The 576,716-nt window shown below is 41.1% G+C and overlaps 3 protein-coding genes across 3 annotated transcripts; 2 read left to right on the forward strand and 1 right to left on the reverse strand.

The window, feature by feature from the left end:
- Window positions 1–31,396: 31,396 nt before the first annotated feature.
- LOC133068465 (thymosin beta-4-like) lies at window positions 31,397–32,574 on the forward strand. The gene is made up of 2 exons (XM_061159683.1): window positions 31,397–31,406; window positions 32,381–32,574. The coding sequence occupies exons 1-2, from the start codon at window positions 31,397–31,399 to the stop codon at window positions 32,572–32,574; spliced, it is 204 nt and encodes a 67-aa protein (XP_061015666.1).
- A 42,252-nt stretch (window positions 32,575–74,826) lies between these two features.
- GABRB3 (gamma-aminobutyric acid type A receptor subunit beta3) lies at window positions 74,827–350,446 on the reverse strand. Its single transcript, XM_061159585.1, has 9 exons — window positions 350,338–350,446; window positions 350,113–350,204; window positions 349,837–349,904; window positions 163,101–163,321; window positions 124,414–124,496; window positions 121,778–121,915; window positions 94,602–94,754; window positions 88,047–88,291; window positions 74,827–77,241 (listed from the first exon to the last, which is right to left on the reverse strand). The coding sequence occupies exons 1-9, from the start codon at window positions 350,415–350,417 to the stop codon at window positions 76,903–76,905; spliced, it is 1,419 nt and encodes a 472-aa protein (XP_061015568.1). The 5' UTR covers window positions 350,418–350,446; the 3' UTR covers window positions 74,827–76,902.
- Window positions 350,447–484,180: 133,734 nt separating this feature from the next.
- GABRA5 (gamma-aminobutyric acid type A receptor subunit alpha5) lies at window positions 484,181–568,673 on the forward strand. The gene is made up of 9 exons (XM_061159586.1): window positions 484,181–484,266; window positions 497,624–497,745; window positions 498,566–498,633; window positions 498,736–498,956; window positions 540,476–540,558; window positions 558,011–558,154; window positions 560,588–560,740; window positions 563,895–564,106; window positions 568,374–568,673. The coding sequence occupies exons 1-9, from the start codon at window positions 484,181–484,183 to the stop codon at window positions 568,671–568,673; spliced, it is 1,389 nt and encodes a 462-aa protein (XP_061015569.1).
- Window positions 568,674–576,716: the final 8,043 nt, after the last annotated feature.

Here is a 576,716-nt window from a genome sequence, read left to right on the forward strand (position 1 = left end):
CCTCCTCCAGGGGATCTTCCCGACCCAGGAATTGAATTGGTGTCTCCTACATTGCAGGCAGATTCTTAACAGCTGAGCTACCAGGGAAGCCCAGAATGCACTTAAAGCCAATCCTTGTGCAACCTTCCGCTTGAAATCAGCAAACAACCCCATGGAAGGCCAACAATGTACGTTTATTGTAATGCCTTTAAATGAATCTGAGAACTAAAGTTTGGAGACTTTTCAGTGGGGTTAACTTGAGACATACTAAGCTGGCATTTTCTACTCACCCCCGAGAATGTCTTTACCCCAATTTTCCCCAAAGCTCATTGTTGGTGTCTAATCACTGCTTGCTAGAGATACCAAGGGAACATTTCATGCAAAGATGGGCTCATAAAGGACAGAAATGGTATGGACCTAACAGAAGGAGAAGATATTAAGAAGAGGTAGCAAGAATACATGGAAGACCTATACAAAAAAGATCTTCATGACCCAGATAACCACAATGGTGTGATCACTCACCTAGAGTCAGACATCCTGGAATGCAAAGTCAAGTGGGCCTTAGGAAGCATCATTATGTACAAAGCAAGTGGAGGTGATGAAATTCCAGTTGAGCTATTTCAAATCCTAAAAGATGATGCTGTGAAAGTGCTGCACACAATATGCCAGCAAATTTGGAAAACTCAGCTGTGGCCACAGGACTGGAAAAGGTCAGTTTTCATTCCAATCCCAAAGAAAGGCAATGCCAAAGAATGTTCAATCTACTACACAAATGAACTTATCTCACACACTGGCAAATTAATGCTCAAAATTCTCTAAGCCAGGCTTCAACAGTACGTGAACTGTGGACTTCCTGATGTTCAAACTGGATTTTAAAAAGGCAGAGGGACCAGAAATCAAATTGCCAACATCCATTGGACCATAGACAAAGCAAGAGAGCTCCAGAAAAACATCTACTTCTGCTTTATTGACTATGCCACAGCCTTTGTGTGGATCACTACAAACTGTGGAAAATTCTTAAAGAGATGGGAATACCAGACCACCTCACCAATCTCTTGATAAATCTGTATGTAGGTCAAGAAGCAACAATTAGAACCAGACATGGAACAACTGACTGGTTCCAAATTGGGAAAGGAATACTTTAAGGCTGTATATTGTCACCCTGTTTATTTAACTTACATGCAGAGTACATCATGCAAAATGCTGGGCTGGATGAAGCACAAGTTACAGTCAAGATTTCTAGGAGAAATATAGTAACCTCAGATAATCAGATGACATAACCCTTATGGCAGAAAGCGAAGAACTGAAAAGCCTCTTGATGAAAGTGAAAGGGAAGAGTGCATAAAAGCTGACTTAAAACTCAACATTCAAAAAACCAAGATCATGGCATCTGTTCCCATCACTTCATGGCAAATAGGTAGGGAAACAATGGTAACTGTAGAGACTTCATTTTGGGGGGCTCCAAAATCACTGCAGATGGTAACTGCAGCCATGAAATTAAAAGACACTTGCTCCTTGCAAGAAAAGCTATCACCATCCTAGACAGCATATTAAAAACAAAGCCATTAATTTGCTGACAAAAGTCCATCTAGTTAAAGCTATGGCTTTTCCAGTAGTCATGTATGGTTGTGCGAGTTGGACCATAAAGAAACTGAGTGCCAAAAAATTGATGCTTTAGAGCTGTGGTGTTGGAGAAGACTCTAGAGAGTCCCTTGGACTGCAAGGAGATCCAACCAGTCCATCCTAAAGGAAATCAGCCCCGAATATTCATTGGAAAGACTGATGCTGAAGCTCCAATACTTTGGCTACCTGATGAGAAGACCTGACTCCTTGGAAAAGACCCTGATGCTGGGAAAGATTGAAGGCAGGAGGAGAAGGGGACAACAGAGGATGAGATGGTTGGATGGCATAACTGACTCGATGGACATGAGTTTGAGCAAGCTCCAGGATTTGGTGATAAACAGGGAGACCTGGCGTGCTGCAGTCCTTGGGGTCACAAAGAGTCATACACGACTTAGTGACTGAACTGAAGTGAAGTCACTGCTTGTCATACACAATATTTATCCTAGTGACCCTAAGGGGAAATCCTTCAACTATGCATAATTTTGCACAGTTATTTTGCTGGCGTTATTAGAGTGAATATTCCTGGCTTAGGTACATTTACACACTAGTTGCAATAACTAACCCAAAAGACCTTTATAAACTTGGCCTGAAAAAAAGCAAACAGCAGATTTACAATGGTTCACCTTACCGGTGCTGATGATACTGCTGTGGGGTTTCACTGGCAACTCTCATCGCATATTTGGGTTGCTTCTCAAATGTGGACACACTGGAAAGGTCCCAGACACTTGTGCCTAGAATGAGTACAGTGCTGTATTCTACAAGTTTAAGGAGACTATTGACTTCCAGCTTCCAGCAAGATATAAACAAAATTTAAATACATATTTTCTTGTATAGGTTGTTGTGATTATTGGGATACAATGTCATTGAATACCAACCTGTATTAAGCTGACATCCAAATAGCCAACAACTTTTGGTTATTTCCTATGTGTTTACTCTGTGCAAGATGCCTTTATACACAACTGGAAATATTATTCTCATTTTATCAGAGAAGAATCTTAGGCTTGAAGTATTCTCAGAACTACCCAGCTAGCAATTTGCTTTGAAAATTACCCTGGAAAGGAAAGTACATAATTAGCAGAATCGGCTAAAAAAAAAAAGAAAGAAAGAAAGAAACCTGTTTAAGAAACTGTTATTTACCAGCTATCCCTTCTCCCTATGTATATACACACAGTCCACACAACCAGATAAACTCAGCAGAAGCCCACCAGCTTATCTTCTCAGAGGAAGAACATTGGGTGTCACTTGACTAAGAACTCCTGAAACAGTTGAGCAGGTGAATGGAAGACTATACACTGAATGTTGAGGTTTTCAGCCTGTTCTCTACTTTATACCCAGAAATCTGTAAGACAGTTTAATAATTCTAGGCAGGAGATAGAAAAACTTCTGCAGCGATTCTGAAAACCTACAAACAATGAGATCCGGGGCTCCCCAGTGAAGGTGTCCATCTTATTTGCACTTTGTAAAGCCCACCATCCATTCATGAATATCCAAAACATTATCTTGGTGTCACATCTTAAATATGAGCAGACAGCAAGAATGAATAGGTATCTAACTACTTACATCTGTAATTATATGACTTCTTATATCAAAGATAAAAATGAAAACCTACCAATATGGAAAAACCCTACTTAAATAAAAGAGAAACCATACAGGGGAATAAAACCCCAGTAATAACAAAAAAACCTAGTATTACTAGAATCATTGAACTATTAGAGATAAAAGGGAAAATGCTGTATCCATGAAACAAGAACAAGATGTTGATTTCTTTTAAGGCATGAATCCTTGTAATTCTTGTACATTAAAATTAAAAATTCAGAAAACTCAAAAACAAAAGTGTTAGAAAATAAGATTAGGAAATATCCCTGAATGTAGAACAAAAAGTCATATATAGGGATAATAGGAGAGAAAAGATAAGAAAATTAAAGGATCAATTCAGGAGGACCAGTGATCATGTAAAAGGAGTTGCAACAAGGGTGCGAGTGGTTACAAAATGGCAGAAGAATAGGACGGGGAGACTAGTTTATCCCCCACAAATTTATCAAAAGATCATTTGACTGTGGAGCAACTTCCACAGAACAACTTCTGAACGCTAGCAGAGGACACCAGACACCCAGAAAGGAAACCCATTCTCTTCAAAAGGAGGTAGGGCAAAATATAAAAGATGAAAATAAAGACAGGATTTAGGGAAGGAGACCCATCCTGGGAAAGGAGTCATGAAGGAGAAGCTTCCACACAATAGGAAACCCTCTCACAGATGTGTCAGTGGGGAGCTTTGGAATCTCAGAGGACAACATAACTAGAAAAAGGAAAAAAAAACAGAATATGCATCTAACTGCAACTGCTAGTGGAGAAGCAGCTCAGATGCTTGTGATGGCCAGAAGCAAGTGGGGGCTGGGCAGGGAGGCATGGGCTGCATCATTGGTCCTTAGAGTAGGAACCAGGCTTGAATGCCCTGAGAACAATATGAGGGGCCTAATGTGACATAGCCAAACTGTGGGATCGCCAGAAGGACCAAAAAAAAAAAAGGACCTTTCACTTGAAAGGCTCTGATGCCATATGGTGACACCTGGAGTGCTCACGGAACAAAGGACTGTGCCTTAGCGAATACCAAAGGAGAGCAAGCCCACTGCCATTTAGGACCTTACTTCCCTGGAGGCAGAGAGGCAGGTATGCAGCAATCAGTCGGAAAGCAAGGAGTCGCTGAAATCTTGGCCCCAGAGATGGCATTTTCCACCAACCTGTGATCAGGCTGCCAGTTGCTAACCACATCTTCCTGGGATCCTGGACAATTCATATCCACCAGGAGGGTCACAGCCTGAGATCAGCTCCCCAGAGGAGATACACGGCACTCCTGGGACTGTGCCCTTGTGATGCATCCAGGAAACAGCGCAGCCAGGACTGGGGAGGTGCATAAGACACACAGCCCACCTGGGACAGTGTTCTTGCCAAGTACCTGGTCACCTGAGCATCTTGAACCTGGGAAGGGCACAAAATACAGCCCACTGGGCTCTGTGGCTTTGCAGGGTAATCAAGAGCCTGAGCGGCTGAGAAACCTGGGAAGTGCATGAAACACAGGGCACACTTGGGACAGTGTGCTTGCAGAGCACCCTGGAGCCTGAGCAGTGTGGACCTGGGGAGTGCAAGCTGCCTTGGGCTGAGGCACACCCAGTGTGGTCCATCCACTGTGAGCACTCCCCACCCATGACAGCAATGTTTGCTTGCAGTGTCCCTCCTATTCCAGAGCACAGCAGAACATGTGAGCCTGGATAAGTGGCCACCTTCGCCCCCTCATGTCAGGGTGGAAATTACACACTGGAGACTTGCAAACAAAGGAAGTCAAAATAAGCAAAGCAGGGGCAACTGCCCTCACGGTGACAGGTGCAACAGATTAAAACCCTGCAGTTAATGCTGAGGCTGCACAGTTGAGGGGCTGTTGGGGTCCTTTAATGGACCAGAACCTGGTGGTCCAGAGTCGATGATAAGGAAGTGAAAGAAGGAAAGAGGCTAGTATTCCTTGGGTTATGCAGCTGGCCTTTGCACTCCAGGGAATCAGCCAGAAAGAGAGAGAGAGAGAGAAAGACACGGGGAACCAAGCTCTGTTGGAACAAGTGTGCTTTATTGAATTCTGTAAGAGTATATCTACCATTAGCTTCTTTAGATAAAGATCAAGAGACCAGACTTTACAAGTTTACCAAGGAAGCAAGGAGCAATAGAGGGCATAAGGCCAAAAGGTGATCCATATCAAAAGAGGGTTGTAAATAGTTACTTTTCACCATTTGGAAAAACCAATGAAGGAAATGCATGCATTCCTCAGCCTCAGGAGAGGCTTGCCTCTCCTTTTAATTCCTGAATATTCAGTAATTAATAAGGAACAGAGGATTCATGACAGATCCAAAACAGCACACAGGAAGCCTCCTGTTAAACGCTTCCTGACAAGGGGCAACTATAGACCTTGAGAACAAGCACAAGCCTGAACAAGGGACTATCTGACACTGAAGTGACCCCCACATGCCTACAGCAACTCCAGAGAAATTTTTAAATATATTCTTACTATTATCACTTTTTAAATTTTTTTTAAAAAATTACTTCTTTATTTCTCCTTTAACTTTCATTTTTATATTGATTACTTTTCTTAAAAGAACTGTTTTTTAAAAAGAAATTCCATATACATTTCTTTTAATTTTTGTGATTTAGTTAGTGTTGCATTTTTTATACTGTGCTTTTGACAGTCTAAACTCTATTTGAGGTTTTTTCTTATTGCTTTTTGGTATTTGCTATCAATTTTTGACCTTTAAGAATTGAATCTTCAGAATCCATTTTCACTTGGGGATTTGATTAACGGCTTGATCGCTCTCTCCCTTTTTGACTCTCGCTTTTCTCCTCCTGGTCACCTCTATCTCTCTCCTCCCTCTTCTATTCACTATATAACTCTGGGAGTCTCTCTGTGTGTTTCTGACTGTGGAGAGCTGTTTCACCATTAACCTAGGGGTTTTATATTCTGCTCTGTATGGATAGAGAAGTCTTGAGGTTACTGTAAGAGGAGGACCAAAACCCAGAGGCAGGAGGCACAACTCCAGAGCCTTAGAACTTCAGGGAACTCCTGACTGCAGGGAATATTAACAGACCAGAGCCCACTCAAAAGTCTTCTTACCTACAATGAAACCAGGCTCCACTCAAGAGCCATCAAGTTCCAGTGCAAGACATACCATACTAATTCTCCAGCAAAACAGAAACACAATGCTGAACATTAAAAGATGGGCTGACCAAAGCCATACCAAACCCATAGACACCCAAAAACTCACCACTGGACACTTCATTGCACTCCAGAGAGAAGAGATCCAGCTCCAACCTCCAGGACACAGACACAAGTTCTCCCAACCAGTAAACTTTGAAAAGCCACTGGTCCAACCCCACCCACGTGGAGCAGACACCACAATTAAGAGGAACCACAATCTTGCAACAAGTTAAAAAAAAGTAAAAGACAGAGAAATATCCAGCAGGTGAAAGAACATGATAAAAATCCAGCAAACCAAACAAAAGAAGAGGAAATAGGGAATCTACCTGAAAAAGAATTCAGAATAATAATAGTAAAGATGATCCAAAATCTTGAAAACAAAATGACGTTACAGATAAATAGAATAGAGACAAGGACTGAGGAGATTCAAGAAATGTTTAACAAAGAACTAGAAGAAATAAAAAAGAGTCAATCAACAATGAACAATGCAAAAACATTCTGGAGGGAACCAACGGTAGAATAACTGAGAGATAAGAGAGGATAAGTGAGGCGGAAGATAGAATGGTGGAAATAAGTGAAGCAGAGAGGAAAAAAGAATAAAAACAAATGAGGACAACCTCAGAGACCTCCGGGACAACATTAAATGCTCCAACACTCGAATCATAGGTGTCCCAGAAGAAGGAGACAAAAAGAAAGGGCATGAGAAAATACTCGAGGAGATAATAGTTGAAGATGTCCCTAAGATGAGGAGGGAAACAGCCACCCAAGTCCAAGAAACCCAGAGTCCCAAACAGGGTAAATCTAAGGTGAAACACCCCCAAGTGCATATTAATTAACCTAACAAAAACTAAATAAAAAGAGCAAACATTAAAAACAGCAAGGGAAAAGCAACAAATAACACACAAGGGGATCCCCATAAGGATAACAGCTGATCATTCAATAGAAACTCTTCAGGCCAGAAGGAAATGGGAGGACATACAAAGAGTGATGAAGGAGAAAAATCTACAACCAAAATTACTCTACCCAGCAAGGATCTCGTTCAGACATGAAAGAGAAATCAAAACTTTATAGACAAAAGCTTAGAGAATTCAGCACCCCCAAACCATCTCTTCAACAAATGCAAAAGGTTTTTCTCTAGACAGGAAACACAGAAAAACTTTGCAAAAATGAACTCAAGAGAACAAAGTAAATGGTAACATGTTCACACTTATTAATAATTACCTTAAACTTAAAAGGGTTAAATGCTGCAACCAAAAGACAAAGACTGGCTGAATGGATACAAAAACAAAACCCCTTTATATGCTGTCTACAAGAGACCCACCTCAAACCTATGGACATATACAGGCTGAAAGTGAGGGGCTGGAAAAAATATTTCATGCAAATCGAGACCAAAAGAAAGCAGGAGTAGTAATGCTCATATCAGACAAAATAAACTTTGAAATAAAGACCATGATAAGAGACAAAGAAAGCCACTACATAATGATCAAGGGATCAATCCAAGAAGCAGATATAACAATTATAAATATATATGATATATATAATATAATATAATACATATAATATATAATATATATAATATATATTATTATATTTAATTGCACCCAACAGAAGCACCTCAATACATAAGGCAAATGCTAACAAGTATGAAAGGGGAAATTAACAGTAACACAATAATAGTGAGGGAATTTAATACCCTACTCACACCTGTGGACAGATCAAGCAAACAGAAAACTAGCAAAGAAGCTCAAGCTTTAAATGATACAATGGACTCAGTTCAGTTCAGTTTAGTCGCTCAGTCATGTCTGACTCTTTGCATCCCCATTAATTGCAGCATGCCAGGCCTCCCTGTCCATCACCAACTCCCGGAGTTCACTCAAACTCATGCCCATCGAGTTGGTGATACCATCCAGCCGTCTCATTCTCTGTCGTCCCTTTCTCCTCCTGCCCCCAATCCCTCCCAGCATCAGGGTCTTTTCCAATGAGTCAACTCTTCACATTAGGTGGCCAAAGTATTGGAGTTTCCACTTCAGCATCAGTCCTTCCAATGAACACCCAGGACTGATCTCCTTTAGGATGGACTGGTTGGATCTCCTTGCAGTCCAAGGATACAATGGACTAGTTAGACCTAATTGATATCTACAGGGTATTTCACCCCAAAACAATGGATTTCACCTTTTTTCTCAAGTGCACAAGGAACACTCTCCAGGATGCAACCTATTAGGCCACATCTAGCCTTGGTCCATTTAGTCAATGCTATGGTTTTTCCAATAGTCATGTATGGATGTGAGAGTTGGGCCATAAAGAAAGCTGAGTGCCAAAGAATTGATGCTTTTGAACTATAGTTTTTCCAGTAGCCATGTATGGATGTGAGAGTTAGACCATAAAGAAAGCTGTGTGCCAAAGAATTGATGCTTTTGAACTGTAGTTTTTCCAGTAGCTATGTATGGATGTGAGAGTTAAACCATAAAGAAAGCTGTGTGACAAAGAATTGATGCTTTTAAACTGTGATGTTGGAGAAGACTCTTGAGAGTCCCTTGGACTTCACAGAGATCAAACCAGTCATTCCTAAAGGAAATCAGTCCTGAATATTCTTTGGAAGGACTGTGAAGCTGAAGCTCCAATACTTTGGCCACCTGATGCAAAGAAATGATTCTTCAGAAAAGACCCTGATGCTGGGAAAGGTTGAAGGCAGGAGGAAAAGGGGACAACAGAGGATGAAATGGTTGGATGGCATCACTGATTGGATGAACATGAGTTTGGGCAAGTTCCGGGAGCTGGTGATGGACAGGGAAGCCTGGCGTGCTGCAGTCCATGGGGTCTCAAAGAGTTGTACACAACTGAAAGAATGAACTGATAACTGACTGAGCCAGGGTAAATTTTTATGAATTGAAATAATTTCAAGCATCTTTTCTGATCACAACGTGGTAAGATTACATATCAACTACAGAAAGAAAAATATATATATATATAAAAAACCAGAAACATATGGAAGCTAAACAACGCACTTCTGAATAACCAGCAGATCACAGAAGAAATAAAAAAATGCATAGAAACAAATGATAATGAAACACGACAACACAATACCTATGAATTCAGTAAAAAGCAGTGCTAAGAGAAGAGAGAGGTTCATAGCAATACAACCGTACCTCAAGAAACAAGAGAAACATCAGATAAACCTAACTTTACACTTGAAGCAACTAGAAAAAAAGAAAGAAAAAACACCAAAATTAGTAGAAGGCAAGAAATCATAAAAATCAAAGCAGAAATAAATGAAAAAGAAACAAAGGAGACTATAGCAAAGATCAACAAAACTAAAAACTGTTTTTTCGAGAAGGTAAACAACATAGACAAGCCATTAGCCAGTCTCATCAAGAAAAAGCAGGGGAAGAATCAAATCAATAAAATTTGAAGTGAAAATTGAGAAATCACGACAGACAACACAGAAATACAAAAGATTATAAGAGAGTAGACTATGAGAAACTATAAGACAATAAAATGGACAACTTGGATGAAACGGACAAATTCTTAGAAAAGTATAACCTTACAAAACTGAATCGGGGAGAAATAGAAAATCTGACATGTTCAATCATAAACACAGAAATTGAAACCTAATTCAAAAATCTTTCAATAAACAAAAGCCCATTACCAGAGATCTTCACAAGTGAGTTCTACTAAAAATTTAGAAAAGAGCTAACAGCTATCCTACTCAAACTCTTCCAGAAAATTGCAGAGGAGGGTAAACTCCCAAATTCATTCTATGAGACAACCATCACCCTAATACCAAAGCCAGACAAAGATGCCACACACACACACACACACAAACTACAGGCCAGTATCACTGATGAACTTAAACATAAAAATCCTCAACAAAATTCTACCAAACAGAATCCAACAATATATTAAAAAGATCATACATCATGATCAAGTGGACTTTATTCCAGGGATGCAAGAATTCTTCAATATTCTCAAATCAATCAATGTGATACACCTATTAACAAATTGAAAGATAAAAGCCATATGATTATCCTAATAGATGCAGAGAAAGCCTTTGACAAAACTCAACACCCGTTTATGGTAAAAGCACTCCAGAAAGCAGGCATCAAAGGAATGTACCTCAACATAATAAAAGCCATATATGACAAACCCACAGAAAACATTATCCTCAATGGCAAAAAATTGAAAGCATTTTCTCTAAGTCAAGAATAAAACAAGGGTGCCCACTCTCACCACTACTATTCAACACAGTTTTGGAAGTCTTAGCCACAGCAATCAGAGAAGAAAAAGAAATAAAAGGAATCCAGATTGGAAAAAAAGAACTAAAACGCTCACTGCTTTCAGATGACATGATCCTCTACATAGAAAACCCTAATGACACCACCATAAAATTACTAGAACTAATCAATAAATATAGTAATGTTTCAGGATATAAAATTAATACACAGAAATCCATTGCATTTCTATACACTAATAATGAAAAAATTGAAAGAGAAATTAAGGAAACAATCACATTCACCACTGCAACAAAAAGAATAAAATACTTAGGAATAAATCTACTTAAAGAAACAAAAGACATATATAGAAAAGTATAAAACACTGTTGAAAGAAATTAGAGATGACACAAGTAGATGGAGAAATATACCATGTTCATGGATTGGAAGAATGAATATGGTGAAAATGAGTATACTATCCAAAGCAATCTATAGATTCAAGGCAATCCCTATCAAGCTACCGATAGTATTTTTCACAGAACTAGAACAAAAAATTTCACAATTTGTATGGAAACACACAAAGCCTCGAATAGCCCAAGCAGTCTTGAGAAAGAAGAATGGAACTGGAGGAATCAACCTGCCTGACTTCAGACTATCTTACAAAGCTACAGTCAGCAAGACAGTATGATACTGGCACAGAGACAGAAATATAGATCAATAGAACAAAATAGAAAGCCCAGAGATAAATCCACACACCTATGGACATCTTATCTTTGACAAAGGAGGCAAAAATATACAATAGAGAAAAGAATCTATTTAACAAGTGGTACTGGGAAAACAGGTCAACCACATGTAAAGTAATGAAACTAGAACACTTTCTAACACCACACACAAAAATAAGCTCAAAATGGATTAAAGAGCTAAATGTAAGACCAGAAACTATAAAACTCTTAGAGGAGAACATAGGTAGAACACTGACATAAATCACAGAAAGAGCCTCTATGACCCACCTCCCAAGAGGTGGAAATAAAGTGGAAAATAATGGAAAGTAATGGAAATAAAAACAAAAATAAACAAATGGGACCTAATTAAATTTAAAAACATTTCACAATGAAGGAAACTATAAGCAAGGTGAAAAGTAGCCTTCAGAAGGGAGAAATAATAGCAAAGGAAACAACCAAAAAAGAATTAATCTCCAAAATATACAAGCAGCACATACAGCTCAATACCAGAAAAATGAATAACCCAACCAAAAAGTGGGAAAAAGAACTAAACAGACATTTCTCCTAAGAAGACCTACAGATGGCTAATAAACACATGAAAAGATGCTAAGCTTCACTCATTACTAGAGAAATACAAATCTAAACCACAATGAGGTATCATCTCATGCTGGTCAGAATGACCACTATCAAAAAGTCTACAAACAATATATGGTGGAGAGGGTGTGGAGAAATTGAACCTCTTACACTGTTGGTTAGAGTGCAAACTGGTACAGTCACTATGGAGAACAGAGTGGAGATTCCTTTAAAAAGTGGAAATAGAACTGCCATACAACCCAGCAATCCCACTTGTGCACATACACACTGAGGAAACCAGAATTGAAAGAGACATATTACCCCAGTGTTCATCGAAGGACTGTTTACAGTAGCTAGGACATGGAAGCAACCTAGATGTCCATCGGCAGATGACTGGATAAGGAAGTTTTGGTACATATATACAATGGGATATTACTCAGCTATAAAAAGGAACACATTTGAATCAGTTCTAATGAAGTAGATGAACCTGGAGCCTATTATACAGAGTGTAGTAAGTCAGAAAGAGAAACACCAATACTGTATATTAATGCATGTATATGAGATTTCAGAGAAGGCAATGGCAACCTACTCCAGTACTCTTGCCTGGAAAATCCCATGGACAGAAGAGCCTGGTAGGCTGCCGTCCATGGGGTCGCGGAGAGCCAGACACGACTGAGAGACTTCACTTTCACTTTTCACTTTCATGCATTGGAGAAGGAAATGGCAACCCACTCCAGTGTTCTTGCCTGGAGAATCCCAGAAATGGGCGGAGCCTGGTGGGCTGCTGTCTATGGCATTGCACAGTGTCGGACACGACTGAAGTGACTTAGCAGCAACAGCAGCAGCATATGGGATTTAGAAAGATGGCAATGGCATTCCTATATGCAAGGCAGTAAAAGAGAGACAGATATAAAGAATAGACTTTTGGGCTCTTTGGAGTAGGTGAGGGTGGGATGATTTGAGAGAATATCATTGAAACATATATATTGCCATATGTAAAATAGATGACAAGTGCAAGTTCAATGCATAAAGTCAGGCACTCAAAGTCAGTGTTCTGGGACAACCCAGAGGAATGAGGTAGGGAGGGAGGTGAGTGGAGGGTTCAGTCTGGGAGGACACATATGCACCTGTGGATGATTCATGTTGATGTATGACCCAAAAACCCCCCACAATATTGCAAAGTAATTATCCTCTAATCAAAACAAAATAATTAAGTTTTTTTAAGAAAAAGAAAGCAACAAGCATCAAAAGAGAGTAGAAGATGATTTTTCAGATCTAGGAAATTTCTCAAAATTAAAGGACATGAATTTAAACTCAAAAGGTTGGTAAAAAACCTAATACAATAGATTTTTTTTAAAGTCAAGCCTAACCTCGTGTGGGAAAATTGACAAGATGGCACCATGCTCTTGCCCCATCCTCTCATGTCCTCACCCCATGTTCTGTAAACAATGACTGTGCACTTGTGTAGCAGCTGAGATCGCTTATGGCACTGCACATGCATGTCAGGAGGTACTCGCTTGGCCACAGGCTACTTTTGTTCTGTAAGTATACATAAGCTTCACCTGGAAAGCTTCACACTGGTTGTGTGGTTATGTTGTATTATGTTATGTCTGCTGCTACAGCTGCTACACCATCCAGGAGAGAATAAACACATCTGCAGTTCCTACAGCTCCTTGCATTTTCTTCCAGCCTCTTAGGTTGTGTCTTGTCTACAGTGGGTTCAGCGAACAGTACACACTGTGAGATACAGCAAGATAATTGGCACTGTAAGCAGGATCAGCAATACACCTTGAAAAATATCACATTTCTGGTAAGCATCCTATGCTTCTAAGAGAAAAAAAAGATATGTCAGATAAAAGGATTAAAAATGAAAAGGGCTTTGCAATTCACAATACAAAACTGAAAGTTGAAAACAACACAGCAAAACTTTTGAAGTTCAGAAGGAAAATTGCTTCCAAATTTAAACCGAGAAAAATGATCTATTAAGCGCAAGAATTGAACAAAGTTAGCAACTTTTCCCTTTTCTCAGGAAGCAACTAGCAAAAGAGCTGTACCAACACGAGAGGATTCAGTAATGATGCCCAGGCCTCTGGGTTGTATTGAAGTCCCCTGTGGACAGGGCCCAGGTCTTTCTCAGGACCCTGAAGGGGAAGGGCAGGCACAGCTGGGACAACCCCAGGATACAAAAGTGGGCCTGAATCTCTTGGAAATCTTCCTATAGGATCATGGAATTGTACTTTAATGAGATTTAGACGTTTGGGGAGGGTTTAGGTCTGGAATAAAAGATAAATTCATAAGAAACTAAGCAACTGAAAAGAAGACCGTTAACTTTGGGGACAAATTTTATGCAAACAAAAGTAACTGCATGCCAGTTGACTCATCTATGTATACAATTTACATAACAGTAATGAGGTAAAAAATAAATACTAATTTAAACTGAAATATGTTAAAATTATATTAAGATCATTGGAGTTGAGGAAATGGGGTGTGTGTGTGTGTGTCTGTGTGTGTGTGTGTGTGTTGGCAACATCAGGAGTGAGTTAAAACTTTATCTTCTCATCATTCATCTGTTCATTTATGTGTGTTCAGTCATCTCCAACTCTATGTGACCTTAGGGCCCTTCAGGCTCTTCTGTCCATGGGATTCTCCAGGCAAGAATATTGGAATAAGTTCCAATTTCTTCTTCCAGGGTATCTTCCCTACCCATGGATCGGACCCACGTCTCCTGCATCTCCTGCACCTCAGGGGGATTCTTTAATGCTGAGCCATCGGGGAAGACCTATCTTTTCATGCTGTGCTTTAGTGGGCTTAGTCACTCAGTCTTGTCCAACTCTTTGTGTCCCCATGGGCTGTAGCCCAACAGGCTCCTCTGTCCATGGGGATTCTCCAGGCAAGAATGGGTTCCATGCCCTCCTCCAAGGGATCTTCCCAAGCCAGGGATCAAACCCAGGTCTCCTGCATTGCAGGCAGATTCTTCACCATCTGAGCCGCCAGGGAAGCCTGTGAATACTGGAGTGGGTAGCCTATCCTTTCTCCACGGGATCTTCATGACCTAGGAATCAAACTGGGGTCTTCCGTATGGCAGGGATTCACTAGCTGCTGTGCTACCAGGGAAGCCCATCTTCTCAAAGATAAGGTCAAAAACTGAAAAATTAAAAAGTGGCAATATAGCCATGTTACATAGAGTTATGAAAATAAAACCAAAAGAAATATTTAAAAATGTAAGGTCTCTGTAGAATAGGATCTTGAGTGTAGTAGACAGTATTTTTTAAATAATAAACCTTGTAAAAATGTTTCTTTTGAACTATATGGACACATACATTGATGAAAGAAAAGCTAACATAGGTGTCCAACATAAAGATGAAGTTGCTTTCCCCATAAGCTGTTCACCTGGTGTCCAGGTAAGAGATCTGAGAGCTTTCCTCCTACATTTCACACTATCCTAAATCCTAACTCCTACCCACTCCATGGCTAAAGAAGTGATATTAGTCACAAACAGATTTTTTACTATCCTCACCCCTCAGAATAATTGGGGTGGCCTCAATTATCATATCTCCCAAGATTTGCCTTCTTCCTATACATCATCTTATTGATTTTTATTTAAATTTATTGAGGATTATTTAGACTGCATAATCATATATCATGACTTCATCAAAAGTCTTGAGCTGGACATCAGGCAGCCACCTTCTATGATGGCTTACTATGTTTGTTAGTTGGGATGGGTTAAACTCACAGTCCTTTAACACTATCCCACAATCACAGTAGTTTTAACACAAAAACATCAATCTCCCTCTCGAAATCTACTCTAAGGAAACAGAGAAACTATTATTCAACACAGTTTTGGAAATCCTTGCACAGCAGGCCGAGAAGAAAGAAATAAAAGGAAACCAGATTGGAAAAGAAGAAGTAAAACTCTCACTGTTTGCAGACAGCATTATAATATACATAGAAACCCTAAAGATACCATCAGAAAATTATTAGAGCTAATAAATGAATTTAGCAAAGTCACAAACATACAAAATTAGTACACAGAAATTCCTCACATTCCTATATAATAACAATGAAACATCAGAAAGAGAAATTAAGGAAACAATTCCATTCACCATTGCAACAGCAAAAAGTAAAATACCTAGGAATAAACCTAACTGAGCTTCCCCAGTGGCTCCGTGGTAACGAACCCATCTGTTAATGCAGGAGACCAGAGTTCAATTCAACCCATGGTCCAGGAAGATTTCCTGGGAAGGAAATGGCAACTCACTCCAGTACTCTTACCTGAAAACCCCATGGACCGAGGAGCCTGGCAAGCTACAGTCCATAGAATCACAGAGTCAGACATGACTTAGCAACTGAACAACAAAGAAACCTACTTAAGGAAAAAGAACCTATATGCAGAAAGCTATAAAATACTGATGAAAATAACCAAAGACGGCACAAACAGTTGCTGTTGTTGCTCAGTTGCTCAGTCATGTCTGACTCTTTGCAATCAGATGGACTGCAACACACCAGGCTTCCCTGTCCTTTACCATCTCCCTGAGTTTGCTCAAACTCGTGTCCATGAGTCAGTGATGCCACCCAACTATCTTGTCCTTGGGAAAGTTAACTTAGGCAGGTTCCAAGCCTAAGGCCCCTTTAAGTAGGAGGTGAATATTCTTTTTTTTTTTTTCACATTCTTTTACCTTAGACAAGTAATATTGATAGGCATCAATATTTCTTGTTCAAGGAGATGCCTTTTTTTTTTTAATTTTTTTAGCTTTAGATGTATGTTATGGGAGAAGGTGTGGGTAAAAACTTTCACAGCCTCGAGTTCTGGGTTAATTTGTTCCTTCTGGGTGATCTCATGCTGATGTCATCCCAGGATGTATGTTACAGGAAAGGGTCTGGACAAAATTCTCACAGCCTTGAGGTATTTTTTAATCTATTCCCAGCAGCTAGTTGAGAAGTATATAAGGCCCTGCTTAAATGAGTGATGTCTGTGATGTCTACATCAGAAGCTTTTCCTGTCACTTTCACTTTAAATAAAATCTACACAAAGTTCTGATTGACTGAGACTGTCCTTGGTCCCAGAGTTAAATCTTCTCCTTTGGAGACCATGAATCCGGTGGCACCGTTCACCATTCATCATAAACTATCAGTCCTCTGTTGTCTCCTTCTCATCTTGCCTTTAATATTTCCCAGCATCAGAGTCTTTTCCAAAGAGTCAGTTTTTCATATCAGGTGGCCAAAGTATTGGAGCTTAAGTCTCAGCATCAGCTTTGCCAGTGAATATTTAGAACTGATTTCCTTTATGACTGATTGGTTTGATTTTCTTGCACTCCAAGGGACTCTCAAGAGTCTTCTCTGGTACCACAGTTTGAAGGTATCAATTCTTTGGCACTCAGCTTTCTTTATGGTCCAACTCTCACAACCATGACTACTGGAAAAAACTTACTTTTGACAAGACAGACCCTAGTTGGCAAAGTAATGTCTCTGTTTTTAATATGCTGTCTAGGTTTGTCATAAGTTTTCTCCCAAGGAGCAAGCATCTTTTAATTTCATGCCTGCAGTTACCATCTGCAGTGATGTTGGAACCCAAGGAAATAAAGTCTCTCACTGTGACCATTGTTTCCCCATCTATTTGCCATGAAATGATGGGACCAGATGCCATGATCTTCCTTTTTTGAATATTGAGTTTTAAGTTCGTTTTTTCACTCTGCTCTGTCACCATCATCAAGAGGCTCTTTAGTTCCCATTGCTTTCTGCCATAAGGACAGTGTCAGCTGCATATCCAAGGTTATTGATATTTCTCCCGGCAATCTTGATTCCAGCCTGTGCTTCATCCAGCCTGGCATTTGGTTTGATGTACTCTGCATATAAGCTAAATAATCAGGGTGACAATATACAGCCTTGATGTACTCCTTTCCCAATTTGGAACCAATCCACTGTTTCATGTCCAGTTCTAACTGTTGCTTCTTGACCTGCATACAGGTTTCACAAGAGGCAGGTAAGGTGATCTGGTATTCCCATCTCTAAGAATTTTCCACAGTTTGTTGTGATCCACATAGTCAAAGGATTTAGCATAGTCAATGAAGCGAAAGTAGATGTTTTTCTGAAATTCTCTTGCTTTTTCTATGACCAATGGATGTTGACCATTTGAAGTCTGTTTCCTCTGCTGTTTCTAAATCCAGCTTGAACATCTGGATGTTCACAGTTCACAAACCTAGTTTGGGGAATTTGGCACAAACAGACAGAGTGATATATCAGTTTCTTGGGTTGGAAGAACCAATATTGTTAACATAACTATACAACCCAAAGCAATATACAGATTCAATGCAATCCCTTCCAAATTACCAATGACATTTTTAATAGAACTTTAATTTTTTTTTTTTTTTTTTTTTACAATTTGTATGGAAACACAAAAGACCTTACAAAGCCAAAGCAATTTTAAGAAAGAAAAATGGAACTGGAGGAATCAACCTTCCTGACCTCAGGCTATACTGTAAAGCTACAGTAATCAAGGCTGCATGATACTGGCACAAAAACAAAAATATAGATCAATGGAGCAAGATAGAAAGCCCAGAGATAAACCCATGCCCCTATTGACACCTTATCTCTGACAAAGGAGGCAAAAATATACAATGGAGAAAAGACAGCCTAAAGTAATGAAAATAAAAACAAAAATAAACAAATGGAACCTAAGCAAATGTAAAGCTTTTGTCCAACAAAGGAAACTATAAACAGTAAGAAAAGACAGTTTTCAAAATGGGAGAAAATGATTGCAAATGAGACAACTGACAAAGGATTAATTTCCAAAACACATGAGCCCCTCATGCAGTTCAATATCAGAAAAACTAACAACCCAACCAAAAAATGGGCAGAAGGCCTAAATAAACATCTCTCCAAAGAAGACACACATATGGCCAACAAGCACATGAAAAGATGCTCAACATTGCTCATTATTAGAGAAATGCAAATCAAAACTACTACTGGTCAGAATGACCATCACCTCACACTAGTCAGAATGGCCATCATCAAAGTCTCTGCAAAATATAAATGCTGGAGAGGATGTGGTGAATAGGGAACTCTCTTACTCTTTTGCTGGGAATATAAATTGATGCACCTCCTATGGAGAACACTATAGAGTTTAAAAAAAAAAAAAAAAAAAAAACCAGGAATAAAACTACTATGTGATCCAGCAATCCCACTACTGGGCATATACCCTGAGAAAACCATAATTCAAAATAGATTATGCACCCCAATATTCGTTGCAGCACTATATACAGAAGCCAGGGCATGGAAAACACCCTAGATATCCATCGACAGATGAATGGATATTGAAGACATGGTACATACATACAATGGAATGTTACTCAGCCACGTTAGTCACTCACTCATGTCTGACTCTGCAGCCCCATGGACTGAAGCCCACCTGACTCCTCTGTCCTTGGGATTCTCCAGGCAAGGATACTAGAGTGTGTTGCCATTCCCTTCTCTAGATCTTCCTGACCCAGGGATCAAACCGAGGTCTGTCATATTGCAGGCAGATTCTTTACCCTCTGAGCCACCAGGAAGTTGCTCAGCCAAAAAAAGGAAAAAATTTAAATCAGTTGAACTGAGGTGGATGAACCTGGAGCCTGTTAAACAGAATGAAATGTCAGAAAGAGAAAAACAGATTTCTTATATTAATGTATACATATGGAATCTAGAAAAATGTTACTGATAAAAAGTGGTACTTACTTACAGGGCAGGAATAGACATGTAGATGTAGACAATGGGCTTTTGGAAATGGGAACAAATTGAGAGGAAGCCAATGATTTATACACTGTGGATGTGTGCTCAGTTGCTACAGTTAAGTTTGCCTCTTTGTGAACCCATGGATTGCAGCCCCCTCACTCCTCTGTTCATGGGGTTCTCTAGGCAAGAATACTGGAGTGGAGTGCTATGCCATTCTTCAGGGGGACATACATACACTACTATGTGTAAAGTAGATAGCTAGTGGGAAGCTGTTGTATAGCACAAGAGAACTTAGCTCGGTGCTCTGTGATGATCTAAATGAGTGGCATGGGGCTGGTGGAAAGAAGGCTCAAGAAAGAGGGCCTATATGTATACTCATGGCTGATTCATTTCGCTGGCTGGCAGAAACTTACACAACCTTGAAAAGCAATTATAGTCCAATTAAAATTTTTTTTTAAAGATAAAGTACAAGATGAACTTTAAATGATAAAGAAATATAAGAATCTATTTTCCAATAAACAGAGCTTAAATGTTTTTTACAAAGTAAGCATTTGTTAAATAAATGTTTTCTCATCTGTAAAATTAAGAGTAAATCCATTTTCAGATCTCTGCCACACTTTAATAATGATGATAATACTTTGCTGAATTCCTTTATTAGATCTAGTAATTTTTATGTGGAGGCCTGAGGGTTTTCTATATATAGTACTGTATCATCTGCATACAGTGACAATTTTACCTCTTCCCTTCAAATCTGGATATCTTTTATTTCTTTTTCTTGCCTGATTGCTATGGCTAGGATTTTCAAATCTATGTTGAAGAGAAGCGGTGAAAGTGTGCATCCTTGTCTTATTCCAGATTTTAGCAATAAGGCTTTGAGCTTTTCACCATTCAGTATTATGCTGGCTATGGATTTGTCATAAATATCACTTATTATGTTGAAATATGTTCTCTCCATACCCACTTTGACAAGAGTTTTTACCATGAATGGATGTTGAATTTTGTCAAATGCTCTTTCTGCATATATTGAGATGACCATGTGAATTTTTACTTTTCCTTTATTAATGTGGTGTATCACATTGATTGATTTCATATGTTGAGCCCTTCTTGTAAACCTGAGATTAATCCCACTTGTTTGTGGTGTATGATCTTTTTTGGGTTGTTGGATTTGATTTGCAAAATTTTTCTGGAGAATTTTTTCATCTATATTTATCAAATATATTGGTCTATAATTTTCTTGTTTGGTGGTGTCTTTGCTTTTGGTATCAAGGTGATAGTGACTTCATAGAATGTAGTTAGAAGTGCTCACTGTTCTTCAATCTTTTGGAATAGTTTTAGAAGAATTGGTATCATTTATTCTTTGTATGTTCGTTAGAAATGGCCTGTGAAGCCATCTGGTCCTCAATTTTTGCTCGAAGGAAGTTTCTTTTTTTTTTAGCTACAGATTCTATTTAACTTCTAGTGACTGGTATTTCCAAATTATATATTTCTTCCTGATTCAGTTTTGGAGGGCTGTATGTTCCCATTTCTTCTAGTTTGTCAAATTTGTTGGCATATAATTGTTCATACTATTTTCTTATGGTATTTTTGTATTTCTGTAGTATCAGTTGAGATGTCTCCTTTCTTATTTTGTTTATTTGGGTTCTCTCCCTTTTCTTCTTGGTGAGCCTGGACAGAGGTTTTTAAATTTTGTTTTGCCCTTTCAAAGAACCAGTTCTTGTTTTCACTGATTTTTTATATTGTTTTTAAATTTTTGACTGTATCTATTTTCTCCCTGATCTTTTTTATTTCCTTCCTTCTGCTGACCTTAGGTTTTGTTTTTGCTGCATCCCATAGATTTTGTATGGTTGTGTTTTCCTTGTCATTTGTCTCAAGGTATATTTCAATTTTCTTTTTCATTTTCTTGTTAACCCCTTGGTTCTCTTAGTAGCATACTATTTAGTCTTCATGTAATCACTTTTTTCTCATTTCTTTTCCTGTGGTTGATTTCATGTTTCATGTTGCTGTGGTCAGAGTAGATGCTCGAATTAAATTCTGTACTCTTAAATTTTTTTTAGCCTTGTGCCTTATGATGTGCTCAATCTTAGAGAATGCTTTGTGCACACTCAAAAAGAATGAATATTCTGCTTTTGTAGGATGTAGTGTACTGAAAATATCAGTTAAGTCTAACTGTTCTACTGTATCATTAAAACCATTACTGCCTTATTAATTCTCTGTCTGGAAGATCTGCCCAATCAGGTGAGTATTTCTATAGGGAAATCAGATGATAGCTTTATGGGAACCCTTTGCTTTTTTTTCCTGCTTCCTTTAGAATCCTCTCTTTAACTTTAAACTTTTATTGTAATGTTTTGGTGTAGCATTATTGTAATGGGTTTTGCTATACATTAGAATGAATGGGCCATAGGTACACATGTGTCCCTTCCCTCTTGAAGCCCCTTCCCACAACCCTCCCCATTCCATCACTCTAAGTTGTCGCAACAGAGCACTGGCTTTGGGTTCCCTGCATCATACATCAAATTCCCACTGGCTATGGTAATATATATGTTTCCATGCTATTCTCTCAAATCATCCCAGGTGGCGCTAGTGGTGAAGAACCCACCTGCGAGTGCAAGAAATGTAAAAAATTCTTGCCTGGAGAATCTCATGGACAGAGGAGCCTGTCAGGCTACAGTCCATAGGGTCACAAAGAGTCGGACACAACTGAGTGACTGAGCACACACAAATCATCCCACCTTCTCCTTCCCCCACTGTGTCCAAATATCTGTTGTTTTTTTGTTTTTTGTTTTTTTTTTTTTTTTTATGTTCATGTCTCCTTTGCTGCCCTGAACTTGGGATCACTGGTGCTATCATTCTAGGTTCTATATGTATGCATTAATATAAAATATTTGTCTTTCTCTTTATGACTTTTTTCATTCTGTGTAAGAGGGCCTAGGTTCATCCACCTCATTAGAACAAACCCAAATGCATCCCTTTTTATAATTGAGTGATATTCCACTGTGTATGTATACCACAACTTCCTTATCCATTCATCTGTCAATGGAAATCTAGGTGGCTCCCATGTACTAGTTATTGTAAATAGTGGTGCAATGAACACTGGGGTCCCTGTGTCTTTTTCAAATATGGTTTCCTTAGGGTGTATGCCCAGAAGTGGGATTGTTTGGGCATATGGAAGCTTTATTCTTAGTTTTTGAAGGAATATCTATACTGTTCTACATAGTGGTTGTATCAATTTGCATTCGCACAAACAGTGTAAAAGGGTTCCCTGTTCTCCACACCCTCTCCAGCATTTATTGTTTGCAGACATTTTGAAGAGGGTCACTCTGAGCAGTGGAGCAGAATGGAATTCTGCTTTCCAATTGAGCTATTTCAAATCCTAGAAGATGATGCTGTGAAAGTGCTGTATTCAATATGCCAGCAAACTTGGAAAACTCAGCAGTGGCCACAGGATTAGAAAAGGTCAGTTTTCATTCCAATCCCAAAGAAAGGCAATGCCAAAGAATGCTCACACCACCGCACAATTTCACTCATCTCACACGCTAGCAAAGTAATGCTCAAAATTCTCCAAGCCATTATTCAACAGTACATGAACTGTGAACCTCCAGATGTTCGTGCTGGATTTAGAAAAGGCAGAGGAACCAGAGAGCAAATTGTCAACATCTGTTAGATCACAGAAAAAGAAACAGAGTTCCAGGAAAACATTTAATTCTGTTTTATTTATTATGCCAAAGCCTTTGACTGTGTGGATCACAACAATCTATGGAAAATGCTTAAAGAGATGGGAATACCAGACCACCTGACCAGACTCTTGAGAAATCTATATGCAGATCAAGAAGCAACTGTTAGAACCGGATATGGGACAACAGGCTGTTTCCAAATTGGGAAAAGAGTATGTCAAGGCTGTATATTGTCACCCTGCTTATTTAACGTCTATGCAGAGTACATCATGTGAAATGCTGGGCTGAATGAAGCACAAGCTGGAATCAAGATTATAAGGAGAAATACCAATAACCTCAGATATGCTGATGACACCACCCTTATGGCAGAAAGTGAAGAAGGACTAAAGAACCTCTCGATGAAAGTGAAAGAGGAGAGTGAAACAAGGCTTTAAGTTTGGCTTAAAACTCAACACTCAAAAAACTAAGATCATGGCATCCAGTCCCATCACTTCATGGCAAATAGAAGGGGAAACAATGGAAACAGTGAGAGACTTCATTTTTTTGGTCTCCAAAGTCACTGCAGATGGTGACTGCAGCCATGAAATTAAAAGACGCTTGCTCCTTGGAAGAAAAGCTATCACCAACCTAGACAGCATAAAAAAAGCAGAGACATTACTTTACAAACAAAGGTCTGTCTAGTCAAAGTTTTGGTTTTTTTCAGTAGTCATGTATGGATGTGAGAGTTGGACTATAAAGAAAGCTGAGCAGCGAAGATGCTTTTTAGCTGTGGTGTTGGAGAAGACTCTTGAGAGTCTGTCCATTGGACTGCAGGGAGATCAAACAGGTCAATCCTAAAGGAAATCAGTCCTAAATATTCATTCAAAGGACTGATACTGAAGCTGAAGCTCCAATACTTTGTCCACCTGATGCGAAGAACTGATTCATTGGAAAAGACCCTGATGTTGGGAAAGACTAGGCAGGAGGAGAAGTGGGCGATAGAGGATGAGATGTTTGGATGGTATCACTGACTCCATGGACATGAGCTTGAGCAAGTCCCAGGAGTTGGTGATGGACAAAGGAAGCTTTCCGTGCTATAGTCCATAGGGTCACAAAGAGTCGGACACGAATTGTCAGGAAACATTTAACAGGAGGCTTCATGTGTGCTGTTTTGGATCTGTCAGGAATCCTCTGTTCCATATTAATTCCTGGATATTCAGGAGTTAAGAGGAAAAGCAAGCTTTTCCCAGGGCTGAGGAATCCAGGCATCTCCTTCATTAGTTTTTCAGTACGGTGATAAATACCCTGTTCCTTCTTATGAACCATACGGTAAAAGGGATTGTTTACAACTCTCTCTCTTTAATAGGGATCGCCTTATGTTTTGTAAGTCTGGAATTTTAATCTTTATATTTGCTGAGAATAACTACCTTGTAAGATAGTGTATATGTCCACACCATGTTGATTAAAACACCTTTGCTCCATCAGAGCTTGGGTCAGCTTGGGTCCCCATGTCTGTCTGTCTGTCTGTCTCTCTCTCTCTCTCTATTTCTGACTGATTCCCTGAAGCGTGAAAGCTGGCTGCATAACCCAGGGATTATTAGCCTCTTTCCTTCTTTCACTCTCTCATTGTCGACTCCGGACCACCAGGTTCCAGTCCAATAAAGGACCAACAACGAATGAGCAACTGAACTGAACTTCCTTCTATTCAATATGTGTTTGTTTGTTTGTTTTTTCTATTTTCCAGTTGCTTTATGTGTAAGGTTAAGTTTATTTGATGTCTCTCATTTCTTGTGGTAGGCTTGCATTGCTATAAACTTCCCTCTTAGTATGGCTTTCACTGCATTCCATAGATTTTGAGTTATCATGTTTTCATAATCATTTGTTTCTAGGCACATTTTGATTTCCTTTTTTATTTCTTCAGTGATCTGTTGATTATACAGAAGTGTGTTGTAAAGCCTCCGTGTTTTTTTTTTTTTTTTCAATGTAGTTAATATCTAATCTTACAGCATTGTGATATGGAAAGATGCTGGAAATGATTTCAATTTTTAAAGTTTAACAAAGGCTTGATTTGTAGCCAAAAGGGTGATCCACCCTTTTGTACCTAAAGTTCCAGGTACACTTGAGAAAAAAGTGAAATCTGCTGTGTTTGGTGAAATGTACTATAGATATCAATTAGGCCAGCTGGTCTAATGTATCATGTAAAGCTTGTACTTCCTTAACTTTCAGTCTGGATAATCTGTCCATTGGTGTGACTGGGTTATTAAATTCCCCCACAATTATTGTGTTACTGTCTATTTCTCCTTTAAGAGTTGTTAGCATTTGCCTTATGTATTGAGGTGCTCCTATGTTTGGTATATATGTATTTATAATTGTTATGTCTTCTTCTTGGATTGATCCCTTGATCATTATGTAGTGGCCTTCTTTGTCTCTTATAATGGTCTTTATTTTAAAGTATATTTTATCTGATGTGAGTATCGCTACTTCCACTTTTTTTTTTTTTTGTCTCCATTTTCATGGAATATCTTTTTCCAGCCCCTCACTTTCAGTCAATATATATCTCTAGGTTTGAGGTGGATCTCTTATAAACAGCATATATAGATGTCTGTTTGTTGTTGTTTTAATGCATTCAGCTATTATGTGTATTTTGGTTGGAGCATTTAGTTTATTTACATTTAAGGTAACTGTTGATAGGTATGATCCTATTACCATTTACTTTATTGTTTTGTGTTTGTTTTTATAGGCCTTTTATGTGTTTTCTGTCTAGAGAAGTTCCTTCAGCATCTGCTGAAGAGTTTGTTTGGTGGTGCTGAATTCTCTTAGCTTTTGCTTGTCTATAGATCTTTTGATTTCTCCTTTGAGTATGAATGAGCTCATTGCTGGATAGAATAATTTTGGTTGTAGGTTTTTCCCTTTCATCACTTTAAGTATATCCTGCCATTTCCTTCTGGCCTACAGAGTTTCTGTTGAAAGATCAGCTGTTGGCCTTATGTGATCCCATTATATATAATTTGTTGCTTTTCCCTTACTACTTTTAATATTTGTTCTTTGTGTTTAATTGGTTAGCTTGATTAATATGTGTCTTGGCCTGTTTCTCCTTGATTTTATCCTGTATGGGACTCTCTGGGCTTCCTGGACGTGCGTGGCTGTTTCCTTCCCCATTTTAGGGAATTTTTCAACTATAATCTCCTAAAATATTTTCTCAGGCCTTTTCTGTTTGTCTTCTCCTTCTGGGATGGCTACGATTCAAACGTTGGGGCACTTAATGTTGTCCCAGAGGTGTCTGAGGCTGTCCTCTTTTCTTCTTTATTCTGCTCTGCTTCTGTTATTTCCATTATAGCTTCTAACTCACTTATTTTTTTTCCGCCTCAATTACTGTACTGTTAGTTCCCTGTCATGTATTTTTAACCTGTTTTTGCATTGTTCATTATTCTTAAATTCTTCTAGGTCCTTGTTAAACATTTGTTGCATCTTCTCAATCTATTCCTCCAGTCTGTTAACCTGTGCTTCCATTTTGTTCTCAAGATTTTGAATCATTTTTACTATCATTATTCTGAATTCTCTTTCAGGTAGACTCCCTATCTCCTCCTCATGTGTTTGACCTGGTGGGCTTTTACCACATTCCTTCACCAGCTGCATATTTCTCTGTCTTTTCATTTTGTTTAGTTTGCTATGCTTGAGGTCTCTGTTCTGCAGGTTAGAAGGTCATAGTCACTCTTAATTGTGGAGTTTGACCCTGTGGGTTGACTTAGACCAAGGCCTTGTGAAGGTTTCCTAGTTGGGGGACTTGTACCTGTGTTATGGTGGATGGAGCTGGATCTTACCTCTCTGAAGGGCAGTTCATGTCTGGTAGAGTTTTGGTGTCTCTATTGGTTGGTATGGCTTTGGGCAGCCTGTTCGTTAATGTGTAAGGTTGTGTTCCTGTTTTGTTGAAGGATATGTGTGGGGTGTCGTGCACTGGAGTTTGCTGGCTTTTGGGTGGAGTTTGGTCTCAGGGTCAGTGTGGAGGCCTTTGGGCAGACTCTCATTTATTAATGCTCCAAGCAGTCAGGAGTTCTCTGATGGCCCAAAGTCTGGAATTGAATCTATTACCTCTGGGGCTCAGGTCTGATTATACAGTAGCATCAAGACTTCTCAGGCCACACAGCACAGAAGACACACAGCACCCTTAGGTTAATGGTGAAACATTTCTCAACAGTCAGGAACACGCAAAGGATTTACAGACTTATACTGGGGGAGAAACTAGAAAAGGGAGAAGAGGGAAAGGAGAAGAAAGGAGCAGAGGGAGAAAGAAGGAAAGGGTGAAAAGAAAGAGAAAAGAGAGAGTCAAAAGAAGAAAGAGCAATCAAGCCAATAATCAAACCCTAAGTGAAAATGGGAACTAAAAATTAGACTCTCAGATATACAAAATTAATTATAAAAGATCAAAAAGCAAAAATTAAAAACCTAGAATAAAAATTGGATTCTCAAAAGTGCCATATCAAAAACAAAAAACAAAAACAAACTATCAAACAAAATATTAAAAAATATAGAATTTATTTTTAAATTCTAGTGGTTTTTATTTTTTAAAATGTAAAAAGAGTCTATACAAATAAAAATTAAAGGTGTAATAAAGAACCATATTAAGACAATATGAGAAATAAAAAGATGGGGAGAAAAGTAATAATTACAAAATAGGAGGTGGAAAATATATATAGGGTGGTAGTAAGGGGAATGTCCATGTGATTCTTCTATTTTCCTGCTTCAGTTGATTAGCCTACTCAGAAGGTCCTCCAATATATCTAGAAAGCTCTCTGGACCTGCTGTGGGCAGTGTGGAGTCAGTTCAGACACAGATATTCCCTTGCTCCACATTGTAGTTTTTTTACTCTCAAAGTTCACAGTGGCCACCAAGGCACACAGCCTCAGGTTAATTGTGAGATTTTAATCTGCTGCGTCTGCCACTTCTTGGGCAGCCCCCCTTCTTTGTTCTGCTCACACTTCCACTTTGATTTTTGGCTGGCATCTGCTTACAAGTCTCTCTCCAGTGTCTGATCTCAAGGGGACACCCTGACACAAGGGGGCAAGAGTGGCTGCTTACTCAGACTCACTTGTTCAGTTGTGCTGTGGAGAGGGAGGGTCCTGCAGATGCCACTGGGGTGTGTGGGGAGTGCTCACCATGGCTGAGCCACATGGGGGTCACCACAGCCTGAGATGAGTTGTGCACTTGCCAGGGGAGGAGGTCCTGGTTTGTGGGATCCTTGGCAGAGCCAAGCCACCTGGGCTCCCGGCTGGGCCACCCGGGGGTCGCCACAGTCTTAGGCAGGTTGTGAGTTTCCCCAGGGAAGTTGGTCTCAGGTTGTGACACCCTTGGCAGATCTGAGCCATTCAGTATCCCAGGAAGACATGGGTAGTGGCCCGCAGCTATTCACTTGGTGGTGGATGGGTAGATGTGATCTCTGGGGCTGAGATTGTAGTGGCCCCTTGCCTTCTGCCTCTAGCAGTTGCACGCCTGCTTCTGTGCCTCTGGGACCCTAGACCGCAGCTGGCTTCCCCGCTTCAGTATTCACTAGGATGCGGTCCATTGTTCTCTGAGCAAGCTTGGAGTTAGAGCAACATTAGAGCCTTCCTGCAGGAATGACCTTTCGTTTCTCTGGTGATCCCAGAGTTTTCCCTGTCCTGCCTGTGCTATGGCACATTGGTCCCCTCAGAGTATCTTCACAGCATCCAACCCTGGTCCTTTGCTTGAGGCCCCGCCCCCACAGCCTGAGCCTCCACACCCAGCCTACACTCGCTGCACGTGGACACAAGTGGGCGAGCCACTTCTCAGCTGGAAATTGACGTTCCGCATGATCTGTGTGATGAAGCTTCCCCATTTGGCCTTGCTGTGCTTCCCTCAGAGGTTTCTAGGCTCCCCGTGAACCCACCAGTGAGGGGGTTTCCTACTGTGTGGAAAATTCTCCTCCTTCAGAAGTCCCTCCCAGGGACAGGTCCCCATCCTGAAATCCTTTGTCTACCTTTTTGTCTTTATCTTTTGTCCTACCTCATTCCAAGGAGATTGGTTTGCCTCTCTGGATGTCTGGGGTCCTCTGCCAGCTTCAGAAGATGTTCTGCGGGAACTGTTCAACATGCAGATGTCCTTTTGATCATCCACACAGACAGAGTGTGGCTTCAAGATGGCAGACGAATAGGACAGGGAGGCCACCTTCTCCCTCACAAATACATCAAAAGGTCATCTGCTGGCAGAGGACCCCCGACTTCCAGAAAGGCAAACCATTCTCCTTGGAATGAGGTAGGACAAAAGATAAAGACGACAAGGGAGACAAAGGATTATAGGACAGGGACCTGTCACAAAGAGTGAGTTCTTAAGGAGAATTTTCCACACAATAGGAAATCCTATCACAGGTGGGCTTGTGGGGAGCCTAGGAACTTCAGAGAGATGTACACTGAGGCAAACAGGTGGTGTTAGTGGTAAAGAATCTGCATCCAATGCAGGAGATGAAAACAGACATGGTTCGATCCCTGGATCAGGGAGATCCCTTGGAGAAGGGCATGGCAACCCACTCCAGTATTCTTGCCTGGAGAATCCCCTGGACAGAGGAGCCTGGTGGGCTACAGTCCATAGGATCACGAAGAGTTGGACGTGACTGAAGCAGTTTAACATGCATGTACTTCCTATATCTGGACACCTTTAGGTTTCCTTCTTTATGTTTGGGAAGTTTTCAGCCACAATCTCTTCAAATACATTTTCAATCTCCTTTTTCTTCTCCTTCTGGAATCCCTATAATGTATAGACTGGACTGCTTTATATTATCCTGTAAGTCTTATATTGCTTTCATTTTTGTTCATTTGGTTTTCTGTCTGCTTTTTTGATTGGGTAATTTCCATTAGCCTATCTTCCAGGTCATTTATTTTTTTCTTCTGCATTATTCATTCTGCAGTTCATTGTTTATAGTTCAACTGTAGTCTCGGCAAATTAAATATCTAATTTTTCTTGGCTCCTCATAGTTTCTAGCTCCTTTTTATAATAATCTGCATTTCCATAGTAGCCCTTTTTAATTCCTTCAGGATTTTATCTCCTTGTTGAACTCGGTGTTTATTAGACAGAAGAGACCTGTTTCATTATTTGTTCCTTCAGGGGAATTTTCTTTGAGAATGCTTCCCCTGCTTTTTCATTTTGCCTATATTTCTCTTAGTCTGTGAGTTTAGGAGAAGCAATTATCTACTGTAGTTTTCAAGGGCTATTTATAAGCAAGAGTGTGCCTGTGTCACTGGTGAGTGTTTATACATTTGTTGGTGTGAAGGCTGTTTTTGGTTTGGATGTGCGTATCTCCTTCCTCAGTGTGTTCTGGCTGACATCCCCTTGATAGAGAGTGTGCAGGGACACAGATCATATAGGCTCCCAGGATGTGGATGCCGCAGTTGGCTCCTGGTCACAGTGCTTCCACAGCAGCTGCAGCAGGCCGCACACCCCCAGGAGGAGGGGGCAGTGGTTGGCACTAGGTTGCAGGGCCCTCGGCAGCCGTGGTGACAGAAGCAGCAGCAGTCCATGCCCACTGCTGGAGTCTGATGTGGCGGCCGTGAATTGCACCCAGTACGGGATCTCATGCAGGCGGTGCCCTGCTGCCTGTGAGCACACAGAGAAAGCAGCTCTTATGGTGAGCCTGAGCCTCTCCTTGGGCACTCCCCAACAGTGGTTCCTTGCCCCTCTGGTGGGCCCAAGCTTCTTCCCAGATTCCTCCAGTTGTGCCATACTATATCCTCATCCCCTCAAGCTGTCTTCAGGCAGCCAATCCCAGTCCTCTCTGTGACCTCTGGAGCCCAAGCCTCAGTACCCAGGCCCCACTTGTCCCAGCAGGCAGACAGAAAAGTATCTCAGGCTGGGGAGTGCTGGCTGGCACCAACCCTTTATGCAGATCTCTACTTTGCCCTCCACATACCTGTTGCTGCATTCCTCTCTGAGGCTCCAATGTGCCCCTTCTGTCCCCACCAGTGAGGGGACTTCCCAGTGTGTAGAAGCATTTCCTCTTTCACGCCTTCCTCCCAGAGGCACTGGTCCTGTCCTGATTGCTTTCTCTCTCTCTCTCTCTCTTTTTTTTCTTTTGCCCTACCTCATTATGCAGAGACTTTCTTGACCTTTTGGAAGTCTGAGGTCTTCTGCAGCATTCAGTAGATGTTCTGTAAGAGTTGTTTCATGTGTAGATATATTTTTGATATATGAATGGAAGAAGGTGAGCTCCACCTCCTATTTCTCCACCATCTTGATCCCATTACCCTCGACTATTTCTTTAAAATGTTAACTCTATAGAAAAATAATACAGAAAAAAATATAGAAAAATAATAACTCTATAGAAAAATAATACAGTCTACAAGAATGATGCCATAGGGAAATTATATATTATGTAATCTTGCAATTTTCTTATTTTACTTCCCAGAGTGTTATATCATTTTTAAAGAAAGCATAAAACAAGTCTGGAAACATTTTAATGTAATCACTTTTTTTAAAGATCTTTATTGAAATTAGGGGAAAACATTTCATATTGGTTGGATCAGAAGATGAACTCAAAGATATATATAGCAACACTCTAAATTGTTCCAATAATGATGAAATCCATCATATTAAGAATATCTTAAATCATATATCTTTAGATGACAGAATCCTAGATGAATTTTCTCAAATAGATTATCAATACATTTATAAGGACAAAAAGAAAACACAGCATTTTCATCCAGTTAGTGATTTAACTGTAAGAATTTCACAATATTTTTTACAAGAATCTGGACCATTCTATTTTGCTAAACATTATATGACAGTATTCTTTCAATTTTTATGTTTGTGCATCATGATCTACTTGACACATTTCTTTAGCGGAAAAATTCTGAAGTCAGGTATCTGTGCAAAGGTAACAGGGATGAAATAAATAATATAGAAGTAATGAAGAGTTTTTGTATTGATCATTGAAGTTGGTGTTATTAATCTAAAAGTGAAAATATTTGCAACCATGGTGGAAAGATGATTATTCTTTCTTAAATTATCAACCAAAGTTTCAAAAGCATTTCATTTTGATAATACAAGCATAAGAAAACCAAAAGTAATGATAACCTAGAACCTACTAGAGATGTATTTAAAATCTGTAATCAGTTATTTGCAGGTTTATGCGTGACAACTGATGAGGAGTTGGTTGCATTCAAAAACCCTGTACAGACTCGGTGGCACAGACCAGACCTCACTCGCTCGCAGCTTGCTCAGCTCCCACCACAACCATGTCTGACAAACCCTGTATGGCTGAGATTGAGAATTTGGATAAATCGAAACTGAATAAAACAGAAACGCAAGAGAAAAATCCACTGCCTTCAAAAGAAATGACTGAACAGCAGAAACAAGCAGGCGAGTCGTAACGAAGCTTGCGCCGCCAGTACGCACTGTAGACTCCACAAGCACTGCCTTCTTAGTTTACTTCTTTTAGCTGTGTAAGATGCAAAGACGTTGGATCAAGTTTAAATGAATGGGGAAATACTGACAACGTAGGCCTCTCCTACCTCTCCCATCTATCTGCCTGTCTGGCTGACAAGGAAGGAAAAGAACTTCCATGTTGGTGAAGAAGGACGCTGGGTGGGACGACAGTGAAACCTAAAGGGAAAAACAAGCTGGTCCAACGTGTCCTGTGAGCTGTAAAATGTAGTTTAATCAGAGTGCCATTTTTTTGTTGTTGTTCAAATGATTTTATTTATTGGAATGCACAATTTTTTAATATGCAAAGAAAAAGTTTTAAAACCTGAAAAAAAAAAAAAAAAAAAAACCCAAGCAAACAAGCAGACAACACTGTATATTTGGTGTATATACAATCTCCAAAACCAGGAAAAATAAAATAAAAATTTCATTTTGCAAAATATAAAATTCTATTAAAAATTTGACACAGCTGTTTTTTTTTTTTTTTTACTGTCACTTTAAGTTTGTGTAAATAATTCAAATAATGACTTAAAACTTTCATTGAAATGAAAAATAGAAAGATTTCATTGGACCTGGATGGTAAATGCTAATGATTTTTTTTTATGGTATAGTAAGGGTTAATCAAGTTAAAAGCATATGTCAGTAGCAGATTGATATGATGGCTATTCTACAGCAATACTTTATGGAACAGTCCCCATTCTGAATACCTGATAAAATGTTTTTGGCTATAAGTACTAAAAATCAACAACAAAACGTTGATTTTTAGTATTGTTGATTTTTAGTATCCTGTCTTTGGTTAAGATAAGGCATCCTTCTGGACATAATGTTAAAACACTTCCACACAACTTGTGAAACAACTGAATAATTTAATGCTCTGTATGTATCTACCCATTTTATGGTTACAAGAAATGAAGGCATACAATCTGTTGAATACATAAACACTGACGTACAGTAATAGACTTACTACAAACAATCATGTAGTAGCAAATTGGTGACATAATACTGAGCTCTTTAATTGCTTTAAGCACTGCATGTGGTACAAGACATGCATTATGTCGCTTAGCAATATTCAGTTCAGTTCAGTCACTCAGTCATGTCCGACTCTTTTCAACCCCATGGACTGCAGCACGCCAGGCCTCCCTGTCCATCCCCAATTCCCGGAGTTTACTCAAACTCGTGTCCATTGAGTCAGTGATGCTATCCAGTCCCCTTCTCCTCTTGCCTTCAACCTTTCCCAGCATCAGGGTCTTTTCCAATGAGTCAGCTCTTCGCATGAGGTGGCCAAAGTATTGGAGTTTCAGCTTCAGCATCAGTCCTTCCAATGAACACCCAGGACTGATCTCCTTCAAGATGGACTGGTCGGATCTCCTTGCAGCCCAAGGGACTCTCAAGAGTCTTCTCCAAGACCACAGTTCAAAAGCACCAATTCTTTTGTGCTCAGCCTTTTTTATAGTCCAACTCTCACATCCATACATGACCACTGGAAAAACCATAGCCTTGATTAGACAGACCTTTGCTGGCAAAGTAACATCTCTGCTTTTTAATATGCTGTCTAGGTTGGTTATAGCTTTTCTTCCAAGGAGAAAGCACTATTAGCATGCTTATTTTACAGATGAGAAATCAGAAATTTTGTGAAGTGAGGTAGCTTGGACAAGGCCGACCATTTTATCCCTTAATCGCTACCCAGAAGAGTAGGCTGTCAAGGGAGCAGGAGCAGTGGTCCTTTAGTCACCATGCCTCTTCTATAAACAACATGCAACTTCTAAGCAAGCTTTTCCCATAATGGGCAATCAGTGGAGGAAACAACCCTAGCCCTTCTTTCTACCCTGTGTAGAACACTGCCACACAGGAGGAGGAATTGGTTTGTTTGGTTAGAACCTGAGAGTGGCTGGGCCATGGGTCGTGCATCACGTGTCATGGTGGGTCACACGATCACAAGTTGAGGTCAGGGCTCACACAGAGTGTGTCCTCTCTTCCTGCCTCCCGCTTTTGAAATGCATGTTCAGTAGCACTAAGAGAAGTGGGCTCCAGAGGGGCTGGGCTTGCTGGTCTGCTCTCTGTTCATGTGGCTGCAATGCAAGCTTGCATGCAGGCAGCAGAATCTAGACTAGCTTGGTAATAAGCATAGAGGATGAAGAGGAAACAAACCAAATCCGTTCCTTAGTATCAGACACGACCCCTTATCTGACACTTGTGAATACACCTTGGGTGGGCCATTCCTCAAATTACAGTGATTAGGTTCCTGTATGACACATGCTTAGGGGGTGCAGCACAAAATGATCAGAGAAGAAGGAACAATGAGAACACATGGAAACCTTCTAAAAAGATCATGACTATCAAATGCAAAACTTTGAAATTTCCAAAGAAACTAAAAGAAAGCATCTTTCTGATCTTGGATCAAGAAGAACTCCTAATATGCAAATAGAAAAAGTTTCTATATGATTAACACATTTGACTATTTTTAAAAGAAGAGTTCTTATTTATAAAAAGACACTTTGAAAAAAGTGAAAAGCCACAAATTCTGAGAACATGTTTTCAACATATAACTGTTAATATCAGTAGATTATTAGATTATCAACATCACAGTAATCCAAGTCTATGCCCCAACCACTAATACTGAAGAAGCTGAACAGTTCTATGAAGACCTACAAGACTTTATAGAACTAACACCAAAAAAGATGTCCTTTTTACCACAGGGGGCTGGAATGCAAAAGTAGGAAGTCAAGAAATACTTGGAGTAACAGGCACGTTTGGCCTTGGAGTACAGAATGAAGAGCACAGGCTATCAGAGTTTTGCCAGGAGAACACACTGGGAATAGCAAATACCCTCTTCCAACAACACAAGAGATGACTCTACACCTGGACATCACCAGATGGTCAATACTGAAATCAGATTGATTAGATTCTTTGCAGCCAAAAATGGAGAAGCTCTATACAATTAGCAAACATAAGACCTGGAGCTTACTGTAGCACAGATCATCAGTTCCTTATTGCAAAATTCAGACTTAAATCGAAGAAAGTAGGGAAAACCACTAGGTCATTCAGGTATGACTTAAATCAAATCCTTTGATTATACAGTGGAGGTGATGAATCAAGGGATCTAATCAAGGGATTAGATCTGGGAGACAGAGGGCTTGAAGAACTATGGACAGAGGTTCATAACATTGTACAGGAGGCGGTGACCAAAAACACCCCCAAGAAAAGGAAATGCAAGAAGGTGGTTGTCTGTGGAGACCTTCCAAATAGCCAGAAAAGAGGAGAAGCAAAAGACAAAGAAGAAAGGGAAAGATATAATCAACTGAATGCAGAGTTCCGGAGAATAGCAAGGAGAGATAAGATAACCTTCTTAAGTGAACAATGGAAAGATAGAGGAAAACAATAGAATGGGAAAGACTAAAGATCTCTTCAAGAAAATTGGAGATACCAAGAGAACATTTCATGTACAGATGGGCACAATAAAGAAAAAGAAATGGCAAGGACCTAAAAGACATCCTTGAGTGTGAATCAAGTGGGCCATAGCAAGCATTACTATGATCAAAGCTAGAGGAGTTGATGGAATTCTAACTGAGCTATTTCAAATCCTAAAAGATGATGCTGTTAAAGTGCTGCACTGAATATGTCAGCAAATTTTAAAAACTCAGCAGTGGCCACAGGACTGAAAAAGGTCAGGTTTCAGTCTAATTCCAAAGAAAAAGAATGCCAAAGAATGTTCAAACTACCATACAATTTCATTCATTTCACATGATAGCAAGGTGATGCTCAAAATCCTTCAAGTTAGGCTTCAACAGTATGTGAAATGAGAACTTCCAGATGTATAAGCTGGATTTAGAAAAGGCAGAGGAATCAGAGATGAAATTGCCAACATCTGCTGGATCATAGAAAAGGCAAGGGAATTCCAGAAAAACACCTACTTCTGCTCTATTAACTACACTAAAGCCTTTGACTGTGTGGATCACAACAAACTGTGGGAAATTCTTTAAAAGATGGTAACACCAGACAAGCTTACCTGTCTCCTGAGAAACCTGTATGCAGGTCAAGTAGCAACAGTTAGAACTGGACATGGAGCAACAAACTGGTTCAAAATTGGGAAAGGAGTACGTCAAGGCTGTATATTGTCACCCTGCTTACTTAGCTTATATGCAGAGTAGCGTTGTTTTCAGTCACCCAGTTATGTCCAGTTCTTTGCAATCCCATGAACTGCAATATTCCAGGCTACTCTGTCCTTTGCCATCTCCTGAAATTTGCCCAAGTTCATGTCCATTGCCTCAGTGTTGCCACCAGCCATCTTATCCTCTGATGCCCTCTTCTCCTTCTGCCCTCAATCTTTCCCAGCATCTGGGTCTTTTCCAATGAGTCAGCTGTTCATATCAGGTGACCAGCTTCAGCTTAAGCATCAGTCCTTCCAATGAGTATTCAGGGTTGATTTCCTTTAAGATTGACAGGTTTGATCTTCTTGCTGTTCAGGGGATTCTCAGGAGTCTTCTCCAGTACCACAGTTCAAAGGCATCAATTCTTTGGCTCTCTGCCTTCTTTATAGTCCAGCTCTCACAACCATACATGACCACTGGGAGGACATGGCCTTGAATATACATACCTTTGTTGGCAGAGTAGTGTCTATGCTTTTTAACACACTGCCTAGATATATCATAGCTTTCCTGCCAAGAAGCAATCGTCTTCTGATTTCATGGTTGCAATCACCAACCATCTGCAGTGATTTTAGAGCCCAAGAAGAGGAAATCTGTCACTTCTTCCATTTTTCCCCTTCTATTTTCCATGAAGTAATGGGGCCGGATGCCATTATCTTAGGTTTTTTTCTTTTTTTTTTAATATTTAGTTTTAAGCCAGCTCTTTTTCTCTCCTTTACCCTCATCAAGAGGTTCTTTAGTTCCTCTTCGCTTTCTGCAGTTAGAGTGGTATTGTCCAAATATCTGATGTTGTTGATGTTTTTCTTGCCTACCTTGACTCCAGCTTGTAGCCCATCTAGCCCAGCATTTCTCATGATGTGCTCAGTGTGTAGGTTAAATAAACAGGATGACAGCAGACGGTGCTCTCGTACTCCTTTCTCAATCCTGAACCTGTCAGTTTTTCCATACAGGGTTCTAACTGTTGCTTCTAACAAGCAGAGTACATAGTGGGAAATGCTGGGCTGAAATCAAGATTCCTGGGAGAAATATCAACAACCTCAGATATGCAGATGATACCATTCCAATGGCAGAAAGTGAGGAAGAACTAAAGAACGTCTTGATGAGGTTGAAAGAGGAGAGTGAAAAAGCTGGCTTAAAACTCAACATTCAAAAAATGAAAATCTTGGCATGCAGTCCCATCACTTCATCACAAATAGATGGGGGAAAAGTGGAAACAATGACAGATTTTATTTTCTTGGGTTCTAAAATCACTGTGGATGGTGACTGTAGCCACAAAATGAAAAGACACTTTCTCCTTGGAAGAACAGTTTGGCAGTGACTTATTCCCTATAACCTAGCAACTCTTTTTCTAAGCATATCCAAAATGAACTTTTGTACATGTGCACATGGAGAGTTGCACAAGAATTCCTGAGCAAAGATTTCTTTAATAGCAAAAAGAGAAAAAACCTCAAATGCCCATCATGTATAAATAAGTAAATAAATTATAATATAGTCAGGAAATGGAATGATAAATTATATGAATGAAGTAATATGAATGTGTTTTAGCAATGCAATTTCCAGTGAAAATAAGTCTTGGATGATTTCAACCTTTATGATTTCCACTTTATAAAATTTAAAGTAAACCCAGAATAAACAAACAAACAAAACACCATGAACACAAATTCATCTTTTGCCAGAGAAATTCAGATTTGAAAACCAGGCACTTTCTCCAGTTTTTAATAAAATTAATCCTCGATTCCCATCTAGTCTTTCATCCTTTTTACATAAATTCCTTCAACAAAGAAACCAGTGGGAGGAAAGGTGAATTGTACCTGAACAAATTTTTATCTTTTAAGCTATACCACCTCCCACCACAGAATATTCATTGCTGTTTGACATATCCTGCTTCATGGATGCATTTTAAAATTATCTAAAAGTAAAATTAAAGACAAATACAGACATAGTACAAACCCAGCCTAGTAGAACCCTCGATCATTAGAACTTCCAATAGTTTTATCATCTTCTTTACCTTCACAGATTATTTTCTTCCATGTGACCATCTTTTCTATACATGTTTTTAAATGTTTGCCATTTACAATGAATGTTAGTGTCACTCATGTGAAAGAAATGTTAACCGTCAAATAAGCTTGGGCTATGATGTATGAGAAATAGAGCAGACAAATATTCCAATTATCTCCTTCATACTCAAAGTTTCACCTCTGAAAACTGACTCTGCACATAACCCATGAACGTCCTATGTGTCACTGAGCTTTCATCCAACTATTTCCGGGCAGGAGTGGACCTTTGACTTATGCCAGGTCAGTACTCTTTCTGGAGACAGTGAGAGTTTGGGCTCCTTAAGTGATGATGAAAGTTAGATGGCATGTATTCTGAGATGGAGTCACCCTTTCCAAAACAAATACGCACAATAAGGATGATCAGAGTTAACAGGAAAAGCCTTTCTGTACAGAGAAACAGATACACAAGGTGGGAAAGACAGCTCCACCAGCAATGGCAGAAACAGCCTGCTTTTTATTTTCCAGTTGTATTTTTAAATGGCAAATTTGGTCTCTGATGATATTGCCTTTAATGTCTTTTCAATCCCTTTTTAGTTGGGCTAACTTAGGTGATAAAGTATGGTGCCAAAGACAGGGGATTCAAGACATCTACTGGTTACAAGGCTTCTCACAGTCTTATGTATGATAATGTGCTTTATTTATCTCTAATATTTGGGGCACAGCATCACAGACTATGTGATCTTTCTTTTTGGCCAGACCTAGAACTCACCATAAAAACCACTGATCTAACTAACTGACCCTCAGTCCATGCTTATACATTATCCTCAGTGCCAAAGTGTATGCACTGAGGTTCCAGTATGAAAGCAATAAGGCTAAGAATTCCCAACCTCAACCTCTTGTAACTTATAACTAATACACGTATGAATATCCAGAAACATATGTAAACAAACAACAATATTGAACAGTAGGATTGACCACATAGTGCCAGAATCTCCAAGAAATTTACACTCGAACTATAGTAAAGGAGGCAATGCAAACATGTAAAGTTTTTTTGTTTGTTTGTTTGTTTTTGTTTTTTTAAGATGCTGCCTGCAAGCCCAATTGAAAGTATTTAGAAGATATTGTCTTGGGTGTACTAGCAGAAACCAAACTCAAACATCTAAGAAATATATGTTATTAAGAAAAATATTTGGCAATCTGTCTAATCATAAGAGCTCTTGGGGGGCAGAGACAGTCAGAGAACTGGGGGGAAGTGTAGGTGCATTATCATCTAGAAAATACACAAGTAGACCTCATTTTATTGCATTTTTTCACAAATTGAAGGTTTGAGACAACCCTGCATCAAACAAGTCTATTCGCACCATTTTCCCAACAGCATTAGCTCATTTCATGTCTCTATGTTGCGTTTTGGTAATTCCCTAACTTTTTCATTGTTATTACATATGTTATGGTGATCTGTAGCTAGTAATCTTTGATGTTACTATTGTGATCATTTTGTAACTGCACTGCTCCACTGACTGAGTCTTTCCCCATCTCCCTCCTTCTTAGGCCTACCTTTTCCCTAAAACACAGCAATATTAAAATTAGTCCAGTTAATAACCCTACAGTGCTTCTAAGTTTTCAAGTGAAAGGAGAGTTGTATGTCTCTCACTTTAAATAAAAAACTAGGAATGATTAAGCTTAGTGAGGAAGGTATGTCAAAAGTCAAGACAGGTTAAAAGGTAGGCATTTTGCACTGAACAGCCAAGTTGTGAATGCAAAGGAAAACTTCATGAAGGAAATTGAAAGTGATATTCTAGTGAAGATATGAATGATAAGAGAGCAAAGCAGCATTATCACTGATATGGCGAAACCTTCAGTGGTCTGGATAGAAGATCAAACCAGACATAACATTTCCTTCAGTCAAAGCCCGATTCAGAGCAAGGCCCTAACTCTCTTCAATTCTATGAAAGCTGAGAGAGGTGGGGAAGCTACAGAAGAAAAGTGTCAAGTTATCAGAGGCTGGTTCATGAAGTTTAAAGAAAGAAGCTATCTCCACAACAGAAGAGTAGAAGGTGAAGCTGATGGTGAAGTGAAGTGCTGAGGCAGAAGCTGCAGCAACATACCCAGAAGATTTAGTGAAGATAATGAAGGTGGCCACACTGAATGCAGGTGAAACAGTGTAGATGAAACAGCGTTATATGAGAGGAAGATGCCATCTAGGACTTCCATAACTAGAGAGGAGAAGTCAATGTCTGGCTTCCAAGTGTTAAAAGACAGGTTGACTCTCTTGTTAGAGACAGATATAGCAGGTGATTTCTAGTTGAAGCCAATGCTCATACGCCATTCAAAAAATCCTAGAGCCCTTAAGAATTATGTTATTCTGCCTGTGCTCTCTAAAAGGATAAAACATCTGCATACAACATGGCTTACTGAGTATTTTAAACACACTATTGAGACCTGCTGCTGCTGCTGCTGCTGCTGCTGCTGCTGCTGCCAAGTCACTTCACTCGTGTCTGACTCTTTGCGACATCATAGACGGCAGCCCACCAGGCTCCGCAGTCCCTGGGATTCTCCAGGCAAGAACACTGGAGTGGGTTGCCATTTCCTTCTCCAATGCATGAAAGTGAAAAGTGAAAGTGAAGTCGCTCAGTCGTGTCCAACTCTTCGCGACCCCATGGACTGCAACCTACCAGGCTCCTCCATCCATGCCCGTTTCCAGGCAAGAGTGCTGGAGTGGGTGCCATTGCCTTCGTATTGAGACCTAGGGCTCAGGAAAAGAGATACTTTTCAAAATACTGCTGCTCACTGACAATGCACCTGGTCATCCAAGAGCTCTGGTGGAGATAGTGAGTTGAACATTGTTTTCATATTTGCTAACACATCATTAACAAGAGTTTGGAAAATGTTGATTCTAACCCTCAAGTATGATATTGATGGGTTCAAGATTTCAGTGGAAGAATCAAATGCAGGTGTGGTAGAAATAGGAAGAGAATTAGAATTACAAGTGGAGCCTGAAGATGTGACTAAATTGCTGGAATATTATGATGAAACCTTCAACTAAGGAATTGATAAAGAATTCCTTTTAATGGATAAGCAAAGAAATTTGATTCTTGAGATGGAATCTACTCTTGGTGAAGATACTGACAAGATTGTAGAAGTGACAACAAAGGAGTTAGAATATTATATAAACTTAGTTGATAAAGCAGCTGCAGGATTGGTGGTACTATGGGTAAAAGGCTATCAAAGAGCATTGTACACTATTGAGAATTTGCTCATGAAATGTGGAGTCAGTTGATGTAATAAAATTCTTTGTTGTCTTAAGAAATTGTTACAGCCACCCCAGGCTTCAGCACCACCAACCTGGTTAGTCAGCAGCCATCAACAACAAGGCAAGACTCTCCACCAGCAAAAAGATTATGATTCTTTGGAGGTTCAGATGATGGTTAGCATGTCTTTAGTACTGTGTATTTTTTATTAAGGTATGTAAATAAATATTTAAGACAACTTTATTGCATACTTAGTAGACTACAGAATAATGTAAGCATAACTTCTATATCCATTGGAAACCAAAATTCCATGTGACTTGCTTTATTGTGATATTCACTTTATTGTGGTAGTCTGGAACCAAACCCTTGATATCTCCAATGTACACCTTTAATCTTCACAAACATGATTGCTATAGGTAGAGCAATGGCCAGAAGAATGCCAGAAATAGTGCACTGTGCATCCTTCTATTCAAAATATCTGAGGGCCATACCTAAATCCCAAATAGGTTCAAGGGATTAGATCTGATAGACCTAGAGTCTGAAGAACTATGGACAGAGGTTCTTGATATTGTACAGGAGGCAGTAATCAAGATCATCCCCAAGAAAAATGCAAAAATGAAAAATTGTTGTCTGAGAAGGCCTTACAAATAGCTGAGAAGGACTTACAAATAGCTAAGAAAAGAAGTGAAAGGCAAAGGAGCAAAGGAAAGGTATACCCATCTGAATGCAGAGTTCCAAAGAATAGCAAGGAGAGATAAGAAAGCCTTTCCCAGTGATCAATGCAAACAAATAGAGGAAAGCAATAGAATGGGAAAGACTAGAGATCCCTTCAAGGAAACTAGAGATACCAAGAGAACATTTCATGCAAAGATGGGCTCAATAAAGGACAGAAATGGTATGGACCTAACAGAAGCAGAAGATATTAAGAAGAGGTGGCAAGAATACACAGAAGAACTATACAAAAAAGATTTTAATGACCAAGATAACCGTGATGGTGTAATCACTCACCTAGAGCCAGACATGCTGGGATGTGAAGTCAAGAGAGCCTTAGGAAGCATCACTATGAACTAAGCTAGTGGAGGTAATGAAATTCCAGTTGAGCTATTTCAAAATGTAAAAGATGATGCTGTGAAAAGTGCTACCCTCAATATGCCAGCAAATTTGGAAAACTGAGCAGTGGTCACAGGTCTGGAAAAGGTCAGTTTTCATTCCAATCACAAAGAAAGGCAATGCCAAAGAATGCTCAAACTGTCACACAATTGCATTCATCTCACACGCTAGCAAAGTAATGGTCAAAATTCTCCAAGCCAGTCTTCAATAGTATGTGAATTGTGAAATTTCAGATGTCCAAACTGGATTTGCAAAAGGCAGGGGAACCAGAGATCAAATTGCCAACATCCATTGGATCATCGAAAAAGCAAGAGAGCTCCAGAAAAACATCTACTTTTGCTTTACCGACTACGCCAAAGCCTTTGACTGTGTGGTCACAACAGTCAATTTTGTCACAACAAAATTCTTCAGGGAATGGGAATACCAGACCACCTGACCTGCCTCTTGAGAAATCTGTATGCAGGTCAAGAAGCAATAGCTAAAACAGGTTATGAACAACAGAATGGTTCCAAATAGGAAAAGGAGTACATCAAGGCTGTATATTGTCACCCTGCTTATTTAACTTATATGCAGAGTACATCATGAGAAACACTGGGCTGGATGAAGCACAAGCTGGAACCAAGACTGCCAGGAGAAATGTCAATAACCTCAGATATGCAGAAGACACCACCCTTATGGCAGAAAGCGAAAAAGAACTAAAGAGCCTCTTGATGAAAATGAGAGAGAAGAGTGAAAAATTTGGCTTAAAACTCAGCATTCAGAAAACTAAGATCATGGCATCAAGTTCCATCACTTCATGTCAAATAGAAGGGGAAACAATGGAAACAGTGTGAGACTTTATTTTTGGGGGGCTCCAAAATCACCGCAGATGGTGACTGCAGCCATGAAATTAAAAGACGCTTGCTCCTTGAAGAAAAGCTATGACCAACCTAGACACTGTATTAAAAAACAGAGACATTACTTTGCCAACAAAAGTCCATCTAGTCAAAGTTTTGGTTTTGTTATGTATGGATGTGAGAGTTGGACTATAAAGAAAGCTAAGCACTGAAGAATTGATACTTTTGAACTGTGGTGTTAGAGAAGACTCTTAAGAGTCTCTTGGTCTGCAAGGAGATCCAAGCAGTCAATCCTAAATGAAATAAGTCCTGAATATCATTGAAAGGACTAATGCTGAAGTTGAAACTCCAGTACTTTGGCCACCTAATGTGAAGAGCTGACTCATCATTGGAAAAGACCCTGTTGCTGGGAAAGATTGAAGTCAGGAGGAGAAGGAGACGACAGAGGTTGAGACGGTTGGATGGCATCACTGATTAGATGAACATGAGTTTGGGCAAGTTCCGGGAGTTGGTGATGGACAGGGAAACCTGGCGTGCTGCAGTCCATGGGGTTGCAAAGAGTTAGACACGACTGAGCAACTGAACTGAAGGGCCATGTAATGTACCCAGAATAATCCTAGCAAAAGAAGGCTTGCTAAACATTGGTAACTAGGTTAGATGTTCTCTAGTTCATTTTCTCTCCTAGTGAATCTGAAGTGGATTTGAACAGTACACAATTAGGCAAAGTACACTTTAAAGAAATAAAAAAATTCCTACTGGAAAAACACTCAGTTTGAGGTTAGTAGAAGGAATATTGAAGGAGATAGCCATGAAGAGCCTTCCCGGGGTCACCCTCATGAAGCATCATAAGAATATGCATACATCCTGTGATGTACCCACTCAGGACAATCAAATCAAATATGATCAGACTTCAGAAAATTTTCTTAAAGCCACCCATACATCCCTCAATAAAAGTCTTTGACTCTTAAAGGCTCTGGGGGTGAGGAAGGGAGGTTAAAACAACCTGTGACCAAAGTGGTATAAAAATAAGCTGCTTGGACCTGGGGCAGATCACAGGAAGCCAAGCTTAGAAATAAGATTCCACTCATCCCTGGTGATTAGGAGACTGTGCAATGTTCAAGGAAGTACCCTCTCAGGAGCAACTCAGAACCTCTAGTCTCTAGAGGAACATGAGAGCAGGGGAGGTAGTAAAAGGTGACAGTGTCCCCAGTTAAGAAGTCTTAAGTACAGCTTTGACTAAATGATAATGTAATCTCAGCATGTGAACTCTAGGAAGCCAAGTTCAGACAAAAAATAAGGGGAGAATCCTGAGCAAAGACACCAGAGACTGCATACTGTAGGCAAAGCAGACTTCAAAATATTGGCTCCCCAAAATCAATAAACAAAGTGATCCTAAACTACAAACCTCAGAAAGGTGGGATATGCATGGTTATCCAGAGTTGCTATGATGTTTTGCACACAATTTACAGTTTTCAATAAAAAATTACAATGAGACATGTAAAGAAATAGGAAACTGTGAGCTATACATAAAAAATAAAACAAGCCCTCTAATCTGCCTTTGAGGAGGCCAGGATTTTAAATTTAACAGATGAAGACTTAAAAACAGCTATTATAAAATGCTCAAGCAACTAAAGAGAACTATGTTTACAAAAAGGTTATGAAAACAATAACTGAACAATAAACAATGCCAATAAAGAAATAGCAGTTATAAAGGTGCATGCGTGCTCAGCCACTCAGTCATGTCTCTGATTCTGTGACCTCATGGACTGTACCCACCAGGATCCCCTGTCCAAGGAATTTTCTAGGCAAGAATGATGGAGTGGTTTGACATTTTCTATTCTAAGGGATCTTCCTGACCCAGGGATCTAACCCACATCACTGTACCACCTGGAAAGCTCAATTATAAAAGTAACCAAATATAAATTCTAGAGTTGAACAGTATGATAGAAGTTTAAAATTTGCTAGAGGGTATCAATAGTAGGTTTGAGTTGACAGAAGACAGTACTGCTGACCTTGCAGAAATGTAAAGGATTATAAGGGAATACCATGAATAGCTGTATGCTGACATATTACACAGCAAAGATAAATGGAAAACAGTTACCACTCAGCTCCTGCCTATACCACTGCAAGGTCCTGGGCAAATAGCATCAAGTACTTTGCTTTGGCAGTGCTCAGCCTATGAGGTGGGAACTCTAGGATAGGTGGATCTGACTGGGCTTATTAATCAACACAGAAAAAATTACACTTTGAAAATGTGGGTGATTATGTGTATTACAGAAAGCTATAATTTTTATTTTAATTTGATTTGACTAAAATCAAGCTTCTTTTCAGTTACGAGTGTTGTTGTATTAAGGAGATAAGATCCAATCAGAGAAGCTTACCATTTTACTTGTTAATTCAAGATGGAGCAGAAAGTGAGATCAATTACTACTGAAGCACTGAAAGATATAAGCAAGGATAAGAAAAGGTTACAGGATGACGAAACCCTTGGGATTCGAGATGAAATATTTTGTCATTAATAGTGCAACCAGATTCACCTTATGCAAAACAATTGGAAATTGTTCTAGTATGAACTTGGGGGCTTCCCAGCTGGTTCAGTGAGTAAGGAAATCACCTGCAACGTAGGAGACAAAGGAGACCGGAGTTCAATCCCTTGGTCAGGAAGATCCCCTGGAGGAGGGCATGACAACCCACTCTAGTATTCTTGCCTGGAGAATCCCATGGACAGAGGGGCCTGGTGGGCTACAGTCCATTAGGGCTGCAAAGAGTCAGACACAACATGCACATGCACACTAGTATGAACGTAAGTTGAATATCAACTTTCACATTAATTTCCCCATTAGCTATTACTTTTTCCAGCGTGATACAGCTATATACTATGAGGAAATGTTTACTGAACTCAGCCTGAGTAGAGCTCACACTATATTTGTCCAAGAAAAAGTGTGTGCATGTGTGTGCTCAGTCGCTCAGCTAGAGTCCAACTCTTTGTGACCCATGGACTGTTTCCCTCCAGGACCCTCTGTCCATTGGATTTTTCAGGCAAGAATACTTTTGTGGATTACCATTTCTTACTCCAGGGGAACTTCCTGACTCAGGGATTGAACCCACATCTCCTGAATCTCATCTCCTGTATTGGCATGCATATTCTTTACCACTGGGCCACCTGGGAAGTCCCATTTTAATTCTATTGCCAAACTTCTTGACTAGAAGTTCAGGAAGTGTGGATAACATTTTAATTTTAAGTTAGATTGTGAAAAGTTCACCTAACTGGACATGATGGGTCTAACCTCTTTAGAAATCTAAACTGTGTGAACTATAAAACAGAAAAAGTTAGAGATAGAATGAGAGTTATGCTAAAATCTCTTTCTAAATGAAGCTCTAAATTTGTCTTCCTAATAATTTGCATCAAACAAAGAGCTGTTTCTTAAATTGATATGTTACAAACTTCTTATACACTGAGCTTTCATCATAAATGTTTGCTACTAGGAAAGAAAAAAGGAAAGAAAGTCGTTATGGGGAGAACTTGCATAATCTTATTTTTTCCTCTCTTTTATGAGATTTGAATTTCTATAATTATCCTAAAGAATAAATTTTTTAAAATTTAGGGTGGAGAGCTAAACAAAATCACCTTTTAAAGCAATAAAATGAAATCATCTCTAATTCAATAAAATTAGAATATTGAAAGATGAAAACTGAAGATTTGTCCTATGTGACCTTTCATGGTATTTACGTGACTGGCTTCTTAGATCAAGCAATCAACGTACAAATTAAAACTACGTTTTTGTGAATGTCAAAACAGTCATCTGCATTTCCAATGCTATAATTGTCATAATGTTATAATTGTGTGAGATTAAAAGAAAAGGAGAGATTGTATATCTATGAGATCACGGATGTATAATAAAATTATCTCAAGGACTATGCAGTGAAGAAAAAGATTTACAATCCAGTGTATGTGGGTCAGCTGGATGGTCCCTCCCATCTGCAGATACACGTGTTCCTCGGAGTCTGTGGAGGACGAATCCTAAGACAGCACCCCACCTCCACTCCTGTGGATTCCCAAGCCCGCCTGTACTCACGTTCCTCGTGTACACGGATGGCATGGTGCGGTCTGCCCTTCACACCTGCAGATTCAACCAACAGCCAGCGGAAGTGCAGGGCCCACTTTCCATCAGCACCTCCTGGGCCTGAGAGCACTGGATCACCCACACAGCAGCGGAGAACTTAAATCAGAAACAAGGGAGCACTGAGCAAGAGTGAAGCCCCTCAAAGACCCATCCGATGGCCTGTTAAACCTTCCCCAGGGAGGCCTATGCAGAGGCTGGCAGGGTTGGCCCTGGAATTTGCAAGTCTAACAGGCACCAGATGCTGCCTGGTGGAGGCAGGTTGCCACCGGGTCTTGTGGCAACTTTGAAAGGAAGACGGCGTATTTGTCTCCTGGCCAGGCCAATAAGATGAAGTAGGTTTCTTTGGGTCTTTTATAAAATGGAGATTTCTGAAGTTCAAAGTTGCTTGGCTGTGACACAGATGCTTGACAGATGCAGTGAGTTCCTGGGCAGGTCAGTGTCACTCCTCCAGACTCAGGGGAGCTGGTGAACACATGAGTGTGTGTGTGCATATATCTTTATTCTTTATATATATGTGCATGTATGCATTGCTGACCTGCCCACAGCACCAGTTGTCTTGCTGTTCACACTGTTTGCCTGGTAGCTCAGCTGGTAAAGAATCCGCCTGCACTGCAGGAGGCCCTGGTTAGATCCCTGGGTCAGGAAGATCCCCTGGAGAAGAGGTAGGCTACCCGCTCCAGTGTTCTTGGATTTCCCTTGTGGCTCAGCTGGTAAGGAATCCGCCTGCAATGTGGGAGACCTGGGTTCGATCCCTGGGTTGGGAAGACACCCTGGAGAAGGGAAAGGCTACCCACTCTAGTAGTCTTGGGCTTCCCTTGTGGCTCAGTTGGTAAAGAATCCGCCTGCAATGTGGGAGACCTGGGTTCGATCCCTGGGTTGGGAAGACACCCTGGAGAAGGGAAAGGCTACCCACTCCAGTATTCTTGGGATTCCCTTGTGGCTCAGCTGGTAAAGAATCCCCCTGCAATGTGGGAGACCTGGGTTCGGTCCCCGGGTTGGGAAGACACCCTGGAGAAGGGAAAGGCTACCCACTCCAGTATTCTGGCCTGGAGAATTCCATGGGCTGTATAGTCCATGGGGTTGCAAAGAGTCAGACAGGACTGAGTGACTTTCACTTTCACGTTGTTTGCACTGTTTGTTGAACCCAGGATAGACAAAGTGCAAGCTAAGAGGCCAGAAGGGGACTATAGGAACTGCAGACATGTTTATTCTCTTCTGGCAACAGCCATAGCATAACCTAACAACACAACCTCTCTCCTGGCTGCTGCAGCAGCTGCAACAGTAGACACGCTATATTCCCTCCTCTCACGCTGACCCAACGGCCACAACCATGACACAGTAGTCATTCCCGCTGCTTTATGGGTGGAGCTCACGCAAACCCACAAAACCCATGACCAGGTAAGTACCTCGTGACGCGCTTGTGCAGTGCTATAAGTGATCTCAGCTGTTACATACTCCTTATTTACAAAACGTGGGGTGAGAGAGCTGAGCACTCCATCTTGGCTAACTTGCTCTCCCCACACTCCACCCCTTTAGGGTCTCTCGCCTCACATTCTATGCAGTCCACTCTTCCTCGGAGAGTAACACTGACCCTGGATTTACCTCTTGTCACAGCAATAGCTATAACAACAAGCAGTTACACCCCCAATACAGAGCAAAACCTGGAACTCATGTTGCAGCCCTTGCCCTCACGGGGCTAGAAGACCACCTGCTGCATGTGGAGTGCCATTATCTTCCAAGGCCAAGTCCAGTCCACTGTCTGTCCTTGTGAGATTTCAGAAAAGTCTCCACAGGGGCAACTTCACTCCGGCGGGGTTTTATTAAGGACCTGCAAAAGCCCCCACAGGCGCCAGGACCACCCCTTCAAGGAAGGGGTCTTTTGCAGTGTTGACAGTCCACCCACATGACTATACTTCTAAATCTGAGGACACAGCATTTACAGTATGCTGTCTAAACCTACGTCATAAGACACAGCCTTTATAGTATACCTTTGCACAAATCAGCCTACATTTGCATCCATGTAACCCAGGTGGGCCCCTGCCAGCGTGGGCCCCCTTTGGGGACTTCATACTTTCAAAATGATGTCTCACATGCCCTCCTCTACTTCTCTCGATAAGGACCTGCAAACCCCCGCAGGTCGCAGGCCCACCACTGTGCCAGTCGCAAAAGCCAAGCTGCCAAGGTTCCCCTTGCTTTTGCCAAAACTGCTTGCAGGAGTTGACCAACCCCACCTGAGGATATGGTCAATACATCGTGAACTCAGTCACACGGGGGGCCCCTGAGGATGCGCCCCCTGGGTCACAGGCTGCTCATGCTTCTCTTTCTGCTGCACAACAGGCCTCACTGCCAAGCGGGGACCTACAGTCTCATAATGTTCCTCATCACCGTCACTCACCGCCTTCCTGTCAGAGATGCTGGGTTCTTAAAGCCACGGGGTCCTTGCTCTAACGCCAGTGTACGTTGCTCTGGTTCTTCCAAGTGTCTCTGCACATTGTGCACTGGTGCGGCATTGCATAGGGCACCATCCATATCCGCCTCCAGGGCAGTCAGGAAGATCCACCCCACAGTGCAGTGGCAGTCTGCGCCGCCTTGTTCGGCAAACAGGAACTCATGCCTCTAACACCTTTTCAATGCTGTCTGGTGAACCTTCCACCACCTCCCAGTCTCCCACTGCAGCCCACATCAAGAGGATCACAGCCACATGGTACCACATGCTATGAGGTGGCCACTGGCTTCCTCCATCCAGTAGAGCCTCAGGCTCCCATCACTGCCGGATATCCTGCCGACCACACCAGTTGTATTGCTGATCCTATCCACTGCACTAATTGTCTTGCTGTTCACACTATTCGCACTGTTCATTGAACCCAGGGTAGGCAAGGTGCCAGCTAAGAGGCTGAAAGGAGACTCAAGGAGCCGTAGGAACTGCAGACACATTTGTTCTCTTCTGGCAACAACCATAGCTTAACCTAACACAACACAACCTCTCTCCTGGCTGACACAGCAGCCGCAACAGTAGACATTATATTTTCTCCTCTCCTGACTGACCCAATGGACACAGCAGTAATTCCCGCCACTTTATGGGTGGAGCTCCTATATCTATCCATACACACACAAAACCTCTGACCAAGTGAGTACCTCCTGACATGCATGTGCAGTGCTACAAGTGAGGTCAGCTGTGACATAACCATTATTTACAAAACGTGGGATGAGAGAGTCTGAACACTCCATCTTGACTAATTTGCTCTCTCCCCACAATAATGATTTCCCCAAATCCTTACTGCCTTGAGGTAAGATTACTCCCTTAACCATAATGTAGGGGTACTCATTCAGACATTCCACATCAGATAACAGAATCCTTCCTACAAGTCTTAGTGACACATCAAGAATTACAAAGAAGGGTATCTCCCTTTCCTATTTAGACTGGCCTATGTCCACCTCTTCTCTGCTTTCTAACTACATCTGAACAAATAAATTCATTAATTCACTAATTCAATTTAGACCAGCCTTCTCTCAGCTCTTGGATATAGGTCACTTTAGTGAAAAACTATAGGATTTTCCCTCATCCACCAGTGGAGCTAAAAATGCTGCTGTCCTATAACTATTTTAAGGATTCGGGTACCAGGCACAACACCCAGCTTAAAAAAGAACCTCCAGTGATGATTTTCATTGTGTTTCACCTCTTCGCAACTGAATGGGGCATTGCATCTGAGCCCCAGAAGTGCTTCTCTCCTGTATTGGAATATGAGAATAAAGCAGCGGTCACAGGAAGTTGTTCCTCAAACCTTACTGCCATATGACCCAGCAATCCCACTTCTGGGCATACACACTGAGGAAACCAGATCTGAAAGAGACACGTGCACCCCAATGTTCATCGCAGCACTGTTTATAATAGCCAGGACATGGAAGCAACCTAGATGCCCATCAGCAGATGAATAGATAAGGAAGCTGTGGTACATATACACCTTGGAATATTACTCAGCCGTTAAAAAGAATTCATTTGAACCAGTTCTAATGAGATGGATGAAACTGGAGCCCATTATACAGAGTGAAGTAAGCCAGAAAGATAAAGAACATTACAGCATACTAACACATATATATGGAATTTAGAAAGATGGTAACGACAACCCTATATGCAAAACAGAAAAAGAGACACAGATGTACAGAACAGACTTTTGAACTCTGTGGGAGAAGGTGTGGGTGGGATGTTTCGAAAGAACAGCATGTATATTATCTATGGTGAAACAGATCACCAGCCCAGGTGGGATGCATGAGACAAGTGCTCGAGCCTGGTGCACTGGGAAGATCCAGAGGAATCGGGTGGAGAGGGAGGTGGGAGGGGGGATCGGGATGGGGAATACATGTAAATCCATGGCTGATTCATGTCAATGTATGACAAAACCCACTGAAAAAATAAATAAATTAAAAAAAAAAAAAAAAAAAAAACCTTACTGTGGATCCACTGTGGCTTATAAAGCAATGGGAGGCAGAAAGTGGCTGGAAAAGCTCCCGGAGAGACAGTGTCTGATAGCATTTGCTTTTTGACTCTTTCCACACAGAAGGGGTTACCAGGAAAAGGAGAGAGACTGCCTGGGTCAGAGACTGCCTTTGCTCACAAGTCCCTTTGTCCCTCCCAGATTTCCAGACCTCGTGGTTTTAGGCAACAGGCCTCTGCCTCTTCCCTACTTGGATGTGGTGGTGGTGGTGTAGTAACTCAGTCATATCCGACTCCTGCGACCTCATGGACTGTAGCCCACCAGGCCCCACTTGGATGATTGCACTTTATTTAGGGTGTATAGAAAAGACCCTGGTGATGGGAAAGATTGAAGGCGGGAGGAGAAGGGGACGACAGAGGATGAGATAGTTGTATCCATCACTGACTCAATGGACATGAGTTTGAGCAAGCTCCAGGAGATGGAGAAGGACAAGAAAGCCTGACGTGCTGAAGTCCATGGGGTCACAAAGAGTCGCCACGACTGAGCCACTCAACAGCAATACTGTACAGGGGACGGGAAACCTTTGCTCAGCAAATATGGAAGTTTTCTGTGACCCTGGGGACTCAGAGTCCCCTTTTTTGTTGAACAATTCTCCTTATCTGTGTTGTTGTTCTTTAACTCAGCAGTGTTAATTTATTCTCACCTGTGTCACATCGAAAGCTGGAAGGCTTGATGGTCTCATGGGAAACTTCTGGCACTGTGTGTGGTGTACCTGTCAAATGGCAGCCCTTTAGGAAGAGCTTCTATAGAAAAATCTTGCCAGGAGGGCTCTGCTTCCCAAGATGTCAACAGCACGACTAAGAGAGGCCACAGGGCCTGCTGGAGATCAGCTCCATGAGAATCCACTTTCCTCACCCAGGTGGCACCTGAGCCATCACTGGACGCAGGTGTGTTTGCACACTTGGGGCCACTGCCCCTCACAGTCATCTGTTCTCTGGGGAACCACCCTATTCCAAAGAGGTCTATGTCCCACCAGACTTGGGCCATTGACTGACATGGGTGCAAAAGCCAGCACCTTCTCTGGTGGGCTTCACACCATTCCCGATAGGATGGAACAGAAACCAGTCTGCACTGGAACTCCTCTTCACCTGAAAACATTCCCAATAAATCAGCTAAACCTGAACCACTGACTCTGGCTCTGCTTGTAGGGGCAATCAGCCTTAGGCAAGATCAAGAAAATCTTTAAAGGAATATAATATGGATATGTTACTCATAACACATTTTTGTTCCATTTTGCTTTGTGGTCCTTTTATTTACTAACTTTTTTATTGAAATATAGTTGATGTACAATATTGTGTAAGTTACAGGTGTACTATATTGTGATTCATTTACACTCCATTTACACTCAACTATAAAATATTGGTTATATTCCCTGTGTTGTACAATATCCTTATAGCATATTTTATATTATAAACTTATTATAAGCTTATTTTATATTATATTATAAAATAAATATGTTATATTTATTTTATATTATAAAACATAGTATTTTATACCTCTTAATCTCCTACCCCTATATTGCCCTTTCCCTTTCCTCTAACTACTGGTAACCCCTAATATGTTCTCTCTGTGAGTCTGCTCCTTTTTTGTAATATTCACTAGTTTGTTCTGTTTTTTTAGATTCTACACATAAGTGATGTCATACAGTACCTGTCTTTCTCTGACTTATTTCAGTTAACATGCTACCCTACATGGCCATCCATGTTGCCACAAATGGCAAAATTCCATTCTTTTTATAGCTGAGTAGCATCCCATTGTATTTAACTTATATGCAGAGTACATCATTTGAATGGCTAGGCTGGATGAAGCACAAGCTGGAATCAAGACTGTAGGGAGAAATACCAATAACCTCAGATATGCAGATGATACCACCCTTATGGCAGAATGTGATGAGGAACTAAAGAGCCTCTTGAAAGTGAAAGAGGAGAGTGAAAAAGCTGGCTTAAAACTCAACATTCAGAAAACTAAGATCATGGCTTCCATCCCATTACTTCATGGCAAATAGATGGGGAAACAATGGAAATAGTGACAGACTTTATTTTCTTGGGGTCCAAAACCACTGCAGATGGTGACTGCAGCCAAGAAATTAAAAGATGCTTGCTCCTTGGAAGAAAAGCTATGACCAACCTAGATAGCATATTAAAAAGCAGAGATATTACTTTGCCCATAAAGGTCCATATAGGCAAATCTATGGTTTTTTCAGTAGTCATGTATGGATGTGAGAGTTGGACCATAAAGAAGGCTGAGCACCAAAGAATTGATGCTTTTGAACAGTGTAATTGAAGAAGATTCTTGAGAGTCCCTTGGACTGCAAGATCAAACCAGTCAATCCTAAAGGAAATCAATCTTAAATATTCATTGAAAGGACTGATGCTGAAACACCAATACTTTGGCCACCTGATATAAAGAGCTGACTCATTAGAAAAGACCCTGATTCTGGGAAAGATTGAAGGCAGGAGGAGAAAGGGATGACAGAGGACAAGATAGTTGGATGGCATCACCAACTCAATGGACATGAGTTTGCAAAGAGTTGGATATGACTGAGTGACTGAACAAACAAACAAAGTATCCCACTATGCATACATACAACAGCTTCTTTATGCATCCTTTTATCGACAGATATTTAGGTTGCTTCCATATCTTGACTTTTGTAGATAGTGCTGTTATGAACACTGGGATGCATGTATCTTTTCACATTACTGTTTTCAGATTTTTTATTTGTATTCAAGTGTAGAATTGCTGGGTTATATGCTAGTTCTATTATATTGCTAGTTTTTTCAGAAACTTCCATACTGTTGTTAACAGTGGCTGCACCAATTTAGTTTTTTTTTAATTTCTATTTTTAATTGGAGGATAATTGCTTTACAATATTGTGTTACTTTCTGCATACATCAACATGAATCATACCTGTGGTATACATACATCCCCGCCCCCTCTGGAACTCCCCTCCCATCTCCCATCTTTCCCCTCTAGGTTGTCACAGAGCTCTGGGTTGACCTCCCTGTGCCACACAACAAATTCCCACTTGCTATCTATTTTACATGCGGTAATGTCTGTTTCCATGCTATTCTCTCAATTCATCCCACCCTCTCCTTTTCCCACTGTGTCCATACGTCTGTTCTTTATATCTGTGTCTCAACTGCTGCCCTGCAAATAGGTTCATCAGTACCATCTTTCTAGATTCCACTTGCATGTGTTAATATGCATTTGTTGTTCTCTTTCTGATTTACTTCACTCTGTATAGTAGACTCTAGGTTCATCCACCTCATAGTACTGACTCAAATATGTTCCTTTCTTTATAGCTGAGTAATGTTCCATTGTATATATATACCACAATTTCTGTACACATTCATCTGTCAATGGATATATAGGTTGCTTTCATGAAAGCACTGTGACCTTTCTTTTCAATTCATGTCAACTAATTCTGAAATTCAGGCAATTGTAAAATAAAAGTGATGATTTTCAACAGAACTGCACCATTGTTTAAAAAATTGTATTCCTAATCCTTAATGTTCACTGGTGAACAGAAGTTAATATAGTTTTCTGTTAAATTAGAGCTGATAAAATGAATTTCTGTTTAAGAAAAATCATCCACACTAGTTATGTGCAAGATAAAATAGAATTTATGTTCATACTATAAGACAATAACATCTAAAAAATTTAAATCCAGGAGAAAATTCTGCCTCAAGCTATTCATTGTTAGCAAAATCAGAGATTGTTCCTTTCAACTTTGTTTTCTGGTTTAAATGTTTTCATTTTTGTCACTGAAGATCCAATGTTAATATTTGTCCTGAGGAAGAATTTAAGTAATTTACTCATTCTCCAGTTGCAAATAGCAGTGAGAAAACTGCTATCAATCAGCCAGAAGCTCTTGAGTATGTAAAACTGTTTGGGTATCCAGACCTTGTCTGTGTGCACAATTGACCCCTTCCCCTTCTCACGACCAGGCCTGGAAAAGTGATCAGAAGGAGCAGAGAATGAGTAAAGTGAAAACACCCACATGCCATTGAGGGTGTCACCTGAGTCATAGACTCTCTACAGCACATCCACCTTGCCATCTCTTCTCCTAGAAAAGTGAAAGTGAAGTCACTCAGTCACATGTCCAACTCTTTGTGACCCCATGGACTATACAGTCTGTGGAATTCTCCAGGCCAGAATACTGGAGTGGGTAGCCTTTCCCTTTTCCAGGGGATCTTCCAAACCCAAGGGCCTCCCACATTGCAGGCGCATTGTTTACCAGCTGAGCCACAAGGGAAGCCCAAGAATACTGACATGGGTAGCCTATGCCTTCTCCAGGGGATCTTCCAGACCCAGGAATTGAACCAGGGTCTCCTGCATTGCAGGCAGAGTCTTTACCAACCAACTGAGCTATCAGAGAATCCCTCTTCTCCCAGGGAAGTGTTTTTTTCTACTCTTTGGTGCAAATCAGCTTTTTAAAAAGTGACTTGCCCTGGGTAGGTGTGGGGAAAGAGGACCTTTAAATTCTATTACCACTAGACTTCCAATATTGTATTGAGATGCAATGTTTCTATGCCTCTGAATTGGTTTACTCTTTATATACATTGATTCTTCAGTCTTTTTCATAAAAACATCTTCTAGATAAAAATTTCATTCATTAATCATTGAAAACATGGAACACATAAGGTACATAGTATGATGAATATTAAGGAAACTTTGTTTTAATGACATATTTTTAGATCATACAAAACCTAAATAGAGTTATTGGTTCAACAGAAGGACATCTTTTTTCAAAAAACTAAAGTTCACATGAAGAAAAACAACAAATTAAAAAAATTATTAAAGTATAATTAACTTACAATGTTCTGTTAATTTCTGTTGTACAGCAAAATTATTCAGTTATAGATAGATAGATAAACATTCTTTTCACATTCCTTTCCATTATGGTTTATCACAAGATATTGAATATAGCTTCCCATTCTATAAGTTGAGCCCTGCTGTTTATACATTCTACATATAATAGTTTGCCTGTGCTAATCCCAAATTCCTAATTCTTCCCTCCTCAACCTCCTTTCCTCCTTGGCAACCACAAGTCTATTCTCTATGTATGTGAGTCTGTTTCTAGAAAAATAGCTAAATTTTTAGTATTTTTCTTTTGCTGACAGAGGGACAGCAGAGATTTTAAAATAATCATAACCAGAATTAACCATTACTATATATCATTTAATGAGATAATGTATGTAAAAATGTAATACATAGAGCCCCTTGTCATCCATTTTCATGGTTGCTCAGATGACAACCACAATAAAAATATATTTGCTTCACTACTGAAATAAGAATTTCACCATATAACAATTCAAATGGAGGCCAAAAAGGTACAACAGTGAATGCAGGCAACCTATTAGCAACTTAAAATACTTAAAATTATAAATATACAAATAATTAAATTATTTTGATTTATTTAACATCAAAGTATGAAAGCAAGAGCCGCTGATATTCTAAAGATTCACATGTTACATTCAAGAGTGAAACCACCATAGACAGAGGGCTTCTGTAACCCGTCCTCTGCAGTAAAAACATTACATTGCCATTCAGAAAGCTTACTTTAGAAACAAAGGAGTGATCTTTCCTCTGTCACACTACAGTGCCATGACACAAGGCATTCCCCCCAGTCTTGCAGCCACCCAAACCTTGCCTCAAGGCCCAGCTCATGCACCATCTTCTCTGTCCCATCGCTGATTCTATTGAGGCTGATACAGATTCTCCTCCTGTTCTCCACTGAGTCTTCCATGAGATACATATCTTATGTTACTCTTTGCATGTCTATCTCCTCTAGGAGATTCTGGATTCCTAAGATCAGCAAAGGAATTTTTTCATGTGCCTAGAATCCAGGAGAACACGCAATGGCCCTATATGCTACTCAATGCCAGCTGGGTGAATGAGGAGCCCATCTGAAGCATAACAAAGCTTCCTTGGCAAAGTTTGTCTCAACATCTTTTGCAGAGAGGGAATGGTGTTGTTTTTGACTCTTCGTGGTTCTGCTGGACTAGAGTAAACAAAGATCTTGTACATTCCAATAAAGTACTTAATTAAGAAGGGTTGTTGATATGTCAATAAATATTCAAAAGGGAGGCTTTTGGAGATAATTTGAAAGTCAAGTGATTTGGCTGTGATAAGTGAGAGCTGATGGTAGAGAAATTATTAGTTGCTCATCTGAAAGTGCTTATTAGTCCTGTAGCCATCATTGTGCCATGTAAAGAAAGGCTGGCAAAGGCCCCTGAGAAGCTCAGCCAGTCAGGGGGCAGGCGAGGAAGGAAATCTGGCTCCTCTACTTCTAACCAATCTGCTTGCTCCCAGGCTTCCTCGAGTCAATTAGGAGGTATAGATACCTGGGACACAAATCTGTGAGATAAAAATATCCTGTGTTATGTGGGGCTGACCCCAGGACCAACATCAGCCAAAAGCCCCCTTCAATCAAGGCATCTTCTATCAACTGCTATTCTCAACCAAATTGTAGAGCAAATACCAATTTGGGAACCAATTCAGGGAAAAGCATATGTCTGTGACCTAGCGTATTGGGTTTGTGCCTTACATTCATGCTACTGTGATCTTGCTGCTGCTGCTGCTAAGTCGCTTCAGTCATGTCTGACTTTGTGTGACCCCATAGACAGCAGCCCACCAGGCTCCGCCGTCCCTGGGATTCTCCAGGCAAGAACACTGGAGTGGGTTGCCATTTCCTTCTCCAATGCATGAAAGTGATAAGTGAAAGTGAAGTAGCTCACTCATGTCTGACTCTTTGCAACCCCATGGACTGCAGCCTACCAGGCTCCTCCGTCCATGGGATTTTCCAGGCAAGAGACCATGATCTTGCTACACTGCAACAAAGGAGCAGAGAGGGAGGGTGAGGTAGGGAAAGTTAGTACCTATTAGATTTCCAGTGTTTTAATGTAATCTCTCATTGTGAAATGAGGATTATTACCATTCCATACCAGACACAACTTAAGCTTGGGAAGGCTGTAAGTTCTCCAAGGTTGAAGTGTTACCTAGAAAGTGATTTTGAGTCTATGTCTTTTTGGATTTATCAAAGGTTCTTACATATAATTCTAATAACATTTTTCTAGAGTAAGAGAAAAGTTAGAGAAATTTGGTTCTTTCCTTTTATATCCAGGCATTATTTATACTTTTCCCATATACTTTCAAATAAGGTCTACAAATGACTTCCTTCTAAGGATTTCATTATTGTCAGCCATCATTTGCAATGTTTATTTTCATCATGATATTTATTTTTACATTTATAAGTGTAAGGATACAAAACTATTGCTTTACTTATTTTAGTTGGTAACTAAAAATGATATATATTAAATATCAACACCTCTTCTGGTTATTCAGTGATTCCTCAGGGGTTATTTACATCAGCTGACAGAAGTAATATCAGTATCAAACCCACAATACGAACTATGAATTCAAGGTAAAAGAAACATCTCTGGCCACTAAATTTTTCCCCCACACCGTTGATGGTGTCAGTATTCGAAATAAGACTAAAATCAGGTTTGTGGATCACATTGCTTTCCTAACTATGCAAACCCTTGATTTGTTCTGGTTCTTAAGATTTTGTAATAAAATAAAAAGATTTTATTTCCAAATGTCCTCACTCAAGAAATATTTTTCTTAGTATATATTTTTATTTCATGATAGCAAATACAGGATATTAAAATGAACGCATGTTTCCTGAACTTTTAAATGATCTGAATTATCTTTATTTTCTTGATTTTTTTCTTTTTTTTTTTTTGAGACAATATTGCTATCTCTTTTGTGGAGAAACCAAACCTCAACTATCTTCCTATTACGTCAGATCTCGCTTGATATTAGCTTTCTTCAATCTTAAGTTTGGTTCTTCATAGCTTATAATACCTTTATTTTTGATAATCAATTATACAGACTAAATGCCAGTCAGAATCTCTGCTATAGAACTTTGCTATTTTTGTATTTTTAATTAAATATTCTCACCCTTCCTGCCCTCCCCACCTCATGCCTCAAAGTCATTTCAGAGTTTAGTAGAATATTACATTTTTTTTGGCCACCCTGAGTCAAACTTTGTTAATGTGACTGAGGTTGTCATGTCCCCTTACAACAGTTCTTCCCCATGCTCACGTTCTTAGAGGTAGGGCCGTGTGACGGGAACGCAGCCAGTGGTAATGTAACAGAGCAGGATAAGCACAGCCCTTAACAGGTAGCCATTGCTGTGCCTCCTCACTCTGCACCCTGTTACTAGGCAACGATCTTGCTCAGCCATTGGTTGGTGCTTCAGTGGGCCCTTCCCACAAGCAACCAACTGTCAATGAGCAACCCTTAGTTGCCCTGTTCAGCTATTGGTCAGTGCGCTGCGGGTCCCGCCCACTGGTAAGTGTCAATGAGGGGCCTGGGGAAGTGTTTCAGTCAAGGGTCCGTGGTGTGGTGATCATCAGGTGGAGAGTGCGGTAAGAGGCGGGTTCAGGTCTTCTTCCAGAGGCCCTCCAGCTTACTCAGCCTCAGGCAAGCAATTGAGCTGGAGAGCCCAAGGAACAGACTGGGGACTACGTCCTACAGGGCTTCAGAGCTCCCACAAAGGCCCTCCACTAGCCTTGTCCTAGGCCTTGAGGCAGTGGTGAACCTCTCCCCCATCCCGGTCTCTGTGACCTAATAGCAGTAGCTGTCTGTCTGGGTTACAGTCTGTGAGACCTGGCCTCCCTCTTTGGGCGGCCTGAGGAGACTGAGGGCCAGTTGGGTTGGGTGTCTGGCTCTCTCAGGGATGACAGTTGGTTGGACAGGATGTGGGACCTGGCCCCGAAGGAGATGCCAACTGGAATCTGCCTCCTCTTAGCCAGGACTGGGACCTTGAAGGGTGAAAGTTGTGCCTTGGGACCTTGCCCTTCTTGCCAGGACAGAGAATAACATTCATCTGGTAGAGATTTACAGGAACACCCTTACTTAACCATGACCTGACCCCAAGAACAAAGGATCTGACACCAAGAAGTCTGCAAGAACTAACACCACCTATCTCTCACCTTTTGCTTTCTTAAAAGGACTTGTTAAAAGCCTTCAATAACTTTGGGGTTCTTAGGGCATGAGCCACCCATCTCCGTGTATGAATCTGTAATAAACTCTTCTCTGTTCCAAGCTCAAATTTTTTTTTTAATTCTTAAAATACAAACTCTTTAAATTGTATTTTTTCCCCCCAAACTCTAATGCTTAGTATTGTTTAGCCTCACTGTGTGTCAGGCACATGGACTTGCAATTCAGTATACCAGTGGTACATACGAGTCTGAGATGAGTCATTAAAAGGAGAGGGGCCTGAACTTACTTCTCATCTTTCCTCCTCCTGTTATTTAAACCTCAGATAGTAGAGCTGGCATCTAGCTGCCAATTGAGGATGAGACAACCTTGGAAGGACCCCGAGTCCTTGAAAATTTGGACTGTGATATTTTAACTGTCTACTCCCAAATCTTTTGAAGGTGATAAAAATTAAGCATACCTTACTCAAACCAGTTATTTTTTTTTTTTCTTTTTGCCATCAACCAAACTCAATTTTTAGTAGTTTTATTGAGATATATTTAACATACCATATATTCTCACAAAAAAATTTTTTTTTCTGACAGGAAGATTTTGAGTTTTATAGCAAACCATATTGTACAGACCAGAACCCTAGCGGCTGCCGCGGCCCCACCCAGCCCCACAAGCGGCAGCATCTTCAAGCCTTTGGGGATCCCCAGGGACCCCTCCCCTCTGGGCTTTGGTCCCCAGTCACTCCCATAACCAGTGCCAACTCCCTGTTATCTGAGGTATATGGATACATTCCTCCCCTACAGTGATACAACCTGGCTCCCCAGGGAGAGCTGGGCTGAAAAGCAGGATCCCGCCCTGGCCCCTCCCCCTGACTTCCCAAACCACGCCCCCTCAGAGGAGGAAAGGGCAGGGGAGGGCCAAGAGTCTGTTACTAAGTTCCCATGGTAACTGAGCGGAGCCATGTCCAGCCTTAGCCCAGGGTTTGGGAGGCGTCTATTGGCTGCTACTTCCGCGGCAACCCGGAGTCGCAGCTGCTTGAGCAAATGGGATAGAAGTTCCCATGAAGACGACAGAGTGGGAACAGCCAAGCTGGAGGAGTCCCATCTTGCCTATTGGAGAAGGAAATGGCAACCCACTCCAGTATTCTTGCCTAGAAAATCCCATGGACAAAAGAGTCTGGTGGGCTCCTTTGACATACCATAGTGTTTTCAGTGTTCATCCAGGTTGTATCGTGTGTTAGTACTTTATTCCTTTTCATGAGCAAATATTGTTCCATTGTATGGATATACTATGTTTTGTTTATTCATTAATCCATTGGTGCACACTTGGATTATTTCCCCTTTTGTCTATTAAGAATGTTACTATAAATATTCATGTACACACAGCATAAACATATGTTTTCCTTTCTCTTGCACATACATCTGTGAGTTAAATTGCTCTGTCAAATTGTAACTCTATGTTTAATCACTTGAGGAAGTATCAGAGCAAAGTAGATGCACCATTTTGCATTCTCGTCTGTACAGGTTTGAGGGACTCAAATTCTCTACATCCTTACCAACTGTTGTTCTTATCTGACTTTTTAATTCTATTCATACTAGGTCATGCAAAGATGGGCACAATAAAGGACAGAAAAGATATGGACCTAACAGAAGCAGAAGATATTAAGAAGAGGTGGCAAGAATACACAGAACTACACAAAAAAGACCTTCACGACCCAGATAATCATGATGGCATGATCACTCACCTACACCAGACCCCTGGAATGTGGGGCCTTAGGAAGCATCACTACGCACAAAGCTAGTGAAGGTGATGGAATTCCAGTTGAGCTATTTCAAATCCTCAAAGATGATGCTGTTAAAGTGCTATACTCATTATGCCAGCAAATTTGGAAAACTCGGCAGTGGCCACGGACCTGGAAAAGGTCAGTTTTCATTCCAAACCCAAAGAAAGGCAATGCCAAAGAATGTTCAAACTACCACACAGTTGCACTCATCTCACATGCTAGTAAAGTAATACTCAAAATTCTCCAAGTCAGGCTTCAACAGTACCTGAACCATGAACTTCCAGATGTTCAAACTGGTTTTAGAAAAGGCAGAGGAACTGGAGATCAAATTGCCAACATCTGTTGAACCATTGAAAAAGCAAGAGAGGTCCAGAAAAACATCTATTTCTGCTTTATTGACTATGCCAAAGCCTTTGACTGTGTGGATCACAACAAACTGTGGAAAATTCTGAAAGAGAAGGGAATAACTGACCACCTGACCTGCCTCTTGAGAAATCTGTATGCAGGTCAGGAAGCAACAGTTAGAACTGGACATGGAACAACAGACTGGTTCCAAATAGGGAAAGGAGTATGTCCAGGCTGTATATTGTCACCCTGCTTATTTAACTTATATGCAGAGTACATCATAAGAAATGCTGTGCTGGATGAAGCACAAGCTGTAATCAAAATTGCCAGGAGAAATATCAACAACCTCAGATATGCAGATGACACCACACTTATGGCAGAAAGTGAAGAGGAACTAAAAAGCCTCTTGATGAAAGTGAAAGAGGAGAGTGAAAGGTTGGCTTAAAGCTCAACATTCAGAAAACTAAGATCATGGCATCTGGTTCCATCACTTCATGGCAGATAGATGGGGAAACAGTGGAAACAGTGACAGACTTTAGTTTTTTGGACTCCAAAATCACTGCAGATGGTGACTGCAGCCATGAAATTAAAAGACACTTACTACTTGGAAGGAAAGTTATGACCAACCTAGATAGAATATTAAAAAGCAGAGACATTACTTTGCCAACAAAGGCAAAGTTTAGTCAAGGCTATGGTTTTTCCAGTAATCATGTATGGATGTGAGAGTTGGAGGACTATAAAGAAAGCTGAGCACCAAAGAATTGATGCTTTTTTTTTTCCATTTATTTTTATTAGTTGGAGGCTAATTACTTTACAATATTGTAGTGGTTTTTGCCATACATTGGCATGCTTTTGAACTGTGGTGTTGGAGAAGACTCTTGAGAGTCCTTTGGACTGCAAAGAGATCCAACCAGTCCATCCTAAAGGAAATCAGTCCTGAATATTCATTGCAAGGACTGATGCTGAAGCTGAAACTCCAATACTTTGGCGACCTGATGCAAAGAACTGACTCATTGAAAAAGACCCTGATGCTGGGAAAGATTGAAGACAGGAGGAAAAGGGGATGACAGAGGATGAGATGTTTGGATGGCATCACCAACTCAATGGACAGGAGTTTGAGCAAACTTCAGGAGTTGGTAATGGGAAGAGAGGCCTGGTGCACTGCATTTCATGAGGTCACAGAGAGTCGGACGCGACTGAGCAACTGAACTGACTGACCGACTGATACTAGTAGGTATGAAGTGGTGATTTTGCGTTTGCATTTTCCTGATGACCAATGATTTGAAAAGTTTTCTCATCTATGTTTCAGAAGCATTTGTGAAGATTTGCTATTATTTAAATGTTTGGTAAAACTAACAGTGAAGTCATCTGGGTGTAAGATTTTCTTTGTGAGTAATTTCAAAAATTACTCATTCAATTTCTTCATTTATTATAGGTCTATTTAGAAGGTCTATTTCTCCTTGAATCTGTTTCAGTAGTTTGTCTTTCTAAGAGTTTGAAAGTTATCTAATTTCTCACCTAACTTATCTAATTTTTTGGTCTACAATTGTTTATGGTTTTTCTTTTTTTTATGTTTTTTTTTTATAGTCTTCTATTTTTGTAAGATTGGTAGAAATATCTTCTATTTAATTTATAATTCTAATAATTTAACTAGTTTCTCTTATTTTCTTAGTAAACTTGTCTGGAGCTTTGTTTTGTTTTTTCAATTTTGTTAATCTTTTGAAGAAGATTTTCCTCTCATTGATTTTTGTTTTCAAGCTTAATTCTTGCTATTGGAGATAGTCAGGTTTATTTAAATTATTCATAATCTCCAGAGACATAATAGTAATTTTTGTCCTAAATAGATAGGCCATTAAAAGAGGATATCACCTATCAAAGATTCAAGTCTCTGAAATTTACTTTTCTCCCTTTAGCTCATATTCATTTACAATTGAAGAGATAATACTCTTTTTCTTTGACTATACTGTACATAAAGCTTGTAAATAATCCAACACAGTAGACCCTCCAGAAGTAGTTTTCTTCCCCTTCTAATAATAGGTTTATTCTTTTGAAAGTGAAGAATAATCACTCTGGTGAGTCTGGCAGTTTTTTATGCTTATTTTGGTTAGTAAGATCAAATCATTTCTAAAACAGTAATGTTAAATAACTTTAGTTGTTTTATTTAAAAATATGAAATTTGAATTTTTGTTCTGATCTTACTATTAGATTTCTGAAGAAAACTTTCCTCATTCAGAAAATGAGCAAAGAAGGCATAAATGAAGTAGTTGGCTAAAGTTATGACCAGAAATATGTTTGATGAGAAAAAAAATCTATTGCTAACTTAAGGTAGTGTACTGGAAAATTTTATTATGTTCAGTCCATATGATAAAGATAAGAATAATTTAAGGAGAAAAGCCTTTTGGGGGTGACCAAAGACTAGAATGTGATTGTATGTAAAAAGCTGGATTCCAAATCGTTTGCTTCTGATTCATCTAAAGCATCAAAGCAGGGGTCTATGATTTTTTCCCATAAAGGCCAGAAAGTAAATAGTTTGGATTTTATAGGCCATACAGTGGATATAAAGAATAGTAAAAGAATGAGAAAGAGATATCCAAAAAGCTGAGGAGTTACTGGGAATCTCTCTTTGGAACAGTCAGTCCCAGCAGGTCTCCACAGTCACCACCAGTCCATCCCCTTCCCTCCAACCCATGCACTGTGCATCTTATCACCAGAATAGAACCAGTGACTAAGCAACAGCAGCAAATAAGCACAGACATCTTTAATAAACACATTGAAAACAATTAGCAATAAAGAGGCACCTCCCAGAGAAGGCAGACATAGCCTAGAAAAGAAAAGCCCTTTTTATTTTGTCTTTGGGCGCCCAGCATCTAGGTCATTATCTGCTTTCTCACTCTAAAATAAATCATTCTTGCTAAAACCCCAGAAACATACTCAGACCTCTTATTTAGTCTTAATATTTATAGGAAGAAGCTGGTTGTAAAAGAGAACCGAACAAGATACATGACACAAAGAAAAGTGTATAAAGCTAACTCACAAAAATCTTATAAAATGCCATCAGTCTTAGAAAGAAAATTACTGGCATAAAGAATACCACAATAAACAAAACAGAAAAAATTAGCATGAAAAACAATACTTTGGGGATCCAAGGAAATAGAGCAAGATTTAAGAAATCTCTCAGCAGGATTTAAGAAAATAGAGCAGCCCACACTAAGACAAAGATCAATACACAAACAGAAATTGAAAATTTTTTAAAATCTTCAATATCATCAAAGAAATATTAAATAATAAGGATAAACCAAAAAAATATGCAAAGTCTCTACATTTAAAGCCAAAAAATATTGTTATGAGAAATTTAAGAAGATCCAAAGCAGTGGTTCTCAACCAATTGTTCATCCTGAGGGACATCTGGCTATATCTGGAAACATGTTTAGTTGCTACAACTGAGGAGGCAGATTTTGACACCAGAATCTTGTGAGTAGTGGCCTCAGGTATGTGGCTAAACATCCTACAATGCATAGGATGGTTCTCCACAACAAACTATGTGATCTAAAGTATCAATGTGCCAAGGTTGAGAAACCCACACTGTTAGGATGCCAATTCTCCACAAACTGCTGCATAAATTCATTGTAGCCCTAGTCAAGTTATCAGAATCAATATATATATTCATTAACAGAATGTATATACATATATCCATGAGTATAGCGAAAGAATGAATACATATATGTAGAGAGAATTAATATACACATTCATATATATGAATACAAGTAAAGAATGAATATATATATGTGTACATATATATGTGGGGGAAACAGATTCTAATATTTATGTGGAACTGTCAAAACAAAGCCACAGCAACTTTGAAAAAGGATAACACATTTGATGAACTAATAGCATTTGCCTTTGAGCCTCACTAAAAAATTATAGTGGTCAAGACAGTGTAGTATTGACCTCAAAGTAGCCAAATAGATCAATGGAACAGAACAGAAAGTCTAGACATGGACCTGCATATATGATATATATATTATAAATTGATATCAGCAAGGATACCAGGGCAATTTAGTGGGGAAAAGTTTTTAACAAATGGTGCTAGAACAATTGGAAACATGCATATGGAGAAAATGAACTTTCTTTTTTATTTCACAACATAAGCAAAATTAACTCAAAATGTATTATAGGTCTAAATTTAATACCTAAATCTATAAACTTTATAGAAGAAAACATATGGAAAAATCTTTGTGACCAATAATTAGGTGAAGACTTTTAGAAATAATACCACATAGATGACCCATAAAAGAAAAAAATAGATAAATTTGATTTTATAAAAATTTAAAATCTCTGCTTTCTGAAAAGCTGTTAAGAGAATTAAAAGACAAGCCATGGACTGGGAGAAAAAAGTTACAGAGCATATGTCTGATGAAATATTTGTATCTAAAATATATAACTATATAAAGAACTCTCAAAACACAATAAGAAAACCAATTAAAATTAACAGAAGATTTAAATAGACCTTTTATTAATGAAGACAAAGAGATGGAAAATAACACATAGAAAGATGTTCAACATCATAGTCAATAACAAAAAGCAAATTAAAACCCAAAGGAAATACCACCATATAACTATTGAATGGATAAAATTAGAAAGACCAAAGGAAATACCACAATTTAACTCTTGAATGGATAAAATTAGAAAGACTGACCATACCAAGTGTTGAAGAAGTTGTGAAGAAACCAGAACCCTCAAACACAGCAGGTGAAAAGTAAAATTATAAAAATCACTTTGGAAAACTGATGGTTTTATTAAAAAAAAAAGAGTTAAACCTACACCACCATAAAATACAGCTATTTCACTCTTGATATTTATCCAAAAATAAATGAAAGCTTATGTCTGTCAAAAGGCAAATGGATAAAACTGTGGGTACTGTACAGTGGAATAGTACTCAGCAATAAAGTACAACAAGACATGTGAATCAAAATAATTATAGTGAGTGAAAGAAGTTAGAGGAAAAGAATGCACTCTGATTTCATTTATATAAAATTTTAGAAAATAGACATTAATCTTTAGTGTGTCATTTGTTGAAAGCACATTAGTTGTTGCTTGGGGACAGAAATCGGAGTCTTAAGTAGGATGGAGATTTACAAGGCAGCTCAAGTAAACTTTTGGAGGAATGAATATGTTCACTATTATGAGTGATCATGATGATGGTTTCACATACATCAAAATTTATCAAATTACACATATTACATATGAACAGTTTTTATGTCATTTTTACTTCTAAAGAGATTGTCAGAAAATAAAGTTAATCACCCAAAGCAGACAAAAAATGGAAGAGGAAAGAAAGATTATATAAAGATTGAACCACTAAATACAAAATCTGACTAGTGGTGGCATGTGAAAAAAAGGCAGAGAAGAGGTTTCTTAAAAAAAATAATATAAGAAAAGTGTCTAAAGCTCAGAAATATAGATCTTTAGAGTTTCTCCCAGAATCTATTATAATATATGAAAGACTCACACTTAATAAACCTTTATGAAGTAATAGAAGAATGTCCTTCACTCAAAGGATGTCCTCTACTTAACGCTCCCTTAATTCACTTGAGTAGGGGATTGAGGAGTTGGGAGTGAGAATGTTTCAGTAAATAAGAATTAGCTGGCATCAAACTCGTTATAAGAATCACTGAATGATAAAATACAATGATGAAGTGATTTCAAAGTTTTAGGGAAATAGTTTCAATCCACATCAATACCTAGCTAACCACAAATTAAACATAAAGGACCAAGGAAAGAATTCAGGTAATCAAAGTCTCAGAAACCCTCTGTCTCATACCTGCTCCTCAGGCATTATCTGAGGATTATTGTTGGGTTTGGTCAGTAAGTCGTCCTCTGACTCTTGCAACCCCATGGACTGCAGTCCACCAGGCTCCTCTGTCCATGGGATTTCCCAGGCAAGAATTCTGGAGTGGGTTGCCATTTCCTTCTCCAGTGAATCTTCCTGATCCAGGGATCAAACCTAGATCCCCGCACTGCAGGCAAATTCTTCATTTACCACTAAGCCACCATTCTTATTAAACTTTGGCAAAAAGAATAAGACCAGGAAAGAGGAAGCCATGGGCTATTAAAAAATATCGAAACTAATTCAGAAATCATAGTAAGAGAGTTTGCAGCAGGTCCAAAAAGCAAGCAGTTCTCACTTGTATGGGAAATCAGTCAATGTCAAGAATATTTTCATGAAGAATAATGGAAAGGATAACAAACAATAAATTTAATGACTAAGGTGGTAGTCAATATTATGTACATAGTCAAAAGCATATCATTCTTAAGAAAAAAGCAAATTATAAACCCCAGAATGAGTGTTTATGGGTGACTGAGAAGGGATTAAATCTAAAAATGTCCTAAAGCAAGCAAACATCTGATTCACTTTGGGTCAACTAAAGTAGTGCAGGAAAAGGTAATTTATTTGACCTGGGCCTTAGGAATATTAACTTAGTCCTAGGAAGTCACTGGTCTTCTAAATTAGTCTGAGCAGTCTCCTTAGCCCCACTTTGGATGATACTTATGTTCTTGATAATTTAAAAGTTTTTGAACTTTTTGAATAATTTATAAGTAAAATCCTGAAGGCTGAAGTACAGTCACAGTGTTAAGTGTAAAAGTTTTCAACCTCCATGAAGCAGTAAGAGTTGAGAAGACATCTCTCTTCTCACACATACTCAATTGATCACACTTCCCAGGCAGAAAAACTCTTGACTATAGGTGGTCTGTTTTTGCCTTCTTCTAATATGTATTTTTATACATTCAATTGAAACACTAAACTTTGAACTGGCCTTAACATAAGTATGGCTCAATGAAGCAGGATGTGCATTACTTTTCAACATTTAGAATCATTCTATAAACATATTAAACAGTAAAATGGAACTTCATGATTGTAGACAGAATGTAAATGTTTTTGCCCTTGATAATGTAAAAATATAGTTACAGTTAACAGAATATGGGGCAGGGTGAACAGCTTTGCCTAAAATATAGCATTTCAAGCCCCCTTAGCTAGGTGGACGATTGTGTATAACTAATGCTTCAACGTGCAAGAGGAACAGCTGATTCTTCTATTTCAGGAAAGGAATTGGATGTGCTAACATTAAGGTCTTACCTGCTCTGACAGCAATAGGTAATAGAAATCACTCTTTAATTTTCAAAGGAGAAATTCCCCCAAACCCAAACAAACAAAAGATGGGATATGAGAAAGGGGAATGGGAAACACATAGAAAAATGTGGTGTGAGTACATTTACCTCAAGAATGCCGAGTCAAGCAGGACCCTGGGGAAAGCAGAAATGGAGATTTAAGTTACAAGACATTTTCTTGCAAACACTGGCTACCAGGGTTACTAACTGGTTTCCTATTTGGTTTCAAGATGCACACTCATACACCCATACCCACAATAGACATCCTTTAAAAGGAGCCATTTCTGTCGCTGCATATTTCTTACAGGTTTCCTTTGCACTGCTTGCATGTGGATTCTAAGTGGAACCTAGTCACATAAAAGGCAAGGGTCATGGAGTATGAGTGCCTCTAATGCCTGGAGTACCTCAATCAAAAACCATTGCGACTGTACACCAATTACGGGCTAAAGGTCACAGGTTCCAAAGAGTCTATCTTCTCTGAAGAATAGTGTTCCCATTCAAAGGAAAGCCAACAATGCTTCTCCTTTAGCAGCTGGTAAGAAGAAGGTCCTTACCTCCTCATCAGAGTCTTCCCTCATAGCTCAGTTGGTAAAGAATTCACCTGCAATGCAGGAGAACCTGGTTCGATTCCTGGGTCAGGAAGATCCGCTAGAGAAGGGATGGGCTACCCACTCCAGTATTCTTGGGTTTCCCTGGTGGCTTAGATGGTAAAGAATCTGCCTGCAATGTGGGAGACCTGGGTTGTATAACTGGGTTGGGAAGACCCCCTGGAGAAGGGAAAGGCTACCCACTCCAGTATTCTTGCCTGGAGAATTCCATGGACTGTATAGTCCATGGGGTCACAAAGAGTTGGACATGAATGAGCGACCTTCACTCTCACAAAGGAGGTAGTTAAGAACTGTGAAATGGTGTCAAATGTGTACATGGCCTGTGGTAGCCACTGGGACCAGGAGTGAATGGATTCTGAGTGGATTCTACATTCAGTGAGGCTTTCTTAGTCAATCCAAAGTGGATGCCATTATTGGTAATTTAAACTTGGCATTCAAATGACTAATGCTGCAGCCTAATGAAGTGAGAAAGGTACCCTAGTGAAGTTACAGTCCCAACAGAGCTAGTGTGAAATATTGCCATGTTGGGGCCCCACAGCAGATGAGGGAAGTTAAAAAACTTGTCCATAGGATAAAAAAGGAAAACACAACATGTAAAGAATTATTGAAGATTATGCTTTATTTTGTTTAGGCACTCTGGACGCTAAGCCTCCATTAAACCCTAACTGGCTGTGGTGCACTTTCCTTTTATGGTGTGTACATGTGAGCCAGCAGCCTTTCAGGGGCCTAGAAATGTGTTTGTCAATAAACGTTTTGTCTGGTTTGTGGTGTCTGAGGATCTTTATTCATTCATTCATTCATTCATTCATTCACTCACTCAGAGACATTGCTTACTACTTTCCTACTGGAGAGGAAACAAGGGAAATCGCCCTTTAGCTCTGAAAAGCTAAAGAGTAGGGATCAATGCCACCTGTGCCAGAGCTTATTGGCAGTTTGTTTCCTGGCCTTTAACACAAAAATAATTCTCTGAAAACGCTTTTTTGAATACAGGAACAGCGTGGATCTCTGTGTGTCTAGTTTTCTTTTGACATTCAAAATAAATTGTGAATTTTAAAAAACGTCACATGGTTCAGCTGGTCTCATACCTAGTCAGTTTTGAACTTATTCTTACTTTCAGAATAACTGAAATGGGCATGTCAACTGAAAATACCTAGAATTGAAATAATGACATTATTTCAACAATAGACAGACAAGAAAAAAAATCAGCCTTCATATTGAAGTCAGTTAGTCCTTTTTTAATAAATTTGAAGTCATTCATCAACAAGTTTCATATTGTATCTATCACTCAATTCTGCTGTTTTTTTTTTATGTCAAATAATACCCCCAAAATTACATCAATGTGCTTAAGCAAAATTGGATTTTAAGTGATCTTTACAATGAAATGAAGTAAACGTGGGAATTGATCATGACAGCAATTGCCTATTCCTACTAGAATAATCCTGTACTTACCTTGAACACACTCACTGACTTGTGAAGTGGAAATCAGAGACAAGAATGACAAAATTGTTTCTGGTGCTCACCCTAGGGAGAGACATGGTAAATGAGTCACTCTCCAGGAGGTCACTGTTTACCCAGGTGTTGGGAATTTCAGGAAAACATGGCACCTTTCAATGCAGTAGAAGAGGTAATAATCAATCCAAGGCACACTAGTTGTGTCCTGGGAAAATTTAATCCACCTAGGCAGTTCTTTGCCCCATAATTCCCCTGACCCATAGCTCACATAAAATGAGAGCCAGACTCTATTCCACAAGTAATAAAATATTTCACTGATCAGATTTTTTTTACATTAAAATGACCAGAAATATGACTGGTTTTCAGGTGAAAACCTAAAGTAAGAATTATGGGATTTCAAGCCAGGAGATTCAAAGTTGGACACATCGTTCTTTTTTTAGAAGACACCATTGTGGGAAAAACACCAATGGGATTCTCTACAAGAGGCTGAAAATGAACACCTACAGCTGCAGTGGGCCTGTCCCCTTAAAACCAGTCCCCACGTACTGGTATCACCTCTGAGAGGATGATCTCCTTGGTGAAAAAGTTAATTCCGTAGCTGGACGGGGAGAAGTGGTGATGTCAATGACTGAACGTGTCCAGAGTTCTGAGTGCTGGCATTAAGAACACATGGCATTAGGTACTGCATATATACATGGGACAGAACGTTATCATGACATACACCAAGGTCACTTAGAACAGAGGGAAACAAGTGGGTCACGATATAGACAATGAAACTCCTCCACAGTCCTGGGGCCAGTAGACAAGAACAACACTTGTTGTAAAGATTCCTCGGTCTTATCCATCTTTCTCTGCAGGAATTTTATGTAGTAGGGCTCTGGAATTGTCTCAAGTATATTCGAATATGGGCAATAACAAACTCTTAAAACAAGATTCTCCTATAACCTTTGAGCCCCTGTGAAGCATTTTTGGAAAGACAGGACTATTTAGAAAATTAACCTTTTATTATGTTCAGTTGTGAGAAAGAGATATCAGTAGAGTCCAATTTCAACGTTTCTCTCCTTACTCAAGAGGTCTGGATGAGGGCAACAACCACCTCACATTACGTCAAGGGTCCGGGTTCAGATTCATCCACACACCACACTCACTGGCTCCAGGAACTACTGTGCAGTCATGACAGGACACCGTAACAGTCCAGAGAACCAAGCTCGGCTCGCTCCTGCAGCACACAGTTCTGCTTCTTAATATTTCTCACAACTTTTAAAAATGGAGAAGCTATAAAATAATTTTATTAGAAGAGTAATTTTCTTCTAAAATGAAGTAAAGCAAACACATACTCAAGGATCTCAAAAAGTTTTTTTTTTTTTTACAGAATATATGTATGTATTTGTGTGTGTTTGTGTGTGTGTATGTGTAGTTACAAACACTATTTATAGTATAGCTATTATGTTTAACATCATTGCAGTGTCTACAAAGTTGTGGATCCCAGTCTTGGTGCCAAATGCATATAAAAAGCTCAAAAGCTATTATGACTATACCATGCAAATTTATATCCAGAAAACCTTGGGACGTAGACTGCAGCTCTTCTGAGCCCCATGGAGTCTGCCTTTGACAGTTGGGTACCTCAACTATGCATCAAAAATGTTTGAATCACTTTTCTCCCAGATAGAACTAATGTCACAGTTCTGAATACATAAACTGGACATTTAAATCAACCGCTGACACTTTTGTCCATGTTCATGCGTATTTTAGGGTCCCTCTTCTGCATGTGGACCTCACTCCTTGAATCACTGATACAGAAAAAGATACCTGAAGTATTGAAAGGGATAAGGTCTACACAATGTCCTTTTTTTTTTTTCTCTTTAACATGTTAACAATGATAAGGTCACTTACAAGGTTTTTCCCAATCTGTTTAACTTTTAGGATCCCCCATTATTGTCCAAGAAAAAACTGTCAGAAAAAAGCCAAGGAACAAGAAAACACTTGTCTCCAGATAAAAGTAAAACCAGCGAGCAGTGGTTGGAAGAAGATACTGAAGAAAAAGATAAGAATGAAAGGGAAGAAAGGGTATAAAACTGGTCACTGCTTCTAGCGTGAGACTTTGTGGTGTGTTTGACCTGTTGCAGACATGACAGATTAAAGGTCATCAGCCGCCAAAGAAAATCAAATAGCGGTCAGCTCCCGGGGATAGCCTATGGCACAAACCCCCGCAGGGGGGATGGACCCCTGTCTGTGGGGAAACTGAGGCCAGCTCTGAGAGTACTGGGCAAGACTCTGGTCACTGGTTTTGGATAGAACAGAGAGGGTGAGGCTATGTGGCATTTTGGGATAAAGTATCAATTTAGCAGTTCTTTCCTGAATAGTTTGCTTTTTTGTTTCTCCAAATGCTTAACTTCACTGTGACATCTATTTGCACAACTGTAGTCATTTCAGTTTATGGATGCCTGTGATAGAAATATTGTTTACAAAAAATATATCATCTCTTTTTATTTCTTTAGAAAGATCTCATCTAAATAGTAAGTTAAGGTTGCATCTATGAAACCGGTGCACCTTGTCTTGTTTCTACGAGCTTTAAAAAGTCCAAATACTGATGAGGCTGTGGGTTGGAAGGAACCAAAGGTGACTGTGTTTGTTGTCAGGTTGCTCTCCTTTGCCTCAAGAGAACGGTCGTGGGTCCCTGGGTGATGCATGGTGTGGACTGGTCGTGTTCCTGCAGCATCCTAGTTACACTAGGAGTAGTTGGATGTGCTTGTGAAACATGTCAGATACAGAAATAAAAGCATGAGGATGTTTCTTGGTTTCTGAAATTGAATAGAAGTGTTTTCACTTCAATCTTAATTCTAGAGAACAGAAAGTAGTTACATCACAGAAAAAAACATGACATCGCATGCTGCCATGATAGCAAGCATAAGAAACAAAATCTTGGTAAATATACATATACATATGCATATTATGCAAAGATATTTGATATTAACATACAATGTTATAAGAGTGATTGATAACTTAAAAACAAGGGGGAAAATCATCCTAGGTGGTTTTACCTTAGAGTAACAAATAACCTGAGACGTCTAAGCTTTCCATTAGATACCAGGCCTAGCAATCCGTAAGAGATGTGGAGCACGTGTTCAGTGATTGAAATGTCAACTCAACATTGCCGAAATGTACCGCCGTGTCCCACAAGATGGGTAAGCTGGATCTACTCCAAGTGAGCAAAGAAATATACTGTACAGCAGAGTACTTACAGTGAGATGCCATCCACCCCCGATGGGCTTTCAAAAGATGAACGTGCAGACATCAACGTGGGCTCTGCCTATGCTTAAGAAACAGGTGAGCACACACCAGAGTCTCACTGCACCCACGGAACCAGTACAGAGAAAGTCTGCCCCACGAAAGCAAACCCCATCGCCAAGAAAGCCAAAAAGCCTTTGCTTAATAAACTGAAAGAGTGGGTATGAAGTGTGACTTGTTTTAAAGTAGCAATACCACTGAATGAGTTTTTGAAGAATAAGTTTCTTCCTGATTTTTAAACTAAAACATCTAACTTATGATAATAAAAGACACATTTTGGGATGATATTGTGTTTCGCGCCCTCATTCTCAAGGCATAATATTTAGACAATGCTTGTCCCTTTCAATTAAAAAAGAAAAAAACTATGACTTTCTTTAATATGCATCCTGTGATTGAATTGTCCATAGCTGCAAAATGTATATATGTATGTGTATTTGTCTGACATACACATGGGTACTTACACCTGTGTGTATAAACATATACACATACATCCTCATATACACGTGTATTTTATATATATGCTGAGAAAGTTCACATATATATACAATTGCGTATGTATATATGTGTGTATCTGCGTGTGTGTGTCTGTGTGTGTGTGTGTACAGGTATAAAAACTTGACAGGCAGAGTAATATTTCACTCAGTGTTAAATGAAGTCTTTGAAAAATCAAGTACAGTCACTCAGTTAACATAGTACAGCCAGTAAACTAAGTTGAAAAGAGAAAAAGTGAATGGAAACACGATCCGGGACCATCTGTCTATGGCATTCACATCGGTTAGATCAGGGATTTTAATTTTGAGCTGTGAAGACCTCCTCCGTAGATGGGTCTTCTTGTGCGGGATGCTTCTGTCCATGTGTCGCCCATGCCCTTCCCGAGGCATGCTCTGTTTCCTGTACTGGATTCCTGAGTTGTCAAAGGATCTTGCTGAATTCCGGGCATCGCCAACGCCTCCTGCAACCTCGTTCATCTCATTGTGAACCTCCAGCGACGTTAACAGAATATTTCCATGAGCATCCACCTTATTGGAAGGAAATGCACATGCTTAGACAGCGAGCATAGCATGCCAATAAACCTAACTTCCACATGCAAACCCAGGACAGACCTGTGTCATTCTCTCAGGTCACATATACGGTGAGAAACTGCACATCTAGCAAACCCAGCATTTTGTGTTAGTGTAAAGTGTCATTTTGTGGGCTTAACTGCAAGTTAGAAACTTGATTTCCGTAATTTACTAAGCCTCGTAGAAAAATTAGATAGAATAAGGTGGTCCATTTCAAACTGAAATTTCACATTATGGATACAAGTCCCTATTGAAGACAAAATTAAAGTACTAATGTCTTTCAAGATGTTGACTTAGGTATTATAACCTTTTCCCACAACTATACACTTGGATAGAAACTATACTCTCCTATTCTTCTTTGGAAGTCAATTTGTCCCCTTTTTTGATGATAACAAAAATACCCAAATTACCATGAAGATACAAGTGAGTACTGTGATGAATGGACACTCCTGATGACTCTGGTGGATCTCCTCACTCAATCCTGGTCCTGGCAGAAGACATCCTTTTTAACTGCTATATTTAAGATAGGCTAAAGTCCCTTCTCACATTGGAGCCAAACTTTAAAAAAAAAAAAAAAAAAACATTTTATTCTGTGCTAAATATAGCTTCAGACCTTTCGTGCTGATACCACTGGTCGATTTTATTTGTTGGTCTGCCACAAAGTTTTCATGGAGCACGTCTGAGGCTAGGCCTTGAGGGGAGGTTCAGGAGGTGAGGAGGGGAGAGAAGAAGGCCAACACTAAGAGTAGGGGCTTGTATAGCAGTGCGGGCAGGATGGCCCCAAACCCCAAAGTGATCCAGATGCAGGCAGGGCGATCAACCTCCAGTGGCCATCAGACTCTGGCACAGAGGCACCAGAAAAAACTCAGATACCTCCATCATGGTTTGGGTGAAAATGAAAGTCGCTCAGTCCTTTCGGACTCTTTGTGACCCCATGAACTATACACTTCATGGAATCCTCCAAGCCAGAATACTGGAGTTGGTAGCCTTTCCCTTCTCCAGGGGATCTTCCCAACCCACGGATTGAATCCAGGTCTCCTGCATTGCAGGCAGATTCTTTACCAGCTGAGCCACATGGGAAGCCTAAGAATGCTGGAGTGAGTAGCCTATCCCTTCTCCAGCAGATCCTCCCGACCCAGGAATCAAACCAGGGTCGACTGCATTGCAGGTGGATTCTTTACCAACTGAGCTATCGGGGAAGCCCCAACGATAAATAAATCCATGGAGTTCTCCAAGCCAGAATACTGGAGTGGGTAGCCTTTCCATTCTCCAGGGGATCTTCCCAACATAGGGATTGAACACAGGTCTCCTGCATTGTGGGCAGATTCTTTACCAACTGAGCTATCAGGGAAGCCCTACCATCCAATTATGCTTGGGGAAGGAGAGATGTAGTCATTAGGATGTCACCCCTTTCTCCCCAGACATTTGCAAAAAGGGACTTTGCAAACAGAGAGAGGATGTAGCCTGAGTTATCCAGGTGTGCCCAATCTAATCACATGAGACCTTAAAAGCAGATAATTTTCTCCCACTTGAAGCAGAAGAGAAAGCCAGGATATGGCAGAAGTTGAAACCCAGAGGAACTGGAAGCATAAAGAGTAGATTTGCCCTTGACTGAGAGAACTACAGGCAAGGCCTGGGAAGAAAGGGGGCAGCTTCCAGGAGCAAAGACAAGCCCTGGCCTACAGCCAGCAAGACAATCTCAGTGCTACAACCACAAGGAACCATGGTAGCCAATGGGCTGAGCCCCACTGTACTCAGACTTCTGACCAAACCAACTGTGAGATAATATTTGGGTGTTGTTTTAAATGTTATGTTTGTGGTAAATCATTATGGCAACAATCAAAACTAGTACAGGAGAGAAGAGGGAAGATTTCAGAGGGGAGATGAATTTGAACTAGGCCTTAAAGAATGAGTACAAATTTCTCAGGCAAAGAGCCAGACAAATACCAAGGCACAGCCTTGAAGAGTGGCTGAAATGTTTGAAAAGGGCAAACTAGTTGAGTGGGACTAAAGTCCTGGAGAGAATGGACGCACAGATTCAACTCCTGGCCCACACTCAGGGGAGACAGAGGAAGTGACTGTCCTTCTCACCCCTGTCATCCTCATCTGCTTATCATTACAAGAAAGAACACCTGGGGATAAATGGGAAGCAGATGACAGTCGAGCTGTTAAAAGAATTTCCCCTTTACCCTTTAGGTAATGAGAAATAAAAGTGGTTTCCAGGTGAAAAAGTGGCATATTTCTGAAACCCAACCGAAGCAGCAGAATAAAGAATAGAAGATGGGTTTGAAGGGAGAAAGTGAAGAGACAGACCCTAGCTGGCCTCTGCTTTTTGAGGGCAGTCTGGGAGAGAAACACCAGGAGGGAGTGAGTAACTGCTCCCCGCCAGCTACTGCAACCCATTCCTGCATGTCCTCTAGGTGACGCTGGACACTCAGCGATGTCTCACCACTGCCTGGTCACTTCTGCATCTCTGCAGTTAAGAAGGTGGGAAAGGAGTGGAGGAGTTATGCATCACCCTGCTCCCACCTGGCCCTTCCTAAGCTGCCTGGAGAAACAATCACAGCGTGGACTCAGGGTACAGCAGCTGGCCCACATTAGCCTGGGTTGGGTTCAATATCACACAGTGTCTACTGTCCCCTGAAAATGGAAGCAGTCAGTCTGGGGGTCCTGGCAGACACAAATAGACCAAGATAATACCATGCGCATTAGGGAGAAGGCTTTTTATGAAGACCTGTTTTTGGAGAAGGGACAGAGTACTGAAAGAAGAGCAATCGTTTTGTTTTGTTTTGTTTTTAATTCAGTGGAGGGAAAAATTCTAACAGGGCTTGAACCTCAAAAGTACTGGGAATAATAGACCTTTGTAAGAACCTGTGTTCCATATCTGTTCTTTTCATCATTTCTCCTGGAATGACTGTCAGTAAAATCCTTATAACAAAAAAGTCAATATTCCCATTTTGGGGATCAATGAAGTGTCTCGTGGTTTGGAGCTCAGTCATGTGGGAGGAGCAGCCTGACAGGTAAATAAAAATGTGGTTGAAATAGGAGGAGACAGCAAAGGAGAGGCCAGCAATGGACTGGGCAATAGCATGTCCTCCACAGAGACCACCCAGGAGCTGTGGGTGTGCTGGGGCCACCAGAAGTTGTCACCCTCTCTAAGAAGAGGGGTGATCTGGACCTGCTTTGGAAGGCGTGGGCAGTTGGGTCTTAAGGAAACACAGAGGTGAGTATGATATGTCAGATGAGCTGGGCTTTACCCAAAGGCATGGAGGAGTAAGAAAAGGTCCTTGCCCTCAAGGAGAAGAGCTTCAAATAATCAGCAAATACAGTTTAGCAGACATTGCATATGTATTACCCTTAAAGCACATTTTAAAATACATGCCCACAATGCCATCTCTCTCTAGTTACTAAAAATGCCATATGCAAAGCTCCTTTTATCAAAATTTAGGGATTATGATGCTTTTGTAGAACAAAATACCAAATAAAAGTCTTTTCTTAAAGAGGAAAGTAAGTATTTTGTGATACATTTATTAGGATGGACTTTGGTGGTTCTAATAACTCAGATATTCACCTGGCTTTAAAAGTATGCTTATCTATTTTATTGGAGGAGGGTATGGCAGTCCACTCCATATTCTTGCCTGGAGAATCCCATGGACAAAGGAGCCTGGTGGGCTACAGTCCACAGGGTTGCAAAGAGTTGTACAAAACTGAGTGACTGAACACACATCTATTTTACACATAGTAGTGTGAAGTAATAACCTATCAAGGAAAAGAACTTGGAAAAAATGTATACATGTATCTAAAGCTGAATATCTAATATCTATACTGTATATCTAAAACTTACACAATATTGTAAATCAGCTATACTTGAATACAATTTTTTTAAATGTAGCTTTAATTTTTTTAAAAAAAGGTATGCTTATGAACGGTTCTCCCTTCCTCTGACTCTAAGAGAGTGAGAAAGCTCATGGGTTCAGTGGTACCAAACTGATGACAAATATCACTCATTTATGGACACACATTCCCTGAGCACTTACCACATCCAGTTCTGGCACAAACTTTTTGGTAGATGCAAAGAATGGGATGGTGTCTAGGTCAGAAGGCACAGTGAAATGTGACCTGCGATCTCCTAAGCATAGAGCATATGCCCTGGAGGTTGGAAGAACAGGGACAAGACCACCTGCATGGAGTGGGGAGTGACAGAGGCATGATGGGGAAAAATGGTAGACAAAATCAGGATAACATCATAGAGAAGAGCATCTGGCTTAAGTCTTGGAGGAGGGTAAGATGTGGATGAAGAAGAGGGATTCTGGGATAAGAGAAAGGCAAAGAGATAATAAGATAGATGGTGACTCCAGGAAGCCCAAAGGGAGAATGAAAAAACTCAAAAAGTAAGGTCAACTGGATGTTGAGTTGATTTTTTAAGACTTAATGACAAAGCTGTATGAATCAATATTCTCTCTTCCCTCCACCCTTTGGCCAGTTTTGTGCATTTGGGAAAGAACTTCAGAAAGGTGAGTCTAAGTCTGCACCCTTGGATTCCAGTGAAGGAAATCCACCCTGAGAGAAGACGAACTCAAGGTCATCAACGTTTACAAAGTTGGGGTGCCTGGGTGCTCTGATACCTGTGGCTGCCTTGAAGCTGTCAGAGAACTAATAATAACTGCATTACTCCATTTCAGAATGAGTGAACAGCTACATTATTGTTTCATTATGTTGAAAGGAACTTGAATATATATATATATATATATATATATATATATATATAAGATATGGAATTAATAAGACCTCAGAGTAAATTAATTTGGCTATTTTTGACATAGTTTTACCTTTGCATAGTTTTCATTTAAACATGAACCAGTGTGTAGAAAATTCATATCAAAACTACTAGAAGGTATTTTTTATGCAAGAATTAAAAGGTTACTGAAATCCATTGAATCTTAGAAACCAAACATTTTAAACAAATGTTTCCAGAAGAGATGCTAATCTTTTCCTATCATTTAGAATTTAAATCTTAAAACAGATGGGATTGTGAAAATCTCTGTATAGAATGAGAGTGATGACTCATAATTTCTAAAGCATTTCATGAATGCCACTTATTTTGAAAATTTGTCTCATATCTACTATAATTAGATTTCAATGTAGTTTTTTCTTCCTGCTCTATAAGCCAGAAACATTCAGAGACGAAAAATATCTTCTGTGGAATGTATCCTAGAGGGATGTTCAGTTTCTTCCAAGAATCTGTCATCAGATTGGCATACTGTTGATATCTTATTCTCTACTTAAAGCTTCAAAATAAGTAAAATACTCTAATTTTAGGAAAATGAGGAACTATTTGTCATGTGAGGAATAAAATGTTGCTCTTTAGTAAGAGGAATGGTATCAAGCCTGCAGCTCTGATTCCTTGGCAAGACTTTCTGCCACTTCATGAAATTCAAATACCATTTGATGAACTTGAAAAATATCACAAGGCTTGTAACTATTAACACATGCATTGCAACTGAAGATGGTTGGTTCTTGGTTATAGAAACAACCCAGGAACAAACAGAAGCACAAATAAATTAAGGCCAGAATTTTCATTGCACCACTGGTCTCAGGAGAAACTAAGTGACTATGTGAACACTGCCACTAAGTTAATATAAGGGAAATCTACACTCATGGTTTGACATTAAATTCAATAGCATCATGGTCAAGTTTTGGTGGCCTGCAGAGCCCCTGAAGACACTGCTCTGAGATCTCTTACAGGACCCAAGGAAAGACAATGCATGTCCTTGCTGTCACCCAAGGACAGTTGCAGCCCCTGAGCCGCTTTATTCCCAGGTATGAAAGAGGTGCCACCTGAGGACACTGCTGGTCAGACGGATAAACAATCCCAAGAGATATCACTGAAAATGAATGAATGAATAATTACAGTTAGAACAGACTCTTGAAGGTGTTGGCCTGTGTGTCGCCCCACTTCTGTTTTGCATGAAATTTGTGATTCTTTACTCATTTTCTTTTCATTCATCCAGATCATGTGATATGAAATTTTGGGAGATGCATTTCTACTTTAAAATTATCACTAAATTCTTAGGTGTGGTCAGCAACATTTTTTAATGAAGTATAGTTGATTTATAATGTTTCAGGTACATAACAAAGTGATTAAGTTCTCTGTCACTCTTTACACACACACACACACACACACACACATATATTCAATACATACACTCTTTTCCACTATACATTATTATAATATATTGAATATAGTTCCCTGTGCTATATAGGGTCCTGGTTGTTTATCTATTTTATATATATATATATACATATATTTATATATTAGTGTATATATGCTAATCCCAAATTCCCAATTTATCCCTCCCCTCTCTTTCACCTTTGGGACCCATAAGTTTATTTTCTATGTTTGTGAGTTTATTTCTGGAAATAAGATAATTTTATCACTTTTTAAAGATTCCACATGTAAGCGGTATCACATGATACTTGTCTTTCTCTGTCTGATTTACTTCACTTAGTGTAACACTCTGACTCCATCCACGTTGCTGCAAAGGGCAGTGTTCTATCCATTCTCACGGCTGAGGAACACTGCACTGTACGTATGTACCACATCTTTATCCGCTAATCTGTGAGTGGGCACTTGGGTGGCTTCCATTCTTGGCTATTGTGAACAGCGCTGCTATGAACACTCGGGTGCATGTATCTTTTCAAATTAGAGTTTTCATCTTTTTTGGATATATGCCCAAGTGTGGGATTGCAGGATCATATGGTAACTCTATTTTTGGTTTCTTAAGGAATCTTCATACTGTTTGCCACAGGGGCTGTACCAATTTACATTCCCGCCAACAGTGTAGGTGAGTTCCCTTTTCTTCACACCGTCTCCAGCATTTATTGTTTGTGGATATTTTTTTTTCATTATGGCCATCCTGACTGGTATAAGGTGATACCTCACTGTGTTTTTGTGTTTCTCTAATAATTAGCAGTGTGGAGCTTTTCAGGCTGGCCATCCAGTCAGCAAAACTTTTAATGTTTACCTTTAGGAGCATCAAATATGCATTTAAAACATGCACTTGTATGCTGACTTTAAACTGTAAGAACTGATATCTGTAATTACAGATTTTAAAAAATATAAACATATAAAGGCTTTAAGAAAACTATTGAGAAATTGAAACAAATTTTCAGGAAAACAATAAAAATGGACTCATGAATTTTCTTCTGCATCTGATTTATAATATATTAGTTCTACATTCTGCTTAATTTTGACTGTGGATTTAGAGATTTGGGGGTTTTGTTTATGTTTTAAAATTTAAGCTTCACTCAAAAAGATATTTCTGTAGCACAATAATTTAACCTTTCTAAAGAACATCATTTAGAAGAAATGTAAGCCTGTTTAAATTACAAGGGAATTTAGAAAAACAGCATTGTCTGTGTGTCTGTGTAATGGAAACAATAATAATGCGATGAATTCTTGTTTCCTTGGAAACAGTGTGACCAAAGCACACTGTGCATGCATAGTAGGATGTGGACTAATTTAGAAACACACCAGCATGGAGTGAAGTGTACATTCCAGTAAGAAATTCAAGGTCAGGTTGCCTGTGAAAGCCTGATTTTATTCACACATCCTGGTTTCTCTGGCCAACTTTATGTGCCACTGAAAGGACAGGAGCCATTTACAGTCATTTAACTACTTTCACTCATTCAGGAACATCCAGGGACCTATTCTGACCACTGGAAGGCCATGGGTACCCCACCCCTCCAGGGAGCTGCCTCACCCCTGCGAGAGGTTTGGGTCAGCGATGCACTAAGAGCACCAGAAAGAACAAGGAAATCTCATGAGCCTGAGAATAAGTGATTTTAGTAAGAAGCATTTAAAAGTAAAGAAATATAGGAACAAGCCCAGTATGTCCATCGGTGGAGGTACATTTTTGAAGACTTGAAGTGATGCAAGAGGTAAAAGATAAAGACAAGAATTTTATATAGACACAACACTGTGCTTTCACTAAAATAGTGTTTATAACTGCAATGACATATGGTTTTTATCAATAAAAACAGTGGAAATGACATCTAATTGCAAAGTTTGTAACTGGAAATATGTAAGAGTGAGATGAAGGGGCTTGAGGAAGAAACTGATTGGTGCCCTCCTTCTGGGTTCAGACCACAAGCCCATCCAGGTGTGACCCACACCATGTCTCTTATAATCACACAGTGGAAGTGACAAACAGATTCAAGGGATTAGATCTGATGCACAGAGTGCCTGAAGAAATATGGTTGAGGTTCGTGACATTGTACAGGAGGCAGTGATCAAGAAAATCCCCAAGAAAAAGAAATGCAAAGAGGCAAAATGGTTGTCTGAGGAGGCCTTACAAAGAGCTGAGAAAAGAAGAGAAGCTAAGGCAAAGGAGAAAAGGAAAGATATACCCATTTGAATGCAGAGTTCCAAAGAATAGCAAGGAGAGAGAAGAAGGCCTTCCTCAGTGATCAATGCAAAGAAATAGTAGAAAACAATACAATGGGAAAGACTAGAGATTACTTCAAGAAAATTAGAGATACCAAGGGAACATTTCATTCAAAGATGGGCACAATAAAGGACAGAAATGGTATGAACCTAACAGAAGCAGAAGATATTAAGAAGAGGTGGCAAGAATACACAGAAGAACTATGCAAAAAAGATCTTAATGACCAAGACAACCACGATGATGTGATCACTCACCCAGAGCCAGACATCCTGGGATGTGAAGTCAAGTGGGCCTTAGGAAGCATCACTACAAACAAAGCTAGTGAAGGTGAGGGAATTCCAGTTGAGCTATTTCAAATCCTAAAAGATGATGCTGTGAAAGTGCTGCACTCAATATGCCATCAAATTTGGAAAACTCAGCAGTGGCCACAGGACTGGAAAAGGTCAGTTTTCATTCCAATCCCAAAGAAAGGCAATGCCAAGAATGCTCAAATTACTGCACAATTGCACTTATCTCACAAACTAGCCAAGTAATGCTCAAAATTCTCCAAGTGAGGCTTCAAGAGTACGTGAATGGAGAACTTCCAGATGTTCAATATGGACTTAGAAAAGGCAGAGGAACCAGAGATCAAAATACCAACCTCTGTTGGATCACTGAAAAAGCAAGAGGGTTCCAGAGAAACATCTACTGCTTCATTGACTATGCTAAAGCCTTTGACTATGTGGATCAAAAAAAACTGTGGAAAATTCTTCAAGAGATGGGAATACCAGACCACCTGACCTGCCTCCTCAGAAATCTGTATGCAGGTCAAGAAGCAACAGTTAGAACTGGGCATGGAACAACAGACTGGTTCCAAATAGGAAAAGGAGTATGTCAAGGCTGTATATTGTCACCCTGCTTATTTAACTTATATGCAGAGTACATCGAGAAATGCTAGGCTGGATGAAGCACAAGCTGTAATCAGGATTGCCAGGAGAAATATCAATAACCTCAGATATGCAGATGACACCACTCTTATGGCAGAAAGTGAAGAACTAAAGAGTCTCTTGATGAAAGTGAGAGAGAAGAGTGAAAAAGCTGGCTTAAAGCTCAACATTCAGAAAACCAAGATCATGGCATCCAGTGCCATCACTTCATGGCAAGTAGAAGGGGAAACAATGTAAATAGTGAGAGACTTTTATTTTTAGGGGCTCCTAAATCACTGTGGATGTTGACTGCAGCCATGACATTAAAAGATGCTTGCTCCTTGGAAGAAAAGCTATGACCAACCTAGACAGAATATTAAAAAGCAGAGATATTACTTTGCTGACAAAAGTCCATCTAGTTAAGGCTATGGTTTTTACAGTAGTCATGTATGGACGTGAGAGTTGGACTATAAGGAAGGTTGAGTGCCAATGAATTGATGTTTTAGGACTGTGGTGTTGGAGAAGACTCTTGAGAGTCCCTTGGACTGCAAGGAGATCCAACCAGTCCATCCTAAAGGAAATCAGTCCTGAATATTCATTGGAAAGACTGATGCTGAAGCTGAGACCCCAATACTCTGGCCCCCTGATGCGAAGAACTGACTCATTGGAAAAGACGCTGATGCTGAGAAAGTGAAGGCAGGTGGAGAAGGGGATGACAGAGGGTGAGATGGTTGAAAGGCATCACCGACTCGATTGACATGAGTTTTACCATGCTCTGGGTGTTGGTGATGGACAGGGAAGCCTGTTATGCTGCAGTCTATGGGGTCGCAAAGAGTTTGACATGACTGAGCGACTGAACTGAACTTCTGGGTTCAGAACCCATGTGTCTAGAGCAGCTCCCAGCTTGGCCACTGTTGCCCAGGGCTGCCTGCCTGGCATTTTGTAGAACACAGCCAGCAGGGCCTGGCCAGGGTAGTTCCATGAGAGCCCTGGGACAGCACACAGCTCCTGCCCTGCACTAGAGACCTTGAACCAGGATAGATGAGAGAGAGAGAGCTGTCCACGCCATGTGAAGAACAGTGCCATGCTGGCTATCACATCTGTAATTTGACCACTGAAGAAAAATTGCAACCTTCTGGAAAATGTTTTTGCCTGTCAAGTTTGGGCCCCACATGCCAGAATTTCATTCATTCTGATATCTTTTGTTTTCTTTTCATATTTGGAAACTGGTAAGTTTTTGGCTTCTCCAACTTTTGCACCAATTTTTTGCTTTTAACTCAGTGACTTGCAGAGGCCACATTTTAGGCTACGGTCAACAAGCCCACATCACTCCTACCTAAAGGCCATGATGCTGCAGGGCTGGGAGTCTGGGAAAGGCAGGGGATGGGCAGGGCGAGGTGGGGTGGCCTACCCGGTTGCTGTCACCCTTCGAGCGGTCATTCTTCGCCTTGGCGTTCTTTTCCGCAAGCTTCTTCTGCCTTTGAGGGCCTCGTCCAAAGAAAATGTAGTTGACGAAGGCATACTCCAGCAGGGCCAGAAACACAAAGACAAAGCAGCCCATGAGGTACATGTCAATGGCTTTGACGTAGGGGATTTTGGGCAACGTCTCCCGAAGGTGCGTGTTGATGGTCGTCATGGTCAGCACGGTGGTGATCCCTGTAAGACAGACGGGAGCATGAGAGGTTGCCGTTCACTGCTCAGTTCCTCACTCCTCACTCTCCTGCCTTACCTTCTCAAACAGCTTGAAGGAGTTGGAAACAAGCGATTGAATACTGTTGGGTGATCTAAACGCAACAGAATACAGAGCACATGGTTTGGGCAGCAGGTCACTCCTCGGGCTAGGGAGCTGACACCTGTTCCCCCACCACACTTGGGAGGCACCTCCCATCCCACCTAACCCACAGGTGGATGGAGAGGTGAGGTGTAGGGGCAAAGCAGAGGCTGCCCTGCAGGAAAGCTGGGAGAAATTAAAACAAACCCAGAGTTTATCATAAAACACTAAGTGTCTGGATGAGAAGCTTCCAGGAAGAAGAATGAATCTGTGGAGGATCTAAGACAGTTCATGGCCACTAGTGAAGAAAATGATTCTTACCATAAGGCCTTGGAGCAAGGGAAGGAAGTGAAAGTGAAGTCGCTCAGTCATGTCTGACTCTTCGCGACCCCATGAACTGTAGCCTTCTACGCTCCTCCATCCATGGGATTCTCCAGGCAAGAATACTGGAGTGGGTTGCCATTTCTTTCTCCACAAAGGGAAGGAGGCAATGACTTAAAGCTACTAAGGACAGGATCTAGCCCTGAGTGCAAAGACAGGGAATGTTTGAGTGAAGTTCTGGAGAACAGATTACTTCACAGAGCAACCTCCCCCCTCAGCTAAGAACAAGGTTACAAAGCTGCCTCGGGACATGGTGGTTTCAGGCAAAAGCTGATGATTTTATTCAAAGTTAGCATCTTACCATGCTCTGGGCCGAGTGATCTGATCTGTTTTTTTTTTCAATGTCATTGTTTTGAATTCTTTAGTTAGTATGAATAATGTTAGGTGAATAATGAATGAATTTTTCCCCTAAGGGAGCTATGTTTAGTCTCATAAAACATGTAAGAACCATATTTTTTAATTCTCCCATAGCAATGGGCATGTTCTTGGTGTACAAAGATTCCATACAGGATGATCTGAAGCCACAGAGAGCAGGAGACTCATTGGCCCATGACACGACCAGAGTTCCCTGAGCTGAGTAAAGCCACATATGAGGGAAGGAACCACACCACTCACTTCTCAGTGACGGGTGTTACTGCTGCTGACTTGCTCTCTCTGAGATAGTAACTTCTGAAATATTAAGAAGTCTCAAAAAAGCAAGGCAGTTCCAAAGAGCCAGTTCTTTTCTATCCACGAGACTGACGCTACAGCATGTGACTACTCATGTGTCTTCTGGGACCCAAAAGAGGGTCGTGGCTACGTGAGGACTCCTCTCAAGAAGGAGATCTTCCAGGTGAGAACTTCAGCCATGGTCCTTCAGCTGTAGTCACCCAGAAAACCAGTGATGTTCCCCAGGCCGGCAGGTGGTGTAAGCCTGAGAGGCCGGACACATGGGCTCACTAGACCTCTTCTCTGAGCCCCCTGGAGCCCCACTCAACTCCCGGAGTTAGGGGCTAGGTTTGTTAAGCATCTTCATCTGATGCCCTCCAGACTCCCATCCCACCCTTGGAGGAGCACCAGAGCCCAGGGCTCCCCTTGCTCGGGACCTCCTGGAGAAGTGAGCCCAGACTTCTGTCCACACGTGCTGAGCTGCCAGTAGGAGGAGATGAGGGAACCAAGGAGCAGAGGACCTATGTTCATGTCTGACTACAAACCAGGGCTGCCAATGAATGTGTGGAAATCAAAGATGTCAGAATATTTTAAGGCTCCTCTTTAACATAAAATTCATGTGCACCTGGGAACTTTTAAATTTTGAAAATGGCAATGGTATAATTACAGTTTACAAAGAAGTGCAAAACCCCACATAGATGCTACAAAGTCAGGTGTTCTCACTATTATCCAAAATTTTGTAATGCTGCTGCCATAACTTATTTTTTCCTTCCAAATGGACTTTGGAAAGTGCTCTGCTTTAGTCATTGCTTTGGCTTTCCAGATGACTGCTCTGAGTGGACATGTATCAACACAGGCCTCAGTAGATGTCCCCAGAAAGTGGGCTCAAGGAACAGAGCGCAGGCACGGCCAGCACGTGTCAAGAGCACTCAGCCTGGCAAAGCTGGTCTGAAGAAAGTGGGCAAGGACCCCGTAAGAGGAAGGTTTCGTGGTGAGTGCCCCCGGCTCTCCACTTTGGGCTCACATGACCTCCTAGACTGAAAGGCTACTCAGTCTCTAATTCCTTGTACTGTTTTCCTTCCCATCAAGATAACTGTGGACAGTGAGATGCAGTGGTTCACAGCCTGAGTAATAGAACCACATGCTCCTGGGCTGAAAGCCCAGCTCCATCATGTCCCAGCTAGGACTTGAGTGAGTTTGATGGGTCCACAACTGTTGTCTAAAGCTGCTGTGAAGTGTAAACACCATGGTGATAGACTACCAGTAACTGCTATTGTTAACACTCACAACAGGAAATGTTATCATTATCAGCATCACAGAAAAATATATTTTCCGGTAGCCTCCAGTTTCTTGGCAGGAGACCCAATTCCTGGCAGCATCACCCTGATGTTTCACTCTCTAAGCGAATTCTGTTCAATGGCAGAATGGGAGATAGCCAAGTGGTGCTTTCTCTGTTCTTCATACATTTACCAAGATGTTAAGTCTTGTTAATTATTAGTCTCGAATTATTTCTCATTAATAGTATGTTAATAAAATATTATATTTGAAAACCACATTTATAAAGATGGTTGTGAAATAAAAATGTAATTTATATCATTTGATCTAAAGATATATCATTTTTCTCCTTTGTGACCCAAATCATGTGGCCTAAATTATTTTAATATAAATTTTCACTTCCAGAAAGACCAGTAGTTTTGAGGAAGACCATGTAATTACAACACCCAACTTTGTAGTCTGGTGGCTTCTAGCACTAACAGATTAATGGATGTGGGTGCTAGCACTCACCAGCAGAGGCATAAGATCCCAAAGCACAAGAACATCTATGCAGCACAGCTAGGTGAAGAATCAGCATTTCGCTTCAAGTAGAGAGACAATCCCTGACGACTCCAGATTCAATAGTGCCCTGAGCCAGAGGGGTGTGTCAAGGAGGTTTTCACTGAGCATCGCTCCGTGCAGACCTGCACCTCTCAGACCTCATTTAGAAGTAGGAAGCACTCACCACCATGCAGCCACTCAGGATGAAGGCAAACAGCACTCTAAGCATTTCAAAGGATGTAGTATATGACAGGACATGTAGAGTGGGCGGGGTTGTGTTGTTCTCCAATAAAAGCCCCCAAACCATGGTCCTTGCCTCTCCAAGAGGTACTGAGGACATTATCATCTTAAAGGTTTTGAGAGATCCCTCAATAAGAATGATTAAAAATAATTCTTGCTGAGCTTTTAAAAACATCCATCATTTTTACAATGTAACAGGCCAAAGAACTCTTCTGTACACTGTCTACTGACAATGTAGAAATCACCTGTAGTGGTTAAGAGCTTTGGAGTCAGACCAGCTGGTTTAAACTCTTTCTTGTGACACTCAGTATTATATGACTTTGCACCAGTTGATTAGCTTTTCTGGACTTCACGCCCTTCTTTGTAAAATGCAAACACTGCCCACTGGGCTGTGTATCTTCTGTTTCATGGGTCAGGTAACCATTTTCATGGGCTTGCAAAGAACTTGGCACCTGAGTATTTGATAAGTTGCAGCATGATTACTGTTCTTGGTGTTATTCAGAGTTCATAACCTGATGATACACTTTTTTCTTAGCCAAATAGAGTTTCCGTGCTGTCATTTCCCACGTCCTGCAGACCCAGGCTCAAAGACTGTCTCATGCAGGAGCTGGGACAGAGGAGAGAGAGGCCAGAGTCCCATGCTCAGAGCTGGACCTGCCAGATGTCTACTGGGCCAGACGCTGAAGCCTGGAGACCACAGCTGCCTTCCGGACCTCTAAACTCAGGTCCACCTGACACTAACAAATGCCTTCAATTCTGCCTTTCATGCCTGGCTCCCAGACTTCTGATATTCACCAGGACCCAGCACATCTCCAGGCGTAATACCTTAGCAAATCTGGGCAAACCACTCCTCTGTCCCTCAAACCCACAGAAGCATGATTGAGGTTTATAGCAACAAGGCCGGGTTGTCAAGAAAAAGTGGAACCTACTTTCATACACTGTAATGAGGCTATGTCTACTCTAACCCACTCCAGGTAGACTATTTATTTAGTGCTGTGGAAGATATTTACCATTTAGGAGCTATAGAATTTGTATCATCTGGAAAATTGAGAGGGCTTCCCAGATGGCGCTAGTGGTAAAGAACCCGCCCGCCAATGCAGGAGATGTAAGAGACTGAGGTTCAATCCCTGGGTGGGGAATATCCTCTGGATTAGAACATGGCAACCTATTCCAGTATTCTTGTCTGGAGAATCTCATGGATAGAGGACTCTGGAGGGCTACAGTCCAGTGGGTCACAAAGAGTCAGGCACAACTGCAACAACTAACATACATACATATAGAAAATTGAGGAATTTGCATTTTCAGTACACCTCACTTCTGATGATGCCTGATAATTCTGGTTCTTCGGCACTCATATCTCTCTGATTTTCTCAAAAAAATGACGGATTTTCTGAGGCAGAGTCCCTGGAAGCTCAGGAAGCCGCAGCTTCTGATCTCCTCTAGCACAGGATTCTTACAGGCTCGGGAGGGGTTCTGGGAACTCTGTATATTTTATATTCTTTTTCTTAAAGAGAGTTTCCTAGGTTTAATAAGCTAACAGCTCCCCAAATTTGGATCTGCCCCTGAAAATTCACTTTAGCTGTAAATTCTTCAGGTGATAAGAGAAATTAGCTTAACAAAGAGCAATCTAGGAACATTAGCGAAAAAGGCAAAAGCTACAGAAAGGACATGACTGAGTGACTTTGCCTTTCACAGAAAGGACTGATGTTACAGGGTAACCTCTGCAGGCAGTAAAAAATCCTGGAGATATTTTCAGGAGATTTTTCCCTTACCAGTGTGCATGTGCATGCTCAGTCATGTCTGATTCTTTGTGACCCCACGGACTGTAGCCTGCCAAGCTACTCTGTCCATGGGACTTTTCTTGGCAAGAATATTGGCGTGGATAGCCATTCTCTTCTCCAGGGGATCTTCCTGACCCAGGGATTGAACCCACGTCTCCTGCATTGTAGGCTGATTCTTTACTGCTGAGCCACCAGGGAATCCATTCCAAACCCATCAGAAATATATTAACAGTTACTACAAAACTTTTAATTTTTTGATACTTTATTCTTCTCTAAGTGTCTTTACATTCACCTAACACTTTAAAATTAGTTACCTAAGTTTCTTAAGCTGCTGTTACATTTCATTAGAAAAAAAATCTAATCCTGAATCAATGTGAGTCACTTGTCGGTGGGTCTAAGCCAGATATCCACTTATGCACATGTACACACATTCCCTTGGAAGCAAGATGCGAAGCAACTTAAATTTCTGGGAAGAGTCAGTAAAAAGAAAAAGTAAGAAAGAGGGACAACCAGATCCCTGAATACTTATGCTTTTCTGCAGGCTTACAAGCAGAATTGTTTTAATTCTTTTCTATCAATTTTGAAAGGTATTATTAATTATTTCACTCCCAGGAATTAAACTCAACCCTACCCATATAAGGTATAAACTGGACAACTGCTCTTCAGCTTTGTTCTTACCTAAAATGTATTTAAATGAATATTTGGTCCATGTAGTTTCATAATAATTAGTTCAATAGAAAGTAATGTTTCTGAAAATATAAGCCTTGCCTTAATAATAAAAAAAAATTAGAAATCATAGTGGAACACATAACATATACTGTACATCAGCTAATAATCCAATTGTTAAGAGACCAATGGCCAGAAGAGATCACTGGAGCTCTTGAGAACAACTCAGAATTTAGTATCATATTTTAATGCTCATTAATTTGTGTAATTCCAGTGATATGGTATAACATTTGGCTATTTTTCTGACTTAAAAAAGAATGTGCAATTAATCAAGTCTCCTTTATGGGCCATAGACTGATTTTGAACAGGAGATGTTAATCCTTGCTTTAAGATTAGTGTCAAAAACAGTTTTATTATGCAAGTATTCGGCAAGCATATTTTCCCTTTCATGGGCATGAAAATTCACATTTGAGCCTTATAATTAAATTAACACATCAAGGGAATCATGCATGAAATTAGTATTTCAAGATAAAAAGTGACTATATGGGCAAGACTGGTGTCACGATGTCAAAAATTGCAGTTGAACTATAGTCTTTGAACTCCCTTCATATTGTAATGATATGGTGACTTTATATTTTAGGTATCATTTAAAAATAGCACATACCAAGGGCAACTCTAGCCGCAGATGCGTCATAATTGATCCAGAAGGACACCCATGAGAGAATTGTAATTAGGATAGAGGGCATGTAGGTCTGGAGAATGAAGTATCCAATGTTTCTCTTCAACCGAAAGCTCAGTGAGAGCCGAGGGTAGGCACCTACGGTAAACAGACAGGGATTACACTGGAGATCAGACACAGCAGACAGAGAGTTTGCTTTGACTTCCACGGGTCAACAGCATGCATTTGAAAAGCCCAGAATGAAGGGGTGGTCCACAACCATGCAACCTGCCTCCACCACCTAAGTTCCATTGAGAACTTGGGAGATGAATGATTTTCAGTCTACATATGAGGTCAGGATGAGGCTACTCTTCTCTTATATACTCAGCTGAAAACTGTCCCTGAGAAAACTCGGGGAAAGTTTTTAGCTTAGAATTTGGAATAGTAACAGGTCTCTTATTTATTTTTCAACTAATAATCTCCTCCTCCACTGTAAATAGGGGAGATTTGGCTCAAGGCTTTACTGAGCAAAATGGTTTCTATCAGTCCTCCTCTGTCAGCCCATCTAGAGCAACAGTGCAGATGTCTGAGGCACTGACCCTGGACCCCCTGGAACAGCTCAGGGACCCCCTCCCCAAGAGCGTGAGAGGCACAGAGGTAGCAGCATATGTGAGATGCTCTGCTCCAACCACAGGAAAGGCATCAAAGAGGGCTGAGAAGAAGCATCCGTCTGCTTTCCTGTACTGAATCCAGGGTTAACCTCCTACTGTGTACATTCCACTCAGACAGTCGTGAACCCCACCACCACCGCCAGTGCAGAGTGAGCAAACAGCCCACTGCCACACCACCTGTACATTTATCTTTTCTGTCTGATTTTGGTTCTTCGCTGGGGAGCAGGCATGTGTGGCCTCCCTTTCTTCCCGACCATTTCAAAAATCGACCTTACCAGTTTCAAGCCGCTCAGCTCCTAATTTTCTGGACTCAACTGAGGCTGCTGGAAGGCCAGCCTTCCCTACTCATCAGATTCCTTGCCTCCTCCCCTCCCGCGTTCACTGATGGGTGGTGCTCTCTTCCTGAGATTCACCCACCCAGAGTTTCAGGAGACCTCGCTTTTCTTGCCGTCCTCCTGCTCCAAGCCTGACAGGCTCATGTTCCCCTCCTGCCTCCAAATATGTGCATTTTCCTGACTTCACATCCCTTTCTGGTTTTGTCACTACAGTCAATCCCTTTTCCAGCCTGGTTCACTCATATGACTATTTCTTCTATGTAGTAAATGAAAGACTTTAATTTCCAGGCTTCTACTTTAGCATTAACCACATTTTCAGCCAAAAGTATACAAAGGAGAAAAGAAAGAGCCTAATATACACATTTAAAAGCTGACAATCTGGAAATTTTCTCCAATCTTTTGTGTGCTTGTGTGTGTGTATAGTTTATTTTATATAACTCTGATCAAATGCATATATTGTATTGTCACCATAACATAAACATTTTCATCCTTATTACAAATTACTTACATATACAATTTAAAAATTTTCCTGATTTTCCATCAAATATATACACATATATTCTATAGTTTATAAATACATTCTCCTGAATGTGATAAATTTAGGGTATTTCCATTGTTGCAAAACTTTAAGTAATATTCTTAGGAATACCTTTGAGTAGAGTCCTTTCATTATATTTAAAATTATTTCCTTAGAATGAATGTGTCAAAAGAGGAATCGTTAGGCCAATGTTGGAGGCTTTTGATACATAGCCCCAAATTACTTTGCAAAAGAACAACACCAGAGAACATGTCACTATGAGTACTTTATAGAAGTGCCTGTCTCATTTTGTAAACAACAGTATTACATGTTGTTTAGTCGCTAAGTCATGTCTGACTCTTTGTGACCCCATGGATGGTAACCACCAGGCCCTTCTGTCTATGGGATTTCCCAAGCAAGAGTATTGCAGTGGGTTGCCATTTTCTTCTCCAGGGGATCTTCCCAATTCAGGGATTGAACCCATGTCTCCTGTATTGGCAGGGGAATTCTTGACTGGTAAGCCACAAGGGAAGCCCCTTAACAATATTACATAATATTTTTAAAAAATCCTTTTGCCAATTTCCTTGGGAAAAATTTGTCAAATCACTTTTTTAAATTGATTACTTCTTAATGCTTTTTTTCCCCAGATTTTAATCTTATCAGTTCAGTCACTCAGTCATGTTCAACTCTTTGTGACCCCATGGACTACAGCACACTATGCTTCCCTGTACATCACCAACTCCTGGAGCTTGCTCAAACTCATGTTCATTGAGTCAGTGATGCCATCCAACCATCTCATCCTCTGTCATCCCCATCTCTTCCTGCCTTCAATTTTCCCAGCATCAGGGTCTTTTCCAATGAGTCAGTTTTTTTGCATCACATGGCCAAAATATTGGAGCTTCAGCTTCAGCATCAGTCCTTCCAATGAACATTCAGGACCAACTTTCTTTAGGATGGACTGGTTGGATCTCCTTGCAATCCAAGGGATTCTCAAGAGTCTTCTCCAACAGCACAGTTCAAAAGCATCAATTCTTCAGTGCTCAGCTTTCTTATATGATCCAACTCTCACATCCATACATGACTACTAGAAAAAACATAGCTTTGACTAGATGAAACTTTGTTGGCAAAGCAATGCCTCTGCTTTTTAATATGCTGTCTAGGTTGGTCATAGCTTCCAAGGAGCAAGCATCTTTTAATTTCATGGCTGTGGTCACCTGCTGCAGTGATTTTGGAGCTCAAGAAAATAAAGTCTCTCACTATTTCCATTGTTTCCGCATATATTTGTCATGAAGTGATGGGACCAGATGTCATGGTCTCAGTTTTCTGAATGCTGAGTTTTAAGCCAGCTTTTCCCTCTCATCTTTCATTTTCATCAAGAGGCTTTTTAGTTCTTCTTCACTTTCTGCCATAAGGGTGGTGTCATCTGCCTATCTGAGGTTATTGATATTTCTCCTGGCAATCTTGATTCCAGCTTGTGCTTCATGCAGGCCAGCATTTCTCATGATGTACTCTGCATGTAAGTTAAATAAGCAGGGTGACAATATACAGCCTTGACGTACTCCTTTTCCTATTTGGAACCAGCCTGTTGTTCCATGTCCAGTTCTAACTGTTGCTTTTTGACCTGCATACAGGTTTCTCAGGAGGCAGGTAAGGTGGTCTGGTATTCCCATCTCTTTAAGAATTCCAGTTTGTTGTGATCCACACAGTCAAAGGCTTTGGGGTAGTCAGTAAAGCTGAAGTACATGTTTTTCTGGAACTCTCTTGCTTTTTCAATGATCCAATGGATGTTGGCAATTTGATCTCTGGTTTCTCTGCATTTTCTAAATCCAGCTTGAACATCTGGAATTTCTCAGTTCACATACTATTGAAGCCTGGCTTGGAGAATTTTGAGCATTACTTTACTAGTGTGTGAGATGAGTGCAATTGTGCAGTAGTTTGAGCATTCTTTGGCATTGCCTTTCTTTGGGATTGGAATGAAAATTGATTTTTTCCAGTTTACCCTTATAACTATTAACTATTTAACTTTCTAAACAATCTAATTATATCATTCATTCATCTTTCTCATTTTTTGTTCCTCTTACTGTTTTTATCTATTCATTCAATTTCTTTTGATACTAATCCTTGCTTGTATTCTCTGAAAGCATTTTCCCAGTTATTTACAAACTTGTAATAGGGTAGGGTGAGGGACATATAAAAACATACATTTTTGTATATAGTTGAGTCTAATATCCATTTTATTTTTTCCCTTTAATTTTTAAAACCTGTTTTTAGGTTTAGATAAGTTCACAACAGACAACTGACTATAGCACTATTTTGAGGGTTGGTGATTATTTCAGCATTTGACATGAAGTGAACATGCACATTGGTTTCTGTTCCACAAACAACTAACCAAGTTTTCCAACACCATTTGTGAAATAAAGCTTCCACTGACAGATCTGATACACTCTGTTGCTTTATAATATACTCCATGTCTATGTGGCTACAGATACAATGAGCCCGTGGGCCAGGTCAGAGCCTTGCCTGGGCCTTGACACCCCCGGTCCCTGGTACCACGTGCTCACCACGTGTTTCAAAAGCAGAATCATCACACGTTCAACATCTTATGCTGCTTCCCATAAAGGTCAAAATAGTCACCTGGGAATTTTAGTTTCTCCAAAATGTTTTCCCAAGTTAACATTAGTTTTATTTTACACCATGCCTCTGTATTAAGCATAACATTTTCTAGCCAAGAAGTATCCTTATTGCCTCAAAATAATTGTCCACATTTCTTGCCTCTGCTGATTTACACCCTTTGCTCTCCCCTTAAGAAATGTCTTCCCTTAACCATACTTCAAGGCCTTGGTCAAATGCCACATCTCCCATAAATCCTTTTTTCCCTCCAAATGCAAGTAATAACCGTCTTGAGCTATTTTCTTTCCTCTTTAAAATTATAATTGTTAACATTTACCAAGATAAGATCTTCCTTAGTAAGATGAATAAACTCCCAGGCAGAGTTTGTGAGACAGTTTTCATATACTGTCATGGTTAGCTAAATGTCTAAAGCATCTTTGGTTATTAACAAATGCTGTGTGCTGAAAGAATGAAAATAGGCATACTTGATTTATTTAATAAGTTTAATACTCAAAACAGTCAGTAATTTTATTAAATCTTGGTTTGAAATCCTATGGCCACCTTCAACATTTATACTGAAGTACCTTCAATATCAGATCTTAATTTTCAATTTCATAGTGATCTCATGCCTTTACTAACCATTTGCAACTTTATGCTCCAGATATTTCTCACTATATCCACTCTACTTGGAACGTTATCTGATTCCATCAGGAGAGACTGGCTTATGCTGTAGTAGCAAAAGACCCCTTAAATCTCAGTGACTTTACAACAAAGATTTATTTGTTTTTTCTTTCTTGTGCTCCATAGACACTCAGCTTCCTCTCTGGAAGGCAGCTGGAACACTGTGGAAGAAGGGCCACATGTACTTCCCATCACATTTCATTCCCCAGAGCAAGTCTCATTGTCAATCTTTATGCCACTAAGGTAGAAAAATTCAATCCTCTCCCAGGGAACTGCAGCAAATATTTTTTGAATGACAATGTAATCTACCATATTCCCCAACTTTCCATTTTCTGAGTCAACTTTCTTAACATTTTCCAAAGTACATTTTCTTTAGGGAAACTGTCACCTACAAGGCAAATACTGATACTCATGCAATGAAGCATCATTGAGAATACACTTTTGAGAATACTTACCCTGGGCAACATGGAGGCCAGTGATATAACAGCATAGCCAAACATTTGGAGGGTCATTAGTGACCTTGAGGAAGGAAATACTACTCAGATCTCAAAATTATGTATTCACCAAGATACTCTTTAACACAGAACATATTAAGAAAATATTAATTAAGAAAATATACAATTTTCTTATGTGTTTAGTAAATACATTGTTTTTTAAACATGAAATACACTTTCAGATTAACAAAATTCTTAGGCATTCACCACCTGTCCTCCTCTGCAATCCCAATCTCCTAATCTCACAGGTGGGAATGTTAAGTGGGAGAAACAATAAAGATGAATAAGAAGATGGTCTATGCTCTCAACTAGCTCCCAATCTGTCAGAGAAAGACCCATACAGAACTGGCCTCTGTAAACCAGAGGTAAGAGCTACACTGGATATTCTAGAGCACAAGATTTAGGAAAGGTTTCACATCATTTGAACTGAGAAACTCCTGGTTGAATGAGTCTTCACAGGCAGAGGATAAGAGCCTTCAAGGTAAAGGGTCCAGCATAGTCAAATGAAGAAAAACCTTTCAAGATGCCATGAGATAGAGACTGCAAAATGTTAATAATCACAAGAATCTTCAGAGATGTCAAGACCTATTCTTCTAGGCAAAGGCTTTTTTGTTGTTGTTTTAATTAATTAATTAATTTTAATTGGAGCTAATTACTTTACAATATTGTGGTGGTTTTTGCCATAAATTGACATGAATTAGCCATGGGTGTACACGTGTCCCCCCATTCTGAACCCCTCTCCCTAGGCAAAGGCTTTTGCCATTTGGTGTGCATCTTCAAGAATGCAGAGTGTCTCTGTTGGACAAGGTCCTGACACTGATACAACAGATATCCTGATGTAGCCTCTATCTGTGGAGAAAATTCCTCAAATGATCACAACAAGTGGCTTGATCATTTAAAGTGGAAAAGTAGTGAGTCAGCTGCACTGAAATATAACCTTCAAAAGAGCAGTAGAAGCTTACAAATTACAACAGAAAAGGCACAGAAGCTCTAAGGTCTGTGTGGCAATGTAGATGTGGTTAGGTTCCTAAGTAGATGCTGAACCAACAAAGGTGCAGTCCCTGAACACAAGTGCATTGTTCCAGTTCAGGACTTCCTTGGCAAGACTATCTACTGAAATGCTGATCTCAACCCTTTTCCCCCAGATGCACTAAAAGTTGTGCCAGAAACAAGGCTCTGGATCTCTTGTCCAGCTTAAATTAACAGAACTTTCTAAGGCATTAATATTGCTGAAGAACTCATAAAAATATGGATGCAGAGTATCATGTCACCTCTGCCAAATGTAAGAGCCACTCAAATGTATCTATAAAGTCACAAGGTGATATTTTGACAACTGCAGCAGAGCTGGCCTACCTACATATCTCTGTCCCTTCCAAGGCAGCCACCAAGGGGGCTCTCCCAGGATTGCCTAGGAAGCTGTGCAATGCTTTGCCTGAGGGCTCGGGATGCTCTTGGGGTCTTTATGACGCTGTCTCATTCACTTATCTCCTTTTTTGTTTTTTTTTTTTTTACTGTATAATACAACCTAAAGTTCAAAATGGTGTTCCTAATTTTCTCACGTTGCCTTACCAGTCACCTAAATTAAAATATTTTCAAAACTTCCATAAAGGAAAGTAGATACAGGAAACAGGAAATAGAGAAAGAGGAAAAACAAACTTTTTCAAAGACTGTCTCAGTCAGGCAATAATTCTCTTTCTGATCTCCACAGTAAAGCTGGAATGGTCTGTCCTATGACTCTGGAGCAAAGATCAGGGACATCTGAGAGATCCAGGTTCAGGCTCAGGGTTTATTTGGGATACTCCTTTAGGAAGTTGGTTGTCATCTCAGATCCTTAGTTTCCCTGTGTGTAAAATTAGGGCATGGATATAGAAAAAGGAAAAATATAGATAAATTTTACTCCATTGATTACAAACTATTATTCTGCAGAGGAAACTATTGAGAAAATGAAAATAAAATCCACAGAATGAAAGAAAATATTTGCAAATCATGTATCTGATGAGGAACTTGTATCCAGACTGTATAAAAGTTTACAAAAAATACAAACAACCTGGTTTAAAAATGGGCAAAGGACTTGAATAGATATTCCTCCAAAGAAGATAAGACCAGTGTCCAGTAAGCACATAAAAGATGCTCAATATCTTACTCATTAGGGAAATTCAAGTCAGAACCACAATGAGATACCATTTCATGCTATTAGGATGACTACAATCAAAAAGACAGGGACTACACAATCCCTGGTAGCTCAGTGGTTAAAAAAAAAAAATCTACCTTCCAATTCAGGAGACATGGATTCGATCCCTGATCCAGGAAGATTCCACAAAGCTGCAAAGCAACTAAGTCTGTGCACCACAACTATTGAGCCCCTTGTGCTGCAACTGCTGAAGCCTATGTGTCACAGCTAGAAAGCAGACCCCGCCTGCCTGGCAGAAGTAGAGAAGGTCCAGCGCAGGAAGGAAGGCTCAAGACAGCCAAAAGTAAATTAATAAAATTATAAATACACACACACACACACACACACACACACATATAAAGGCAGACAATAATATGCATTGGTGAGAATGTGGATAAATTAGAACCATCATGTATTGCCTAGGGGAACTTAAATGGTATGGCTACTTTGGCACTCCCTCAAAAAGTTAAACATAGTTATCATATGACCCAAACAATTGCAATTCTAAGTACATACATAATGCAAATGAAAACTTACATGTGCAGAAAAACCTGTGCATGTTCACATCAGCTTTATTCCTGATAGCCAAAAGGTGGAAATAGCCCAACATTCATCAACTTTATGTATGATTAAACAAAACATGATATATTCATACAATGGAATATAATATTCAGCAATAAAAAGGAATGAAGTATTGATACACACCACAACATGGGTGAACCTTGAAAACATGCTTAGTGAAAGAAGCCAGACACAAAGGATCATACAGTGTATGATTCCATTCATATGAAGTGTAAAGGATAGGCAAACCTATTGAAACAGCAATTAGATTAGTGGTTACCCATAGGGTTAGGGGAAGCAGGTTGGGATAAATGAAGAATGACTGCTACTGAGTACAGAGCTTTGAGGGTGATGAAAATATTTGGAAATTGATCTGAGGAAGGTCATGATTACCAAACTGTAAATACAATAAAAACAACTGAATTACATACTTTAAATGGTTAAATTTTATGGTATATAAATTGCATCTTAAGAACTCTGTTATAAGAAAAAAAAAAATACCTACTACATGTACTTCACTGGTACCAAACATACTGAAAGTGAAAGTCAGTTAACCGTGTCCAACTCTTTGTGACCCCATGGACTATACAGTCCATGGAATTCTCTAGGCCAGAATAAGGAGTGGGTAGCCTTTCCCTTCTCTAGGGGATCTTCCCAACCAAGGGATCAAACACAAGTCTCCCGCATTGCAGGCGGATTCTTTACCAGCTGAGCCATAAGGGAAGCCCAAGAACATTGGAGTAGGTGGCCTATCCCTTCTCTAGGGTATCTTCCTGACCCAGGAATTGAACTGGGGTCTCTTGAATTGCAGGAGGATTCTTTACCAACTGAGCTATGAGGGAAGCCCCCAAACATACTAAATGGCCCCAAATACCCACTCAATAAAAGCAAGTTACTTGTTCCTTTCCTTTCTCTCCTCTATCGTGCTTTCTGTGCTCAGGACTCTGTAATCCAAGTGTTTTTACTATTGAACATATTTTAAAAATTGTGTGGAAGTCTTAAAAGCAATTCCAAAAGATGAAGTTAGACAAGAGTTATTTTTGCAAAGGAGGTGTTGGGCATTTCTGAAGAAATCTGGCTTCTGTAGGTCAGGAGCCCTTAAAGGAAAATTATTTCATAGCAACAAGATGAGATAGTTAAGCTCCCCTTTGGTGCTGAGAGTGAATTTTATCTACTTTAGCCATTTTGCACTGAGGTATTAGTAGTACTTGGCCAGTAAGCACAGGTGATTTGTCTCTGAGGATCCTTCTAACAAAAGTCAACAGGGGAAAAATAATGGGAATTTATCTCTGGACCTTAAAAGACAATGAGATATGGATGATAATTCCTTCTTCTAACATTTCATATAATATCGGTACTAGACTTACAGTAGATGTTATTTATACACCCCATGCATAATAATTTGATTATGGGCTTTAGTTTAGGATAAAACTAAAACACAGAGTTCATGAACGAACTCTAGAGAAAATTAAGTGCATCTTTTAAGGGTGTGACATGCAGAGTTCAAAAAATTTTATAATTTGCTTCATTTGTTTTATAATCATAATTGTGAAGCAAAATAGTATTTTGAAAGTTGATTTTTAAAATTAATTTATTTTTTATTGAAGGATAATTGCTTTACAGAATTTTGCTGTTTTCTGTCAAACTTCAACATGAATCAGCCATAGGTATATATATAGCCCCTCTCTTATGAAACTCTCTCCCATCTCCCTCTCCATCCCACCCCTATAGGTTGATACTGAGCCCCTGTTTGAGTTTCCTGAGCCATACAGCAAATTCCCGTTAGCTATCTGTTTTATATATGGTAATGTAAGTTTCCATGTTACTCTTTCCATACATCTCACCCTCTCCTCTCTCCCCATGTCCATAAGTCTATTCTCTATGTCTGTTTCTCCATTGTTGCCCTGTAAATAATTCTTCAGAACCATTTTTCTAGATTCTGTAAATATGCATTAGAATACAGTATTTATCTTTCTCTCTCTGACTCACTTCACTCTGTATAATAGGTTCTAGGTTCATCCACCTCATCAGAACGGACTCAAATGCATTCCTTTTTATGACTGAGTAATATTCTGTTGTGTATATGTACCACAACTTCTTTATCCATTCATCTGTCAATGGACATCTAGGTTGCTTCCATGTTCTAGCTATTGTAAACAGTGCTGCAATGAACAATGGGATACATGTGTCTTTTTCAATTTTGGTTTCCTCAGGGTATATGCCTAGGAGCAGGAGTGCTGGGTCATTGTATTCTTAGTTTTTTAAGGAATCTCCATACTGTCTTCCATAGTGGCTGTATCAATTTACATTCCCACCAACAGTGCAAGAGCGTTCCCTTTTTGCCATACCCTCTCCAGCATTTATTGTTTGTAGACTTTTTGATGAAGGCCATTCTGACTGGTGTGAGGTGATATCTCATTGTATTTGCATTTCTCTAATAATGAGCGATGTTGAGCATCTTTTCATGTGTTTGTTAGCCATCTGTATGTCTTCTGTTAGCCATCTGTATGGAGAAATGTCTCTTTAGGTCTTTTCCCCACTTTTTGATTTGGTTGTCTGCTTTTCTGGTATTGAATTATATGAGCTGCTTGTATATTTTGGAAATTAATCCTTTGTCAGTTGTTTCCTTTGCTATTATTTTCTCCCATTCTGAGGGTTGTCTTTTCACCTTGCTTATAGTTTCTTTTGCTGTGCAAAAGCTTTTAAGTTTAGTCAGGTCCCATTTGTTTACTTTTGGTTTTATTTCTGTTACTCTAGGAAGTGAGTCATAGAGGATCTTGCCTTGATTTATGTCATCGAATATTCTGCCTAAGTTTTCCCCTAAGAGTTTTATAGATTTTGGTCTTACATTTAGGTCTTCAATCCATTTTATCTTTATATATGGTGTTAGGAGGTGTTCTAATTTCATTCTTTTACATGTAGCTGTCCAGTTTTCCCAGCACCATTTATTGAAGAGGCGGTCTTTGCCCCACTGTATATTCTTGCCTCCTTTGTCAAAAATAAGGTACCCATAGGTGCATGGGTTTATTTCTGGGCTTTCTATATAGTTCCATTGGTCTATATTTCTCTTTCTGTGCCAGTACCATGCTGTCTTGATGACTGTAGCTTTGTAGTATAATCTGAAGTCAGGAAGATTGATACCTCTAGCTCCATTCTTCTTTCTTAAGACTTCATGAGAAGTTTGTTCGGGGTATTTTGTGTTCCCACATGAATTGTGAATTTTTTTGTTCTAGTTCTGTGAAAAATGCCAATGGTAATTTGATAGGGATCACATTAAATCTGTAGATTGCATTTGGTAGTATACTCATTTTCACAATATTGATTCTTCCTACCCAGCAACATGGAATATCTCTCCATCTGTTTAAGTTGTCTTTGATTTCTTTCATCAGTGTCTTATAATTTTTTGTGTACAGTTCTTTTGTCTCCTTAGGTAAGTTTATTTCTAGATGTTTAATTCTTCTTTTGTTGCAATGGTGAATGGGATTGATTCCTTAATTGATCTTTCTGATTTCTCATTGTTAGTATATAGAAATGCAAGTGATTTCTGTGTATTGATTTTGTATCCTGCAACTTTGCTAAATTCATGATTAGCTCTAGTAATTTTCTGATACTATCTTTAGAGTTTTCTATGTACAGTATCATGTCATCTGCAAACAGTGAAGGATTTACTTCTTTTCTAATTTAGATTCCTTTTACTTCTTTTTTTTTTTCTCTGATTGCTGTAGCTAGGACTTCCAGAACTATGTTGAATAATAGTGGCAAAAGTGGACACCCGTGTCTTGTTCCTGATCTTAGGTGGAATGATTTCGGTTTTCAGCACTGAAAATAATGTTTGCTGTAGGCTTATCATAAATGGCCTTTACTATGTTGGGGTAGGCTCCTTCTATGCCCATTTTTTGAAGAGTTTTAATCATAAATGGGTGCTGAATTTTGTCAGACACAGAATGGCTGAATGGATACAAAAACAAGACCCATATATATATATATATATATATATATATATATATACCCATATATATAACCCACTTTAGACCTAAAGACACATATAGACTGAAAGTGAGAGGATGGAAAAATATATTCCACAGAAATGGGAAGCAAAAGAAAGCTGGAGTAGTAATCCTCATATCAGACAAAACAGACCTTAAAATAAAGAAGATTACAAGAGATAAGGAAGGACACTACATAATGATCAAGGGCTCAATCCAAGAGGAAGATATGACAATTGTAAATATCTATGCACCCAACATAGGAGAACCTCAATACATAAGACAAACACTAACAGACATAAAAGGAGAAACTGACAGAAACACAATAATAGTAGGAAACACCCCACTCACAGCAATGGACAGACCATCAAAACAGAAAATTAATAAGGAAACACATGTCTTAAATGATACATTAGATGAGATGGATCTCATTGATATCTTCAGCACATTTCATCCAAAGGCAGAAGAATACACCTTCTCAAGTGCACATGGAACATTATCCAGGATAGACCACATCTTGGGTCACAAATAAAACCTCGGTAAATATAAGAAAGTTGAAATCGTATCAGGCATCTTTTCTGACCACAACGCTATGAGACTAGATATCAATTACAAGAAAAAAACTGTAGGAAACACAAACACATGGAGATTAAACAATACATTTCTAAACAACCAACCGGTTGTTTAGAAATCAAAAGGGAAAACAAAGAATTTCTAGAAACAAGTGACAATGAAAACACAACAACTCAAAACCTATGGGATGCAGCAAAAGCAGTCCTAACAGGGAAGTTTACAGCAATACAATCCTACCTCAAGAAACAAGAAAAACATCGAATAGACAACCTAACTTTACACCTAAAACAACTTGGAAAAGAAGAACAAAAAAAACCCTCAAAATTAGTAAGGAAAGAAATCATAAAGATCCAAGCAGAAATAAATGAAAAAGAAATGAAAGAAACAATAGTAAAGATTAATAAAACTAAAAGCTGAGTCTTTGAGAAAATAAACAACATTTACAAGCCTTTAGCCAGACTCATCAAGAAACAGAGAAGAATCAAATCAACAAAATTAGAAATGAAAAAGGAGAGGTTACAACAGACAATGCAGAAATACAAAGGCTTATAAGAGACTATTATGAACAACTATATGGCAATAAAATGGATAATCTGGAAGAAATGGACAGGTTCTTAGAAAAGTTCAATCTTTCAAGACTGAATGGAAGAAGCAGAAATTATGAACAACCCAATTAAAACACAGAAATTGAAGCTGTGATCAAAAACCTCCCAAAAAACAAAAGCCCAGGACCAGATGGCTTCACAGGAGAATTCTATTAAACACTGAGAGAAGAGCATACCCTTCTAAAACTCTTTCAAAAAATTGCAGAGGAAGGAACACTCCCAAACTCATTCTATGAGGCCACCATCACCATGATACCAAAACCAGAAAAAACAACACAAAAAAAGAAAACTACAGGCCAATATCACTGATGAACATGAATGCAAAAATTCCCAACAAAATTTTAGCAAACAGAATTCAGCAACACATCAAAAAGCTTATACACCATGATCAAGTTGGGTTTATTCCAGGGATGTGAGAATTCTTCAATATATGGAAAGTAATCAATGTGATACACTATGTTAACAAATTGAAAGATAAAAACCATTTAATAATCTCAATAGATGCAGGAAGCTGATTTTTGAAGAATAGAAAATTCACGTATCTTAACAGAAAGTTTTCATATTCACTCAGTTTTGAACTTAACCCAGTATTTCTTTTAACCTAATCCCCTTACTGTCTGCTACTGAAGTACTCTGCTCACATTTTCACAGTTCCTTCACAGTCCTTACAACCAAGGACTCAGATCTCTTGATTTTGAGCTTTATAATGCTTTCTTTAATAGTACACTATTACAGCTGTGTTTCCTCTCTATAACATTATCAGAAAAATACAGAATTAAATGATTCATATTTTATGAAATGTGATTGTAAGGAATGTATCCCAAATTTTCTTCTTTTCTACTCTCATGTAACTAATAGTCATAGCTAAGTAAGAATTAAATATTGAAACAACCATAAATTTTTCTGCAACAGTAGAGAAGAGTGAAAACATATGCTATGGTGTTTGAATATTGTGGAACACATAACCCTTCCACTGGAAACAACTGGAAAAAATGGAGAAAACTTAAATACATCTCCTTAGAGGCACTGGAGGGATAACAACTTGGTAAATATCTGAGCCAAGGTTTGGGAGAAAAGTTAAACTGAGAGAGGTGAGTTCCATGCTTCAGGTAGATGTAGTTTACAGAAAGACGAGAAGCTAATTAGAACATCTGAGACTCATGGAACAAAGAGAGCAAAAACTGAAGACAGACACCATCAAGTAGGGATTCCAAAGAGCTCTGTCCAAAATATAAAGATAAATCAGAAGGATTCAAGCATACCCAAGGAATGAATCTGAACTCAGAATTACCAAGTCCCAGAAAGTAAATGAAGCTAGTTTGGACTGCTAGTGCCTCTAGCTGCCCGAGAGAAGAAAGAATAAATTCTCTCTGAAAAAAAAGAAAACATCATCATAGATTTTGAATTTTATCTATACTTTCCTCAGATATAATATTACCAGATTAGACATAGACAAAGAAAGAATTATTGAACTGAAAGAAAAACCAGAAGAAAATTTCCAGAGTGAAGCATGAAGTGAAAATAAAACAAAAAATTCGAAAGCGATGTGAGATATTTAGAAGATATAGTGACAAGATCCAAAGTTGAAATTGTCAGAATCGAAATTGGAATCTTGGAAGGAGGAAAAGAGAGAGAAAATGAAGCAAAAGCAATGGTGGCTGATGGTGCTCTAAACTGCTGAAAGACCTCAAGAAGATCTACAAACTCTAAGAAGAATAATTAAAGAGAAAACTATACCTTGGTATATCATAAATGGCAATGAAATAAAAAATGATGATAAAAATTACAACTGTATCTAGACAGGGGAGGAAAAATAGATTAATTTGAAAGCAGCACCAATCAGACCAACAACTTTCTTCTCAATAGAAACAATAGATACTGGGGTAAATGAAGTCATATCTTCAAATGGAAAAGGAAAAAATGCTAATCTATCTTTCTGTAACCAGTAAATTCATCCTATAAGAATAAACTTGATATAAAATCATATACAGATTGTTTTAAAAAAAACTTGAAGAAATCTGACCAGGAGACTTACACTAAAAAAAACATTTTACAGGGCTGGTGCACTGGGAAGACCCAGAGGGATGGGATGGGGAGGGAGGCGGGAGTGGGGATTGGGATGGGGAACACATGTAAATCCTTGGCTGATTCATGTCAATGTATGGCAAAAACAACTACAATATTGTAAAGTAATTAGCCTCCAACTAATAAAAATAAATGAAAAATAAATAAATAAAAAAATAAGAATATACATGAGTGTGAAGAATATCTCTTAAAAAGAACACTTAGTACAAAAAAATTTTTTTTTTTAATAAATATTTTAAAAATATTCTTTTAAGGCAGAAGGAAACATTTCCAGATAGACTTGAAGGTAAAGAAAAGAATGAATAACAAAGAAAAGAGGATTATTTATAATTACACCTAAATGAAAACTTTCTGCATCTAATAACAATAATAATGTATAGGATTTGAAATATAGTAAAATTATAATATATAATGACAATAGCATATTTAATTTAGAATGAGGAAATATGGAATCCTGGTGTACAAAGACCCTCCAGGGCTTGGGAATAGGTAAAAATACCATCTCAGACAAATTAGAAGAAATAATAAATACTTCAGCAAGGTTATTCAATACAAAATCATTATGTTTTTCAGGCAACAAATAAGAAATTACATTAAGAAAATTTTACCATCTATAATAACACCAGAAAGTATCAAACATACAGAGAAGTTTAACAAAGATGTACAAGATCTCTATACAGAAAACTCTAAAATGCTATTGAAACAAATTAAAGAAGACCAAAATAAATGGAGACATAAAATATATACAGATTGAAAGAATTATAACAAGTTCACTTTTCACTAAATTAACATATTTCTAATAAAAAGTCAAATCATTTTCAAGATAAAAATTAATGATCTGATTATAAAAGTCATATGGAAAAATAAAGGGCCATATAAAATAAAAATAAAAAGAAAGAGAAGGGAGAATCTGCTCTACTTAAAGTTACAGTAATTAACACAGTGAAGGAAGGGTACGAAGATGGAAAAATAAAGCCCCATGGCACAGAAAAGAAAGTCCAAAATGGTCCATGCATACACAATTTATGACAAAGGTGTTGCTCTAAGAACAATGATCCTATGGAAAATAATAAAACTTTCACAACATTCACACACACAAAAAAATCAATTCCAGGTACACTGTAGGTCTCAATGTGAAGGCACATTTTTTGTAACACATTATAATCTGTATAATGTTGCATCCAGAATTTATAACTCCAATAAATTACTGACAGAAAATTTACAAAAATGACTTGCATAGGTACTTCACAAAAGAGAATCTCCAAAGAGCCATTAGGAAAAGGTGCTCAGTCATGCTAGCACTCAGAAAGATGAAGTTAAAACCATAAGATATCACTCAGCACCCAACAGGTGACTTCCATGTGAATTATTATCAAGGATATAATGGGGCAAAAGGTACACTCAGGCATTACTGCTATGAATGTAAATTGGTAAAACCATGCTGGAAAACAGGGTGGCATAATCATTAAGCTTGAACATTCACAGTGATGCTTTAATGCATATTCTCAACATATATGTGCGCATTTACTCACACACACACAAAAACAAGTACAAGAACATTCACAGTGTCATTACTCGGAAAGTTTCACAGGTAATAGCTTGGAAAAATAAATTGTGTTGCATTTACACAGTAGCATAGCCAGGGATGGGGGAGCCTGATGGGCTGCCGTCTGTGGGGTCGCACAGAGTCGGACACAACTGAAGCGACTTAGCAGCAGCAGCAGCAGCAGCATAGCAAGGAAGGGCTTCTCTGCTGGCCCAGATGGTAAAGAATCTGCCTGCGATGCGGACACCGGGTTTGATCCCTGGGTTGGGAAGATCCCCTGGAGGAGGGCATGTAACCCACTCCAATATTCTTGTCTGGAGAATCCCCATGGACAGAGGAGCCTGGTGGGCTAGAGTCCATGGGGTTGCAAAGACTCCAACACAACTAAAGTGACTTAGTGCACACACACACACACAAACACGCATGGCAAGGAAAATAAATGAACCATAGTGATACAAATGGATTTCACAAGCATAATGTTCAGTTAAAGAAGGTAGTCACAAAATAATTTAAACTCTATTATCCCATTCAACTGTCCACTGATGAATGTATTTGATATGGATAGGAAAAAAGGAAGAGAAACATCAGATGTGGGCTGCAACAGGGGCAAAAGTCTTCAGGCAGTATGCAGGAGTGAGTGGAGGAGAGAAGAAGAGCTGAATGCAGCAACTAAAAGAAAGCTCTGTGCTGAGAATGCTTAAGAGCTAAACTAAAGAGGAGAGGTTACAGCTAGAACTGGATCCACGGTAAAGGACACTGGATTCTGTGCTGCAGGCAAAGGCAAGACATCACAGGTTCTGGAGCTGGGAAGTGGATTCGGGGAAACAGTGTGGCATGAGCACTATTTACAGAGGTCAAGACATGGAAGCAACTTGAATGTCCATCGACAGATGAATGGATAAAGATTCTATACACATATATACATATAATATGAGTCAGTCGTAAAGATGAATGAAATAATTCCAAGTGCAGTAGCACAGATCTAGAGATTATCATACCAAGTGAAGTAAGTCAGACAAAGATAAATACCATATGCTATCATTTATATGTAGAATCTAAAATATGATACAAGTGAACTCATTTACACAACAGAAGTAGACTTAAAGACATAGAAAACAATTTTATGGTTGCTAAAGCAGAAGAGGGTAAGGGAAGGACTAATTAGGTTTGAGTTTGAGATTAAGAGATACACAATACTACACACAGTCCTACTGTATAAGGAACTATATTCAAAATCTAACAGTGAACCATAATGGAAAACAATATGAAAAAGTATATACGTATACACACACACACACACACACATATATATATATAACTGAATCACTTTGATGTACACCAGAAACTAACACAATTGTAATTCCACTACACTTCAGTAAAAATTAAAAAAAAAAGTTTCACGGCCACTAATCTGCCAGCCAAATCCATGGTAGATAGAAGGCAGAGACACACTTCTTGCCATTGAGGATTTCTGGACATTGGATGAATCAATTCTAGGTCCCTGGATTAAGAATTTGGAGGCCTCCCTTCCCAAAGTCTACTTTTAGAGACTTGCATAAAAGCACTGCTCATCAAAATGTACAGCCCTTTAATACGGGAGGTAAAGAAAGGAAAGACACAGATGCTGTAGGTGGGCACCACAGACATCGTCTGTCATCTCAACTGTCTACACCTTGTATAACAAACCTTGTAACATTAATATACTAAAGTGTGGAAAATAATCATTTAAATAAAGCTTAAAAATACTAGCTCTTAGAATCTGCATCAAAAAATATATCAGAATTTCCTAATTGTCAGGAATCTTGTGGATTAATTTCTGTCCTTTCTAGCGTTACTATGTAAATTTGGTCAAATCCTTAACACTCTTGAGCATCAGTTTTCCTATGCTCTAATTTGGGCTAATTGTGCATGCGACTGATGGAAGCAAGGCCCGATGCTGTCAAGAGCAATACTGCATAGGAACCTGGAATGTTAGGTCCATGAATCAAGGCAAATTGGAAGTGGTCAAACAGATGTCAAGAGTGAATGTTGACATTCTTGGAATCAGCGAACTAAAATGGACTGGAATGGGTGAATTTAACTCAGGTGACCATTATATCTACTGCTGTGGGCAGGAACCCTTAGAAGAAATGGAGTAGCCATCATGGTCAACAAAAGAGTCCGAAATGCAGTACTTGGATGCAATCTCAAAAATGACAGAATGATCTCTCTTCGTTTCCAAGGCAAACGATTCAGTATCATGGAAATCCAAGCCTATGCCCCAACCAGTAATGCTGAAGAAGCTGAAGTTGAACAGTTCTATGAAGATCTATATGGCCTTTTAGAACTAACACCAAAAAAAGATGTCCTTTTCATTATAGGGGACTGGAATGCAAAAGTAGGAAGTCAAGAAACACCTGGAGTAACAGGCAAATTTGGCCTTGGAGTACGGAATGAAGCAGGGCAAAGGCTAATAGAGTTTTGCCCAGACAACACACTGGTCATAGCAAACACCCTCTTCCAAAAACACAAGAGAAGACTCTACACATGGACATCACCAGATGGTCAACACCGAAACCAGACTGATTATATTCTTTGCAGCCAAAGATGGAGAAGCTCTATACAGTTAGCAAAAACAAGACCAGGAGCTGACTGTGGCTCAGATCATGAATTCCTTATTGCCAAGTTCAGACTTAAACTGAAGAAAGTAGGGAAAATCACTAGACCATTCAGGTATGACCTAAATTAAATCCCTTATGGTTATACAGTGGAAGTGAGAAATAGATTTAAGGGACTAGATCTGATAGACAGAGTGCCTGATGAACTATGGACCGAGGTTTGTGACATTGTACAGGAGACAGGGATCAAGACCATCCCCATGGAAAAGAAATGCAAAAAGGCAAAATGGTTGTCTGAGGAGGCCTTACAAATAGCTGTGAAAAAAAGAAGAGAAGCAAAAAGCAAAGGAGAAAAGGAAAGATATTCCCATTTGAATGCAGAGTTCCAAAGAATAGCCAGGAGAGATAAGAAAGCCTTCCTCAGTGATCAATGCAAAGAAATAGAGGAAAACAACAGAATGGGAAAGACTAGAGATCACTTCAAGAAAATTAGAGATACCAAGGGAACATTTCATGCAAAGATGGGATCAATAAAGGACAGAAATGGTATGGACCTAACAGAAGCAGAAGATATTAAGAAGAGGTGGCAAGAATACACAGGAGAACTGTACAAAAAAGATCTTCATGACCCAGATAATCACGATGGGGTGATCACTCACCTAGAGCCAGACATCCTGGAATGTGAAGTCAAGTGGGCCTTAGAAATCATCACTACGAACAAAGCTACTGGGTGTGATGGAATTCCCATTGAGCCATTTCAAATCCTGAAAGATGATGCTGTGCAAGTGCTGCACTCAATATGCCAGCAAATTTGAAAACTCAGCAGTGGCCACAGGACTGGAAAAGGTCAGTTTTCATTCCAATCCCTAAGAAAGGCAATTCCAAAGAATGCTCAAACTACCACACAATTGCACTCATCTCACACACTGGTAAAGTAATGCTCAAAATTCTCCAAGCCAGGCTTCAGCAATACGTGAACCGTGAACTTCCAGATGTTCAAGCTGCTTTTAGAAAAGGCAGAGGAACCAGAGATCAATTGTCAATATTCGCTGGATCATCAGAAAAGCAAGAGAGTTCCAAAAAGCATTTATTTCTGCTTTATTGACTACGCCAAAGCCTTCGACTGTGTGGATCACAATAAACTGTGGACAATTCTGAAGGAGATGGGAATACCAGACCACCTCACCAATCTCTTGAGAAACCTGTATGCAGGTCAGGAAGCAACAGTTAGAACTGGACATGGAACAACAGACTAGTTCCAAATAGGAAAAGGAGTACATCAAGGCTGTATATTGTCACCCTGCTTATTTAACTTATATGCAGAGTACATCATGAGAAACGCTGGGCTGGAAGAAGCACAAGCTGGAATCAAGATTGCTGGGAGAAATATCAGTAACCTCAGATATGCAGATGACACCACCCTTATGGCAGAAAGTGAAGATGAACCTTCATCAAAGTGAAGATGAGCCTCTTGACGAAAGTGACAGAGGAGAGTGAAAAAGTTGGCTTAAAACTCAACATTCAGAAAACTAAGATCATGGCATCCGGTTCCATCACTTCATGGGAAATAGATGGGAGGCAGTGGAAACAGTGTCAGACTTTAATTTTTTAGGCTCCAAAATCACGGCAGATGGTGATTGCAGCCATGAAATTAAAAGACACTTACTCCTTGGAAGGAAAGTTATGACCAACCTAGATAGCATATCAAAAAGCAGAGATATTACTTTGCCAACAAAGGTGCGTCTAGTCAAGGCTATGGTTTTTCTAGTGGTCATGTATGGATGTGAGAGTTGGACTGTGAAGAAAGCTGAGTGCCTAAAAATTGATGCTTTTGAACTGTGGTGTTGGAGAAGACTCTTGAGAGTCCTTTGGACTGCAAGGAGATCCAACCAGTGAATCCTAAAGGAGATCAATCCTGGGTATCCATTGGAAGAACTGATGCTGAAGCTGAAACTCCAATACTTTGGCCACCTCATGGAAAGTGTTGACTCATTGGAAAAAACCCTGATGCTGGGAGGGATTGGGGGCAGGAGAAGAAGGGGACAACAGAGGATGAGCTGGTTGGATGGCATCACCGACTCGATGGACATGGGTTTGAGTAAACTCCGTGAGTTGGTGATGGACAGGGAGGCCTGGAATGCTGCGATTCATGGGGTCGCAAAGAGTCAGACATGACTGAGCGACTGAACTGAACTGAACTGAATTATCATGTACCAGTCTCCCTGGGACATTAGTGAAAAATCTTGAAACCAAGTTGGTATGGATTGTAATGTAGCATGCCACTGTTACAGTTAGAAGTCAGTTGTGGTTTAGTCACTCAGTTCTGTCTGACTCTTTGCAACTGCATGGACTGCAGTGCACGAGGCTTCCCTGTCCATCACTATCTCCCAGAGCTTGCTCAAACTCATGCCCATTGAGTCGGTGGTGCCATCCAATGATATCCTCTGTCGTCCTCTTCTCCTCCTGCCTTCAATCTTTCCCAGCCTCAGGGTCTTTTCCAATGAGTCACTTCTTTGCATCAGGGGGCCAAAGGATTGGAGCTTCAACTTTAACATCAGTCCCTCCCATGAAAATTTAGGACTGTTTTCCTTTAGAATTAACTGGTCTGATCTCCTTGCAGTCCAAGGGACTCTTGAGAGTCTTCTCCAACACCACAGTTCAAAAGCACCAATTCTTTGGCACTCAGCTTTCTTTATAGTCCAACTCTCACATCCATACATGACTACTGAAAAAACCATTAGCTTTGTCTAGGTGGGCCTTTGTCAGCAAGGTAATGTCTCTGCTTTTTAATATGCTGTCTAGGTTTGTCATTGCTTTTCTTCCAAGGAGCAAGTATCTTTTAATTTCATGACTCCATTCACCATCCAAAGTGATTTTGGAGCCCAAGAAAATGAAGTTTGTCACTGTTTCCATGTTTCCCCATCTATTTGCCATGAAGTAATGGGACTAGATGCCATGATCTTAGTTTTTTGAATGTTGAATTTCAAGCCAGCTTTTTCACTCTCTTCTTTCACCCTTATCAAGAAGTTCTTTAATCCCTCTTCACTTTTTGCCAAAAGGTTAGTGTCATCTGCATATCTGAGGTTATTGATATTTCTCCTGGCACTCCTGATTCCAGCTTGTGCTTCATCCAGCCCTGCATTTCACATGAAGTTAAATAAGCAGGGTGACAATATAGAGGGTGACTTGACATACTCCTTTCCCGATTTGGAACCAGTCTGTTGTTCCATGTCCAGTTCTACCTGTTGCTTCTTGACCTGCAAACAGTTTCACAGGAGGCAGGTAAGGTGATCAGGTATTTCCAACTCTTTAAGAATCTTCCACAGTTTGTTGTGATCCACAAAGTCAGTCAAGGGCTTTAGCATAGTCAATGGAGCAGAAGTAGATGTTTTTCTCTAGCTTTTTTCTCTAGGAATTCTCTAGCTTTTTCTATGATCCAATGTATGTTGGCAATTTGATCTCTGGTTCCTCTGCCTTTTCTAAATTCAGTTGAACATCTGGAAATTCTCATTCATGTACTGTTTACGCCTAGCTTGAAGGATTTTGAGCATTACTTTGCTAGCATGTGAGATGAGTACAATTGTGTGGTGGTTAGAACATTCTTTGACATTGCTCTTCTTTGGGATTTGAATGCAAACTGACTTTTTCCATCCTGTGGCCACTGTTGAGTTTTCCAAATTTGCTAGCAAGTTGAATGCCACACTTTAACAGCATCATCTTTTAGGATTGGAGATAGCTCAGCTGGAATTCCATCACCTTCACTAGCTTTGTGATGCTTCCTAAGGCCCACTTGACTTCACACTCCAGGACGTCTGGCTCTAGGTGAATGCCCACACCATTGTGTTTATCCAGATCATTAAGATCTTTAAGACTCGGACAGACGTCAGAGTGAGTAATAAAGTCTTACTTCATTTTCTTTGAGTTATAAGAGGGATCAAAATATTTTTTTCCAAAACCTGTATGCTGAATCATGGCAGAAACTGAATAATTATTTGTTGAGATGAACTAACTCAGTTATTTCTTTGTTGTCTTTAAAAATGCACTCATGGCACAAAGCTCCTTCCTTCTGGACAGAGATATACTTAATTTCCTCCCCAAGTACAGTGAGGTTTTATGGGGATTTTTCTTTTTAAATTAGATTTTAATGCATTAAATATTTGAATATATAATGCTATTAATTTATATAGTATCTCTTTTGAAGAAATGATTCATTTAATTAGGGTTGAATACATAGTTAGTAATGACCGTGAAATGTCATCTCATAATTTTATAAACATTCAGTTTTCAAACTACTGCATGTGCTAGATGCTAGAATATGTATTAGGGATACAGATATGAGCCCCAAACAAGTGCTATTCTTAAGAAACCATCAGATAACAATTAGGAGTCGGTTACATCATTTTCAATAATTCAGGAGAATAATGTCATACATTTTCTAATATTTAAAGCTCTGGGCAACCACTAGAGTATCTGTTTTCTGGACCCACACAATTTAATTGATGAAAGTTAATCAGGGATTCCCTGGTGGATCAGTCAGTAAAAAATCCACCTGCAATATAGGAGACCTGGGTTTGATCCCTGGATGGGGAAGATCCCCTGGAGGAAGGCATGGCAAACCAATCCAGTATTCTGGCCTGGAGAAGCCCCATGGACAAGGAGCCTAGCAGGCTGCAGTCCGTAGGGTTGCAGCGCTGGACACAACTGAGCAATGAAGCACAGCCCAGAACAATCAGTGTTCACCAGACGGAACACTATTCCAGGCTTTTTACTGATACCAACTCACGCAGTTCTCTACAGTTCTGCCAGATAGATATCATCAATAGCTTCATTTTTTTTCAGAGATTGCCTGCTGCAGGTCACCTTGCTAGAAAGTTCCAGAGTCTGTACTTAAGCTCTGGCATTTCTGGCTCCAGGGTCTAAGTTTTTAAACCTTTTACATACTGTCTCTTGAACAGGAGCTCTCTTACTGTGACTTAATTCCTGTTAAACACCCCTCTAGGTAAGAGGCTACCTGATGTTGTCCAGGGCATGCTGCTGAATGCCTGCTGGCTGTGAGCAGTCCCACTGGACCAGTCATGCCCTGTTCCTTCTCTGACCCAGAGTTCAGCCCCATGCTTTGTTTATGCCAGCTGTTGAGTGAATATTCATGACTCTGTGAAGTGAATATTCATGTCTTTTCTGCCCTGAAGCCTGCAACCCATGTTACTCAGGAGATGGATTAGGACTGTACCCCCTGGGAAACCATGGTAAGGAGCCACACACAAGGTCCTTAAAGAGAGAGGAGGAGGGAGAGGTGGGTGAGGCTCAGAATTTTGCCCTTAAGACCCTGAGAAGGGGCATCTCTAGAAACCTCCAGGGAATTGAAAGTGAAAGTGGAAGCATTAGTTGCATCCAACTATCTGCCACCCCATGGACTGTAGCCTGCCAGGCTCCTCTGTCCATGGGATTCTCCAGACAAGAATATTGGAGTGGGCTGCCATTCCTTTCTCCAGAGGATCTTCCTGACCTAAGGATCAAACCTGAGTCTCATGCAATGCAGATGAATTCTCTACCATCTGAGCCACAAGGGAAGCCAGGGCTTTGGGTCTTTCCAAATCCCTTTTCTGAGAATTCTCTTTCAGGCTTGAGAGTCCTTCAATCCAGTTGACTGATCGAAATCTCATTAATTCAGAAGACTTACGGAAAGGAAATAATTAGTATAATATTGAATTTTGAAATAGTTTTGCAACAGTGTGTCCTATGATGTTTCTACATAAGTAAGCAAATTAGAATAGTTTTAAAATGCAGGCTTTTTGAAGGATGAGAGGTTTAAACCAACTGATACTGATAAACTAACTGATGGTGAGCCCCCAGTGACACCCTGTGAATGCAGAAAGTTAGCAAGAACAGAAAAGAGGACTAAACATCATGTTCTGAGGGCAGGCTCACTCTCAGCATCATGAGTTTAAGTATTTGCCCCCATTTCTGCAGTGTGTATCATCTCCAGCTGTGTTTAGGATACCTTCCACCATACTTAAAAGAAAAACAGACTACACCTAGAAAAATGTGCCTCCAAGTGCTTTTATGCAAAAGGATTCAGGAAGGCCATTCTATGTGGTTGCACTTCCACATGGAAGCACCTACCCTCCACAGACGCCTCATCAGGCTTTTAAGGAGGTTGCATGGAAATGCAACAAAAGGGCCTCTAGGCAGTGCCCAATCAGCCCTGTCTGCAATCTTCTAGACAAAGGCAGGCACAGGTAGGACTCCTACAGTGAGACAAGACTATCTCTGAGTTCTGAGCAGACCGCTGCTCACATCACTTGGAGCATGGAACAGTTTGAAACCCAGTTTTAAAAGCAAAAAATCATTTTCTGCAACACATCACAAGGCAATGTTCTTGGCTGTGGAAACTACTCCCTAATGATAAGCCCACGTGCCTTCCAGCCTCCCACCCACCCAAGGTGAGCGCCGCCATGTGTCTTCTCTAGAGACTGTAGGCATGTTTGCAGGACGTCTTGAGACACAGGAGAAGGTTGCAGTGCATGAAGACAGATCTTAAACATCCAGGCATCTGTCTGCTTGCACATTCCTTGGTCCACGAGGCTAGGCAGAGAGGAAGGAAGCTGGCCCCATGAGGACCGGCTGCATATCTGTGGCATAGCAGGCATCCCAGGAGGAGGAGGCAAGGGGCGTGGTCAGCTGTGCCCAGGCCAGGCCCCTCCTACAGGCTTGGCGCAGCACTGCCAGGGTGCAGAGCCGTCACCTCAGCCCGCCTGGGAGGCAGTGCGTGGGCAGAGCAGAGGCCGAAGCCTTCACAGAGGGAGAGCATCTCGATTAAGCCGAAGAGTGAAGGTGGCCAGGTTAAGGGAGACAGGCAGCCGTGAGTCCCGGGCACTTGGGCTAGAGGCCACAGGCAGAGTGCAGGCCATGGGCTACAGGAATGCCAGGACAAGACCAGGCTAACCACTTTCCACTTGGTGTGGTTTAAGCTGCAAGGTCAAGAAAACGCTGAGGTGGGAGGTCCCCGCTCTGCCCTCACTGAGAAGCCTCCACCCAGAGTTTGTGGCCTTTCAGATAACCTTCAGTTTACAGAGCACTTCCCTTTATCCTCTCAGCTACAACGCAGCCTTTAGCAGGAACACTGAGAAAGCACCACCCACTGTAAGAGACACGAAGGGAAGTTTTAAAAAAATCTCAGCAAGCACAGACTTCTCAGTCTTCGGACAGTTGAAACAAAGATGACAGTGAAACCCAGGATGGGACAGCTTCCCAGATGACAGCAGGAACAGATGACTGTGTCTGAAGAGGCACCACTAACGGCAGGGGCTCATGTTCCTGGAACCGGGGCTGACTGCCAGCCCAGAAGACGGGAGATCTCTTACTTTGGAGAGCACAGCGCTTGCCTCCTCAAGTCTTCCCCCCTCCCCTTCCTTCCTGCCTGTAAGGCTGTCAGTGGCCTCTGGTCTGCCCAGAGAGAAAGTTGTGTATGTTATCAAGCAATGGTTGGTTAAATTCAACCTCAGCCTTTTAACTTCTCAGTAACAAGCACACAGAGTATCTCCCGGTCAGCTGTCCCTTCCTACCCATCAGAGCTCATCCATTCCCTCTAGATACAGTGAAAGGGGTACAGAAGATGATGAATGATTGATGATGGTCCTTTTTTGGGGGACCGAGCACTGTGAATCAGCAGCAAAGTATTTCACAATGACAGCAATGTGGCCCAGGCAGCCAGTATCCCTCTAGAGAGCGTGAGGGGACACAGGGCTCACCTGTGGCAAAGACGACATTCCTGGAGACCAGACGATGCTCCACGATGGAGAACTGTGGGAGCTCAATCCTCTCCACGCCGGTCACAGCCTTATCACCCCCGCGCCAGTAAAACTCAATGTCATCTGTGGTGTAGCCATCTGCCAGGAGACAGAAGCAGGGACAGCACAGAAATGAAGCATCATTTTGTCTAAAGAAACTGTCACTAGTAAAACAGAAGTAACAGCTTGCCCACGTGTGAAGGAAATGTATTGATGTGCTTGTCTCTGCATTATCATTAGAAGAACTAACTTTTAGATATTCTTGTGTTACCTTTGCTGTCTGATTTGGACCAGGCTGGTGTTGAAAAGCAGGGAGACTGGAGAGGCTGAGCACTCTGTTCTGCCTGGAAAGCCTAATTGTGGGGCCAACCTGGACTTTGCACAGAAATGAAGTAAAAACATACTCACAGCACTGAATAAGATGGTTGGAAGAAAAAGTAAAAACTCTAAAGAATTCTGGAAAGGCAGCTCTCTCAACAACTATGGAAAGGTTAGAACACTGAGGGTGAACTTGCCCAATCCATGTTTCACAACTGCCGGGCCATTTTGGATGGTGTCATAAGGTGTTCCTGGCCATGAGCTGGGCCGACCTTAGAAATGCCTTTTGTGGGGACTCTCTTGGCCCTTAGAGATTTGAGCAGTGCTCTCAGCAGAAAGAGGAATGGTTATTAGCCAGATTATAGCTTCAAAATCAACTCTTGGCACGGTCTTGTGCTCACTTGGTAATCAATCAATGCTTCTTGACAATGACTAAATAGGACAATAGTATCTGACGCTATTTGCAGCACTCAGGAGTCTTCTAAAGAATTGGGTCAACTTTAGTGGTAAAGTCAATTAAAAATCACACCTGTAGAAAAACAGCCTATGAATATAAAAACTTTTTTATTTGAACACATAATACGAGGCAGATACGAAATATCTGACATTATACAAACAGACCACAGCTGTGGGGATGACTGCCCCCTCAGTCCCCGCCGTCCCTGGTCCGTCTGCTGTGCTCCCTCCGGGATCACGGTGGGCACACCTTCTGTCTCCACCCTCCCCTCCGACTGCATGGCACTCTATTCTCAGCCAGTGGTCATGGCGATCGCTAATAAAGCACAGATCTCACCAAGTCACGCTTCTGCTTAAAGCCCTCAGACGTTCCCAATGCAACTAGCAAAACAAGTCCAAAGTCCTTTCAAGGACCCCAAGAATCGACAAGGCTGACCCCTCTGTACATGCCCCCTCCCCTGCACACACAGGCCTCTCTGGCCTTCTGGCTGTGGTTCAGACCAGCATGCTGTGTGCAGAGCTTACATGCCCTCTGAGGGTACATCCAAGTCTTCAAGTGGCTCACTCTTTCATACATTTGCATCTTGACTTTAATAAAAGGTTTTGCATACATGTGTAGTCAGGTCACCAGAAAACTGGGAGAATCCCTCCTCTGTTCAACTGCTTTAAAAAGGACCTTCCTGCCCATCCTCCACTTCAATTAAAGACTATGGTAATAGAATCTACAGTCTCCGAGGCCACTCATTATGGTTCCCAATTGGAATAGGAGCTGCTCCCTCACTTAGATCCCAAATTTACCTTCCTGAAACTTTCATCAACTCACTGGAGTTGTGTCCTCTGACCACACAGAATCTACTTAACTTCCTAAAGTAGCCCTTCAACTATTAGCCCTTCAACATCATCTTTCCCTGAAGTCTCCATGCTAAATATCCTGTGCATCCCCGGGCATGATCTCACATCCCTCACCTTCTGAAAGCACAGCTCTCAGCAATCACAGCCATCATGTTGTGTGGAAGCAAGGGGCACATCAAGAGGTGTAAACACGAGCCTGCCACCAGGGCAGCTCCCCGGCGTGTTCATCCACTAAGACATTCACTTCTCACCATACATGCAATAAATGCATGGCAAAGTCAGTCATTTGCCATCCCTCTGAATTCAATACAAATGCTGGCAACTTAAATCCACCTGAGGCTAACAATGAAGTGATGTACAGCAGACCAGGAGAAGACACGGTGGTGGCAGCCGTATCTGGGTATGCCAGGGGTCAGGTCAGGGAGCAGGACATCTGCTTCTGAGACTATGTGGATGCAGCTCTTGCCCCACAAGAGAAGTGCTACTCAACACTGCATTATCAATAAGGCATCTGAATACTCTTCAAATTGAAGAAAATTGCCAAGACGTAAAAATAGCTGGCTTGTAAAGCTAAGCTCCTAATGTGAAATGAGGTTTACGCCAACTGCAGAGGGTCCCGGGAGCACAGCAACTTGTGCGTGATGAAGCACAATTGTGAGACACTGCCTCTCAGAGTTCATTTGCTTCTCACCGAAGAGACCGAGATGGAGAGCATTTGTCTTCTTTTATTTCAGCACAGCAGACAGACTCTTAGTCAAATTAGAGTGGAGAACTCTTTATACTGAGCCTCTCTGTCTCTGTCTCTCTCTCTTGCCCTCTATCATGAAAGCAAAATTTGCAGAGGGGAGGATTAAACCTCTAATCTTTAAGACAGTTAAAAACTATGTCATAAAAAATTATATATGCCTTGCCAAATAATGATAAGAAGGCCTAAAACACAAAGTGGATGAAAAAGAAATACAGATACACACAGCTTTCAATCTCCAGGGTGCAGTTCTGCTCATCCAAGGGGTATCTTCTCAGGTCCATCATGCACGCTGCAGTCGTCGTGATTCTGAAACACACAGAGAAAGGGCAGATGGTATGAGAAATACAGCAGAAAAACTGCTCCTAGGTAAACACTGAGTAACCAGAAGGTAGGACCCCTTTCCTCAAAGCATACCTGATTAAATATATTTCATGATATATACTAAATGAATAGCTTTTCATTATACTGCAGGCCTGCTTTATCCAAAACAGCAAAATATATACATAATTTTATCTTGTTAACTTTGAATAATCTGGGGCAGAGAAAGGGGCTTCTTAGGAAGCACTTACTTTCAATTTTTATTCTGTCTCCTTGTCTAGTGACACTCTAACTTTTATTGCACAGAGAAAATATACCTGGTGGTAACACCCTTGATTTAGATTAAAACTGAATTCCTTGGCTTTCAGTGTGAAATATTCATGTAGCTCCCAATCCACAGGCTACACTTTGGAACTCTGAGCCAAACTTCTACTTGATTCTATTTTATTACAGTTGTCTGTTGGGCTAATAATACTCCAAGCCTTTTCACCACAAGATCATCTATCTTTTCAAAGAAAATATTTGGCTTCCACATTATTGATTATGAATCAAAATTCAGTGGGTTAGTATCCCTTGAGGTCAACTGCAACCATAGAAAGGATTTATATTGTGACCTAAGGATAGTTAAGCCTCTACTGGGCAATGGTTAAACCCACTGTACATGAAGATCAGAAACATTAAATTCATTTCCTACTCTGCCAAAAGCCTCATTTTAGAGACACCAACCTACTCAAAGCCTCTGTTAAAAATGCAATGATTAGGCTACCATGTTTTATTCTCTTTCTAGAATTCCCAGCCCTTCTGCATTCCCTGCCCTTCTGCCTCATTTTAGAGAAACCAACCTACTCAAAGCCTCTGTTGAAAATGCAATGATTAGGCTACCATGTTTTATTCTCTTTCTAGAACTCCCAGCCCTTCTGCACCACGGACCCAGCTTAACATACTGGGCTGGGTCCCTGATTCAAGGACAGCCAATAATGAGTCGACCAAGAGTCTAGGATGAGGCTTGACAAAAGGCAAAACAGAGCTAAATGAATTCCCTTTCACGGGGATGAATTAAAGATGAGAATAGAGCTGAGTTTTCAAGTTCATGAATTAGAGGTTTGTGATGCCATTTTTGAACTGGAGAGTCAGGCATAAGAAAGCATAACAGAAAAAAAAAAAAAAAAGAAAGCATAACAGAGGTGGACACAATGCAGAGAGTCAATGATGAGGAGACAGCAGCACTAAGGCTGGGCCACAGCACATGTGTGGCCGGACACGCACAACACACCTCAGGGAACAATGTATCAGAGCTAATGTGGAAGTTGTGTGAATGGAAACCTGGACTGTGCTCATTCAGTGGTGAATCTCAAGCAGGAAGAAGTGAGAATGTCTTCTCCTGAGATCCCTGGAGTTACACTGAACTTCCAGACATTTTTAAGGTCTACCTTTCTCAAAGCCTAGTATCGAGTTTTCTCTGGATAGACTTCCATGTGAACATCATTCATAATAAACCTTCTACCACTTAGGCAACATGAGCAAGTTCTGCTGCAAAACACGTGTCAGACACCAGGCATGTGCCAATTATGTTAGGACTGTCTCACTGATCCTAAATGCAGGTGCTAAAGGAACAGAGGAAAGCATGTCCTTCTATTAGCACTGGGTTAAGCAGCAGGTTGAGGAAAATTCTAATTTCCAATGGCTGAGCAGTACAGTGAGGGAAAATATCACTCTATTTGGCAGTGATGGGTCAATGCTATTTTTTGCTCTACAAATAGCATGCAAGTGCCGTGCAGACATATGCTGTAAGATCCACACCAGTGGTGAAAGTATGTCCTTTCCAAATGTCATAACACTTCCAATCATCATTCCAAAGAGTGGATTACATTCTATCCAAAGTCAACAAATAGCTCTTTGGTATATTTTTCTATAGCATCTGACTTCCTAGCCAACTGAAGAACAAGCCTCACACTTTGAAATTCTGACATGTTTTATGGCAGGCTGTCAACCCGACATCCTTGCAAGATGCCTATAAGGCAAAATTAGAATAAAGTTCTGTTAAAATTATAAATTTTTGTAAAGAGGAGAAAAAGATCTCTATTGGAAATGCTCAAATTTTAAAACTTTCCTACATGTTTTAGTACCTATTCACTTCACAAGTCAATAACCGAGATAACCATTTTTGTTTCTTTTCCTTTTTTGTTCCCAATTATCATCATTTAAAACACACGCACACACACACACATGTGGAGGGACTCACATGTATTGTGACTTATGTAGAGTATTTCATAGGAATCGTTGGAAATGGGAATCATGAAGCTAGTAGAATTGGTGAGTATCCTCAGTACAGCTGCTGTCATGTCTTCTGGTATCATACTGACTATCATATGGAGTCCTGTCCCTACAGACTTGGGGAATAAGGTATAAAATCTATGCACTACTCTTCTTCCTATGGAAGAAATACACAGAAAACCCTCTTGTGGGGGAAAGTTAAGTCATGAGAGCCTATTCAGGACACAGTGTCTCCCACTGAGACAAAAAGGCAAGAAAAAAAGAAACAGGGGAGTAGAAAGATCAAGAAGAACAGAGCAGGCTAGAGCCTCCACACCATCAATCATGTTGACTAAACTCATAGCAGGTTGGAGATTGGACTTTTGCAGTGAAATGACCAAATTTTGTACCCTAGGGACTTTGCAGAAGCCATAGGAGGGAATTTCATAGTCTACAGAACTGAGAACTCAAGTCTAGTTAATGAAGATGGACCAAAGGCAGGGAAGCCCCAGTAGCATTCAAGCTCTAGCTGCATAATCCCTGATATGCAAGCATGTATGCACGCACACAAAGGCACATACATTTCATATTTTTTCTAATCAATTTTATTTGTCCTGAGAAGTGACTTTAACCAACAACTAGCTCCACTTCCATATGAAAGCTGAGAATTCCACTCCTATTTCTAAGAAATAGTGGTGAAGTCAATAAGAAATATTGGGTGAAGATACTCTCCAGTAGATCCTCTTTTTTCAGTCAGAGCATGCAGTCACATCTGCACTTTACGTTAAGATTAGTTGCGAGTTCACTTTGTGCCAAACTCTGGGCTCAGTACTTGAGTATTCATGCATTCCATCTCACAACAACCATACTGTAGAGGTATTCATCTTCTTTCCATTTTGAAGATGAGCAAACCAAGGCTTGGAAACAGTAAGGATGTTGGTCACATACAATGCTACTGGAAGGCATGTGTGGCACTGAGATCCAGCCAATCTGAAACCTGCATTCACTCTTCTATGTCCTTGATACCTTGTCTGCCTTAAATTACAAAATATATCCACCTTTTAAAAGCCTACTTCTTTTTTTCAAAGAAGAGCAAGTATGGTATAGAAATATGTCATATGTACATATTTATGATATATATGATCACCAAAATACACACACACAGAAACTGTATCCATGCATATGTCTCATATATATGACAAGTTGGAAATATACCACGTAAAGGGAGAAAATGAATATTTCCACGCTACATCTGCAGTAACAGCAGTGGCATTCTGCCCCTTGTGGAATATGGTACAGTTTAGCAGGTAGTCCTGCGTAAGTGATATATCCCTAAAGATATGTTTAGCAGTCCAAAGTATGAAAAGTCAAGGAATAATGTGTACTTTATTAGGGGAGTATCATCTCAGCAATTTTAAAATCTGTAATGGAACATCTGCCATCTTTGGACACCGTTTAGAACCTACTTCTGGAAAGAATGGCTCTCAGCAGGTCAAAATGTTCTTACTTTCTCAATTATGTCAAGCTTATGAGATGTACTTTGGTGTCGGCACTTCCACTGTTAAAATTCCAACAATTAAAAAGAATAGTAAGGGCAGATGCAAACTCTTCCTGTCATGAAGATTTTGTCAATCTGCACAAACTCAGATTTCTCCACAGGGCACTGGAGAGGCTGTGATGAAAACACTGCTCTTGGCTGGTCAGGTACACATCTACTATTACCACCAACACTTACCTGAGATGCCAGCTCTTTGGCCAAGGTACCACAGTGCTCCCTGTCCTTGCTGGGAAACGGGGACTCTGGGACCCACACCTACATGGAATCACAGGGCAATACACACACTCTCCTCCCCACTTGCACAGATATTTTATATTCATGGTTAACACCAGATAGAACAGAGGTTAAAATGTCCTTAACTAGCTTTCTCCGAGGACTTGCAGAACCAAAGTATTTCAGTTCTGCCGTCTCTCCTCTCACCACCCATTTTATTGTTGTCATCACACTTAGGACCGTTCCTTCCATTTGTTGACTTGCAGGTCCCTTGCTCATCCTTAGATGGACCTGGAGAAGAGCTTGGTCCCCTGGAGCCATCAGTACTTAGAAGATCAGCCACAGGCACACAGCAGGTGTCCCGTAGATGTTCACTGAGCAGAAATGACTTAGAAAATGTGGGAACCAGGAGTAACAGGCAGAGCAGAACTCAAGGAAAACATGGAAAGGAAAAGAGGTGGCTTGGCCCTTCCTGGTTTCAATCCCCTAAATCTCAGAGCCAGAGGGGACACTCACCCTCTTTCAAGCACTGCCAGTAGGAGCTCTGGCCTTGCACTTTTACTGACACCCTGAGAGGCTACCTGGGCCCACTGGTGAAGATCCTTGGGTGATACTCCATGTGCTGTCAGCCTGGGGGTGTCTGTGAATCCTTCAGTTGCAGAATAAATCCTCAGCAGGCTGATTTTCCTGCGTGTGAGTTTTTCGGCTTCCATGCTCATGAGGATCAGAGCACAATGCTGCCATTGTTGACGTCATGGCCTTTTAATTAAAATCTTGTTAAACAGGACCAGGAGCAAGTTAGCAGGACCTCCTGTGTGACTTCTGGCTTGCACTGGGGATGCTCAAATGTCTGAGAAGTCTGGCAATGGTTGCTACTTATGCTCACAGAACAGCTGCACACTCAGGGCACTGCCTTATGGGTAGCCATTTAGCCTTCTGCAACTACTCCCATGTAACTTACACTTATCTCCAATTCTGTATTGACTCCAGGAGTACCAGGCAGTGGAGACACTGATCATTTTTCCAAGAATATAAATTCAAATGCGAGGTTAAAGGACCTGATCAAATAATTCAGATCAACTGAGCATCCTTCTCAGGATGCTGAACCTGAAACTCCAATACTCTGACCACCTGATGCGAAGAGCTGACTCACTGGAAAAGACCCTGATGCTGGGAAAGATTGAAGGCGGAAGGAGAAAGGGATGACAGAGGATGAGATGGTTGGATGGCATCACCGACTCAAAGGACATGAGTTTGAGTAAGCTCCAGGAGATGGTGATGGACAGGGAAGCCTAGTGTGCTGCAGTCCATGGGGTTGCAAAGAGTCAGACATGACTGAGCGACTGAAGTGAACTGAGCATCCTTCTAAAGCAAGTGCTTATTATTCATTGTGGAGAAGGCACAGAACACAGCCAACACTGAAGTTTCCCCCATTTTATTTGATAACAAACACATGAAGATAAATTCTCAGACATGTCCAATTGCCTTTGCTATACAGACTCGTTGAGTATGTTGCTGGGAAAATCCTTGCAGTAAGTTGAATGTGTTGGCAGCCCCATTCCTTTACCCTTCCCAGTACATACTCTCTTTGCCATGTCATTTGCAATTCTTCTCACGAAAGAGGAACTGTCTCCCCACTCCTGGACAACTTTGTGCCCCTGATTTTCAAACAATATGTGCCCTGCTCTGTCTGACAGAATGTGTGGACTAATAGTCCCAAGTTTAGCCTCCAAGAGACATTCTGTGTTTCTGGTCCCCTTCTGCTTCTGCCTCTGCTGTGAAAAAGCCATGCTCAAACGAGTCTGCTGGTTCTAGGAGGACTATCGACATAGGGAGCAGAGACCATCCATCTCTGAGTCTGTGGGGGAACCAGCCAGAATCCACAGAGATGCTGATTAATCACCCAGACACACAAGCGATGTGCACTTATTATCATTAGAAAATAGGCTTTCTAGCTGTTTGTTATGCAGCAACACTGTGGCCATCATAGATAACAGATACAATACAAGAAACTACACAATTAGCAAAGCATAAATTATCTTATAAATAAATGGGCCTCATAACCTGATACTTCTCAGGGGTGCCATAAAACTACAAAGCCCTTAGTAGATAGCATTTTCCTATAACAAGAGCATTTACTTCTGGATTTCAGCATAAATCCACTATTGTTGTACGAACATCCATTCTGGTAAAATGAGTCGTCATATCAGGCAAATGACACGGACAGTCCCCTGATTTTCAAGAAATATGGTGATAAAACAACTCAAAGGCCAAAACTGGCAATAATGCTATAAGTCAAAACCAAAAGAACAGTGTGTGTCGGAGCCTCAAGCACCTGCCAGGAATGGAAATGTCAGGGTAGATGACTGAGGTAGTCTCAAGGAAAACACTGAAGGTTCAACTCTCTAACAGGAAGGGAGAGAACATTTTGAGAGAATCAAAAAAGTACTTTGAGACTTTGAGTCTCCCCAACCATCTTGATGAAAGTGAAAGAGGAGAGTGAAAAAGTTGGCCTAAAGCTCAACATTCAGAAACCTAAGATCATGGCATCCAGTCCCATCACTTCATGGCAAATAGATGGGGAAACAGTGGAAACAGTAGCAGGCTTTATTTTTGGGGCTCTAAAATCACTGCAGATGGTGATTGCAGCCATGAAATTAAAAGACGCTTACTCCTTGGAAGGAAAGTTATGACCAACCTAGACAGCACATTAAAAAGCAGAGATATTACATTGCCAACAAAGGTCCATCTAGTCAAGGCTATGGTTCTTCCAGTCATCATGTATGGATGTGAGAGTGGGACTGTAAAGAAAGCTGAGCACAGAAGAATTGATGCTTTTGAACTGTGGTGTTGGAGAAGACTCTTGAGAGCCCCTTGGACTGCAAGGAGATCCAACCAGTCCATCCTAAAGGAGATCAGTCCTGGGTGTTCATTGGAAGGGCTGATGCTGAAGCTGAAACTCCAATACTTTGGCCACCTCATGTGAAGAGTTGACTCATTGGAAAAGACCCTGATGCTGGGAGGGATTGGGGGCAGGAGGAGAAGGGGACGACAGAGGATGAGATGGCTGGATGGCATCACCGACTCAATGCACATGAGTTTGGGTAGGCTCCAGGAGTTGGTGATGGGCAGGCAGGCCTGGCGTGCTGCAGCTGATGGGGTCACAAAGAGTTGGACACAACTGAGCAACTGATCTGAACTGAACTGAACTATCTGGATCTAATGATGGCACCTGGGTGGTGTATGTGGGGTTTATATCTAGAAAGATAGCCACTAGCCACATACATGTGCGTGCGTGCTCAGACATGTCTGACTCTTTGTGACCCCGTGGACTGTATGTGGCCTGTGAGGTTCCTCTGTCCATAGAATTTCCCAGGCAAAAATACTGGAGTTGGTTGCCATTTCCCTCTCGAGGGTATCTTCCTGACCAAGGGATCAAACCCGCATGTCTTGCCTCTCCTGCATTGGCAGGTAGATTCTTCACCACTGTACCACCTGGGAAGTCCTTTTTCCTATTTATAATTAAATTTTAAATTAATTAAAATGAAATCAAATTAAAAATTCAGTTCCTCTGAAGCACTGGCAACCTTCCAAGTGTTCAGTAGTCACCTACGCGTTTACGCTAAGTTGCTTTGGTTATGTCTGACTCTTTGCGACCCTATGGACTGTAGCCCGCCAAGCTCCTCTGTCCATGGGATTCTCCAGGCAAGAATACTGGAGTGGGTTGTCATTTCCTTCTCCAGTGGATCTTCCTGACACAGGATCAAAGAGTCTCCTGCATTGGCCAACGGGTTCTTCTTGACCACTAGTGCCACCTGGGAAGCCCTAGTCACCTATGGCTAGTGGCTACCCTATGGGATGGTACAGGTTCTAGAACATCTCTATCACCCCGGTAAGTTCCACTGGAAGGAGTGAGAAACATGAGTCAGACAGGATGACAGACTGGCCCTGCCTGCTAAGGCAGCCTCCCAGCCCCTCTCCCCTCTTCCCTCTCCTGCTTCTCTTCTCTCCCTCCCCTCCCTCTCTCCCCACCCTCCGGCTTCCTCCCTTCCCCCCTCACCACCACAGCTTTCAAGGGCACACTCTCTAGTTGAAAGTGGTTGCGGGACACAGTCAAACGCACACAACCCATCACCTCCAAGTAAAGCCATTGCCACTAGAGGTAGATATCCACAGGGCATGGAAACAAGCATGCCAGAGCAGAAGTGTCATTGAAGAGTATGTAAAGTACCACACCTTGCATAAGACTTCATGGAAGAGTGGGCTAACCAGCATTTCTAGGGGAGGACTCACTGGAAAAGAATGGTGACTAGACATAACAAAGGGAGTGCATTAACCTGACCTTCAGATTTATATCCTAAGGACTAAGGCTCCCAATGGAGCCTGAGACTGCAGGGGGCCAAGGTCACCACGTTCAAAGTCTCACCAGAAAAATCGCTGTCTCCATGGGTCTGCTCAGCTAAGGACTAACATGATGAATAAACAAGGAGATATTCTATGAAAAGTATGTAAGCATGCAAAATGGAAGTTTAAAACTTGGGAAGATGTATGTCTGGTGGTCAAAAAGCATGAATTCCCTTTAAAACAAAGACAGGAAGACATAAGGAAAGAACAGCCTAAGATGAAGACAAAGATAGATAGACAATGTAAAACTGAGAAAAGAATGCAAGGAATCTCTCGGCAAGTGCTGAAGTGAAATCTATACTGAACACAAAGACACAGAATTGACACAGTTGCAAGTCATTTAATGACACAAGTCACTGAGGAGATCTTGTTAAAATGCAGATTTTGAGCAAGAGATCTGGGTAGGTCTGTAGTTCTGAATCTACCAGATGCTGCTACTGCTGCTGTTCTGGGGACTACAGTCAGAGTGGGAAGGAGAGAGTCCATTGTAAAACCTTCCTAAGAGCAGAGGAAGAAGACAAACCTTTGAAAACACAGAGAAGATGATAGGTACAAGACAGAAAATCAGTATGCAACTGAGTTTTATTAAACAAAGCAAAACCAAACAGCATTCAAATGAACACAACAGAATTAAACATGAAACAAACACACTTTTTTAGTGAGACTAAAATATGCCTAACATGAGATCTACCTTTTATCACTATTTGTAAGTGATCAGTGGCATTAACTATATTCATATCACTGTGCAACCATCAGCATTATCCATATTCAGAATTTCTTCATCATCTAAGGAAAAACCTGCTATACCCACTAAACAATAACTCCTGATTAACTCCCCAATAACTCCCCATAATCTCCCTCAGCGACCTGGTAACCTGGTGACTTCATTCTTACTGATACTAGGTATTTCATATAAGTGCAATCACACAGTATTTGTTCTTTTGTGTCCAGCTTAGTTCACGTACCATAATGTTTTCATGGTGTAGCATGTATCAAATTTCCAAACCTCTTTCAAGGTTGAAAATATTCCATTGTATGTATATAACACATTCATTTTTTAGTGTACATTTGAGTTATTTCTCACATTTGAGCTGTTTCTCTCTTTTTGCTATTGTAAAAGATGCTGTGCTTAACATTAGTGTACAAGTACTTGTTGGATTCTCTGCTTCTGCTTCTTTTGGTAAATACCTAGAAATGGAATTGCTAGATTATCTGATAATTCAGTGTTCAAGGTTTTGAGAAGCAGTCATACTGCTCTCCACAATGCTTGAACTACTTTACATTTCACCAGCAGCACACAATGCTCCAATCACTCCGTACCTGTCAACACTACTCTTTTCCCCACTTTTTGATTATAGCTGTCCTAATGGATATGGTATCACACCATGGGTTTGATTTTCAAAACCACTTTTGATTTTCAAAGCCACTTTAGTGGCTGATAATACTAAGTATCTTTTCACATGCTTTTTGGCCATTTGTATATCTTCTCAGGAGAAATAGTCTACTCAAGTCTTCTGCCGATTTTTGAACTGATCTCTTTTTTGTTGTTGACTTGTAATTCTCTATATGTTCTTTTTAAAATTAATTTATTTTTTATTAAAGGATAATTGCTTTATAGAATTTTGTTGTTTTCTGTCAAACCTCAACATGAATCAGCCATAAGTATACATATATCTCCTCCTTTGATATTAACTACCCTTCTATATGATTTGCAAATACTTTATCTCATTCTATAGGCTGCCTTTTCTTTGTCAATTCTGTTCTTTGGTGTAGATATGTCTTTAATTTTGATGTAGCCCAATTTATCTAATTTTTTTTCTTCTATTGCCTTCTATTCTATTTCTTCTATTGCCTTCTATTCTAAATTATTTCTTCTATTTCTTCTAATAATTTTCATTCTATAGGCAATAGACAGCTTTCATGTCATACCCAAGAAATTATTGCCAAATCCATGTCATGAAACTTTTCCTCTATGTCTTCTAAGAATTTTATACTTTTAGCTCTCACATTTACATCTTTGATCCATTTCAAGTTATTTCCATATATGGTATAAAGTATAAGTAGGCATTCAACTTTACTCTTTTACATATGAATACCAAGTTTCCCCAGCAATATTTATTGAACCACACTCCTTTATTCATTGAATAATTTTGCAACCCTGATGCAAATCATTTCAACATATACACAAGAGTTTGCTTCTGGGCTCTCTTTGGCAGATATGTCTGTTCTAATGCAAATGCAATGCTATTTTGTTATCATCAGTCAATTCAGTCGCTTAGTTGTGTCCAACTCTTTGTGACCCCATGAATTGCAGCACGCCAGGATTCCCTGTCCATCACCAACTCCAGGAGCTTGCTCAACCTCATGTCCATAGAATGTGTGATGCCATCCAACCATCTCATCCTCTGTCGTCCCCTTTCCTCCTGCGTTCAATCTTTCCCAGAATAAGGGTCTTTTCCAATAAGTCAGTTCTTTGCATCAGGTGGCCAACGTATTGGAGCTTAAGCTTCAGCGTCAGTCCTTCAGATGAGTATTTAGGACTGATTTCCTTTAGGATTGACTGGTTTGATCTCCTCATAGTCCAAGGGACTCTCAAGAGTCTTCTCCAACACCATAGTTCAAAAGCATCAATTCTTTAGCACTCAGCCTTCTTCACGGTCCAACTCTCACATCCATACATGACTACTGGAAAAACCAAAGCTTTGACTATATGGACATCATAGCTTTGACTATGAGACCTCATTGCTCTGACTATGAGAACCCCATGAAAAGTATGAGAAGGATAGGTATTAGTTCTTTATATGTTTGGTAGAATTCCCCTGTAAAGCTGTCCAGTCCTGGATTTTGTTTTCTAGCTTTTAAAAATAATTATCATAATTCAATTTCACTTCAAATGATCAGTTTGTTCAAGTTACTTGTTTCTTCCTGATTCAGTCTTGGCAGGTTATATGTTCTAGACATTTGTCTATTTCTTCTAGGTTATCCAATTTGTTGGCATAAAATGTTCTTTAATATTTTCTTACAATTTTTATCTCTGTGGTATTGGTTGTTATTAATATTTCTCATCTTTCAATTATTTATTTCAGTTCTTTCTCTTCTAAAAAAGATAGTTTCAAACAGTTCTTGGTTTCACTGATATTTTCTATTCTTTTAATCACTATTTTATTTATTTTCTCTTTGATCTTTTTTATTTCTTTCCTTCCACTCAGTTTGAGCTTTGTTTGATGTTCTTTTACTAATTCCTAAAGGTGGTAGGGTATCTCCCCCTACCTGTGGAAAATTCTGAAAGAGATGGGAATACCAGACCACCTGACCTGCCTCTTGAGATATCTGTATGCAGGTCAGGAAGCAATAGTTAGAACTGGACATGGAACAACAGACTGGTTCCAAATAGGAAAAGGAGTACGTCAAGGCTGTATATTGTCACCCTGCTTATTTAACTTATATGCAGAGTACATCATGAGAAACGCTGGGCTGGAAGAAGCACATGCTGGAATCAAGACTGCCAGGAGAAATATCAATAACCTCAGATATGCAGATGACACCACCCTTAATGGCAGAAAGTGAAGAGGAACTAAAAAGCCTCTTGATGAAAGTGAAAGAGGAGAGTGAAAAAGTTGGCTTAAAGCTCAACATTCATAAAACTAAGATCAAGGCCTCTGGTCCCATCAGTTCATGGGAAATAGATGGGGAAACAGTGTCAGACTTTATTTTTGGGGGCTCTAAAATCACTGCAGATGGTGACTGCAGCCATGAAATTAAAAGACGCTTACTCCTTGGAAGGAAAGTTATGACCAACCTAGATAGCATGTTAAAAAGCAGAGACATTACTTTGCCAAGAAAGGTCTGTCTAGTCAAGGCTATGGTTTTTCCGGTCATCATGTATGGATGTGAGAATTGGACTGTGAAGAAAGCTGAGCGCTGAAAAATTGATGCTTTTGAACTATGGTGTTGGAGAAGGCCCTTGAGAGTCCCTTGGACAGCAAGGAGATCCAACCAGTCCATCCTGAAGGAGATCAGTCCTGGGTGTTCATTGGAGGGACTGATGCTGAAGGTGAAACTCCACTACTTTGGCCACCTGATGCGAAGAGTTGACTCAGTGGAAAAGACCCTGATGCTGGGAGGGATGGGGGGCAGGAGGAGAAGGGGACGACAGAGGATGAGAGGGCTGGATGGCATCACCGACTCGATGGACATGGGTTTGGGTAAACTCCAGGAGTTGGTGATGAACAGGGAGGCCTGGCGTGCTGCGATTCATGGGGTCGCAAAGAGTCGGACACAACTGAGCGACTGAACTGACTGAAAGGTGGTAGGGTAGTTTGTTAATTTGAGATTTTTCTTGTGTTGCTATAAACTTTCCTGTTAAAAATGCTTTTGCTGCATCTGTAGATTTTGAAAAGTTATGTTTTCATTTTCAATAGTCTTCAGGTACTTTCTAATTTCCTGTTTGACTTGTTCATGGATGCATTGGCTTTGTAGCAGCATGTTGCTTTGTCTCCATGTGTTTGTTATTTTCCCATTTTTCTTTCTAAAATTGATTTCTAGTTTCATCATGTTGTGGTTGGAAAAATGTTTGATATATTAATAATCTCTACCCTCTTAAATTTGTTTTGAAGACCTAGTATGTGATTTATCTTGGAGAAATTTCCATTTGCATTTGAAAAGAGTGCATATTCTGCTCTTTGGAATGTAACATCCTATAGATATCATTAAGCCCTACTGGTCTATAGTGTCATTTAAGACCCCTGTTGTCTTATGGATTTCTTTCTGGATGATCTGTCCATTGACATCAGTGGGGTGTTATTATTGTCTTTTGTCAATTTCTCTCTTTATGTCTGTTAATATTTGCTTTATTTATCTAGATGCTATTGAATTGCATCCATATATGTTAACAACTGTACAATAACAGCCTCTTTTTATGTTGATCCCTTTATCATTATATAATTCCCTACTTTCATCTTGTTTGATGTGAGTATTGCTACCCCTACTTTCTTGGCCTTTGCATTTGCATGAAATATATTCTTTCATCCCCTCACCTTCAGTCTGTGTGTCTTCAGCTCTGAAGGTAGTCTCTTATAGGTAGCACACAAAGGGACCTGTTTTAAAATCCAATAACCCACTCTGTGTCTTTTGATTGGAGCATTTAGTCCATTGACATATAAAGTTGTTAACGAAAAGGAATGTATTAATATAATACTTACTGCCATTTTATTGCTTGTTTTCTAGTTGTTTTTAGTTATTCTCTATTCTTCTTTTTATTTCCTTGTGGTTTAATCATTTCCTTTAGTAGTTGTTTGGGTACATTCTTTTTGTTTTTGTGTATCTACTGCAGGTTTTTGATTTGAGGTTACCAAGGGGTTCATATATGTTGACATAAAACTACACTTGTTTTAAAAAGGTAGTCATTTAAGTTAAAGCATATTCTGAAATATGTACATTTTTTACTGCTCTCCCCCCATTTTGTGTTTTTGATGCCATATTTTACATCTTCATGTCTACCCCTTAACAGTTTATTATACTCAGACAATTATACTTTTATAATTTTTCATCTTTTAATGTTTCTACTATTTAAGTGGTGGATCCTCAGTTCTTACTGTAAAATTGCCTTTCCTAATGGGATTTTCCCTTTCCTATAGACTCTAACTCATTTTCAACTTAGAGAAGACCCTTCACATTTATTTTACTGTAGGTTTAGTGTCGATAAACTCTTTTAGTTTCTGCCTGTCTGCTTGAGAAGTTCTCTCTGTTTCTGTTCTAAATGATAATCTTGCTGGCTAGAGCATCCCAAGTTGCAAGATTTCCTTTTCAGCATGAATATACCATACCACTTCCTTCTGGCCTACAAAGTTTCTGAAGAGAAATTAGCTGACCGCTTTAAGGGTGTTCTGTATAAGTGACTTTTTCTCCTGCTGCATTTAGAATTCTTGTTTTATGTTTAATTTTTGCCATTTTAAGTACTATATGCCTTTATGTTGGGTCTGTTTGGCTTCATCTGTTTGAGACCCTCTGTGCTTCCTGTACCTGAATGTTTGTTTACTTCTTCAAATTTGATCTCTTTTAGCCATCATTTCTTCTAATACATTTTCAATCTCTTCTCTTTCTCTGCTCTTTCTGGGACTCCCATAATGTGAATGTTGGTATACTTAATATTACCTCAAATGCTTTCAGTTTTTAATATGTGTTTCTTTTTATTGTTCTAATTGGGTGATTTCCATTATTCTATATTTCAGATCACTTATGCTTTCTTCTGTATCACTTAAAAGTCTGCTATTCACTCCTTTGTGTTTTTTATTTCAACTGCTGAACTCATTTCTAATTGAGACTAATTTTCACTGTGTTTCTCTTTTCTTTTCCCTAGATTACTTAGTCATCTTATTATCAATGTTTTGAATTTTTATATGGTAAATTGTTCATTTCTGTTTCATTCTTTTTTCAGGGGTTTTCTCTTGCTATTTCAATTGAGAGCAAGTATTTCCTATGCCTTTTCATTTTGCTCAGCTTTCTCTGCTTTTATGAATTTAGTTGAAACAGTTACCTATTGCAGTCCTAAAAGGGTGTTCTTATGTGAAAGCATTCCTATAGAGAATGAGCATGTGCGATGCCTTCGACGGGAGAGCTGGGTGCAGAGCACGTTTTTCCTCGGGGTGTGCTGGCAGCTCTCACTGTGGTAGGCGGCGGGGTCAGAGGGGCAGGGACTAGAGCTGGCTCCGCGTGTGTGGAGGAGCTCCCTCTCTGTGCGGCAGTCACCACTGCCCCATGAGAGGCTGGTCAGGTCCCAGGTCACTGGAGTGGAAGCCCTAAGAGTCACACCTGATCTGGCTCTTTTTACTTAGGAGTATGATTTTACCTCTTCCTTCACCAAGACCTTTGCCCCTGGGGGGTCGGTGCTAAAGCAAGTGGAGCCCACGCTGCGTGTGCTCTACTCTGATGCAGCTTAGTGCAAGCCCCCTTTGTACCTCACCATCAGTCACCGTACCTAGCCTCAGCCCCCTCCATCCTCTTATGGAATAGCTCCACAGGGTCCATGTGGTCTCTTGATGTGTATGGGCAGGTGAGCTCTGGTAGAGTGGCCATCATCAGAGGTCTGGGCTGCTTCTGATGCTCTTCCTGAGGAAGTGACAACAATGGTGGAGACTGGCTCACCCAGGCTCTGCCCTGGGACTATGTCACTTCTGCATCTGAGGGTTGAGTCTCTCCCTGGTCATGGCTGCCCCAAATACAGCGCATATTGCAATATGGAAAAAGTGGAGCAAGAAAGCTCACACGATTTGGGTCATGGGAAACACAGGAGCCACGGAAGTTGATCTCTCTCTCTCCTGCCTCAGATGCAGGCCAGTGTGTGAGCTCCTCACAAGCGAGATCTGGGCATCTGATCATCCTCCTGTTAGTCCCAGCAGTCCTCCAACCAGCCAAGGGGGTTTGCCTCCCAGCATAGGTCCTCAGGACTGTGGCTTGAGCTGCTCACTCTCCAAGGTGGGTGTCTGCCAATGTAATGTCCTTTTTCCTTTAAGTCCCCTCTCAGGGGCACAGATCCTGACCTGATTACTCTTCTTCCCTTCCTACCTGATTATGTGTGTATCTTTCTTATAGTCTTGGTTGTACAAGAGTCCTTCTTCCAGACTCCAGTTGGTTTTGCACGATACTTGTTCCAAATGTAGATGTGTTTTTGATGTGTTCCTGGCAGGAGGTGAGCTCCATGTCCTCTCACTCTGACTCAGATCCTTCCCTATTCCTCCATACTCTGTAACTGATTTTTCATATGTTGATTTTGAAATTTTCAATTTTACTAAATTTGTTTTTTAGATGTAACAGTTCTTGGGGGAGCGCTGCATGGAATCTTTAGGTTCGCTACAAGACTGTATCATTTGCACAAAGTTTTACTTCTTACTTTTCAGAAAGAAGAAATATGGCGTAAGCAGGAATCCTTGACTTATTATTCATCTTATAGGGGAACATTTTACATATTCACAAATGAATATGATATTAATTGTGAGTTTTTCATATATAGGCAATATCATGAAGAAGTTTCCTTCTAGTTCTAGTTCTTCATGCATTTTTATCATAAAAAGGTAACAAATTATGTCAACTGCTTTTTCTGCTTCAACTGAAGATGACCGTGTGTTATCTTCCTCTTCATTTTGTTCATGGTATCTTCCCATGTTGAACCATCTTTGCATCCCATGGTTAAAATTCCCTTTGCTCATAGGATATGCTGCTGAATTCACTTTTCTATGGTTTTGTTGAGGATTTAAATTAATATCTGTAAGAGATATTGGTCTGTGGTTTTCTTTTCATGTAATATCTCGGTATTGGTATCAGGATAATGTCAGCCTCATAGAATGTGTAAGGAAGCATTCTTTTTTCTCTAGTTTTGTGGAAGAGTTCAACTTTTTCTTAACAGGGGTTAATCCTTCTTTACATGTTTGGCAGAATTCACCAAACTTATACGCAGAGTACATCATATGAAATGCTGGGCTGGATGAAGCATGGAATCAAGGGCTGGAGTCAAGATTGCCAGGAGGAAAAAAAAAAAAAAAAGATTGCCAGGAGAAATATCAATAACCTCAGATATGAAGATGACACCACCTTTATGGCAGAAAGCAAACAGGAACTGAAGAGCCTTTTGATGAAAGTGAAAGAGGAGAGTGAAAAAGCTGGCTTAAAACTCAACATTCAGAAAACTAAGATCATGGCATCCGGTCCCATCACTTCATGGAAAATAGATGGGGAAACAATGGAAACAGTGACAGACTTTATTTTCTTGGCTCCAAAATCACTGCAGAAGATGATTGCAGCCATGAAATTAAAAGATGTTTGCTCCTTGAAAGAAAAGCTATGACCAACCTGGAGAGCATATTAAAAAGCAGAGACGTTACTTTGCCAACAAAGGTCCATCTAGTCAAAGCTATGCTTTTTCCAGTAGTCATGTATGGATATGAGAGTTGGACCATAAAGAAAGCTGAGGGCCGAAGAATTGATGCTTTTGAACTGTGGTGTTGGAGAAGACTCTTGAGAGTCTCTTGGACTGCAAGGAGATCAAACCAGTCAATCTTAAAGGAAATCAACCCTGAATATTCATCAGAAGGACTGACGCTGAAGCTTAAGCTCCAATACTTTGGCCACCTGATGTGAAGAACTGACTCAATGGAAAAGACCCTGATGCTTGGAAAGATGGAAGGCAGGAGGAGATGCAGACAACAGAGGATGAGATGGTTGGATGGCATCACTGACTTGATGGACATGAGTTTGAGCAAGCTCTGGGAGTTGGAGACGGACAGGGAAGCCTCATATGCTGCCACGCAAGGGGTCACAAAGTCGGACAGGACTGAGCAACTGAGCTGAACCGAGAATTCATCAATGAAGCCATTTTGTCCAGGGCTTATTTGTTAAGAGTCTTTGATTACTGACTCAAATACTACATTATAGTTCTGTTCAGATGTTCTACTTCTTCATGATTTAGTTTTGGTAGGTTGTATATTTCTTTTTTTTTTTTTTTCTTTTCATTTATTTTTATTAGTTGGAGGCTAATTACTTTACAATATTGTAGTGGTTTCTGTCATACATTGACATGAATCAGCCATGGATTTACATGTATTCCCCATCCCAATCCCCCCTCCCATCTCCCTCTCTACCCGATCCCTCTGGGTCTTCCCAGTGCACCAGGCCCAAGCACTTGTCTCATGCATCCAACCTGGGCTGGTGATCTGTTTCACCATAGATAATTGGTAGGTTGTATATTTCTAAGAATTTGTCTATTTCATCTAGGTTATCTACTTTTTTGGAATACAATTTTTTACAGTATCCTCTTATAAAATTTTTTATTTCTATATAATTGGTAGAAATTGTCCACTTCTCATTTCTGCTTTTAGCTATTTCAGTTTTCTTTTTCTTAGTCTTTCTAACTAAAGGTTTGCCTATTTTGTTGATCTTTTCAATGGGTCAAATGTTGGTTTCATTGACTTTTCCACATAGTTCTGTTACTCTATTTTTTTGTTCTACTCTTATTTTATTCTTTGTGCTAACTTTGGTTTTAATTTACTCTTTTGTTTTTAATTCCTAAAGGTAAAGGTGAATTCTTTTTCATGGATGTGTACACAGGTATAAATTTCCTTCTTTGCACTGTTTCCCTGTGCAGAGTTTTAGTATCATAGTAGAACTGTCCATTTTTTCCTTTCAGTTCTGTGAATATTTGTTTCATATCTTTTGCAGTTCTAATGTTTGATGCACATAAGTTTATAAGTGTCTTATTTTCTTAAGAGAATTGACTCATCAATCTATGATGTTCTTCTTTGTCTCCTATTCATCTTTGACTTAAAGCACATGTCTTCCATATTAATATAGTCATTTCAGCTCTCTTTTGATTACTATTTGCATGGAGTACATTTCTCACTCCTTCACTTTAAATTTATTTGATCTTTATATTTTAGATCTAAAGTGAGTCTCCTGTAGATAGCACAGAGATAGATCCTGTTTTATTTTTTATCCATTATGCCAGTCTCTAGTTCTTCGATGAGGAGTTTAATTCATTTGCATTTAAAGTCAAGACTTAATTCTGCCTCTTTTGATATTTGTTTTCTGTACATCATACAGTCTCTTGTTCCTCCATCTTTGTTTTCTTTTCTGTTTAGTTGATTTTTTGTTTGATTCCCTTCTCATTTTCTTTGTGTATATCTTAGATATTTTCTTCATGGTTCTCATGGGGATTATATATAACATCCTAAAATGATAATAATCCAATTTGAATTGGCATTAGCTTTACTGTAACCACATATACTCAATTTGCTTTGCATCCTTCATGTTATTTATTAACATTATAAATTGCATCTTTTTACATTATGCACCTAATAACATAATTTGTAATTATTTTTATGCTCATCTTTTAAAAAAATGTAGAAAATAAACAGCGAAGTTACAAACAAAAATAAAATAATACCAGCCTTATTTACCTTTACTAGAGATCTTTATATCTTGATACAACTTCAAGTTACTGTCTTTCATTTCAACCTGAAAGTCTCCCTCCATCCTTGGGGTAGGTCTCGAGGTAACAAAGTCCCTCAGCTTTGGTGTTTGTTTTTAATTCCTTCCTGATCCTTCTGTTTTTTCTCTTTTTTATCAAAGTAAAGTTGACTTATAATATTCTAATAGTTTCAGGTACACCGATAAGTTTGTCTATCTGGCAATTTATGAATTAGTCCTATTTTTAAAATTTAAGTGTAGTTACTGTACAATATTATGTAAGTTATAGGTACACAATATAGTAATTCACACTTTTTAAAGGTTATACTCAATTTATAACTATTATAAAATATTGACTGTTCTTCACATGCTGTACAATATAGCCTTGTAGCTCATTTTATACCTAAGAGTGTGTGGCTCTTACGCCCCTATCCTGTATCGCCTGCAACCCTTCCCTCTCCCCAGGGGTAACCACTAGTTGGTGTTCTATATCTGCTCCTCACTTCTGAAGGACAGTTTTGCCAGATACAGAATTCTCTCTCAAAAAGTTTTGTCTCTCAACACTTAAATATTTAATCATGCCACTGCTGTTGGGCGTCCAAGCTTTCATATAAAGAATTGGCTGATAATCTTCTCTGAGACTCCCTTACATGGAACAAGCTATTTCACTCTTAATGGTTCAGATTCTGTTTGTGGTTGTTCACCGTTTTTGATTATTTGTGACTTAGTGTGGTCCTCTGGTTTCATCCCACTTGGGGGCTCACTGAATTTCTCGGATTTGTAGGTTCATGGTTTTCATCAATTTGGGGAAGATTTGGCCAATATTTATCCAGTCTCTCTGCCTCTTCTCACTCTCATCTCTTGAGACTCACAACACACATTTCAGTGCACTCGACAGTTTCTCACTTCCCTTAGGTTCTATTCACGCTTCTTCAGTTTTTTTTTTTTTTTCTTTTCTGTTAATCAGACACAACAAATTTGCTGATTTTTTAATTTATCTTTCAAATATCTTCTAATTTGCTGATTTTTTACTCTATCTGTTCATATCTGCTGATACACACATCTAGAAAATTCTTCACTTCAAGTACTGTATTTTTCAGCTTCAATAAATTCTATCTATTTTCTAATTTATTCATATATCATTTTCCCAATTTCCTTAGTTTTTGTCTGTGTTTTTCCTTAGCTTTTTTTTTTTTTAGCATAATTAAGATAGATAATTTAAAGTCTTCATATAGGAAGTCCAATATCTGGACTTACTTGAGAATAATTGCTGTCAACTTACTTTGTTCCTTTTAATGGGTCCTGTTGTCCTATATATCTTGTGAATTTTTTCTTGAAAATTGGACATTTTATTATTATAATGTTTAAATCTGAAAATCAGATTTTCCCCTTTCCCTAGGATTTGCTGTCTTTTCTTAGGACTTTAGTAGTCCATTTGCTTTGGGATACATCTAAACTTCAGAAAAAAAAAAAAAAGTGTTTTATTACTTCATGTTCAGCTATTGTTTTAAGAGAGATTTCTCTGAATGTCAGGAACTAAAACAAAACAAAAACCCTACAAAAAAACACAAAAGCAAACAGAAATGAGACAGAACAGCTACCTGTCCCAGTCTTCCAGTGGCACACGACTTCACGACTCAGGTGTGACGGCTCTGAGCCTAGTGATCAGTGAAGGCAAAACCCTAAGGTCTACTCAAGACTCTGAGCTTCCACCTTGCCTGGGAATATGCGTCTGTATCCACGGATGCGTGTGAGACATTTCCCTTGGGGTATAGACTCACAGTGCTGCGCCAGTTTCAGGTGCACAGCAGTGAGTCAGTTACACACACAGATGCCCACTCTTTTTAAAGGATACTCTCACACAGGCCATTGGAGAGTGCTGAGTAGACTTCCTTGTGGTACACAGCGGGTTCTTATTATTTGTCTGTTTTACATATGGTGACGTATGTATGTCAATCTCAATTTCCCAACTTACTCCTCACCCCCTTATTCCCCGGTAACCGTACATTTGTCTTCCACATCTGCGACTCTACCTCTGCTTTATAAACGAGTTGATTTGTACTTCTTTTTAGATCCCACACATAAGTGATATACATTTGCCTTTCTGTGTCTGACAGTATGACTGCCAGCATGACAATCTCTAGCTCCATCCAAGTTGCTACAAATGGCATTCCGTTGTTCTTTCTTTCTTATAGCTAATACTCTATTGTGTATATGTACCATATTTCCTTTATCCACTTCTCTGTTGATGAATATTTAGGTTGCTTCCATGTTCTGGCTATTATAAATAATTTTACAATGAACACTTATATGCATGTATCTTGAATTATGGTTTTCTCCAAGTACGTGCCCAGGAATGGAATTGCTGGGTCATCTCATAATTCAATTTTTAATTTTTTTGGGAACCTCCATACTGTCTGCCATAGTGGATCTACCAATTTCATTCCCACCAGGAGTGTAGGAAGGTTGCCTTTTCTCCACACCCACTGCAGCATTTATTATTTGCAGTTTTGATAATGGCCATTCTGATCAATGTGGTGATATCTCATTGTAGTTTTGATTTGAATTTCCCTGATAATGATACTGAGACTTTATTCATGTGTTTTTTGGCCATTTATATGTCTTCTTTGGAGAAATGTCTATTTAGATCTTCTGTCCACTTTTCAGTAGGTGTTTGTTTGTTTTTTTTTAATGTTGAGCTGAATGAGCTCAATCAGCTTTGTATATTTTGGAGATTAATCTCTTGTCAGTTGCTTTATTTACAAATATTTTCCCCTATTCTCAGCATTGTATTTTTGCTTTCTTTGTTTTCCTTTAATGTGCAAAAGCTTTTAAGTTTAATTAGGTACTATTTGTTTTTATTTTCATTGCTCAAGGAGATGGGTCAAAAAAGATCCTGCTGTGGTTTATGTCAAAGAGTGTTTTCCTGATCTTTTATTCTAAGAGTTTTATGGTATCTGGTCTTATATGTAGTTCTATAATCCATTTTGAGTTTATTTTTGTACATGGTGTTAGAGAGTGTTCTGGTTTCATTCTTTTACATGCAGCTGTCCAATTTTCCAATACCACTTATTGAAGAGACTGCCTTCTCTCCATTATATATTCTTACCTCTGTTATCACAGATTAGGTGATTGTAAGTGTGCTGATTGATTTCTGGACTTTCTATCAAGTTCCACTGGTCTATGTTATTATGCCAGTATCATACTGTTTTCACAATTGTAGCTTTGTAGTATACTTTAATGTGAGGGCACCTGATTCTTCCAGTTCCTCTTTTCTTTCTCAAGATTGCTTTGGCTATTCAAGGTCTTTCATGTTTCCATATAAATTGTAAAATTTTTGTTCTAATTTTGTGAAATTGCCCTAGGTAATTTGGTAGTTATTGCATTGAATCTGTATATTGCTTTGTATAGTATAGTCATTTTCACAACATTGATTCTTACAACTGAAAACATGATATATCGCTCCAGCTGTCTGTGTTGTCTTTTATTTCTTCCATAGTATCTTAGTTTTCTGAGTACAGGTCTTTTGCCTCCTTAGGTTGCTTTTCTCTTAGGTATTTTATTCCTTCTGTTGCAATGGTAAATGAGACTGGTTTCTCAATATCTCTTTCTGATCTTTCACTGTTAGTGTATACAAGAGATTTCTGAGTATCAATTTTGCATCCTATGACTTAACCAAATTCATTGAGGAGTTCTAGTAGCTTTCTGGTAGCATCTTTAGGGTTTTCTCTGTACAGTATCAAGTCATCTGCAAACAGTGTTAGTTTTACATATTTTCCAATTTGGATTCCTTTATTTCTTTTTCTTCTCTGCTGCAGCTAGAACTTCCAAAACTATGCTGAATAACACTGGTGTGAGTGGACATTTTTGGTTGCTACTTCTACAAAAGATCCACTTCAGACCTAGGGACATATACAGACTGAAAGTGAGGGGATGGAAAAAAGGTATTCCATGCAAATGGAAATCAAAAGAATGGTGGAGTAGCAATACTCACATCAAACAAACTAAAATTTAAAGACTGTCAAAAGAGACAAGGAAGGACACCACATAATGGTCGGTCAAGGGATTAATCTAAAAAGAAGACATATCAATTATAAATATATATGTACCCAACATAGGTGCACCTCAATATATAATGCAAATGCTAAAGGGGGAAGTGACAGTAACACTATGATAGTGGAGGATTTTAACACCCCACTTAGACCAATGTTCTGATCATCCAGACAGAAAATTAATAAGGAAACACAAACCTTAAAGGACACATTCAGACCAGATAGACTTAATTAATATTTATGGGATACTTCATCTGAAAGCATCATAATACATTTTCCTCTCAAGTGCACACAGAACATTTTCTGGGATATATCATATCTTGGGTCAAAAATAAACCCTTGGTAAATTTAAGAGAATTAAAATCATAACAAGCATTGTTTCCCAGTACAACATTATGAGGTTAGAAATCAATTACAGGAAAAAAAAAAAAAAACTGTCAAAAACAGTTACTAAGAACCAATGGATCCCTGAAGAAATTGAAGAAATTAAAAAAAAAAAAAAAATACCTAGAAGCAAATGACAAAACATGACAACTCAAAACCTGTGGGATGCAGCAAAAGTAGTTCCAAGGGGAAAGTTTACAGTAATACAATCTTACCTCAAGAAATAAGAAGTATCTCAAATAAATAACCTAACCTTATAATTAAAGTTGCTAGAGAAAGAGGAACAAACAAAACTCAAAATTATTAGAAGAAAAGAAATCATAAAAGAGCAGAAATAAATCAAACAAAGAGAAAGAAAACAAAACTTTCTTTCTTTTGTTTAATTTTTGTAGTTTGATTAATATTTGTCTCAGCATGTTCCTCCTTGGGTTTATCATGTATGGGACTCTCTGAGCTTCCTAGACTTGAGAGACTATTTTCTTTTCCATGTTAAGGAAATATTTTTCAATTATAATATCTTCAAATATTTTCTCAGGCCTTTTCTGTTTCTCTTCTTCTACTAGGACCCCTATACTTAAAATGTTGTTTAGTTTAATGTTGTCCCAGACATCTCTAAGACTATCCTCATTCTTTTCATTCTTTTTTCTTTTTTCTGTTCTGTGGCAGAGATTTTCACCATTCTGTCTTCCAAGTCCCTTATCCATTCTTCTGCCTGTTATTCAGCTATTGATTCCTTCTAATGCATTTTGCATTTGTTACTGTCTTGTTCATCCTGTTTGTCTGTTCTTTAGTTTGTTCATTGTTTGTTTGTTCAAGCTTTGTTAAACTTTTATTGTATCTTCTAGATCTAGGCCTATGTTCTTTTCCTGAGATCTTGGATCATCTTTCCTATCATTACTCTGAATTCTTTTTCAGATAGATTGTTTACTTCCTTTTTAGTTATTTGTTCTTATAATTTTTTTCTTGCTCCTTTGCCTGCAATATATTCTTTGTCATCTCATTTTATCCAACTTACTGTGTTTGTGGTCTTCTTTCTGCAGGCTGCAAGACTGTAGTTCTTGCTTCTGGTATCTGCCCCCTCATGGGAGAGGTTGGTCCAGAGATGAGTGTCCTTATCATCTTGATAGGGGTTTAGACTCGTGATGTGGTGATCCGAGCCTGCCTTAGACATTGAGCAGGACCTCCCCTTCACTCTGCTGTTGCCACTGCCCTCTGAGGAATGGGGTCTGCTCTCTAACTGTTGGAGTAGATGCCCCCATATCTGTTTCTTGGCAGTGATTCTGATCAGCAGTGCCAGGCAGATGGGACTTGAGTATTCCCCCTGGGAGAACAGCATGAAAAGGCCACCGGGTGAGGTTGTTTACCTGTGTGTGTGCTCTCTTGTGTCCCCAGGCCCCGCTGTGCAGACTCACAAAGTATAATTTTGTTGGCACTGCTCTCAGTCCTGCTGTAACTGTGGGTAAGCTGGCAACTGGCTCTGATGTTTTCACTTGACCACCAGCATAGTTCCACTGAGGTCAGACCGCAGTAATCACGCACCTAGACCTGCTATGGGAACTACAGAGGTAGTTTTCCCCAGCCCCTGCAAGCATGTGCCCACAGCGCCCACAGTTGCTAGAGTGGGAACACTTGGTGTCCGGTTGGATGTTTTGTAGGTGCTGAATTTAAGAAGTTGCAGTGGAGGTGTAATTCCACAATTCACGCGGCTCTGAGGAAGAGATTTCAACTCTTTTCCCTTCGTTACCAGCCCTGGGGGCTCAGCTGTGGTTTCAGCCCCTCCTCGGGGCAGATTTCCTAGTGGGGGTAGCTACCTGTGCCCTCCTGGGACAGCAGAGTGGGCCCCAGCATTCACTTCTTAATAGTCCCCCTCACTGCTTAATAGTGAGAGGTTCTGTGCCCTCCTAAGACAGCAGGGAGGGGTCTGGACACCCACTGACAGACTCCTTACTTGCAGAAGTTATCTGTACCCTCCCGGGACAGCAAGGCAGGTCCTACTGATGGATCTCCTAGAAGCAAGAGCTTGCCACATGCTCCCAAGGACAGTGCAGCAGGCCGCGGCACCTGTGGGTGGGCTTTCCAGTTGGAGGAATTATCTGTGTCCTCTTGGGACAGTGGAGCAGGTCCTGGCACTCAGTGGTGGATTTTCTAGTCACAGAAGCTATCCTTGCCCTCCCAGGACAGTGTGGATAGGTCCTGGGTCCTGCTGGTAGCTCCTAGTAGCCATACCTGTCCACACCCTTCCAGGTCAGCAAGGGGTGGGTTCCACGACCCACTGGCAGGATTCCTAGTGGGAAGAGCTGTCCACACCCTTCCAGGTCATCAAGGGGTGGGTTCCATGACCTATTGGCAGGATTCCTAGTGGGGGAAGCTGTCTGCACCCTTCTAGAACATCAGGGACAGGACCTGGCCCCTGCCTGTGGGTCTGGAAGAGACAGCCAGTGGCGGCCTCTGGAGCCCAAGGTGGTGGTGGCAACCCCTGCCCGCCTCTGGAGTTCCTGTAGGTGGTTTCCTGCTGCCTGGGAGTCCTCACAGGCAAAGACATTCTTATGGTGGTCCTACCTCTCTCCTCATATGCCGCCCAATAATGGTGCCTTGCTTCCCTGGAAGTCCAGGCATGTTCTTAGTACACACTCAGCTGCCACATCCTAACTCTTGAACTTTTCAGGCTGTCTCCTCAGCCCACCCTGGTCTTCTCCCTGTGACTGAGCTTTGGAGTCTGACCTTCAGCACCCGACCTCCACTCTCACCGACAGAAGTGCCTCAGGCTGAGGAATGCAGAATGGCGGTGCCCATCCTCTGTGCAGGTTACTCCCCATTTTGTCTTCCAGAAGCCCTTTGCTACTATACCCTTCATAGGCACCAAAACTCCCCCTCCATCCAGTGCAATTTCTCCGATGGTGAGGTGCCTTCCCAAGATGTGGAAAATCCCCCTTCACAGTTCCCTCCCCTGGGCGCAGTTCCCTCCCCATCCTGATCCCTTCTTTTTCCTTTTCCTTTTGTCCTACTCAGTTATATGGAGGTTTTCTTGCCTTTTTGGATGCCTGAGGTCTTCTGTTGGCACTCGGTAGCTGTTTTGTTTGAACTGTTCCACTTAGACGTGTATTTTCAATGTTTCTATGGAGGGAGGTGAACTTTTCTGCCATCTTGATCCTGACTCTGTATGGCTGCTTTTTGAATGACCTAATTTCCCAAAGTGTCTCATCCCTGCTTCTCCTTTGGGCCTCAGCTGGTCTATGCTATACTTCCACTCAGTATCTCTTGCCTTAGACATCTATGGGTTTGTAGACATGTTGAAGCCTTTATGAGTAGTACCTGCCTCTTTTCCTATCTGCATTTTGAGTTTGCTTCAGTCCTTTGGGTATTTTCCAGACAGAACATATGCATATAATGGTTCACAAATAAGATCTGCTCTGCTCCCTCCAGTGCCAGAGAGCTTGTAACTGAGCTGCCACTTGCTTGAGATCAAAACTGTCCCTGCACCAGGGAAGGGATGGGGAAATGGCAGGGGAAAATGCCACAAAACTTTCCTACTGTTTTGAATATAGGTTTTTCTTTCTTTGGCATTTGGTTAGTTGCTATAAGCCTTGGAATATATTCCAGGAATATACTCTGGAGCTCCTACAAAGTTGGTTCAGACAGCTTCTGCTTGTTTTTTTTGATGTTTCTCTGGAGAAATAAAAACTTGGAGTTTCTTGGTCTGCTACTTTGCTGACATTGCTGCTCCTCAATAAAGAGAGCTTTAAAAGAAACAGGAGGAGGGGGATGTTTACAAAGGTAAAGCATAAATTAATGGGCAGAATTATGATGTAAAATTAAAGGCTAGCTCTTTAAAATGTATATATACACACACATATATATATATAATAGATAAATATTTCTTGATGCTACTGAACATAATTATAAATGAAGAAGGGAATGTAACAATATATTCTAGAAGGTAATGCATATGTGCATGTTAACAAATTAGATGTCTAAATAGAAAGGATATTTTCCTTAAAAACATGAATTTTTAAGACTGATGTAAGAAGAAAATCTAGAGAATCTACAGATACCTGTAAGTATAGCAGAAATTAAAGCCATGTGTGCCAGGGTGGAAAATGACATTTAAAAGGCTATTCAAAGTACCATGCATCTATAAAAATATTCTATGTGTAGTACAGTTGACCCTTGAACAATATGGATTTGAAATACACAGGTCCATTTAGATGCAGAAATTTTTCAATAAATATACACTATCATACTGAACAATCCACAGCTGGTTGAATTTGCAGATGCTTAACCAAGGAATTGGAGAAGGCAATGGCTCTTGCCTGGAAAATCCCATGGACGGAGGAGCCTGGTAGGCTGCAGTCCGTGGGGTTGCTAAGAGTTGGATACGACTGAGCGACTTCACTTTCACTTTTCACTTTCATGCACTGGAGAAGGAAATGGCAACCCACTCCAGTGTTCTTGCCTGGAGAATCCCAGGGACGGGGGAGCCTGGTGGGCTGCCGTCTATGGGGTCGCACAGAGTCGGACACGACTGAAGTGACTTAGCAGCAGCAGCAGCAACCAAGGATATGGAGGGACGACTAGAAAGTTACATGTGGATTTTCAACTGTGTGGAAGGTCAGTGCCCCGAACCCCCCGCAGTGTTCAAAGGTCAACTGTATATGTCTACAGGTAAATTTTAAAATACTTACAGGAACATCAACTCATTCTAGGAACAGAGATTTAACATATGATATAATTTATTACAGAACACATAAATACAGAGAGATCTTCTTGGTTCATATTATGTCAAAACACAAAGAGATCTAATGTATTAATATACTTAATAGAATCTACATGATATATATCAGAAATGTGTGAGAAGACCCAACATTATCAGCTAACCATTGGATAATTTATTACTGAATTTCATTGAATTGGTTCATGGTTCTTGGAATCTTTGTCCAAGTTATGACTGTTAATAGAGGTCAGAGTAATGAGGAGAGGGAGCTAAAATTGGGATAGATTTCTTGGTAGAGTTTACAGCCATCCCTAAGAGAGATTACCATCTTCAGCTGATCTCTAGAAGGAAGGGTGGATGTGGCACACCTGGAATGCGGGTGGCGGGGCAGTGGAAACTGAACAGGGCTTGGATATTATATGAGGAAAGCAGGCAGATTCGTGGGGCTCACAAGGCGCTGCACGGGAAAAGGGAGGACCTGCAGCGCTCCTGAATCCTATATACTAGGGCTGCATGGATGGGTGGAGAGATGGAAGGTCCATGCAGGATGGAACCCTAGAACTAAGGAAGTTTTTCCAAGGGACTCCACAGAATAGAAATGTATGCTATGCTCAGTCTTCACCCTCAGTGTTGGTCAAGGGGCCTCCTGGAGTAAAGCTCTGAAAAGAGCCAATTCCCCATATGTTCTCAGTCCAAAGAGCTTGAAACCAAGAGAAAACAGTACAGTTCCAGTAACACTTTTCTTATTTATTTTCCCTCCACACCTGCCCCCAAATAAACCTTCAAAACCAGAGGAGGTTACATATAGGTCATCAAGGTAGGCTGGGAGGGCACAGAGGAGAAGCAGAGGCACAGATGCTATCCTTCCTTTGCCACGGCAGGCTTCCAGCCTAAAATAGGGTTGGGCCATGCAAGGGAAAATGTTAATTCTAAGTCTGCATTTAATATTAGACATTGAATTAAGAAGTCCTGTATAACAAAAAGATGGGAAAAGACTATTCTTAAAACACTGGCATAAGACTTCCTTAGGGGTCCAGTGGTTAAGACCACCTTTCAATGCAGGGGGTGGGGGCTCCATCCCTGGTGGGGGGGGCTAGACTCCCACACGCCTGTGGCCAAATAATCAAAACTTCATACCTCACTTGACAGTGTTTAGGGGGGTAGTGGGGGACAAACAAAACCACACTAGCTAGATCACAAAATATATTTACACCAATAAACCGGCTGTCAACAGATTTTTAAAAGAAGAATTATAAATTAAGCATGACAAAGCAAACTTAATAATTTCTTAAGTGTATTGCCCATCATGATAAAATAGGATTTATCCCAGGAATTCAAGGATAGATCACAGTAGGAAATTATACATCACAGTTATAGGATAAAAAAAGGAAAATGATCATATATCTAGAGACTGAATGAACAAAGTCTCTTCCTATTTCTGATATGTAAAAAAGCCATGTAGGGTCAATCATCTGATTTATAATTAGTTGCTGAAAATAAATTCCATAAATTGGTGATATTTGTTATTCAACTCATGACATAGTTCCCAGAAAATGAGAGTATGTATGTATGTCGGTATTTAATGGAAGTAAATGAATGAGTTACAATTACATTATATTGAGAGTACAAATCATCCTTCCTGATGATTTGCAAGAAGCACTCCTCTATAACGAAGAACCAGGGAATGCGGCACACTGCTATCCCCAATTGTTTTTCATCTTCTGGAAGTTGAGACCAATGAAATAAAACAGAAACATGAATAAAACCAATAAAAATGAAGATTAAAAACCCATTATAAACAATATGATTATAAGACTAAAATCCTTAAGAGTATTTACTAAATAATTAGACATAGTAAGAGATTAGCCTGGCTAGATATGATAGTGGACAAATGTATCAACAAAGAACAGCCATCAACAAACAGATGAATAGCTTCCCCACATACCAATGAAAGTTAGAAATATAATGTAAAAATGATCCCATTCCTAACAGCTCCACACTTATAGAAACAGGAAAAATCTTAGAAAGAAATGAGTGATTGTCTATTAATAAAATGACAAAATTTTACTAAAAGCCATGACTGAAAGCATGCATGAACACAGACATGCCACAGATATGGAGGAAAGACTGACCACCATTCAGCATTTGGTCTTCTCAAACTCATATTTATGAGCATAATTCCAACTGACATTTCACATTATATTTTTAGAAATTTTGAGAATGCAAATGATTCTAAAGCTCACGTGGAAGAATAAACTGGTAAGTACTGCAAAAAACAGCTAACCATTTGAAGTAAAACACTGGACATTGTACACATCATACACCAAGATAAATTCTGATGGATTAGTAATCTAAATAGAAAACATAAAATAAAGTACTACAGAGAGAAGAATTGGAATTAAACTTAATCCTCAGACAGTACTTTTTCCTACTTTAGATTTTGGGATGTAATAATAAACAAGAAACAGGTTCTTGTCTCAGAGAATTTATATTCTGATGGTGGTTTCCCCACCATCAGGGGTAGGAACAGAGTCAGTGAATTAGAAATGCAATAAAATGACAAGTTCATGTCAGATGTAGATAAGTGCTATGATAAAAATAAAGTAAAACTAGAAGCTGTAATAAAAAAGGAATAGGTGACCAGAGCAGAGACTGGGTGAACTGCCTTCACTAATATAATTACACCGTGATGCTAAAAACATGAATATCTGGAAACAACGTATTGCATCAAGAAAAGAGCATGTGCGAAGGCCCTAAAACAGGGACATCCTTGACTATTTCTGAAGAGCAGAAGGAAGGTATGCATACTGGAAGCATGATGAGAGAGAAGAACAGTTGGAAAAAGAGAGCAGTTAGAATTTCAGGAGCCAAACCCTCTAGTAGAGACAGGATGCCAAGGTGAAGGTGACTCCTGAAACACTCAGGGACCCACTTTCCACCTTGAGAGAAGCACAGAATGAGTAGCAGGCATGTGGGATGGCCTCTTTGTAAATGGCAAGATGAAGAAGCTTCTGTGTTTTTAATTAAAGTATAGGGTAACATCATCTAATGTGAATGAGGAATGATGCCTGAAGTGAAGGTATGAAACAGTTCTTAAAAATAGGGAAAGAATGAACATGGTTAGGGAGAACAGATGATTTTATGAGCCCAAATTTAAAGAGAGACAGGTGGTTTTCTCCATCCTCAAGAGATGAAGTAAATATATTGATAGATTATTTACAGTAGCCTAAAAAATGATGAAGTTCAAAGCAGGTGCTACAACCCTAAAGCTAGCATGTAATTTATTGTTGGTGGGAGTAAAGATTGGCATAATCCCTCTTGGAAAGCAATTTATCAATATGTTTCTTACTTAGGTAAAAGTAATTTGGAGGCAATGACTAAATAAGAGCTTGGGAGTTAAACACACCTGCACTCCAATCATATGAGCCTTATTAATTCTGTGAAAGTGAAAGCATGACTAGCTCAATCCTGTCTGACTTTGCGACACTATGGCCTGTAGCCAGCCAGGCTCCTCTGTCCTTGTGATTCTCCAGGCCAAGAAGACTGGAGTCGGCTGTCATTCCCTTCTCCAAGCAATCTCCCCGACCCAGGGATCGAACCTGGGTCTCCTGCATTGTAGGCAGATTCATTACCATACGAGCCACCAGGGAAGTTATTAATTGTGTGGGCTTACAGCTTTCCTGGGAGAAAAAGGTGTTTGGCCAGAACCACTCTATAAAATACAGTTTTGGAAAAAGATAGCAGTCAAACCAGTTAGATGACTTAATTTGAATCTCCTGAAATAAGTTCTAGGTTCACTTTAACACTGCATGAACTTTCTAAGTACAGGAATGGCAGCTTTAACAATTTCAAGTCATATTCAACAGCAAGTAGGAATTTCACAAGATATTTTCCAATAAATTTTGCAGTAAGCTTCTCAGGCGCAACATGGCTACATTCTTTTGATGAAGATGATTCAACCTCAGACTCCCAGGATCTTTTCAGAGACAGTCAAGTAATGAAACCATTACTAACTCCTAGGATCAGGAAAAAAGGTCCAAAGACACAAAATTCATGGCCAGAAGAAAAGATCACACCACAAAGTACTCTCAGTGGTTCAGGTAAGATATTCAATGTCATAAGGTAGTCACCTTAAGGTTGACTTGAAAAAGAAGATGGGAAGACGGGAGAGGGACAGACAGCAAGGAAACTTCAGCCTGGCACCAAAGGAAATGGAAACGTCGTCACGGGAACAGGATCAAGCCTTGTGAGCCTCTGGGCAGCCAAGATCTTTCTAGTTCCTAAAAAGGTTTGGCTCCTCAAAGGAGATTTTCCAACAGCCCAAGTCTTATTTTAAGATGGCACGTATGCCCTATTCAGAGCATTCCCTTACCCCATCCGGTGATGTGATGAGTACAAGAGGTTTGGTTCATTGTCTCATTCAGCTGAGCCAAGCAGGTAATCTCAAGGTAGTATCAGCCCAAGTTTCATACATAGGGGTTGTAAGAGTCATTGAAAAGGATTTCATGATTTAAAACAACCTTTTCTCACTACATGAACGTGATCGCTCGCCAGCATCTTTGTGACCAGCCACTGACTACTTCTGCAGAGTCATCAGAGTAATGGATTAATGACTTCCCAGAATAATTCTGAGATGACATACGAACCCACATCATGGAGAGCTCATTCCCAGCCAGAGATCCTCTTCTACTCTTGATAAAGCAAAAGCCCTTGTTGATCTTCTGCTGTGATGGCTGGACACATCTGGGGAAAGGAGCCCAGAGGAGCTAATGGTGACTAACCTACCAGCTTCAGCAACTGCAGGATACTCGAGGTGAAGGCAATTCCCAGTTTCCAAAGGAAAGAAGAATTCAGCCTTAAGGTTCCAGGGACACAGTCAGGTCAACTAGCTTCTCAGGACACAGCCAGTAGGGAAGTAATCTCGGATGGGTTGAGCCTTCAAGAGCAGTATTTTACAAGCAGGAGACTGACAGGCCCAGTGCTCCATAAACCTCCTTGTGGGGTTTAATCCACTCAAGTTCTCAGCTGCACCAGACCCGCTCCAGGACCAGGCACTGGTAGACCTATTTGCTAAAAGGATACAAACACTGGCCATCTTTTTCTCGCCATGTCACCAACGTGATCCAGAGAGTACAACAGTAAAAAGAGAAGAGTGGGAAGTTAGGAAACCCCACCAAGGGGAGGATGGAGGGTGACACCCATACTATGTTATCAAAATATACAATACATATAGTGTGCCTGAGTGTATCTTGTGGAATATATAAATGGTACTTTAGTTCACACAGAATAACACAGAATATGTATTTAGATGAATTTAATAAAATTACCAGTATTTTCAAGCACTAATGTGCCTTCTGTCCAAAAATTCAAATTATTTCACATTCAAATTAGTTTCTATAGCTATGTGTGTTTTTTTTAAACTGAAGGCAGAAATTTCTAGATTAGCTAGTTTCAAAGGAATTTAGATGGGACATTACAGCTGATAAACACATGTGGAAAATGGTCTGTTATTTAATTTCCTTTCTGACAGCCTGTATAGCTCCACATGTAAGAATTGTTTAAAAATATGAGATTCTAAATAAATATATAGGGGCTATATTGACATTTGTTGTTGTTGAGTCACTAAGTCATGTCTGACTCTTTTGTGACCCCATGGATGAAAGACCACTAGGCTCCTCTGTCCACGGGTTTTCCCAGGCAAGAATATTGGAGGGGGTTGCTCTTTCCTTCTCCAGGGGATCTTCCCAACCCAAGAATAGAACCCACATCTCTTGCATTGCAGGCAGATTCATTCCACTGTGCCACCAGGGTAGTCCATATTGAGATCTATTATTGTTCTTCAGTTGCTAAGTCACGTCCAACTCTGTGATCCCGTGGACTGTAGCCCACGAGGTTCCTCTATCCATGGGGTTTCCCTGACAAGGATACTGGAGTGGGTTTGCTGTTTTCTTCTCCAGGGGATCTTCCTGACTCAGGAAGATTCAGGAATTCAACCCTGTCTCCTGCTTGGCAGACAGATTCTTGAACACTGAGCCCCCTGTAAAGCCCATTTGAATAAAAACAGCTATGATTTGGAAATCTATTTACTGATTTAAGAGGCTATTTGAGATGTGTAATGAATGTAAATTTCACTTTTGTTGTTATTGTTTAGTCCTTAAGTCCTGTCCAACTTTTTGCTACCCCAGGTTCTGCAGCACTCCAGGCTTCCCGGTTCTTCCCAGATTTTGCTCAAATTCCTATCCATTTGAGTCAGTTAGTCAGTCAGTTAGATGGATGCTATCTAACCATCTCATTCTCTGCCCCCCTCTTCTCCTTTTGCCTTCAACCTTTCCCAGCATCAGAATCTTTCCCAATGAGCTGGCACTTTGCAGCAGGCTGCCAAAATATTGGAACTTCAACTTCAGCATAAGTCCTTCCAGTGAATATTCAGGGTTGATATCCATTGGGATTGACTGGTTTGATCCTGTAGTCCAAGGGACTCTCAAGAGTATTCTCCAGCACCACAGTTCAAAGGCATCAATTCTTCAGCACTCACCCATCTTTATGGCCAACTCTCACATCCATCCATACATAACTACTGGAAAAACCAGAGCTTTGACTAGATAGACCTTTGTCAGTAAAGTGATGTCTCTGCTTTTCAATATGCTGTCTGGGTTGGTCATAGCTTTTCTCCCAAGGAGCAAGAGTCTTTTAATTTCATGGCTGTAGTCACCATCTGCAGTGATTTTGGAGCCCAAGAAAATAAAATCTGTCACAGTTTACACTTTTTGTCCATCTATCTGCCATGAAATGATGGGACCAGATGCCATGATCTTAGTTTTCTGAATGTTGAGTTTCAAGCCAGCTTTTTCACTCTCCTCTTTCACTCTCATCAAGAAGCTCTTTAGTTCCTCTTCACTCTCTGCCATAAGGGTGGTGTCATCTGCATATCTGAGGTTGTTGGTATTTCTCCTGGCAATCTTGATTCCAGCTTGGCTTCATCCAGCCTGGCATTTCACATGATGTACTCTGCATGCATGCATACTGAGTCGCTTCAGTCATGTCCAACTTTCTGTGACCCCATGGACTATAGCCTGCCAGGCTTCTCTGTCCATGGGGTTCTTCAGTCAATAAAACTGGAGTGGGTTGCCATTTCCTACTCAGGTGATCTTACTGACCCAGGGATCAAACCCACATCTCTTATGTCTTTTGCACTGGCAGGCAGGTTCTTTACCACCAGCACCACCTGGGAAGCCTCTGCGTATAAGTTAAACAAAAAGGGTGACAATACACAGCTTTGTCTTACTCCTTCCCCAATTTTGAACCAGTCAGTTTTTCCATGCAAGGTTCTAACTGTTGACTACTGACACACATGCAGGTTTTTCAGAGGACAGGTAAGGTAGTCTGGCATTCCCATCTCTTTAATAAGAGTTTTCCACAGTTTGTTGTGATCCATACTGTCAAAGGCTTTCATGTAGTCAATGAAACAGATGCTTCTCTGGAGTTCCCTTGCTTTCTCTATGATCCAACAAATGTTGGCAATTTGACCTCTGGTTCCTCTGCCTTTTCTAAACCCAGCTTGTATATCTGAAAGTTCTTGTTTCATGTACTGCTGAAGCCTAGTTTGAAGGATTTTGAGCATAACCTGACTAGCATGTGAAATGAGTACAATTGTATGGTAGCTTGAACATTCTTTAGCATTACCATTCTTTGGGATTGGAATGAAAACTGACCTTTTCCAGTTCTGTGGCCACTGCTGAGTTTTCCAAATTTGCTGATGTGCAGCACTTTAACAACATCATCTTTTAGGATTTTAAATAGCTCAGCTGGAGTAATTTCACCAGAGAGTTTTTCTAGGTAATTGTAAAAAGTTTACTATTAAAAACATCCATCCAATAATAATAGCTTATTATTACATTAATATTTAAATTCTACATTAAAATTTACAGTCAGAGTATTAGCTGTTACATAATTTTAATCTCTTGGTTTTTCTTATCTTGTCTGTTTTATGGTGTGAAATCCAACACTTTCAAATGGAGATTAGAAATTAATTACAGTTCTTTCATTCATATTGTATCATCTTGTCTGCTGTGGTTCAAATGTTTACGTTCCTTCAAATTCACATTTGAACCCAAAGGTGGTATCGGAACGTGAAGGCTTAGTTCATGAGGGTGGGGCCCATGATGGGACTGGTATTCTTATAAAGGAGACCCCACAGCACTTCCATCAGGTGAAGATACAGTGAGAAAGCTCCTGGCATGAATGAAGACGCAGGCCTTCCCTGGACACTAGCTGCTGGCACCTTGATCTTGAACTCCCAACCTCCAGAGAGTGAGAAATAAGTGTCTGCTGTGGGCGTTTGTTAAAGCGATCTGAGTGGACTCAGATTCTGTCCTAACAGAGTGAAACCTCTTTCTTCTTAGACACACTAAATGTACTCTAATCCCGGTGAGAAAATAAACAACATAAAAATAAAAATGGAGAGAACCCAAGCAGCAAGAGCCAAGAAGGCCTAGCCTAGTTTTCATTGCTATCTGCTTCCTACGCTTCGCCCCCACTGCACACACACACACACACACATACACACACTCTCATGCACACACTCACATATTTCTATCCACATTTTTGGGGAGGGAGGGCAGGTAAATGAAGGACATGGCTCCCCATTTTATGCTTACATGGCCTCTGGATAATCTTTTGAACAACCAATTTTTTAACTTGTCAGAATTTCAAAACTTTTCAACCACATCTCTCAGTTTCAGGCAAAAGTACAAAATGCTGAAAATATCCCAAGGAAACACTATCTAGATTCTTTTTAGAGTAACACCATGGCTTAGTTGATATGTGCCACTTTTTTCTCTTACAGTTAAGTCTGCTTTTTGCTAAAATTCCAACTCTCATTCTATATACTGGTGTTTTGAGGAAGTCACGTTTTCCAATTAAGGCAGTGTTAAATAATTCCCTTTACTCTTCCCAAAGCACTAAAATTCACAGTGGTATGGATTTAAATATACATTATTATGATTACTCTTTAGCCCTGTTGGAGTCTTAGTCCAAGATTCATAACAGGGACCTCCCTGGTGGTGCAGCAGTTAAGAATCTGCCTGCCAATGCAGGGGACCCAGGTTCAACCCCTGGCCTGGGAACTAAGATCCCACATGCTGCTGGGCAGCTAGGCCCACACACCACAACCACTCAGCACATGCTCTAAGGCCCACAAGCTGCAACTACTAAGCTTGTGCGCCACAACACAGACCTAGCGCAGCCATAAACAGATTAAATTTTAAAGGAAGATTCACAACATTCTGAGATAAACCTTTGCTCCAAGATAACCACCTGTGCCCCATTCCTGAGTGTGATGCAGACACACTCACTCTAAAACAAAATGAAAACCAGTGCTAAGTCAACACGAGAGACACGGATTGCTAAGGTCACCATGCGGTGGAAGTCAAAGTCACTAACAACCAGCAGTGGGAGAGCATCACGGGAAGGCTTGGCGGCTTCCAGGATAACCGGGAAGCCCAGGGACTCCTCAGGGTTCCAGACAGCAAACAGTCTGGTTTCCGAATTCACGTGACTTTATTATGAGACCTGGCGAGAGGTTATTCTCACCAGGAAGCCTCGTATTTACTCATTCCCATAAATATTGGTGGTGCCACCTCATAAAGCTCTGTGGAGACCATACTTTATGTCAGCACACGTAGACCTTTTTTTCAACTCTGCAAATGGCTTTAGGAAACTTTACGGAAAGCCTCTAAAGTATGAAGGTGATATTAATTATAGGCCTTTGTGGTTATGCTATGGGAAATCCGTCCTGAGGGAATCTGTTCTTACAGCCCAATTACATCAACTCAATCCAAGCAGGCTGTTTTTCACTTGCTCGAAAAACAGCCTTGCTTTATAGTAATAGTAATGCTCCAAATCTTAGATTTATAAGATTCTTCTTCTTCAGAGTTCAGAATGTTTCATGGATGTCTCTTAATTAATCGGAGGACATGGCCTCACTTACAATAATCAACTCCAGTGAAACTCAAGGCCAGCGTGCCATACACCCATGAACCCAGCCCACGGGGCAGACAGACCTGAGCCCGTACAGCACCGTCCCGTCGGGGTGGAGGCGGATCATGCGATTCTTCACCGTCACTCCATGCACAAACGACTTTTTGTCATTTAAGAAATATGTGTCAGGCACCCAGAGCTGGTCAGCCACTCGATTGTCCAGCGTGAGGTTGAGAGGGATTCCAGAATAGGCGAGCCTTTTATCTCTCCAGTATTGTTGAAAATACATGGTCAAGGTGTAATCCTGGAGGAGAAAAAGAAAAGAAAAAAGGAGTTTGTGCTCAGCCACAGGCAAGTTTCCTCCACAATGAGCCCAATTCAGGTTGGAATCCATGAGAAATGGGTTATTTTCGGACAGGGTTAGGAAGCAGTGGTTGCTTTCTTGTAAATGCAAACGTACATGTTTGCATGTGTACGTCATATCTATAAGTACTCTGTTTTATTTAGGTAAGAAGCAGACTAGACAAATTGGCATTTAAGAGACACCCTAGAAATAAAAGCCAAAAGGAAAAAAAGTCATCATAAAATTAGAGTGTTGGCAGGGAACCTAGGCATTAGCCTAGGTCCTCCTCCTCCCACCAGGCATACCTATGCCTGGGCAGCCAACAAGAAGCCAGTCCTGGCTACAAACTCTCAGCAGTTTAGACTCTACAAACTCTCAGCAGTTTAGACTCTTCCTCTCCTTCCTTCCACCCTCCACACAGCTGTAAATGGACCCCTCTAGAAAAAGCCACCAGTTGGGGACAGGATGACCTGTGTGAGATCTCTGCGTCACGTGTCACATTTCCCTTTCCTTCTAGATTGCCAAGGCCATTGCCACATACTAATTGGGCCAAGTCATCACCTCTAGAAGAAGATACTTAGAGAAAACAGGACTAAAGCCAGATGTGGGAGGAGGCACTAGACTAGGTGCCAGCCCCACAAATAAGCAGCAAAACAGGCAGACAACCCCATGTTTTTGTTTTGCAAAGTAGTTAGTGCAATAAGAAAGTGGGGGAAAAAGACAAATCAGAGGCCAAGCACGGAAATTCTATTTTAAAATTTCTATTCTTTTTGGCAATCATTGTTCAAGTCCAGAGTGATCAGGTCTAAAAACCTGGTCATGGTCATGGGACATCCTGAACCGCATCGTGGAAGGATCCAGTCTGAAAATCCCAAGGAGTCAGTAAACTCTCCAGCCAGGGAAGAAGTAATCACTGTTGTTACAGGCAGGAGCAGGTGGGCTCCACACTGGCAGGGCACATCCACTTTGCAGGCAGTGAGGGGCAGACGGCAAACCAGCTGAAGAATCTATCTCATACATGGGTCTCCTGGCATCCCATCCAGTTCTTCTCGTCACCTCACAGGGCAGTTCTCAGAGCTGCCCATGCCACTGACTGTCTGTTGCTGGCCACAAGAGTGCTGGAGCAGAGGAGCCTCCAGAATGACAAAGCACACCTGTGTTCTTCTCCAGGTGCCGTCACCGACGAGGAGGTGACAGAACCAATACATGCTTCACAACTACGGACAAAAGAAAGTGTAAGCTAGGGGGCCCATAAAAATCAGAGAGGGAAGCAAACATCACAAAAAGCCTGAGGAGCCCTTTTTGTTATATTTTTTTATTCTATTTATACTTGCTCAGTCACGACCGACTCTTTGCAGCCCCATGGACTGTACCCCACCAGACTCCTCTGTCCGTGGACTTCTCTAGGCAAGAATATTGGAGTGGGTTGCCATTTCCTTCTCCAGGGGATCTTCCTGACCCAGGGAGCAAACCCAAGTCTCCTGCATTGAAGGCAGATTCTTTACTGTCTGAGCCACCAGGGAAGCCCTTTATTGAAGCTTTATTGCAACTAGAAAGAAAGTTAGCATTTGAGTGGATGTGAAGAAGCACAGGCATTTTTTCCTCCTCACTTCCATGGCAAAGGTCTGTGCCTGGTATTAATTGTGTGAAGCCCCCATATACACAGAAAGTCCTACCACCAATTAAAAATTCTCACAAAGCAAGTGGTATTGAAGCCTTGGTCAGCCAGACACAAGGCAGGGGAATGAAAAGTCTCACAAGGACTGTTGCTTTTACAGAACTGATGAGAAACCCCCAAGGAATGCAGTTTTGCTGGAACATGGGGTGCAAGAGGGGGAAAGTATAGAGTGGTGGGCAAGGCTGGACTGCAGCAGTGACCAGAAAGTGGAGAAACTCGAACACTGACCCCAAAGCCAAGGACCACTGAAGGTTTCTAAGCAGCAAGTGACATAACCACGTGTATCAACCATGTCTTTTAGGTTTTGATTTCTCATGCTTTAACATGCCTCCTCCTCTTGGTGTCTGTTGGTGACAAACTCTCTTTTCAATGAGAGCTGTCTCCTTATCTGTTGGCCTTGCCATACCTGAATAATAATAATAAAACCTGTGCTTTAAATTCAAAGCTGTGGGTGAGGAAGATCCGTTTTGCAATGGTGAGTTCAGTGGGTAACAAGGATGATGAGCAAAACCCTCAGTGAGTGGGAGATCCTGTTGGGGGGTGATGCGGGTGGACAGAGAAAAGGGATGTTGGTTAGCAAGCCACAAGTAGTAGGCTTGATGCAGACCCTCAGGATGCGAACAGGCCTGTAAAGTTCACAATCATGTCCCAGCACTACCATAACATCAGTAAATGTAGGTGATGCATTTTAAGTGAAGCATGCAAAGTTTTGGTGGCATAACAAGATTGAGGTAAATTAGCAGGAGCAGCTAAAGGATTTTCAATTTAAATATAACTCTCTGAATTGCATTCTTTTGAAACAGAAGAGTTTCATCTGTTTCTCTCCTGGTTTCTGAGCCCTCATCCTACGCCTGAGTCGTGAAGTCTAGCGCCGCTCTCCCAGCTCCCTTCCAGCTGGTGCTCACGGGGGCTGCCATGAGGGTGGAGGCGCCTCCATGCGTCAGCTGGCCCTGGGAGCCCAGCTGTCACTCAGCCTGCAAGCTCAGAGCAGGGGCTAATTTTGAGTTCTGTAGCTCTCCACAGCATCAGCAGCACCTCTCAGCTCTGGTCTTGGGTGTTTGCTGACTGACTTGAGTGGACTGAGGCACAGGAGAGCTTAGGAAACACAGGGATAAAAAGCAGCAGCACTTAAATGCAAATCCGCCGCATGGGCTGTGCCTTGGAAAGCAAGGGCACGGTGACTTCAGCGGGACACTAGTCAGCCTCTCACCTCATTCTCCTGCAGAGAAAGAAGAGGCAGATAAAGGAATAAAGGCGGATAAAGGCGAGATGACTGCCCAGGTACAAGCCCCCTCTGCTCTCTTGGGCAGCTGTGGGGCCATGGCGCTGACTCCTGGGAGGGGTGTTAGGGAACACTGTTCACACGGCCAGCAGCAGCTAACATGTTTTGATGACAACAAACAGGCCTTATGCGAGATCATCTTAATTAAATACAAGGCAGGGATTGCTGTTGTTCTCATTACCATCCCCAATCAATGAAGAAAGAAAAATTTAGAGAGTTCATATACTTTGCCTCCCCACCCCCAGTTACACAAGCAACTGGGGGAACTGGGATTTGAAGGTGAGGCCGTCTCCTGCTAGGATGGCGCTCAGCCTCTCAGCTCTGCGGGGGTTCCGAGCAGCACAAAGAAACCAGCCTGGTGGGCGAGGTCTGCAAAGACTTCCGCGAGAGGGGAGGGTGCAGCCATGTACAGTAGCTTTCTTCAAGTGAGTGAAAGTCGCTCAGTCATGTCAGAATCTTTGTGACCCCATGGACTTTACAGTCTGTGGAATTCTCCAGGCCAGAACACTGGAGTGGGAAGCGTTTCCTTCTCCAGGAATTTTTTTTCAAAGGGGAGTAATAAGAACGATGGTACCACTAAAGCCCCTCATCCTGCAGGCACTCAGCACTGCTCTGTGTAGACAGATGCCTTGTGAAGGTCTGTTTCCTCCAAGGGGTCCCAGGCAAATTGCTGGTTTCCGGATTTGGAGTGATCTGTCCTAGATCAAAGAACACGGCCATGAGGAGATGCAATCTGTGTGGACTGGCAAGTCTGCCAGCAGTGGATTTGAGTCTGTTCTCAGAAAAAGAAGAGACCTTGAGACTGTACAGCTCCAGGAATCCACAGAGATCTAGATGGCAGTGGGCTAGAGGTGGAAAGCGGGAATCATGGACTCCTCAGTGAACATAACGTAGAGGTAGGGAAGTAAGCTTTTGGTCTTTGACCTTAGCACTGGAGGTGGACTCAGGTACAGTCCACCCTGACAGCACTCAGCCTTCTGTTTAGGTCCAAGTCCAACCACTGAATGAGGCTGGCACTGGGAATTTGGGAGGCCCTGATTAAAAGCATTGGTTTCCTAGGAGATGGGATTTAGTGGAGAGAGGTCAGGCAGTGACAGGGACAGGGAAAAGGCAAGTGTATCTTCATCCAGATTTCTCCAGGCCACTGAGAACTGGGACTCTCTAGGGTATGATGCATAAATGTGCGTTTTTCAGTTTGAGTTGGTTCAAACTATGATAGCTCAGCAGGACTTTCCAGCTGGTGCTAGTGGTAAAGAATCTGCTTGCCACTGCAGGAGACACAAGAGACTCAGGTTCGATCCCTGGGTCGGGAAGATACCCTAGCATAGGGAGTGGCAACTCACTCCAGTATTCTTGCCTGGAAAATTCCCAGGACAGAGGATCCTGGCAGTCTACAGTCCATGGGGCCACAAAGAGTCGGACATGACCGAGTGACTGGGCATACAAACACAACAGCTCATTAAAATCACTGGGTAAATAAATAGCAGTAAGATTCTCTCTGAACCACCTCCTAGATTAATGGATGTAAAAACAAAAGTAAACAATTAGGACCTAATAAAACGTATAAGCTTTTGCACAGCAAAGGAAACAATAAACAAGATGAAAAGAAAACCCTCAGAATGGGAGAAAATAGTTGCAAACAAAGCAACTGAAAAAGTGTTAATCTTCAAAATATACAAGCAGCTCATACAGCTCAACATCAGAAAAACAAACAACTCAATCAAAAAATGTGCAGAAGACCTAAACAGACATTTCTCCAAAGAAGACATAAAGATGGCCAATAAACATGAAAAGATGCTGAACATCACTTGTCATTAGAGAAATGCAAATGCAAAACTGTAATAAAATATCACTTCATACCAATCAGAATGGCCATCGTCAAAATTCTACAAACCATAAGTGCGGGAGAGGGTGTGGAGAATAGGGAACCCTCTGCACTGTTGGTGGGAATGTAAACTGATACAGTCATACGGAAAACAGTATGGAGACTCCTTAAAAAACTAGGAATAAATCTAAGATATGACCCAGCAGTCCCACTACTGAGCATATACCCTGAGGAAACCATAATTGAAAAAGATACACGTACCCCAATATTCACTGCAGCATTATTTACAATACCCAGGACATGAAAGCAACCAAGACATCCATCAACAGATGAATGGATAAGGAAGTTTTGGTACATTTTTAGAATAGAATATACTTAGCCATAAAAAGGAATGAATTTGAGTCAGTTGTAGGGAAGTAGATGAACCTAGAGCCTCTTTTATAGAATGAAGTAAATCAGAAAGAGAAACACAAGTATCACATATTAATGCATATATATATACAATCTAGAAAAATGGTACTGATGAACCTAGTAGAGAGCAGACTTGTGGGCACAGCAGGGGAAGGTGAGGTTGGGATGATTTGAGAAAGTAGCATTGACATATATAGTATAAATACATATTGACATATATAGTATAGTATACATGGATAAAATAGGTTATTAGTGGGAAGTTGCTAAATAACACAAGTAGCCCAGTCTTGTGCTCTATGATGACCAAGAGGGGTGGGATGGTCGGAGGAGAGGGAGGTTCACAAGGGAAGGGATTTATATATATGACTGATTCATATTGTTGTATGGCAGAAATCAAAACAAAATTGTAAAGCAATTTTCCAAATAAAATTTTTAAAAAATCATTAGGTAAGATAAATTGTCTAGAATATCTCTCTCCCTCCACCCCCTGCCCTTCTCTCCCTTTGTTATAAAAAGTTCATGATGAACTTAGAATAAGCATGAGAAAATATTGAGAAATTGTATTCAAAACAAAGACTCCTTCTTACAAAGCATCTTACAAACAAAAGCATTCAATTAAAGGGCAATTCATGCCTCAGGGCTTCTCTTAGGGATCATAAAGTTCTTTGATAACTTAATGAAGTCAGGGTCCTCTCCATTCTCTCCATTTTTTACAAATGTGTATTAAATCAAACAGCATGAAATACTGAAGTCCAAGGCTAGGCCTATCCCTGCAGGCTTTATACTGCCTTCACAAAGTGAAAGTGAAAGTCACTCAGTCATATTCGACTCTTGGTGACCCCATGCCTATAGAGTCCATGGAATTCTCCAGGCCAGAATATTGGAGTAGGTAGCTTTACCTACTCCAGAGGATCTTCCCAACCCAGGAATCGAACCCAGGTCTCCCGCACTGCAGGCGGATTCTTTACCAGCTGAGACACAAGGGAAGCCCAAGAATACTGGAGTGGGTAGCCTATCCCTTCTCCAGTGGATCCTCCCAACCCAGGATTCGAATCGGGGTCTCCTGCATTGCAGGTGGATTCTTTACAGCAAACACTACTCGGTAGGGCTCCATAAACAAGTGAGTCATTTGTTAAGAATTTGTGTCCTATTTTCTCATTGAAAAAACATGACACAAGAGTTGCTAGGTTTTATCCCATATTACAAAATTCCATTTCATGCAAAAGTCAGAAGCCACAATTTCTGAGTAAGACACTACTAGCCCAGCCCATGATCCCATTGTTGGGAGTCAGTGTACTGAGGCAGCAGAGGATGGAGCCGGGAGGGGTAAAGGGGCAGGCATAGAGTCTGAGGAGGCTGGGAACAAGCATTTTTAAATATGAGACATTCAAGGACCAAGAATCTGTGCATAGGTGACTGTCCTTCTAAAATCCCCTGAGAATATACAAACAGCTGCAGGAACAACAAATAACAAGAAAATAAAGCCTTTGGGTGTATAACTCAAGCAGCTCAAATAAATTGTAATAAGAGATAAACAACATTTCTTCCTGCTTGTGGAAATTTCTTGGTATTTATCACATTAAGATGGAAAGAATACATATTTGAAAGTGGAAATACTGCTCATTATTCTGCAATTAGGTAATTGACTAGATTTGCTCAGCAAAGGAAATGAAAAACTCTACTAACCCTGAGAAAGAAAGGCAATCTCCAAGCCAAATGTAAATATTTAACTGCAGCTGTGAAAGCCACAGGACACCTGCATTTGCATCTGGTTCAGCAAGTTTATGAGACCAAAACTCACAGGTAAGTTGTTCTTAGGTCAGGGAAGACAGGAAATTGTTTCAAGAAGCTTACATAAGCCCTCAGTGGTGGAGGCTTCCTTTGCAGGCATTTCTGAAACTAAAATTAGGCTGGGGAAATCTTGGCACTTTTTAAAACAGAATTTATTTAGAAAATCTTAATCCATTCCTCTCAATGGTCAGAAAATGAGTATCCAACACTGCATCCATCTCCCCTCCCACAACAGATTTTGCTGGTACCTAGGTTTCCATTTGTTGAATCCATGCGGTTACAATCCAGCAAAACCCTGCAGCCCACCCCATTCACCCTCATCCCCACCAACATAATACAAAGGCCCCCTCCATGTCCCTTGCCTGTTGCTTGTGGAAAACCTGCTATCTCCCAGGCCTCCCTGAGTAACAGAAGAGCAGGCTCAAGCAGTTCATGATCAGGACAATAGAGTCACAGGATCTTTCAGTGTCTGATGCACATTCCTGGGTCGCTGTACAGGTACTATAACTGAAACCAGAGGGAAAAAGCTAACTGGATGTTAGCTGATGACCAGACCGTAGCCATGATATAAGCTGCTCCATCTTGAGCAATACTAAGTCTATGGCTAGCACAATTCCAAGAACTGGCCTTCAAAGAATGGTATTAACGTCAGCACTCATAATAATCTATATCTTGGTGGTGGTTTAGACGCTACGTCATGTCCGACTCTTGCGACCCTATGGACTGTAGCCCACCAGGCTCCTCTGTCCATGGGATCTTCCAGGCAAGAATACTGGAGAGAGTTGCTATTTCCTTCTCCAGGGCATCTTCCCGATCCAGGAACTGAACCCAGGTCTGCTGCATTGCTGGCAGATTCTTTACTGACTGAGCTATAAGTGGAGCATCTATCTATATCTTTGTGGGCATCAAAAATAATTGTAGCCCATACATATAAGCAGGCAACTAAAACTATCAGCAAAGAGATGCTACATACACATTTCTCAACATCTTCCACTCAGAATCCTCCACCCTATGTCAGCATGAAAGGTTACAGAAGACAGACCTGTGCCCCAACCCCAGGGAAATGGAATGATGCTGACAAGTCTCAGCAGCTCTTTTGCCCCTTTCCTGTTCACCCATTTCTGAGTTCCTCAGGTCTTAATTAGAAAAATGAGATCACTTGGCAACATTTAATCTAACTACTGAATGTATAAAACACCTTGCCTAACCTGTTGATTACTTTCCTGAATTAAAAGGAGTAAGAATGAAGAACTATGTCATCAAAAAATGATGGACTCTCTATTCCCAGCTTCCCTCTCAGCAAATCTGCATGCAGACTGTGTGGGCAAGGCAAGCTTCTGAAGGAAGATCAGGAGAAATCAGCAGGTCTGCACACAACAGAAAAATGATGAAGAATCTGACCTCCGACCATGAAGAATAACTGAGATTGCTTCCCTTCTTTCTCTTTAAATTGTCATGGCTGAGCGGAATCTTTGGAGTTGGTCTCAGAACATGAGTCCACTTTCTCCCCAGATTAGTGGCTTCTCTGATGGAAGCAACTTTCCTTTATACCAACACTTGCATTTCAGTCACTGGCTTTCGAGCAGTGAGCATCTGAACCTGAGCTTGGTAACACGGTGCTCTGTGAAAATAAAGCAGGACACCCCTTCTGATCCCCTCTCCTCCTCCCTCCCTCCCTCTGCCTCGAGCTGCACTGAGTATCTGCCACAGGCGGAGAACTCTGCTAGGTACTAGGGACCCAGAGATGAGGAGCACATCATTTCTACCTCACAGTAGCTCACATTCTGGTGGGGTAGTCATAAAACCAAATCGAGTATAATGAAAGTGACCAAGAGAAGGCACTGCAAACTCAAACATGCCCAAGTTTCAAGTCTGCCTTTTCACCGTCTTCAGCACACTTACCCATCTGCATAGTCTGCCTGACACACACTCTGAAGTGGTTAGCATCACAGAGGACACACACAAGGAGCCAAGACATGTACAGCAATGCACACATTTAAGGAACACCTACTACAACAATGCACATGTTTAAGGGACACCTACTACAACAATGCATATGTATAAGGGATACCTACTACAACAATGCGCACGTTTAAGGGACACCGACTACAACAATGCACACGTTTAAGGAACACCTACTACAACAATGCACACGTTTAAGGAACACCTACTACAACAATGCATACGTTTAAGGGACACCTACTACAACAATGCACACGTTTAAGGGACACTTACTACAACAATGCACACGTTTAAGGGACACCTACTACAACAATGCATATGTTTAAGGAACACCTACTACAACAATGCATATGTTTAAGGGACACCTACTACAACAATGCATATGTATAAGGGATACCTACTACAACAATGCGCACGTTTAAGGGATACCTACTACAACAATGCACACGTTTAAGGGACACTTACTACAACAATGCACACGTTTAAGGGACACCTACTACAACAATGCGCACGTTTAAGGGACACCTACTACAACAATGCGCACGTTTAAGGGACACCTACTACAACAATGCGCACGTTTAAGGGACACCTACTACAACAATGCGCACGTTTAAGGGACACCTACTACAACAATGCACACGTTTAAGGGACACCTACTACAACAATGCGCACGTTTAAGGGACACCTACTACAACAATGCACACGTTTAAGGGACACCTACTACAACAATGCGCACGTTTAAGGGACACCTACTACAACAATGCACACGTTTAAGGGACACCTACTACAACAATGCGCACGTTTAAGGGACACCTACTACAACAATGCGCACGTTTAAGGGACACCTACTACAACAATGCGCACGTTTAAGGGACACCTACTACAACAATGCGCATGTTTAAGGGACACCTACTACAACAATGCGCATGTTTAAGGGACACCTACTACAACAATGCACACGTTTAAGGGACACCTACTACAACAATGCACACGTTTAAGGGACACCTACTACAACAATGCACACGTTTAAGGGACACCTACTACAACAATGCGCACGTTTAAGGGACACCTACTACAACAATGCGCACGTTTAAGGGACACCTACTACAACAATGCACACGTTTAAGGGACACCTACTACAACAATGCGCACGTTTAAGGGACACCTACTACAACAATGCGCATGTTTAAGGGACACCTACTACAACAATGCGCACGTTTAAGGGACACCTACTACAACAATGCATATGTATAAGGAACACCTACTACAACAATGCGCACGTTTAAGGGACACCTACTACAACAATGCGCACGTTTAAGGGACACCTACTACAACAATGCGCACGTTTAAGGGACACCTACTACAACAATGCGCACGTTTAAGGGACACATACTACAACAATGCGCACGTTTAAGGGACACATACTACAACAATGCACACGTTTAAGGGACACCTACTACAACAATGCGCACGTTTAAGGGACACCTACTACAACAATGCGCACGTTTAAGGGACACCTACTACAACAATGCACACGTTTAAGGAACACCTACTACAACAATGCGCACGTTTAAGGGACACCTACTACAACAATGCGCACGTTTAAGGGACACCTACTACAACAATGCGCACGTTTAAGGGACACCTACTACAACAATGCGCATGTTTAAGGGACACCTACTACAACAATGCGCACGTTTAAGGGACACCTACTACAACAATGCGCACGTTTAAGGGACACCTACTACAACAATGCGCACGTTTAAGGGACACCTACTACAACAATGCGTGCACGTTTAAGGGACACCTACTACAACAATGCGCACGTTTAAGGGACACCTACTACAACAATGCGCACGTTTAAGGGACACCTACTACAACAATGCACACGTTTAAGGGACACCTACTACAACAATGCGCACGTTTAAGGGACACCTACTACAACAATGCGCACGTTTAAGGGACACCTACTACAACAATGCACACGTTTAAGGGACACCTACTACAACAATGTGCACGTTTAAGGGACACCTACTACAACAATGCACATGTTTAAGGGACACCTACTACAACAATGCGCACGTTTAAGGGATACCTACTACAACAATGCGCACGTTTAAGGGATACCTACTACAACAATGCGCACGTTTAAGGGACACCTACTACAACAATGCGCATGTTTAAGGGACACCTACTACAACAATGCGCATGTTTAAGGGACACCTACTACAACAATGCACACGTTTAAGGGACACCTACTACAACAATGCACACGTTTAAGGGACACCTACTACAACAATGCACACGTTTAAGGGACACCTACTACAACAATGCGCACGTTTAAGGGACACCTACTACAACAATGCGCACGTTTAAGGGACACCTACTACAACAATGCACACGTTTAAGGGACACCTACTACAACAATGCGCACGTTTAAGGGACACCTACTACAACAATGCGCATGTTTAAGGGACACCTACTACAACAATGCGCACGTTTAAGGGACACCTACTACAACAATGCATATGTATAAGGAACACCTACTACAACAATGCGCACGTTTAAGGGACACCTACTACAACAATGCGCACGTTTAAGGGACACCTACTACAACAATGCGCACGTTTAAGGGACACCTACTACAACAATGCGCACGTTTAAGGGACACATACTACAACAATGCGCACGTTTAAGGGATACCTACTACAACAATGCGCACGTTTAAGGGATACCTACTACAACAATGCGCACGTTTAAGGGATACCTACTACAACAATGCACACGTTTAAGGGACACCTACTACAACAATGCGCACGTTTAAGGGACACCTAGTACAACAATGCACACGTTTAAGGGACACCTACTACAACAATGCACACGTTTAAGGGACACCTACTACAACAATGCATATGTTTAAGGGACACCTACTACAACAATGCATACGTTTAAGGAACACCTCCTACAACAATGCATATGTTTAAGGGACACCTACTACAACAATGCACACGTTTAAGGGACACCTACTACAACAATGCATATGTTAGACTTTCTGGTCTTTATATAGCTACTGCATCCACCAAAAGGCTCACAGTCTATAATTTTTATTCATCCACTTAAATGCCAAGTATATTTAGAAGATGAACCAGTGACCTCTGTATGAAATCTGGATGGGCTGCTGAAAATAGTTAACAAGTTCCCCAGTCCTCTATAGCCACATGAAAAACTGGCAAAGGATATAAATTATTTCGAAAATTGCTTTTCTTTTCATGTATGAAAAGTTACCATAGCTATTTTTCCAGAGTACAGTAAGTCTGAAATGCAAAATGATTATACTGATTTTCTCTCAAAGTACAAAAAAAAAAAAAAAATGTAGAACCAGAAGAAATCTAGAATTCAACCTAAACCAAAGAGAACCAGGAAAACATAAGACATGCCCTTGGCTAAGTAAATTTCCAGCAAAGGCTACAAATAACTTCCAGCAAATGCAGAGGGTGATTGGAGCAGGATGCCTCAGACCACCGAGCTGGCTTCTCTCCTGATGTCTTACCTCTGAGCCTCAATAACTTCCTGTGGAGAAATGAAACTAAAAATGCTCATTTTATAAAAGTGTTCTAGCAATTAACTGAGCTAACAGAGCTTAACACAGAGCTTGATTCATAACAGGCATTTCAGGGCCAGTCATCCTCCCCAGAACTCCTCAACACCCAATGCAAAAGAATCCTCTTTATCAGATGGGTTCCCAGCTGGCTGCCCCATGCCAAGTGCACACCAAACTGCCCGATCCCCCAAAAAACCTACTGTGCTCTATTATCCCAAGATGCCAGCAAGAAAGACTCAGCCTAATGATTTGGTGCAGAATTCTCAGCACTACCAGAAGCAGACCTCATTCTTCATTTCTAAAATCCCAAATTTCATCTTTTACTCAATATACAAATAAAATTGCAAGTTTGTTTCCTGAAATGTAACAGGTCACTAGATTTTCCATAAAACATTTTTTTTCTGCTGTGAAATATACTGAAATCACAAATTTAAACACAAATGTATAAAACAGCTATAGCACTAATAAAAACACCAAGCCAGCCATCCTACCGGGCTGTGATCCACTACGGCTAATCTAACCTTCAGGTGCTCTAGGACTCACCTCCCACCTACCTCCCACCTACTCCTCCCCATGATACAGTCAATTGACCCCTCTGTATACAGAGAACGTTTCACTAAGTGTCCTCTGCACAGCCCCCTTTAACTGTAAATCGATTCTCCCAAACTAAACACTGAGGAACCAGGAGCAATGCAAGAACCATCTCCTGTTCTTAACTCCAGCCTCCAGTTTTCATTCCTCCATCGGTTGTAACAGGCTCTGTTGCTCAGTTCAGTTGTGTCTGACTCTTTGCGACCCCATGGACTGTAACCCACCAGGTTCCTCTGTCCATGGATTTTTCAGGCAAGAATACTGGAGTGAGTTGTCATTTCCTTCTCAAGGGGATCTTCCTGACCCTACATTGCAGGAAGATTCTTTACCACTGAGCCATCAGGGAAGCCTCCTCCATCAGAGTCTCTGGCCTATTTCATTTTTCTGAGATGTCCACAGATGTATCCAGCATCTTTGAATCTGTCCATCCAGATGCCCCATAAGCAAACCAAGAGTTCAATGTGTCTAAAATTAACTCATTATCTTTCTACTCCAAATCTCTTCCCCATTCTCCACTAGCATCTATCCACTATTTCAATCAAACCAAAACCAGAGGTTATACACAAACTTTTTCTTTCTTTCACATCTGAAATCCAGCATTAATTCCGTCACTGGGTTCTACTGACCCTTCAACATCTAGAGCTGGATCATGAGTCAGCAGCAACCGTAGGAGGGTGGGGAGTGTTTTCACTAATGTCCCCATGACAGTGGATTAGAGTTGACTCCCAAACTGCACCCCAGAAGAACGCTTACCTATGATGTCTGGCAGAGGCTGAGCCAGAAATACCAGACTTCTGATATATTACAGGTTAAACATAAACATACAGGTTAACAACAGGTTAAACATACAAGATGACCAGATGTCTCACACTCCACATGGGAACAGATGCTCTAACGCAGCACAAACACTGTATGAATGAGCTTCTGGAATGTGCTTATAAATTGAGGAGGAGTTGTTTCATATTGTCCTTTATTTTCAATTAGTATTCACCTGAATAACACTCATTAAAGACACCAAACTCTTCAGAAAATTATATATACATATACAGTCTGCAACATGTGTGTGTATATTCAGATACATAGCTTTATTTTCTAGCAACTATCTTTGATTAACAGGTTTATAAAGAGGATGAAAGCGAAAGTGTTAGCTGCTCGGTTGTGTCCAACTCTTTGCGCTCCATTGGACTGTAGCCCGCCAGGCTCCTCTGTCCATGGAATTCTCCAGGCAGGAATACTGGCGTGGGTTGCCATTTCCTTCTCCAGGGAATCTTTCCAACCCAGGAAGTGGACCCAAGACTCCCGCACTGCAGGCATATTCTTCACTGTCTGACCACCAGGGAAGCCCAGCTTATAAAGAGGATGCAATGACTCAAATTCATCATCTATCCAAAGGAGTTCCAAGAACTCGCTGTGAGAAACAGCCATACTGCTCCTGAAAGGCGCCTCCCACAGCTCTGTGTTTGGAGGATACTTGAACTGGGAGAATATAACAACTGGAGAAGTGAGGGATTTGTCCATGTTCTGACTGTGTGGCATTTCTCAAGCCTCTGTGCTTTCCCCTTGGTTGAGCACGGTGCCTGCAGATGACCATGAGGTTAAGAATTCTACATCCTAAAGTAGCCATCTCTTGGTTTACATGGCTTATAGAGCTCTCATTATCAGCTTTACAGAACTAAGTGTCACTCTGAATTCCTTCACGAGAGCAGACAAGGCAAAAAAATGCTTCAAGAAGGGCATATATTTATCATAAAGTAAACAATGAATATTTCCATTGTAAACCAAGAAACCTCACCCCTATAAACTTAAACTGTGGGTATTCAAGTGTCCTTTGATTTTACATATATATCTCTATAGCAGGATTTATCACTGGATTTCCCCTCCTCAAAGACAAAACATGTAGACTAGTGATGCCATACATTTTATAGTACTTTCAGTTTCTAAGAAGAAGAGCTATTTTTAGACAGCACGTCTGTTCATTTCTGAGATCACATCTATTTCTGCTTTCTACCCAGAGCTCGTTAGGTTATTGCTAATAGACAAATCATGATACTAACAACATCATACTTCATTTGACTGGAAAATACTGGCTTGATGGTTTTTGGAATTGATAATAGTTTCAGCAGAAATATTTGGATGGGGAACCCTGCAAGGAATTACATAAAGCTGTCCTCTGGGATATTGCAATCGCAGTCTGGGTAGCCAGAAAGAAATCATGATGTAGGGTTTCATAAAATTAATCAAACACAGTGCCCAAGGAAGGAGAAATCAAGTGCTACTGATTACATAGTAGAGGAATGACACTTTCTTTCTGCTTTTTAATTTTTTTTATTGAGGGAGGGTTAATTTATAATATTACATGTTTTAAGTATACAACAGAGTGATTCACAATTTGTAAAGGTTATACTCCATTTGTAGTTACAAAATATTGGCTACATTCCCTGTGTTGTACAATATATTCTTGATGCTTATTTTATATATAATAGTTTGTACCACTTATTCTCCTACCCTTATCTTGCCCCTTCCCACTTCCCTCTCCCCACTTGTAACTACTAGTTTGTTCTTGATATCTGTGAGTCTGCTGCTTTTTTATACATTGACTAATTTGTTGTAGAGATACCAGACCACCTTACCTGCCTCGTGAGAAATCTGCATGTAGGTCAAGAAGCAACAGCTAGAACTAGACATGGAAAAACAGACTGGTTCCAAATTGGGAAAGGAGTATGTCAAGGCTGTATATTGTCACCCTGCTTATTTAATGTATCATGTGAATGGCCAGGCTGGATGAAGCTGGAATCAAGATTACCAGGAGAAATATCAATAACCTCAGATATGCAGATAATACCCCCCCTTATGGCAGAAAGTGAAGAGGAACTTAAGAGCCTCTTGATGAAAGTGAAAGAGGAGAGTGAAAAAGTTGGCTTAAAATTCAACATTCAGAAAACTAAGATCATGGCATCTGGTCCCATCACTTCATGGCAAATAGATTGGTAAACAATGGAAACAGTGACAAACTTTATTTTGCGGGCTCCAAAATCACTGCAGATGATGACTGCAGCCATGAAATTAAAACACACTTGCTTCTTGGAAGAAAATTTATGACCAACCTAGTGAGCATATTAAAAAGCAGAGACATTTCTTTGTTGGCAAAGGTCTGTCTAGTCAAAGCTATGGTTTTTCCAGTGGTCATATATGGATGTGACAGTTGGACCATAAAGAAAGCTGCACACCAAAGAACTGATGCTTCTGAACTGTGATGCTGGAAAAGACTCTTGAGAGTCCCTTGGACGGCAAGGAGATAAAACCAGTCAATCCTAAAACAAATCAATCATGAATATTCATTAGAAGGACTGATGTTGAAGCAGAAACTCCAATACTTTGGCCGCCTGATGCGAATAACTGACTCATTAGAAAAGATCTTGATGCTGGGAAAGATTGAAAGCAGGAAGAGAAGGCAGGAAGAGACGGTTGGATGGCATCACCGAAGCGATGGACCTGAGTTTGAGCAAGCTCCGGGAGTTGGTGATGGACAGGGAATCCTGGTGTGCTGCAGTCCATGGGGTCGCAAAGAGTAGGACAGGATTGAGTGACTGAACTGAACTGAATTTCCTTTCTCCCATGCTAGAATGTAGGCTGAATGAGAGGAAAGTTGATCTGTTTTGTTCACTCATCTATTCCCAACACAGTGCGATGCCTAGCACATAAAAGAAATTTCACAAACATTTGCTGAACAATAAGCATAAGTTCTATGTAACCTGGGTTGCCAGTGTGTCCTTTTATAAAAGATCTGCAAGTACTTTCACCCAGTGTTCCAGATTGGTTGATAACTTTGGATCACTTTCAGTGAAAATTTCTCTGTAGTTTTAAGTCAATCTCAAATTAAGATTAGTACAGTTATACAATACAAATTCTCAGAGCAGATGTTTTCTTAGGGCAAATGATCCCAAGGCTATGGTTTTCAAGTGCAGCTTACAACACTCATCCTCAGTTTTCTCTCCAAACAGAATCTCTGTCCCTTTTTGTGGCTCCTGGGGCTTTCTCATTTTTCTGTGAATTATGTGAATATTTAAATGGCATTTATTATTATTTATTAAACTTTCCTAATGGTTTTACTCATAGTTCTTTAGAATGGCTAGTCAACCACAGTGCTGAACACAGAAGACCTCATATGCCCTCATCAGTCACCTGAGATTTGCTTCCATCTCCAGCGTGGTCCCAGCAAGGCTGGCCCACGACCTCCACAAGGCACTCTTTTGTACTCATTGGACTCTATTTAGGCAGCCAGCTTCAGGGCTGAGGTCCTCTGAACCCTGCCTGGCCTCTGAGACCCTCTCTGGCCATTCTAAGGCACCGGCTGTCAGTTCGGGGCTCCGGGACAGGCCCCTTCCCCTCAGGTCTGAAGGCTCACCTGCCTCAACTCATCCCTGCCACCTTCTCCTGCCTCCATTCACCCCAAGGTGAGCTCAGCTTTCTCCATATCTACCTGCACATCTGGTAGTCATTTGTCATCCTTATTCCATCCCTTTCCTTGTGCCCCATCCAATTCCAGGGCCCACTCCATCTGCACCGGATCAGAATTGCAGGAGGTTAAGACCCAGCACTGATCATTTTAAAAAGCTCCTTCGTGCAATTCTTATTTTTGCATGTCACTAGTCTTCACACCAGGAGTTCATATTCTGATCATTATTTTGACTCAAAATCACATTGAGCTTTTTAACTCCACTAAAATCAGGAAACTCGACTGCTATATTTAGAAAGCAGGCACGTGTGTACCAAAAGGCAGCATGTGGACGGCTCCTGCCCCACATGCTGTGAACTGCAGCATCTGTGCTGGGCAAACTGCAAGAGCACAATCTTCCCACTTGCTCTCGGATTCCGGTGGGTGCCAGGACGGGCTCCCAGCAAGCCACTTCAAGAAGCTCTGAACAAAGCCCAGCAACTCCATGGCAACAGCTGACACGACAACAGGAGGTGTGGGTCAGGGCCCTGGCAGCGCACGTCCTGGACGGGGCTGCGGCGTGGGCGTCTGAGGGCTGCCTGAGAGGGTGGACGCCTGCCTGCCCCAGGCCCTGATGCCGTAAGTAACGGCACCACCAACCCAACAGGTGCCGTTTCCTCCAAACACCACACTGGCGAGCTGTTCAGTAAATTAACAATAGAATTGAATATTACCAAATACTTATTTAGTACATGTTAACTTTGCTTGCTGTTTGTATCACTTAATGAAAGACCTTTTTATGTCATATAGTATCTTCACCCAGTGTAATGCGGCACTCTCGTGGCATTCAGACATTCTTGTATACTCAGTTTCTTAAGCTGTGATGATTATACTCATTTTAATTCCTTTAATATCTGCTCCTGGTAAATGTAAACAGATGTTTCTAATTATTTCCTTTCACTGCTCTTCATGAATTCCAGGCATGCATGTGGATGAGTTAGAATTCATGAAGAAAAGGTGAAGTGTTTATGGTGCCAACAGGAATTATGAAAGGATGATTTTTATTGTCACAATGCCCATGTTTTGCTTTGGAAGTTGGTAAATAAATAAGAGCTCTTAAAGTACTCCTAAGGAAGAACACTGCCTGCAAAAAGCAAGTGCTCTCTCTCCTCTGGTAGTTTGGTCTTCTTAAATAGAATATCTGACACTATTCATATTCAAATTCATCCGAAGGAGTCATAACACAGAGCTGTGGGCCAGCCATAAACTTTCACGTAGCAGCCAGATGGCGATTTAAAGTAGCAAAAGGTTCCTATTCACCAAGGCACTGATTAGAACATCAACTGTCACGTTAATTGTACATTTTCCTGATTTTGTGAGTAATGTTGGCTATTAAAATACAGGTTTTCCATATGAGACTTGCTCTTGTCGGATAGCAGCTAGACTATTTTTAGTGCGAGACAACAATTCTAAGTGTCCTTTATATTTCTCATTCTTTTGTGGGCTTTCTCAGGAATCACAAAGCTAGGATTGATCCACTATGTTACACAGCCTATAGAGACATTTTTTCCTTCCCATGAGTTTGGGACTGTGCGTGCCAAATTCAGTTATAACACAGCCTAAGATGTCAATCAATTAGCTGCTGTGTTAATCAGAATTAGAGTTTATAATTTATAGCTGGCAATATAATTAACAGCTGGTAATTTAATCAGTTATGATCCACTTGCTTTACATTCACCTTTAAAGCTGTGAAATTGTCACTTAAAGTGTATAGGGTGTGATGTTGCAAAAGCTACAATCTTTTCGGTTTTCTCCTGCTATGTTCTGGCTCAAAATTTAACCCTATGACCTAAAGAAGTCATCTGCACCAAGTTAAACGTAACAGTGCTGCGGCCCACAGACATCTGTAAAAGACCCTTAGATTGACTTCTCAGTCCATTATCAAGTGTACCTTTACAAATGACTGCTATGATAGTCTGACTGCCGTCCAGTGAGGGCAGGAGCCGGTTAATTAACATCTGAACTTGGTCTCTGCATAGGATGACTTCCCAGAACCGCAGTGGGTGTCAGGAGGTTCCGTGGACCAGGCCTAACTGAGCCATCCAGAGACCTCACTCCTCAGAGGTGCCTTTCCTCTGGGTCTGGCCAAATGAGAGTAACAGAGGAGGGAAGAAAGAAAATTGACTGGCAGAGCTGAGTTTCAAAGATGACACCAAAAAGGGCACTAGGGTGCAGAGTCAGAATGTTCCGTGGGATACAAACTGGTGGTCGGAATTAAGGTTTCTGGAATGATATTTTTGCTCCTCAACTGCTCATGATCAAAGCCACTGGATCTGTGAGGGAGCTCACATCCCCTCCTGGTGAGATTTATCAGCACAGCCTGGGACCCCACCTGAAGAGCCCAGGAGTGGGTGATGATTTTCCCATCCTGCCCATCCTTCAGTTTATGGTGGCGCTGGTGCCGGGTGAACCCGGCCTGCCTGGCTGACGAAGGATACCCGACGGCGAGATGCACACGAAAAGAGTGAGAAACATGAAGGACACCTTGGAGTACTCTCACACCAAAAACAGCCTCACTGCTATCCTGTGTCTATCGACATATATACCTATACATCCCCAAAGCAGTAATAGATAGCTATGTGTGCGCTAAGTCACTTCAGTCGTGTCCGACTCTTTGTGACCCTATGGACTGTAGTCCTCCGTGCTCTCTGGGGATTCTCCAGGAAAGAGTACTGGAGTGGGTTGCCGTGCCCTCCTCCAGGGGATCTTCCTGACCCAGGTATCAAACCTGCATCTCTCACATCTCCTATGCTCGCAGGCAGGTTCTTTACCACTAGCGCCACCTGGGAAACTCAATAGATAGCTATACCAACATGTAATTTTCAAATATTGTGGGCTATTTGCAAGAAAGATTATCAGTTAAGCAGTGGACAGGCATTTATTAAATCAGTTCATGAAAAATAAATAAATAAATAAACCAGTTCACGGACTTATTCAGTCACTGTATTCATTCATTCACTGTTTTATATTCATTTATTTATTACATTTGCCTCAGCAAGCTCTTAAAACTAAATGTTTGTTGTAGATTCAGTCTACAAGACATTTTTATTTACAGTCTGTTTTCAAATTCCATCTTTTCTCTCATCAAAAATTTTCCAAGGTCCATCTTTCCCTTTCTCCCCTTTAATCAGAGACGGCTGGCCCATTGTGCGCACATCCACCAAGCAACCCTAAATCGTTAAGCACAGAAACAGTCATTGGAGCCGACTCCAAAAATAGCAGCTGTAGGACTCAGCCAAAGAAGGCAGGAACAATTCTCCTCCCATAGTGTCTTTTAAGTGAGTCACAGTACACCAAGGTCAGTGCTGTTGCCGTTACACTCCCGCCGAGCCTGGGGGCATGCTGGAACCAACGTGGGAACCAGTACACAGCCCCTGGGCCTAAGAAGTGCGTGTGCTGCGGAAGTTCACAACGCAGGTGCTTACCTGGAAGTAGCCCTGTGGGTGACTCAGTGTGGACTCCAAGGTACAAACTTTCTCACTCCTTTGTTACTTTTTCATGTATTTAACCAATAACTGTTCCTGCATGCCACTGCCCACATACAGGAGAGGGAATTCAGGGGGAAACAAGAGGCTATCAGTGTCTAATACGACCACTGCCCTTATAAAAAGGGGAGCCTGGGACGCAGACATGGCAGAGGGGGAACAGCAGTGACCATGAAGGCAGAGGCTGGGGATGCTTCTGCAAGCCAAAGAGCACCAGACTGCCAGGAAACAGGAGGAGCCAGGGCAAGGGCCTGTAACAGGCTCTCCCCAGCAGTCCCCAGAAGGAGCCAACCCTGCCGACACCTTATTCTTGGACTTCCAGCATCTGGAACTATGAGACAAAACATTACTGTTGTTTAAGCCACCTGGCCTGTGGTACTTTGTAATGGCAGCCCAACAGACTAACATGCTGCCACAGTCCATGAAGAGTGGAGAAAATTGTGAACGCTGTTAGAATATCTATTATTAAAAAAAAATGAAGTAACAAATGCTGGCATGGATGTGGAGAAAGGGAACTCTGTGGGAATGAAAACGGTACAGTCACAATTGAGAACAATATGGAAGTGACTCAAAAGTTAAAAACAGAACTACCATATAATCATGCACTCTCACTTCTGGATATATACCTGAAAAAAGATGCTATCTCAAAGAGGTATCTGCACCCCGATGTTCATGGCAGCATTACTTATAATAGCCAAGATATGGAAACAACGTAAGTATCCAAGATGAATGGATAAAGAAAATTTGGTACTCACACATGCACATGAACACACACACAAACATTACTCAGCCATAAAAGAATGAAATCCTGCCATCTGCAACAACATCATGGACCTTGACAGCACTTTGCTAAGTGAAATAATTCAAGACGGAGAAAGACAAATACTATACGGCCTCAGTTACACGTGGAATATAAAATCTCTGAACTCACAGAAACAGACAGCAGATTGATGGTTGCCAGGGGCTGAGGGATGGAGCAAATGGGAAGATGTTGGTCCAAGGGTAAAAACTTCCAGTTATAAGATGAGTAAGTTCCAGGGATCGAATGTATAGCTTGGTGATTATAACAAAGAACAGTTAATATCACTGTATTACATACAAGAAAATTGTTATGAGAATAGAGTTTTAATAGTCTCACCACCACAACAAGACAATGGCAACTATGTGAGGTGAAACAAAAACATTGATATTTTGTACTTGGTCAAAATTGTGGTAAACATTTCCCTATATATGTATATTAAACCATCACATTGTACAACTTAAACTTACACAATGCTATGTAGGGAGGAAAAGGTAAATATTCCCTGGTTCTTTTTAATACATTTTTAAATAAAATGCTCCCCACACCAAAAAAAAAAAAAAGAAGCAAATGTGTTTGGGAGAAATTTAGGTGATAAGATAACAGCATCTTCATGATGGCTTGTACAGAGCGGGTGGGGAGCAAGCACTAATTAGGAGGCAGGCCAATAATGACAGGCAAGCCTGTCTCATCAGCTTTGACGGTGTCTCTAAGACATCTCTAATCTACAGATTTATAGTAAATCTAGCAAATGAGCTAAGAAGAAAAAAAAATTGGAACACCTCTAATATATGCAATCAAAACTCACCCTTGGTCACAATATTCTCATAAAACAAGGACTACCTAACCTTGCTTTATGTGTGCTTGTATTTTTAAAATTTTTATTTTATATTGGGGTATAGATGATAATAATGCTGTGTTAGTTTCAAGTCCACAGCAAAATGTGGAAGTTTGTAGGTACCTATCCTCTATTTCCTTTAGGATCAATGATTCAGTATTCACTAATTTAGTGTTTGTGGCAATTTTATACAAGGTAAGTATTGTGAACAATGAGAATTGTTGCATTTTGTTTTTCTATTTCTTTATTTCTCTAGTAAAACATAAACTTATAAGAACAAGAAAAAACATCACCCTTATTCCTCTTCTAAGACACAGATTCTCTGTCCTTCTGTTCTGGGGGTGTGCGTGTGTGTGCACGTGCGCGCATATGTGTGTACCCAAGGTAATTACCTGGCAACAGAAATTAAACCATCTTTACATGCCTGATATTTTCATTAAGAATTTCTTTTTTTTTTTTTAATGTCTCTGCTTGTTTTTTTTTTTTTCTTATTTTTTATTATTATTATTATTATTTTCCCAGTTGGTTTTGTCATACATTGATATGAATCAGCCATGGATTTACATGTATTCCCAATCCCGATCCCCCCTCCCACCTCCCTCTCCACTCGATTCCTCTGGGTCTTCCCAGTGCACCAGGATGGAGCACTTGTCTCATGCATCCAGCCTGGGCTGGTGATCTGTTTCACCATAGATAGTATACATGCTGTTCTTTTGAAATATCTCACCCTCACCTTCTCCCACAGAGTTCAAAAGTCTGTTCTGTATTTCTGTGTCTCTTTTTCTGTTTTGCATATAGGGTTATCGTTATCACCTTTCTAAATTCCATATATATGTGCTAGTATGCTGTAATGTTCTTTATCTTTCTGGCTTACTTCACTCTGTATAATGGGCTCCAGCTTCATCCATCTCATTAGGACTGGTTCAAATGAATTCTTTTTAATGGCTGAGTAATATTCCATGGTGTATATGTACCACAGCTTCCTTATCCATTCATCTGCTGATGGGCATCTAGGTTGCTTCCATGTCCTGGCTATTATAAACAGTGCTGCGATGAACATTGGGGTGCATGTGTCTCTTTCAGATCTGGTTTCCTCAGTGTGTATGCCCAGAAGTGGGATTGCTGGGTCATATGGCAGTTCTATTTCCAGTTTTTTAAGAAATCTCCACACTGTTTTCCATAGCGGCTGTACTAGTTTGCATTCCCACCAACAGTGTAAGAGGGTTCCCTTTTCTCCACACCCTCTCCATCATTCATTGCTTGTAGACTTTTGGATGGCAGCCATCCTGACTGGCGTGTAATGGTACCTCATTGTGGTTTTGATTTGCATTTCTCTGATAATGGGTGATGTTGAGCATCTTTTCATGTGTTTGTTAGCCATCTGTATGTCTTCTTTGGAGAAATGTCTGTTTAGTTCCTTGGCCCATTTTTTGATTGGGTCATTTATTTTTCTGGAATTGAGCTGCAGGAGTTGCTTGTATATTTTTGAGATTAATCCTTTGTCTGTTTCTTCATTTGCTATTATTTTCTCCCAATCTGAGGGCTGTCTTTTCACCTTACTTATAGTTTCCTTTGTAGTGCAAAAGCTTTTAAGTTTCATTAGGTCCCATTTGTTTAGTTTTGCTTTTATTTCCAATATTCTGGGAGGTGGGTCATAGAGGATCTTGCTGTGATTTATGTCGGAGAGGGTTTTGCCTATGTTCTCCTCTAGGAGTTTTATAGTTTCTGGTCTTACATTGAGATCTTTAATCCATTTTGAGTTTATTTTTGTGTATGGTGTTAGAAAGTGTTCTAGTTTCATTCTTTTACAAGTGGTTGACCAGTTTTCCCAGCACCACTTGTTAAAGAGGTTGTCTTTTTTCCATTGTATATCCTTGCCTCCTTTGTCAAAGATAAGGTGTCCATAGGTTCGTGGATTTATCTCTGGGCTTTCTATTCTGTTCCATTGATCTATATTTCTGTCTTTGTGCCAGTACCATACTGTCTTGATGACTGTGGCTTTGTAGTAGAGTCTGAAGTCAGGCAGGTTGATTCCTCCAGTTCCATTCTTCTTTCTCAAGATTGCTTTGGCTATTCGAGGTTTTTTTGTATTTCCATACAAATTGTGAAATTCTTTGGTCTAGTTCTGTGAAAAATACCGTTGGTAGCTTGATAGGGATTGCATTGAACCTATAGACTGCTTTGGGTAGAATAGCCATTTTGACAATATTGATTCTTCCAATCCATGAACACGGTATGTTTCTCCATCTGTTTGTGTCCTCTTTGATTTCTTTCATCAGTGTTTTATAGTTTTCTATGTATAGGTCTTTTGTTTCTTTAGGTAGATATACTCCTAAGTATTTTATTCTTTTTGTTGCAATGGTGAATGGTATTGTTTCCTTAATTTCTCTTTCTGTTTTTTCATTGTTAGTATATAGGAATGCAAGGGATTTCTGTGTGTTAATTTTATATCCTGCAACTTTACTATATTCATTGATTAGCTCTAGTAATTTTCTGGTAGAGTCTTTAGGGTTTTCTATATAGAGGATCATGTCATCTGCAAACAGTGAGGCTTTTACTTCTTCTTTTCCTATCTGGATTCCTTTTACTTCTTTTTCTGCTCTGATTGCTGTGGCCAGAACTTCCAACACTATGTTGAATAGTAGTGGTGAGAGTGGGCACCCTTGTCTTGTTCCTGATTTCAGGGGAAATGCCTTCAATTTTTCACCATTGAGGGTGATGCTTGCTGTGGGTTTGTCATATATAGCTTTTATTATGTTGAGGTATGTTCCAAATAAATAACCTAACTCTACACCTAAAGCAATTAGAGAAGGAAGAAATGAAGAACCCCAGAGTTAGCAGAAGGAAAGAAATCTTAAAAATCAGGGCAGAAATAAATGCAAAAGAAACTAAAGAGACCATAGCAAAAATCAACAAAGCTAAAAGCTGGTTTTTTGAAAAAATAAACAAAATTGACAAACCATTAGCAAGACTCATTAAGAAACAAAGAGAGAAAAACCAAATTGACAAAATTAGAAATGAAAATGGAGAGATCACAACAGACAACACTGAAATACAGAGGATCATAAGAGACTACTACCAGCAGCTCTATGCCAATAAAATGGACAACTTGGATGAAATGGACAAATTCTTAGAAAAGTATAACTTTCCAAAACTGAACCAGGAAGAAAGAGAAGATCTTAACAGACCCATCACAAGCAAGGAAATCGAAACTGTAATCAGAAATCTTCCAGCAAACAAAAGCCCAGGACCAGATGGCTTCACAGCTGAATTCTACCAAAAATTTAGAGAAGAGCTAACACCTATCTTACTCAAACTCTTCCAGAAAATTGCAGATGAAGGTAAGCTTCCAAATTCATTCTATGAGGCCACCATCACCCTAATTCCAAAACCAGACAAAGATGCCACAAAAAAAGAAAACTACAGGCCAATATCACTGATGAACATAGATGCAAAAATCCTTAACAAAATTCTAGCAAACAGAATCCAACAACATATTAAAAACATCATACACCATGACCAAGTGGGCTTTATCCCAGGAATGCAAGGATTCTTTAATATCCGCAAATCAATCAATGTAATACACCACATGAACAAATTGAAAGATAAAAACCATATGATTATCTCAATAGATGCAGAGAAAGCCTTTGACAAAATTCAACACTCATTTATGATTAAAACTCTCCAAAAAGCAGGAATAGAAGGAACATACCTCAACATTAAGAATTTCTTTAAAAATTATTTCTACTCCCTTTGCAACCCCATGGACCATAGCCTACAAGGCTCCTCCGTCCATGGGATTTTCCAAGCAAGAATACTAGGGCGGGTTGCCATTTCTTTCTCCAGGAGATCTTCCCGACCCAGTGATTGAACCCAAGACTCCCTCATCGTAGGCAGACGCTTTACCATCTGAGCCACCAGGGAAGTCATTTCAATATTACTCAACCAAATAATGAAATCTACTTTACTAGTTTTAAGTGAGATATAATTTACCTACCAAAAATGCACTTGTTTTAGGGTACAATTAAACATTTTTAAGTAAATCCACAAAGTGCACCACAGCTTAATTACAAAACAGATGTCATTCCCAAAAGAAATCACATGCCCATGTGTAGGGGCTCCCTGTTCACAGTCTGGAGTCTCTATAGATGTGCCTGTTCTGGACATTTTACGTAAATGGAGCCATGCAATGTGCAATATTTTGTGCCGGGCTTCTTTCACTCTTCGTGGTGTTTTTGAGGAAGATCTATTTGTAGCACTTATCAGTGCTTCCTTTCTTTTTAGTGCAAATATGTGTTACAAGTGTGAATAAGTCAGTTTGTTTGGGCATTTATCAGTGAATGTCTGGGTTATTCCCGCTTTTGGTGTATTATGACGAGCGCTGAGATGATCACTCATGCACAAGGCTTCTGTGGACAGATATTTTCATTTCTCTTGGGTACAAATCTTGGGGTAAAACTGTTGGGTCATATGGTAACTGACATGGGAAACCATCCAACTGTTTCTCCAAAGTGGCCACATCAGTTTACAGTCACCCTGGCAATGCAGGAGGGCACCAATGTACCAGTTTCTCCACATTCTTACAAACGCTTGTGATTTTCTTTTTTAAAATTATTGCCATCCTAGTAGATACAGAATAGCATGTCATCGTGGCTTTAATTTGCATTTCCCTAAAGACTGATGATGATGACTGGTTTTTTGTTTTTGTTTTTTTTCCCCCTTGGCTTATAGGCTACTCCTTAACACCATTGAGACAGATTTGCTCAGAATCTTTGCCAATTTTTAAAAATTTGTTTTTCTTCTTCTCATTAAGATGTAAAAATTCTTTATAGAGTCCCAGTATAAGTTCTATGTCAGATATATGCTTTGCAAATACTTTTTACCTTGCTGTGGATTATGTTTCATTCTCGTCATAGTATTTCAAAGAGTGCCAGTTTTAAATTTTGACAAAGTACAAATTATCAGTGCTTTCATTTTATCATTTGGACTTTTTATATCACATTCAAGAAATCCTTACTGAACCCAAGATCAGGAAGATTTAGTCCTATGGGCTTTTTTCTCTAAATGTTTCATACTTTTAGCTCCTACATTTAGGTTTAGAATTCATTTGAGTCTATTTTGTATGCAGATTATATTTATATAAGTTTGCTTATCAAAGAAAGGAGACAGGGCACTCACTCCTGGTAGAGAGAAGTGCAGATGCAGAGGCTGGGCACTCTCCAGCAGCACAGGTGGGACAGGGCAGCCAGGAGCCCGAGACCCATACGGGGCGACGAGGCTGTACGGGACGCCGGGACACGCTGCGCTGGTGGGCCAGCAGTGGTGCCGGGTGAAGGAGCCCAGGAGCACAGCTGCCTCTCACGGTGCAAGGGGGGAGATGGTGCCGCTGCTTATTCAACACAGAAGCCAACTGAGGCTTCAGCACTCAGGAGGCGGGTAAACCAGATGAGGAGGACCCCACAGCAGGTCCAGGGGCATGACTGCTACAGTCCTGGAACCTGACCTCAGTGGACCCGTGCCAGCAGGCCTGGTGGAAACACCTGAGAGTCACCAGCGCCGACGCCAGCAGAGCCACAGTCAGGAGACACGAGAGCCGCGCCGGTAACAGCACACTCGGCGAGCTCACGCGACAGCGAGAGGGCCCGACAGAGCACGTCCTCGGGTAACACTCCAGAGGGGGAGAACAGAGCGGCTTCTTTCCACCAGGAGTCCCTCAGCCCTGCCTACGTGGCACCACGGATGAGAACTGGAGCTAAGAAACAGTTCTGGGGCCAGTATTCCAACAACCAGACTGCAGACGAGCCCCTGACAGGGCAGTGACAATCACAGAGCAAAGGGAGGCCTCGCTCAATGTCCAGGGCAGGCTGTGGTCACAACACAAGTCAAACCCCCGAGCAAGGCGGAAACAGCACAAGCACCTGGACAACCTCATCCACTGGGAAGCAGACAGCAGAAGCAAAAGGAACTGTGATCCAGTAGCCTGTGGAAAGGAGAACACAAACACAGTGAGTTCCACAAAATGAGATGACAAAAAAATACAGTGCAGATGCAGGACCAAGATAAAAACCTACAAGAACAACTAAATGAAGAGGTGATAAACAATTTATCTGAAAAAGAATTCAGAGTAATGATAGTAAAGATGATCTAAGTAATATTCTGGAGAAAGAATGCAGGCACAGATCTAGACTACATACGAAAAGTTTAATGAGGACCTTGACGAAGTGAAGACCAAACAGAGATGAATAAGACAGTAACCAGAATGAAAAATGCACTAAAAAGCCTCAATGGCAGAATAACCAGTAGAAGGACAGATATGTGACCTGGAAGACAGAATGGTGGAAATGTCTGCCACAGAACAGAATAAAGAAAAAAGAATGAAAAGAAATGAGGACAGCCTCAGTGATCTCTGGGACAACATTAAATGCAACAAGATTTGAGTTATATGGGTCCCAGAAGAAGAAGAAAAAGAGAAAGAACCTGAGAAAATATCTGAAGAGATTATAGGTGAAAAGTTCCCTAACATGGGAAAGGAAATAGTCACTCAAGTCCAGGAAGCTTGCTGCTGCTGCTGCTAAGTCGCTTCAGTCGTGTCCGACTCTGTGCGACCCCACAGACGGCAGCCCACCAGGCTCCGCCGTCCCTGGGATTCTCCAGGCAAGAACACTGGAGTGGGTTGCCATTTCCTTCTCCAGGAAGCTTAGAGAGTCCTAAACAGGATAAACCCAAGGTGGAACATGCCAAGATACATATTAATCAAATTAACAAAAATCAAACAAAAAGAAAAAAGTTTAAAAGCAACAAGGGAAAAGCAACAAAAAACATACAAAAAAAATCCCCATACGGTTATCAGCTGATTTTTCAGCAGAAACTCTTGGGCCAGATGAGAAGTGACAGGATATATTTAAAGTGATGAAAGGGAAAAACCTATACCTAATGCCCTATACAGCCCATGGGATTCTCCAGGCCAGAACACTGGAACGGGTGGCCCATCCCTTCTCCAGGGGTCTTCCTAACCCAGGGATCAAATCAGGGTCTCCTGCATTGCAAGCAGATTCTTGACCAGCTGAGCTGCCAGGTAAGCCCGACAAGATATATTTAAAGTGATGAAATGGAAAAACCTATAACCAAGAATGCTCTACTCAACAAGGCTCTCATTCACATCCAACAGAGAAATCAAAATCTTTATAGACAAGCAAAAGCTAAGAGAATTCAGCACCACCAAACCAGCTTTACAACAAATGCCAAATAAATTTCTCTAGGCAAGAAACACAAGAGAACAAAAGAGGGAGGGAAGAAAAAAGACTTACAAAACAAACCCAAAACAATTAAGAAATGGGGATATACATATTGATAATTACCTTAAGTACAAATGGATTAAATGCTCTAACCAAAAGAGGCAGACTGGCTGAATGGATACAAAAGCAAGACACACATGTATGCTATCTACAAGAGACCGACTTCAGACCTAGGGACACATACAGACTGAAAGTGAGGGGATGGAGAAAGGTATTCCATGAAAATAGAAATCAAAAGAAAGTTGGAGTAGCAATACTTGTATGAGACAAAATAAACTTTAAAATAAAGACAGTTACAAGAGATAAGGAACAAGACTACATAATGATCAAAGGATCCAAACAAGAAGAAGATATAACAATTATAAATATTTATGCACCTAGGAGCACCTCAATACCTGAAGCAAATGATAACAGCCATAAATGGGAAATCAATAGTAACACAATAATAGTGGGGGACTTAACACCCCAATTATCCCAGTAGACAGGTCATCCAGACAGAAAATTAATAAGAAAACAGAAGCCTTAAAGGATACATTAGACCAGAGACACTTAATTGATATTTATAGGACATTCAACCTGAAAAGCAGCACAAATCAAGCCTTAGTAAATTTAAGAAAATTGAAATCAAATCATCTTTTGTGACCACAATGCTATGAGATTATAGGAAAAAAACACTGGGGCGGGGAGGGGGAAAACTAGAAGAGGAAAAAAAGAGGTTTTGTGTTGTTTTCTTAAAATCATGGTATAATACAATTAACATAAAATCTGCCAGCTTAACCTCACAATATATACACATATCAAATTATCACAATATATATCTTAAACTGATACAATGTTATATGCCAATTATATCTGAATAAAGTTGGAAAAAGTTTTACCAGTTGATCTATTTTCAAGTTTAGTAACATTAAGTATATTCACATTGTTGTGGAACCATAACCACCGGCGTCTCCAGAACTCTTTTCATCTCACAAATCACTTCAAACACTAACTCCCCACTCCCACCTCCCCCAGCCTCTGCAAATCCCATTCTGCTTTCTGTCTCTGTGAATCTGACTCCTCTAGGGACCTCTTATAAATGGAAGTGTGCAGCATGTATTCTTTAGTGACTGGCTTATTTCACTCAGTATAATGTCCTGCTGGCTCATCCATGTTATAGCAAGTGTCAGAGCTCTTTCCTTTTTTAAGGCAGAATAATACTTCCCTGGTGGCTCAGTGATAAAGAATCACCTGCCAATGCAGGAAATGCAGACCCAATCGCTCAGCTGAGAAGATGCCCTGGAGAAGGAAATGGCAACCCACTCCAGTATTCTTGCCTGGGAAGTCCCATGGACACAGGAGCCTGACTGGCTACAATCCATGGGGTCATAAGAGTCAGACATGACTTAGTGACTAAACAACAATAACAACAACAATATTCCACTGTAAGGACATTCTATTTTGGTCACAGAAATTTGGAAGTGCCAGTGGGGCAAGGTGGTGAGGCGCAGTTTATATGACGTGGACGAAAGATTCTAAAGCTTAAAGCAGTAAGGCAGGGAGAGACTCTGAAGTGGATGAAAAAATTGAAGAGAAGGTGTGGCAGGAGAGCTTTCTGATCCCTAAGAAAGGGGCAGCAAACAATCAATCAATTAAAAACTACAAAGAAGAAAGCTTTAGAAAGCAGCAGGAAAGCCAGGAGGTGGAACTTGTGGGTAGTTGGCCATGTGGTCTGGAAAGAGACCATGGATGTGGGGAACCCAGAGAACATGGACAACCCCAATGACAACAGCTTCTGTAGAACAGCTAGGCAGAAGTCCAAAGACACCCTGGCAGGTGAGGATGGAGAGAGACCATGGTTTCTCTTTGGGCAGAAAGGGAAGGACTGCACTGGTGGGTGGAAAGGAGGGAGGATCCTTCAGAATGAAGACAGTTGATGGCAGGTACCAGAGAAAGATGGGAGCTATGTCCTGGAGAAAGTAGGCAAGGCAACAGGGCAGAGCAAAAGAGCTAAGAGGCAGGAGAAGACACAAGAGTCTGGATGGCAGGGAGGCGGGAGGACTCTCAACTTCTCTCTCTGTATCTTCTCAGGGGCAATTGCTAAGATGAGAAGCATGAAAGCAGGCAGCTCAAAAGAGTGAGATTCCCCAACAGCTGCTACAGGGAAGCTGATGAGGAGCAAGGGAGACGTCCTTAGTCCACAGAAGGAAAAAGGTATAATGTGAGTGTGTATGAAAAATATAGATACGTACATATAGCAATAAATGTATATAGATAGATGTGTACATACATACATATAGAGATGGATCAATCAACAGGTATGAATAGATATAGAGACAGAGACATACATACATGTACACCTTACATACATACAGAGATTGATGAATTGATAGGTAGGTAGATAGAGATAAAATATACTAAAAATATATAAAAATGTGGAAATATTGCAATATAGATATTGCTGGGAGGCTGGGATCACAGACTTTTGATAATGTTTTATAAGTTCCAACTTTGCTTTATAAGGGGCTATTTTATTAGCAAGATAAAGTAGCCCAGTTCTATGTTTGGAGATAACTGGGCACAAAACCAAAACAAAATGCTGAGCAGTTTGGAGGATCCAACAGAGACTGAAACTGTACGTTTGTCGTGGAGCCAGTCAGCAGGTTTTTGTGGCTTTTTTCAGCTACCCTCAGCAGTCTAACAGCGATGAACTTGGAATAACAACACCACCAAGACTGCACATTTCTGGGACACTCATCACTTCAGTTACTTTCCAAAGCTCACACTGCTGTCATGCCAACTCTCAAAGAAATCTGAGGCCTGGGTTAATGAATCTGCTTAATCCTAAGCAATTAAAAGGCAGAACCAAGCCATGCCCTCAGACCCAAAGCTATGCCCTTAGACCCTACCAGACAATAAGGGAAGGAGGGGCTGGAGGGAATGAGGTTAAGGCAGGGGCTGAACCTGGAAGGAGGGAGAGGTCAGGCCTGAAGATACAGGGGGTTGAGGGAGAAGGTGGGAGAGAAAAGAGAACAGGAAGAGACACCGGAGTCCCCGCTCCAAGACTGAAGAGTAGGGTCCTGCGTTTCCACCATAGCTAACTGTTCTCATGGTTCCAAATGAGTTATCCAAAGCCTTTACCTGATGAAGCCTAGGTGACATATTCATGTTCTATTCATGTTTAATTTTCTTAAAATACTGTCATAATTACACGCATGCGTGCTCAGTCACTTCAATCATGTCTGACTCTTTGTGATCCCATGGACTGTATCCCTCCAGGCTCCTCTGTCCATGGAATTCTCCAGGCCACAATACTAGAGTTGACTGCCACGCCCTCCTCCACGGGATCTTCCCGACGCAGGGATCGGACTCTAGTCTCCTGTGTGTCTCCTGCGTTGCAGGAGGATTCTTTACCCACTGAGCCACCTGAGAAGCTCCGCCATTATTACAGGACTTCTTAAAATCACTCCTACTGATTATTAACTCCAAATCACGTATTTCTTAAAAGATATACACAGGTTTGACTTCCAGGTGGCAGAGTGGTAAAGAATCAGCCTGACAATGCAGGAGACACAGGAGATGCAGCTTTGATCCCTGGGTTGGAAAGACCCCCTGGAGGAGGAAATGGTAACCCACTACAGTATTCTTGCCTGCACAGAGGAGCCTGGTGGGCTACAGTCCATGAGGTCACAAAGAGTCAGACACAACTGAGCACCATCATCACATTCAGGTTTAAACTGAGTCTTCAGTTCTTCATTTGTTCCCATACAAGCCTTTTCTCCCTTGGGACTCACACTAGACAGACTCACGCTAGACACCATATAAAACTAAGGTGGGAAAAGACCGATGCTAGGCAATCATTCATCACCAGGGTAATTCATGGGTAGATTAGAACAGAATTAGCATGGGTACTGTGGGCATAGCCCCTTGTCCTCCCTTCTTTGAAGCCAGCAGCTTCCCAGCGCTGCTATGGCTGGGAAGAATGTGAGGAAACCATGACACATTCCTGAAACTGAGAGACATTCTCCATGCCAGGTCTCAGCAGTAATAAACCTGATATTTTGATTCTATCCTGTTGACTCTATCTCTTTCTTAACAGGCTTCAAGAGGGGGAAAGGGGTTGTTTTACCAAACTTTGTAATCCCTTGGTAATATATGAACCACCAACCTAGCATCGCTCATGCATTTCCTTAGGGCTTCCCTGGAGACTCAGATGGTAAAGAGTCTGCCTGCAGTGCGGGAGACCCAGGTTTGACCTCGGGTCCGGAAGATCCCCTGGAGAAGGAAATGGCAACCCACTCCAGCATCCTTGCCTAGAGAATCCCATGGATGGAAGAGCCCAGCAGGCTACAGTCCATGGGGTTGCAAAGAGTTGGACAGGACCGAGCGACTTCACTTTTCTTCTTCCATACATTTCCTCACAGCGTTTCCCAGTTTGTGTCTGTGCTTCTTTTATCCTATTACTTTATCTTCCTCATTTCCTCTCTTCCTTAAAATATGACTTTTCCCTTATTGCTCAAAGTGACATTTAAGAAGTCAACCTGGGGAGACAATCTATGCAAATGGACTCAATATATAATCCTAAAGAACTCCTGGTCACTCTCCTAGAAATGATAAGTCCTGTATTTACTCAACATAGCTCCGAGAGCCTGAGCTCTGGATTTAGATCACATGTCATGATTTCCTCACTTATAAGTCAGGAAACTTGAAAAATCGACCCTTATTTGGATGCCTCCAGCTGCAATACACATTAAAACCTACCTCCACTGGCTTACACAATCAGGAAAACGGCAACCTTTGGTACATTGTGTGGCTGCTCCCACTTTTTCACCCCTCCCTACATCTGGATCCTCTGTCACACGACTCTGCAGGCTTTCACCAGGCCTCACCTGCCAATGGATGGTGGGCTTGCCCATGGCTTGCCTTGGCCAGTGTGATACCAGGGACGTGGCATTAGCAAAGATGTGTGTGAATGGCTGGGCTTGCTCCCATGAACTTCTGTCCTCATGTGTCCGAGGAAGTACATTTGCCCAGAGGATGGAAGATACCTGATGTAAGTCTGGACCCGATTTGTGCTTGGAGCCAAGCCCACCTAGGCACAGTTTAGATCAGTCTTCACCCCAGAACCCACAGACATGCAAAGTTGAAAAAGTTATTGTAGTTTTGAGCCACTGTATTTCAGCATTTTTAAAAGTCAAAGTATAGCTAATTCACAATGTTGTATTAGTTTCAAGTGTATAGCAAAGTGATTTGGTTATAAATATATATATATTATTCTTTTTCACATTCTTTTCCATTATAGGTTATTACAAGATACTGAATATAGTTCCCTGCACTATAGAGTAGGTCCTTGTTGATTATCTACTTTATATACAGTAGTGTGTATACGTTAGTCCAAATTCCTAATTTATCCCTCACCCCTACCTTTCCCTTTTGGTAACTATAAATTTGTTTTCTATGTCTGTGAGTCTATTTCTCTTTTGTAAATAGTTTGATCAGTATCACTTATTTTAGATTCTACATATAAGTGATGCCATATGATATCTGTCTTTCTCTGACTTATTTCATTTAGTACAATAATCTCTAGGTCCATTCACATTGCTGCAAATGGCATTATTTCATTCTGTAAAATGCAGCCGCTGCGTTTTAGACAAATTGTTATGCAGCATAATAGTGGCAAAAGCTAAGTGATACAGCCCCATAAGAAGCCTTGAAGAAAGCTCAAAGAAGACGTCTTTTCATGCTAATACTGCGCCTCGGTGGCCACTAAGGCTCAGGGACAGTGTGGAGAGACCTGGGATCATTTTTTCCCTACGTTGCCTCAGGTTAGCATCGCTTGAATGCCGACGTGGTCATGGACAGCCAGCCGTGACACCACACAGGCCAAGTCACACCTTCCTGAGGAGGATGGTGTCTGCGTCACGACTCATGTTAGAGAGACAGACAGATTTCCCAGGCCGCCCCTTGGACTGTTCGCTCCTTTCGTCAAAACTGGATTCTGTGGTCGCCACCTAACCAACAGCAGTGACGGGGATGAGGTGCCGTTACTTCAGAGTCCACACCTGAGGCGAAGACAGTCTCTGCATCCAAGGGAAAGGAACGCGCAAAACTGGAACTCCATGAGCAAATTAGAGGGGGAGGGAGATGATGCTGGGTAACACTGACATCTTCACGTGATTCTGTGAGCGTGATACGTGCTGAGTGCTTAGAAAACTGGCTGACACACAGGAAGCGCATATGCAAGCCTTTAGTCTTTCCGTTAATTCCAATAATGAAATATAAGATAGAGACGGCAAGTAAGACACACAGTAAAGGGAGCTGTAATGGGCAAAGAGCTTAAGTAATCCTTGAGTTGCACTGACTGCCTTGACAATCAGCTGCCTTAACAGTCCTTGATTTTGTGCTGTCCAATTTGACACATGGTCACAAGACAACAGGGGATATATACATCAAAAAGCATGTTACTTTTGAAACATATATCTGTGTGTGTAGGTACACGCATATGGAACACATATTTATATATAATATATATTTTATATAAAAATATTGAGTACCTTCCAAATAAACCTGTAACATGCTTTTGTAATGGAATATATGCATAAACATACATTATATGTATACATAAGTATATAATATAAAAATTAATATATATTATAACATAAAATACACAGTATATATGCTATGTAAACTAATATACATAATTATATAACAATATATTGTGTAAATTAAATACAAGCATATTTTATATGAAATTTTAATATGTAATATAGATTTATATTTTATACACTATATAACACTATATGTTTATAATATGTATATTTATATGTATTTATATCCATATTTATATGTACATGTTATATATAATACATAAGTATATATTCACATATGTAAATACATACATATATGTTATATATACACATGTAAACATATAAGTACAGATTTATGAATATATATTTTCTAAAATCTACTTACAGATGGATTTAGAAGGCTTTCTTAATCTCACAGCTGAAGTAATTAAAGAGGTGATTTGATGCTAACTTTGCTCTTTATTGATAGTTCTCAAACATCCAAACAAGAAGTCAATACATGAAATCAATATTATCGGTGGCTAGTTTAGTTGTCATACTGGTAAAGAATTAAGGCCCTGGGAATAAAAAAAGACTCTTCTGAGCAGCTGTTCTCATAATCATATTAATTCAACAACTGTGGAAGGATCTTTTCCCAGTTCATCAGGACCTCCTTCTGCAGAAAAGATAAATCTCATCACCTGGAGCACGTGGGCAGACAAACTACAGGGCATGGCCAATCCACACGCAAGAGGTCCAGAGGTCCATGTGTCTGAGCCAACTCCTGAATCAAAGCACCCTTGGTCTCCTGGAGGAGACCCCGCACAGTCCCTCACAGAGCAGGCTTTGCACTTGGACAAGGCTGCCCGGGATCACATCCATGCGCAGAGGAAAGGAAGGCTGGGGCTGGAAAGGAGCTCAGACCACAAGCAAGAGGAAAGAGAGTCAGTGTGGGTGGAGAGAACTCCAACCACAGAGTCATCAGGGGGGATGCTGGGCTGTGAACGGGCACTGCTGTCCCAGCAAGTGGCCTCAGACGGCTGGGTGAAAATCAACCAGGCCAGGTGACCTCGCCTGAGGTTGCGAGCTGTCGGGAGGTCTGAGCCACAAGGGAGAAGGAGAATGAGGCGCAAGGGGCCAAGGACCCCAAGGGTGACCAAGAGCAGGCCACATCCGGCCTCATCTTCAGAAGTGCATCCTGCTGTGGCGTCGTCAGTGGGTTGGTGTTCTGCTTAGAACGGCCGGGGAGAAGGACAGCCTCCTGAAGCATGCTTCAGGGCTGGTGGGAGAGGCCTGGGCTTCTGGCTCTAGGGTGCCAGCCTGCGTCTTCCTCACTTATTTCTCACACCTGCACAGCTTGGGTCTGGCCTCCTCTACCCTCCTCCCCAGAGACCAAGGACTTCACAGCCCCAAGTCCACAGAGTGTGTTTCTTGCACCCCCTCACTGGTCCTCTAGGATGCATTTTACGGCTGACTACACACTCCTGCTATCTGCTCTCCATCAGTCTATGTGACCTCTCTGCATCACCTCTCCGCCTCTTCTCAGAGATCCCATCTCCACGAGTGCTTTAAAGACAGATGCTGCCCAAATACATTGTGTCCCCGAGGCTGTGCTTGGGTAACCCACTCACAGCCCCACACCGCCCCATATTAACAGATACTTATAGCAAGTCCACACCGACCTCTTCGGAGAACTGGCCTTCCCATCCACAACAGATTCAAAGATACACGTTTGGAGGAGGTAGATACACTTGGGACACATTCAGCAAAATGAAGGGACTGCTTGCCCTCCTGAGTTAATTATTTTCATTGGTTAACTATTTTTATCAGTGGGATAGCACTTGCTTCAATGACAATCTCAAACAGCTAATTCCCATGAGCAGTCTTCCTCCTTCATTTAATCCAGTTGAGCCCTTCCTTCCCGTACTTTGTCTCCGCAGGCCCGTTCACATGGACCATTCCCAGAGCACTTCACCTCGCTGCCTGAAACCACATCTACCCCCCACACCACATCACCATGAGCTTGCTCAAACAAAAGTCAAAGCAGTTTTTCTTAGAACCCTTTCACAGTTCCTTGTTGACCAAGCTCCACGTTTGTACCTGCTGCATGTTTCTGAAAACCCACCTTCTTTTCCACTCAAAACCTTCACTTGTACTCTGCAGGAATGGCTCCTGGCTTAACTCTTTGCGTGGCTAACTCCCATTTCTCCTGTGTGCCCTACCATCTCTTCAAGATCATTCCTAAATCTCCACTTCAGTTAGGACACTGTTGTCACCTCTGGCAGCCCATGCATTTTGGACTCCTTGCCCAGCTGGTGGTAAAGAGGGCACTTTGAATGATGTATGTACCTCAGCTCTTGCTGTCCACACTTCCAGAGACCCAGTTTGTTCCTCTGCATCTCCCAATTGTCCTGAAGCAGTCCAGCATCTTCACTCCAGGATAGATTTCCCAAAATCCAGGTTGAACTCAAGGACATCTTTCCTTACTCCCCTTTCTAGAAACCAGGAAACACCCTGTGCACATCGTGATTATTGCATTTGCCACATCCTTTTGAGCTCATCTGTTTGAGCAGTCCCTGAACTGTGAGTTCCTCTAGGAAGAAACTGTATTATCTTTTTAGGAAGCACCTAGCACAGTGGTCAAGAAATATGTGTTGGATTCAAATGATACTCATGGGAGCAACACTCTCATTTTCATGTCATACTTTAGGTGGTGTCCCAGGTATGTTACTGGTTACAAGGTGAACCTGGAAGAATTCCACATTCTCAGATGGCCCCAGAAAAGCTCCAAGTTAGACCTGCAAGTCACAGATGTCATCTTTGTGTCTGGTACACAATTTGTCTGACAAACAATTTTCACCTCTGCAAAAATATCAATAACTCATCTTGCCTGACAAAGAAGGCAGGGCAGCAGGCACATCCTACTCTTCAGGATAAAGGCCCTTCAGTAGGGGTCACATCAGACAAGGATCAGGTGGGGGGACATACCCCAGGCTTGAAACTTGGGGGAGGATTGCTTCAACCAAGTCAAAAATCCCAGAGACTGAAATAATCTGAATTAATGTTGAGCAGGTGGTGCTTGCAGCTCCAAGAATGGGGTGAGGGTGGTTATAGAAGGTCACAGAAATGATATGCAAGTAGAAGAAGAAAGCTGAAACGGAAATGGTATAGATTCCTTTTTCATTAAAGCTCTCTTCTCCCACTGTTTCCAGAATGATCTCATTTATTGATTTATGAGTCATTTTATATATTATTTTTAGCTTTTATAAGTTTGCAAGGTGAGCATTATTATTATCCTCATTTGCAGAAGAGAAAATCAACTATGACGGTCACATAACTTGCTCAGGGTGACCCAGTCCGTCACTACCAGAGTCAGAATTGAAACCCACTTTCAAACCTCCCATTCTTGCTGTTCACGGAGCTCCCCATTCACAAAGTCTGAATGGCTGCAGCATCCATGTGCAGAGCTGAAGAAATTGTGGCCATAATTTTTCTCAAAACAAGAGGGACTTGGTCTCAGTGTATTTCAAAGTGCAAGGATGTGGCTAGGAATCCACCCTAATTATTCAGACAAACAGCACAACAGGCCACAGTAACTTAAAACCAACACAGATAAAAAAAAATAACTCAAATGCCCTCCCACACTGCCGACAAGGTGAGGAAGACTTGGGGATAGAAAGTTGCTCAGTTTCTTTAGTCATGTCCCTAGCCCACCAGGCTCCTCTGTGCATGGGATTTTCCCGTCAAGAATACTGGAGTGGGTTGCTACACCCTCCTCCAGAGTGGACAGGAAAACAAGTGTAAACATTCAAGTTTAATGAATATTCCTGTGACGAAAGAGAGCACTTTCAGCAAGTAAAAGTGACCTCTGCTGGGCCAAGGGCACACAGGAATGGATGAAGAAACATGGCAAAATCAAGAAGCAACAAACAGATTCATTGCCAAAATTCGGCAAAGCCTCAATCAGCCCACAGAAGAGTAGCCACAAAATAAACTTTTATATTTTATGTCAACAAACTTCTTTCAATAACTACAAAAGTCTCGTGACTCACCTCCTTTCTTGAGACTTGGAGTCCATAACGAGGTCTGTGAAATTGATACTCTTTAAAGTGTTTCACTGAGGTATAACTGACATATAATAAAAATGTTTAGTTTGATGAGTTTTGGCATATATATATCCCAGGTCTCCTGCATTGTAGGCAGACAGACGCTTTACCATCTGAGCCACCAGGGAAGTCTATATTTATATATATAAAGATATGTATTATCTAGATATAATATGTATTATATACCTATATGTGTGTGTATGTCCAGTAAACATATATATATATACATATATGCATATATATATATATGTATACATATATATATATATATAGGAGAAGGAAATAGCAACCCACTCCAGTACTCTTGCCTGGAAAATCCCATGGATGGAGGAGCATGGTAAGCTACAGTCCATGGGGTCGCAGAGTCAGACACGACTGAGTGACTTCACTTCACATATATATATGTATTCACCATCAAATGATCACTACAGTTAAGATGATGACCTTATCTGAAACCTCCAAGTGCTTTATCATTCCCCTTTGTAATCTTGCTCCCACGCTGTATACATTTTTCCATGATGGTTACATTTGTCAAAACTATGATATAATTTCACAATCAGGATATTCATACTTACAGATATACATACTTCCAGTAAACATCCAGTGTACCTTACTTTCATCACACAAGGATGCCTCACATCAAGCCCTTGATAGCTTTCCCTGCTTCAATCCCCCTGTCCCCTGTCATTCAGCACTCTGTCCTCCGAATCTATAATCTTGTCATATAGAGAATATTACATAAACAGACTAGACTCAAGCAGTATGTAATCTTTTGAGATAAATATTTCTCACTTAGACTGATTCCAATGAGATCCATCAAAAATGTGCACAGCAATTGCTTCCTCCTTTTAATTGCTAACTCTGTATGCAGCTCAAGAAGCAACAGTTTAAACTGGACATGAAACAATGGAGGGTTCCAAATCAGGAAAGGAGCACGTCAAGGCTGTATATTTTCACCCTGCTTATTTAACTTACATGCAGAGTACATCATGAGAAATGCTGGCCTGCATGAAGCACAAGCTGGAATCAAGATTGCCAGGAGAAATATCAATAACCTCAGATATGCAGATGACACCACCCTCATGGCAGAAAGCGAAGAAGAACTAAAGAGCCTCTTGATGAAAGTGAAAGAGGAGAATGAAAAAGTTGGCTTAATGCTCAACAATCAGAAAACTAAGATCATGGCATCTGGTCCCATCACTTCATGGCAAATAGATGGGGAAACAATGGAAACAGTGACAGACTTTATTTTCTTGGGCTCCAAAATCACTGCAGATGGTGACTGCAGCTATGAAATTAAAAGATGCTTGCTCGTTGTAGGGAAAGTTATGACCAACCTAGAAAGCATATTACAAAGCAGAGACATTACTTTGCCAACAAAGGTCTCTATAGTCAAAACTATGGTTTTTCCAATAGTCACGTATGGATGTGAGAGTTGGACCATAAAGAAAGCTGAGCACTGAAGAATTGTTGCTTTTGAACTGTGTTGTTGGAGAAGACTCTTGAGAGTCCCTTGGACTACAAGGAGATCCAACCAGTCCATTGTAAAGGAAATCAGTCCTGAAAATTCATTCGAAGGACTGATGCTGCAGCTGAAACTCCAACACTTTGACCACCTGATGCAAAGAACTAACTTATTGGAAAAGGCCCTGATGCTGGGAAAGATCGAAGGCAGTAGTAGAATGGGACAAAAGAGGATGAGACGGTTGGATAGCATCACCGACTCAATGGACATGAGTTTGAGCAAGCTCTGGGAGTTGGTGATGGACAGGGAAGCCTGGCGTGCTGCAGTCCATGGGGTCGTAGAGTCAGACATGACTGAGCAACTGAATTGAACTTAACTGACCACTCCAAAGTATGGTTATATCAGAATTTATTTAATTATATACTCACTGAAGTACATTTAAGTTGTTCCTACTTTTTTAAGCTATGATGGATAAAGCTGCGACCAACTGGTTTCTTTGTGAATGTTTCTTTGTGAATTTATCATTCCTCCGAGAGAAATGCCCCAAAATGTAATTGCTAGGTTATATGTTAAGTGTATGTTTAGTTTTTATTACAAGAAACTTCAAAATTATTTTACAGAGTAGCTATATCATTTTACATTCCCACCAGAAACATACGTGTGATCTAGTTTCTCCTTGTCCTTGCTAGCATTTGCAGTTACCACTATTTTTCTTTTCAGCCATTCTTCTGATATGGGTATAGTAATATCTCATTTTGGTTTTAATTTGCCTTTCCCTAAGTGATAAACATTTTATCATGGGCTTATTTGCGATCTATATATGCTCTTCACTGAAATGGCTGTTCATGTCTTTTCCCTATTCTGTAATGAGATTTTTTATTAGGCACGCACACTAGTACTTTTCCAGATATTTAGATAGCAATGTTTTTCTCTAGGTTGAGTGTTTATAGCATCATCCTCTCTACAGAGTCTTTCACTGAGCAAAAGTTTGAATTTTGATGAGCTCCAACTCATATTTTTTTCCTTCTATGGACTATACTTTGGTTTCAAATATAAGAACTTTTGTTTAGCTCTGATTCTGAAGACTTTCTCCTTGGCTTCTTTCTAAAGTTTGACACTTTCACATTTAAGTCTGTGAATGTGAAATGTGAGATAATGTTTGTGGAAGGCATGGTATTTAAGTAAACTTTTTTTTTTTTTTTTTTTTAGTTTATAGATATTCAATTGCTCCAGCACCATGTGTTGAAAAAAGCTATCCATATTCCACTGAATTGTTACTTATCTTCGTGAAAAAAGTCAGACACTTCTGTGTGGTCTGTTTCTGGGTTCTTTACTCTGTCAAAGATCTGTGTGTTAATTCCTCTGCCAGTACCACACAGTCCCAATTACTGTATTGTTTGGTAGACGTTAATATCAGGTAAAGTAATTCTACCACATTATTTTCTTTTTCAAGAAAGGCCTTTGTCTTTCCTATAAATTTTACTGTTTACCTATGTCTACAAAATACCTTTCTGTGATTTTGATGAGGATTGTTTTAAAACTATAGAATAGCATGAATGGGGTTTACAAATTCACTATGTTACCTAATTCGTGAATTCTTTCCATTTATTTAAATCATCTTTGAATTCTTTCATCAGCATTTTGGAATTTTCATCAAAAGATCCTGTATGTGTTTTGTTAGAAGATATTAAGAACAGGTGGCAAGAATACACAGAAGAACTGTAAAAAAGATCTTCATGACACAGATAATCACAATGGTATGATCACTCACCTAAAGCCAGACATCCTGGAATGTGAAGTCAAGTGGGCCTTAGGAAGCATCACTAGAAACAAAGCTAGTGGAGGTGATAGAATTCCAGTTGAGCTATTTCAAATCCTAAAAGATGATGCTGTGAAAGTGTTGCACTCAATATGCCAGCAAATTTGCAAACTCAGCAGTGGCCACAGGACTGGGAAAGGTCACTTTTCATTCCAATCCCTAAGAAAAGCAATGCCAAAGAAAGCTTAAACTATTGCACAATTGCACTCATTTCACACGCTAGTAAAGTAATGCTCAAAATTCTCCAAGCCAGGCTTCAGCAATACGTGAACCATGAAATTCCATTTTCAAGCTGGTTTTAGAAAAGGCTGTGGAACCAGAGATCAAATTGACAACATCCGCTGGATCATCAAAAAAGCAAGAGAGTTCCAGAAAAACATCTATTTCTGCTTTATTGACTACGCCAAAGCCTTTGACTGTGTGGATCACAATAAACTGGAAAATTCTGAAAGAGATGGGAATACCAGACCACTGGACCTGCCTCTTGAGAAATCTGTATTCAGGTCAGGAAGCAATAGTTAGAACTGGACATGGAACAACAGACTGGTTCCAAATAGGAAAAGGATTATGTCAAGGCTGTATATTGTCACCCTGCTTATTTAACTTCTATGCAGAGTACATCATGAGAAATGCTGGGCTGAAGGAAGCACAAGCTGGAATCAAGATTGCCGGGAGAAATATCAGTAACCTCAGATATGCAGATGACACCACCCTTATGGCAGAAAGTGAAGATGAGCTAAAAAGCCTCTGGATGAAAGTGAAAGAGGAGAGTGAAAAAGTTGGCTTAAAGCTCAACATTCAGAAAACTAAGATCATGGCATCCGGTCCCATCACCTCATGGCAAATAGATGGGGAAACAGTGGAAACAGTGGTTGACTTTATTTTGGGGGGCTCCATGATCACTGCAGATGGTGACTGCAGCCATAAATTAAAAGACACTTACTCTTTGGAAGGAAAGTTATGACCAACCTAGACAGCATATTAAAAAGCAGAGACATTACTTTGTCAACAAAGGTCCGTCTAGTCACAGCTATGGTTTTTTCAGTGGTCACGTATGGATGTGAGAGTTGGACCATAAAGAAAGCTGAGCACCGAAGAATTGATGCTTTTGAACTGTGCTGGACAAGACTCTTGAGAGTCCCTTGGACTGCAAGGAGATCCAACCAGTCCATCCTATAGGAGATCAGTCCTGGGTGTTCATTGGAAGGACTTATGTTGAAGCTGAAATTCCAATACTTTGGCCACCTGATGCAAAATACTGACTCATTGGAAAAGACCCTGATGCTGGGAAAGATTGAGGACAGGGGGAGAAAGGGATGACAGAGGATGAGACCGTTAGATGGCATCACCAACTCAATGGACATGAGTTTGGGTAAGCTCCGGGAGTTGATGAGGGATAGGGAGGCCTGGAGTGTTGCAGTCCATGGGGTCACAAAGAGTCGGACATGACTGAGCGACTGAACTGAACTGAACTGAAATATTCTGCATCTTTTGGAGAAACTAAATCTACAGGGTATTCTGATTCTATTTTCAGTTTCCACATGTTAGTAAATGTACAGAAATGAGATTGATTTTGAATGTTGTGTCCTGTTACCTGCCAAACTAACTTATTGGTTGTTAACAGAATTTTTATAGATTCCCTGGGATCGTCTATGTAAACAATCATGTCATTTTCAAATATGGACAGCTTTATTTTGTCCTTTCCAATCCATATAACTTTCCTTTTATTATTTTATTGCAGTGGCTAGATCTTTCAATAGGATGTTGTAGAACAGTACGACTTGATATCTTTGACTTATTCCCGAAACTTAACAGGAAAGCTTTCAATCCTTTACTGAATGTAAATATGATGATACCTGAAGGTATTTGGTAGCTTATCTTTATCAAGTTAAGAAATTTCCCCTTAATACTTAGTTGGCTAAAAGATTTATCATGAATGAGAGTAGAACTTTATCAAATTATTTTTCACAGATTATATGATGTTATGACTTTTCTTCTAAACCCTGTTGATATGGCAGATTATACTGATTTATTTTAAAATATTAAACCAGCCTTGCATAAACTCTACTTCATTGTGGGGTCTAATCTTTTTTATATACTGCTGGATTAAATTGGCTAGTATTTCCTTGAGAATTTCACATGAAATTTCATGAGAGATATTGGTGTCTGATTTTCCATTTCTTTCCCTCTCTGTCTCACATACACACACTTTTTCCAGTTTGGGTATCAAGACAATTCTAGTCTCATAAAATGAGTTGGGAATGAATTAGGTATGTTCCTTCCCCTTCTGTTTTCTGGAAAAGATTGCATAGAAGTGATGTTAATTTTTCTTTAAAGTTTGGTAGACTCCTCCAAAGCATCTGGACCTGACAACTGGGGCATGTACTCTTTCCTAGACATTAAGTTTCATTAGTTATTAATTTTTCATTAGTTATATTATTGGGTTGTATATTTTACTTCAGTTGAGTTTTTGTAGTTTCTTGTTTTTAAGGAATGTAAAGGTGCTTGTATTATTCCCTTATCATCATTTAACAGTAGCAGGATCTATAGTGATATTTCCTTTTCATTTATGATATTGATGGTGTGTGCCTTCTCCTTTGTATCTTGGTCAGTCTTGTAGACTGATTAAATTATCAAATTAATTGATTTTTTTCAAAGAGATAGCTTTCTATTTTATTGATTTTTCTCTATTTCTTATTCTGTTTCATTGACTTTTGCTCCTCCTTTTACTATTCCTTTCCTTCTGCTTGTTTTGGGTTTATTTATAATTTCTACACATTTTTTAAAGTTTCCTGAATTAGGAATTTACATGCTGTTGTGATGCAAGCATTCAGTGTTATAAATTTCACTTTTAATATTGCTTTAGCTGCATCCTACATATGTCAGTCTAGCAATGTGACTGTATGTGAAGTGAGTTTCCTATATAGACCATCCATATTAATGAACCATATATTTAAAAAAAAAAAATCCAATGAGGCAATTTCTGTCCTTTAATTGGTTTATTCAAGAAAATTTACATTTAAAGCAATTATTGATATGTTAAAGCTTAAATCTGCCATTTTGTTTTTTTCTCTATATTTCCTGTTTCTCTTTTTTATTCTCCTTTGAATTATTTGAATTTTTTAGGACTCCATATTGATTTATTTGTAACATTTTTGAGAATATCACTTTGTATTGTTTTGCTAGTAGTTGTTCTCATATTAATACATAAATATAACTCATCACAGTCTACTGGTGTCAACATTTTACCACCTCAGGCAGAGTGTAGAAACTTTAAGTGTCTTTATTCTCCAGATTTTAAAACATAATTTTCCTCAGTATTTTATCTATATACATTGACCATCGTATGAAACGATTTACAATTTTTTGCTTCAGCCATCTAATATGATTTAAGACACTAATGACTAATGGGATAGTCTATGTTCTCTTCCTTCTAAATTTTCATGACTTCTGTTATTATTTTCATTTCAAGAATTTCCTTTAATCATTCTCAAGGGATAGGCTTGCTAGCAGCAAGTTCTCTTTTGTTTTTCTTTGTCTGAGAATGTATTTATTTCTCCTTTATTACTAAAGGATATTTTCACTGGGTATAAAATTCACAGTTTACAATGTTTCTTTGAGTACCTGAAAATTATTGTACCACTTCCTACTGACCTAAACTGTTTCATATAAGAAATTCACTGTCATTCAAATTGATGTTCCTCTCTAAGTAATATGACATTCCTCTCCAACTGCCTCAAGATTTATTATCTCTAGTTTTCAGGAGTTTAATTATGTGCATGGATTTCTTTGGGATTATTCTATCTAGGGTTGGTCTAGCTTCTTGAGTCTGTAGATTTATACCTTTTGCCAAACCTGGGAAGCTACAGTTACAGAATTACACCCTCAAGTAATTTCAGTTTCCTTCCTCTCCTCTTCTGCAAATCCAAGGATACGACTGTCATTTCCTGTCATTGTCTCACAGATCTCTAAGATGCTGCTCAATCTTTTTTCTAGTATAGTTTTTCTTAGTGGCTAAAACTAGACAAATTTTGTTGAAGTATCATCAGATTCACTGATTCCATCTTTGGCATTTCCACTCTACAACTGAGCCATCTAGCTATATATAATAACATTTCAGTTATTACGCTTGCTGTTTATATAATTTCTACATTTTAATAACGTATTTCTTTGTTAGACTATTTTCTTAGTTGTTTTATAGTGTTTTTCATTGCTCCCTGAAGCACTTTAATAATAGCAGCTCTGAAATTCTTTTCAACTCATCTCACTATGCTATCTGTCTCAGTATTGGCATCTGTTGATTATCTTTTCTTATTTAAGCTGTGATTGTCCTGATTATCAGAATGATGAGTTATTTTTCCATTATACCCTAGATATTTAGTTTATTATGTTGGGAGACTCTGGATCCCATAACATCTTCTTTTTTAGCAACCAGTCCCCATATACAGGTATAGCTTGAGGTCCAAGTGAGTGTGAATGTTCAGGTTCCCACTGGTCCCACCTATAGCATCCCTACAAAGGTACTGGGTCACATTGCCTAATTGAGGATGGATCGTGGTAGACATTCAGCTCCCTCCCTGGTCCCACTAAAACCTTCCTGGAGGAAGCAGGAATGGGACTCACACCACCTCATCATGGATGAACTGGAGTATAAGGTCAGAGTCCCGAAAGGACCCAAAGGACACTGGGCATAAGGAAAGTAGAGGGCTCCTCATCCTGCTTTATGGCCATAGAGTGGACGTGGAAGCTTGGTTCTCTAAGAGCTCAGACCCCCCCGGCACAACACGGGGAAGAACAAGCAGCAGAGTAGCCACGAGCCTTTACTCCCATCATCTTTTTCTTCTTTCAGAGCCTTCCTGGGTGTGTTTATTGTATTACCATCTAGGGACTTCTTGTTGTGATGAGGACAACCTGAGAGAAACGGGGCTGTTCCATCTGGGTCAGAACTGGAGTCTTACAAGAACTATTTTAATGTACTAGTTTGCTGATTCTTAACATCTACCTCAATTTTGATGGATGAGTTTTTCTCTGTATTATGGCTCTTATTTTCAGGTTTTAAACTGATTTCATTCCAGACATTAAAAATTTTACCTTGCTGGGTGTTGGGCATTTTTGTTTTCCTATGAAAGTCTTGATCTCTGTCCTGGAATGCTGTTTAGTTATATGGGAAAAGGCTGAGCCTTCTGAAGCTTGCTTTTATTATTTATTAGATGAGACCAGAGTTAGGTTCATCCTGTGCCTAACCACTCAGTGCTGCTGAAATGAAACCCTCATCGACATGATGGTACTGTTCCTGACACACCATGGACTGTTCAGTTGCTAAGTCATGTCGGACTCTTTGCAACCCCAGGATGCCAAGCTTCCCTGTTCTTCATTATCTTCCAAAGTTTGCTCAAATCCATATCCATTGAGTCAGTGATTTTATCTAATCATCTTGGAGAAGGCAATGGCGGCCCACTCCAGTACTCTTGCCTGGAGATTCCCGTGGATGGAGGAGCCTGGTAGGCTGCAGTCCATGGGGTCGCTAAGAGTCGGACTCGACTGAGCGACTTCAATTTCACTTTTCACTTTCATGCATTGGAGAAGGAAATGGCAACCCAGTCCAGTGTTCTTGCCTGGAGAATCCCAGGGACGGGGGAACCTGCTGGGCTGCGGTCTATGGGGTCACACAGAGTCGGACACAACTGAAGCGACTTAGCAGTAGCAGCAGCTAATCATATCCTCTGACACCCCCTTCTCCTTTTGGCTTCAATCTTTCCCAGCATCAGGGTCTTTTCCAATGAGTCAGCTCTTCGCTTCAGGTGGCCAAAGTATTGGAATTTCAGCTACAGCACCAGTTCTTCCAATGAATATTCAGGACTGACTTCCTTTAGGATTGATTGGTTTGATCTCCTTGCAGTCCAAGGGACTCTGCAAGTCTGAGAGTCTTCTCACACATCCATACATGACTACTGGAAAAACCACAGCTTTGACTTTTGGGATCTTTGTTGCCCAAGTGATATCTCTGCTTTTAAATATGCTGTCTAGGTTCCTCATAACTTTCTGACCAAGGAGCAAGGGATCCATGATTCCCTCATGGATCACAGCCTTGTCATGGTGAAGGGGTTTGCATAACTCAATGAAGCTATGAACCATGCAGGGCCACCCAAGACAGATGAGTCATAGTGGAGAATTCTGACACAACGTGGTCCACTGGAGGAGGGAATGGCAAACCATTCCAGTATTCTTGCTGCGAGAACCCATGAACAGTATGACACACCATAAGCCATGAGATTCCCAGTCTGGCGTGCGAACAGACAGCTCCCAGCCCTAAGTGAGCTGGAAGACTCCTTTTAGACTCTTCCTCCTCCAGTATCAGGTAGTTTCCTCACGTGCACAGACTATTTTAAACACTCTGTTGAATGCTTGAGGGAGACTCTCTGCAGATTTCTGGGCTTCTCTCTGCACAGCTTTCTCCTCACTGGAACTGTGTGGTGTAGAACTCTAGCCACCTTGATCTTCTCCGTGCTCTGCCTCCAGGCTCTACCTAGGCTCCCATCCCTGTATCACATCCTGCAGGTCCTCAAGGCAGCAATCAGAAGCAACCAGAGGGCCCCCTCCTTTGATTATCATCTCTTGGAATTACAGTCTTTTATTCTCTGACATTCAATGTCTTAACATTACAATATTGTCTTGCATACTTAATTTTTGGGGTTTTGTGGTAACAAAGGACACAAAAATATTTGCTTGTTTCAGAAGAAATGGTAAATCCTATCCGTGTTATCCCATCTTTTCTATAACCAGAATCATTATCATTTAATTATGTTCTTCCTATTTTTAGCAGATACTGTATTTTCTCCAAACACTTCTCTATTTTTCATTTGATCTGATTCTTGTCACCTATGAGGTTGGTTAGGCAAGTGTTTCACAAATGGACCATGCCGTGTCTTGCCTTCAGTCTCACAGTCCTAAGGGGGCAGGCTTCACGCTCCCACCCAGACCACAGTCACCATCAGTGCTCTCTCTGTACTCGTCGATTATTCTGGATGACATGTAAGTAACTAGGGGCACATTTTTGCATTTTTCCTCTATCCTCTGACTGGCTCTTAAATTTCCAAATGTCCCAGTAAGTAACTTATTAATTTATCCTGCTAGGCACATGTGAGCACTCACTGAGCTTGTTTTATCTTTCAAGTGTATATTATAGACAAACAACAAAAAGGCACTCTCTATGGTAAGTTTTACATTTCTAAGGATGGAAGTTACCTTCTGTAGAGGAAACTAGGCATCACTAGGAGAGGAGAGTCGAGAGTACTGTCTGGTCTGCCCGATTCTCCCACATACACCACATAAGCTAATATCCATATTAATCTATTTTTCTTCAGTCAAACACACTATTTAATAAACTGTTAGTATTAATGATCTGAAATCACCTGGCTTGCATATTTAAGTCATTTATTACTGCCCAGTTTATATTAGACCAAATATATACACTATCCCTTGAATTTGAAATTATATGGTAATCTTTGAAAATCACTACTCAACTTACTTGGATATTGGGTAAACACAACCATTCTGACTTGCTTTTTTATTCTTGAAATAACTGTTTTCAATCTTTATATGTTCTGATGTAAAAAAAAAAAAATAACAATGCAAAAAATATTTACAATGCAATTTTTTCTTACATAATCTTCCTAAAGAAATGAATAAAACCAATCCATAGACCTGGATATATCCCAACTGTTCTCAACAAACAGGAATTAAGGAACATATTTTTAGTTCTTTAACTTTCCTATACAAACTTAGGACTTCCCTGTGACTCAGATGGTAATGAATCCACCTGCAATGCGGGAGACCTGGGTTCAATTCCTGGGTTGGGTTCGATCCCTGGGTTAAGAAGATCCCATGGAGAAAGGAACAGCTACCCACTCCAGTATTCTGGCCTGGAGAATCCCATGGACAGAGGAGCCAGGCAGGCTATAGTTTATGTGGTCACAAAGAGTTGGACATGACTCAGCAACTTTCATTTTCACTTTCTTTTTATACAAACTTATGAAGGAATTCTTAGAGGTTTCACATTGCAAGGATGAGCTTCTTGAAGTTCACTTACTTCCAGTTTTCCCAATTTCAAATTGCCAGAATGCAACTGGGCAATTTTTCCCCTCACTGCACTGGAGAGAGGGAGGCAGCTGAGTGCAGGGCCCCTGGAGACATCAGCTGTTGTATCTAAATTTCTGCAACATACCTCATAGGTATGATTTTTTAAATTCAATATTCAAAACAAATTTTTTTTTATCAAAAAAGGAGGGGAACACATGTTAGGAGAGGAGTACATCGATGGAGATACATTCCTCTTGGAATTCCGGAATTCTGTTATCAGTCATCCTACAATTGACCCATTTTGTGTCACACAATCAAACACTGAGAACCAGAGAGAAGTGATAACATGCATGGAAGGACTTGTGCTCAGCCTCCTCACTGGCCCAGCTAGAAATTCAACCAGCAGAGTACCCGTACCAAGTCATGGTGTTCCTTGTGAATCAGCAGGCACATGTATCTAGAGCTGGCGAGTAGGGGCCTGTCACCTACATGGGCACCTGGCCTCACTCCTCCAGGTCCCAGTGGCTCGGGCTCCGCAGGGCCCCTCAGGAGCCTCATGGGCACCAAACTGACCTTCTCCCTGCTGGGTCCCTGTCCCACAGGGAAACTGATGTCGCCTGGAAGCAGAGCGGCCCCAGCTCAGGTCATCACCTCCCAGATGCTCCCAGATCTTCCTCAGCCACCTCGCGCCCCCTTGGGTCTCCTGCCCCTGCTCTGCGCCTCTCAGCTGGCATCCCACTCAGAGGTGCTCACACTGGGCATTCAGTCCCCCTCCAGAGCCCACACATGACAGCCCACACCTTCCTCTGCTTTGGTGGCGGAACACCAACCACTGCCATGGGTGGAATTAGCAGGGAGTTTTCATGAAAAATGAATTTAAAAGTTAGACACAGTCTCCTTCAGAAGGATGATCCACCTGGGCAGATGTCAACCAGGGCTGGGGTAAATAGGCCTGCAGGATCTGCACGAGACACCTGCCATGTGAGGGGCTCCCTGGGCTCACCAAAGCTCCTTGCATGTGACTTCTTTCCACGGCTTTTGCCAACTGTAAAACTGTTCATCTGTGTAACAGCAGCAATGTCTTTTCACTGTAACCTTCGGACTCATTCCATTGAGCTTGTAGCTGTCAGATCCACATACCAAGCTTTCTAGGACACAGGCAGTCATAGCAGTGCCTCTATCAGGGCCCCAAACACCTTATCTGCCATGCAAAACCCAAGAACTGGGAGGAGAAGAGCATGAATAAGGTAATAAATACATGCACACTTTTTTCTGATTCCATACAAATGAAAGCACATCATCTCTTTTTTTAAGTTAGTAGCTAAGAATAGGTTCCCCGTTTTCTATATTCAAAAAAATAAGATATCTAAGTCACAATGCACATAATATTTTTAAAGACTTTCATATAATATTGCTCATCTATTCATTATAAAGTAAAATATTTCTGTGAACAGCCTCCATAAGGCAGTGTTTCAGAAGACTCAAGATCACTGTTTTCAGTGTAAAACAGATATTGAGACGTTACTAAGAGTGGACTCAGAGGAGATTAAATAAAGGGTCTGCTAATGTATACAAAATAATGAATTTAAAGTCAAGTGTTCTGTCACTTAAAACACAGGACTGAATGAACAAATGAAACATCTACAACATACACACAACCCATCTAAACACTTCAAAACAGAATCAGGAGAAAGGGTCACATCTCCTCAAGCAAGCCATGGTTGTTCCAAAGCATGTTCCCAAATAGAATCCTTATTGCTCTGATCCACAGCCACATAATATTCAGGAGCAATTCAGCATCTGTCAGGCTGTATAATCCACGGAGGACGGCTCTGTTTGTCTCCTTAGCTCCCTTACCAAATCTCACAGTTCAGTTACTTATCTGAGCAGAACCATACAGACCTTTACTTCCTCATGTGTCCCCGCCTCCCTTTATGTACCAGAGAACCACTTTATATAAAATCAATTTACATACCATTTCCCTTTCCAACAAAATTGTCACCAGGAATATACATACACATAGACACAGATTCAACATTTCCTAGGTTTCTAGCATCGTCAATTGCATTTTAACCATATATTCTGGTTTTACAGTGGATTCTTAAAAAGATATTTAAGAACTAAAATATCCAATTCTGGAGGTTGCTTACTATCCTTTCTGAAACAATTTACACTCATGAATAAATTAATCCTTTAAGATAGTCTTCGCATTACCACGTATTGAGGGCTGCCATTTACTGACCATCCATCCTTGAGCTCACAAGTTCATAGGGTGACAGTCTTAAATATCTGAAATATTTAAGAAGACTAGGAGCAATGTTGAAGAAGGGAGCAATTCATGATTTTTTTTTTAATGAATTTTGAAAGGTCAAGAGAAGATCAAAACTGTGTGGGGATGGGTAGTCCTAAATGTTCCAGAGAAGAGGCAGAAATCAAGCTCCATCAGCTTGTGGGTAACTATCCAAAGAAAATGAAACCATGAACTGGAAAAGAAATCTGCAGCCCCACACGTCCATTCATGTTAGTTGCTGAGTCGTGTCCAACTCTTTGCGACTCCATGGACTGTAGCCCCCTCCTCTGTCCACAGGATTCTCCAGGCAAGAATACTGGAGTGGGTTGCCATGCCCTTCTCCGTGGGTACTGTAACAGTATTTACAATAGTCAAGACATGGAAACAATCTAAGTGTTCACTGATAGATGGAACATATAAAGATGTATGTATGTGTGGGTGCGTGTGTATATTCATATATCAGCCATTAGAAAGGATGAAACTTTGCCATTTGTGACAACATGAATGAACTTTGAAAGCTTTATACTAAGCGAAATAAGTCAGTCACAGAAAGGCGATACTATATGATCTCACCTATATGTGGAGTGTACAAAACAAAACAAAAAAGGCTCATCGATACAGAGAACAGAATGCTGAATGCCAAATTATGGGGGTGGGGGATGAAATGCACAATGGTGATCAAAAGGTGAAAACTCCCAATTACAAAATAAATATGTCCTGAAGATGAAAAAAACGTTTAATAAGTTTTGAAAGGTCAGCAAAACACACAAACCATGTGGTCACGGGTAGTTTCAAATGCTCCAGAGAGGAGGCAGAAAGCAAGCTGGATTCTGAAGTAAACAATTTAGTGGCTCCATGATCAAGGTGCACTTGTGAGAGGAAACACATAAATACATGGTGAGGCAGGAAAGAAAAAGTGCTCTGAGAAAGGGTGACGCAGGCCAGAGCAGATAGGGGCATGCACCTGGGCAGAGGCACCAGGAGCCTCAGACTGAGCCTGAAGGACAGCTGAGTGGTTTGACAGAGTGAGCGAGAGCTGAAGGAAGACTGAAGGAGAAGCGGAAGCAAAGCGTGGGGCTGCACAAACAGGACAGTGGCTCGTCCACAAGCTGTGCACCTCCACACTGAGCATGGAAGCAGGGTGCGAGAGAGGGGCTGGCACTGCTGAAGAAGACCATGTCCTCTGCTCCTGAGGCCTCCTCTGGGAGCTCACACACCTCCCCTTTGCTGACTGCTCCTCTCCAGCTGCAAACATCCTCAGATCCCTCCACTCAAAGATGAAGTCAGGGCTCTCCCCTGGCGAGGCATCATGGTGCATCTCAGCATTTCCAGGCACACTCAGAAACTCCTGAGGGAGGGAGGGAATTTGACAACAAAGGATTGGCCCTGCATCAGTGGAGAAGTCAGAAAAAGGTGCCCTGGAGCTTGGTGGTAGCAGAAACAAAGCCAGGGACGTGGTCCAGCTGGGTAGTGTAAACTACAAGGCACCAGAGGACACTGAACCCATGAAGTCTGCAAGACATTTGGACAGGCTGAGTGTCAGAGAAGGGACAATAAAAGGACAAAAAGTGGTTACTTACATCCAGGAGAGCCAGACAGAAATGAGTTAAGAAGGTACAAATGCAATCTTTAAAGAAAAGTGATAAGGTAATGCAACGCAGAAGACACACTTCCCGTTGATCAGCTGTTGCTCCCAGAGCGGTATACACAGGCCGAGCAGGACTCACTGGGGGCCCATGGACGACCAGAGGCAAGTTAAGAACTATGAGACATGCCAAGGGCTTCCAGGAAAACCACGTGGATTGAAGGAACAGAAAGCAATGGTGCACAAGAATGCTGTTGTGACGGAGTGGACAGAGAAGCCCGCTGAAAAGGACAGTGAAGGAAAGATCAGTGATGTGATGACGGGCCCTCAGGAGGGACTGGGGAGAAGGTCCAGGCAGAGAGCTGAGGCCAGGTGAGTGGCCCCGGCAGGCACAGAGCTGCATGCACTGGACCAGCTAAGAAGACAGCAGTCAGTGAATCTGCAGAGAAGGGCAGAAGGGTGCAGACTCAAGAGGTCAGGCCGAGCGTGTGAGCTTGGGAAGCCACAGCAAAGCCGGGGGCGCTTACTCTGAGTGAGCTGGCCACCCCCGAGACCAGAGTAAAGGGCTGGCAGGAGGCTGGAGGGCAGGGCGGGGCTAAGAGAAGCGGCTCACGGGTCTGGATTTGAAGGTGAAGGTGAGGAGTAGGATTTCCACGTGATGAAGGCAAACAGCTTAGCAGAAACTGCAGAAGTAGAGGGAAATCCCAGGGATAAAAATCCACAGAAAGCTATGCTCTCAGTGCTCCAGGAGCTATCAGCATTCTGGGACTCGTCCACTTCTGTCCACGGCTGCTCTCCCACAACTCTGGACGTGGGGAAGGCTCTCTCATCTGCAGAGGGTCCTAGTGTTCGGGAACTACCTCCTTCCTGGAGGAAACCAAGGCAGTAAGGGAGATGAAGACTGAGCTGGAAACTCCAGTCTTAGGCCCAGGGCACATCCACCCGAGCCTGCATCCCCTGACCTGCTCTCGCCGCCCCTCCTGGACCCGGGGTAGTCCTGCCCCTATGCCGACTCGCACTGGGGCAGAGGAGGAGTTCCGAGCGAGCCACTCCACAGGGTGCCCCTCTGGGACAAGGGTTACTGCGAGCTGAGTGCAACTAAGAAAAGGCAGACACAGGAAGAACCCCTCCCCAGCTCACCTGAAAACAGAACACGTCCCCCGTGAAGGCGTCCACCTCCCCCACACTCAGAACCAGCCAGTCTTATCGCGGGAGACGAGATGGTGCCAAGAAACTATCTAGCTCGCCCTTGTCTGCCATGAATTCCCCTCAAGTCTGCCTACAACTTGCCACCCTAGAACCCCTCTCCCTCATCTCATCTGATGGGCTTAATGTGTGTGCTTATGGTCTTGACTGTATTCAGCAACACAGCCTGACTTTTGTAGATGAAGATGAAACTTCTTGATTAACATTTTTAAAAACTCCATTATTATGTAAGCTGTTAGACTAATTGGAATGAATGCTGCCTTTCTGAGAAATAAAATCTAATCAAATGCAAAAAAATTTCTCTACAAATTGTTCTTTTGTTAAGATACTATAGCCCCAATTCCAACCACCCTTTTGAGTTACTCATCACTGAGATTTAAAGCAGCTTTGCTTGTTTTCCTCTTGCTCATCTGTCTTTTGCCAGGCTAATTTGCAGAGCCCCAGACAATGACTCTAAGTTGGACAGAGGAAAAAGAATTTTTTCTCCCTTACACTAGGTATTGCAGTCTCCCTCCAGCAACCCCCAATTCTCAAACACTTAAGATTCGTGTTCAACTGTTAATTTAGTCATATCATTTTCCTTACCAAAGCCTGGGATATTATGGAAAAGTCCATGCTGAGGGGAACAAATTCACCTTTGAAAATCCACTTTTGATATTCACCTACCAAGAAAATATAGAGGTATTGTCATAAAAACAATATTTTATAATGTGTTTTTGTAACAAAGGAATTGTTTCATTCCTTGCTCTATTATCCCCAAAGAACAATTTGATTTACTTCCAAAGTGGGAGGCAATACTACATTTCTCAAAGTTTTATCCAACAGAACAACTATTTAATAGTGAAGCATTTTATATTTATCAAAGATGAAGATATTCAGAACAAAAAGATCCTTTGCTTCAGCAATTTATAGGAAGATTACTGAGTCATTCAAAATCCTTTGAGAGTCAGAGTTCTCAAAGAGGACCCATATTCAGTATGCCCAATTAGAACATGCAGGTTAAAAACAAATAATGATCATTCCACTTGAAAACTAACATCCCTCAGACAAGGATAACTTAGCAAAATTGCTATAAAACATGCTGACTGATATTTCACCAGTACTGACTCCCACTACATCAAAATCCTGCAAGGACTTTGTAGAGGCTACAAAGAGAGAAAGAAAGAGCAGGAGAATCATTTTCCCTTGTTCTGCAGAGTGAGCACTGGTATTTTCCAAATAACCCTTCATGCAACAAAAATCAGAACATTTCATATGATTAAATCATTTCTCCATAACAGTATCAGAACTATAATTAGTCTTAGCCTCTTGCTCAGTGCGCTCATTTTGGGGAAACTGAGGCCTCAGTAACACCTGCTGGGTAGACCCCTATTCTGTCTCCAACCCTGGATCCTTCCACCTTGCCATCAGAGGGCTGGCACTCCAGAGAAGCCTGTCTCAGGCAATCACAGTGAGCATGCTCTGTCAGCAAAGCCTGGCAAATCTGCTTACAACTTGATATCCAGCAAAGGAGCTTCAGAACCCAGGGGAGAGCCAGAGGGCTTGCAACAAGCCAAATACATATCGGATAGATCAGATCCAAGTGTGAAAACTGTCACTTGTTCTTTATACATGGTTTTCTCTAGAGCCATGTATTTACCTGCTCTTTGCCTCCCCGTCTCATCCCGGGAGCAGCCATGCCCTCACTCTGTTTCGTGAGCACCCGTCCCCTCGCTCCGTTTCGGGAGCACCCGTCCCCTTGCTGTTTCAGGAGCACCTGTCCCCTCGCTCCATTTCGGGAGCACCCGTCCCCTTGCTGTTTCAGGAGCAGCCGTCCCCTAGCTCCGATTCGGGAGCACCCGTCCCCTCACGCCGTTTCGGGAACAGACGTCCCCTTGCGCCGTTTCGGGAGCACCCGTCCCCTTGTGCTGTTTCGGGAGCACCCGTCCCCTTGCTCTGTTTTAGGCGGGTGCTCCCGAGGTGCCCTCTTCCCAGTGCTGCTGATCGGGGCTTGGCTTTGAGCAAGCCTGCCTGCAGGATGGGGCCCCCACCTGGCCTTGCCCGCCTGTTGCAGTCACCCCCAGGCAGCACAGTTCACAGTGGATCATCCCCCGAGAGGCTCCGTTTCTCAGGCACTGTCTACTTCTTTCCTCCGCCTTAGTCATTTTTGCCTCCCAACTCCCAGCCCTAGAGAATCTTCCCAAATGGACCTGGACCCTTGGAAGTGCATTTTTCTGTTACCCAGCTATGATAATTTGCATTTTAAATGACTGCAGCACATCTCATCACAAAGGAGTGAATTTCAAAGGAGAGCAATGTCACAAAATTAATCTGCAGAAGGAGAGGATCCAGTAGCTTTCTTAGCACCACAGACATCAACTCCATGTACACATAAATCAGTTCTGTAAGGAGGCACTGTCAATTTTCAGGACAGTTGATGAGGAAGCTGCAGCCACAAAAAAGAAATAATAAATAAGACATGAATTCCAACCTGAAAATTAGGAGCTGGCGGGAATCGCTACCCCCAACCCATGGCAGTTATGTCAACGGGGGAAGATTCTTTCTCCTTTGGAGTCTGAGCAGCTAAATAAGGAAACCAAAGCTAAGATGAATATAACATAAGCTTCAGGCACTGGCCAAAGCATGGAGAAATGGGAACTAAGTTCACAGATCAGGATTTAATTTTAAAAACTGAAGACAAAGGCGGGCGAGTAAGGCTGAGATGGGAAGGCATAAACATTAATCTACCAGGGAAGATCAGGGCTTGAGGAAATGGCAGGGGGTCTCTCCCTTTCGATCTTTTGGTGGTCCTTCCTGCCCTGCCCTGGACACCAGAAGGTGGGTCGTTTAACATGCCAGGGGAGTAATATCAGTGTATAATGAGACCCAGGGTCTGTTGGAGGCCAGATTCATGGTCATCTTGGTCCCAGCTTGTTCCATCTGGTTTTTGGGTTTTCTAGGGGTGTGATGGGGGATTGTAGCTTCCCTTCTTATCTCTGAACCTTTTAACTTAAAGATTTGTTCCACTCAAAGATTTGTTAACCTCTGCTAAAGGTAGGAGTTGGCAGGTTTTGAGCAAAGACCTGGAACAATGTGAATGTATTTTTCCATAATTAGTGCATTTAATTAAAAACCTAAACAGCAAATAGGGCTTAGCACTTCATCTAATTCTACTGACATCTGTATACTGCTTTTGTATGATAACGTAAGGGAAGAAATGACCCGTCAGAAGATCCCTCTGTCTTCAGCAATAAATGAAAATAGTTCCTTTAACATCAGGTTGAGAACAGCCCTCTGTATTCTACTATTGTTGATAAAAATCAGAGGGTGTACTGACTTGTGAAATCATTTAAATATATTCAGAACTACGCAAAAAGATTATTTAAAAATCCCCTCTATTGGTGGTTTCCAACCAAAGAAATGTTGGTAATTACAGCCCATTTGTAGCTGCTGAGGGAAATAATGGCAAGTAGATTATAAATGGAAATAATTCTTATGGTGTTACTACTCTCAACTGGTATGTTCCCAGAGAGACAAAGAAAATGATCCAGATTAAAATAAATAAAAAGTAGCCAGAATTTTCACTTATAGTATCACCCATAATCCTGCAAAGACATAAATTTATATCTAACATAAATACATTAAATATAAGTGTATTAATGAAACTATAAATGGAAGCCATAAATATTTTTTGGCAATCGTCAACAGAAAGGTGAACATTAGCCTAAGTGAAAGCTCATCTCCAATCGATAGTTGAAAATCCAAGGCATGTAACTTCACAATTTCCTAGACCACTGGGTTGGATCCTAAATGAAGGGCAAATCAAATCACTGCACAGTGACAATTAAAATATTATTTTATATTGATTTATTCTGGGTCTGGGATACAGAAACTCGGAAATGAATGACATGAAGCATGAAAGGGAGGGAGAGAATAAAGAATAAAACCAAAGAATAAACCTCTTGTTCCGGCCTGTCCTCAACTTTAAAACAGGACCACATGAGGACAACATAAAACCACATATGAAAGGTTCTTGGTACACTGAATAAATGTTAGTCATCAGTCTATTTTTTTATATATAAGAAGTAAGTAGAAATTGAGAAGGAATAAATTGTGGTATCTGAATAATCAGGTAAGTTCCTTTTTTTAAGGATTATGGGAAATTCGGTAAGCAGCTTGGAAAAATGTTCAAGCAGATAATGACTATAACATTTACCAGAACTAAAAAACTGCTTGAATGTTCAAGCAATAGATCCCAGATGGAAATAACACCTCCAAATTAAGAGGTATGAGGGAGTCATTTAATGTGATCTGCAGATGTGCCATGAACATACAGGGTTTGATATCCCCAACATTTTAAATGTTATGACTAATCAGTTCATTGTTGATGTTGTTCAGTTGCTAAGTCATGTCCGACTCTTTGCGACCCCACGGAGACTCTTCTGTCCTCCACGATCTCCTAAACTTTGCTCAAATTCATGGCCATTCAGTTGGTGATGCCATCCAACCATCTCATCCTCTGCCGCCCCTTCTTCTGTCTTCAGTCTTTCCCAGGATCATGGTCTTTTCCAGTGAGTTGGCTCTTCACATCAGGTGCCCAAAGTACTGGAGCTTCAGATTCAGTATCAGTCATTCCAATGAATATTCAGTGTTTATTTCCTTTAGGATTGGCTGGTTTGATTTTGCTGTCCGAGGGACTCTCAAGAGTCCTCTCCAGCACAAATCAAAAGTATCAGTTCCCCAGTGCTCAGCTTTCCTTATGATTCAACTCTTACATCCATACATGACAACTGGAAAAAGCATAGCTTTGACTGTACAGACCTTTGTTGTCACTTTGTTGGCAAAGTGATGTCTCTACTTTTTAATAAGCTGTCTAGGCTTATCACAGGGGCTTCCCTGGTGGCTTAGATGGTAAAGAATCTGCCTGTTATGCAGGAGACTGTGGTTTGATCCCTGAGTCAGGAAGATCCCTTGGAGAAGAGAATGGCAACTCACTCCAGTATTCTTGCCTGGGAAATCCCATGGACACAGGAAACTGGTGAGATAGCTGTCCTTCCAAGGAGCAAGAGTCTTTTAATTTCATGGCTGCAGTCACCATCCACAGTGATCGTGGAGCCCAAGAAAATCTGTCACTGCTTCTACTTTTTCCCCTTCTGTTTGCCACAAAGTGATGGGAACAAATGTCATGACCTTATTTTTTTCATGTTGAGTTTCAAGCCAGTTTTTTTCATTCTCCTCTTTCACCCTCATCAAGAGGCATTTTAGTTCCTCTTCACTTTCTGCCATTAGAGTGGTATCATCTACATGTCTGAGGTTGTTGATATTTTTCCCGTCAATCTTGATTCTAGCTTGTGATTCATCCAGCCCAGCATTTCACAAGATGTACTCTGCATATCAGTTAAACAAGCAGGGTGACACTATACAGCCTTGATGTACTTTCTCAATTTGAAACCAGTCAGTTGTTCCATGTCTGGAATTAACTGTTGATTCTTGACACACACACACAGGTGTTTCAGGAGACAGGAAAAGTGGTCTGGTATTCCCATCTCTTTAAGAATTTTCCACAGTTATGATCCACACAATCAAAGGCTTTAGTGTAGTCAGTGAAGCAGATGTTTCTCTGGAATTCCCTTGCTTTCTCCATGTGATCCAGTGAATGTTGGTAATTTGATCTCTGGTTCCTCTGCCTTTTCTAAACCCAGCTTGTAGATCTAGATGTTCTCGGTTCACGTACTGCTGAAGCCTAGTTTGAATATAGTATTAAAATAGGTTTAATTTTAATTTAACTTTGTAAATTACTTTTAAGTAAGTGTATTCCTCATTCTAGTTATAAAAATAATCTCTATTTGCTGTAGAACAGTTGAAAGAATAAAGAAGACCACCCCCCCACTCCACCACCCCATCACCACAGTTGCGTGTACTGTCTTACATGTTTATGCTGTGCACGTGTGATTAATTTAACATAACTGGGGTCATGTTTATATTGAATTTTGTGCTATGCGTGTCATTTTGTATAAAATTGCATTTTGAACATCCTTCTGCCAAGCAGGACACTATGGACCTTTCTGAGACATACCTCCCCTATTTCCTCCACTGTAGCTCCTCTCTGAACTACCCAGAGATTAGTATATGATGTGCAGTTCCTCAGTTGTTTTACAAACGCTAAAACCACAACCAAGTGGAAGAAATTAACTACTTGATGATCATGAACCCCCAGACCTTCTGGTGCCTAAGGATTGATAACATTAACCTCTGTGACACCACCTTGTTACCTGAAATATCAATCAATCAGAATTGTGCCGGAGTTGATCATGTACCCTGTGGTGCCCCTCCTTCACTTTCCTTTTAAAAATGTTTTCTGAAACCCTTCAGGGAGTTTCCCTGGTGGCTCAGAGGTTAAAGCATCTGCCTGCAATGCAGGAGACCTGGGTTAGATCCCTGGGTTGGGAAGATCTCCTGGAGAAGGAACTGGCAACCCACTCCAGTATTCTTGCCTGGAGAATCCCATGGACGGAGAAGCCTGGTGGGCTACAGTCCACGGGGTCGCAAAGAGTCGGACACGACTGAGTGACTTCACTTTCTTTCACTTTCACTTTCAGGAAGTTTGAGGTATTTTAAGCACAAGCCATGTAGGACAGGACTGAGTGACTTCACTTTCTTTCACTTTCACTTTCAGGGAGTTTGAGGTATTTTAAGCACAAGCCACCCATCTCCTTGCTTGGCCCTGCTCCAAACTCTTGACATTTCGGTTTGTTTGGCTTCATTGTGCTTTGAAATACAAACTGACATTCAGTAACATTTCAACTTTGAACATTCTTTGAAGATTACTTTATTACATTCAGAAACTATTATATGGATGTACCATAAATTATTGAACCTGCTCCCCTTATTCTGGAGTGTTATGAATACCTTCATAGACACAAAGGTAAGTTTCCAGTCTATTAACTGTTTCTTGAGGTACACACTGGAAGTGAACGTCCACTGTCCAGTTACACTCACATGGAGAAGCCCCCAGGCATGGGTGCCCAGGTACCTGTCGCGTCCATGCTGGGAAGCCTGGCCTCACCACAAGCACCTGCATTTTTAGCTGCTTTAGTATACAGTAGCCAAATAAAGCTCAATACTGGTTTTATTTGCTTTTATCAATTGTATGTAAGTTGTATCACCTGTATTTCTTCTCCTGCTAGTAGACAAAATGTACCCTTTGCCAAGATTTCTCTTCAGATTTGGGATTATTCTTCTCATGACACTTTTTGTCTATTACAGTTATTAAACCTCTAACTGACATCTCTTGACAAATCAGTCTTCCATTTGTGGTGTCTTCCTTTCATCTTTTTGACATGCATGTTTCCGCAGACATCAAATACAAGCAGCCTGTTGAAGTCTGCCTCCTCTGCGGCAGTGTGATTCAGGGGACAGCCTGAGCTCAGCGTCCACTCTGCCATCATTAAGTGACTCGGGCTGTAGCTTCCTTGTCTAAAGATAAAAGAGCTAGCTGTCTACCTCTCCTGTCACTTCCAACTCCAAAAGTATAAATTGTGCCATGGCTTTAGTACAAGAAGAAACCTCAGTTCATTCTTCCTAAATTTAAGAAGCAAATATTATCTATAATAATTAAATGACTCAAAAAAGCAGATCCCTTAGAAAATCTCAGAGGCATGATCATGTTTGCTGCAAACAACATTTTTTCTTTAAGTATCTTAAGCATGGTTGCTGGTTTCGTCGTTAAGTCGTGTCTGACTCTTGTGACCCCATGGACTGTAGCCTGCCAGGTTCCTGTATGCATAGGATTTTCCAGGCAAGAATACTGGGGTGGGTTGCCATTTCCTTCTCCAGAGGATCTTCCTGACCCAGGGTTTGAACCTAGGTCTCCTGCATTGCAGGCAGATTCTTTACACCACAGGATTTTCAGAATCATCATCTAGGCTTTGAGATCCTTGTGATCTGGGTTCTAGCACTGGATGTGTTATGACAAATACTGATAGTAACAAACACTGGTAACCAAGAGCTCTGGTCTTAGAGCAGGAAGCAACACCTTTCCTTTTGTATTTAGATAGAAGGAAAATACCACCCACTATTTGGGGGATTTATATACTCTTTAGTGGGGCTTCCCAGGTGGCGTTGGTGGTAAAGAACCTGCCTGCCAATGCAGGAGACATAAGTGACTTGGGTTTGATCCCTGGGTCGGGAAGATCCCCTGGAGGAGGAAATGACAACCCACTCCAGAATTCTTGCCAGGATAATTCTACAGACAGAAGAGTCTGGAGGGCTACAGTCCGTGAGGCTGCAAAGAGTCAGATACAACTGAGTACACATACACACGTACAAAGCCTTTAGTGTATTCCTAAGCTTTTTCACTATGATCTTCAGAAGCAACTACTTCATCTGAACTCACACCAGAAGTGCTGAGCTTGCTGTGGGCTGGAGTGGACTTATGACCAGCAGCTGGACCTCATTTGTAGTTTACCTTCTGTCCTCTGTGGACAGGCATGTTTTCCTTAGTGCCTTATTTAGCTGAGCTGTCCTCCCCTTTGAGGTATTATTATCCAATGGTGAGTGGCCTCTCTTTTCTCACTGCTTTTCAGATTTCAGAGAAAACTGATAATGGTGTGTAATTCTCCAACTTGAATTCAATTGTGGAATGTAATCCAAAGTGATTTTGACAGTGAAATCCAGCCTTTTAATAACTTGCCTTAGTTTAGTAATCAAGACCTGTCTGGGAAAAACTGGAGATGGATGTTAGATAACAAGCTAGCCACTCATAGATCCAACTGTGAGTAAAATCCCAGATGAAGACAGTCAGCTATCAGTCAGAAAAGGGAATATTAATGACAACATCGTTTGTCCCAGATACTGTTAGTTCCTTATGGTGATCCCATTAAATTTTCACAGCAAACATATGAGGAACAGAAGGTAATCATTTCTAGTTCATAGATACCTAAGCATCAAGAAGCATTTTTAACATACTTACAATATAGCAATAATAAATGCTCAAACCAATGTGCATCTGTGTCACTCCAAAGTCCATATTCCTTACATTTCATTATGTTGCCTCTGTAGGTACTCACACATCTCCGAACTAATGCTAAGACTTCTTCTCCCCATACTGATTGGCAGTCAAATGGAAATTAGCTGTTTTGATCTCAAACATCCCCAGGAGTGCTATGTTGCCAAATGAAATGAAACACTCAAAATTCAACAATACAGAAAATCACAGGATCCCCACTTTTACAACAAGTCAATGGTGAGAATAACTACAATAAACTTATTCAACAGTTCCTATAAGCAATTCCATTTCTGCCCCTGAAATATATTTTTACTTTTCCATTTAGCCTAATAAATTTCCATTAAACTTCACTCTTAAGACTTGAGGAGTGGGACTTATGCTTTAAAAAGCCTGAGATTTGGGGAAAGGTGAGTCTGGGAGGAGCCCTGCTAAACGGAGTGATCTGAAGGGTTCACTGTTAGGTTTCAAAAGATAACACTATTCTTCGGCTTGTTTGAGGCTCATTTTCTGTTTGAAAAATGAAGTGCTGCAATACAAATAACCAACAAGGATCTACTGTATAGCACAGAAAACTCTGCTCAATACTCTGTAATAACTTAAATGGGAAAATAATATGAAAAAGGAGACATGTACAGGTAAAACTGAATCACTTTGCTGTATGCCTGAATCTAACACAACGCTGTTAACCAACTATGTGTCAAAATAAAATTAAAATTAAAAAAAGAAAATTTAACACCAAAAAATAAATAAAATAACAATTTCAGTATCACGATGATGGGGAAGTGAAATGCTGATCATCTTCAAACCTAATGTGAACAAAGCTAATTCAAGTGTCACATCTTCCATGGTGGTCACCTCCTAGCTTGAATAAAGAAAAGTGGAAAAAGGAAGCTGTAAACGAGGAAGGAATAAATCCTCTTTGTCAAGAGAATGGTTCAATAGCAAAGAGAGCACCATGCATTCTCACACATAACTCGTGCCCCTGAGTAGGCAGGTGCCACGGCCACAGGAATCAGCCTGCGTTCAGGAGACTAAGAGGAGAGGCAGCAAGCACCTTTGTCAGCTTTGTGGGGAAAGTTGCAGGAATCCCTTTAAACTGCACACTACGGGGAGGAGCAGCATCTGAAAGGAGACATGACCCTCAGGAGGGAAAATGTACATATGAATACATGAGTGGAACTAGGACCCTCCCAACATCTAGCTGATTGCAAGACATGGATTTATATTCATCTCTCTGTCTCTCTTTAGTCGCTCACTCATGTCTGACCCTTGCGACCCTATGGACTGGAGCCTGCCAGGTTCCTCTCTCCATGGGCTTCTCCAGGCAAGAACACTGGAGTGGGCTGCCATTTCCTTCTGCAGATTATGCCCATAGCAACTGAATATTTGTAATAAACAGTTTTGCTATATTGTAGTGAAAGCGACCTGATCTCAGATGGTGAGGGAGTTCTGAAATCCCTAGTCAATTTTCTCATCTCTCTCTTCTGAACTTCTATAAAGAGGATAAATATATCCGAGTTAATAGTTGCCAAATTTAGAATGCAAATCAGCTGGCAACTACTCAAAATGCTATGACAGTAAGAACTATTCTCAACATTGGGCCACATTCCAAGCAGCGGTCGAATTCTGCATTTGCAGGAAAGTACCCAGGACTGAGACCACCTGAGTTCTACATCTAGTTCAGCCTTTTCTAGCCGCAGAAGTCACCACTCCTGTGAGCATCAGTTTCACAACTTGCAAAGTGAACTGAAGCCTGTCACACCCACCGTGCACATCTGTCTCGACGTCAGGATGAGACGCCAGTGCCACTGATATGGAGCAGGGGAGTGTGAGCCTTGCCCCCAAACCACGTCCTCTGCCTGCCCTTCGCCTGTGGGAAACTTTAATCAAAGAATCAACTCAATCAGAGAAGCGAGAAAGGCTCACACAAGGGAAACCAGTCTAAGGAGACTAATTAACAATAATGGAGTCATTCAGCATAGTCAAGGACCTTTAGTTCCTTCTCAAGGGCTGTAGATAACATTCTGAGCCACATCCTTTGAGCTGTCTTATAGATACTACAACCCCAGGTGGAGAAGTCAACTACATAACTACATACATAACTACCAGACTATACCCAGGACTTGAGTTGCCACAATTCTGACAATTGATTGCAAAGAAAAGAACAAATGCACCCCAGATCTAAAGATTAACTGTACCTAAAACAACCAAGATGATGCTAGTCAGACCACTGATGACCAATCTGAAGATGACTGGTAGAGATGACTGTGCTGTTTCTGCAAGTAACCTCCCCCCTCCCCAACTCTTCTATAAACGCTCTCACTCCTTGCCTGTCGGTGGGGCAGGAGTCAGCTTCGGGAGAGACGTCCCCCATCAGCTGCCAGCGTCTGAAATAAAGCAAACTTACCACCAACCTAGCTTGTTTGCTGGCTTTTGAGCAGCAAGCAGCCAAAGCCCCCACACATACCTTTCGGTGACACCACCACTCTACATGAATGGCAAGGAACTCTAAAAGCATTTAGAGGGATATTATTGACATATTGATATATTATTGCAGGTAAAAATCAGATAGACTGAGTAGTCTAAAATGATCACAATTAAGGAAACTTGTAGTTCTTGATTATCAGACGAATCCTCAAGCAGTGAGATGCGCAGGACAAAACACATACACAACACACAAACAGATAACTCTTTGAATCAGTAAGACAGAGAGTAAAATGATACATGAGATCCAAACCAAATTAAGGTTTCTTTTTCATCCTGAGCACCTGTACACAAGAGCCCTCTGGACGTCCACACCGGTCATCCTACTCACGGCCAGTCAGCAATGTTTGCTGAGCACTCACTCTGGGCCGGGCACGCTCTAAGTCACTTGGGCAATGCAGATGGAAACAGCACACATATTCTCAGAGTCAGCAAGGCAATAAAGGAGAAAGACTCACGTGCCCAAGGTATGTGAGGAAAATGCATGCAGGATGCAGAGAAGTTGAGGGTGGGGATGGAACAGGGCCACTCCATGATGGCAGGACAAATACCAAAGGGAAAGGCACTGCTCAGCCACCAGGATGGAGAGGGATGCAGAGGGCTGAGCCTGGACTTGCACGCAATACCCTGAAATGTACCCCACAGGTTCTGCCAAAGTATTGGCAGGGAAGGTACTTAGCCACTTTGGTGCTAGGAGATCCAACCAGTCAATCTGAGAGGAAATCAGTCCTGAATATTCATTGGAAGGACTGATGCTGAAGCTGAAACTCCAATACTTTGTCCACCTGATGTGAAGAACTGACTCATTGGAAAAGACCTTGATGCTGGGAAAGATTGAAGGCAGGAGGAAAAGGGGACGACAGAGGATGAGATGGTTGGATGGCATCACCGACTCGACAGACATGAGTCTGAACAAGCTCTGAGAGTTGGTGATGGACAGGGAAGTCTGGCATGCTGCAGTCCATGGGGTCACAGAGTCAGACATGATTGAGTGACTGAACTGAACTTTGATGCTAATGTCCCAATATACTTGTCACATCTAACATGTAATGTGACTGCTACAAAGTACATGACAAACATTTTGTTACATAGTAGATGTTGAGTTTCAAGTTAATTCAGCCAAGTTAGCAAACTGATGATTATATACCTGCAAACCATGTCTCCTTTATGACAACACTGATGTTTTAAATCAACAGTGTATGTAGTCATTCATCTCCATTGTTTCTTAATTTTAATCAAAGTCATCTTTAATAATTATCGAAACATGGCCCATTTTTATGAGCAGAAGCTTTAGAACTTGTGATGTACATAAAAAGAAGTGTACTCACAGTAGAAATACATCTCCCAGATGACTTACTTACATCTTTTAATCTTTATCAACGTTTCACAAGAGCAATACACATTTCTATTACCATGTGCATGCTCTGTCACTAAATCTCCCCAAGACTCTTTGTAACCCCATGGACTGGAGCCCAGTAGAAACCTCTGTCATTGGATTTCCCAGGCAGGAATACTGGAGTGGGCTGCTATTTCCTTTTCTAGGGGAATCTTTCCAACCCAGGGGTTGACCCCATGTCTCCTGTGTCTCCTGCATTGGCAGGTGGACTGTTTGCCATTGAGCCACCACAGAAGTCCCATTTCTATCACTATAGAAAAGCACTAATACTACAATCTTCAAGGACCATCTGCTATCAAAGACAGCACTAAAAGAGTTTGCTGTTTTTGGTCAGTTGTTCAGTTGTGTCCAACTCTTTGCAACACAAGGGACTGTACTACGCCAGGCTTACCTGTCCTTCACTATCTCCTGGGATTTGCACAAGCTCATGTTCACTGAGTCGATATGTCATCCAAACATCTCATTCTCTGTTGCAGCCTTCTCCTACTGCCCTCAAGCCTTACCAGCATCAGGGTCTTTTCTGGTGACTCAGCTCTTCCCATCAGGTGGCCAGAGTACTGAAGCTTCAGCATCAGTCCTTCCAATGAATACTCAGGACTGATTTCCTTTAGAATTGACTGGCTTGGTCTCCTTGCTATCCAAGGGACTCTCGAGATTCTTCTCCAATACTACAGTTCAAAAGCATCCATTCTTCCCCACTCAGCCTTCTTTATGGTCAGACTACTACATCCATACATGACTACTGGAAAAAACAATAGCTTTGACTCTACCAAACTTTTTGGGCAAAGTGATGTCTCTGATTTTAATATGCTCTCCACGTTTGTCATAGCTTTTCTTCCAAGGAGCAAGCATCTTTTAATTTCATGGCTGCAGTCACAATCAACAGTGATATTGGAACCCAATAAAATAAAATCTGCCATTGTTTCCACTCTTTCCCTATCTATCTGCCATGAAGTGATAGGACCATATGCCATAATCTTAATTTTTTGAATGCTGAGTTTTAGGCCAGCTTTTTCACTCTCTTTCACTTTCATCAAGAAGCTCTTTAGTTCCTCTTCACTTTCTGACATTAGGGTGGTGCCATCTGCATAGCTAAGGTTATTAATATTTCTCCCAGCAATTTTGATGCCAGCTTGGGCTTCACTGAGCCTGGCATTTCCCCTGATGTATTCTGCATATAAGTTATACGAGCAGGCTGACAATATACAGGCTTGATACACTCCTTTGCCAATTTTGAACCAGTTTGTTGTTCCGTATCTGGTTCTAACTGTTGCTTTGTGACTTGTATACAGGTTCCTCAGGAGGCAGGTAAGTTGACCTGGTATTCCCATTTCTTGAAGAATTTTCCACAGTTTGTTGAGATCCACACAGTCAAAGACTCTAGTGTAATCAATGAAGCAGAAGTAGATGCTTTTCTGGAATCCCCTTCCTTTTTCGATGATCCAATAAATGTTGGCAATTTGATCTCTGGTTCCTTTGCCTTTTCTAAATCCAGCTTGTACATCTGGAAGTTGTCGTTTCACATACTTTTGAAGCCTAACTTGAAAGATTTTCAGTATTACTTTGCTAGCATGTGAAATGAGTGCAATTTTTCAGTAGTTTAAACATTCTTTGGCATTGCCCTTTCTTGGGATTGGAATGAAAACTGACCTTGACCAGTCCTGTGGCCACTGCTGAGTTTTCCAAATTTACTGGCATATTGAGTACAGCACTTTAACAGCACCATCTTTTAGGATTTGAAATAGCTCAGTTGGAATTTCATCACCTTCACTAAATTTGTTCTTAGTGATTCTTCCTAAGGCCCACTTGACTTCACACTCCAGGATGTCTGGCACTAGGAGAGTGACTACACCATCACGGTTATCCAGGTCATTAAGACCTTTTTTGTACAGTTCTTCTGTGTATTCCTGACACCTCTTCTTAATATCTGCTTCCATTAGGTTCATACTGTCTCTGTCCTTTATTGAGCCCACCTTTGCATGAAATGTTCCCTTGGTATCTCTAATTTTCTTGAAGAGATCTCTAGTCTTTCCCATTCTATTCTTTTCCTCTATCTCTCTGCACTGTTCACTTAAGGCTTTTTTATCTCTCCTTGCTATTCTTTGGAACTCTTCATTCAGATGGGAATATAATTCTTTTCTTCTTTGCCTACAGCTTGTCTTCTTTTCTCAGCTATTTGTAAGGCCTCCTCAGACAACCATTTTGACTTTATGCATTTCTTTTTCTTGGGGATGGTCTTGTTCAATGCCTCCTGTACAATGTTACAAACCTCCATTCACAGTTCCTCAGGCACTCTATCACATCTAATCCCTTGAATCTATTTGTCACTTCCACTGTGTAATCATAAGGGATTTGATTTAGGTCATACCTGAATAGCCTAGTGGTCTTCCCTACATTCTTCAATTTAACTCTTAATTTTGCAATACAGAGTTCATGACCTGAGCCCCAGGCATCTCCCTGTCTTGTTTTTGCTGACTTTATAGAGCTTCTCCATCTTTGGCTGCAAAGAATATAATCAATCTGATTTTGGTATTGATCATCTGGTGATGTCCACATGTAGAGTCATCTCTTGCATTGTTGGAAGAGGGTGTTTGCTATGACCAGTGAATTCTCTTGACAAAACTTTGCTAGCATTTGTCCTGCTTCAATGAAGTAGCCCTCGTAGTCAACAAAAGAGTTGTACTTGAGTGCAATATAAAAATGACAGAATGCTCTTGTTCTTTTCCAAGGCAAACCATTCAATATCACAGTAATCCACGTCTATGCCCAACCATGTATACCAAACAAGATGAAGTTGAATGGTTCTATGATAACCTACATAACCTTCTAGAATTAACACCAAAAAAGATGCCCTTTTCATCATAGGGGACTGTAATGCAAAAGTAGGAAGTCAAGAGATACCTGGAGTAACAGGCAAGTTTGGCCTTGGACTATAAGTGAATCAAGGCAAAGGCTAACAGTTTTGCCAAGAGAATTCAATCATCATAGCAAAAAGAGGCTAATCATATACAAATGGTTAACTTTCTGTTTGTATGGATATGTGAAATTTTTTTTATCCAAGTGGATATATTCATCCACAGTCACATCCATCAGTAGATGTATCCAACCAGAGGGGCTTCCTTACTGGGCTTGGCTCCCCTTTCAGAGTCAGTCGCCCCAGATGCTACACCTGCACTGGGAAATAAATGGCCCTATTTTTAGCTTCTGAAGCTAGGAGTAAACCTGACAAAAATGAGGCCTAATTACTATGCGCAGCACCGTTGCCATGGTGTCTCTCTGCAGATGGGCAGGGAGAGCATCAGCCTCAGGTCCCAGATGCCCCGTGGACTCTGCAGTCACAACAGAAGGGCATATACTTTCAATCTACAACACAGATGGACATATTTCAGGGGCAGTGATTACAACCCCAATCCAAATCAGGTCAAGAAAGAAGAATACATTTACGTGAAGACAACAAAAGGATAAATGCAAGTACAGATGCAATTCCAGCTAACCCATGGGCATACAATGGTGTCAGCATTCTTCTTCATTTATTTGTTTTCAACTTATTTTGAAGTAATTATACATTCACAGGAAGCTGGAAAAAATACACAGAGGTTCTAGAGACACTACACCAGTTCTGCCAAATGCTACCATCTTACATAATTCAAATACAATATCAACAACAGGAAATTTACCCTGGTAAAATATGCATACTTTAGTCAGATTTCACCACTTTTACATCAAGCATTTGTGAGTGTGTGTATTTCTAAGCAATCTTATCATACACATGGATTTGTATAACAACCACCACAATCCAGATACAGAACTCCCTCAAGAACTCTTTATAGGTACACCAACTTTACCCTCTCCATTCATAACCTCAGCAGCTACTAATGTATTCTCCAACTTTAAAATTTGTTATTTTTAGGAACATTACATGGTTTTCTGTCTAGTTGTTCTAGAAGTCACTGAGATTGGGTGTTAGGGTTCCAAATCCTAACTGTGGTGGTGGTAGTTTAGATGTTAAGTCATGTCTGGCTCTTGCGACCCCATGGACTATAGATTTGTCTGTTTCCCCTTCCAGCTGTATTAGTTTGGACTCACATATTCCATGTTTTTCTCATGCCTCCTGAGAAATCTGTATGCAGGTCAAGAAGCAATAGTTAGAACGGGATATGGAACAACAGATGGGTTCCAAATCGGGAAGGGAATATCTCAAGGCTATATATTGTCTCCCTGCTGATTTAACTTCTATACAGAGTACATCATGCAAAAGGCCAGGCTGGATGAAGCACAACCTGGAATCAAGATTGCCAGGAGAAATATCAATAATATCAGAGAAATATCAGATATTTAGATGTCACCACCCTTATGGCAGAAAGTGAAGAACTACAGAGCATCTGGATGAAAGTGAAAGAGGAGAGTGAAAACGTTGGCTTAATATTCAACATTCAGAAAACTAAGATCATGGCATCTGGTCCCAACACTTCATGGCAAATAGATGGGATATCAGTGGAGACAGTGACAGGCTTTATTTTTTGGGCTCCAAAATCACTGAAGATGGTGACTGCAGGCATGAAATTAAAAGACGCTTGCTCCTTGGAAGAAAAGCTATCACCAACCTAGATAGCATATTACAAAGCAGAGACATTACTTTGCCAACAAAGGTTCATCTAGTCAAAGCTGTGGTTTTTCCAGTGATCATGTATGGATGTGAGAGCTGGACAATAAAGAAAGCTGAGCGCCGAAGAACTGATGCTTTTAAACTGTGGTGTTGGAGAAGACTCTTGAGAGTCCCTTGGACTGCAAGGAGATCTATCCAGTCTATCCTAAAGGAAACCCGTCCTGAATATTCATTGGAAGGACGGATGCTGAAGCTGAAATTCCAATACTTTAGCCACCTGATGCGAATAATTGACTCAATGGAAAAGACACTGATGCTGGGAAAGATAGAAGGCAGGAGGAGAAGAGGACAACAGAGGATAAGATGGTTGGATGGCATCACAGACTCGATGGACATGGGTTTGAATAAACTCTGGGAGTTGGTGATGGACAGGGAAGCCTGGCATGCTACAGTCCATGGGGGTGCAACGAGTTGGACATGACTGAGTGACTGAACTGACTCTACATTTTTAGTGCATGCACATTTGAGATTGCTGTATCTTCTTGATAGACTAAACTTTTAACTGTTATGTAATGTTTGAATTTTCTTTGTTCTTTCGTCTATGTTATCTGATATAGTCATATGCTTTTTTAATAATTATTACCTGCAAAGCTGAGCACCGAAAAATTGATGCTTTTGAGCTGTGGTGTTGGAGACGATTTTTGAGAGTCCCTTGGACTGCAAGGAGATCCAACCAGTCTATCCTAAAGGAGATCAGTTCTGGGTGTTCATTGGAAGGACTGATGTTGAAGCTGAAACTCCAATACTTTGGCCACCTCATGCGAAGAGTTGACTCATTGGAAAAGACCCTGATGCTGGGAAGGATTGGGGGCAGGAGGAGAAGGGGACGACAGAGGATGAGATGGCTGGATGGCATCACCGACTCGATGGACATGTGCTTGGGTAGACTCCAGGGGTTGGTGATGGACAGAAAGGCCTGGTGTGCTATGGTTCATGGGGTCGCAAAGAGTTGGACACAACTGAGCAACTGAACTGAACTGAACTTGCATAGGGGAGCAGCCTAGTCAGAGGCGCTCACCTTTTCCCATGGGCACACCAAGATTATAACTATTTACAGAGTAACTACCAATGAGAACAACCTAAAGACTGGAAGAAGAGATTTTCTCCAACTAAAGATATAAAAAAGGAACCACAACAAAACAGGCAAGAGGGACAGAGACAGTGTACAGCCAGGATCCACTCTCCTTAGAAAGCAACCCACAACCAGGAGGTTGTGCTAATCACTAAAACTGAGGTTCATCCCAACAATCAAAGGGTCTGAGTCCCACATTTGGCTGCCCATTCCAGGGATCCTGCACCAGGAAGACAAGTTCACAGAACCACTTGTTTGAAGGCCAGTGGTGCTTGCAAGTGGGAGAGCTGGAGAGATTTAGGAAATAGAGACAACAATTGTAAAGGATGCACACAAAATCTCACATGCTCCAACACCTAGTACTGAGACAGTAAAAGTACTGAGGCAGTGACAGAAGCCTGGGGCAAACCTACTCGCTGATCTTGGCCTCCCAGAGAGGCAGGAAGTACCTGACTACCCCTGGAGACACAGACGCTAGGGAGTTTGCTCTACCACTAGAACATTGGTGCTGGCAAGTGCCATTTTGGAGTCCTTCTCTTGGACTATTATGACCAGGACGAACTCAACCTACCAGGTGGTTGGCCCAAGTTCCAAAACCCCACACTCCCATTCAAGAAACTAGCTTCATGGGAACCCAGCCTCACCCACTAGTGGGTTGGCAGCATGTCCAGGCTATCCCAGGCCTCCACAGCAAAGCAGTCCTGGGACCCAGCACCACCCAATAGTGGCTAACAGCCTCCCAACAGGGCTGGATTTGGCACTTCCAGTAGTCAGCACACCACAGAAGAAGGGCCCACAGGACACATACAGACATGCCGTGATCATGCAGGTGTGGTGAAGCCTCATCAATCAGACAAGAAAAAGAAATAAAACAACTGATGCTCTAGCTGAAGCTCCAATATTTGGCCACCTGAGGGGAAGAACTTCCTCACTGGAAAATACCCTGATGCTGGGAAAGACTGAAGACAGGAGAAGGGGATAACAGAGGATGAGATGGTTGGGTGGCATCACCGATTTGACGGACATGGGTTTGAGCCAGCTCCAGGAGTTGGTGATGGATGTGGAAGCCTGGCGTGCTGCAGTCCATGGGGTTGCAAAGAGTCGGACATAATGGAGCAACTGAACTGAGCAGAATATAGTCAAAGCTAGTTTTTCCAGGAGTCATGTATGGATGTGAGACTTGGACCATAAAGAAGGCTGAGCACCAAAGAACTGATGCTTTTGAACTGTGGTGTTGGAGAAGAGTCTTGAGAGTCCCTTGGACTGCACGGAGATCAAACCAGTCCATCCTAAAGAAAATCAACCCTGAGTATTCATTGGAAGGACTGATGCTGAGGCTGAAGCTCCAATACTTTGGCCTGATGTGAAGAGTTGAGTCATTAGAAAAGACCCTTATGTTGGGAAAGATAGGAGGCAGGAGGAGAAGGGGATAACATAGGATGAGATGGTTGGATGGCATCACTGACTCAGTGGAGAGGAGTTTGAGCAAGCTCTGGGAGATGGTGAAGGACAGGGAAGCCTGATGTGCTTCAGTCCATGGGGTCGCAAAGAGTCGGACACGACTGAGCAACTGAACAACAAAAAAGACGCCAAAAATGAATTTGACCAAAAATGAATTCACTGAAGTTCTAGGATACAAAATAGACAATACAGAAATCAGTTGCATTTCCATACACTAACAAGGAACTATCAGAGAGAGAGATTAAGACAATAATTCCTTTTACAACTGCATCAAAAAGAATAAAATACACAGAAATAAATCTAACTAAAGGAAGCAAAACACCTGTCCTCAGAAAACTATAACACACTGATAAGAAAAACTGAAAACATAAGCAAATGGAAAAATACTCAGTGTTCACGGATTAGAAAAATTAACAGTTAAAATGACCACACTCCCCAAGGCAATCTACAGATTCAACGCAATCCATATCAAAATACAAGTGACATTTTTCAGAGATATAGAACAAAAAATTCTAAAATTTTATTGAGAACACAAACACTCAAATAGCTTTTTTCTCCAGTTGAGAAAACATAATAAAGCTGGAGGTATCATGACTACAAAGCTACAGTCATCAAACAGTATGGTACTGGCACAAAAACAAACACAGGTATCAGTGGAACAGAATAAACAACTTAGAAATGAACTTACATGGGCAATTAATCTACAATAAAGGCGGTAATAAACAATGGGCAAAAGTTGTCTTTTCAACAAATGGTGCTTAGAAAACTGGATAAAGAAAGAAATTAGAACATTTTCTCATAGCATATACGAAAATAAACTCAAAATGGATTAAAGACATAAATGTAACATCTGAAACCACAAAACTCCTAGAACAAAATATAGACATTATGCTCTGATATCAATCTTTATATAATTTTTTTGGTTATCCTTCCCATTAGGGAAGGGAAACAAAAGCAAAAAAAAAAAAAAAAGGACTATGTCAAACTAAAAAGTTTTTGGACAGCAACAGAAACTATTAATGAAACAAAAAGGCAGGCTACTGAATGAGGTAAGATATTTGTAAATGATACATCTAAGGGGTTGATATCCAAAATATATAAATAAGTCATGCGACTCACTATCAAAAAAAGAAACAGACCAATTATAAAATGGACAGGGGACTTGAGGAGACATTTTATTTCAAAGAGGACATACAGAGGGTCAACAGACACAGGAAAAGATGCTCAGCATCATTAATCATTAGGGAAATGGAAATCAAAAGCACAGGGAGACATCAATCACATCTATCAGAATGGCTATTACCGAAAGACTACAAATAAAAATTGTTGAAGAGGATGTGAATACAGGGGGACCTCTGTACCCTACTGGTAAGAATATACATCGGTGCAGCCACTATGGAAAATAGTATAGAGGTTCCTCAAAAAGTTAGAAACAGAACTACCATCAGTTCAGTTCAGCTCAGTCGCTCAGTCGTGTCCGACTCTTTGCGACCCCATGAACCATAGCGCGCCAGGCCTCTCTGTCCATCACCAACTCCCGGACTTTACTCAAACCCATGTCCATCGAGTCAGTGATGCCATCCAGCCATCTCATCCTCTGTCATCCCCTTCTCCTCCTGCCCCCAATCCCTCCCAGCATCAGGGTCTTTTCCAATGAGTCAACTCTTCGCAAGAGGTGGCCAAACTACTGGAGTTTCAGCTTCAGCATCAGTCCTTCCAATGAACACCCAGGACTGATCTCCTTTAGGATATAATGGTTGGATATCCTTGCAGTCCAAGGGACACTCAAGAGTCTTCTCCAACACCACAGTTCAAAAGCATCAATTCTTTAGCACTCAGCTTTCTTCACAGTCCAACTCTCACATCCATACATGACCACTGGAAAAACCATAGCCTTGACCAGACAGACCTTTGTTGACAAAGTAATGTCTCTGCTTTTTAATATGCCTGCTTATTTAACTTATATGCAGAGTACATCACGAGAAACACTGGGCTGGAAGAAACACAAACTGGAATCAAGATTGCTGGGAGAAATGTCAATAACCTCAGATATGCAGATGACACCACCCTTATGGCAGAAAGTGAAGAGGAACTAAAAAGCGTATTGATGAAAGTGAAAGAAGAGGGTGAAAAAGTTGGCTTAAAGCTCAACATTCAGAAAACTAAGATCATAGCATCTGGTCCCATCACTTCACGGGAAATAGATGGGGAGACAGTGGAAACAGTGTCAGACTATTTTTCTGGGCTCCAAAATCACTGCAGATGGTGACTGCAGCCATGAAATTAAAAGATGCTTACTCTTTGGAAGGAAAGTTGTGACCAACCTAGATAGCATATTAAAAAGCAGAGAACTACCATAAGTCCCCATAATTCCACTCTTGTGTATTTTCCAAAGAACACAAAAGACTTAAAGACTTGTATGAAAATATATACGACCTTGTTTTTTGTAGCATATTTCATAATAACAATGGTAAAGAAGATAATATATATACATATGATTGTTTCTGTTTCAGATAGGTTCATTTGTATCATATTTTAAATTCCACGTATAAGTGATACCATACGGTATTTGTCTTTCTCTTTTTGACTTACTTAACTTAGTATGATAATCTCTAGTTTCAACCATGTTGCTGCAAACAGCAGCAATATTTCGCTCTTTTTAAAGGGTAAGTAGTATTCCATTGTATATACGTACCACTTCTTTATCCATTCATCTGTCAATGAACATTTAGGTTATTTCCATGATTAACTATTGCGAATACTGCTGCTATGAACTACTCACAACAGGGGTGCATGTATTCTTTTTCAATTATAGTTTTATCTGGATATATGCCCAGAGTGGGATTGATGGATCATACGGTAATTCTATTTTTATTAATAGTTTTCTGAGGAACCTCCAGAGTTTTCCCCAGTGGCTGAAACAACTTACAGCCCCATCAGCAATGTAGGAGTGCGTCCTTTTCTCCACACTGTCTCCAGCATTTGTTATTTGTAGACTTTTTAATCATGGCCATACTGACCAGTGTGAGGTAGTACCATAGTTTTGATTTTTATTTCTCTAATAATTAGTAATGTTGAGCACCTTTTCATGTGTCAACTGGCCATCTGCATTTCTTATTTGAAAAGATGTCTATTTATATCTTCTTCCCATTTTTCAGTTGGGTTGTTCATTTTTGTTGTTGTTATTGAGTAATATGAGCTGTTTTATATTTTGGAAATTAAGCTCTTCTCAGTCGCATCATTTGCAAACATTTTCTGCCAGTCCAAAGATTGTCTTTTAATTCTGTTTATGGTTTCTTTTGCTGTGTGAAACCCTGTAAGTTTGATTAGCTCCTATTTGTTTGTTCTATGTCATAAATGGAATGTTAAGAGAGAAATGTTAAGAGAGTAAAATCTGAAGAGTTCTCATCAGAAGGAAAATAATATTTTTCTTTTATTTTGTATCTATATGAGATGATGGAATATTCACTAAACTTAGTGGTAATCATCCCATGCTGCATGTAAGTCAAATCATTGTTATACACCATATATATATATACACACACACACACACACACACACACACACACACACACACACACACACATATATATAGCTATATGTCAACTCTATCTCAATAAAACTGGAAGAAAAATAGACTTTAGAGTAAGTAAATGGTAAACATAAGCTTATGGGCTTCCCAGGTAGCACTAGTGACAAAGAATCTGCCTGCTAATGCAGGAGATGCAGGTTCAATCCCTGGGTCGGAAAGATCCCCTGGAGGAGGAAATGGCAACCCACTCCAGGATTCTTGCCTGGAGAATCTTATGGACAAAGGAGCCTACAGTCCACGAGGTGGCAAAAGTCGCACATGTCAGAGTGCTGAAGCACTGAAAACATAAACCTACAAAAATAAACGTGTATCATTAAAAATAAAATTAATGCATATATATACATATATATATATAACAGTTTCGTGAATTTTTAAAATTTTTACTAAAGTATCAGCTCAGTTCAGTCATTCAGTCATGTCTGACTCTGCAACCCCATGGAACAGCAGACCAGACTTACCTGTCCATCACCATCTCCCGGAGCTTGCTCAAACTCATGTCCATTGAGTCAGTGATGCCATCCAACCATCTCGTCCTCTGTTGTCCCCCTCTCCTCCTCCTCCCCCTAGAGGATACTAGAGTATACTCCTGACTAGACTGTAGCTCATTCTAAATATTTTAACTTCTGCTATACAGCAAAGTGTACCAGTTATACATACACATATATACACTGTTTTTTAGACTCTTTTCCCATATAAATCATTACAGAGTATTGAGAAGAGTTCCCTGTCTGTAAAGTATGTCTTTATTAGTTATGTATCTTATATACAGTAGTGTGATTGTCTCAATTCCACATTCCCAATTTATTCCTCTCCCTCACCCATTGCATGATACTTTTTTTCCTATCATTTTACTTTCAACCTACCTATGCAGTTGTGTCCAAAGGGAACTTCTTGTAGAAAGTATATACCATATTTGATTATGTTTTTAATCCACTTGGACAATCCTTGTCTTATGTTTAGGCTTTTCATACTTCAGATAAATATTGATAGGCAAAGTCTGTCCATTTATTTCTTGTCTTCCATTTTTTTTTGTTCTGTTCTTTATTCCTATTTTCCTTTTCTTCCATCTTATGTCTTATGTTTTAGAAGTCTACTTTGATTTATCTATCATGTTTTGATCATTTTTCTCAGTATTAGCAATTCAGTGCTTACTTTAGAATTTTTCATGTATGTATTTGCGGTGGCCAAAAGGTCCTTTGGTTCTTTAAGTAACAGTAAAATACACTGTTTTCATCTTTACCAAGAACTTTATTCAACAACATATTCACTGTTTGTTCCACTATCTTCTGCTATTTTCAAGTAACTTTATAATTCCATCTTCCCAAAATTTTTTATCTTTTTCAGCTAAGGACTGTTCAGGTACTGTTTACAGTCTTCTAGGGAATTGATTTTGTTTTTCATTAAGAAAATTTTGTAAAGACAGAAATAAATGGAAACCCGAAAGTGCAATGCCTGGTGAGTACACCAGATGAATCAGAACTTCCCAGCCAAGCTGTAACAGTTTTTGCCTGGTCAACAAGGAAACATGCAGTTTTGTGTTATCCTGATGGAAGATTATGCATTTTCTGTTGATTATTTCCAGACACTTTTCGTTGAGTGCTGCCTTTTATTGCTGTACTTTTTAGAATTAACTGGTTTTTCCAGAAGGAGTTCATAGCAGAGGACTGCTTTCCAGTTCCACCACACACACAAAATCATCTTTTTGGATGAAGATCAGTCTTTGGTGTGGTTGGTGTGGTGGTTCATTTCACTTGCCCTATGATCTCTTCCGTTCCACATTATTGTACAGTATATACTTTTCATTGCCCATCATCATCTGTTTTAAACATGGAGCATTTTTTGTTACATGTCTGTAGAGAGTTGTGTGTGGAAAAATAAAGGCAAGAAGATACTTTTTACTTAATTTATGTGGAACCAAAACCTCAAAGAGATTAACACAACCACGCTGGTGCAAATGATTTTCAAGGCTGGATTTGGATATTTTGAGTATATCAGCTATCTCCCACATGGTATACAGTGAATTGTTCTCAGTTAATGTCTCTACTGGGGCTTTCCTGGTAGTTGAGATGGTAAAGAATCTGCCTGTAACACAGGAGACCCAGGTTTGATGCCAGGGTCGGGAAGAATGGAATTCCCTCCCTGGAGAAGAGAATTGCTACCCACTCCAGTATTCTTGCCTGGAGAATTCCATGGACAGAGGAGCCTGGTGGGCTACAGTTCACAGGCTCCCAAAGAGTTAGACACGACTGAGCAACTAACACTCACTTTCAATGTCTCTATTTGATCACCATCAACGTCATCTGGTCTACCTGACTGTGGAGCATCATCCCGCAAGAAATCCCTAGCAAAAGCTTTGCACACCCTTTTGACACATTCAATCAGTCACAGCACCTTCTTTATACACTGCACAAATCTTTTTTTTTTGCATTTCAGTTGTATTTTTACCTTTCTTGAGATAATAAAGCATAGTACGTGGAAAATGTTGCTTTTTCTGCTATCTTTAATATTAAAATGGCTACACAAAATTCACCAATTTTGATGGCCTTTTTTAATGCACCTTGAAATGATAGCTGTCACAATACAATCTAACAAAATTGTTTTGAATGAAGTCAAAGACAACTAAGTGCTACTGAACCATCACATGGAAGACACTGAATGAAGTTTCTGGCCAACCCAATAACATACATCAGTATTTCAGTGTTTTTGAGCAAGTGTAAACATCTATTCAGGTCCTTTTACTCTTCCCCTTCTAAACTAGAAATATCTTAAGATGATGTTATAGTTTTTGCTTCAATCTTCAAACACAGTTTTAAAACCTAGAGAAGGAAAGTCTGTTACATTTGTCATTAATTTACTCCATCCATTATTCTATTTTCCTGATGCATCAGGCTCCTTCTGCTTCCATTTCTTCTTTGTGTAGAGAACGTCTTTTAGGTATTTTTTGTGGTTAGGTCTCCTGGGGACAGATTCTCTTATTAAAATTTATCTTTACTTTAGAATATCTTCTTTAGAGTATCTTCACTTCATTCCTAAAGGATATTTTTATTGGATATAGAACTAAAGCAGTTGACATTTCCTTCAGCATTTGAAAAATGTTGTGCCATGTCCTTCTGTCTTCAGTGGTTTCAAGTGAAAAATTCATTGCCATTCAAATTGCTATATTCCTGTCGGTAAAGTTTCATTTCTCTCTGGCTGCTTTCAAGACTTTTATTTCCAGAAGTTTGAATAAGACATTTTTGGCAAAAATTTCTTTGGGTTTATCTGGTCCTGATTTACAAAGCTTCCTGAATCTGTAGGTATGTGCTTTTTGCCAATTTTGGTGAAATTTCCAGCGACTTTTTTTTTTTTTTTTTAATTTTTCAGCCTCGCATGCTTTCTCATTTTTTCTGGAGATCTAATATTTGTATCACCAAATTCTGGGTTTTTTTTTTTTATTCTAATTTTTCTCTATTATTAGACTATTATTATTAGAAATTATTTATTTCTCTTTCAGTTCAATGATTTCATTCTCTGTCATCTCCAACCTCCCATCTAGTGTGATGTTTTTATTTCATTTATTGTATTTTTCAGTTCTACAGTTTTCCTTTGAGTATTTCTATATCTGCCATATAACTTCACATTGAAGCATTTTTATGACAGATTCAGTAGAAATGCTGTTCAGTTTAGATGAAGGTTAGCTAATGTCTGGGGGAGGAAGCAGGGCATCAGTCAGTCCCACCTCACAGCTCCTGTTCCGTCCTGCCACTCCTCCATGGGGACAAATGTTCGGGTCCTGCTGAAGCAGCAGGTATCAGCCCCTCACCCTGGCTGCTCCTGGGTCAGTATGCAGGTGTAACTCCCTGTTTGGGGCTTCCCTGGGGACTCAGGTGGTATAGAATCTGCCTGCAACGTGGGAGACCTGAGTTTGATCCCTGGGTCAGGAAGATCCTCTGGAGAAGGGAATGGCTACCCATTCCAGTTTTACTCCCTGGAGAATTCCATGGACAGAGGAGCCTGGTGGGCTACAGTCCATGGGGTCTCAGGGTAGGACACGACTGAGTGACTAACACTCTCTCTTTTAGCCTTTGAGTTTGCTGATAACAACCCCACTGGGGAAATGTGGGACAGATCTTTATTGAACCGATCCACAGCATCCAGGCAAGGAATGCAGTTTGCTTTGCAATTGAGGGGTGGAGGGGCAGCTTGCTCATCATCTGGGAGCTGGTCCTCTGCCTGGGGAACAGACTTGGGTTGTATTCCTCTGTCGGTGCTTCTAGGCTGTAGCCTTCTCCAGTGCTACACCCACGATATACCGGACGCAGAAAAACCCAAGGAACTCGCCACCGTGTCGCTAGCCAGCCCTAAGGTCAAAGGCTATCTGTCCCCTTTCTCTGCCTTTCATGTCTTTCCGAGCTTTACTGTGTTATGTTTGGTGCCTCAGTTGCAAAAGACACGAGCTTGAAGAATGGGACTGCTCCATTTGGCCAGAAAAAATTCTTCATTTATAAATTTGTTCAATTGGGTTAGTATACCACTTAGTGTGGGAAGAAATCTTACATATCATGGAACTAAGTACTCTCACTTCATAAACAGAAGCATAACCCTAAATTGTAAAGGTAGAATAGGTTAGTCAAACTGCTACTGAGAGTTAGAATGTACATATAAAATTAACTAAGATCAGAAGACTAAAGGCATCTTTTAAGTAGTAGTACTTGTAGCAGTAAATTGAATGCTTCCATGCAATGGCACCCCACTCCAGTCCTCTTGCCTGGAAAATCCCATGGACGGAGGAGCCTGGTGGAGCCTCCATGGGGTCGCTAAGAGTCGGACACGACTGAACGACTTCACTTTCACTTTTCACTTTCATGCATTGGAGAAGGAAATGGCAACCCACTCCAGTGTTCTCGCCTGGAGAATCCCAGGGACGGGGGCGACTGGTGGGCTGCTGTCTATGGGGTCGCACAGAGTCAGACACGACTGAAGCGATTTAGCCGCAGGAACAGCAGCATTTTGATAGTTTCCCTATATTTTACCTATGGTGACCTTCCATTTCCCCCACATAACAAAAGGAAGAAAAGGAAATGGTTTGGTATGGGAAGGGGATAGTGTGAGATCAAAGACGACTTTTTACACTCATGCAAACGCCCACCTGAAGAGGCTGGAGACTTCTAACAAGTCCTTCAGTATTTCTGGGCCACAGTTTCTAATCTTCAAAACTTCCTCTGACAGCTACCCAAGATTTACTTCTTTTTGAAAGTGCCAGTGAGCTACTTTATATGAACAGCAATAGGATAAATCACAAAGTTGTATACACTAAAAAACATAAAGCATTTATTTGCATTGGATGAGAATAATAACAGACATGTGCTTGTGTTAAAATGTTAGAGCATCACAGGGAGAGTAAATCACTGTGACAAGCAGTGCATGAATACAACACCCTTCTACTTAATTCAAAGTTGAAACTCTCTGACCTCAAGATTGTTATTTCATCAAGCGCATGAATGCCCACGCGCACACACACATACACACAGTGTTGCCTTCCCAACTGAAGCCACTGCTTAACAGAAAACATGCTTACATAAGGACAACACCACTGGAAAATGGCCTCTCTGTAATTCCTCAATCCTCTCTCCAAGCCTGATGCTATTTTTAGGTTTCAGGGGAAGATGAATTGTTCAGAAAGAAGGATGACTCCTCCATGCCACCCAAGTACCACATTTCTTACGGTCAAACCATTTTTAAGGCACCAGCTGAGCAGTTCATTTCTATTACTTGGCAGATAGGAAGCAAGAACTGAATATTTTTACTGGGATTCTTCTTGAAAAGTCAGGTTGTTGGAGGCGATGCGTCCTCCACTCACCAGCAGATCACTGGGCTTCTCACGTGTGCAGGGCTGAAGGTGCTCAGGCTCACAGAGGAGGGGGAGACTGAAGGATGCACTAACCTAACAGGCTGGTCATGGCCACTTGCTTTTCTACAGAACGCAATTCAGAAGCGACCAGCAAATGTGCAAGGAGGTAAAATGGTCTGCAAGCCGCAGATGGCCTCAAAAGTATTTACATCATTAATCATTTTACATGTCAAAGATGGGACAGTAAACTAAGGAGGCAACCCAATGTCTTCTTGGGGATTTCTTTATTTCTTTATTTCCCAATACCTGTGGGACTGGAGTCACATATGGGGTTGAGTCATCCATGGGACCCTAAGCTGAGGGTGCCCCCCCTCCCCTGAAGGAGAAAAGGTTTTGGCAGAGACAGCATTCCATGGTCCTAGAAAAGATTTAGATGCCAGGCTGCCCTCAAAGGGAAGATATGTCAGGAGTAAGAAACACAGGGCTGGTTACTTCGTAACTCAGAAAGCAACACACAGAGGACAAAGGCTCACTATTTTCTGCCCAGCCACCTCCAGTTCAGAACACAAATCTTTGCCTTCTCCCTGGGAGGTCAAGAACAGCCCACTTCCTTTGAAAATGACCTTAGAAGGATAAGAACACATGTCTTTGTCCTCTCCCCAGGTCACCATCTGTGGATATTAGACGCTTCCAGTGTGAAAATAAAGGGATAGTTTTTACTGAAGGCACATTGCTCTGCTTCATGAACATTCCCTTACATCAGCCTCCTAAAACATCATGTATTACTATGTCCGCTTTCTAATGGAAGAAAGCTAGAGGATCAGAGCTGCAGGTTTCACACTAGGTCAGAAAAGAGGTAAGGTATGAGCCAAAGTCTCTTAACGCTAGAGTCAGGGGAGTGAACCGCTAAGCAGAACCAGCTCCCAGGATTTTAAGAGACTGGGAGTGTTTACAGCAGGGTCTGTCCATCTCGAGGAGACTCCAGGGCATGTCAAACGCCAGGCCTTTCACCTGCCTCCTTGTGTCTAAGTGCTCTGACTTATGCAGTGGCCAGATGGAGCACAAAGTCCCCACTTGCTCAACATCAGGATGGTAAATTCCTGACAACCATCACAGCTACTCCTGGAATGTGTGAACCCCCAGGACAGGGTATCACCACTGGCTGCTTTACACTGCATTATTTCTCTTAAAAAAAAAAAAGAAAGAAAGAAAGAAAGAAAGGCATGATTTCCTCAGGTTTATTACAAATTTTTTTTTATCCATAATATAGTGTTTTTAGTATTAAAAATGCAACCTCCATTAACCATTTAAACAGTCTTTTTAAAATTCTTTGTGCAGTTGTCTAAGACAGTGATTCTCAAGGTGGATTCAAGTCCTGGTTGTACGTTCCCTAAGTAGGTGGCATCCTCAAATTTCAATTTCCTCATTTGTTTATTGGGGATCATAGATGTATCTTCCTCACTGATTTACTGCGGACATTAAACTACATAACCCATTCAAAGCACCTCCTTCACTGTCTGCCATGGGGCAAGTGTTCAATAAAGGTTAATTATTATCATGTGACTTCCTTGGTGGCTCAGGTTAAGTGTCTGCCTACAATGCAGGAGACCTGGGTTCAATCCCTGGGTCAGGAACATCCCCTGGAGAAGGAAATGGCAACCCACTCCAGTACTCTTGCCTGGAAAATCCCATGGACGGAGGAGCCTGGTGGGCTACAGTCCATGGGGTCACAAAGAGTCGGACATGACTAGGCGACTTCTCTTTCACTTTCTACCCCATCACTGACAAACCACAACCTGTCTCCTTGGAGAAGGCAGTGGTCATGGCCTTGTTCCAAGACTTTCTACAGAGCACTCTGTTTATTTCAAACTTGTATTCCCCTCCGTATTCTTACTGAGACATGAAAATTTCTGTTACTTTCTTATCTCCTTAAGCCTTGGACCAAGACTCCTCTTCTGTTTTCACACCCTATGTGTTACCTTTCCTGCCACCTCCCAACATAGCGTCCCTGTGAGAGTTCTGATATGTCCTGAGATCCTCAGTCCATCATCCGGACTCTCTATCCTGGGGCCAAGTCCCTTTCCCGTGACTCCTTTCCTCAGTTCAGCAGACACTCATTCCAGATGTCCTGCAGCCGGAGGATGCACCAACAGCGCAAATGTCCAAACCCAGCCCAGTGCTTCCTGAGAAGGCTGCTCAGCCTCTTCTGCGTCTCCTCACCCTGTGCCGGAGGAACAGGCCCAGAGCAGGAACAGGCCCCAGAGCAGGAAGGACGCCCAAGGCCACACAGCTGAGGCCAACCAGAGTCCAGGAGAACACACGCGGGACTGAAGCGAGTTATGGTCAGCATGAAATCAAGGTGCTACTGGAGTTTTATGCTACACTTGGAAGCAGGGTAACATTCAGGCTCTCCTGTAGCACAACACTCCCCTATCAGAGAGTTCCTAGGTGAGTTGGGCATTACTTGGAAATACTTCAAAGTGCCATCCAAATTGAGTCCACTTAAGTAGACTTCTGCAAGTTATAAAATATGATTCTAAAACTCCCAATCTAATGTAACTTCACTTTTAAATACCTAATCTTTTTTCAAAGATTTTAAGTGGGGCAGAAAGATTAAGTTTGGTTTGAGTTCCCACACACAATTTTGTGATTATGTTGTTGTAGTTCACTTGCTTAGTCGTATCCAACTTTTTGCAATCCCATGGACTGCAGCATACCAGGCTGCACTGTCCTTCACTATCTCCCGGAGTTTGCTCAAACCCATGTCCATTGAGTCAGTGATGGCATCCAACCATCTCATCCTCTATCGCCCTCTTCTCCTCCTGTCCTCACTCTTTCCCAGCATCAGGGTCTTTTCCAGTGAGTCAGCTCTTCGCATCAGGTGGCCAAAGTCTTAGAGCTACAGCTTCAGCATCAGTCCTTCAACGAATATTCAGGGTTGATTGCCTTTAGGATTGACTGGGTTGATCTCTTTGCTGTCCAAGGGACTTTCAAGAGTCTTCCCCAGGACACAAGTGGAAAGCATCAGTTCTTTGGCACTCAGCCTTCTTAATGGTCCAGCTCTCACATCTGTACATGACTACCAGAAAAATTATAGCTTTGACTATATGGACGTTTGTTGGCAAATTAATGTCTCTGCTTTTTAATATGCTGTCTAGGTTTATTTCATGGCTGCTGTCACTGTCCACAGTGATTTTGGAGACTAAGAAAATAAAATCTGTTATTGTTTCCACTTTTCCCCCATCTATTAGCCGTGAAGTAATGGGACCAGACGCCATGATCTTAGTTTTATGTCAGCTTTTCCACTCTCCTCTTTCACCTTCATCAAGAGGCTCTTCATTCCTCTTCATTTTCTGCCATTAGGGTGGTATCATCTGCATATCTGAGGTTGCTGATATTTCTCCCAGCAATCTTTATTCCAGCTTGGGATTCATCCAGCCTGGCATTTCCCATGATGTAATCTCCATATAAGTTAAATAAGCAGAGTGGCGATACATAGCTTTGACGCACTCCTTTCCCAATTTGGAACCAATCTGTTGTTCCAAGTCTGGTTCTAACTGTTGCTTCTTGACCTAAATACAGATTTCTCAGGAGGCAGGTGAGGTGGTCCGGTATTGAGAGTGTTAATAGCCTCGGCAAGGAGGCCAGAGGTCCCCAGGGGCAGGAGGAAATAAACTGTAAGTGGTATACAATTTTTTTCTCTTTTCTCTTCTAATCCTGTGTTGTCAAGGCAACACCTGGTTCAGCCAGAACTTAACTTTGTCTCTCAAACCCTGAGCTAATCAATGCGTTTATCTCATGCAAATGTTTTCTTAAGCTATGTTAATGAACTATGTATGTGCTTGGAAATCTGCCTTTCTTCAAGATTCAGGTCAATTGTTTCACCTTGTCAATGCTATCTCAAAATGCATGTTGTGGGTGAGGGGCCTGGTGCAACTCTCTCAGTTTTGAGGCATTTCCTTTCTCTAATTAGTAGCTTGCTAATAGGCATAAAACTCCTTGCTAAAAACTAGCAAGGGGACAATGATGTCTATGTCTGAAGCTTCCTCTATCTCTTTTATACTTTAATAAAACTATTACACAAAAAGCTCTGAGCAAACAAGCCTCATCACTGGCTCCAGATCGAATTCCTCTTCTCCAGAGCCCACGAATTCTGGTGTTGTTCATGGCTCATAGCAGCAACCTTTCAGTATTCCCAACTCTTTAAGAATTTTTCAGTTTGTTGTCATCCACACAGTCAAAGACTTTAGTTTAGTCAATGACGCAGAAGTAGAAGTTTTTTCTGGAATTCCCTTGCTGTTTCTATAATCCAATGGATGTTGACAATTTTATCTCTGATTCCTCTGCCTTTTCTAAATCCAGCTTGTCCATCTGGAAGTTCTTGGTTCACATACTGTTCAAGCCTAGGTTGAAGGATTTTGAGCATCACCTTGCTAGCATGTGAGATGAGCTCAATTGTGCAGTAGTCTGAACATTTTTTTATATTGGAATGAAAACATCTTTTCCAGTCCTGTGGCCACTGCTGAGTTTTCCAAACTTGCTGGCATACTGAATGCCCCACTTTAACAGCATTATCTTTTAGGATCTGAAATAGCTCAGCTGGTATTCCATCACCTCCACTAGCTTTATTCAGTTATGCTTCCTAAGGCCCGCTTGGCTTCACACTCCAGGATATCTTGCTGTAGGTGAGTGACCACACCATTATGGTTATCTGGGTCATTAAGATCTTTTATGTATAGTTCTTCTGGGTACTCTTTATACATCTTCTTAATATATCCTGCTTCTGGTAGGTCCTTGCCATTTCTGACCTTTATTGTGTCCATCTTTGCATGAAACGTTCCTTTGGTATCTCCAATTTTCTTGAGGAGATCTCTAGTCTTTCCCATTCTATTGTTTTTCTCTATTTATTTGTGTTGTTTTACTCGGCCATAAAAAAGAACGCATTTGAGTCAATTCTGATGAGGTGGATAAAACTAGAGCCTATTATACAGAGTGAAGTAAGTCAGAAAGAGAGAGAAAATACTGTATATTAATTAACACATATGGAATGTAGAAAGATGGTACTGATGACCCTATTTACAGGGCAGCAATAGAGACACAGACACAGAGAATGGACTTACAGACACAGGTGTGGATGGGACAGGATGAAACAAATGAGAGAGAAGCATGGGAACACGCGCTACCATATACAACAGAGAGCTGGTGTGAATTTGCCCTGTGACTCAGGGAACTCAAACGGGTTCTGTAACAACCCAGAGGGGCGGACGGGGTGAGAGGTGGGAGGGAGGTTCAAGAGGGAGGACACGTGTGTATCTACCAATAGCTGATTCATGTTGATGTTTGGCAGAAATCAAGAAAATATTATACATCAATTATCCTTCAATTGAAAATAAATAAAATTTTAAAAATAGAATAGACAAAATTCCATCACTACGTTGTTTGAAATAAACAGAACTCAGCATGCTATACAAACATCTCACAAATTCATAGTAAAATCCAGATTCACTTTTCAAATAAGTCTAAGGTAAAATGCCATATCAAGAGGCTTCAAAGGTCATCTCTGTGTCTTTCCTGGGAGGCAAGGATGTGCCAGATTAACACTGAATCATGGACACACTCCTCTGAGTTTAAAGACTGAAACGATGCTGCTGCAGAGACCCCCTCAGTGAGGGCTGCACCTTTCCTTTGCTGTTTCTAGGGTGCTTTAAACACTCACCGAGAGATCAGCAGATTGTGTGATAGAGATGTGTGCTTCACAAATGCTGGGGGTGCTTTATAGATAAGTCATATTAAAGAATTATACATTTCTTATTTGATTAATTTGGGCTGATTTCATGGTTAGAATCTCAGAAGAGCTTTATTGTGTTTCATCAGTTTCATGGTTGACATGTTTTTAATTTACTTTTTACTATTAAAAAACTGAAATGGGTTTTGGGAAGAAGACGCTCAGTTCCCATCCCTGCACCCCCCAGCCCTCCACCCCCCTTGCCACTGGGACAGGGGTGTGTGTTCTGACCAGATCCTGTGTCAGAATCTTTGTTTGCTTTCACAGTGACTCTCTAGAAGGTTTGGATTTTGTCTAAGGAAAAATGTTAGTTTTCATTTTCACATATATACATTTAATTCACTTTGCTACACATCAACAAATGTTTCCACTGTGGGGAGGATGGATAACACCAAGAAAAACTTGGAATAATTACCCTTCATCTTGCCTTTTACTAACCTATTTCTCCTTTTCAGTACTTTTTCCTTTCCTCCTTTTCTTTGGATGCTTTATATTTAGGCTGTCCTAAATACCACTTAATTTTATCTTGGCATAACCCTCCATTTTACAAGACGAAGTTTTCACAATGGGAAGAATCCCTGGCCCTAGATCATGATCAATTATGTTTAGGAAGACAGATGAAAAACATGTAATAGGAGGAGAAAAGATAAAATTCTCTCTTAAAGAAGAGAGAATAACACTCAAGAGTAAACAGAAAAGGAGTTTCTCTTAGAATTCAACAATTAGTTTATGGCGTCTTAAACTCCATTTCACACACAAAAAATTGTAAGTGTCATGTCTGCATATCAAAAATACACAAAGTTATGGAATTTGTATTTTAAGCAAAAATCAGACTACATCATAAACAAGCTGAAAACTGACCTCCTGTGGTGTTTTCCTGGAGCAGCTCTCCCTGAGATTAATTCTAATTTATTTTGAAAAAAAAATGGGTGGGCCCAGGATTAGGACAGTTACATTCAATTAACTTCTCAAACACAACATCCATAATATTGCCAGAAAAAAAGTGTTTTTTCTTGATCCTTGGCAAATTGGTGACAAAGTTCTTTTAAACCATCAGAAGAGCAAGTAGCAGATTCCAGGCTTCAGTATATTTATTCTCTTCACATTGTCTCTTAAGGAAGTGAGTTCTTATACCTAACTCTAGTTTATCTCTATTAATTATAGTCTTATCTGTTCACCTAAAATGCTGCTTCATTTCACAAGGCCTTATACATCACTGGAGGAGAGAATTATTCTTTGACTCTCAGGAAAAGCAGCAGCAAAGACCCTACTCAGATGGGTATGGAGAGAAGCAGAGGCTATGAAGGTCACAGGAAGGGTCCTCAGTCAGAGCAAATCAGAGAGCTTTGTGCCTTACGCCAAGACCATAGCAGAAGGGGGCATCCTGCCACACACGCTCTTCTTAACAGACACCCGGAACACAGGAATCAATCTAGAAATGCACCAAAGTGTTACACACTCTGCCCAGAGCTTTACTTCTTGGGACAGAAGACAGAACGTGACAAGTTAATTAATGACCCAATAGAGGGAAAACTCCAGTTAAAGCATATTTCTTTCCCTATTTTATTTTTTGCCTTCACAATAGTTTTCTCCAAGTCCTCTTCCAATGACACACACTTCTAACATCATTACTCTATATAATATATTACCTGGCAGTAAAAGCGAAATCAGATTTCAGGAGTGAGTACATTAAAACATTAATTTCCCCAATCATTTATTCAGTTTACCATTTTTGTTTGATAGTATTTCCTAAGGCATGTTTCAGATCCTGTGAGCATGGCAGAAAGGAATGTTTTTCAGCTCTTCTGTGATGTAGACTGTGAACTAATAAACTAAAAGTCCATACACCTATAATGCAGTAATGGAGATGTTACTCCACGGCAATGAAAGGAATGTTTTTCAGCTCTTCTGTGATGGAGACTGTGAACTAATAAACTAAAAGTCCATACACCTATAATGCAGTAATGGAGATGTTACTCCACGGCAATGTTAAGTGCCGTGAAGAAAACGAGTCCTAGAAGTGGACACGGATGTGATAAGGTCTCTTTGGGGAGATGACTTTGAGCAGAGAAATAACAAAATGTGCTCAATTAAAGACTTAAAACAGTGAAATTAGAGCCATTTAAAAAGTTCAGTTCAGATCAGTCACTCAGTCATGTCTTTACAACACCTTGGACTGCAGCACACCAGACTTCCCTGTCCATAAGCACAACTGGAGCTTGCTCAAACTCATGTCCATCATGTCGGTGATGCCATCCAACCAACTCATCCTCTGTCGTCCCCTTCTCTCCCAACCTTCAATCTTGCCCAGCATCATGGCCTTTTCCAGTGAGTCAGTTCTTCACATCAGGTGGCCAAAGCATCGGAGCTTCAGCTTCAGCATCAGTCCTTCCAATGAATATTCAGGACAGGTTTCCTTTAGGATTGACTGGTTGGATCTCCCTGCAGTCCAAGGGACTCTCAAGAGTCTTCTCCAACACCACAGTTCAAAAGCATCAATTCTTTCACACAGCCTTCTTTATGGTCCAACTCTCACATCCATACATGACTACTGCAAAAACCATAGCTTTGAATAGACAGACCTTTGTTGACCAGGTAATATCTCTGCTTTTTAATATTCTGTCTAGGTTTCTCATAGCTTTTCTCCTAAGGAGAAAACATCCTTTAATCTCATGGCTGGAGTCACCATCTGCAGTGATTTTGGAGCCCAGAAAAATAAAGTCTGTTACTGTTTCCACTGTTTCCCCATCTATTTGCCATGAAGTGATGGGACCAGATGCCATGATCTTTATTTTCTGAGTGTTGAGTTTTAAGCCAGTTTTTTCACTCTCCTCTTCCACCCTCATCAAGAGGCTCTTTAGCTCTTCTCTACTTTCCACCATAAGGATGGTGTTGTCTGCATATCTGAGGTTATTGATATTTCTCCCAGCAATGTTGATTCCAACTTGTGCTTCATCCAGCCCAGCATTTAGCATGATGTACTTAGCATATAAGTTAAATAAGAAGGGTGACATACTTGTTTCCCAATTTTCAACCAGTCCATTGCTCCATGTCCAGTTCTAATCATTCCTTCTTGACCTGTATACAGATTTGTCAGGAGGCAGGTAAGGTGCTCTGGTGTCCTATTCTTTAAGATTTCATGACAACCATTTTATGGCCAGGGATGACTCACCCTGAGCCAGTGATATCTCAAAAGGCATGTTATAAGTGAGGGGCCTGGTGCAACTCTCTCAGTTTTGAGCATTTCCTTTCTCTAATTAGCAGCTTGCTAATAGGTTTATAACTAGTTGCTAAAACTAACAAGGAGGGACTCTTTCAACCCCCTTCTAACATCTATGTCCAAAGCATTCTCCATCTTTTATAGTTTAATAAAACTTTACTACCCAAAGAGCTCTGAGTGATTAAGTTTTGTCATTGGCCCCACATCGAATTCCTCTCACTCCAGAGGCCAGGAATCCCAGTGTCAAATCCCAGTGTCATTCACAGCTCGTTGCAGCAAACTTTCAGTATTCCCATCTCTTTAAGAATTTTTCAGTTTGTTGTGATCCACAGAGTCAAAGCCTTTGGCATAGTCAATAAAGCAGAAGTAGATGTTTTTCTGGAATTCCTTTGCTTTTTCTATAATCCTTTGGATGTTGGTAATTTGATCTCATTCCTCTCCTTTTCTAAATCTAGTTTGGACATCTGGAAGTTCTCAGTTCACATACTGTTGAAGCCTAGTTTGGAGAATTTTCAGCATTACTTTGCTAGCATGTGAGATGAGTGCAATTGTGCAGTAATTTGAACATTCTTTGACAATGCCTTTCTTTAGGATTGGAATGAAAACTGATCTTTTCCAGTCCTGTGGCCACGCTGAGTTTTCCTAATTTGCTGGCATATTGAATGCAGCACTTTCACAGCATCATCTTTTAGGATTTGAAATAACTCAACTGGAACTCCATCACCTCCACTAGCTTTGGTCATAGTGACACTTCCTAAGGCCCACCTGACTTCACACTTCATGATGTCTGGCTCTAGGTGAGTGATCACACCATCGTGATTATCTGGATCTGGATCATGAAGATCTTTTTTGTACAGTTGTTCTGTGTATTCTTGCCACCTCTTCTTAATATTTTCTGTTTCATTAGGTTCATACCATTTCTGTCCTTTATTGTGCCCATCTTTGCATGAAAAATTCCCTCAGTATCTCTAACTGTCTTGAAGAGATCTCTAGTCTTTATCATTCTATTGTTTTCTCTAATTGTTTGCACTGTTTACTGAGGAAGGCTTTCTTACCTCTCCTTGCTATTCTTTGGAACTCTACATTTAGATATAAATATTTGAATGCAGATAAATATACATATATATATATATAAAACATATTTTTTTTTTTCTCTCCGTTGCCTTTTGCTTCTCTTCTTTTCTTAGCTATTTGTAAGGCCTCCTACTCAAACAACCATTTTGCCTTTTGCATTTCTTTTCTTGGGGATGGTTTTGGTCACAGCCTCCTGTAGAATGCTTTGACCCTCCATCTGTAGTTCTTCAGGCACTCTGTCTATAAGATCTAATCCCTTGAATATATTTGTCACTTCCACTGTAGAATCATAAGGGAATTGATTGAGGTCATACCTGAATGTTCCAGTGGTTTTCCCTTCTTTCTACAATTTAAGTCTGAGATTTTGCAATAAGGAGTTCATGATCTGAGCCACAGTCAGCTCATGGTCTTGGTTTTTCTGACTGTATAGAGCTTCTCTATCTTTAGCTATAAAGAATATAATCAGTCTGATTTCTGTATTGACCATTTGGTGATGTCCATGTGTAGAGTCCATCACTTGTGTTGTTGCAAGAGAGTTTTTGTTATGGCCAGTACGTTATCTTAACAAAACTCTGTTAGCCTTTATCCTGCTTCATTTTATACTCCAAGGACAAACTTGCTTGTTACTCCAGGTATCTCTTGACTTACTACTTTTGCATTCCAGTCCCCTATGGTGAAAAGGACATCTTTTTTTTGGTGTTACTTCTATAAGGTCTTGTAGGTCTTCATAGAACCATTCAATTCAGCTTCTCAGGCATTAGGAGTTGAGGCATAGACTTGGATTACTGTGACAATGAATTGTTTGGCTTAGAAATGAACAGAGATCACTCTGCTGTTTTTGAGATTGCACCCTAGTACTGCATTTTGGACTCTTTTGTTGACTATGAGAGCAACTCCATTTCTTCTAAGGGATTCTTGCCCACAGTAGTAGATATAAAGGTCATTTGATTTAAATTTGCCTATTCCAGTCCATTTTAGTTCAGTAATTCCTAACATGTCAATGTTCACTGTTGCCATCTCCTGTTTGACCACTTCCAATTTGCCTTGATTCATGGACCTAACATTCCAGGTTCCTATGCAATATTGTTCTTTACAGCATGGGATGTTACTTCCATCACCAGTCATATACACCACTGGCTGTTGCTTTTGCTTTGGCTGCACCAATTCATTCCTTTTGGAGCTATTTCTCTACTCCTCTCCAGTAGCATATTTGGTACATACTGATCTGGGCAGTTCATCTTTTAGTATCTTATCAATTAAGGACCTAAAATAGTGAAATTAGAACCAAGGCATAGCTGCAAAATTATGGGCAAGGATTTCACTGGAAGATAGAAAGGCAAGGGTTACAGGACCAATACTACTCTCACGCATAAAAGAATAGGTAGGCTGGCTTTTAGACCACTTACTGTTTCAAGGAGATAACATATTAAAAGGAACCAAGCTGCCTCAAAGAGTTAACAGTGTTCTGTTTACAACTCTGCCTTCCTTCTCACTGGAATAGGCAGGATCCAATCTATCAAACCTTCCTGTGAAATAATTACTTGTGATTTCAGAAATCTCAGGAGTCCCTGGGTCTCTTAATGAGGCACTGAACATTAAATTACAATGGAGACCCCTGGGTCCAGCTGAGACGAGGACTTGCTTTCTCATGGCACCACAATGTCTTTTTCCCAATGTTCTGAACAGCATCAACAAAAATACTGCTGCAGATCCTCGCAGCTTATAAAACCAAAGCTTCGATTTGCTTCAGCGCCCTGCCCTCTTCAAGAGCAGCAGGTTGGCTCCTAAGAAGCTGTGCCCAGATTACTTCAGTTCACCACCACCCTGGGCCTCCAGGAAGATGCTGCTCATCAGGAAGCAGCTCTGAACTCCTCTGCCTCCTCCGCTGTCTCCTCCGTGCCTCTGTGTGTGGGGGAGGGAGGGTGTGAATGTGTGTTTCATAAGAAGTCCACATAAGCGGAGAGAGTATGGAAAGCATCTTTGAGAAAAACACAGGACAGTTAACTGCACCACTTACAGAGTCACTGTGCACCATGAACATGGAGCCCACCTCTCAAAGCTGCCAGTATTGCTAAGTAATGAGCTCTCAGAGCAGCTGCCATCCATTCTGCTTTAACAAACTTTCAGTTCTCTTTGAGACTGCAGTTGACTGAGTTCCATGGAATCCACTTTCTAAAGTTCCTCCCAGGTTTCACTGCTCTCCTCTCATTTCTGCCTCTGCTCCTGGTCTGCTTGTGATGATGGAACCTGATTCACTGCCACTATCTGTCCATCTGATGAAACCAAAGTGGACAGGCTCCCACAAAGTCACTTGCCTGGAGCTGGCAGAGGCAACCCTGCAACCACACAGAACCTGGCAGAACTGAACTGCTGGACAGACCACAGAGACGCAGAGCACTGTGGCTGAACACGCACACAAGCACGTGTGCACACACACACTCCCCCCTACTGTTCTTTACCAGAAATGGGTTTTAAGCTCAACTAAAATAAACACAAAACAAACAAACTTATTCTTGGTGAGCTATTCCATCTTAGTATCTCGAATTTCAACTTCTTAGGCATACCCTCCCAATTCTCCATGGTTGAACATCTATAACAAGTTAAAATAAATAAAACTTGCAAATATCATCATTTACATTTCAAGTTTATGCCCTACCAATAGATGTAGGCACAACTAGCATTAATCAAATAATAATTAAATGATGAAATAAATGTTTAAGATTTCCACTTTATACCAAGTGAAAGTGTTAGTCACTCAGTTGTGTCCGACTCTTTGCAACCCCTTGGACTATAACCTGCCAGGCTCCTCTGTCCATGGAATTCTCCAGGCAGGAATACTGGAGTGGGTAGCCTTTCCCTTCTCCAGGGGATCTTCCCAATCCAGGGATTGAACCCAGGTCTCCCACACTGTAGGCAGACTCATTACTGTCTGAGCCACGAGGGAAGCCCGCCACATTATACCAAACATGACATTAAAACATTTTTCTTCTAAACAATGTTCTTTCTCTCTTAGAAATATTTTTAAAATTACAGTGACTTTGATTAAAGATACATTTTGTACCTAAATACTATTAACTAGATAATAGGCTTATGCCCATTCCACTTAGGCTTGCCTCCTTGGGCACACACAGTGGTACTACATGTCCACCCTGCTCTGGGAAGGACTTTTCCCTAACTGGGCCAGTGATGCAGGAATAACAGTCATTCATGTTAGCCGAGTTGGCTCTTCAGCCTCTAGATTACTTTATCTGCAGCCTCATCTAAAACATGTAAAAGTGAAGACTTTTACTTCAAAGAACTTGGCAGGAAACAGCGTGATCTCAGGGTCAGAAAGGTCATCCTGCCCTCAAAATATCCCCACCTTCCACACCACCTAGCTGGAAGATGTTCCAAGTCCCCATTAGAATCCCATTGTTCTAGTTTACTTCAAACACAGACTATTTAAATTCAAACATCCATAGGAGGGGTAATACAAACACTGCTTATTTATTTAAAATTGATAACTTTTATGTCTTCTCAATCACTGACATCTTAGTACATTTATCATAGACATCCTTTTCTAAAAGTGTGCTTTCTGGGATAGAGGAAAATATCCAAAAACATGCAGCCATGGGCTCTGGCCTCTTCCCAATCATTCCACAGCCCAGGGAAAAGGGTTTTCTCCCCCAGACTTTGGAGATACTACTTATGTGCTTCCCTGAATCCCAAGGCTCAAACTGTAAGTCAGAATACCCACCCAGTTTCCTGGGATCTGGAAGAAGGAAGAGAAGGTAGAACAGTTTTCTTTCCTTATTCCAAAGAAGGAAAATGACAATTTATATTAAAGTGAAACAAAATGGAAATAGCACATTAATATACAGTAACATGTTTTTATTAACTATCTCTTTGCTGTGAATCTTGCTTATTTACTTTAAAGTTGTCTCATGGGTTTCCCTGGTGGCTTGGTGTTAAGAATCCATCTGCCAATGCCAGAGACATGGGTTCGATCCCGGTATGGGAAGATCCCACATGCCCTGGAGCAGCTAAGCCCGTGTGCCACAGCTACTGATCCTGCACTCTGGAGCCCAGGAGCCACAACTACCAAGCCCACGTGCTGCAACTACCGAAGCTCGCGCACCCTGGAGGCTGTGCTCCACAACGAGGGAGGCCACCGCAGTGAGCTGCCCACGCGCCACAAGTAGATTGTCGCCCTCGGTCGCCGCAGCTAAAGACAAGCCCTCGCAGCAGCAAAGCCCCAGCACAGCCAAAAGTAAACACGTAACACTTTTAAAAAGTGTTGACTCACGAAACCACTTCAACTTTCATCCAGACTTCAGCGCATGGAGGGTTACTAGGGCCTCTGGAAAACTATCTCCACCTAAACTACCATCAGTACATGGGTAGGTCAGGAATTTATTTTCTAACTAAGCACTAGGGTTTGCTCTCACAGACCATCCTAGCAATTTGATCAGCTGGTGCTATTAACATACCCAAAGATAAACGACAAAAGAGGTCTTGCACCAGGGAAAGCAGAGTCCAAAACAAAAGTGAGAGCAGACTTGCATGTGCAGGCTCCGTCAGTCAAGTCCAACTCTTTGAGACCCCATGGACTGAAGCTCGCCACACTCCATTGTCCACGGGACTTTCTAGGCAGGAATACTGGAGTCGGTTGGCATTTCCTCCTCCAGGGACTTTTCCTAACCCAGGGATCGAGCCCGTGTCTCCTGCATTGCAGGTGGACTCTTCACCAGTGAGCCACTTGGGAAACAATGAGAGCAGAGTTACACAGGGGTTGGCAAAGCCATCCCTGGAGCGGACGGTCCTCACAAACATTCAGCCTCTCGTAAAACTGTTTCACAAGACCCACTCAATTATTTTGATTGCTTCATCCACCAAAGCAACGGTCTCATAATGACCTGGCTTCTTGGAAGGCTGAACACGTGGAGAGAACCAGTTGGCCAAATGGACTAAGCCTAGAGGCTTAGTCTACTGACAGTTTCTTAGTTTAAATTAACTGACTCACAGTTTGTTACCCCATTCAGGTTGTTGGGAATGTGATTGTAGCCAGCATTATAATCTCAGGGTGTTGACAATGAACTGACTGCAGAACGACAGGCCATGGCAACATTTTACCCAGGCTTCTCCAGACCCTCATTTCATTTGAGAAGGAAAGAACAAGAGAGACAGACAGCTGGGGGAAAGAAGAGAGAAACAGAGGGTAATACTGACGAACAGTGTGTCCTGCAGCAGTGCGAGAGTAGGCACTCTGGGGAAATGGCTTTGCCGGAGCCCCGATTCCTGGAAACACAGGGCCAGGGCCAGGGCACTTGGGCAGCTGTGGCTGTCTCTCTGAAATGGAACTGCACTTTGCTGAGGCTAAGAGCAAGAACCAGAAGGGCACAGGGTTTATAGAATTTCCCTAAGTGGAAACCCATGAAATGCTGGTGTGAGTTCACAGGAATAATGGCATAAGCCTCAGCTCGAAGCAGAGGGCAGTCCTGCTAAGGTTGCTTTCTCCACTGATGCAGAAGCCCACACGGAGGACCTGCACGGAGGCCAGGACCTCTGCATCCTCAGCAATGAAGCCGCTGCCACCGCAAAGGACATGGGTGATTACTGATCTTGTCACACAGTCTGAACAACAAAATGAACACATGAACTCTTTCACCTGGGAAAGTCCCCTGCCTTCTGAAAACCGCTTCTAAGCCCCTTACTCACTGTGGTATCACTGTCCACTGCAATCTCATTGTTTGACCTCATTAGGATAAACGCTGGCTGACATCACATTTCTAAAATACCCTCTCTGAACTGTTAGAATGAAACAGTGAGAATCGCACTCCCTAGCTCTTGAGAATTCACAGGTACACATCTGAATCTCACTCTGATCTGGTTAACCATACCACCGTATGATGTAGCATCTCTTATACATTCACCCTGTTTGCCCCAAACTCACCACTCCTTGCCATTTCCAAATCCAGGTGTGGCTATTTATCTTTGCATTTTTGGTGCACTGATTCAGTTTGTTTTGGAAAGACAAAAATTCATTGAATTTTTGAAAACCACAAAATCTCAAACAAAATATTCTCAGACAGTAGAACTGGATCTGGATTCTCACCCAGAGCCACAAACAGTTCCCTCTACAAGAGCCCAGAGCCAATCTCACTGTTTCCAGAAGACTTCCCATGCTGAGGACAGCACCCTGTCCAGGGCCCACAGCAGAAAGCCCTCTCTGACCTCAGAACATCTGCTCCCGTAGTCAGCTCCCCTCATGCCTGGTTATTCACTCCAGAGCATCAGGGCACAAACAGAGCTCCCGTCACTAAGATGCAACGCAAACGTGTGCAGTAAACAGGCCCTGCCCTAGCAGCCAGCCCATCTTCATCCTACGGGGTAACCTCAGCCTTCCCCCTCCATTCCTTTGATAACATGGTATGATGGCCGATTCTGTTTCAACTAGGCTAAGCCGCCCAGATTTGTGGTCAAAGATGTCTTGATGTTGCAGTGAAAGCATTTATCAGATGAGATTAACATTTCAATCAGTAGACCCTGAGTAACACAGAGGACCCCCCATAATGTGGGCAGGCCTCAGGAACTCATTTAAAGCCTTAAAAGAAAAGACAAGACAGAAGTCCCCAGAGAGGAAGACCTGCCTCCAGAAGGCCTTGGAACTCAAGCTGCAGCATCACCCTTTCTGTGGGTCTCAGCCTGCTGCCTGCCCACAGACTTTAGACTTGCCACCTCTGTGATCACACAGGACAGTTACTTAAATGTCTCTGTCTGTATACCTCCTATTGGTTCTGTTTCTCGAAAGAAAGTCCTAAGACATAGCTTTCAGGCACTTTATCATTCCTGCTACCTTCTGAGCACTTCAATGGAACTATACCCTCCCTGGGAAGAGCCATCCGTCAAGGGGTGCAGAAAACACAGCCCAGAGCCACACAGCATGAGACAACCCTGTCATGGGACCCGTCCTGCCAGATGCGATGATCCAATTCTACTTTAGAGAGAAAGTCACTCATAGGTCAACCAAGCTTCCCATTCAATATGTCAAGCAGAGAGGCTGCTTCCCTTCCAGACTAAAACATCCTGCATCTTTCTTCATTTGCAGCGTGGTGGTTAAAAGCAAGGTCTTAGAGGCTAAACGCAGTGGAGAACAAACCATGTACTAGCAGCTGACCTTGGTTAGCTACTGACTCAAACCTTCCCTACAGTCGGATATGGGGAAGGTTCAAGTGGTGGTCACAGCGATCAGTGTCATAAGGACAGGATTTCCTGCTGCAGAACCCAGGGCCGGGAGGTGTGGCCTCTTGATGGGGCCCACAGAGGGCTTCCTCAGGCCTCCAGGAAACCACACTCTTACTGGATGGCCGGGCTGTCTTCTCTGTGCTGTGGGTTAGGAAAAGCAACAGCCAAAGGCCTGTCCTTCCTCCTGTACCTGTGGTACCACGAATGCATGTGGGTTTAGAGTCAGCTTCCCCCTTGGTTTCATATCATTTTCTGCCCTTGCTTTTGCTTTATACCTAATTTCAAGTCTCCTTTAAAAACTGCATTGTTCATTATGTGTTTTCGCAAGCTGCCTTAAATCTTTTGGAGGCAATTGAAATCAACCAACCAGCCAACCATCAGCATTTCTAATATTAGCCTTACTTGAATCCAATCATCCTAGATTCATCCATCATTTGGTCCAGAAATTAGACTTTTAAGATGCATGCACCCTAAATGAATTAAGGTGATAAGATATATTTGCCTTCCATCTCTTCTATAGGAGAAAAAAAATCAATATATGTTTTTAAATGCCCATTTCTCCTCAAAATCAAATCGTTAAAAATATAAATAATATCCTAAGTGATATTCTGACTCCCCATATGGGGAAAGTGAGCATATTACCAGATCTAAGTTGTTACATCTGATCAGCAAAGTGATTCCACTTCTTTTGCATCCACACTGAGCATATATAAAGTCAGAACGTCTAAGACAGTCCTTTTGTCTCGGCTATTCCAGAGTTTTCAAGTGTCAGGATACAGGTGACGTTCCACATCACAAAACAGAAACTATAAGTTTATGTTGGTTCTAATTAGTATCAGACAATCCCAGGCCTGCAACTTAGAAAACATATTTCTAGTGAAGTAAAAAACATTTGTTTTAAAGTCATCACAGCATCTGGAGAAATATCTACCATCAAAATTACTTGCAGCCTCACTTTAGTTTTCCCTGAATACTTTCTGAGTTCTTGTGCTTTCACCTTGGGAAGGCTTCCAAAATCACTGGCTCAAATATTTGACCCTTAGGTTTGTCTATATAACATATGATGCTAAAGTCTAATCTCTGGCTTCTACATTCCTGTCCTGTTGCTCAGGTAGTAGCAACTCAACTGTAGTATCTGAAAGCCCGCCACCACCTTCATACTAATGATGTTCTCAAGAAGATTTGTATTAAATTTCAGAATGAGTGTTTCCATACCCTCTTGCCTCTTCCCACTCACAGGAAAACTGACCATTTCCCTATATTTTGAAGAAAATGCCTAGGTGGATTCCCATAAGCCTCCCCATTACTGGCTGGCAGAAAGCAGATAAATTCTTATAATGGAGCAGGGACTCAGAATGTGGGCAGGGCCTGGGACAAAAGCAGGAAAACCTGACCTACGATGTGACCTCCTAATACAGATTGCTTCCCAGTTCCCACCTAAATGAAGAAACAAACTCCATGTTCCAAAAACTGCCCACAGAAGCACAAAGCTGCAGGGGTGAGGCTGGGTTCCAGCGTTGCCCCTGACGAGCAGGGCAACCCAGGGCAGGTCCATCCTGCACCTGAGGTCTGTCACACAGCATCAGATGTGTACTGAGGCAGAATTACATCCCTGAGGGTACTGAGATTTGCAGTGGGCAGGGCCCATCAGCCCAGGACCGTCACTACCTGTGGACAGCCCACAGGCCGCCCGCGGCCCTCCGCGAGCCAGGCACAGGGCAGGCTGGCCCACAGCCCTGGTGAGCAGCCCACCTGAGACACCAGGAGCGCACACACTGCAGCCTGGACGCCAGGAGTGCTGACTCAGCGGGACCCTGGGTGCAGGAAACAGCTTCAGGAGAAGGTCAAGTGTCAGGGGCCCAGACTTTCTGCCTCAGCTTCAAAAGGAGCCCCAGGTCAGTGTGGTGCCTGCCACTGGACCTCAGAAATGCTGCCAAATCCACACAGCCACCACTGGGAGACGGTTTCTAGGGACTCCTCTGTTGAGAGGCCACCCCTCCTAGCTCATTCGGTTAAGAATCTTCCAGCAATGCAGGAGACCCAGGTTCAATCCCTGGGTTGGAAAGATCCTTAAAGAAGGAAACGGCAACCCACTTGAGTATTCTTGCCTGGAGAATCCCATGGACAGAGAGGCCTGGCAGGCTATAGTTCAAGGGGTCGCAAGAGTCAGACATGACTTAGTAACTAAAGCATGCCAATGCCTATCATAAAATAATGAAAACATCAACAGCATATGTGAGCCAGGACTTCCTCTAGACAGCTGAATGTCAATATTCAATCAGGGCTAAGAAGTCCCACCCAGGTTTCAGAGCCGCCCTACCACTTGGGTCTTGTTCCTTGCTGGTGGGGAGGGGAAATGAGGGTGCTCCTGACATATGGTCAAAACTTTATAGTGTTTGTAGAATAAATATATCAATGAGATGGACAACTTTCTGCCGACCTCTGTATAGGAAAACGGTTATCATGGGAGAGGACACTTGAAAAAAGAGGAAATGCAACACACACAACATATCTAGACTTAGGGAAAAAATCTTTACTGATCTCTCCATCAAATGCAACCAACTAAAACAAATGCAAGCCACTATAAGATCACATAAAATTATGCACGCATGAGTAGTGAATTGGCTGATGGAAAAGAAAGCTAGAAACAATGCCTCATGTCTCTGAATAGAGACTTGTAAAGGTGAAAAACTCTCTAGGGAGGCATGGACATCGCTGTTGACATTTTCGTAACTGACCAAGGAGGAGGGCACAAATCCCTTTCCAAGTTCACAGATGCTCCTGAGCTATCATGGGTAGTAAAATGTCCAGTTAGTAGGAATAACCAAAGCAGAACTTTTGAGGGTGAGATTTAAGGGGAAATGATGCAGTAGGTGGCACTTCAGTGTTTGTAAGTCTAAGTTAATGTGGTTACTAAAGAATGATTCCAAGCTTTCATTTTGCATTGCAGGAAAGGAAACTAGAAATTCTGAAGACCTTAATGCTTTCTGCAGTCAGAAATGAACACGCAAGTCTTGATCCACCCAGTAGGATGGAAAATGGGACAATGCTCACACACTGCCACCCGTATCTGGATGCTAGGTGGCCATGCAGTAGGAATAAGAAAATGCCACTGGAGGCCATGCAGGTGATGAGAATAAGACTGAGGTCATAAAGGAAATTTTCAAGTGTGGGCACACAGAAGCACTAGGACTCTGGAATCTTACATTTTCTTAGTGGACTTGTCTTTAATTCCTCTCCTTCTTAGTTAATTCAGTTGTCTTAAGTTTGCACACCAGATGATTTACCAACTGCTTTCCTTTCCTTTTCCGTTACTTTATTTAAATGCAGACCCTCATCATCTCTCTTCTGGACAAATGCACTAGCCTCTTCTTGGTTTAATCCATCTTCCCTGTGCTATGGATTTTTATCTAGGGTACATGTCACTTTCCTGAAATAGTCCAACTTTTAGTAAGAAAACTACAAACACTTTTGCAGATGTCTTAGTCAGGGTTCTCTGGAGAAACAGAACCAACAGACAGACATGGAGACAGGAACAGACAGAGAGGGACTGAAAAGAATTGGTTCACATGATTATATAGCTGGCAACACAAGAGAGTGGATGACACAGTTAGTCCTAGTCCGATGGTCAGCAGGATGAGAACTAAGAAGAGCCAACTGTCTGGCAGGAGATATTCCCTCCAATCCAAATGAGGTCAGGCCTTCAACTGATGGAATGAGGCCCACCCACACTGGGGAGGGCTCTCTGTTTTACGGTGTCTTCAGGTTCACACATTAATCTCAACCAGGAACACCCTCACAGACACACCCAGAATAATGTCTGATAATAATAAAGTATCTGGGCACCCTGCGACCCACTCATGTTGACAGAAAGTTAACCATCACGCGTGGTTTATATAATCACATCCCAATAATCTGTCCCAGACTTAACACTCTTCTGTAGGACCGGTGACACAACTCACAGGGCCTAGTTAAAATTGGAATACTATTCAAAACTTATGAAGAATTTCAGGATGGTGAGAGCTAGGCAGGAAAACCAAGTGTGAGCCCTTCTGAGCACAGGGTTTGGTATGGCACAGGTGGTGTGCCCTTGAGGCCAGCCCTTTTCGCCAGTCTTCTCTACTTGCTGCTCAGTGACAGGAGCCATCTTCCCCATACTTCCACATGTGTTCTGCAGTCTTCTCAGCCCTTGCATGCTCTTCCACTGCCTGGCCAGGCTCAGCACTCTGCCTTTCCTGGGAAGCCCTGAATGGCCCGTCTTCTGAGCCTAGGTCCACATGAGTCTTCACTCTCAGAATGTCTGGCCACTCCTGCTAGCAGACACTCCCCACTCCGCGCTCTTCACATGCTTATCTCCCCTAAACACGGGCTCAGCGAGGCCACAGAGCCAGCCACGGGGCTATCCGAGGGTGGAATGGAGCATCAGTCTACAGTTGGCATTCAGAAAACAGGTACTGCTCTTAGAAACAGCTATCATACAGCTTCACAGTAAGTCATCAAAATCACTAGCAGATATCAAGTGCTTTCCCACGCGCCAGGCCCTGTTGTCTCAAAGTATTTCCCGCATGACGATGCATCCATTCCTTACAGCAATCTTACTATAAACAACTGTCGGGACCTCACTTATACCGCGCATCTTCCATTTCTCCTGGGTGAGGTAATGCTAAAGTGTGTGTTTTACACCTTTTCCCGCCATTTCCTATGGAATTGAGCTCCAGTCAGTCTCAGTGGTTAGTGGATTAATAACAAAACTTGTGGGCTGCCTTTCCCACCCTAAATCACTGCCTGCCTCCTCTCACAGCTTTCAAGGCCCTTACCATTTAAAAGCACATACACTTGGATTCAGGATCTGCTTCAAGGGAAGCCAAAGTAAGCCAGCTGATATGATAGAAACTTGAGACTCAGAAGTTAATTGATCCTCTGATGGGATAATGGAAATGATAAAGGAATGGCCGCGTGAGTGATTTTTGAATGGGGGATGGTGGAAGACAGACATTTATGCTCCAAGTACACAGGAGCACAATTTGCAAGGGAAAAATGAATTTCAGTTTATTTTCTACATTCTGAAAATACTTGACTATGTGTTACCTCTGAGTAGGAGTTTAAAAGACATAATAATTTAGGGAAAATGATAAGTTCTATTAGGTAATGAATAGGTAAAGTTATCTCGAGAGGTAATTCAAAATGAAACAAGTAAATAGGTTTGAGAAGAGTCAAAATGAGTTTCTGAAATAATTTATCCAAAATAAATTATTAACAGAAGCTCAAGATAACAGGAATAGACTTCTAACTTGTCAACGTCATTGCTATGAAAGATTCACAAATGTTGGCTATTGACTGGGATATTTGGCTGGACCCAGCATTTCTCAGTAAGTATGGTGGTTCTCATGTTCCTAAAATATGGTTGAATGCTACAAAAAAGACCCATCAGCTATTTTGGAAAAAAGGAAAGGATTTTCATAAAGTTAAGATATGCCCTGGCAATAGCCCAGGAAAAGCGTTGAAACAGCACAAGCTCCCACGTCATTAAGGCTCTAACATGTGACATTCCTGGACTCGGGATGCTTTGTCTGCCTACCACGAGGCGTTGCTGTCCATCAGAAGTCACACAAAGCCTACTTTGGAAGTTTAACAAAGCTCTGCCCAGGAAGTTCTTTCCTCCACAGGAGTGCATCTGGGAAAGTGCTGAGGTGAAAACAATGATCTCAGCACCAGAGGCATAAATGTGATGACTAGGCATCTCCTCTGCCCCTGGGCACTGCGCAGCCTCACCCCATGGGGCCCAGCAGGACCACACAGCTGGGCTGAGTGCATGAAGGCGAAGGCTCGTGGGTGTGTGGCTGCCCAGCTGTGCCATGGCGCTCACCTTGCCCTTAACTTTCATCATCTACTTTGAAGACATTTCACAAGAACTGTATCAATGCCACCTTTTGAAAGAACAATATATGTGTATGTGGGATTTAGAATTCAGGGAAGATTTTCAAATTTCAAAGGGTTTTACTAAATGAATTCACTCATACGATAGGCTAACTGCTAATAGAAGCAACTCTTATTTATAAAAGAAAAAATAAATAAAGAGTACTACCAGAAAAAAGAAAAAGTTCAAGTGTCATGTCCCAAGCAAGCGTGCCCTGGAGCACCGTGGCATCGATTCTCCTTTAATCGCTGCATTTTCTCTCTTTCCAACCTCCCTTATGACCCTTTCCTCTTCCCTCCCAATTTTTCTCAGAATGATGGGAAATTATACGACATAAAATATCAACAACCATCACATCCTATTTCTTTTTTTGTTTTTCATTTAATCAATAGTCTGACAGACAAGATTAGAATGTGGCATGTGCTACATTTTCAATACAGATTTGCCTCTGCTGCCATATAGGATATCTGGTCCTGTCTAATTGTATCTGCTGACTGAATTTTAATAACTATTTCCATGATGAATATTCTTTTCACATCATTAGGGAATGTATATTTAAAAAGAACCTCTGCTTCAAACCAAATAATTACCTAGAATAAACACATATTATTTAATATTTATTAGGTTACAAGTTGCTGAATCTTAAAATCACTTTCATCTTTACAGAACATTCTTTTTGTCTCCAATGGGCAATCCACTACTGAGGAGGACATGCAGTCTTTATGACACGTCATCTTTAGATAAGAAAGAAAGAAACTAAAACTGGCAATGAAATGTCTCTAATTACTAATAACCACAAGACTGGTCATTTGAGTGAAAAACTCAGAATCGGCAATTTAATTGTCATAAACTAAAACAAACACAGCTCATAGTTTAAAGACAAAGACAAATGCATTCAATACATTTTTCCCCTGCAAATCTGAGTCTTCAGACAAACTACAGTGCTTAGCACAGGGCAAATATTATCTGCATGGTCAAGGAGCCGGGCAGGATGAATACCTGCCTGTCACGCGCACTGAACTGCTAGAAATGCAAGCTGTGTATGCCCCCAAGCCAGCCACTCCCCTGCAAGCCTTAGTCTGATAGGAGGTGCAACAGGAGCGGCTATCTCCCATAACCTTTCATGGACTAAGCTTCTAAGACTACACACACATACTGGGCTTTGTTGTTGCTGTTTGTTTTCATTTTATGTTTCTTTGAGAAATGGGTTTCAGACAATCAAAGAAGTGAAAGATACTTCTAAAGTTATTAACAGACTGTGTGTGCCATAGGTCATTTACAGAGTTTTACACTGATGTCATTTACAGAGTTTCCGTGACTGAGCTTCTGCGTACATGCTAAGTCACTTCAGTCATGTCTGGCTCTTTGCAACCCCATGGACTGTAGCCTGCCAGGGTCCTCTGTCCATGGGATTCTCCAGGCAAGAATGCTGGAGTGGGTTGCCATTTCCTTCTCCAGGGAATCTTTCCAACCCAGAGATAGAACCCACGTCTCTTACTTCTTCCGCATTGGCAGGCGGGTTCTTTACCAGTCACCATCTGGAAAGCCTGACTGAGCTTCTAAGTTATTTCATATTTCAGTCCAGATTTTAGTCAAATTGGTTAAAATCTGTAGTGAGCCATGTTCATTGTATGTGTTCAATGGATTTGGAATTACACCTGTCACTTTCAAGGAGCTGAAAAATTCTGATGGTATGTAAAAGTAACAACGGGTGGTTGGCCACTGATGCTGAACATTTTAATACTCAAAGACTCCTAAAAAGGTTTACACGACAATTTAAACTGTCTAGATATCATGAACTAAGTCCCATTACTTTAGGATCTAGCTAAACTACTGACAAAGATTTTAAAGCACAAGCATGTAATAAGACTTTAGTTGCTTCTTTATTTTCAGGTTTATTTAAGCCTCATTTGCTTATCACATTCTAAAGTAGGAATGACACTCCTAGAATTTTCTTTCTTTGAAAAAGTTCACAGAGATTTCAACTCCCATTTGTTCTCACAATATTCCTGTGGAAAGTGAGAGCATCAACTGAAATTCTGGTACAAAAGCAGCTACAAAGCCCTGGGGACAATCAATTGGAAGAAAAGCTAATCATTTCATTCTAGGCAAGTAAAGAAAGAAATGATTTCTTGAGGAATGATAAGGTTACTGCTTGAGCCAAGTACAAATCATCCTTTGAGTCTGGCATTGGCCTGCTGGTGTCAGCGTAAACCCTGGGACACAATGCTGACCCAACCTTCCTGGGAGACAAGCCCAGGGGGATGAGCACTTTGACCTCTGGTGAGGGCATCACACAAACCCTCATCCTCACACATCAGAAATAACCCAGAGTCCTGACCACTCAGCCTCCAGCCTCACCCAACCCTCTTCTGCTTGCCTCCTGCCTTTCTCAGAGCGTCTTTGCTTCTCCCTCCACTGTTTACCCCTCCTCCCTCCCTTCCTTCTTTCTCCAGAAATGTTTTAGCACTAGTTAGGTAACAGGTACCTTCTCAGGTACTGAGATCCTAAGACTTTGGCCTTTTTCACTCTGCCCTTTTTTTTTTCTTCCTATTTTCTCACACAGCCTGTGTGTTCCTCTGTCACTGGTACCTTTTTCCCTCTTCTCTTCGTCTTAGGTATGAGTTTTTTTGTTTGTTTGTTTGTTTGTTTTAGGTATGAGTTTTATGACAACACAGGGCAAGGGATGATTTAATTACACATGTTCCTAACAGGGAAGGAAAGAGCACAGGAGGAAGGCAAAGAGGGGGAAAGGAAGACAGAAGCCAAAACCACAGAAAGTGAAAGGGATAAGTGGAATTCACATGGGCAAATCCCCAAAAATGTGGCCCAGGGCGCCTGTGGCCCCACAGGGGTCACTTCCATGCACTATATCACTCTACATACAGGCAAGCCAAGCACAGATTGTTTAATGACTGAAACACTAAGAAACAGAAATTATAAGAAATAAGGTTACTTATCTGCCTAATGTTACGTGTCAGTCCAAGCAGCTGCAATTAGAACTTACCGATTCTTCCCAGTAGTTTGTTGTGAGTGAGTCCAGAGTAAACTGGGCTAAACAGAATGTAATTATAAAAAATGAGAGTTGGTAATAACTCAGGAGATCATTCTATTCCAACCTCCAACCTCTGCTTGAATATCCTCCTCACTTCCAAGTGACTGACCTCAAGTCCCAAGTTGCTTCCTTGCCTTTCTCTGTCTGGTTTATCACAGTACACGTGGGAGAATATCCCACTGAAGTACATTTTAACACCAAAGAGAAATAAGAGGTCAAGTGGATAGAAAGCTGGAGGAAGGTTATAATGGTGAATTAAAGACCTTTCCTTGTTGGTTAACGTGACCATTGACTTCTATTCTCAGAAGCCATGAAGACCTAAGGATTCACTGTTCCTATCACAAGTTTACCACTAGAAGTGAAACAGAACACTAGTATCTGAGGAAGCATTTTTTTCCATGAAAAATTGATATGTCATATTAATGGATTATATTAAGTACATACTGCCTGACTTATCTCCATTTTTAAAATTCTACTTTTAATTTATTAGAGAACACTGCCATTTGCTCAATGGGGGTGTGACAGAAGGATGCTTCACTGGGCCCTCACCAGACCTCATGCTATGCATGCTGGGCTATTCACTGTCCCACACAAGCCCACGGCCTCATCTAAACAGTGGCAACCGCACGCAATCCATGTTTTAAGGTGATGGAGTGGAGCAAAGGATCAAGTGATAGAAAAGCAAACATCTTTTAAAATATAATAGTTTATTATATTAAACATCACCAAGCTCTGCTCTACATTTCTATGAAATATTTAGGGAAAAGTATTTGGTGGAAAAAAAAAAAATCCCAATAATCCAAACATTGTTTTCTGTCCCTCCGAAAGTATAATCAACTCAGCAAAGTGTTTAGCCCTAGCTCAGAGCAGTAGCTCTGAGCAGTATGGCATTAATTTATGACTGATAAGTCTCTACTTTTGCATTTGAAGCAACTGAAGGCTTATGTTCTGCATCATACATGGAGGATGGTTATGCAGGGTAAGGATATCCAAATGAAATACATTCTAACACCAATGAGAGGATAACACTAGTAAGGACACATGCATGTTCACTTTAGTCACCAGGTTTTCATGTAATAATGACAACAGCTTTTTCAATGAAGGTATAGAAAAAATACTTGAAGATCTTTTCCATATTATCTACACTGCTTTGAAACTGGTAAAATACAGATGCACACACACTAAGGTGCTTTGTGACTCACAGCTATGCATCATCAAAGGAAGAAATCTAACATATTTTTAGCCCATTTCTAATGTTTCCAGTTTTGAGTAATGTTCATTTCCTTTTTTTTTCCTATCCTTTTTTTTTTGGTTGAAGTCTTCCCTGTGGAGCAAAGGATTTAGACCATAACCTTAAGCAGAACTATTAGGTCACAGGAGAATTTGTACAACAAAGGGAGACTAAGAAGATTAGGACTGCACAAGGAAGTCTACTTGTTTCCAAACACACATACCTTTCAAATGTTTAAGGGCTAATGCCATGACAGTCAGAGCTGCCAAATTAAATCAGCACAGAGAAATTCACAGCCTGATTTCTCATTTTTAAAACATATCAATATACTGTATTTTTTTTTCTTTTCTGACCCTCATACCAATCAGGAGAACATATGTATCGGTAACCGTTCCCGCCAGGTAAGGAAACCAAAAGCACAGACTGACTACTAAGTTGCTTCAGTTCACCCAACTGATTAGTGGCAGAGGTAGACTTAGAACTCCAAGCTGACCTTGTGTTCCAAACATTGTCAAGAAAACTGAAACAGGAAGAGAAAACACAAAAGCAAATAAAAGTTCATTTCTCTTGTTTGGATCATGCTAAATACACATGTGTTTCTGGTGCCCTTGTTGGTGAGGAAAGGGGAGGTCCACCGAAGTCACATGCCTACAACACAAGTTTTGTGCTTTGCACTCCTGGGGGAGGAGAGTCTAGAACCTACAGAGAGGTTTTGGTATCCACTCTAACATTAAAGAGCTTAAAAGTTGTCCTTCCTGTTCTCACAATGGGGAAAAAAAAAAAAGGTGACCATACTGAAATTCAAAAATTCTTAGATTCATATGAGAATTGAGGTCACAGCACAAAAACGACTGCTTGATAACGGAAGAGACAGAAAGATAGAGACAGAGAAGCACAGCTCATGGAAGTAGAAGCTACTTCTGAAGCCAGCAACAAGGTAAGGGACAATTGCCAGAGCTTTGGCAGAGACTACCCTGAGCATTAAAAACTTCTGGAGACCCACTCTTAGGAGGGCTCCCACACCTTGTGAGTTTTTACCATCAAGAACGCCATCACGCCCTCAGAATGAAGACTATAGAAAAATTCCCTTGTGCTTTTAGCAAGGTGAGGGGAATAGAAACCATTTTGAAACATGTCCCCCTTAACAAAGGCTTGTCCTCAAGGAAAACTCTTTTACCAGAACCTAGCCAAAGTGAGGGAAGGTAAAATATTCAATTCTAACGCCTCTAGCCTTCCTGTCTCACATAAGATGGAGAAAAAGGCTGAGAAGTACTTAAGAAAGTCGCAGCCCAAAGGAACAGGCCACTAAAAGACTAACATATAGTCACAGGATTGTGGAATGATTCTTTCATCCCACACCTCATCACCACACCAGCAGGATTTACATATCGATGACAGACTCAAAGAACTACAAGAACAAAAGACAACTCAAAGAACGAAAAGGCTGAAACTGAATCTAAGGTGTCTCTAAGGAAACCCAAACACACAAAAACAAGGATAACAGTGAAATTTTAGCCTCCAAAAGCTATAGCAAAGAGTTGTTGTTGTTATTCAGTTGCTCAGTCATGTCCAGTCCTTTGTGACCCCAAGGACTGCAGCACGCCAGGCTTCCTCGTCCTTCAGTATCTCCCGGGGCTTGTGAAAACTCAAGTCCATTGAGTCAGTGGCGCCATCCAACTGTCTCATCCTCTGTTGTCCCCTTCTCCTGCTACCGTCAATCTTTCCCAGCAGCAGGGTCTTTTCTAAAGAGTCAGCTCTTTGCATCAGGTGGCCAAAGTACTGGAGCTTCAATTTCAGCATCAGTCCTTCCAACAAATATTCAGGGTTGATTTCCTTTAGGATTAACTGGTTTGATCTCCCTGCTGTCCAAGGGAGTCTCAAGAGTCTTCTCCAACACTCACTACAGTTCAAAAGTATCAATTCTTCTGTGCTCAGTCTTCTTTATGGTCCAACTCTCACATCCATACATGACTACTGGAAAAAAACATAGCTTTGACTATTTGCAACTTTGTCAGTGAAGTAATGTCTCTGTTTTTTAATATGCTATCTAGCTTTGTCATAGCTTTTCTTCCAAGGAGCAAGTGTCTTTTAATTTCATGGCTGCAGTCACCATCTGCAGTGATTTTGGAGCCCCAGAAAATAAAGTCTGTCACTGTTTACATTTTTCCCCATCTATTTGCCATGAAGTGATGGGCCCGGATGCCATGATCTTAGTTTTTGTGAATGTTGAGCTTTAAGTCAGCTTTTTCACTCTCCTCTTTCACTTTCATCAGGAGGCTCTTTAGTTCTCTTTGCTTTCTGCCAAAATGGTGGTAAAAGCAAAGACTAAACATAGCTTAATCCCTAACCAGATCAACATAATACCTCACACTACAAGCCAGTTTATCTTAGCTCCCTTTATCTAACACATCACATCTAGCTTACAACAAGAAATTACAAGATACGTTAAAGGCCAAAAACACAGTGTGAAGAGACAAAGCAACCATTAGACTCAAACTCAGAGATTTGAGAATTACCTGACTGGAAGTTTTAAATAACTATGACTAATATGCTAAGGATTCCAAAGGGAAAAGTGGACAATATGCAAGAAAAGATGGGCAACATAAGCTTAAATATTAGAAACTAAATGCTAGAAAATAAAAACAACAGAAAGAAAGAATGCTTTTGATGGGTTCATTAGTAGACTAGACAGAATTGAGGAAAGAATCACTGAGCTCAAAAATGTCAGCAGAGACATCTCAAACTGAAAAGCCAAGAGGAGAAGGATGAAAGAAACAAAACATACTATTTAAGAACTGAAAACGAAAGTGAAAGTTGTTCAGTCGTGCCTGACTCCTTGGGACTCCATGGACTATACAGTCCATGGAATTCTCCAGGCCAGAATACTGGAGTGGGTAGCCTTTCCCTTCTCCAGAGGAATCTTCCCAACCCAGGGATCAAACCCAGGTCTCTCACAATAGAGGTGGATTCTTTACCAGTTGAGCCACAAGGGAAGCCCTAAGAACTGTGAGATAATTACAAAATGTATAAAATATATGTAGTGGGAAAGAAATAAAATATTAAATAATAGCTGAGAATTTCCCAAGGTTAGTAACAGACACCAAACCACAAATATAAAAAGCTCAGAGAACACAAAGCAGAAAAAATAGAAAAAAAAAAAAAAAATACAGGTATATATTTACACTTAGGCATGCCCTATTAAAATCCAAAGACTATGGGAAGATAAACAAAAAAGTCAGAGGAAAGACACCTTACCTATAGAAGAACAAGGATAAGAATAACATCAGACTGCTTAAGAGACCACGAAAACAAGACTAAAATGGAGTGAAATACTTAAATTGGTGAAAGAAACAAACCACTAACCTAGAATTCTCCATCTAGTGAAAATTATGCTTTAAAATGAAAGAGACACAGACTTTCTCAGACAAACATAAATGGAGGGAATTTGTTGCCAACAGAACTGATTTACAAAAAGTATCAGAAGTTCTTCAGAGAAGAAAAATTGATATAGGTCAGAAGCTTGGATCTACACAAATAAAGGAAGAAAGAATAAGTAAATAAAAGTCTTAATTTTCTTATTCTTCATGGATCTAACAGATAATATTCTGTTCAAAGCAATAGAATTGGGGATTATAGCTTATAGATAAGGGAAATACATAAAACATCCTGTGTCCGAGAACCTAACAGCAGAGCTTGATTCTGAGACAGAAAATCCAAGGAACCCATCTTCAGGCACTGAAAGGCAATTTTTCTTTTCATGGTACTTATTAAAAGTGTTGATAATCTTTGCTTTCATGGTAGTTTAAGTAAAAAAGTGAGAAGTAAACTCTATATGAAGAACCACAAAACAAGAAACAAAAATGAAATGCAATGCTGTGTGAGCTTATATTATTTCTCCCTGAAGTGGAAATTTTATACTATCTGAGGTTTCTTCCCACAGCAAATCTTTAGGAGTCTAAGTTATGGACATCCCTTCTTCTCTCACTGCCCGAACTCCTCTCCACAGGCTAATGCACCCTGATAAAGTCAATGGTGTCTTCTCTGGACTCTGTTGTGGGTTCAGTCATGTCTATTACACAAGGGCAACACACGCACTGAGTCAGAATGGACCCTCGTCTTGGCCCTGCTTCGGCCTCTACCTGGACTGACCTGGGGACTTGTCTTTACAAGACTCTAAGCAATCTAACTCTTACCTCTCCAGCGACCTGCAGACCCACGCTGCTCTGGGACACGTCAGACCATTACAGAGGGTCCCGCCAGAGCTCCCAGTAAATCAAGAGGACCTGACCACCACCGATGGTGGAGGTCTTAGATGTCAAAACACTCTTTAAAAAAGCCTGCACATGGAGTATCTGCTGAAGTTCTATTGAACTGTCTTTCATTTTTCTTTGAATGACAGACTTAGGAAAGGACTTAGAAATCATCTGGCATTTCCTTCACCCCGCCTCCCTCGTTACCTTAGCACTGATAAAGAGTCCTAGCTCATCACTAAGCGAATTTCTATGAATCATGCCCAGCAAAGAGGATGAAACAGCACCCATGCAATCTGCAGAAAAGACAGATGTAAAGCAGGCTGCCAGGTTAGCCTCCCTGACTGCCAAAGAAATGTCAACTGATTATACCTCAGGAGGAAAAGGGGGCAGATGGATTGACATGACTAATGTCATTAGCCTATTTGCCTCTGGGAATTAGAAACAGGGAGAAAACTCTAGAGTAGGTACTCATACACTTCACAAAGGTAAGCATAGGGAATGTTTCAGCTTGTTTCTTGGTTAAAAGAAGTATTTATTCACTATTACGTTTTTTTTTTTTTTCATTTCTTTTGCAACCTGACTGTGAATGTCAGAGTGAAATCTATTAGAATTCTATTAGAATGAAATCTATTAGAATTATAACACATTTATGGGAGACTGTTCTCTGCATATAAAAGCATAATGAGAAGCAATCCACAGTAAGAAAAAGGCTTAAAAGTCTTGTCCAAAAAGATAAAAATAGAATATAGAGAAAACATTTAATTGATGAAAAATATATATAGTTAAGAGAAGAGGTAAAATAGAAGAAGAATGAAAGGAAAGGGAAGAGAAAGGTGAATAAATAGCCTAATGAGAGGGGGAAAATATATTTATGGGGCTAATTTTCCCTCTTTAAAGCTCATTATTGCCTTTCTCCAATCTCCCCGAAAACTCCCACTTCACTTGTGTTCAACAGATGCATGCTTATTCTCCCAACACTCAGCCATCAGAAACTTCATCTGTCATAACACTAGTTTTTGAGAACTATGGGAAAAAAAAGCTGACATAGTAAATCTGATTCAACAACCACACCACCATAACAAAAAACGTAACATTTACCTTTGAGTGAGCTGTACTGAACCTCTACAATAGCAACATAATTGCCGAATTTAGATTAAACAACCGAAATTTTAATAAAACGACAGAAAAAGAAGAATGTCCTTCTTCATACAGTGTGATGAGTTTCTGAGTTTACATTAAGTTAGTATATCTAAATAACAGAATGAGGAAAAACAGATTCAAAAACCAATTGTGAAGCAGAAATACAAATATTCAGATGAACACTGTCAAGGTTTAAAAATAAACTTGGGACTTCCCAGGTGTGTCCTAGTGTTATCACTAGGAAAGAAACTAGGAATGAATTTCTTGTTAAATTCCAGGGTTAGGAATGAGCAGTGACTACTCCATCAGAACAAGATTCCATGGTGCATGAGGTGAGCACTCACAAGGCCTTTCCTCAATAATGGGGAATAACTAACCCTAGACTGAACAATGCTCCACTTCTGCCTAATCAACAGTAAAAGCAAGAGTCTGAAGGGTAAAGCAGTTTCCAAAGAACGTAACGGTGTCCCAGAACAAAACCCAAGAATAGTTACAGAAAGACAAAAATATCAACCACTCAGCTAGTTAAAATTCATAATGTCTTGATTCCAAACAGTGATTACTGGGCATGAAAATATTTACAACCCATAATGAGGAAGTATCAATGAATCAAAAGGGGACAGACTCAGAACTTAAAAAAAATACTAGGATTATATGAAAAAAACATTTATAAAGTTATCATAACTCTACTGTATAACACAAAAACTTAAGAGACATGTAGAACATAAAATGGCTTCCCTCGTAGCTCAGTCAGTAAAGAATCTGCCTGCAATGCAGGAGCCCCGGGTTCGATTCCTGGGTTGGGAAGATCCCCTGGATAAGGATATGGCAACCTGCTCCAGTATTCTTGCCTGGAGAATCCCATGGACAGAGAAGCCTGGCAGACTACAGTCCATGGGGTCGCAAGAGTCAGACACAAGTTAGCAACTAAACCACCACCGGGCCATAAAAAAGACTGAACTTTCAGAAATGAAAATAACAATATCCAAGGTTAAAAATATGTAGATGGGAATAACTACAGACTAGACACTGCAGAAGAAAACTAGTGAGATGGAAGACATAGCAATAGAAACTATGGGAGGAAAAAAAGTAAAAATAAAAAGTATAATAAAGTTTTTTGAACTGAATGAAAATGAAAAAAAAACATATTAGAATTCTGGAGGCTATTAAAGAAGACTTAAAAAAACGGTATCACTAGAGGTCTTTTTTTAGAAAATAAGTTTTCAAATCAGTTTCCTTTGCTCTTACTTTATAAAACTGGGCAAAAGAAAGATCAAGTGAGAGCCAAAGTAAGTAAAAGAAAGTGAATAATAAAGATTAAACTAGAAATCAATGAAATCGGAAACAAAAACAAAACAGAAAAATCAATGAAACCAAAAGCTGACTCCCTAAGAAGAAAAATAAGTATCTGACATCATTTCAGGGTCCACACATGTTTAAAAAAATAAGGGAATTTCATCAAAAAATTCACGCTCATACATTCCACAACTCAGATGAAATGGTCAAATTTTTCAAAGACACAACTATCAACACTTTCTCAAGAAACAACAGATAATGTGAAAAACCCTACACCTATTGAGGAAATCAAAATTTTAGTTAAAACCTCCCCACAAAGATTGTTGTTTCAATTTTGAATTCTACCAAACATAAAAAGAAGGATTAATATGAATTCTATGTAAACTTTTCCAGAAAATTAACAAGTAGAGCATGATTCCCAGCTTATTTCTGAGGTCAAAATTACCCTGATACCCAAACCTGACAGAGAAATCATAAGAACAGAAAACTGCAGATCAACATTCATGCTGAAATTTCATGTGAAATTTTCAACCAAATTTTTAACAAATCAAATTCAATTACATATAAAATATAATACACCTTGACCAAGTTGAGCTTACCTCAGCAATGCAAGGTAAGTTTAATATTTTTAAATTGATCAACGTAATCCAACATATTAACAAAAGAAAAATCATATTATCATCCCAATAGATAAAGAGGAAACAATTTTAACAAATTTCAACATCCATTCTTCATTGAAAAAACTCACCAAACTATCAATAGAGAAGAACTTCAATCTAATAAATAGCATCTATGAATACCTAATATTAACATCATGTTAATGGTAAAAAGACCAACTCTATCTATCCTTCTCAAGTCAGGACTAAGACAAGGATAGTATTCTTACCACTTCCCAACACTGAAGAAGAGATCCTAACCAGTGTAATAAGTCAAGAAAAAGAAATAAAAAGTATTTAGATTGGAAAGGATAAGGTAACACTGTTTATTTACAGACAACATGATTCTTTCTGTAGAAAACTCCAAGCTCTACAAAAAAGCTACTAGAACTAACAAATAAGTTTTTTAAAAAACTGCAGGGTACAAGACCAATACACAGAAACCAGTTTTATTTCTACATTTAGCAACAATCAATTGGAAATTACAGCTAAAATATCTATATCAATGATAGCATCCAAAAGTAAGAAACAAGAGATAAATACTACAAAAAATGTGTAAGTTCTGAACAATGGAAACTATTAAACATTGGTGAAAGAAAAGTCTTAAAACCTAAATAAATGGTTCAATATGCAACATCCATTGGTTGGAAAACTGAACATGGCTACTATCAGTCCTTATCCATTAGTCCTTCTCCAAAGAACCTGCATACTCAAAGCAATTCCAGTCAAAATCTCAGCATTTCTGTAGAAACTGACAAATACATTGTAAAATTCATACAGAAATACAAAAGATCTAGCAAAACCAAAAGAACATTTGAAAAAGAACAAAGTCATGGGACTAATACTACCTCAATTCAAAAACTATTATAAAAATCACAGTAATTGTGATAATGTGGAATTGTCATACAGACAAAGAGCAGTGAAATAGAGTAGACTATCCAGAAACAGACCCAAAAACAACTGTTTTTCCTTCAAATTCTTTTTATTTATCTATTTGCCTACTTATCTATTTTAATTTTTACTGGCGTATATGTGATTTACAATGTTGTGCTAACTTCTGCTGTACAGGAAAGTGATTCAGTTGTACATATCCACCCTTTTTTAGATTCTTTTCTCATATACATCATTACCGAGTATCGAGGAGAGTTCCCTCTGCTATATGCTATACAGTTGGTCCTCATTAGTTATCTGTTTTAAATCCAGTAGCATGTATATGTCAATCCCAATCTCCCAATTTATTGCACCTCCTTTCCCCCAGTAACCATAAGATTGTTTTCTACATCTGTGGCTCTACTTCTATTTTGTAAATAAGTTCATTTATACAATATTTACAGATTATGCTTATAAGGATATCATAAAATATTTCTCTTTCTCTGTTTGACTTACTTCATTCAGTATGACAATGTCTAGCCCCATCCGTGTTGCTGCAAATGGCATTATTTCATCCTTTTTATGGCTAAGTAATATTCCATTGTATATATGTACAACTTCTTTTTTATAAATAAATTTATTTATTTTTAATTGAAGGATAATTGCTTTACACTCTTGTGTTGGTTTCTGCCAAACATCAACATGAATCAGCCATGGGTATAACTATGTCACCTCCCTCTTGCGTCTCCCTCTCCCTCCCTCCTCATTCCGCTCCTCTAGGCTGTTCATCAAGGCAGCATGGTACTGGCACAAAAACAACAATATAAATCAAAGAAACAAGATAGAAAGCCCAAAGATAAACCAACGCACCCACAAGTACATTATTTTTAACAAAGGAGGCAAGAATATACAATGGATCAAAAATAGTCTCTTCAATTAGTGCTTTTGTGAAAACTGGACACATGTAAAAGAATGAAATCAGAACACTTTCTCACACCATCAGTTCAGTTCAGTTCAGTTGCTCAGTCGTGTCCGACTCTTTGCAACCCCATGAATCACAGCATGCCAGACTTCCCTGTCCATCACCAACTCCCGGAGTTTACTCAAACCCATGTCCCATTGAGTTGGTGATGCCATTCAGCCATCTCATCCTCTGTCATCCTCACTTATCTCCAGTAGCATATCGGGCACCTATCGACCTGGGGAGTTCCTCTTTCAATATCCTATCATTTTGCCTTTTCATACTGTTCATGGGGTTCTCAAGGCAAGAATACTGAAGTGGTTTGCCATTCCCTTCTCCAGTGGACCATATTCTGTCAGACCTCTCCACCATGACCCTACCATCTTGGGTGGCCTCACATGGCATGGCTTAGTTTCATTGAGTTAGACAAGACTGTGTTCACACCAAACACAAAGATAAACTCAAAATGGATTAAACATCTAAATGTAAAACCAGAATAAAACTCTTAGAGGAAAACACAGGCAGAACACTCAATGACATAAATCACAGCAGGATTTTCCATGACCCACTTCCCAGAGTAATGGAAATAAAAGCAAAACTAAACAAGTAGGACATAATTATACTTAAAAGCTTTTGTACAGCAAAGGAAACTATAAAGAAGGTGAAAAGACAACCATCAGAATGGAAGAAAGTAATAGCAAATGAAACAACAGACAAATGGTTAATTTCCAAAATATACAAGCAGATCATACAACTCAATACCAGAAAAACAAACAGCCCAATCAAAAAGTAGGAAAAAGACCTAAACAGACATTTCTCCAAAGAAGACATACAGATGGCTAATAAATACCTGAAAAGATGCTCAACAACACTCATTACTGGAAAAGTGCAAATCAAAACTACAATGAGATCACCTCACACCAGTCAGAATGGCCATTATCAAAAAATCTACAAAAAATAAATGCCAGAAAGGGTGTGGAGAAAAAGGAACCCTGTTGCACTGTTGATGGAAATGTAAATTGACCAGCCACTATGGAAGACAATTTGGAGACTCCTTAAAAAGCTGGGAATAAAACTACCACATGACCCAGCAATCCCACTCCTAGGCATATACCCTGAGGAAACCAAAATTGAAAGAGACACATGTACCCCAATGTTCACTGCAGCACTATTCATAATAGCTATGACATGGAAGCAACCTAGACGTCTATGGACAGATGAATGGATAAAGAACCTGTGGTGTATATACAATGATATTACTCAGCCATAAAAAGAGTTTTTGTATTAAAGTATTTGAGTCAGTTCTAATGAGTTGGATGAATCTAGAGCCTATTACACAGAGTGAGGCAAGTCAGAAAGACAAAGATAAACACTGTACACTAATACATATATATGGAATCTAGAAAGATGGTACTGATGAAATTATGTGCAGGGCAGCAATAGAGACAGAGATATAGAGAACAAGCTTCTGGACACGGGGTGGTGGGGAGGATGGAGAGGGTGAGATGTATGGAGAGAGTTACATGGAAACTTACATTACCATATGTAAAATAGACAGCCAACGAGAATTTGCTCTATGACTCAGGAAACTCCAACAGGGGCTCTGTAACAACTTAAAGGGGTGGGATGGGGAAGGTGATGGGAGGGAGGTTCAAGAGGGAGGGGATATATGTACACTTATGGCTAATTCATGTTGATAATTGGCAGAAACCAAAATATTTTGCAAAGCAATTATCCTTCAATTAAAAATAAATTAATTTTAAAAACCTAGGAATAAAACCACCATATAACCCAGAAATCCCACTTCTGGGCATATACCCTGTGAAACCAAAATTGAAAAAGACAATGTCCCCCAATGTTCAATGCAGCACTATTTACAATAGCTAGGGCTTCCCTGATAGCTCAGTTGATAAAGAATCTACCTGCAGTGTAGGAGACCCCGTCTCATTTCCTGGGTTGTGAAGATCTGCTGATAAAGGGGTAGGCTACCCACTCCAGTACTCTTGGGCTTCCCTGGTGATTCACAGGGTAAAGAATCTGCCTGCAATGTGGGAGACCTGGGTTCCATCCCTGGATTGGGAAGATCCCCTGAAGAAGGCAAAGGCTACCAACTCCAGTATTCTGGCCTGGAGAATTCTATGGACTGTTTGGTCCATGGGTTTGCAAAGAGTCGGACACGACTGAGCGACTTTCACTTTTCCTTTCAGGACAAGGAAGCAACCTAGATCCCCACTGACAGATGAGCAGATAAACAGGTGATACAGATGAGCAGATAAACAGGTTTATACAACAGAATGTTACCTAGGTATAGAAAGGAATGCATGTGAGTCAGTTCTAATGAGACAGATGAACCCAGAGCCTATTACACAGAGTGAAGTGGGTCAGGAAGAGAAAAACAACTTTCATACACTAACGCATATACATGGAATTTAGAAAGACACTACTTATGAACCCATTTGCACGGCAGCAATGGAGACACAAAGAGAATAGATTCTTGGATATGGGGTGGGAGGGAGGGGAGGGTGGAACGTAAGGAGAGAGTAATATGGAAATATATACATTACCATATGTAAAATAGACAGCCAATGGGAATCTGCAGTATGACTCAGCAAACTCAAACACAACTGATTTTGACAAAGGTAAAAAGGTAATTCAGCAGAGAAAAAACTTGTCAAAAATATAGGATTAGAACTACTGGATTATTGTATTGTTCAAGCAGAAGATAATAAGAAGAGGTGGCAAGAATATACAGAAGAACTATACAAAAAAGATCTTCATGACTCAGATAACCACGATGGTCTGATCACTCACCTAGAGCCAGACATACTGGAATGTGAAGTCAAGTGGGCCTTAGGAAGCTTCACCAAGAACAAAGCTAGTGGAGGTGATGGAATTCCAGCTGAGCTATTTCACATCCTAAAAGATGACGCTGTGAAAGTGCTACACTCAATATTCCAGCAAATTTGGAAAACTCAGCAGTAGCCACAGGACTGGAAAAGGTCAGTTTTCATTCCAATCCCAAAGAAAGGCAATGCCAAAGAAAGATCAAACTACCAAAAAATTGGACTCATTTCACATGCTAGTAAAGTAATGCTCAAAATTCTCCAAGCCAGGCTTCAACAGTATGTGAACTGTGAATTTCCAGATGTACAAGTTGGATTTAGAAAAGGCAGAGGAACCGGAGATCAAATTGCCAACATTTGCTGGATCATTGAAAAAGCAAGAGAGTTCCAGAAAATCATGTACTCCTGCTTTATTGATTTCACCAAAGCCTCTGACTGTGTAGATCACAACAAACTGTGGAAAATTCTTAAAGAGATGGAAATATCAGACTACCTGACCTGCCTCCTGTGAAATCTATATGCAGGTCAAGAAGCAACAGTTAGAACTGGACATGGAACAACAGACTGGTTCCAAATCGGGAAAGGAGCATGTCAAGGCTGTACATTGTCACCTTGCTTATTTAACTTATGTGCAGAGTACATACTAAGAAATGCCAGGAAGGATGAAGCACAAGCTGGAATCAAGATTGCCAGGAGAAATATCAGTAACCTCAGATATACAGATGGCACCACCTTTAAGGCAGAAAGTGAAGAAGAACTAAAGAGCCTTTTGATTAAAGAGAAAGAGGAGAGTGAAAAAGTTGGCTTAAAACTCAACATTCAGAAAACTAAGATCATGGAATCTAGTTCCATCACTTCATGGCAAATAGATGGGGAAACAATGGAAACAATGACAGACTTTATTTTGGGGGACTCCAAAATCACTGCAGATGGTGACTACAGCCATGAAGTTAAAAGATGCTTCCTCTGTGGAAGAAAAGCTATCACCATCCTAGACAGCACATTAAAAAGCAGAGACATTATTTTGCCAATAAAGGTCCATCTAGTCAAAGCTATGGTTTTTCCAGTAGTCATGTATGGATGCGAGAGTTGGACTATAAAGAAAGCTGAGGGCTGAAGAATTGATGCTTTTGAACTGTGGTGTTGGAGAAGACTCTTGAGAGTCTCTTGGACTGCAAGTAGATCCAACCAGTCAATCCTAAAGGAAATCAGTCCTGAATATTCATTGGAAGGACTGATGCTAAAACTGAAACTCCAACACTTTGGCCACCTGATGCAAAGAACTGACTCATTGGAAAAGACCCTGATGCTGGGAAAGATCGAAGGCAGGAGGAGAAGGGGACAACAGAGGATGAGATGGTTGGATGGTATCACTGACTCAATGGACATGTCTTTGAGCAAGCTCCAGGAGTTGGGGATGGACAGGGAAGCCTGGTGTGCTGCAGTCCATGAGGTCACAAAGAGTAGGACATGAATGAGCAACTGAACTGCAGTTCAGTTTCTGCATCTTTGCGACCCAGGATGCAGCACGCCAGGTTTCCTGTCCCTCACTATCTCCTGGAGTTTGCTGAAACTAATGTCCATTGAATTTATGATGTCATCATCATCACTGATAAGAGGATGAAAAAGACACACTGAAAGAGATACAAGTGAAGACACATTTGAAAGCACACATCTGGAAAAGAGCTTAAAACCATATTACATAGGGGACTGTCTGAACAAGGTGATACAAAAATAAACATCCTAACAAGAGAATAGGCAAGACATCTGAACAGATGCCTCACCAGGGTAATACCCATCTAGAAAACTATCACATAAATATATGTTCACCATCATTTGTCATTAACATGCAAACAAAAAGCACTGCACATCTGGGAGAACGGCTAACAGTAAAATGACTGACCATACAGATACAGTGTTGCCAGAGATAAGAGGAACTAAAACACTATCTAAACACTCTGTATCTAAAACACAGATACAGAGTGTTGCCAATGGGAACATAGCACTACCTGTGTTGAGAAATATTCCGGTTATTTCAGAAGAAGTTAAATGTACACCTACCGTAAGTTCCGGAAAACACGCCCCCATGTATTTACCCACGAGAAGTGAAAGCGTTTGTGCACACAAAGACTTGTACGTGAATGTGCATAGCAGACTTCTTTGTGTAATACTCAAATGTGCAAAGAGCCAAAGTATCCATCAACAGATAAATGAACAAAAACACTCTGGCATATTCAATTCAATTGGCTATCCCAACTGAATTCATAATGCACAGTTTGAATATCCAAACTGTATTGGATATACCAATACTATTCACCAATAAACAGAAGAAACTATTGACACAGACTTTACTATGAATAAATCTCAAAAACTAAAATAAGGAATAAAATGTAGACAAATTAGAGTACACGCTATATGATTTATATATATAACACTCCAGAAAGTGCCCATCAGTGCAGACAGGGCATGGGAATGCAAACGTGGAAGGAGGCCATTACCAAGGTGCCCAAAGAAACTTTGGAGGGTGATGGACCTCTTCATTTCCTTAATTTTGGTCATAGTTCCTCAAGTGTATACAAGTCAGAAGTCATCACGAAGTATAATTTAAATAAATGCCATTATTAGGTCAATTATATTCTCAATGGAGTTATTAAAAACACACCCAAAAAAGGATGAGAAAGTGAGATATAAAATACAAAAAGAAAATGTTTTAAAAACTGTCCTACTATACTCAATGTTAGTGTATTTCAATCAAAAAATGCTTCATGGCTTCCCTGAGAGCTCGGTGGTAAAGGATCCTCCTGCCAATGCAGGAGACATGAGTTCAAGCCCTGATTCTGGAGGATCCCCCATGCCGCAGAGCAACTAATCCTGTGCACCACACCTACTAAGCCTGTACTCCAGAGCCCGGGACCCACAATTCCTGAAGCCCACATACCCTACAGCCCACGCTCTGCAAGAAGCAGCCACTGCAGTGAGCCGCCTGCACACCACAACTTTAGAGGTGATCCCGTTCGCCACAGCTAGAGAAAAAGCCCACACAGCAATGAAGACCCAGCATGGCCAAAAAAATAACAAAAATAATTTTAAAAATTTAAATGCTTCAGATGTCACTCAGGCTCTAACCACCTTCATACCCCATGGGGTCTCAGCTCAAAAAGAGGGCCAGGCACTGCTCCTGAAGGAACATCCACTGTGGGGTAAGAAGCCACTCAGAAGCACAGAGCTCATTATTCACTAGATCTCCTCGTCAGAGCTCTTCATAGGGAAGTGTTAAAAAAAAAAAAGCCTAGAAAACTTTCCTTGGAAGTTCATACTTAGTTTTTGTTTTTCACAAAGCCAGATAATAATCATTTATGGCTTTTTTCCTTGTTCCTTTTTATTTTACAGAACAGTATGGCTTGTTAACACATTCACTGCTTCACCAAGCATTCATTTAGCATGTACTGTGCCCAGAGAAATGTTCCAACTGCAGTTGGGAAGAAAAAAGGTTCGCCCCCTTCCTGGTGACATCTGTGTTTTAACCCAAGTTAAAACAAGTAGAAAATAAGAACAAAGGCATTAAGAAAGAAAATATAAATATCAAGCACAAAGAGACTGACAGAGGTGGAGTCATCAGCAAGGGTTGTCTGGGAGGATGAGAATGACAGGTTCACCGTTCATCAAAATTGTTGAGGTCACATCTCTGCATGAGAATAAAAAGGATCCTCAGACTGACACCCATCCTGTTTTACCTTCAGTGAGTCTGTGAGGAGAGAAGGTGGGGATGCACGTTCAGAGGGGAAAGAGGATTCACATTTGAGAATCAGCGTTTACGCTACACCTCTACACTGGGAGATGTGCCAGGTGTTAGAAATGCCAAGAAAGATGCGGATGTGGTTTCCATCCAAGAGGCACTTATAATGTCAAGGAGAAAGAAGCACGGAAATGCATGAGTGCACACATGTGATAAATGTTTTAACAAAAATGGAGCAGAGGCTATGAGACCGTGAAAGAAAGTATCTGTGAAAGCTAGAGGGGCTTTGTAGAGGAAATATTTGCACTGAATATTGTGGATGAGGCTCTTATTAGAGAAGCAAGACAGGCATACTTCTAGCAAATATTTTAAAGCAAGTTATAAGGTTTGCATTAAAGGAATATCATATTGTCAGAATAGAGGATCGATGGTAAGATCAGAATCAAGGAAACCAGTTAGGAAATGAATACAAAAATTCAAGTAACAAATGGCAAGATGTTGAATTAAAACAGTGGCAGTTAGGATAAAAAAGAGGATGGAGACTTAAGTATCCAGGATACTGAGTTCATAAGAACAAAGACAAATCTGAAACCATATAGCAAAGGAAGATCTTAGAGGATACACCAAGAACAGAGAAAGGACAAGACTGAGAACACACCTGCCCCAAGGTGACATAAAACACATCTCCCAAAAGCAGCATGTGAAAAAGTACAAAGCCACATACTAGTATTAAAAAGCAGAGACATCATTTTGCCAACAAAGGTCCATCTAGTCAAAGTTATGGTTTCTCCAGTAGTCATGTATGGATGTGAGAACTGGACCATAAAGAAAGCTGAGCACTAAAGAATTGATGCTTTTGAACTGTGGTGTTGGAGAAGACTCTTGAGAGTCTCTTGGACTGCAAGGAGATCAAACCAGTCCATCCTAAAGGAAATCAGTCCTGAATATTCATTGGAAGAACTGATGCTGAAGCTTAAGCTCCAATACTTTGGCCACCTGATGCGAATAACTGACTCATTGGAAAAGACACTGATGCTGGGAAAGATTGAAGGCAGGAAGAGAAGGGGACGACAAGGATGAGATGGTTGGATGGTATCACCGACTCCATGGACATGAGTTTGAGTAAGCTCTGGGAGTTGGTGATGGACAGGAAAGCCTGGAAAGCTGCAGTCCATGGGGTCGCAAAGAGTCGGACACGACTGAGTGACTAAACTGAACAGAGAGAGTCCTGGTTAAATTTAGATGAGCTGAAAGTGTACAGACGAGAGAGCAGAGAGCTGGTGGAGGAGACCAAGTGTGAGAGACCTGAAGGATGAGGCGCATGTGGCTGGGGGAGAAGCCAGCACAGTCCAGGAGCAGCCACTGATGGACACAGGCAGGGCAGGATGTGGGGGACTTGGACAGACCAACAGGGAGACAGGCGGTCCGCAAGGCCTGAGGAAGGGTAGAAGAAACAATTATTTGAAGTCACCACCTCTGAGCTGTTGCAAGGATTCAGAAAAGCCAACCCAGAATATGCTACTCTGGCCTGTGGATTATTTTGAACTGAGGGCAGTCAAAACCCAGAAGTCTCAGGAAAAGGGTTTTGCCTCCCCTTTAATCACCTAGAAGAAATCAGAAGGGAGCCAGCAACAAGAAGACAGCTACTGCCAGAGATAACTTCTTCCTCTGAGAGACTTATCTGCATGCAGGGCAACTCTGTTTACCAAACTTTGTTCTTCCCCTCTCCCAGTGAAAGCCCTCTTTCCCTTTGGGGCCTCAGAGCCCTACCACTTTCCTTAGCTCAGATGGTACATAAGCCTCGATCATCTGGCTGATTTTGAGTCTCATTTCTTTTGGGAATTTTGTACATATGAAATTAAATTTGTCTTTCTCCATTAACCTATCTCATGTCAATTTAATTATTAGGCCAGCCCCAGAACTCAGAAGATAAGAAGGGAAAAGTTTTCATCCCCTACACTTTGAGTGTGGAAGGTCCTCAGAAGCTACGCTAAGAACCAAGCAGAGAACAGGACAACAGACATGATGGTCAGAAAGGATTTTCCTGCAGCCAAGTGTGGGATGTGCTACATCCCAGAACACAAAGGCAAGAAAACCCACAAGATGTAATAAGACTCTCACAAAGAAGCCACATGCGGGAAATAAGTCATTACGTGCCAAGTCAGGAACTAGGATGATATGATTTGCCACTGATGGCTATGTTGACCAAATGGTGAAACAATCACTATTATAAGCTCAATTCTCTTACCCGTCCTGAGCATACAGCATATGTTCTTGACAGTAAAATGTTGGAAAATATTGTTAATGTACATGGGTTGGTGCACTGGTACTCTGATGATATGAAATACATTAATACTAACAGCAAGTAGATCACTCTGATGTCTTCATTGCATGAATATCATCTGTTGCCATGTGTGCAAAACGGGTCCTTTGTCTGTAAACTATTAGAAAGGTTCATGGCATACAGTTGTGCTCTATTACCAATCATTTATACATATAGAATGTGACCCCGACATTCCAGAGATTGCTATTTATAAATGTCCAGTGTTGTAGTCTCTTCCAGATGCTAAAAGCAAAATACACAGCGGGGACACCATGTTAAGAGCAGAAACTGTGTTCTTTCACAGCCACTGTGAAGACAGAGGCTGGTTTTCAAAAAGAATGAGAAACAACTTTACAGGGATTCCCCACACCTAACAGAAATCCGTCCAACTCTTGCTACACAGGAGCTGATCAATACCCTTACTGTCAGAAGGAAACAGAAAAGTCTCATCTTCAAAACTAAGATTGTGATTGATTTTCCTCCCAGGGCCCCAGAGGATACAAACTGCAGAATGGCTTTCGGCAACTAAATGCCCCAGGCTGACCCTCTCCCCCTGAGTGTGCAAACATGTGCAAGAGTGCAGTTTACAGTGGAGGCGGAAACTGCCCAGGAATAAAAAGCAGGTGGGACCATGATCCTGGTGCAGCAAGGCTATGATGCTATTAACAGAGAGAGCCAGTCGCGCCGAGCGCCTCTAACCCAGGGCTGCTACAGAGCACACCCGGGCCCTCCTTCCACCACTGGGGACCCCCTCCTAGATCTGCCACGTGGTCCTTCCTGCGTTCTCCCTGCATGGACCACACTGGCTCTGGATTGTAATTATCCTGGCCGCCGGCACAGCAGCCCGCGGTCTTTGCTTTGGTTGCCTGGTGGTAGCACAGGGATGCGGGAGGAGCAGGCTGAACCACAGAGGGGCTGATGAACAAGTGGCCTGGGGTGACTAGTGTAGGACAGCCGCACCCACACACGAGCACCGGGCCCTCTCCAGGAGCGCAGGTTGGCAACCCCCTCACACTGAACATGCTTTCTTCCAATTTCACACTTCTAATCAGTAATGAAACCATTCTATGAAAACCCATGGCACAGGGATTCAAGCAATTGTCAATAATTGTTAAAAATCTTCACATAAATTTTATTGACACTTTAATAGGTTCCATTTTGCAACACTGGTATGTAAAATCTAAATTTAAAATATTCCAGCCTTTAAAGAGAGACAACGTTAGTAAAGAATATTTATTATCTTTCAAAACACCATGTTTTAAATCGCCTGATGGGGTGAACATACTGCATCTTATTGCCCCAGATGACAGCTGTTTCAGTCACGAGATACATCAGGTTACCAGTCTGAACATAGCTATTTTTAGAAAGGCAAGTCCTCATTATTGATCTCACAAACAAGTTCAAGAAATGAGGATGGTTCAAATGAGAAGGGGAAGGATTAAAAGCAAAGTCTAACCTGGTAGCTAATACCATAACCCAAATCAACAATCCCCAAACCTGATAAATCATCAGACTCTGCACTGCCTGCACCCAATACTAGCTGCCATCACTCATTACCCATCTCCTGGCTATCAGATCACCTTCACTCACGTGCACTGTGTAATGTGGGATCTTAAATAACTGCATGACAGACACTCAGGGTGCTGTGACTCAGAGACCAGAAGGTAGCTGACGCTGAGTTCAGAGTATTGAGAAACCCACAGAGAAATATTTTTTAAAAATAGTAATTGGTCAATCTCCTTTCCTCTCCTTCCTCCCAAAGTATCAGGTTTCCCTTAAACCACAAATATTTTTTTCCCAAGAATAAGAGATCTCTGATTCATTATTTTTTTACATTTTTTCCAAACCATTTTACACACAGATAGCTAAGTATGCAGTCCCACAAAATTTTCTAGTTATTTCAAAAGGAAGAAAGATTCCTCAAATTGGAAACTGAAATAGAAGCTGGGAAATGGAGATAAAACCTAAGACTGAAACATGAAAACTAAAAATCCAGACAGTCAAGCCCTGCTGATATTTCAAAGATACTATTTGCTTTGTCTCTCACAAAGCATTCACAGAATTTCAATTTCATCACTGAGTCAAATGAAGACTCAAAAGTGGGCTTCAAATCAGACCTCACCAGGAAAAATTTTAAAAACATGCCAACATTTGTAATGTTGAACAAAGATCAAACACCTCATTTTGCAAGGCCTTCATTCTCCTTCCACCAAGAAATCTCTACCAGCTTTCTGGAGGCCTCACGGACACCTGTGGCCTTTCAGCAAATGGATGCCTGGAGATGCTGGACTCATCAGTGAGGTCAGAAAACCTAACCTTCTTGAAAGGTGCTTGAGGGTCCCCACCCACAATGTTCACAGCAACACCGCTCCTCAGCCTGACTACTCAAGGATCCTCATAAGTACAATGAGACATCAAGAAAGAGCCAAACTGGCAGATTTTGGCTGCACCATCCATGACCTGAAGATTTTATAGGAGTACCTCAGTCTCAGGGACTCTCAAGAGTCTTCTACATCATCACAATTTAAAAGTATCAATTCTTTTTTTTTTTCCATTTATTTTTATTAGTTGGAGGCTAATTACTTTACAATATTGCAGTGGGCTTTGCCATACATTGACATGAATCAGCCATGGATTTACATGTATTCCCCATCCCAATCCCCCCTCCCACCTCCCTCTCCATCCCATCCCTCTGGGTCTTCCCAGTGCACCAGGCCTGAGCACTTGTCTCATACGCCCCACCTGGGCTGGTGATCTGTTTCACCCTTGATAATATACATGTTTTGATGCTCTTCTCTCGAAACATCCCACCCTCGCCTTCTCCCACAGAGTTCAAAAGTCTGTTCTGTACATCTGTGTCTCTTTTGCTGTCTTGCATATAGGGTTATCGTTACCATCTTTCTAGATTCCATATATATGCATTAGTATACTTTATTGGTCTTTATCTTTCTGGCTTACTTCACTCTGTATAATGGGCTCCAGTTTCATCCATCTCATTAGGACTGATTCAAATGTATTCTTTTTAATGGCTGAGTAATATTCCATTGTGTATATGTACCATAGATTCCTTATCCATTCCTTTGCTGATGGGCATCTAGGTTGCTTCCATGTCCTGGCTATTATAAACAGTGCTGTGATGAACATTGGGGTTCATGTGTCTCTTTCAGATCTGGTTTCCTCGGTGTGTATGCCCAGAAGTGGGATTGCTGGGTCATATGGCAGTTCTATTTCCAGTTTTTTAAGAAATCTCCACACTGTTCTCCATAGCGGCTGTACTAGTTTGCATTCCCACCAACAGTGTAAGAGGGTTCCCTTTTCTCCACACCCTCTCCAGCATTTATTGCTTGTAGACTTTTGGATAGCAGCCATCCTGACTTGGCGTGTAATGGTGCCTCATTGTGGTTTTGATTTGCATTTCTCTGATAATGAGTGATGTTGAGCATCTTTTCATGTGTTTGTTAGCCATCTGTATGTCTTCTTCGGAGAAATGTCTGTTTAGATCTTTGGCCCATTTTTTGATTGGGTCACTTATTTTTCTGGAATTGAGCTGCAGGAGTTGCTTGTATATTTTTGAGATTAATCCTTTGTCTGTTGCTTCGTTTGCTATTATTTTCTCCCAATCTGAGGGCTGTCTTTTCACCTTGCTTATAGTTTCCTTTGTTGTGCAAAAGCTTTTAAGTTTAATTAGGTCCCATTTGTTTATTTTTGCTTTTATTTCCAATATTCTGAAAGGTGGGTCATAGAGGATCCTGCTGTGATTCATGTCGGAGAGTGTTTTGCCTATGTTCTCCTCTAGTGGTTTTATAGTTTCTGGTCTTATATTTAGATCTTTAATCCATTTTGAGTTTATTTTTGTGTATGGTGTTAGAAAGTGTTCTAGTTTCATTCTTTTACAAGTGGTTGACCAGCTTTCCCAGCACCACTTATTAAAGAGGTTGTCTTTTTCCATTGTATATTCTTGCCTCCTTTGTCAAAGATAAGGTGTCCATAGGTTCGTGGATTTATCTCTGGGCTTTCTATTCTGTTCCATTGTTCTATATTTCTGTTTTTGTGCCAGTACCATACTGTCTTGATGACTGTGTGTATAGTCTGAAGTCAGGGAAGTTGATTCCTCTAGTTCCATTCTTCTTTCTCAAGATTGCTTTGGCTATTCGAGGTTTTTTGTATTTCCACACAAATTGTGAAATTATTTATTCTAGTTCTGTGAAAAAACTTTTCTGTGAAAAATTCTTTGGTGCTCAGTCTTCTTTATGGTCCACCTTTCATATCTGTACATGATTACTGGAAAAACTATAGCTCTGACGATATGGACCTTTGTCAACAAAGTGATGCCTCTACTTTTTATATGCTGTCTAGGTTTGTCATAGCTTTTCTTCCAAGGAGTAAGCCCCTTTTAATTTAATGGCTGCAGTCACAGTCTGCAGTGATTTTAGAGCCAAGAAAATAGTGTCTGTCACTGTTTTCATATTTCCCCCATCTATTTGCCATGAAGTGATGGAACCAAATGCAATGATCTTAGTTTCTTGAATGCTGAGATTTAAGCCAGTTTTTTCATTCCCCTCTTTCATCTTTAACAAGAAGCTCTTTAGTTCCTCTTCACTTTCTGCCATTAGGGTGGTGGGGTCATTTGCATATCTGAGGTTATTGATATGTCTCCCAGCAATCTTGATTCCAGCTTGAGCTTCATGCAGCCTGGCATTTCACATGATGGACTCTGCACAGAAATTAAATAACCAGGGCAATGAATACAGCCTTGATGTACTCCTTTCCCAATTCTGAACCAGTCCACTGTTACATGTCCATTTCTAATTGTTTCTTCTTGACCTACATACATGTTTCTCAGGAGGTGCAGTAGTCGGAACATTCTTTGGCATTGCCCTTTTTTGGGACTGGAATGATAACTGACCTTTGCCAGTCCTGTGGCCATTGTGGAGTCTTCCAAATTCGCTGGCATACTTAATTCAGCACTTTAACAGCATCATCTTTTAGGATCTGAAATAGCTCAACTGGAATTCCATCACCTCTACTAGCTTTGTTTGTAGTAATGCTTCCTAAGGTCCACTTGACTTCACATTCCAGGATGTTTTGCTCTAGGTGAGTGATCACACCATCATGATTATCTGAGTCTTTAAGACCTTTTTTGTACAGTTCTTCTGTGCATTCTTGCCACCTCTTCTTAATATTTTCTGCTTTTCTTATGTCCATACCATTTCTGCCCTTAATTGTACCCATCTTTGCATGAAATATTCACTTGGTATTTCCAATTTTTTGAAGAGATCTCTAGTCTTTCCCATTCTACTGTTTTTCTAGATTTTTCTGCATTGTTCACTTAGGAAGGCTTTCTTATCTCTCCTTGCTATTCTTTGGAACTCTGCATTCAGACATACATTTCCTTTCTTTTCCCCCTTGCCTTTTGCTTCTCTTCTTTGCTCAGCTATTTCTAAGGCCTCCTCAAACAATCACTTTGCCTTTTTGCATTTCTTTTTCTCAAGGGTGATTCTGATCACCACCTCCTATAGAACATTATGAACCTCTGTTCATAGCTCTTCAGGCATTCTGTCTATCAGATCTAATCCCTTGAATCTATTTGTTACTTCTACTGTATAAGGGATCTGATTTAGGTCATAGCTGAAAAGACTAGAAGTTTTCCCTACTTTCTTCAATTTAATCCTGAATTCTGCAATAAGGAGTTCATGATCTGAGCCACAGTCAGCTCCTGGTCTTGTTTTTGCTGACTGTGTAGAGCTTTTCCATCTTTGGCTACAAAGAATATAATCAATCTGATTTCAGTATTGAGCATCTGGTAGTGTCCATGTGTAGAGTCATCTCTTGTGTTGTTAGAAGAGGGTTTTGCTATGACCAATATGTTCTCTTGGCAAAACTCTGTTAGCCTTTGCCCTGCTTCATTCTGTACTCCAAGGCCAAACTTGCCTGTTACTCCAGGTATCTCCTGACTTCCTACTTTTACATTCCAGTCCTCTATGATGAAAGGGACATCCTTTTCTGTTGTTAGTTCTAGAAGGTCTTGTAGATCTTCATAGAACCATTCAACTTCAGCTTCTATAGCACTAGTGTTTGGGGCATAGACTTGGATTACTGTGATACTGGATGGTTTGCCTTGGAAATGAACAGAGATCATTCTGTCGTTTTTGAGATTGCATCCAAGTTCTGCATTTTGGACCCTTTGTTGACTATGAGGGCTACTCCATTTCTTCTAAGGAATTCTTACCCACAGTAGTAGATATAATGGTCATCTGAATTAAATTCACCCATTCCTGTTCATTTTAGTTCCCTGAATCCTAAAATGTCGATGTTCACTCTTGCCATCTCCTGTTGGACTACTTTCGATTTACCTGGATTCATGGAACTAACATTCCAGGTTCCTGTGCAATATTGTTCTTTACAGCATCAGACTTTACTTTCACCATTAGATATGTCCACTACTGGGCAATGTTTCTGCTTAGGCTCAGCCTCTTCATTCCTTCTGAAGATATTTCTCTGCTCTATTCCAATTGCATACTGGACACCTACTGACCCGGAGGGCTCATCTTTTGATGTCATATCTTTCTGCCTTTTCATACTGGGTTGTGAGAGAGTATAAATGGGCCTGATGGGGTTCAGTTCTAAGACAGTCTGTGGAACTGCAGAACTAGCCCACAAAACAGAGAGTTAAGAACCACTTTATTGAAATCTCTGGGTGACTATTTGGATTACTCATTTATAAGAGACAATTTGGGAGAACATGGTGTTGCAGAAAAAAATGGGGCGTTAGAGGACAGTCATGTCCCAAGTCTCCAGCAAGTTCCTGGGATGGGGCGCCAAGTGAGGGTCCTTGACTTCAAGCAGGAAGGAATTCAAGAGCTAGCCAGAATAAAGTGAAAGCAGGTTTATTTAGAGAGATACACATTCCATAGACAGAATTTGGTCTGTCTCAGAAAGTGAGAGAGAAACACATTCCACAGATGGAGTGTGGGCCATCTCAGAAGGCAAGAGGCATGAGTGTTTAGTTTTTATGGGCTGGGTAATGCCATAGGCTCATGAGTGTGCGAATTATTCCAGCTCTTCTGGGAAGGGGGCAGGGAGTTCCAGGAATCGGGCCACCACCTACTTTTAGACCTTTCATGGTCAGCCTCAGAACTGTTGTGGCACCTGTGAGTGCATCATTCAGCTGATATATTAACAATGTGTGTATAATGAGGCACAAGGTCTAGTGAAAGTTGACTCATCTGCCAACCTGGACCTCATTGATTCTAGCCAGTTTATGTAGTGTCCTCAGCGGCTATAATCATTCTTTTAAGGTTGCGCTCTGCCCCTTCCCTGTCTCAAGGAGACTCAAAGATCAGGAACTCTAAGGCTTCCGGTTGGTTATCCTCTGGGATCACTGACAGATTTTGTGAAAGAGGCTCTCAGGTGGAAAATAAACCACAAGATGAGATGTGGCTCAAGATTGAAACTGGCTTCTCACTTTCACTTCTTACATATAATCTGGGTTGAAGAGGAAAACTGAAAGGGAATTTATTCACTGAACTTTAACATTCAGCCCTGATATCTGAATTTCAAGGCTGGCAGCATCTTTACCCATCATCTTGGTAACCCTTTTGCTTTTATAGAGGAGGAAACTGAAGCCCAATGCAAAGTTATTCCTTCAGAAATATAATGACTCACTAGAGAACTGGGGATTTCTGCTGCTACCCATTCAAATGCAGTCCTTGGTTCTAAAAGGCTTGCCTTTGATTCTCTTCCTGTGTGTGTCAGAACTGGCCTGGCCTCACTGGACCCCCACCTCCTACAGTCTCCCCCCACTCCTTTCTCTGCCCACTGCTTTGTCTCATATTATCATAGCTTTGTGTTATTTTAGATTTTAGCATTCATCTCCCAGGAAAGTGACTTCATTTTAATAAAAATACAAAAACTCTCAACCCTGAGACTTTCAGAGTAGCTTCCAAAATGTCACCCAAAAGGACCTTAGTATTCCCACTGAGAACACTTCAAGTTCTGACCAGGATAAGCACATTAATAAGAGGAGGAAGGGGTCACACAAATCAGAGAAAACTCATAGGAAAACCCTACTCCGTTTGCAGAAGAAATCTGTGGCACTAATATTATCAAGGTCACAATATAAAATCATGTGTGCTTTGAATAGGCCTATACATATCATGTGCTTTTTCCATGATAAAATAATTTGAGTCTTTGGAATGTTGTATCCTGCTTTGCTGTAGGCATTTTTTATTATTCTACATCCTGAAAATGATGCAGAAAGCTCAGCTTATCTGTACACTGGTGCCGAATTGAATCTCAGAGACAGAATTTTGGATGAAGTAGACAAGGATAGCTTTATTGCTTTTGCAGGCAAAGGGGACCACAGCAGACTACAATCTACACTAAGAAATACCGAGTTCTGGCATTCATCAGCTATAATTTTGCAAAGAATGAGTTTCTCAGGTTTAATTTAAGCCAGTAATTATCTCTACACACATGGAGACAGTGCCTTGCATGCAGACGCAGAGCCAAGCACCCCTGGGGCATGGAGTCAGCAGCGAGGGACACACACCTGGCCTCCAGCCATGGCTGCTGTCCCTGTGACTTTGGGAACCAAGGTTATCACTGCCTCCCTCTTGCTCTTCCTGCACCCACAACTCCCGAAGCTCAACTGGTTATTTCCAAAGAGAAAAGAAACCGGTATCAAACAACTGTACCAGTGTTCCTCCTTGCATTTCTTTTCAATAAGAAAGAATGTCAGAAACAAACTCTTTATCCACAAGGAATGAACAGGTTCCTTAGCAGCACATCTTGCAATCTGGAAGCACCTTTTCTGTGTTTTTGTTTTCGTCACATGTTCTCTGCTACCACAGTCCACATGTTCATCACTCTGTTCTTCTGGCTATTCTCCAACAAACCAAGCTTTTGTATTTGTTTTTCTTTACTTATGCAGAGATCTTGACTGAGAATACTCTTCTCCTAGGGAACATTCTGCCCATCTTTCTGAAATGTCACTTGTTCTTCAATCCTTCTTCTTCTGTTTGCAAAATGAATCTGGTAACATCAGTGGTTCCCCCTATTCCCTTCTGGGCTATCTCAGCACACGTAGCATAAAACACATGCAATTAAGTTGGCTGTAACCTGCCAAATGCCACTAGTAACAGGTAACCTCCTTAAGGACAAAGTGAGTGAAGTGAAGTCACTCAGTTGTGTCCGACTCTTTGCGACCCCATGGACTGTAGCCCACCAGGCTCCTCAGTCCGTGGAATTTTCCAGGCAAGAGTACTGGAGTGGACAGCCATTTCCTTCTCCAATGAGGACAAATGCCATTCCTTATTCACCCCTGTTCCTTACAGAGCTGTGCCTGGTGCAAACATTCAACAGGATGTTTCTGTAGAATGAACTGGTTCTTAGGGAGAGGCACCTGGAGCACACGCAGGAGGTCTAGATTCTTGTAGGAAAATATTCCAGTGGATTATATATTTTCCTGGGAAAGTTTAAGTGGCTGTAACTTCACCTGTCTTCTCAAGTACCATGCAAGACGTTCAAATAAATTCATGCCTCCAAAGTGAAAGAGAGCCTTCACTTCATAGCAAGCAATGGGTAATGACGCTTACATGTGAATGATTTCTAATTTCTTTATGTTGTGAATTATTCATTTGAAATAATTTCAGACCAACAACATTGTAAAAGTAGTACAAACATTTCCCCATATAACATCTTCCCTGCTTCTTCTGTTAATATCATACAAGACCAGAGTAAAATGGTCAAAACCAGCAAATCAACAATGGGATTCTCACTTACAGACCTTACTCGCATTTCACCAACAGAGCCACTAATGTTGCTTCTGGGACAAGATCCAAACCAGGATCACACGTTGTAGTTTGTTGTCTTAGCCCTTTAGTCTCTGGAATCTTTTTTTTTTTTTTTTTTCCATTTATTTTTATTAGTTGGAGGCTAATTACTTTACAATATTGTAGTGGTTTTTGCCATACATTGACATGAATCAGCCATGGATTTACATGTGTTCCCCATCCCGATCCCCCCTCCCACCTCCTTCCCCATCCCATCCCTCTGGGTCTCTGGAATCTTAAACCCTCTGTCAATCTTTAGTCACTCGTACTCCTTGAGTATTTTGAGGAGTGCTGGCAAAGTATCTTGCAGACTATCTACAATTTGGGTTTGTCTAATGTGTCCTCATGATTCGGTTTAGGCTCTGTGTCTGGGGTAAGAACACCACAGAAGCAACAAGCTGTCCCCCTCAGTGCCCCGTACCAGATGCGGGATGTCTATTTGTGCCAAGACTGGAAAGGTGACTCCCATCACTTGGTTAAGCTGATGTCTGCAGAGTTTTCTACACGGGAAACACACTATCACTTCTTGTAATCAATACATATCTTATAGGGAGATACTTTGAAACTAAGCAAATACTGTTTCCCATCAAAACGTCGCTCACTAATTTTAGCATGCAGAGGTCACGCTTGCCTGAACCAGTTATTGCTATGATGCCTACTAAATGGTGATTTTACAAATCCATCTGTACCACGGTGGAGTGCTGATCTGCCTTCCTTATTTGCTTATTTACCTTTTTATTCACTGAATTACTTATCTGTACCTGTGTGAACTCATGGATTCCTCATTCTGTGGGTTACTTATTCTCCAAGTTATATCCATTCTTATCCTTCTTTCTTGCTCAAATTGTCCCAGACATGGTCACTGGAAGACCCTTCAACTTGGTTCCCATATTTTTTCAATCAAGTCCCATGACTTTTCAACACTTCCTTACTCTCCAATACAGAAGGATAGTCTAGGCTCATATCATTATTTCCCTGCCCCAGCTCTGCAATCAGTTCAAGGAGTACTGGATTTTACTGGAGAATATTTAGAAAATAAGACTTTTGGAAGTTAGGTGTGGCCATTACTGAGGTATCACTGTCTCCTGGGCACCAGTGGACAGGCCTGGGACGTCCAAGTCTATGCACACACCACCACTTCTCACTCATCTGCATCCATCCCTACATATCTCTCTCTGTGTATACATATATTTAAAAACCCAAGTGTTCACAGATGGCAGGGTTCATTCTAGTCTTCCTCATCCTTATTTGTCATTCTACTCTCTGACAATGAGAAATCTGGCTTTCATCATCTACAATGTACCTACTTATTTGTTAAAAATTATAATATACATCATGTCAGAAATTCTAAACCATATACCTGTGAAACACTAAAGTACAGTATTTGTACTAACTAAAATAAAATCTGAGTAGAGTTCTCATTGCCTTAGAGTCTATTGTTAAAATATTTTTTCAAAGTTACCCAGATTAATTCTTACCCTCCTCAATCACATACCTAAAGATAAGACTTAAACAGAAAAGAGAGACACTCTTACGAGGGAAAAGCTGAGGGGTGCTCTGTCAAATGGTTTATCATATCTTGCTTATATCAGGTAAGCCTAATTAGTTAGGTTAGCTGTATCAACAAGATCCCAGACCCAAACACCATCAAAACTCAATTCTTCATATGTGATAGCACCACGCAAGTGGTCCTTTCCACTCATTTGGGTCCCCAAGTATATGGAGACTCTGTCTCCTTCAACACACAGCTTCGGTTAGTCTGGGCACTGTCTTCAGCCAGCATGTTCACAGGGTGTGTATCAGCCACAGCTAGAAGGGGCTCACTTCCAAGGGACTCAAGCAAAAAATCACACCTGACTCCATGAGAGGCTGGGGAATGCAGTTGACTGCAGGTCAGGGAGAGAAGAGACCGCAGATTCTGTGAGCAGGTAACTGCCTTGGCCACACTGCACATATTGGCAATGCAAGATATTCGTAAGGGAAAGACTAGTTTATATAACCAAAATTTTCCAAAAAAGGGCCTTCCCAGTGGCTCAGGAGTAAAGAATTCGCCTGCCAATGCAGGAGACATGGGTTCAGTCCCTGGGTGAGGAAGAGCCTCTGGAGGAGGAAATGGCAAACCACTCCAGTATTCTTTCCTAGCAAATCCCATGGACAGAAGAGCCTGGCAGGGCTACAGTCCATGGGGTTGCAAAGAGTTGGGCATGACTTAGTGACTAAACAACAATAATAACAACAACATAGTAATCTAGAAGAGTCTCCATTAATTAATTTCAGATCTCACCTCACCACACCAGTGAGAACAGTTAGGACTGTTCCTGATCTTTCAGATTTAAAGAATTCTCATGTTTCCATTTGTGTGCCACTTTTCAGAATATCTCTGACCCTTCCTAGATATATTAGCCTATATCACACCAGCAGGCGACTTTTATTTTAGCCCCTTATATAGACCAGGTTTTGTGTGAAGCAATTTAAACACATCTGGCTTTATAAGTTTGCTCCTATGACACTGAAATGTGCAGTGACAAGGCAGCTTTCTGTGTGATTAGCCTCAAGAAGGTTCACACTTTGGGTATAACTAACACTGAGAATACATGAGTAAAACATCTGATTCAATAATTTACCTCTAAGACATATACTTACACTCTTTTGTTGTTGTTTTAATCTATTCTAGTCTTTTGGATCTCACCTGCTTTTCCAGATCCTCTCTAAGATGGCATCTGTTGGCTTAGCAGTAGAGGAGGTGCAGTGACGGGACAGCATGGGGTCCCTGCCTTCTTAGTGGGGTGGGCGGTGGTGATGGACAGTGTGGGGTCCCTGCCTTCTCAGTGTGGGGGGCAGACATGGGACAGTACTGGGTCTCTGCCTTCTCTATGGTCCCAGCTGCAACGTGTTCAGAATGCTCTACTCCTCAGTCTAGAGAATGCAGAGCATAATTTCCTACAACTGGCCTTCAGAAGTGAGAAGCAGACAAGACGTCTGGAGCTCCCAGGCTCACAGTCCTGCCCACCACCCGTGTCTCGAGGCCCCACCTCCCCTCTCCCATCCTGAGGGCACGCAGACCTGGGGAGACCAGGGGATAGGACAGCACACCCTCGAACATCACCTTGTCCCATCCTCCCAAGCCCCGCTGTCCAAAGGCACCAAGCTAATGTCCAGGGCTCTTAAAGGCCTGACACCTTTGTGCATGACTCCTGCAGAAAAAGCATCAGGGTAGAAGAAGGGGGTTTCTAAAGCCTTCAGTGATACGCTCCGAAGCACCCTGTGCATAAGTGGGGTACTCCCCCCTTTCTCAATATCTCCTTTCTCCGCACAACCCCTTTCTTTATAAGGGGCTAAAATGGGTAATTAATAATATTCATGTGTTGGGAAGGAGGTCAACAGTAGCCATTTATGGATGTGAGTTGGACTGTGAAGAAAGCTGAGCACCGAAGAATTGATGCTTTGAACTGTGGTGTTGGAGAAGACTCTTGAGAGTCCCTTGGACTGCAAGGAGATCCAACCAGTCCATCCTGAAGGAGATCAGTCCTGGGTGTTCATTGGAAGAACTGATAATGAAGCTGAAACTCCAATACTTTGGCCACCTGATGCGAAGAGCTGACTCATTGGAAAAGACCCTGATGCTGGGAAAGTTTGAGGGCAGGAGCAGAAGCGGACGACAGAGGATGAGATTGTTGCATGGCATCACCGACTCAATGGACATGAGTTTGAGTAAACTCCGGGAGTCGTCGATGGACAGGGAGGCCTGGCATGCAGTCCATGGGGTAGCAAAGAGTCAGACTGAGCGACTGAACTGAAGGACATATTAACTTCTGATAGACTGATCAATAGATAGTCAGATATAATTATTCACTAACACAAAAACTTCCATCATGTTTGAAAACCCTTCAAATAGAAGCTACTTACATAAGTCAATACCCTTAGTGGAATCACAGAAAATTATTTCTTCATGAGTATAAAGCGTTAGGGAAACACACTATCCAAGCACGTGATAACATTGTAAGGCAACTCTTGTACTTTGTTGTAAAGTAAGGTATAATGGAATTTCCTTTACCAACAGTTTATTGGGAAGGAAAATAATAAAACATGACAGGAACTGCTATCTGGAGGACTATTCCCTCTGAAATTGTTAGCTACACATTTCTACCCGGCATCTTTCACCCAGAGCATGACGAAAGCACGCCCCCACTTTCACTCTGCCTCCGGGAGGCGGGCCGATTCCTCCAGGGAAAGGCCTGCAGCTGAGGGTTCTGGGTCAGGAGCACAGGGCAGCTTTGAGACCTAAAGGGGAGGAATTAACCAGTTAGCATGTGCTTCCAGTTGGACAGGACCCAGCGGGCGCTCCTGCGAGGACAGGCAGGTAGCAGGTGCTCAGCGAATACTGACCAAAGGACCAGACAACACGATGACAACAGGCCTCAGCCTGGAGGGATGAAGGTCCCGAAGACGCTGAGAGCCTGGGACACACCCAGACACATGGACACGGTCACCAGTGCTCACCACGTTAGGTCTGGAGAGAGTGCATCTTCCCGGGACAGAAACAACCGGCAACACACCCCCGTTTCCATTCGGGTCTGACCCTCTTGATTTCCTCACTTAGCCTCCTGCAACCATCAGGCCTGCAGAAGCTGTCACTGCCCTCTGATGCGCGGGGTCATGCTCATGTGCTGACTCCCGGAGCAGCAGACAAACCCTGAGCATTATTCCCATTTACACGGCTGAGGCCATGAGCACTCGCTTCCTTGTAGAACGCTTGACTATAAAAATAATCCATGTCTGTGTGATTTTCACTGTCCACCTCAAAAGACTGGGCCTCGAATGCAGTGACGACACAACAGTCTAGGGGAAGAAGAACGCACTATGCAAAACAGGACTGGGTATGGAAAATAAGAACATAGCAAGATCGGTCACTTAAATGTTTTCAAACAGAAATAAATTTTATTTCTTTGGCTCAGTTCAGTTCAGTTCAGTTTTTCAGCCATGTCTGACTTTTTGTACGCCACGGACTGCAGCACACCAGGCTTCCCTGTCCATCACCAACTCCCGGAGTTTACTCAAACTCATGTCCATTGAGTCAGTGATGCCATCCAACCATCCCATCCTCTGTCATCCCCTTCTCCTCCCTCCTTCAATCTTTCCCAGCATCAGGGTCTTTTCAAATGAGTCAGCTCTTCGCATCAGGTGCCCGAAGTATTGGCGTTTCAGCTTCAGCATTAGTTCTTCCAATGAATATTCAGGACTGATTTCCTTTAGGATGGACTGGTTGGATCTCCTTACAATCTAAGGGACTCTCAAGAGTCTTCTCCAACACCACAGTTCAAAAGCATCAATTCTTAGGCGCTCAGCTTTCTTACAGTTTTTTTGACTTTATATTTCCTTGGCTAGGTCAATGTAAATATTTTCATCAAGATAGAAACTGAAAACAGATGAATTCTGTAAGCCAACAGGAAGAGATTCTTTTGGTCAGTTCTCATATACTCGCTACCACCAATACTTTGATTTACTTCAGAATGTAGATAGATAGTCTTCTAAAAGTGGGATTATTCTGTTCAAATAATTTCATATTCCAGTTTTTACTTGATATTATATGAACACTATCCCATGAAGACATGGTTTTTGAAAACTTTTATTTTTACTACTCAGCTTCCCTGGTGGCTCAGGGGTAAAGAATCCACGTGCAAATGCAGGAGATGCAGGTTTAATCCCTGGGATGGGAAGGTCTCCTGGAGAAGCAAATGGAAGCCCACTCCAGTATTTCGCCTGGAAAATTCAACGGACAGAGGAGCCTGGTGGGCTACAGTCCCTGGGGTCACAAAAGAGTCAGACACAACTTAGTAACTTAACAACAACAATTTTTATTATACTGTGGAAGTGACAAATAGATTCAAGGGATTAGATCTGATATACAGAGTGCATGAAGAACTATGAATGGAGGTTCATAAATCATAAGGAGGCAGTGACTAAAACCATCCACAAGAAGAAGAACTGCAAAGAGGCAAAATGGTCTTCTGAGGAGGCCTTATGAATAGCTGAGAAAAGAAGAGAAGTGAAAGGCAAAGGAGAAAAGGAAAGACTTATACATCTGAATGCAGAGTTCCAAAGAATAATAAGGAGAGATGAGAAAGCCTTCCTCAATGTTCAATGAAAAGAAATAGAGGAAAACAACAGAATGGGAGAGACTAGAGATCTCGTCAAAAAAATTAGAGATGCCAAAGGAACATTTCATGCAAAGATGGGCTCAATAAAGTACAGAAACAGTATGCACCTAACAGAGGCAGAAGATATTAAGAGGAGGAGGCAAGAATACACAGAAGAATTATACAAAGAAGATCTTAATGACCCAGATAATCGTGATGGTGTAATCACTCACCTGGAGCCAGACATCCTGGAATGCAAAGTCAAGTGGGCCTTAGGAAGCATCACTATAAACAAAGCTAATGGTGCTGATGGAATTCCAGCTGAGCTATTTCAAATCCTCAAAGATGATGCTATTAAAGTGCTGCACTCAAATATGGAAAATTCACCAGTGGCCACAGGACTGAAAAAGGTCAGTTTTCATTCCAATCACAAAGAAAGGCAATGCTAAAGAATGTTCAAATTATTGCACAATTGCACTCATCTCACACCCTAGCAAAGTAATGCTCAAAATTCTCCAAGTGAGGCTTCAACAGTACATAAACAGAGAACTTCCAGAAGTTCAAGCTGAATTTAGAAAAGGCAGAGGAACCAGAGATCAAATCGCCAACATCTGTTGGATCAAAAAGCAAGAGACTTCCAGAAAAACATCTGCTTCATTGACTACACTGAAGCCTTTGACTGTGTGAATCACAACAAACTGTGGAAAACTCTTCAAGAGATGGCAAAACCAGACCACCTTACCTGCCTCCTGAGAAATCTGTATGCAGGTCAAGAAGCAACAGTTAGAACCTGACATAGAAAGATGGGCTGGTTCCAAATTGGGAAAGGAGTACAACAAAGGTGTATACTGTCACCCTGGTTATTTAACTTATATGCAGAGTATATCATGCAAGAGGCTGTGCTGGCTGAATCACAAGTTGGAATCAAGATTACCAGAAGAAATATCAATAACCTCAGATATACAGATGACACCCTCATAGCTGAAAATGAAGAGGAATTGAAGAGCCTCTTGACGAAAGTGAAAGAGGAAAGTGAAAATGCTGGTTTAAAGCTCAACATTCAAACATTAAGATCATGGCATCTGGTCCCATCACTTCATGGCAAATAGATGGGGAAACAACAGAAACAGGGAGAGACTTTATTTTCTTGGGCTCCAAAATCACTGCAGATGGTGGCTGCAGCCATGAAATTAAAAGACACTTGCTCCTTGGAAGAAAAGCTATGACCAATCTAGACAGCATATTAAAAAGCAGAGACATTACTTTGCCAACAAAGGTCCATCTAGTCAAAGCTATAGGTTTTTTTCAGTAGTCATGTATAGATGTGAGAGAGAAAGAAATGGCAACCCACTCCAGTATTCTTGCCTGGAGAATCCCACGGGGTCGCAAAGTCAGACACGACTGAGCAACTAAACTACAACAACATGGGTGTGTGAGAGTTGGACCATAAAGAAAGCTGAGACCCAAAGGAATTGATGCTTTTGAACTGTGGTGTTAGAGAGACTTTTGAGACTCCCTTGAATAGCAGGGAGACCAAACCAGTCAAGCCTAAAGGAAATCAATCTTGAATATTCATTGTAAAGACTGATGCTGAAGCTGAACCTCCAATACTTTGACCACCTGATGCAAAGAACTGACTCATTGGAAAAGACCCTGATGCTGGGAAGGACTGAAAGCACGAGTAGAAGGGGACAATGGAGGACGACACGGTTGGATGGCATCACTGACTCGATGGACATGAGTTTGACCATGATCCAGGAGTTGGTGATGGACAGGGAAGCCTGGCATGCTGCAGTTCATGGGGTCACAAAGAGTCGGACACGACTGAGTGACTGAACTGAAAGTTCTACTATTTCAATTTGTATCATCATTTATTTACACAGCTTTCCTGGTGGCTCAGACAGTAAAGCATCTGCCTGCAATGCAGGAGACCTGGGTTTAGTCCCTGGGTTGGGAAGATCCCCTGGAGAGGGAAATGGCAACCTACTCCAGTATTCTTGCCTGGAAAATCCCATGGATGGAGGAGCCTGGTACACTACACCCCATTGGGTCGAAAAGTGTTGGACACGACTGAGTGACTTCAATTTCAATTTTCAATTTTATTTACACATTGATCATTGAACACTGAGTTCATTTTTGCTTTTTGTGCTATTAAAACTAAGATGTGGCATGAGTCTTTGCCTACATTTCTGAAAATATTTCTTTGTGGTAGACTGTTGGAAGAGAAATAACCAAAGATCTCAGCTTTTTAAAGGGTCTTCTCACATATTGTACAAATCTGTCACTATTTCACCAACTATTCTCTTATCTCTGCCCCCTTGTTCTCAGCAAGATTATATTCCCTTTTAGGCTATAATTTCATACTCAATAAATTGTATGCACAATATTAGGAGAGAGGTAACTCCAAGCTTGCAGTGCCTAGTTCAGGGAGCGCTGAATGGCTGACAGCCCCTGGTGCCCACCAGCCTTCACCCCAGGACACGGCCCACACTCTGCCCCCATCCCCACCTTGGAACTTCCTCCCAGACAAGTGCAACTGAGCAGACACAATCAAGAGAGGGGCTGCCTCAGAGGGGCCTAGGGCTCTGCCTCTGAAGCTTCCCAAGCTACTGCATGCTGAGGATTAGACAGTTTTACCCGAGTCACATATTAATAATATACAAAACATTGAATGATAGAGTAAGAGAGGGAGTTTTTTCTCATGTGACAGTTAAGGGAGAGGAACAATGGGGGCGGAAGGAAGGATCTAAGATGTACTGAGCACAATATTCCTTGTATGACATTTAATTTTAACAACAACCATGAAGTCTTTGTCAAAGACAGGCGCTCAAATCTGGGGTCAGGACAGTGACAACGTGGCCTGGGTGGCCCAGCTGCTCCATGCCCTGTGCTGACACTGGGCGGCAGAGGGCTCCCCCTGGGCCGTCATACCAGGTGGGTCACACCCAGTGAGGACGGCACCTACAGAAAGCCCTACAGGCTGGTCCTGAAAACAGCCAGGGCACACGACCAAGTGTGATTCTGTGCACAATGTTCTGTGTGTGTCTGTGTCAGAAATAGCAAGCAGAAGGAAGGGCTGCCTTTTCTAAAAATCAAGATAGTTTTATCCTTATTGACAGAAATTCCTTATTTACAGTATTTGGTTGTTCCAATATTTTTCTGGGGAACCAGACATCTCTTATGGGTGCAGCAGGTGTTCAGTCAATATTTGTTGAGTAAATTAATGTATTAATTCATTCACTTTCTATGGGAGCACCAGGCAATGTAGAGCCTCCTTTTCTCATAGACACGTCCTTCTCAATAATATTGATACATGCTTGATGTGTGTAGACCACAAGTTGATAACAGTGAAATATGGGAATTCATTAGGAAAAGATTAAGAGAAATTTATAAAACAGAAAAGGGGAAACTGAGGTTAAAATAAGGCCTATTCTTTGTCTTCAGAAAATAGAAGGGGATGCACACAAGAACAATCTTCCAGCTCTTCATCTGAATAGAGACCCCGCTGCCTCTGGCTTCCATACCTGCACAGGAGGCTCACCTGTCTCTGTCTCCAGGAAGTTCCTGTTTTGAATCACCATGCCAATAAAATAAACTTCCTGCAGGTCGGTTTTGGTATCCTCGCCTCCTCACTCAGACAGCATTTGGTAGTTTCCTGGGACTGACCAAATGACTCTGTCCCCTCGCACTCACGACCTCAGCAATGCCAGGTTCTGGGCTCAAGCTGCCAGCCGAAGCTCCTGCAGTGAGGCCTCTGCTCCCCAGCAGCAGACACACTCGAGGGAGCCACGAAGGTGGACCGTGCACACGGGCCTCAGGCCCCAGCAAGAGTAGATGTGACCAGTACACCCTGGCTGAGTAAGCTGGTGAGTCCGTTACCACAAATGTGGGGGCACAATGGTCTTACAAGGACCAAAAGATCTACAAGCAGGTTAACGGGGCAGTGCAGTGGGGCCCTGAGGACTGGACCATGGTTCCGGCAGGAGGAAGAGCGTAAGGAAGGTCAAAGGGGGCCCCTGTGTCTGCGGTCCCTTCCCGAGGTCTGTTTCCCTCTTCTCTTCTGTGGCACCCAGGCCGCCCTCCTGCTGTGTCTGCCCTGGGCCAGGACAACCTCCTGGGGCCTCGGGGCACCCCACAAAGTCCCTGCTCTACCTGCAACCAGGCTCTGCTCTTCCTCTTCTGAATCTCTGGGAGAAGGGCACTTTCTGATCTGAGCCCTGAGACACACCTCATTTGATGACAGCGATCGGCAGGCCCACTCTTCCCAGGCAGCCCTGGCTCACTTCTGTTGGTCCCAGAATGGCTACTAGCAATGCCCTTCTCCCCTCTCAAAGCCTCCCAGTTGGATGAGAAGCTGTTAGAAACGTCCCTAAACGTGCACATGTGCATCCCTGGAAGGTGGAAGCAGTGCAAGAAGCAAGCAGTCAAGGTCAGGAGCACAGACTCCCATCTGAATCCCAGCTGGTTATGGGCCTGCAGCAATGAAAATCTCACGGATGCCTCAGTGTCTTCACCTGTGAAATGGCATGACAGCAGTTCTTACTTCATAGGGCTCAAGTCTGGGTGGCTGCGTGGAAACCAGCACTTTATACGAGTTCCTGGCCCACAGCAAGCATACGTGGGAGGCATTTCCTGCTACTTCTGTTAAAGATTTTGGGGGGCCTGTGCTGGGTCTGCCTGCCACTCTGTGGGTGGCTTTCTCTAGCTGCAGAGAGCCGGGGCCACTCTCCAGCAGCAGTGCAATGGCTTCGTCTGTCGCGGGGCACAGCTCTAGGGCGTTCAGGAGTTGTAGCTCCAGAGCTTGTCCCACAGCATGTGGGACCTTCCCAGACCAGGTATCAAACCTTTGTCCCTCGCATTGCAAGGCAGATTCTTAACCACTGGACCACCAGGTAAGACCTCTCACTACTTTATTTATCTTTTATTCCTTATAGTTCCAAGCTTAATGTCAGAATGAAGATTACATAAGCCTTGGGTGAACTGACCTGAATTCCCTAACGTGGATCCTTGCTTTCAGTGATTTCCACGCATTCTTATCAGAGAAGGAAGGAGAATAAATGTTACAGCCATTCTTCTGGGCACAAGTCCTGTTACCCAGTACTGAGAAACAAGATCCAGCAGGCTGCTGTCCAGTAATTCTAATCTCTACATAGAAAAGACAAGTCATTTAGCCATAAAACTAAAATATATATATATATATATATATATATATATATATATATGCATAAATTAAACTATCCTATAATCCAATCTCTCTGACATTCTCCAAAAAAGTTCAGTAAAACACACAGTATAATTGATGAATATCCTTCCAGATCACGTCCAAATATAGACATCTTTCTTCCAAATTTATGTTCATACCACACACACTGTTTTGCAAATATCTGTGGACCACATCATGTGGATATATCCACCTCATTCTTTGAGAGGTCTTACAAGCCTCAACCGTCTGAAGGTATCCACCCTTATTTACCCCGCCTCCTCTGCTGGGGCATTTAGTTCCTTATCAGTTTCTCACTGTTATAAAGAACAGTGCAAATATCATTGTAACAAGTGCACAAACGCTTCGGAGGAAAACTCTCATGATGCAACTTCTTAGCTAAAAGTATGCAAGTTTTAAAATGCTCTATTTCATGTCAGATGGCCCTTGTCTAGAGCTCCGTCAGAAGTGCTCTTTCCTATGGCCTTAGTAATGCTGGATTACTGATATGTCCCTTCTGCTTCCCAGTGATGCCCTAAGCATGTTACCCAAACTGCCTGCCTCTCCAGAATATTTCTTCTATAGCTTGTCTGTTGAGTAATTTACCAAAACTAGCTCTCTGATGTCGTCTAACTCTGGGAGTCCTTTAATTACAATGAGTATTTACCATGTACTATGCGAGTTTTAACTCTTTCCTCTTAAGTGTCTGATCTCTCTTGAGGTACTGCTTAAAAACTAAAAGCAAGAAACTTCTCTACCCTGGGCTTATAACTTAAATTCACAAATACAGTCCAAATATATGCCTATATTTACCCAAGTTTTTAAACATGTGCAAGCCTTTATAAGGCAGATATTTTATAAATGGCATGAGGCTGAAAACCAAGTATCTAACATTTTTCACAGCAAACATTTTGGCTCCGGTTTGAAACATCATTTTCCCATATATGAATGTGTCTTCTACTGGACTTTCTCTTCCATTGATTTACTACATCATCCTTGCTGCAATTTACCTTTTTAAATACCTGGTAAGGAAAGTTCTCATAATTAATTTTTTCTCCCAATTTGTTATTTCTTACTGTTATTATCATCCATTTATTCTGCTACATGAAATTTATCAGTTTATCACATTCTTATCTAAAATTCAGATAATTGAGATTCCATTTTAATTACATACTAATTTGAGCAGGACTAACATTCATTTCTGCTTTATTGACTGTGCCAAAGCCTTTGACTGTGTAGATCACAATAAACTGTGGAAAATTCTGAACGAGATGGGAATACCAGACCACCTGACCTGCCTCTTGAAAAACCTATATGCAGGTCAGGAAGCAACAGTTAGAACTGGACATGGAACAACAGACTGGTTCCAAATAGGAAAAGGAGTACGTCAAGGCTGTATATTGTCACCCTGCTTATTTAACTTATACGCAGAGTACATCATGAGAAATGCTGGGCTGGAGGAAGCACAGGCTGGAATCAAGATTGCTGGGAGAAATATCAATAACCTCAGATATGCAGATAACACCACCCTTATGGCAGAAAGTGAAGAGGAACTAAAAAGCCTCTTGATGAAAGTGAAAGAGGAGAGTGAAAAAGTTGGCTTAAAGCTCAACATTCAGAAAACTAAGATCATGGCATCCAGTCCCATCACTTCATGGCAAATAGATGGGGAAACAATGGAAACAGTGACAGACTTTATTTTCTTGGGGTCCAAAATCACTGCAGATGGTGACTGCAGCCAAGAAATTAAAAGACACTTACTCCTTGGAAGGAAAGTTATGACCAACCTAGGCAGCATATTAAAAAGCAGAGACTTTTGCCAACAAAGGTCCATCTAGTCAAGGCTATGATTTTTCCAATGGTCATGTATGGATGTGAGAGTTGGGCTGTGAAGAAAGCTGAGTAATGAAAAATTGGTGCTTTCAAACTGTGGTATTGGAGAAGACTCTTGAGAGTCCCTTGGGCTGCAAGGAGATCCAACCAGTCCATCCTGAAGGAGATCAGTAATGGGTATTCATTGGAAGGACTGATGCTGAAGCTGAAACTCCAATACTTTGGCTACTTCATGCGAAGAGCTGACTCATTGGAAAAGACCCTGATGCTGGGAGGGATTGGGAGCAGGAGCAAAAGGGGATAACAGAGGATGAGTTGGCTGGATGGCATCACCGAGTCGATGGACATGATTTTGAGTAAACTCTGGGAGTTGGTGATGAACAGGGAGGCCTGGCGTGCTGCGATTCACAGGGTTGAAAAGAGTCGGACACGACTGAGCGACTGAACTGAACTGAACTGAACATTTATAAACTATTAAGCCTTTCCATCCCACCATTACATTGTCATTGAACTTTATTTTCCTCAAAAACAGACGGTACGCATGGAATGGATACCCTTTCCTCTTCCCTCCCCGTCCATTTCCACTCCCCCCACAACCTTTAACCCAAGGCTTTGTACCCTGAAATCCATTCTGTTTCATAGTAGAAAGACTTCAGGTTGGGGAGTTGACTCCTGGCCTCATGCAAGGTATGTGGCTTGGAGAAATTACACTCTCAGCTTCCTTCCATAGCAGATGGCTGTTAAAGTTTTTTGTTGTTGTTTTTTTTTCCATTTATTTTTATTAGTTGGAGGCTAATTACTTTACAATATTGTAGTGGTTTTTGTCATACAGTGGCATGAATCAGCCATGGATTTACATGTATTCCCCATCCCAATCCCCCCTCCCAGCCTCCCTCTCCACCCGCTCCCTCTGGGTCTTCCCAGTGCACCAGGCCCGAGCACTTGTCTCATGCATCCAGCCTGGGCTGGTGATCTGTTTCACCATAGATAATATACATGTTTCGATGCTGTTCTCTCAAAACATCCCACCCTCGCCTTCTACCACAGAGTCCTAAAGTTTATTTGTGTAATCTTTACCTGTTATAATTGCAAGTGCTTGATTACTGGTATTATTATAAATGTTTTCTGATTCAGAAAATGCCTGTTGGTGTGTAACTTGGTGTTCCTATAAGATTGTATTAGCTCCATGCATATTCCAAACTAGAACAAAAAAGTTAAAAATTATAGGAAAAGTGAAGATTATATTGATTTTTCTATGTTTCATTACTAAGCAAAATACAGCAAGACAGTCTTAAAAGGAAAAGGCCATATTCTGGCAAGACAGTGACTCTGCCAATTCACTCCTCCTGCTAACTTCTACCGTGTAACACGTCCACTGCTACCATGTCAACAAGTGAGTGGATTGTCAGCAGAGATGAATGCCCAAGCACACCGACACCAACAGGAATACAACACAGTGAGCACTCCTCTCTGAACGCATCTCAGGTGGCTGTGAAACAATGTCCTTCCCAACCCTTCCCACCGAGGAGGAGGGAGGTTACATTTACAAACTGGGCAACTGGCGGGAAGCACAGGTGCTAGTCACCAAAAGTGAAGCCAATGTGCTTAATCCCCCTTCCCATGTGCCTGAGAGTGTCTCCCATGAAATAACCAGCAAAGCTTAGCACAATCTAAAGAAAAAGGCTTCTACTCAGGTGAGTCCTTCTAAATAAGGCACATAATAATAGCACAGTCTGCCTGCTCTTCTCCATTTAATGTACTGCAGATCAGGGCCTTGCCTAGAAACTGCATTTAAGCATGAAAATTTGCTCAGATATTTGACTAGGAAAATTAAATAAGCTGTATGGACAGTAGACTAGTTTTGGAACTCCCATTTCTTTTTCCTTCTTTTTAACTTTAAACTATGCTTCCTTAAATAAATACAATTATCAGCTCCAGTGGAAAGTATTTTCAACTAACTCAGTAATAACAGAAATGTTGATTAAAACCTGAATAACTAGTATCAAGCTCATGACTCTGAAACACATATTTTCAATTTTCAAGTTATATTCTCAAAAAACATTTCACCTATTATTTATACTTACATAAAGGGGAAAAAATGCAATCAGTGATAGATTTTATTTCCTGGGCTCCAAAATCACTGTGGATGGTGACTACGGTCATTAAATTAGATGCTTGCTCCTTGTAAGGAAAGCTATGACAAACCTAGATAGCATATTAAAAAGCAGAGACATCACTTTGTTGATGAAGGTCTGTATAGTCAAAGCTACGGTTTTTCTAGTCATGTATGGATGTGAGAGTTGGACCATAAAGAAGGCTGAGCCCTGATGTTTTTGAATCATGGTGCTGGAGAAGACTCTTGAGAGTCCCTTGGACAGCAAGGAGATCAAACCAGTCAATCCTAAAGGAAATCAACTCTGAATATTCATTGGAAGGACTGATACTGAAGCTGAACCTGCAATAATCTGGCCACCTGATGCGAAGAGCTAACTCATTGGAAAAGACCCCGATGCTTGAAGATTGAAAGATTGAAGGCAAAGAAGAAGAGGGAAGCACAGGATGAGATGGTTAGACAGTATCACTGACTCAATGGATGTGAATCTGAGCAAATTCTGGGAAGTAGTCACAGACAGGGAAACCTGGCATGCTGCAGTCCATGGGGTCGCAAAGAGTCAGACGTGACTTAATGGCTGAATAGCAACAATAACAACATATATGTTTACATGTTTATATATATACATATATATATATACACACACACACAGTCTTCAGAATTTATTTTTATTTGAAATAATTATAGATTTATAGGATACTGAAAAAAAATGAACAAGGAGGCACCATGTACCCTTCACACCGTTCCCCCCGACGGTTACCTCCAGCATAATTGTGGTGTAATATCAAAACCAGGAAACTAACATCAGTACAGTCCACAGAGCTCACTGAGATTTCACCATGCTCACATGCACTCATTTGTGTCTGCATGTATGGTGGGGGCAGGGTGTGGCGGTTATAGTTATCTGAAATTGTAGCCATGTGGTGACCTGTGTAACCACAGTCAAGATGCAGATGCCTTCTATCACACACCCTCCTGTCCCCATGTATAACTGCACCCACCACCATCCTTCCATCTCCCTCTCTAACCACTAACAACCACTAATCTGTGCTCTTTCTTTACTGTTTGTTCTAAAACCACTAGATAAATAGAACCAGATAGCATATAACCTTTTGAGATTAGGCTTTATCCAAATGCATAACTCCATGAGATTCATCCAAGTTGTGTGTATAAACAATTCATTCCCTTTTATTGCTGAGTAATATTCCAAAGTGTGGATGGACCACATTTGTTTAACTATTCAGCCACTCAAGTATTTGGTTATGTTCCCAATTTGGGGCTATTACATATTAAGCTGCTATGAATATTCATTAACAGCTTTTTGAGTGACAGGTTTTCTTTCCTCTTGGATAAATGCCAAAGAATGCAATAGTTGGGTTGTGTCATAACTGCATATTTAATTTACCAGAAACTGACAACTTATTTTCTGTAGTGACTATACTACTTTGCAGTCCCACCAGCAATATATGAGTGATCTAGCTTCTTCACACTTTCCAGCCAGTATTGGATGCTGTCACTTTCTTTATTATAATCATCCTGATAGATGTTTACATATTGAACATCTTTTCATGTGTTTATTTTATGGCTTGTGTGTTATCTCTTTTGCCCATTTTCTAATTTCTAATTTATATAGTCTAGATTCAAGTCTTTTGTCAAATATAGTTTGCAGAAATTTTCTTTGAGTATACAACCTGTCCTTCATTCTTCTTCACAGAATCTTTTGCAGAGCAAATGTTTTAATTTTGGTGAGGTCCAACTTACCAACTTTTCCTTTCATGAATCATGACTTTGATGTCAAGTCTAAAAACTCTTTCCCTAAACCTAGGTCCTAAAGGTGTTCTATGTCTTCTTCTAAAGTCCATTTTGTGTGAATTTTTATATACGTCTGAGGTTTAGGTCAAAGTTCAACTGCTCCATCACCATTGTTGGAAAGGACAACCTTCTTCTATAAAGTGTCTTTTGAACCTTTATTAAATATCACTTTGGCATATGTGTGTGGGTCTATTTTCATATTCACTATTCTATTTCAATGATCAATATGTCTATCCTTCCACCAAAACCCACTGAGTTATGGTTATATAATAATCACAAATATTGTAGAGGATGTTGCTTTCTCACTATTTTCTTCTTTTTGAAGATAATTTTATTAGCTCTCCTTGCCCCTGTGCTTTTTCCACGTATGGTTTAAAATAAATTTATCTATGTCAACAAATATCTTACTGGGATTTTGATAGGAATTGCATAAAACCTACACATCAATTTGAATTAATGTCTTATTATGACGAGTCTTCCAATTTATCAGATTTCTCCATTTATTCAGGTCTTTTATTTCTTTTGGGCTTCCCTTGTGGCTCAGCTGGTAAAGAATCCATCTGCAATGCAGGAGACATGGGTTCGATCCCTGGGTTGGGAAGATCCCCTGGAGAAGGGAAAGGCTACCCACTCCAGTATTCTGGCCTGGAGAATCCCGGTCCATGGGGTCGCAGAGTCAGACGCAACTGAGCAACTTTCACTTTCACTTTCACTTTTATTTCTTTCATTAGTACTTTATAATTTTCCACATACAGGTTCTATGACTGTTTTATGACGTTTATACTGAAGTATTTCATTTTCTTGGAAGTGAGTTTGAATGTTTTTATTTTAATCTCAGTTTCCATGTCTGCTATACCATATAGATATCTGACTGATTTTCACGCTGATCTCGTATCCTAAGACCTAGAACTCATTAGGTCTAGGACTTTCTATGTGGATTCCTGGGATTGTCTCACAGATAATGGGGTCACCTACCATCCACCATGGCACCATCTACACTGACTCTCCCTTTTCAGTCTGTATGCCCTCTCCTTTTCTTGCTTGCTTTGCTGAATTGAGCAGCAGAAGAAAGGTGAGAGTCTTTGCTTCATTCCTGATTTCAGTGGGGGGGAGCAGTCCTTCACCAGTAAGCATAATGACAGCTGTAGTTTTTTGTATATTCTCTTTACAGATTAAAGAAATTTTCTATTCTTAATTTGCTGAAAATTTTTATCATGAGTGAATGTTGTATTTTTCAAATGCCTCTTCTGTCTCTATTGATATAGCATGTGATCTTTTTTTTTTTTTTTTCTTATTTAGCCTATTGACATGGAATTACTGATTGATTTCTGATCACTGAGCCAGCCATTTATTTACCTAGAATAAATGACACCTGGTCATGGCGTAGACTTCCTTTCATACATTGTTGGGCTTGGAATGTAAATATCCTGCTCAGAATTTTTGTGACAGTGTTCTTGAGGGATTTTCCTCTTTGGTTTCTCCTTGTGTGCTGTCTTTCTCTGGGTTGATAGCAGGGCAAAAACAGCTTTATAAAATGAGTCAGGACCTGTTTCCGCCTCTTCTGTTTTCTAGAGGAGATTGTGTACTACTAGTATTTAATTCTTCTTTAAATGTACTCTACAATTCTCCAGCAAATTTATTTGGGCCCAGAGATTTCTTGTTTGAGGACCTCTAATTACAAATTCAATTTCTTTAGTCACTAATGAAATATTCATTCAACTTATCTGACTCACTTGGGTATGTTTTAGTAATTTATGATTTTTAAGAAATTGGTCTTTTTTTGTTAGGTTGTTGAACTTATTTGTGTAAAGTTGTTCATTTGTACTATTCACTCATTTTCCTTTAAATGAGTGCAAGATATGGAATGATAATCCCCATTTCATTCTTGACATTGGTGATTTGTCCTTTCCTGTTATTCCTATCCACAATTTAGCAATTTAATCAATTTTTGGAAAATTCAACTTCATATTTGATCAGTTTTTCTCTAATATTTTCTTATTTTCAATTTCATTTATTTCTACTCTTATTTTTACATCTGCTTGTATATCTGCTTGGTTTGGGGTTACTTTGCTGTGTCTCTTCTTGTTTTTAAGGACTTAGATTTGAGAGTTCTCCCTTATTTAAAGTAAGCATTTAGTGCTATAACTTTTAATCTCAGCAGTGCTTTAACTGTTTCACACAAATTTTGATAGGCTGAATTCTTATTGTCATTCAGTATTATGTATGTTTTTATTTCCTTTGAGACATCTTCTTGGACTTGTGGACTATGTAACAGTTTACTGCTTAATTTCCAAGTATTTGGAGATTTTCCTGTTGTTTTTCTGCACTGATTCCTAGTTTGATACCGGTGTGGTTAGAAAACTACATGACATGAATGCTTTTAAATATGTTGAGGTTTGCCTTATGACTCAGAACATGATTTATACTGTGGAATGCTCAGTGGGCACTTGAAAAGAACGTGTATTCTGCTGTGGTTGGGTAAAGTGTTCCTTAAATGCCAATCAATTCTTTGGTGCTCAGTTTTCTTTATGGCCCAACTCTCTTATCCATACATGGCTACTGGAAAAAACACAGCTTTGACTATATCGACCTTTATCAGGAAAGTGATTTCTTTGCTTTTTAATATGCTTTCTAGGTTTGTCATAGCTTTCCTTCCAAGGAGCAAGTGTCTTTTAATTTCATGGCTGCAGTCACCATGCACAGTGATTCTGGAGCCCGAAAATAAAATGTCACTGCTTCCACTTTCCCTCCTTCTATTTGCCATGAACTGATGGGACCTGAGAAGACTCCTGGGAATCCCTTGGACTGCAAGGAGATACAACCAGTCAATCCTAAAGGAAATCAGTCCTGAATATTCATTGGAAGGACTGATGCTGAAGCTGAAGCTCCAACACTTTGGCCACCTGATGCGAAGAGATGACTCACTGGAAAAGACCCTGATGCTGGGAAAGACTGAAGGCAGGAGGAGAAGGGGGCAGCAGAGAATGAGATAGTTACATAGCATCATTGACTCAATGGACATTAATCTGAGCAAACTTTGGGAGATACTGAAGAACAAGGAAGCCTGGTGTGCTATAGTCCATGGGGTTGCAAAGAACTGGACACGACTTAGTGACTGAAAAACAACAACAAATGTCAATCAGATCCTGCTTGACTGAGGGATGTTCAGTTCTTCTGTATCCTAGGAGCCCATCCACCCATTTTACTTGGTAGTGGGTAGAAAATTAGCTCCCTGTTTGACCCTGCTGAAACCATGGGGAGGGAGGTATGCAGTTTTTGACTGGTGTTTGGCTGAAATTGAGCATGTATTATCAAAAAGTTTCTGTTTCTGGTAGCCAATCCTTTTCCTGATCATCTGGCTAAGAAGCTTTTTTTGGAGTTACTTTTTCTCTGTGTTTGTTGGTAGTTTTAGGCAGTAGGCTTTCCAATACACTCTCTGGAATACATGAAAGGCAAAAATAAGACCTAGGGATAACTCAATACCAAGTTATTGCCAAGTCCCGAGGTCCACAGGCAACTGACCTTCTTTCAACCTTCAGAATCTTCCCATGTTCGTTTTTTGTGTTACAACAGGACTTTTTATTTGTAAGTGGGAAGACCAGGAGGAATAAGGAAAGACTACTCCATCTTGGCTGGAATTAGAAATCTGTTCAGAGGGTTTTAAGAAAAGCTTCATTTAATTCTTCCTTTCTGTTTTCACACCTTTTAGTTGCATTCTTGCTTATTAGCACTTCCACCAGAAGGAAGGCAAGGAAATGGAAGGAGCTAGAATTCAAAATCTTCCATTTGCTACTCATCAGTAACTCTGGAAGAGGTCCAGTGAAAAAAGAACTTGAAACTACTTCCTAACATGAAATTTTCAGTAATCTATGGATGTAGATCATTTATTCAAACCCAAGACCTCAACTAACATTAGAAGAACAACAAGGGCTTAGGACCCCATTCCTTGTCTAGATACTGCCTTTCAAATGTTTTCTACAGGAAATTGCTCACAGAACAATAAAGTTTCCCAAAGCTTGTTTATTTCAGATTTCATTATGATAGATTAACTTTTTTCTTAAGTTCTACCGATAATAATGAAGCATTTGGTTCTTTTTTTCCTCTAAAATTATGTTTTATAAAGTGCAATTAGCATCTGGGAATAGGGAAAATCTCTAGTTTTTCAAAATCTTTCTAGACTATGGAAAAGTCATGAACTACTAACGTTGAAAGTTACATGATGCATTTTTGTAAGAGTTTTCCAAAATCTGTGCATTTGTATTTTTCATTTTAGCAAATTAAAAAAAAAATTTTTTTATGATAAAGCTATCCAGAATTCACTGGATTCCTTCCTTTCTTTCCTTAACAAACCACAGTTTACAATTCATGTTAATCAAATGTTTAAAATATCATAACCTTTTGGGCTTCCCAGGTGACTCAGTGGTAAAGAATCCACCTGCCAAGCAGGAGATGCAGGTTCGATCCCTGGGTCTGGAATATTCCCTAGAGAAGGAAATGGCAACCCACTCCAGTATTCTTGCCTAGAATATCCCACATAGCCTGGTGGGCTACAGGCCATGGGGTCCCAAAGAGTGGGACACAACTAAACAACTAAACATCAACAGCTACAACAATAACCTTTTAAATACCAACTGACGACACTGGCAACAATGTGGAAATTCAAGCTAGAAATGCACTGGAATTTATCCAGAACAATTGCAGATAGAAAGGTGCATTGTTTCAGAGTCTATGGTTTCCAATTCCTGGAACAAGGACAAAAGTAATAACAGAACAGTGATCAGATTCCCTCCAGTGTAAAAGAACTCTCTAGACATAGAAGGTCATGAAATAAAGGGTCTTAAACTAACCACCTGTCCACCTTCTCCTCTTAATTTGGAATCTGATGTTTGACTCTGAATTTTCATCATATCCCAATATTATCCAAGCGCTCTGGAAAAAAAATCACACAATATATCTAACTCATTACTGCCTATCTTAAGTGTCTGTGCCGCTGTGGATTCAGCATTCCAGTAAATGAAATTTGGTTATTGCACTAATTTCTCTAGGTTTTAAATTGTCAAATGTGTTCCTTTTCTAGCTAATTTCATATTTTTATTATTTTGTGAATAAAAACTATGCTTTTGAACCACACTCAGAAAGGCTTATCTCCATCTCTAATTAACTGATAAACTATGTAACCTAACTTCTAATTGGTACTTGACAAGAGGAGGAAGCACATATTAAATAAGGGCTTTTAGCCAAGACAGCACCCCTGCTCCCCCTAAGAAATATAATTTTCTGTATAAAAAGGATGCTTTGAAATATTTTCCATAATTCAAACAACACAATGTCTGTCACTTTACCAGCAGACCAAGAAACTCTTAACACCCACTCTTTCTTTCTGAGACTCTCCTTTATGGTCCGGTAGTTACCCAGGGTAAAAACAATGACTTTAGGGGATAAGAATTATGGACTGGGTCCTGCCATCTCTCACTTTCACAATTACTCCCACCCACTCATTGTGTGCTCTCTGTTAAGAGTGTTCTAAATGGTTCCATATTTGCCCCACAGCTTTCTTTATGGTGATGGTCTGCTTGGAAAGAATAGATCTTTGTCTTCCTCTGGCTATGTCTATAAATAGAACAGGATCACTATCAATACTCATTTTTAACACATCCATTTATGGCTGGTAGTATGGAACATATGGAAGTAAAAGGATACATAATATGGTCAAGGAAGGATATCTACAAGTGCAAAAACTTGAGACCAACAGAAAAGCAACAGAAAAAGAAATAAGTTAACACTGTACTAAGGATTAAAATAAACTGAAGTTGGGCAAACAAAGGGCTGATCGAGCTTATCATAGTAAGAGCTTTGCTCTTAGATTCTGGCAGGCACCAGTGTCAAGTCCAAACTCATCACAGTCATCCAGGGCTATCACTTCTTTTGTTCTTGCACTTTCTCAGAAAGAACCCTAAATGTCACCCCTTGTACAAACCAAACGGTGAAGGCCCTGATATGTACTGAGAACCTCAGATCTGCTCCAATCCCTTTTCCCGGAGCTCAGAAGATGTCCACTGACACAGCCCACAGGCTCTTTTCCCCAGATCCTGGAGCTAGTTCTTAACCTTAGCATCCCACCCACAGTGGGCATTAACTCCAGTTACCCTACTCTACCACACCCAGCAAGCACTCTGGAGCTACTGAGGGCTCCCATCCTAAAAAAGGACAGGAAGGACCAGGTGATCATACAGCACAAGTGGAAGAAGAACAGAGGATGGTCATAGATTTAAGGCAGTTCATAGAGCCCTACATCCGAGGGCTCCAAACTAGGGTCATGTGAAAAAGGGAGTCTTCAGTACATTATCAAAATTACTGTGCAAGACCATGAATAATCAGTTACTAGAGAAAGAGGAAAGAGATGAAAATTATCTTCAGGATTGAGTGACAAGGTGGAAAATCACAATTTAGGAGGCTGGCAACCAAGATTTGCCATGCCACAGAGTGATTCTTAATTACCCCTTTTACACACAGTCCCTAGCACTTTCCAGCAAGGATATAGGCAAGGGCTACAGGTTGATACTCATCCCAGAGACATACAGTCAAGGAAAATGGCTGTAAAACAGAATTCAGCAGTTAGGGGTAGCACAGTTATGGGAAGCTTAGAGTGTCTCTTTTAAATACAGATTCTTTCTTTTTCCCATATAAAGACTACAGGAAAGAACCTAACAGAGAGGAAGATATGTTGCAAAGCAAACAGTGAATGTGGGCACAGGAAAAGCCAAAATGCAGAGCACAGAGAGCAATAATAACTTCTGATAGGAAGAGAAATACCTTCTCCTGAAAAAGACATGCAGGCAGAGCCCATGCGTCCTGCCAAACAGGAGGAAGTAAATCCACACTGTAATTCTCATTTGGGAAGTGAGAGGGGAGGCCTTAAGGAGAGACAGAATGCCCTGCATGGTGAAGACAATGAAAGTTAAATAATAAAGTTATTGGGAGATTTCTTGTAGTCAGAGACCATTTCTCCTAGTTGGGTGACCAACATCATTTTGAAAGCTGGGCAAGACCTAAACACAACCATGATGTTAAAGGGCTTGGAGAAACTTCAAATAGATTTCCTTGGCATCTAGAAGGCAAAGGTAGAACCAGTGCTTAAGGACAGGATGAACGAAACTAAACTGTTGACAGGCAGGAGACTGGGAAGGACAAGTGAGAGTGAAACGAGTCTTCTCTAAAGCAGATGGCAAAAGTGTGATCTTGATGTTTTTTTAAAAAAAGAAAAGATTAAAAAAAATAAAGCTCAGGGGTAGGTGAAAATTTTTATAAAATATGGTAGTGTTCCTGAATGGTTTTCACTGAGATGCTATTTCCGAGCATGACAGCAGAATTCAAAATTAGGGTAGTGAGGAAAATGGTTACCCATTCATCTCATAAACGATATGGAAAAATCCAAAATAAATTTAGACTTAAACTACCTTCCAATTAAATGTTAACCATCACTTAATTTTTTTTCTCTGCATCAGCAGACCAAACTTTGGATCATATGAAATGATAATCTGATTTTTTCCTCATTAACTACAGAAAACAGTCACCTGAAATATTACTCAAGTAGGCAAAGTAAGTTAATATTCATTAAACAAAACCTCAGGTTTACCAGATGCACCCTTCACGTCAGCCTCACTGCACTCCTGACACACAAGGCCCCGCACGCGCTAGGACCCAGGACTTGCCTACACTTACACGGCCAGCGGCCCCACACACTCAAACATCAGAAGGATCAAAGGTCTCCTCAGTTACAGAGATTAAATATGGGGCTACACTGCATTTGAAATGTACTGGTAAAATCTGGGCCTCCACATAAAAATGGAGGTGAAGTCCGATGTAAACAAGTAAAGTCCGATGCTATAAAGAACAATGTAGCATAGGAACCTGGAATGTTAGGTTGATGAATTAAAGTAAATTGGAAGCAGTCAAACAGGAGATGGCAAAAGTAAACAGAGACATTTTAGGAATCAGTGAACTAAAATGCAATGGAACAGGCGAATTTAATTCAGATGACCATTATATCTACTATTGTGGATAAGAATCCCTTAGAAGAAATGGAGTAGCCCTCACAGTCAAAAAAAGACTCCAAAATGCAGAACTTGGGTGAAATCTCAAAACAAAAGAATGAGCTCTGTTCATTTCCAAGGCAAACCATTCAATATCACAGTAATCCTAGTCTATGGCCGGACCAGTAATGCTGAAGAAGCTGAACAGTTCTATAAAGACCTACAAGAACTTCTAGAACTAACACACAAAAAAGATGTCCTTTTCATTATAGGGGACTGGAATGCAAAAGTAGGAAGTCCAGAGATATCTGGAGGAACAGGCACATTTGGCCTTGGAGTACAAAATGAAGCAGGTCAAAGACTAACAGAGTTTTGCCAAGAGAATGCACTGGTCATAAAAACACCCTCTTCCAACAACACAAGAGAAAACTCTACACATGGACATCGCCAGATGGTCAATACCGAAATCAGATTGATTATATTCTTTGCAGCCAAAGATAGAGAAGCTTTATACAATCAGCAAAAACAAGACCAGGAGTCGACTGTGGCTCAGATCATGAACTCTTTAGTGCAAATTTCTGACTTAAATTGAAAAAAGTAGGGAAAACCACTAGACCATTCAGGCATGACCTAAGTCAAATCCCTTATGATTATACAGTGGAAGTGACAAATAGATTCAAGGAATTAGATCTGATATACAGAGAACCTGAAGAACTATGGACGGAGGTTCAAGATATTGTACAGGAGGCAGTGATCAAGACCATCCCTCCCCCCAAAAAATGCAAAAAGGCAAAATGGTTGCCTGAGGAGGCCTTACAAATAGCTGAGAAAAGAAGAGAAGTGAAAGGCAAAGGAGAAAAGGAAATATATACCCATTTGAATACAGAGTTCCAAAGAACAGCAAGGAGAGATAAGAAAGCCTTCCTCAGTGATTAATGCAAAGAAATAGAGGGAAACAAAAGAGTGGGAAAGACTAGAGATCACTTCAAGAAAATTAGAGATACCAAAGGAATATTTCATGCAAAGATGGGCACAAAAATGGACAGAAATGGTATGGACCTAACAGAAGCAGAAGATATTAAGAAGAGGTGGCAAGAATACACAGAAGAACTGTACAAAAAAGATCATGACCCAGATAACCATGATGGTGTTATCACTCATCTAGAACAGACATCCTGGAGTCCAAAGTCAACTGGGCCTTAGGAAGGATCACTACTAACAAAGTTTGTGGAGCTGATGGAATTCCAGTTGAGCTACTTCAAATCCCCAAAGATTTAAAGTGTTAAACTGTTAATGTGCTGCACTCAATATGCCAGCAAATTTGGAAAACTCAGCAATGGCCACAGACTGGAAAAAGCCAGTTTTCATTCCAATCCCATAAAAAAGCAATGCCAAAGATAGTTCAAACTACCACACAATTGCACTCATCTCACACGCTAGCAAATTAATGCTCAAAATTCTCCAAACCAGGCTTCAACAGTACATGAATTGTGAACTTCCAAAAATTCAAGCTGGATTTAGAAAAGGCAGGGAAACGATAGATCAAATTGCCAACATCTGGTGGGCCACTGAAGAAGCAAAAGAGTTCCAGAAAAATATCTACCTCTGCTTTATTGATTGTGCCAAAGCCTTTGACTGTGTAGATCACAACAAACTGTGGAAAATTCTTCAAGAGATGGGAATACCAGAACACCTGCCTGACTCTTGAAAAACCTGTATGTGGGTCAAGAGGCAGCAGACATGACATGGAACTGGACATGGAACAACAGACTGGTTCCAAATTGGGAAAGGAGTACCTCAAGGCTGTATACTGTCATTCTGCTTATTTAACTGATATGCAGAGTACCTCATGAGAAATGCTGGGCTGGATGAAGCACAAGCTGGAATCAAGATTGCCAGGAGAAATATTAATAACCTCAGATACTCAAATGACACCACCCTTACGGCAGAAGGCAAAGAAGAACTAAAGAGCCTCTTGATGAAAGTGAAAGAGGAGAGTGAAAAAGTTGGCTTAGATCTCAACATTCAGAAAACTAATATCATGGCATCTGGTCCCATCACTTCATGGCAAATACATGGGGAAACAATGGAAACAGGGAGACACTTTACTTTTTTGAGCTCCAAAATCACTGCAGATGGTGACTGCAGCCATGAAATTAAAAAACACTTGCTCTTTGGAAGAAAAACTATGACCAATCCAGACAACATATTAAAAAGCAGAAACATTACTTTGCCAACAAAGTAGTCTAGTCAAAGCTTTGGCTTTTCCAGTAGTCATGTATGGATGTGAGAGTTGGACTATAAAGAAAGGTGAGCGCCAAAGAATTGATGCTTTTGGACTGTGGTGTTGGAGAAGACTCTTGAGAGTCCCTTGGACTGCAAGGAGATCCAACCAGTCAATCCCAAAGGAAATCAGTCCTGAATATTCACTGGAAGGACTGATGCTGAAACTGAAACTCCCAATACTTTGGCCACCTGATGTGAAGAACTGACTCACTGGAAAAGACCCTGATGCTGTGAAAGATTGAAGGCAGGAGAGGAAGGGGACGACAGAGGATAAGATGCTTGGATGGCATCACCGACTCGATGGACATGAGTTTTAGCAAGCTCTGGAAGTTGATGATGGACAGGGAAGCCTGGCGTACTGCAGTCCATGGGGTCACAAAGGGTCAGACATGACTGAGCAACTGAACTGATATAAAAACGGTCAACTGTGACCTCAAAGCCCCCGAAAAAAATTTTTTTACAGTGTCTTAGGCTTGATTTCTGATAAAACTGTAGTACTCAAATACAAAAGTTATTTGGGGAACTAGAATTTATACTCTTTCATTCAAAACAGTGACCTGAAGTTGTGCTGTTCCTCATATATCTATTAGAATACCAAATATAAAATTAAGATAAAGTCAGTTTTTATATAATGCCAAATTACTGATATATTTTTCTTGTTAGATGAGACTGTGTTGGAGTCATGGTAAAGTTAAGAATAGTTTTGGGCTTTAACTCAATTTTGTGAGCTATTGTTCTCTTTCCCTTAACCAAAAGATACACTTATTCTAAAATATTAGATATAAAACAGTGTTTAAGCAAATCGGTGGATCCCAAACCAACAGATCGTTTCTTTGAAGCTACTTGGTTACGTATATCAAACAACTTAAAAATATTTATACTATTTGACTCAGTAATCCTCCTTACTAAAATATTTCTCAAGAAAAATATGCATAATAATTTACACACAAGGAAATTCATCAAAACACTATTTAGTGTATCAGAACAAGTAGCTAAACATATAATAGGATAATATGAATTGTATTGTTCAGTCATGCAAGAAAATACCATATAGTTCTTAAAATATCTGTGAAATATATTCAGTAGCATGGAAGTGTCTGTAACATAAAGTTACATCCAAAAGAATGATAAAAACTTATCCATACAGTATGTAAAATACACATTCACATTACATGTGCATGAAAAAAAAAGACAAAAGAAATACATCCAAATGTATTTTTCTATCTGTTCTTAATTTTCTTAGTGGACAATTTTTTTTTTTAATTTTGGAAAACAATCGACACTATTTTGTGAAAGCAGTGAAGGTGTAGTGAGTACCTAAATTCTCAACAGACAGGCAGACTGCCATCCCCAGCCTTCTTTTCACAATATAAAGTCAGAGAACATTCCTGCACCCAATGTTAAGAACACGGCATGCTAACACAAAGTCACATGTTATACTGAAAACTCCATGGGTGTTGCGATCATTTACAAAGTTCACAGCTGGATAAGGGAGGATTTCTGCCTTCCTTCTCACTTAAAGCTTCTCCTTCCTACTTGTCACACCTAAAAAAACGCTCATCAAAGTATCTGCTAAGGCCTGCAGCTCTGGTAACACCTGGGGTCTCAGCACTCTTTCTGCTCAGGTTGTAAAACCTCTTAGTGACTGTACTGTAGGTGGCTGCCCGAGGAGGATGATGGGCTCCACTTCAGGGACACAAACACTCCCAGTGGTTCCACTTTTTTTCAAAGGAAAATATAAGAAGAACAGAAGTAAACAATTTAAGTTTGCACAGTATAAACTGGTATGTATCTGCTTTTTAATTACATATGGCCAAATATCCCAGTATCTTGAGTATTTCAAGGAAAAAAAACATCCAGTTTCTTGTCACACTTTTACCATTTCAATCCCATCTGTAGCTCCCTTATGTCTTTTCCGTGCCGTCTAGTCCTATTCACTCTCCTCCAAACTGCTTTTCAGAACACTCTCAGCGTCTCCTCTTTTCTCATCCCCACCTTCACTGTCACCGTCACCAACCCCCCCACATCTGGCACAGGCTGACGAGTACTGTCTGACTCACTCCTGGGCTCCAGGCAAGCACCCTCTCTTCCTGAGTTTCTGCACAACTTCACTGGCTGTGACAGCTTGCCAGAGCTTCAAGTCTGAAATGACAGAGGCAACATTGAACAGCCACGCTAAACTGGAGACACGTGGAAAAGCCCAGACTACTGTCATCGGGATCTGTGCTGCTGAGGGTTTCTTTGGTGGATGAGAGCAGCTGTACACAAATTAAGGCCCCTCTTAAACCTGAAGTATTTCCAGTGAAGGTGACCGCACAAGAATACGCTCATCAGCACAGCACAGGTGGACCAAACAGTCATAAAACACAATACAAGAGGAATTATTAAGTAATATCAATTATTTTGAGAATTAAAAAAAAAGAAACATTCACTGCATTCTCCCCAGTTAGTTCCATAGCTAACTTACAAATACAAGATGCTTTGATAAGCCTAGAACTTTAAAAATTTATATAATACAGCTAATTCTGGACTGGTTTATCCAGTAGACATGTATGGATGTAAGAGTTGCACTATAAAGAAAGCTGAGTGTCAAAGAATTGATTTTGAACTGTGGTGTTGGAGAAGATTCTTGAGAATCCCTTGAACTGCAAGGAGATCCAACCAGTCAATCCTAGAGGAAATCAGTCCTAAATATTCATTGGAAGGACTGATGCTGAAGCTGAAGCTCCAATACTCTGGCCACCTGATGCTGTGAAAGATTGAAGGCGGGAGGAGAAGGGGATGACAGAGGATGAGATGGTTGGATGGCATCACCGACTGCATGAACATGAGTTTGAGCAAACTCCAGAAGTTGGTGATGGACAGGGAGGGCTGGCGTGCTGCAGTCCGTGGGGTTGCAAAGAGCCGTGGGGTCGCAAAGAGCTGGACATGACTAAGCAACTGAATTGAACTGAATTCTGGACTAACCTATTAGAGTAAGTGTCAATTAGATATAGCACTACTTGCTGAAGCATCAAAAATATTGTTCTGCCGTACATACAAAATTGGGTCCCTGACACTTTCCTTTTCTACCATCGTAACAGGCTGAATAGTCAGTGTGCTAGAATTCTAGCACGTTTCCCTTATATTTTAGGGTTTTGTCATGACTACTGTTCTCACCATTTTCATTATAATGTAGATAGTCTCATAAATCTCTACAGAGGTGTGATCTAGAAGTACTCACACTTATCTGACACAGAATATAGTTCAGTAACATGTGAAACTGATGTGAGTCCTTCCTCTGGGTAACTGACAGTATCTATTAATACTGTAGCATGAGCCAATTCTGAGTTTCTATTTGCACTTTATTGCACAGTCTTGGGCAAAGCTTGGAATATCAGGAAATTGGATGACAATTAGTAGGTGCCCGCTTTCCTGTCAGCCTTTGTTTAACAAATTTCATTCCACTTTTCTCGGAATTAAGCTGGAGGAAATAAAGAGGACTGTCCTTAATGGTTTTAAAAACAGAAAGATAACAGGAGAGAAATTACTGAGCTCATTTGTTGCTTGGAGTATAGAAATTTTTCATTCAAAAATTCCAGAAAGATAAATGGAGAGAAAAACAGAAGGTAAGATCCCCATTTCTTACCTCATCGGGGAGATACCATGCAGGTTGGCAGCCAAGAGACAAGGAAGAGTATCAAGCCCCTTGTTTGACCTTTCCTCCCTAATCTCAGCAAAGCAGCTGAGGCCCGGGGCCTGCGCCACCCGCTGGTCCTCAGAGCTGGTGCTACCCAAGGTGCAGCTGCATTTAGAACAGCATCTCCCCTTTTAATGCCTGACCTTTGCTAGTCCAGACTAGCTGCCATACCCCTCTTATTCTGGGAGAGAAAGAGAAGAAAAACAAAACCCTAAGGAACATCTATGTGTGGGGCTACCACTGTAGATAAACGATTTCAAAGTGCTAAATTAGAAAATCAGTTACTTACTATCTTTACTGTGCTATAATTTCTTCTAACCAGATACTTAGAGAAGGAAATGGTAACCCACTCCAGTGTTCTTGCCTGGAGAATCCCATGGACAGAGGAGCCTGGCGGGCTACAGTCCATGGGCTTGCAAGAGTTGGACACACCTTGGCGACTAAACCACCTACCAACCAGATCCTACAATCCATTATCAGCAGGATTCCACCTACGGTAAACAAATATGAAGTAAACACTAAAAATTACTAATTTTTTTGGTTATTGATTACGTCCAACTTTGAGTCACACTATACATTTTGATCTATATAATCTAAATAGGTAATTTCCTGGTTACATAATAATTGGCACGTCCACATTTATACTCTTTGATAATAAAATTAAACAGTTTTATACATCTCATTTTGCAATCTGTAGTTCAGGCAAGCCCAAGTCTTTGTCCCTATATCCACACAGGTTTTCTTGCTTGGATTTTATGTATAAATAATTTTGTTTTATGTGAGGCAAGGAATCAAAAGGGTCCCCTGGTGGCTCAGCGGTAAAGAATCTGCCTGCCAAAGCTGGAGATGCAGGTTCAATCCCTGGATCAGGAAGATCCCCTGGAGAAGGGAATTGGAACCCACCCCAGTATTCTTGCCTGGAGAATCCCCTGGACAGAGGAGCCTGGCTGGCTACAGGTCCATAGGGTCACAAAGAGTTGGACATGACTGAAGAAACTTACTTTACTTCACTTTTACTTTAGCATTAAGTGATATTTCCATACTGAGTTATTCTTCTTAGGTGATAATGGAAAGGTCATTCTTTGGATACAACTGAAGCATTTTAAGGGGCTTCCAGGTGGCTCGGTGGTAAAGAATCCACCTGCCAAGCAGGAGACATGGGTTGAGCCCTGGGTAGGAAGATCCCCTGGGAAAGGGAATGGCTACCCACTTCAGTATGACTTGCCTGGAAAATCCCATGGACAGAGGATCCTGGCAGTCAAAGAGGTCAGATGGGACCCAGCAACTGAAGTGAAAGTGAAAGGCACTCAGTCGTGTCAGACTCATTGTGACCCCATGGATTACACAGTCCATGGAATTCTCCAGGCCAGAATACTGGAGTGGGTGGCCTTTCCCTCCTCCAGGGTATCTTCCCAACCCAGGGATCAAACCCAGGTCTCCTGAATTGCAGGCGGATTCTTTACCAGCTGAGCCACAAGGGAAGCCCCTCAGCAACTGAGCATGCATGCAAAAAGCATTTTGACAGCCAGCTAGTTTTCACTTATAAATTAGTAACTATAAATTCAACCCAAATAGTGAACATAAGCACATCTGAAACCCAAAAATTAATGAGCCTGAGTGCAGACTGTAAATCCTACTGTTTATGGACGACACATCCCAGGCTCGCAGTGCACAGCATGGGTGACCTGGGGAAAATGGGCCACACTTTGATGACATGGCTGCAAGCTGCCAGATGACCACCACTTGGATACCCAGTTAAATCACATGCAGTATCAAATGACAACAAGCAGGGGTCTCTGTAAGGCAAATCAAAGTCTCACATTTTCAACTGTTCACAGACTCAGAAATCAGGGCTAGAAGAATCTATTTTAACATACTTGTTTAGAAAAAAATGATCAGCTTGAAAACAATTGAGTCTAATGACTTACCAAAGTTAACAGAAACCCTTCTAGAATCTGAGAATTCTAACAACTAACTCTTTTCCACTGCCCAGGGCAATTTTGCATGTTAGACCCCCACAGCCTCTAAAGGTAAAATAGCCAGGAATACTGAGGAAATTACCCAGACAATTAAAATTCCAAAGAGTTCACAATAATAAAGTAACATCTCAAGCTTTGAGACTAGTTTTTCAATCATAAACACAAGCTTTGGGGCAATACAGTATAATGATAAATAAAGCATGGCTTAGGAGAAAAGAATCTATAGATAGATAATATTTCCAAAATGATCTTTTAAATCCATTCCCTGTGACTCTAAATGCCAGCAACAAACAAGCAAACAAATGAAACTCCTGACGCTTACAATCAATTAACACTTTTGCATCTCTTTACCTTTCTGAATCTACTTTGGTTTCCTCACCCCTTACCACCAGCCAAGCCCAGATCCCCAGTGGGGCCTCCACAGTGCTGAAAGCAATATTGCCCTCTTTTATTCCTGTGGTTCTGGAACAGTACAGAAGATGCATTTGCCTTCTGGGCTATTGTCACTGATTATTCATGAAAATGGACAAACTCTTCATAGAAGTACAGAGAATTAGTCATACAGGGAATTTTAAACATGTCTTACTCAAGGGGATGTTAAATATTTATCACCAGAACCTTTCAACCAAAGAAAACCTTATTTTTCATATAAATGAATAACATAAATTATATAATATATACAGTATACTACATAATTTCATTATACACAATATGTATTACAGACTATAATAAATGTTTACACAATATCATATATTCAAAGATACATGTCAACTCTCCCTAGTGTGAGAATCACAGCCCTGCCTGTTCTCCCTGCCACAGCCCCAAGAAGGAATCTCTAGCCTTCCAAAGCACCTGTCAAGCCCATCAGCCTCAAGGAGACACATTTTGTTCTCAAAATTAACCTACTGTTGTTGGCCCAAGAGTCTTTTTTGCAGACGGTAAAGAATCCACCTGCAGTGCAGGAGACCTGGGTTCAATCCCTGGGTCATGAAGATCCCCTGGAGCAAGGAGTGGCTGTCCACTCCAGTATTCTCACCTGGAGAATCCCATGGACAGAGGAGTCTGGTGGGCTACAGTCCATGGGGTCACAAAGAGCTGGACATGACTGGGCGACTAATATACTTGCTCAACACAACCACCTCTGTTTCTGTATCGCTTACTCTTATAATACAAGAAAACAAGGAGGCTTGAAACAGATCTTCCTTCAGTATGACAGGCAGTATTATTATAGAAGAAAATCTCTGTTTTTTATCAATCTAATTATAAGAGATGTTTAATGTTCATTTTCATAAAATATTACCCATTCTCATATGCATTAGCAGAATTTTTTTTATCAAAATTGTGCCTTCTCTGCTATTTGGACAAGGTCACAAAAAGAGGCTTTATTAAGGTAGTAATTTTCTCAGTTAACATTCCTGGGGACTGGCTGTATTAAAAATCATTCTAAATTCCATGGGTTATGCCCACATTTCCTCAACTGTGTTCTACAGAAAACTTCATGAAGTATTAATAAGGTCCACCATCCCCTCACAAAGAAAAAAATCCCTAAACATGTATTTTAAGTACTGAACTCTTCACCCCCCTCATGCAGATTTACAAAATCATTGACATATTAAAGGGCTTGACAATTCCTGCAGTAAAGAAACCTGTTTTACATCTCCTACGTAATTTCCAATATAATTTAAGCAGAAACACTGATTATGGGGCACACATGAACATTCTATATAACAATGTTCTTTTCTTAATTAATTATTTAATTGGAGGGTAATTACTTTACAATATTGTGATGGTTTTTGCTGTACATTGACATGAATCAGCCATGGGTACACATGCGTTCTCTTGGGCAAGCATTGTTTTAGCCCATACCACAAGAAACTACATTCTCATAGGGAATTTTGGTGTGCAGGGCCGAAACAAAGGAAAATTCAGAAATGAAAACTCATTCAATGGCACAATCAACTACATCCTCACACAAAGGGTGCAGAATGTTTAAGAGCACAAGAAGGAATATAGCACAATCAATCCTGCTCTTCATACATTCAGTTACTCCCAATCTCTTTCAAGTATGCACACCGCTTTGGAAAGGCAAAACATGACATACAACAATGGTGAGAAATTTTGCCGGGCGAGCGTGAATTTGTGTCAGCTCCTGCAATCACTCCAACACCACAGAAGGCTTCTTGGTCTATACCTTTGGAACCACTAATCTAGACCATAGGAATGGCACTGCTTTCCGTAATTTGGATGTCTTTTCTGTGACAAGTTCACAGGAATTCATATGTGTAAAACTATGGTTAATTTCACGTGTGTGTGCACACTCAGTTGTGTCCAAATCTTTGCAACCCCGAACCCACCAGGCTCCTCTGTCCATGGATTTTCCAGATAAGAATACTCGAGTGGGTTGTCATTTCCTTCTCCAAGGGATCTTCCTGACCCAAGGATCGAACTAGTGTGTGTTGAGTCTTCTGCACTGGCAGGCAGATTCTTTACCACTGTGCTACCTGGGAAGCCCTCTGCATGCTTGACAAACACTCAGAAAAGGGAATCTCTCCATGAAACAAACAGAAGATACAGTTTTACCACAAGGGTCATGTGTTATACAGATGCACTTAACAAGTATTCACCAAGCGTATTCTACATAACAGGCACTGTCCCTGGTAACTAGTCTAGTCTTTCAACCTGATATACAGACTTCTCTCTCAGATGGATTTTTAGAGTCATGATTGGGAAAAAAGATTCAGTGATATTACAATGAATTATCATATTGTTGTCTCTTTTAAAACAATTTTTGGTTTGCATAGATTCACAGATTCACACACACACACACAACTTGTAATGATGCGTGACCCAGAAAACGTGTTCCTTCTACCCATTAAAGTTAACAGTTGTAAAGTCTAATAAAAAAAATTAAATTTTAAAAGAAGAGTGATGTGATATTGAACTAAGTAGCTAACACTTCATATATATGTATCAAACACAATCAGAGTCATGTAGCTTTAAACCAGTAGATTTTGCTATCCTTTAAAGCCAACTCAAAATAAAACAAATGTATTCATGTCATGAATCATAGCATGATTCAGTAAATATTTTAGATAAAAGGAATTCTTTCATTATAGAACTTAAGTAAAATATGATGATGTAATAAAATGGATTCAATAGAATCCATACCTTCTCTCAGACTGATTGGAAAAGCACAAATTAGAACTTTTAAAGAGCTATGACATTCTCATATTTTAATCTTACTCCTATTCATCTGAAATGTTAGTTCCATGCATGCTAAGGTTTTTGTTAATTATATCAATGCTTCTGTGTAAAAATGCAAAAAGGGATACATGAGTTAACACTTATAAATGGCTTCTATTTCTTAATATAGTCTCCTGGTAACCAAGGATTAAGAGAATTCTACATCTCCCTCCACAGAGATCGGAGGCAAGCTCTCCATTGTGAGCCCTCTTGAATTGACAGGACTGAACAAATTGCCAAGAGATGAAACCTATTTCAGTCCTAGTCTTCCAAATTTTGCTGCTAGAGAGTCTTGCTAATGTCTGGCATGAATGGCCCAGAAGTAAACTGTGCTGAAAAGCTAGCAAACAAATGCAAACCAGTACAGCTACACTGCACTGCTGAACAGTTATCAGAGGGAATGCAGAGCTTAATGAATCTCTGTATTAAGAAGAACCACCAAAACTTCCCTATCATGTAGGAACGCTCAAGCCGCATATACTTCCAATTAGAGACAAAACTTTGAGCGTAACAAAGGCACCAGTGACTAGTGTTTGAAATACCTCCACTAATCCTTACATAGGCTGTACATCACGGTTCCACCACAATGACTTCCCTCCTCTCCACACTGAAATCAGTGTAAAAGCTCTCCAGGGAAGGGGCTAAATGCTATAAAATACGTGACAGCTGAAGGTACTTTGCCTGCATGCTAAGTCTCTCCAGCTGTGTCCGACTCTTTGGGACCCATGGACTGCAGCCCACCAGGCTCCTCTGTCCAAGGGATTCTCCAGGCAAGAACACTGGAGTGGGTTGCCATGCCCTCCTCCAGGGGTTCTTCTTGACCCAGGGATCCAACCCACATCTCTTACATCTCCTGCATTGGCAGGCGGACTCTTTACCACTAGCACTACCACTATACTGTGTACAATTATACAAATTCTGATTAAATTAAGTCCCCTAAAATAAAAACTATATATATCACATTTAGCCTGTAAAAGGTTCTTCTTGGTCATGAGCCCAAATTCTGGGATAAAAATATTTCATTGGAAAGCCACCTATTTATTCATGAATTTTATATTTATTCATTCATTCATTCTTCATTCATAGATGTTTCTTTCAACCAATATCTAATAGACACTAGTATCTATTTATATAGCAACTATTAGATTTTGGTTTTGCACTATGAAAGGGTGTTCTTAGACACACAGATCTGCCTCATGAGGTTTATAGTCTCAAGGGGGAGAAAAAGGGGGAAGAAAGAGTCTAAACAAACAAGCACACCAGAATCATGCTTACTTAACAGCAATCACTTGATAGTAACATCACTTGATAGCGATAAAAGGAAAGACTAAGAGCACAGAGAAGTAAACTGGAAGATCCACTTCAGATGGCAATGAAGGTCATGGAAAAAGGTTAAACCTTATAAGGCCCTAAGAAAGCATTTTTTAATTGCTCTGTAGCACAATGAGGTAGAAAGAAACAAGATCAAGTCCCAGCTTTGTATCAACAGTAAATCAGAGCTGTTCCTAAGGCTATTTTTTCACCTGAACAATGGAGATGAGAGTAACATCTCCCTGTAAGATATACTTCACTAAGCCGAGCATCAGGTTTGATGATCAAATATGCAAAATATCTGAAACATTTCATCAACTGCAAAATGCCATAAAGCTGTTGTTAGCTGTCATCTCCCTAAGTTATACCTCAATATGCATCACGAGAAAATTTTAAAGATTCGCAATGGTCAACAGGCTTGATTTATTTAAACCAAATGTTCAGTAGGCTTCTAGCATGATGAGAGTATATATGATATGATACTTTAGGAGATACAGAGGACAGAGGAACCTGGCGTGCTGCAGTCCATGAGATCAAAAAGTCGGTCACGACTCAGCAACTGAACAACAACCAGAGTGTTATGATACAGAACCCACAGGAGAAAGAAAGGTTCTGCTACAAATGGAAGGAAAGAAGAGCTCTTACAGATAACAGACTTTACAAAATCAGATGCTGAACTCATACTGCTTTATTGGCAAAAATTATAAAGTTTTTAAAATATAAATAAGCAGATTCGTGCCATTAATTCAAACCAAGTACTTACTTCTATGTGCAACACAACATAGGATCTACTGAGCCTGGCAAAGGCTCCAGGAAGAGGTTGCTCACAACAAGGCAATGTGTGGAAGATTCATTTTTTAAGAGATGTAGCAACATAAGCTTTACAACCTCCCAGAGGAGAAAGACAAAAAGCATCCTCTTTGCCTCCCATATCATTCTTTCTAATGTTAAACAGAAACCTCCTTTCATAAAGAGCATATTATGTAAGCATTATTTTCATCCATCTCTTAAGTTCATTATATGCTTCCTTTTCAGTGCCCCAGCATTGATGTTTAATCATAACTTAGGCACGAAACATACTTCCAGCAAAAAGTAATGCCCTCAGTAAACAGTTTTACCTCCTAAATGCAGCAACCTGGAACCAAATGCCAACATGCTCACTGGACCTTACCCCTGGAGTGCCTTTCATGTAAGAGGTTTTTCAAACCCAACTGGGTCAGAGAAACACTTCCTCCTTTCTGCTGAGTCATCCCTCAGCTTAAGTGGTAATAAGAGCATTAGCACATTTCCAACATTTAAAATGCTAGTAACAATTCATATGCTAACTCTGAACAACGAAGCCAGAGCCTCTCCAGAAGAAATCAGAAAGGGACGGTTTCCTAATACCTGTGTGTCTGGCTGTGATCGTATGGGTATCTTCACCTCAGTTTTCTGTGTAGAGCTAAGCCTTTGTGCTATCAGCCAGGCATCTTTGTGCCACGGGCATCTGAGAAGCCAGAGACTGAGTTACTGAGTATTAAGGGACTTGCCCAAGGCTAGAGGTTCCCATCGGTCCATAAACAGAACCTGAAACTCCCAACCCCATCAGGCTCTTTGCAGCACAGCAGTGGGACCCCTGGGACTCAGCCTCTCTGCCTGAGGACCCGGCCAGGACCTGGACACTGGGTGCCCCGCGGGCAGAGCAACTCTAGACTCTGCGGCACAGGAAGGGGAGCTGATTAACATAAATTTGATCAAAATGCCTAAAAGCTAAATTCTCCAGCTGATCCCAGCTCACTCAAACCAAGGCGACCTTCTCCTTTTCCCACTCTTCGGAAAACAGGAAAGACAGCGAGAATAAATGCTTATGTGTTGTGCACGTAAGTAAACGGCACCTATTTTACAGTAACGCAGCACCAAAGCTGCTTGCTGGGGTGTTCCAAAACCATGCTCTTACGAACCATACTCATTTTACACTGAGACACCAAAAAATACGTTGATTTTGAAGAGGAAAACGCAATCAATGAGGAAGGAATACAATACAACAAGCATAAGGGACAAATATACCTCTCATAATAACTAAACACAGTAGATTATATGTCACCTAAAAGGAACTCACAACTAAAACAAGATAACAGTTTATGATTTATATGCATGAAATAAAAAAAAATAATTCTATAGTTACATTTTCATGAACTATACAGTCCATGGGGTTGCAAAGAGTCGGACACAACTAATCAACTTTCACTTCAATTTTAATAGATGAATTAAGTGCAGAAAATAATAAAGTTAAATCATAGAACATTAGCCTTTTTAATACTAGAGTTTGAATCTAGTTTTATACCCTCAATATTTGTTGATTAGTAGCTAAGTCACGTCTGATTCTTTTGTGACCCCATGGACACACCAGGATCCTCTGTCCATGGGATTTCCCAGGCAAGAATACTGGACCGGGTTGCTATTTCCTTGTCAGGGGGATCTTCCCAACCCAGAGATCGAACCCATGTCTCCTGCCTTAGCAGATGGATTCTTAACCACTGAGCCACCAAGGAAGCCCAATATCCTCAATACTTTAATACTTAATTAAGTATCTCAAGAAATTGAAAATGTATAGTTCCTTCTGAATTAGCAAATCAAACAATGGCTTATTCTAGTAATTCAAATTCAAAAAGAACTCATATGACTACTTTAAAATACTGTTCTTATTATCTGAACAATTTTTAAAGAGTTCCAGAACTACTTCACTCTCTTTCAGTAAAAAAAAAAAAATTTAATTAAATTCTTCTAGTTTTATATTTTAATATTCCCTTACGTATCTTATATTTTCAGTAATTGTGTCCACTTATCTCTCCACCTATCTATTCAACAGGTTTATTTCACAGTTGGACCAGTGCTAAAATTTTAACATCAGAATTATAACACATGCATATAAAAATTTTCAGTAGACAGTATACTTTCATATGTACAATCTCACTTAAAGAAATATGTAAACCAAATCTCAACAAATAGTTAACCATGCTTAGTTTTAAAAGATTATCTGAACATAATCTTTTAACAAGAGCTAAGAGAACAAGGGAAGTTATATAAAAGAAAATGATTTTTTGTTTGATTGTTGTCAAGTCAGCTAATTTAAAAAAGTAAGAAGTGGAAAATTAGGAGTTTGGGATTAACACACACACTCCTATATATAAAACAGGTAAACAATAAGGACCTACTATATAGAACATGCAACTAAATTCAATATCTTGTAATAACCTATAATGGAAAAGAATCTGAAAAAGAATATATATGTGTGTATATATATGTATATGCTTATAACTGAGTCACTTTGCTGTACCCTAGAAACTAACAAGATTGCAAATTAACTATATGTTAATTTTAAATAAAGAAGTACACAAAAAGAAAAATTAGAAGCTTAAGAAAAATGGAAATACAAAATATCTGCATTATCAGTGAAACATGTTACAGCAAAACAATGTTAAATATTAAAATACTAAAATCCATTTTGATTGTTAATATAAAACACCAAAATACATCATGCTATATACATGTATATGTATAATGTATCTATTTATTTAATTCTTTGAGGTCAGAGGCATTCTTTGGAGGCATTACCTATACAACCATCAGTAGATAAAGACTGTTTTACAACTGTTTAAAAAGAAAAGTAACTATTTGCTTCATGTTCACCCTCAAAATGTTACTAACAAGAACATATCTGTTTCACCTTGAGATATACATGCTCTATATATCCTTATTTCAGATATTAACAAATCTTTATTTCACTAAAAATGTTTTCAAAAGCATATCTATGAAAATTTGAGAACAGTTTCAAAGAACCTTCCATGATCATTTACCCTGAATTTTCTTGCTAACTTTACTATTCTCACTCCATCTAAATTAACATTTTTGTCACAATACTCATCTTAAACCACAACTTAAATCATGTCAATCATCTGCTTAATAATCTTTACAGGCTCCTTAATTCTTGAAAATTAATTAGCATCTGAAATCCTTGGCAAGGCAGAGAAGGTCCTAGGTGAACAGGGGTTTGTCCTACTTTTCCAATTTCATCTTTTGAGTCTCTCCTCCACAATTTCCTGTCCTGCTGATCTATCTATCCATAGCTTTGCCAATTTCTTCTCTAACCCAGAATATCCTCCTCTGTCTATGCCAGTCACAATTCTATTCCCCCTACTCACACCCCCAACTTAAGTGCCACTTCATAAGCTCTCTCAGAAGCTTCTCCTGTCAGAAGTCCTCTGTTTCTCCCTCTCCCCTCCCTCTTCCTGCCTCCTTCCCTCCCCCTTTCCTTCCCTCTCTCCCTTAGGGCAGGCCCCCTTCTTTTTTCATAACCTAACAACACTTAACTTTTGTGTAACTAGTAAGGCAATTAAGGGAGCTTACAAATACAATGCATTGCTTTTAAGCAACATGATTAAAAACATGGGTTTAATCTTATACTCACATACTGTTTTTCCCTATAAAATGTCACCTCCAAAATGATACTTAATTATTGCTATAAGTTTGAAGTTCCTTCAGTAAAAAATAGATCAAATATAGCAGCTATGACTATGAGCTGTGATTCTGATCATGAGGTATAGGAAATCAGATTTTTCTAGTGGATGTTTTTACCAATCCACTTGTGGAAGATATTTCAGATGCCAGCCAGTCCATCTGTCTAATAGCCTTCAATTTCCAATTTCATCAATTCCCAATTTTTCTTTACCATAAACTTATATAGAGAGAACCACAAAAATTAACATCATAAAAATGCAAAACAAAAGCCATACAAGTATGCTATGGTACATTATGCATAATTACTGGCTTTGGTATAGGCACTTAAAGATTATTCAATATAATGGCCTATTTGTCTTCCTATTATTGTCTTCCTATTGTCTTCCTATTATTGGGTTCAGAGAAAACTAGGACATTTCAGTTCACAGTGCATGAAGTTTTTAAAGGTGCTAAATATCAGCATGATGTCTAAACAACTGGATAGCTAAGTTTAAAAATTCATTCACAGGAAACGTGTAATGATCTGCAACAAGACATTCTCTATTCCCTGGCTGTTTTAACACTGTACAGAGTTCTTCAAGTGCCACATCAGTATGTTTTCTTCATTATTTGACATCCAATATAATAATTTTTGACATAAAAATCCCCTAAATAGTCTATTAACTTCTATACAAAACTTTCTTCTCTATGGAATACGAAGTTCCCAATTAAGGAAATCACAGATTACAGAGTATATCTTGAACATATTAACTTGTTTCCTTAATGTCATAAGACATACTTTGGACAGAATGATTTTTCAAAAATTTAAAAAAGTAAAACAAATGTGATGTTTTTAGTGTAATATATGTAAAGTTTCTTCCTCATGCATTATTATTAACAATTTATTTATCTGTTTATTATTCATATTTGAATATAAATGTCCTTAGTGATATACATTGAAAGAAAAGTACTTTTTAAATCCTTTAGGTTGAGAGTAAAAAATTAATTAACAGTAGTTTCGTGCAGTCAAAAATTTCTTCCTACAAAATCCATACTAGTGTATGCCTTTAAATATATCTTGCTAAACATCAATTTAAAGTCATGATTTTAGTTTATTGGTAAACATCCACATTTCTATGTTATTTACAATGTTTCTCAAAAAACTGCCCATAAAACATCTGCTTGAAAAAAAAAAAATATGAAGCACTAGTTTTAAATACAGAGACCCCCAAGATTCCACTTCACACCACTGAATCAGAATCAGAGCCTGGGAGTAAGCATTCAAAACAAGTTCGCCCATGTGACTCTGATGTCCACCAGACTTGAGAAATCCATGGAGGCTCCCTCATGCCTCATTATATTCTTGGTGCTATATTTTAGCAAGAATAGTTGCCAAACGATTTCTTCCAAAATAAAATATTTTTTTTTCCAAATTCTCATCCTCTAAAGTGTCACTCAGAAAATGAAACCTGTTTCCAAAACCCCTGGTCTTTCAGTTCAATCAAAAAATGAAAGGGGTCCTTTTTCTCCTTATTCCGTGTTGTCTGAAAGGTTCCTGAGGAACACTGTGACACCCACTTCACACCTCTGGACAGACAGGGACCTCCACTTTCCACAGGTCAGAACACAGAATCTCCTCGCATTAACACAGCCCTAAGTGACACTCGGTTACCTAGCTTTCCGCCCTCCCTGAAGAGACGGCCCGCAGGCGGCCCAGACCCTCCAGCACGGTCAGCACCTCAGACAGAGCCCGGCGGCTCGGGTCCGGGTTCCGCGTCTCGAGCCCGCCCTCGGAAAAGCCACTGGACTCTGAGGAAACCGACCCGAGACAGCGCAGGACACGCCGACCACCGCCCTCCGCCCCCTCCAGCGGCCAGCACCTCCTCCCCCGAGGAAGCAACCCTTGAGCCCCTCTCACCCAGAATACAAGCTCCCCCGCCACTGCGCTCTCCTCCCCCGCTCCCCGGCGCCTGTTGCTAAGGAGGCGAGACCACCCCGGGCGGCCTGGGCACCGGGGGGCCGACGGCGGCACGGGCCGGGAGCTCGCGGGCGGCGGGGGTGCCCAGCTCCGGTGAGCCCGGACCCCTTCCCACCGCAGGAAAGGCGCGCCCTCCGCGCGGCTCCGAGCCGACGACTGCTCAGCGCGCAGAGGCGCGCGGAGCGAGGCGCGCGGGCAGGCGGAGGCCGGCGCGGCGAGGACCGCTCGGGTCGCCCGCCCGGCCAGCTCGGCCCGGCAGCGCAGGCCTCCAGCCCGGTCCCGAGCCCGCCGGCGGGCCCGCGCGGCGGGGCAGAGGCTTGGACCCGGGGAGGACAGGCACTCACCATGTTGACTTCGGAAACCATGTCTATGCTGGCGATGTCGATGTTCATCCCCACGCAGACCGGGGGACCTGCGGAAAGTGCACGACACGGCCGTGAGCCAGGCTCGGGCACGGGCTGCGGCGGCCCCGGGGCCCGGGAGCCGCCGAGGAGGGGGAGCCGGCCGAGCCCTCCCCGCGCGGCCGCAGCTCGGCGGCAGCGGCCCCGGCCTCCCTCCTCCGCCCAGGCCCCTGCGCGGGGGGTCGCGCAGCCCGCAGCGGCCGCGCACAGCCTACTTACCCCCGAAGTCCGGTCTCAGGCGAATGTCGTAGCCTTTCAGCAGCTTGTCCACCGTCTCCTTCACAAAGGACATGTTCCCGGGATCGTTCACGCTGCGGGAGGGGTGGAGAGGTGGGGAGAGAGAGCCGGGTCAGGCGGCGGCTCGCCCGCCCGTGCCCGGCGCGCACACCCGCGCACCCTGCCAGCCGCCCGGCCCGCTTCCCGGCAAGCCAGCCGCGACCCTACCTCTGCGCGCAGCACACCACCGCCACCAACACCGGGGCCGAGAAGATGCCGAAAAACCTTCCTCCCGCAAAGCCCCACATCCCTCCGCCGCGCCCCGGCACGGGGGAGGGGGCGCCCCGCCGCCGTCGCGACCCGCAGCCGGGGCTGCTCCTGCTGCCGCCGCCGCCGCCGCCGCCGCCGCCGCGCTGGCCCCGAGCGGAGGAGGGCGCAGGGGGAGGGCCGGGTAGGCGCGCGCGCGAGGAGCGCGGGCGCGGGCGCGCGGCGAGGGCCGGGGCGGGGCGCGCGGGCCGCCGCGCTGCGCGCCCAGCCGGGCCCGGCTCCCGAGCCCGCGGGGCCCCGGCGCCCAGCGTCCCCGCCGCCTCGGTGACTGCGGAGCGAGACCCGGGACTCTGCCGGCCCGGCGCGCGGGCTGCAGCCGCGACCGCGCGGCGCCGGGCAGCGCCAGGGGTGGGCCGCGCCGCCAGCCGCGCTGGGCCCCCAGCCACCCGCGAAGAAGGGGACGGTCGGCGACGGCGACGCGGGCAGCAACGGCGAAGGAGACGCTCTCCACTCCTCCCGAGACGCCCCCGCTCAGCCTGCTCCCCGGCCTGGCCCTTTGGCCGCGACCGCGGTCCGGCGGCGGTGCAGGCCGAGCCCGCGGCGGCTGCGGAACGCCTCTGCCCGCAGACCTGCGCTGCAGCGCGGGAGGCAGGACGCCGGGCCCGAGGGAAGCCCCTGCCTCACCTGCGGGGCTCCGAGCCTCGCGTCCCCAGGGTCCAGGAGAGCCAGATGGGCAGCAGGATGGCCGGGAGCCCAGAGTACATGGCGCGGCGCCTCTGACCTGACACGGGTGGGCTCCACTCTCCCCCGCAGTCACTGAACGTCTAACGGCGATACGGGGATCCCCGCTCCCGCCCCCACCCGCGGGTTTTCCCGCCTGACCCATCCAGCCGGTTGCAAGGCGGCCCGATTAATTATTTATGCAATATAAAACCATTTTCTTAAATTGGTTCCTTCAACTATTTCTCTCACTCTCACCCCCCTGAACATTCCATGTGAGCACTCCCTACCTACTCACATAGATACACTTAAATGAGTGTTAAACAGAAGCCCAGATAAGCAGGCTGGCTTTATTATCAGAAGCTAGAGTCCGCATCAGACATGGAGACCCTGTACTATCATTCCGAGGAATGGAAAGATAGAATGCCTTTTCTGGCGCAGCCCGGAGCTGTCCGTGGTTCTTAATATCAGACTAGGAACCTCGTGTTCTCCATGACCGGACCGCACCCTCTGGTTCTCATTTTAGAAGACCTCCAGCACCTTGGCCAAGAAACAGACAGATAAACACCACGGTCCACCCTGCGCTGTGTATCACCACTGTGTTCCTGAGGAATGTTTGCTCCCCCAGGGTCATAGGTTGTAGATTTTTCTTAAAGAACTGTGTGCTTCAGACTTCTAATATTGAGGAAGATGATTACACATTCCTACTTGTGGTCAACCAACAAAACCTGCAATTCAAGTCCATTTGCTGCTTGATAGACTTCCTCGGGTCATTCCAAGACCTAAATGCTGCTTTTCTGTATTTTTTTTCTACAAAGCTTACGATTTTCTTTTCTATCGTCAAGACTTTATATAGGTAAATATCTCAATCTAGACCCTGGATCTCAAGTTGGCATGTTTCTGGAATTAATTTTAAACCTATTGCCTTTTATAAAACTCAGCAATTTCCTGAAAGGTTGGTAGTAAGATAGGTTAAAAGATAAAAGTTGGGCTTTTCTGGTGGCGTAGATGGTACAAGAATCCACCTGCAATACAGGAGACCTGGGTTCCACCCCTGAGTTGGGACGATCCCCTGGAGAAGGAAATGGCTGCCCATTCCAGTATTCCTAGCTGGTGAATTCCATGGACAGAGGAGGCTGGCAGGCTACAAAGAGTTGGACCCAACTGAGCGACTAACACACACAAGAGATAAACTTAGCCTCCTAATTGTTTTCTGAAGAAATCTAGTTTTCAGAATAGATACAAAATAGATACAAAATACTTTGCATTCTGTTTCCTGTTCCTGTGCAATGCAATTATCAGGAATATTAGATTAAATCTGTATCTGCATCCCTCCATATTCATGTGTCAGTCTGTTTCTCCTGTTTGCATTCCTCTTTTAGAGGAATGCCCCAGTGGGGATTACAGCTATAGAAAATAAACAGTGAGAATAAGGTGCTTGAGAAAAGCCAGCAACATAGCAAGAGTGATCCCCCTTTCTATTCATATTATTTTACATGTTCTAAAACGTGAAAAACACATTACAAGTGTTATTATCATCCAACCACGTACCACCTCAGATCTTGGCTTCAACCAGTCTCTGAGTCTCTTGACCTATTTTTCATCCCAGCTGCTGCCTCACCATGCAGTTCTACAAGAACTCTGATCAGCTTTACATGGGAACATGTTCTCACCCATCACCACCACCACCCACCCACATTGCTTTTCTCTTACCTTGCACCTTCAGGCTTCTCAGCAAAGAGGTCCAAGTGTAACAGGACCTACTCAGTACTTGCAAATGTGCAATCTGAAACGGTGGCAGAGTTAGCCATCCATGTGGTGGGCCTTAGATGAATGGAAGATGGGAACCAGGGGAAGAAATGATTCACCCTCTATTTCTCACTATGAAATGTCCTGAGATAACATGGCAACTCCTTTCTTTTCCCTCTCCTTGTGTGCCTGGATCTCCTTTACCTTCACTCCTTTTTCAGCAGTATCATCCACCCTAGAAGAGCAATAGCACTTCATTTTGCCTTAGGATATATTTTCTGGTGAACACAGGGTACTTCATAAGCCCACTGGCAAATTAAATTAATTAAAATTGTGGCCTAAAATGCAGTCTTTTTCCAGGATGGTACTGGCATAAAAACAGAAATATAGACCAGTGGGACAGCATAGCAAATCTAGAGATAAACCTACACATCTATGGTCACTTAATCCATGACAAAGGAAGCAGAAATATAAAATGGAGAAAAGAAAACCTCTTCAATAAGTTGTGCTGGGAAATCTGGACAGCCATATGTGAAAGAATGAAATTAGAACACTCCCTAACACCATGCACAAAAATAAATTCAATTAGATTAAAGACTTGAAGGTAATACCAGGCAGTATAAAACTCTTAGAGGAAAACATTGGGAAAACACTCTTTGATAAAAACCACAGCAAGATCTTTTTTGACCCACCTCCTAGAGTAATGAAAATAAAAATAAAAATAAATGAGGCCTAATTAAACTTAAAAGCTTTTGCACAGCAAAAGAAGCTATAAACAAGGTGAAAAGACAACCCTTAAAATGGGAGAAAATATTTTCAAATGAAGCAACAAAGGATTAATCTCCAAAATATATGAATAACTCATGGAGCTTAATATGCAAAAAAATAAACAATCCAATCAAAAAATGGACATCTCTCCAAAGAAGACATGCATATGGCCAATAAACACATGAAAGTATGCTCAACATCCCTCATTAGTAGAGAAATGCAAGTCAAAACTACAGTGAGGTATCACCTCACACTGATCAGAATGTCTATTATCAAAAAATCTACAAAAAAATAAATGCTGGAAAGGATATGGAGAAAAGGAAACCCTGTTACACTGTTGTTGTTGTTTAGTCACTAAGTCATGTCCAACTCTTTTGCAACCCCATGGACTGTAGCAGATGGATTCTTTACTACTGAGCCACAAGAGAAGCTCTTACACTATTGGAGGGAAGGTAAATTGATGCAGCTGCTGTAGAGAGCAATATGGAGGTTTCCTAAAAAACTAGACATAGACAGCAATCCCACTACTGGGCACATACACTGAGAAAAATCACAAGTCAAGAAAAAGACACATGTTCCCCAGTGTTCATTGTAGCACTATATACAATAGCCAGGACATGGAAGCAACCTAGATGTCCATCGACAGATGAATGGATAAACAAGATGTTGTACATAGATTCTTTACCACTGTACCACCTGGGAAGCCACACTGCAATATTGTGTGTGTGTGTGTGTGTGTGTGTGTGTGTGTGCTCAGTCATACAGTCATTTTCAACTCCTGCAATCCCATGGACTATAGCCCACCAGGCTCCTCTGTCCATGGGGTTATCTGGACAAGAATACTGGAGTGGAGTATATTTTCTCCTCCAGGGGATTTTTCCAAACCAGGGATTGAACCTGCAACTAGATGTCTGTTGCACTGGCAGACTGATTCTTTACCACTGAACCATTTGGGAAGCCCACTGGAATATTAGTCAGCCATAGAAAGGAACAAAACTGAGTCATGCATAGTGATGGGGGTGAACCTTGAGCCTATCATATGGAGTGAAGTAAGTCAGAAAATGAAAACCAAATATTGTATATCAATGTCTACATATGGAATCTAGCAAAAATGGCCCTGATGAGCCTATTCACGGGGCAGGAACACAGACGTAGGTGTAGAGAACAGACTTGTAGACACAGGGCAATGGAAAGGGCAGGACAAATTCAGAGAGTAGCACTGACTTATAAACACCACCACGTGTAACCTAGAGAGCTGGCAGGAAGCCCCCGCACAGCTCAGGGAACTCAGCTGGGGGCTCTCTGATGACCTAGAGCGTTGGGATGGGGAGTGTGCCAAGAGGGAAGCTCAAGCATGAGGGGATATGTGTGTACATATGGCTGATCCACTTTGTTCTACAAAAGAAACCCGAACAGCATTGTAAAACAAGTATATTCCAATAAAAAAGAAGAAGAAAATGCAATCGTTTTCTAATGTGGAGACAAAAATCTAAGGGAAACATTGTGATAAGTGTACACTGGTATAGTCAAGATACAAAAGTTGGGCAAGCAACCCCTGGCTGCCTTCTTGTCTCAGCTTCCCCCACAGCCTTCGGGTTGAAGGAAAACGAAATCTCAGGTAACTCCATCCGTCTATTCTCTTGTCAGGATTCCTCAAACCAAGAATATTTTCATACTTTTACTATATGGTGCTAACATATTAGCCAAATTGGCAGGAAAAAATTGATTCAATTCTTGCTTTCATTTATTTTCTACAGAAAGAGAAAAAGGTTTCAGGTTTTAGGAGTCTTACAATGGATAAATTTTCATGTCAGAATAATGGAGATGATGTCATTTTGTTCATAATAAGGTGGTTTTAAACAGACTAGAATAACTTTTAAGGATCCTTAAGGTAAGAAGCTATGACAAACTTAGGCAGTGTATTAAAAAGCAAAGATATTACTTTGCCAACAAAAGTCCATATAGTCAAAGCTATGATTTTTCCATTAATCGTGTATGGATATGAGAGTCGGACCATAAAGAAGGCTGAGTACTGAAGAATTGATGCTTTCAAATTGTGGTGCTGGAGAAGACTTTTGAGAGGACCTTGGACTGCAAGGAGATCCAACCAGTCGATTCTAAAGGGAATCAGTCCCAAATACTCATTGGAAGGACTGATGCTGAAGCTTAAGCTCCAATACTCTGGCCACCTGATGTGAAAAGCAGACTCACGGGGAAAGACCCTGATGCTGGGAAACATTGAAGGCAAAAGTAGAAGGGGGTGGCAGAGGTGGTGGCAGAGATGGTTGAATGGGATTACTGATTCAGTGGACATGAATTTGAGCAAACTCTAGGAGATAGTGGAGAACAGAGGAGCCTGGCATGCTGCAGTCCATGGGGTTGCAAAAAGTCAAACACAACTTAGCGACTGTAGAAGAACAACAAGGTAAGAAACTGGGAAAGGAGACAATATGAAAAGCATCAGACTTCCCAGGTGGTGCTAGCGGTAAAGAACCTGCCTGCCAATTGAGGAGACACAAGAGATATTGTAAAGTAATTAGCCTCCAACTAATAAAAATAATTGGGAAGATAAAATAAAGATGACAAGAAAAAAATAATGAAAAAAAAAAAAAACATAGACAGGGGTTCGTTCAATTGCTGGGATAGGAAGATCCTCTGGAGAAGGAAATGGCAACCCACTCCAGTACTCTTGCCTGGAGAATCCTATGGACAGAGGAGCCTGGTGGACTACAGTCCATGGGGTCACAGAGTCAGACATGCCCGAAGCGACTTAGCACACAGCACACACATGATCACTTTACCTTACCCATGTTTGTGAATTTGGGGTAACCAAAAGACCTTCACCAAACTGTTTTATTCATAGTTGCCTCTTACTTATAGAGAATCAAGTTGTCTTTTTAAACAGTATCAAAGTTTCTGACAAATTATTTTAAAGCCCTTTAACTCAATCAGTTTGAGGTATGACACATGAAATTGAAAGTTAAATGTATAGTTAGATGATTTTTGAAAAATGTATAGGTCAATGTATATTTTTATCATCCCCCAAATTCCCTCGTAATACTTTAGCCTGCACGCCATTCCAGATCCAGACAAGCACTGACGTAACTTCTTCATTATAGATTTTTTTTGTCTGTTCTAGCATGCCATATATCCACTCCAGTGTTCTTGCCTGGAGAATCCCAGGGACGGGGGAGCCTGGTGGGCTGCTGTCTATGGGGTCGCACAGAGTCGGACACGACTGAAGTAACTTAGCAGCAGCAGCATGCCATATAAGTGGAATTCCACCATATATGTTATCTTACGACTGGTTACCTTCCTTCAGTATGTTTCTGAAATCCATCTTTGTTGAAGATGTATAGTTTGTTTTGTTTTACTGCTGGTTAATATTCCATTGTGTGGCTATTCCACAAATTGTTTATCTATTAATCTTTTGGTGAATCTTTCTCTTAATAGTTTAGGATGACATGAATAAAAAGTCATATGTGCAAGTCTTTGTGTGGGAACTTGGTTTCATTTCTCCAAACTCACCCACCCGGGGCAGAGAACAGAAGCAAGAAGAACTGCAACCCTATAACTTGGAGAAAGAAGACCTCAAACACAGTAAGTTAGACAAGAAGAGAAGACAGAGACATATTGTGCGGATAAAGGAAAAAGATAAAAAGCCATATGACCAAATAAACAAAGAGGAAATAGGCAAACTTCCTGAAAAAGAATTCAGAGTAATATGTAAAGATGATCCAAAATCTTAAAAAAATAGAATGGAGAAAAATGCAAGAGTCATTTAATACCTTTAGCAAGAATCTAGACGGAATAAAGAATAAATGAAATAAATAAAATAAATAATAAAGAAAGAAAGAAAGAAAACTAAAGAAGAAATAAAGAATAAATAATAATAAATTAATTAATTAAATAAATAATAAAATAAATAAATAATAAAGAAAGAAAGAAAAATAAAGAAGAAATAAAGAATAAACGTGGCAAACAACACAATTACTGAAATTAAAAATATTCTAGAAGGAATCAAAAGCAGAATATCTGAGTCTGAAGAACAGATAAGTGAGCTGGAAGAAGGAATGATGGAAATAACTGTTGAAGAGCAGAATAAAGAAAAAAGAATGAAAAGAATTGAGGACAGTCTCTGAGACCTGTTGACTAATATTAAACACACCAACATTCAAATTATAGTAGTCCCAGAATGAGAACAAGAAAGGGTCTGAGAAAATATTTGAAGAGATTATAGTTGTAAACTTCAGTAACATGAGAAAGGAAATAATCAATCATTTCTCTTAGGTAAATATCTAGGAGTCAATGGCTGAATCATACAGTGGAGTGCATACTTAGCTTTATAAGGAACTGCTAACATATTTTCTTGGATTGGCCAAAACCTCAGATTGGCCAAAAAGTTCATTTGAGCTTTTCCTTTTCCCTAATGGCTCAGCCGATGAAACATCCATCCACCTGCAATGCAAGAGACCCAGGTTTGATACCAGGATCAGGAAGATCCCCTGGAGAAGGGAATGGCTACGTACTCCAGTATTCTTACCTGAAGAGTTCCATGGACAGAGGAGCCTGGTGGACTTCCGTCCATTTGGTCATAGTCAGACACAATTGAGCGACTAACACTTTCACACTATTTTTTAACATCCTATGGAAAAACCCCAATGAACACTTTGACCAACCCAATAACTGAAGAATTTTAAATTTCATCAACAGTTTATGAGAACTGTGGCTATTTCACAACCCCTCCCCATTCAATCCTGAATGTATACAGTGGATATTTCATGGGATTTGAGTTTGTATTTTCCTGATGACATGTAAACGTATTTTATTTGCATACTGGTCATTCATATTGTCTTTTTTGAAAATATAAGATTTTTCCCATTTTAAAATTGCATTCTTAGTCTTTTTAATGAGATGTAAAAGATGTTTATATATTTTAGATACAAATCCTTGTAAAATATATGCAATGTGAATAATTTCTCCTATTTTGTGGCTTTTCTGTTTGATTTCTTTGATGGTGTCCTTTAAAGAAATGAAGAATTTAATTTAATTTAGATAAAGTTCAGTTGAAGTTCAGTTTTATCAACCTTTCTCTTGTATGAGTCAGATTTTTGTTATCTTAACTAAGAAAAATTTTACCTAATCAAAAGTTAAGATTTTCTCTGTGTTTTCTTTAAAAAGTTAGCATTCATATTTACACCTTTGATATACTCTCAGCTAATTTTTTGTGGTTATTTAGATAAGAATCAAGATTCTTTCCTTCCATGTGGATGTCCAGTTGTTTCAACATAATTTGTTGAAAATATTGCTCTTTCGTTCATTGAGTTACTTTTACATTTTTGTTGAAAAATCAGTTGACCTTATATGTATGGGTATATTTGGGGCTCTGTTTCATTGACTTGTACATGTAGTCTTTCACCAGTTCCATGTTGTTCTGATTAATGTAGCTATAGAGTAAATATTGAAAACAGATAACATAAATTATCCAACTTTTCTCTTCTTAAAAAATATTTTTGACTGAGGTGTTTTTTTTTTGCATTTTCATAGATATTTTAGAATAAGCTTTTCAATTTCTATAAAGAAACTTCATGGGATTTTAATAAATATTGGTAAAATCTATAGATGAATTAAGGTAAAATTTAGATCTCAACAGAATTTAATCCTCCAAGCTATGAAAATTCTATATGTCTCTATTTATTTAATTTTCTCAGAAATATAGGTTTCAGTTTAAAGTCTTGCATGTGATTCAATAAATATATCTCAATTATTTAATATTTTATGCTGTTATAAATGCTATTTTTAATACTTTGTTACCCAACCATTTGTTGGTAGTATATAAAACTATAATTGATTTTAATATATTGACTCTGAATCCTACAATCTTGCTCAATGTACTGTTATAAATATCTTTATCAATTCATTAGGGTCAATCCTACAATTTTTTCATATAGATATTTTTTACTTCTTCCTCTTTCTAGATACTATGTAACCAATGTGAATAGAAGTGCTGAGAGTGGATACTCTTGCTTTATTCTAATATTAGGGGAAAATATTCAGAGTTTGTTTTTTTTAACCATTAAATATGGTTATTTTTCTTCTGGTCTCTCTACCTTTTCTCTTTGTCCTTTTCTGCACCTCTCTGAAAAGTTGTCTTAAGAGTAGGGTTGTACAAGACATGTATCTGGCATGAAATGGGGAGCCCAGGCACCGTGAGGAGTGTCTCAGGGTCCATAGCTCAAATGGATTGAAAAAAGCATCTTCGGGGGTGCAAAGCTGTGTTTGGATGTCACCACTGCAGCAAAAGTAAGAAGGGTGTTACTGGAGAAGGACAGACTGGCATGGGTGTCAGGGCCCGTGGGAGATGAGGAAGGCACTGATGCCAACAAGGCCGCTTCTGTGACCTCAGAACTAGGGCAAGGTGAAGCCACATCCCAGTGGTCCTTGGCTTCACATGGCAGGAAGGATCTCAGCGGGCAGGAGAGTGTCTAGGCATGCGGACTATCCTGAGTGTGGCTCTAAACCCAAGCAGGATGAGGTGGGCATCCACATGTGGTGGGTCAGCCTGGAATAGGGAATCAGAGCCCAAGATCCTATTAATAGCACTGTGCAAGGGGGGAAGCTGTGTGCACCCATATGCTGGGGCAACCTGTCATGGAAACTCAGCTTGAGAAGAGGAGGGAGGGCATCCACACCCTTGGATGGCCCCAGATGGGGTCAGAACCTGGTCAGGGAGAGAAAATATGTGCAGGGTAGTAGCAGCAGCAAGAGATTGATTATACCTTGGAGCACTTACCAAATGAGTAAATATATTAGAGATAATGGAAGCCAGACTTCCCTCTGCTGAAGATGGATGTACAAATATTAAGAGGGAGAAATAATCCCTGTGGTGTAAGACTGCAGTCAAAGATAAGTACAAATATGTACATACACATATATGTGCATACACATACAAATACTATATATATATAGATTTATTTTCTGTACACCTACATACATACACATACTTAAATCCTCAAGTTCTATCCACCCAGAACACCTAGGAACAGTGGCAGCCCAGTAGAAATCAGCATCCCCTGCACCCAGCCATGGATCATATGTATAATTTTCTAACTAAAAGGAGCCATCAAGATTGTGGGAGAAACATCAATAACCTCAGATATGCAGATGACACCACCCTTATGGCAGAAAGTGAAAAAGAACTAAAGAGCCTCTTGAAAGTGAAAGAGGAGAGTCAAAAAGTTGGCTTAAAGCTCAACTTTCAGAAAACTAAGTTCATGGCATCCAGTCCCATCACTTCATGGCAAATAGATGAGGAAACAGTGGAAACAGGGAGAGACTATTTTCTTGGGCTCCAAAATCATTGCAGATGGTGATTGCAGCCATGAAATTAAAAGACGCTTACTCCTTGGGAGAAAGCTATGACCAACCTAGACAGCATATTAAAAAGCAGAGACATTACTTTACCAACAAAGGTCCATCTAGTCAAGGCTATGGTTTTTCCAGTAGTCATGTATAGATGTGAGAGTTGGACTATAAAGAAAGCTGAGTGCAGAAGAACTGATGCTTGTGAACTGTGGTGTTGGAGAAGACTCTTGAGAGTCCCTTGGACTGCAGTCTATCCTAAAGGAGATCAGTCTTGGGTGTTCATTGGAAGGACTGATGCTGAAGCTGAAACTCTAATAATTCGGCCACCTCATGTGAAGAACTGACTCATTGGAAAAGACCCTGGTGCTGGGAAAGATTGAGGGCAGGAGGAGAAGGGGACAACAGAGGATGAGATGACTGGATGGCATCACTGACTCAATGGACATGAGTTTGAGTGAATTCCAGGAGCTGGTGATGGATAGGGAGGGCTGGCGTGCTGCAATCCATGGGGTCGCAAAAAGTCGGACATGACTGAGCAACTGAACTGAACTGAACTTGAAAAGGAACCATAGCTTTTTGGGGAAAAGGCTGATTCTTCAGATGGACAAGGAAAGCATAAGGTGAGATTGAAATATCTTGTGCCAGAGAAGAGGAAATGTTTAAAGAATGATGGGGATGTGTCAAAAAGACACAGAATCCAGCTTGAATGTGTTTGCACTGCCCAATTCTGGGGGAAAAAAATGAGCCTAAAAATTAATAATGACAGTATTGGACTACAACCCATAGGAAAAAAAAACAGGAAACTTTGAGTTAATACATAGTAATGAATCAATTAATTAATGAAATGTTTAATCACAAATAGTATATTACATAGCTTTTAAGTACATTCACCTCAAAATACTAATTATGAAGAGGAAATTTTGCATTATATCTGGCAGACACCACTGTAATCAAGGGATCAATATGAATAAATTAAAGAATTAAATCAAAATAATGTGTCCCATCATACAACACATTGATAAAAATATTGTATCTGTTCTATGATATGCCTAACTGAGATGTATAACCTGAATGCAATCATGAGGAAACATCAGACAAATTCCAAATGAGACTTCAAAGACAAGCCACCAACCCCATAATATTTAAAAGTGCCAAGGTCATCAAAGTCAGCAAAGACTGAGAAATGGTCCCAAGCTGAAAGAAAATGAAGTGTCAGAGATTCTGAATGCATGTATGATTCTGAACTGTAAGAGAAACTAATGAGGCAGTTGGCAGATCTTGAATGGGACCTGAAGATTGCAGGGTAGTGATTTAATATCTATTTCCTGATTTTGATGTTTGTATTGCAATTACATAAGAAAAGCTCCTTGCATGTGTAAAAAATACTCAGTTGTTTTGTGGATGATAGTAGGCTTCTTACACACAGATGGTTGTGAAGTCCTTAAAATTTCTCTGCAAGTTTATGATGGCTTTACATTTTTTTAAAAAGAGTTTTCTCTAGGTACCTTTCAACAAACAGATGAAGAAAAAAATGCCTTCCATTCCCAGTTTATGGACATTTTATCAAGAATGAAGTGGAATTTTATCAGATGTTTTTGTTGTTGTTACGTGTCCATGGAGTTAATGATATGTATTTTCTCCTTTATGGTTTTAATGTGGTAGGTGAATGATTTTCAAATGCTAATCTTTGCATTCCCAGAACTTGCTCATGTTGCAAACATTTTTTAATATCTCAATGGATATGACGTCTTAAGTTTTTGAAGATTTCTATCTATGCTCATGAGTGTTTGCTGTATAATTTCCTTTTCTTGTCTGTTTTTAGTTTCAGGGCAAAATGAGGCTACAACATGCTTCCTCATCCTCTTAAGTTTTGAAAGTTTTTTGTATAATAATTATCATTTCTTCTTTAAATATTTTCCAGAATTCATCAGCCAAACCATCTTCCCTTGGAGTTTTCCTTTTTTTATGTTTTTAATGATAAATAAAATTTATTCAACAGGCATAATACTATTTAGATTTCTATTTCTTCTCATGAAAGTTTTGAAAAAAAAAAAAGTTTTGCTAATGTATGTATTTTGAGAAGTTTCTCCATGTCACCTGTCAAATTTAGTAACAAAAATGCTTGTAATTTTCCTTTGTTATAATTTTGAAGTCGGTAGTATATGTAATTATGAAAGTGAAGTCGCTCAGTCGTGTCCGACTCTTTGCAACCCCGTGGACTGTATCCTACCAGGCTCCTCCATCCATGGGATTCTCCAGGCAAGAATACTGGAGTGGGTTGCCATTTCCTTCTTCAGGGAATCTTCCCGACTGAGGGATCAAACCCAGGTCTCCCACATTGCAGGCAGACACATTACCCTCTGAGCCACCTTATACTCTGTCTTTATTTCCTGATATTGGTAGTTTGTGTCTTCTTGTCTTTTCTCGATAAGTCTACAATGAGATTGGTTGATTTTATTAATATTTTCAAAGAATTTGCTTTTGGTTCCATTGATTTTTCTTTATCACTTGTCTGCCTTATATTTTATTAATTTCTGCTCTTACCCTAATTATTTTCTTTCATCACTTACTTTGGATTTACTTTACTCTTCTTTTTCTGGCTTCTTTAGATGGAACCTTAGATTATTGTTTTTCTTAGTTAATAAATAGCACATTTATTTTTGTCCTCATGCAACTGAAACCTTTTACTACTTAAGGTTACCAAAAGTATTCTACTTACACCATAAATGCCAAATGGAAAGAATTTAAACTAGGGATGGTATACATGCATTCTAGGTATAACTTGAGAGAATAATACATTCAGTAACAATGGCCCAAAAAATCTATGAATTTTACAAAAGCACCATTAATTTCTTCGTGTGAATCACCTTCCTAACATTGATTGCATAACAGTGCTGACTGGATATATGAAAGAGATGGCAAAATACTCACTAGAATAACCTGGGTGTGATGAGAGGCAAACTAAAATGAAGAATTGTTTTAATGTTTTAAGACCATAAAATAGGAAATTGATATAGTTTTAACTGTTCAAACCCAAAGTAGTTTTATTATCATACCATTGTCAATTCTCTTTATATATTTTTATATATTACATATTTATATATTTTTTATATTTTATATATATTTGTTTTATATACTTAGGTGCTCTTCCAAAATCACTGTGGATGGTGATTGCAGCCATGAAATTAAAAGACACTTGCTCCTTGGAAGGAAAGTTATGACCAACCTGGATAGCATATTAAAAAGCAGAGACATTACTTTGCCAACAAAGGTCCGTCTAGTCAAGGCTATGGTTTTTTCAGTGGTCATGTATGGATGTGAGAGTTGGACTATAAAGAAAGCTGAGCACAGAATTGATGCTTTTGAACTGTGGTGTTGGAGAAGACTCTTGAGAGTCCCTTGAACTGCAAGGAGATCCAACCAGTCCATCCTAAAGGAGGTCAGTCCTGAGTGTTCATTGGAAGAACTGATGCTGAAGCTGAAACTCCAGTATTTTGGCCACCTCATGCAAAGAACTGACTCACTGGAAAAGCCCCTGATGCTGGGAAAGATTGAGGGCAGGAGGAGAAGGGGACAACGGAGGATGAGATGGTTGGATGGCATCACTGACTCAATGGACTTGGGTTTGGGTAAACTCCGGGAGTTGGTGATGGAGAGACCTGGCGTGCTGTGGTTCATGGGGTCGCAAAGAATCGGACACGACTGAGTGACTGAACTTAGTACACATATGTGAGCAAGTGTAAATCCTCTTTCTGTATTGATCCCTTTTATATTTTATAATGCCCTTCTTTGACTCATGTTACAGCCTTTGTTTTAAAGTCAATCTTGTCTGATAGGAGTATTGCTACCCTGCTTTCTTGTCCTTTTTATTTGCATGAAACATCTTTTTCCATCCCGTTACTTTCAGTCTATGTATGTCCTTAGCTCTGGAGGGCATCTTTTGTAGCGTATGGAAGGTCAGCCAGGCTATGTCTTGATTGAAGACTTTCGTCCACTGACATTTAAAGTAATTATCCAGGATTATTGTCATTTTATTACATGTTTTCTGGTTGTTTTGTCATTCTCTCTTCATTTCTTTTTCTTTTGTTTGTACCATCATGGTTTGATGATTTTCTTTAGTAATATGCCTGGATTCCATTCTTTTGAGATTTTTTTTTTTTTTTTATCTATTGTAGGTTTTTGATTTGTGGTTGTTAGGGAAATTAAATAGTCTTGTTTAGGCTTCAGAGACAAAGCGTAACAGTCCTCTGACCTTGCTTCTAACCTTCCTGGACACTGCCCTGACAGTGAGTTCCCTGACTGCCTGCTAAGTAACTATAAGTATGTAAGTAAGTATACCTAGTGTAAGTATAAGTATATAAGTAAGTAAGTAAGTATACCTAGTACGTGCAAGACCTGTGGCACCATAGAGAAGATAGGGGACAAATCTTGAAATTGTTGAGGCATTGGAGGGGCCCTAGCCAACCAAGCCCCAGGTTTAACAACATTTCAAGTTTCATAAGACAAAACAAACTGCATTAACATGAAACTAGAGCTGCTATTTGCTCACAGATTGATGATAATACCAGTTTGCTTCCTGGGATTATAAGCCAGAACCCCAAACTGCAATCTCTGAAGTCTCACCCATGGAGTGGACACACTGCCTGGGACCTTTTCCCAATGGGGACTCCAGATGTGCTGCATCACATGACTTCCCAGTGCTGTTTGAGTCTGGATGTTGCTCAAAACCCAATTTGGTGATGTATCCTCGGCAAAATAGATGTTTCTATTTCTCTTTTTTTTAATGTTAGTATGCTGAAAGTAAGCTAGATAATTATCACAATAAATACTGGTGTTATTTATTTGTATATAATGAGTGGCTTATTTTGTCAACAAATCCTTTGAACCAGAGATGAAAGTAAAAGCATTCAGCAAAACAGTGGTTATCATATGTGGTTCACGTATAGTGATTAACATATGTTAACCTTTAACTATATCTATTTGCTTTAAACTCATAGCCATTTAAAATCACATGTACTCTAAACAATATACATTGTTATTAAAACTTCCTCCACATTTTCTGTTTTTAATGTCATATTTTACATCTTTATGTTTATCCCTTAGTTGTCTACCTTTGGCATAGTTACTTTTACAAGATTTTGTCTGTTAATTTATATACTAGCTTATTTAAGTGGTTGCTCCCCAGTCCATTCTATACAATTGCCTTTCTCAGTGGAATTTTCCCTTTCCTATAGATTATTAATTCTTTTCCACTTTGACATTTCTTTTCGGATAGGTTTAGTATTGATGAACTCTTTTAGTTTTTATTTATCTGAGAAGTGTTTACCATTCCTTCTATTTTAAATGATAAACTTTCTGGGTAGAGTATTTTAGACTGCAGGATTTTCCCTTTCAGGGCTTTGAATATGTATCTTGTTACTTTCTTCAGGCCTGCAAAGTTTCTCTAGAGAAATCTCGGTTATGGCCTTCTGGGGTTCTTTTGTATGTGACTCTTTGTTTATCTCTTGCTGCCTTTAGAACTCTCTCTTTAGCTTTTGCCACTTTAATTATGATATGTCTTGGGTGGGTCTTTTCATGCTCATCCTGTTTGACCCCTCTGTGCTTCCTATACTTGAATGTCTATGTTTTCTACTTTAAGATTTTTTAGCCATAATTTCTTTAAATACATTTTTGATCCCTTTTTCTCTCTCTTCTCCTGAGACCCCTATGATACAAATGCTGGTATGCTTAATATTATGATAAAGATCGTGTAAACTATTTTCATTTTTTAATTTGCTTTTCTTTTCACTGTTCTAATTCTAAATAGATTAGAGGATTTCCATTATTCTGTCTTCCAGATCACGTATGCCTTCTTCAGTATCACTTGGTATGCTATTCACTTTTTCTAATGTGTTTTTTAAATTTCAGCTACTAAATTTTTCATTTATGATTGTTTTTAATATTTTCTGCTGCTGCTGCTGCTAAGTCACTTCAGTTGTGTCCGACTCTGTGCGACCCCATAGACGGCAGCCCATCAGGCTCCCCCATCTCTGGGATTCTCCAGGCAAGAATACTAGAGTGGGTTGCCATTTCCTTCTCCAATGCATAAAAGTGAAAAATGAAAGTGAAGTCGCTCAGTCGTGTCCGACTCTTAGCGACTTGTTAAAATATTTGCTGTTTATGTCAATTCTTTTCCCTAATCCATTTAAAACTGTATAAACAATGTTTTGAATTTTTCATCTGGTAAATTGTGTGTATCTGTTTCATTATTTATTCTTTCATTAGTATTCTCTTGCTTTTTCAACTGAGAGCATTTCCTCTGCCTTTTCATTGTATGTAACTTTCTCTGCCTCTATAGATTTAGGTGAAATAGTTGCCTATCGTGGTCTTAAGGGGTGTTCTCGCATAGGAGTGTCCCTATAGACTGTGTGCCCAGGGTCCCTGGGGGGGACTGAATTTGATGGGGCCGCCAGTTAGGTTTTGCCTCCAGGTGTGCTGGCAGCTGCCACTTTGGTAGGGGTGGGGCTGAAGCTGGAGGGCGCATCGAGAAGGCTCCTTGTGTGAGACAGGACTGCCTCTCTGGTCAGCTGCTGTCACCACCCTGCTGGGTGTGTGGTCTGAGCCCATGTTACCGAAGTGGAAACCCTGAGGGTCAGGCTCGAGCTGGCTCTATTCCCTCCTCTATGTATTTTACTTATATCCTACGAGTATTACCCTGGGGGCTCACGGTGAATGTGTTCCCTTTAAATGTGTTTTTTCCCTCTTCCTTCACTGAGACCTTCTTCCCAAAGGAGGGGAGTGCAGAATCAAGTGGGACCTGTGCGCTGACAGGGGTCCTATGCCTTGCCTGTGTTTAATTCTGCAGCTCCGCCCAGACACAGCCTACAGTTGCATCCTTTTTCTGTGCCGTGGCTGCCCCAGATCTAGCGTGTTGCTGTGGCATGGAGCGAGCAGGTCAGAGTCTCGGCTCAGCTCGGGTACACAGCAAGGCAGCCACAGGAAGCCCAGCAGCCACACTGCCATCAGAGACCTGAGCTGGTTCGGGGAGCCTGCCTGACAAACACCAACAGTGGCCACTTCCGCCGCACCTGGGCTCGACCCCAAGACCAGGTCAACCCTGCTTTCAAAGGCTGAGCCTTTTCCCACGTTTTGACCACCTTAGATCCAGTGCCACACTATGGAATGATGTGAGTTAGGTCACGGCGTTTCCTCAGCTCAGGCTGGGGAGCAGGGCAAGGTGGCCACAGAAAACCCCGACCCTCCCTGCCCTGCCAAGGGGCAAGCAGCACCTGCACAGTCCTCACGAGTAGCGTCTATGCTTCTCCAGCTTTCCTGTCCTTCCAGAAGTCTCCAAGGCACTGAGGGGCTTGTCTCCCATGTGTAAGACATCCAGTATGTGGCTTGACCCACTCACCCCCTGGAGTGGCGGTCTACCTGTCTTTTCCCAGACCAAAATCCCAATCCAATCATTTTTCTCCCCTTCCTACCCAAATACACGTGTATCATTCTTATAGCCTTGGTTGCACAGAAGTCCATCTGCAGACTTCTCATCTGTGGACATCTCAATAGTTTTTACTGGGAGTTGTCTGCATATGGATATGTTTTTTATGTGTTCATTTGGGGAGGTAAGCTCCACATCATTTTACTCTGCCATCTTCATCTATTCCTCCCCAAGTTTCCTTCTTTAAAAGAGAATATACTTTTGTAAAAAAAGTAGATCTGCTAGTTACAAATTCCCTTATTTTCCCTTCATCTGAGATTGTCTTGATTTCTTCTTCATCCATAAAGGGTATTTTAACTAGATAAAGAATTCAGTTGATAGTTCTTTCAGCACTTGGAAAGTACTGCACCATTCTCCTATGGCCTCCGTCATTTCTGACAAAAAATTTTCTCCCAGTTGAATTGTTTTCCTTTATTCACGGTCTGTCATCTATTTCTGGGTGCTCCCAAATTTTTTTCTTTGTCTTTAGTTTTCAGAAGTTTGATTATGATGTATCTTTCTATGGATTTCTTTGAGTTTATCCTATAGTGAATTTGCTCAGATTCATGAATGTCAGTTCATGTGTTTTACAAATTTGGGGGATATTTCAGCCATTTTTTTTTTTTACTTTTTAGCTCCAGTTTCTTTGGAGCTCTGGAGTCCTGGCAGTATGATTGCATGAATGCTATATCTTTTGTTATAGTTCCAAAGGCCCCTAAGTTCATGCTCAGTAATTTTTCTTTCAGTTTATTTTCTCTCTGCTGTTCAGATAGTTTCCTATCTACTTTCCTCTGTCCCCTACACTCTGCTGTTGAGCCCATTCACTGAGTCTTTTGTTTACATTATTTTTCAACTCTAAAATTTCCATGTAGTTTTCCTCTATATCTTCTATTTCTTTGCTAAGACTGTATTTTTTACATATATTTCAAGTGTGTTCATAGTGCTTATTGGATTTTTACAATGGCTTGCTTAAAATTTTTCATTTGATAATTCTAACATCTCTGTTTTCTTAGTGCCAGCATCTGTTTATTGTTTTTCTCATTCCATTTAAGATCTTCTTTGTCTTGGTATGATAAATTGTTTTCTATCAAAACCTGGATGCTTTGTGTATTATGTTACAAACATCTGGATCGCTTTGAACTCTTCTGTTTTATCTAGCACCCTCCAATTCCACGCTGGTAAAAGCCTGCCTCATTACTTCCAGATAAGGGTAGAAGTCAAGTCTGTTCACTGTGTTTTCATTGACTCAAAAGGAGAAGAGACCCCTTACTGGTTGACGTGGGGGCTTCAGGATCCCCAGTAGACCTCCACTGATAATATTGGAGAGAGAGGGAGCAGTGTCTCATTTTGGCCCCTCATATGTCCTCCACTGACACTACAAAAGGGTGATTTCAATACCTCTGGGTGTTGGTAAAAGACCTTTCCACTAAGTCTCCTCTGGCACCACCCCCGTGGAGAGTGGGTGGCTTCTCACTACTGCTGAGAGGAGAGAAGGCCATGCTCCCCACATGGACTCCAATGAGTGGGTCTTGGAGCTTCTGATACCATGCCCTAGGGATGCAAGCTCTGCTTTCACACTCAGCCTGCTTTGACATCACCCGTGAGGGGCACTGGGCTCCTCACAGCCTGCTGGAGCTGTTAGTCTCAAGGCAGGAGTGGGATAGGCCACAGTATTTTCAGTGGTGTTTGCTGGGAGTAAAGATATTATTGTACAAAATTTTTCTCTCTTCTGTACTGCCCTTTCTTGGTTTTCAGATAGAAAGGGCAGACGTTTCTTGGGGTTCCTCTCTTTACTGTTTGTATTTGCTAGCATTTCCAGATTGCTGGCTTCTACAGTACTCAGTAGAGTACTGAGATATGTGAGACAAAAAGAAAGCCCAGATAACTCACTGCTGTGCCATGCCCAGCTCCCTCAGCCATCTGCATTTTTCTTCCCACCTTTCAATGTCTTCTTATGTTTGCAATTTTCAAATATGTAACATCTTGTGTTTTTAGCTATACTTAATAGAAGGAATTGGAAATAGCACATTTACCCTTTCCCCTTATTCTTTTTGTACAATTTTTTTAATTTGTCATTTCATTTAGTGAAAGAAAACAAGAAAGAGGAAAGATAAATGGTTAGGTGTAATCTGTCATATTTAATCCTCAACCCATTAATAAATTTCCCAATGTTATATTATTCTTGCATTCCTCTACTTTGGAATAGTATGGAAAATCTTATACCTTACATCACATTTTCTCTCTGTCTTGAATTAGGAGTAAATTTCTAGATCTATTCTCTAGTTCAGCAATTATTTGGATATAAAATAACATGTTTTACCATTTGACCTGGTAGCCATTCAATAAATAGTCACTGAATGAATCTGTGAGTTAATAAGTTCCCCAAACTATCCAGATATAGGCATCTCATATTTCAGATAAGATACCTATTCCTGCACTAGAATATCTTTCCAGAAGCCTCTTTCCCATTATTTTAAGAAGGGTAGATTGTACTGTATTATATATCCACCTGAAACTCCCAACTAGTTTCTAACCATCTTTACGATGATAACTTTGCTTCCTAGCACCAAACAAGCATGGTTTTTAACTAACAGCTGCTTTGCACTCACTGACTTGGCATCTCTCTAATGTTCACTTCTTTCTGATTCTTGAAACTTGTTTCAAAATATCTCCATAGAATTTTAGTGTTCTACCCATCATAACTGGAATGTCATTTAAAAGTTTTGATCACTTATCATTTTGTTAAAAATACATACTGTTCTTGGGAACATAACTATGGTTTTCTATGCAAACAACAGAAAAGTTGTCTTTTAATACACGTTGAGGACTCCCCCTCCAGGCCAAAATCCCATGTGTGATTTTTCAGGCCCAGCCACTGGCAATTACAAAGTTCTAGAGGGCAAGCCTCTGAGAAAGCTGCTCTTCTCACACGAGCGGTGCTAATAGCCAGGGTGCTGCAGTCCTTGAGGGGCTCTGTGCAGAACTCAGGCCCTCCTGACCGGCCCTCAGGCATTACTAGCATTGCTAGCCTAGGGACATTCCCTTCTCAGCAGGAGTGAGTGACCTTGAGGACACTTCTCCACTTTAACTCAGGGCTCAGGACTTTCCCAGTTCCAGCCCTTCAAGCCTCTGTCTTCCTGGCTTCTGGGTGAAAAGTGAAAGTGACAGTTGCTCAGTCGTGTCTGACTATTGTGACCCCGTGGACTGTAGCCCGCCAGGCTCCTCTGTCCGTGGGATTCTCCAGGCCAGAATACTGGAGTGGGTAGCCATTAGCCATTTCCTTCTCCAGGGGATCTTCCTGACCCAGGCTCCATAGCTGGGTGTCCTACATTGCAGGCAGACCCTTTACGGTCTAAGCCACCAGGGAAGCCGGGGTACATACACTTAAAGTCAGTAGCCACTGATTTGGGCTCTTTGGGCAGAGATGACTTGCCCATCTTAGCTGACCTTCCCGGCCCTTCACTGGCGCTGCTATGCAGAAAATAAAGCCTAAGGGTCTGGCCCTTGTCCTGTACTGACTCTGCTTTATGATCGGTCATTGTTGCTCGAGGTGTGATGATTATTTTCACTGTGTCTTGCCTCAATAACCGCTCCAAAAACTAGCAACCCAGTTCTCTCCAGCTCTACTTAGCTCTTGACATATAGCCTATAAAGATAGGGTATTAAAAAGCAAGTGGCCTTCTACTAAGAAAATGTTACCTGTCAAGACATTAGACAATATGTCACATTTAATATTTAATATTATAAGTAAGTCACATTTCTGATATCTTGGGGTCAAAACCTTTGTTTCCATTTTGACACATCCCTTTTGAAACATCTCAAGAAACAGAATTACTTAGTCAAATAGTATGAACTTTGTTGGGGGGAAGAAAGCTCTGTAAATATCACCAGTTATTTTTCCCAAAGTTTATAAAGTTTTCTTGACCAGTGCAGAACAGTGACATATATTTTCTAATCTGTGAGTATTTGGTGAGTTAAAAATATTGTCAGTTGCTTTTTACATACATTTTTATTAAGGTATTTTATTTTATTATTTAATCAATGTTATGAGACATTTCTAATTTTCCTTAAATTACCTCTTTATGTGTTTCCCCTGGGACACACAAGTAATATCTATTCTGGAAGCTTTAGATTGATAGAAAAATTTTGTGGGTGCACAGTTCCAATGTAAACCACACCAAGTTTCTTCTATTATTAACTTCTTCCATACTAGGTACATTTGCTACAACTAATGAACCAATATCGGTTCATTATATAAGTAAAGTCCATTCTTTGTTCAGACTGTCTTAGTTTCATCCAGTGTTTTTCTGTCCAAAGCTTCCCTTCAGAATACCATGATTAGTTCTATGTTTCCATCGACTATTCTTGGTTCTAAATGGGGGGAATGTTATATCTTGGAAAACTGACCTGTTTATGCAAAGTCTCCTTTATCCCTAATAATAGTCCTTCTTCTGAAGTCTTCTTTTGTTGTTGTTTAGTTGCTAAGTTGTGTCTGACGCTTTTGCGACCCCATGAACTATAGGCCGTCAGACACGTCTGTCCATGGGATTTCAGAGGCAAGAACACTGGAGTGGGTTGCCATTTCCTTCTCCAGGGGATCTTCCTGACCCAGGGATCAAACCTGTGTCTCCTGCATTGGCAGCTGATTTCTCTACAAGTGAGCCATCAGCAAAGCCCTCTTCTGAAGTCTTTGCTGTTATTCATTCACTAAGTCGTGTCCGAATCTTTGCAACACCCTATGGGCTGCAGCACACGAGCCATCCCTGTCCCTCACTATCTCCCACAGTTTGTCCAAGTTCACGTCCTTTGAATCAGCGTTGCTATCCAGCCATCTCATCCTCTGCCACCCTCTTCTCCTATTGCCTTCAGTCTTTCTCAGCATGAGGGCCTTTTCCAATCAGTTGGCTGTTCACATAAGGTGACCAAAGTATTGGAGCTTCAGCTTTAGCGTCAATACTTCTAATGACTATTTAGGACTGATTTCCTTTAGGACTGACAGGTTTGATCTCCTTGCTGTTCAAGAGACTCTGAAGAGTCTTTTCCAGCACAATTTGAAAGCATCAGTTCTACAGTGCTCAGCCTTCTTTATATCCCAACTCTCTTACCCATACTTGATTACTGGAAAAACCATAGTTTGGACTATATGCACATTTGCCACCTTGTCTCTGCTTTTTAATATGCTGCCTAGGTTTGTCATAGCTTTTCTTCCAACTAACAAGTGTCTTTTAATTTCATGGCTCCAACCACCATCTGCAGTTATTTTGGAGCCCCCCAAAATAAAATCTGTCACTGTTTTCTCTTTTTCCCTATCTATTTGCCATGAAGTGATGGGACTGGATGTGCTGGTCTTTGTTTTTTGAATGTTGAGTTTTAAGCCAACTTTTTCACTTTCTTCTTTCACCATCATCAAGAAGTTCTCTAGTTCCTCTTTGCTTTCTGCCATTAGATTGATATCATCTGCATATCTGAGGTTGTTGATATTTCTCCTGGTAATCTTGATTCCAGCTTGTGATTCATCTAGCCTGACATTTCTCATGATGTATTGTGCATATAAGTTAAATAAGCAGGGTGATGATATACAGCCTTGTCATACTCCTTTCCCAATTTGAACCAGTCTGTTATTCCATGTCTGGTGCTAACTCTTGTTTTTTGACCTGCATACAGATTTCTTAGGAGACAGGTAGCATGGTCTGATAGTCCCATCTCTTTAAGAATTTTTCAGTTTTTGTGATCCATACGAAGGTATTAGTATAGTCAGTGAAGCAGAAGTAGACGTTTTTCTCAACTCCCTTGCTTTCTCTATGATCCAAACAAATGTCAGTTTTATCTCTGGTTCCTCTACCTTTTCTAAATCTAATTCGCACATCTGGAAGTTCTCAGTTCATGTATTGCTGAAGCCTAGATTGAAGAATTTTGATCATAACCTTACTAGTACGTGAAATGAGGGTGATCATATGGTAGTTTGAACATTCTTTGGCACGGCCCTTCTTTGGGATTGGAATGAAAACTGATATTTTCTAGTCTTATGGCCACTGCTGAGTTTTCCAAATTTGCTGGCATTTTGACAGCGGTGCTTTAACAGCATCATTTTTCAGATTTTAAATAGTTCTGCTGGAATTCCATCACCTCCACTAGCTTAGTAACGCTTCCTAAGGCCCACTTGACTTCACACTCCAGAATGTCTGGCTCTAGGTGCGTGACTACAGTATCATGGTTGTCTAGGTCATTAAGCCCTTTTCTGTTCAGTTCTGTGATGTACTCTTGCCACTTCTTCTTAATCTCTTCTGCTTCTGTTAGGTCCTTGCTGTTTCTGTCTTCTAGCGTGTTTTAATGATTTTGAGCACATATATCAGTTTCCTAGGGTTGCTGTAGCAAATTGCACAAGCTGGTGCTTTTGAACAACAGAAATGTATTCTCCACAGCTCTGGAGGCTAGGAGTCTGAAGTCCAGCTGTCAGCCAGACTGTGCTCACCTTTCTGCAGTGGCAGGCAATCCCTGAGGCTCTTGGGTGTAGCTAGTTTGTTCCCTTCTCTGCCTCGGGCTTCACAGGATGTTCTCCATGAATCCCTGTGTCCTGTGTATCCACATGGTCTTAAGAAGATACCAGTCTTATGAAGACACCACTCTTCAGATCTCATGAAGATACTAGCCTGTGGGTGTAGGGCCCATCTTGATCTAGTATAGCTTTATCTGTAAAGCCACAGTATTTCCAAGCAAGGTCACATTCTGAGGTTCAGGGTGAACATGAATTTGGGAAAACACTATTCAATCCAGTAGAGCATGAGGTATTTTTCTCCACCCGTATGCTTTCACCTCTCACTCTGTATTTATATGGGTTTTTTTTTTTTTTTCCTTTGGTAGACAACGTATGGTTGTGTACTGTTTTTTAATTCAAGTTGTTTTTCCTTGTCTTTTACTTGGTACATTTATACCATTCCCATTTAAAGTGATTATTGACATAGTTGGATTAATATCTATGATCTTTATAACTATCTTATGTTTATTCTATTTGTTCTTTGTTTCTTTTTTTCTCTTCTTCTGACTTTTGTGCTTTGAGCATTTTATGTGATTCCTTTTGTCTCCTTTCTTAGCATATCAATTATATTTATTTTAAAATTTTTTAGGGTTTTATTTAAAGTTTACTATATATTTTTATGAATACAAATAAATTCATCTTCAAATAATAATACATTACTTCACAAACAATGCAGGTATCTTATAGCTGAATATTTCTAATTCCCTTATGATATTGCTATCATCCACTTCAATTATACATGTACTATAATCATTCAATACATTGCTACTATTACTAATTTAAAGAAATAGTTATCTTTTTGATCAATTAAGGATAAGAAAAATAATTTTATCTTCATTTACAACTTCTCTGTTGCTCTTCCTTTCTTCTTATCACTCTAAATTTCTGACCTATATAATTTTCCTTTTCCCTGAAGAATTTCATCTAGCATTTCTGGTATGGTGGTTCTGTTGGTGACAAATTTCCTCAGTTTTTGTTGGGCTCAAAGCATTTTATTTCTCTTTCACATTTGAGTGACAATGTCACTAGATCTCCAGGGTGGTGAGTTTTCTTCTCTCAGCATGTTAAATACGTCATTTTACTCTCTTCCTGCAAGCACCGTTTCCTCCACGGGTGAGGGTTTTTCCCCTCCTCTGCCTTCTTTCAGGATCTTCTCTTTGTTTGTTTGTTTTTGCTGCAATTTGAATATGATATGCCCACATACAGCTTGTCTTTGGTTTTTCAGTGTTTATCCTTCTTGGTGTTCTCTGAGCTTCCTGGATCTGTTATTTACCGTGTCTTTTATTAATGTTGGGAACTTAGACATTCTTACTTCAACTATTTCTTCAGCTCTGTGTTCCCTTTCTCCTCTCTCTTGTATTTCAGTTGTGTGTATGCTACATTTTTCATTCTTTTTGCATTTCAGTTTGCGAAGTTTCTGCATTCAAATGGGTATATCTTTCCTTTTCCCTTTAGCTTCTCTTCTTTTCCCAGCTATTTGTAAGGCCTCCTCAGACAAATATTTTGCCTTTTTGTATTTCTTTTTTTGGGGGGGTGGTCTTGATCACTGCCTCCTGTACAATGTCACAAGCCTCCATCCATAGTTCTTCAGGCACTCGGTCTATCAGATCTAATCCCTTGAATCTATTTGTCACTTCCACTGTATAATCCTAAGGGATTTGATTTAGGTCATACTTGAATGTTCTAGTAGTTTTCCTTTCTTTCTTCAATTTGTCTGAATTTGGCAATAAGGAGTTCATGATCTGAGCCCCAGTCAGCTCCCGGTCTTGTTTTTGCTACTATAGAAGGTCCAAGAAGGTCCAGGGTTACAGAAGTTGCAAGGCTCATAGTTGGGAATAGAAGTCAAACTCAATTGGTCCGTAAATATTTACTGAGTGTTTACTATGTACCAGAGCTATTATGAGGCACTTAGAATAGAATATTAGAGATCCCCTACATACAGCTCAAGGGCTTCCCAGATAGCTCAGTGGTAAAAACTCCTCCTGCAATGCAGGAGCCACAGGAGATGTGGATTCGATCCCTGGGTTGGGAAGATTCCCCCAGAGATGGAAATGACAACCCACTCCACCATTCCTGCCTGGACAATGGCTTCTGCTAGTGAAAGTATACCTCAGCTGTTTCTCTCCATATTCTTCTGTATCTCCAGTCTTTGAAGTGGCTTGCTCTGTTACCTCAGTTCTCTGATGTGTCCAAAAGAAGCTATTATTTTTCACTTTGTTCAGATTTTTCCTCTTATAAGTATGGCAGTGACTGCTTCCAAGCTCCTTTACATGTCAGGGCTGAAATCAGAAGTCTCATTTTTTAAATTAAAGCCAATCTTTAAATTTGCTTATATGTCTAAAGATAGCACTTTTTTTCCCTTGACCACACTGTGTGGTTTTCAGGATCTTGGTTATAGGACCAGGGATTGAATCTGCTCCTCCAGCAGTGAAAGCCCAGATTCCTAACCACTGCACCACCAGGGAATTCTCTTCCCACGTTTTTATATATTAGTATAATTCCAGGTGAGATCCTTAAATCATGTGTTATTAATGCACTGACATTGATCATTTTGTTTTAGGGAATAATAAGCAAACATGAACAATCCAAAGATTTTTACAACAATATGACTATTTGGTGTTACTATAGTAGTCATCATGCATTTTATGTCAGTGACTTAAGCATGATAAAAATACAAAACATACATCATTTTGCTAATGATTGAAAGACAAGAAATGAAATGCAAATATTGTATACTGAAACCAATAATTAACAATATATATAGATCTCCTATCCATTTATATAATCTTTTCCTTATTTAGGCTTTGTATAATTTAAAAATTATACAAATGATAAATATGACTGTAGGGGAAAAATTTCAACTTCAGTCTCCCATTTTTGCCATCCACAAGAATTCTGGCCACCACATATTTGAACCCAACAAGAGGCTCCAGACACTTCCTGTGGCCCATTTCTTATCTGGGAAAGTCTGTGTTTGCAGCAATGGTGAGATTATAGAGACACAGGAGAGGAAGAAAGCATGTATATGAACAATAAGGCTTTACTTTTGTAAACTCCTGTTGCTGAAGTATTCTCAAACATCTTATTGAATTATTTTTAATACAATACATAAAAAGGAGAAAAAGTCCATTTTCATATGAGCTTATTATTTTTTTCATATGAGTTTAGAAGCCAATAAACCCCAATTTTCTTGTCAAAGAATATAAAAAGAGGTATCTTACCACCAAGGGACTAAAAGTAGGACTTAATAAATGTGTGCAACTTAATATTGATCAGAGTTGCCATTGAAGTAAGAAGTATATAAACTACTTTTCTTCTAGTTTGGTTTATGATTATTTAATATAATTATCCCATCCCAATATAAAATTCTGCCAAGAAGGCAAGATTTCTAACTTTCAGAAGGTAAAATAAGAACCAAGATTCACTTACCCTGAAATAAAATGCCATGGAGATTGAGTTCTCTAGACTTTAATTGTAGTTTAAATTTTTTATTGTAACATTATTTATGTTATTTATTTATTCATGTTTATTACATACTTGGGCTTCCATGGTGGCTCAGATGGTGCCTGCAACATGAGACACCTGGGCTCAATCCCTGGGTTAGGAAGATACCCTGGAGAAGGGAACAGCTACCCACTCCAGTATTCTGGCCTGGAGAATTCGATGGACAGAGGAGCCTGGCGGGCTATCGTCCATAGGGTCACAAAGAGTCAGACACAGATGAGGGACTTACAGTTTCAGTTCACATACACATTTCTCCTTACGTTCATACTCTATTCTTCTGGCATTTGGGAATTATCTTTCATTTACCCATTTTTCTTTGACATATTTGTATTTTTTTATTTGCAAGAACCATGTTACTAACTATAACTATGAAAACTATAAAATCATTTGTAATAAAGCTAACTGCAATTTTTAACATTTATAAGGAAAAACCTGCAAGAAAGGAAATAAAATGGCATGTAACATTTCTGTCTAGGAAGTGTTAATGTTTCCCCATATTTTATTTATCACTTACTTACAGAAGAAAGTTTAACTTTTTAAAATAAAATTCATTCACTATTTTCACTATTAAATACTGCTGAAACAAAAGGTAAAGGAAAAGGAAAGATATACCCATCTGAATGCAGAATTCCAAAGAATAGCAAGAAGAGATAAGAAAGCCTTCATAAGTGATCGATGTAAAGAAATAGAGGAAAACTATAGAATGGGAAAGACTAGAGATCTCCCCAAGAAAATTAGAGATACCAAGGGAACATTTCATTCAAAGATGGGCACAATTAAAGGATAGAAATGGTATGGACCTAACAGAAGCAGAAGACATTAAGAAAAGGTGGCACGAATACACAGAAGAACCATACAAAAAAGATCTTCATGACCCAGATAACTATGATGGCGTGATCACTAACATAAAGCCAGACATCTTGTAGTCCAAAGTCAAGTGGGCCTTAGGAAGCATCACTACAAACAAAGCTAGTGGAGGTGACGGGATTCCAGCTGAGCTATTTCAAATCCTAAATGATGATGCTGTTAAAATGCTGCACTCAATATGTCAGCAAATTTGGAAAACTCAGCAGTGGCCACAGACGAAAAGGTCAGTTTTCATTCCAATCCCAAAAAAGACAATGCCAAAGAATGTTCAAGCTACTGCACAATTGCACTCATCTCACATGCTAGCAAAGTAATGCTCAAAATTCTCCAAGCCAGGCTTCAACAGTACATAAACTGTGAACTTCCAGATGTTCAAACTGGATTTAGAAAAGGCAGAGGAAACAGAGATCAGATTGCCAACATCCATTGGATCATCGAAAATCAAGAGAGTCCCAGAAAAACATCTACTTCTGCTTTATTGACTATGCCAGAGCTTTTGACTGTGTGGATCACAACAAACTGTGGAAAATTGTTACAGAGATGGGAATACCTGACCACCTTACCTGCCTCCTGAGAAATCTGTATGCAGGTCAGGAAGCAAGAGTTAGAACCAGACATGGAAGAATGGACAGGTTCCAAATTGAGAAAGGAGACTGTCAAGGTTGTATATTTTCACCTTGCTTATTTAACTTATATGCAGAGTACTATCATGTGAAAGGCCAGGCTGGATGAAGCACAAGCTGGAATCAAGATTGTCAGGAGAAATATAATAACCTCAGATATGCAGATGACACCACCCTTATGGCAGAAAGCGAAGAGGAACTGAAGAGCCACTGGATCAAAGTGACAGAGGAGAGTGTAAAAGCTCGCTTAAAACTCAACATTCAGAAAACTATAATCATGGCATCCAGTCCCATCACTTCATGGCAACAGATGGGGAAACAATGGAAACAGTGACGAACTTTATTTTGGGGGGCTCCAAAATCATTGCAGATGGTGACTGCAGCCATGAAATTAAAAAACACTTGCCCCTTTGAAGAAAAGCTATGACTAAGCTAGACAGCATATTAAAAAGCAGAGACATTACTTTGCTGACAAAAGTCCATCTAGTCAAAGCTATGTTTTTTCCAGTAGTCATGTAAGGATGTGAGAGTTGTACTATAAAGAAAGCTCACCACCAAAGAACTGATGCTTTTGAACTGCGGTGTTGGAGAAGACTCTTGAGAGTCTCTTGGACAGCAAGGAGATTCAACCAGTCAATCCTAAAGGAAATCAGACCTCAATATTCTTTGGAAGTACTGATGCTGAAGCTCCAATACTTTGGCCACCTGATGTGAAGAACTGACTCACTGGAAAATACCCTGATGCCTGGAAAGAGGAGAAGAGGACGACAAAGGATGAGATGGTTAGATGGCTTCACTGACTTGATGGACATGAATCTGAGAAAGCCCCAGGAGTTGGTGATGGACAGGGAAGCCTGGTGTCCTGCAGTTCATGGGGTCGCAAAGAGTTGGACACAACTGAGCAACTGAACTGAAATAAACATCCTACATATAAATTTCTTTAGAAATGCAATCACTTTGGGTATATCCGCATTTACGTATTTATACTCTCACCAGCTCTATATAAGATTTTTTGTTTCCCCATATCAATATCACTCTAGGTATATAAGAATTATTAAACTTATCATAAATTAATTTGGATTTAATTAAAATAAATATTAAATTCAAATTAATCTACCTTTTGTTTTATAATTTGTGCTTTTCATGTGTGTCTAGTTTAACAAATTCATTTTTTTGGCCACTATCAAGATAGTCTCTGGTGTTTTGTTCCATTTAAGATTTAAGTGAATTTTTTCCTCATTTTTCTGTCTTTAGTTCAGCTGATATTAATTTTGAACATGGCATGAGATATAGATCTCGTTTTATTGTTTTCCATATGTACGTCTCCAGCATCATGTCTTACTAAGTCCACACTCTGATCTGTAATACCACTGCTCTCTGGTTCATATGTTCTTGCTCCTCATTTTCAGTATTTCCATCCTGGTCCCCTGGCTGATTTGCCTTCCCTGCACCACATTTCTCTTTCCCACACCTGACTTGGGGCAGGATGGAAGGCCTCTTTCTCCATTGTCTTTTCCTGGTTCTGAGGCTCTCCTTTAAACTTTACTGTTGCCAGGTCAGGTTTCACAAAGGTCCCTATTAACAGTCTAGAATTGTGCTGACTTTATAGATCATTTTGAGGAGAAAAACAGCTTTCATATCGCCATCTTTGAACATATCTTATGATATTTTTAGGTCTTACTTTAAGCCTTTTAATAAAATTTTAATTTTTTACTCAAGATTTTATTCCTTAGTAGTTTCTCAACACAAAACTTGGTAGGGTTTTTGTTATTATAAATTATAGATTCAAAAAGATTATATTTTCTAATAAATTGTTGCTGAGGAATTTAAATACTCTGGAGTTAGACTCTTGAGTTTGAATCCCTGCTTTGCTATTATTAATATGTGATGTTGTATGTACACAGTGATTATGTGTGAAAAATGAGATCTTTAATTTTTTGTTTTATGTCTTGTGAGCTTTCTTTCATTCTATTATATTACTGTGCTGGTTAGGAATTCTAATATTCTATTAAATATGAATGCTGATAGCAGGTATTAATTACTTAATGGGAATGTGTCTAATGCTTCATTATTAACTGTGATGTTCATAGAAATATATGATCAATTATCAAGTTTAGGAACATATCTATCTCCTATTACCAGATTGCTAATATTTAAAATCAGCTAGTATTAAATTTTAACAACTTTCTATCTGTTGAGAAACAATATAAAGAAAGACTTTACTTCTTTCTATAAAGTCAATTTTTGAGGTGTAATTCACACATAGCAAATAATACATTGTGAATTTTTCATTTTTGAGTTCTAATTTTGTTATGACTAAATGATGGACCTAAGGTAGATTTTCTCCTAGATTCAATTTAACTCAATTATTAAGACATTATCTTTCTGGGGTCTACAGAACATCTTGTGTATTCAAGTTTTCTCCACTCTGGATATTGGGTATTGAAATGATTCTTGACTCTGTGTGATCTCTGAGGATTGTTTCAAGTTAGTAGTAATTTCTGCAAATTTTTCTCTGTCCACCACAAGGAGTTTTACCCTATGGATACGCAGAATGATGTTCAACCAAAGACTCAAATGGATCTCTATCCACATCTCTAAAGCTCTATTTTTTATGTATCTGCCTCTGCTCTGAGACTCTTGTCTCCAAGTTATAGTCACCTTAGCCTCTCAGAACTCCCATCCCTCTTGCTCAACTCAGCAAGGCTATCAAGCTCTCTTTGAATTTCTCTTTCCTGTGCCAAGGTCTGGAAATCTGGAAATCACCTGTAAGCAGAAACTTGGGTGATGATAGGTGCCCCCTTGTTTGTTTCAACTCTCAGGGATTTCACCTCTGAGCCTATTAAAGCTCTTGGGTGGAATGTACAGATAAACTGGTATTCACATAGCCCTGGATGTCATTGTGTGGGACACTTTCTTCCTCCAATATTCCCCTACATTCCTGAGATGATACAGACCAAGAGATGTGGAGAGACTGCCAGTGAGACCACAAAACACCTTACATATTTGCTCTTAACATATAACCTAGACAGAACTTTTCAAACTTTTTAGCACAAAATTTACAGTTGGACAGATAATGGGGAAAAGTTAAGTAAGAAAATGAGGATAATTACAAATCTTGTTGCTTAATCTGAATGTTTTCATACAAACTTTTAAGTTACACAAACATCTTTGCATAAAATATACATCTCTAAGATTGAGACCAAACATTCACCTGAATCTTGTCATGGTTTTTTAAACACACAAAAGACATGAATGGAGCTGAGGCTACTTTCTCAGTGCTCCAGCAACCTTGTTTGAGAATAACTGCAAGTGTTCTCAATTCTAGGATCTTGGTGATATCAAATTATCAAGAGTATGGCATTAATAGATAAACACCAACAATAAATGAGTTAGAAGCTACCTGGTGCTTTCATTCATGTAATGAGAAAAGAGTGTACCACTGTGCTGCCTATCTTCATAGATATTTTTAAGGAGTCTTGATAAATAGAGGGGATCTTTAGTGGATTCTGCCTGTGGTCAAAAGGACCACGAATATTGGTGATTCCTTCACAGTATTAGTCCTATTGTTACTATTGATGTCAACATGGATCATATGAGAACTATATCAGTTCAGTTCAGTGACTCAGTTATGTCTGACTCATTGTAACCCCGTGACTGCAGCACACCAGGCCTCCCTGTCTATCACCAACTCCCAGAGCTTGCTCAAACTCACGTCCATCCAGTCGGTGATGACATCCAACCATTTCATCCTCTGTTGTCCCTTTCTTCCCCTGCTGTCAATCTTTCACAGCATCAGGGTCTTTCCAATGAGTCAGTTCTTCATACAGGTGGCCAAAGTATTGGAGCTTCCACTTCAGCATCAGTCCATCCAATGAATATTCAGGACTGATTTCCTTTAGGATTGACGGATTTGATCTCCTGGCAGCCCAAGGGACTCTCAAGAGTCTTCTCCAACACCACAGTTCAAAAGCATCAGTTCTTCAGTAGTCAGCTTTCTTTATAGTCCAACTCTCACATCCATACAAGACTACTGGAAAAACCATAGCTTTGACTAGACAGACCTTTGTAGGCAAAGTAATGTCTCTGCTTTTGAATATGCTGTCTAGGTTTATCACAACTTTTCTTCTGAAGAGCAGGTGTCTTTTAATTTCATGGGTGCAGTCACCATCTGCAGTGGTTTTGGAGCCCCCCAAAATAAAGGCTGTTGCTGTTTCCATTATTTCCCCATCTATTTGCCATGAAGTGATAGAACAGGATGCCATGATCTTCGTATTCTGAATGTTGAGTTTTAAGTCAGCTTTTTCACTCTCCTCTTTCACTTTCATCAAGAGGCTCTTTAGTTCTTCTTCTTTTTCTGCCATAAGGATGATGTCATCTGCCTATCTAAGGTTATTGATATTTCCCCCAGCAATCTTGATTCCAATTTGTGCTTCATCCAGCCCAGCATTTCGCATTATGTACTCTGCATAAAAGTTAAATAAGCAGAGTGATAATATACAGCCTTGACATACTCCTTTATGAGAACTATATAGTAGGAGCTTAAAAATAAATTTCCTTTGGAAGTCTAAGCTAGTATTTATAACTACCACCAACTAAGCTATTTAAAATTCTAAAAGATGATACTGCTAAAGTGCTGCATTCAACATGTAAACAAATTTGGAAAACAGCAGTGGCCACAGGACTGGAGAGGGTCAGTTTTCATTCCAATCCCAAAGAAGGGGGATGCCAAAAAATGTTCAAACTGCCATAAAGTTACACTCATTGCATGTGCTAGTAAAGTTATGCTTGAAATCCTTCAACCTAGGCTTCAGCAGTACACGAACTGAGAACTTCCAGATGTGCAAGCTGGGTTTAGAAAAGGCAGAGGAACCAGAGATCAAATTGACAACATTTGTTGGATCATAGAGAAAGCAAGGGAGTTGAGAAAAATGTCTACTTCTGCTTCACTGACTATACTAATACCTCTGTATGGATTACAAAAACTGGAAATATCTTAAAGAGATGGGAATACCAGACCACCTTACCTGTCTCCTGAGAAATCTGCATGTACGTCAAAAAACAACAGTAGGTACCAGACATGGAACAACAGGCTGGTTCAGAACTGGGAAAGGAGTATGATAAGGCTGTATATTGTCACCCTGCTTGTTTAACTTATATTGAGAGTACATCATGCAAAATATCAGGCTGGATGAACCACAAGTTGGAGTGAAGATTACCAAAGGAAATATCAACAACCTTAGATATGCAAGTGATACCACTCTAATGGTAGAAAGTGAAGAACTAAAGAGCTTCTTGATGCATGTGAAAGAGGAGAGTGAAAAAGTTGGCTCAAAACTCAACATAAGAAAAATTAAAATCATGGCATTCAATCCCATCATTTCATGGCAAATAGAATGGGATAAAGTGGAAACAGTGACAGATTTTATTTTCTTGGCCTCCAAAATCACTGCAGCCATGGAATTAAAAGATGCTTGCTCCATGGAAGGAAAACTATGACAAACCTACAGAGCATATTAAAAAGACATCACTCTGTCTACAAAGGTCCTTATACTCAAAACTATGGTTTTTCCAGTAATCATGTATGGATGTGAGAGGTGGACCATAAAGAAGGCTGAGCACTGAAGAACTGATGTCTCTGAATTGTGATGGTAGATAAGACTCTTGATAGTCCCTTAAACAGCAAGTCAGCCCTAAAGGAAATCAACCCTGAATATTCACTGGAAGGACTGATGCTAAAGCTGAACCTCAAATATACTGGCCACCTGATGAAAACAGTAGACCCATTGGAAAAGACACTGATGCTGGAAATAATGAGGACTTGAGTTTGAGTAAACTCTGGGAGATAGTGCAGGATAGGGAAGTCTGGCATGCTGCAGTCCATGGGGTTGCAAAGAATCAGATATGGCTTAGCGACTAAACAACATCCATCACTTTATTTTTTTTCCAAAGTAACATTAACTACAAAAGTCTATGTCATATTTTGACTCATTCAATCTGAACAATGTGTTCTGAAGTCATATTATACCTCATTTCTGCTCTAAGTAAAATTAGATTGAATTGTGTCATACAGATAGAAAATTCACCTTTATGTTGATAGGTTTTCTACAATGCATACAGATACTTCTGCACAGGCAAAGATAGATTGCATTGCATGTAAGGTTTTGAAGGCAAAGGAACTGTCAGTGCAAGCTCAGGATTTATTTGGATTTGCTCACTGAAAACTATACTAATTCTCTAAATATTCCATTTCAGTTCAGAGCTGCTCATTAAGTATTCTACTTACAGGTCTTAGTTCAGTTTCTCTGAAATTGGCTTCTGTCCTGGGAGAAGCTAGTTTAAAGATCACATCCTATGGAATTTGGCACCCACTGGTCCCTCTGCCTTGGGTAAAAGTGGCAGAGGGAGCAGTGGGTGCCAAAGGCAAACACTGGCGGTTGGACGTCTGCTGTAGGAAACAAAATGGCTGACGAACGGAGCAACAAACATGGTGGAGAAAGTCACATTCGCCTCAGTGAACTTGTTTTCTTTCCAGGATATTGGTCCCTCGAATTCTGGCTGCTTTAATAGCTTTTAAATATCCTCTCGTATGTTTTTTTCTATTTTAATCTATTTTTCCTGTTTGTTCTAAGTAGGGGAATTGGTGTCCCAAAAGCTAGTCAGTCATAGCTGACATAGCTGACAGTGAAAGTCTAGGCTATTATGTTCTGGACACACTAAGAAGTATTTTACTGAATGATTTATGAGTCTGGTCACTAAAATATCTTTTTATTGATTTGCAAGGTGGATAACTGTTACTCAATTTGTACCAGTTTATTTGAGGGTTTTTTTTTTGAAAAAAAGTCAAACAATTTTCAATAAACTTGGATCCAGTGGTAACTCATTCCCTTAGTTGAGTGATACATTGAATTTATGTTATTTCCAGTTAAAATGGTTTTGCTCTATATTTGCTTGTTATTTTACATAAGTGATTACACATGAAAGATTAAAGAGAGTAAGCTTCTTTAATATCATCTTTCCACACAATTCATTGATAGAATTACTTTGAAAACAAAATGGAAAATGCTAAGTAAGAGGAAGATTTCTCCCTCATATGTATTGTTTATGTTTGCAGAATCCAAATATTCCAAGGCTTGATTTCAGACCACAGTAGTGCCCTGTTGTTGAAAGATCCTGGTCTCTAACTTGCTGAGAATTCACTTTCTCTTTCTGGTACGGCTTTTGGTGTCAGTTCTTATGCTCCATTAAGCATTTCCTCATCATAGCTGAGTTTTGCCAGTGAGTGACAAGTGTCAATGTACATCTTCACTTGTCACTAACCCTTGCCACTCAGCTACTACCGTGTTCCCCAAGAAGGCTGCTCACCACCTGATACAATGCTTCCAGCACAGAGCATGCCCAGCAATAGGATACCAATCAGGGACTCAAAACAGAGTTTCTGGGGACTGTTAAGGGCTAGCATGAAGTCAGATAAGCAGCAAATTCAAGGACTGTGGATTAAGGATGGAGTTGTCACTACTGATTTCTGATCAAACATACAAAAGTAAAAATAATTCAGTACAGCCAGCATATACATTGTTCTTTATAAAATGCATTAAAGCAGGTGAGTTGTTTTTTTTTTTTAATGTCAAAGAAGCCCTCTAATTCCCACCCTGTACTGGAGCATCTTGTTGACTTCCCATAACACCATTAATATGGACAAGAAGAAAGCCAGGTATCAGGAAAACTGAAGATACAAGGACTAAAAGAGTGCCATTGCAAGGGTACAAACTGAATAACAGTTATCCACCTTCCAAATCAATAAAGAGATATTTTAGTGACCAGACCCATAAATCATTCAGTAAAATACTTTTTAGTGTGTCCAGAACATAATAGCTTAGACTTTCACTGTCAGCTATGTCAGCTATGACTGACTAGCTTTTGGTACACCAATCCCCCTGCTTAGAACAACCAGGCAAAATAGATAAAAATATATATGAGAGGGTTTTTAAGAGCTATTAAGGTAGCCAGAATTCTGAGGGACCAATATCCTAGAAAGAAAACAAACTCACTGAAGTGAGTGTGACTTTCTACATCATGTTTGTTGATCCATTCATCACCCATTTTGTTTCCTGCAGCAGACGTCCAATTGCCAGTGTTTGTGTTTCCAAGTCTGATGACCTGTTTTTTTCTGGAAGCTCAGAATGTTGCCCCAAATGGTGTCAAGCTATATACTGTGGGGAGGACATGTTACAGACTCCACCTCCCTCCCTTGAGCAGCCCTTGGGAGTTGGTAGAAAAATATTTCAGCTCTCTCAGCTGCTGGGTACAGTATATCTGAGATGGTTTCACACCATTTTTGAGGCTTTCCCTGAAGCATTCAGCCTCAGGTGTCCACTATGGTAACTGGCTTAATAACTTGACTTTTATTTGCTGCTTCCCCTTCTCTATATCACTTCCCCATGGCTCTACCAGTGTCCTGCACTTCCCAAATAAATCATTTTTGTTTTAACACTTATCCAGGGTCTGCTTCTAAGGCAGCCCAATTAATGATTCATAAGCTACGTGGGGGCTGAGGCTGTAAAGTTGAACAGAAAGCAGCTGCTATGAGGCAGAGAAGCTGAAAAGAGATTTCAGAAATCTCACAAGACTAATGAGATTAAAAATTAAGGTTCAGAGTTACCAAAGTATCAAGACATGGGAAGTCCCTGGAAAAAAAGAGAAACACAGAAAAGTGATTCCAGTAGGTTGATCTGTTACCGTTCTAAGGCATTCACCAATTCCTCAGCTGCATAGGAGAAGTAAGAGGCAGAGGAGGTGAGTGTAGTTACCTAATAGAAGGTTAGAAAGCTAAGTAGAGCTGCCGGCACTCTCCTTGGTCTGAAAAGATAAAAATTGGAGCTCAGAGCCAGCCAGAGTGGAGAGGTTGAGGTAAAACACATTTAAAAAAAAGTACACATAGACTTTCCTTTTGGACCCTTGAGAACTGCAAACTAAAAGGAAGGGTGAACCAGAAATAGAGCAACAACTTAGTGAAACATGCCTTATGCCTGACTTCATTAGAGTGATCTCCTTCTCCAGCTACTCAAAAGGAGCTAAGAATATCCTGTCTAGTGGAAGAAATATCAAAATATAGAACTTTGCAGCTTTGAATACACAATGCCAGGCAAGAAACTTTATCTAGAACTTTGCTGTTCAATACGTTGGTCACAAACCACATGTGGCTATTTACATTTATTAAAAGTAAATGAAATATTACTTCATCAGTCACATTAGTTCAATTTCAAGTGTTCAAAAACTGCATCTGGCTAGCAGCGATCATCCTGCACAGCATACATATAGAACATTTTTTCATTCACAGAAACTTCTATTGAACAGTGCTGATGCAAAGCTTTTACATTTTAAAATACACCTGGTATTTAATCAAATTTAAAAGGCATATCAAGATCTAGAACCAACAAAAACAAAAAGACAATAAAAACATAAACATAGTGATCCAGATATTGGAGTTACTAGATGCTTAAGAAATAGATGACAAGATAGTGAAATATTAACACTTCTGATAATTGAAATCAATATAAGAGAATTAAATGGAATTTCCAGAAATGGAAACTATAACAAGAGAGGAGATACAATGGAAGAGAGGAATCATTACCTGGAAGATGTTAACTTGGAAATAAACAGAACAAAGCACAAGTATGGGAAAGGCAGAGAAGAGAGCAAAAGACAGCAGTTCAGTTCAGTTCAGTCGCTCAGTCGCGTCCGACTCTCTGTAACCCCATGGACTGCAGCATGCCAGACTTCCCTGTCCATCACCAACTCCCAGAGACTACTCAAGATTTGGGAAGTTTTCCAAATTTCTCATTCTATTGTTTTCCTTTTTCTTCGCATTGATCACTGAGGAAGGCTTCCCTATCTCCCCTTGCTATTCTTTGGAATTCTGCTTTCAGATGGGAATATCTTTCCTTTTTTCCTTTGCCTTTAGCTTCACTTCTTTTCTCAGCTATTTGTAAGGACTCCTCAGACAACCATACTGCCTTTTAGCACTTCATTTTTGAGGGTGGTCTTGATCACCGATTATACTATTAGTAAAGTAATATTACTGGTACTTATACTATTATACTTATTCTTGTACTATTATAATTTGTGGGGTTAAGTGTACGTAAGGTTAAAATTGATGATAATAATTGTCTTGGATATGAAAAATAATTCTTGTTAGACACTAACGAAAAAATGCCTATTCTAATTTATATGGTAACCAAAATTTAGCATAGGTAAAAGACTGTTAGGTTATTAGCATAAAAATTAAGATACTTAAAGATAAACCTATCAAAATATACACAAGATCTGTATGAGGAAAACTATAAAACTACAATCCTGATGCAGGAAATCAAAAGTTTCAAAAAAAAGTCTATGTGCATGAATAAGAAAACTCAATATTGTCAAGATGTCAGTTCTTCCCAGCTTGATCTACGGATTCAATTCAACCACAATCATAATCTCAGAAAATCATTTTGTAGATATTGAATAACTGATTTCAAAGCTTTTCATAGGGCAAAAATCCCAGGATAGCCAACACAATATTGAAGAACAAAATGAAAGGACAAATGTGACCAGACTTCAAGTGTAACTATATGTCTACAGTAATGAAGACAGTGTGGATATGGCAGAAGAATAGAAATACAGATCTATGGAACAGAATATGTAATGCAGAAATAAATAAATATAATCAATTCTCTGGGAGAAAAGAGCAAAGGCAATTCAGTGAAAAAAGGATGGCCTTTTCAACAAACGACACTCAAACAATTCAGTATCTATATGCCAAAAAATACAAAGACTTTATACCTTTCACAAAAATAAACTTGCAATGGATCATAGAGTTAAATGTGAAATATAAAGTCTTAAAACTTCTAGAAGACAGCATAGGAGGGAACCTAAGTAACTTTGAGTTTAGCCTTGACATATTTAGATACTAAATATAATACAAAAATTATAACTCATGAAAGAAAAAATTGATGTTAGACTTGATTAATTAAAAACTTTTGCCCTTAAAAAAAAAACCCAAAAAACAAAAACAAAAAACACTGTTAATAAAATGTAAAGATTATCCACAAACTGGCAAAACACATATTTGACAGAGTACTGGTATCCAGCTATACAAAGAACACTTAAAACTCCACAATAAGGAAACAAACAACCCAATTAAAAATTAAGCAAGAGATCCAAAAAGATGTTTAATTATAGAGGTTGTGCAGATGACAAATAAGTATACAGAAAGATATTCAAAATCATATGTCATCAGGGAATGTATGAAATTAATTAAAACAATGAAGCACTACTGTGTAACTATTAGAATGTCTTAATCTAAAGCACTGAACACAACAAATGCTAGAAAGAATGTGGAACAACAGGAATTCTCATTCTTTACAGGTTGAAATGAAAAACAGTACAGCTACTTTGGAAGACAGTTTGATGGTTTATTATAAATCTAAACATACTCTTACCAAAGAATCCAGATGGTAGGGAGGAATAAACAGGTGGAAAAGGGATTTTTAGGGCATTGAAACTACTCTGTATGAAACTGTAATGATGGATACATGTCATTATAGGTTTGTCAAAAAGCATAGACTTTAGAGCACCAACAGTAAACTATAATAGAAACTACAGACTTTTGTTAATAGTTTATTACAAAGATGGATCAGCACTGTGCAACCAAATGTCCTGATTTCCAGAGACACTTTCACAAATGGATATAGTAAAAACTTCATTAAACATTAAGCTATGGTTGTTGCCTAGTCACTTTGGTACCCCCCTGCCAGTAAATTAACTGCCTAAAAATGAAGCCACCCTATTAGCATGGCAATTAACCCATACCTAGACAGCATATTGAAAAGCAGAGACATTACTTTGTCAACAAAGGTCTGTCTAGTCAAGGCTATAGTTTTTCCAGTGGTCATGTATAGACATGAGAGTTGAACTATAAAGAAAGCTGAGCACAGAAGAATTGATGTGCTTGAACTATGGTGTTGAGGAAACTCTTGAGAGTCTCTTGGACTGCAAGGAGATCCAACCAGTCCATCCTAAAGGAAATCAGTCCTGAATATTCATTGGAAGGACTGATGTTGAAGCTGAATCTCCAATACTTTGGCCACCTGATGCGAAGAGCTGACTCATTGGAAAAGACCCTGATGCTGGGAAAGATTGAGGGCAGAAGGAGAAGGGGACAACAGAGGATGAGATGGTTGGATGGCATCACTGACTCAATGGACATGGGTTTGGGTGAACTCTGGGAGTTGGTGATGGACAGGGAGGCCTGGCGTGCTGTGGTTCATGGGGTTGTGACGAGTTGGACACGACTGAGCAACTGAACTGAACTGATGAAGTGGAAAAATACAGATATTTGAGCTACAAGTGTTCAGATTAAGGACTCTGATGTTCTGTTTCCCAATCTGATAAGTGGTTACTTTACTTGTGAATGTGTTTACTTATGCTCTATACTTACAATTTACCAAACTTCTGTACAGAGTTACACAAAAAATTAAAGTTTTAAATGCACTGACTCTTTCATCATACAATTCTGCTTTTAAGAATTTGTCCTAAGAAAACATTTGAATGAGTAAATAAAATTATATGTACATGATAAATAATAAACTGAAATGATGTTTAATAATAAATTATTACTTCTGCCAAATGTAGCTCAAATGGGAAAAGAATCTGCCTGCAATGCAGGAGACCAGGGTTCAATCCCTTTGTCAGGAATATCCTCTGGAAAAGGGAATGGCAATCCACTCCAGTATTCTTGCCTGGAGAATTCCATGGAGAGAGAAGCCTGGCAGGGTCGTGGGGTTGTTCATGGGGTCACAAAGAGTCAGACACGACTGAGCGACTAACACACACACACACCAAAATTATTGAACAACTACTGTAGTTCAAATGACAGTACTCAGAATACGGGTATGTGAAGGTGAGGCAGGAGATAGACGGACCCCAGACCAAGAAGTGAGTTCATTCCCTGTGGCCTGATACTCCAAGATAGGAGAGGCTGAGCCCTGCCCAGATAAAATGATAAGATAACCTGTATTTCTCAGTCTCAAAGTCAAAGAGACCTTCTCAGCTAAAAAGTCCCTTGGAGGTCAAAAGGGGAGTGATGTCTAGCAAACCATAGGATTCTTCACTGGAATTCATCTTGGCTAAGAGATACACATGCACCCACAGGAGGACCCTAAGATAAACCAAATACAGACTCAGAACAGGCAAATCAAAATGATTGGCCAAAGGAAACCCAGAAGAAATGCCCCTGTAAGCAATTTAAACCACTATGTGGGCACAAATCTCACAGTCTGCCTGTGTGTCTACCCACACATAATCTTTTTCCTTCTAATGAACACTTTACAAGTTTCAGGACTTTTCCATCTTTGTGGGAACTCTTTTCTGCAAAGCCAAAAGACCAGGGCCTTGTCACTGGCCACTAGCTTAGTAGCCAGGATTCAGTGCTGTCAACTGCTGCAGCCCAACCTCAGTCTCTGGCTGGGAACAGAAACCCTGCTTTAAGCTGCTGCAGGCCAAGGACACCTGCAGGAAGGACGGAAGAAGGAAGAAGGAAGAAGGAAGGAAGGAAGGAAGAATTCATTAGTCTCTTATGCAGAAAAGTTTTGTACATGTGCTAAGTTGCTTCAGTCTTGACCTATTTTTTGCCACGCTATGGACTGTAGCCCTCCAGGCTCCTCTGTTCATGGGATTCTCCAGGCAAGATTACTGAAGTGGGGGGCCATGCTCTCCTCCAGGGGATCTTCTCAACTCAGGGATCAAATCCACATCTCTTATGTGTCTTTCATTGCCAGGCATGTTCTAAGCTCAGAAAAGCTTTACCCATTAACAAACAGTAGGCCCAGAGGAAGAACATTGTCTGGATTGCTGATTAAGTTTGGAAGTTGGAGGTGGTTGATTTAAAAAAAGAAGTTTTAACTGAGAAGTTATGTTATAGTTGAATTTTTAAAGATAAACAAGAATTCATCAGATGATTCAGTTCAGTGCAGTTCAATGGCTCAGTCATGTCCAACTCTTTGCGACTCCATGGACTGCAGCACCCCAGGCTTCCCTGTCCATCATCAATTCCCAGAGCTTGCTCAAACTCATATCCACTGAGTCAGTGATGCCATCCAACCATCTCATCCTATGTTGTCCCCTTCTCCTCCTGCCTTCAATCTTTCCCAGCATCAGGGTCTTTTCTAATGAGTCAGCTCTTCGCATCAGTTAGCCAAAGTATTGGAGTTTCATCTTCAGCATCAGTCCTTCCAGTGAATATTCAGGACTGATTTCCTTTAGGATTGACTGGTTGGATCTCCTTGCCATCCAAGGGACTCTCAAGAGTCTTCTCCAACACCACAGTTCAAAAGCATCAATTCATTGGTGCTCAGCTTTCTTTATAGTCCAACTGTCACATCCATACATGACTACTGGAAAAACCATAGCCTTGACTAGATGGACCTTTGTTGGTAAAGTAATGTCTCTGCTTTTTAATATGCTGTCTAATTTGTCATAGCTGTTCTTCCAAGGAACAAGTGACTTTTGATTTTGTGGCTGCAGTCACCATCTGCAGTGATTTTGGTGCCCAAGGAAATAAAGTATCTCCCTGTTTCCATTGTTTCCTCATCTATTTGCCACAAAGTGATGGGACTAGATGCCATGATCTTTGTTTTTTGAATGTTGAGTTTCAAGTCAGCTTTTTCACTGTCCTCTTTCACCTTCATCAAGAGGCTCTTTAGTTCCTCTTTGCTTTCTGCCATAAGTATGTTGTGATCTCATATCTGAGCTTATTTTTTTTCCCATTTATTTTTATTAGTTGGAGGCTAATTACTTTACAATATCTGAGTTTATTGATATTTCTCCCAGCAGTCTTGATTCCAACTTGTGCTTCATCCAGCTAGGCATTTCACATGATGTACTCTGCATTTAAGTTAAATAAGCAGGGTGATAGTACACAGCCTTGATGTACTCCTTTCCCAGTTTGGAACCGGCCTGTTCTTCCATGTCCGGTTCTAAGCTTCTTGACCTGAATATAGATTTCTCAGGAGGCAGGTCAGGGGGTCTGGTATTACCATCTCTTGAAGAATTTTCCATAGTTTGTTGTGATCCACACAGTCAAAGGCTTTGGTGTAGTCAATAAAGCAGAAGTAGATGTTTTCTCTGGAACTCTCCTGCTTTTTTGATGATCCATCAGATGTTTGCAATTTGATCGCTGGTTCCTCTGCCTTTTTTAAATCTAGCTTGAATATATGGAAGTTCTTAGTTCACGTACTGTTGAAGCCTGGCTTGAAGAATTTTGAGCATTACTTTGCTAGCATGTGAGATGAGTACATTTGTGCGGTAGTTTGAACATTCTTTGACATTGCCTTCCTTTGGGATTGGAATTAAACTGACCTTTTCCAGTCCTGTGGCCACTACTGAGTTTTCCAAATTTGCTGGCATATTGAGTGCAGCACTTTAACAGCACCATCTTTTAAGATTTGAAATAGCTCAGGTGGAATTCCATCACCTCCACTAGCTTTGTTCATAGTGATGCTTCCTAAGGCCCAATTGACTTTGGACTCTAGGATGTCTGGTTCTAGGTGAGTGATCACAGCACTGTGGTTTTCTGGGTCATTAAGGTCTTTTTTGTTTAGTTCTTCTGTGTATTCTTGCCTGTTCTTCTTAATGTCTTCTGCTTGTTAGGTCCATACTGTTTCTGTCCTTATTGAGCCCATCTTTGCATGAAATGTTCCCTTGGGATGTCTAATTTTCTTGAAGACATCTCTAGTCTTTCCCATTCTATTGTTTTCCTCTATTTCTTTGCACTGATCACTGAGAAAGTCTTTCTTATTAGGTACCATTAATTATCTTTTTTTAAATATCAATTTATTTATTTATTTCCACTTATTTTTATTAGTTGGAGGCTAATTACCCATTTTAAAAGACCCTGATGCTGGGAGGGATTGGGAGCAGGAGGAGGAGGGGATGACAGAGGATGAGATGGCTGGATGGCATCACTGACTCGTTGGGCATGAGTTTGAGTCAACTCCGGGAGTTGGTGATGGACAGGGAGGCCTGGCGTGCTGCAATTCATGGGGTCGCAAAGAGTTGGACACAACTGAGTGACTGAACTGAACTGAACTGACTGAATTACTTTACAATATTGTAGTGGTTTTTGCCATACAGTGACATGAATCTGTCTTCAAAAGATTTTCTGGAAAATTCCATTGTTAGAGCCCATTTCTTTCCAAGAGGGTATCAGCCTGAGGAGCATGCTTTTGTTTTCATAAAAGTGTTAGGGATTATTTTCCCCAGGCAATGTGGAGCAATCTAAAAACATGATGATGAAAGTAAGCAGTATGTTTTATTTTCCTAAATCTGCTTCTGAATCACTGTGTGATCTTAGGCAACTCTAATCTATTGGGGCCACCTTTCAAAATATGCAAAATGATGATGTTTGAAGTTCCTTCCAGTGTTTAAGCACTCTATTTTAAACTTGGATGCACTTAGTGCCAAAATCCCTAGAGGGCTAGAAACCTTATTAGAATTCAAAGTAAATTTTATTTAAAATTATAGCACAATTACATAAGGTAAATAACGGTGACATTTTATTATTATTCTTGTTGTTATTTAGTTTTAGTGCATGCTTTATAATAATTTTGGGTTTCAAACACAAAATACATACAGCAAGATAAATCATAGCATAAATTGCAGTGATTATTAATGCTTATATCATTGGTGAAATGTAGAAGCATTTAATAGATAAAGTGAAGATATCATGGACTCACCTGGTTTCATAAATGGTGTAAAGTTTTCTGTGTTCTTTGACTGCATTCCTAAAAAAAAGAAGGATAAAATATAAACTTCAAACTTATTGCTAAGATCTGAAATTCCGTCATTAAGTCTGTTCTTAAATTTATCTATTTGGTGATGAAATACCTCCACTACCTTTTTGGTAAATTTCAAGAAATAATACTTAAAGAAATATGCATACATTTTAAAAGCAATGCACATTACATTAGATAAACTTTAATAGTTACCAAACCACTGCTTAAATTTTATTAGAGACAGAAAACAAATAATAAGAAATAACAACTTTTAATAGTGGTATGTGCAGTAATAAAAATAGAACAAAATGATATTAATATGACAGAAAATGACTTAAGAGAAGCCATATCACAAAGGATGGCAAGAAAAGTTTCTTTAAAGAAATGAATTTTTATTAAAATCTGAATCATGATGGAAGTTTACCAGGAAATTTGTAGGAAAATGAAAGCAATATAAAATAATAATTATATATTGATTGCTATGAGAAAAGCACTGAAATCCACATGCTGAAAGGGTCACTGAAAATAAAAATAAAAAGTAAACAATGGAGATAAAACCATGATGAAAAGAAAAATGAAAATCTCAAAGAGGCAAGAGACCACTAGTATCATGGAAAAGGAACAAGATAAAAAAAGAATCTGGCAAAATGTTAAATTCGAAACATATAACTGTTTTAAGAAAGAACATGCTTAAAGGAATGAATAAAAGGTAGATGGCTGAAGGAAAAAAGTTAGTGAGCTAGGAGATAGTACTGGAGGACTCTCATAGGCAGAGCTTAAACATAAGGAGACAACAATGTAAAAGAATAGCAAAGATAAATGGAATACATAGATACAGGTGCCAACCTCTGGATAACAGGAGGTATCAGAAGTAGAGAAAAAATAAGACCAAGAAATAAGTTATCTGATAAAATGAGAACAAATTTCCAAGAATTAAATAAGAAATATCTTAGATTAAATAAGAGATGTTTCAGTGCATTTTTAGGATTATTATAAACAAATTAAACTTCAATCTTAACCTCATACCTTACAAAACAACCCCAAAACTATCTCAAAATGTATCATATACCTAGATTCTCATATATCTAAAACTGTCCATTTTAAAAACTTAAGAAAAAATATAGGAAATAATCTTCATTACCTGAGATTAAGCAGAGACTTTCTAGACATGGCACCAAAAGCACAGTACATTATAGAATGACAAATTGTACTTAATAAAAATGTAAGCATTAGTTTAAGAAATAGAATGTTTTATAAAATGAAATGACAAGTTACATATTTGCAAAAAATATTTGTCAGTGACACAGATAGAAAGGACTTCAATCCAGAATACATAGAGAACTCTCAAAATTCTTCTGTAAGAAATCAAACAACTCAATTAAAACTGAGCAAAAGATAGTCACTTCAGCAAATAGGATATACAGACAGATAGGATATAGAGCTATATGAAGAGGTGTGCAACAAAGTTAACCATTAGAGAAATGCAAATTAAAACCATATTATGATGATGTTGAACAATTAGAAACTCTAAAATTAAAAAAAAAAAAAAATCAGGAAGATCTTCCCCAGCAGTCCAGTGGTTAAGAGTCAACACTTCCACTGCAGGGGCTGTGGAGTCTCTTATGAAGTTTAAAAGTCTAATAATATCAAACACTGGCATGGATGTAGAGAAAATTGATCACTTACCAATTTATGATCAAAATGTGGTCATGCTAGGAAACAGTTATGAGAAAATCTAAGCATGCAAGTATTATGTGCTATGCTTAGTCATGTCTAACTCTTTGCAACCCCATGGACTGTAGCTCACCAGGCTCCTCTATCTATGGAATCTTCCAAGCAAGAATACTGGAGCAGGTTGCCATTTCTTACTCCAGGTGATCATCCCAATTCAAGGACTGAACCTGAATCTCCTGTGTCTCCTGCATTGGCAGGCAGATTCTTTACCTGAGCCACCTGCGAAGCCCCAACATGGCAATTGTATTCCTGGAATTTATTTCACAGAAATCAAAATTTATGTTCACACAAGGGTCTGTGCACAATAGTATGTAGCAGCTTTGTTCATGGGAGCTTATATGGAATGGTCCAGATGAAAGTAAAAGTCACTCAGTCATGTCTGACTCTTTGCCACCCCATGGACTATACAGTCCATGGAATTCTCCAGGCCAGAATACTGGAGTGGGTAGCCTTTCCATTATCTAGGGGATCTTCCCAACCCAGGGATCAAACCGGGGTCTCCTGGATTATAGGCAGGTTCTTTACCATCTGAGCTATCAGGGAAGACCTTGCTATCAGGGAAGAGCTTTGTTCATGGGAGCCTATATGGAATGGTACAGGTGCCCTTAAATAAATTATTCAAATAATTTGAATCTTTTCAAACAACTTCAAATAATTTTGTTAATCCATGTCATGGAGTACTGCTCAGCCATGGAAAAGCAGAAAACTATTGATACACTCTGTCTGATGAAACTCTGGAGTAATATACTGGATGAACAAAGCTCATCCTAAAAGAACACACACTGGATTACTCCATTTATATAACATTGTTGAAATGATAAGATGATAGAATGGATTGATGCTTTCCAGAGTTTAAGGAGAGGTGGGGTGGGAGATTGGCCATGGGACACATGAGTTCAAGTGGGAAACGTGAGGGAGCCTGTGGTGAAGCAAATGTTGTGTCTTGACCATGTCAAGCATCACCATCCTGTTTGTGATACTTCAGTATAATTTTTCAACGTATTACCTATGAGGGCAAGTGGGTAAAGGGTACATGAGATTTCTCTGCATTCTTACAGCCACATGTGAATGCAAATTTATCTGAAACAAAAAGTTTATTTTAAAAAGTTAAGCTATAAACATTTTAGAAGAAAAATTGTTAACTATTACTTGAGTTTTGAAGTAGAAAAAGATCTTTAGGAGAAAAAAAATAGAAATCACAAACTAAATGAGTAATAAAGGTATCCAAAATTTTAAAAACTGAACATGACAAAGAATGTTATATGTACATTTTGATGCAAATATAAATTAAAATAATCAGCTATTTTGGAAAAAACTTGAAAAAAAATAATATTGTCAAGCATTGTGTAAAATGAGTCTTCTAATGCATTTCAGTGATAAATGTTAGTAATTTTCATATGTGTACTTGACACTCAAGAAATTTCATGCACTCTGAATCAGTAATTACAGATGTGGGAATTTGTCCTTAGGAAAGAGCCTCAGCTGACTTCTGGTTAAAATAAAGACTAGCTTGACAAGTATATTGATCTAAATACTTTTACTAGCAAAATACTGGAAATAGTCTAAGTATCTAACAGTATAGAAATTGTTAAATAAAATACAGTCACAGCCCTACAAAGAAAGAATAGTAAGCAGGCATAAACACCTATGTGAATAACCTTTAATGACAAAAGAAAATTCTCACATAACCGTAAGGGACACCATAATACAAAATCTTACATGTGTTTGCTTTTGTAAATAGACCAAAACTTAAATAATAAATAATCCTGAGTGCTGCAATAGTGAGCTAATTTTTTAGTTCTCTGTAGCTTCCAAAAGCATATCCTATTTAATAATAAGGAAGACAGTAAAGAGTCTGCCTGCAATGTGTGAGACCTGGGTTCAATCCCTGGGTTGGGAAGATTCCCTGGAGAAGGAAATGGCAACCACTCTAGCATTCTTGCCTGAAAAATCCCAAGGACGGAGGAGCCTGGAGAGCTACAGTCCATGGGGTCACAAAGAGTCAGATACAACACACCCAACTATAAATTATAGATAAACTGAAAAAAACAAATCTATTACTAGAAAATGTCTTTCAGAAATTTTGAAAACTCTTCTCTTTTAAACAAAATTCGAACAATTAGAGGATATCCGTTATATAACAATTATATAAAAAATAAATGTAGTCTAAAGCAAGTATGTTAGCAGTCCTGCTGCTGCTTATCCTTCTCAGTGCTGATGGAGTCCTTAGCAATCCATGGGATTCTCCAGGCAAGAACACTGGAGTGGGTTGCCCTTTCCTCCTCTGGGGGATCTTCTGACTCAGGGATGGAACCCGAGTCTCTTGCATCTCCTGCATTGACAGGCAGGTTCTTTACCACGGTGTCACCTGAGAAGGCCCTTAGCAACGTCAAACAATAGTGATTAGGGAACGAAAGAACCTCAGAGGATGGTCCATTCTCTTCAATAGTACAGTTCTGTCCTGCCTCATTTGACACTTTTTCCTGACCCTGAAACTTTCTTAATATTCTCAGGGATAAGAAACTTTTCTTTCTTTAGCTAAGAAAGATATCTTTGGAGTAAATGGCTCGCAAATTGAATTTCTCAGCAAAACAAAGCCCCTAATGCCATCAATTCCAATATGAGTGGAGAATGCCATTTGACAAATGTCTAGTACAGCAAGTAATTCTCACACCACAGAGGAAGCTACAAAATTAATTTTGCTATGGAAATATGTGTTGTAAAATCAAAGTTACAGCTGACAGCCAAGGAAATTTCTGTGACTGATCAGGTGCATGTAGTGCTTCCCATCACACACTTTTCAAAGGCATGTGCTGCTCTCCACCTTTGTCTGTGAAAGACGATCACCCCCAGTTTCCAGCTCTACCTCATCTGCACCCCCCAAGTCACCCTCTTTTAATCATCTTTCTTGCTTTTCATGTTAGAAAATCAGTTTGCATCTATTACAGATATAGTCCATATGAATCTTACAGTCACAGAAAATCCTGGTGTACAAACCTGTAGTTTTATCTATATAATTCAAATTAATTTTCTATCCCAAGACCCAATCTGCCCAATGCAGACCATCCATAGCATCCCTGTAACCCCCTTAGTCACCTCATAAATTCCAGTTCAGGATGTGAACACACTTGATTGTGAGTAAGATCCTTTCTCTTTCTCCTGGGTCCTGGAGCAGCCTGAGATCTGGGGGTGTAGGGTCCTGTCATTGGGGAAGGATGATACCTTGGGCCCAGGGTGACAGTCTTTTCTCACGGGCTACAGCCAAATGTCGACTGATGACAAAACAATGCTTCTTCCACTTGAAGGGTGAAGCTAGGTGTCTCAGGGTCTTCAAGTGCCCATAAACTCAAAGGAGGTAGACTTCTGTTTAGAAAGTATATCCCCTTGCTTGGGGCTGGATTAGGTGAAGGTCTTTGCCAATGCAAACCCATGAAGTTTTTAAGTATCTTCTGCAAAATGTTTGTCTCCTAATAAATACAATCCTGTCTTTATATGTTTTAACCATTGCGAAACCCTAAGGTATACCCAATCCATAACCATTCTGAAACCCCAAGGTATATCTAACCCATGACATTCTACTTTGCCTGGATGGCTCCCTCTTGCTCCTAGACTGGCTGCTTTCCATGCCTGCTACAAAGCTGTGACCACAGGACTTGCTGTCATGCATTCCTGGGCTACACATTTCTCTGAACCTCAAAGTGAAAGTGAAGTCACTCAGTCATGACCAACTCTTTGCAACCCCATGGACTGTAGCCTACCAGGCTCCTCTGCCCATGGGATTTTCCAGGCAAGAATACTGAAGTGGATTGCCATTTCCTTCTCCAATGGATCTTCCCAACCCAGGGATCGAACATGGGTCTCCTGCATTGCAGGCAGACGCTTTACTGTCTGAGCCACTGGGGAAGCCCTCAAGCTGCTTCCTTTTTTTTTTTTTTTTTTTCTTGTTTTACTCACCAGTTTTACAGAAGTACATGCTTAAGTAAATTCCTCAAAATGGCATATGGAAAGTATATCTGATAAGATGATTTTGGATTACTATCAGTAAAATATGTTTGAAGAAAAAGTCAGAATTAAATAATTATTTACCTAAAGAGAGTGTAAGTAGGGTAGGTGCAAGACACATTTGATCAGGACCCTGGAACAGGGAGTGTCAGACCCTCAAGTCCATCCCCATCAAATATATCTCTTCTCAGGCTAACTATCCTCCTGGGGAGAAGTGAATGAAGCACCCCAGTCTTCACATATGTACATCTTTCCATCCGGAAGGTACTTACGAGTCTCATCCAGTCAGAGAGTTCTGACACCTGAGTCAATCAGTGCAGCCAGTGAGGGAACATGCTCCTTTCTGTCCCACCTCTTTCAGTGTAAATATGCCATTTATTTATAATGGAGGCAGATTCATTTGTTATGGTCTACATTCAATCCATGCTTTCATCAAAATCCTGGTTGATTTTTAAATTTTGGAATAAAATTCATTCTTTATGGTGTACAGTTCTATGGTTTTTAATAAATGCATAATATCCACCAACAAAGTATCATATAGAACAATTAAATTGCCCCTAAAATTTGTTATTGTCCACCCCTTCCACACCTCCAACCCCAGGCAAACACAGATCTGTTTTCTGATGCCATAGCACTGCCTCTTCCAAACTGTCATTTAAACTGAAAGAAGTAAAATATATTCTTTTAGATTTGGTTTCTTTCACTTAGCAAAATTCATTAAGGATTCATCCACGTTGTATGAAATATAACATCATTGCTCAGGGGTTTCTCTGATGGCTCAGTGATAAAGAATCCACCTGCCAATGCAGGAGATACAAGTTTGATGGCAGATGCCACAGAAGAACTAAACCCGTGTTTCACAACTACTAAGACTGTGCTCTAGAGCCCAGGAGCCACAACTCCTGAAGCCTACATGCCCAAGAGTCCGTGCTCCTCAAGAGAAACTACTGCAAGGAGAAGCCAGAACCCGGCAACTAGAGGATAGCCCCCGCTCAATACAACCAAAGTCCATGCAACAATGAATATCCATCACTGTCAAAAATAAAATAAATAATGTTTTAAAAGACTCAATATATGTTAAAAAAAATTCCTGTTTGTAAAAGAGTAATGTTACATTTTGTGGACGTACTACAGACTGTTTATCCATTCATCTGCTGAAGGGTATCTGGGTCATTTTCATTCTAGGTGAGCTAGAATAAAGCTGCTATAAACATTCCTGTCCAGGGTTTTGTGTGAATACAAGTTTTCTTTCCACTAGCATAAATACATGGACGTGGTACTCTAAGATATACAAAATATGTATCTGTTGCTGGGCCTTATTTCCCTAAAGAGTAATAATGTTGAGAGGCTTTCTGTGTTTGTTGGCATTTGTATAAATTCTTTGAAGAAATGCCTATTCAAATCCTTAGCCCATTTAAAAAACTAGGTTATTCATCTTTCTATTGTTGAATTTTAATTGTTCTTTATATATTCTGGATGCTAGATCCTAACCAGTTATTTGATATGCAGATATTTTCTCCCATTCAATGAGTTGCATTTCCATTGCTTTGTGAGTGTACTTTGATGCACAAAACTTTTTTTTTTAATTTTTATTTTTAATGTATTTCACCCATCCCCCACCCCACTTCCTTCTAGCAAACACCCTTTTGTTTTTTACATCTATGAGTCTGGTTTTGGTTGGTTTGATTTGTTTTGTTATTCATATTCTACATATAAAGGGGACTGTTCAGTATTTGTCTTTGTCTGACATATTTCACTTAGCAAAATACCCCCTAGATTCATCCACAGTGTTGCAAATGGGATGATTTCACTATTTTTAAGGATGAGAAATAATGAAACCAAGTAGGACCCAGTGGGGCTCCTGAGCACAAAAGCCTTTCTGTTTCCACTTCTTTGAGTTCCAAAGAGCAGATTCAAACAGCTGCTAATCAGGAAAGGAAGGGGATGCAGAAACAAAAAGAGGGGAAGTCAAGAAACAACTGTACAGCTTTGGGAGCAGAGTCTTCATTCCCCCTCAAGGTATATACATTACAATATCTTTGAACTGTTGCTGAACTAAAACCCCCAGTTAGTGGAAGATGTTACCTACTTGATGAAGCACTTCTCATTCTTGAGAAGGTCACACTTTTCACATTACCACCTGATACCAAATGACCTCTGGATTGAATGAATGTGGGCCATGCAAGAACCATGATCATTAGCAGCAATTCTGCCCTAGACAATGAGACTTTTCACAACTCTTCCCCTCTCCCAGGTTGGGACACTCAGTTTTAACAGGATTAGCCAACTGTGGCCCTCTCTGTCAGCAAAGTGATAAAGCTGTTATTTTCTAATTTACCCAAAACACTGTCTTTAAGATTTAGTTCAATGTTGGGGTACAGACAAAACATAGTCCTTTGGAGAAGGGAATGGCAAACCACTTCAGTATTCTTGCCTTGAGAACCCCATGAACAGTATGAAAAGGCAAAAAGATAGGACACTGAAAGATGAACTCCCCAGGTCGGTAGATGCCCAATGTACTACTGGAGGTCAGTGGAGAACTAACTCCAGAAAGAATGAGAAGATGGAGCCAAAGCAAAAGCAACACCCAGTTGTGGATGTGACTGGTGATGGAAGTAAACTCTGATGCTGTAAAGAGCAATATTGCATAGGAACCTGAAATGTTAGGTCTGAGAATCAAGGAAAGTTGGAAGTGGTCAAACAGGAGATGGCAAGAGTGAACACTGACATTTTAGGAATCAGCAAACTAAAATGGACTGCAATGGGTGGATTTAACTCAGATGACCATTACATCTATTACTCTGCGCAAGAATCCCTTAGAAGAAATGGAGTACCATCAACAAAACAGTCCAAAATGCAGTACTTGGATGCAATCTCAAAAATGACAGAATGAGTTCTGTTCGTTTCTAAGGCAAACCATTCAATATCACAATAATCCAAGTCTATGGCCAGACGAGTAATGCTGAAAAAGCTGAAGTTGAATGGTTCTATGATGACCTACAAGACCTTTTAGAACTGACAACCAAAAAAGATGTCCTTTTCATTATAGGGGACTGGAATGCAAAAGTAGGAAGTCAAGGAATACCTGGAGTAATGGTCAAATTTGGCCGTGGAGTACAGAATGAAGCAGGGCAAAGGCTAACAGAGTTTTACCAAGAGAATGCACTGGTCATAGCAAACACCCTCTTCCAACCACACGAGAAAAGACTCTACACATGGACATTACCAGATGGTCAACAGCGAAATCTCATTGATTATACTCTTTGCAGCCAAATATGGAGAAGCTCTATAAAGTCAGCAAAAACAAGACCAGGAGCTGACTATGGTTCAGATCATGAACCCCTTATTGCCAAATTCAGGCTTAAATTGAAGAAGGTAGGGAAAACCGCTAGACCATTCAGGTATAAATCAAACCTCTTATGACTATACAGTGGAAGTGACAAATAGATTCAAGGGATTAGATCTGATAGACAGAGTACCTGAAGAACTATGGACAGAGGTTCATGACATTGTACAGGAGGCAGTGACCAAGACCATTCCCAAGAGAAACAAATGCAAAAAGGCAAAATGGTTGTCTGAGGAGGCCTTACAAACAGTTATGAAAAGAAGAGAAGTGAAAGGCAAAGGAGAAAAGGAAAGATATATCGATTTGAATGCAAAGTTCCAAAGAATAGCAAAGAGGTAAGAAACCCTTCCTCAGTGATCAACGCAAAGTACTAGAGGAAAACAATAGAATGGGAAAGACTAGAGATCTCTTCAAGAAAATTAGAGATACCAAGGGAACTTTTCATGCAACAATGGGCACAATAATGGACAGAAACGGTATGGACCTAACAGAAGCAGAAGACATTAAGAAGAAGTGGCGAAAAAATACAGAACTAAAGAAAAAAGATCTTTACGACCCAGATAATCAAGATAGTGGAATAACTCACCTAGAGCCGGATATCCTGGAATGTGAAGTCAAGTGGGCCTTAGGAAGCATCACTACAAACAAAGCTAGTGGAGGTGATGGAATTCTAGATGAGCAATTTCAAATCCTAAAAGATGATGCTATGAAAGTGCTGCTGTCAATATGCCAACAAATTTGGAAAACTCAGCAGCAGCCACAGGACTGACAAAGGTCAATTTTCATTCCAGTCCCAAAGAAAGGCAATGCCAAAGAATGCTCGAAGAGCCACAAAATTGCACTCATCTCACATGCTAGCGAAGTAATGCTCAAAATTCTCCAAGCCAGGCTTCAACAGTATGTGAACCATGAACTTCCAGATGTTCAAGCTGGATTTAGAAAAGGCATAGGAACCAGAGATGAAATTGCAAACATCCGTTATATAAATGAAAAAGCAAGAGAGTTTCAGAAAAACATCTAATTCTGCTTTATGACTATAACAAAGCCTTTGACTGTGTGGAACACAACAAACTGTGAAAAATACTTCAAGAGATGGGAATACCAGACCACCTGACCTGCCTCTTGAGAAATCTGCGGGCAGCTTAAGAAGCAACAGTTAGAACTGGACATGGAACAGCATAGTGGTTCCAAATTCAGAAAGGAGTACGTGAAGGCTGTATAGTGTCACCCTGCTTATTTAACTTATATGCAGAGTACATCATGAGAAACACTGGACTGGATGAAGCATAAGCTGGAATCAAGAATGTTGGGAGAAATATTAATAACCTCAGATATGCAGATGACATGACCCTTATGGCAGAAAGCGAAGGAAAACTAAAGAGACTCTTGATGAAAGTGAAAGAGGAGAGTGAAAAAAGTTGGCTTAAAGCTCAACATTCAGAAAACTAAGATCATGGCATCTGGTTCCATCACTTCATGGCAAATAGATGGGGAAATGTGGAAACAATGACAGACTTTATATTTTTGGGCTCCAAAATCACGGCAGATGGTGACTGCAGCCCTGAAATTAAAAGATGCTTGCTCCTTGGAAGAAAAGTTAGGGCCAACCTAGACAGCTTATTAAAAAGCAAAGACATTACTTTACAGCAAAGGTCCTTCTAGTCAAAGGTATGGTTTTTCCAGTAATCATGTATGGATGTAAGAGTTGGACTATAAAGAAAGTTGAGCATTGAATAATTGGTGCTTTTGAACTATGGTGTTGGAGAAGACTCTTGAGAGTCCCTTGAACTGCAAGGAGATCCAGCCAGTCAATCCTAAAGGAAATCAGTCCTGAATATTCATTGGAAAGACTGATGTTGAAGCTGAAACTCCAATACTTTGGCCACCTGATGCAAAGAACTGACTCATTGGAAAAGACCCTGATGCTGGGAAAGATTGAAGGCGGGAGGAGAAGGTGACAAGATGTTTGGATGGCATCACCGACTCATTGGACATGAGTTTGAGAAAACTCCAGGAGTTGGTGATGGACAGGGAGGCCTAGTGTGCTGCAGTCCATGGGGTTGCAAAGTCGGACACAACTGAGCAACTGAACTGAACTGAACTGAACTGGGGTTCAGAGGTGGAATTCAGTTTCAATATTCCATTGTGTAGCTCTTATTGACCCAGGTAACTACGATGGTGTGATCACTCACCTATAGATGGATATCCTGGAATGTGAAGTCAAGTGGGCCTTAGGAAGCATCACTACAAACAAAGCTAGTGGAGGTGATGAAATTCGAGTTGAGCTATTTCAAAGCCTCAAAGACGGTGCTGTTAATGTGCTGCACTCAATATGCCAGAAAATTTGGAAAACTCAGCAGTGGCCACAGGACTGGAAAAGGTCAGTTTTCATTCCAATCCTAAAGAAAGCAATGCCAAAGAATGTTCAAGCTACCACATAATTACAATCATCTCACATACTAGAAAGTAATGCTCAAAATTCTCCAAACCAAGCTTCAACAGTACATGAACCACGAACCAGATGTTCAAGATGGATTTAGAAAAGTGAGAGGAACAAGAGTTCAAATTGCCAATATCCATTCGAACATTGAAAAAGAAAGAGAGTTCCAGAAAATATCTACTTCTGCTTCATTGACCACCCTAAAGCCTTTGACTGAATGGATCACAACAAACTGGAAAATTCTTAAAGAGGTGGGAATTACAGACCACCTTATCTCCCTCCTGAGAAATCTGCATGCAGGTCAAGAAGTAACAGCTAGAACCTGAAATGGAACAACAGACTGGCTCCAAATTGGGAAAGGAGTAAGTCAAGGCTGTATATTGTCAGCCTGCTTATTTAACTTACATGCAGAGTACTTCATGAGAAATGGTGGACCGGATGAAGCACAAACTGGAATCAAGATTGCCAGGAGAAATATCAATAACCTAATATATGCAGATGGCACTACCCTTATGGCAGAATGCGAAGATGAACTAAAGAGCCTCTTGATAAATGTTAAAGAGGAGAGTGAAAAAGTTGGCTTAAAGCTCAACATTCAAAAACAAAGATCATGGCATCTGGTCCCATTACTTCATGGCAGATAAATGGGGAAACAGTGGCTGACTTTATTTGGGGGGCTCCAAAATTACTGCAGATGGTGACTGCAGTCATGAAGTCAAAACACACTTGCTCCTTGGAAGAAAATCTATGACCAACTTAGACAGCGTATTAAAAAGCAGAGACATTACTTTGCCCACAAAGGTCCACCTAGTCAAAGCTATGGTTTTTCCAGTAGTCGTGTATGTGATAGTTGGACCATAAAAAAGGCTGAGCACTGAAGAACTGATGCTTTTGGACTGTAGTGTTGCAGAAGACTGTTGAGAGTCCCCTGGACTGCCAGGTCAAGCCAGTCAATCCTAAAGGAAATCAGTCCTAAACATTCACTGGTAGGACTGATACTGAAGCTGAAGTTCCAATACTTTGGCCACCTGATGGGAAAAGCCAACTCATTGGAAAAGACCCTGATGTTGGCAAAGATTTAAGGCGGGAGGAGAAGGGGATGACAGAGGATGAGATGGTTGGGTGGCATCGCCAACTCGATGGACATGAGTTTGAGCAAGCTTTGGGAGATGGTGAAGAACAGGGAAGCCTGGTGTGCTGCAGTCCATGGGATTACAAAGAGTTGGACCCAACTGAGTGACTGAATAAAAACTTCTGCAAAATAAAACCCTCCTTCTCCCCCAAGGTTTGAGTTTTTTGTTTTTATTTTGTATTGTTTTGGGATATCCCTGTGCCATATTTCAGCCTGAAGTGTAAATATAACACCTTCTCAGGTTTTTCTTAGTCTGTGCCTCTCCTTAGTCATGTGCAGTTGCCTTATAATTTTTTCAGTATATGTGGTTATTTTGAATGTCCTACTCTTCAGTGCCTGGTTCTCAGAAGGAAAAAATAAAATAAAGACAAATCCAAGGTGCAAAAAGGTCACTGATCTCTTCAGTCCCATGGGAATCACTTCATCCAAGAGAGGAGGGGCTTGCAACAATGAGGGGATAGGGGACAGTGCCAAAACAATGACCTCTACCTCTTTGTCTGCAGCTCTGTGATCAGAAAAAGGAAAGTGTTAGTTGCTTAGTTGTGTCAGATTCTTTGAGACTCCGTGGACTTCAACCTGCCAGGCTCCTCTGTCCATGGAATTCTCCAGGCAAGAATACTGGAGTGGGTTGCCATTTCAGGTATCAATGATCGAGCTCATATGTTCAGTATTTGGAAGACAAAGTTCTATTTGTCCATCCAGGCAAATTGTCTGCAAGCTGCTTCAAGAACATATGCACATCTGCTTGCCAAGTCACTTTTCAGTCTTTCTTACTCCATTGAGGCTTTTAACTCCTTAAACCTGTTTATTCAAATATATTACTACATCATAGAGGATTCTTGGGTGAGGTAATTTTTCAACTGAAAAATCGGAGTGAAAAACAAAATCTTGACCTTTACTAAAGTTCTGAGGGGCAATATTTAATATTTAAATATTTAAATGACATTTACTTTAGGCTATGAAAAGGATTCCATTACCAATATTTGCTTCAAAATTATTCAAAATCCTTCAATACTTTAAATAAAATACTTGATGATTTTATTATATTCTTTTTCCTGAATTTTCAGTGATGATGATGTCTTTAAAAACTGTGATGTAATCAAGTATGAAATATAATTCCTTTAAATAAATATTTAGTTCAATGGACAAACATAATGCTTGTGTGTCCCATGTGATTATTAACAGCATGTTACCCTCAGGCAAAAACACTCTTCTTTCTTGTTACGGCCCTGAAGTTTTAGTCACTGGGGCCAACAGCTATGCCTTTCTTAGATTCTTCATAGTTTCTATAGCATTGTTAACTAAAGCAATCTAAAATGCTCTCATGCAATCTAGCTGGCCACTGTATCAACCTCAATCCTTCTTTTGTTTATCTCCTTTAGCTTTGCTGTTACTACTGCATTATTGGTACCTTATTTCATATTATTTTATCCTGTGATTGTGATTGTCTGATCTGCAATTAGGTAATTATGTTGTGCACAAAGCCTCTTACTTAGGCATGCATGTGTGTGAGTGTGTGTGAATAAGGCCCATTGTTTTTTAGTAATGAACATGGCATTATTAATGATAGGTGCCAGTTGTTCAATTCCTTCTTAGAAACTTACTTCTCAGAACCTTCCAAATACATTATCTTCTTGGTAACTGCAATAATGATTTGTTACTCCCATATTGCTTATTGGTAAAATGATTTGGAAAACTAAGTATTTGTCTCCTTAACTGAGAAAAATGTCTTGGAATTGTAAAATTGTTTGCTTTTGGAAATCTTTGCAGAATTTTTCATTTTGATGAGGTAGGACTAGTCTGAAAAACTTTTGAACGCAATTTTCAACAGAAAAATAAGGCTATAAATAAGACTAAAATGATTTACTTTCAAAATGGAACTAAATTAAAAATAAGGTGCAGAACTATTCTCAGGAAGCAAAGATCTGAACTCTGCTGTAGATGGGGCAATGTGAGTCTTAGCTGAGCAACATCAAGACAGGGCTTTGTCACAGCAAGCATTTTCTAATGAAATAAGGTGAAGAAAAACCGTCAGTCCTCCACTGCCTCTTCCAGCATGACTTTGTTGCTGCTTCTCCTCCTTCACCCTCCAAAACAAAGGATCTGAAGAGGTAGATGGTCTTAGAAATGTAAAAAGTCTTGGCTGAAAAATGAATCATACTGATCATGCCAGCTGAGGCCATACCAGGACACTTCAAAGTGTGTACTATTTCAACTTGGCCATTATTCAATAATAATTCAATAACAATTAAATTTTCAAAAAAGTATAATGCTTGGAAGAGCAAAATAGGACCATTTTTACCTTTTAGGTTTTATACAGAATGGTGCACTGGGAAGACCCAGAGGGATGGGGTGGGGAGGGAGGTGGGAGGGGGGATCGGGATGGGGAATACATGTAAATCCATGGCTGATTCATGTCAATGTATGGCAAAAACTACAGAATGAATTTTCTTACTGCATATTTTGTTCAATTTTTCTTTCTTTCTTTCTCTGTCTCTCTTTTTTTTTTTTTTTTTTTGCTGCTTTTTCAGGATCTTAGTTCCCCTACCAGGGATTGAACCCAGGCCCTCAGCAGTGAAAGCATGGAGTCCTCACCACAGGCCCATCAGGGAATTCTTGGTTTTTGTTTTTAATTCACTTCTCATTATGCATAAAAGAATGACAATTTTTTCCTTTGTCTGAAGACTAACTGGACCACATAATTCTGTTTATTTATGTTATACTTTTTCAACTTTTAACTCAAAAATATTTACTTGGTGTTATATTTTTCTGTAAAATATGTAATTAGTAATTGCCGTATTTCTTGTAATATCACAGGAATATTTATACAAAGAAGGATTAAATGAAATCTAATTCTTGATTTCTCTAGGGTGCAAATCTGGGCATAGTTAAATCCCTGGCCAGGGAGGGTCTGCTGAAAACTTTTTTAATCTGGAGAACAGGGATTCCGTGAAGTATGTCATTGCAATGCAAAGAGAGCTAGGTCTCAGCAACAAAATTTCGAGGAGAGAGAGGATGCCAATCATAGAGTCATCCTGGTCTCAAGGAGTAGCCTTGGACTTGACCTCTATAGTCACAAAGCTAAGTACATTGAGTGTAAACATGTTATGCATGTCAAAGAAAGCATAAACCTTGCAAAGCCATGTTTTAATAGAATTTGAGCAGAAAATAGGACAGGTTGTTCTGTGCAGCAATCATCACTGGTAGTGACACAAGATGGTATCATTGGAGGGCTCTGGGGAAGCCAGGAAGGAGAAGTGTAAAATAGCAGAAGCTTTCACTGGTGAGAACCAGTGAAAGTGTCCCCAGGCATGGGTACTGGTGCTTATGAACAGAGCCAGAGCCAAGTAAACACTTGCTTACTGATCTCAGGCCATTGCTTTGACCCAGGGCAGGAGTAGACTATGGGAATATTGGTCACAGTCTGCTTTCTCCCAAAGTGTTTTATCTTTATTTGCACATTATATTAGGTTGATGCAAAAGTAATTGTGGTTTTGGACCCTGAATTTTAAATCACTATAACTAGGCTCAAATACATCTTTATTAATCAAAATAAGAACTGTTACAATCAATGTGTTTTTTTCCAACAAAAAATATAAGTTTATTTATTCCTATAGCATAAAAATCTGTGCTTCAAAATTCGAGGAACTCTTAGAAAGCATTTTCTATATCCTGCAGGTTGTGGAAGCATTTTCCCTGCAACAAGTTGTCGAGATGCTTGAAGAAGTGATAGTTTGTTGGTAGGAGGTCAGGTGAATATGGTGGATGAGGCAAAACTTCATAACCTAATTTGTTCAACTTTTGAAAAGGTTGTTCAATGTGTGGTTGGGAGTCGTTGTGGAGAAGAACTGGGCCCATTCTGTTTACCAGTGCTGGCTGCAGGTGGTGCAGTTTTCATTGGTGCACCTCATTGGTTTGGTGAGCATACTTCTCAGATGTAATGGTTTTACCAGAATTCAGAAAGCTGTAGTGGATCAGACCAGCTAGTAGACCACCAAACAGTGACCATAACCATTGTTTTTTGTTTTTTTTTTTTTCGGGGGGGGGGGGGTGGGAGGGTGCAAATTTGGTTTTAGGAAGTGTTTTGGAGCTTTTTCTCAGTCCAACCATTGATCTGGGTATCACTGATTGCTGTATAAAATCCAATTTTTATTGCACCTCACAGTCTCATAGAGAAATGGTTCATTGTTTTTGCATAGAATAAGAGAAAATGACACTTCAAAACAATGATATTTTTGATTTTGTGGCCAGTTCATGAGGCACCCACTTATCAAGTTTCTTCACCTTTCCAATTTGCTTCAAATGCCAAACTTGAATGATCAATGTTGAGTATGTAGAATGGTCAATGTTGAGTTCTTTGGCAACTTCCCGTGTAGTTGTTTAAGAGGATCAGCCTCAGTGACGGTTCTCAGTAGGGCACTGTCAACTTCTGATGGTCAGCCACTACACCCTTCATCTTCAAGGCTCTCATCTCCTTTGCAAAGCTTCTTGAAAGACCATCCTTTCTTCACTACACTGCAGTACCCCTTTGTCATACAAGTGATTGTGTATCTCTGTTCTCATTTGTTTCTGTCCTTGTGTTGATACTCTACTACTTATACTACAATTGAGGGTCTGGTTCGAGATGGTGATATGAGAATATCCTGAGCTCATCTTCTCCCATGGACACACAGATCCTACAGCTATACATGGAACAACTTCTTCTGAAAAACCAAAACAAAAACTAAAACTGGCAGAGCTACCTCTTCACATCAGACAAATGAGAGGGAACTCACATTAAAGTAAGTGGGAAAGGCTGAGACACAGTCTAACCATAAACCCCATCCACAGCAATAGAACCCATAATCAGGAGGGAACCCCAAACCTGACACGTCTTCCTGAGGAGAGAAGGGCTTGTATCCCACAACAGACACCCCAACTCGAGTCAGACACCTGAGATACAAGCCCCTAAGACACCTGTATCTGAAGACTAACAGGGCTCAAGCCCAAGAAGTCTGCAGGCTGTGGTAAATTGAGCCCTTGAAAAGCTCTGAGGCTTACGTGAAAGAGATTCATTTGCTAATTTTAAAGCATTGGTCTGAATTGCAGGGACCTGCTAGGACAGTCCCCAGGGTCAAAAGCTAGCATGTGCCATCTTCCTGCTCTCCCTCTGCTAGAGTCAGTTGGAACCATTTTATTTTTCATTTTATTCCCCTTTTTTCCTTTTTAAAATTTCTATTTTCCCCTTTATTCAGTAGGTACCATCTTTGCACTCCTCCTCTGCCTTACTTCAGGGGATGAGAGCTATCTTCACTCTCTCCCTCTGCAGTGCTCCAGAGCATCTGTATGTCTCAGAAGAGTTTCTCTGCACATCGAGGGCCATGTGATAATTGAGGCATAGTTGGTTTATAATATTATTTTACTTTCCGGTATACTGCATGTGGATCAAATTTCTAAAGTATTGTTCCATTAAAAGTTATCATAAAATATTCTCTATATCCCCTCTGCGCTACAAGATAAATTGTGTAGCTTATCTATTTTATACATAGTAGTTTGTACCTCTTAATCCCCTTACCAGGCCGCCACTTTCCTCCCCCACTTATAATCATTAGTTCATTCCCTAGATCTGTTTCTGTTTTGCTACATTCATTCTTTTGTTTTATTTTTCAGGTTCTACATATAAGTGAGAACATGCAGTATTTGACTTTCTCTGTCTGATTTATGTCACTAAGCATAATACCCTCTAAGTCCATCCAAGTTGTTGTAAATGGCAAAATCCCACTCTTTTTCATGTCTGAGTAATATTCTCTTGTGAGGAGGGCACAGCAATCCACTCCAGTATTCTTGCCTGGAGAATCCCATGGACAGAGGAGCCTGGTGGACTATAGTCCACAGGGTCGCACAGAGTCAGACACAACTGAAGCAACTTAGCATGCATGCACATGGTATACACTTGTACATATAATTCACATCTTCTTCACATATAATTCACATCCATTCATCTATTGATGGGTATTTAGCTTGCTTCTATATCTTGGCTATTGTAGATAATGCTGCTATGAACATTCTGAATATTTTTAAATACATTTTTATTGGAGTATAGTTGCTTAATGATGTTGTTTAATTTCTACTAGACAGCAAAATGAATATACATATATCATTTTATTACACAGCCGTACACATACATATACCCTCTCCCTTTTGGACTTTCTACCCATTCAGGGGAGCACAGTGCATTAAGTAGTGTTTCCTGTGCTATGCAGTATGTTCTCATTACTTATCTATCTTAGATGTAGTATCAATAGTATATGTGTGTCAGTCCCAATTTTCCAACTCCTTCCATCCCCCACCTTTCCTCTTTGGTATCCATATAATTGTTTTCTACCTTTATGTCTATTTCTGCTTTGCAAATAAAATCATCTATACCATTTTTCTAGATTCCACATTTATGCATTAATATACTCTATTTGTTTTTCTCGTTCTGACTTACTTCACTCAATAGAACAGTCTCTAGGTCCCCCCATGTCTCTGCAAATGGCATTATTTTGTTCTTTTTTGTGTGTGTGTGGGCCATGTATATTTTTTAAATTTACTTTTTGCGCATGTGTGCATGCTAAGTTGCTTTAGTCGTGTTCGACTCTTTGCGACCCTATGGACCATAGCCCACCCGGTTTCTCTGTCCATGGGATTCTTCCGGCAAGAATACTGGATTGGATTGCTGTCTGCTCCTCTAGGAGAGCTTCCCAATCCAGAGACAGAGCCCGCATCTCTCACATCTATCTGCATTGACAGGTGGGTTCTTTACTACTAGCGCCATGTGGGAAGACCAATTTATTTTTTAATTGGAGGAAAATTGCTTTACAATGTTGGTTTCTGCCACACAACAACACAAATCAGCCATAATTATACATATATCCCCTTCCTCTCAAGCCTCCCTCCCCCCCCCCCCACCCCACCCCTCTAGGTCATCACAGAGCACCAGGCTGGGCCCTAACCATATGTTATTCATCAACTTCTCACAAGCTATCTATTTTAACACAATAGTGTGTATATATTGACACTACTTTCTCCATTCTTCCCACTCTCTCCTTCCCTCACTGGGTCCAAAAGTCCATTCTTTATATCTTCATCTCCATTCCTTCCCTAGAAATAGATCCATCAGTACCATTTTTCTAGATTTTATATATATGCTTTAACATATGATATTTTTCTCTTTCTGACTTACTTCATTCTGTGATAACAAGCTCTAAGTTCATCCACCTCACTAGAACAGACTCAAATTTGTTCTTTTTTATGGCTGAGCAATACTCCATTGTATATATGTACCACATCTTTACCCGTTCTTCCATCAATGGGCATTTAGGTTGCTGCCATGTCCTGGCTATTATTAATAGTACTGCTATGAATACTGGAGTGCATGAATCTTTCTGAATTTATGATTTTCTCTGATAGAAGCCCAGTAATGGGATTACTGAGTCATATAGCAGTTCTACTTTTAGTTTTTTTGGAAACCTCCATACTGTTTTCTTACTGGCTTTATCAATTTGTACTCCAACCAGTAGCACATGAGGAGGTCCCCTTTTCCCACACCCTTTCAGCATCTATTGTTTGTAGATATTTTGATGATGACCATTCTGACCAGTATGAAGTGATACCTCATTGCAGTTTTGATTTGCATTTCTCTAGTAATGAGCAGTCAGAGAAGACAATGGCACCCCACTCCAGTACTCTTGCCTGGAAGATCCCATGGATGGAGGAGCCTGGTGGGCTGTGGTCCATGGGGTCGCTAAGAGTAGGACAAGACTGAGCAACTTCACTTTCACTTTTCACTTTCATGCATTGGAGAAGGAAATGGCAACCCACTCCAGTGTTCTTGCCTGGAGAATCCCAGGGACAGCAGAGCCTAGTGGGCTGCGGTCTATGGGATCACACAGAGTCAGACACGACTGAAGTGACTGTGTAGCAGCAGCAGTAATGAGCAGTGTTGAGCATATTTTCTTTCTTTCTCTCTCTCTTTTTTTTTTTTTGGCCATCTGTATGCCTTCTTTGGAGAAATGTCATTCTAAGTCTGTATTTTTTGATTGGGTGGTTTTTTGTTTTGTTTAGTTTGATATCGAGCTCCATGAGCTGCTTGTATATTTTGGAGATTAATCCTTTGTCAGTTGCTTCATTTGGAATTATTATCTCCCATTCTGGAGGTTGTCTCTTCATCTTATAGTTTCCTTTGCTGTGCAAAAGATTTTAAGTTTATTTAGGCACCATTTGTTTATTTTTGTTTTTATTTCCAAAAATCTCGGTGGTGGGTCAAGAAAGATCTTGCTACATTTATGTCAACAAGTGTTCTACCTACGTTTTCTCTAGGAGTTGTATAGTGTCTGATTTTATATTCAGGTCTTTAATCCATTTTGAGTTTATTTTTGTATATGGTGTTAGGGAGTGCTCTAATTTCATTCTTTACTTGTGGTTGTCCAGTTTTCTCAGCATCACTTGCTAAAGAGGCTATCTCTTCTCCATTGTATATTCTTGCCTCCTTTGTCATAGATTAGGTGGCTTTAGATGTGGGTTTATCTCTAGGAGTTCCATCTTGTTCCATTGATCTATATTTCTATTCCTATGCCAGTACCATATTGTCTTGATAGTAGTTTTGTAATACAGTCTGCATAACTTCATATCCTGCAAATTTACCCAGTTCATTGTTCTATGTATAGTATCATGCCATGTGCAAAGACTTTTCCTTCTTTCTTTCCAACTTGGGTTCCTCTTATTCATTTGTCTTATATGATTGCTGTGCCTAGGATTTCCAATACTCTGTTGAATAAAAGTGGTGAGAGTGAGCATCCCTGTCTTGTTCCTGATCCTAGAGGAAATGCTTTCAACTTTACACTGTTGAGTAACATGCTAGCTGTGGGCTTACACTGTATGGCCTTATTTTGTTCAGGTATGTTCCTTCTATACCCATTTTGTTGAGAGTTTCTATCATAAATAGATTTCAATACAGATGCCCAACAGGCACATGAAAAGATGCTCAACATTGTTAATTATTAGAGAAATGCAACTCAAAACTACAATGAGGTATCACCTCACACTGGTCAAAATGACCATCATTTAAAAGTCTACAAATAACAAATACTGGAGAAGGTGTGGTAAGAAGGGCATCTTCCTACACTATGTTAGGAATGTAAGTTGGTGCACCTACTGTGGAAAATAATATGGAGTTTCCTCAGAAAACTAAAAATAGAGTTGCCATATGATTCAGCCATCCCATCCCTGGGTGTATATCCAGACAAAACTATAATTCAAAAAGATACAAGCACCCCTATTTTCCTAGCAGCACTATTCACAATAGCCAAGACATAGCAATGACCTGGACTATCCATTGACAGATAAAGAAGATGTTATATGTATATGTATATGAAATAATGCCATTTGCAACAATATGGATGGATTAAGAGGAAAACAAAAATCATATGGTATCACATACCTGGGATCTAAATTATGATACAAATGAACCTAACTATGATACAAATGAACAGAAATAGGCTTATAGACATAGAGAACAGACTTATGGTTGACAGGGGGATAGGAAGTGGGGAAGGGATGGATTGGGAACTTGAGATAGTGATGCAAACTATTATATATAGAATGGATAAATAGTGTCCTACTTATAGCACATGATATTCAATATCCTGTGATAAACCATAATAGAAAATAATATTAAAAAGAATATTATATATGTATAACTGAACCACTTTGCTGTACATCAGAAATTAATACAATATTGCAAGTCAACTATACTTTAATAAAAAATAAACAATTTTTAAAAAATAAATAAAGCTGCCCCAAGATGTAAGAGGAATAGGACGGGGAGACCATTATCTACCCCACAGATTCATCAAAAGATCATTTGAATGTTGAGCAACTTCCACAAAACAACTTATGAATGCTGGCGGAGGACATCAGGCACCCAGAAAGGCAGCCCAATCTCTTTGAAAGGAGGTAGGACAAAATACAAAATATGAAAATAGAGAAAAAGTATTTAGGGATGGAGATCCATTTTGGGGAGGGAGTTGCGAAGAAGGAGAAGTTTCCATGCAATAGGAAACCCTACATAGGTGTGTCAGTGGGGAGCTTTAGAATCTCAAAGGGCAACATAACTGGAAAAAGAAAGAAGACAGGATATGTGCCTAACCACAACTACCAGTGGAGAAACAGCACAGACACTCAAGTCTGCCAGCAGCGCGTGGGAACGGGACAGGGAGGCGTGGGCTGCATCACTGGTTCTTAGGGTAAGGACCAGGCTTGAATGCCCTTAGGACAATCTGAGGGGGCTAAGGTGACACAGCAACCCAAACCATGGGATCACTAGTGAGACAAAAAACAAAAAAGGGACCTCTCCTGGGAAAGGTTCTAAAGCCTCATGGTGACCCCTGAAATGCTCTCAGAACAAAGTACTGTGCCCTAGCAAATACCGAAGGACAGCAAGCCAGCTGCTGTTTAGGGCCTGCCCTCCCCAGAGGCAGAGAGGCAGGTGTGCAACAGCCAGAGCCAGAAAGCAAGGGGCTGCTGCAGTCTCGACCCAGAGACTGCACCTTCCACCAGACTGTGGGCAGGCTGCTGGTTGCTAACCACGTCTTCCTGGGATCCTGATGGTTCACATCTGCCAGGAGTGTCACAGCCTGAGGTCAGTTCCCCAGAGGGGACACACAGCAGAACTGGGATTGTGCCCTCGGGGCACACCCAGGAAACCAAGCAGCCAGGACCAGGGATGTGCATAAGATGCAAGGCCCACCTGGGACAGTGTACTTGCCAAGCACCCGGTCACCTGAGTGGCTTGGGCCTGGGAAGGGCACAAACACACAGCCCATATCATCTGGGTCTGTGCTTTTGCAGAGAGTCCAGGAGCTTGAGAAGCTTAGACCTAGGAAGTGCAGGAAATGCAGGGCCCACTCAGGACAGTGCCCTTGCAGAGCACCCTGGAGCCTGAGCAGCGTGGACCCGGGAAACACATGCCACCTTGGGCTGTGGGAAACCCAGTGCTGTCCATCCACTGGGAGCTCCCCACACATGCCAGTGGCAATTATTTGTAGTGTCCCGCCCTCTACACAACGTAACTGAACAAGTGAGCCTAAATTAGTGGCCACCATCTCCCACTCATGGCAGGACAGAAAGCAGACACTGAAGAGACTGCAAACAGAGGAATCCAAAATAAACAAGAAGGGGAAACCGCACCAGAAGTGACAAGTGCAACAGATTAAAACCTGCAGTTAGTGCTGAGACTGTCCATTTGAGGAACAACTATAGACCTTGAGAAAAATAAAAGCCGAAACAAGGGACTGACACTGAACTGACCCCACACTGCCCACAACAGCTCCAGAGAAATTCCTAGGTATATTTTTACTATTATCACTTTTTAATTTTAAGTTCTTTTAAAAATTTTAAAAATTTAAAGAAATTTAAGTACTTTATTACTCCATTAATTTTCATTTTTATAGACTACTATCACCTTTCTTAAAAAAACAAAAACCCTATTTTATAAAACAGATTCCATATATATTTTTTAAATTGTTGTGATCAATTTTGTTTTGTATTTTTGAGAGTCTAACCTCTATTCTAGGTTTTTAATCTTTGTTTTTTTATATTGGTTATCGATATTATACCTTTAAGAATCTAATCTTCACTATCTATTTTCACTTATGGATTTGATCACTAGCTTCATCACTCTCTCTCTTCTTGACTCTCCCTCTTCTCCTTCAGGTTCTTCTCCTCTATGTTCTTCCTACCTCTTCTTTTCTTTGAATAACTCTGTGAATCTCTCTGGCTATGCCTGCTCTGGAGAGCACTTACGGATTTGATTACTGGCTTGATTGCTCAGTCCCCTGTTGACTCTCTTTTTCTCCTCCTTACACACAAGATGGTGCAGTAGAAGAGAATGTGCTCATCTTCTCCTGAGAGAACTCCAAAATTACAACTCACTGTTGACTAACCACCAACAGGAGAAGGTCGTATCTCACCATAAATGGATACCTCATATCCAAGGGCAAAGGAGAAACCCCATCAAGATGGTAGGAGAGGCAAAATTGCATTTAGAATCAAACTCCATACCTGCCAGAGACGTTCAGAGGACTCAGACAAAACCTTGTGTGAACCAGGACCCACAGACCCCACAGAGATTGAGCCAGACTTGGCTTTGAGTGTTTGAGTGTCTCCTGCAGAGGTATGGGTCAGCAGTGGCCTGCTGCAGGGGCAGGGACTCTGGCTGCAACAGACCTGGGTCACAGAGCACGTGGCATAAGCCCTCATGGAGGAGGTCACAACTAAACCCACCATAGAGCCGTTGAGAAGATGACACACAAACTGCAAAACAATTATACCAAATAAATTTGTGCACTGTTAAGAAAGTTCTAGGACCCACAACAGATTTTCCAATAAAGGATCTGGCAAAAGGACTAAGAACCACCAGGGAATTTGACTTTGGAGGCAACTGGGATTTGATTATAGAACTTACACAGGACTTGGGGAACAGACTCTTGGAGGGCACAAACAAAACCTTGTGCATACCGGGACCCAGGAGAAAGGAGCAGTGACACCACAAGAGAATGACCCAGAATTAACTGTGAGTGTCCAGGAGTCTCTGGTGAAGCTGTGGGTTGGTGGTAGCCTGCTGCAGGGTCAGGGGCACTGACTGTGGCCTTGCATGTATAGGACCATTTGAAGGAGGTCATCCTTGTCTTCATTACCTTCACCAATGTTTGGTCTCAGGTCAAACAACAAGGAGGGAACCTAGTCCCGCCCATCAACAGAAAATTGGATTAAAGATTTACTGAGCATGGCCTCACCCATCAGGACAAAACCCAGTCTTCTCCACAGTCAGTCTCTTCCATCAGGAAGCTTCCAGAAGCCTTTTATCCTTCTCCATCAGAGGGCAGACAGATTGAAAACCACAATCACAGAAAACTAATCAAACTGATTACATGGAGCACAGGCTTGTCTAACACAAGGAAACTATAAGCCATGACATACAGGGCCACCCAAGACAGACAGGTCATGGAGGAGAGTTCTGACAAAATGTGATCCACAGGAGAAGGGAATGGCAAACCACTTCAGTATTTTGCCTTGAGAACCCCATGAACAGTATGAATAGGCAACAAGATATGACACTAAATATTAACTCCCCAGGTAAGTATGTGCCCAATATGCTACTGGAGAAGAGTGAAGAAATAACTCCAAAAAGAATGAACAGACGGAACCACAGTGAAACAATGCCCGGCTGGGGATGTGACTGGTGATGGAAAGAACAATATTTCATAGGAACCTGGAATGTTAGGTCCATGAATCAAGGTAAATTGGAAGTGGTCAAACAGGAGATGGCAAGAGTGAACATCAACGTTTTAGGAATCTGTCAACTAAAACAGAGTAGAATGGGCGAATTTAATTCAGATGACCATAATATCTACTACTGTGGGCAAGAATCTCTTAGAAGAAATGGAGTAGCCCTAGTAGTTAACAAAAGAGTCCAAAATACAGTACTTGGGTACAATCAAAAGAAACTTGGGTACAAAGAAAAGAAATGCAAAAAGGCAAAATGGTTGTCTGACAAGGCCTTATAAATAGCTAAGAAAAGAAGAGAAGCTAAAGGAAAAGGAGGAAAGGAAAGACATACTCATATGAATGCAGAGATCCAAAGACTAGGAAGGAGATAAAAGAAATCCTTCCTCAGGGCACAAACCACAGGCCCAACCTAGTCTGCACCTTTGTGGAGTACCCTAGAACCTGAACCTAAGTGGCTTAGGCCTGGGAAGAGCCCACAACTCAGAGCCCATTCCCTGTAGAGCAGCCTCGAGCCTGAGCAGTGTAGACAGGGAAAGCACATGAGCTGTGAGCGGGGGCAAACCCAGTGTGGCCAGAACACTGCGAGTACTCCCCACACATGCCAGTGATATTTGTTTACAGTGCCCCTCACTCCCCATAGCACGACTGAACAAGCGAACCTAAACAAGAGACGACCTCGGCCCACCTGTGTCATAGTGAAAATTAGACACTGAAGAGACCTGCAAACAGAAGCCAAATAAACAAAGGGAACCGCCTTAGAAGTGACAGGTACAACAGATTAAAATCCCTGTAGTTAACACTGATTGCACTGGAAAGGGCCTATAGATATTGAGAAGTATAAGCTGGAAAAAGGAACTATCTGAAACTGAACTGAACCCACACTGCCCACAACAGCTCCAGAGAAATTCCTAGATATATTTTTACTATTTTTTTTAATTAAATTTTTTTCTTTTTTTTTAAAGCCCTCTATTACTCTTCTAATACTCCTTAATTTTCATTTTAATAACCCACTATAAAAAAGCAGAGACATTACTTTGTCAACAAAGGTCCATCTAGTCAAGGCTATGGTTTTTCCAGTGGTCATGCATGGATGTGACAGTTGGACTGTGAAGAAAGCTGAGCACCGAAAAATTGATGCTTTTGAGCTGTGGTATTGGAAAAGACTCTTGAGAACCCCTTGGACTGCAAGGAGATCCAACCAGTCCATCCTAAAGGAGACCAGTCCTGGGTGTTCATTGGAAGGACTGATGCTGAAGCAGAAACTCCAATACTTTGGCCACCTCATGCGAAAAGGTGACTCATTGGAAAAGACCCTGATGCCGGGAGGGATTGGGGGCAGGAGGAGAAGGGGACGACAGAGGATGAGATGGCTGGATGGCATCACCAACTCGATGGGCATGAGTTTGAGTAAACTCCGGGAGTTGGTGATGGACAGGGAGGCCTGGCGTGCTGTGATTCATGGGGTCGCAAAGAGTCGGACACGACTGAGCGACTGAAGTGAACTGATAACCTTGCAGAAAAAAAAAAAAAAAAAAGGACCCTATTTTTAAAGCGAACTTCAAATATATTTCTTAAATTTTTTATGTTTTTGGGTTTTTTTAAATATTGCATTTTCAAGAATCTAACATCTACTCTAGATTTTTAATCTTTGTTTTTCAGTATTTGATATCAATTTTGGTCATTTAAGAATCCAACCTTCAGTACCTATCTTTACTCAGGAGTGTGATTACTGGTTTGATTACTCACTCCTCCTCTTTCACTCTCCTTTTCTCCCCCAGATCACCTCTATTTCCTCCCTCCCCCTTCTCTTCTCAATCCAATTCTGTGAATCTCTGTGGGTGTTCTGGGCTACGGAGAACACTTAGGGAACAGGGTACTGCCTAGATCTGTCTCTCTCCCCTTTTTCTCCTCCTGCTCATCTCTATCTCCCTCCTCCCTCTCCTCTTCTTCATGTAACTCTGTGAACTTCTCTGGGTGTCCCTCACTGTGGAGAATCTTTTCACCACAAACCTAGAAGTTTTATTATCAGTCCTGTATGGATGGAGAAGTCTTGAGGCTACTGGAAGAATAAGACTGAAATCCAGAGGCAGAAGGCTTAAACCCCAAACCTGAGAACACCAGAGAACTCCTGACTACAGGGAACGTTAATTTAATAAGAGATCATCCAAAAGCCTCCATACCTACACTGAAACCAACCACCACCCAAGAACCAATAAATTCCAGAGCAAGACATACCACGCAAATTCTCCAGCAACGCAGGAACATAGCCCTGAGGATCAATATACAGGCTGCCCATAGTCACACCAAACCCATACACCCATCTCAAAACTCACTACTGGACACTCCATTACACTCCAGAGAGAAGAAATCCAGCTCCACCCACCAGAACACCAATGCAAGCTTCCCTAACCAGGAAACCTTTACAAGCCAATTATCCAACCCCACCCACTGGGAGAAACCTCCACAATAAAAAGGAACCACAGACTACCAGAATACAGAAAGGCCACCCCAAACACAGCAATCTAAATAAGATGAAAAGGCAGAGAAATACCCAGCAGGTAAAGGAACATGAAAAATGCCCACCAAGCCAAACAAAAGAGGAGGAGATAAGGAATCTACCTGAAAAAGAAATTAGAATAATGATAATAAAAATGACCCAAAATCTCAAAAACAAAATGGAGTTACAGATAAATAGCCTGGAAACAAGGATTGAGAAGATGCAAGAAATGTTTAACAAGGACCTAGAAGGAATAAAAAAGAGTCAAATAAACATGAATAATGCAATAAATGAGATTTGAAACACTCGAGGGAACCAACAGTAGAATAATGGAGGCAGAAGATAGGATAAGTGAGGTTGAAGATAAAATGGTGGAAATAAATGAAACAGAGAGGAAAAAAGAAAAATAGAATCAAAAGAAATGAGGACAACTTCAGGGACCTCTGGGACAATGTGAAACACTCCAACATTCAAATCGTAGGAGTCCCAGAAGAAGACAAAAGGAAAGGCCATGAGAAAATACTCGAGGAGATAATAGCTGAAAACTTCCCCTGGGGGAAGGAAATAGTCACACAAGTCCAAGAAGCCCAGAGTGTCCCAAACAGGATAAACCCAAGGCAAAACACCCCAAGAAACATATTAATCAAATTAACAAAGATGAAACGCAAAGAACAAATATTAAAAGCAGCAAGAGAGAAACAACAAATAACACATAAGGGGATTCCCGTAAGGATAACAGCTGATCTACCAATAGAAACTCTTCAGGCCAGAAAGGAATGGCAGGACATACTTAAAGTAAAGAAAGAGAATAACCTACAAGCCAGATTACTGTACCCAGCAAGGACCTCATTCAGATATGAAGGAGAATTCAAAAAAAACTTTATAGACAAGCAAAAGCTGAGAGAATTCAGCACCACCAAACCAGCTCTTCAACAAATGCTAAAGGATCTTCTCTAAACAGGAAACACAGAAAGGTTGTATAAACGTGAACCCAAAACAACAAACTAAGTGGCAACAGGACCATACCTATCAATAGTTACCTTAAATGTAAATGGGTTGAATGCCCCAACCAAAAGACAAAGATTTGCTGAATGGATACAAAAACAAGACCCCTATATATGATGTCTACAAGAGACTCACCTCAAAACAAGGGACACATACAGACTGATATTGAAGGGCTGGAAAAAAAATATTTCACGCAAATGGAGACCAAAAGGAGGCAGGAGTCACAATACTCATAACAGATAAAATAGACTTTAAAATAAAGGCTGTGAAAAGAGACAAAGAAGGACACTACATAATGATCAAAGGATCAATCCAAGAAGAAGATATAACAATTATAAATATATATGCACCCAACATAGGAGCACTGCAATATGTAAGGCAAGTGCTAACAAGTATGAAAGGGGAAGCTAACAATAACACAATAATAGTGGGAGACTTTAATACCCCACTCACACCTATGGATAGATCAACTAAACAGAAAATTAACAAGGAAACACAAACTTTAAAGGGCACAATGGACCAGCTAGACCTAATTGATACCTATAGGATATTCCACCCCAAAACAATCAATTTCACCTTTTTCTCAAGTGCACACGGAACCTTCTCCACAATAGATCATATCCTGGGCCATAAATCTAGCCCTGATAAATTTAAAAAAATTGAAATCATTCCAGTCATCTTTTCTGACCACAATGCAGTAAGATTAGATCTCAATTACAGGAAAAAAAAAAAAATATTAAAAATTCCAACATATGGAGGCTAAATGGCATCCTTCTGAATAAACAACAAATCAGAGAAGAAATCAAAATATACATAGAAATGAATGAAAATGAAAACACAACAACCCAAAACCTATGGGATACTGTAAAACCAGTGCTAAGGGGAAGATTCATAGCAAAACAGGCTTACCTCAAGAAACAAGAAAAAAGTCAAATAAATAACCTAACTCTACACAAAAAGCAACTAGAGAAGGAAAAAATGAAGAACTCCAGGGTTAGTAGAAGGAAAGAAATCTTTAAAATTAGGGCAGAAATTAATGCAAAAGAAACAAGAGACCATAGCAAAAATCAACAATGCTAAAAGCTGGTTTTTTGAAAAGATAAATAAAATTGACAAACCGTTAGCCAGACTCATCAAGAAACAAAGGGAGAATAACCAAGTCAACAAAATTAGAAAGGAAAACGGAGAGATCACAAAAGAAAACACTGAAATACAAAGGATCATAAGAGACTACTACTAGCAGCTATATGCCAATAAAATGGACAACTTGGAAGAAATGGACAAATTCTGAGAAAAGTATAACTTTCCAAAACTGAACCAGGAAGAAATAGAAGATCTTAACAGACCAATCACAAGCACGGAAATCAAAACTGTAATCAGAAATCTTCCAGCAAACAAAAGCCCAGTACCAGATGGCTTCACAGGTGAATTCTACCAAACATTTAGAGAAGAGCTAACACCCGTCTTACTCAAACTCTTCCAGAAAATTGCAGAAGAGGGTAAACTTCCAAACTCATTCTATGAGGCCACCATCACCCTAATACCAAAACCAGACAGAGATGACACAAAACAAGAAAACTACAGGCTAATATCACTGATGAACATAGGTGCAAAAATCCTCAACAAAATTCTAGCAAACAGAATCCAACAACATATTAAAAAGATCATACACCATGACCAAGTGGGCTTTATCCCAGGAATGCAAGGATTCTTTAACATCTGCAAATCAGTCAATGTAATACACCACATTAACAAGTTGAAAGATAAAAACTGTATGATTATCTCAATAGATGAAGAAAAGCCTTTGACAAAATTCAACATCCGTTTATGATAAAAACTCTCCAGAAAGCAGGAATAAAAGGAACATACCTCAATATAATAAAAGCTATATATGACAAACCCACCGCAAACATTATCCTCAATGGTGAAAAATAGAAAGCATTTCCCCTAAAGTCAGGAACAAGACAAGAGTGCCCACTCTCACCACTACTATTCAACATAATCTTGGAAGTTTTGGCCACAGCAATCAGAGCAGAAAAAGAAATAAAAGGAATCCAGATAGGAAAAGAAGAAGCGAAACTCTCACTGTTTGCAGATGACATGATCCTCTACATAGAAAACCCTAAAGACTCTAACAGAAAATTACTAGAGCTAATCAATGAATATAGTAAAGTTGCAGGATATAAAATTAACACACAGAAATCCCTTGCATTCCTATACACTAACGATGAGAAAACAGAAAGAGAAATTAAGGAAACAATACCATTCACCACTGCAACAAACAGAATAAAATATTTAGGAGTATATCTATCTAAAGAAACAAAAGACCTATACATAGAAAACTTTAAAACACTGATGAAAGAAATAAAACAGGACACAAACAGATGGAGAAACATACCGTGTTCATGGATTGGAAGAATCAATATTGAGAAAATGACTAAACTACCCAAAGCAATATATAGATTCAATGCAATCCCTATCAAGCTACCAACGGTATTTTTCACAGAACTAGAACAAATAACTTCACAATTTGTATGAAAATACAAAAAACCTCGAATAGCCAAAGTAATCTTGAGAAAGAAGAATGGAACTGGAGGAATCAACCTGCCTGACTTCAGACTATACTACAAAGCCACAGTCATCAAGACAGTATGGTACTGGCACAAAGACAGAAATATAAATCAATGGAACAAAATAGAAAGCCCAGAGATAAATCCACATACCTATGGACACCTTATCTTCTACAAAGGAGGCAAGAATATACAATGGAAAAAAGACAACCTCTTTAACAAGTGGTGTGGGAAAATCTGGTCAACCACTTGTATAAGAATGAAACTAGAACACTTTCTAACACCATACACAAAAATAAACTCAAAATGGATTAATGTTCTAAATATAAGGCCAGAAACTATAAAACTCCTAGAGGAGAACTCTCCGACATAAATCACAGACATAAATCACAGCAAGATCCTCTATGACCCATCTCCCAGAATACTGGAAATAAAAGCAAAAATAAATAGGATCTAAATAAACTTAAAAGCTTCTGCAAAACAAAGGAAACAATAAGCAAGGTGAAAATACAGCCTTCAGAATGGGAAAAAATAATAGCAAATGAAGCAACAAACAAAGGATTAATCTAAAAAATATGCAAGCAACTCCTGCAGCTCAATTCCAGAAAAATAAATGACCCAATCAAAAAATGGGCCAAAGATCGAAACAGACATTTCTTTTCTCCAAAGAAGACATACAGATGGCTAACAAACACGTGAAAAGATGCTCAACATCACTCATTATCAGAGAAATGCAAATCAAAACCACAATAAGGTACCATTACACGCCAGTCAGAATGGCTGCTATCCAAAAGTCTACAAGCAATAAATGCTGGAGAGGGTGTGGAGAAAAGGGAACCCTCTTACACTGTTGGTGGGAATGCAAACTAGTACAGCCGCTATGGAAAACAGTGTGGAGATTCCTTAACAAACTGGAAATAGAACTGCCATATGACCCAGCAATCCCACTCCTGGGCATACACACTGAGGAAACCAGAACTGAAAGAGACACATGAACCCCAATGTTCATCGCAGCACTGTTTATAATAGCCAGGACATGGAAGCAACCTAGATGCCCACCAGCAGACAAATGGATAAGAAAGCTGTGGTACATATACACCATGGAATATTACTCAGCCATTAAAAGAATACACTTGAAGCAGTTTCAATGAGATGGATGAAACTGGAGTACATTATACAGAGTCAAGTAAGCCAGAAAGATAAACCCCAAATGCAATATACTAACGCATATATATGAAATTTAGAAAGATGGTAACAATAACCCTATGTGCAAGACAGAAAAAGAGACACAGATGTATAGAATAGACTTTTGGACTCTATGGCAGAAGGCGAGGGTGGGATGATCTGAGAGAATAGCATTGAAACATATATATTATCAAGTGTGAAACAGGTTGGATGCATGAAACAAGTCTCAAGGCTAGTACACTTCGATGACCCAGAGGGATGGGATGGGGAGATGGGAGGGGGGTTCAGGATGGGGAACACAGGTAAATCCATGGCTGATTCATGTCAATGTATGGCAAAAACCACTACAATATTGTAAAGTAATTAGCCTCCAACTAATAAAAATAAATGAAAAAAAAAACAAAAGAAAGAAAGTGTTCCTCAGTGATCAATGCAAATAAATAGAGGAAAACATAATAATAGGAAAGGCTAGAGATCTCTTCAAGAAAATTAGAGATACCAAAGGAACATTTCATGCAACAATGAACATAATAATGGACAGAAATGGTATGGACCTAACAGAAGCAGAGGATATTAAGAAGGGGTGGAAAGAGTACACAGAAGAACTATACAAATAAGATCTTTATGACCCAGATAACTATGATGGTGTGATCAATCACTTAGAGCCAGATATCCTGGAATGTGAATTCAAGTGGGCCTTAGGAAGCATCACTACAAACAAAGTTAGTGGAGGTGATGGGATTCCAGATGAGCTATTTTAAATCCTAAAAGGTGATGCTGTTAATGTGCTGCTCTCAAAATGTGAGCAAATTTGGACTACTCAACAGTTTTCATTCCAATCCCAGGCTTCAACAGTATGTGATTCATGAACTTCCAGACGTTCAACCTGGATTTAGAAAAGACGGAGGAACCAGAGATCAAATTGCCAACATCTGTTGGATCATAGAAAAAGCAAGAGACTTCCAGAAAAACATCTACTTCTTCTTTATCGACTATGCCAAACACGTTGACTGTGTGGATCACAACAAACTGTTTAAAATTCTTAAAGAGATGGGAATACCAGACCACCTTACCTGCTTCCTGGGAAATCTGTCAGGTCAAGAAGCTACAGTTAGAACCAGATGTGGAAACATGAATTGGCTCCAAGTGGGAAAGGAGTAAAGCTGTATATTGTCACCCTGCTTATTTAACTTACATGCAAAGCACATCTTGCAAAATGCCAGGCTAAATGAACCACAGGCTGAAATCAAGATTGCCAGGAGAAATATCAGTAACCTCAAATACAGAGATGACACCACCCTTATGGCAGAAAGAGAGGAAGAACTAAAAAGGCTCTTGATGAAAGTGAAAGATGAGAGTGAAACAGTTGGCTTAAAACTCAACATTCCAAAAACTAGATCATGGCATCCAGTCCCATCGCTTCATGACAAATAGATGGGGAAACAATGGAAATAGTGACAGACTTTATATTGCCAGGGGGGTTGCGGGGGGCTTCAGAATCACTGCAGATGGTGACTGAAGCCATGAAATTAAAAGGCACTTACTCTTTGGAAGAAAATTTATGACCAACCTAGACAACATTTTAAAAAGTAGAGACACTACATTGCTGACAAATATCTGTCTAGTCAAAGATATGGTTTTCCCAGTAGTCATGTATGGACGTGAAAGCTGAGTGCTGAAAAATTGATGCTTTTTATGTTTGGTGTTGAATAAGACTCTTGAGACTTTGGACTCCAGGAGATCTCCTTGGACTGCAAGGTGATCAAAAGAGTCAATCCTAAAGGACATCAGTCCTGAATATTCATTGGAAGAACTAATGCAAAAGGTGAAACTCCAATACTTTGGCCACCTGATGCGAAGAACTGACTCATTGGAAAAAACCTTGATGCTGGGAAAGATTTAAGGCAGTAAGAGAAGAGAACAACAGAGGATGAGATGGTTGGATCATATAACCAAGTCGTTGGACATGGGTTTGAGAAAGTTTTGGGTTTTGGTTATGTACAGGGAACCCTGGCAGTTTACATTCCATGGGGCTGCAAAGATTTGGACACGACTGAGTGCCTGAACTGAACTGAAGTGAACTTTCTCTCCTTGGTCACTTTTATGTCCCTCTTCCCTCTTTTCTTCTCTATATAATTCTGTGAATCTTCTGAGTGTCCCTGGATGTGGAGAGCTGTTTCACCATTACTCTAGGAGTTTTATATTCTGTGCTGTATGGATGAAGGACTCTTGTGTCTACTGCAAAAGGAGGATTGAAACCCAGAGAAGGTGGCTCAAATTCAGAACTTTAGAACATCACAAAACTCCTGACTTTAGGGAATATTAGTAGACCACTCAAAATTCTCCATATGTACCTACAGTGAAACCAAGCTCTACTAATCAGCCTGTAAGTTCCAGTGCAACACAAACCATGTTAATTCTCCAGCAAAATAGGAGTACAATCCTGAATATTAAAAGGAATGCTTCCCAAAGCCACAACAAACCCATAGACACCCTTAAAGTCACTACTGGACACTTCCATGCCTTCCAGAGAAAAGAGATCCAGCTTCACCCACCAGAACACAGACAGAAGTTCCCCCAACCAGGAAACCTTGAAAAGCCACTGGTAAAACCCCACCCATGGGGGTCAGTCTCCAATCTAAGGGGAACCAAGACCTTCCAGCTTGCAGAAAAGTCACTCCAAACACACAGCAATCTAAGCAAAATGAAAAGGCAGAAAAATATTCACCAAGTGAAGCAACGTGATAAAAACCCACTAAACAAAACAGAAGAGGAGGAGATAGGCATTCTACCTGGAAAAGAATTCAGGATAATTACAGTAAAGATGATTCAAATCTTGAAAACAAAATGGAGTTACAGATAAATAGACTAGAGACAAAGATTGAGAAGGTTCAAGAAAGGTTCAACAAGGACCTAGAAAAAATAAAGAAGACCCAATCAATAATGAACAATGCAATCATTGAGATTAAAAACACTCTGTGGAAGGAAACAACAGTAGAATAACTGATGCAGAAGAGAGGATGGGTGAGGTGGAAGATAGAATGGTGGAAATAAATAAAGCAGAGACAATAAAAGAAAAAAGAAATGAGGACAACCTCAGAGACCTCTGGGACAATGCCAAATGATCCACATTTGAATCATAGGTGTTCTAGAAGAAGAAGACAAAAAGAAAGGGCATGAGAAAATACTTGAAGAGATAATAGTCAAAAACTTCCCTAAAATGGGGCCTTACTTTGTGGCTCAGCTGGTAGCAAATCTGCATGCAATGCAAGAGACCTGGTTTCAATCCCTAGGTTGGGAAGATGCCCTGGAGAAGGGAAAGGCTACCCACTCCACTAATAGTGCCTGAAGAATTCCATGGACTGTATAATGCATGGGGTTGCAAAGCGTTGGACATGAGTGAGTGAGTTTTACTTCACTTCCCAAGAATGGGGAAGGAAATAGCTACCCAATTCCAAGAAACCAAGAGAGTACCAAACATGATAAACCCAACACAAAACAATCCAGGACACATAATAATCAAACTAACAGAAACTAAGCACAAAGAGACAATATTAAAAGCAGCAAGGGAAAAGTAACAAATAACACACAAGCAGATCCCCATAAGGATAAAAGCTAATCTTTCAATAGAAACTCTTCAGGCCAGAAGGGAATGGCAGGACATATGTAAAGTGATGAAATAGAAATACATACAACAAATATTACTCTACCCAGCAAGGATCTCATTCAGATATGTAGGAGAAATCAAAAGCTTTACAGACAAGCAAAAGCTGAGAGAATTCAGCACCACCAAACCAGCTCTTCAACAAATGCTAAAGGATCTTCTCTAGACAGGAAACACAGTAAAGGTTAATAAAAATGAACCTGAGACAACAAAGTAAATGGTAACAGGAGAATACTTATCAATAATTACCTTAAATGTAAATGGGTTAAATTCTCCAACCAAAAGACAAAGCCTAACCGAATGGATACATAAAGAAGACCCGCATAGTTGCTGTCTACAAGAGACCCACATCAAACCTAGGGTCACATACAGACTGAAAGTAAGGAGCTGGGAAAAGATATTTCATGCAAATGGAGACCAAAAGAAATCAGGAGTAGCAATATGCATATCAGACAAAATGGTCTTTGAAATAAAGATTATGATAAGAGACAAAGGAGAACACTATATAATGATCAAAGGATTGGTCCAAGAAGAAGATATAACAATTGTGTATGCACCCAATATAGGGACACCTCAATCCGTAGAGAAATGCTAACAAGTATGAAAGGGGAAATTAACAGTAACACAATAATAGTGGGGAACTTTAATACCACATTCTCACCTATGGATAGATTAACCAGAAAGAAAATTAGCAAGGAAACACAACCTTTAAATAATACAATGGATCAGTTAGACATAATTGATATCTACAGGGCACTTCATTCCAAAACAATCCATTTCACCCTTTTCTCAAGTGCACACGGAACATTCTCCAGAACAGATGACTTCCTAGGCCACAAATCTAGCCTTGGTAAACTCTTAGAAATTGAAATCATTTCAACCGTCTTTTCTGATCACAATGCAGTAAGATTAGAAGCACAGCAGCTGCTACGGACCACACAGAAGCGCAGCAGCTGCGACGGACCACGCAGAAGTGCGGCTGAGAGGAGCTACACCTCACCCAAGGTCAGGGGCAGCAACCGAGAGTGCCAGGCTGCGATAGTGCAGGAGGGGCCAAGGGGAGCTACCCCACATCTGAGGTAAGAGGAAACCAAGTAAGATGGTAGGTGTTGCGAGAGGGCATCAGAGGACATAGACACTGAAACCATAATCACAGAAAACTAGCCAATCTGATCACAGGACCACAGTCGTGTCTAACTCAATGAAACTAAGCCATGACTTGTGGGGCCACCCAAGACGGACGGGGCATGGTAGAGAGGTCTGACAGATGTGGTTCACTCGAGAAGGGAATGGCAAACCACTTCAGTATTCTTGCCTTGAGAACCCCATGAACAGTATGAAAAGGCAAAATGATAGGATACTGAAAGAGGAACTCTCCAGGTCGGTAGGTGCCCAATATGCTACTGGAGATCAGTGGAGAAATAACTCCAGAAAGAATGACAGGATGGACCCAAAGCAAAAACAATACCCAGTTGTGAATGGGACTGGTGATAGAAGCAAGGTCTGATGCTGTAAAGAGCAATATTGCATAGGAACCTGGAATGTTAGGTCCATGAATCAAGACAAATTGGAAGTGGTCAAACAGGAGATGGCAAGACTGAACATTGGCATTCTAGGAATCAGTGACCTAAAATGGACTGGAATGGGTGAATTTAACTCAGGTGACCATTACATCTACTACTGTAAGCAGGAATCCCTTAGAAGAAATGGAGTAGCCATCATGGTAAACAAGAGAGTCTGAAATGCAGTACTTGGATGCAATCTCAAAAACAACAGAATGATCTCAGTTCATTTCCAAGGCAAACCATTCAATATCACGGTAATCCAAGCCCATGTCACAACCAGTAACGCTGAAGAAGATGAAGTTGAAAGGTTCTATTAAGGCCTACAAGACTTTTTAGAACTAACACCCTAAAAAGATGTCCTTTTCATTATAGGGGACTGAAATGCAAAAGTAGGAAGTCAAGAAACACCTGGAGTAATGGGCAAATTTGGCCTTGGAGTACAGAATGAAACAGGGCAAAGGCTAATAGAGTTTTGCCAAGAGAACGCACTGGTCATAGCAAACGCCCTCTTCCAACAACACAAGAGAAGACTCTACACATGGACATCACCAGATGTCCAACACCGAAATCAGATTGATTACATCCTTTGCAGCCAAAGATGGAGAAGCTCTATACAGTCAGCAAGAAACAAGACCAGGAGATGACTGTGGCTCAGATCATGAATTCCTTATTCCCAAATTCAGACTTAAATTAAAGAAAGTAGGGGAAACCACTAGACCATTCAGGTATGACCTAAATCAAATCCCTTATGATTATACAGTGGAAGTGAGAAATAGATTTAAGGGACTAGGTCTGATAGACAGAATGCCTGATGAACTATGGACGGAGATTCATGACATTGTACAGGAGACAGAGATCAAGATCATCCCCATGGAAAAGAAATGCAAAGCAACCTAGATGCCCATCAGCAGATGAATGGATAAGGAAGCTGTGGTACATATACACCATGGAATATTACTCAGCCGTTAAAAAGAATTCATTTGAACCAGTTCTAATGAGATGGATGAAACTGGAGCCCATTATACAGAGTGAAGTAAGCCAGAAAGATAAAGAACATTACAGCATACTAACACATATATATGGAATTTAGAAAGATGGTAACGACAACCCTATATGCAAAACAGAAAAAGAGACACAGATGTACAGAACAGACTTTTGAACTCTGTGGGAGAAGGTAAGGGTGGGATGTTTCGAAAGAACAGCATGTATATTATCTATGGTGAAACAGGTCACCAGCCCAGGTGGGATGCATGAGACAAGTGCTCGAGCCTGGTGCACTGGAAAGACCCAGAGGAATCGGGTGGAGAGGGAGGTGGGAGGGGGGATCGGGATGGGGAATACGTGTAAATCTATTGCTGATTCATGTAAATGTATGACAAAATCCACTGAAAAAATAAATAAATTAATTTTTAAAAAAAAGAAATGCAAAAAAGCAAAATGGCTGTCTGAGGAGGGCTTAGGAATAGCTGTGAAAGGAAGAGAAGTGAAAAGCAAAGGAAAAAAGGAAAGATATTCTCATTTGAATTCAGAGTTCCAAAGAATAGCAAGGACAGATAAAAAAGCATTCCTCAATGATCAATGCAAAGAAATAGAGGAAAACAACAGAATAGGAAAGACTAGAGATCTCTTCAAGAAAATTAGAGATACCAAGGGAACATTGCATGCAAAGATGGGCTCAATAAACGACAGAAATGGTATGGACCTAACAGAAGCAGAAGATATTAAGAAGAGGTGGCCAAAATACACAAAAGAACTGTACAAAAAAGGTCTTCACGACCCACATAATCACGATGGTGTGATCACTCACCTAGAGCCAGACATCGTGGAATGTGAAGTCAAGTGGGCCTTAGAAAGCATCACTACGAATAAAGCTAGTGGAGGTGATGGAATTCCAGTTGAGCTATTTCAAATCTTGAAAGATGACGCTGTGAAACTGGTGCACTCAATATGCCAGCAAATTTGGAAAACTCAGCAGTGGCCACAGGACTGGAAAAGGTCAGTTTTCATTCCAATCCCAAAGAAAGGCAATGCCAAGAAATGCTCAAACTATCGCACAATTGCACTCATCTCACACACTAGTAATGTAATGCTCAAAATTCTCCAAGCCAGGCTTCAGCAATATGTGAACCGTGAACTTCCAGATGTTCAAACTGGTTTTAGAAAAGGCAGTGAAACGAGAGATCAAATTGCCAACGTCCGCTGGATCATCGAAAAAGCAAGAGAGTTCCAGAAAAACATCTATTTCTGCTTTATTGACTATGCCAAAGCCTTCGACTGTGTGGATCACAATAAACTGTGGAAAATTTTGAAGGAGATGGGAATACCAGACCACCTGACCTGCCTCTTGAGAAACCTGTATGGAGGTCAGGAAGCAACAGCTAAAACAGGTCATGAACAACAGACTGGTTCCAAATAGGAAAAGGAGTACATCAAGGCTGTATATTGTCACCCTGCTTATTTAACTTATATGCAGAGTACATCATGAGAAATGCTGGGCTGGAAGAAGCACAAGCTGGAATCAAGATTGCCGGGAGAAATATCAATAACCTCAGATATGCAGATGACACCACCCTTATGGCAGAAAGTGAAGAGGAACTAAAAAACCTCTTGATGAAAGTGAAAGAGAGTGGAAAACTTGGCTTAAAGCTCAACATTCAGAAAACTAAGATCATGGCATCTGGTCTCATCACTTCATGGGAAATAGATGGGCAAACAGTGGAAGCAGTGTCAGATTTTATTTTGGGGGGCTCCAAAATCACGGCAGATGGTGACTGCAGCCATGAAATTAAAAGACGTTTAATCCTTGCAAGGAAAGTTGTGACCAACCTATTTAGCATATTAAAAAGCAGAGACATTACTTTGCCAACAAAGGTCCATCTAGTCAAGGCCATGGTTTTTCCAGTAGTCATGTATGGATGTGAGAGTTGGACTGTGAAGAGAGCTGAGTGCCGAAGAATTAATGCTTTTGAACTGTGGCGTTGGAGAAGACTCCTGAGAGTCCCTTGGACTGCAAGGAGATCCAACCAGTCAGTCCTAAAGGAAATCAGTCCTGGATGTTCATTGGAAGGACTGATGCTGAAACTGAAACTCTAATAATCTGGCCACCGATGCAAAGAAATGACTCACTGGAAAAGATCCTGATGCTGGGAAAGATTGAAGGCAGGAGGAGAAGGGGATGACAGATGATGAGATGGGGCTGTCATCACCGACTCAACGGACATGAGTTTGAGTAAGCTCTGGGAGTTGTTGATAGACAGGGAAGCCGGGCATGCTGCAGTCCATTGGGTCACAAACAGTCGGACATGACTGAGTAACTGAAGTGCACAGGGGGAAAAAAAAACTATAAAAACCACAGACCTACGGAGGTTAAACAACACTCTTCTGAATAACAAACAGATCCAAGAAGAAATCAAAAATGAATTCAAAATATGCATAGCAACAAATGAAAATGGAGACAAGACAACCCAAAACCTGTGGGATTCAGCCAAAACAGTGCTAAGAGGGAGGTTATAAGCAATACAAGCCTATTTTAAGAAGCAAGAGAAACATCAATAAACAATCTAAATTTACATCTAAATCAACTAGAAAAAACAAAAACAAAACCCCAAAGTTAGTAGAAGGAAGGTAATCATAAAATCAGAGCAAAAATAATTGAAAAAGAAACAGAGGGGACTATAGCAGATATCAAAAAACTAAAAGTTGGTTCTTCGAGAAGATAAATAGAATAGACAAACCTTTAGCCATACTCATCAAAAAGAATAGGAAGAATAATCACATCAATAAAATTAGAAATGAAAATGGAGAAATCACAACAGACAACACAAAAATACAAAGGATCATAAGAGACTACTATCAGCAACTATATGCCAATAAAATGGACAACTGGGAAGAAATGGACAAATTCATAGAAAAGTATAACATACCAAAACTGAACCAGAAAGAAATAGAAAAGCTGAACAGACCAATCACAAGCACAGAAATCAAAACTGCAATAAAAAATCTTCCAAAAAGCAAAAGCCCAGGACCAGATGGCTTCACAGGTGAATTCTACCAAAAATTTAGAAAAGAGCTAACACTCATCCTACTCAACTTCTTTCGGAAAATTGCAGAGGAAGGTAAATTCTCAAACTCATTCTATGAGACCACCATCACCCTAATACCAAAACCAGACAAAGATGTCACAAAGAAAGAAAACTGCAGTCCAATGACACTGATGAACATAAATGAAAAATCCTGAACAAAATTTTAGCAGAAAGAATCCAACAACATATTAAAAGATCATACATTATGACCAAGTGGACTTTATTCCATGGATGCAAGGATTCTTCATTGTTCACAAATTAATCAATGTGATACACTATATTAACAAATTGAAAGGTAAAAACTGTATGATTATCTCAACAGATGCAGAGAAAATGTTTGACAAAATTCAACACCCATTCATGATAAAAACTCTCCAGAAAGCAGGCCTAGAAGGAACATTTTCAACAAAACAAAAGCCATATATGACAAACTCACAGCAAACATTATCTTCAATGGAAAAAAAAATTGAAAGAATTTCCTCTAAAATCAGGAACAAGACAAGGGTGCCCACTCTCACCACTATTATTCAACATAGTTTTGGAAATCCTAGCAACAGCAATCAGATAAGAAAAAGAAATAAAAGGAATCCAGATTGGAAAAGAAGAAGTAAAACTCTTACTATTCACAGATGACTTGATCCTCTACATAGAAAACTCTAAAGATACCATCATAAAATTAGTAGAGCTAACAATGAATATAGTAAAGTTGCAGGATATAAATTAATGCACAGAAATCTCTTGCATTTCTATAGACTAACCATGAAAAAAACAGACAGAGAAATTAAGGAAACAATCCCATTCACCATTGCAAAGAAAAGAATAAAATACTCAGGAATAAATTTACCCAAAGAAACAAAAGACCTATATAAAGAAAAGACCCATATAAAGAAAACTATAAAACACTGATGAAAGAAATAAAAGGTGACCCAAATAGATGGAGAAATATACCAGCTTCATGGATTAGATGAATCAATATAGTGAAAATGAGTATACTATCGAAAGCAATCTATAGATTCAAGGCAATCCCTATCAAGCTACCAATGGTATTTTTCACAGAACTGGGACAAAAAATTCACAATTAGTATAAAAACAAAAAATCTCAAATAGCCAAAGTAATCTTAAGAAAGAAAAATGGAACTGGAGGAATCAACCTGCCTGACTTCAGACTACTACAAAGCTACAGTCCTTGGCATAAAGCATCTATGGACACCTTATCTTTGACAAAAGAGGCAAAAATATACAATGGAGAAAAGACAATCTCTTTAACAAGTGGTGCTGAGAAAACTGGTCAACCACCTGTAAAGGAATGAAACTAGAACACTTTCTAACACCATACACAAAAATAAACTCAAAATGTATTAAAGGTCTAAATGTAAGACCAGAAACTAAAACTCCAAGAGGAAAACATACACAGAACGCTCTCTAACATAAATTGCAGCAAGATCCTCTATGACACACCTCCCAGAATAATGGAAATAAAAACAAAAATAAACATATGGGACCTAATTAAACTTAAAAGCTTTTTCACAACGAAGGAATGTGTAAGCAAGGTGAAAAGGCAGCCTTCAGAATGGGAGAAGATAATAGCAAATGAAACAAGTGACAAATAATTAACCTCCAAATAAACAAGCAGCTCATCCAGCTCAATACCAGAAAAAATGACAACCCAATAAAAAAGTGGGTCAAAGAGTTAAACAGACATTTCTCCAAAGAAGACATACAGAAGGCTAATAAACATGAAAAGATGCTTCATATCAATTATTATTAGAGAAATGGAAACCAAAACTACAATGAGATATCATTTCCTGCTGGTCAGAATGGCCACCATCAAAAATTCTGCAAACAAAATGCTGGAGAGGGTATGGAGAACCCCTCTTACACTATGGATGGCAATGCAAACTGGCACAGCCACTGTGGAGAACTATGTGCAGACTTCTTTAAAACTCAAAACAGAACTACCATACAACCCAGTAATCCCTCTCCTGGGTATACACACCGAGAAAACCAGGATTGAAAGAGACACATGTACTCCAGTGTTCATTGCAGCACTGTTTACAATAGCTAGGATGTGGAAGCAATCTAGATGTCCACTGGCAGATGAGTGGATAAGGAAGTTGTGGTATATATACACAATGGAACACTACTCAGGTATATTAAAAAAAAAAAAAAAAAAAAAGAACACATTTGAGTCAGTTCTAATGAGGTGGATGAAAGTGGAGCCTATTATACAGCGTGAAGTAATTTAAAAAGATAAACACCAATGCAATATATTAATGCATATATATGGAATTAGAAAGATGGTAATGACAATCCTATATGCAAGGCAGCAAAGAGACTCAGATGTAAAGAACAGACTTTTAAATTATGTGGAAGAAGGTGAGGGTGGGATGACTTGAGAGACTAGCATTGAATCATGTATATTTCATGTATATTACCAATAGCATTGAAATATATAAAACTAGATGAGCAGTGCATATTTGATGCATGAAGGACACTCAAATCCAGCACTCTGGGACAACCCAGAGAGATGGGGTGGGGAGGGAGGTAGGAGGGGAGTTCAAAATGTGGGGGACACATGTGCATTCGTGGCTGATTTATGTTGATGTATGGCAAAAATCACCACAATATTGTAAAGTAATAATTCTCCAATTAAAATAAATAAACTAATCAAAATAATAAATACATAAATGGCTGTTGAATCTCATCAAAGCTTTTTCTGCATCTATTGAGGTGGTCAGATAAGGAAATGGCAACCCACTCCAGTACTCTTGCCTAGAGAATCCCGTGGACAGAGGAGCCTGCTGGGCAGCTGTCCATAGGATTGCACAGACATAACTGATGTGACTTAGCAGCAGCAGCAGCATTGAGGTGGTCATATTATTTTTATTCTTAAATTTGTTAGTGTGGTGAGTTATAATATTGATTTTCAAATACTGAAAATACCTTACATGTCAAGGATAAACCCCACTCCATCAAGGTGTGTAATCCTTTTAATATATTGCTGGATTTGAATTGCTAATATTTTGTTGAGGATTTTGCATCTATGTTCATCAGTGATAGAGGCGTGTAACTCTCTTTTTTGTGATCTTGTTTGGTTTTGATATCAGGGTGATACTGGCTTCATAGAATGTGTTAGGAAATGGTCCTTCACCTGCAATTTTTTTGGAATAGTTTGAGAAGGATAGGTGTTAATTCTTATCTAAATGTTTGGCAGAATTCAGCTGTGAAGCCATCTGGTCCTGGACTTAAATTTGCTAGGAGTTTTAGTTACTGATTCAATTTCATGACCAATGATTGATGTGTTCATACTTTCTATTTCTTCCTGACTCAGTCTTTAATAAAGTATTTGCCAATTTCCTTTCAGTTGTCAATTTTATGGTGTAGAGTTGTTTGTGGTAATCTCTTACGATTCTTTCATTTCTTTGGTGTTGTCCTTTCTAATTTCTGAATGAACTGATTTGAGTTATCTCTCTTTTTTTAGTTGATCAGTATGTCTAAGGATTTATCAATTTTATTTATTTTTTGAAAGAACCAGATGTTAGTTTCACCGATCTTTTTATTTTTTGAAATCTTTATGTCATATATTTCTGCTCTGATCTTTATGACTTATTTCCTTCTACCAAATTTGGGTTTTGTTGGCTTTTTCTAATTCCTTTAGGTGTTAGGCTAGGTTGTTTGAGGTTTTACTTTTCCCTGAGGTAGGCTTGTATCACTACAACTTTCCCTCTTAGAACTGCTTTTGCTGTGTCCATAATTGTTGGATTGTCATCTTTTTATTTTTCTCCAGGTATTTTTAAATTTCTTCTTTGATATATTGGTTATTTAGTAGCATATTTTTCAGCCCCCATGTATTTGTGATTTTTTGCAGTATTTTCTTGTGGTTTCTAGTTTCACTTAATTGTGATCAGAAAAGATGCTTGACATGATTTTAATTTTTAAAAATTTACCAAGGGCTGTTATGTGGCCTAGTATGTGATCTATCCTGGAGAATGTTACATATGCACTTGAAAGAATGTGTAGTCCGCTCTTTGGGGAAAGAATATTCTCTGCATCTATTCAGTCCACTGGCTCTGATGTGTCTTTCAAAGCCAATGCTTTCTTACCAATTTTATATCTGGATGATGTATTCATTGATGTGTGTGCATGCATGCTAAATTGCTTCAGTAATTTCTGACTCTTTGCAACACTATGGTCTGTAGCCCATCAGTTTCCTCTGTCCACGGGATTCTCCAGGCAAGAATACTGGAAGGATTGCCATGCTCTCCTCCAAGGTATCTTCCTGACTCAAGGATTGAACCTGCATCTCTTATGTCTCCTCCAATGATAGGCAGGTTCTTTAGCACTAGCACTAGTGGTGTGTAAATGTCCCCTAGGATAATTGTGTTACTGTCCACTTTTCCCTTAGTACTGTTAATATTTGCTGTATGTATTCAGGTGCTCCTATGTTGGGTGCAGTTCATGGGGTTGGAATGAGTTAGACATGACTTAGCAACCGAACAGCAACAACAATAATAACAACTGTTATATCTTCTTCTTCTTGAATTGATCCGTTGATCATTATGTAACATCCTACTTCTCTATTATAGTCTTTGTTTTAAGATTTATTTTGTCTGACACAAGTATTGTTACTCTACCTTTCTTTTGATTTCCGTTTGTATGAAATATCCTTTTCCATCCCCTCATTTTCAATCTGTGTCTGTAGATCTGAAGTGAATTTCTTGTAGGCAGCTGATACAAAGTTCTTTTTTTTTTTTTTTTTTAAACCATTCAGCCACCTTATGCCCTTTGATCAGAGTATTTAATCCATTTACATTTAAAGTAATTTTTAATAAGTATGTACTTATTACCATTTTGCTAATTGTTTGGGAGTTTTTTTTAAAGTTTTTTTTTTATTCTTTTTTTTATTTGTATTATTCTCTTCTCTTGTAATTTTGTGGTTATCTTTAGTGTTGTGTTTGGATTCCTTCCTGTTTTTTCTTGTTTAACTATTATGGGTTCGGGGTTATGGGTTTGTCATATATATATATGTATATATATACATATATATATGTGTGTGTGTGTGTCTACATATACACACTACAATTTAAAGTTGCCAATCACTTAATTTCAAATGTATTTTAACAATCCTGCTTTTTAACTTCCTAGTCACAAACAACTACTCTTTTGACATCATATCTTGCACCTTTGATTTTTTGTATTTAGGCAGATATAATTGATTTACTACTTCTGTCTTTAACCTTCTTATTGCCTGATTTATTAACTTTACTGTATGTTTCCCTTTACCAATGAATTGTTCACTTTTGTAACTTTTATGTTTCTAGTTGTGACATTTTTTTGCTTAGAGAAATCCCTTTAACATTTCTTGTAAAGATGGATTGATGGTGTTTAATTCTTTTAGCTTTTACTTGTTTATATAACTCTTGATCTTTCCATCAGTCTGAATGAAAGATTTCCCAGGTAGTGTATTCTTGGGTGTAGGTTTTCCCTTTTAATCATTTAAACTATGTCATGCTACTTCTTCTGGTCTACAGAGTTTCTACTGAAAAACCAGAGCTGATGGCCTCATGGGAATTCCCTTTAGATAACTTGTTGCTTTTCTCTTGGTACTTTTAATAATCTCTCTTTATCTTTTGCCATTTGAATTACAATTTGTCCTTGTGTGTTCCTCTTTGGGTTGATACTGTCTGGGACTCTATATTTCCTGTACTTGGGTGTCAGTTTCTTTTCCAGTGTTAGGGAAGCTTTCAACTGCTATGTTTACATATACGTTCTCTTGTTTTTGGCTCCCTCTTCTCCTTCTGGAACCCCTATACTGTGAATATTAGTACACTTGATGTTTTCTCACAAGCCTCTTAAACTGTCCCCATTTCTTTCTTTCTTTCTTTCTTTCTTTTTTCCTTTCTTCCGTTCAGTTTAAGTGATTTGGACCACTTGTTCTTCCAGATTGCTGATCCATTTTGTATCATTTAATATATTGTTGATTCCTTCTAAAGCTTTTTTTCACTTCAGTTATTGTATTCTTCAGTTGTTTCATTACTCTTTATATTTTCTCTTTGATAATATTTTCTAACTTCTCACTCTGTTCATCCATTTTCCCCTAAGGTCTTTAATCATGATTACAGTCATAACCTTGAACAATTCACTGGGTAGGTCGCATATGTCCACTTCCCTTAGTTCTTCTGCGGCTAGTTCTTATGCACTGGTATGGGAAGCCGAGTCCCGCGGTCTCTGGTTTTACAGACGTGGGGGGTCACAGGCCTGGGGCCTGCACACCAGTCTCTGGGACACTGTCCTGTTCTTTCTGGTGGGTAGGGGCATGTACAGGAGCCATTGGAGGCTTAGGGGATGTTAAGGCAATCTGTACTTGGTGGGTAGGACTGTATCCCCACCAAGATAGTTGCTGGACTTGAAGTATACCAATAGTGGTGACTTCAGGCAGATGGGCCAGGCCAGGGAAGTGTGAAACAAGAGCAAGGCTTCCAAAGTGGCACTTAACCACACCAGTGTCAACATGGTAGAACAAGCTCCCCGAAATAGCCGCCACCTGCGTACATGTCCCCAGAGTGAGCTATAGTTTCCTCCTGCCTCTCTTGTTGTTCACTCGCCCTGTGATGCCAACTCTGTGACCCATTGGACTGCAGCATGCCAGGTCTCCCTGGAGATATTGTTATCTCCTGGAGTTTGCTCAAGTTCATATTAATTGCCATCTCATACTCTAATGCCCTCTTCTACTTCTGCCCTTGATATCTCTCAGATCATGGATTTTCCAAGGAGTGGTCTGTTTGCAACAGATGACCAAAATGCTGGAGCTTCAGCTTAAGTCATTCCCGCCTCTCTTGCTGCTGTTCAGTCACTCAGTCATGCCCAACTCTGTGACCCCGTAGACTGAAACATGCCAGGCTTCCCTGTGGTTCACCATCTCCGAGAGCTTGCTCAAACTCTTGTCCCCTGAGTCAGTGAGTCAGTGATGCCATCCAACCATCTCATCCTCTCATCCCCTTCTCCTCAGCCTTCAATCTTTCCCAGCATCAGGGTCTTTCCCAATGACTCAGTTCTTTGCAAAGGTGGCAGAAGTATTGGAGCTTCAGCTTCAGCTTCAGAATATTCAGTATTGAATTTCCTTTATGATTGATTGATTTGATCTCCATGCAGTCCAAGGGACTCTCAAGAGTATTCTCCAACACCAAAGTTTGAAAACATCAGTCTTTTGGTGCTCAGCCTCCTTTATGTTCCAACTCTCACATCCATACATGACTACTGGAAAAACCATAGCTTTGACTAGATGGACCTTTGTTGGAAAAAATGTCCCTGTTTTTTAATATGCTGTCTAGGTTGGTGATAGCTTTTCTTCTAAGGAGCAAGCGTCTTTTAATTTCATGGCTGCAGTCACCATCTGCAGTGATTTTCAAGCCCAAGAAAATAAATGTGTCACTCTTTCCATTGTTTCTCCGTCTATTTGCCATGAAGTGATTGGAACCAGATGCCACAGTCTTAGAGTTTTGAATGTTGAGTTTTAAGCCAGGTTTTTCACTCTCCTCTTTCACTTTCATCAAGAGGCTCTTTAGTTCCTCTTCACTTTCTGCCATAAGGGTGGTGTTATCTGCATATCTGAGGTTATTGATATTTCTCCTGGCAATCTTGATTCCAGCCTGTGCTTCCTCCAGCCCAGCATTTCGCATGATGTACTCTGCATATAAGTTAAATAAGCAGGGTTACAATATACAGCCTTGATGTTCTCCTTTCCCAATTCAGAACTAGTCTATTGTTCCATGTCCTGTTTTAACTGTTGCTTCTTAATCTGCATTCAGGTTTCTCAGGAGGCAAGTAAGGTGTTCTGATATTCACATCTTTTGAAGAATTTTGCTCAGTTTGTTGTGATGCACACAGTGAAAGGCTGTAGCATAGTCAATGAAGCAGAAATGGATGATTTTCTGGAATTCTCTTGCTTTTTCTGTGATCCAATGGATATTGGCAATTTGATCTCTAGTTCTCTGCCTTTTCTAAAACCATCTTAAACATCTGGAAATTCTTGGTTCACTTACTGTTGAAGACTAGGTTGCAGAATTTTGAGCATTACTTTGCTAGCATGGAAGATGAGTACAATTGTGTGGTAGTCTGAACATTCTTTGTCATTGTCTTTCTTTGAGATTGGAAAGAAAACTCACCTATTCTAGCTCTGTGGCTACTGCTGAGTTTTCCAAATTTTTTGGCATACTGAGTGCAGCACTTTAACATCATCTTAGGATTTGAAACAGCTCAGCTGAAATTCCATCACCTTTGCTAGCTTTGTTCTCAGTGATGCTTCCTAAGGCCCACTTGACTTTGCACTCCAGGATGTCTGGCTCTAGGTGAACGATCACACCATTGTGACTATCTGGGTCATTAAGATCATTTTTGTATAGTTCTTCTGTACAAAAAGAAGCCACCTCTTCTTAATATTTTCTGCTTCTGTTAGGTCCATTACATTTCTGTCTTTTTTTGTGCCCATCTTTGCAAGAAATGTTCCCTTGGTATTTCTAATATTCCTGGAGAGATTGCTAACCTTTTCCATTCTATTTTTTCCCTCAGTTTCTTTGCACTGATCACTGAGGAATGCTTTCTTATCTCTCCTTGCTATTCTTTGGAACTCTGCATTCTGATGTGTATGTTTTTTCTTTTCTCCCTTGTCTTTAGCTTCTCTTCTCTTCTCTTCTCAGCTATTTGTAAGGCCTCTTCAGACAACCATTTTGCCTTTTTGCATTTCTTTTTTGGGAGAGATGGTCTTGATCACTGCCTCCTGTACAATGTTATGAACTTCTGTCCATAGTTCTTCAGGCACTCTGTCTATCAGGTCTAATCCCTTGAATCTATTTGTCACTTCCACTGTAAAATCATAAACGTTTAGGTCATACATGAATCGCCGAGTGGCTTTCCCTACTTCCTTCAATTATGTCTGAATTTTGAAATAAGGAGTTCATGATCTGAGCTATAGTCAGCTCCTGGTTTTGTTTTTGCTGACTGTATAGAGCTTCTCTATCTCTGTTGCGAAGAATATCATCAATCTGAGTTCAGTATTGACCATCTGGTGATGTCCATGTGTAGAGTCATCCTGGAAGAGGGTGTTTTCTATGACCAGTGAGCTCTCTTGGCAAAGCTCTGTCAGACTTTTCCCTTCTTCCTTTTGTACTCCAAGGCCAAACTTGCCTGTTGACTCCATGTATTTCTTGACTTCCTACTTTTTCAGTCCAGTCCTCTATGATGAAAAGGCCATTTTTTTTTTTTTTTTTTTTTTGGTGTTAAGTTCTAGAAGGTCTTGTAGGTCTTCATAGAACCATTCAACTTCAGCTTCCTCAGCATCAGTGGTTGGGGCACAGATTTGAATTACTGTAATGTTGAATGGCTTGCCTGTGAAGTGAACAGAGATCATTCTGTCGTTTTTGAGACTGCATCCAAGTACTGCATTTTGGACTCCTCTGTTGATTATGATGGCTACTCCGTTTCTCCTAAGGGATTCTTTCCCACAGTAATAGCTATAATGGTCATCTGAATTAAATTCACCTACTGTGGTCCGTTTCAGTTCACTCCAAAGTTAACAGATGGTTCTGACTCAGGAATCCTTCAAATTATTGCTTGTACCTTGTGTCCTAGAATATGTGAGATTTTGTGTGTGCCCTTTAGAGTGGGGTCTCTATTTCCTGCAGTTCTCTGGATCTCCTGAAAATTAACCCTACTGACCTTTAGAGTCAAATGTTCTGAGGTCTCATTTCATCTTCCTGGTGTAAGACCCCTGGGCTGGGGATTTCAGTGTGGGGCTAAAACCTCTCACACCTTGGAGAGAATCTGCAATTATGATTATCCTCCCATCTGTAGGCTGTCCACTCAGGTGTATAGTTCTTGACTGTGCCATGATTGCACCCCCTCACTTGTCTCATTTTGATTCCTTTTTTATATCTTTAGCTGTACAAGATTTTCTGGTCTTTCTTATCAATAGTTCCTCTGTAAATAGCTGTTATTTTGTTGTGCCCATAAAAGGAGGTAAACTTGGTGTCTTTCTACTCCACTATCTTGGATCAAATTGACTGGTGCCCCAGTTTTTATGTCTGATGACCCACTTTTTACATGTCACCCAGGGAATTACCCTTGATTACCTACCTGGCTCTATGAGACAAAATGTCTTATGTTCCTGAGTTACCCAGGACTGCTAAAGTTGGAGAGACAAATCATGGCATATTACCACTCTCAGGGTATTGCACAAATAACAGAGTAAAACATTATCTACAGACTTCCTGAGAAAGAAGTCTTTCTTTCTCAAGCAATATCTGCTTGTCTCAGAACTTTCATCTTAGGGTCAGATTTCTGGTTTGACACACTTACAGAATGTATAGAAATGCTTTCAGGGAATAGAGGTTAGTGGTCACAGTCTTTGCATAGACACTCCGACCTAGTCTAACTCACTGGTATCTTCCAGAAAGGGCCTTATATCTTAGTCTGGTGCCCCAATTTTTACAGTTGTTGCCAGGGAACACTTCTACATTACCTGGCTCTGTTGACTAACAGGGTTTATCCTTGTGGGTCCCACAGGACTTCAACTAATGGAGAGAGAGATCATAAACAGCTACCCCACCCAGGGCACAGCAAGAGGGAACAGAATCAGAGAATCTGTCTTTCTGTGAATGAAGTTTATCATCATAGCTGCAGGCTGAGAGGCAGGTTTCTAATTAATCACACATCTAAGGGCTGAATGTAAACCTTTTCTGAGACCTTGGAGGTTGGGCACTATCTTTTTGCTTGCCCTTTCTTGGTCCAGAGCACCAGTATCTCTTAGAGTGGAGTTCTTATACACATCTAGTACCCTGTTTTCTTTGTTACGGTTTTATGGCTGTGGCCTAAGGGATATGCTTTGATCACCTGGCTGTAGTGGACACAGTGTCTTGCATTCAGGGTCTCATGACAGTGTAACCATTGGAGACAGTTGTTTCTAGGTTACCACTGTGTAGGGCACTGCATACACAGCAGATTGAGAAACATGCATAGCTTTCTGTGCAAGAGACCTAGTCCTAGAGCTTTGGCCTTAAGAGTACACATCAGATTTGACATATGTCTAGAAGTTTCAGGGGTGCTCTTAGAGAATCTAGGCCAAGGGACACTATCTTTACACTCTCCTCTGTCCAACTACAGCTCACTGGTATCTCCTAGAAACAAGCCTATGCACTCATCTGGAGCTCGTTTTGTGACTGCTGTCCAGGAGACACCTCCAGATGGCCTGGCACTGGTGGCCAGTAGGACTTACATTTGCAGTCTCACGCGCCTGTGTTGTGTCACCTGTGTTGTGTCTGACTCTATGGCCCTGTGGACTGTAGCATGCCAGGCTTCCCTGCCCATGGGTTTTCCATACAAGAATAGTGGAGTAGGTTGCCATTTCATTCTCCAAGGAATCTTCCCAACCCAGGGATCGAACTTGCATCTCCTGCATTGGTAAGCAGGTTCCTTAGCACTAGTGCCACTTGGGAAGTCCCTTGAAATTTCACAGGACTTGTATATATTTTTAGTCTTTAAAAGTTGCTGCCTGAGGGTCTAGATGCTAATAAGCCTGGATCTAGGTACTGAAATATCTGCCCCTTGGAAACACTGATTGGTCTTGACATTCTCTCAATTACTGTGACAAGTATTAATAATTAAAAGCTAAAATGTTATTAAAAATAAAATAGACTATTTGAACAAACACAAAGTTTTGAGAACCAAAACCAACAGCTACGTTGGGATTGAGTAGTAAGGTTAATCTCTGACACAAAGTCCACTCTTTAAAGATGGGGAGAGATGGTTATTTCATCTAGTGCATAGATACCAACACAGAAAGTCAGGCTAAATGGAGAAACAGAGGACTATGTTGCAAAAATAAGAACAAGACAAAAGCTCAGGAAAAAAAAAAAAAAAAAAACCTTAATGAAATGGAGGTAAGTAATTAGCTTGATAAAGAGGTCAAAGCAGGGGGAGTGGGAAGAAAATTCAAGAGGGAGGGGATATAGGTACACTAATTGCTGATTCACATTGCTGTAAAACAGAAGCCAACACAATATTGTAAAGCAACTATCTTCCAATTAAAAATAAGTTTTTAAAAAAATTTCAAATTGACAGTAATAAAAATGCTCACCAAATTTGGGAGAAAAATAAATGAACATAGTGAAAATGTCAACAAAAAGGTAGGAAATATTTTTAAATTTGCAAATAGAAGCCACAGAACTGAACAATAAAATAACTGAATTGAAAAATACAATAAAGTAGATCAACAGCAGAATAGATGAAGCAAAGAAAGAATCAATGAACACAAACACAGGGCAGAAGAACTCACCCAATCAGAGCAGCAAAGGGGGGAAAAAATTAAATTTAAAGATAGCTTAAGAGACTTATGGGACAGCAACAAGCAGACTAACATATGCATTAAATAAGTTCCAGAAAGAGAAGAGAGATTGGCAAATAACTTATTTGAAACTATAATGGCTAAAAACTTCTGTGACCTGAAGAACAAAACAGACCTTCAGATCCAGGAAGCCCAGAGTGTTCCAAATAAGATGTACCAAAAGACCCACACCAAAACAAAGTATAATTAAACAATCACAAGTTAAAGACAAGGAGAGAATCTTCAAGGCAGTGAAAGAAAAATAACTTGCTATATAAAAGGAAACCACTATAAGAAAATTAATAGATATTTCAGCTGAAACTTTGCAGAAGTGAAAGGAGTATTATGATATACCCAAGGTGATGGAAAAGATTTCAACCAAAAATATTCTACCCAGCAAAGTAATCATTCAGAATTGAAGGAAAGGTAGAATTTTCCAGTGAAGGAAAGTCAGGGAAGGACAGGGAAGCCTAGTGTGCTTCAGTCCATGGGGTCACAAAGCATTGAACACAACTTAATCACTGAACATAAAGAGCTTTCCAGATAAGTTAAAGCTAAAAAAGATCATAATCACTAAACTTGCCTTACAAGAAACCTTAGAGGGAATTTTTTTAAGCTGAAAAGGAAGGGCACTAATTAGTAACAAAAAATATATATAAATGCCACTGGTAAAAACAAACATATAGTAAAGGTACTAGATGAATCACTTATAAAGCTAGTATGAAGATTAAAGACAAAGGTAATAACAATAACTAACTACAATAATTAAGGGATACACAAGATAAAAAGATGTAAAACATGACATCAAAAATGAAGAGATTAACAAGATTGATAAACCTTTAGCCATATTCATCATAAAAGGTGGGGGAAAGGGACTCAAATCAGTAAAATTAGAACTGAAAAAGGAGAAGTTACTACTGACTCCACAGAAAAACCAAGAATGATGAGACTACTATGAACAACTGTAGGCCAATAAAATGGACAACCTGGAAGAAATGGATAAATTCTAAGAAAGGAAGTCTCCCTAGACTAAACCAGGAAGCGACAGAAAATATGAATAGACAAATCACAAACACTGAAATTGAAACCATGATTAAAATCTCCCAACGAATAAAAGTCCAGGACCAAATGGCATCATAGGCCAATTTTATCAAACATTCAGAGAAAAGTTAACCCCTGTTCTTCTGAAACTGTTCCAAGCATTCACAGAGGAAGGAAAACTTCCCAACTCATTTTATGAGGCCACCATCACCCTGATACCAAAACCAGACAAAGACACCACACAAAAAGAAAAGTACAGGCCAATATCATTGATGAACAGATATGCCAAAATCCTCAAAAAAAAAATCCGTATCCAACAATACATTAAAAATACCATATACCATGGTCAAGTGGGATTCATCCAAGGGATGTAAAGATTTTTCAACATCCACAAATCAGTCAACATGATACACTATCTGAAAAATTAGAAAATAAAAACCACATGATCATCTCAATAGATGCAGAAAAGTCTTTTGACAAAATTCAGCACCCATTTATGACACACACACAAAACTCTCCAGAAAGTGAGCATAGAGGGTACATTCATCAACATAATAAAGGTCGTATATGACAAACCTACAGCTAGCATTATACTCAATGGTGAAAAGCTGAAAGCATTCCCTCTAACATCAGGAACAAGACAAGGATGTCAATTCTCACCACTTTTATTCAACACAATTCTGGAAGTCATACCTACAGCAATCAGGGAAGAAAAAGAAGTAAAGGGAATCCAAATTGGAAAAGAAGTAAAACTATCACTGTTTGTAGATGACATGATCCTATACATAGAAGATCCTAAAGATATTACCAGAAAACTATTAGAACTCGGCAATGAACTTGTAAAGGTGCAAGTTATGTAAGTTACAATGAACTTGTAAAGTTATGAAATCAATACACAGAAGTCTGTTGCATTTCTATACATGGACTAGCTCCAAATAGGAAAAGGAGTATGTCAAGGCTGTATTTGTCACCCTGCATATTTAACTTATATGCAGAGTAAATCATGAGAAACGCTGGGCTGGATGAAGCACAAGCTGGAATCAAGATTGCTGGGAGAAATATCAATAACCTCAGGTATGCAGATGACACCACCCTTATGGCAGAAAGTGAAGAAGAACTGAAGAGCCTCTTACTGAAAGTGAAAGAGAGTGAAAATGTTGACTTAAAGCTCAACGTTCAGAAAATGAAGATCACGGCATCTGGCCCCATCACTACATGGCAAATAGATGGGGAAACAGTGGAAACAGTGGCTGACTTTATTTTTGGGGGCTCCAAAATCACTGCAGATGATGACTGCAGCCATGAACTTAAAAGACGCTTGCTTCTTGGAAGGAAAGTTATGACAACCTAGACAGCATATTAAAAAGCAGAGATATTACTTTGCCAACACAGGTCCATCTAGTCAAGGCTATGGTTTTTCCAGTAGTCATGTATGGATGTAAGAGTTGGACTATAAAGAAAGCTGAGTGCCGAAAAATTGATGCTTTTGAACTTTGATGTTGGAGAAGACTCTTGAGAGTTCCTTGTACTCCTTGGACTATAAGGAGATCCAACTGGTCCATCCTAAAGGAGACCAGCCCTCAGTGTTCATTGAAAGGACTGATGAAGCTGAAACTCCAATACTTTGGCCACCTGATGCAAAGAGCTGACTCATTTGAAAGGACCCTGATGCTGGGAAGGATTGAGGACAGGAGAAGAAGGGGACGACAGAGGATGAGATGGTTGGATGGCATCACCGATTCAATGGACATGAGTTTGGGTAAACTCCAGAGATGGTGATGGACAGGGAGGCCTGTCGTGCTGCAATTCATGGGGTCACAAAGAGTCAGACATGACTGAGCAACTGAACTGAACTGAACTGAACAAAAAAAGATGAGAAAGAGAAATTCAAGAAGTAATTCTGCTTACCTTTGCATCAAAAGTAATAAAATACCTAAGAAAAAAACCTAAGCAGACAAAAGACCTCTACTCTGAAAACTATAAGATGCTGATGAAAGAAATTGAAGAAGAGATTAAACAGATGGAAAGATATACCATGTTCAAGGACTGGCAGAATCAATATTGTCAAAATGACTATGCTACCCAAGAAACCTACAGAATCAATGCAAGCTTTGTCAAACTACCAATGACATTTTTCACTGAACTAGGAAAAAAACAAAAACTCAAAAATTTGTATGGAGACACAAAAAACCCAAATAGCCAAAGAAACCTTGAAAAAGAGAAATGGAGGGCTCAGGCTCCCTAACTTAAGACTATACTGCAAAGCTACAGTCATCAAAACAGTATGGCATTGTCATAACAAATATAAATATCAATGTAACAGGGTAGAAAACCCAGATATAAGCCCACGCACCTATAGTCAATCTATGACAAAGGAGGCAAGAATGCATAAGGTTGGAAAGACAGTCTCTTCAACAAATGGTGCTGGGAAAACTGGACAGCCACATGTAAAAAATTAAATTGGATCATTCCTTAACTCCATACCCAAAAATAAGCTCAAAATAAGCTAAAGACCTAAATGCTAGACTGGACACTATAAAACTCTTAGAGGAAAACATAGGCAGAACACTCTCTGATATAAATCACGGCAACATCTTTTTTAATCCATCTCCCAGAATAATGAAAATAAAAGCAAAAATAAACAAATGGGACCCACTTAAAATGTGAAAGTTTTGCACAGCACAGGAAACAACAAATGAAATGAAAAGACAACCCACAGGTTGGGAAAAAATATTTGCAAATCATATGATTGATAAGGGTTTAGTCTCCAAAATTTACAAACAGCTTATGATACAATAGCACCAGATGTGCAGAAGACCTAAATAGACATTTCCCTAAAGAGGACATACACATGGCCTATAGGCACATGAAAGATGTTCAAAATGACTAGTTATTAGAGAAATGTACATCAAAACTACAATGAGATATCACCTCACACTGGACAGAATGGCTATCCTCAAAAAATCCACAAACAACAAATGCTGGAGAGGCTGTGGAGAGAAGGGAACCCTCCTTCACTGTTGGTGGGAACATAAATTAGTACAGCCACTATGGAGACCTAATATGAAGGTTCCTTAAAAAACTAAAAATAGAGCTACCATATGACACTGCAATCCCATTCCTGGGCATATATCCAGAGAAAAATGTGGCCTGAAAAGATACATGCACCCCAATGTTCATTGCAGCACTACTTACAATAGCAAAGACATGGAAACAACTTAAATATCCATTAACAGAGAAATGGATAAAGAAGACATGAGATATATATATATATATATATATATCACTCAGCCATTCAAAGGAATGAATAATGCCATTTGCAGCAACATGGATGGACCTAGACAGTGTCCTGCTGAGTGTATTAAGTCAGACAGAGAAAGAGAAATATCATATGACATCCCTTATATGTGGAATCTAAAAGGAAATTATACAAATGAACTTACTTACAAAACAGAAAGAGAATCATAGACTTAGAAAATGAACTCAAGGTTTCTGAGGGGAAGGGATAGTTAAGGATTTTGAGAAGGTCATGTACATACTGCTATATTTTAAGTGGATAACCAACAAAGACCTATTGTATAGCTCATGGAACACTGCTCAATGTTAAGTGGCAGCCTGGATGGGAGGGGGATTTGGGAAGAGTGGATACATGTATGACTGAGTCCTTTCATTGTTCACTTGCAACTATCACAACATTGTTAATCAGCTATACCCCAATGAAAAATATTTTTGGTTTTAAAAATTAAAAAAACAAAACAAACAAAACGTTGGGAGGGGGAGAGTAAAAATTTAGGGCTTTAGAATACATTCAAATTTAAATTGTTATCAACTTAAAATAGATTGGTATAAATGTAAGTTGTTATATGTAAGCCTCTTGGGAACCTTCAAACAAGAACCTATTATAGACACACTAGAAATAATAAGAAAAGAATTTGTGTACCACTACAGAAAGTCATAAAAGTGCAAAGAAACAGAGTAAGAGAAGAAAGTTACAGGAAACTATAGAACAGCTAGAAAACAATTAACAAAATGGCCTTAAGTATATCAGTTCAGTTCAGTTCAGTTCAGTTCAGTCACTCAGTCGTGTCCGACTCTTTGCGACCCCATGAATGGCAGCACGCCAGGCCTCCCTGTCCATCACCAACTCCGGAGTTTACTCAAACTCATGTCCATCGAGTTGGTGATGCCATCCAGCCATCTCATCTTCCATCGTCCCCTTCTCCTCCTGCCCCCAATCCCTCCCAGCATCAGGGTCTTTTCCAATGAGTCAACTCTTTGCATGAGGTCATCAAAGTATTGGAGTTTCAGCTTTAGCATCAATACTTCCAATGAACACCCAGTACTTACCCCTTCAGCATGGACTGGTTGGATCTCCTTGTAGTCCAAGGAACTCTCAAGAGTCTTCTCCAACACCACAGTTCAAAAGCATCAATTATTCGGCGCTCAGCTTTCTTCACAGTCCAACTCTCACATCCATACATGACTACTGGAAAAACCATAGCCTTGACCAGATGGACCTTTGTTGGCAAAGTAATGTCTCTGCTTTTTAATATGCTATCTAGGTTGGTCATAACTTTCCTTCCAAGGAGTAAGTGTCTTTTAATTTCATGGCTGCAGTCACCATCTGCAGTAATTTTGGAGCCCGAAAAAATAAAGTCTGACTCTGTTTCCACTGTCTCCCCATCTATTTCCCATGAGGTGATGGGACCAGATGCCATGATCTTAGTTTTCTGAATGTTAAGCTTTAAGCCAACTTTTTCACTCTCTTCTTTCACTTCCATCAAGAGGCTTTTTAGTTCCTCTTCACTTTCTGCCATAAGGGTGGTGTCAGCTGCATATCTGAGGTTATTGATATTTCTCCTGGCAATCTTGATTCCAGCTTGTGCTTCTTCCAGCCCAGCGTTTCTCATGATGTACTCTGCATATAAGTTAAATAAGCAGGGTGACAATATACAGCCTTGACGTACTCCTTTTCCAATTTGGGACCAGTCTGTTGTTCCATGTCCAGTTCTAACTGTTGCTTCCTGACCTGCATACAGGTTTCTCAAGAGGCAGGTCAGGTGGTCTGGTATTCCCATCTCCTTCAAAATTTTCCACAGTTTATTGTGATCCACACAGTCGAAGGCTTTGCCATAGTCAATAAACCATAAGTATATACCTATCAATAATTACTTTTAAAGTAGATGAACCAAAATCTCCAATCAAAGGGGATATGGTAGTTGAATGGATTTTTTTTAAAAGACCCATCATTATGCTGCCTACAAGAGACTCACTTCAGATATAAGGACATACACAGTTTATATAGTGCTGGAGAAGATAAGATATTTAATGCAAATGGAAACCAAAAGAAAACTGTACTTACATAAGACAATGGTCTTTAAAACAAAGACTGTAATAAGAGACAAAGAAGGACATTGCATAATGATGCAAAGGTCAATCCATATCATGACATAACATATGTAAATATTTGTGCACCCAACATAGGTGCACCTAAGTATACAAAGTAAATATTAACAGATCTAGAAGGAGAAATAGACGGTAAATCAAAAATAGTAGGGAACTTTAATATTCCACTTACAATTGATACAACATACAGACAGAAAACCAATAATGAAAGATCCACCTTAAATAAAATGCTAGACCAGATGAACTTAACAATATTTACAGAACATTTCATTCAAAGGCAAGAAAATAAACATTCTTGTCAAGATCACATGGAACATTCTCCAGGATAGATACTTGTTAGGACACTAAACAAGACTTAAAAACATTAAAATCTTATCAAGTATATTTTCTGACCACATTGGTATGAAACTACAAAATGATTAAGACAAGAAAACTGGAAATTTTACAAATATGTATAAACTAAGCAACACGCTAATGAAACACCAATAAGTTTATGAAGAAATCAAAGGAGAAATCAAGAAATATCTTGAGACAAATGAAGATACAATATATAAAAACATGCAGCAAAAGCAGTTCTAAGAGGGAATTTCATGAAATAAATACCTACCACAAGACACTAGAAAAACCTCAAATGAACAACATAACTTTACATGTCAAGGAACTAGAAAATGAACAAACACAATCCAATGTTAGTAGAAAAAAGGAAATAACAACATCAGAACAAAAGTAAATGAAATAAAGGCTAAATAGACTGCAGAAAAGATTGATGAAACTAAGAGCTGATTCTTTAAAAAGGTAAAGAAAATTGACAGGGTTTTTGCTAGAATTACCAAGAAAAAAAAGAGGACTCAGATAAAGTCATACATGAAGGAGGAGATATTACAACTGATACCACAGAAATATAAAGGGTGGGTTTCCCTGGTGACTCAGACAGGAAAGAAACTGCTTGCAATGCAAGAGACCTAGATTTGACCCCTGGGTCAATAAGATTCCCTGTTGAAGGGAATGGCTATCCACTCCAGTATTCTTTCCTTGACAATTCCATGGCAGAGGAGCCTGGTGTGCTACAGTCCATGGGGCTACAAAGAGTCAGACAAGAATGAGTGGCTAACACTTTCATTTTTCAAGAGACTAGTATAAAAAATTGTACATCAACAAATCATACAACCTAGAAGAAACTAATAAATTCCTAGTAATATGCAGCCTACCATGAGTTAATCATACAGAAACAGAAAATCTGAATTACTAGGAAAGATACTGAATGAGTAATTTCAAAACTTCCCACAAGAAAAAGTCCAGGACCAAATGGCTTCACTAGTGATTTGTACCAATCATTTAAGGAAGAACTGATACTAGTTCTTCTATACTCTTTCAAATGACACACAAAATAAGGTGGAAACACTTCCAATTTATTTTAGGGTGACAGCTTTATGCTGATGCCAAAACCAGACAAGGAAACCACAAGAAAGGAAAATTACAGTCCAGTATACATGATGAACACATATGCAGAAATCCTAAACAAAACATTAGCAAACCAAATTAAACAATATATTAAAAGGCTCATACACAATGATCAAGTGAGATTTATTAAAAAGTCTCAAAAGTAGGTCAAGATCCCCAAATCAATCAATGTGATACTCCACATTAACAACAAGAAGGATAAAAATCATTGATCATCTCAATGGATGCAGGAAAAGTATTTGAAAAATTTTAACATTCAGCTATTATAAAAACTCTAAACAAGATGGGTATAGAAGGAATGTACCTTAACATAATGAAAGCCATATATGACAAACTCACAGGTAATGATACTCAATGGTGAAAAGATGAAAGCTTTTCCTGTAAGGTCAGGAGCAAAACAAGGATGCCCACTCTTCCCACTTTTATTCAATGCAGTATTTATAGACCTAGACAGAGCAATTAGGCAAGAAAAAGAAATGAAACACGTTGAAACTGGAAAGAAGTAAAGCTGTCACTATTTGCAGATGACATGATACCACATATTAAAAATCTTAAAGACTCCATAAAAGTACTGAACTAATAGATGAATTCAATAAAGTTCCAGGATACAAAATCAATATAAAAATATCTGTACCATTTCTATACACTAATAACAAACTATCAGAAAAATTTAAAAAACAATCCTATTTACAACCACGTGTTTTTGTTGTTCAGTCACTAAGTCATGTCCAACTCTTTGTGACCCCATGGAATGCAGCACACCAGGCTTCACTGCCTCCCCGAGTGTGCTCAAATTCATGTCCATTGAGTCAGTAACACCATTCAAACAGCTCATCCTCTGCATTCCCCTTCTCCTCCTACCTTAGTCTTTCCCAGCATCAGGGTCTTTTCCAATGAGTCATCTCATCACAGTAAGTGGCCATAGTATTGGCACTTTAGCTTTAGCAGCAATTCTTTCAATGAATATTCAGTGTTGATTTCATGATTGACTGGTTTGATTTCCTTGCTGTCCAAGGAACTCTCAAGAGTCTTCTCCAGCACCACAATATGAAAGTATCAGTTGTTAAGCACTCAGCCTTCTTTATGGTTCAACTCTCATATTTGTACATGACTACTTGAAAAATCAAAGCTTTGACTATATGCACCTTTGTCAGCAAAGTGATGTCCCTACTTTTGAATACACTGTCTGGGTTTGTCATAGCTTTTCTTCCAAGGGGTAAATGTCTTTTAATTTCATGGCTGTCATTACCATCCACAGGGATTTTGGAGGCCAAGAAAATAAAGTCTGTCACTGTTTCCACATTTTCTCCTTCTATTTGCCATTAAGTGACAGCAACATATGCCAAAATCTTAGTTCTTTGAATAGTGACTGAACTGAACTGAAGTGAACCAGACAGTGAGAAACCTGGCTCCCACCATTTTCTATTCACTCAATCAATTGTTCAATTTCAGTATAAATATGTAGCAACATCAAAATTATTAAGCTAGATCCCTGTGGTGTAATACATAGTCAACTAGATACTGTACTTATGTACAGCTTCTTTTGCCTATAGTATTACATATTCTACTTATTTTTCAAGTAGCTTAAGTTAGTATCTTCCCCCATTTTCATTTGTATGGTTGTTTCATACCATTTCTATGGTTGTTTTAACTCACACTTCAGTTAGAATTTTGGCGTCACATTCTGCACTCCATCTTGGGACCTCTCAACTTCCTACATGATTCTTAAAATATTTGCATGTATTACAGTTAATTTCTTATACTATAAAGTTCTATGAATGATAATAAATCCCTTGTGAAAGTGACAGTGTTAGTCACTTAGTCGTGTTGGTGGTATGTTTAGTCTGTAAGTCGGATCCAACTCTGGGCAACTGTATGGACTGTAGTCTGTCAGGCTTCTCTGTCCATGGAATTCTCTAGGCAAAAAATACTGGAGTGGGTTGCGATGCCCTCCTTCAGGGCATCTTCCTGACCCAGGGATTGAACCCAGATCTCCCACATTGCAGGCAGATTCTTAACATCTGAGCTACCCAGGAAGTCTCTGAAGTTCTATAGGTTTGGACAAATACAGAATGTCATATATTTACCACTACAATGTCATACAGAATAAGTTGATTGCCTAAAGAATCCCCTTATTTCATCTATCCTCAGTGTGTATATATGAACAGTAAGAGCAAATGAGCTCTCTAGTGTCTCTTTTTATCAGGATGTTGATCCTGTCAGATCACAGCCCCATCCTTATGACTCCATATAACTTTAAATACTTGGAGGTACCATTTCCAAATACAGTCACATTAAGGGTTAGAGCTTCAACATATGAAGGAGGGGGATATGAATATTCAATCCATTACAGTGGGAGACCTCAGTAGGACTATAAATACCTGCATACACACAGATTAGTATAAACACATATATTTCCTTGACTATTCAACTTAGATGTCCTAGAAGCTTGACATCCCATAGCAGTGACCACATCCAATGCCTAGGCCTTGGTTTCTAATGCCATTTTCCAATAAACAGAACAAGGGCTTCTGGGAGAAATAGCCAATGTTAACGATAGTTTAGAAATTGTACAAGATGAACCCAGAACATCTTGTATTTCCAGAAAGCAAATATGTAGTCAAAAGAAAAAACACACACCACACTGATGGGGAATTGTTAACAGGATACAAAAGCCAACTGAAAGAGCTCCCAGTATCCAAAGGTGGAACAATTTGATCAAATAAATAAAGTAGTACTGAATTGTAACCTGATATATGAAATAAATGTACTTGAGTACACAGTGATATAAAAAGTAATTGATTGAATAAATAAAGGAGGAAGCAAGAGAATTCTCTTATTCAGAATTCCAAATAATTTATGTAGCTACTTTGCCCTTAAGAATGTGAACTATAGTTCTCTATTACTTACATGTGGGCTAAACATAGTGACTTTTTTCCTATGAGTACAGTTGGAAAGGAGTGGAGAACTGTAATTTCACAGTTTGGAAAACTGCAAATAATTTGATAACAAAAGTAACAAATTATAACATCAGCTAAGAGTGGGCAGGAGTATCTGACCACTGGCAAAGAAAATATAGAACCACACAAAATTCAGTAGGAGAAAAGGACAAAGGGTGACAAAAAGGAGGAGAGTGAGTAGGACTGGATCTGCACCTGGAGGGTGGCGGAACTGTCAGACCAGAAAAGGATGAAACAGAAAACAGTATCAACAAAGCCAAAAGTTGGTTCTTTGAGAAGTCTAATAAACTTAATGTCTAAACGATTTCTACACAAAAAAAGAGGGGAAAAACAGAGATGGGACAAATGCAGCAATATTTGGGGTGAAATGACATTACAAATAAGGAGATACCAGGAATAACTGTATGCTAGATAAATTTGAAATTGTATATGAAATGGAAAAATACAGTGGAATATAAATCAGTAAGTTAATTTAAGAAGAAACAGAAAATTTGATAAGTGCCATGTACAAACCCTATAGCTGAATCAGTGCCACTTTCCAATTTTTCAGGAAAAAGAAGAACAACTACACAGGACAAGACAATTTACACATAAACGCTATCAAATCAAACTTTGAAGGAACATGTGTTTCTAAACATGTGCAAATCCTTGCAAAAAATATTTTTTTTAAAAAAGGAGAAATTTTAAAAAAATTAAAAAAAAATAAAAAGGAGAAATCTCCCAAATCATTTCATAAGGCCAGTATAATCTTGATACAAAAACCAAATGAAAATACTGTTGTTATATGTATTTTGCTACAATTAAATTTTTTTAATTAACAAATGGGAGGAAGACAATGAAGAAGGTGGAGGAGTAGGTGGAGGGAGCACATCTCTCTCCATGGATACATCAGGGATACACCTCCAGACATAGAAGATCTTGTAGAACATCAGCTGTGAGCAGGCAGGAGTACCTGACCACTGGAAAAGAAAATATAGAACCACACAAAATTCAGTAGGAGAAATGAAGGAGGGCAGAAAACAGGAGAGTGAGTAGGACTGGATCTGCACTGGGGAGGCGGGGCTACTGAAGCAGGGGTCAGATCCCCACATCAGGGCAACTGTTTGGGACAGAGGTGGAGCATTTGAGGCTGTTGGAGCGTGAAGGAGCTGATCTGGGACAGTTTGAACGGAATCACACATTCAATCCTAGCCGTAGCCATGTGTACCCCGGACAGGGACACGAGTGCCCTAGAATGCTCAGTGGCTGAGAGCTGGAGGATAGAGATTGGAGAGCAATCCCAGGCAAGCTCTGCTGTTGACTGGGGAGATGGCCCTAGGGGGCCTGAGGGAGGCGACAGCAGTGGGAAATGCTTGTGAAGGAAAGCCAGGCAGACACGGAGGCAGGGTGATTCTACTGAGTCACACACAGGGGGTGGGGCCAGGACTCTAGTCTCTCTCCCCACACGTCATTACCTGGCAGCTGAAAGACCCCAGAGAGGGTGGTCCTTTAAGCACCTGAAGGGCCAAGCAATAGAGAAGAACTCCAGCCAGGGTGGACCTTTAAGTGTTTGATATGCTGAAGAAAAGAGAAGGACCCCAGCTAGGGTGGCCCCTTAAGTGCCTGATGCACCAAACAACAGAGAAGGACCACAACTGAGGGGGCCCTGTAAGTGCCTGAACAGGCCAAGCAACAGAGAAGGACCAGCCAAAGAGGCCCTCTGATTGCCAGCTGCCAGAGGCTAGCAAGGCTAGAAATCAGTCCATAGCTCCTGTGGCTAGGGCAGTTGGTGTCCCTGCACGTTTGGTACACCAGGGTTCCCACGATCCAAGCACCTACGCCACCTCCACGCTCAGTCCTCACTGGATTAGAGTTGTCAGAAGCTGGAAAAACCCTAATAGCACCATACCTCCTGTAACAATAGCTGCCAGCACCCCTGCATATCCAGCATTAACAGGGTCCTCGTGATTCAAGCTCCCATGCCAACTCCATGCTTGATCTACACTGGGACAGAGAAGCCAGAGGCTAGAAAAAGTCATAAGAGCACCATAATCCCTGCTGTCCCAACCACTGGCCCCCCTGAGTACCTGGTGCTGCCAGGGCCCCTGCTAGCCAAGCAGCTGCACCACCTCCACACCAGGTCCTCCCTGGGGCAGATCCGAGTCCTCCAGGGCAGCCTCAGGAGCAAACCCTTGTGGACAACTCACACACAGAGGTGGAGATAAAAACCACCATTGAAACCCAAGGGTGGTGTGGCTAAGGAAGAGAACCCAAAACCTTCCCACCAGCTGTACAAGCTGCAAATTAAATCCACACGATCAACTAGGCAGACTTTGTGTCTATGGAATATGTAAAAGGACAATGAGAGTCTCCACAAAAGAAAATGCACTAGCACAGGCAAATGTGGACACTGGAGGCAAGAACATGCAGGAGTAGGACAAGATTAGAGTCTGAGCTGCCCGCACAGCAGGTCCAGAGATGAGCTCAGCATTAGAGCGCATCCTGGGAAGGTGAGGTGGCCTGTGACTCACAGTGAGGACACTTACAGCTGAGATCCAAGAAAAACATTGATTATTCTTATAGTTTAACTTGTTCAATATTGCTTCTAAATTTTTCTCCTTTTTTCGTCCCCCCCCCCCTTTGCTACAGTTGTTGATTTTATTAGTACTAATACATCTATTTATGCTTTGTGAATTTTTTAAATCTCACTTTTTATTTCCTTTAAATATTTCTGCCTCTGCTTTGGACTTTTGCAGTTTTGTGGGGTTTATCCTTTTTTTTAAATTAAAATAATATTATTTTTATATTCATTGTTAGGCTTTTTATTCTTTTCCTCTTGCAGTTATTCTTTAACATATATAAATATTCTTTACCTCTATTTAACTTTGCTTTTCTATTCCTACCTTTCTTCCTTTTTCCATCATGTTCATTAGCCTGTTTTGCTTTCATTGCTTTATTCCCAGGTTGGCACATTCCTTTGGTTTTGTTTTCCAGTTTATGCTTTAGTTAGTTTTGCTTTTACCAGTTGATATCATTTTGCTATTCTTTGCTCTCCAGGTCAACCTCTTCTACTTTTTTTTCTTTTGGACTGTATTGGTTTTGTTTACGTGTGTGTATATATGTCATTATCTTTGTTAGATAATATGCCATAGTCTTTGTTACTAACAAAGACTTTGTTAGTAACAAAGATTTTGTATTTGCCATTTATCTGGGATTTGCCTTTTGTTTCTTGTTTTAATGTGTCTGTCCCCACCCCCTACCTTTAATGCCATAACAAACCACCTGTGGAATCTCAGTTCCCTGGCAAGAGAGCAAGCCCTGAGCCTTTAGAGTAGGAGCATGGACAACATGACTCCAGACTGCCAGAAAACTCCTAACCCCAGGGAGTATTAATTAGTGAGAACTCCCACAAAGGCCTTCAGCTGTATATAAGACCTAGCATCATCGAACTGTCTGCAGTACCAAGTGCAGGATGCTTCATGCAAATAACAAACAAGACAGAAACACAATCCCAAACATCAGCAAACAGGATTACTGCCTCATACAGCCCTGTCCATCAGAGGGAAAAACTTACCTCCTCCCACCAGTGCACAAGCATGACTCACCCAACAGAAGCACCTTAGCCACCAAGGGCAGAGACCAAAAGGAAGAAGGAATTCTACCTCAAAACCTGAGACAGGAGACTTCAAACACAGTAAGTTAAAAAAAATTATAAATAGGGGCTGAATTTTTGTCACAGGCTTTTTCTGCATCTATTGAGATGATCATATGGTTTTTTATCTTTCAATTTGTTGCAAAATTCTGTAAAGCAATTATCCTTCAATAAAAAATAAATTAATTTTAAAAAGCAATAAAAAAATTAAAAGTCAGAGAAATATTGTGCAAATGAAGGAACAAACTAGAAACACACAAGACCAAATAAATAAAGAGGAAATAGGCAAACTACCTGAAAAAGCATTCAGAGTGATGATAGTTAAGATGTTCCAAAACCTCGAAAATGGAATGGAGAAAATGCAAGAAACAATCAATACAACTAGCAAGGACACAGAAGAAATAAAGTATAAACAAACAGAGTTGAAGAACACAACTACTGAAATGAAAAATACTCTAGAAAGAACAAACAGTAGATTAGCTGAAACAGAAGAGTGGATAAGTAGCTGGAAGACAGAATGGTGGCAATAACTGCTAAATAGTAGAAGAAAGAAGAAAGAATAAAAAGAATTGGGGATAGCCTCCGAGACCTCTAGGACAATATTAAACACACCAACATTCGAGTTATAGGGATCCCAGGGGAAGAAGAGAAAATGAAAGGCACTGAGAACATTTTTGAAGAGATCACAGTTGAAAACTCCCCCAACATGGGAAAGGAAATAATCAGTCAATTTCAAGAAGCACAGAGGGTCCAATATAGGACAAATCCAAAGAGAAACACATTGCGGCACACACTAATCAAGCTAACAGAAATTAAACACAAAGAAAGAACATTAAAAGTAGTAAGGGAAAACCAAGATGTAACATACAATGGAAAATTCATAGAATTAACAGCTGATCTTTCAGCAGAAACTATGCAGGCCAGAAAGGAATAGTAGAATATATTTAAAGTACTGAAAGACAAAAATAAATAAATAAATAAAAACAACTACAATCAAGACTACTCTAACCTGCAAGGATCTCATTCAAAATTGATGGAGAAATCAAAAGCTTTACAGACAAGCAAAAGTTAAGAGAATTTAGCACCACCAAACCAGCTTTACAACAAATGCTAAAGGGACTTATATAGTCAAGAAATAGAAGAGAAGAAAAAAGATCTACAAAATCAACCCCAAATAATTAAGAAAATGGCAATAGGAAAATATACACCAGTAATTGCTTTTTAAAAAATGGATTAAATGCTCCAATCAAAAGACACAGACTGGCTGAATGGATAAAAAAACAAGACCCATATATATGTTCTGTACAAGAAACCCACTTCAGGCCTCAAGACACATACAGACTGAAAGTGATAGGATGGAAAAATATGTTCCATGCAAATGGAAAGAAAAAGAAAGCTGGAATAGCAATCCTCATATCAGATAAAATAGACCTTTAAATAAAGAAGATTACAAGAGATGAGGAAGGCTACTTCATAATGATCAAGGGATCACTTCAAGAGGAAGACATAACAATTGTAAATATCTATATACTCAACATAGGAGCAGACAATGCAGGATGCACCCAACACAGGAGCACCTCAATACATAAGACAAACACTAACAGACATAAAAGAAGAAATTGACAGTAACACAATAATAGTAGGAGACTTTAACACCCCATTCACACCAATGGACAGATCATCAAAACAGAAAATTAATAAGGAAACACAAGTCTTAAATGATACATTAGATGAGATGGATCTCATTGATATCTTCAGGACATTCCATCCAAATGCAGAAGAATACACCTTTTCAAGTGCACATGGAACATTCTCCAGAATAGATCACATCTTGGGTCACAAGTCAAACCTCAGGAAATTTAAGAAGATTGAAATCATATCAAGGATCTTTTCTGACCACAACGCTATGAGACTAGATATCAATTACAAGAAAAAAACTGTAACAAACACAAACACATGGAGATTAAACACGTTTCTAAATAATCAACAGGTTACTGAAGAAATCGAAAGGGAAATCAAAAAATTTCTAGAAACAAATGACAATGAGAGCATGACAACTCAAAACCTGTGGGCTACAGCAAAAGCAGTTCTAAGAGGGAAGTTTATTGCAATAAAATCCTACTTCAAGAAACAAAACATCGAATAGACAACCTAACTTTACACCTAAGGCAACTGGAAAAAGAATAACAACAACAACAAAAAAAAATTAGTAGAAGGAAAAAAATAATAAAGATCCGAGCAGAAATAAATGCAAAAGAAAGGAAAGAAACAATAGTAAAGATTAATGAAACTAAAAGCTGGTTCTTTGAGAAGATAAACAAAACTGACAAACCCTCAGCCAGACTCATCAAGAAAAAAAGAGAGAAGAATCAAACCAACAAAATTAGAAATGAAAAAGGAGAGGTTACAACTGACAATGCAGAAATACAAAGGATTATAAGAGACTATCATGAACAACTATAATGGCCATAAAATAGATAACAAGGAAGGAATGGACATATTCTTAGAAAAGTTTAATCTTCAAAGACTGAACCAGGAAGAAATGGAAATTATGAATAACCCAATTACAAGCACTGTAATTGAAGCTGTGATCAAAAATCTCCCAAAAAACAAAACCCCAGGACCAGATGGCTTCACAGGAGAATTCTATCAAACATTTAGAGAAGAGCTCATGCCTTTCCTTTTAAAACTCTTTCAAAAAATTACAGAGGAAGGAGCACTTCCAAATTCATTCTATGAGGCCACCATCACCCTGATACCAAAACAGACAAAGACAACACACAAAAAAGAAAACTACAGGTAATATCACTGATGAACACTGATGCAAAAATCCTCAACAAAATTTTAGCAAACAGAATTCAGCAATGCATCAAAAAGCTCATACACCATGATCAAGTTGGGTTTATTCCAGGGATGCAAGGATTCAATATATGGAAATCAATCAATGTGATACACCATGTTAACAAATAGAAAGACAAAAACCATATGATCATCTCAATAGGTTCACAAAAAGCCTTTGACAAAATTCAGCATTCATTTATGACTAAAACTCTTCAACAAATGGGCATAGAAGGAACCTACCTCAACATGGTAAAGGCCATATATGATAAGCCTACAGCAAACATTATTCTCAATGATGAAAAACTGAAAGCATTCCCCCTAAGATCAGGAACAAGACATGGGTATCCACTTTCACCATTATTCACATAGTTCTGGAAGTCCTAGCTACAGCAATCAGAGAAGAAAAAGAAATAAAAGGAATCCAGATCAGAAAAGAAGTAAAGCTCTCACTATTTGCAGATGACAAGATACTGTACATAGAAAAGACAATATCAGAAAATCACTAGAGCTAATCAGTGAATTTAGCAAAGTTGCAGGATACAAAATCAAAATACAGAAATCACTTGCATTTCTATACGTTAACAATGAAAAATCAGAAAGAGAAATTAAGGAATCAATCCCATTCACCATTGCCACAAAAAGAATTAAATATCTAGGAATGAACTTACCCAAGGAGATGAAAGAACTGTACACAGAAAATTATAAAACACTAATGAAAGAAATCAAAGATGACATAAACAGATGGAAGGATATTCCATGTTCCTGTGCAGGATGAATCAATATTGTGAAAATGACTATACTACCAAGTGCAATCTACAGATTCAATGTGATCCCTATCAACCAATGGCATTTTTCACAGAACTAGAACAAAAAATTTCACAATTCGTATGGAAACACAAAAGACCCTGAATAGCCAAAGCAGTCTTGAGAAAGAAGAATGGAGCTGGAGGAATCAATCTTCCTGACTTAGGGTTATACTACAAAGCTACAATCATCAAGAAAGTATGGTATTGGCACAAAAAGAGAAATATAGACAAATGGAACAGATAGAAAGCCCAGAGATAAACCCATGCACCTATGGGTACCTTATTTTTGGCAAAGGAGGGAAGAACATACAATGGGGCAAAGATAGCCTTGTCAATAAATGGCTCTGAGAAAACTGGACAGCTACATGTAAAAGAACAAAATTAGAACACCTCCTAACACTACACAAAGATAAACTCAAAATGGACTAAAGACCTAAATGTAAGACCAGAAACTATAAAACTCTTAGAGGAAAACATAGGCAGAATACTTGATGACATAAATCAAAGCAACATCCTCTATGACCCACCTCCTAGAGTAACGGAAATAAAAATAAGCATAAACAAGTGGGACCTGATTAAACTTAAAAGTTTTTGCATAGCAAAGAAACTATAAGCAAGGTGAAAAGAAAATCCTTGGAATGGGAGAAAATAATAGCAAATAAACAACTGACAAAGGATTAATTTCCAAAATATACAAGTGGCTCATACAATTCAATACAAGAAAAACAAACAACCCTATCAAAAAGTGGGGAAAAGACCTAAACAGACATTTCCCCAAAGAAGACATACAGATGGCTAACAAGCACATGAAAACATGATCAACATCGCTCATTATTAGAGAAATGCAAATCAAAACTACAATGCGATATCCCCTCATACTGGTCAGAATGGCCCTCATCAAAAAGTCTACAAATTCTGGAGAGGGTGTGGACAAAAGGGAACACTCTTGCACTGTTGGTGGGAATGTAAATTGATATAGCCACTATGGAAGATGGTATGGAGATTCCTTTAAAAAAAAAAAAAAAAAAAAAAAACTAGGAATAAAGCCACCATATAACCCAGCAATTCCACTCCTAGGCATATACACTGAGGAAACCAAAGTTGAAAGAGATGCATGTATCCTATTGTTCATTGCAGCACTATTTACAATAGCTAGAACATGGAAGCAACCTAGATGTCCATCAACAGATGAATGGATAAAGAAGTTGTGGTATATATACACATTGTAATATTACTCAGCCATAAAAAGGAATCTATTTGAGTCAGTTCCAATGAGGTGGATGAACCTAGAACATATCATACAGAGTGAATTGAGTCAGAATTAGAAAGATGAATACCGTATTCTAACACATATATACAGAATCTAGAAAAATGGTACTGAAGAATTTATAGGGAAACAATGGAGAAACAAACATAGAGAATAGACTTATGGACATGGGTAGAGGGGAGGAGAGGGTGAGATGTATGGAAAGAGTAACATGGAAACCTACATTACCATGTGTAAAATAGATAGCCCATGGGAATCTGCTGTATGGCTCAGGAAACTCAAACAGGGGCTCTGTATCAACCTAGAGGGGTGGGATGGGGAGGGAGATGGGAGGGAGTTTCAGAAGGGAGGGGATATGTGTATACCTATGGCTGATTCCTGTTGAGGTTTGACAGATAACGGCAAAATTCTGTAAAGCAATTTTCCCTCAATAAAAAATAATTTAATTAAAAAGAAATCTCATATACCATGATCAAGGTGGGTTTATGCCAGAGATGCAAGGATTCTTCAATATATGTAAATTAATCATTGTGATACACCATATTAAGAAATTGAAAGGTAAAAACCATATGATCATCTCAGTAGATGCAGAAAAAGCCTTTGACAAAATTCAGCACCCATTTATAATAAAAATCTTTCAAAAGACGGACATAGAAGGAACCTAACTCAACATAGTAAAGGTCACATATGATAAGCCCTCAGCAAACATTATTCTCAATGGTGAATAAAAAGCATTCCCTCCTAGATAAGGAACAAGACAAGGGTGTCCACTCACACCACCATGATTCAACATAGTTCTGGAATTCCTCACTACAGCAATTACAGAAAAAAAAAGAAATAAAAAAAAAAAAAATCCAGATGGGAGTCAGTTCAGTCTTTTAGTTGCATCTGACTCTTTGCTACCCCATGGACTACAGCATGCCAGGTTTCCCTGTCCATCACCAACTCTCGGACCCTGCTCAAATGCATGTCCATCGAGTGAGTGATGCCATCCAACCATCTCGGCTTCTGTTATCCCCTTCTCCTCCTGCCTTCAATCTTTCCCAGCATCAGAGTCTTTTCCAGTGAGTCAGTTCTTCACATCAGGTGGCCCAAATACTAGAGCTTCAGCTTCAGCATCAGTCCTTCCAATGAATATTCAGGACTGATTTCCTTTAGGATTTACTGGTTGGATCTCCTTGCAGCCCAGGGGACTCACAAGAGTCTTCTCCAACAAAGAAGTAAAGCTCTCACTGTTTGCAGATGACATGATACTATACATAGAAAACCCAAAAGAAACTGTCAGAAAATTACTAGCTAATCAGTGAATTCAGCAAATTCGTGGGACACAAGGTCAATACTTAGAAATCACTTTCATTCCTATATACTAATAATGAAAACTCAGAAAAAGAAATTAAGGAATCAATCACATTCATCATTGCAACAAAAAGAACAAAATATCTAGGAATAAACCTACCTGAAGAGACAAAAGAACTATATTTGGAAAATTATAAGAGATTGATGCAAGAAATCAAAGATGACATAAACAGATGGAGAGATATTCCATGTTCCTGGGCAAGAAGAATCAGTATTGTGAAAATGACTATAATATCAAATGCAATCTACAGATTCAATGTGACCCCTATCAAATTACCAATGGCATTTTTCAAAAAACTAAAACAAAAAATTTCATAATTCAGCTTTCTGACCCCATGGACTGTAGCCCGCCAGGCTCCTCTGTCCATGGGACTCTCCAGACAAGAATACTGGAATGGGTCACCATGTCCTCCTCCAGGGGATGTTCCCAACCCGGGTATCAAACTCACATCTCTTATGTCTCCTTCATTGGCAGGTGGGTTCTTTACCCCTAGTGCCACCTGGGAAGCCCACAGAGAGTCCTAAGTAACTCAAAGGGTGTATTCTTTTGGAAATCAAAATTAATTTGGGTTGGTCCTGTTAGAGGAGCCAACTGAAGCCCAGTGGTGTGGCTACATTTTAGAAAAAGCTTCACTGTGACATTTACATTGGTTGTTCATCCCTCTTCCCAATTTTTTAAAGTAAGAACAAAAGTCTTCAGGTAGTTTACCTGGAAGATAGATTGACGAGACCATGGGTTTACAATTAGTCAATCTCAAAATGAATCTCAGTCAAGTCAAATTCATTCTCATGGATCACACAGGTGTAGTAGGTAACCCTGGCCTCCCGGTGGTTTAAGACGCCAGGTGCCCCTGGAGAACAGGGCAGCCGTGCTGCTAAGTCCTTCTACCCTGAACCAGTGCCTGGAGGGCCTGGCCAGGCGTTTCTTGGTTTGCCAGGAAAGATTCTGTGGGCTTATGAGCCCCAAATGAGGCCCTCATCAGCACCCCCGACCCCACACCTGGGCAGGGGGCTCTGGGCTGGGGCCTCTCGGGGACACTCACTGCTCTGCTGGGGGTGGGGTCACAAGAGTGAGTGTCTGCTTTGTGAATTCCAGCAATTCTGACCAGTTTCTGGATCTGCAATGGTTACAGCTGCTGGTAGATTACGGTGTTTATGTTCATTTTCTCCTTCTGGAATAAATGAACATCAACTGTCCAAAGAGCAAGTGAGCTTTCTCGGGAGTTGTCACCACCCAAGGGAAAGGGCCCCAGGGAGATCCTCTGCTGACTCGGGTCTGGGGTTCTTCTGTGCGTGTGACCGAGGCCACGGGTCAGCAGGGAGGAGGTGCTCACAGGGCGAGTCGTGCAGATCAGCCTGCTGGTTTGCGGGTGGAGCCCGTCTGGAAAGGTCTCCGTGCAGCAGGGGGTGGTCCCCGGTCGTGGGCACCTGGGCTTTCCCTAGAGACCATTCCAGCCAGAGCCCCAGGGCAGGGGTGAACGAGTAAGGAACAGGAACTTTCGGTCCCCAGGTGGTGTGAGGAGGGTCCAGAGAGCTCTGCAGGCCCCATTGGCAGTGGTAGAATTGGGGGGTGGGGGATTTGGCTGCCCTGGGGTGTCGCCTGCCCCTGAAGGGCCCATGGCCGGCCTTCGAGAACCACCCCAGGAACCTTGGAAACAGTGAATGTTTTAGAAACTCATTTCCACCTCCTCCAGGGCCTTGGGTGGCCCAGTGTGTCGGGGGTAGGCGCTGAGGCTCCACAGCCTGCCCGGGTCAGGGGCCCAGGGTGGCCCGAGTGAGGCCCTCACCGGGGTCAGAGCAGGAAAATGAGCTCAGACTGAGGTGGTGGACAGGGGCTGCCAGCGCTGGAAGGAGGGCTTTAAACGATGGGGCTCGGGCTGGGGCACCCCCACAGTGGGGCACCCTCGGGCTTTTAGGAGGCTCTGGGATATTTATCAAATGCGTTAAAAAATATTTATTTATGTGGCTGCCCTGGGTCTTAGTTGCGGCATGCGGGATCTTTCGTAGTGGCATGTGAATGCTTATGTGGCACACGGGATCTAGTTTCCTGACCAGGGATTGAACCTGGGCCCCCTGCATTGGGAGCACGGAGTCTTGGCTACTGGACCACCTGGGAAATCCTTATCAAACGCATTTAAAAAATAATTTAAAACATGTTTTTGCCTGTGCTGGGTCTTCATTGCCACACGCATGCTCTCTCCGGGTGTGGGGAGCAGGGGCGACTCTGGTTGCGATGCGTGGGCATCTCACTGCAGTAGTTTCTCCTGTTGCAGAGCCTGGGCCTCAGGGCCCAGGGTCTTCTGCCCTAGTTTTGCTGCTGCTCGACATGTGAATCTTCCCGAACCAGGGATCAAACCCACGTCTCTTGCCTTGGCAATCGGCTTCTTGACCAACTGAGCCCCCAGGGAAACCCTTATCAAAGGCATTTTTGAAGATTTATTTGCAGGGCAGATCGTGCAAAATTTGCCAAGGTCCATGACGGAAGAAACTGTTTGTGTGTGTAAGGCGTGTGTTCTCCGTGATTCCCCCGCTCGTCGGCTCAGAAACCCTTCTGTCGTCAGCTTTGAGATCCTTAAGACACTGAGTGGGAAGAGGCCCGTGGCCACGCCTCCTGTCATTTCAACGGCTGCTCCCTGGGTGCCGCGAACTGTGTCGGGCCTCTGTACATGCTCAAGTCCAGGGGTCCAGGGGACGTGAGCTTAGAAGACCCCCTCTCGGGAACCTTCCACTCCTGGTCCTGACGGCCATGGCTGGGCCCCAGCAGCCCCGGAGGGCAGCGACGTGGACACGCGACCCACGGAGGCCGGTGGCCTGGAGGCGCGGGGCGGATGGCCTGGCTGCCTGGACCCCCGGAGGACACAGGGATGATGGAGGAGGACCGGGGGTCCCCCGAGGCTGGCAGACCCCAGGGCAGGGCCAGAGGGTCACAGCCGCCCCCCAGACTCAGGACCGAGAGGGACAGGGGGCCCAAGCTCACCCTCTCCAAGAGGAAACTAGAACTTTTACTCGCAGAGCTGGAGAAGAGTAAGCGAAAGAAGCAGTATGTGGCCTAGATCAGGTGAGCGGGGCAACCGGTGACAATGGGCCAGGGCCTCGGAGGTGAGGATGACGTTGATGAGGATAAAAAAAGAGCTTCCATGAAAATAAGTAAATAAATATATAAAACAAAAAATTTCACAATTCATATGGATACACAAAAGTCTCCAAATAGTCAAGCTGTGTTGAGAATTAAGAATGGAGCTGGAGGAATCAACTTTCCTGAGTTCAGACTATACTACAAAGCTACAGTCATCAAGACAGTACAGTGCTGGCAAAAAAACCAAAAAACAGAAATACAGACCAATAGAACAAGATAGATAGTCCACACTCTCTATGGGTACCTTAGTTGTGACTAAGGAGGCAATGGGGCAAAGATAGCCTCTTCAATAAGAGATGCTGGAAAAACTAGACAGCTACATGCAAAAGAATGACATTTGAATATTTCCTAATGCCATACACAAATATAAACTCAAAATGTATTAAAGACCTAAATGTAAGACCAGAAACTATAAAACTGTTAGAAGAAATAATAGGCAGAACACTCGATGAAATAAATCAAAGAAAGATCTTCTATGATCCACTTCCTAGAGTAATGGAAATAAAAACAAAAATAAAGAAATGGGACCTAATTAAACTTAAAAACTTTTGCACAGCAAAGGAAACTACAAACAAGTTAAAAGGAACTGCAGAGCTTCTTGATGAAAATGAGAGAATAGAGTGAAGAAGCTGGTTTAAAGCTCAACATTCAAAAAACTAAGATCATGGCATCCAGTCCCATCATTACATGGGAAATAGATGGGGAAACAATGGAAACAGTGACAGACTTTATTTTCTTGGGCTTCAAAATCACTGCAGATGGTGACTGCAGCCATGAAATTAAAAGATACTTATTCCTTGGAAGAAAAACTATGACCAACCTAGACAGCACATTAAAAAGCAGAGACATTACTTTGTTGACAAAGGTCCATCTAGTCAAGGCTATGGTTTTTACAGTAGTCATGTTTGGATGTGAGAGTTGGACCCTAAAGAATGCTGAGTGCCAAAGAATTGATGCTTTTGAACTGTGGTATTGGAGAGGACTCTTGAGAGCCCCTTGGACAGCAAGGAGATCCAACCAGTTCATCCTAAAGGAGATAAGTCCTGGGTGTTCATTGGAAGAATTGATGTTGAAGCTGAAATTCCAATACTTTGGTCACCTTATGCAAAGAACTGACTCATTGGAAAAGACCCTGATGCTGGGAAAAACTGTAGGCGGGAGAAGAAGGGGACAAGAGGATGAGATGTTTGGATGGCATCACTGACTTGACGGCCATGAGTTTGAGCAAGCTCCGGGAGTTGATGATGGACCGGTAGGCCTGGCATGCTGCTATGGGGTTGTATTGTTGGACATGACTAACCGACTGAATCAAAATGTAAATTTTATATTATGTACATTTTATTGCAATTTTAAAAGTAGGTTTCTGACAAAGTAAAAATTGACTGATTAACTATGTAGAAGTAAAGTGTGACAACAACAGAAAATAGGACAGCAAACAATATACAAGTATAAGATTGTAAGATTCATATACTACACATGAAATGGTATAATGTCACTTAAAGGTAGGTATAGGTGGTGTTAGTGGTAGAGAATGTGCCTGCCAATGCAGGAGACATAAGGGACTTGGGTTTGATGTGTGGTTTGGGATGATCCCCTGGAGGAGGGTATGGCAACCCACTCCAATATTCTAGCCTGGAGAATCCCATGGACAGAGGAACCTGGCAGGCTATGGCCCATAGGGTCATAGAGTCAGACATGACTGAAGTGACTTAGCATGCATGCATAATAATTTAGAGATTTTTATTCTCAACCTTAGAGAAACTAATAAAAGCAAAATAAATAGATATGACTAACAAGCCAATAAAGAAGATAAAATGGAATCCAAAACAAAGACTCATGTGCTTCTATTTGCCAGGTAACATAAGTGAAGGAGTCAGCCTAGATGTAAAAACAAAAGAGACCATGCTTCTCTGAGGATCCCATGCCCAGTGTAAGTGGGTGACAGTTGGGGGAGAAGGTGGTAATGTATGTCCACTATTGCTAAATTTGATTTTGACTGTTTTTCTTTTAAGAAAAGCCAAAAATCTATTTATTCATCCATTGAATAGATACGATTTACCTATTCATCTAGACGCAATTAATCTATGAATAGAATAATTCATCTATTATTCATTGATTCATGTGAAATATTCTGGTTTTTAAGTTGTCTTTGTTTTAAAATAGCGCCGACTAGTTAAACACAGCTTAGTCTACATGTAGCCTTCAGATAACTAATATGATAACTCTAATATAAATAAAATGAACAATAAAAGGAATCAATGATGGACTAAAAATATAGAGTGTGATTTTGGTGAATGGAACATTTATCACTTAATGTGCCCCATACCGTCCTACTTTTGTTCCTGCTCTTACTTTTACTTTTTTTTTTTTTTTTACTTTTACTTTTTTCTGATATTTTCTGTCCAATTTCTTTTTCAAAATCCAAATCAACTGCTGTCAGGAAGCATTTAACAAAAAGCTTAACAAAAGGATCTGTCAGGAACCCTCTGGCCCTTATTGATTCCTGAATATTCAGGAATTAAGAGGAGAGGCAAGCCTTTCCTGGGGCTGAGGAATCCAGGCATTTCTCATTACAGTGATAAGTACCCTCTTCCTTTTTATGAGCCAAATGGTAAGAGGTGATTGTTTGCAACTCTCTCTTTGATAGGGATCGTCTTATGTTTTGTAAGTCTGGAATTTTAATCTTTTTCTTTGCTGAGAATAACCACCTTGTAAGACAGTATATATGCGCACGCCATGTTGATTAAAACACCTTTGCTCCATCAGAGCTTTGGTCCCCGCGTCTTCCTTTCTTTCTTTCTTTCTTTCTGTCTTTCTCTCTCTATTTCTCTATTTCTGGCTGATTCCCTGGAGCGCAGAAGCCAGCTGCGTAACCCAGGGAATATCAGCCCCTTCCCTTCTTTCACTCTCTCATCGTCAACTCAGAACCACCAGGTTCCGGTCCACTAAAGGACCAACAAGCGCTATCAGCCTCTTTCTCTCTCTTACTTTCTTATGGTCGACTCCAGACCACCAGGTTCCGTTCCATTAAAGGATCAACAAACTGCCATCTTATCCTAGGAATTTTGTTTCTTCTTCTAGTCAGAACTGACATTTCTGTTTCCTTAACAATCAAGACCCTCTTGCTTCTGCTTGGGCAAAGCACTAATAAATCCACTTGGAGTACATGTGAATCAATGTGGTTATGATTCCATTAATGAAAAAACATTTATTAAACTTCCCCCCACCATAGACTGGACCTGCAATGTTCATTCATGCTTTTAGCCTAGATTTGTCTCTTCCCAACACTTTTTCTGTATACAGCTGCTATGGGGAATCTGTTCTGGAACATGTACTTCCCTGACCAATGAAACTATTTTCAATGACACCTTCCCTGTAAGAAGTTGATTCCTTGGCTCCACATTTTTTGTCTTCCAGTTATTTTTGGGGGCTCCAAAATCACTGCAGATGGTGATTGCAGCCATGAAATTAAAAGATGCTTGCTCCTTGGAAGGAAAGTTATGACCAACCTAGATAGCATATTAAAAAGCAGAGACATTACTTTGCCAACAAAGGTCCACCTAGTCAAGGCTATGGTTTTTCCAGTGGTCATGTATGGATGTGAGAGTTGGATTATAAAGAAAGCTGGGTGCTGAAGAATTGATGCTTTTGAACTGTGGTGTTGGAAAAGACTCTTGAGAGTCCCTTGGACTGCAAGGAGTTCCAACCAGTCCATCCTGAAGGAGATCAGTCCTGGGTGTTCATTGGAAGGACTGATGCTGAAGCTGAAATTCCAATACTTTGGCCACCTGAGGCAGAGAGGTGACTCATTTGAAAATACCCTGATGCTGGGAAAGATTGAGGGCAGGAGGAGAAGGGGACGACAGAAGATGAGACAGTTGGATGGCATCACCGACTCAATGGACATGAGTTTGGGTGGTCTCTAGGAGTTGGTGTTGGACAGGGAGGCCTGGCATGCTGCAGTTCATGGGGTCGCAAAGAGTCGGACATGACAGAGTGACTGGACTGTACTGAACCCGACTCATCTTATCTCTATCTTTACCCTGCACTTGAATTTTCCTAAGTACTAAATTACACACAATTCAGTGAACATCTTATACGAGTGGACTCTCAGCTTAGAAGACTCTCCATTCAACTTCTCAACAAGCTCTGCTTCCTTATGGCAATACTGTTTTTTGTTTAGCCATCTCTACTTCACCTACTGCCACAAACACAGCCTAGCTGTGCTGCCTCTGTTCTGGATGGAATAGAGGGTGTCCACCCATTCCCCGGCTTCCCCAGTTTCAGCTATTTTAGTCTCTCACTTGGAAGCTTTTATGGAGACTTATCCAAGGTTACATGGAACTGTGGTGCCCTCTACTGCTTTCCAGAACCATGACTACTTTGCTTTCTGTCATTCAACACAAGGGAAAATGCTAATAGACCAAATGGGAATTAAGTGGATAGACCATAATTTCCCAGGGCAAACACTGAATTTCATATTAAAACAAATATTATGAAATGGTAATATATGTTCTTCTAACATGTGAATTTCTATAAGGTATGCCTTACTATTTCACTATCCTTTCAGGTCCAACCTATGGCTCTTTATATGTTCATAAATATTAAGAGAAGAGATGGGGTTACCATTTCATCTCATGGAGAAATTACGTATTTAAGCCACACGGTTAAATAAAATTTAAAGATTAGCTCTCAATAAACATAATTTCCATGTGTTCAATAATATGCATTGACATTAGACTGATAGGGAAGGCATGGAACTTTTAAAAATAATTCATGAAGAGAACATAAATTCTTACAGTTGATTAAATCCATTAAAGTATTATTGTTAAAAATCAGTATCTGTAACTCTCATTAATACAAAATAATCCCTGGTTGATCTACATTTCTTTGCAAAAATTACTAAATGATTTCCTTTGGTAATCTCTAAGGCTTTAAATTCACTAGTTATTTGAACTGTTTGATTTGCCTTATGTTATTTAATATTGGGAAAAGAGTAATTATCACTGGTATTTCTAAACCTAGAATTCTAACACTTAGTAGGTTACAATTATATTGATTTTTATTGCTTTAAATTTAATGATTTTGATTTTCAATGAACTTTATCTTAGTGATATGATTTTTGAGTAATTAGAAAATTAAGAAATGTCTGTGTTCAATTTATTCACTTCAGAATCAGAAAAGCCTTTCAAATAAGCATCTTATCTAATATATATTTCATGCAAAACCACTGGAATCAGAGCTATTTAATTAATACTATAACTAAGTGTATACTCAGAATAACACTTCCTTATACTTGGAACATTTATGTATTTTTCTGTCCTATTTCTGAAATATATCTAGAAGCTGCTATTTTTAGAAAATCTTAGAATTTTTGGCATGTGCAAAACTGCCAGCAGTTAGCTTAGATTTGGACTGCGTTGTATTAAACATAACTAAGGATAGTGTGACTTCACACACTGAATGATTAAAGATCTTTTCTGGAGGAGAGTTAGAAATTTGCCCTTCTCACAATTATTCTGTTAAGAGTGACTGTAAACAATTCAGTCACAGTCTTCTGACTCTGACTCTCAAAGTCTTTCTATGTCTTTTGTCAGAGACATAGAAATGATAATACACTGCCCATCAGGTTCTTGCTGGGTTTATTTAAATATTGAACATCTCCCCCTGGGTGTTCTCATAGCCAAGAGCCATCCCCTCCGGAGAAGATCAGACGCTGCCATCTTAAAACCTGAACTGTGCTGCTTTGCCTCCCTATCCTGCTCAAGCGTCATTTGTGCCAGCCAGCCTCAGCACTCAGAGTAGGCACGCTGAGGCAGAGACGAACATGACCGCAATAATGGAATTTCACGTGTTCGTGGGTGCGGGAGGTAACGCCCTACAGCAGAATTCACGTCCAAGACCCACTCTCAATTCTGCAGACCCTCAGTCCTGTTGTCACTGACAAGGAGGCTTGTTGTCCAGAAAGGGAACTTCCCAGCCTCCCCAAATGTACAGAGCAATTAGGTAAGCGTTTAATTCTAATTAATCCATTTTACTGACTTTCCTTCCCATAGCAATGAATTACAATTTTTTAAAGAGGCCAGTTTTCTTCCAATAGAGAGTAGGAGCTGCAGACACAGGGGGCTGCGTGGAGGACTGAGGCAGGACTTAGGCCCGGCCAGAAAGGCGCTCAGGGTTGGTCCTGAGACAGGAAAGCTCTCGGCGCCCTGGCCTTCGGCGGCTGCCTGGACACCCCCTTTCCATCTCAGTCCTAAAAAGAGGGACACGAGGCGCCGATACAGTCCCGCAGGCCACCAAGAAACTTCATCAGAAACGTGGCCTGTCCCAGAGCTGGCCAAGCCGGGGTCCCCGAACGCTCCCCCTTCCTCGCAGCCGGCCCGGGGCCAGGGCGCGTTTGGTGAGAGTCTGGCGGCCTCTACCGGAGCGCCTCCTCAGAGGAGCGTTTCTAGGAGCCGGAGCCGACATGTAGCGCTCGGGCGAGGTGAGAGCGCGCGCCGGCGCGCCGGGGGCGCCGGGGGCTCTGCAGCTGGGCGGCGCGCGGCCTCGGGCGCGGAGCTGAGCCGCAGGGCGGCGGCGGGAGCGCGGGGGGCGCCCGAGGCGCTCGGCCCGGGAGCACCGGGGAAGTTCGCGCTGGCTGTACGGGGCGGTGACGCCGCACCGGCCTCCGCGCCTGCCAGCCGGGGAGAGCAGACGGGGGAGGAGGATGCGCCCTCGCCGACGGCTCGCCTTCCCGGGCCGGTGCGCGGGGTAAGCCCGGGCGCGCGGGACCGGGGCCGTGGGGTCAGGAGCTGCGGGCGGCGGTGGGAGGGCAAGCGGCCCCGGCTCGGCCCGCAGCTCTCTCCTCGAGGCTGCCAGGCTCGGGGAGGGCGGTGGAGGCAGGCGGGGCGCCGCGGGCGGCCGGGAGCCCAAACTTTCCCCCGGCGACTGCGGAGGCGCAGCCCGAGCGGGAGGGCAGGGGCGTCCAGAGCAGCGCGGCGCCGCCGGACGGGGCGCCAGGGCGCAGGACCCACGGACCTGCCGGTAGGAACTGGGGCACGAGGCTCCCGCCGCGGTCACCCGAGCAGAGGGCCGAAAACGCCCCCCCGGGGACCCCGCCAGCCGCCGGGCTCCGAGGCGCGGCGGGCTGGGCGCTTCCTGCGCGGTGGGCGCGGGCTCGGGCTCGAGACTGGGGCGGGGGCGCGAGCGGGTCGCGCTGGCTGCTCGAGGCCGGGAGACACGGAGCCGACGCTGCACAGCGCGCTCCGGGCCGAGGAGGAAAGCGCCGCGCGGCAGGACGCTCCGCTCGGAGCCGGGGCGGCAGCAGGGCAGGTCTGCCGGGGCCAGAAGCGAGCCGGGGAGGGTGGGCAAACGGTTGGCGCTGGGCGCGACGCTGCGGACCGGGCGGGCGGCCGACTCTACCCGGCCGCGGGCGCCCGGGCGCGGAGGCTGCAGCTCTGCAGTGCCACCCCCGCGCCCGGGAGCCCCCGCTGCGGTCCCGGGACCGTGGGAGCCAGCCTGTCTTTGGGGGTCCCGACTCCCCCAAAGCCTGGTCCCGACTCTCACCAGGCTGAGGGCGGCAGGAGGTGCCGCCCGGGTTTCCCGCATGCAGCGCCGCGTGCTCGCCGCCGGGACTCCGGCCCGGGGTTTGGAGAGCAAACCCTGGACGCACCCAGGCTATCCCCGCCCTGCCTTTCTCGACTCGAGGGCCTTGGTTTCAGAGGTCGAAGTACCTGTTGTGTGTTTCTCTCTTCCGGAGTTGGCCTGGGGTCTCCTCGGGAAAATGTTGCTTTTGAACACGCGGTGCCCCTATATGATGTCTATCCATTTGCATTATGCGCATATTGAGAAATATATCCGTTCTCTAGGGTTAGTTGCAGAGCCCAGGGATTGTGCCTGCTTGGATTTCAAATGCATTAATTAGGGCCCAGCATATAACCCAGAGACTTTCCCAAATGCAGTGATTACTAAGTTCTTTAGTCATGGGGACAGATTGCTGAGAAAGTGGCAGCCTTCTTTTATAAGCAGTTCTTATATTGTCGTGATCTTGCAGAAGACCTGTTTAAATGTGCCTTTTTTCCCCTCTTTCCACATACTTTCTCATAGCACCTTGCAGAACAAGGAGTAGCTTGCTGGCTTTGACGCGTGGCAAATATTTCAGAAAGGTAAAATTATTCCACTTGTGGATTTGACAGATGTAAAATACAGTTAGATAACTTCAGGCATTGATTCTAATAATAGGACTAGAGGGTCATTTGATCACATGGAAAAAGTAAAACAAAGAATTTGCGACATGGGAAAGATAAACTAGGAAAATGATTCTGCACCTTGAGTAAAGGTGAAAATTAAGCCTACTGTAATTTCTTTTTACACCCCAACTTACTGGCCATTGAACACAGATAACTCCTGATCTGGAGCCATGATGGACAAGGACAGCCAGGCTCCTTTCTGTATAAATTGTGTGTGTTAGCAGTGTGATTTGATTCTAGGAGCTGTTTCATGACAACAGTCATGTTTATGTTTTTTCCCCTTTCAGCTTCAAGATCAAGGTGGAGAAAGGAATAGCTCTTCTTCCAAATTCATCTGCTTCAGCTGTTATTCTTACTGGGAATGGACAATGGAATGTTCTCTAGCTTTATCATGATCAAAAACCTCCTTCTCTTTTGTATTTCCATGAACTTAGCCAGTCACTTTGGGTAAGTTATTGTCTATGCTTTGATTTTACAATTTTCAGGGCACAAGTACCTTTTAGTAACTTTGCTGAGCAGTGTATCAGCAAGCCCTCCTTGACCACCTTTGCAGTCCCATAGCCTTATAAGAGTCCCTGCCTTACCCCATGCTTCATTCCGAGCAAGGCTGCTCCAAGTGTGAGGTCTCTGAAGTCAGTCAGAGAAAAGAAGCAGATTATGTTTTCAGAAGTGGAAACCGAAGATGGTTTCAGAGTAAGCTGTGTTTCCTCCCACTCAGGTTAAAGCAGGATTCAAAAGCTGACCTGCATGAAGGACGTTTAATGCTTGTTGGACAAAGCAGTGGGCAATATTCTTTGTTGTCCTTAGTTCCATTCTGTAACGGAATTTGCCTTTAAAGCCACGCCTACCCTAGGTGGCACTGACAAGGACTCGCAGTGGTCCTGACTTGAGCCAAAGGCCTTGAACTGTGGCCATCAGAATGCAGACGCAGATACCAGAAACTGTATGTGTTTGATGATCTGCAGGACACCAGGGCATTTGGTGTTACCAGTGCCTTTAAGCTCTTTCATCTTGGCCTTTAGTATCAGTGTACTGATTCTAATAGTTTTTCATCAAACCAGTGATAATCCACATTCCTGACAAACTTCTTATGAGGTGCTGACTCTGTCTTCTTCTTCCCAAAATTGCTGTGGCTAATCACAAGGATCCTAACTTGAAGTTGGTGGTGTGTTTAGTCTATAAGTCGTATCCGACTCTTTGCAACCCCTTGGAGGCTCCTCTGTCCCTGGGATTCTCCAGGCAAGAATACTGGAGTGGGTTGCAATTTCCTTCTCCAGGGGATCTTCCCCACCCAGGGATTGAACCTGTGTCTCCTGCCTTGGCAGGCGGGCTCTTTACCCCTGAGTCACCAGGGAGACCCCAACTTAAAGTTGGTGGAGTGTAATTAAGAAGTTACATTTTAGGACAAAAGTCGCCAAACAGCCCTTATGTGAAAATCAGTGGTGAAGGTTGCCCTTGTGTGAATCATGGAGGCATCCGCAGGGCGCAGTGGCTTTGCAATACATCCCCATGAGTTGGCAGGAAGGAGGTCCCTCCAAAGTCCATGACCCTCTCTCCTTGTTCTCAGGACATTTTCTGTACTTCTGACATTCCCAGGTCTGTACAGACGAGAAAGCAGAGAGAGGGAGGTCCGTGCCCGTCCCCAGGTGTGTGGCTGGTACATGATGGCATGGGGCTGTGTTCCAGCTCCATCAGAGACTTGTCCGGCCCTCAGCACCGTGAAGGGGACAGAGTGAGCGTGCTACCCATGCCCGTGGGACGGCCTTCTAGCCAGTCAGGGCATCCCCTTGGGACAGTGTCGGTTGTTATTCTTACCTTGCTGCTCGTCTTGAATGGGTACTTCCCTACTTGTGCCTTTGGTTTCCTTGTCTGTTCAGTGAATGTCTTCCCTTCCAAGGGCTCTCCCTGCTGCTAAATCTTCTAGGATTTAACCTTAGTGTTCCCACATACGTCCTACATACATCCCTCCTGCCTGAGAAGTGTGTTTACAAGTGAAATCAAACACAATATTTTAAATTTCCAAGTTACTACATTAGGTAGGTAGTTTGCTTACTGATACATTGCATATATTTATCAATATTTCAGAGATAAGAAATACGCTAGGATTGGAAACATGTATTTTTTTCCTAAGATTTTAGTCGAATATATTTCTGTGAATCTGCATATTCTATAGTCAAGAAGGTACTATGCTTACCTGGTGGATGAAAGTCTGAAGTATGAAGAAATGTGTATATGGAGTTTAGCCATTAGAAGCAGCTGTACTTAATTTCTTACTCAATTTGATGACTTTCTGAGGTCATCTTCAAAATAGAGAAATAACTCTTAATTTCTAGAAGCTAATACAGAACAGTAGTAGAATACCCCTTAATCTCCTTAGACAGTTTGTTGTTGGAGAAGTTTTGAACCTGTCAGATACAAGTTTAATAGTCCGTCCTAAAATGACACCTGCAGAAATTAATGAAAGACAGAATAGTATGTGAAAAAGGAAAAAATACCCTTAATTCCACCACACAGATACAATCATCCTTCCCATTCTGGTGTGTTTCTTTCTATTGCTTCTATGCCTAGCTTTATACAGTTGGGATCATACTGTGTTTTCAGTTCTGTATTTTTGTGCTTTCTTCACACCAATACTTTGTTACCACAAGGTCTTAAAATGTATGACGTAGAATGGACAAGTGTATTGCAGTGCATAAACGCTTTGTCATGGGCTACTTCACTAGTTAGGGGCATTTGCATTGTTTCAGATTGTGTTGTTTTCCTACGTACCTGTGAACATATCCATCCTACAGTTGCTTTAAGTATTTGAGATCATTTCTATTAGAAGATCTTTCTGTAAGTGGAATTTTACGTCAGCTCCCCTGAGTGCTTTTAGCTCTTGGTTTTGTGCGTCCAGTTGCTTCTGGGGACCAAGATCTGTAGCAAAGTGGGAAGTCAAGTAGGGTATGGTTTTCAGCAGAAGGCATCTTGACGTCTAGGGGCACAAGGCCCTATCGATTTCCCTTTTCATGCAAGGCTCCTCTCACTTGGTTATTACTGTAAATGAGCTTAAGAATAATTTTATCAAATTGCAAAGAAAGTTTCAGAACACTTATTTGATTTAAAATCTTGACAAAATAATATCTATTGCAATATGCAGTGCCTATTGTAACACTGTCTGTTTTAGAGGACACTTATGAGCTGAGCATCGTTAGCCCTGGCTTACAGTCAGGAAGACGAGAGGAAAAGATGGCTAACTGGGGGTTTTACCATGCTGGTTGTGCTGGGGTTTTGTCCTCAAAGGAAGCCTGCCGGGCCGTCCTGGGGTTCTCGTCTTGACTGCACATGGTTTGCAGGGAAGGTCTAAGTCAGACTGATCTATAGAGGAAGGGGGCATAATTTTGAAAGGAATTCTCTGCATCAGGGTAGAGAGAATTTTCCGTTCTGAGATTACAGAGAAAAAGAGCTTAGTAAGCTCTGTTATCTTCCTCCAAAGGAAGAGTTTATGTGATTTTGTTCTAAAGAAAGGTGAACAGGGAAGCATGAAAGGCCGTAATTTGCACATTGAGGGACAAAAGAAATGTGGATACCTGTAAATACGTAAAGAAAGTCAGACAACTGGTGAAGGGGAAAGAGAGTGATAGGAAACTGCTTTCAGTCAGAGAGCAGAGGAAAGAGGCAGGACGCTTGTGCTTCTGTGCAATACAAAATCATACACTGTTTGCGAAAAACGTGTGGAGCTGGCGATCAGGAAATTTATATGTGGTAAGTAAAATGTATTTGGTGATTACATAAGATAAGGTGAAATTGCTTTGAAAATATGAGTCTCATTTCTTCTCCCTTTTATTTTCTAAATTTGATCAGAGCCACCAGTAGCTCATTTTCAGTAGCCTTTGTAATTCTTCTGTTAGTTTTAGGTTATATAACAGAGCATGAGTCAAGTGTATAATAGAACAGAGACATATCTGACTGTCGGCCTTGTGTGATGTCACATTCAGAGGCATGGTATAATTTGAGGGATTATAGTTATTTTAACCAGTAATCACGCATACATGGTGTAAAGACACGAGCACAGAAATGATGTTTGCATCAATGTAAGGTCAAAATATAATTTAATCTGAAGTTAGTTTATCATCATCTGAAAAATCATACTTTTCAGACTTGATTAGATCAGTGATAATTGTAAGATAGATTTGAGGATTATCAACTCAATTATATGGTAAAATGTGATTCACTTAATAATATTAAACACTTTTTAGAGGTTTATCTATTAGAAAGTAAAAAATGCATTAGAATTTTATCACGTGGGTGCTATAATTCAAATAGTCTTTGTAAAACAGTATTCTATAATTGGCAATTATAGGCAGGTTCTTGTAGAAGTAGCTTAAGAAAAGGAACAGATAAGGTTCTTCTTTATCTGTCCACACAAGCATGCTAACCGGGACTGTTGGTTTCATGAAGAGGGCCTGTTCATACACGTTCTCAAGGACAGTTCTCTTCTCAACTAGAGCAGAAAGTGCACTCTCTCTGAGTCATTCACATGCTCACGATGTCTTTTTAAATGGCAAGAGGGAAATCCCCACATGGAAAGTTCTTCCTGCTTATAGCTGCAAATTCACAAGACCAGGACGAATGGTCATCACGACAGTTATAAAACCACAGAGCAGTGCTGTGAAGCGGATAGGACACTCACAGTGAGAAGGCATTACGTGGAGGCTGCAGGGATGGCCAGAGACCTCGCACATGGTAAATTTCTCAGGTGACCAAGACCCTGTGTGAGCTGTGCTTAGTCACTCAGTTGTGGCCAACTCTGCGACCGCATGGACTGTAGCCTGCCAGGCTCCTCTGTCCATAGGGATTCTCCAGGCAAGAATATTGGAGTGGGTTGCAATTTCCTCCTCTAGGGGATCTGCCCTTCGACCCAGGGGTCAAACCCAAGTGTCCCGCATTGCAGGCAGATTCTTTACCATCTGAGCCACCAGGAAGCCCATGAATACTGTAGGGGGTAGCCTATCCCTTCTCCAGGGAATCTTCCTGACACAGAAAGGAACTGGGGTCTTCTGCATTGCAGGAAAGCCCAACTAAGACCCTGCTACAGAGTAATGCCAACACTTTTTTAAGGCACCAAAACAAAATACTTCCAAATTACACGCTTAGAAACTTAAAACTGCTAAGCAAAGATTAGACGGACAGTCAGTCAGAGTCGACCCAGCCAGCCCTTCTCTGGCCATCAGCTCCAAGATGAGTAACTGGCTTGATTCAAGTGGAAAAGGAGAATGTGGGCTTTGGGATTTTTTATACAAAGGTACAATTGCATAACATGCATATTTTAATTGGTGTGAAATTTCAAAGGAAAATATTAGAATCAAAAGTAGAATTCTGGTGGCAGCAACAATAGTTATAAGTGCTTACATGAGTACTTCTTCATTTCCAGAATGCATTTTCAAAAGAAATGTGTTTAATTTTCACAGAATCATCTCTTTGTAGGTGAAAAGAGTTAAGGTGATGGAATACAGAGAAACATGTCTAAGTTTCATCATTGAAAAGTGGGAAAGTCAGGGTCCATCCCCAGGCTCAGGGCCTGGGCTAGCACCATCAATGCAGGACCTTCTCCAGAATGTCTGGATATTTAAGCTGCAACAAAAAGGGATAGAATGGGGAAAAATCTGTACATTGGAATCTTCTAACCTAGAACTCAAATAGCACTGCTCTAAAGATAGTCTTTTGTAGCCTGAATAAAATCGAATACAAAATATATGCTATGAAATATAATGTAATAGAGAGGGAACCATGTTATAGGAAAATTAAGATATACAACGAAACAGACTTTAGCAGTTCATTGAAAATTGTGTTTTATTTGTATTTGTTTAACAATTTATCTCAAGATAAGATCAAAAGGCAAACCTAAAAATAAATGAAACCCAGGGCCAGTTCATTTTCACTTTTAACAACAGGAAGAAATTGGGCCATCACTCCATAATCAATTTAGTTCCTACTTCAGGGATGTAGGTATCATTTTGACAGAGGACAGTGAAGCTGCTCTTTGTGGCAGCAGTTACTAAGCCTGCCTGCAGCTCAAGTTTCCTAATCTCCAAGTGAAAGTAATAACAGATCCTACGCCACGGGGTTGATGTGAAGGATCAATGCGTGTATGCTAAGTGCTGAAACATGGCCAGGTAAGAAGGGAGTGCTAAGTTCAGTGTCCTTCTGGGCGTTGTGACCAAGAAGCGCCAAGGTTTGCTAGACTCATGGGCTGGGCACAGCAAAGTCCACAAGCTTAGTCCCGCTGGCAGTCTCCCTCCCGTGTAAGGGCACACAGCCACAGTTACAGGTTCTGGGCTGGGGCTTGGGCATTCTGCAGGATGGTGTCCTGCAGCTGCGTCAGGATCTGTTGAGTCCTTCCTACGTGCCAGGCACTGTCCTAGGTGCTGAGACCCTGTGATGGGCAGAGCAAAGCCTGCCTTCCAGGAGGGCTCCTTCTGGTGCAGTAAGTAAACACATACTTATCAATTGGGTCACAAGGATTGCTGTAAAGAGTAATTCAGAGTAGGAGGTAGTGAGTGTGCTGGGAGATGTACTCAAGCAGATGTCTGAAGAATGAGCCTATCTTGGTGGCAATGATCGGACTGTTGAGAGGAGCAGCAGAAGCAAGGTGATTGAAGAGGCCAGCTTGAGGACGGGGAAGGTGGGTGGGGGGCAGGGCCAGAGAGGCAGCGTGGGTGGGGATAGTCAGTTCTTCTGTAGGCCATGCGGGTAGCATCGGGACAAGCAGTCGGCCGTTGAAGGGTGAAATCTGATCCCATTGAGATGACAGCAGAATTCCAAACAGTAAAGCTGACTGGCTGTAAGTGGAGAGTAAACTCAGAGTTTGGGTGGGGAGGCTTAGTAAAGGAGGGGCCAGGAAAGGCAATCAAGAGGCAAAGGCAGTGCCCCAGGGGAGGGGCATTTTGGCCAGCAGGATCGGTTGATGGGCTGCCGTGGACATGAACGAAGGCCTGAGAAGGTGGTGGGTTCAATAGGCTGTTGTTGAGCTGGGGAGACAGCAGCGGAGGAGGCCACTGAGAATCATGAATGCAGTTCCGGACCTGTGCAAGCTTTGTTAGATATCCAAGCGGCCAGGCAGGCCATTGGGCATACAGGTGTGGAGTCAGAGAGACAAAGTTTGGGACTGAAGACATGAACTTGAGAGAGATATTTAAAGCCATTAGATTGAATGAGATCAATTAGAGATTGAGTTTAGACTGAAGGAGTGTCTTTAGACAGCCCTGGGAAATGCCAGGTTTAAGGAGAAGAGACCGGGGAAGTTAAGAAGAAAGAGACCATGTCCTGCACTGTAAGAAGGGGATGGGGTCAGCTGAGGGCTGAGACTGGACCCATGGGTTTGGCACTGGGAGGAGCAACCACAGAATATTTCACTGGGATCCTGGGTAAGGTGGGGGCAAGAGCAGGGCAGAGAGCCAGCAGAGACCTTTTAGCAGACAGATCTTCAGTGGGAGAGCCTCTCTTCAGATGAGAGGCTGAGGATGGAGCAATACCTCAAAGGGAATATAGGGTGAATGAGAGACTTTTCAAAGACCTGATGTAGTTACTGATGGGACTGGTTAGGGAGGAGGGAGACCCACATGTAATAAGCACCGGGATGATTCATGTGCTTTATAACCACATTTGTGGAGCACCCATTGTAGCTGGGGGAAAGGAAGGGGATGAGTCTAGGGAAGTCTGGGGTCAGATGACGGGGGTGTGGCCTGTAAGGCAGGCACCTGGGTCCTACCTTGCAGGTTGTAGGATCCTGAAACAGGCTGCAGTAGTGGGGACAAGCGTGGAATATCTACATGCAGGGTGGTGGGCAGGGGTGGGCTGGGCTTGAGCTCTGTCCAGAGAGTGATGGGCAGGACCACGGGCACTTTTGACGTGGAAGCCACCTAAGAGTTCTGGCATAAAGCTTTATGGACACAGCTTTATCCACATAAAGCACATGTGCCAATTGATCCATATTTTCCATCATAAGAGGAAACAATTTAATTGGAAATTTGAGTTTTATTTTCATGTCTGGTTATATCCACCATGGTATTTTTTAAAGTTTACATATTTTAACATAGTTAACTAAAGTGGTTTGTAATGGAAATTTGAGGAAAACATCACGAAACAGTGCCATTTAGAGGTACTTATTTAATGAGCTTAAAGTAATGAGCGAATAAAACTGAAGATACTTCTCTCAGAAGTAACTATATACTGGAGAAAGAATGCAAAAAATGCAGTTCAAGAAGACAGACAAGCTGTTGCTTAAAAGCAATTCTGTTCAAGTCCCAAAGTAAGTTCACATTAAAGCTGGTCTGCAGATGCAATTATCTATACCATTTTATGGAAATCGAAAATGACTGTCAGCATAAGCAGAGATCACAAGAAATGCATCACATATTGCCATCAATAGCACCATTTGTGGTATGAGACTCAAAAGATTTTTCTTCCCCAGAAATGATGATGTAACTGTTCAACTTGAACCATTTAAAATACTGAAATAAGGAGGCATCACCAAGCATCACTTGGTAAAGTGAAACACCTTTAAAGGTGGACTCTACTGCAGTGTTATTATTACTAGCAGAGGCATTCACACTGATAGAAAAGTTAAACTGGAGTAAAGTTTCCTCAAAAACAAAAAGACTCTTAGATTTGACGACTAATACAACTCTCCCCTTTCAGAGTAATGCATGGGTTCTACTGCAAGTGTCACCCACCTTGATCCCTGGTTTTGGAGAAAGTGCTCTCGGGATCCTGGTCCTGCTGCATTCAGATTCCTCCCTCCCCATTTCTCCCCAGCTCGAGTCAGAAACCCTGCTGATGGCCTGTCCATCCCACCTCTGCAGCCCTGCATGACCTGAACACTGGCCCTCTCCATCGCCAGTCTTGCCTCAGATAAGCCCATCATCCCCGAGGTGCCTGAGGCCACAAGGAAAGACAATGCCCCTGTTGAGAGGCTAGATCCTGGAGGTGGAGCTTGTCACCTGAATATGCTGTGATTTGACCCCCACACAGGGCTCTTCTCACTAGGATTCTTACATGCCCACTGCAAATGTCAATATTTTTCTTTTTTTTTAAATTTTTTTGGAGTATAGTCAATTTACAATGTTATGTTAGTTTCTGCTGTATAGCAAAGTGAATCAGTTATACATATATTTATATCTACTCTTTTATAGATTCTTCTTTCATATAGGTCATCACAGAATATTGAATAGAATTTCCCTTGCTATACAGTAGGTCCTTATTAGTTATCTGTTTTATATATAATAATGTGTATATATCAATCCCAATCTACCAATTTTTTTTCTTAGTGCCACTACTCACAGACCCCCTTCCTTTGGCTTGAGACCTGATCTTCATGCTTGAAGGTTCAGGTCTGCTTTCCTTTCTTCTGACCTCATACAAAGCTTGATCTCTCTACTTTCGGGTCCTAGGAGGCCCTGCATATAAGACTCCTGAAGTAATCATGTTCTTCAGGAATCCTCTGGGAACATGGCCCATTCTTTTAGACCCCAAGGTTAGGGATGCCATCTTTGTCATCGTCACAGTTCCCACCACAATGCCAGGCACACGGTCACCATCCACAATGCCTTTGCTGAGCTGAGCTTCTGGGACAGTGAACCTCTGTGAAGATGTGATGGAGACAGGTGCTCTCTGGGGTCATTTGGAGTCACTTTGGCAGCTGGTTCACAGAGCAGCCTGTTTCCAACTTAGCTATCTAGGTCCCTCTTAGAACAGTCCCTCTCCCCTCTGACTTCACATGAAGATCACTTGGGGACCTTAAAAAATACCAGTGCCTGTTCCTCCTGGGTCAGTTAAGGCTGAGGCTCTAGGGTCTAGAAATCCGGAAGAAGCTAATGCAAAAGTCACAGGTTCAAATGCCCTGAAGACACCAGAGGTAAGACCACAGGGACAGGAGGGAAGTTTGCACAATTACTGGAGTTGAGTCTAAAGTCATGCATGTTTTTGTTCTGAAAACTCTGCTTGTGAAATAAACCACTAGTGGACCACATTTATGGCTGCCTGTTCCCTACTCCACCTCGTCAGAAGTCCCTGAAAGACCCAGACCTTTAAGCCTGGTGGGGGCCAGTCACAGCGTCTAAGGAAGTCCTTCCACTGCCTGAGCGTTGGGTCCCACTTGTGTCCCTGCCCATGTCCCAACTATCACCTTCCCTCCTCAGCCTGGAACGTGGGGCTCAGCGTTCAAGCCCGCACGCCTTTTGTAGAGAAGATGCAAAAAACGAGGATGTTTTAACCTGAATGGGTGGATCTGTATTTCCTTTATTGTCCCTTTTCTGAAACATCAGTAATATGAAAATGTTGCAGCTGTTTCATGGACGTTATTTGTAGTGGCATTATTTGTAGAAAACATGCACTAACTCTAAGAAAACAGTTCAAATTTTCAGACAACCTAGTTTATTAATCCTGATACTGAAGGGAAAATCACCACATTTTTCAAGGATTTCTACTTTATATAAAATTGTTGTCAAAAATAATGGAGCTAGTCTTACTTAGTTCACAGAACCTCCTTCCCGTAAGAACAGAGCCTGCAGCTTACCTTAGGAGTGGCGGTGCACTCACAGCTGATCTGACAGCCGGCAGAGCTCTTTGGTTTTACCCAGAACTGTGAAGATGCAAGCTGAAGCCTGCTTCCTGTACCCCAGAGGGCTGAGGGTGTCTTGTGTTTCCACCTGGAGGCCTTGTGGATTTGCTCACTGAATGGAACTGCTCGCTGAAGGCACAGCCCTGTATTTGTGTGCCGTTTTGTTTTCCTAGCCCAAATGGAAAAAGGCAAGCTGAAGTCACTCTATATCAGGAGCAGTCTGTAAAAATTATACAACTTGATATGCATGAGAAAATTCACCAGGCCACTCTGAGAGTCTCCTGTATGCTGGCACACCATTTGCTTTCAGTCGTAAGGGGAGGCCTTCCTCTCCATAGCTGTGAAGACGGTGTGTTTTCTAACCACGAGTTACAAAGGGATGGTTTCTGAGAAGGGTCTATGGACTGAGGAGGACTTTCCAGTTGTTCATGAGAGGAACCTCTACTCCTGCACCGACAGGCATTTTTCAGGACTTCTAAAGAAACTATTTGTGACATCTTAGGCCCTACCTTCAGTAAATACAGAGAAGAAATCATGGCAAATCCCCAGCCGTGGCACCTATTTTTTTTTTTTTTTAAGTCCACAGATAAATGCAAGAAACAGTTATAGCAAAAGGGGGCAAATACTGAAATTCCTGCAAGGGTGTCTAGGAGGCAGCGCTCCTGGAGACATGATGGGACTAAGTGGTCTGTGGCCATCCCCATGGTCTCTGTCTCCTGACAGTCAAGGCTATTCAGAGCAAATATAATTTAAGAATATATTCACAATAGATAATGCAATAGTTCTTAAAATGTACTTGAAACATTAAGGTATGCTTTTTCTTTTTTTTTTTATTGTGACTTTTATATTTTTTATTAAGATAGAATTGATATGTAGCATTGTGTAAATTGGGGTATATAGCATGTTGATTTCATACATTTATATATTGCAGTGTGATTACCACTTTCGCAGTAGCTGACACCTTTGTCATATCACGTAATTATTAAGTCATTACCTTTTTGTGATGGAAACAAGAGCTAGCCTCTTATTAACTTTGAAGTTTATAACATAATATTATTAACTAGAATTACTTCGCTGTGCATTAGATTCCCCCAAATTATTTTTTTTCTAGTTGCAGGTTTGTAACCTTAAACAACATCTCCCAAATTCCATCAGCCCAGCCCCTGGTTACTGTCTGTGTCTATGAGTTGGCTTTCTTAGATTTCACATACAAGTGATAGCTTTTTTCTGCTAGTTTGCATGCTGTCACCTCTCTTCTAAGTTAAAGAGCCAACAGGGACCTTCCAAAAATTGGACACCTGGACAAAACCTAGAATTGAGTAACCAAACTGGTGATTGTTGTGAGCTTCACACGAAGTGGACGTTGAGGCCAGAGTTAGTTTGAGCAATAGTTGCTCTGTTGTTGCTCAGCTGGGCCCATGCACAGACTTTCTTTCATAAGTTTGGAGGACAGTGTCAAGGCCCTTCATTCTGAAATTAGGTTTTCAAGGCTGAGTGCTTTGTCTTTCTGTGTGAAACTACAATGGATGTCAGAGAAAAGGGAATTCAGTATTTTTAAATACTAAGTCACAGAGTAAAGGAAAAAAAAAATGTGTCTGTGGGCTCCAAAGGTACATAATTCAGTCTAACAGGACTGGATTTTAGGTTGTTAGAGCTTCAACTATATGCATTTTAATGGTGATGAGAAAATTAGATCCAAAGAACATTATAGTCGTTCATTCAAAAGGGAGACACTTTAGGCCATTAGAGGATTGATCTGTTTAGATGCAGTCGGTGAAAATGACCAATTTTCAAGAAGTGGGTGGGGCAGCACACATCTGTGCTTGAGAACCTCCTGCTGATGGCGAGGTTCAGCTTTCACTCCAGCTACTTCAGAAGAGAATGCGTGTGAGCAGAGTGGGGCCTCACAGTGAGACCAGAGGGGCCCCAGGAGCCCCCTGTTCTCCTCCCAAGTACCAGGGGTGCTGACTTCCTGGAGCCACAGCCGGCTCTCAGCAGGATAAGTTCCCCTTGAAGCCGAGCCAGATGGCAGGTCAGGTTCTTGGTGATAACACACATCTTGCTATCTGCACGTCTGAACAGGTAGCAATGGATGGACTTCTGAGGTGGAACCCGTGATGTTCAGGTGTTCAACCATCTTCTAGACTGTGGCTTTCTTTCCCTGCTGATAACTTCTTCAGCTTGCCCACATCTGCTCAGGGCCGGTTCTCATTTCCACCTGCTCCATTGGCATACATGTTTTTTTGACACAAGACTTTTGAGGCCTGAATAAGTTTGTTGCTGAATTGTACAAATTAGACCGTTCTTCCTGTGAACCACCCACTCAATAAAACTTGGGGTTTTATTGTAAGTTGACATGTTGGTCACAGAGCACTGTGCTCCCTGAGTGTCTGCTCTGGGGCCACATCACGTAAAGTCAGGGTTTTCAGCCTGGGTTCAGAGCTTCTGCTCTGACTGAGAGGAGCGTGCCAGCAGCCGGCAGAGCTGACGGTGCAGAAGCCCCCCACCACCCCCCACCAGTGATCCGCGCCGGCATAATGCTCACAGCACAAGTGGTCCCAGTCAAGGATGCAGGAAAATGTGGGCCCAGCAATCTTACTTGCAAATTAGACAGAAGCTTTAATGTCCCCCGGTGCCCCATAGCCCATTGCAGTGGAGTAACTAACAAAATGAAGGCTCAGTTCTCTGTATTTGAACCAAACTGCTGAAACGCCCCACAAGTGGGTGAGGTGCTTCCAGTCCATGTGCAGTGACTAATATGCCTTAAAAATGGCTGCACCATCAACTCAAAGAGTTCTTCAGAGTCTGGGAGGCATGGAGTTTGACTGATGGGTGACCAGCCCAGAGCCAGCATTCTCAGACTGGCTATTCAAGAATTAGGGCTGTTTAAGATATTCAATGGAGAAGCAAATGGCAACCCACTCCAGTATTCTTGCCTGAAAAATTCCATGGACTGAGGAGCGGGCTACAGTCCATGGGGTCGCAAAGAGTCAGACACAACTGTGCAACTTCCCTTTCACTTTAAGATATTCAAGAATAAGGATTATGTAAGCAAAACAGCCTGGATGGTACAGGAGATCATTCTTAGATGTCCTCCCTCCAAGACAAGTCAACATATCATTCCCCGTTTCTATACTTTGAGAACAAATTGTAAGAAACAGTTAACAAAGTCTGAACTCCTCCTTTTGTTTCTCTGTTAAAAAGCTTTTCACAAATGCCAACCAGCTCTGTAAAAGCGGAGACCGATGACAACATCACGATATTCACCAGGATCCTGGATGGGCTGCTAGATGGTTACGACAACAGACTGAGGCCCGGGCTCGGAGGTGGGTGTGGGCCCTGCCGAGGCCCTCGAGGCCCAAGGCACATTGTTGCTTAAACCCAATCTCAAGCCTACGTTTGCCGTGATTCAAACAATTCCTCAAAGGGCTTCCCTGCTAGGAGTTTGAATTGGTGGTGGTGCCAAGGCTGCTGCATGTTGTCATTTTCCAGATGCAAGAAGCCAGGGGAAGTGGTCTCCCTGAAAACTCCTTTTTCTCCCCAGATAATGGTAACATCCATTCCGGTCCACTTAAGGAGAAACCACTTCTTAGGTGATACTGAAGCTGAAGTTTCCCTGTGTTAGGAAATACTTTATCATCAACCTCATACCCTCCTGTCTCTGCAAGTCCTTTTCAGAAAACCACTTTTAGTGCAAGTGTTCTTTACACATTGCATATTACAGGTTTAATTTTTCACTAGAGCCGTAACTAGTTTTTACTTTGACCCTGTAAAGCTGATGAAACTAAATGAGTAGTAAAATATGCTGTCCGGGTACAGCTGGCTTGACTGTGTGCTGAGAATCCTATGCATTTCAGGCGTGTGCAGGGCCCTTGGCTCCACCAGCTTTGCATGTGTACATCTGAACCTGCTCCGTTAGGTGAGGAGGGCCCCCTAGCAAATCCACCCCCAGAGGAAAAGTGTTTAGTCCTTCTTCATTATTTGCATTTTCATCAGGGACGTTTGCTTAAACCATGAGTTGACCCTCTCTCCTTTTTGACAAGAGCAGTCCACGTAGGCGCCCTGACCCCGATTACTGCACCCTGAGTTATGTCCCCCTGAACTGTGAGCTGAGGCCCTGGCGAGGAACCTGTATCTGTGTTTCAGAGCGTATCACTCAGGTGAGAACGGACATCTACGTCACCAGCTTCGGCCCCGTGTCCGACACGGAAATGGTGAGTTCGCTTGCGGCCCGGTCCGGACCACTGTAAACCCTGCCCGCGCCGGCCCAGGGTTGCCCCTGCTGATGGTCCCTTGGTTGCCTCCCTTTGGGCTAGGAATACACCATCGACGTGTTTTTCCGACAAAGCTGGAAAGACGAGAGGCTTCGGTTTAAAGGGCCCATGCAGCGCCTTCCTCTCAACAATCTCCTCGCCAGCAAAATCTGGACTCCAGACACGTTCTTCCACAACGGGAAGAAGTCCATCGCCCACAACATGACCACGCCGAACAAGCTGCTGCGCTTGGAGGACGACGGCACGCTGCTCTACACCATGCGGTGAGTGGTGTGTGTGTGTGTGTGTGTGTGTGTGTGCCGCGCAGAAGCGGGCTAGTGTGAGGGTTCGTCTCGTGTGTGTGTGTGTGTGTGTGTGTGTGTGTGTGTGTGCGCGCGCCGCGCAGAAGCGGGCTAGTGTGAGGGTTCGTCTCGTGTATGTGTGTGTGTGTGTGTGTGTGTGTGTGCCGCGCAGAAGCGGGCTAGTGTGAGGGTTCGTCTCGTGTATGTGTGTGTGTGTGTGTGTGTGTGTGTGTGCCGCGCAGAAGCGGGCTAGTGTGAGGGTTCGTCTCGTGTGTGTGTGTGTGTGTGTGTGTGTGTGTGTGTGTGTGCCGCGCAGAAGCGGGCTAGTGTGAGGGTTCGTCTCGTGTGTGTGTGTGTGCGTGTGTGTGAGATGGGTGCTTTTTACCTTCTGACTTGCCCGTACTGATATCCATGTAGATTATTTCTTTGGGCTACTATGAGTTTGTAGTATTTATCTATACTTGTTTGTTTGATTCAAGATCAAGGGCATCTTTAGAAAAGTGGTAATGTAAGCTAGGGAATATTGAACAGATTTTATTTTAAAAGTCTAAGGGGACCCCTTTTTTGTTGTGATCGTCCAGTATTTTGAAGTTTTAAAAGTCTATTTATTGTTTGGTTTGATAACATTTCCAGCACTGAGGTTGAATTTTAGCATTTGTCATTTAAAATGATCATTAGTCATTTTTTGAAAATTCTGAATTATTCATTGCATCTGAGTAAATCAATAAATTGACCAGTGAGAAAGATGCCTTTATAGCTTTTCAGCTTCCATGGTGGGTCTAAGTAGACTTTAGAAGATATTTTTAAATTAATGAAAAAGAGAAAAGGAAAGAAAAAAGCACAAAATCCAAGTTTTTAAAAAGGTACATTCATTTGGTAGCTGTTATAGATATTTTCTATCTTAGGTATAATTATTCACAATAAACTTTATATTTAAAAGGATAATTGTAGTGGAAAATAATGTTAATATAGTCATCTTCAAAGACTGCATGTCCTAACGTAATTCTGAGGAACGCTTTGGCCTATTGTGTCCCAAACCTATTGACAACAGGCCATGATTTTTCTTATACCAACCCAGTAAGGATTCTGATCAGTGATCTGCACACACACCTTGGTGTTTTGTTCCAGTCTTTACTCTTCCTTTTTTCCTACATTGATCTGGAAGGTGTTTCACCCATAGATGGGGATAGGAGTTGTCTTGAACATCACATCAGTGCCTTTTTCATGCAGAAAGTATGTAGAAAGCTGAGGAATATCTCAAGGACTGACATTTAGTCCTCGGTCGTCATGCTATGGAAAGGAAGGCTGGGCAGTGACACCAAGAGCCCTATGTTCAGCCTGTGAGCAGAGAGTGGCGTGGAGTCCTGCGTCCTGGCCGGTGCTGGGGTCCCCCGCAGACGGGGCCCTGGGTGGGCCTGCCGTACACCTGTGTTCTGTTCTTAGGTTAAAAATACCCCGGTCTGCATAGATTCTTGTCCTTGATTCACACCTGGCTCCTGCCGTGCAGGGGTCAGTTTGGTTCATTGCCTAAGACAACGGGATGCTTTCGTCCTGTGCACGGCTGCGTGGACAGGGCAGTGAGATAAGCCTCTTGTCCAGAAGGGGAGGAGGCAGCAGAGGGGCCTCTTACTAAGTGTCTCTGCACCAAAAACCTCCCAAGTAGGTGCAGCCCTTCAGTACTCAGACAGCCCAGCCAGCCAGGGGACACCATTTCCACTAACCAACAAATAGGTAGAGGTCAGAAATGTTTGGTAGTCAGCCCAAGGTCACACAGCTATGAAGGGGGTGGTGGCAACAGGAATTTAAGTTCTGCTATGAGCAATTTCCTTGTTTAATCCACCACATTTGGAAATCGGAGGGATGCAGTGTTATTAGACACGTAATGGCCTTCTCGCCTTTGTTAAAGTGTCATGCCCAGAAGGAAGTGGTGAGAACCAGAGCAACTTAGCAATGATTTAAGTCCCATGGACCAAGGATCCTGGCAGGCTACAGTCCATGGGGTTGCAAAGGGTCAGACACGCCTGAGTGACTTCACTTCACTTCATGCAGAGGAAGCCTGCTGCTAATGAGTTGCAAAGTTGATAACCAGTTTTCTTTTTCAGTCTTATACATGTGGAAAGTAGAACGAGCTACACTTGAAAGCATTAGGAATTATAGTATGATGCATCTGTAGCTATAATTGAGAGCATTTTAGTCTACAGATTTAGCAGAGATGGTGAGATGGCGTTCCTAACTCACTAGACAGAGCACAGAGCCCCACCCAGGCCTCACCCCGTCGCTGGGCCCTCAGAAGTGCAGCCCTTCTGTCTCGCTCCTTGGTCACTCCTACGAGATCTTAAAAAAAGCAGCGGTACACTGTGACCCAGTAATTTCCATGTAATGTCCGTCTTAAGGAAATAGCTAGGAGTAAGGACTAAGCTTTATGCACAAAGGTTTCTACTATCATGTTACTTATGATACCAAACACTGGGGAAAATATAAAAATTCTGTACATTTTTTCAACTAAAATTGTATTTAAAAATTTTTATTCAGATTTTGGATCTAATAAAAAAAGATGAAACATGAACATGAAGAAGAAACTAGGGTTCACATCCTACACTTTTAACCTGAGATACATATTGAGAAATATTTGAAAAGTACTGTTACCAACTTCTGAAAAGTAACTCTATAGCGATTATTGTACATGGGCAGGATTCATTTATGTAAAATCCCCACCATGCTCCTGAAATCATTTAAGGTAATATTAAAAGACACACACAATTCAGATGGCTGAAATTCCTTAGGTGATTCCAAAGAAGCTAAGGGAACATAAGCTATTGATGCCATTTGCTCCAAAAATGTCTTCTAAAAAGCCTTTGGTGCTTGCCTAGAGCTGATCTACAATTTCAGTTCCAAAGAACTTTCTACCACCTATGCATAATCTGTTTATAGGGTCTGATGATAAAAAGGTAAGTCCAAAGAGAGCCATAGATATTTCCTGTTGGACCATCAAAGAGAGGACCCTTAAAATGCTCTGCAATTTCCTTCAAGGATGATCTTGTAGCAGATAAAAGTGATAGGTTTTACAGAGCCATACCCAGAGGTGTACTGTGGATGCCAGGCCAGTGGCCCGGCATCTTTAAGGGGACCCCCAGCGCAGCAGTTTCCGTGGGTTGTTGTTGCCAGAGCTGGGGAGAGAAGAGGCACAGAATGCAGAGCACGGCTTCTGTCCACCCAGGGACCGAATTACTGCCCTTTTGGCCGGCCTCGCTAATTACCTGGGGTTTTTCCCTGCGTCATCATTGAGTGAATTTTGATTTCACTCCCCTGCAAGTTCGGACATGACCACAGGAGGGCATGTGCCAAACCTCATGACACATTTTCTTTATAACAGGTGAGCTAGGAGATAGTGACCAGCTCTCATCTCTTTCCTGCATCCCTTCTGAAGGTGCAGACTTGTGAGGACCACACAGGGCTCACTTTCGTGGTCTTTGGGTCCCTGACGGAAGAGCCAGTCCCTCTAGTCTGTGATGTAGGAAACCTCAGCAGGCGAGAAAGCACTGACAAGGAAGCGGGCCTGGTGGTATCACGTGGTGTCAGAAATCCTGGCTGCTGCTGGACCTAGGATCACTGTGTCCACACCGTGGGCAGGTGTCTGAGACTGCCGTCGTGGCCATACAACGCCCCGCATCGGGGAAAAGGCCCCTGGGCAGAGCAGAGTCATTCTGTATTATCTCTTTGGCACACTATGCATTTCCCTGTGCTATTTTTATTTTGAGAAAGGCATATTTTTATGATTGTTTACACCCCGTTTGGATTTTCATTATTAGTAGAAATCATTGCTTCGAATCAGAGCTATAGGAAGAGAAAGGAGCATGGATTTTTGGAGGCAGGCTCACTTAAGCTCAGATCTTGACTTGATCATTTAGTGATCATGAACACATGGCTGTTTTACTTTAATCTCTTAGAACCATTATTTGTTATTGTTTATTTCTTTCTTTCAGTACCTTGTACCTGCAGGCTCTGAGAATGTGTTTGAGAACATAATCATATATACAGCTATTCCTTGAATGGCCACCGGGAGGCAACGCAGTCACATTTTTGCATAGTGATTGGCAGGGACCATTTAGTATAAGTAACTTACTTGAATGAGGTTATGTACACGTTTACGTGTGTTTGATTTATGGGTAATGTATTTGAAGGAGATTATACATATATAACTAGAAGTTTGTAACTTAAGCACTGGTATGTGTTTAAGAGTGTCTACATGGCTACATGTAATACCATTGCCTTTCACGACCCCAGTAGATATATTGGCCAGATCTTGAAATTTTTAAGATAACATTTATTTTAATGATTAGAATCAATGTATCCTTTAAATATTTGTAAAACAAGGAAAATCACCAAGTATGGAATACAGTTATGACACCAAGACCAAAGAAAATCTATGTTGACGGTTTGGTCTGTATTGCATGTATGTGTCCACATGTGCGGGCACACCTGCATACACGTGTGTATATCTGCGTGTGTCCACATATGCTCTCCTATAGATTTTGAGTGGTCTCATTCTCTGAAAATTGTTTTGTAAATAGCTTTATGATCTAAAGTATATTGAGCACCTTTTTCCCTCATTGAACATTGTTCTCAAATTTGTGATCCATTACATCCATCAGGTCAGTATCCTGTCATTATATAGTCTCTAAAGAAATGCATGTCATTTTAATTTTTTTCCTGTATGATAAACATTGTAATGCAAGCACATAATTCTATCCATTGGATAAATTCCAGGAATTGGTCAAAACATAAGCCTTTCAGTACATATTTCCATGTTACTCTGTAAAAACTCTACCAAACTGCCTCCCTCCAACAGGGGAGGAGAGTTGGTCCCTGTTACTTCCTGGCTAACATTTGACCTGTGGAGCTGAAAACAAAGCAGCAGCCCGTTTTGCTACATGGGCTGCGATCAGCGATAGAAAAGTGCACGTGTGACAGCGAGTCTGAGGTTATAGTCACACCAGCCTTCTTTCCCTGCGGGAAATGCGTCTCAGAGCAGCCTGTGAACTGACGTGACCAAAGACGACCTCTCCTCCTAAAAGAGGGCCTAGGGACCTGGCTGCCCTGTGCCGCTCCCACCTCCGTCTCCCCGTCAGTGTGAACCTCCAGCCTCCCTCCTTTTCCTCCAGCACTGGGCCCCAGACTTCCCCAGATTGTGCCCTGAAGCCTCCTGCTCTCCAGCTCGCTGGCCCCGGCTCATCTCAGGTTTCCCACTCACAGCCCCCGAGTAATCTTGCCTGGAGCGTTTGCCACCTGCATCTGACATCCCTGTTGAACTTTGGAGCATCTTTGGGGAAGGGCCTATGTCTTGATCATGCATGATTCTCTGTGATTTCTTAGTCCGTGGACTCTGGAGGGCTCCTGGCCCTCAAGAGGAGTTTACGTTTGTGAAGAGTAAAACAGTGACTGGAGAAGGAAATGGCAGCCCACTCCAGTATTCTTGCCTGGAGAATCCCATAGACAGAGGAGCCTGATGGGCTCCAGTCCATGGGGTCACAAAGAGTCGGACATGACTGAGCAACTGACGCACGTACACAAACCATAATGAACAAAACACCTCCCTTAGTCTAGGGTATCTCACTGCTCAGCCCTTTGTTTGACAGATTTGGAAGGGAGACCTGAAAAGTTTCCCCAGACATGCTCAGTGCTTAAGTCTCTGCCAGTTTTATATGGATTCAAGTTTATGTTTGGCTAACAAATTGTACTTTGGGGCCACATGAGGCCATCTTACTACAGGTTTCTTGGATACTTGGTTTGAAAACGTGACTGGAATTATCCTGGGTCAATTCGCTGCAGTTAGTGTCAATTTAGACCATTAAATTGGATTACTTCATCCTTTGCAGATGGACAACTCCAGCACATTTTTGTCTTCTTAGATTCTCAACCAACAAAAGCTGTCAGACACTCACTTCTAGGCTCCTTCCACTGTGCTCTTGTGGGCTGGAGTCTTGGGCTTCCCTGTCCAGGCAGGAACTCTAAGCCCAGGGCCACAGCTCCCACAGTCTTGAGGAATCTCTGTGACCTCTCTTTGGAGGCAGTGGGTGGGAGGCGGTGGGCGGCAAGTCCCAGGCAGCTGCTGGCTAGTGACTTGGTCTTAGACCCATCCCCAGCCTCAAAAAGGTAAGGCCCAGGCCCTGAGTAATGTTGAACGGAGAACACCTCTTGACCTGGGCTGCTAATTGCTTTCCAAAAAAACTATGTAGCCTTTTTTATGTGCCAGACACTTTAGAAATATAAAGCCATCTAATCCTCAAATCACCCTAACAGCTTGGTACCATCATCATCCCTGTTCATAGATGAGGCATATGAAGCAGATGAAAATGAATACACAGGAATTAGCCCATCAGTAGAGTCCAAATGCCCAACTCACCTACCTGCTATACCTACTATATCTCCAGCAGGTGGCGCCCTACCCACTTGCATTTAGTGGGAATGGGCTTAGGAGGGCCTTGTGTGAGACCCAAGGGAAGCTCTGGTCTCACCGAAACTCATTCAGGGAAAGTAAAGTGCTGCATTTCTGGACAGTGTTGCTATGAGATGCACTTGGTGTGTCTGTGACTGACCTGAGGTTTCTCACAGTCAGGAAGTCCGTCCTAGCCCCACACCCTCACTGGCACACAACTGGTCTGTACCTCCTACCACGCCACAGGGATGCCAGGGTGCTGACTCTAGAGCTGAAGGGCTCCCGGAGAAGTGCTTCCATCTCCTCGCCTGGGGAAACATGAAGGGTCCTTCTAGGGTGCTGAAATTGGTGGTCTCATCTCAGACGTAACCTGTGCATAATCTCATCTCACGCATAATCTGTCAGATGGCGAAGAATCCGCCTGCAGTGCAGGAGACCAGGGTTGGATCCCTGGGTCAGGAAGGTCCCCTGGAGAAGAGAATGGCTGCCCACTCCAGTGTTCTTGCCTGGAGAATCCCATGGACAGAGGAGCCTGGCGGGCTGCAGTCCACGGGGTCACAGAGTCAGGCACAACTGAGCGACCAAACTGCCACTTCTCGCTTCATAAATATCAGACAGGCACCTTGCGGGTCGCGTACATCAGAGGCATATGAGGCGTATGAGGCATTTCCATCCGCTTCATATGCCTCACATGCCTCATATGTCTTAGTTACGTGGATAATGCCCTGAGGATTTCTGTGTTAGCCCTGAAAAGGATTGTGCACGTGTCTGATGTTTATGGAGAAGAATGAAGGCAGCGAGTGCTCGATGCTAAAGATATTTCCCAAGGGGCGTGGGATCATGAGTTTGGGGTTTTGTTTTTCCTGTAATTGTACTTCCTCATACAGTAGCCACTGTATCTTGTTGTTAATTTTAAGGTTAAATAAAATTGAAAATTCAGCTTCAAGTCATACTGGCCATATTTTAAGTGGTCAGTAGCTAGCGTGAAGAAGGGATTCAGTATCAGACAGCACAAATATAGGCCATTCATATCATCACAGAAAGTTCAGCAGCCTAATCCAGCAGAGCTGAAATGTTTCTCAGGGGTCGTATTTTTCCACTGGCCCTGATGGTTGCACACTCAGCGCTGTGGCCAGCAGTAGACACCTTTCTGCTCTAACGCACACAAAGAAGGGACGACAGAGGACACCGAGAATCCTCGGACCTAAGTAAAATTTTAGAATAGCTTTGAAAAAGTTAAAGCCTATATGATACAATATTTTTAAAGCTGTATTTTTATATAGACAAATACATATGTTTTCTAGTCTTATCAGAATAATTGACATATAATGCTGTGTGAGGTTAAGGCGTCCAGTGGGTTGACTTGATGCCTTATGCATTGCACCATGATGACCACCCCCATGTTAGTAACACCTCTGCTGGGTCACATAATTACCATATCTTTTTTTGTGGTGAGAGAGAACATTTTAGGTCTATTGTCTTAGCAGCTTTCAAACCTGTCATGCAGTATTAAAACTCTAATCACCATCCTTCCACTTTAGATACCTAGAACTGATTCATTCTTAACTAGAAGTTTGTACCTTTTTACCAATATCTCCCCAATTCACCCGCCCTCCAGCCCTGGTAACCACCAGCCTACTCTGATTTCTGGAAGTTTAGAGTTTTAAATTCATACAATATTTGCATTTTTCTATCTGACATAATGCGTTTAAGGTTTATCCAAGTTGTTGCAAATAGAAGAGTTATCTTCTTTCTCATGACTGAATAATATTCTCTTGGATGTGTAAATATGAGTATATATCACATTCTCTTTTTCCAGTCATCCAGAGATGAATACTTCGGTTGTTTTTATAACTTATCTATTGTGAAAAATCTTGCAATAAGCATTGCAGGTAGTGCAAGTATCTCTTAGAGTTAGTTTTCATTTTCTTTGGAAATATTCCCCAAAGTTAGATTGCTGGGTCATATGGTAGTTCAATTTTTAATTTTTTGAGGAACTTCTCTTTTTTCTGTAGTGGCTATACCAACTTACATACCCACTATCAGTGTAGGAGGACTCCCTTTTTTCCACACCCTCTCCAAACTTTTTATCTATCTTTTTTTTTTCTCTCTTATCTTTTTGATGATAGACATTTTGATAGGTGTAACTGGTGTCTCACTGTTGTTTCGTTTGCGTTTCCATAACAACTAGTTGTTGAGCATCCTTTCATGTACCTGTTGGCCTTCTGTGTGTCTTCTTTGGGAGGATGTCTTTTCAGTTCTATGCCCATTTTGAAAGTTGGATTTTTTTCTTTTTTTGCTATTGAGTTGTATGAGTTCTTTATGTTTTTTGGAAAGGAAACTCATATCAGATATATGACTTGCAAATATTTCCTCCCATTTTGTAGGTTGTGCTTTCACTTTGATGATTACTTCTTTGGTTGTACAGAAGCATTTTTGTTTGCTTGCTTTTGTTGTTACATACAAAAAGTGGTTGCCAAGACGAATGTCAAGGAGCTTTTCCCCTGTGTTTTCTTCTAGCAGTTTTTTCTTTTCAGGTTTTATGTCTAAGTCATTGATCTGTTTTGAGTTAATTTTTATGAATAGTGTAAGATATGGCTCTGAGTTCATTCTTATGCATATGTGTACCCAGTTTTCCCAACACTAGGTATTGAAGAGATTATTCTTTTGCCAGTGAGTATTCTTGGCTCACATATGGTATATTAATTGACTGTATGTTAGAAGGTTTATTTCTGGACTCTCAATTCTGTTGCATTGGTCTGCGTTGCTATATTTTTTTCTTTTTTTTTTCATTTATTTTTATTAGTTGGAGGCTAATTATTTACAATATTGTAGTGGTTTTAATTTAAGGCAGTGCTATACTGCTTTGATTGCTATAGCTTTCTAGTATAATTTAAGTCTGGAAACGTAATGTCTCCAGCCTTGTTCATCTTTTTCAGGATTGCTCTAGCTATTCAGTGTCTTTTGTGGTTTCACTAAGAGTGAAATAGAAAAGACTCAAATAAATAAAACCAGAGAAGAAAGAGAAAATTTTACAACTAATATCACAAAATACAAAGAATCATAAAACTACTATAAAATATATGCCAAAAAATTGAATAACTTAGAAGAGCTGTATAAATTCTCAGAAACATACAACCTTCCTAGACTGTTATAAGGAAAATAAAAAGTATGAACAGATGAAAAATTAGCAAGAAAATTTAATCATTATCAAAAATCTTCCAACAAAGAAAAATGTTAAGACCAGATGGTTTCACTGATGGATGCCAGTGGACATCTAGCTTGCTTGCATGGCCTTGCTATTGTAAATACTGCTGTGATGAACATTGGGGTGCGTGTGTCTTTTTCAGTTATGGTTTCCTCAAGGCATATGCTCATTCATGAGATTTTTGGGTCGTCTGGTAGTTTTATTCCTAGTTTTTTAAGAAATCTCCATATTGTTCTATACAGTGGCTGTAGCAGTTTACATTACCTTTTCTCCAAACCCTCTCCAGCATTTATTATTTGTGGATTTTTTGATGATGGCCATTCTGACCAGTGTGGGGTATGATACCTCATTGTACTTTTGATTTGCATTTCTCTAATAATTAGCATCTTTTCATGTGTTTATTAGTGATCTGTATGTCTTCTTTGAGGAAATGTCTGTTTAGGTCTTCTGCCCACTTTTTGATGGGGGTTTTTTGTTTGTTTTTTTTCTGGTGTTGAGTTGCATTTGCTGCTTGCATATTTTGGAAATTAATCCTTTGTCAGTTGTTTCATTTGCTATTATTTTCTCCCATTCTGAGGGTTGTCTTTTCACCCCGTTTATAATTTGCTTCACTATGCAAAAGCTGTTAAGTTTAATTAGGTCCCATTTGTTTATTTTTTGTTTTATTTCTATTACCCCAGGAGGTGGGTCAGAGATTGTCTGTGCTTTATGTCAAAGGGTGTTTTGACTATATTTTCCTCTAAGAGTTTTATGGTTTCTGGCCTTATATTTAAGCCTTTAATCCATTTTGAGTTTATTTTTATGTATGGTGTTAGGAAGTGTTCTAATTTCATTCTTTTACATGTATCTGTCCAGATTTCCCAGCACCACTTATTGAAGAGACTGTCTTTTCTCCATTGTATAGTATTGCCTCCTTTGTCAAATATCATTTGCCTATAGGTGCATGGATTTATCTCTGAGCTTTTCCAAATAGTAAAGTCTCAGGATTTAATAGTAATACACAGAAATCCATTGCATTCTTGTGCACTAACACTAAAAAATCAGGAAAACAAGTTCTGGAAACAATCCCATTCACCATTGCAACAAAAAGATTAAAGTACCTCAGAGCAGTTGGTAAAGAATCTGCATGAAATGCAGGAGACCTGGGTTTGATCCTTGGCTTGAGAAGATCCCCTGGAGAAGGGAATGGCTACCCACTCCAGTATTCTTGCTTGGAGAATCCCATGGACAGAGGAACCTGGCATACTCAGTCCATGGGGGTCACAAAGAGTCGGACACGACTGAGCAACTGACACTTTCACTTTAAAACCTATTTAAAGAGAAAAAAGACCTGTATGCAAAAAAAATAAATAAATAAATAAAACAAAACACTATAAGACACTGATGAAAGAAATCAAAGACAACACACACAGATGGAGAGATATACCATGTTCTTGCGTTGAAAAAAATCAATATTGTGAAAATGACTGTACTACCTAAAGCAATGTATAAATTCAGTGCAATACCTATCAAACTACTAATGGTATTTTTCACGGAACTAGAACAAGTGATTTCATAACTTGTGTGGAAACACAAAAGACCCCTAGCATCCAAAGCAATTTTGCAAAAGAAGAACGGAGGTGGATGTGTCAACCTTCCTGCCTTCAGCCTATACTGCAAAGCTATAGTCATCCAGGCAGTATGGTACTGGCACAAAAACAGAAATGTAGACAGAAGAAACCAGTTAGAAAGCCTATAGGATTTTGTGTGTTATATTTCCATTTTCATTTGCTTCAAGATATTTTTGACCCTCCTTTTGATTTCTTCTTTGACCTTTTGGTCATTCAAGAGAGTGTTATTTAATTTCTATATACTCATGAATTTTCCAGTTTTCCTCCTGTTGTTGATCTCTAATTTCATACCATCATGATCAGAAAGACACTTGGCATGATGTAAGTCTTCTCAAGTATGCTAAGACTTCTTGTGTCCTATCCTGGAGAATGTTCCACATGCACTCATGGAGAGTGTGTGTCCTGCTGCTCTTGGGTGGTATGTTCTATATGTGGATGTTAGGTCCATTGGTCTTAAGTATATTTCTAGTCCAACTTTCCTTATTCATTTCCTGTCTGGATAGTGAAAGTTGAAGCAATGGTATTGTTCCAAGTGGGGTATTGAAGTTCCTTACTATTACTGTAGTGTCTATTTCTCCCTTCGGGTCTGTTAGTATTTGGTCAATATATTTAGGTATTCTGATATTGGGTGCATGCATATTCAGGATTGTTATATCATGTTGGTGAATTGAGCTGTTATCATTATGTAATGACCTTGTTTGTTTCTTCTTACAGTTTTGGTTTAAAGTCTGTTTTTTTCTGATATAAGTACACTTATTTCTGCTTTCTTTCAGTTTCCATTTTCGTGGAATATCTTTTTCTGTGCCTTCCCTTTGAGCCAGTTTGTGTCCTTAAAGTTAATGTGAGTCTCTTATAGGCCACGTATGATTGGGTCATGTTTCTCTGTCCATCCACGTGTTTTGTACCTTTTGATTCAAAAATTCAATCCATTTACATTCACATCAAGTAATTGTTGTTGGATAAGGACTTAATGATTGTGGTGGTGGCCAGAACTGGTGGTATGCACGCCCTCACCTGCGGGGCCAGCTGCAGACACATATGTAATGATGGAGGGGCAAGGCCAACCACGGGGGCCCTGAATGTCTGTGTGCACTTGTGACTGCTGGATCATGCCACGGGTGTGGCATGACGGTCAGGCTGGGGGCGTGGTGGCACACAGCAGGAAAGAAGGGCCGGCTGCAGGGGAGTGTAGTGGCATTGGTCAGCGGCAGAAGTCAGGGCCCAGTCCGGGCCCGCCAGCTGTGGTGGGGCCCCCGGCTCTGGTGTTTTCTCCTGTGGCCTCACTGTAGCGGAGGCTGACAGTGTTCACAGTCCTGCTGGGTGGGCTGGCCTCAGTGCGTCCATGGTGGTGGGCATCAGTGGCGACGTCTCAGCGGGAACTCGTGCAGACACAGAGGCCTGGGCCGGCTGCTGGTGTAGTACCCAGACTCTGGCGGGGACACAGGAGAGGGACTGGGGCAGACTCAGGTGGCTGTGTCAGTGAGATGCCTGTGGGGTGAAGGCTGGTGAGGTCTGCAGGATGTCGACGATGGCTGTGCTGCCTTCACTTCCCTCACTGGTGACTGCCGGTTTTGTCTACAGAGCCGGTCGCTGTGAGACACGGTCATTCTGCTGTGTGGCTGCTCCTAGTAGCCCCTGTTTTTCTTCCTGTTTCTAGCCATGTTGTACCTTGGTTAGGCCAGTCTTCATTGCGTGTAAGTGAAATAGGACCTTTGCAAAGTGTTGAGAACAGCTGTGGAACCTGATTGCTCACCCAGATCTTTTCTCCTAAGAAGTGGAGTGTGGGCTCCAGATCTCTCAGAGCTGTTTTTGTTCATGAAGAGCTATTCAATTGTTGATCTTTGTGGAGGGAAAGGGACTGGGCCTTCAATGTGATGATGTCACTCCTCTTTTAATAAAGCGACTTTTTAAAAGGCATTTAAACATATGAAAAATCAAATAGATTCTAAATATTTTTAAAGGCATCCAACAAAAAATAATAAACATTGCAATTGTGGTTTTTACTGTTGAGCCTATTTCTTCCCCACAGTGCTTCAGACAGTACTAATAAGGTCAATAATGTGTGTGTGCTTAGTCGTGTCTGACTGTGACCCCGTGGACTGTAGCCCGCCAGGCTGCTCTGTCCATGGGATTCTTTAGTCAAGAATGCTGGACTGGGTTGCCATCCCCTCCTCCAGGGCATCTTTCCAGACCCAGGGACTGAACCTATGTCTCCTGTGTCTCCTGCATTGCAGGTGGATTCTTGACCACTGAGCCACCCAGGAAGCTCGCACCTTTAAATATAGACATAGAAAATGTTATTCTCTGTTACTATTAAAACAGAGAAGAAAAAGAACATGGGAGAGACTAACAGGAAAGGGCCTTTAGATTGGGGGTGGGCCCAGGAAAGGCTTCTCTAAGTCACTTTGCAATTGCAGCCGGAAAGACAAGGTGGCATTGGCTTGGTGTCCTGAACCAGTGTTTTAGGGAGCGAAGGAAAGGCTGAAGCTGGGAGTGAAGTGCAGAGGGTTAAGCTTAGGTATCTGCTGTCTTGCAAAAAGAACAGGGCTTAGAGGAATCAGGCTTCCAAGTGGAATCACACAGTGCTCTTAGGGGTTTTGCCACATCAGGCAGGAGATGAGGGCAGATCTTTGGGAGACAAAAACCAAAGAAATGAGGTGAAGCAGTCATTTTAGAGGCGAACTGACAGGACTTGTTGGTGGAATTGAAACGGAGAGATATATGCATGACAAGTGTCAACAATGATTCCCAGATTTGTCTTGCAAAGCAGTGCTGTTCCGAGGTCACAGTGTGAAGGAATGCGTGCATGAGGACGCCTGAAGGGCACCAGGGTTTCCCGAAAGGGCCAGAGGAAGGCTGAACTCCATGTTCATTACACTCAGATTGTGTGGCTCTGAGGCTGCACACGAAGATGCGAGCGCTCGACGTTTTGGTTTGATTTTCAACACGTTGTTAAACCCTTTCCCTGGGTGCTGAGCAGCAGAGGCCTCGCCCTGAGCAGCGGGTCTGAAGGGCCGGCAGACGACAGAGCTGTCCCTGTGGGGCTCTGCCAGCCTCCCCACCCCTGCACGGAGAGTGATCCCTCCCCACCAAGCGCACAAGCTGTACTCATCCCCGGGCTGGAAAATGGACAGTTGCACAGACATCTGGAGGTCATTCTCCTCCTCCTTCCCTATTCTGTTTTCCTGGTGCAAGGCTGAGCTTGTGGAAGGACGTTACAGAGGATGTCAGTGCCAGAGCCAGAGCAGCGTGTGAGCCTGCGTGGGTGTGTGTGGGGCGTTGAGGGGATGAGCCTTAATCTTGCAGCTGAAAGTATATCATTAAACTATTAAACAGGAGGGGGAGGCGAGAGGAGGGTCGGTTTTGCTCATCTCCCTGTGTGTTAATTTAGATAAGTAAGCAGCGATCTCTGGAGTTGACCTGTCAGCCAGTCTGTCTCCTGCCCTTCACCCTGTGAGCTCTTCACTGAACCATCCTTTTCTCCCCTTTTTCTCTCAGTTGATGAAGGGATGGAGCAAGAGGGGAGAAAAGGATGGAGGGCAGGAGACAGACGGACTGACAGGTCAGCTCCAGTTTAGATGGCACATAAATACCATCTGTAGACCTTGGATGTCATGGAGATGGAGGCAGGCATATTTGGGAACAGGACCGTGGGGACCTGCCTTCTTGGGCTGGTGGGCAGGAGGCAGGGTTGTCAGAGGAAGTGATGGAAGACTGAGCTGAGTTGTGGGGGGCATGGCTTTGTGGGTTGAGGGGGAGATTTGCAAGAGTGTTCTAGACTTAGGAACAAAAATGTGCAAAAATATGGAAATAGCAGTCCAAGTGAAATAGTGTTAAAAATGTGTGATGATATCTCAGAAGAATAAAAGGCGGGCAAGAACCGATTCTCTGTATACAAGGCTAGTTCCTTCTGCTTTAGGCCCCTGGGAATTCTAGGGCAAGGAGCAGAACCTCTCCTGACCCCTCGACTGACCAGCCTTCTCCTTCCTTCTCAGATGCCCTGGAGTAGGGACTGCTGGTCTGTGCAGCAGATCAGCAGCATGTCGAGCACACGGCTCTAGGCTGTTGCCCTCTGTCTGCCAAGTGTTTATAACAGCCGGTCCCTGATTGTTGAGGATGAACCCCGTGAGACCCATTTGCCCTCATTGGCCTTCATCTTAATCTCTTGGCCTCTGGACGCTGGGGCATGATCCCCCTCTACAGGCATTCACCGTCCTTCGCTGCATAAACCTGTGCTTCCCTGGGCTCTGTGCTCACCAGACTCTTCCTTTCCTCCCACATTAGAAAGATGCTAATACCTGTTATTTTAGCCATTCGAGGTGCATGTGCTCTCCCTTAGAGATGTTAGGAGTATATTTTTCCCTTTTTTGAAAAGCTGAACTGAGACTTGGTAACTTTTAAAGCCACACAGACCCAGAGGCACAGCCTGGCCAGCAGAGCATGAGGCCCTTGGGTATCTCGTCTTCTTATTCCCCAGTTTCCTCCTTGAAAATTCTTCTGTTTCCGTGGTCCAGCCTGTCTATTTGCTGATGTTCTGTAAAACACAAGCCTTGATTTCATCTTGTGTGGTCCCACGTTGACCACATGATGATGACCTGTAGGACACCCCCTCAGGCTCATCTGTCAAGGTCTGGAATGTGGCCCAGAGTTCTTCCCAAATAGCAACTCTCTGCTCGTGTTTTGTTGGTTTTTCCGGCCCTGGCTACCAGGGGCTGCCTGGCCCTCCTGTCCTGCCTGTCCACTCGGCCACGCGGGCCTTTCACCTCCACTGGGAATGTTGCCTTGGCACTTGGTCGGCCCCTGGCTCTCAGGGAGTCCTTCTGAACACAGAAGCCAAGACAATTTGAAACACTGAGTGTCTTGTTAGGGATACAGAGCTTGTTAACTGACTTGCAAATTCCTGACTTGACGCCAACTTGTGTGCAGATACTGGAACTATTCTGCTTGGGTTGGAATCCTAACTGTGCCACTAATTGTGCGACATGGGAGAGATTTTGTAACTTCATTTGTAAGATGGGTATAAAAATACTACCCGTGTTCTAGGGTTTTTGTAAACACAAGTGAGAAAAGCTTTTTCACAGTATTTCAAAAGCTTTTTTTTTTTTTACTGGCCAGAGGAGAAAGTCATTTAGTTGTCAGCCACGCTGGTCAGGGTCTCCGTGAGAGCCAAGCAGATCCTGCTCAGGCTTTCCTATGAAGGGATGGAGGGGCCCCACCCACCTCCCTTTCGTTACACGTTTTTCCTCCAGAGTAGTCAGTTTACATCCTTCCCACCCTCAGCCATTCCTCGATCTTAAATTTCCTCAGAACCCAGCACTTCTGGGGTCTCCTTCTCTTGAGTCACACAAGAGTAGAAAGGCTGTTTGGAATAGATTGCCTATATATATATCTCTCTTAGGGCTCTGAGGTGTCTCTGGGTATGTGCATTAATGATGGCCCCAAATGAACCAAAAGTTTCTTGGTGTCTCTGCAAAGCAGCCATAAAAAAACTGTTCAGAAGATCTCATAAAAGGCATATGAAATGAAACATAATGTCTCACAAATGCCAAGTCTTCACCCCCCTTAGTAAGTCACTTTTCAACGATCCAAATTCACCAATTCAGGTAGATTTCCTTGTTGTTTTAGTCTATATGCCATAATTTTTGTTAAGTCAGAAAGGTGGGGGAGGGTGTTGCAGGTAAGAAGCAAGTGATTTCGTTATTGTTGTGGGACAAATTGTGTCCTTCCCGCCAAGTTTGTGTGTTAAAGCCCTAACCCCCGATTCCTCAGAATGTGGCTGTGTTTGGAGATAGGTCCTTTAAAGAGATAAGTAAGTTAAACAGAGGTCTTTAGAATGGATCCTGACCCTCTGTGCGTGGTGTCTTTATAAGAAGAGACAGGGACACAGCTACGCACAGAAAGACTGTGAGGATACAGGGAGAAGAAGGCGTCTGTAAGCCGAGGAGAGAGGCCTCAGCAGCCACCAGGCTGGCTTCCATCTCACACTTCCAGCCTCCAGATCCATGAGGAAATTTATGTCTGTGGTTTTCGCCCTTGAATCTGTGACACTTTGTTTTGGCTCTCTTAGCAAACACACCCAGACATCAGTGAAAAGCTACAGTACAGTCCAAACCATGCCAACCCACTATGCATGGCTTCCTCACTGCACTCTGAATTCCGTACAAACCTGGAGAAGTACAGGTTACTCACTGGTAAATCTAGAGTTTCAGACTGCATACGTCTTTTATGATAAGCCTACTAATGATAAGTGGAACCTCTTGTCACTTTTCCTGTTTTATGCTCAGCTTCTGTGCTACAAGTATCTTATTCTCTGCTTTGCAAACTTGCATCATGAAGACTAGTTAGTGTTACTCATAGGCTCTTCGCTGTGTGCTGGGGATAAAAACTAATTCAGAAAGGGACTTTTTAGGGCACATTTAATCATACTGTTTTCTACAAGTAATGCAGTTTCCATAAGTTGATGACACTTGGGGACTGGTAGCCTTGAGCTCAGAAATTTAAATGATGGAAAAACCTGAAACTCTTCCTGATTCACAGAAACTCCACACAGTTCCAAAATATTTGTCTGGCCACTTACTGGAAATGATAGACTGTCACAAAATGAGTTGCCAGAGTAGACAGTAGAGCATTCTGAAATGTGAAGTGAAAAGAAGAGAGTGATGGCCAAACCACAGTCATGGAAATTGAGAGGAATGATACTGATGGGCAGTCCTGATAGGCAGGAAGTTAGCAGAGAGTGAGAAGAGGCGGCCCCTTCAGCTAACCGACCCTCGCAGCCTAATCCACCAAGTAATTTACCAGCCCCGCCTCCAATACAGTACTCCAAAAATAGGGGGCCGGAAGAACCCCCGTGGCCAACTGGCAGGACTTTCCCTAGTCTAGCACATATGCAGGGCTCACACTATCCTGACTAAAGTAACCTTTGGCAGCTGTTGGACTTATTAACTGCTCATAAATATGCCATGAATAAATACATCTAATTATAACAGACTGAATTATTGGAAGTGCATGTTCAGTAGAGCATCATGTTATATAACATGCAGCTGTCAATCAGTGACCCCCTTGGACTATGCAGATAACCCTGTGTTAAAAGCTCTGCACCCCAGCTCTGCAGGGCCATTTGCCTCCCTTGGCCTGGTGCAGTTCATCCTTAAGGTATTCTCTCTGTTATTTCTCTGTGTGTGCTCAGTCACTCAGTTGTGTCGGACTCTGACCTGCTCTTTCTTTCCTTTTTGTTAATAAGCTTTCTTGCATCGGATAAAGGCCTTAGATTCTTCTTTGTGTCCTTAGCAAAAACCAAAGCCCCCAGGAGGAAGGGTCTCCAGACTCTCTTTCCATGAACAGTCTAGGAAGAAAATCACTGAGTCTCTAAGTCTGAACAAAGACATCCCCACTGTTCACTGAGGCCAACAGAAAATCTAACCCAATCCTTGCTTTAAGGAGGCTGCAGCCACCACTCAGATGGGGCTCAGCCATCGAGCACCTCCCAGTTTAGCAAGTGTCTCGTCTACTTATCCGCGTGCTCCAACACCACCCTTCCTGTCAGCTCCCCAAAGGAGGATGTGGTCATCATTTGGAAGATTCTGGGTTGTTAAAATATGTTAGATAACATAGTAAATCCTGCTCTAATGTCCATTATTCACAGCGTTTAGAATTCTGGAAGAAGAGATTCGGGCGTGGAAAACTACGGCGTCTGAGGTGGGGAAGGCTGGCTCTGTGGGTCTCATTGGGCAGCACAGCCTTTGGCTTCTCTGGGAGAAAAGCTGAGGTTTTTCTATTTGCTGTTTCACTTAGCCAGTTTTTATTATTTCCTTCCTTCAGTTAGCTTTGGGTCTAGTTAGGTCTTCTTTTTCTAGTTCCTTAATATGTAAAATTGGGTTACTGATTTTAAATCTTTCTTCTTTTTAAATGCAGGCTATTTGCAGCTCTGAATCTCACTCTGAGCACTCTTTTTAATGTATCCCATAAGTTTTCAAATGCTGTGTTTTTCTTTCCATTCATCTCAAAGTTTTATCTCATTTCTCTTGTGATTTATTCTTTGATCCATTTGTTATTTAGGACTGTATTATTTAATTTTCACATATTTGAGGAATTTTCCATTTTTCTTCAGTTACTGATTCCTAGTTTCTTTCCATTGCTGTCAAGGGAAATGCTCTGTATGATTTCAATAGTTTGAAATTTTTTGAGACTTGTTTTATGGCTATTCGTATGGTCTGTCTGGGACAGTGTTGTATGTGCCTTTGAAAAGAGGGCTATTGTTGGACGAAGTTCTCTATATAAGTCTGGTAGGTCTACTAGGGTTATAGTGTAGTTTAAACCTTCTACTTCCCTGTCATTATTCTCTCTGGTTTTTCTAACATTACTGGAAGTGGGATGTTGAGATCTCCAAGTATTATTGTAAAACTATCTATTTTTCCTGAATTTTGTCAGTTTATGCCTCATATACTTTTGAGGTTCATTTTTGTTTATAATTTCTATATATTCTTAACTGATTGAGTTTTTTGTCATTATTTAGGGTCCCTCTTTGTCTCTTGTAAAAACTTTTACCTTGATCTTTCTTTTGGCTATGTTTGCTTTTTCCCATCCATTCACTTTCAACTTCAACTTTTCTCACTTTCAATTTTTGGAACTAAAGTGAATCCCTTATGGAGAGTATATAGTTAGTTCATATTTCTCTATTGATTCTACTCATCTCTTGCTTTTAATTGAAGTGTTTGTTTCCATTTAGATTTAATATAATTACTGACAAGGAAGGACTCAAAATAATGTAGTAAGGGATGTTGTCACTGGCTGAACTGTGTCCTTCCAAATTCATATGTTGAAATCCTAATCCTCAGTACCTCAGCATGTGACTGTATTGGGGGATAGGGTCTTTAAAGAAGTGATTAAGTCTATTTGCTTTCTTTATGCCTTGATTGTTTTTAGTTCCTCAACTCTTCCATTATTGCTTTCTTTGGTATTTAATTATTTTTTTATAATGCACTATTTCAGTTCTATCTCACTTCTCTTACTGTATATTTTTTAGTTATTTTCTTAAAGGTTACTCTGGGGATTTACATTAGCTTCTACATTTATGACAATCTAGTTCAAATTGATACTGACTTAGTTTCAATAGTATATAAAAGTTTGACCCTATAGTTCTGTCCTCCTCTTATGTTGCTACTGTCACAAATTGCATCTTTAAATAGAGAGTACCCGGTAACATGGATTTATAATTACCATTTTATAGTTTTTAAAATCATATAATAGAGAGGTTTATGAACCTAAAATAAAAATAACACTGGCTTTTATGTTTTGTTTACCTATGTCTTTGTTAGCACTGGTGTTCCTCATTTTTTCACGTGACTCACAGTTAGGCCTATGCTCTTTTGTTTTCACTTAAAGGACTACCTTTAGTGTTTATAATAGAATAGATCTATCAACAGTGAATGCCCTCAGCTTTTGTTTATCTGGGATATCTTAATATCTCCTTCAGTTTTGAAGGATACTTAGTTTCTTAACAGCACTTTGAACATGTTCCTTCACTGCCTCTGACTTCCATGGTTTCTGATGGAAATCAGTTGTTTTTAAACTTATTTAGGATATCCAGGGCAAGATGAGTTACTTCAGCCTTGCTGCTTTCCAGATTCTCTCTTCATCTTTGGCTTTCAACAGTTAGATTATAATGTGTCTTAGTGTGGATCTCTTTAAGTTTATCCTACTTGGAGTTTTTTTTAACTTTGATGTTGATATTTCTGATTAAATGAAGACATTTTTGGTCATTATTTCTTCAGATACTCTTTCTGCCCCTTTCTCATTTTGCACTTGTTCTGGGAATCTTATTGTGTACACTTTGGTATTCTTTTTAAAAATGTAATCAGTTTATTTGTTTGACTGTGCCAAGTCTTAGTCGTGTTACGTGGGATCTTTGATCTTCGTTGTGGTATGCAGGATCTTAGTTGCAGCATGGGAACTCTTAGTTGCGGTGTGTGGGATTTAGTTCTCAGACCAGGGATTGCACCCAGACCTCCTGCATTGGGAGCACAGAGTCCTAGTCTCTGGACCAGCAGGGAAGTCCCTATTTTGATATTTTTGATGGTTTCCCAGAGATCTCTTGGGCTTTATTCATTTTCGTTCAATCTTTTTCTCTCTTTTCTTGAGCTGGATAATTTTACTTGACTTATCTTTGAGTTTGCTGATTCTTCCATCTCAGATCTGCTATTGAAACCCTCTTGTGAATTTTTCCTTTCAATTATTGATATCTTTTGACCTGAAGAATTTGTGTTTGATTCTTATGATACCTTTTCTCTCTTTATTGATATTCTCTCTTTGTTGAGCTGTTGTTCCCTAGGTTTGTTTAATTTCTCTGCCCATTGTTTTCTTTAGCTCCTTGACATTTAAGGCAATTTATTTAAAGGGATTTTTGGTGAATCCAGTGTGTTTGCTTCCTCAGGGACTGCATCTGTTCATTTTTTCTTTCGCATGTGAATGGGATATCTATTTTTGTGGGGTCTGTTTTTATGCCTCTTAAATTTTTGTTGAAATTGGATGTTTTGATTATCAAAATATAGTAACTCAGGAAATCAGATCCTGCTCCATCAATAGAGTTTCCTGCTTTGCTTTCTGTGGTATTGTTTAGTGAGTTTTCTCAACAACTTTTTAAAATCTGTATTCTTTGTCATGTGTGGTCACTCACTAGATTAATGGTCAGCTAGTGGTTTGATAGAGATTCCTTAATAACCTGTAGCAAAAAAACAGAAAATAAAAACTCTTTCAGTCTTTGTGGATCAGCTCATGTGTATGTTGGAGTGCTTTTTAAAGCTTAGCCAAGCAGTTTACAACTTTGCCATAGTTTTCACTTCCTGCATGTTCAGAGCCTGGGGGTCAGCTGGAAATGAGAACTTAGGGTCTTCTTGGGTCTCTTCTGAGCATGTATTCAGTCCTGAGCATGCACATGGCCTTCTAGACTCTGGAATATGTGGGCACTTTACACCCCCTCTTTCCCCAAGTATCTCCCCTTCGGCTTCTCCTTCTAGGCTTTCCATCTGTTTCTTGCTTGCCCCATCCATATCCATTGCCCCTGTGACCGTGCTGGATACATTTACCTTCAGATGTTTTCAACCCAAATACCCTAGGAGGACATCTCTAAGTCAGTTGAAACAAAGGCAAGCCTTTGAGCCAGTCCTGCAGGACCCACAAGACAGATCAAAAGAAGCAACTAACATTCTGTGAGAATAAGTCCATATCATTCCTGTTACCAGTAACCTGCACCAGGACTGTGAGTTCCTATTTTCAAGACCACTGCAGAGCTGGCGAGTGGGGGCTGGTACCAGGGTAAGTTAAAATGCTACAGAACTTGCTTACAGGTTTTCAGGCTTTTATTTTTTTACAAAATGTTCTCTGGCTATTTTTTATTTTTTGATGCCAGAGTTCCATAAAAAGTTGATGCTGACCATTTTTGCAGTTTATTTGCTGTATTTGTCCCTAGTCCCTCACTTCTACTGATGTTACCTTTACTTCTCTAGAACTTTCAAAGCATTTACTATGTATCAGCCTTTGTACAAAACATCTGTATTGGTATTTGGTACGTTGGGACTTAACACTGTAAGATAAGCTTTATATCAATATAATCCCCTTTATAGGGAAGGTGGGCATGTGGAGACTGAGCTGAGCTTTGGAGCTGGGTCTGTTCCGTTTTACTATCTACTCTCTCCCCCATGACACTGTTGATTGCATTATGCCTTGTGATTAGAGATGTACTTGAATTTCACTTTGAGAAAGGAATGTCTTTGCATATTTGTGCTATTTCTTTTTTGAAGCATTATTTTTATTGCCCAGGCTTGTGTTTATTTTCCTACATTTGATTTATTAAGATGGTTTATTGCTGGGTGTGTGGATACACATAAAAAATTAACCAAAATTTCTCACATCAATCATAGTGTCTTCCTGAGAAACACAAGCATTAAAAAAGAAATAGCTATGTTAATCCAAATAGATCTATAAAGCTTATATCCCTTTTTGCTAAGAAATATAGCTGTTTGTAAAATTGTCACTCATCTACTAGTTTTCCAAAAAGATAGAAGAATTTCTGGCATCTTCTTTCCAACAGCTGAAGGGGAATGATAGTCCTAATGAACAGTGCAAGTTCAGGAAGGATTTTTAGCAGAATATAATTCTGATGATCGGTCCCTTGTACATTCCTGTTACATTGAAGAGTAGAAAATGAATCAGTTAGCTTTAGGATGACTTGAAATGTGTAACTCAAACTGGAAGTAAGTTGTAGCATTTGATTTCATTGCTAAAAGGAAGAGTTTCATTATGTTATTTCAATAACAGTTTTTTGTTTCTTTTTTAAAGTGTAGAACTTTACAGTTGTAGAAACAAAAACACAGATCATTTTAGTATAGTATTATTGGAACTTTCAGATAAGGCCCTAAGTTTTGCTTTCTACAAGGCTGTCCTTCACTGAATTTAAATTCTGTTGCCTTTAAACAAGCCATTGCACCCTTTGTTCACGGACTGCTCCCCACCCCTACCTGGACTGTACCTGCTGAACTTGGTATCTCTTCTCATCTTTATCACAGACCAAACCCCTTCTTCAGATTTCATTAGGCCAGGGTAAGTGCTAAGGCGAAGATCCCTCAGGAGGGCAACCAACCAGGACAGACATCATGGCCAGACCCTGAATAAAATTAGGCTTGCAGTTCTGATTTGGATCAAACACAATTTCAGTAGGTCTATGACTGTCCCTGAAGGGACCAGTTTGCACAGGTTAGTTAGTGAAAAGACAGGGTGGGGGCAGCTGTGCCTGGCAGTGACCTTTGGGTTCCAACATACATTGCTCCCAATTTGTCACTGTTTAGGGTTTAAAAGTTCTGTTTTAGAGAACTGAGCTTTAGTTATATATATATATATGTTTTTTATACATGAGCTTTAGAGTGTGTTTTCCTCAAAACATTATTATGAATCATAGTTAGTTTCTGGGAAAACCAGCCATGCCTAGCTGACAGATAGTGAACTTGGTATTTCACTGTTTATCACGACACACAGAACAGTGATTGTTTACAGGAAGAGAAATGCATTCATGTATTCTTGTATTTACTGAAGAAGTTTGCAGTTCTTCTAAGCATAGGAGTATAAGGGAGAAAACTCCAATAAATAAGATTTTGACATTAAGCAGGGCTCATGGGGAAGTTTCTGAAGCAGAAGTAGGGCTATCTATACCTAGCTCCAGTGACTTAATAAATACATAATATGTGGACATATAAATAAGCACATATTATACTAGTAAAAAGACCAAGTGTTTGTAATACCTAAGTAAACCTCTGTTATTTGCCAGTCTAGAGGTAAATCAAATGTAAGGAAAAGAAGCATATAATCCTCAGAACTAAGCTTCTTTCACAGACCTCCCCCATCTCTACCCAGTGCAAAATATGTTCCTCATGCAGATATGAATCTGCAGCTTTCTGTCTGAGGACGTGACTCAGGTGCAGAGCAAGGAAGAGTCTCCCGAGCGTTGAAGGGGCCCTGCACAGCCCCACCCGACGGGAATAACCAGAGCAGCACGGGGAGGCCGTGGAACAGTGATGGTGCTGCATGTGGTAACGCCAGCTGCAGTGCCAGACCTCCGCCACCTCCAGACCCAGCAGAGCTTCAGATGGGTGCAGCCACTGCCAATAGAAACTTGTGTATTAGGCATTTCTGTGTTCCTTCCAAGCGGCTTCTCAGTTGGCACTAGTGGTAAAGAATCCGCCTGCCAATACAGAGACTGGGGTTTGATCCCTGGGTTGGGAAGATCCCCTGGAGTAGAGCATGGCAACCCGCTCCAGTATTTTTGCCTGGAGTATCTTATGGACCGAGGAGCCTGGTGGGCTAAAGTCCTTGGGGTTGCAGAGTCAGACAGAAATGAAGCAACTTAACACACACATGCATGTCCCTTCCGAAAGCTCACTTGGAAACATGTCACAGCCAAATTAAGCCTTGCCTCTTCCCCATAACAACAATCATTAAGTACTGAATTTCAAGAGTCCTCAAGTAAATTCCACATATTGCCTGAGAGTCACTGTAGCATTGTAATAGGAAGGTAATGCTTCCACTGAGTGAGCAGTGGAGGCATATTACTCAGCTGTCAAAAAGAATTAAACAGAGTTATTTGCAGGAACATGGATGGATCTAGAGATTGTCATATTGAATGAAGTAAGTCAGACAGAGAAAGACAAATACATATGATACCACTTATGTGTGAAATCTAAAAAAGGACACAAATCATATCTAAGAAACAAAATAGACTTAGTGATATAGAGAACAGACTTGTGGTTGCCAAGGGGGATGGGGAGGGAAGGGGTAAAAAGGGTGGAGTTGCAGCCTGGACCTTAGCCACTGATCAAGCCAGAGTACTTTGCATGAGACATCCAGTACATTTCATCACCCAGGATGTGATTTTCATGGTAGTGAACACTTTGTGCCAAGGGAACATTTCATGCAAAGATGGGCTCAATAAAGGACAGAAATGGTAGGGACCTAACAGAAGCAGAAGATATTAAGAAGAGGTGGCAAGAATACACAGAAGAACTGTACAAAAAAGATCATCATGACCCAGATAATCACGATGGTGTGATCACTCACCTAGACCCAGACATCCTGGAATGTGAAGTCAAGTGGGCCGTAGGAAGCATCACTATGAACAAAGCTAGTAGAAGTGATGGAATTCCAGCTGAGGTATTTCAAATCCTAAAAGATGATGCTGTGAAAGTGCTGCACTCACTATGCCAGCAAATTTGGAAAACTCAGCAGTGGCCACCGGACTGGAAAAGGTCAGTTTTCATTCCAGTCCTAAAGAATGTTTAGACTACCTCACAACTGTACTCATCTCACACACTAGCAAAGTAGTACTCAAAATTCTCCAAGCTACGCTTCAAAAGAACTTGAACCAAAAACCTGTGGAAGTTCAAGCTGGATTTAGAAAAGGCAGAGGAACCAGAGATCAAATTATCAATATCTGTTGCATCATAGAAAAAGCAAGAGAATTCCAGAAAAACATCTACTTCTGCTTCTATGACTATGCTAAAGCCTTTGACTGTGTGGATCACAACACAGTGGAAAATTCTTAAAGGTATGGGAATACCAGACCACCTTACTTGCCTCCAGAGAAATCTATATGCAGGTCAAGAAGCAACAGTTAGAACTTGACATGGAGAATGGACTAGGTTCCAAATTGGGAAAGGAGTATGTCAAGGCTGTATATTGTCACTCTGCTTATTTAACTTATATGCAGAGTACATCATGTGAAATTCTGGGCTGAATGAAACACAGATGGAATCAAGATTGCCAGGAGAAATATCAATAACCTCAGATAGGCAGATGACACCACCCTTATGGCAGAAAGCAAAGAGGAACTCAAGTGCCTCTTGATGAAAGTGAAAGAAGAGAGTGAAAAAGCTGGCTTAAAGCTCAACATTCAAAAAACTAAGATCATGGCATCCAATCTCTTCAGGACAAAGAGATGGGGAAACAGTGAGAGACTTTATTTTCTTCTGCTCTAAAATCACTGCAGATGATGACTGCAGCCATGAAATTAAAAGAAGCTTGCTTCTTGAAAGAAAAATTATGACCAACCTAGACAGCATATTAGAAAGCAGAGACATTACTTTGCCAGCAAAGGTCCATCTAGTCAAAGCTATGGCTTTTCCAGTAGTCATGTATGGATGTGAGAGTTGGGCCATAAAGAAAGCTGACTGACGAACAGTTGATGCTTTTGAATTGTGGTGCTGGAGAAGACTCTTGAAAGTCCCTTGGACTGCAAGGAGGTCAAACCAGGACATTCTAAAGGAAATCAGTCCTGAATACTCATTGGAAGGACTGATGCTAAAGCTGAAGCTCCAATACTTTGACCACATGATGCGAAGAACTGACTTATTGGAAAAGACCCTGATGCTGGAAAAGATTGATGGTAGGAGGAGAAGGGATCAACAGAGGATGAGATGGTTGGATGGCATCACTGACTTGATGGACATGAGTTTGAGCAAGGTCTTGGAGTTGGTGATGGACAGGGAGGCCTGGCGTGTTGCAGTCCATGGCGTCACAAAGAGTCAGACATGAGAGCGTCTGAACTGAACCGAACAGAATTGAACACTTTGTGAGCTATTGGTTATTGGATTAGTAATTATCATTTTATTTTATTGAAACTAATCTGTTAGTTTCCTATTACTGCTGTAACAAATTACCACAAACTTAGTGGCTTAAAACTGTACACATTTATTAGCTCACTGTTCTGGAGACCAGAAGTCTGAAACATGTCTCACTTTGGGAGGTTTGTGTCTCTTTCAGATTCTCTAGTGGAAAGTTTTTTCCTTACCTTCCCCAACTTCTGGAGGCTGCCTGCACCCCTCGATTCATGGTCCAGCATCCCTGCTCCCACCATCACTGCTTCCAGCACCACATCTCCCCCTCCAACTCAGACACTCCTGTCTCCTTATCAGTAGCCTTGGTGCCTCCTGGGCCCACCCAGATAATCAGGGTAATCTCCCCATCCCCAAATCCTTAATTTAATCTCATCTGAAAAGTCCCTTTTGTCATAGTAGGTTTTATGTTTATAAGTAGGAAGAGGAAGGATTAGGACATGAACATCTTTGGCAAAATCATTGTTTTGCCTACCACAGTCTATGTTCTGCCCACCAAATTCATGTCTGTTACACATGAAAAAAACATTAATCTCATTCCAGTATCCCCCAAAGTCTCAAACCATTACAGAATCAAATTAAAGTCCATAATCTCAACTAAATCTTATCAGCTCCCAAGTTCCAAATCTGAATCATCTAAATCAGCTGTATGAGCTTCCCTGAAGCACAGTTCTTATCTGTGAATTTGTGGAGCTCAAGAAACAAATTTGTTGTTGTTCACTGTCCTCAGTTGCTAAGTCATGTCTGATTCTTTGTGACCCCATGGACTGTAGCACGCCAGGGCCCCCTGTCCTTCATTATCTCCCAGAGTTTGCTCAGATTCATGTCCACTGAGTCAGTGATGCTATCTAATATCTAACCATCTCATCCGCTGTCATCCCCTTCTCCTGCCTTCAACCTTTCCCAGCATCAGGGTCTTTTCCAAGGAGTTGATTCTACCGCATCAGGTAGACAAAGTATTAGAGCTTCAGCTTCAGCCCACAAGTTATTACCCACAGAATACAGTGGTGGGACAAGCATAGGATAACAGTTAAAGATATTGCCATTTGAAAGCAAAGAAACTAATAGGACAAAAGGAAGCAGTCAGTGTTCCACCCAAATTTCTAAATCCAGTTAGGCAAACAGCAGTAGTTTTCAATGCCTGGGACTAATTCAGTTCAGTTCAGTCGCTCAGTCGTGTCCGACTCTTTGCAACCCCATGAATCGCAGCATGCCAGGCCTCCCTGTCCATCACAAACTCCCAGAGTTTACTCAAACTCATGCCCATTGAGTCGGTGATGCCATCCAGCCATCTCATCCTCTGTCGTCCCCTTCTCCTCCTGCTCCCAATCCCTCCCAGCATCAGGGTCTTTTCCAATGAGTCAGCTCTTCACATGAGGTGGCCAAAGTATTGGAGTTTCAGCTTCAGCATCAGTCCTTCCAATGAACACCCAGGACTGATCTCCTTTAGGATGGACTGGTTGGATCTCCTTGCAGTCCAAGGGACTCTTGAGAGTCTTCTCCAACACCATAGTTCAAAAGCATCAATTTTTTGGCACTCAGCTTTCTTCACAGTCCACCTCTCACATCCATACATACATACTGGAAAAACCATAGCCTTGACCAGACTGACCTTTGTTGACAAAGTAATGCCTCTGCTTTTTAATATGCTCTCTAGGTTGGTCATAACTTTCCTTCCAAGGAGTAAGCATCTTTTAATTTCATGGCTGCAGTCACCATCCGCAGTGATTTAGGAGCCCAAAAAAATAAAGTCTGACACTGTTTCCACTGTCTCCCCATCTATTTCCCATGAGTTGATGGGACCAGATGCCATGATCTTAGTTTTCTGAATGTTGAGCTTTAAGCCAACTTTTTCACTCTCCTCTTTTACTTTCATCAAGAGGCTTTTTAGTTCCTCTTCACTTTCTGCCATAAGGGTGGTGTCATCTGCATATCTGAGGTTATTGATATTTCTCCTGGCAATCTTGATTCCAGCTTATGCTTCTTCCAGCCCAGCGTTTCTCATGATGTACTCTGCATATAAGTTAAATAAGCAGGGTGACAATATACAACCTTGATGTACTCCTTTTCCTATTTGAAACCCGTCTGTTGGTCCATGTCCAGTTCTAACTGTTGCTTCCTGACCTGCATACAGGTTTCTCAAGAGGCAGGTCAGGTGGTCTGGTATGCCCATCTCCTTCAGAATTTTCCACAGTTTATTGTAATCCACACAGTCGAAGGCTTTGGCATAGTCAATAAAGCAGAAATAGATGTTTTTCTGGAACTCTCTTGCTTTTTCGATGATCCAGTGGATATTGGGACTAATTACCTGTGACTAAAACTCTGCCCTTGGAGTCATCCTTTCTTTTTCATGAAAGATAGCACATGTTTCCAGTTGAGTAGTTTTTTTCCTACCTATTTCGTACGTATACAGTGTTGGGGTTCTGATACCCTTCTTTCATTGTGGCTTCTGTCTGTCCTTTTCAGTCTAAACTGACAGTGTTTCTGCTGGTAAAAATTTTTAAGAATCATGTAGGTCTCTTGCATATGTCTCAAGAATTTACACCACCAGACCTCCTCCATAAGTCTTTTATGAATAATTCATTCCTTATGCCTGGCTTTTGCTAGCATGGCTGAGACATGTTATCACACATGTTATCACACATATCAGACATGTGAATCACACACCTAATTTCCTCACAGAGTCTGAAGCAGTAGCAGAAGGTTGTCCAACCAAACCCTTGGCTTCCTCTTAAGCACTTGTTTTCCTCACAATGAATCACCTAATTATAGCATCTTTTGCAACCTGGATAAACTGAGAATTTTCCCAAATCAAGTCCTGGTCCCTTTTTCATTGGCAGTTCTTACCTTAATCTATTTCTTCTCACGTTTTACCATAAGCAATAGGAAAAGGCCACAACTTTAACACTTTGCTTGCACTCTCTTCATCTAAGGGTCTAATTTCATTATTGTATCAGTTTCCTGTAGCTACTGTAAAAAATTTTACCACAAACTTGACAACTTAAAACAACACACATTTATTCTGTTACATTTCTGGAGACCATGAGTCTGAAATCTGTGTCACTGGAGCAAAATGAAGGTTTTGGCAGGGCTCTGGATGCTCTGGGCCAGAGTCTGCCTTTTCCAATCTCCAGAGCTGCATATCTGCACTCCTTGGCTCAGGACACCCTCCTGCATCTTCAAAGCCAGCGGCACAGCATCTTCTAATAGCCGCGCTTTCATCCAGCACAGTTCTTTCGTCTGTTAAGTGTCTGTTAAGTGCCTTTCCCTGTTAAGTGTCTTTATGATGCATTTCGTGCCCATATTGTCAGTCTCCCCATCTCAACACCCTTAACTTAATCACATCTGCAAAGACCCTTTTCCCATATAAAGTAATGTTTGCAACTTCCCGGAATTAGGACCTGCTATCTTTGAGGGGCATTGTTTAGCTTACTATAATCTTTTATAAGTTCTGCTTTCCACATAAGCCTTCTGTCACTGTACAGCGAGAAATCTCCTGTCCTCCAATTTCCAGTTTCCTAATTTCCTTCTGAGCCCTCATTATTAGGGCCTTTAATGTTCACATTGCTAGGAAACAGTGTGTTTATTAATGTAGGTTTAAACTACCTTGCTTCTCACTACTAGTTCTCATTACAGAATCATCAACATTCACATTTCAAGTTCAGTGTAGTCCAGGTGTTTTCTGTGATGAATTTCAGAATTCTTCCAGCCTCTTCCTATTGTCCAGTTCCAAATCGTTTTCTGCATTTTCTAGGTATTTGTTACCATAGCATCCGACCTCCAGGTATCAGATTTTGTATTATTTTCCTATTGATGTTGTAACAAATTATCACAAATTTATTGGCCAAAACACAATTTATCCCACAGTTCTTAGGATCAGAAGTCCAAAACAAGGCTAAAAAAGGTCTTATGAGGCTGAAATCAAGTTGCAGGCAGCAGGACTGTATTCCTTCTGGATTCTCTAGGGGAGAAGCCTTTCCTTGCCTCTTCCAGCTTCAAGAAACCACCTGCATCCCGAGGGTTCGTGATGGCAATTCCGTTAACTTCTGCTTTTGCCATCACATCACTTCTTTTGGAGGGTAACAAGTTTAAAGTTGTTTATTAGGAATTAAGCGATGAAGAAAGTGAGGAGCAGGTTTGGACACAGCCTGCAACGTGGGCCTTATAGGGAGTCAGCCAGCCTCATGAAGAACTTGTCAGAGTGGCCCATGTTGAGCCCAAATGGCTGAGCCTCTCTCTGTCCACTTCCTGGCTTAGTCACAGGTACAAACTTCCTTGGGAAGAGTATGGCCTTGAGGAAGTTGGCTCCCTGCAGCTCAAGTGGATCCTCCAAGAGCTGACAGCGGGGCTGTCCACTGACCGTACCCCTGCAGCGGGGCAGAAGGCCTTCCTTGAAAGGGATCTGGTCAGCACAGATCTGCATACGCCACACACTCTCTGAATTCGTACTATACAGTCATCATCTACTGTTTTTTTTTTTCCCTACTTCAAAAAACAAAAGTTCTGTGTACAGAGCCGAGCCTGACCTAGCAGAAATCAAAAGCCATTGTTTATGAGCAGAGGGAAATTAGCTGGGCTTAGTCAAGTAGGCGTAGATTCTGATGGGTCTTGAAGTAGAAGGAAAGTTTGGGTTGATTATCTGGTGCAATACTTTCCTTTCGCTGTAATATAATAAAAAGTGACCACATGCTTAGTGGCCTATAACAGCACAAATTTACTATCTCATGGGTCTGTAGGTCAGAAATCTAGTTCCTCTGTTCTGGGTCTCCCAGAGCTGAAATCAAGATGTTTGATGATCTGGCCTGTTAGCCAGAGACTGTGGGGCAGAATCTGTTCCCAAGCTTACTCGGGTTTGTGGGGAGAAAGCAAATTGGCCAGGATGGCGTATTCAGCTCGCTCACCCTACGTTTTGTCGATAATGGCTAGGTAACAGCTGAGATCATTTTCAGCACCGCGCGTGCACATCACTAGGTGCTCGCTTCCTCACGAGCTCCTTTGGCTGTCGGCGCATGTGAGCTCCACCTAGAAAACAGCGGCATTACTGCTGCAACACGCCGTGTCCGTGGGTCAGCCACGAGAAGGAGAGTATAGCGTGTCTGATGCCACGCCTGCTGCGCCAGCCGGGAGAGAATAAATGCCTCTGCAGTTCCTGAGGCTCCTCGATTTCCTTCCAGCCTCTTAGATGGCGCCTGGTCTACCTGCCTTCAGCGAAGTGTGAGCAGCCAGACAGTGGTTATCACGGACAGGATCAGCAGTATAGGGCTGCTGGCAGAATTCAGCTTCTTGTGGTCGTGGTGCTGAGGATGTATCCTTGCTGTCAGCTGGGTTCCCCTCTCAGCTCCTTCAGGGCACTTACATTCCTCATTATGTTTCCCTTTGTCTTTGAACCAGCAATGTTGAGGTCTAGTCTTCATGTTTTGAGTTTCTCTGACTTTCCCTTCTGCTAAGTTTCTTCTTTAAAAAGAAAAAAAAAACTTTTTATTTTGTATTGGAGTGTAACGGATTAACAATGTTGTTACAGTTTCAAATGGACACCAAAGGGATTCAGCCATCCATATAAATGTGTCCATCCTCCCCCAAATTCCTCTCCCATCCAGGATGCCGCAACATTGAACAGAGTACCCTCTGCTGTAGAGTAAGTAGGTCCTTGTTGGTTAACCATTTTAAATGCAGCAGAGTGTACCCGTGCATCCAAACTCCCCAACTTTCCCTTCCCCCCAGCCTTTCCCCTTAGCAATCATAAGTTCATTCTCTAAATCTGTGAGTCTGTTTTATAAATAAATTAATTTCTATCATGTCTTTTTAGATTCCACATAAAAGGGATGTCATGTGATGTTTCTGCTTTGTCTTAGTTCCCTGAGTATGCAGTCTCTGTGTCCATCCATGTTGCTGCAAATGACATTATTTCATTCTTTTTTGATGGCTGAGTAGTATTAAGTAATATTACATTGTGTATGTGTACCACATCTTCTTTATCCGTTGCTCTGTTGATGGCCATTTAGGTTCCTTTCATGTCTTGGCTATTGTAAACAGTGCTGCAATAAATATTGTGGTCCATGTATCCTTTCAGACCAGTTTTTTCCTCTGGATATATGCCCAAGAATGAGATTGCAGGGTCATATGGTAGCTCTAATTTTAGTTTTTTTAAAGAACCTCCATATTGTTCTCCATAGTGTCTGTACCAGCTTACATTCCCACCAACAGTGTAGGAGGGTTCCCTTCTCTCCATACCCTCTCCAGGGTTTATTGCTTGTGGGTTTTTTGATGATAGCCCTTTTGATTGGTGTGAGGCGATATCTCATTGTAGTTTTGATTTGCATTTCTCTAATTGTTAGTGATGTTGAACACTTTTTCATGTGCCTCTTGGCCGTCTATATGTCTTTGGAGAAAAATCTGTTTAGATCTTCTCACCATTTTTTGATTGGCTTGCTTCATGAGCTGTTTGTAGATTTTGGAGACTAATCCCTTCTCAGTCACATTATCTACAAATCTTTTTACCCAGTCTGTGGTTGTCTTTTTGTTTTGGTTGTTGTTTCCTTTGTTGTACAAAAGCTTTTGAGGTTAAGTAGGTCCCATTTATGTTTGTTTATATTTCCATTATTATAGGAGCTGTGATTTATGTCAGTGTTCTGCCTATGTTTTCCTCTAGGAGTTTTAGAGTGTCTAGTTTCACATTCAGGTCTTTTCGGTCTTTAAACATTTTGAGCTTACTTTTGTGTGTGGTGTTAGAGAAGAATATTGTTTTGTGCATATAGCTATCCAGTTTTCCCAGCACCATTTGATGAGGAGACAGTCTTTCCAACATTTTGTAGTCTTGCCTCCTTTATCAGAGATGAATTAACCATAGATGCCTGGCTTTATTTCTGGGCTTTCTACCCTGTTCCATTGATCTGTGTTTCTATTTCTGTGCCAGTACTATACTGTTTGGATGACAGTGTCTTTGTGGTATAATCTGAAGTCAGAGAGCCATTCTGATTCTGCCAGTTCTGTTTTTCTTTTTCAAAATTGCTTTGGATACTCAGGGTCTATTACCTCTCCATACAAATTTTTTTTTTTCTAATTCTGTTAAAAAATTGCCATTAGTAATTTGATAAGGATTGCATTGAATATGTACATTGCTTAGGGTAGTACAGTCATTTTGACAATATTGATTCTTCCATTCCAAGTACACAGTTTATCTTTCCTTCTGTTTGAGTCTTCTTCAGGTTCTTATAGTTTTCAGAGTACAGGTCTTTTGTCTCCTTAGGTAGGTTTATTCCTACTATTTTATTCTTTCCAATGTGATGGTAAATGTAATTGTTTCTTGAATTTCTCTTTCTGGTCTTTTCTTGTTAGTGTATAGACATGCAACAGATTTCTGTGTGTTAATTTTGTAACTTGCAATTTACCATATTCATTGATGAGTTCTGGTAGTTTTCTCAGAGCATCTTTAGGATCTTCTGTGTATAGTATCATGTGTGCTATGTTGCTCCTGTCATGTCTGACTCTTTGAGACCCCATGAACTATAGCCTGCCAGGCTCCTCTGTCCATAGGATTCTCTAGGCAAGAATACTGGAGTGAGTTGCCATTTCCTCCTCCCGACGCAGGGATTGAACCCATGTCTCATTATGTCTTCTGCATCGGCAGGTGGGTTTTTTACCACTGGCGCCACCTGGGAAGCCTGTATAGTATCATGTCATCTGCAAACAATGACAGTTTAACTTCTTCTTTTCCAATTTGGATTCCCTTTACTTCTTTTTCTTCTCTGACTGCCATAGCTAGGACTTCCAAAACTATGTTGAATAAAAGTGGCAAGAGTGGACTTCCTTGTCTTGTTCCTAATCTTAGAGGAAATGCTTTCAGCTTTTCACCATTGAGTATGATGTTAGCTGTAGGTTTGTATGGCCTTTATGTGTTGAAGTATATTCCCTTTATGTTCTTTTTAGATTTGAATTGCTAGTATTTTATTGACGATTTTTGCATCTATGTTCATCAGTGATATCGGCCTATAATTTTTTAGGTATCTTTGGTTTTGGTATCAGGGTGATAGTGGCCTCATAAAATGAGTTTGGGAATATTCCTTCCTCTGCACTTTTTTTATATCTTTATCTTTGCCTTTAATTTTTGTCAGTTTGGTTACTGTGTGTCTCAGCATGTCCCCCCTGGGTTTATCCTGCCTGGGACTCTGCACTTCCTGGACCCGGCTGGTTGTTTCCTTTTCCATGTTAAACAAGCTATTATCTCATCAAGTATTTTATCAGGTCCTTTTTCTCTTTCCCTTCTGAGGCCCCTATAATGCTATGTTGGTTTGTTTAGTATTGTTCCAGAGGCCTATTAGGCCGTCTCCATTTCTTTTCATCCTTTCTGTTTGTTCTCTTCTGTGGCAGTGATGTCCATCATTCTGTCCTCCAGGTCACCTATCCATTCTTCAGCCTCAGTTATTCTGCTATTGATTCTTTCTTGTGTATTTTTCATTTCAAGTATTGTGCTGTATTTTTCATCTTTGTTTGTTTATTCTTTAGTTGGTCTTTGGTAAACATCTCTTGTATCTTTTCAATCTTTGCCTCCATAGCCTCTGTTCTTTTTCTGAGATCCTGGATTATTTTCACTATTCTTATTCTGAATTCTTTTTCTAGAAGGTTGCCTATCTCCACTTCATTTAGTTCACTTAGTTGAAGTGTTCTCTTGTTCCTTCATCTTGAACATAATCCTCTGCCTTGTCATTTTAGTTAACTTTCTGTGATTGTGGTTTTCATTCTGCAGCTCTAGTAATTTAGCCTTGATTCTGCTATCTGCCCTCTGGTGGATGAAGCTCCTGATGGGAGAGACTGACCATGGATAGCACTGGTTCTAGTTCTAGGGGGCAGGGCTTTGCTTAGTAAAATTTTAATTCAGTTGTTTGCTGATGGATGGGGTTGAACTCCTTCCCTGTTAGTTGTGTGACCTGAGACAACCCAGTCCTGGACTCAGCAGGCTTTATTTTAGGGGCAATGGTGACAACCTTCATGAGGGCTCATGCCAACAGGTACATCTGGAACTGCTGCAGCCAGTGCCCTTGTCCCCAGGGGGGCTCTGACAACCATGCCTCACAAGGGATGCTCCAGCACTAGCAGGCAGGTTTGGTTCCATCTCCTATGGGGTCACTGTTCCTATCCCCTGGGTCCTGGTGCACACAAGATTTTGTGTGTGTCCTCTAAGTGGAATCTCTGTTTCCCCCAGCCCTGTGGAAATCCTGCAATCAAATCCTGCTGGCCCTTAAAGTCAGATTCCCTGGGGATTCCTAATCCTTTTGCCAGATCCCCAGGCTGAGAGTCTGACCTGGGGCTCAGTACCTTCACAACAGTGGGAGAACCTCTACAGTATAATTGTTTTCCAGTCTGTGGGTTGCCCACCCGGTGGTTATGGAATTTTATTTTATTATGGTTGCACACCTCCTATCTTGTTGCAGCTTTTTCTTTGGACATGGGCTATCTTTTTTGGTGGGTTCCAGCATCCTCCTGTCGATGAGTGTTCAATGGTTAGTTGTGATTTCAGTGCTCTTCTGGGAGGAGGTGAGCATGCACCCTTCTACTCTGCCATCTTGAACCAATCTCCCATTGCATGGCTTCTGCCTCTGACACTCCGCCTGTGTGATTCTGCTGGGCCCATCTGGATAATCCAAGATAATCTCCCATCTCCCAGAGGCCTTTACTTAATCACATCCTCAAAGCCCTTCTGCTATTTAAGGTAACATATTTACAAGTCATGAGGTTTGGGGGATTAGGACATGGACATCTTTGCAGGAACATTATGCTGCCTGCCACGACACCTTCTATTGCATTCATGCAGTATTTTCATGTAAATGAAGAAGGCTTGGATCTGAAGAGCATATTGGGTAGAAATCTCTCTTCACACCTATTAACTTTTCTTTTTTTCCCCCAGAGAATAAAGCAGTGGTTTTTTTTTTTTTTTTCCATTTGGAAAGCCTGGACCAGAGAGGTTAGGCAGTTTACAAAAGTCTCACAGTTCCTTAATGGCAAAGCTACTCTAGAATTTGGCTGTTTTAGCATCTTAAAGCATGCTGCACTGTGGGCTGCCCCTGAGCAAACAAAGAGCTCTCTAGGGAGTTTACATCCAAGTTGAAGCAAACAGCTTAAGTCACAAAATGCCCTTTTCCCGGCCCTAAAATTAAGATATTAAAAATGAACCTTATGTTCCAATAAGTTAATGCTTGAATGTCTTTAGAAATTGGAAGTAAAACAGAAATATAACCTTTGGGGAAGAAAACCATATTCTTGGATCTACCAGTAATTCACTGAAGTTTTTCCATAAACACATTCATTAACCTTTTGAGAAAAGTGTTTCTAGGAGGTGTCCTGACTAGCTCCTTTGCTAGGACAGTCCATATTCCGTGAATTGGTTTGATCTCAATTTTGTGTGAAGAAGGTTGATTATACATTAAGGGACACTACATTTTAAGGATCCCGTGAATGGAAGGGTCTCTCTTATTTAGAAATATTGTTTGAGTACTATAAAAGCCTTTTTAAAAAATGTTTAAAGGCATCAAAATTTTAAATGTTCTCTTACTAAGGTTGAAGGTTGAAACATTTGCTATTGGGGAATTTATCTGAATAATACATTTATCCCTTAGAGGAGAGATGCTACCATAAATGAAGTATATTTTTTTGATGTTTGGAATTCTAATTCTAAGGAAGTCTATTAAATTGGGGAAACAATCTGTGAGGCTCTAATGATAGCATTTATTGAGATGGTAATTGTAGAATTTTTTTTATATTTTTACTGGAATTGTTTTTTTTCTTCAAAAGAGTTTTCTTTTTAGATCCAGTTAAATTCTTTCTACTTGTCTCTACCCACCCGCTCTCCTGCTATATGCTAAAAGCAGACTCCTTGGTATACAATTCTTGCCATTGTAAAATGTCAGTGCAGTAGTCTTGGCCTAGATCTCAGGGCTAAACAGCCAGAATAAAACAAGACTTAAGATGCTAAGACCACAATTACGGAAGGGATGGCTCCTCACCTCTCTTGTAAACACATGGTGTTAGCCAAGAAAAAGGAGTATGTGAAGAAAAGGAGAAAAAGTCAGGGGTGGGCAGAGTGACAAAGGTGGGAGGCCAAGTCTCCCTGCGGGGGTCTTCTCTGACAGATTAGGGGTAACAGCAGGAATGCAGGGGCCCCCGTGGGCCTGGATACTGAAGCAGAGAACCAGCTCCAAGCAAGGGGCAGAGGAGTTAACCACGACTCACCGCATTGTCAAGAACCCGGACAACACATCTGGCTTCAAGGCAGCCTCCAGACCCAGTGGGCCAAGGGATGGTTTCCAAGGGACAGAAGCCCAGTTGTGTGAGCTCACAGACATGTTAGTGTCTTGAGAGGAGAGTCTGCCACGGAAGGACCCTCTCTACATTACTCTGGTGGTGGGAGTGCAACCAGAAGTTGTTGACCTGGGTGGGGGCGACTTGCGACTGCAGCACTGGGTCTGCTGGTTGGGGTCTGCACGCCCAGCAACAGGGCCAGGACAGTCGGCTCCACCTGAAGCACCCCGCCCACCACCCCGCAGTGCTCCCACGGGCCGAGCCCAGCATCTTCCTTACACCAGAGCCGTCAGCTGTTGGAACGGAGGCTGTCTATGAGACAGACTTTCATAGTCATCAGCATTCTCTGAGCTCCCACATCACCATTTCTTCATGTGCTCACTTTCACATTTATTGCTTTGTACATGGCACTGTAGCTTTGTATATGCTTTCTATTCCCCTGCTATGAATTTGTTTCTCAAGAAAATTCTAGATTTACTGGGTCATTGTGATTTTATTCTCTAGAACATATTTGACTCACTTAAGTTTTCTGTCCCACTATTGCTTTTAACAAATGGCTTAAGTTTACTAACAAACGAATAAAGTAACACTATTTTCTTTTATGTTGGCTGAATGTCCTCCTCACAGACTGTGGTTTTTAAGTCCTGTTTTCTTAGTTCTACTAAATAAATATTCCTTTACCTTACTTATTTCGTAGTCTCTAATAACAATCCATTTTATATAGTTTATGCTTGAAGATGTCCACACATATACAGATATATCCGTATCCTACACATACTTACACATCTGCATGCTACAATTAAATATTGCACCTTTCAAAGTCATGATTCTGTAGATATTTTAATGATTTGGGAAATACCTCTACTCTAATGTTGGGTAACCAAAAGACTGAATTTTATAAACTAAGAAAAATGAAACAAGAACATATATACCTGTGAAAAAATCTGGACAAAATGTACAAGGTGAAATTATAAGTGAAATGATATATATTTATAATTTTCTTATAATTTTTCTGCATTTTCCATATTCTTCTATGAACATCAGTGGCATATAATTTTAAATATCATCTCCCTGCCTGAATATGAAACTTTTATGGTATATTCTCATCCATGTGCACTCACATCCCTTGGAACTGACTCCATTTTGGGGAGAGTGGTCCCCCCAGACCACCAGAAAATTTCCTCTCTGTGATGGACACACACCTTCCTTCCACTGACACATGTTTTAGCTCCATTCAGAGAATACATGCATTGACCACTCCATCTGGAATTATCAAGTGTGAATTATGTGCCCAATTAAAGAGCAAAAGATTAATCTACCTTGAAAGAAGGAAGCAGTAAAGACAAAAATGATTGTATATTTTGATTTTCATCCCAGGCACATAGGCAAGATCCAGACTTAATATAACAAAATAGAATTGTAACATCCATGGGAGGGAGGTGGGAGGGGGGTTCGGGATGGGGAACACATGTAAATACATGGCTGATTCATGTCAATGTATGGCAAAAACCACTACAATATTGTAAAGTAATTAGCCTCCAACTAATAAAAATAAATGAAAAAAAAATTGTGCAATTTGATTTCATTTTATGTAATTATTTTTCATTTTAAATAATAGAATTAAACATTGAGAAACAGAAGATTAACTCCTAAAGAAATTTATATTTACTACCTAATTAGTAGCTCTATAGAGAAATAAAAGCACCACAGTGACAAGTCTGCAAATACAGACAGCCTCAGGTCACAGAGCCTGTGGGAGGACTTGTCGTTAGGGTCTGTGCATTCTTGTCGGGATCCCTTAATATCCGTGTCTTACTTCCTTACCTTGAAACTGGGATGATAATAGCAATAAATCGTGCTATTCTAATTAGATGTGTTAATACAGGCACTTTACACAGTGCCTGGCACAGACCAGTAAGTACCTCTTACGACCAGTGCTGTTTTAGTCATTAGTGACGGTGGTAATGGATGGTATCGCTGTCTGGAAGACCAGCCTTGGATTAAAAACAGTAAGAAAGTTGTTGTTTCACTCACTCTGAAGTTTGATGGCCATAGCCCAGTACCTGATAATTATAGCCAGCTTCTGGTTAAAGCTTCTTGCTGTTGCTCAGTCACTCACCAGGTCCGACCCTTTGCAACCCCATGCACTGAGCACGCTTGTCTGCCTGTCACTTCCTTGTCTCACTGTTTCCAAAGTTTGCTCAAACTCATGTCCATTGAGTCAATGATGCCATCCACCATCTCATCCTCTGCCACCCCCTTCTCCTCTTGCCCTCAATCTTTCCCAGCATCAGGGTCTTTTCCAATGAGTTGACTCTTTTCATCAGGTGACCAAAGTATTGGAGCTTCAGCTTCAGCATCAGTCCTTCCAATGAATATTCAGGGGTCAAAACATGGACTGTGCATTTATTCCACATTTATATTTTTGAGCTCATAAACTATTTCAGAAAAAATATGTTTTCAGTCTTGTCAAGGGAAGTTTTTTAGATTACTCTCGGTAAGTGATGGGAGAATAAAAGAATAAATTATTTTTAAAAGCATCTCAAACTGCTTTACAAGTGGTAATGTATGTACAGATACATCAAGCCACAGAACTCCTGAGTAGATTTGATTTAAACCTTATTTCTGAATGATATTCACCTACAATGCAATCCTATGTAATTTGATGCAACAGTTTAGACAATTTGATAAAATACTTTAATTAAAATGAGTGGAGTATTTAACATGCCTTCTGGAACATGGTGTCTAATAAACATAGTTGATGAGTCATTTAAAGGTCCCCATCTCTTGTTTTTCAGCTTGACCATCTCTGCAGAGTGCCCAATGCAACTTGAAGACTTCCCAATGGATGCCCATGCCTGCCCTCTGAAATTTGGCAGCTGTAAGTTATTTTCACAAGTAAGAACCATGGATATACTTTGGTGTTATTTCCACATTCATTCAGAAGTATTTAGATACTATATGTAAATAAACTCAAGATGAGCCTCAGTCTGCTTGGGAAAACTGGGGAGTCAGTAGGGCACACACACTTGTCCTCTCAGACTGATTTTTCTGTCTGTAACAGAGAATGCAAGTGGAGGCTTTTGCCCTCTAGAATATGCTCCCGGGAAAGCAACTCCTTACCCCTAGACCTGCACCAGGCTGCTCTTTTCTTGTTTTCACTTTTCAGATTGCAGGTCACCTCCTCCAAGGGCCCTTAATGACTCAATTTCCATTACCCACCTCAGAACTCCTTATTGCATGGTAGTCATTGCTATGTTGAGTCACTTCTCAGATGTTCCATATGAACATTTGATTATTTGTTTGTGGTTATTTAATTTTTAAACAGTTTGGGATTTTCCTGTTATCTTTCTGTTATTGATTTCTAGTTTAATTCCATTATAATCAGAGGACACCTTCTATATGATTTCACCTTTCTTACATTTATGGAGGTTTATTTCATGACCCAGAGGATTCATCTTGGTATTTGTTCTTTGAACACTTGAGAATCATGTGTATTTTGCCGTTACTTGGTGGAATGCTCTACAAGTACTGATTAGATCCTGTTGACTATGCTGTTGTGAGTTCTATACTGTTTGATGATTTTCTGTCTACATCAGTTGTTGAGCAAGAGGTGTTGAAGTCTCCGACTAATTGTGCAATTAACTATTCCTACTTTCAGTTCAGTACTGTTTTGTTCCATGTATTTCTCACTTGTTCTTTGGTGCACACACATTCAGGCTTATAGTCTCTTCTGGATGACCCAACCCTTTATGATTGCATAATGTTCCTCTCTGTCTGCGGTTATTTTCCTTTTTTTGAAGTCTACTTTACCTGAAATCTATATGGCCACTCCTGCTTTCTTTTGATTACATTTGAATTATATATATATATATATATATATTTCCATTTGCTTAATCATCATGTTAAAATGAACTTCTTGCAGTTGATGTATATTTGGGTCATATTTTTAAGTTCACTTTGCCAGTCTTTATCTTTTAATTGGTGTATTCTCATAATTTACACTTTCTGGAAGGCCTGTCTGCCACTTTATTTGATTTTTTGGTTTTCTGCTGTGCTTTATGTTTCTCTATTTTCCTTTTCCTGACTCCATGTGGGTTAGCTGACCATTTATTATGATTCCATTTTTTTTTTAATTTATAATGTTTTGTTTGTATCTTCTTATATATATTTTTAGTTATTGCTGTAGGTTTTACTTTATACATACATGACTTATTATAATTTACTCTTCTTATTTTACCAGTTCATATGAAAGCAAAGTTCCTTTATCCTAAGATAGTGAAACATTTTGTCTGTATTCACCTACAATCATGTCAGAGAGTATTGTGGTGTTCATTTGAACCATCAAAATTCTGAAAGCTCAAGAGAAAATGGATATTTTTTTCTCTATTTTTACTTGTGGCGTTCTTTTATTGTACTCCCGGTGTCCCAAGATTTCTTCTTTTATAACTACAAATTATTTTATCATAAAAATAAAATAAAACATTTTTGAAATAAATGTTATATTAAAACTGGGCTTCCCTGGTGGCTCAGATGGTTAAGAATCCGCCTGCGATGCGGTAGACCTGGGTTCTATCCCTGGGTTGGGAAGATCCCCTGGAGGCAGGCCTGGCAACCCACTCCAGTATTTTTGCCTGGAGAATCCCCATGGACAAACGAGCCTGGCGGGCTGCAGGCTCGTTTATAACTGCTTAGCAAACTTCCTTTAGCCATTCTTTTAGGATAGACCTCTGGCAATAAATACTTAGTTTTTCTTAATCTGAAAATACCTTGATTTCTCTCTTCATACATGAAGAACATTTTTAATGAATATAAGATTCTGTACTGACAGTTCTGTGGCATTTGAAAAATGTGCTACTTTATTCTTGCCTCTATGGTTTCTGATGAGAAATCTGCTGTAATTCAAATCATATTTTCCTTATAGGTGAGATATCTTTTCTCTTTGTTGCTTTCCAGCTTCTTCTTTTTTTTTTGTCTTTACAGAAGTTTGACTATCATGTGTATTAGTATGGATTTCTTTGGGTTTATCTGATTTGAGATTTGCTCTACTTCTTGAATCTATAGGTTTTGGTCGAATTTAGGAAGTTTCAGCAGTTATTACTTTGAATATTTTTCCTGCCCCATCCTCTTTTTCTTCTTCTTTCCTGGTTCCAATGACATGAATATTAAATCTTTTGTTATATTCCTGAAACTTCTGAGGCACTTTGCATTCTTCTCTATTGCATCTGTGTATGGTCAGGCTCCTCAAGATGGCTGTTCTCTTGTTCTGTGTATATATCCTGCCTGACCAGTGGATATACACCTACACCGGACTCACACGACTGACTTACATACTTGTCCCAGGCCCCAGCTAACGACTGTTCTAGCTTTAGGTCAGAACTCCACTCCTCTTATCAAAGGGGTGGTGGGGACTGGGTCCCTTTGGTGGTTTCCCTGGTAACTGATGAGCCAACTTGGTACTATTTCCCCCTGTGGTCTCCCCTTCCCCCTGAGCAAAGGTGGCTGCCGTGTCCTGCCGGCCACCCAGCACACATGGTGGGGTGCTGCCCGAGGACCTTGCTTCAGACACGTAAGCTCCCCCATCCTTTAAACCACTGACATCTCTGTCACTGACTGTTTCTCCAGTCTAGAGGATGGTTGAGTACAGGCTTCTTAGGCCTAAGAGGTGCAAGCCAATACTCTATTTTTCAGATAAACTTAATTAATTTTTGTTGTTGTATATTTAATTTTACTGATTCTTTCTTTTGTTCCCTCCATCTTGCTCATGAACCCATTTAGTGAGCTTCTTATTATGGTTATTATTTTCTTTAATTTTTTGTGTCAACTTGACTGAGCCACAGGATGCCTAGGTACTTGTCAAACATTATTCTGGGTGTGCATGTGAGGATATTTTTTAATAAGATTAACATTTAGATTGGGTGACTGAATAAAGCAGATTGCCCTCCCTAATGTGGATGGACCTTGTTCAATCAGTTGAAGACATGAAATAGAACAGAAGAGCTGACTTTCCCATGGGTAAGAAACCCCTCCTACCTAACTGCCCTCAGCAGGAATGTTGGACTTTTCCTGCCTTTGGAGGCAAACTGAAACAGCTCTTCTTGGGTCTCCAGCCTAACAGTTCTCAAACTGGAACTACACCATCAGCTCTCCTGGGTCTTCAGCTTGCTGACTGCAGATTGGGACCTCAAGCTACTATTACTTCATGAGGCAACAGCTTATAATAAATCAAATACATAAATGTGTATATTTATAATAGATCATATATATGTGTGTGTGTATATATATATGTGTATATATATACACATATGTCTATATAGAGATGATATACACACACATATCCTATTGTTTCTCTTTCTCTGGAGAACCCTTACTAATATAGATTTTGGTTTTGAGAAGTGGATGCTACTCTAGCAAATGCCTGAAAACGTGGATGTGGCTTTAGAACTGGGTAAGGGATAGAGGCTGGAAAGTTTGTGGTGAATGTTTAAAAAAGCTGAGATTGCTATGAAGGGACTGTTGTTGGCTGAAATGAGGATATTGAAGATACTGGTTAGGGCTCAGAAAGAAAAATAAAAAGCACTAGAGAGAAAATTTTCATCTTCTTAGAGAATACCCAAATAATCATGAATAGAATGCTGCTTGAAACTTGGATGTTGAAGGTTTTTCTGGTGAGGTCTCAGAAAGAAATGTGAAACAGGTTTTTGGAAAATGGTGGAAAGATACTCCTTATTATGAATTGGCAAAACACTTGACTACTTTGGATTCTAGTGTTTTGTAGAAGGTAAACTTTGTCAGTAATGAAATTGGATGTTTAGTTGAGAAAATTTCTATGTAAAGTGCTGGAGAAGTTGTTTGGTTCCTCTTGAGAGGCAACAGATGAATTAAAGAAAGAATTGTTAAGCCAAAATGGAAAAAAAAAAAATTCCAGAACTTAAAGATTTGGGAAATTCTTATACTCACATTGCAAAAATGAGGAAGTTTGTTCATGATGGGACACCAAAATAAAAGGTTACCCATGGTGTTATAAGCCATCTCAACAGAAGCAGGAAGAATGAGCCCCAAAGTGATTCAGGGACCCTCGGGGCTGCCAGTCCTGGCCCAGGTGCAGCGTGCACGGGCCAGGGAGCGAGGCGGCCTCTCCTCTGCCATTGGCAGAGCCCTAAGTGCTGCTCCCTGCAGGGCAGTGTGTGTGAGGCTGCTCCCCAGAACACGGAACCAAAGAGCATTATTCTCGAGCTTTAAGATCTAGTGGAACTTGGCTTGCTAGGTTTTGGACTTGCTTGAGACTTATCAGCCCTTCTTTTCCTTTTGAAAGGAAATGTAGAATGTCTATCCTATGCCCATCCCACCATTGTGTTTTAGAACAAAAGAACTTGTTTCACAAGTTCACAGCTGGAGACAGATTTTGCCTCAGGATGAATTAAATCTCACCTATTTCTGATTTAGATGTTTAGATGAGACTTTGGACTTCAGATGTTGGAGTTGATGCTTGGAATGGTTTAAGACTTTGGGGCTTACTAGGATGGAATGAATATATTTTGCATGTGAGAAGGACATCAATTTTGTGGGGGCCAGTAGTCGAATGTTATGAACTGAATTATGCCTCCCAAATTCATATTTTGAAACCCTAATCCTCAATGTTACTGCATTTGAACGTAGAGCCTTTGTAACTAAAGTTAATTGAGGTCATAAAAGTACAACTCTCATCTGATAGGATTAGTGCCTTTATAAGCAAAGGAAGAGACAGATCTCTCTGTCTCCACATGCATGCAACAAGGAAAGGCTATATGAATACACAGAGAGAAGGCAGCCCTCTGTAAGCCAGGACGAGTCCTCACCAGAATCCGCTAACACCTACCTTCATCTTGGACTTGCCCGCCTCCAGAACTGTGAGAAAATAAATTTGACTTAAGTCAACCAGTCTATAATATTTTGTTATGGTAGCCCAAGCAGACCAACACAAATACTAAAACTTATGTTTAGTTTTTGTTTCTCTCTTTTATTTCTTTGCTGAGACTATTTTTTTAAATTTGTTTCAAGCATGTTTGTAATTGATCATTGTGGCATTTTATGGTGGCTGCTTCAAAAACTCTTTGGCAGGTAATTCTAACGTCTCTGTCATATCTTCCTTTACATGTATTGATTTTTCAAAAAATCCTGGTTATGATTAGGACACATGTGTTTTTTTGGAACCTGGACATTTTGTGCATTTTATGACACTCTAGATTTATTGACACCTTGTATTTTGGCTAGACTTACAATCACTGCTCTGCAGGGAAAGGTACAGCACAGCCTTATTACTGCCAGGTAAGCGTCCCCTCTGATGCTGGGGAAGATTGGGGGCAGGAGGAGAAGGGGACGACAGAGGATGAGGTGGCTGGATGGCATCACTGACTCGATGGACATGGGTTTGAGCAAGCTCCAGGAGTTGGTGATAGATAGGGAGGCCTGGCGTGCTGCAGTCCATGGGGTCACGAGGAGTCGGACACGACTGAGCAACGGAACGGAGCGGAACTGAACTGAGGCTTCCCCTCAGCTTCTGTTGACAGAGGCGGGCCTGGGTTCTGGCTGCTGCTGGGTGGATACAGGAGCTCAGGCTCCGTACCCGTGTCCCCTGACACCGCCTGGGCAGGCTGGCCTTGGGGTGGTAGGCATCAGAGCCTCCACTGAGCCTCCTGTGACGCAGCTCCAGCAAGTGTCAGCAGGACTGCTTCTGCTCGTTGGTGGGGGTCCAGGCTCCCCTCGTCCTCTTGCCCCTGCAGAGAATGGGTTCAGTACTGCCCTGCCCCCTCAGGGTGGACCTGTCGGCAGACCTGCTGAGGCGAAAGCCTAGCTCCCCACTCTCTTTGCGGGCCTGGGTTGGGGCAAGGCAGCATCTTTTCTGTGGTATTTGGCTGGAGTCAAGTGATTATTTTCTCTTTTTTGAAGAGAAGCCCCTCCCTGCATCCAAGTGCCAGCTCCTCTCTGGGGCCCTCCTGCCCTTGTTCACTCTCCACTGCCTTCAAGGAGTTATGTTTCATGTGGTGTCCAAAGTTAATAGTTATTGCCTACTAATAGCCACTCTGCCATTACTGGCAGGGAGCTTCCTTTATTTCTGAGGATTTCCTTTAAAATTAATTTCCTTCTATAGTTCCAAAGGGATTTGGGGGATTAGTAGTAAGTATGTATGATGAACCAAAATTAAGTCGCATGGGAATAAATCATTTTTTTTTTCAAATGCCATGTAGAGGTAGCACATACATTTACTTGGGGAAAGTAGTATAATAGAAAGGGACTCTCACCAGAATTTACTGCCGTCGGTGGCTGTGCACATCAGTGGTTGGGACAAACCCTTCCAAAGATCCCTAGGGCACCTCATTTAGGAAACACTCAGCCATTATGGCAGGCACTTAAAACTTTGCCATTCTTTGCACCTGAAAATTATGCTCTTCATTTGACCAAAGGTAGAACACTGAAAGTCAAAGATTGTTATTTTTCATCATTATCTAGATAAATTCAGGTCAATGTGGTGTTCACATTTAATGGCAGTGGTGTGCAGGGCAGGCAGCACAAAGCAATTTTTGGTGAAAGAATGTATGTGAGCTTTTAACCCTTCTTCATATCATCTCATATTCAGCGACTCCCCAACTATGGTTAGATAATTTATCATATTCAAAGCTAAAATACGCATCTAATAGGACCTCTTCATTTCTACATTCAGCCAAACAAAACAAGATCAATTTATATATATATATATACTTATATATATATATATATAAATTTGTGTATACACAAATGTACTCATTTCTTTAACTTCATAGACAAAATCAATATAAACATTTCTTGAACTCAGTGGTGATACTGAACTCTCATACCAAATTTCTTTTTATCTGCCTGATATTTTAAGATTGGCTTGAAATAGATGTGATCACTTATTTATATTTGCTGTTACTATCATTACTATGATATATAAGGCAGCTTAAAAGATTTTCCTCATCAGCTCAGGACTAGTTTTAAGAGGAGAAATACTATTCAGTGAAGTGTTTTTCTTACTTTTCTTTTATCTTTTGGATTTACTAAAAATAGCTGCTTGGTCAAATAGCTCACTTCTACCCTTGGCATCCAAGGCTGCAGAGGCTAAATGTGATAATGAGTTTCAAATTACGCAATCTAACAGCTCTCTGCTGTTAGGAGACAAAGCAATGCAGACAGTCATCATTATTGTGATGAGCCACATGCTCTGGCTTCTCTCAGGCAGAACTGAATTAACATACATTTCTCTTATTGTTATATCTACTCTCAAGAATTCAAACACTTATTGAAATTATTCTTGGCTTCTAGAGCTGTATTTCCCAGTCTATAAGGAAATTCCTTAAAGATAATTTAGTTCAGTTCAGTCGCTTAGTCGTGTCCGACTCTGCGACCCCATGGACTGCAGCACGCCAGGCTTCCCTGTCCATCACTAACTCCCAGAGTTTACCCAAACCCATGTCCATTGAGTTGGTGATGCCATCCAACCATCTCATCCTCTGTCGTTCCCTTCTCCTCCTGCTCTCAATCTTGCCCAGCATCAGGATCTAATGGCATGGCTTAAATTTGGAAGCAAGTGCTTAAACAAATCAAGACTATTTAGAGAAGGAAACGATCCTTTTTTTGTTGCTCATTTTATTTGTGAAGTTATGCCTAAGTATTAGACCAAGTTTCATGAGAAAACATCTGGATTCATGAAAATATATTCTGAAGTGGAACATGGACACTATTTTGGTGGATCTCCAGTAGACAGAATTTCGGGCCGTCGGGGGTAAGTGTCATGAGGTTGAGCTGTTAGAGTTCAGACATGTGAGATTACAGCGCTGCTGCTGCCTTGGTCATGCCAGGACGGAGCGACTCCGCTGGTCTGCGGGTGTCTAGGGTGCAGGTTTCAGGGAGCCTGGTGTGGGACCTCAGAGACACGGTGAAGCCTTGTCTCTGCTGTGCGTTCGTTGCCCTTGACGACCGTCCAGCAGCTGTGTTGGGAGTGGTCTGCCCTCAGCACCTGCGAGGTACAGTGGGAGACAGGCGTGGCCAGCGTTCCAGGAGCTAATGCTGGGCAGATTAAATAACCGGGTGAAAACCCTTGTGAAACTGAGGGCTGTGTAGGGGAAGCTCCTCATGGGGTCATATTTTGAACTGAGCCTGAGGATTTGGATGGAAGAAGGCATCATGGATAAAGGATCAGTTCGTGGAGGCACTGGACGCCCCCTTTGGGGAAGAGACAGGGCAGTGTCACGGTTCAGATGTTGTCATTGTTGTCCAGTCGCTCAGTCATGGCTCTTTGTGACCTCGTGCTGTTGTTGTTGTACGTTGTGACTGTTTAGTCGCTAAGTCAGTCCCCGTGGACTGCAGCACGCCAGGCTCCTTTGTCCTCCACTGTCTCCCAGAGTTTGCTCGAATTCGTGTTCATTGAGTCAGTGATGCCATCTAACATCTTATTCTCTGCTCCCAGCTAGGAAGGGCCTTAAATTCCAAAATGTAGAAATAGAGCAGTGATGTGAAGTAAGGGGAGGATGTGCTGAAGTCGTTGTTTTGGAAGTGAAAACAAGTGCTTGGAATGTCACGAAGCAGTGGAGATGATGAGAGCTGAGAGCAGGGTTGTGGCCGGTGTAAGAAGTGGATTATGAGATGGGCTCTAGGCCCATGTATGAGTCAAAGACGGCATCGTGATTTAAGACCAGGTGACTCGCAAAATGCTATTTTCTATGAGAAATTGGGAAGTGATTGGAAGGAGCTACTGGTATGAATGTGTAAAAAGCTAACTGCTTTATGAAGGGGACAGGAAAGTGTGTGGAGGGGTTTGATCCTCATATTCCTGGCCTTTCACCTGCTTCCCTCTCTTCTTCACAAAGGAAGCAGGTCTTCTTCTCAGAGGGTGACAGTCCTTTGTCTTCTTCCCTGACTTGGTTCCACTTAAGTCTATAGACACAGACAGCATGGTCTCTCAACTCTGCCTCAGACCAGCGGGCAGTCAGTGACCCCAGGTAATTTTACAGAGACCCAACTGTGGGGTGGTGATGGGCCATCTGACTAGCAAATCTCACTCTTCCACTATTGCTTTCTGGGTAACAGAGCAACAATGTTAACTGTTCATCTCCATCTGCAAAGAGCTACACTCACTTCTCAGCTGATTCTGGACAAGGAAAGAGGCCTGGCAAAGCCCCACTGATCTCATTGGTACCTGCTTGATTGAAAGCAGGGATGCGGAGTGTCTCATAGGTCATTAGAGATCATGTATCCACAGACATTTATGTTTTACAAAGTTTCTCATTTAGATTATGGAATTGATGTGTCATGTGTTCACTTGGTTTTCAGTTCAGGAGACTGACGGGGCAGTTTAAGACAGATGGGTCACACAGCTGATGGTTAGTGAGGTCCCCTAGGACAGGTACTCTGCCGATTCCTACCTCAGTTTTAGAAGGAGGAGGAAAACTGAGGACACGGGTGTCAGAAAACTAAAATCCTATACATTTTGCAAATCGTCACAATTCTAATTACCTCGTAACCTGTATTTCTTCTAACATAGGCAGTAAACGCCCAGAGCAGAAGAGGTTTCCTCTCTGTCTCGTAGCCTGTCACATAAGACTCACCAGCGGTTCCCACACACTTGGTTTGCTTTTGACTGACAATTAGAAAGTGAATTCATGTACAAAGATCTTCTCATGAGACTGGATTTGACAGCAAACAAAACTCCTATCCAACCTGTGGCTGTGTTCCTTACAGCTGCTATTTACTCTGGATCTACTGTGTATCAGGCATATGGTAAATACTTGATTGTCATGAATTCATGTGACCCTGAAGCACCTCCAGATTGTTTCTCTCCATCTGCAGATGAGAAAGCAGAGCTTAGAGCATAAAGAGGTTGTGGAAGGTCATCCCACAGTGAAGGTCAGGATTATGCCAAAATGTTTCTCTCATAGTTAGACAAAAACTCGCAGCTTCTAAAAGGCCTTGTAAACAAGGGGTTGATGTGCCATTGTGGCCTTTTATTCAGGATTTGCAGTGCCAGAAGAGGACAGATAGGAAATGTCACCCCGGGAACAGAGCTGCTCAGAAAGCAGTGATGAATTGCCAAGTTGGCTGTGGGTGAAAATGTTTCAAACCTTCTTGCCTAGCTCCACTGATGTATAGTTGGAGGAAGGCAAGCATTATGTTTTTGGAGCTCTAAATCATGACAGATGATGGTGCCATGGCAAACTTGATGGCCTCGTTTACTGTTGTACCAGCCAAGAGATTGGCTGCCACGCATCTGACACAAAGAGCAGAATTTAGTGCTGCTAAATGTCATTGATATCAATAGGCCATTTAATACTAGCAGTTTGAAAAACAAGAGGATATGAATTATTAGTGTGCATTGTAATTGACATTCATACATTACTCTGTGATTTCAAGTAACTTTTATCTAGTTACAGTTCTCATTTTCTGGGGTCCTTATTATAAGATAAGTGGTATAATCCACCCCACCCCATCCCCATCAGCAGTGGAGAAAGAGGCCTGGAGGCCAGCGAGCCTGCAGGTAACAGAGGCAGCCTCTCCTCAGCCTGAAGCACAGACCAGCTTTCTTGGTCTGCATGCCCCTTGGCCCCAGAATCAAGGACAGCCACACCCAGTCCCACGGAGAGAGTCAGGACCATTGCCCAGCCACACCCAGTCCCACAGAAAGTCAGGACCTCGTACCCAGCCACACCCAGTCCCACAGAGTGAGTCAGGACCATTGCCCGGCCACACCCAGTCCCACGGAGAGTCAGGACCACGTGCCCAGCCACACCCAATCCCATGGAGAGAGTCAGGACCATTGCCCAGCCACACCCAATCCCATGGAGAGAGTCAGGACCATTGCCCAGCCACACCCAGTCCCACAGAGAGTCAGGACCATTGCCCAGCCACACCCAGTCCCACCGAGAGAGTCAGGATCACGTGCCCAGCCACAACCAGTCCCACAGAGAGTCAGGACCATTGCCCAGCCACACCCAGTGCCACGGAGAGAGTCAGGACCATTGCCCAGCCATACCCAATCCCATGGAGAGAGTCAGGACCATTGCCCAGCCACACCCAGTCCCACGGAGAGAGTCAGGACCATTGCCCAGCCACACCCAGTCCCACAGAGAGTCAGGACCATTGCCCAGCCACACCCAGTCCCACCGAGAGAGTCAGGACCACGTGCCCAGCCACACCCAATCCCATGGAGAGAGTCAGGACCATTGCCCAGCCACACCCAGTCCCACAGAGAGTCAGGACCATTGCCCAGCCACACCCAGTGCCACGGAGAGAGTCAGGACCATTGCCCAGCCATACCCAATCCCATGGAGAGAGTCAGGACCATTGCCCAGCCACACCCAGTCCCACGGAGAGAGTCAGGACCATTGCCCAGCCACACCCAGTCGCACAGAGAGTCAGGACCATTGCCCAGCCACACCCAGTCCCACCGAGAGAGTCAGGACCACGTGCCCAGCAGTCTGGTCTGTACCCTGCCATGACTGCACCTCCACCACCCCAGAGCTCCCACATCCCCGCATCCTAGTCGGCTTCTCTCCAGGCCACCCAGGCAGGCACCTCTCCCCTCCCGAAAGCCTCATTCATCCCAAAGGCCCCCCTCTTCCCCATGTCACCTACTCTTTGCTCTCTTCCCATCTTCCTCAAGGACACTGGGCATTGAGTAGGTAGCTCCGCAGGTTGAGGGAAGAGGGAAGGTGCGGGGGGAAGCATCATTTTCTGTGCTCTCTGCTCAGACACATGTCTTTGCACCCAGTCATCCTTGGCTCTCAGAACTGCCCAGGTCACTGAGACCTATTGCCCCAAGGTTTGCAGTCCTTTCTGAGCTTTGGGATTTACGTTTGCCAGCCAGCTCACGTCTTCCAGGGGTCATGGGGGCCCCCATACTTCTTTGGGGCAGGGGACAGACTCACAGCCCATGTGGTATATGGGTTGGGGCCAGGATAAGGGGTGCTGGTGGGATGTGGGCAGCCCTCCTCCGTGTGAACGTGGCCAGGGTGGGGCCAGCCTCACAGAGCAGCAGCCCGGCCTGCCCTGGGGCACAGGCTCTGGGGATGGATGGGGCTCAAGACAGCAGGATGCAAGCTTCCTGTGCCAGTCTGGGGACAGCGGGGAGCCTCATCACTGTCTACCACCCACTCCACACTCAGCCCCGGCCAGAACCCGGCATGGGCACTCTGCTCCAGTCCATGTCTCAGGCCATGGCCCTGCAATCTTCAGGGTGCTGTACTGTGTGAATAATAGAAAGAGGGAAATTTCACCTTGTGTACGGGACACTCAGGGAGCCATCAGCATAAGCCTGACTGTGTCTGTGGCCAGACACTTGGAAAGCAGCTTGCCAGGGTGGAGCGCATCGTTAGCCCCCCGACGCCACCCCAGCCACGTCCCCCCCAACAGAGAAGGGAACTTGCAGCAGAACGCATTTGTGCTGGAGGGCTCCAGTGCAGCCCATTTGAAAACACACTTCCGTGTTACCTGAGACTTGGAAGGTCATGGAATTTAAAAACACATGACAAGAACACTCAGCCTCCACTTGCTGTTCCCCTTCAAGTGTGGCATCCGTGGTATCCCATTAACTGGTGAGCACTTCTGCTCTATTGACGTCGTTCTGTTTGATATCTTACTAATACACACATGGCACTGGAATTGTGTCACTAATTCTCAGGGTTCTAACTCCCCCCTCGCCAAGGAGCCTTCTGAGATGTTGGGTTCCCAACCCTGGGAGCTGCGGCTTTGCTCAGAAACAGGACGCGCTGGGTTTTGGAACCATGTTGAATAACACACTGAGGGGAGAACACCCAGTGAAAGAGGAAAGTGATGCAGCTTCACTGGAAGCTGTGTCCGCCTAGAGCACTGTTCTGCATTGCCCTCAGGTCATCATTAGCAGCCAGACACACACCGAGACTCGGAATGCCTGGGGTGCCCATCTGGGCCCGTACGAGCCGTGGGAGCCCACTCACACATTCTCTGACGGGAGCGAGTGCTGAGGCTGGACGGGCCTTCGCGCTTCCTCTCAGGACAGCACGACACACTCAGCAGCAACCGCCAGGAAGAGGGAGCTTTGAAAAGACCAGGTTCATCACTCAGAGGTCTCAGACAGCACATGGCACTCCCAAGCCACACAGCACCGTCACGGGTAAGGGAGAGAGAAGGGACACAGAGGTGGGGCTCTGCCCTTACTGGGGCCCAGGGCGGGGTGCTTAGGCTTTCACCAGTTCCATTTCTATTGGCAAACTCAAAACGTAAGAAGGGGAATTAGGTGTTCTAACTAGGGAGAATTGGGGTCCTCAAGCGGTCAGTTATCTAGGTCACCTTGGGTTTTCTTGAAGGGGAACTGCACGGATGGGTTGGTCCTTTATCTAGTGGAGTATCTGGGAACATGCTCATGTGAGGTGAGTGCCTTTTAAACAAGTGCCTTGGCAATCAGCAGTTGAAAGCTTGGTGCCAGGCACTTAACACTCCAACTGAAAAAAGCTTGTTATCAGTCACTGGCACTCCAGAGACCTACATACACATCGCGGCCCTGGTAAAAAGATTCGATACCTAACATGTGATGTCACCCCAATCTAAATCTGTAGAGCCGGTTCAGGTCCAGCATAAATCTCATCAGAATATTTTGAGGAAAGCCTGATTCTAACATGTGTGTGAAGGTGAAAAGGGAACTCCTTGCTCTTCCAGCTGCTGGTTTCTAGAATTCTACACTCTGTGTGGTTAAGACGAGGGGCTTGAAACCGCGATAGAAAAAGAAGGCAGTACAGACAATTCCACGGAGAGAGCCTGTGCCCGAAGGAGACCTTACTTGTCAGAACAGACCCTGCAAGAATGTGGGCGGGAGGAACTGCTTAATGATTCCGGTGGCAGCACAGAAAATCTCATGGAGAGGGTGCGATTGGATACTTATAAAGGAAAATATGTGCAGAAGTCAGCTCCCTGTATCAAGGCCCTAATGGTTAAAGATGGAGCATTCCAGCTTTGATCCTAAATGTATAACATCAGGAGGGCCTCTGAAATAAGATGCAGAGATTAAAAGGTTGATAAATTTAACTCACTTAAACTACCATTTATCAAAAAAAATTTTTTTAAGTGAGCAAAGTGATATAGGCACAACTTGAAGATGTTTACAACACATGGAACCAAAAAATTATGTATATCAGAATATGTAAAGAAAACATGATTCAAATGGGTAAAAAACACAATCAGATTTTATGAAGAAAATATAGGGGAAAAAGAAACTTTGTTTAATGATGTCTGTAAAACTACAGAGCAAACAATGCACTGATCATGTGATTTTCATCAAGTTTGGAATTGAATCTGTGGGGGGAAAGTGAGTTCACAGAGGACCTGGAAGTCCTCCCTGTGTTAACTCAGTGTTTGCTCCATACTTGTTTGTTTTATTATTTTTCAAATATTCAGTTCAGTTCAGTTCAGTCACTCAGCTGTGTCCGACTCTTTGCGACCCATGAATCGCAGCATGCCAGGTCTCCCTGTCCATCACAAACTCCCGGAGTTGATTCAAACTCATGTCCATTGAGTCAGCGATGCCATCCAGCCATCTCATCCTCTGTCGTCCCCTTCTCCTCCTGCCCCCAATCCCTCCCAGCATCAGGGTCTTTTCCAATGAGTCAACTCTTCACATGAGGTGGCCAAAGTATTGGAGTTTCAGCTTCAACATCAGTCCTTCCAGTGAACACCCAGGACTTATCTCCTTCAGGATGGACTGGTTGGATCTCCTTGCAGTCCAAGGGATTCTCAAGAGTCTTCTCCAACACCATAGTTCAGAAGCATCAATTCTTCGGTGCTCAGCTTTCTTCACAGTCCAACTCTCACATCCATACATGACCATTAGCAATGCTCTTTTATACATAAATCAAGAATAAGGGTAGTGATGTGCACCAGCAGAGAAACTTGCACACTGGTAGGAAGGAGCACTGCTCATCACTGATGTGACCCTTCTTCTGGTGCCTTCCGTGGAGGCCTGTGGCCACATGTGCACCCCTGCTCGTCTGCCCAGCAGTGGCTGCACCAGGCCCATGAGCTGTGCACCAGGCCCTGGCTGGTGGCATCCCGGAACCTGCCGTCCCGCCCAGGGACGCCTTCCCTGCCATCCCATCCCATCTCCAGAGATGCCTGCGAGGCCTCCCTGTAAGCGCACACAGCTCTTTGCGTCTGGGGTCAACGTCAGGCGGGGAGCCAAGGTCACAGGCTTGTGCAGCAGGTGCTGGGTGCTGTGTCTGGCAGCCGTGCAGATCCACAGGCTGTGGTGTGTGGCTTCACCATCGGAGGCCTCGAGAGACACAAGGTACACTCACGCGTGCAAGTTCCTTCACGCCAGCCGCTCCCCAGGAGCCACTCATGCGGAGGCGATCCCAGCTGTCCCCTGAAGCCTGTGACCCAGGCCCCCAGCAGCGTGCTCCCCGTTCTCCCAGGGCAGCGGCCGCCGTGCCTCCCAGCGTCTGGGCCCTGCAGTCCCCTCCCCTCCGCCAACACTCCAGCCACTGCTTCCCATGATGTCACCTCCTCAGACTGCCCCTGAGAACTGCACCTCTCCCCTCGGCATAGCGTGTGTCTCCCTGTGCCATTCACTACCACCTCACATATAACACGTTCATGTATATTTGTCTCCCTCTTCTGGGAGACAGTCTTCTGTTTATTTTCCATCCACCTGTTGTAGTGTTCTGCTGCCATGACATGTTAGCACAAACTTAGCAATTTAATTGAAACAATGTATTAATTAAGCAGCCTTATTGTAGTCATCATTTTATAATATATACATATATGAAATCATGACATTGTACACCTTAAACTTATACAATGATATGTGTCCATTGTATCTCAATAGTTAAAACATTAAAAAACAGAACAACATTTGAATTATCTTCTAGTTCTACAGGTCAGACAGTGAATCTGCCTGGGGTCTCAGCTCTGGGTTTCGCATGGCCAGAATCATGGTGTCGGCAAGGCTGCCCTCCCTTCTGGAAGCTCTAGGGGCAAGTCCACATCCAGCCCCTCAGGCTGTGGGCAGGATTCTGTTCCATGATCTGCAGGTTGAAGCCTCTGTTTCTTGCTGGCTGTCACTAGGAGTCATTCTTGCCCATAGAAGGGCTACCCCCATGCCTTGGGTCATGGCCCCTTCCTACACCTCTAAAACCAGCAATAGAAGTTGAGTCCTTTCTTTCTGCTTCAAATCTCTAGGAGCTGGGTCTCTCTGACTGGCCTCAGCTTGAGAAAGTTCTGTTTTTAAGGACTAAAGTGTTTATACTGGGGCCACTGGGATCATCTAGGAAATTTCCTGATTTTGAGGCCCATTTACACGGTGCCTTTTGCAATGTAAGGAAACAGTCACAGACATGACGCCAGGGTTAAAGTTCCTGCTGCCTGCGTCACCTGCCTGCCAGGACAGTGCAGACAGTCAGACAAGTGCCTTCTGCAAAGTGAGACCTTTAGAGGAGCTGATGTAGTCAGCCGCTGCTCCAAGTTGTTAGAACCACAAACAAATGGAGACCAGACACGAAAACTCACTGAGCAGACAACCAGCTTCTCCTACAAATGAAGCTTAACTTAGCTTATTTTGTAAGGCTGACTTGACCTGGGTCATTGGCCTCTAAGAATTAGAAGCAAAACTTAAACTGTTTCCCAGGGTTGATGTGAGGTAACTACTGACCAATTCTGTATCACTTAAGAAAATTCTAATATTGTAAGCAACCACTTTGAATGATAAACCGTCAACTCTTTCCTGCTACACAAGCTGCTTTATGACAGTGTACCCCTGAGCCTCAATCCATGCTTTGGTTTGAGTGCTCCCGGTTTGCAGACTGTCTTTTTGGTGTGTGCACAGTGAACTGATTCATTGCTTCTTGGGTGATTCATCGTGTTTACTTTGACTCTTAATGAACCGTGGACAAGGTGCTCTACGAGTTAGTTACACCCTGATGGAGCTCTCGCCAGCTCCATTATAACAGTGGACAGCAGGCCTTGTTACTACTGGCCTAAGAAGCGGGCATTGTCACAATCCCGTTCTCGGGTAGAAGCACTGAGCGCAGAACAGGAGACTTGCCCCAGACCACCACGGAGCTGGGAGAGCCCCAGGCCCTGTGGCCGGCCCCTGCACAGTCCGTGGGAAGCACCGGGCCTGACTTCTGAGCGCTCCGTCCTGTAGAAACCAGAAGGGCTGCGACCGCGGAGCTGCCTGCCTTGGTCTGCCTGCCTGTGCTTTCTGTAGGGCATCCCACTCTTCAGTCATCCCTCTCACTACTTTTATAAACATGTGTGGTTGTGCCAGGCTGCAAACGGTTCCAGGCTTGCACCACTTTCTGTCCCCTGCCATGCAGACGCATATCCTAATTCCGAAGTCGTCTATGTCTGGACCAACGGCACCGCCAAGTCAGTGGTGGTGGCAGAAGACGGCTCCAGGCTGAACCAGTACCACCTCATGGGGCAGACCGTGGGCACGGAGAACATCAGCACCAGCACAGGTAGTAGCCCTCCTCTCGCGCACCCCGCGTGGGCACAAGCTCGGGGGAAAACGCCGGCTCTCTTGAGCCACAGGGAGCCGCCACGTCCAGCCCCTCCTCCGGCGCGCACGGAGGCGCAGCTGTGACGTCCCGGCATTGAGGGTCACGAGGGCCGTTAATCCGAAGTGCATTTGCCCCCATGTGAGCATCAGTGACCCGGGGCCCTGCTTATGTAACAGTCCTGCCGAGCACCGAAACACCAGCAGCAGCCTCTGCAGCAAAGTCAGAGAGCTGCCTGCACATCCTCCCGTTTACCTGCTCTGCTGTTTCCCTGTTTGACCATTTCAGGGATTTCCCCAGGGGTTGAATTTTGGAAATCACAGCGAGCCGCGTAGAAATAGCCAAGGCCTTCGTGGGTGCAGTTAACTCCCGCAGGCACCAGGCGGGCTTGAACCCTCAGGGCAGCACAATCCTGGCTTCACCCGATGCCAAGTGGGCAGGGTCTCCGGAGGAGCACAGTGCATTCCTGGCCTACAGCGACACGGGGTGTCCTCAGACCCCAGCCCCAGTGGTCACAATCACCAGCTTGGCTGTGAGCAGGGGAGGGCCCTCCAGGGTGCCAAATGGCAGGAGAAATGTGGGACAAGGATGGAGTGAGTCCTGCTTGCAGCATGAGTTCTAAGCCCCAGATGGTCCCCCAGTCAGCATCCAGCATCGTTCTGTCAGCATCACCACCCCTGGGAGCTGGCCGGAAGCAAGGGACGCACATTGCAGCCTTCCACTCCGTGCCTGTCCACTGGAGAGGGCTGGTTCCTCGGAAAGGGCCTGGCAGGCCTGGGAAGAGGCTGCTGCAACATACTGTCGCTGCATTCAAGGGAAAGCGAGAGTCAGCAGGCCCGGTTTTACGGGAACAAGTGGGAAGGTGGCATGGCTGCAATGCTAGTAAAGAGTGCTACTGTTTCATGTCATTCTGTGAACATCTTTCAGTGGGATTCCGCCCCTATTTGCATTCAAACAAATGACCTTTTTTGAATGTTATATTGCTAGCCTCGACACAAAAATAAAACAGAATGAAAAGAACCATAACAGCAAAAGAATTTATAAGTAGGAGAGTCACTTCAAATCCGAATGCAAAGAAACAGAATGGCGTTTTCCCTCTTCTCAAGCACTGAGAGGCAAAATCAGATCATGGTAAAGATGTCTTTGCTACTAACATACCTCCCCCCCCCCCCCCCCCCCCACCCTCCCGCCCTCCTTCTCTCTATCCCTGTCTCCTTCCGCGGGACGGAGCCCATTCCCCTCCTCTCCCCTTCCTGGGGCTGTGGGCTGGGCGTGGTGTGTCTCGGCCCTGCGGGGATTTTGGTCTCCTCTTCTGTAGGGAGCAAGTTTTGCCACACGTGATATTAATTCGTGCTGTGAGGCAAGGCACATAGGGACACGTGCGCAGCTGACCTTACTGAGCGCTGGATTTTGATTCCAGCAGCGAGCGTCCACGCTTCAGCCAGTTTCAAACGTCTCAACACAGTGCCCATGCTGCAGTCTGACCACCCTCAAACAGACGGCCCCATCTGGGGTCCATATCAGCAGAGGCCACCGACCCTCCACCCGCGTCCACAGTTCTGCCAGGCTCGCTGGCCACACCATCTGATTTTTCCAATCAGTCAAAGGACTCTTGTCCTCAGATCAACTCAGCTCTGCCTTCACGTCTGGAAGCATCCTTCCGGTCTCCCCAGGGAGATGCAGACTCACGCAGCAAAGGAGCCCGTCTCACCCGCTCCCCGTCTAGCCACCTTGGCTCCTTACCAGTTCACCGTCAGTGCAGCGTCGTTCTCCGCGATGAAGGGGAGGTCGGCACTCGCCTCCCACACCACCAGGCAGATCCAGAGAAGGCACTGGGGCATCGCCGAGCAGACACCCTCGCTCTCCCTGGGAGGCGCGGGAGCTCGGCGCGGTCAGGACCCGACGCCTCCTGGGTCTGCTGCCTCTCACCCCCAGCCAGGGGCGGGGCGCTGAACCTGTGGGGGCCTGGAAGCCCACCACCCCTGCCAGCCCTCTTTGGCTGGGAAATGAGGAAAAACCCTCCACCCGCGACAGGGCTCTGTGATGTCCTGAGTTGTATGTAGAGAGGCTAAATCCTGAAATCCCAAGGGCAGTAGCAGTGAGGGGGGCAGGTGGAGAGCGGCACAGATTGTAACCAGGGATTAGGAAAACACACAAATCTGATTTTCCCCAGAAAAGCATCCGCCAGCAGAGGCTCTTCAGAGGCTGGGGGTCAAGAGACTCATAAAACAACCAGCCTCTCCTTCACGCGAACAACACGATTAAATGCTTGTCCAAAGAGAAGGTGGAGAGAAGGGAGACTCCGGAACAGACTGTGACCCGGGGCAGGAACCACAGGGCGGGACTGTAGGGCTTCCTTTAGGTGGCTGACTGCACTGACTTACTTATTTGCAGGTGAATACACAATCATGACAGCTCATTTCCATCTGAAGAGGAAGATTGGGTACTTTGTCATCCAGACCTACCTCCCCTGCATAATGACCGTGATCTTGTCACAAGTGTCCTTTTGGCTGAACCGAGAATCAGTTCCCGCCAGGACAGTGTTTGGTGAGTGTACTTAACCCAGGCCTGCAGACTGTGTTCTGCCTAGTCTAACATCCCAAAACTACAGCCTAGAGCTGCCTGTCTATTCTGTGGCCTTGAAAACAAATTCAGTCTTAAAGACTAGATTTAGGGCTGCTTTCTGAAGGAGGGTTCAGAGCAATTTGATCATCGTTTCCCTCCTGAAAAGCCTTTCACCAGTAGCCTGTTTTTTTTGGGGGGGGGGTGGGATGGGGCAGGGCAGGACAATGTTTTTGAAATCTCCAAGAATCTGTCTTACATGAGATTTTGCTACAATATTTTCACAAGTCTCATAACGTACTATTTTCTATGTTATCAGGCAATTTTCTTTGAAATATGCATGCCGCTTCAAAATTAACTCCCAAGTTGCAGTCAATATGTTGCATGTGATATGATAGTAATAGGTTATATATATAAAATACAATATGATAGTAATAGATTATATATATAAAATATAATACATATTACCGTGTGTGTGTGTGTGTGTGTGTGTGTGTGTGTGTTAGTTGCTCAGCCGTGTCCAATTCTTTGCGACCTCATGGACTATAGCCTGCCAGCCTCCTCTGCCCATGGAATTTTCTGGGCAAGAATACTTGGGGTGGGTTGCCGTTCCTTTTTCCAGGGGACCTTCCCGACCCAGGGATCGAACGTAGGTCTCCATTGCAGGCAGATTCTTTACCACTGAACCACTAGGGAAACTCTACATATTACCATATGTATGTATAAATATGGGCTTCCCGGGTGGTGCTAGTCATAAAGAATCCACCTACCAATGCAGGAAATGCAAGAAATGTGGGTTTGATCCCTGGGTCCGGAAGATCCCCTGGAGAATGAAATGACAGCCCATTCCAGTATTCTTGCCTGGAAAATTCAATGGACAAAAGAGCCTGGCAGGCTAAAGTCCACGGGACCACAGAAATTCAGAAATGACTGGGCAACTGAACAAGAACAACAAATTTGTAAATAAACACATATATGAGATATATGCATGTATGATATGTGTGTATATGTATACATATGTATGATAAGAATCTAGAATATTATCTGACATCCCTGAGACATAAATCAAGTTTAGCCAGATCCAGCTAGCTTGTACCTTGACACAGCAGGTGTGATCCAATGTTTAACTCTTACTTGGAAGCTCATTTCATCAAATTCAACATTAAAAGTAATTTTATGGGTGAGTTGTAATGGATATTCACATCATTCTAAACTGTAAAGTACTGTTCCCACCTCAGCTCTTCCTATTGTACTTTTTCTTCCAAAGAAGGAAAGGTGCTCTGCATTTCCTGCCAAAACTCCTGTAGGTGGAAGAAGCCGGGGATCCTGGAGATTCCCAGGAAGGGCCCAGGACTGCTCCTGTGCCACCAGCTGTCTGCCTCCAACCACGTGCTTCATCTGCCTCATCTGGCTTAGCGTCAGGAAGGTGTGGGGGTTGGCTTGTGGCTAGACAGTGTTCCCCCTGCTCTTTAGGAGAACATTAGTAGGTGGGCAAGGAAAAAATTTTAGTTTGGAGAGTGCCTTGTATTCCAGTCTGCTTCCTCGTAGAGATTTTCAACTAGTGTTAGGATGTTAAAAGACTCAAGGAGACACAAGAAGCCTGTTTAAGGTCACACACAGAGCACTGCTCTCTATCACAATGATGAAATGGATCTCTAAGAAAAATCAAAGATGACCACTGATTTCTCATTAAGCATCAATTCCATGCACAGTACCATGTTCAGTGAGGGTATGTAAATATCTCTGAAGGATGACACTGAATGGACACTAAGCTGCTATGACCACCAGCAGCAATACACTCTTTTGATGCTGTTTTCTGGGGCTGTCCTAATACAGTTCCTCACACTGAGGGCTTAAGCAATAGAAGTTAACTGCCTGGAGTTAATTGTTCTGGAAGCTACAAGTCCCAAATCAGCAGCGTTGGTTTTCTCTGAAGGAAGGCTCTGTGTCTGGCCTCTCTCCTAGTTTCTGGTTTTTTCTTGGCATGTGGCAGCATAATTCTGGTCTTCACATGGGGTTTTCCCTGTGTGTGTGTGTGAGAGAGAGAGATACCAGTCATATTGGATTAAGGCCTACCCTTGTAACCTCATTGTAACTTGATTACTTCTGTAATCACCATATTTCTAAGTAAGATCTGGAAAGTAATTCTGAGTTCTAGAGATTAGGACTTCAGCCTATGAATTTGGGGAGAGCGGCACACAGTTCTCCTGGAACAGCTGCATTGCACTCACACCCCATGCACAGACATGCACCCTTACACAAGCGAAACTGTGAGCTTGTGGAAGCTACATGGGCTGTAAGTGTTCCGCAGACCTGGGTCCTAGTATTGGCTCTCATTTGCCAGCTGGTGAATTTGAGCGCATTACTATTTTTAAATCTTTAAGCTCCTCACCTGCCAAATGTGAATATTGACACCCATCCAGAATGTAGCTTAGGTCAGGGGCTGGCCCCGAGCAGATGCCCAATAAAGGCTCAATAGCTCCCTCTGAGGACCTAGACTTGCTGTATGCTCACTGCAGATTTCCCTAGAAGACAAGGCAGATGGCTGCAGGCATCTTACACAGCAGCCTCAAGGTGACCCAGATCTTTCTTAGAGGGAGTGCCAAGACCTAGATTCAGATGTGGCACTTCTGTTGCACTCGGGTCCTCAGAGTCTGCAGGCTCCGTTAGTCCATGTGAAAGCAAGTCTGCTGCATGAGTTTTCTGGAGCCCACAGTTTGTCAGGTGCAGTGAGTCTTTGTGAAGTGCTTCCCCAGAGCTGGGGGGACATCCCTGCCCATCTCAGCTGGACTTCTCTGAGGAACACAAAGATGCCTCCGTCTCCTAACTTATCCGTGTTGGGCATCCGGTCTCTGCAGGGTCGGGTCAGGACAACAGGGACGCAGTTAGGGTATGTGTACAAATCAGACCCGATCCCTGCCCGCCTCGATCTATATTCTAGCGAAGCAGACAACTGACAAGATAAGCAGACTAAGCAGTGTTTTAAATGAACGTGTTCTGCTGTGAGAATTGTATAAAGAGGAGAGACCTGGGCTGAGAGACAGTTTTTTTCTGTCTCTGTCTCATGCTGGGCTGCTATGCTGGGGTCTGGTGCTAGAGCTGACCCTTGTTCCAATTGTCCCCCCTTATCATTGACCAGGGGTGACCACGGTGCTGACCATGACGACCCTCAGCATCAGTGCCCGGAACTCTCTGCCCAAAGTGGCTTACGCAACAGCCATGGACTGGTTCATAGCCGTGTGTTACGCCTTTGTGTTCTCTGCGCTGATCGAGTTTGCCACTGTCAACTATTTCACAAAGAGAGGCTGGGCCTGGGATGGAAAAAAAGCCTTGGAAGCAGCCAAGATTAAGGTACTAACTTCATTTTCCTCCTTACTCCAGAGAAAACGGGCCAGATTTCATGTCCAACCATAAGACCAAATGTTTTTCTTCCCTACATCCCTCCCCCTGAAAAATGATTCCTTCCCTTATATTCACGAACCTTACAAAGTCTTATGACAGGTCCTGTTTTAACTTTATTTTCAGTCACCAGCTTCATTCAAGGGAAAGATCTGACTTCATGTGGATGGTTTGGGCTTGTTTATACTCAGGCCTATTACTTTTGATGAAGTACCTTCTGTCTGTTCAGGGACTACTTAGCCAGTTTTGAATTGCACAGTTGTTCTGCTTTCTTTTGCCACTTCACCATGCAGTGTGTCTTCTGCAAGGTGGCTGAAGGTCATGAAGGGAGCATTTGAATTATTGAAAGCAACACAACTGCAAACACACCTGATTCTATTCATGAGATGATCTGGCTTGCTTAAACGAGGCATGAGTTATTGTGGGAAGCATTTTTCTGTGCAGAGCAATTAAGTGCTGAGTATATAGAAAGAGATTGGTGCCTGAATCTAAAAAATATTTGAAGAAAAAGGTTGTGCAACATTCCAACTTGAACCAGGTCCTTGGGGAAAAGAAAATAACATACATGGAAGAGAAAAGAAATAGCACATGGTAGAGAGCTAATTATACCATACATAAAACAAATGAGCAAGTGAGATATGAGAGATGAGCAGGCCAGAGTTGCCAGAGCAGACTTCAACGTGAAACTCCCTCTGTCCTTTGGAAATCATCACGAAGGCAGTCCTGGAAGGCCCTCCTGGAGACTGGACCCCAGACCCATGATGGTGCCTAGATACTTTGCTGCTGCTGAGGGCACTCAGGGGTGCACACCCACAGCTGTGCAACTGTTTTTTTTTTTTGCATTCAACACAGCTGTTCTTTTCTTACGAAAAGTCCAAAGTTCTGACTTGACCTGGCCCATCAGATTCTTCCTACTTCCAAGCACCATGAGTCCACTCCCACGCCGAGGTTTCAGTCATGAAAGAAAGATCTGCTTCCAGGCCCAGCTCACCTGTGTGGAGATGGAGGAAGGCCTAGTGGGCCCGTATCAGGCCCCTGAGGGCGGGAGGGGAGGGGAGAGGTGCCCGGGCAGGCCTTGACAGGCATGAAGCTCCCAGATGGGTGTGTCTGGGGGAGGTGACCGGGCAGGGGCCAGCCGAGCGGAGCGGGCGGTTGGTGGGGAGCCGGGAGAACACCGCAGAGCCGGGGCTGTCGGACTGTGGGGGCTCCTGACTGAAGGGCCCCAGTAGGCAGAGCCACGGGGATGTTCGCACCCCGACAAGCATGAAGTCTGGGGGGAGGGGCTTCCCGGCCCTGTGTTGCCGGGAAGTAAACGTTTGCTATGGGCCTGGTGAGGGTCAACTGGAGGTGGCCTCCTTGAGTGGGGCAGCCAGCTGGGAGGTGCGGCAGGAGCTGAGGCCGCCAGGCTTATGTCTGTGAGCCTGGGAGGAAGGCGGAGTAGCCGAGAGGCCCTGAATGTTGTCAGGTGGGCTGTCATCATCGTCAGCCACCTCATTCTCCTGCACGCGGCCTCCCTGTCCTTCCCACTTATCACAGGTCTGGACACAGCCCAGAAGGGAGAGGAGGGCTTGGAGGTAAAGTAGCTTGTCTCACTCCAGACTAGCACTGATCTCCCAGAAGACTGCGTGTTGCCCCCAGAGGTGTGGAGCAGGGAGTCCCATGCCCCAGGCCAGTGGAGACATCAGGGTATCTGCAGGCATCCCGGCCAGCAAGCCATACTTTAGACGTGGTGGTGAGCACGAATAAGGAAGTGTATCGTTACTCTTTTTGCGTGAACTGGCTTTTACTTATAAGCGGAGAAAACTTGAACACCAGTCTGTTTGCCACCATTACCTGTTGGGGTCTTCAGAGTTGGGGGTGCCAGGCAGTTTTTAGGGGTGAACACCTGTGAAAGGATAGAGGAAAAAGTTCAAGTTGACTGTGAAGGGAGTGGTCTGCTGGCCACTGTGCCCTCAGCTGGGCAGCAAATCTTCCCCGAAAGAGCACCAGGGGCCCGTCTCTGACCACTGTGGTGGTCCTAAGGCTCATGCACTGCCTCCCCCAAGCAGGACTCCCGCTCCCGAGACCACCCTTCTGTCCTCCAGTGTCTGCTCTGTCCTGGTTACCCCAGGACATGAGGGCTGCACAAGACACTGACGGAGCTAGTCTGTCAGGCTGGCGGCAGCCCCGCACGGGTGCGCAAAGAGCCACAGGGTCTGCAAAGGGCGCTCCTGGAAAGCTGCTCACAGGCCCTGCTCTGCTCTGAGGCTCATGGTTGTCCTCGCCGTGGGCCCGGGTTCTCATGCTCCCTGGGGCTGGGTCTGTACGCGCACTTACTCAACCTCACTTTCCACCGCGGCTTCATGCCCCCTCTCCATGTCCTTCCTCTCTGCTTTTTACCTTTCACATATTTTTAACAGTTAATATATTTTCTATTCTGTTTTAAAACTAGAGTCACCAGGCTGTGCACTACATTTCCTGATCTTATTTATTTTATAACTGGAAGTTTGTACCTTTTGACCACCTTCATCAACTTTGCTCCCCACCCTACCCTGACCTATTTGGATCCTACGTATAAGTGAAGTCATATGGTATTTGTCTTGTCTGATTTATTTCACTTAGAACAGTGCTTTCAAGGTCCATCCCTGTTGTAAATGGCAGGATTTTCTTCATTTTTATGGCTGAATAGTATTCCACTCTGTGTGTGTGTGTGTGTGTGTGTGTGTGTGCGCGCGTGCGCGCGCGTGTATGTGTGTGTATTAGTATATAGTATAAGGATTCCCTGGTGGCTTAGCAGTAAAGGATCCACCTGCAATGCAGGAGACACAGGATTGATCCCTGGGTCAGGAAGATCCCCTGGAGGAGGAAATGGCAACCCACTCCAGTAATCTTGCCTGGAGAATCCCATGGACAGAGGAGCCTGGCGGGCTACAGTCCATGGGGCTGCAAAACAGTCAGACACGATTTAGCAACCAAACTGCATTCATATATATGTATATTCATGGTCAGTCACTTCAGCTATGTGTATACGCATATATATGTGTGTATGTGTGTGCATTTTGTTTAACTGTTCGTCTATTGATGGATACTTGTTGTTACCAATCTTTGCTATTGTCTTGTATGTGAAATTCTAGAACAGGCAAAATAGTTTATGGTATTAAAACCCAGAATAGTGGTTCCTTTTGCTGTGGTGAGGATGGAAATGGACTGGGAAGGGGCATGGTGACCTTCTGGAGTGCTGATGGTGTTCTGTCTTGATCACCAAGACAAAGAAATTTAATTTAAACATTTAAACCTCATTAAATTTAATTCAATGAGACTGTGTTAACTTGATAAAAGAACAGAATTTTTCTCAACATTCTGTCATGAGAATTTTCAAACATGTGGAAATGTTGAAGAATTACGGAATGAAAACCTCTACTATTAACTTTTTACTATGCTTGTGTCTTCACCACCTATCTGTCATTTATGTCACCTAACATCTGTCTATCCTTCATCCATCTACCCCTCCTCAGTCCATCAATGCATCTTAATTCTTGATGGATTCAAAGTGAATGGTGCATTTCCCACTATATACTTCAGCAAGCATATCACTAATTAGAGTTCAATATTCGTTTACTGTTTGATTCTTTTGAAGCAAAATTGACAGAGTGTGAAGTGCACAAACACTAAGGGTACTCCTGAGAAGGCTTGACGATCATGCTCACCTGTATAACCCAAACCCTTCACCTGTATAACCCAAACCCCGTGAACACAGAGCACGTCATCACACTCCAGAAGAACATGCTCACCTGTATAACCCAAGCCCCATGAACACAGAGCACGTGGTCACACTCCAGGAGAACATGCTCACCTGTATAACCCAAACCCTGTGAACACAGAGCACGTCGTCACACTCCAGGAGAACATGCTCACCTGCATAACCCAAACCCTGTGAACACAGAGCACGTCGTCACACTCCAGGCCATGGGCCCCTTCCCAGTCCATTCCTGTCCTCGCCACACCAAAGGGAGCCATTTCCTAACCTTTCTACCATAAACTATTTTGCCTGTTCTAGAATTTCACATCCAAGACTGGCTATGGGGGGTTCTGAGCTTAGAAGTCTGTGGAAGGCTGTCCTCTACCAGAGATCAGCTGATCCCCCTGTCTGTCTTTGTCTCTTTTGAGAGAGAAACCCTTAGAAGAGAACTGATAGTTGCTTGCAAACATCATGCTCTTACATTCTTCTTGTATTTTGCAGAAAAAGGAGCGTGAACTTACAATAAATAAGTCAACAAATGCTTACACTACTGGGAAGATGACCCACCCCCCAAACATCCCGAAGGAGCAGACCCCTGCAGGGACCACAAATGCCTCTTCAGCCTCAGTTAAACCTGAAGACAAGACTTCTGAAAACAAAAAGACTTACAACAGCATCAGCAAGATTGACAAAATGTCCCGAATTATATTCCCAGTTCTGTTTGGCACTTTCAACCTCGTCTACTGGGCAACATATTTGAATAGGGAGCCGGTGATTAAAGGGGCTACCTCTCCAAAGTGAGCTTTCGTGCTCCCAGACTCCAAGAGAGCCATCCGTCAGTGACGGCACCAAGGAGAGGTTGAACTTGGGGGGCCTCCCTTATTTGGTCACTATCTTTCAGGAAATTTTTGCATGTTTAATTATAGGTACCAATAATATTGCCTTGATGTTTCTATATATAATGTCAGATGTTTCAGAGATGACACATTGATAAATCAAGCCACTTTCTAGAAAAACAGGAGTCATGGCACTGACACTCAGATGCTCAGCACCTTACACTGATAGTTTACAAACAGGTCTATTTTTAACTGTTCCAAGTGTTACCTAACAATGTTTTTTATACTTCAGATGTCATTTCATACAAATTTTCCCAGCAAATAAATATTTTAGGTAATGCTCCATGATTATTACTTGACCAACTCTCACAAGAAATGGATATCACAAAGCACATTTTGCATTGAAAATGAAACTGTGGGCATTTATGTACAAAACTAATTGCCTTTGATAATTCTTTGAAATTAAAGAATTTAATTGCTCTGAAATTAAAACTACTGCATGATCTTATGTTAAGAAATAAATATTTATGCAGACATTTAATAATAGACGTATATAGTATGTTAGATTAACAGATAAAATATTTCCCCAAGTTAAAATTTAACTGTTAAAAAAATATTTTTTGGTGGAGTGGGAAGGAAACTTCTCTCCCTCTGACCACCCACCCCTGACTGACTAACTGAACAATGACCAAGAAAGAAAAGATCTTAAAACAAAAAGTAGTGTGATGACAGTCTTGGCATCTGACCTGAGCATCCACTGTCTGAAACACTGACCACAATTCACTGCAGCCAGAGTATAGTGCTTCAGTGGTGAGAAACTGTAAATGACTTATTTTCCATTTTATTTCCCTGTATGTTATTTCATGATTGACTTATTGCTCTGTAAGCTTTTGTATATGAACCTTAAATGTTCATTAAAAAATAAAAATGAAACTGATCTTGTGGAAAAATGTCATTTTCTGAAAATATTTCAGATTTTGGTGGGTGTACTGACTCATTTTCTAAAGATGATGTAAAGGAAACCCATCACCATGATGAAAGTGCTTGGGGAAAAAGCCTCTTACTTAGCTGTTCATCTCTGTTCCAGTCTGATTCTTCTGGGTGGCATGTAAAGAGAAAGCTGACTTCAACCACGATGAGGTGAACAGGTAGAACCAGAAGTTCTTTCCATCACATGCATCTCCATGATACAGTGCTCCGCCGGTCTCTGCTCGATAGAGTGCTCCCTGAAGGTAAGGTTACTGCTCAGTCCTCCATGCCTTTCCTTCTGCTGTTTGTGAAGAGTGATACAAAGAAATGCATGTAGACCATCTGCTTACCGTTAGAGGATAACATGTATGAAAGGAACAGTTTCTTTTTCCTCTCATAAAAGGGATTTTATGACTATTAGCAAATGGTATCAAAGTTCAGTTCAGTTCAGTCACTCAGTCATGTCTGACTCTGCGATCCCATGAACCGCAGCATGCCAGGCATCCCTGTCCATCACCAACTCCAGGAGCCTACCCAAACTCATGTTCATTGAGTCAGTGATGCCATCCAACCATCTCATCCTCTGTCGTCCCCTTCTCTTCCTGCCCTCAATCTTTCCCAGCATCACAGTCTTTTCCAGTGAGTCAGCTCTTCGAATCAGGTGGCCAAAGTATTGGAGTTTCAGCTTCAACATCAGTCCTTCCAATGAACACCCAGGACTGTTCTCCTTTAGGATGGACTGGCTGGATCTCCTTGCAGTCCAAGGGACTCTCAAGAGCCTTCTCCAACACCACAGTTCAAAAGCATCAATTCTTCTGCACTCAGCTTTCTTTCTAGTCCAACACTCACATCCATACATGAATACTGGAAAAACCATAGCCTTGACTAGATGGACCTTTGTTGACAAAGTAATGCCTCTGCTTTTTAATATGCTGTCTAGGTTGGTCATAACTTTCCTTCCAAGGAGTAAGCGTCTTTTAATGTCATGGCTCCAATCACCATCTGCAGTGATTTTGGAAGCCTAAAAAAATAAAGTCAGCCACTGTTTCCATTGATGGGACCGGATGTGATGATCTTAGTTCTCTGAAGGTTGAGCTTTAAGCCAACTTTTTGACTCTCCTCTTTCACTTTCATCAAGAGGCTCTTCAGTTCTTCTTCACTTTTTGCCATAAGGGTGATGTCATCTGCATATCTGAGGTTATTGATATTTCTCCCATCAATCTTGATGCCAGCTTGTGCTCTCTCCAGCCCAGCATTTCTCATGATGTACTCTGCATAGAAGTTAAATAAGCAGGGTGACAATATACAGCCTTGATGTACTCCTTTTCCAATTTGGAACCAGTCTGTAGTTCCATGTCCAGTTCTAACTGTTGCTTCCTGACCTACATACAGGTTTCTCACGAGGCAGGTAAGGTGGTCTAGTATTCCCATCTCTTCCAGAATTTTCCATAGTTTATTCTGATCCACACAGTCAAAGGCTTTGGCATAGTCAGTAAAGCAGAAATAGATGATTTTTCTGGAACTCTCTTGCTTTTTTGATGATCCAGCAGATGTTGGCACTTTGATCTCTGGTTCCTCTGCCTTTTCTAAAACCAGCTTGAACATCTGGAAGTTCATGGTTCACGTATCAAAGTTAAACCCACCTAAACTGACTATTTCATGGAACTTAATTCTTAAAAACTCATACACCTCGGCATGTTTGATGGACACAGATATGGTCATGGCCATGGACATATGTAAAGGCATATATTCAGAAGTCTTTTATCTTGAATAACTATATAAATGCCTATAGCATCCACTCACTGAAAACTCCCAAGTACTTATTCTGAGAAATATTTCCACAGGATTCAAGATCAAGTATTATATTTTCCTTTATAGATGTATGGATGTGAGAGTTAGATGATAAAGAAAGCTGAGGACTGAAGAATTGATGCTTTTGAACCATGGCATTGGAGAAGACTCTTGAGAGTCCCTTGGACTGCAAGGAGATCCAACCAGTCCATCCTAAAGGAGATCAGTCCTGGGTATTCATTGAAAGGACTGATGCTAAAGCTGAAACTCCAGCTTTGGCCACCTGATTTGAATAACTGACTCATTGGAAAAGACCCTGATGCTGGGAAAGATTCAAGGCAGGAAGAGACAGGGATGACAGAGGATGAGATGGTTGGATCGCATCACTGACTCGATGGACATGAGTTTGAATAAACTCCGGGAGTTGGTGATGGACAGGGAGGCCTGGTGTGCTGCAGTCCATGGGGTCGCAAAGAGTCAGACATGACTGAGAGACTGAACTGAACTGATTATATTTTATCACAGTAGTGTGAGAGATGCACAGAACTACTACATTCTTCAAAAAGACTGGTGCCCATTTATGGCATCCCTGGTTCATTAAATATATACAGGTTCCATTGCCCCTTCTCTGCCTTGTTTCAGGCTATCAGAATAGTAAAGGTCAACAAAAAGGATGCTCTTAAAACTTCACACAAGAAGCGTTTCTCTTTTGCAAATGGTGGTATATTTATAGAATTATGTGTGCTTTCCATTATACCCTGATAGCTCAGTTGCTAAAGAATCCACCTGCAATGCAGGAGACCCCGGTTCGATTCCTGGGTCAGGAAGATCCACTGGAGAAGGGATAGGCTACCCACTCCAGTATCCTTGGGCTTTCCTTGTGGCTCAGCTAATAAAGAATCTGGGTGCAATGCAGGAGACCTGCATTTGATCTCTGGGTTGGGAAGATCTCCTGGAGAAGGGAAAGGCTACCCACTCCATTATTCTGGCCTAGAGAATTCCATGACTGTATAGTCCATGGGGTCACAAAGAATCAGACACGACTCAGTGACTTTCACTTTCATTTTCACTTTCCACTATACCACAGCATAAAATCAGCCAAAACCAAAGGCAAATCTGATGCTGACTGTGCAACTTCTGTTTTTATTTACTGTTTATTTATATTTGTTTATATAGTCTTCACATTTTAGCTTTGCATTGTAGTTTGGAGAAAAATATAGTATAGGTTGGATCTAAAAGGCTACACACAAACACTCTAAACATCTCAGTCCTAATGGGAAATGTTATCTTCCATATTAGGTTGCAATAATTTTCTTGACAAATTCTAGCCTTTGTTACAGGAAACCCTCAGAGCCCTGCTAGGGGAATTCCAGTTTGAGGTTACTGCTGCATTTATATGCTGCTCAGCCTTAAATCTGAGCAAAATTTAGTGAAAAGGATCACATTAGTTTTCTGTTGATTTTTTATTATAGATATTTCAGTGTTTGTTATTTTTAATGAGGATATAATGAAGAATCACCTTGGGGAAAATGATAACCAGGTAGGAAATAAAATTTTTGAAAATAATTATAAATTACACTGCCCTACTTTTAGAACCAGAGTAGTTAACATATCTCTTTTGACATCACCCTAAATAGAAAGAATATTCTAATAAGTCAGCAATCAGTATTACTTCTCTGTTTCTCAGAAAGAGATGGGTCTATTTAGGGCAGGCTGTGGTGAAAGTTGACCTAAATGCTTATATACAACAATTTGGTTCAGATATTTCTAGAGTAACTATCTCAGTTAAAATGGTACAGCAACACCTTGCATTTAATGTTGACAAGGATTATGTAAATCTCCTAATATGTTTGTTATGTTGATGCTTAAGGAATAAGGCTCTGTGTCTCCTTTGGGATGAGTTAGGGGAAATAAGTAAGGTAAATGCGAAATGTCTGTTTTACAAATAAGGATCAGTTCAGTTCAGTCACTCAGTCGTGTCTGACTCTTTGTGACCCTATGGACTGCAGCACTCCAGGCTTCCCTGTCCATCACCAACTCCTGAAGCTTGCTCAAACTCATGTCCATTGAGCCAGTAAGGATATTGAGACCCAAAGAGGCTAATCGATTGGCTCAAATCTTATCACATATTAGGAAAAAATAGATCTCAATTCTCATAGTTTCTAAATTTGGCTTCACAATACCATGCAATTGCCTCCAGATGGAAGTTGATTTAGAACAAAAATGTAAACTAAATTGGAAAATCTTGCTTTAAGCACTGGTTGAATGATTATCCAATTATCTATTAAGAATGCTCTGGAGAATATTTTTTTATACTGAAAATGTGACCTTTAAGTCTGTTCCTTCTTATATAAGATTTCTGTGCTTCTGTGATCTTAGAAACTCCTCTTGATAGAATAGACCTGTCATGGTAGCACTCTCCTCATCTGACAGAGAGAGAGAGGAAGGAAGGAGCAAGGCTGCAGGGGGCGAAGAATGAGGAGCACTGACTGGCTAGAACCCAGTGTCTGGATGTGATTGCTCCTCGCTGAGCACCTGTGCAAATGATTAAGGTGACTGGGGGTGGGGGTGGGGGGTCTACTCAAGGAGAAAGCAGAACTATGATGACACAGAGTCTTCACGCAATACAGCTCCACTGTAAAAACTAGCTTGAAATCACAAAGAACTTTATTTTTTTTTAATTGGAAGTGCTATAGTTCTCTCAGTGAAAACAGTATTTTAAATATTTAAAAATTATTCTTAATGTCTCTTCTACAATACTAGCACATCTGGGACTATCAACACCATAAACAAACATGGTGAATATTTGAATATGAATTACTCTGATCATTGCAATTACTTGCCAGGTTTGCAGTGATGTAATCCTTTTGAAGTGTACAAAAAGGTTCATTTCATCAAAGATTTACATGATTATGTGTTTGTTGATGCCATTTTCAATAGATATCTCAACTCCAATCTCAGTGGCTCTGTAGCTTATTTTATTTTTTTTTTTTCATTTATTTTTTATTAGTTGGAGGCTAATTACTTTACAACATGAGCATGGGTTCTTTACGGAAACTTGTGATTGAAAAATATTTACTGCTTAGAATTTCCCTAATATAAAAGTCTGAAGAAAGGGTTTTCTTTAGTTTTTCTGAATTCAAATTGAAAGACAAGTGAAGGAGGAAGAGATGGTTGGATGGCATCACTGACTCAATGGACATGAGTCTGAGCAAGCTCCGGGAGATGGTGAAGGACAGCGAAGGCTTTCGTGCTGCAGGCCATGGGGTCACAGAGTTGGACACAACTGAGCTTCTGCACAACAACAAAAAGCCAAATATCAGATACTACATTTTACAGTGTACATCCTTAAAAGGAAAATCTGTGCTCTGTGACAACCTAGAGGGGATGGGATGAGAAGGAAGGTGGGAAGGAGGTTCAAGAGGGAGGGGACATATGTATACCTATGGCTGATTCATGTTGAGGTTTGACAGAAACCATCACAATATTGTAAAGCAGTTATCCTCCAATTGAAAATAAAATTTTTAAAAAAGGAAAATTTGAAATTAGGTTTAATTGACTCAATATAGTAATTTAAGCCCAATTTATTGTATATTCTATGTGTGGTCTCCCTAGCAGTGAGCTTCCAGGCCAGTGACAGGTGCTCAGTGACAGTAAATTGATGAAGGGAGAGAATATTGGAAAGTGGGTGGACTGGATGTGATGCAACCTCTTTGGGTTAGAGTTTATAAAATAAGACTTTTGAAATTTTTGCAAACCTATTCCTAGTCCACATAACAACACTGGGAATACAACCTCCTAAACAGCAACAATTGGCTTGGCCTGAGTAGCAGGCAGACCCTTTAGGTAAATGACCATATAATTTACTATGCAGAGGTGAGACTTCCAGATGGTGAAGCAAGCACCTCAGTACATCTTCTCTCCTCAAAACGCAATGACAAGTCTGGCAAGGTTGTTAAAGCAACCATCTCAGAACTCTGGATATTTAGCTAAAGGCACACAACAAATTAAAGTGTTTATTGAAGAAAACTGCGGACCTCAGTGAGAGCAGTGGAGTCTGCAACACTTTGCCTCGGGGGTACTCCCCCTCCCTGCCAGTTCCCTGCGTGCCCCCGTGGAGACCAGCGGCACCTTTTGTCCCGACCTGCAGCCCCACAGCAAAGCCTCATTCCCAGGGTGCTGTTGATAACAATAAAAATCAGTAGCAGTTAGGGAAGGTAAACTGTACAGGCTCCTCAGGCTGTGATGTGAGCTGGGGCTAAATGTAAAAAGATAATGTAGGGACTCACATGTCCGTAGTGGACTATGAAAACCTCTGACATGTTGCTAGATCTGGAAACTCGTGTGCATGCTCAGGGCTGTGTGAACAGTAAAGAAAGAGCACAGAGCTATGCTGATCCAGGAATGACACCTACAAAGCCAAAACTAAAAATTAAACAAAATTAAAGTTCATACTACAGGAAATATCAACACCGGTCAAGGAAAATTACTAAACAACAGAAGAAAAAAAAAAAAAAGATAAAAAAAAAAAGATCTAATTTTCAATAATAAAAAATACAGCAACAACCAGCAGAGCAGAAGGGATGACTGGATTTCAAAGTTACTAAAATAATCTAGTATGCCCAGTTTTCAACAAATACTATGAGATATACAAAGAAGAAGGGAAGTATAGCCTATATATAGGAAACAAAACAATTCAAAGAAACTAACCTTGGGATACTCAGATGTTAAGGACACCAAGGTCACAGTGTATACACTGTTACACTTAAAATCGATAACCAACAAAAACCTATTGTATAGCACATGGAACTCTGCTCAATGTTAAGTGCCAGCCTGGATGGGAGTGGGGTTTGGGGAAGAATGGATACAATGTGTGTGTGTGTGTGTGTGTGGCTGAGTCCCTTCACTGTTAACCTGAAACTACCACAACATTGTTAATCAGCTATACCCCCACACAAAATGGTTTTGGAATTAAAATTTTTTTAAAAAATTAAAAATTAAAAAATAAAAAACTAAAGAAAAGTAGGACAACATTGTCTCACAAAATAGATAACAGCAATAAAGAGAAATAACTTTGAAAAAGAACCAACTAGAAACTCTGTAGTTTAAAACAGATCACCAGCCCAGGTTGGATGCATGAGACGGGTGCTCAGGGCTGGTGCACTGGGAAGACCCAGACGGATGGGATGGAGAGGGAGGTGGGAGGGGGGATCGGGATGGGGAACACATGTAGATCCATGGCTGACTC

The sequence above is a fragment of the Dama dama genome, chromosome 13, assembly GCF_033118175.1.
Source record: "Dama dama isolate Ldn47 chromosome 13, ASM3311817v1, whole genome shotgun sequence".
NCBI lineage: Eukaryota > Metazoa > Chordata > Mammalia > Artiodactyla > Cervidae > Dama > Dama dama.

Bases quoted from the DNA above. Each gene is read 5' to 3' on its own strand.
- GABRB3 (XM_061159585.1), bottom strand. From the start codon at position 350,417: ATGTGGGGCTTTGCGGGAGGAAGGTTTTTCGGCATCTTCTCGGCCCCG. The intron at 350,205-350,337 runs GTAGGGTCGCGG...CCCCTCCCGCAG, and splicing joins GTGGTGTGCTGCGCGCAGAG to CGTGAACGATCCCGGGAACA. The intron at 77,242-88,046 runs GTAGGCCACCCC...CCTTCCAATAAG, and splicing joins CGAAGGGTGACAGCAACCGG to GTGGATGCTCATGGAAATAT.
- GABRA5 (XM_061159586.1), top strand. From the start codon at position 484,181: ATGGACAATGGAATGTTCTCTAGCTTTATCATGATCAAAAACCTCCTT. The intron at 498,634-498,735 runs GTGAGTTCGCTT...CCTTTGGGCTAG, and splicing joins CCGTGTCCGACACGGAAATG to GAATACACCATCGACGTGTT. The intron at 498,957-540,475 runs GTGAGTGGTGTG...CTTGTTTTTCAG, and splicing joins ACGCTGCTCTACACCATGCG to CTTGACCATCTCTGCAGAGT.